Genomic DNA, 464279 nt, shown 5'->3' with positions numbered 1-464279 from the left:
GTACGAGGGACCCCCACTGATCAGCATGTTATCTTGGGACAACCCCTTTAAAGAGGCTCTGTCACCAGATTTTGCAACCCCTATCTCCTTTTGCAGCAGATCGGCGCTGCAATGTAGATACGAGTAACGTTTTTGTTTTTTTAAAAACGAGTATTTTTGGCCAAGTTATGACCATTTTTATATTTATTCAAATGAGGCTGTCTAAAGTACAACTGGGCGTGTTTAAAGTAAAAGTACAACTGGGCGTGTATTGTGTGTGTACATCTGGGCGTTTTTACTTGCAGTGAATAGTTTTCAGATTATATTACTGGCTCGATAATTACATTCATTCCTAGTCTGGTCTGTGCAGTTTCGGTTTACAAATATTACGGATTGGTAGTACAGATCCAACAGACGTGGATAGAAAGAAAGTTCAACATGCGTTACTATACTGACTGTAAAGTGCCGTATGTGTTACTATACTGACTGTAAAGCGCCGCATGTGTTACTATACTGACTGTAAAGTGCCGCATGTGTTACTATACTGACTGTAAAGTGCCGCATGTGTTACTATACTGACTGTAAAGTGCCGCATGTGTTACTATACTGACTGTAAAGTGCCGCATGTGTTACTATACTGACTGTAAAGTGCCGCATGTGTTACTATACTGACTGTAAAGTGCCGCATGTGTTACTATACTGACTGTAAAGTGCCGCGTGTGTTACTATACTGACTGTAAAGTGCCGCATGTGTTACTATACTGACTGTAAAGTGCCGCGTGCGTTACTATACTGACTGTAAAGTGCAGCGTGCGTTACTATACTGACTGTAAAGTGCAGCGTGCGTTACTATACTGACTGTAAAGAGCAGCGTGCGTTACTATACTGACTGTAAAGTGCAGCGTGCGTTACTATACTGACTGTAAAGTGCCGCGTGCGTTACTATACTGACTGTAAAGTGCAGCATGCGTTACTATACTGACTGTAAAGTGCCTCATGCGTTACTATACTGACTGTAAAGTGCAGCGTGCGTTACTATACTGACTGTAAAGTGCAGCGTGCCTTACTATACTGACTGTAAAGTGCAGCGTGCGTTACTATACTGACTGTAAAGTGCCGCATGCGTTACTATACTGACTGTAAAGTGCCGCATGCGTTACTATACTGACTGTAAAGTGCCGCATGCGTTACTATACTGACTGTAAAGTGCCGCATGCGTTACTATACTGACTGTAAAGTGCCGCATGCGTTACTATACTGACTGTAAAGTGCCGCATGCGTTACTATACTGACTGTAAAGTGCCGCATGCGTTACTATACGGACTGTAAAGTGCCGCATGTGTTACTATACTGACTGTAAAGTGCCACATGTGTTACTATACTGACTGTAAAGAGCCATTAAAGGAGCCCTGACACAAGTTTGAACACTGACATTGTTCTTTCATTTTTGTGTTTGAATTTTGGATACACGTTGCCCTGGTCATTTTACTAGTATTTATAGCTGGGGCAATATAGGGATATATACTACACAATTGCCTGTAGCATTATGAGACCTTGCAGTTTATAACAATGATGTTCAATAAGGGCCTGTTCACATCACCGTTCGATTCCGTTCCGTTCCGTAGTCGACTCCGCTATTGATTCCGTCGGAAAACCGGAAACCAGCCGGAATGGTGACGAACGGAAGCCATTAGTGATGTTTCCATCAACATTGAGATCAATGGTGACTGAAACGGAAGCTGTGCTGTCACTTTCACTTTCCGTTGCGGGGTTCACCCGACAGAACCTCGGAACGGAAGCGAACGGTGATGTGAACAGGCCCTAATGTATTTTTTTGTTCACACAGCTTTAACTTTTTGGTTTCGTTTTACAAGTTATTTCTTACTTACAATTTTTTTTTTTTTTGTGTGCCGGGGGGGGGGGGGGGCTGGGCGCCATTTCCATTTTCGCCTCAGGCAGCAGAAAAGCTAGAATCGGCCCTGACTACACACGTAGTGTAATGCATTCCAACTGTCATTGTAACGTGACAGTCACACTGACAGGAAGCCTACGACTCATAGGCTCCTCATAGGCTTCTGTACATGGCAACCCGATTTCACATGGGGGCTGCCGATCGGCGCTAAACACCTTAATTGAGGCGTTCAAATTAAGGGGTTAACTGCCGAAATCAGCGGCGATAGGCCGCTGATCGGCAACGGGGAATGCAGGGCAGACGCCCTGCACAGTTAACCGCCGCTGCGGTGTAGCGCCACGCGGCGGTTAACTGTCAAAGCACAGACGTATCTACATTCTACGCTCCCTGAGGTTATTTTCCAGTTTGTTTACATCGCTATTTTGCTGTGACCGGCCGTTTCCTGTTGTGAATTAAGACCTCTGTGTAACTATGTCTCTGCCTTACACTACAACCTGTCCCTGATTATCTGTCTGCTAAACACGGACGTAAATCAAGCGTTGTACGCCTGGAATTACGGCCGAAAATACTGCTTGAAAGCGTCGGCAAACATCTGCCCATTCATTTGAATGGGTTTTACGATGTACTGTGCAGACGGTCATTTTTTTTACGCGCCATGAATCAAAGCGCCAATATTTCCTCCCCTAGTAGTTTCTCCCCACTGCAGATAATCCCCAAACCCCTCCTTCATCTATCTTTTTCACACCTACTTTCCCTCTAGTCCCTATGTCACTACTCCATGTGTCGGCAACATTTTTTGTATGGTGTGCCGATAAAAACAAAAAACAAAGTTGAAGTACTCAGTATGCTCTCCTAAGGAAGCGCCACTCTGCCCCGTGTCTCTCCGCTCTGCCCTGTGTCTCTCCGCTCTGCCGATGTGTCTCTCCGCTCTGCCACTGTGTCTCTCCGCTCTGCCACTGTGTCTCTCCGCTCTGCCACTGTGTCTCTCCGCTCTGCCATCGTGTCTCCCCGCTCTGCCACTGTGTCTCCCCGCTCTGCCACTGTGTCTCCCCGCTCTGCCACTGTGTCTCCCCGCTCTGCCACTGTCTCCCCGCTCTGCCACTGTGTTTCCCTGCTCTGCCACTGTGTCTCCCCGCTCTGCCACTGTGTCTCCCCGCTCTGCCACTGTGTCTCCCCGCTCTGCCCCTGTGTCTCTCCGCTCTGCCCCTGTGTCTCTCCACTCTGCCCCTGTGTCTCTCCGCTCTGCCACTATGTTTCTCTGCTCTGCCCCTGTGTCTCCCAGCTCTGCCACTGTGTCTCTCCACACTGCCCCTGTCTCTCCGCTCTGCCCCTGTGTCTCTCTGCTCTGCCACTATGTTTCTCTGCTCTGCCCCTGTGTCTCCCCACTCTGCCCCTTTGTCTCCCCGCTCTACCCACTCTGCCCCTGTGTTTTCCTGCTCTGCCCCTCTGTCTCCCCGCTATGGCCCTGTGTCTCTCCGCTCTGCCCCTGTGTCTCTCCGCTCTGCCCCTGTGTCTCTCCGCTCTGCCCCTGTGTCTCTCCGCTCTGCCCCTGTGTCTCTCCGCTCTGCCCCTGTGTCTCTCCGCTCTGCCCCTGTGTCTCTCCGCTCTGCCCCTGTCTCTCCGCTCTGCCCCTGTGTCTCTACGCTCTGCCCCTGTGTCTCTCCGCTCTGCCCCTGTGTCTCTCCGCTCTGCCACTGTCTCCCCGCTCTGCCACTGTGTCTCTCCGCTCTGCCACTGTGTCTCCCCGCTCTGCCACTGTGTCTCCCCGCTCTGCCACAGTGTCTCCCCGCTTTGCCACTGTGTTTCCCCGCTCTGCCACTGTGTTTCCCCGCTCTGCCACTGTGTTTCCCTGCTCTGCCACTGTGTCTCCCCGCTCTGCCACTGTGTCTCCCCGCTCTGCCACTGTGTCTCCCCGCTCTGCCCCTGTGTCTCTCCGCTCTGCCCCTGTGTCTCTCCGCTCTGCCCATGTGTCTCTCCGCTCTGCCACTATGATTCTCTGCTCTGCCCCTGTGTCTCCCAGCTCTGCCACTGTGTCTCTTCACACTGCCCCTGTCTCTCCGCTCTGCCCTTGCGTCTCTCTGCTCTGCCACTATGTTTCTCTGCTCTGCCCCTGTGTCTCCCCACTCTGCCCCTGTGTCTCCCCGCTCTACCCACTCTGCCCCTGTGTTTTCCTGCTCTGCCCCTCTGTCTCCCCGCTATGGCCCTGTGTCTCCCCGCTCTGCCACTGTGTTTCCCCGCTCTGCCCCTGTGTCTCTCCGCTCTGCCCCTGTGTCTCTCCGCTCTGCCCCTGTGTCTCTCCGCTCTGCCCCTGTGTCTCTCCGCTCTGCCCCTGTGTCTCCGCTCTGCCCCTGTGTCTCTCCGCTCTGCCCCTGTGTCTCTCCGCTCTGCCCCTGTGTCTCTCCGCTCTGCCACTGTCTCCCCGCTCTGCCACTGTGTCTCTCCGCTCTGCCACTGTGTCTGCCCGCTCTGCCACTGTGTCTCCCCGCTCTGCCACTGTGTCTCCCCGCTCTGCCACTGTGTCTCCCCGCTCTGCCACTGTGTCTCTCCGCTCTGCCACTGTCTCCCCGCTCTGCCACTGTGTCTCTCTGCTCTGCCACTGTCTCCCCGCTCTGCCACTGTGTCTCCCCGCTCTGCCCCTGTGTCTCCCCGCTCTGCCACTATGTCTCCCCGCTCTGCCACTGTGTCTCCCCGCTCTGCCACTGTGTTTCCCCGCTCTGCCACTGTGTTTCCCCGTTCTGCCACTGTGTTTCTCCGCACTGCCACTGTGTTTCCCCGCTCTGCCACTGTGTTTCCCCCCCTCTGCCACTGTCTCCCCGTTCTGCCACTGTGTCTCCCCGCTCTGCCCCTGTGTCTCTCCGCTCTGCCCCTGTGTCTCTCCGCTCTGCCCCTGTGTCTCTCCGCTCTGCCCCTGTTTTTCTCTGCTCTGCCCCTGTGTCTCCCAGCTCTGCCACTGTGTCTCTCCACTCTACCCCTGTCTCTCCGCTCTGCCCCTGTGTCTCTCTGCTCTGCTACTATGTTTCTCTGCTCTGCCCCTGTGTCTCCCCACTCTGCCCCTGTGTCTCCCCGCTCTACCCACTCTGCCCCTGTGTTTTCCTGCTCTGACCCTCTGTCTCCCCGCTATGGCCCTGTGTCTCCCCGCTCTGCCACTGTGTTTCCCCGCTCTGCCCTGTGTCTCTCCGCTCTGCCCCTGTGTCTCTCCGCTCTGCCCCTGTCTCTCCGCTCTACCCCTGTGTCTCTCCGCTCTGCCCCTGTGTCTCTATGCTCTGCCACTTTGTCTCTCCGCTCTGCCACTGTGTCTCCCCGCTCTGCCACTGTGTCTCTCCGCTCTGCTGCTGTGTCTCCCCGCTCTGCCGCTGTGTCTCCCCGCTCTGCCACTGTGTCTTCCCGCTCTGCCACTGTGTCTCCCTGCTCTGCCACTGTGTCTCCCCGCTCTGCCACTATGTTTCCCCGCTCTGCCACTGTGTTTCCCCGCTCTGCCACTGTGTTTCCCCGCTCTGCCACTGTGTTTCCCCGCTCTGCCACTGTGTTTCCCCGCTCTGCCACTGTGTCTCTCCGCTCTGCCCCTGTGTCTCTCCGCTCTGCCCCTGTGTCTCTCCGCTCTGCCCCTGTGTTTCTCTGCTCTGCCCCTGTGTCTCCCAGCTCTGCCACTGTGTCTCTCCACTCTACCCCGGTCTCTCCTCTCTGCCCCTGTGTCTCTCTACTCTGCTACTATGTTTCTCTGCTCTGCCCCTGTGTCTCCCCACTCTGCCCCTGTGTCTCCCCGCTCTACCCACTCTGCCCCTGTGTTTTCCTGCTCTGACCCCCTGTCTCCCCGCTATGGCCCTGTGTCTCCCCGCTCTGCCACTGTGTTTCCCCGCTCTGCCCTGTGTCTTTCCGCTCTGCCCCTGTGTCTCTCCGCTCTGCCACTGTGTCTCCACGCTCTGCCACTGTGTCTCCCGCTCTGCCCCTGTGTCTCCCAGCTCTGCCACTGTGTCTCTCCACTCTACCCCGGTCTCTCCGCTCTGCCCCTGTGTCTCTCTGCTCTGCTACTATGTTTCTCTGCTCTGCCCCTGTGTCTCCCCACTCTGCCCCTGTGTCTCCCCGCTCTACCCACTCTGCCCCTGTGTTTTCCTGCTCTGACCCTCTGTCTCCCCGCTATGGCCCTGTGTCTCCCCGCTCTGCCACTGTGTTTCCCCGCTCTGCCCTGTGTCTTTCCGCTCTGCCACTGTGTTTCCCCGCTCTGCCACTGTGTTTCCCCGCTCTGCCACTGTGTTTCCCGCTCTGCCACTGTGTCTCCCCGCTCTGCCACTGTGTCGCCCCGCTCTGCCCCTGTGTCTCTCCGCTCTGCCCCTGTGTCTCTCCACTCTGCCCCTGTGTCTCTCCGCTCTGCCCCTGTGTTTCTCTGCTCTGCCCCTGTGTCTCCCAGCTCTGCCACTGTGTCTCTCCACTCTACCCCTGTCTCTCCTCTCTGCCCCTGTGTCTCTCTGCTCTGCTACTATGTTTCTCTGCTCTGCCCCTGTGTCTCCCCACTCTGCCCCTGTGTCTCCCCGCTCTACCCACTCTGCCCCTGTGTTTTCCTGCTCTGACCCCCTGTCTCCCCGCTATGGCCCTGTGTCTCCCCGCTCTGCCACTGTGTTTCCCCGCTCTGCCCTGTGTCTTTCCGCTCTGCCCCTGTGTCTCTCCGCTCTGCCACTGTGTCTCCCCGCTCTGCCACTGTGTCTCCCGCTCTGCCCCTGTGTCTCCCAGCTCTGCCACTGTGTCTCTCCACTCTACCCCGGTCTCTCCGCTCTGCCCCTGTGTCTCTCTGCTCTGCTACCATGTTTCTCTGCTCTGCCCCTGTGTCTCCCCACTCTGCCCCTGTGTCTCCCCGCTCTACCCACTCTGCCCCTGTGTTTTCCTGCTCTGACCCTCTGTCTCCCCGCTCTGCCACTGTGTTTCCCCGCTATGCTCTGTGTCTTTCCGCTCTGCCACTGTGTTTCCCCGCTCTGCCACTGTGTTTCCCCGCTCTGCCACTGTGTTTCCCGCTCTGCCACTGTGTCTCCCCGCTCTGCCCTGTGTCTTTCCGCTCTGCCACTGTGTTTCCCCGCTCTGCCACTGTGTTTCCCCGCTCTGCCACTGTGTTTCCCGCTCTGCCACTGTGTCTCCCCGCTCTGCCACTGTGTCGCCCCGCTCTGCCCCTGTGTCTCTCCGCTCTGCCCCTGTGTCTCTCCACTCTGCCCCTGTGTCTCTCCGCTCTGCCCCTGTGTTTCTCTGCTCTGCCCCTGTGTCTCCCAGCTCTGCCACTGTGTCTCTCCACTCTACCCCTGTCTCTCCGCTCTGCCCCTGTGTCTCTCTGCTCTGCTACTATGTTTCTCTGCTCTGCCCCTGTGTCTCCCCACTCTGCCACTGTGTCTCCCCGCTCTACCCACTCTGCCCCTGTGTTTTCCTGCTCTGCCCCTCTGTCTCCCCGCTATGGCCCTGTGTCTCCCCGCTCTGCCACTGTGTTTCCCCGCTCTGCCACTGTGTTTCCCCGCTCTGCCCTGTGTCTCTCCGCTTTGCCCCTGTATCTCTCCGCTCTGCCCCTGTGTCTCTCCGCTCTGCCCCTGTGTCTCTCCGCTCTGCTCCTGTGTCTTTCCGCTCTACTCCTGTGTCTCTCCGCTCTGCTCCTGTGTCTCTCCGCTCTGCCCCTGTGTCTCTCCGCTCTGCCACTGTGTCTCCCCACTCTGCCCCTGTGTCTTTCCGCTCTACCCACTCTGCCCCTGTGTTTTCCTGCTCTGCCCCTGTGTCTCCCCGCTATGGCCCTGTGTCCCCCCGCTCTGTCACGGTGTCTTTCCGCTCTGCCATGGTGTCTCTCCGCTCTGCCACGATGTCTCTCCGCTTTGCCACGGTGTCTCTCCGCTCTGCCACGGTGTCTCCGCTCTGCCACTGTGTCTCTCCGCTCTGCCCCTGTGTCTCTCCGCTCTGCCCCTGTGTCTCCCCACTCTGCCACTGTGTCTCCCCACTCTCCCCCTGTATCTCCCTACAAAGCCCCTGAGTCTCCCTGCTCTGCTACTGTCTCCCCGCTCTGCTAATGTCTCCCTGCTCTGCCCCAGTGTCTCCCCGCTTTGCCCAAGTCTCCCTGCTCTGCCACTGTGTCTCCCCACTCTCCCCCTGTATCTCCACACTAAGCCCCTGAGTCTCCCTGCTCTGCTACTGTCTCCCCGCTCTGCTAATGTCTCCCCACTCTGCCACTTTGTCTATCCACTCTGCCTCTGTGTCTCTCCCTGTGTTCAGCGCCGCTGAATACAACGGCACTGGAGAGCATGCCAGAGATCAAGGCCCCACGTGCCATCTGTGGCACAGGTACCGGAGGTTGCCGACCCCTGGAATAGAGCATGAGTGTTGAACACTGAGTGTGTATCAACCACGCATGCTCTGAATAGGAGGAGTGAGAGTACATGGTACAATCCCTTATCACAGTGACCGTACACTCAGACAGACGGAAAACGGAAGTTAGAGCTCATGTACAGGGCTGAGGCAGAAGTTAGGATTTCAGGAGGATTTCAGGTTAACAAGGCATCACATGATAGAAGATGAGATACACCGCTAGGGACAACTATTCAAATGCAAGTACATTGCAAAAAGATTTGGTTTGACATATTTACTTTAACAGGATTGGATTAATTGGTTCCTGAAAACCTGTTTAAAGAGAGCAACTCCTGCCAGTGGTCTAGTTCAAGTTAAGTTATCTATCTTCCAAGAAAATAAAGAACGTACGTGACTTTGCTAAAACAAGAAAAATCCATGTACACACGCAATAGTTAAGAATAGTTTTGGATCCTTGAAATGTCCAACAAAATGATAATAGCACGTATATGAAATTTTCAATTTAAAACAAGTTTATGGTACTTCAATAAATATAACTTACAAAGTCAAGTTAATCTCAGGGAAGCAAGTGATCCAATCACAGTGTCAAATCATTGCTCTCTATGCAAAAGGTCTATTTCTCCAATCAACAAAGGTTTATTTAGAAACCTGCTGTGTGAGTGGCTTGTCATCTGTGCCAATTCTGCATGTGAAGAGAGCCAAGCCTGATTGGATGCACGGCTCACAACTAGTGAGGAAGCAGAAATAGAGTTCAGATTTCAATAATGATATAAACAGAAAAGAAGAACGATATCATGTGAGACCAAATACAGCAACAAAACAACCTGAACCCTATAGAGAAATTTTCTGTGAATTGTAAAGAAGCTCTTGAAAAATGCTCACCTGGGCTTACCCTACTGAATAACCGTCTAAATATATACAATTCATCTGCCTGTCACATTATACTGGAGGATGGAACAGAATGTGAGGAAGTTCACAGTTAGAAGGTTTTTCTCTGTATATCTGCACAAGAAACCCAGAACAAAGACTTCCAGCTTTAGCAGATATGAGGTAAGAACACATTGTGAACTGAGATGTGGGTGCTGCAGTGCTAGGAACGAATGGTCGCTTTTTAAACTTGCCTAAGAAGTTGACAATTTTTTCAACTACACTGCCCTGATTATTTGTGATTGAACCTTGCAAATAACTTATAGAATTGTACAGTATAAAAGGATGACTGGTAAAAATCTGGACTTGTGGCTGAAAAAAATGCATTTATTGTGCATTATTGTAACGATCAATTAGCAATTATCATAGACTTATCAATCACGACCTTCTACCGTAGCGCTGTACATTGTTAAACAAGGAATTACAAAGTTAAAAATGAAACATTTATTTGAGCTGATCGCTGAAGATTGTAAATGACGTGTATTTGAAACATATATAATTTAATACTTCATGTGAATACAGTGGCTAGGGGCAGGAAAGACAGCAGGAGATCATTACTGTAAGTAATCATTTATTTACAAGAATGCACTTACAGTCTCAGCTGCAGATGGAGAGTCAAATGTACTTCAACATCTACCTTCCTATCATTTGGCTTTAAAAGGATAGCTCAAAAATAACAAATTATTACGCCTCTTGTGTAAATATGATACAAATTTAACATACATACAAAAATTCACTTGGACAAGAACTACCTAATTTTCTTAAATAAATTGATGCACTTAATTGATATATAGAATTGTTACTACAGTTGAATTTTATATATATGTATGAATATTTTTTTTTACGGTATTTATTTTTGTTTTGATGGATGTTGTAACCAAATACTAAAATATCTCACTAATCTTCTTCGGCTGGTTTTAAATTGCCTCATTTAATGAACAATATTCCCAGCAGAGCTGAGATATTAATATATTCATACCTGTTACAAAACTGTAGCATACCATTAACAATGCTGCATCTTTTTGTTGTTAGTGCAAACTCATTCTAATTTACACTATTTTGCTGTGAACATGATTCTCCACAGGCACAGTGCTACCAAATTTATACTGTGTTAAAAATCTACTAAGCATACTATGCGTCTTACTGTATATTCACTTGAAGTGCTTGTAGATGTTGAGGTCGCTCCTACACCTGCCATCCATTCCCGTCTCTGGCATCTCTATGCTCACTTTCCATGAAATCAAAGCATAATGTGGCTCTGTAGTTTACTATGGAGAAAGTAGAAACAAGGACTCACCCATTAGTTGAATATACCCTACAAGAATTGTCTAAAATTGATTAGCCTCTTTCAAAATCTTCTAGAATGATATCATTATGTAAGATGGATAATTATATTTGTGCAGATGAATCAGTATATACCTGCTACTCCTTGCAAAACAGCATAATACTCACTACATGATCACTCATTAAATTCAATTGAATGCAGTGGTTCCTCAATTTACAATATTAAATTGTTATAGGATGACCATCATAACTGAAAAATATTATAATTTGAGAAACTCTATGAAAAAATGAAAAATTTATTTCGGTTCCAAAGTCTCCAAAATGTCAGTCCGAAATGAAAAAAAATAAAATAAATGAAGATTGAAAAAAATAAGCACACTAGCTTATTCAGGGTCCTGTGTAGTACAGACATTGTACAATAAACATAAAATAGAGCCACACTCACCTGATATCCAAAACAGCAGCTCATCCTGATACAGGTAAAGAGCAGTATAGTACATACAGTACATTTTCTATGGAAAGAGAGCAGCAGGTCCGGCCTTAGGTTGGATGGCACCCTGTGTGGGACTCTCTACTGCTGCCCTCCACAAACCAAAAATTAACCACATATATAGACAGGCACATGCTGGTACAGATATACTGTACATACATACAGGAATATTTAAACATACAGGCAAATATACATACAGGCAAATATACATACACATACATACACATAGGTAAATATATAGACATACAAACACACACACACACACACACACACACACACATACACACACACATACACACACACACACACACACACATACACACACACACACACACACATATACATACATGCTGGAACATATACAAATACATAAAGGCACACATTTAGACACAGGCAAATATATACATACAAACTGGAACATATAAAAATACATAAGTATATATACACACACACACACACACACACACACACACACACAGACACACACACACACACACACACACACACCCATATATACCCACACAGGCACACATATACCCAGTACAGATAATGTAGTAGGTATTACCTGCAGCTCTATGTAACACCAATGATAACACAGGAGTACAGTTAATGTAGTAGATATTACCTGCAGTCCTATGTAACACCACTGGTAACACACAATGATAGCTCTCTAAGTACAGGTAATGTATTAGATATTACCTGCAGACAGATGTAGCACCACAGATAACACACAGTGATAACTCTCCGAGTACAGATAATGTAGTAGGTGTTGCCTGCAGTCCTATATAACACCACAGATGAGACACAGCGATAACTCTCTGAGTACATATAATGTAGTAGATGTTACCTGCAGTCCTATGTAACATTACAGATAACACACAGTGATAACTCACTGAGTACAGAAAACTTATTAGTGTTACCTGCAGTCCTATGTAACACCACAGATAACACACAGTGATAACTCTCTGAGTATGAAAAATGTAGTAGGTGTTGCCTGCAGTCCTATGTAACACCACAGACAACACACTCTGTTAACTATACCCACACAGACACACTCACATACACACAGAGACATATAGTCACACACAGGCACTTACCATCTCTCCTTGCTCACATGCTCACAGGTTTCTTGGAGGAGTGGGCTGTGGGCGAAGCTTCCTTTTCTCTTGCTGCCTCTACTCTTGTTTCCTCTGTGTTTGTAATGAGAAGCAGAGGATATAGAGCTCAAACTTCCTGCCCAGTGGCGTCCCCTACATGCGGGGTGGCTGTTGATCCCTGTGCACACTAACAGGTCGCATACCCCTAAGGCTGGCCCTGGAGAACAGTACAGTACTTTCAGTACAGGTAGAGAGCAAGCTAAGGTAGACAGTAGTACAGTACATGCAATACAGGTAGAGAGAAGTGCAGTACATGTAGTGCAGATTGAGAGAACCGTATAGTACATGTAGTACAAGAAGAGAGCAGTACAGTACATGCAGTACAGGTAGAGAATACAAAAAAAGTACATATGGAACAGGTAGAGAGCAGTACAGTACATGTAGTACAGGTAGAAAGCAGTACAGTACATGTAGTAGAAGTAGATAGCAGTATAGTACATGTAGTAGAAGTAGATAGCAGTATAGTACATGTACTACAGGTAGACAAAAATTCAGTACATTTAGTAAATGTAGAGAGCAGTACAGTACATGTAGTACAGGTAGATAGCAGTAAAGTACATGTAGTACAGGTACAGAGCAGTACAGTACATGTAGTACAGATAGAGGGAAGTACAGTGCATCTAGTATAATGTAAATAGCAGTACAGTGCATTTAGTACATGTAGAGAGCAGTGCAGTACATGCAGTACAGTTAGAGAGCAGTACATTATATGTAGTACAGGTAGAGAGCAGTTCAGTACATGCAGTTAAGGTAGATAGCGTACAGTGCATGTACTACAGGTAGATAGCAGTACTGTACATTTAGTACAGGTAGATAGCAGTATAGTACATGTAGTCCAGGTAGATATCAGTTCAGTACATGTAGTAGAGGTACAGAGCACTACAGTAGATGTAGTACAGGTAGAAAGCAGTACAGTACATTCAGTAGGGGTTGAGAGCAGTACAGTACATGTAGTACAGGTAGAGAGCAGTACAGTACATGTAATAGAGTTAGATAGCAGTACAGTACATGTAGTGCAATGTAGATAGCAGTACAGAACTTGTAATACAGTAAAAAGCTATATAATACATATAGTACAGGTAGATAGACGTACAGTACATGTCGTAAAAATATAGAGCAGTACAGTACATACAGTACAGGAAGATAGCAGTACAGTACATTTAGTATAGGTAGAGAGCAGAACAGTACATGTAGTACAGGTAGAAAGCAGTACAGTACATGTAGTATAATAGATAGCAGTATAGCACATGCAATACAGTAAAGAGCATTACAATACATGTAGTACAGGTAGAGAGCAGTTCAGTATATTTAGTCCAGGTAGAAAGCAGCACAGTACATGTAGTACCGGTAGAGAGCAGTACAGTGCATGTAGTATAGGTTGAAAGCAGTACAGTGCATGTAGTACAGATAGAGAGAAATACAGTGCATGTAGTACAGGTAGAGAGCAGTACAGTACATGCAGTACAGTTAGATAGCAGTGCAGTACATGCAGCAGAGGTAGAGAGCAGTGCAGTACATGCAGTACAGGTAGAGAGCAGTACAGTACATGAAAGGGCAGCCTTAGGATAGATGGTGCCCCGTGCAAAATTATCTTTCGGAACCCCACCCCCATTATAAAAATGCCCCATAAAATAGTATAATGCCCCCGCATAGTATAATGCCCATGCCCCCACACAGTATAATGTCCCTTTAGTGCCCCCACACAGTATTATGCCCCTTTAGTGCCCCCATACCGTATAATGCCCCCATAGCTGCCCCATACAGTATAATAATAATAGTTAATAATATAATAAATTATAACCCCTTCAAGGACACAGTATTTTGTCCTCTAATTGTTTCCACACAGTATTATGACCCCCAAGTGCCACACACAGTATATTGCTCCCTGTAGTGCCCCTACACAGTATAATGTCTGCTTAGTGGCCCCCACACAGTATAATGCCCCCCCTCCCCTGGCTGCCACACACAGCCCCCACCTTGTAGATAGTGCCCCTGGTAGATTGTGCCATACAGCCTCCCTGTAGAAAGTGCCATAATCCCCCCCGCCTCCTCCTTGTAGACAGTGCCATAATCCCCCACCACCTCCTTGTAGACAGTGCCATAATCCCCCACCACCTCCTTGTAGACAGTTCCATAATCTCCCACCTCCCCCTTGTATACAGCACCATTCAGCCCCCACCTCCCCCTTGTAGACAGTGCCATACAGCCCCCAACTCCTCCTTGTGGACAGTGCCATACAGAGCCCACCTCCCCTTTGTACGCAGTGCCATACAACCCCCACCTCCCCCTTTGTAGACAGATCCATACAGCCCCTACCTCCTCCTTGTAGACAGTGCCATACAGCCCCCACCTCCCCCTTGTAGACAGTGCCATACAGCACCCACCTCCCCTTGTAGACAGTGCCATGCAGCCCCCACCTCCCTCTTGTACACAGTGCCATACAGCTCCACCCACCGCCCTCTTGTACACAGTGCCTCCTTTAGTGCCACACACACACACACACACACACACACACACACATACACACACAGTATATTGCCCCCTGTAGTGCCCATACACAGTATAATTTCCACTTAGTGGCCCCCACACAGTATAATGCTCCCTCCCTTGGCTGCCACACACAGCCCCCACATTGTAGATAGTGGCCCCTGTAGAAATTGCCATAATCCCCCACCTCCCCCTTGTAGACAGTGCCATACAGCCTCCCACCTCCCCCTTGTAGATAGTGCCATACAGCCCCCCAACTTCTCCTTGTAGACAGTGCCATACAGCCCCCTCCTTCCCCTAGTAGAGTGTGCCATAATCCCCCACCTCCCCCTTGTAGACAGTGCCATACAGCCTCCCACCTCCCCCTTGTAGATAGTGCCATACAGCCCCCCAACTTCTCCTTGTAGACAGTGCCATACAGCCCCCCACCTCCCCCTAGTAGACAGTGCCATAATCCCCCACCCCCCTTGTAGACAGTGTCATACAGCCCTCACCTCCCCCTTGTAAACAGTGCCATATAGCCCACCACCTTCCCCTTGTAGACAGTGCCATTCAGCCCCCCCACTTCCCCCTTGAAGACAGTGCCATACAACCCCCACCTGCTCTGCTATAGTGTTCAATAGTATCGGCGCCCTAATGACGCTGATACTATTGAATGGGGCGTCGCTACCGCTGTAGTAACTACAGGGTCTGCTAGTGACACCACCGGGCGCAGGGGGCCCATCCCGGCGGGCGACAAGTGCCCCCTCTTGCCCGGTGTCGCCGCTAGCAGCCGCTATGGCTGCTACAGCAGTAGAGACGCCACTGAGAGACGAAGCGCCAGTGCGGAAAGGCGGCTGCAGAGTCGCCGGGCCCGTGCGCATCTTAAAGACAAGTAGGGGAAGGGAGCCCTCTTCCACCTGCTGGAGTGATGCGCCCTGTGCAATGGCACAGGTCACACACCCCTAAGGCCAGCCCTGAGTACATGCAGTACAGGTAGAGAGCAGTACAGTACATGTAATACAGGTAAAGAGCAGTGCAGTACATGTAGTACAGATACATAGCAGTATAATACATCTAGTCCAGGTAGATATCAGTTTAGTACATGTAGTAGAGGTAGAAAGCAGTACAGTAGATGTAGTACAGGTAGAAACTGCACAGCACATGTAGTAGAGATTGAGAGCAGTACAGTACATGTAATAAAGTAAAAAGCAGTACATTACATATAGTATAGGTAGATAGTAGTATTGTACATGTGGTAGAGGTAGAAAGTAGTAAAGTACATGCAGTACAGGTAGAGAGGAGTACAGAACATGTAGTACAGGTAGAGAGCAGTACAGCACATGTAGTTCATGTAGTACAGGTAGTACAGGTAGATAGCAGTATATTAGTACATGTACTACAAGTAGATAGCGGTACAATATATATATAGTACAATGTAGATAGTAGTACAGTACATGTAGTACATGTACATCGTAATACAGTACATGTAGTACAGGTACAGAGCAGTACAGTACATGTAGTACAGATAGGGAGAAATACAGAGCATGTAGAACAGGTAGAGAACAGTACAGTACAGTACTTGCGGTACAGGTAGAGAGCAGCACAGTACATGTAGTACAAGGTGTATATGAGTACAGTACATGAAGTACAGGTAGAGAGCAGTACAGAACATGTAGTACAGGTAGAGAGCAGTACAGTACATGTAGTACAAAGTAGATAGTAGTACAGTACATGTAGTACAGATAGATAATAGTACAGTACATATAGTACAGGTAAAGAGAAGTACAGTACATGTAGTACAAGGTAGATACTAGTACAGAACATGTAGTACAGGTAGAAAGCAGTACAGAACATGTAGTACAGGTAGAGAGCAGTACAGAACATGTAGTACAGGTAGAGAGCAGTACAGAACATGTAGTACAGGTAGAGAGCAGTACAGTACATGTAGTACAGGTAGATAGCAGTATAGTAGTACATGTACTACAAGTAGAGAGCAGTACATTACACATAGAAGAGGTTGGACTGCAGCCTAAAAATCATAAGGGGTAGCCTCCATGACCGTTATAGTAGGGAGGGGGTTAATAATTTGGGTTACGTGAGGGGCAGTGCAGGGGATGGCACGAGGAGCTAGGGGGAGGAGGAGGAGTAGAGTGATGGGTATGCTGTTCTTTTCGCTGTTTTAAGCAGCGGGAAGAGCAACTAGAAAATAACAACTCTTACCTTGTCCTCATGGCGTCCGCTGACAGGCTGCTGGAGCAGCTCCGTGCTGCTGAGCACCATGGCCCGGGGTGGCTAGAAGAGCAGGTGGCTGTTCTGGCCAGGATACCTCCATCTGGCCCCTCTCCCCGCCATGCCCGGCGCTCTGTGACAACTGCCGGGCTGGACATGCTCCCCTCGGCCCCCTCTCCCCTTCCAGTGGCATGGCGGTGGGAGGGGAATTATTTCTTAGTAGTGCTCCTGCACTGAGCGGGGACTTTATTGCATCGTCGGGGGCGGTGGCTGTTCAGGCCTGCTCACCTCGCCGCTCCCGGCGTTCCTGCCCGCTGCCAATGCTTAGCCCGGAGGTCGTCCCGCGGGTCAGGCACCGTAGGGGGAGCCCCTCTAGGGACGCTGCAGGCCAGACATCTGGGATGGATATCCCCACTCAGAGCCTTAGTCCTGGCAGGAATCCTCAGCCGCGGCGGGTCTCGGCGGTTAACAGGGAGTCGCAGCTTGGGCTCCAAGTCACACCCCCTCCTTCTGATGCCATTCCAGGTGTAATGTCAAGGGCCGCCCCGCATGGTGATGTTCCGGCCAGGGGGCTGGCTTCTTCGCGGTCTTCAGGGAAGACTCCTCGATCTTCAGCAGCAGTGAGACGCAATATTTGGTCGGAAGTCTGGGTCCCTTCTGTCGGGCGGCTGGTGGCTGGCCCATCTACCAGCACTCCGGGGTCCTCGTGTCGAAGATGGCTATGTGATTGCCAGACGTCAGCGGTGGATGAGATGGAAGATGGCGAGTTGCAAGAGCCTCAGCGTGGTCAGGACTTTCCGGTTGGCGAAAGCACAGCGCCTGGGCAGCCTGGTGGGTGTATAACACCTTCTTTGCCTTATCCTGCAATTTTTATGTCGGGTGTAGTGGGTGGGGGGGTAAGTGAGCGCGGATGCATCGGGCATCGTTAGTGATGCCGAAGGGGGTGATCGTTTAGCTGATTTAGTGTGTTGTTTGCGCGAGTTAGTCGGGCGCTTGGATAGGGCATCTGCGCCAGCAGTCCCGGCGGCGTCCCCGGTAGTAGTCTGGGAAGGTTCTCGTGACGTTGGGGGGGGGGACACAGTCATGGCCCATTGTCGGGGAGCCATTGGCGGCGTCCAGGGAGGCGGTTGCGGTGTCGGTTCAAACCGAGGGGCCATTAGGGGCTCACCTTAAGCAAGAGGTCCGTGAGCAGATTTGGAAAGATGAATACATACAAATTTTTTCTCGTCTGCTGCTTGCAAAGTTTAATTTGGACAAGAGCAAGCGGGACGAAAGTAAAAAGTTGTTGGCAAAAACTGACATCGAGGCTGCTTTCCGATTGTTGCCAATTCATCCCGAGAGCCAACGGCTGTTGGGATGTTTCTGGAATGGGGGGTTTTATGTCGATCATTGCCTTCCTATGGGGTGCTCTCTTTCTTGCGCATACTTCGAGGCGTTTAGTTGCTTCGTGGAATAGGTAATGAAGGGTGTAGCCGGGGTTGATCCCTTAATTCATTACCTCAACGATTTTTTGTGTGTCGGCCCCAACAGTTCCCCTATTTGCGGTAATTTGTTGTACTCCTTACAAAAAGTCGCGAGGGATTTTGGGATTCCACTAGCGCCAGAAAAAGCAGAGGGCCCAGTCACCACTATCTGTTCTTTAGGAATCTAGATAGATTCGGTTGCGATGGAGTGTAGACTTCCCGAGGATAAATTAAATTTCCTGCGTCAGGAGGTGAGGCGAACTTGTCACTTAAAAAAAATTACCTTGCGCGGTCTTCAGTCCCTGCTTGGGAAGCCAAACTTTGCATGTCGTATTATGCCCATGGAAAGAGTTTTTTGCAGACGTTTGGCAGCAGCGACAGCGGGTGTACGAGAACCGCATCATTTTGTGCGGATAGGGGTAGGACATTGGGCAGACTTAAGGGTATGGGACGATTTCCTCGGTCAATTCAATGGTAGATCTCTCTGGATGTCTCTGTGCAGGATACGTGCAATCCAGACCTTTTTACTAACGCGGCAGGGCCGGCCGGTTTTTAGCGCTTACTGTAGGGGCCAATGGTGTACGGGGAGTTGGCCGTCAAGCTGGGTGGTCAGTGGTCTCACGCGTAACCTGGTCCTGCTCGAGCTGTTCCCCATCGTGGTTGCTATGACCATTTGAGGGAACAGGCTCAGGGATAAAAAGGTTTGCTTCCATTGTGATAATATGGGGGTGGTATTAGCGATTAATAACATCTCGGCATCATCTCCGGCTGTGGTACAGTTGCTGCGTCACCTGGTGCTGGTTTGTTTGTCAATTGTATCGCTGATGCTCTTTCTCGCTCGCAGTGGGATCATTTCCGACAATTGGTGCCAGGAGCGGATCTGCTCGGTTTGGCCTGTCCAGAGCATCTCTGGGACCTGGTTTTGGTGCCGTGGGAAGTTTGATCCGAAGGTCTTTGGCGAGGTCAACGTAGAACGCTTATGCTGCTAGTTGGCGGCAGTGGGAGGAGTTGGTAAGAGGTTTAGGTGACGTCATCTCGGATCAAGACAAGTTGGTGTCCTTGTTGTATTGGTTGGGGGACGCTTATGAGGCGGGTTTTTCCGTAGCTGAGGTTATTAGTTTCATATCTGCTTTGGCTTTTGGTTTTAAGTTGCGGGGTTTACGGGTTGTGACCAAGGATTTTTTGGTGGGGCAAGCTTTGAGAGGTTTGCGGCGCGGCAGGGCGGAATTATATCAGAGGCGGCCTGTGTCATTTACTCTCCACTACTCCTTGGGGACATCTGTTGAGTCAGTCTGCAATTCACCTTTTGAGGTTCAGCTGTTTCGACTAGCTTTTTCTCTCGCGTTTTTTGGAGCACTTAGATTGGGTGAGTTGGTTTCTCCTAGTACATCGCGGACGGGGGACCTGAGGCAGGAGGATGCACATCTGTATGGGCACAGACTGGAATTGTTTTTGTGGTGGTCCAAGACAGACCAATTGGGTCGTGGGAAGCGGATAGTAGTGTTTGCTCTCCCGGGGTCGGCTGTATGTCCTGTTAGTTGCATGCTTGTTTTTAGGCGACAGGTAGGGGGACCTGAATTACCTTTGCTCTGTCATGAAAATGGAATGTTCCTGCCAGGTAGCAATTTTGTGCTGTGTTTAAAAAATGCTTATCTGAGGTCGGAGTCAGTTCCGCCTATTACGCTTCTCATTTGTTTTGCATCAGCGCGGCGTGCGTTGGGGGCTGGATGAGGAGGGTGTGCGTCGCATTGGGCGTTGGGAGTCCAACAGGTTTTGCACTTACGTCCGCCCACAGTTGTTATAAGTACTGTACTGTTTAATTGTTTGTGTTGCTCGGTTTGTATGGCGGTGGGTTGTGTTGTGGTCGTGGTGGATCGGCTTACGTTTGTGCGTGCCTGTTTTTCTTTTCATTTCAGATCGGCGCCTGTGTCTGGTCTAGCTGTTAGGGCACTCATATGTGCATTGGGGCTCCCTGAGAGCAGATGTTCGCCCTGATGGTCGCCAGCTCCGAATTCTGCGACATGACGCGGTCCTGCATTGGCTGGGGTTCAGAGGTACTGTATGTGAAGCCGGGTATTGGCCGAATTCCACACATACTCGCAGCTAGATTGGGTTCCAGAGGTCCTGGTGCTACACGTGGTCGGGAATGATTTGGGTATACGCCCATTTCGTGAGCTGGTACAGGACATTAAGCATGATCGTTTGTGCTTCTGGGCTTCTTACCCGAGCCTGATTGTAGTCTGGCCTGACATAGTCCCTAGGAGGCATTGGCGGTTTGCACGGTCGGTGGATAGGATTGACATGGTCCACATTAAAGTGAACCGAGCTGTGTCATGATTTGTAGTCAGGAATGGTGGCATTTGTGTGCGTCACAGGGATTAGGAGTCAGGGGAAGGTCATTTTTGAAGGAGTGATGGTGTGCATCTTACCAAGGTTGGGATGGATTTGTGGATCCTGGCCCTAGCAGAGGGGATTGAAAGGGCGGTTGTGGTTTGGAGGGACTCACAGGCTTAAGGTAGTCAAGGCCTGTTTTGCTGTGGCGGGGGGGAGTCCTTGAGGTTGGTCAGTATGATCTGGTGGGGGGAGTCGCATTGAGGGAATGCCTCCCCTAGAATGGTATAATATTGGGAAAACTTCATAGGGTGTTATCCCTTTGAAGTGGTCTTCTGGTTGGAGCCATCTGCAGAGGTGATCAGTGCTTCCGAGCTGGTTTACGGCTGGAGGTAAATATGTGGTGGTAGTTGCAGATGGCTAACTCAAGGTAAACTGGAAAAGTAACTTCAAGGTCTTCGTTGTCACGTGTCTTTCTTGAGTTGGGAGGATGGAAAGAAAAATAAAAAGGTTCAATATCACACGACTGTACTTAAGCAGGTCAAGAAGAGGCTGGACTGCGGCTCAAAAATCATAAGGGGAAGCCTCCATGACCGTTATAGTAGGGAGGGGGTTAATACTTTGGGTTACGTGAGGGGCAGTGCAGGGGATGGCAGGAGGAGCTAGGGGGAGGAGGAATAGAGGGATGGGTATGCTGTTCTTCCCGCTGTTTTCGGCATTGAGCCGGAAGCAGCGGGAAGAGCAACTAGAAAGTAGCAGCTCCCACCCTTAATTTTTTTTTTTTATCTATTGGGTCTTTTTTGTTGTGTGTGTATTATTTTGACTTGGCACAGGATTAGCTAGCGCTAGCAAAGGTGTGTATGGTATGAGTGTAATTTGTGTTTCCATTTTAGGGGCGGTCTCGGTGTCATGGCTTCTGGCGGGGGGAGTCCTTGAGGTTGGTCAGTACGAACTGGTGTGGGGGGGGGTCGCATTGGGGGTGTGCGTCCCCCAGAAAGGTATAATATTGGGAAGACTTCATAGGGTGTTATCCCTTTGAAGTGGTCTTCTGGTTGGAGCCATCTGCAGAGGTGATCGGTGCCTAAGAGCTGGTTTACGGCTTGAGGTAAATAGGTGGTGGTAGTTGCAGATAACTAACTCAAGGTAAACTGAAAAAATAACTTCAAGGACTTCCCCTGGTGTACTTTGTGTTATTTTTGTTATTATTATTATTGATGTGGTTTTATTTGAATACTGATCCATGTTGGGTCATGTGAATTATAGAAGGAATTCTTTGGTTGAATTCCTTGTGTTTATCCAAATGTTTCGGATTAAATTGCATTTTCTAAATGTTGTAAATTAAAAAATGGCTGCTGTGGCCATTTCACATCCAACCTCGGTTGTCACGTGTCTTTCTTGAGTTGGGAGGATGGAAAGAAAAATAAGAATTTTCAATATCACACGACTCTACTTAAGCGGGTCAAGTACAATGTAGATAGTTTTACAGTACACGTAGTACAGGTGGATAGTAGTAAAGTACATGTAGTACAGGTAGAGAGTAGTATAGTATAGGTAGTACAGGTAGATAGCAGTATAGTGGTACATGTACTACAAGTAGAGAGCAGTTCAGTACATGTAGTACAATGTAGATAGTAGTACACTACATGAAGTACAGGTAGATAGAAGTACAGTACATGTAGTACAGGAAGAAAGCAGTTCAGTACATGTAGTACAATGCAGGAAAAAACAAAGTATAGGAGCTGCACCGTAGCATGCAGTGAGGGTGCTATCCTCAGGGGAGACTTGACATGAAACCCCAAATACGCACAATCGCAATCCAGAGGAAAAGAGGCAGCACTCCAATATTATAAAGATCCAAAATTTTTATTCCCCCAACATAGAGGCAACGTTTCACCTTCCCATTGAAGGCATTTTCAAGCTGTAGTACAATGCAGATAGTAGTATAGAAGATGTAGTACAGATGGAGAGCAGCACATTACATCTAGTACAGGTAGAGAGCAATACAGTACATGTAGTACAGGTAGATAGCAGTATAGTAGTACATGTACTAGAAATAGGGAGCAGTACAGTACATGTAGTACAATGTACATAGTATTACAATACATGTAGTACAGGTAGATAGTAGTACAGTACATGTAGTACAGGTAGAGAGTAGTATAGTACATGTAGTACAAGTAGAAAGCAGTACAGTACATGAAATACAGGAAGAGAGCAGTACAGTACATGAAATACAGGAAGAGAGCAGTACCGCACATGTAGTACACTTAGAGAGCAGTACAGTACATGTAGCACTCTATTGTACAGTTACTGGACAGCCCATCAGTGCATGCAGTTAAAAAATACAGGGAGCACTGTTTAGATTTATTTGCCCAAAATGTGATATCTGTGATTGGCTGTTCACTGTTCAATCACAGGTATTTTACCAGTAAAATACACATGTTCATTCGCGTGGTCTTCTAGACAATCACATGTACCACAGATTTGCAGTGTCTGTGGCAGTATATGTTGAATGTTGTTTCAAGTTAAAATATTGTAACCTGAGGCCATTGTAACTTGAGGGACCACTGTACTTTTTTTTTTCCATATAGCCCGACTAAATGTATATTGACATTTTGGACACAAAAAAGGGAATTTATTAACCTTCCTATGCCAGTTTTCTGGCATCGAAAATTAGCAAAAAAGGCCCAAAAGTCACAATTTACGGAGCAAATTGCAACTTCTGCCCTTTTTTACACCGCTTTCGCCACTTTTGTGGGATGTGGGCATGGCTTCACAACAGGAGGCTGGCCACTGCGGCCCAACAAATTTATTCTAAATTATGAAAGAAAACTGGCATAAATTATAGTGGAAATCTACACATAGATTTTACTCTGTGGGGGTGTAGCATAGTTGTTACAGAAGAAACAGAGGAAGTAATCCAGCGCTGAGTTCAGTTGTTAGTTAAAAAGGAAGCGTTGTTCCCATCTTTATTGGAGTAATACAATTAAAAATCGTAGGGAGACGCAGTCCCAGAAAAATTGTGAGTAGGCGGTGTGCCCTAGCCTACGCGTTTCGAGCAGCTCCTGTGCTCTTAGTCATGGCAAAGAAGTGTGAGGACAACCGCCGTCTTGTCTGCTTAATAAGCGTAACTAATGAGTACGCAAAAAAAACTGTTTTTTTCGCGTACTCATTAGTTACGCTTATTAAGCAGACAAGACGGCGGTTGTCCTCACACTTCTTTGCCATGACTAAGAGCACAGGAGCTGCTCGAAACGCGTAGGCTAGGGCACACCGCCTACTCACAATTTTTCTGGGACTGCGTCTCCCTACGATTTTTAATTGTATTACTCCAATAAAGATGGGAACAACGCTTCCTTTTTAACTAACAACTGAACTCAGCGCTGGATTACTTCCTCTGTTTCTTCTATTACATACCGCCAGCCGTAGCGGGAATCCGAGCGGAGAGTCAGGAGACGCACCTAACTGGTGAGCTGGAGGTTTCCTCCCTTTACTTTTTCTTCATAGTTGTTACACTTACTTACCTAGTATGGAACCACCTGATGTTCAAGCTGTGTATCAATGTGCACGTCCACGTACTGAGCTGAGGGCGGGTGGTCACGCATGCTCAATCACTCTTCCCACTGCCCGATTCTCATTCCTATTCTTAGCGGAGTGATCCTCTCCCTTCTAGCCTTTGTTTCTACTCCTGTCAGGATACAAACAGTCCAGTGCCACAGCTATATACAGCAAAGCTGAGAAGACTGCTTTTGAGGATTGACTTGTAAGGATGTAATTTAATACAATACATCTGGAAAGTGAAATAAATGTGTCATATCATATGTGTAGGCAGCAGTGGCGGATTAAGTGTACCATGGGCCCTGGGCTGTTGACACAACTTGGGCCCCCTCCTTCCCCCTCACATGCAATTCAACCCCCCCCCCGACCCGCTGACACTGTATCCGTCAGTGCCACTGACCTGACAGATAAAAGTTTTAGCACTAGATACAGCTGCTCTGTATTCAGGATATAAAGCAGCTGTATCTCAAGAAGTAAAAATAATTTTTAATAAAAAGTATTTAGAAAGTTGCACCAAACACACTGTTTTATTAAAGAAAAAAAATAAAGAAAAATAATAATAATAATAATAAAAAAATTATAACACCTCTCGTTAAAGTGTAACTAAACTTTTAACATGTCAAAGTGATATGTCAGAACTTTTAATCGGTGGGGGTTCGAGCACTGAGACCCCCACCGATTGCTAAAGTGAAGCAATAGAAGCGCACGATTGAATGCTGCGCTTCTGATCGGCATTCCTCGGACTGGTGTACGTCCGTACACCGCTTGCTCGGCTTTCCGGGAAAAGCAGATCAGAAGCGAAGCGGCACAGCGGTCACTTGAGCATTTCTGCCACTTTGTTTTAGCGATCCATGGGGGTCTCAGTGTTCGGACCCCGACCGATCAAAACTTCTGACATTTCACTATGACATGTCAGAAGTTTTTTAGAAGTTCAGTTACACTTTAAAGGGGTTTTCCCGTGAGGGAAATTTATGACATATCCTGTGGATCCTGTCAGATAGGTGCTGTTCCCAGAGGTAGGACTCTCATCTATCTCTAAAACCGGGCCCCCTAAACCCTGTTCTACCTCTTTCTGCTATCACTGCCTCTCGGCCACTTCCTGACCATGGACTTTCCGTAACTCAAAGTAGAGAATGGAAGTTATGGAAGCAGCGTAGCATGCGAGCTACATTGTTTCCGTAACTACCATTCAGTTCTATGGGACTTACCGAAACAGTGTACCAAAACCAAGCTCAGCACATAAATACAACACCAGAACCAACCTCAGTACAGAAATACAGCACTAGAAGAAAGCTCACTACATATATACAGTACTAGAACAAAGCTCACTACATATATACAACACCAGAACCAAGCTTAGTACATAAAGACAGTACCAGAACCAAGCTCAGTACATAAATACAGCCCCAGAACCAAGTTCAGTACATAAATACAGCCCCAGAACCAAGCTTAGTACATAAATAGAGCACCAGAACAAAGCTCAGTACATATATACAGCGCCAGCACAAATACAGCTCAATTTAGTGCAACCCCTGCTGTATAGGTTTGTATGGATAAAACTACAGCTCCCAGCATGGCCCGAACAATGGTAAGGATATGCTGGGAGTTGCTGTTTCCCCCCAAAAAAATATCATACCACCCATCATCTCGCTGCAGATCATACAGTGACTATAGTACTGATTAGAGGCAGAATAAACATTTACATTAAGTGACTCACCGGTGACGTCTCAGATTCTAATTCTTCTTTTTCTCTTTTCTTCTCCATCCGGTCCAGACCTCTATGACTTCTCCCGGCCACTACCCATTTCTGCAGTTTTCCGCTCAATTTCTTGGGCTTCTCACTTTTCAAACATTCCTGCATCTATAAACAAGGATAAAGTTAACATGGTGCCCCACAATACGTCCCTATATATAACAGTACCATACACTGCACCTCTAATTATAATGACACCATACACTGTGTCCCTGATTATAATAGCACCATACACTGTGTCCCACACACACACACACACACACACACACACACACACACACACACATAGTGCCCCCTGTGGATAGTGCCCCCTGTATATAGTGCCCACTGTAGATAGTGCCCCCGGTAGATATTGCTCCCATAGATAGTGCCCCATAGAGCCCCCTGTAGGTAGTGCCCCACATATAGCCCCAGTTGATAGCGCTCTACATATAGCCCCCTGAAGATAGCACTCCACAAATAGCTCCCACTGTATATAGTGCCCTACATATAGTCCCCCTGTACATTGTGTCCCACATAAAGCCTCCCCTGTAGATTGTGTCCCACATATAGCCCCCCGTAGATTGCGCTCTACATATAGCGCACCCTGTATATAGTGCCCTACATATAGTCCCCCTGTAGATTGTGCCCCACATATAGCCCCCTTTAGATGGAGCTCTACATATAGCGCCCTACATATAGTCCTACTGTAGATTGTGTCCCACATAAAGCCTCCCCTGTAGATTGTGTCCCACATATAGCCCCCCCTCCTGTAGATAATGCCACACACGATTTTTAGTTGAAAACAACAAAATGTATATACTCACCGTGATTCCGTTCCCACGCTGTCCTGTGTCAATGCAGGGCTGCTCTCTTCTGAGCAGGTCTGCTGGGGCTGAACGACGCCATTGTGCCGTTGAAAGGCGCTGATTGGCAGGGCAGAATGAAATGCTGCGTCAATCAGCACCCTTCAACAATGGAAGCTGTGTGATGACATCATCGCGCCGCTACCATCGTTGATTGGCAGGGCAGAATGAGTTCCTCCACCAATCAGCGCCTTTCAACAAGTTGAAAGGCGCTGATTGGTGGGACAACTCATTCTGCCCTGCTAATCAGCATCATTGTAAGGCGCTGAATGGTTGGGCACAGTACCTGGCCATTCAGCGCTTATGCATGTAATTGTACCTGCGTTCTATAGACGCAGGTACAATTAGTGCAGGAGGGGGTGGCATCGGCTGGTTTCAGTTGCGCCGTCGCCATCTCAGAGAGGCAGCAGGGCGGATGGTGCGGCCCTATTCCCTCTCAGCCCGCCCCTCCTCCCCATTAGTGGCGCTAGCGCGCTGCAATGTGTATTTTTTTAAATTATGTGCGGTTCGGGTGGCCATGGGCCCCCTGGGAGCCGTGGGCCCCGGGCAGGCGCCCGAACCGCCCATATGATAATCCGCCACTGGTAGGCAGGGGGAACTAGCAAGAACTATTTCTCCTTACTGCTCCAGACCACATGTTACAATTATTATCCTACTATATACAAGGAAACTTACTGGGGACTATATGTACAGCTGCTAGAGGGGAAAGGAGACTGACTGGTGGTGATGTGAAGCAGAGGAGAGTGGAAGACATACAGATGTGCCCACCCTTAACTTTTCTTGACTTGAATTAAGTTTTGCAATTTGTCATGATACCATCGAGTAAAAAAAAAAAAACGTATACATTTTTTAACATGGGATTCTGTAGCCATGGCCAACACATGGCACTTAGTACAAAAATTGTATACGTAAATTGTACATGCTTTTTATCATCCGTCAGAGGCATCGGTCGAAGGTATGCATTTATTACACGTCTCGCGACACACGTGTCAGGTTAAAGGCTCTCTTTACATCTGTGTCAGAGGCTTAATTAACAGATTCTCCGTTGTAGATTCAGTAGTTTTTGCCAAACAAAGTAGCGTAGCATGCTGTGACAAAAACCAGACGGAAACGATTAAAGTCAGTCTGGCGGCGTTGGTTTTCATCAATCGATGGATCTGTTGTGTGAAAGTGAGTAAAATGTGTTTAAGTGACTCCATTTTATATGAAGAAGAATCCATTTTATATTTTCTCTCTGTAAGACAAAAACATATGCTGGGATTGTTTGAGAAACTTATATGTTTGACATGGCTATGTTTATCAGTCCATGTTATGAGAATTGGGCCTGATGGCTCATACCATCAGGGAACTCATTTATTCACATTCTTTGTTATGAGATTAGGGCTGGTGACAATGTGGTGAAGTTGCAGTTGTACGTTTGTTAAGAGAATCTTGTGACTTGTGACGTTTCCATAAGAAGCCTTTCTTGCTCGTGATTGGCTCAGCTCGAACAACTCTCCATTCTACGTGATTGGCTGAGCTAGAGCCAAAGTCCACATTTGTAAATGATTGGCTGAGCTCGATACTATTGTAATTAAATTCTATAAAGCAGAGAAGGATTATTTGGTATACAAAGCATTGTCTTTTTGTGTCTTCTCTCAGATATATCGTTATAACTAATGGATTTGGATCTGGGCAAGTGTACTGAAGAGTGCCCGTTGATATACCCACCAAACCCTCAGTCTAATATATTTTGGCCAGGATTGCGTCAACATGGCTGCTCTGGCTTTTTCTTCTCCTATGATGGAGAAGAACAACAGAAAGTCTTGACACAGATGTGATCTGTATTGAGTGCATGCAAAGAGTTTAGGGAGTTGTAGACAGAAAAATGGGTCATGGACACTGTCCAGAAGCCTGTCCACAACAGCACAGATTGGCAGTAGTGAGGCGGACACTGAGAAGGAAAACAATGTGAAAAAGGTAAACTTTTTTGGTGGAAACAGTGCAAAGCAGTTTAGAATAGCGGTTAATTTCCTTTTGGCACTTTCTATATGAATCTAATTTGTGGGATAACCTCGTTAAGTTTAAATTTTGCAAGATTTATGTTGCAAGAAAGTTAGTGAACATTTTAAGTAGATTTATTGCATACCTAACTTTTATGGTGACTTTTCAGCATAAGCAGTCATATGTGTACATGAGGGACAACACTATTTCTGGCCGTTATATGAATTGTATTCTGCATTTTTTTTTAGCTGCTATCATGACTCTATACACAGCACATATAGAAGAGGAGAATCCTGCATTCCTATCTCTATCTATCATAAAGATAGAAGCTTCATCAGCATGGGGGGCATTATACAGCAGTAATGACTAGAGTAGCTGACAATCCAGCACTGCTGTGACATATAATCAGCAGTCTGTGTCTCCTCTCTGCTCCTGCTCCCCACTCCTCTCTCTATAGACATCTATGAGCACCACGTCTGTGTCTGTCTCTCCCTGCTTCCTCCTCCTGCTCCCCCTTGCCCCCTCTGTAGACTTTTATGGGCAGGCTGTGAAGAGACACCCTCTTCCTGTAGTTTGTCTCCTCTGCTCTGTAAATAGAGACGGGTTTTGCTTGACAACAGGGGGTAGACACCAAATTAAATGAAGGGAGACATCTAGTGGCAGTAACTTCACACAGAATTTGCATGGATAAAACAACAAAATGTTAACAGAAAATAAATTACAAAGTTGTTCTATATCAGGTATACAATTAGTTTATGTCACGAAGCGGGTTAGTGGACCCACTAGGCCGTACCGCCGCAGCGGGGAGGCAGCTGGCCAAACAACAGGACACCCCAGAATTACAATATCCCGCACAAGGGTACCTGAATAGTCCAGATGGTGGCCGCAGCTCTGGCACAGATGAGATGGGTGCAGCAGATGGCGCCAAACGTGGCGGATGACACAGGAGCCGCAAGTTGCGCCAGACGTGGCGGATTCCTCCGGACGTGGCAGATAACACAGGACGTGGCGGATTCCTCCGGACGTGGCAGATGACACAGGACGTGGTGGATTCCTCCAGACGTGGCAGATTCCTCCAGACGTGGCAGATGACACAGGACGTGGCGGATTCCTCCAGACGTGGCAGATTCCTCTGGACGTGGCAGATGACACAGGACGTGGCAGATTCCTCTGGAAGTGGCACGACTAGATACTAGGCAAAGCACGGAAACAGGAACGGGAAACAAGGTAAGGGTAACAACAGGAACGGGAAACACTAAGGGACCATTTGCAAGACAGACTGGGAAAACGAACAACGCTCAGGCATCGAACTAGGGGGCTGGACCCCTCTTATAGCCCAGGGTACTCACGGGTCAAAGGTCGTTCAAGATGTCCGGTGCGTGCGCTGCCCCTTTAAGAGCGGGGACGAGCGTGCGCGCGCACCCTGCGGGCTCCGGCGAAGGTGAGTGGATGCAAGCGCTGGCGTCTCTTGAGGAGGAGGCTGGGGCCAGCGCTTGCCGACTCGTGGCTGCGGCTGTCAGCGGGAGGCTGGAACTGACAGCCCGCAGCCACGGACGTTACAGTATCCCCCCTCTTACGCCCCCTCTTCTTGGGACCGGAGCGAGAGAGAAACTTCTTTAGAAGAGTAGGGGCATTGAGGTTCTCCTCTGGCTCCCAGGACCTCTCTTCGGGACCAAACCCCCTCCAATCCACCAAATACAAGGTCTTTCCTCTCACTCTCTTGGTGTCCAAGATCTCCTTTACCTCAAAGATGTCCGAGGAGCCGCTGGGAGCAACCGCAGGGCTGGGAGTCTTGGAATAGCGGTTTAGGATCACAGGCTTCAGGAGGGAGACGTGGCAGGAGTTGTGAATCCTGAGGGTAGGAGGCAGCCGAAGCTTGTAGGCGACAGGGTTGATCTACTGCAGGACCTCGAATGGTCCAAGGAACCTGGGCGTGAACTTGTATGAAGGCACCTTCAAGCGAATGTTCCGAGAGGACAGCCAGACTTTAGTCCCCGGAAGATACTGAGGCGGCTCTTTTCTCTTAATATCTGCCTTTCGCTTCATGCGATCTACTGCCAGCAAAATAGAGGACCGGGTCTGTTGCCAGATTTGCAGGAAGTCCCCATATGCAGAGTCAGCAGCGGGAACCTGAGATGAAGTCGACACAGGGAGAGGAACTCTGGGATGTTGACTGTACACGATGTGAAACGGTGTGGAAGTGGTGGACTCACTTGTGTGGTTGTTGTAAGAAAATTCGGCCCATGGTAGAAGCTGTACCCAGTTATCGTGCTGTGAAGAGATGAAATGGCGGAGATAATTTTCCATGATCTGGTTGATCCTCTCAACTTGCCCATTGGATTGGGGGTGATAGGCAGAGGAAAAGTCCAATCTCACATCCAGGAGTTTACAGAGGGCTCTCCAGAACTTAGAGGTAAACTGAAGCCCCCGGTCGGACACAATGTGAAGAGGCAAGCCATGCAAGCAGAAGATGTGCTGAATGAAAAAAACTTGCCAGACGAGGAGCAGAAGGTAGGCCGGTCAGCAGGATAAAATGAGCCATCTTAGAGAACCGGTCCACCACCACCCAGACAGTGTTACATCCTGCTGAGGGGGGAAGGTCTGTGACGAAGTCCATCGCAATGTGCTGCCAGGGGGCATTGAGTACAGGCAGAGGTTGAAGCAGGCCTGCAGGCTTGGAGTGAGTCACTTTGTTAGAGGCACACACCATGCAAGCAGAGACAAAGTCCAGAACATCCTTAGGTAGCGTGGACCACCAAAAGTGACGAGCAATTAGGTCTCGGGTTTTACGGACACCGGCGTGCCCAGCAAGTTTAGAACTATGTCCCCAGCGGAGAATTCTACTCCTGTCCGCCAACCGAACAAAAGTCCTCCCAGGAGGGATGTCTCTAACCTGCAGAGGATTAGCAGTGACGATGCAGGACGGGTCTATGATGGTCTGGAGGGACTCCACCGTGTCTTCCGTCTCAAACGATCTGGACAGGGCATCGGCCCTCACATTCTTGTCTGCGGGACGGTAGTGGAGCGCAAACAAAAAACGGGTGAAGAACAGCGACCACCTGGCTTGACGAGGATTAAGTCTTTGAGCGGACTGAAGGTAAGTGAGGTTCTTGTGGTCGGTGAAGATCAGGATGGGGTGAGCAGCGCCCTCCAGAAGATGTCTCCACTCCTCCAGAGCTAACTTGATGGCCAGCAGCTCCCGATCTCCAATGGAGTAATTGCGCTCAGCAGAAGAAAACAGTCTAGAGTAGTAGCCACATACTACTGCCTTTCCTTTGGAGCTCCTCTGGAACAGGAGTGCACCTGCACCGACAGAGGAAGCGTCCACTTCCAGTGAGAACTGCCGAGATACGTCAGGATGATGGAGGATCGAGGCTGAAGTGAAGGCACTCTTCAGGCTATTAAATGCAGACTCTGCCTCTGGAGTCCACACTTTGGCGTTCACACCCTTCTTGGTAAGGGTCGAGATGGGAGATGTCAGAGAAGAGAAGTTGGGAATAAACTGCCGGTAGAAATTGGCGAATCCCAGGAACCGCTGTATGGCCCTTAAGCCTTGGGGACGTGGCCACTCCAGGACAGCCTTCACTTTCTCAGGATCCATCTTGAGGCCTTGATCCGAGATGATGTAGCCCAGGAAGGGCAGAGAACTCTTCTCAAAGACGCACTTCTCCAGCTTGGTGTATAAATGATTCTCCCTCAATCGTAGTAGAACCTGACAAACATGCCTCCGATGAGTCGTCTGATCTGGGGAGAAAATTAAAATATCATCGAGATAAACAACAACACAGACATAGAGTTGATCTCGGAAGATGTCGTTAAAGAACTCCTGAAACAATGCGGGAGCGTTACACAGTCCGAAGGGCATCACCAGGTATTCGTAGTGCCCGTCCCGGGTGTTAAATGCCGTCTTCCATTCGTCACCCCGGCGAATCCGGACTAGATTGTAAGCCCCACGCAGGTCTAGCTTATAAAAAATTTTGGCCCCTCGTATGCGATCAAATAGCTCAGAGATGAGTGGCAACGGGTATTTGTTCTTGACTATGATCAGGTTGAGGCCCCTGTAGTCAATGCAGGGACGAAGGGATCCATCCTTCTTTTTAACGAAGAAGAATCCAGCCCCGGCCGGGGAGGAAGATTTTCGTATAAAACCCCTCTCCAGATTCTCCTTTATATAGGCCGACATGGATAGAGACTCAGACAGGGAGAGAGGATATACCCGTCCACGGGGAAGAGAGGCATTAGGAACAAGTTCAATGGGGCAGTCATAGGTGCGATGTGGAGGCAGCGTCTCAGCCTCCTTTTTGCTGAAAACATCTGCATACTGAGCAAAATGGGGAGGCAGTCCAGACAGCGACTGAGGCAGAGAAGGCTTGACAGGATGGATCTGCAGCAGACAACGACCATGGCACTTGGAGCCCCATTGGAGAACCTCTCCAGAATTCCAGTCCAGGACTGGGGCATGTAGTCGAAGCCAAGGCAGGCCCAGCAGAACAGGATTGATGGCTTTGGGCAAAACAAGGAACAAAATAAATTCAGAATGAAGTACTCCAACCTGGAGCTTCAACGGCTTGGTTCTAGAGGTAATGGGATCAGGCAGAGGCAGTCCATTAACTGAGGCAACAGCCAAAGATGTCTCCAGGGGAACTGTGGGCAGCTGAAGATGATCCACAAGCTCTTTCTGGATGAAATTTGCAGCAGAGCCAGAGTCAAGATAGGCAGAGACTTGATGCGTCCTGTCGCCGGATACCAGGGTCACAGGAATAGTCAGTTTGGAAGTGAATCCTCTGTTAGATTCTGTTCCACCTAGTGTTGTCTCTCCAACCAATCCCAGGCAATTGGGTCTCTCCGGCCTCTGGGGGCACAGACGCACAACATGGCCTCCATGGCCGCAATATAAACAAAGTCCAGAAGTGCGTCTGCGTTGTCTCTCTTGGGTAGACAATTTAACATAATTACTCTGCATCGGGTCCTCTGGTGGGACGACTGAGGAGGATTGCGGGACAGCAGAATCTAGCCTGGGAAGTTCTCTTCCCCGGAGAACCTCTTGGGAACGTTCCCGGATCCTCATGTCGACACGGGAGGCGAGTAGGATAAGATCGTCCAGGGTAGATGGCAGATCGCGAGCAGCCAGCTCGTCCTTGATCCCTTAAGACAGTCCCTGCCAGAATGTAGCCACCAAAGCCTCGTTGTTCCAGGTAAATTCAGCAGCCAGGAAACGGAACTGAATGGCATACTCGCCCACGGAGGGGAGGCAGCTGGCCAAACAACAGGACACCCCAGAATTACAATGTCCCGCACAAGGGTACCTGAATAGTCCAGATGGTGGCCGCAGCTCTGGCACAGATGAGATGGGTGCAGCAGATGGCGCCAAACGTGGCGGATGACACAGGAGCCGCAAGTTGCGCCAGACGTGGCGTATTCCTCCGGACGTGGCAGATAACACAGGACGTGGCGGATTCCTCCGGATGTGGCAGATGACACAGGACGTGGCGGATTCCTCCAGACGTGGCAGATGACACAGGATGTGGCGGATTCCTCCAGACGTGGCAGATTTCTCTGCACGTGGCAGATGACATAGGACGTGGCAGATTCCTCTGGACGTGGCACGACTAGATACTAGGCAAAGCACGGAAACAGGAACGGGGAACACGGTACGGGTAACAACAGGAACAGGAAACACTAAGGGACCATTTGCAAGACAGACTGGGAAAACTAACAACGCTCAGGCATCGAACTAGGGGGCTGGACTCCTCTTATAGCCCAGGGTACTCACGGGTCAAAGGTCGTTCAAGATGTCCGGTGCATGCGCTGCCCCTTTAAGAGCGGGGACGAGCGTGCGCGCGCACCCTGCGGGCTCCGGCGAAGGTGAGTGGATGCAAGCGCTGGCGTCTCCTGAGGAGGAGGCTGGGGCCAGCGCTTGCCGACTCGTGGCTGCGGCTGTCAGCGGGAGGCTGAAGCTGACAGCCCGCAGCCACGGACGTTACAGTTTATCATAAGCTGTTTGACAAGTTAGTGTCCAATTAAATGGTTATTATAGTTTTAACAAACTTTGCATAAATCAATAGTATAAGCGAATATAAAAAAGACTAAAATTGCCACTTTCTCCATTTATGAGCCACTTTTTCTCTAATCCCTTATTCTTGCACTAATCATTCACTCTCAATTTACTGCTGATTGGCAGGGCAGAATGACTTGCCCCGTCAATCAGCGCCTTTCAAGTACGGAAGCTGCGTGATGACGTGATCGCGCCGCTAGCATCATTGAAAGGCGCTGATTGGCAGGGCAGAATGACTTGCCCCGTCAATCAGCGCCTTTCAACCGCCCACATCCCCCGAGCACTGCAACCAGCGTGATGACGTGAGATGTCATATGTCAGTGGTCATGGAAACCCTTGATATTAAGCGGCGCCAGGGGATGTGGCGGGACCAGCGGCGCAGAAGAAAGGAGGTGAGAGAAATGGGAGAAATCAGATAGAAAGGACGTAGTACACATGAGTGAGACTGACAACCATCATGGCCTATAGAACGGCATATCAGATGGAAGACACTACAATAACAATGATAATATACCCAGTAAAAATATAACATTATATATAAAAAATAAAATAAAAATTATGACAGTAGCTGAAGCTAAAATCTGCGTAAACATCTCACAAAAAATGGTAATTCCCACTTAGCCACTACATCATAATAGATCTCATATAGTAATCGACCATCTAAATAGTGAATCCAAATATGAGACACAAAAAGGTGCTGAGACCATATCGTTACAACAATATTAAAGCAATATATTAATAGATCTATTTATATCAGTATAAAAGTGAGAAGAAAGGTGAGAAATATTGCCAGATATTTACCATATAAGCAACACTAATGAGTGAATGCACACAGTTCATATGAGTAAAAAAAAAAAAAAAACAATAAAAAGTAATAAATAATAATACAAAGTAACAAGATATAAGATAAAAATACAGAAAATAGACAAAAATAGTAATGAAGCTAAATGTTTAAATCAAAGTGCCTAGTGATCATTGACAGGCCAAATACTGTGGCGGTATGGTATTAAAACAAATCATATGTGATAAAGAATAAGCTAGAGACGCACATGTAAAGTGTAGTAGCTATAGTGCTAAAATATTGTGTATATCAGAACGAACGAATGAGAGGCACTAAATATAGTGCTCCACATGCCTCCGAAATGGTGCAATGATGAGTACACTCTAAAGAGATACTTAAATAAGCACATAGACCCAATAACTGTTAGGATAATAAACACATCTTGAATACAGTCCCAATGCTATAGGTTAAAACTAATATAATAATTCAGCAATGACGATAGTAGTGGGTGTTCTTCCAAGTGTTTCTGATGTATTTTGGCCTCCGTAAATAAATCACAACCAAAGTCTCCCTGAACAAAGACTGCTATACTAAAGAAATATACAAAAGACAAAACAAGAAACAAATACAAAAACCACAAATATACCCTGGAAGAAAATAAAATTTGCGCAAAATGAATCACAATAAGGGCTTAATGCTAAAAGCTTAATTTAAACCAAAAAGGTTAGGTGGTGTTCAGCAGGTCAATCCTAGTTTCTCTTCTCAGCAGAGCCTGTCGAATATTTCCACCTCTCCAACCCAGGTTAACCCTATCAATACCATGCACCCAAAACCCAAGGGATTGCATGAATGGTGATTATGAAAGTGACAAGGAATGGGCTGCAGTTTCTCTAGGTCTCTAACATTAGCTGCTGCTGCAATTCTGCTAACGTGTTCAATGACATGTATTTTAAAGGGCCTAGTGGTCATGCCCATGTATATAAGATCTCAGGGGCACGTAGCAATATAAATTACAGCCTCCATTTTACATGAAGTGTGGTGCACTATGTTGTAGTTTTTATTTCTTGCTGAGTTCCAGAACTCTGAAGTATGTACAATGTATCTACAGGGCGCACAGTTGCCACAATTGTATGAACCATAAGGGGGGCCACGACTACCAAAGGAATGAATTATTTCAATTGTTCGTACATAACGACTAGAAGTCAGAATGTCCCTTAAGTTTCTAGATCTATGCCAGGTGATGGTAGGAGAAGTGGGTAAACATCTAATCAAATCTTTATCAGTAAGCAGAACCGACCAATGTTTCCTCAAAATATCACGTACGTACATACAATTTCGGCTAAACGGGGTGATAAACCGCATTATATCATTAGATATTTCATTCCTCTGTTTGGGTTTACTTACCAATAGCTTGTTGCATGATGAATACTTCGCTCTCCTGTAGCCCTGACTAATGTGTCAGATCGGCAGCCTGTTTTTCAAAGTTAAACTCATTGGAGCAGATCCGCCGCATTCGCAGGAATTGACCCGTTGGAATAGCCTTCTTAACTTGAGGGTAGTGGGAAGAACTGGCATGGAGTAGTAAGTTGGTGGAGGTAGCTTTCCTATAATCAGCAGTGGAACTATAGCCATGAATATCCTTGACAACAAATATGTCCAAAAACTCAACATTTGTAACACTATACTTCCAAGTCAACTTGATGTTAAATTCGTTGCAGTTGAGTGTCTGGAGAAAGGACTCCTGGAGTGACATGGAGCCCTGCAAGATGAATCGGATGTCATCGATATATCTTGACGACTGGAGTACCGCATCATGGCCGGATGTAAGATGGGTCACTTCCCTCTCCCACAGCCCCAGGAACAAGTTGGCATACGACGGTGCACAGGTTGCCCCCATAGCCACGCCCTGGAGCTGTATTCAGACGAACGTGATATACGTCCGTGCAAAGCGCGTGATTTTCACGCGCGTCGCACGGACCTATATTAGTCTATGGGGCCGTGCAGACAGTTGCGTGATTTTTACGCAGCGTGAGTCCGCTGTGTAAAAGTCATGACATGTCCGTTCTTTGTGCGTTTTTCGTGCATCACGCACCCATTGAAGTCAATGGGTGCGTGAAAATCTCGCGCACCACACAGAAGCACTTCCGTGGGACAAGCATGATTTGCGCAACAGCAGTGAAAAGGATGAATGAAAACAGAAAAGCACCACGTGCTTTTCTGTTTACAAACATCCAAACGGAGTGTCATAATGATGGCGGCTGCGCGAAAAGCACGCAGCCACGCATCATACAGGGCTGACACACGGAGCTGTTAAGTGCCTTTTGCGCACGCAAAACGCCGGATTTTTTGCGTGTGCAAAACGCACACGCTCGTGTGAATCCGGCCTCAAGGTGAAAAAATTATGTGTTAATGCAAAATCCAGTAAAGAGAGTATAAATTCTATCAATTCAGAATCAAGACCTGTCATTTCTAAGAAGTACCTAGATGTGCGCATTCTGTGGTCATGACCTATCGAAGTATACAGGGACTTCACGTCACATGTAAGTAGAATCATGTCTTCATCAAGTTGGAGGACGTTCAGACGTATCTTTACCAAAGGATAGCAGTGTTTCCACAAATTTTGGTAAGTAGAAGTCAACACAACGACAAACCTGCTCACATAGACCTCCTATCCCTAAGACTATGGGGCGTCCAGGAGGATGGTTAGTGTTCTTACGGAACTTTAGGGAAAAGATAAAATGTGGGTTTAATAAGATGTTCAACAATTAAACCCTCCGTGCGTTTAGGGCTAATTATAGGTGAGCTAACCACCTCTGAAGAAGGCAGTCTAGTTATTTTTTAAACTGAATCATAGGATCCTTCAAAACTCTCCGATAACAAAGAGACATGTTGAGCTGCCGAAAGGCCTCCTTCTCGTACAACTGTGTCGGCCAGATCAGGACATTTCCCCCTTGTCAGCTAGTTTGATTACCACATCTATGAGATTTTCAGAGAGATAGGAGAGCAGGATAACCCTCTTTTCTCCGTGTGCAGTGTATGGGACACATAGTAGTGGCTATTCTGAGCCAGCTCTTGAGCTGAGCTTAGAGATAGAGACTGCAGAGAGGAAAACTGGGGAAAAATGCCATATACAAGTTAAATAATGGCAAGAAATAGTGTTATTCTTCATGTCCACACATACGATGGCTTATTCGGAAAAGTCACCTGAAAACAACAGATACGTTATAGGGGGGCCTTTTTATTCTACTTTTTTTTTTTTAAACAAAATTTTATTTTATCATAATTACGTCATAAATAAAATTAATATTAAAACATTTATATATATCCCCACTTTCTCTACTCCCATTAAGTACCAGGGCAGAAGTTGTAAAAATAATAATAATAATAATTAAAAAAAAACCTTCAAGATTAATTCTGTGTCCAGTCTTCCCATATTTGATTTTTTTTCAATTAATCTCTTGATTTTGGATCTATATGAGATTTTTTTTCATACTCCAACTCCCTATTATTGCAGTTCCTTACTGAGTGTGTCGTATTTGAGAGTTATATTCGAAGTATTAATAGCTTGGCAAACAACATGTTTTTTATAAGTGAAACATTTGCTTCTCTAGAGCAAACAGTCCCTGAGAAGTTGCTCAATATTCCACATGACATTGTAAATGGGAAGACTATGTTAAGCTTATTTTTAATGATATTATATACTTCCCTCTAAAATGACTGTATTTTTCTGCACTCTCAAAATAAATGCTCCCAGTCGGCATCTAATTGGCATTCAGAATTAGCTCTCAACCCGATTTTATGTAAAAATAATGGCATATAATATAAACAATGAACTATGTTAAATTGGATGATTCTATAATTGGAGCTGGAGGAAATCAAGGGGACATTTTTCGAAATCAAATCCCACGTCTTTAAATGGGTTAACAAGTGTGTTGTTTACATGTTTCTGGTTGTCATAGCAACAGATTGGTGCCCTTCTTCAAAGTGAGTGACTGGATACAAGTCTATTGCTGTAGTGTTCCCCTGGGAAAATGTGGACAGCACAACTCTGTACTGTCCATGTTATGTAGTAACACAGTAAGGCCAGTGGCGTAACTACCGCCGTAGCGGCTGCTACGGGGCCCGTGGCATGAGGGGGCCCGTGTCGCCCGCTGGCCGTGGGCCCCCACCATGGCCGGAGGCTCCGCTAGCAGCCGCTATGGCTGCTACAGCGGGACGCCACTGAACACTACGGCAGAGCAGGGAGGTATCTCCCCGCTCTGCCATAAAACAAAAGACATGTATCCCCTATCCACAGGATAGGGGATACATGTGTGATCGCTGGCATTGATAGGGAGGCACGGGGGACCGAAAGTCCCCCGAAGTTATCCATCACAAAACTCGGACTTCCGGCGTCTGTGCAGCTCCGTAGAAATGAATGGAGCGCCGGTCGTGCTTGTGCGCGTGCGTGACCAGCGCTCCTTTCAGTTTTATTGAGCTGCGCAGACGCCGGAAGTCAGAGGTTTGTCATGGACTTTCGGTCCCCCGTTCTCCTTATCGCTGCCAGTGATCACACAAGTATCCCCTATCCTGTGGATAGGGGATACATGTCTTTTGTAGGACACACTGTAGGTAGCATTTTTTTGGGGGGTTGGGGACGCTGTATGGAGTTCCCTACAGGGGGACTGTATGGCGTTCCCTACAGGGGGGCTGTAAGGCGTTCCCTACAGGGGGCAGCTGTATGGCGTCCCCTACAGAGGGGGGGGGGCTGTATGGCGTTCCCTACATGGGGGGCTGTATGGCGTTCCCTACAGGGGGGGCTGTATGGCGTTCCCTACAGGGGGGGCTGTATGGTGTTCCCTACAGGGGGGCTGTATGCAGTTCCCTACAGGGGGGGCTGTATGGCGTTCCCTACAGGGGGGGCTGTATGGCATTCCCTACAGGGGGGGCTGTATGGCATTCCATGCAGGGGGGCTGTATGGCGTTCCCTAGAGGGGGGGTCTGTATGGCATTCCCTACAGGGGGGGGCTGTAAGGCGTTCCCTACAGGGGGGGCTGTAAGGCGTTCCATACAGAGGGGGCTGTATGGCGTTCCCTACAGGGGGGCTGTATGGCGTTCCCTACTTGGGGGCTGTGTGGCGTTCCCTACATGGGGGCTGTATGGCGTTCCCTACAGACCCCCCCTGTAAGGAACGCCATACAGTCCCCCCTGTAGATAATGTCACAGTCCCCTGTAGATAATGCCATACAGTCCCCCCTGTAGATAACGCCATACAGTCCCCCCTGTAGATAACGCCATACAGTCCCCCCTGTAGCTAACGCCATACAGTCCCCCCTGTAGATAACGCCATACAGTGCCCCCCTGTAGATAGCGCCATACAGCCCCCCTTTAGATAGCGCCATACAGCCCCCCTGTAGATAGTGCCATACAGCCCCCCTGTAGATAGCGCCATACAGCCCCCCTGTAGATAGCGCCATACAGCCCCCCTGTAGATAGCACCATACAGCCCCCTCTGTAGATAGCGCCATACAGCCCCCCCCCTGTAGATAACACCATACAGCCCCTTTGTAGATATCTGCAGAGGGGGCTGTATGGCGTTATCTACAGGGGGGACTGTATGGCGTTATCTACAGGGGGGACGGTATGGCGTTATCTACAGGGGGGGGCTGTAAAAAAGACACTACCTACAAGGGGGGGGGTTGTGTGACACCCAGAGGAGGTGGGGCCCCAGTCAAAAGTTTGCTATGGGGCCCAGTCTTTCCTAGTTACGCCCCTGAGTAAGGCCTAATTGACACGAGCGTGTTCGGTCCGTGATATACGGTCCGTGTGTCGGCAGCATTTCCCAGACCGAACACACTGCAGGGAGCCGGGCTCCTAGCATCATAATTATCTATGACGCTAGGTGTCACTGCCTAGATGCGTGAAAACTGTCCCGTACTGTAATCATGTTTTCAGTATGGGACAGTAGTTCCATGGAGAGGCAGGGACACCTAGCATCATAGATAACTATGATGCTAGGAGCCCGGCTCCCTGAAGTGTGTTAGGTCCGGGAAATGCGACCCACACACACACCGTATATCACGGACCGAACACGCTCGTGTGAATTAGGCCTAAATAGTTCCTAAAGCAGTAGACATTAACCCCTTAAGGACATGGACTAGTTTGCACGTTCAGGACGTAGCCCCATTTTTCAAATCTGACATGTGTCACTTTACGTGGTAATAACTTTGGAATGCTTTTACTTATCCAAGTAATTCTGAGATTATTTTCTCGTGACACATTATACTTTAAGTTAGTGGTAAACTGTTGTCGATACATTCAGTATTTTATTGTGAAAAACACCAAAATGTAGAAAAAATTTGCATTTTTCTAAATTTAAATGTATCTGCTTGTAATACAGATAGTAATACCACACAAAATAAATGCTAATTACCATTTCCCACATGTCTACTTCAGATTGGCATAGTTTTTTGTACATCCTTTAATTTTTCTAGGACGTTACAAGGCTCAGAACTTTAGCAGAAATTTCTCAGATTTTCAAGACAATTTCAAAAGGCTATTTTTACAGGGACGAGTTCAGTTGTGAAGTGCTTTTGAGCGGCCCATACAATGCAAACCCCCATAAATCACCCCATTTTAAAAACGGAACCCCTCAAAGTATTCAAAACAGCATTTAGAAAGTTTATTAACCCTTTAGGCGTTTCACAAGAATTACAGCAACGTAGGGATGAAATTTACAAATTTCATTTCTTTTGCAGAAATTCATATTTAATCCTTTTTTTATCTGTAACACAGAAGATTTTACCATAGAAACACAACTCAATATTTATTGCCATTCTGCAGTTTTTAGAAATATCCTACATGTGGCCCTAGTCTGCTAATTCATTGAAACACAGACCTACAAAGCAAAGGAGCCCCTAGAGGATTTAGGGTCCTTCTTTTTATTCTAACATATTTTAGGCACCATGTCCGGTTTGAAGAGGTCTTGTGATGCCAAAACAATGGAAACACCTCCAAAAAGACACCATTTGGCAAACTACACCCCTCAAGGAATTTATCAAGGGGAATAATGGTCATTTTGACACCACGTTGTTTTTTTTGCTGAATTTAGTGGAATGAAGACGTGAAAATGAAAATCTAAATTTTTTTTCCAATAAAACGTAGAAATTTTACATTTTTACAAGGCATAAAGGAGACAAAGCACCCAAAAATTTGAAAAGCAATTTCTCCCAATTACGGCAATACCCCATATGTGGTGATAAACTTCTGTTTAGACACACGGCAGGGTCAAAAGGGAAGGATCACCATTTGGAGCTCAAGTTAGCTGGAATGGTTTTCGGGTGCCATGTCACATTTGCATGCGGGACCAAAACAATAGGAATCCCCCAAAAGTGACCCCATTTGGGAAACGACACCCCTTAAGGAATCTATCTAGGGGTATAGAAAGCATTTAGACCCCACTGGTCTTTTGCAGATTTTATTGGAATTAGGCCGTAAAAATTAATCTCAACATTCCTTCCACTAAAAAGTTGCATTTTTTCATTTTCACAAGGGATAAAGTAGAAAAAGCACCCCAACATTTGTAAAGCAATTTTTCCAGAGTACAGAAATACCCCACATGTGGTCATAAACTGCTGTTTGGACACACGGCAGGGCTCAGAAAGGCAGGAGCGCTATTTGGCATGCAGATTTTGCTGGTTTGGTTTGTGGGTGCCATGACGCATTTGGTTTGTGGGAAGCCCCGAAGAAGTGACCCCATTTTGGAAACTACATCCCTCAAGGCATTTAAGATTTGCCTGGACATATGACAGAGCTCAGAAGTGAAGAGCAACATATGCATTTGAGGTCCATTTTGGTGATTTGCATAGCATTGGCCCAAAATTGCAGGGCTCTGAGGTCAAATAGTAAAACATACCCCCAAGTAGTGACCCCTATTTTGGAAACTGCACCCCTTAAGGCATTTTAAGGGGTGTAGTGAGCATTTTGACCCCACAGGTGTTTTTCCATTAGTAATTAACCCCTTCCCGACATTTTACGTATGGTTACGTCATAGCTAGGTAGGGGACGTATGGAACTGGCTCACGGAGTGAACTCGCTCCATACGATGTGGGTGTCGGCTGTATGATACAGCCGACACTTCACAGTAACGAGTGCGATCACGCTCGAGGGTGATCCTGCTCATTTAACTCGTCAACAGCGACCACGGCATTTAAATCGTTAGACAGAGGGGGTGACCCCTTCTAGCAGCTCATCGCGCCCCCTGGAATGCAATTGCGGGGTGGCAATGGTTGCTATGGCTGCCTGGGGGCCTAATGAAGGCCCCCAGGTCTGCCATCTTTGTACTCCTATTAAGCCCTGCCTCTGGCAGGGCTTAATAGAAGACTGTCAGAAAGACGATATACTGCAACACATTAGTATTGCAGTATATCGTGCAAGCTGGTTGAAGTCCCCTTGAGTAAAAAAACAACAAATAAATTAAAGGTTAAAAACAAAACCCTTTTCCCATTTCCCCCTAGAGCATAGCAAAAAAATAAATAAACATAATTGGTATCACCGCATACGTAAAAGTCTGAACTATTACAATATATAATTATTTAACCCGCACGGTGTACGTCGTAAAAATTGGAAATGCCAGAATCGCTATTTTTTGGTCAGCTCATCTCACACAAAAAATTGAATAAAAAGTGATCAATACGTCGCATGTACCACAAAATGGTATCATTAAAAACTACAGCTTGTCCTGCCAACAATCAGCCCTCATACCACTTAATTGATGGAACAATAAAAAAGTTATGGCTCTCAGAATTTGGCGACACTAAATAAATTTTATTTTTTACACTTAGTTTTTTACTTGTAAAAGTAGTAAAATATAGGAAAAACTATATATATTTGTTATCGCCGTAATTGTATTTACCCGCAGAATAAAGTTAACATGTTGTTTTAATTGTACAGTGAATTCCTTAAAAACGAAGCGCAAAAAACAATGGAGGAATAACTGTTTTTCCCATTTCCTAGTACATTATTTGGCAAAATAAATGGTGCAACGAAAAACTAAAACTCGTCCCGCAAAAATCAAGCCCTCATAGGACTATATCGACTAAAAAATAAAGAAGTTATGACTTTTGGAAGGTGGGGAGGAAAAAACGAAAATTAAAATCTGAAAGTTGTTTACGACGGGAAGGGGATTGCGCAAACGGAAAATTGCAATTTTCCGCTGATATGCCATTTTAGTGCACAATATGTTGTGCCCAGTTTGTGCCACTGAAGACACACACCTCGTAAACTGCTAAGCTGGTTCCCCCAGGTATGGCGGTGCCATAAATGTGGACGTAAACTGCTGTTTCGGCACGCTGTAGGGTTCCCAACGGAGGCAGGGCCATTTGGCTTTTGGAGCGCAGATTTTGCTTGGCAGTTGTTCTGTTTGGCGTTTTACTGGTATTTCAGTTTATAATGTAGGGGGAATATGTAGGCTGGGCAGAGTACATCAGGGCATAATAAGAGGGTATAATAATGCGGTAAATAAATAATATTTCAGAGATATGTGGCCAGTGTCGCACTGATAAATGGTGCCCGATCTTATCCGCTTTTGGACACTCTGCACATTTTGTATCACTATATTCTGAGAGCCAGAACTTCTTTATTTTTCAGTAAAAAAAGCGGTGTAAGGGCTTGTTTATTGCGGGACGGGTTGTAGTTTTTATTGGTACTATTTTGGGGTACATGCGACTTTATGATCACTTTTTTGTGAGGGGTGGTGATAAACAAATAGTGATTCTGCCATTTTTTTTTATTTTTTTTTTTGCAGTGTTCACCGTGCGGGAAAAACAACATTATAGTTTTATAGTTTGGGTCGTTGCAGATGCAGCGATACCAAATATGTGTACTTTTTTTAACGTTTTAATTTTTTTCCAATAATAAAAGGCTTATTATAGGAAAAAACGCAGTGTTTGTTTTTATAAACTTGAAACTTTTCTTTTTACACTTTTATTCAACTTTTTTTTGTCCCACTTGGGGATTTGAGGTCCTGCACCTCTGATCTTTACTCTAAGGCTGGGTGCACATGACCTATTTTCAGGCGTAAACGAGGCGTTTTATGCCTCGATTTACGCCTGAAAACACGGCTCCAATACGTCGGCAAACATCTGCCCATTGATTTCAATGGGTTTGCTGATGTACTGTGCCGACGACCTGTAATTTTACGCGTCGCTGTCAAAAGACGACGCGTAAAATAACAGCCTCGGCAAAGAAGTGCAGGACACTTCTTTGGACGTAATTGGAGCCGTTTTTCATTGAATCCAGAGCAGACCAGGAGGCCATTATTAGGAATCCGGTTTCCATAGCAACGATCGGCATTGTCACGATAACATCGTGTCAATGTCGATCGCTAAAAACTTCTAAGATGCTGCGATTGCTTTTGATCGTGGCATCTAAGAAGTTAATGGCAGTGATCGGAGCTAGCTCCATTCCCTGCCGTTACAGCACTATGTCATCTATAACATACAGCTGACACCGGCGGCTGATGTTGCAGGCTGAGCTCCTGAGCCTGCTCCTTCTTGTAACTGCGCCGGATGCATTTTAGGCCCCTGCCTCTGGGCGGGACCTAGCAGGTTTCCGTACTTGGCAGACGGGAGGCCATTGTCAGGCTTGTGGTCTGCCGAAGCAGTCATCGGAACCCCACGATTTCATTGCAGGGTTCCGATCTGCTTGTAAACACCATAGATGCAGCACTCGCTTATGAGCGCTGCAACTAAGGGGTTAATCTTGGCCTTGAAGCAGTGATAGCGTTAAGCTATCACAGCTTTAAAACTGTGTCTGCAGACGCGTCTGGCGGCACAGTACCCTGTTAATGCTGTGAAGTAATAGTCCATCAGTTTGCGATAACAGGACAACGCCTGTGACGGACTATTATGTCACATAGCGTTAAGGGGTTAACCCCTTAATGACCGGGCCTGAAAAGGCCCTAATGACCAGCTACATTGTTCAGTTTTTGCCTCTCTGACTTTCATCAGCCAAAACTTTTTTCTTTTTTTCATTGACGTGGCAGTATACACCGTGTTCCAAATTATTATGCACATTGGATTTAAGTGTCATAAACATTTAATTATTAGTTTTTCAATTAAACTCATGGATGGTATTGTGTCTTAGGGCTCTTTGGATCATTGTAATCAATCTCAGACAGCTGTGATAATTAGTTTGCCAGGTGTGCCCAATCAAAGGAAAACTACTTAAGAAGGACGTTCCACATTATTTAGCAGGCCACAGGTTTCAAGCAATATGGGAAAGAAAAAGGATCCCTCTGCAGCCGAAAAGCGCGAAATAGTGCAATACCTTGGACAAGGTATGAAAACATTGGATATTTCAAGAAAACTTAAGCGTGATCATCGTACTGTGAAAAGATTTGTGGCTAATTCAGAGCACAGACGGGTTCGTTCAGATAAAGGCATAATGAGGAAGGTTTCTGCCAGACAAATTAATAGGATTAGGAGAGCAGCTGCTAAAATGCCATTGCAAAGCAGCAAACAGATATTTGAAGCCGCTGGTGCCTCTGGAGTCCCGCAAACCTCAAGGTGTAGGATGCTCCAGAGGTTTGCAAGTGTGCATAAAGCTATTATTCGGCCGCCCCTAAACAATGCTCACAAGCAAAAACGGTTGGAGTGCGCTCAGAAATACATGAAGACTGATGAGTGCCATGCAACCCTGGATTGTCCAGATGGATGGAGTAGTGGATGGTTGGTGAATGGCCACCATGTCCCAACAAGGCTGCGACGTCAGCAAGGAGGTGGCGGAGTCATGTTTTGGGCTGGAATCATGGGGGGAGAGCTGGTAGGCCCATTTAGGGTCCCTGACGGTGTGAAAATGACCTCTGCAAAGTACATAGAGTTTATGACTGACCACTTTATTCCGTGGTACAAAAAGAAGAACCGTGCCTTCCGTAGCAAAATTATCTTCATGCATGACAATGCACCATCTCATGCTGCAAAGAATACCTCTGTGTCATTGGCTGCTATGGGCATAAAAGGAGAGAAACTCATGGTATGGCCCCCATGTTCCTCTGACCTCAACCCTATTGAGAACCTTTGGAGCATCCTCAAGCAAAATATCTAAGAGGGTGGGAGGCAGTTCACATCAAAACTGAAGCTATGGGAGGCTATTCTGACATCCTACAAAGATATTCAGGCAGAAACTGTCCAAATACTCACAAATTCAATGAATGCAAGAATTGTGAAGGTGATATCAAAGAAGGGATCCTATGTTAACATGTAACTTGGCCTGTTAAGTTTTTTTTGATTGAAAGAGCTTTTGATTCCTGTAAATATGACCTCCTGATGCTGCAAATTCAACAAATTACCATTTTAGCTCTCTTTACACCTATAAAATGTTTTGATCTCTGTTGTCCATAATAATTTGAAACAGTGGATTTTGAGTTTTTTACTTCTAAAAAAAACCTGTTATCATTAGGAGATTTGTTCAATAAAATTCACATTCTACTCCAACAGTTGATGGCTTGAGGATTATATTGACTGTCATTTGCATCGACTATTTAGGAAAATCAGCGAAAAATAACATTTGCATTATAATTTGGAACGCGGTGTAGGGCCTTTTATGCAGGAGAAATTGTATTTTGTTTTTGCGCAGTTTGGGGGGTAAGTTATATAATTTATTTTTATGGTGTGATTATAGGAAAAAGCGACTCTTCCCATTGTTTTTTATTTTTAATACTATTCACATTTCACGCTAAATAACCTGTTAAATTAATTCTTCAGGTTATTATGGTCATATAGATACCGAATATATGTAGGTTTTTTGTTTTTAGGTAAGGTAGATTTTTTTTCCCATGAAGGGATAACTTTATTTACAACTTTCTTTTTTAACCCCTTAGCGCACCAGGACGCACTGGTACGTCCTGCATTGAAGTGCTTTAAGGAACCGGGACGTACCGGTGCGTCCTGGCTAAAAACTGTCACCCTGTCAAAGGACAAGGTGACAGAACTGTGCCGTCAACTGTTTATGACAGTTGATCGGCACAGTAAGGGTATGTGCACACACACTAATTACGTCCGGAATTGACGGACGTATTTCGGCCGCAAGTCCCGGACCGAACACAGTGCAAGGAGCCGGGCTCCTAGCATCATACTTATGTACGATGCTAGGAGTCCCTGCCTCTCTGCAGGACAACTGTCCCGTAGTGTAATCATGTTTTCAGTACGAGACAGTTGTCCTGCAGCGAGGCAGGGACTCCTAGCATCTTACATAAGTATGATGCTAGGAGCCCGGCTCCCTGCACTGTGTTCGGTCCGGTACTTGCGGCCGAAATACGTCCGTCAATTACGGACGTAATTAGTGTGTGTGCACATACCCTAAGACGGCAGGGGACCATTCACAGCGGTCTCCTGCCGGCAATCGCTGTGATTGGTCAGTCAAAGCAGACTGACCAATCACAGCTCCATGACGTGTGTATGTGATGGCGCTGGCTCAGAAGCTGAGCCAGCGCTATCACCGCCGGGTATCGGCTGTGCAACACCCCGCTGTAACGGCCAGGACCGAAGCTAGGCTCCGATCCGGCCGATTAACCCCTTCGATGCATCGATCAACGTGATCGATGCATCGAAGTGTCTTGTAGCCTGTCGGCAACCACGATGGTTGCCACGGGCGCTGGTGTCAACTGTTTGTCACAGCTGACATCGTGCACTAACGGCCAGGACCGGAGCAAGGCTCCGATCCAGCCGATTAACGCCTTAGATCGTACCCTATGGTGGCAACCATAGCCTAACAATCGCTTCCTAGTACGGAAGCCTATTAGCCCCCGCCGGGAGGCGAATCCTAATAGGCTTGCTGTCAGTGAATAGCTGACAGCTCTAATACACTGCACTATGTAGGTAGGGCAGTGTATTAGAATAGCGATCAGGGCTTCATGCCTTCAAGTTCCCTAGTGGGACAAAAAAAAAAGTTAAAACAAGTTAATAAAAATGTTGTAAAAAAGTAAAAAAAAATAAGTTTCATGTTAAAAAACACTATAACAGCCTTTTTTCCTATAATAAGTCTTTTATTATAGGAAAAACCCAAAAACATAAAAAAAAAGTACACATATGTGGTATGCCCCTGTCCGTAATGACCCAAACTATAAAAATATCACGCTATTTTACCCGTACGGTGAACACCGTAATTTTTTTTAATAAAAAACGATTCCAGAATCACTGTTTGTTAGTCACTACCCCTCGCAAAACAGAATAAAAAAAGGGATCTAAAAGTTGCATGTACCCCAAAATTATACCATTAAAAAACGCAGCCTGTCCCGCAAAAAACAAGCCCTCCCACAGCTTTTTTGAGGGAAAAAAAAAAAAGTTATGGCTCTCAGAATATGGTGACACCAAAAATAAATTATTTTAAACAAAAGTGATATTATCGTACAGACGCTGCAAAGCATAAGAAAAACTATATACATCTGGTATCGCCGTAATCGTACCGACCCGCATAATAATTTAAAATTATCATTCATAGCGCATGGCGAACGCCGTAAAAAAAAGAAATAATAAAAAACATCAGAATTGCAGGTTTTTGGTCACTTGCTTGCCAAAAAAAGGAAATACAAAGTGATCAAAAATCGCATGTACCCCAAAATGGTACCAATGAAATCTACAGATTGTCCCGCAACAAATAAGCCCTCACGCAGCTCCGGTGGAGAAAAAAGAAAGACGTTTTGGCTCTCAGAATATGGCGATGCAAAATGTGCAAAGTGTCCAAAAGCGGATAAGATTGGGCACCATTTATCAGTGCGACACTGGCCACACATCTGTGGATAATTATTTATTTACCCAATTATTATACCCTCTTATTATACACTGATGTACTCCGCACAGCTTACATGTGCCCCCACATCATAACTGAAATACCAGCAAAACCCCAAACAAAACAACTAGCGAGCAAAATCCACGCTCCAAAAGCCAAATGGCGCGTCCTGCAGCGTGCCCAAGCAGCAGTGTACGTCCACATATGTGGCATCGCCATACCCGGGAGAACCCGCTTAACAGTTTGAGGTATTTGTCTTCAGTGGCACGAACTGGGCAGAAAATATTGTGCACTAAAATGACACATACCTATGGAAATTTGCAATTTTCACTTTGCACCATCCACTGAGCATTCATTTCTAATAGAAAAAAAAAAAACCTGTGTGCTCAAAATGCCTTGAGTGGTGCAGTTTCAAAAATGGGGGTCACTACTTGGGGGTTTGTTTTACTATTTGACCTCAGAGCCCTGCCGTTGTGGGCTAATGCTGCGAAAATCACCAAAATAGGTCTCACATGCGCCTTTCACTCCTAAGCCCTGTCATATGTCCAGGCAAATGATAAATGACTTGAGGGGTGTAGTTTACAAAATGGGGTCAAATTCTCATGGTTTTACACTCTACTCTCGTACCTAAGGGAGCTCTGCAAATGCGACATGGCGCCCATACATCAGTCCAGCAAAATCTGTGCTCTAAAAGCCAAATGACGCTCCTTCCATTTTGAGCTCTGCCATGTGCCCAAACAGCAGTTTAGGGCCACACATGGGATATTGCCATACTCGGGAGAAATTGGGGAACAAATTATGTGTTGTTTTTTCTCCTATTACCCCTTCTGGGAAAAGAAATTGGGCGCAAAACTACATATTTTTGGGAAAAAAAATAATTTTTCATTTTCACTGCCTCATTCTAATACAATCTATGAAATACCTGTGGGATCAAAATGCTCAGTACACCCCTAGATGATTATCCTGAGGGGTAAAGTTTCCAAAATGGAGTCACTTCTCAGGGGTTTCTACTGTACGGGTACCTCAGGGGCTCTGCAAATGCGACATGGCGCCCAAAAAACAATCAACCAAAATCGACATGCCAAGTAGCACTCCTGCCATTCTGAGCCCTGCGGTGTATCCAAGCAGCAGTTTATAACCACATATGGGGTATTGCCGTACTCCGGAGAAATTGTTTTACAATTGTTGGGGTGCTTTTTCTCCTTTATTCCTTGTGAAAATGAAAACAATTCAACATTTTAGTGGAAAGAATGTAGATTTTCATTTTCACCTCATAATCCCAATAATTCAGCAAAAAAACTGTGGGGTCAAAATGCTCACTATACTGCTAGATAAATTCCACGAGGGGTATAGTTTCCCAAATGGGGTCACTTTTGCCAGGTTGACATGGGGCCGCAAACCATTCCAGCAAAACTTGAGCTCCAAAAGTCAAATGGCGCTCCGTCCTTTCTAACTTCCGCCATGTGTCCAAACAGCAGTTTATTACCACATATGGGGTATTGCTGTGCTCAGAAGAGTTTGCTTTACAAATATTGGGGTGTTTTTTTTCCTTTATGTGTTGTAAAAATGAAAAAATCTGAGCTAAAACTACATTTTATTAGATTTTAAATTTCACGTCATAATTCCCATAAATTCAGCAAAAACCGTGTAGGGTCAAAATGCTAACTATACCCCTAGAAAAATTCCTTGAGGGGTGTAGTTTCCAAAATGGGGTCACTTTTGGGGAGTTTCCACTGTTATCGTCCCTCCAGGGCTTTGCAAACACGACCGAAAACCATTCCAGCAAAATCTGCGCTCCAAAATCCAAATGGCTCTCGTTCCCTTCTGAGCGCTGACATGGGTCCAAACAGCAGTTTATTACCACATATTGCCGTAATCGGGAGACATTGCTTTACAAATGTTGGGGTGCTTTTTCTCCTTTATTTCTTGTAAAAACTAAAACATCGTATGTTTTTTCAGAAAAAAAGTAGATTTTCATTTTCACAGACCAGTTCCAATAAATTTAGCAAAAAACCTGTGGGCTAAAAATGCTAACTATACCTCTTGAAAAATTCCTTGAGGGGTGTAGCTTCCAAAATGGGGTCACTTTTGGGGGGTTTCCACTGTTATGGTCCCTCCTGGGCTTTGCAAACACGACATGGCACCGAAAACCATTCCAGCAAAATCTGCGCTCCAAAATCCAAATTGCACTCGTTCCCTTCTGAGTCCTGCCGTGGGTCCAAACAGCAGTTTATTACCACATATGGGGTATTGCCGTAATCGGGAGACATTGCTTTACAAATGTTGGGGTGCTTTTTCCCCTTTATTCCTTGTAAAAACTAAAACATCGTATGTTTTTTCAGAAAAAAAGTAGATTTTCATTTTCACAGACCAGTTCCAATAAATTTAGCAAAAAACCTGTGGGCTAAAAATGATAACTATACCTCTTGAAAAATTCCTTGAGGGGTGTAGTTTCCAAAATGGGGTCACTTTTGGTGGGTTTCCACTGTTTTGGCACCACAAGACCTCTTCAAACCTGACATGGTGCCTAAAATATATTCTAATAAAATAGAGGCCCCAAAATCCACCAGGTGCTCCTATGCTTCTGAGACCGGTATTTCAGTCCATTACCGCAGAATCTGGGCAATAAATATTGAGTTGCATTTCTCTGGTAAAACCTTCTGTGTCAGGCTGGGTTCACACGACCTATTTTCAGACGTAAACGAGGCGTATTATGCCTCGTTTTACGTCTGAAAATAGGGCTACAATACGTCTGCAAACATCTGCCCATTCATTTGAATGGGTTTGCCGACGTACTGTGCAGACGACCTGTAATTTACGCGTCGTCGTTTGACAGCTGTCAAACGACGACGCGTAAAAATACAGCCTCGTCAAAAGAAGTGCAGGACACTTCTTTGGACGTTTTTGGAGACGTTTTCTCATAGACTCCAATGAAAACAGCTCCAAAAACGGACGTAAAAAACGCCACGAAAACGCCGCGAAAAACGTGAGTTGCTCAAAAAACGTCTGAAAATCAGGGGCTGTTTTCCCTTGAAAACAGCTCCGTATTTTCAGACGTTTTTGGTCACTACGTGTGCACACACCCTTACAGAAAAAACTGTATTACAAATGAATTTCGTAAAAAAAAATTGAAATGTTAAATACTTTTGTGTCAAAAAAGACAAAAGTATAATAGGTATGATACCTTTATTGGCTAACCATAAAAGTTCTATATGCAAGCTTTCAGAGCGCAGAGGCTCCTTCTTCAGGCATTTTACAAATGAATGACTTAGAAAAAAGCACAACATTTAGATGTTACACAAAGACAATTAGTACATGAACTGATACATCATTAAGATAAGCCGGGGCAATAAAACTGGGGTTATAGGGGTGATGACTTAGGAGTTAAAGGAACAGTGTCATCACAAATTATTTTTTTATATGTTAAAGATGTTAGTGCTTTATTAAAAACGTTTATATTCATTTGTGTGTTTGTGTTTTACTTTTTCTTATTTTTACACTTTTTCTTCCCTATGGGGGCTGCCATTTTTTGTTCCATTTCTGTGTGTGTCGATTAACGACACATACAGACATGGAATACGGCAGCCACAGTCCCATAGGGACGGCGAACGGCTCCCGTCCCATTGACTGCAGTGTACGGCGTCTGTGTGGGAACTGCGCATGCGCCGCTCCCACACAGTCCTATTCGAAATTGGCGCCGTCCGGCGCCATTTTCCTGTGGACCGGAAGTCGCGGCCGGACAGTAATATTACTACTTCCGGTCGCGGCTTCCGGATTTGTGCACTTGCACCAGCGGCAGCAAACGGAGCGGACGGGCCGGAGGGAGCCGCGGCGGCAGGAGCAGGTAAGAGATTTCAATGTATGTTCGTGTTTGTGTGTGTTTACTACTGTATGTAAACCTACTACACTGTGGGTTAGCTCAAAAAATGGCGACACACAGTGTAGGAGGTTACATCGTTCAAACCCCTCGTTTATCCCGGCACTAGCCAGGATAAAGGAGGGGGGAATGCTGAGAGCTCACTAGAGCGAGGGCTTTTAACCCAATGTTGCAATGCTGCAATTTTGGGAACAGCTCCATCTAGTGACCAAAAATGGGTAGTATTATAAATTAGAAATAATTTATAATATTTCCTGGACTCGTGCAAAAAAATAAAAAAAATTTGAACAATGTTTAATCACCCACACACTAAATGTTTAATTTTTTAAAAAAAAACATGTTTTTCTGGCAACACATTCCCTTTAAGGCATCTGGAGTCAGTCTGATGGGGGACGTGACGTGTGTCTATGTAGTGGCTCATAAATCCTGGTGTTAGATTGAGGCCTTGTGTCAATGACTGGAATTTTATCATCATCTTGAATTCCCAAATTTTTCTTTCTCTGTTGTTTTTAAAATGACCCTTCAGAATGAGTACCTTTAAATCTGCCAAACTATGATCAGGTCCAGAGAAGTGTTTTCCCACGGGTGTATCCACCTCCTGTTTTATTGTATGTCTGTGAAGATTCATCCTGGTTTGTAGTTTTTGTACAGACATACAATAAAACAGGAGGTGGATACACCCGTGGGAAAACACTTCTCTGGACCTGATCATAGTTTGGCAGATTTAAAGGTACTCATTCTGAAGGGTCATTTTAAAAACAACAGAGAAATAAAAATTTGGGAATTCAAGATGATGATAAAATTCCAGTCATTGACACAAGGCCTCAATCTAACACCAGGATTTATGAGCCACTACATAGACACACGTCACGTCCCCCATCAGACTGACTCCAGATGTCTTAACTCCTAAGTCATCACCCCTATAACCCCAGTTTTATTGCCCCGGCTTATCTTAATGATGTATCAGTTCATGTACTAATTGTCTTTGTGTAACATCTAAATGTTGTGCTTTTTTCTAAGTCATTCATTTGTAAAATGCCTGAAGAAGGAGCCTCTGCGCTCTGAAAGCCGCATATAGAACTTTTATGGTTAGCCAATAAAGGTATCATACCTATTATACTTTTGTCTTTTTTGACACAAAAGTATTTAACATTTCATATTGTCTCTGGCTAACACGGTACTACACTACTTTTTACTGTACTTCGTAAAAAAAAATTGAAATTTGTAAATTTCACCTCTACTTTGCTTTATTTCCTGTGAAATGCCTAAAGGGTTAAAATACTTTCTGAATGCTGTTTTGAATACTTTGAGGTGTGCAGTTTTTAAAATGGGGTGTTTTATATGGTGTTTCTAATATATAAGGCCCTCAAAGCCACTTCAGAACTGAACTGGTCCCTGAAAAAATAGCCTTTTGAAATTTTCTTGAAAAAGCGAGAAATTGAAGCTAAAGTTCTAAGCCTTGTAACGTCCTAGAAAAATAAAAGCACGTTCAAAAAATGATGCAAACATAAAGTAGACATATAGGAAATGTTAACTAGTAAATATTTTGTGTGGTATTAAGATCTGTTTTACAAGCAGATACATTACAATTTAGAAAAATGCAGATTTTTGCAAATTTTCTAAAAATTTTGTTTGTTTTTTACAAATAAATATTGAATTTAACGACGAAATATTTTCAGTATCATAAAGTACAACATGTCACGAGAAAACAATATCAGAATCGCTTGGATAGGCAAAAGCATTCTGGAGTTATTACCACATAAAGTGACACATGTCAGATTTGCAAAAATCGGCTGTGTCCACAAGGACAAAATAGGCTGTGTCCTTAAGGGGTTAATTATATTGTATTAGCATACTTCTGTATACTAATACATTACAGTGTGTCACTATGACACAGGCTGCTGTTAGGGCAGCACATATTGTGCCCTAACAGCAGGCAAATTGAACAGACAGCCCTGGGGTTCTTTCTAGGTCCCCAGGGCTGACTGAACAGGGATTGTGTCATCGGGTTTCCAGTGACGCGATCGAAGAGGGGAGTTCCGTTTGATCATGCCGCGATCACTGACGTGGGCGGTCGTTGACGGAACAGGGCATAAATCTTCCCAAAGCACTCTCCATACTCACAATCAACCATAACACACACAATAAGTAGACCTACTCTTGTAGTAGACACATAGACACATAGACTAGATTGCTTGGTGTGCTTGCTCCTCTTAAAGGAGTTTATTATCTTTATGTAAATATAGCATACAAAGAAAACCTGAGTAAACAGGTTTTCAAATCTGATGTGTCACTTTATGTGGTAATAACTTTGGAATGCTTTTATTCTTTCAAGCAATTCTGAGATTGTTTTCCTGTGACACATTGTACTTTGAGTTAGTGGAAAAATTTGGTTGATACATTCAGTGTTCATTTGTAAAAAAAACAAACACCAAAATTGAGAGAAAATGTGCAAAGATTTGCATTTTTATAAATTTAAATGTATCTGCTTGTAAGACAAATATTAATACCACACCAAATAGTTAATAATTAACATTTCCCGTAAGTCTACTTTATGTTGGCATTATTTTTTTAACGTTCTTTTATTTTTCTAGGACGGTACACGGCTTAGAACTTTAGCAGCAATTTCTCACATTTTCAAGAAATTTTCAAAAGCCTTTTTTTTTAGGGACCAGTTCAGTCTTGAAGTGGCTTTTACGGCCCTACATATTAGAAATTCCCTATAAATCACCCCATTTTAAAAAATGCATTTATAAAGTTTCTTAACCTTTTAGGGCAAAGCCACACGTGGTGGAATTGCTCTTGAATTCCGCTGCGGACACTCCACAGCGTTAATCCGCAGCGGAGCCGTTTCTCCATTGACTTCCACTTCTATTTAGTAGGGTTCGTTTAGACGAAGCGGAAAATTCCGCTGCGGAGCATAGGCTGCGGTGAGGAATTTGGTGTCCGCAGCATGCAATGGATGTTGCGGAGTTGTGGCGGACTGGTTGCGGACTCATGGCGGAATTTCTCCATTGACTTCAATGGAGATTCTAATTTCCGCAATGAAGTCCGCAGCTGTCATGCATGTTATGTGTGCTGCGGATGTGTCTTGCTTTTTTGACATGACATTTCTTCATTCTGGCTGGACCTATGTATTTCTAGGTCTACAGCCAGACTGAGGAAGTCAATGGGGCTCCCATAATTACGGGAGCGTTGCTAGGAGACGTCAGTAAATAGTCACTGTCCAGGGTGCTGAAAGAGTTAAGCGATCGGCAGTAACTGTTTCTGCACCCTGGACAGTGACTACCGATCCCAATATACAGCAACCTGTAAAAAAAATAGAAGTTCATACTTACCGAGAACTCCCTGCTTCTGTCTCCAGTCCGGCTTCCCAGGATGACGTTTCAGTCTAAGTGACGGCTGCAGCCAATCACAGGCTGCAGCGGTCACATGCACTGCCGCGTCATCCAGGGAGGTCGGGCTGGATGCCGAAAGAGGGACGCGTCACCAAGACAACGGCCGGTAAGTATGAAATTCTTTTACTTTCACTAGGGAAAGTGCTGTCCCTTCTCTCTATCCTGCACTGATAGAGAGAAGGGAAGCACTTTTACCGAAGTCCGCAGCAGCTAGTCCGCATCAATTTACTGCACATTTTGGGCAGATCCTTCGCAGAATCTGCCACGCAGATTCTGTGCGGCATTGATGCGGACAGTTGCGGAGGAAATCCGCCACATGTGGGCATGCCCTTAGGCGTTTCACAGAAATTAAAGCAAAGTGGAGGTGAAATGTTTTTTTGCAGAAAATCTGTTTTAATCCATTTTTTTTCTGTAACACAGAAGGTTTCACCAGAGAAACGCAGCTCAATATTTATTGCCAAGATTCTGCAGTTTTTAGAAATATAAGACAAGTGGCCCTATTGTGCTAAAGGACTGAAGCACAGACATCAGAAGCAAAAGAGCACCTAGTGGATTTTGGGGCCTCCTTAATAATAGAATATATTTTAGGCACCATGTCAGGTTTGAAGAGGTCTTGTGGTAACAAAACAGTGGAAACACCCCCCAAAAAATACCATTTGGCAAACTACACACCTAAGGAATCTATCAAGGGGTATAGTGAGCTGTAATGGCAGGAAGGAGGTGAAGGGAAAGTGAGCCCTAATCTACCCACCGCCCTGTCCCTGCCTACTTGCAACGACCCGCCCTAGGCGACGAGGTACAACTGGGCGGCGGTCCCTACGCTGGCTAAGTGCACAGGAAGACAAACAGGGAACACGCAAGGGAAGGGGCAGTAGCCACGGAACGCCACGAGGAAACGGGGCGGCGAACGAACAGTCAGGACCAGGACGAAGTGAGTACACCCGAGCGGGCACGGAGACAGAAGCAAGCCAGGGCAAGCAAGCAGGTCAAGCAGAACTGCAGCAAGGCAGAAGCACGGCAGAAGCAGGCTGGAGCAAGCAGCAGTGGGGCCAGGAATCCAAAAGAATTACAAGCACTGAGGGAGAGCACAGGGCAGGTAATAAAGGGCAGGGGGCGGAGCTAACTCCGAGAGACCAGGCCGCGATAGGCTCTCCCACTCCTGAGCCTGCCACCCTGGTTGGTGGGAGATGGTGTCAGTCGAACAGGTCTGGCCTCAGGTGTGGATTGATTAATCCCAGGAGTATAGCTAGATGAAGTACCTGGCAGATCCCTAACAGTACTCCCCCTTTTATGAGGGGCCACCGGACCCTTACTAAGGGGACCCGGTTTAGTGGGGAAGAGGAGGTGGAACCTCCTGATCAATACCCCAGCGTGAACATCACGGGCAGGTACCCAAGTCCTCTCCTCCGGCCCGTATCCTCTCCAATGGACCAGGTACTGGAGGGAGCCCTGGACCATCCTACTGTCCATAATCTTGGCCACCTCGAATTCCACCCCCTCAGGGGTGAGAACGGGAACAGGAGGTATCCTCGAGGGGGACCAGGACGGGGAGCAGCGTTTAAGGAGGGAGGCATGGAAGACGTCATGTATGCGAAAGGATGGGGGGAGCTCCAGACGGAAGGATACAGGGTTGAGGACTTCAATGATCTTATAAGGTCCAATAAATCGGGGAGCAAACTTCCTGGACGGGACCTTAAGGCGCAAGTTCCTGGACGACAACCAGACCAAATCCCCGACGACAAACCGGGGGTTAGCAGAACGTCTACTATCCGCCTGAATCTTTTGTGCGCTCTGGGACGCCTCTAGGTTCTTCTGAACCTGGGCCCAGACAGTGCACAGTTCCCGATGAACCTCCTCTACCTCAGGATTATTGGAACAACCAGGGGAGACGGAGGAGAACCTTGGGTTAAACCCGAAATTACAGAAAAACGGGGAGACCCCTGACGAGTTACTGACCCGGTTATTCAGGGAAAATTCAGCAAGGGGAAGGAATGAGACCCAATCGAATTGACAGTCAGAGATGAAACACCTTAAATATTGTTCCAGGGATTGGTTGGTCCTTTCCGTTTGGCCATTAGTTTCGGGATGGAAGGCGGAGGAGAAGGACAGATCAATCTCCAACTTTTTACAAAAAGCTCTCCAAAATAAGGAAACAAATTGTACCCCTCTGTCAGAAACTATATTGACTGGGGCCCCATGGAGACGCAGGATGTGTTTCACAAACAAAGAAGCTAACGTCTTGGCGTTAGGTAGCTTCTTAAGGGGCACAAAGTGGCACATCTTGCTGAAGCGGTCGACTACCACCCACACCACCGACTTGCCCTGAGATGGAGGCAAATCGGTGATAAAATCCATGGAGATATGGGTCCAAGGTCTCTGGGGAATGGGCAAGGAACGTAGTAGGCCCGCAGGTCGGGACCTAGGGGTTTTGGACCTAGCGCAAACCTCACAAGCGGCGACGTAAGCCCTAACATCTTTAGGCAACCCAGGCCACCAATAGTTTCTGGTAATGAGGTGTTTGGTGCCCAAGATGCCAGGATGACCAGATAGAGCGGAGTCATGGTTTTCCCTGAGTACCCTCAGCCGGTATTGCAGGGGAACAAACAGTTTGTCCCCAGGGACGTTCCCGGGAGCTGCACCCTGATCAGCCGCGATATCAGAAGCTAAATCAGAATCCGTGGCAGAGACGATTATACCAGGGGGTAAAATACAAGCGGGATCCTTCTCGGAAGGAGGATTGGCCATGAAACTACGTGACAGAGCGTCAACCTTAATATTCTTGGACCCAGCCCTATAGGTAACCAAGAAATTAAATCTGGTAAAGAATAGTGCCCACCGAGCTTGTCTAGGATTAAGCCTCCGGGCCGATTCTAGGAAAACCAGATTCTTGTGATCCGTAAGGACCGTTACCTGGTGTCTGGCCCCCTCCAGGAAGTGCCGCCACTCCTCAAAAGCCCATTTAATGGCTAGAAGTTCGCGGTTGCCAATATCATAGTTACTCTCCGTGGGCGAAAACTTCCTAGAGAAGTAAGCACAGGGGCGGAGATGGGTGAGGGAGCTGGTACCCTGGGACAAGACGGCCCCCACTCCCACCTCGGAAGCGTCAACCTCCACAATAAATGGCTCCTCTTGGTTGGGCTGAATCAGCACGGGGGCCGAGATAAAGCACTTCTTGAGAGTCTCAAAGGCCTGGACGGCCTCAGGGGGCCAATGGAGTACATCGGCACCCTTGCGGGTAAGGTCCGTAAGAGGCTTAGCGACGACCGAGAAGTTGGCAATAAATCTCCTGTAATAGTTGGCGAACCCTAAAAAACACTGTAACGCCTTAAGGGAGGCAGGTTGGACCCATTCCGCCACAGCTTGAACCTTGGCAGGGTCCATGCGGAATTCATGAGGAGTGAGGATTTGCCCTAAAAATGGTATCTCCTGTACCCCAAAGACACATTTTTCAGTCTTAGCAAACAGATTATTCTCCCGAAGGACCTGGAGCACCTTCCTGACATGCTCCACGTGGGAGGACCAGTCCTTGGAAAACACCAGTATGTCATCAAGGTACACAACAAGAAAATTACCCAGGTACTCTCTCAGGATTTCATTAATAAAATTCTGGAAGACAGCAGGGGCATTACACAACCCAAAGGGCATGACCAGGTATTCGAAATGACCCTCGGGTGTGTTGAACGCAGTTTTCCACTCATCCCCCTCTTTGATGCGGATAAGGTTATATGCCCCCCGTAGATCGAACTTAGAAAACCATTGGGCTCCCTGAACCTGATTAAAAAGATCCGGAATCAAAGGAAGTGGGTACTGGTTCCTTACGGTGACCTTATTCAGGTTACGATAATCAATGCACGGCCTAAGACCACCATCCTTCTTCCCCACGAAGAAGAAGCCAGCACCTACAGGAGAAGTCGAGGGGCGAATGAAACCCTTGGCCAGGCATTCTTGGATATACACCCTCATCGCTTCACGTTCAGGACATGAAAGATTAAATATCCTACCCTTAGGAAGCTTGGCACCAGGCACCAAATCGATAGCGCAATCGTAATCTCTATGGGGGGGCAACACCTCGGAGGCCTCCTTAGAAAACACATCGGCGAAGTCCTGAACCAACTCAGGAAGCGTGTTTACCTCCTCCCGGGGAGAAATAGAGTTAACAGAAAAACATGACATAAGACATTCATTACCCCATTTGGTGAGATCCCCAGTATTCCAATCAAATGTGGGATTATGCAACTGCAACCAGGGAAGGCCTAAAACCAGATCAGACGATAATCCCTGCATCACCAGTACAGAGCACTGCTCCAAATGCATGGAGCCAACCAGGAGTTCAAAAACAGGAGTATGCTGAGTAAAATAACCATTAGCAAGGGGAGTTGAGTCGATACCTACTACAGGGATAGGATAAGGTAAATCAATACAAGGCATCTTTAGAGACATAGCAAATTCCACAGACATGATATTAGCAGATGAGCCAGAATCCACGAAAGCACTGCCCGTGGCAGACCGGCCAGCAAACGAGACCTGAAAGGGAAGCAAAATTTTATTGCGTTTCACATTAACGGGAAATACCTGTGCGCCCAAGTGACCTCCCCGATGATCACTTAGGCGCGGAAGTTTTCCGGCTTCTTATTCTTGCGCCTGGGACAGGTGTTCAGTAGATGCTTGTCGTCCCCACAGTAGAAGCAGAGACCATTCATTCTGCGAAACTCCCTACGTTGTCGAGGGGACATGGAGGCCCCGAGTTGCATAGGTACCTCCGAGTCCTCCGTGGAGGGGCGAGGAGACGGGACCTCGGGGGGGATCGCAGAAAAGTCAGAGGGGAGCACACTGAAGCGTTCTAGCTGACGTTCCCTGAGACGTCGGTCAAGTCGTACTGCTAGGGCCATAACCTGGTCAAGGGAGTCAGGCGAGGGGTAGCTAACCAGCAGATCCTTCAGGGCGTCAGATAATCCTAACCTAAACTGGCACCTTAGGGCCGGATCGTTCCACTGAGAAGCTACGCACCACTTCCTAAAATCAGAACAGTATTCCTCAACCGGTCTCCTACCCTGACGTAAGGTCACCAGCTGACTCTCGGCTAAAGCAGTCCTGTCAGTCTCGTCGTAAATGAGTCCGAGGGCAGAGAAAAAACGATCAACAGAGGAAAGTTCAGGGGCGTCAGGAGCCAAGGAGAAGGCCCACTCTTGGGGCCCTTCCTGGAGTCGGGATATGATGATACCCACCCGCTGGTTCTCGGAACCTGAGGAGTGGGGCTTTAGGCGGAAATACAGTCTGCAACTCTCCCGGAAGGAGAGAAACGTCTTACGGTCCCCTGAAAACCGGTCAGGTAACTTGAGGTCGGGTTCTAGAGGTGAGGTGAGGGGTACTACTAAAGCAGCGTCACCCTGATTGACCCTTTGGGCCAGGGCCTGGACCTGTAGGGAGAGGCCCTGCATCTGCTGGGTCAGGGTCTCAAGGGGGTCCATGATAGCGTCAGCGTAGGAGAAATGGTAGACTAGGTAAGGGCTTGTAATTATGTAATGGCAGGAAGGAGGTGAAGGGAAAGTGAGCCCTAATCTACCCACCGCCCTGTCCCTGCCTACTTGCAACGACCCGCCCTAGGCGACGAGGTACAACTGGGCGGCGGTCCCTACGCTGGCTAAGTGCACAGGAAGACAAACAGGGAACACGCAAGGGAAGGGGCAGTAGCCACGGAACGCCACGAGGAAACGGGGCGGCGAACGAACAGTCAGGACCAGGACGAAGTGAGTACACCCGAGCGGGCACGGAGACAGAAGCAAGTCAGGGCAAGCAAGCAGGTCAAGCAGAACTGCAGCAAGGCAGAAGCACGGCAGAAGCAGGCTGGAGCAAGCAGCAGTGGGGCCAGGAATCCAAAAGAATTACAAGCACTGAGGGAGAGCACAGGGCAGGTAATAAAGGGCAGGGGGCGGAGCTAACTCCGAGAGACCAGGCCGCTATAGGCTCTCCCACTCCTGAGCCTGCCACCCTGGTTGGTGGGAGATGGTGTCAGTCGAACAGGTCTGGCCTCAGGTGTGGATTGATTAATCCCAGGAGTATAGCTAGATGAAGTACCTGGCAGATCCTTAACAGTGAGCATTTTGACCCCACAGGTATTTTCACTGAATTTAGTGGAATGACGCAGTGAAAATAAAATCAAATTTTTTTCCAATAAAACGTAGAATTTTTTAATTTTTGTGAGACACAAAGGAGAAAAAGCACCCCAACATTTGAAAAGCAATTTCTCCCGAAATAAGTTTTTTTCTAATTAAATGTTGTTTTAGCTCAGATTTTCCCAGTTTCACAATAGATAAAACAAATATAGCACCCCAACGTTTGAAAAGCAAACTATTCTGAGCACGGCAATACCCCATATGTGGCAATAAACTGCTGTTTGGACCCAAGGCAGGTCTTACAAAGGTAGGTGCACCATTAGGCTTTTGGAGCTAACAGTTTGCTGGAATGGTTTGCGGCACCATGTAACATTTGCAAAGCCATTGCAGAACCAAATCAGTGCAAACCCCCCAAAAGTGAAACCATTTGGGAAACTGCAGCACTGAAGAAATATATCTAGGGATATAGTGAGCATTTTGACCCCACAGGTTTTTTTTGCTGAATTTATTGGAATTATGCAGTGAAATTGAAAATTAATTTTTTTCTGATAAAACATGAACATTTTCACATATTACAAGGAAAAAGGAGAAAAAGCACCCAACATTTGAAAAGCAATTTCTCCCGATTACGGCAATACACCATATGTGGTCATGAACTGCTGTTTGGATATACAGCAGGGCTTAGAAGGGAATGAGCACCATTTGTCTTTTGGAGCTCAAATTTAGCTGGAATGGCTTTTGGGTAAAATGTTGCATTTAACCACCAAAAGTGACCCCAATTGGAAAAACTACCCCTTAAGGAATCTATCTAGGGGTATACTAAGCAATTAGACCCCACAGGTCTTTTGCAGAATTTATGGGAATTAGGCTGTGAAAAAGAATATCAAAATTTTTTACAATAAAAAAGGTAATTTTTTTCTTTTCTACAAGGGATAAAGAAGAAAAAGCTGCCCAACATTGTAGAGCAATCTCTCTTGAGTATGGCAATACCTCACATGTAGCCGTAAACTGCTGTTTGGACACACAGCAGGGCTAAGAAAGGCAGGAGCGCTATTTGGCATTTAGAATTTGCTGGTTTTGTTTTTTGTGCGCCATGTCGTATTTGCACAACCCCTGAGGTATCAGAGTAAGTGAAACTCACCAAGAAGTGACCCCATTTTAGAAACGACACCCCTCAAGGCATTTATGATTTGACTGGACATATGACAGGGCTCAGAAGTGCAGGGCAACCTGCGCATTTGAGGCCTGTTTTGATGATTTTCACAGCATTGGCCCACAATTTCAGGGCTCTGAGGTCAAATAGTAAAACAAACCCCCAAGTAGTGACTCCTACTTTGGAAACTGCACCCCTTATGGCCTTTTAAGGGGTGCAGTCAGCATTTTGACCACACAGGTGTTTTTTCATTAGAAATGAATGCGCAGCGGACGGTGCAAAGTGAAAATTTCAATTTTCCACTGATATGCCATTTAAGCGCACAATATGTTGTGTCCAGTTTGTGTCACTGAAGACAAATATCTCATAAAGTGTTAAGCGGGTTCTCCGGGTATGGCGATGCCATATATGTGGACCTAAACTGCTGACTGGACACACAGTAGGGCTCAGAAGGGAGGGAGCGCCATTTGGCTTTTGGAGCGCAGATTTTGCTTGGTAGTAGATCTGTTTGGGGTGTTAGTGTTTTTTTGTAATGTGGGGGCACATGTAAGCTAGGCAGAGTACATCAGGGCATAATAAGAGGGTATAATAATGCAGTAAATAAATAATAATCCACAGATGTGTGGCCAGTGTCGCACTGATAAATGGTGCCCAATCTTATCCGCTTTTGGAATACTCTGCACTTTTTGTGTTGCCATATTCTGAGAGCCAGAACTATTTTATTTTTTCTCCACCGGAGCTGTGTGAGGGCTTATTTGTTGCGGGACAATCTGTAGTTTTCATTGGTTCAATTTTGGGGTACCTGCGACTTTTTGATCACTTTTTATAAAAAATGTTGGCAAGCAAGATGACAAAAAAACAGCAATTCTGACATTGAAAAAAAAACAAAAAACAGTGTTCACCGTTGGCTATAAATTATATTTTTACTTTACTCTGCAGGTTGATATGTATATAGTTTTTTTTTAATGTTTTACAGCGTTTGCTAAATAAAATCACTTTTTTAGAGCCATAACTTTATTTTTCAAAAAAGCTGGGTAAAGGCTTGTTTTTTGTGGGATGGGATATAATTTTTATTGGTACTATTTTGGGGTACATGCAACTTTTTGATCACTTTTTATTCTATGTTTTGGGAGGGGTTGTGACCAAAAAATAATGTTTCTGTAATGACAGGGATAGGGAAACAGACAAGTGAGCCCTAATCTACCCGCCACTCAGTCCCTGCCTACTTGCAACGACCCGCCCTAGGCGACGGGGTACAACTGGGCGACGGTCCCTACACTCAGTAAGTGCACGACAGACAACCAGAAAATGAAACACAGAACAAAGGGAAGCGGGGCAGTTGCCCACGGCAACACCGTGAGCAACAAGAGTAGTAAACGAGCCGAGTCAAACCAGGAGAGTACGAGGTGCCAAACGCAGAGCAGGAGAGTAGTGAACAAGCCAAGTCAAACCAGGAGTGTACGAGGTACCAAACGCAGAGCAGAAGAGTAGTCAGTAAGCCAGGGTCAATACGAAGCAGGGACAAGTAGTTCAAGAAGCTGCAGCAGGGCCAGGAAACCAACAGAGAAGAATCACAAGCAAAGGAGGAACAGGAAAGGCAGGTATAAATAGACAGAGGGTGGGAACTAGCTCCGTCTGGCCAGGCTGTGATAGGCTCTCCCACTCCTAAGCCTGCCATCCTGAATGGTGGAAGATGGAGTCAGTCTCACAGACATAGAAGCAGGTTCAGAATGATTACCTATGGGCGTGGATACAGAAGCTGTGCCTGGCAGATCCTTAACAGTACCCCCCCCCTCTTTTATGAGAGGCCACCGGACCCTTTCTAGATGGACCTGGTTTATTGGGGAAACGAAGGTGGAACCTCCTGACCAATACCCCAGCGTGAACATCCCGGGCGGGTACCCAAGTCCTCTCCTCAGGCCCGTATCCTCTCCAATGGACCAGGTACTGGAGGGAGCCTTGGACCATCTTGCTGTCCACAATCTTGGCTACCTCGAATTCTACCCCCTCAGGGGTGAGAACGGGGACAGGAGGTTTCCTCGAGGGAGCCAAGGACGGGGAGCAGCGTTTAAGGAGGGAGGCATGAAACACGTCGTGAACTCGAAAAGGTGGGGGCAACTCCAGTCGGAAGGAGACAGGATTGAGGACTTCAATGACCTTGTACGGCCCTATAAACCGGGGAGCAAACTTCTTGGACAGGACTTTAAGGCGCAAGTTCTTAGACGATAGCCACACCAGATCCACGACCATAAACAAGGGGTTAGCAGAATGTCTTCTATCTGCCTGAGTTTTTTGTATGCTCTGGGACTCCTCTAGTTTCTTCTGAACCTGGGCCCAAACTGTGCACAGTTCCCGATGAACGACCTCTACCTCGGGATTGTTGGAACTACCAGGTGAAACGGAGGAGAACCGTGAATTAAACCCAAAATTACAGGAAAAAGGGGAGACCCCTGACGAGTTACTGACCCGGTTATTAAGGGAAAATTCGGCGAGGGGAATGAATGAGACCCAATCATATTGACAGTCAGAGATAAAACACCTTAAATATTGTTCTAGAGACTGATTAGTCCTCTCAGTTTGGCCATTAGTTTCAGGATGGAAGGCAGAGGAGAAGGACAGATCAATCTCCAACTTTTTACAGAAGGCTCTCCAAAACAAAGAAACTAATTGTACCCCTCTGTCAGAAACAATATTGACAGGGACCCCATGGAGACGCAGGATGTGTTTGACAAACAAGGTAGCTAACGTCTTAGCATTGGGTAGTTTTTTGAGGGGCACAAAGTGGCACATCTTACTAAAGCGGTCTACTACAACCCACACCACCGACTTGCCTTGAGATGGAGGCAAATCGGTGATAAAATCCATGGAGATATGGGTCCAAGGTCTCTGGGGAATTGGCAAAGAACGTAGTAAACCCGCTGGTCGGGACCTGGGAGTCTTGGACCTAGCACAAACCTCACAAGCGGCGACGTAGGCCTTAACGTCTTTAGGCAACCCAGGCCACCAATAGTTTCTGGCAATGAGGTGCTTGGTACTCAGGATACCTGGATGACCAGATAGTGCGGAGTCATGATTTTCCCTAAGTACCCTTAGCCGGAATTGCAGGGGAACAAACAGCTTGTTCTCAGGAAGGTTCCCGGGGGCTGAACCTTGATCAGCCGTAATTTCGGAGACTAAATCAGAATCAATAGAGGAAATGATTATACCTGGAGGCAAAATACAAGCAGGATCTTCCTCCGAAGGAGGGCTGGCCATGAAGCTACGCGACAGTGCATCAGCCTTAATATTTTTAGACCCAGCCCTATAGGTAACCAAAAAATTGAATCTGGTAAAAAATAATGCCCAACGAGCTTGTCTCGGGTTTAGCCTCCGGGCAGATTCTAGGAAAACCAGATTCTTGTGGTCGGTAAGGACCGTTACCTGGTGCCTAGCCCCCTCCAGGAAGTGGCGCCACTCTTCAAATGCCCATTTAAAGGCTAAGAGTTTGCGGTTGCCAATATCATAGTTACTCTCAGTGGGCGAAAACTTCCTGGAGAAGTAGGAACAGGGACGGAGATGGGTGAGGGACCTGGTACCCTGGGACAAGACAGCCCCCACTCCCACCTCGGACGCGTCAACCTCCACGATAAATGGCTCCATTTGGTTGGGCTGAACCAACACCGGGGCCGAGATAAAGCACTTCTTAAGGACCTCAAAAGCCTGGACAGCCTCAGGAGGCCAGCGGAGGAGATCAGCACCCTTGCGAGTGAGGTCCGTAAGAGGCTTAGCGATGACCGAGAAGTTAGCAATAAATCTCCTGTAATAATTAGCGAACCCCAAGAAGCACTGTAAAGCCTTCAGGGAGGCAGGTTGGACCCATTCCGCCACAGCCTGGACCTTGGCGGGGTCCATGCGGAATTCATGAGGATTGAGGATTTGACCCAAAAATGGTATCTCCTGCACCCCAAACACACATTTTTCCGTCTTCGCAAACAGTTTGTTTTCCCGAAGGACCTGGAGCACCTTCCTGACATGCTCGATGTGGGAGGACCAGTCCTTGGAAAACACAAGTATATCATCAAGGTACACTACAAGAAATACCCCCAGGTAATCTCTTAAAATCTCATTTATGAAATTCTGGAAGACCGCGGGAGCATTACACAACCCAAAGGGCATGACGAGGTATTTGAAATGACCTTCGGGCGTGTTAAACGCAGTCTTCCACTCATCCCCCTCTTTGATGCGGATAAGGTTATACGCCCCCCGTAGATCAAACTTAGAGAACCATTGGGCCCCCTGAACATGATTAAAGAGATCAGGAATCAAAGGAAGGGGATACTGGTTCCTTACAGTGACCTTATTCAAGTTACGGTAGTCAATGCATGGCCTAAGACCACCATCCTTCTTCCCTACGAAGAAGAAGCCAGCACCTACCGGAGAAGTAGAGGGGCGAATGTAACCCTTGGCCAGGCATTCCTGGATATACTCTCTCATGGCTTCACGTTCGGGACAAGAGAGATTAAATATCCTACCCTTAGGGAGCTTAGCTCCAGGTACCAAATCGATAGCGCAATTGTATTCTCTATGAGGAGGTAACACTTCGGAGGCCCCCTTAGAGAAAACATCAGTGAAGTCCTGAACAAACTCAGGTAGTGTGTTCACCTCCTCAGGGGAAGAAATAGAATTAACAGAAAAACATGACGTCAAGCATTCATTACCCCATTTGGTAACCTCCCCTGTATTCCAGTCAAACGTGGGATTATGCAACTGCAACCAGGGAAGGCCTAAAACCAAATCGGACGATAATCCCTGCATCAACAGTACAGAGCACTGCTCCAAATGCATGGAGCCAACAAGGAGTTCAAAAACAGGGGTATGCTGTGTAAAATAACCATTAGCAAGAGGAGTGGAGTCGATACCCACTACCGGGACAGGTTTAGGCAAATCAATCAAAGGCATAGCTAGAGACATAGCAAATTCCATAGACATGATATTAGCAGACGACCCTGAATCCACGAAGGCACTGCCGGTAGCAGACCTACCACCAAAAGAGACCTGAAAGGGAAGCAAGATTTTATTACGTTTCATATTTACGGGAAATACCTGTGCGCCCAAGTGACCTCCCCGATGATCACTTAGGCGCAGAAATTTTCCGGCTGCTTATTCTTACGCCTAGGACAGGTGTTCACTTGATGCTTGTCATCCCCACAATAGAAGCAGAGACCATTCTTCCTGCGGAACTCTCTACGTTGTTGGGGGGACACGGAGGCCCCGAGTTGCATAGGTACCTCCGAGTCTTCCGTGGAAGAACGAAGCAACGGAACCTCGGGAGGCATCATGGGGGAGTCAGAGGAGAAAACACATAAACGTTCACGTTGTCATTCCCTGAGTCGTCGGTCAAGTCGTACCGCTAAAGCCATAACCTGGTCTAGGGAGTCAGAAGAGGGATAGCTAACTAGCAGGTCTTTCAGGGCGTTCAACAGACCCAACCTAAACTGGCACCTTAAGGCAGGGTCATTCCACCGAGAAGCTACGCACCACTTCCTAAAGTCAGAGCAATACTCCTCAACAGGTCTCTTACCCTGACGTAAGGTCACCAGCTAACTCTCGGCAAAGGCAGTCTTGTCAGTCTCGTCATAAATGAGTCCGAGAGCAGAAAAGAAAAGATCAACGGAGGAAAGTTCAGGGGCGTCAGGAGCCAAGAAGAAGGCCCATTCTTGGGGCCCTTCCTGGAGCCGGGACATAATTATACCCACCTGCTGGCTCTCAGAACCTGAGGAGTGGGGCTTTTAACGAAAATAGAGCCTACAACTCTCCCGAAAGGAGAGAAAAGTCTTCCAGTCCCCTGAGAACCGGTCAGGCAACTTGAGGTGGGGTTCAAGAGGGGAGGTGAGGGGCACTACCATGGTAGCATCAGGCTGGTTGACCCTCTGAGCCAGGGCCTGGACCTGTAGGGAGAGACCCTGCATTTGCTGAACCAGGGTCTCAAGGGGGTCCATAGTGGTGTGAGGGACCAGGGTAGAGTAGGTATATGGGCTTGTGATTATGTAATGACACGTATAGGGAAACAGACAAGTGAGCCCTAATCTACCCGCCACTCAGTCCCTGCCTACTTGCAACGACCCGCCCTAGGCGACGGGGTACAACTGGGCGACGGTCCCTACACTCAGTAAGTGCACGACAGACAACCAGACAAGGAAACACAGAACAAAGGGAAGCGGGGCAGTTGCCCACGGAAACACCGTGAGCAACAAGAGTAGTAAACGAGCCGAGTCAAATCAGGAGAGTACGAGGTGCCAAACGCAGAGCAGGAGAGTAGTGAACAAGCCGAGTCAAACCAGGAGTGTACGAGGTACCAAACGCAGAGCAGAAGAGTAGTCAGTAAGCCAGGGTCAATACGAAGCAGGGACAAGTAGTTCAAGAAGCTGCAGCAGGGCCAGGAAACCAACAGAGAAGAATCACAAGCAAAGGAGGAACAGGAAAGGCAGGTATAAATAGACAGAGGGCGGGAGCTAGCTCCGTCTGGCCAGGCTGTGATAGGCTCTCCCACTCCTAAGCCTGCCATCCTGAGTGGTGGAAGATGGAGTCAGTCTCACAGACATAGAAGCAGGTGCAGACTGATTACCTATGGGCGTGGATACAGAAGCTGTGCCTGGCAGATCCTTAACAGATTCTGGCATAGATTTTTTATTTTATTTTTTTCGGTGTTCACCGTGCGGGAAATATAACATTGTAGTTTTATAGTTTGGGTCATTACGGATGTGGTGATACCAAATATGTGTACTTTTTTTAACATTTACATTTTTTTCCTATAATCAGGCTTATAGGAAAAAAGGCAGTGTTAGTTTTTTATTAACTTGAAACTTTTACTGTGGATATAGTATTTTTGGACTTTGCAAATGCATTTGACACTGTCTCTCATAGACGACCTAATGGGTAAATTAAGGACTTTAGGTTTAGAAAATATAGTTTGTAATTGGATTGAAAATTGTCTCAAGTACCATATCCAGAGTGTTGTGGTCAATGATTCCTATTCTGAATGGTGCCTGTTTATAAGTGGTGTACCCCAGGGTTCAGTGCTGGGACCACTATTATTCAACTTTACAAAGCATTAGTGCGACCTCATCTAGAATATGCAGTTCAGTTCAGGGCTCCAGTTCATAGAAAGGATTCCCTGGAGTTGGAAAAAATACAAAGAATAGCAACTAATCTAATACGGGGCATGAAGAATCTAAGTTACGAGGAAAGATTAAAAGAGTTAAACCTATTTAGCCTTGAAAAGAGACGACTAAGAGGGGACATGATTACCTTATATAAATATATTAATGGCCCATTCAAGAAATATAGTGAAAACCTGTTCCATGTAAATCCCAATCATAAGGCCTCATGCACACGACCGTAAAAACTCCCGTTATTACGGGTCGTAATTACGACCCATAATAACGGGCTCATAGACTTCTATTGGCTACGGGTACCTTCCCGTTTTCTTACGGGAAGGTGCCCGTGCCGTTGAAAAAGATAGAACATGTCCTATTTCAGGCCGTAATAACGGCACGGACAGCCCATAGAAGTCTATGGAGGTCCCGTAATGACGGGTGGCTAAATGTGTGCACCCGTCATTACGGCAGCGTTGCTAGGCGACGTCAGTAAATAGTCACTGTCCATGGTGCTGAAAGAGTTAACTGATCGGCAGTAACTCTTTCAGCACCCTGGACAGTGAATTCCGATCAGAATATAGAGCAACCTGTAAAAAAAATAAAAAAAAAGACGTTCATACTTACCGAGAACTTCCTGCTTCCTCCAGTCCGGTCTCCCGGCCGTTCCCTTGGTGACGCGTCCCTCTCGACATCCGGCCCGACATCCCTGGATGACGTTTCAGCCCATGTGACCGCTGCAGCCAATCACAGGTCAATCACAGGCTGCAGCGGTCACATGGACTGCCGCATCATCCAGGGATGTCGGGCTGGATATCAAGAGAGGGACGCGTCACCAAGGCAACGGCCGGGTAAGTATGAATTTATTTTACTTTTACCTCGGAAAGGGCTGCCCCTTCTCTCTATCCTGCACTGATAGAGAGAAAGGCTGCCGATTAGTCCAGTGCAATTTTGCATAGAAAACGTGCCAGTAAATACGGGTGGAATACGGGTGACACCGGAACCATATTTACGGGCATGGGTCCGTAAATACTGGTGCAAAACGGGTCGAATACGTGTGACACCGGACCCGTATTTACGCCAGTATTTACGGGTGGGAAAAAATACGGTCGTGTCCATGGGGCCTAAGACAAGAGGGCACTCTGTCCGTCTGGAGAAAAAAAAGGTTCAATCTGCAGAGGAGACAAGCCTTCTTTACTGTGAGAACTGTGAATCTGTGGAATAACCTACCACAGGAGCTGGTCACAGCAGCTACAGTAGATGGCTTTAAAAAAGGCTTAGATAATTTCCTAGAATTGAAAAATATCAGCTCCTATTTGAATGTGTACAATTTTTGTTTTTATCCCTTCACTTTTTCCCAACCGATGGTTGAACTTGATGGAGATAAGTATTTTTTCAACCAAAGTAACTATGTATGTAAAGGATCTGCCAAGCACAGCTTCGGGGTTAACTCCCATAATTAATCAGTCAGCACCTGAATCTACATCCCTGAGACTGACTCCAGCTTCCACCACTCAGGCTGGCAGGCTTAGGAGTGGGAGAGCCTATCGCAACCTGGCCAGACTCAGCTAGCTCCCGCCCTCGGTCTATTTAAGCCTGCCCTTCCTGTCCCTCGGTGCTTGTGATTCTTTTCGTTTGGTTTCCTGGCCCAGCTACAGCTCCTTCTATTTTGATCCTGCTCCATACAGACCCTGGCTTACTGACTACTCTTCTGCTCTTCGTTTGGTACCTCGCACCCTCCTGGCTTGACTCGGCTCGTTCACCACTCTGGTTGCTCACGGTGTTGCCGTGGGCAACTGCCCCTTTCCCTTGCTTGTATTCCCTTGTATGTTTGTCGTGTTTGTCGTGCACTTACTGAGCGCAGGGACCGCCGCCCAGTTGTACCCCGTCGCCTAGGGCGGGTCGTTGCAAGTAGGCAGGGACAGAGTGGCGGGTAGACTAGGGCTCACTTGTCCATTTCCCTACCCCCCGTCATTACAATGTAACTATATTTACACTTTTGTTCAACTTGTTTTCGCTTTTTTTTGTTTTGTCCCACTAGGGAACTTGAAGGCCTGCACCTCTGACCTTTATTCTAATACATTGTACTACCCACGTAGTGCAATGCATTAGAGCTGTCAGTCATTCACTGACAGCAAGCCTATAAGGCTCTGCCTCCAGGCGGCACCTCATGGGCTTCCATATGTGGCAGTCCAGGAGGCCATTGTTAGGCCTCCGGTTGCCATAGCAACAATGTCACGAAGGGTCTGTGGACCCACTGGGCTGTACCGTCTTGGCGGTAAGGCAGCTGGCCAACAGGGCGCAGGTCAATGTCTATAGTTCGAATAGGTACCTGTGGCAGCTTGGACACCAGGCTCGGCTGAGACTAGGCAGCAGGTAGACGTCAGGCGAGGTGAAGCAGGTCAGACGTGGGATACAGAACGACATGACATTGGCACAGCACAGTGCTCGACCAGGATAGTATGGAATGCAGGGAACAGGAACACACTAGGAGGCCATCACATTGACAAACTTGGGAAAAATCAACAATGCTCAGGCAAAGAAGCAGAGGGCTGGACCCCTCTTATAGTCCAGGGTACTCACGAGTTCATCACAAGTCCTACGGGATCCGGCTGAGGTGAGTGGAAGCGAGCACTGGCATCTCCTGAAAAGGAGGCTGGGGCCAGCGCTTGCCGACTCGTGACTGCGGCTGTCAGGGGGGGATTGGAGCTGACGGCCCGCAACCACGGACATTACAAACAAACGGCATCCGCTCGATCTTATCGCGGTGATGCCAATCGCTACAAACCACTAAGATGCCGTGATTGCTCATGATCACGGCATTTAAGGCGTTTATGGCAGGGATCGGAGCTAGCTCTGTTCCCTGCCGTTACAGCATGGTGTCAGCTGTAACATACAGTTGACACCCGTGGCTGATAACGCAGGCTCAGCTTCTGACCCTGAGCCACCTTCTTTTTGCAGCCGAAAGCCGAACAGGCTTCTGTATTTGGCAGACAGGAGGCCATTGTTAGGCCCCCGGTCTGCCAAAGCAGCCATTGGTAACTCTGCCATCGCATCACCGGGTGCTGATCTGCTAGTAAATCCCATAGATGCAGCACTTGCTTTTTAGCGCTGCATCTAAGGGGTTAATAGACTGGATCACCACATCGTGCAGTTACGTTGAGTTGCGGGAAGTCACTTGCAGAGGCGTACTTGTACGTTGAGCGTCGTTAAGAGGTTAAAATTATAATTTTATTCACAGAAGGAAAAAAGTTCAGATGCCTCAAGGTGTCGCAAGGAGAATCAGTACCTTCCAACAGCTACTTCAAAGGCATCTCATTTAGCCAAAAATAACCCTACTCTGTACTGGTAAGTGTCACGATCTAGGGGTATGTGGACCCATTAGGCCACTCCGCCGTAGCGGAGTGGCAGCTGGCCAAGTCACAGTCTATACAAAGTCTATACAAAGTTCGTAGCACAAGGGTACCAGAGATAGTCCAGACAGTAGCAGAGGCTTTGGCACAGATGAGACTTGACGTGGCAGGTAGCGCCAGACGTGGCGCTGGATACCAGAAGTGGCAGATGACAACAGACGAGGTACTGTATGTGACAGCGGGCGTGGCAGGTGACACCATATGTGGTGTATTACAGCAAGCGTAGTGGATGAAACCATACGTAGCAGATGACACAACGTGACTCCAACACTAGAAAGGCTCAGGAACAAACACAGCACGGGATACAGGTAGCAGGGCACGGGAACACTGGGAGCAGGATACAACTAAGGGACCATTTGCAATACGAACATGGGTAGACAACAACAATACTCAGGCAAGAATGGAGCACTTTTTATAGTCCAGGATGATCAGGGTTAGATTAGGGAACTTTAACATGTGCGTGCGCTGGCCCCTTAAGGGCGGGACCGAGTGCGCGCATGCATCCTAACATCGAGAGCAGGGCCGGATGGCCGCAAGTGCTGACGTCTCTTTGGAGGGAGAAGCTGTCAGGATGCCAACGGTCTGTGCTTGTGGCCGTCGCAAGGTAAGGAGCGGTGGCGGTCCGCGACCACTGCCGTGACAATAAGTAGCAGCAACTCCAGTTTGGCTATTAACCCAAGTCATGTTTCAATGCTTTATAAAGGGTTATATCAGGGTCTCAAATTCTGCCGGGTAAGAGGGACGCACATAGAAAAAAAATGAAGTTGACGGGCCACATTACTTTCAAATTTGATAAAATACAAAATTATTGTTAATCAATTTGTTAATTGAACTACTATAACAATACTACATCACTATAATAATGCTACATTACTATAATAATACTACTACATTGCTATCAGTGGCGTAACTACCGCTATAGCAGCCGTGGTGTATGTGGTGTATTACAGCAAGCGTAGTGGATGAAACCATACGTAGCAGATGACACAACGTGACTCCAACACTAGAAAGGCTCAGGAACAAACACAGCACGGGATACAGGTAGCAGGGCACGGGAACACTGGGAGCAGGATACAACTAAGGGACCATTTGCAATACGAACATGGGTAGACAACAACAATACTCAGGCAAGAATGGAGCACTTTTTATAGTCCAGGATGATCAGGGTTAGATTAGGGAACTTTAACATGTGCGTGCGCTGGCCCCTTAAGGGCGGGACCGAGTGCGCGCATGCATCCTAACATCGAGAGCAGGGCCGGATGGCCGCAAGTGCTGACGTCTCTTTGGAGGGAGAAGCTGTCAGGATGCCAACGGTCTGTGCTTGTGGCCGTCGCAAGGTAAGGAGCGGTGGCGGTCCGCGACCACTGCCGTGACAATAAGTAGCAGCAACTCCAGTTTGGCTATTAACCCAAGTCATGTTTCAATGCTTTATAAAGGGTTATATCAGGGTCTCAAATTCTGCCGGGTAAGAGGGACGCACATAGAAAAAAAATGAAGTTGACGGGCCACATTACTTTCAAATTTGATAAAATACAAAATTATTGTTAATCAATTTGTTAATTGAACTACTATAACAATACTACATCACTATAATAATGCTACATTACTATAATAATACTACTACATTGCTATCAGTGGCGTAACTACCGCTATAGCAGCCGTAGCGGCTGCTGGGGCCAGCAGCATGAGCGGCACGGCCCCCCCCCATGGCCGGAGGCTCCGCTAGCAGCTGCTATGGCTGCTATAGCGTGATGCCACTGAAGGGGTTGTTCCTACAAAACACATGCATTCCCTATCCACAGGATAGGGGATACATGTGTGAACGCTGGGACGCCCAGCGATAAGGAAAATGGGGGACCGAAAGTCCCCTGAAGTTCTCCATGACAAACCTCGGACTTCCGGGGTCTGTCTGCAGCTCCATAGAAATGAATTGTGCACTTGTCGCGCTTGTGCGCATGCGTGACCAGCGAACCTTTCATTTTTATTGAACTGCGCAGACTTTCGGTCCCCCGTTCTCCTTATTGCTGCCAGCGATCACACATGTATCACCTATCCTGTGGATAGGGGATGCATGTCTTTTGTAGGACAAACTATAGGCCGTTTTTTTTGGGGGGGGGGCTATATGGAGTTATCTACAGGGGGGCCTGTATGGCGTTATCTACAGGGGGATCTGTATGGTGTTATCTACATGGGGCTGTATGGCTTTATCTACAGGGGGATTTGGGGCTCTAAGAGGTTATCTACAGGGAGGCTGTATGGCGTTATCTACAGGGGGCTGTATGGCGTTATCTACAGAGGGGCTGTATGGCGTTATCTACAGGGGGATTTGGGGTTGTAAGACGTTATCTACAGGGGGCCGGTAAGGCGTTATCTACATGGGGCTGTGTATGGCGCTATCTACAGGGGGCTGTGTATGGCGCTATCTACAGGGGGCTGTATATCGTGCTATCTATAGGGGGGGGGGTGCTGTGTGGTGGAATCTAAAGGGAGGCACTATCTAGAAGGGGGGGTTGTGTGTTACCCAGCGGAGGGGGGGCCCCAGTCAAAAGTTTGCTATGGGACCCAGTCTTTCCTAGTTACGCCCCTGATTACTATAACAACACTACATTACTATAATAATACTACTTTACTATAATACTACAATACTATAACACTATAATAATACTACATTGCTATAATACTACATTACTATAACAATACTACATTACTATAATAATACTACATTACTATAACAATACTACATGACTATAATAATAATACATTACTATTACAATACTACATTACTATAATAATACTACATTACTAGAACAATACTACATTACTTTAATAATACCGCTAGGTTTAAACTTAACGGAAATTTGTGAGTTTACTCCAAGTACTTATTCTAACAATCCAGTTTTCCAGTTTAAGTGTCGCTAAATGCAGTCTTGTTGCTCAGTTGGCAGCGTTTGGCAGACACAAGAATGTCAAGTTTGGGCAGCCCCTTTTTAGATAGTGTCACAGTGCCCAGTGAAGATAATTTACCAATGCCCTCTGTAGAATATTCCCCAGTGCCCTCTGTAGATAATGAAACAGTGCCCTCTGTAGATAATGCCACACACACACACCTTTGTGAGTAGTGCCACACACACCCCTTTGTAGATAGTGTCACACACCCCTTTGTAGATAGTGCCCCAATGAAGCTATCCATAGAGCGGGGGGTGTAGCACTGTCCACAGGGTGGGGTGTGTGCGGCGCTCCTCCTTCGGCCTGCTCCTGCTCTCCTGCTGTCAGCAGGCCGCAGATGACAGGTTCAGGGGCCACATGCGGGTTATATATTTATTCACCTATAGTTTGCACTATAGAGACAGTTTTCATTCTTGTGGAAGAGAGCAATTTTGCTTACATTTTCCAGGAAGAATTGCTCTTAAAGAAGATGTCCAGGATTAAAAAAAAATGTCCGCTGTATTCCAAAAAACAGCGCCATACCTGTCCACAGGTTGTGTGTGGTATTACAGTTTAACCCCTATTCATTTTAATGAAGCTAAGCTGCAATATCAGGCACAACCTACAGACTAGTATGGTATTGTTTTTGGAAGAAAGCAGCCATATATTATATTTTTGGATAACCCCTTTAAGACTCCCTACAAGCTGGATCTCCACAAGGAAAATCAGTACCTTCCAAGAGTTGCTTCAAAAACATTTCACTCAGACAAACAGAATGTTACTCTGTACCGATGAGGAGCAACAATCCCAAAACAGTGCTGTCTACAAATGGGTGTCCCTGGTTTAGGTATTGACCTTAGTCATGTTTCAAGGTTCTATAAAGGATCAGACATTATCCTACATGGTAGTCACATATAGGTGTCACTAGAGAGAAAATTTTTATTAATTCTAGGGGAGAGCTGTTTTGCGGATTCATGTGGGTGATAAACAAACCCAGACAAACATCTAAGCAACTGTTAGCCTTACTCATTTCAGATAAAGTCTTCGTTCATGATAGCACCATTAGGCTGGATTCATGTTTTGCGCGCGTTGCAGTTCCGTGTATCATCAGTGTTTGCTGCGTGGCTGCGTGATTTGCACACATATGGCATCCTTATGTCAAGCGGTTTTGCTGTTTAGAAAAAGAAATGAAGGAAGTGCTTTTATTTTTTCCTTAATTTCATTATCTACTGTTGCGCGAATCACGCGCAAAACACACGGAAGTGCTTCAGTGTGCCGTGCGCGATTTTCACGCACCCATTGACTTCAATGAGTGCGTGATGCGCAAAAAATGGCCAAGTATAGGACATGTCATGAGTTTTACGCAGCGGACACACGCTACGTGAAAATCACGGACTGTCTGAACGGCCCCATTGACTAACATAGGTCCGTGCGTATCCCGGACGTTAAACACGCTCGTGTAAATAAGGCCTTAGAAAGAGATTGAGCAAAGATGGTATCCATTGGAGATTTTCAAGGTGTAAACCACAGCTGATGAAATTGAACTCACATATAGAAAAAAGCAACTTGATGATACCAAAGGCATTTGGGATAATCTTCAGTGGACAGATGAGTTAAAAGTGGGATTTGAAATGACATTACATCTGGCATAAAGCAAACACAGCAGAACTAAGCTCAGTACATGAATACAGCACCAGAACCAAGCTCAGTACATACATACATCCCCAGAACCAAGCTCAGTACATATATATATAGTACCAGAAGCAATATCATACATATATACAGCACCAGAGCAAAGCTCAGTACTTAACCCCTTCCCGACATCCGCCGTATATATAAAGCGCTGCCGGGAAGGTGTTCCCGCAAAGCGCAGTACAGTTACGTCGCAGTGATGGTGCGGGCTCAGAAGCAGAGCCGGCACCATCACCGCGGGGTGACAGCTGTATTATACAACTGGCACCCTCCTGTAACTGCCAGGACCAGAGCTATTCTCCCATCCGGCTGATAGACCGGCAACCCAGTGACGCAATCGCTGGGTTACTGTGGCAATCGGACGCCAGAAAATGGCGTCCGAGTCTGCCTTGTACGGGAGCCGATGAGGACCCGCCTGCGGCGTGTCCTCTTAGGCTTGCTGTCAGTGAATAACTGACAGCGCTAATACACTGCACTACGTATGTAGAGCAGTGTATTAGAGTAGCGATCGGGGCATCAGGCCCTCAAGTCCCCTAGTGGGACAAGTCAAAAAAGTAAAAAAAGTTAATAAAAATGTGGTAAAATAATAAAAACACACACATTTCAAATAAAAATAAAGCTAAACTGACTTTTTTCCCATAGTAAGTCTTTTATTATGGGAAAAACCGTAAAAAAAAACAAAAAACTATACATAATTGGTATCGCCGCGTCCATATCGACCCAAACGACAAAACTATTATGTCATTTATCCCGCACGATGAACGCCATAAAAAAAAACCATGAAAAACAACACCAGAATCTTTGTTTTTAGGTCACATCTCCTTCCAAAAAATGCTATAAAAAGTGATCAAAAAGTCACATTTACTCCAAAATAGTACTAATAAAAACGGCAATCCGTCCCGCAAAAAATAATCCCTGATACCGCTTTGTGCACGCAAAAATAAAAAAGTTATGGGTCTTAGAATATGGCGACACAGAAAACAAATTATTTTATAAAAAAAGTGATTTTATTGTGCAAAAGCTGCAATACATAAAAAAACTATATAAATTTGGTATCATTGTAATCGTATCGACCCGCAGAATAAAGCTAACATGTAATTTAGGGTGCACTGTGGATGCCGAAAAAAAACCCAATAAAAAACTATTCCAGAATTGCTTGTTTTTGGTAATTTCCTTTACCAAAAAATGAAATAAAAAGTGATCAAAAAGTCGTATGTGTTCTAAAATGGTACCAATAAAATCTACAGCCCGTCTCGCAAAAAACAAGCCCGCACACCGCTCAATCAACTGAAAAATAAAAAAGTTATGGCACTAGTAATGCGGTGATGTAAAAACATCTCAATGCGCAGGCCGGAGGGGAACATTCCTTCAGTTTCAGGGCCCTAGTATTTAGGAACTAGGAAGGGAATGGACATAGCACATCCGCTGGAAGCGAGGGCGCCCGTATTATACCAGCGCAAAACTTTCCCAGTAATATTTCCAAAACTACGAAGGAGAAAAAGTCCCCAAAAGGTGCAGAGTGTTGCAAAAGGGGGATAAGAAAGAAAACCGTTTATCAGTGTGACACCGGCCTGCGCATAACGGATTGCTTCACATCGTAACACACATCTATGAATAATTGTATTATTTACCCAATTATTATACCCTCTTATTATGCCCTGATGTACTCCGCACAGATTACATATACCCCCACATTATAAACTGAAATACCAGCAAAACTCAAACAAAACTACCAAGCAAAATCCATGCTCAAAATGGCGGTCTTTCCCTTCTTAGCCCTACAGTGTGGCCAAACAGCAATTTATGTCCACAAGTAAGGCATTACCATACCCGGGAGAACCCGCTTAACAATTTATGGGGTAAGATTATCTAGGGGCACAAGCTGGGCACAACATATTGTGCGGTGAATGGGCATATCAGTGGAAAAACTCCAATTTTCACTTTGCACCATCCACTGCGTATTCATTTCTGAAAAACACCTGTGTAGTCTAAATTCTCACTACACCCCTTGATAAATGCCTTTAGGGGTGTAGTTTCTAAAACGGAGTCACTTTTGTTTGATACATCAGTGGTTTTGCAAATTCAACATGGCGTCCGCAAACCATTCCAGCAAAATCTACGCTCCAAAAGTTAAATACCGCTCCTTTTATTCTGAATGCTCCCATATATGTAAACAGCCGATTATAACCACATATGGGGTGTTACCGTACTCGGGAGAAATTTCTTTACAAATGTTGGTGTGCTTTTTCTTCTCTATTCCTTGTAAAAATGAAAAATGTTGATCTAAAACTACATCTTGTTGGAAATAAAAAAATATTTTTCATTTTCATGGCTTAATTCTAATTAATTCAGCAAAAAACCTTTGGGATCAAAATTTTCACTATACCCCTAGATGATTCCTCAGGGGGTGCAGTTTCCCAAGCGGAGTCACTTTTGGGGTGTTCCCACTGTACTAGTACTACAGGGGCTCAGCAAATGTGACATGGCGCCCAGAAACCATTCCAAAATCCAAATGGTGCTCCGTCCATTCTGAGCCCTACCGTGTGTCCAAACAGATGTTTGTCACCACATGTGGGGTATTGTTTTACTCGGGAGAAATTGCTTTACAAATATTGTGGCGCTTTTTCTCCTTCAGTCCTTGTGGAAATTTTAAAAAAAATACCTAAACCTACATTTTCTTTGAAAAAATTTAGATTTTCATTTTTACGGCCTACTTCCAATAAGTTCTGTAAAACACCTGTGGGGTCAAACTGCTCACTACACCCCTAGATAATTTCCTCATGGGGTGTAGTTTCCAAAATGGGGTCACTTGTTGGGAGTTTCCACTGTTTTGTCCCCTCAGGGGCTTTGCAAATGCGACATGGCCACCGCAAACCATTCCTGCTAAATTTGAGTTCCAAAAGCCAAATGGCGCTCTTTCCCTTCTCAGCCACTCCGTGTCTCTAAACAGCCGTTTATTACCACATGTGAGGGTACTGTTTTACTCGAGAGAAATTTCTTTTCAAATTTTATGGTGCTTTTTCTCCTTTAGTCCTTGTGGAAATGAAAAAAAAATTAGCTAAACCTACATTTTATTTGAAAAAATGTAGATTTTCATTTTCACAGCCTACTTCTAATAATTTCTGCAAAAAATCTGTGGGGTCAAAATGCTCACTATACCCCTAGATAATTTCCTCAAGGGGTATAGTTTCCAAAATGGGGTCTCTTGTTGGGGGTTTCCACTGTTTTGGACACTCAGGGGCTTTGCAAATGTGACATGGCCTCCGTAAACCATTCCTGTTAAATTTGAGCTCCAAGAGCCAAATAGCGCTCTTTCCCTTCTAAGCCCTGCCGTGTGTCAAAACAACCGTTTATTACCACATGTGGGTTATTGTTTTATTCGGGAAAAATTGCTCTACAAATGTTATGGTGCTTTTTCTACTTTAGTTCTTTTGGAAATGAAAAAAAATTAGCTAAACCTACATTTTATTTGAAAAAATGTAGATTTTCATTTTCATGGCCTAGTTCCAAAAATGTTTGCAAAAAAAACTGGCGGGTCAAAATGCTTGCTACACCCCTAAATAAATTCCTCGAGAGGTGTAGTTTCCAAAATGGGGTCACTTTTGGGGGGTTTCCACTGTTTTAGTTCCACAAGACCTGTTCAAAGCTGACAAGGTGCCTAAAATATATTCTAATAAAAAGGAGGCCCAAAATTCACTAGGTGCTACTTTTGCTTCGGAGGCCGGTGCTTCAGTCCAGTTGCACACTAGAGCCACATGTGGGATATTTCCTAAAACTGCAGAACCTGGGCAATAAATATTGAGTTGCATTTCTCTGGTAAAACCTTCTGTGGTACAAAAAAAAATGGATTCAATATGAATTTCTGGAAAAAAATAATGAACTTTGTAAATTTCACATCTAGTTTGACTTAATTCCTGCGCAATGTCTAAAGGGTTAAGAAACTTTCTAAATGCTGTTTTGAATACTTTGAGGGGTGAAGTTTTTAAAATGGGGTGACTTGTTGGGGGTTTCTAATATCTAAGGACCACAAAGCCACTTCACAACTGAACTGGCCCCTGTAAAAATAGCATTTTGAAATGTACTTGAAAATGTGAGAAATTGCTGCTAAAGTTCTAAGCCTTGTAACCTCCTAGAAAAATAAAATGATGTTAAAAAAACGATGCCAAACTAAAGTAGACATATGGCTGATGTTAATTAGCAACAATTTTGTGTGGTATAACTGCCTGTCTTACAAGCAGATACATTTAAATTGAGAAAAATGCAAATTTTTGCAATTTTTCGCTAAATTTTGGTGTTTTTCACAATTAAATACTGAATGTATTGGGCAAATTTTGCCAGTAACATAAAGTCCAATGTGTCCCGAGAAAACAATCTCAGAATCGCTTGGATAGGTAAAAGAATTCCAGAGTTATTACCACATAAAGTGAAACATGTCAGATTTGAAAAATGAGGCTCTGTCAGGAAGGTCAAAAGTGGCCAAAGAGGGAAGGGAATCAGAACCAAGCTCAGTACATATATACAACACCAGAAATACAGCTCAATTTAGTGCAACCCCTGCTGTATAGGTTTGTACGGCGTAAAACTACAGCTCCCAGCATGGCCCAAACAATGGTAAGGATATGCAGGAACATGCTGTTTCACAAAAAAAAAAAAACACCCATCATCTCGCTGCAGATCATACCGTGACTACAGTATTGATTACAGGCAAAATAATTATTTATATTAAGTGACTCACCGGTGATGTCTCAGATTCTAGTTCTTTTTCTCTTTTCTTCTCCCTCTGGCCCTGACCTCTATGATGGATCTCTCCTGGCCATGACCCATTTCTGCAGTTTTCTGCTCAGATTATCTTCTCACTTTGAAAAATTTCTGCACCTATAAACAAAGTTAAAATTGTCAACCCCTCTAAATATAATAAAGCGCCATACACTGCACCTCTAACTATAATAGCGCCATACACTGTGTCCCTGATTATAATAGTACCATACACTGTGTCCCACACATACACCGTTCCCACTGTAGATAGTGACCCCATAGCCCCCTGTAGATATTGACCCCCATAGAGGCTCTGTAGATAGTGCCCTACATAGAAGCCCCTGTAGATAGTGCCCCACATACAGCGCTCTGTAGATAGTGCCCACATATGGACTCCAGAGCTGCAAGGCAATAGTGCTAATTACTGAGCCACCGTGCTGCCCTACATATAGCTTCCTCTATATATAGTGCTCCACATATAACCCACCTCTCTAGATAATACCTCACATATAGCTTCCCCTGTATATTGTGTCCCACATACAGCCCCTCTGTATCTAGTGCCCACAGGTAACCCACCCCTGTATATAGTGTCCCACATATAGCCCATCCCTATAGATAGTGCCCTACAAATATCTCCCCTATATAGTGCTCTACATGTAGCCCAACCCTGTATATAGTGTCCGACATATAGCTCCCCCTTGTATATAGTGCCCCACATCCCCACATATAGACCCCCCTGTAGATAGTGCCCCCCATCCCCACAAATAGACCCCCCTGTAGATCGTGCCCCACATCCCCACATATAGACCCCCCTGTATATAGTGGCCCACATCCCCACATATAGACCCCCCTATATATAGTGGTCCTCATCCCCACATATAGACCCCCCTGTATATAGTGGCCCTCATCCCCACATATAGACCCCCCTGTATATAGTGTCCCACATCCCCACATATAGACCCCCCTGTATATAGTGTGCCCACATCCCCACATATAGACCCCCCTGTATATAGTGTCCCACATCCCCACATATAGACCCCCCTGTATATAGTGGCCCACATTCCCACATTTAGACCCCCATGTATATAGTGGCCCACATCCCCACATATAGCCCCCCCTGTATATAGACCGGTGGCAATGCAGATCTGCTCTCTTCTGAGCAGGTCTGCTGGAGCTGAACGACGCAAGCGGCGCGTCATTCAAAGGCGCTGATTGGCAGGGCAGAATGACTTGCCCCGTCAATCAGTGCCTTTCAAGCACGGAAGCGGCGCGATGACGTCATCACGCTGCTAGCGACGTTGAAAGGCGCTGATTGGCGGGGCAAGTCATTTTGCCCCACCAATCATCGTCATTGTGAGCGTCATTCTGGTGCTAGCGACATCCCTGGGCATGAGAGGACCTGTGTCGCCCGGCCCATACATGATAGAGGCCACGCAGCGCGGGCCCCGTAGTAGCGTCGCTACCACTGTAGCAGCCATAACGGCTGCTAGCGGCACCACCAGGCATGTGGGGGGGGCGTGTCGGCTGGCAGCATGGGCCCCCTCAAGCCGCAGGACACGTTGCAGCCGCTACGGCTGCTACCGCGGTAGATACTGTTGCAGTATTTGCAGCTTTCAACAGCACTCAGATATTGTGGGAGAATCAAACTGGTTTTTACTTGGAACAAACTGCAACCAACATCAGTAACAATATCAAGATGGAGAATACAAGACATAACATACACATCAATAGAGGAGCTACACATAGATAATAACTAATAGTTAACACAGCGCCATCTATGGTCAGTTCAAGTTAGTTCCTCCAGCATTAAACTGCAGATGTTGTAATATTCCAACCCCCAATCTCAACAGCTAAGTCTTAATCCATAAGTCCCAGCTCCTTCACTAGCCTGGAAAGTCTTTCAGCGTTCAGGGGCTTTGTGAATATATCTGCGATCATGTCTTCAGTTGGGCAGTACTGCAAGTCCAGAAGTCCTTGTTCTTGAACATCCTTCAGAAAATGGAACTTCACATCAATATGCTTGGTTCTGGGATTAACCCTTTCCATCTGTGCAAGTGCAAGGCAACCTTGGTTGTCTTCAAAGACCTTTGTTGGTTCTGACTGTTGTTCATCCCAATCTGCCAACATTTGTCTCAGCCATATAACTTCTTGACTTGCCTGTGCTGCTGCAACATACTCTGCTTCTGTTGATGAAAGTGTTACAGAGAGTTGTTTTCTACTAGTCCAACTGACAGCGCCACCTGAAAGAAAAAACAGATATCCAATGGTGGATTTTCTGTCACAGGGGTCTCCTCCGGCCCAGTCAGCATCCACATATCCAGTCAGGTTACTTTTGTCACTTCCTGGTAACCTTAATTCGAATTCCCTTTAAATAAATGTATGACTCTTTTTACAGCATTCCAGTCCATCTGACTTGGCATTGAGACCTTTCTACATAAGATTCCTACTGCTGCTGCAATGTCAGGCCTTGTAACAGTGGTAACATATAGCAATGTTCCTATTGCTTTCCTGTCCTGACTGTCATTTGGTAGCCAAGTACCTTGGCTGTTCATCTCCTTCAAATATTTGGTTTCCATAGGAGACTCTACTGGTTTTGCATCCTTAAGGCCAACAATTTCGATTATTTCTTGAAACTTGCTCCTTTGGTTCAGAAAAAAAATTCCGTCTCCCTCTCTTTCAATTTGAATACCGAGGTTTATGTTTCCAAGATCTTTGGCCGCAAAATTCTCATTTAGAGTTTGTAGTATTTTTGTTTCATCCCCTTTTTGCTCAAAACAGACTAGAAGATCATCCACATATATGAGCACAAAAATCCATCTGTCTGTCAGTCTCTTTGTGTATAGGCAGGGCTCGGCTTTACTCCTCTGGAAGCCTTCATCTGTCAGCCTCTTTGTGTATAGGCAGGGGTTGGCCTCACTCCTCTGGAAGCCTTCATCTGTAAGCACTTCATTGTGTATAGGCAGGAGTCTGCTTTACTCCCCTAAAAGCCTTCATCTGTAAGCACTTCATTTATTTTCACATTCCATGCTCTTGCAGCCGGCTTTAGACCATATATACTTCTCTGGAGTTTGCACACTAAGTCTGGTCTTTGTTCATCTTTAAATCCTGGTGGTTGTTCCATGTAAATGTTCTGAGTTAGTTCACCATGCAGAAATGCTGTTTTCACATCAAAATGTTTAACCTGCGTTTTTCTTGTAACCGCTACTGCGAGCAAGGATCTGACGGTAGCATGTTTGACTACTGGAGCAAATGTCTCATCATAGTCCTCTCCATATTCTTGTGAATATCCCTTGGCAACGAGTCTTGCTTTGTATCGTTCCACCGTGCCATCTGTATTGTATTTAACTTTAAAAGTTCATTTACAGCCTATGGCTTTTCTACCTAGTGGCAGCTCTGTTAGCGTACATGTTTTTGTGTCAATCATGGATCTAATTTAATCTTCTGCAGCCTTGATCCATTTATTGGCTTCCCCTTCTGGAAGCTGGGATACGTCTTCCCAAGATGTGGGTTCATATACAGTGGAGGTGCTTGTCTTGTATGAGAGACATACAGGTGGTTTACCTTTGTTTTCTCTTGTTGAATGCCTTGGTTCTGTATCTTGGTTTGGTAGCGTCTGTTCATTGGCAGGGCTTGGGCCTGCACTAACTTCAGGATACATACAGGTAGTCTGATCAGTGTCAGTCATCTGTTCTGCTCTTGATTCCAGTGATGTTATCACACCATCTTTCAGATCCTCAGCAAAAGTTACACTGTTGCTGATAGTCACTCTGTCTGTGTTAGGGTTTAGGATTCTGTAACCTTTACAGTAGTCACTGTACTGCTCTGTTTTGGAGTTTGGTGCGTTTTTCTTGTGGAATATACACAAATGTTATACATCCAAAAACTTTTAAATGCTTTACACTTGGCTTCCCGCCATGCCACAGTTCATATGGGGGTTTTCTCCACCGTTTTGGAGAAGAGTCTGTTTTGTAAATAAGCACCTGTCATTGCGGCTTCACATCAATATTTTTCTGGTAATCCAGAATCTGTCAGCATGCATCTGATCATTTCAGTCAGAGTTCTGTTCTTCCTTTCGGCTACCCCATTTTGCTCTGGCGTATATGGAACAGTCTTTTGATGCTCTATCCCATGTTGTTTCAAATAGTCTTCTATTTTGTGTCCTGTGAATTCCCCTCCATTATCACTTCGAAGTAGAAGAGGCTTCCTCTGAAACTTGTTGCTTGTCTTTGTTACATAATCTTGTAATCTATCCAACACGTCATTTTTGCTCTTCATTAGATAAGTGACTGTGTATCTTGACTGGTCATCTATAAAGGTCACTATATACCTGTTGCTGCTTGGTGTAGGCACTTTCATAGGACCACAAACATCACTGTGTATTAGGTCAAGTGGTTGTAGGGCTCTGGTCTTGCTTTCTTTAGGAAGTGTTGCCCTGGTAGCTTTAGATTTAATGCAACATCCACATCTAACAGTGACTGGACAAGTGGACACTGTAAGATCCTTTGTTAGGTTCCGCTTTTGCAGCTCCTGTATGCTTTCTGGATGTCTGTGACCTAAACGTCTATGCCACATGTGAATACAGTCATTGCGTTCATGCGGGCAGAGTCTCACCAGTTCCTTCACAGTGTTGAGATGATATAAATGCTCATCTGCTTTGACACTGACTGTCACCCGCTTTCCGTGCATGATGACACACTTGTCACCTTGGAATTTTACAGTGAGTCCTTTAGCTGTCAAACGTTTCACAGATAACAGTCCTCCTTCTAGACTGGGAACATATAAGACGTCTTTTACTGGTACAGCTAAGTTGTGTCCATTTTTACTGGGGCTCACTAAGATCCCATGCCTGGTCCATTCTGTATTTATTGTGCTTCCATCTGCAAGATAAATTGTTTCCTTGTTATTTACGTCAAGTTCTGTGAATTTTTTTTTTTCACTTGTCATGTAACTTGTTGCTCCGGAGTCAATACACCAGCCACGCAATATCTGCCCATTTGTCAATTTAAAGGTGCCATTTCAATTATCTGCACAAGGATTGTGGTTTTGACCTTTTGCTTAGTCCCTTTTGGAAATTGTTTCTACTGTTCTGCTTTCCATATTGTACAATCTTTCTTTAGATGTCCCTGTTTGTTGCATCTGAAACATGCCCTTGTTTCCTTCTTCTGATATTTTGTCTCTGTAGCTTTAAGACCTATTCCAGTGTCACTTGATGTGGAGTCCTGCATAATTTCATTTCTTCGCTGCTATTCATCTACTAGCCTGGTCTTCACAAATTCTAGTGTCAGATCTGCCTCAGGTCTTGTCTCCAGCGCATTGATCAGTGCACCATATGAGTCAGGGAAACTACAAAGCAGGATGGCTGCAACATGGTTGTCTTTAACAGGTTCCCGACCGCTGGCTGTATATATACGGCCAGCGGTCAGGGTCTCTGAAGTCCGCCGTATAGACTAATTACGACGGCACTTCAGAGACTGTGCACGCGCGATCGCGTGCACACAGCTCTGTACCCTGGCTGTTGCTAACAGCCATGGGCACTGGGCAGAATGTCAGGGGCCAATCTTTTGGCCCCTGAACATGTGATCGCTGTGACAACCAATCACAGCGATCACATGCATTTCTGCGTATAAAACAGTGCACGTGATCGCGTGCACACAGCCCTGTGCCCACGATGTTACCAACAGCTCTGGGCACTGGGCAGAGTATCAGGGACCAATCTGATGGTCCCTGAACATGTGGTCGCTGTGAAAACCTATCACAGCGACCACATTTGTTTTATTTTTACTTTTCTGGCAGTAAATCTCCTGCCTCTTTTCTTCTCCTCAAACATTGTTTCAGTTTGAGGAGAAGAAGAGACTCGAGAGAATTGCTGTCAGAAGAATACAGTGAAAAAAAATACAGTTACACTATAAAACATTCTCTGTATAGATAGATTTCTATCTATCTATACAATCTATCTATCCATCTATCCATCTATCTTTTTTCTATCTACCTTTCTTTCTTTTATTCTATTAGAATAGGCAGGTAGGGAGTATATAATTATATATATATCCACATATATATAATATATATAGCAATAGCGGTTTATTTTTTTGTTAGCGGTAGTGTAGATATATATACCAGTTAGTTTGTGTGTTTTATAAAAAAAAATAAAAAAATGTGTTTAGTTAGTGTTAGTGTTAGTGACGTTATGGCGACGAAGTTGTTTAGCGCCGAGGAGGCATACGCCATGCTGTGGTCTGAGTCGGAGACCGCATCAGAGATGGCGTCAGAGATGGAACCTGTTTTTGGCAGTGACGATGACAGCGTCACTTCAGGTTCATCTTCAGGGGACGTTGTCCCTGATGCAGTTGAAACTGCAGAACATGAAAGCGCAGGGCCAAGTAGCGCTGTAGCACGGGACAGCCTGGTCCCTCCAGTCCAGGCTCTTGTATGGGCACCTGCCCCATCTTTTGGGCCTAGAATCCACGGATTTACTGCCACTCCTGGCATAACCGTGGACAATACAAATTTTGTCCAAATGGATTACTTCCATTTATTTATAACGGACGACATCCTAAATCAGATTGTCCACGAAACAAATTTATATGCCACTCAATATAAAAGGCAGAAACCTTCATCCACACATGCCAGAGATTGGACGCCCACCAATTTGCAGGAATTAAAAAAAAATTTGGGGCTCACCCTAAATATGGGTATTGTCAAAAAGCCCTCCATTAGGTCTTACTGGTCAACAAGACCCGCCCAAGCCACCCCAGTATATTCTGCAGTAATGCCCAGGTCTCGTTATGAGACAATAATGAGGTTCCTCCACTTCAATGACAACTCAAAAAACAAGCCCCCCCCAAGTACCGATGCAAACCGGGATCGGTTGTTCAAAATAAGACCGCTAATAAATTCCCTGAATATTTTATTTCTGCAACTCTACACCCCTGAGCAGAATGTAAGTGTGGACGAATCCCTCCTCAACTTCCATGGCAGACTTAGGTTTCGCCAATATCTACCTTCCAAAAGGGCAAGATATGGCGTTAAGCTTTATAAACTGTGCGAAAGCGGGTCAGGATATACCACCGCCTTCAGGATTTATGAAGGGAGGGACCGCTCAATAAATGTTCCTGGATGCCCCCCTGATCTTTCCACCAGCAGCAAAATTGTGTGGGAGATAATGCAGCCTCTGCTTCACAAGGGGTACCACCTGTACTGCGACAATTTTTATTCCAGTGTTCCCCTGTTTAGGCATTTGCATGCTGCAAGGACCGGGGCATGTGGTACCATGCGCAAAAACCGAATTGGTTTTCCACAGCAATTAGTGGGGAAGCGCATGGTAAAGGGGGACTCCTGTGCTTATGCATCTGAGGAATTGCTGGCGGTCAAGTTCAGGGATCGCAAAGACGTGTATGTGCTAAGCACGATTCATACCGCAGGAACAGTGGCAGTGAGGGAAAGAGGGGCAACATCGGACAAGCACAAACCAGTGAGCGTGTCCGAATATAACAAGTACATGGGGGGGGGTGGATTTAAGAGACCAGGTTTTACAGCCCTATTTAGTAAAGCGAAAAACAAAAACCTGGTACAAAAAAGTGGCCATTTATTTGTTACAGGTGGCCATCCACAACTCATTTGTGCTCTACAAAAAAAACAGAGGCAGAGACACATACCTGGATTTCCAGGAGAAAATTATTGAAGGCCTCATTTTTGATGTTCAGGACACCCGAGAATGCCCCCAGTCTGAGGATGTCACGCGACTGACTGAAAGACACTTCATCAGTCGGATTCCCCCAACACCAACCAGAAGCAACCCCCAGAAAAAGTGCCGCGTCTGCAGAAAAGACGGGCACCGCAAAGATTCCCGATATTTCTGTCCCTCATGTCCCTCGCAACCAGGCCTGTGCATTGAGCCATGTTTTAAAAAATACCACACTGTTCTGCATTATTAGATTTTAGTTAATTTGTTGAAATTATATTTTCCCTACATTACTTTTTTATTTTTCCTCTGATTTTACTCCAAGGGTGAGGGAGGGAATGGGTGGGGGGTGGATGTCATGTTTGCATGTTTTCTAAAGTTCATCTGCTGGATAGCTCCATTTGCATAAACCTGCAATTTCTTATTTTAGAAAACCCCAAAAAATTAATTCCCATTATACCCCTAGATGAATATTTTGGGATTTCTGCTTCAAGAGCAGATATTTTGGAAGTGTTATAGAAACTCTGTTGAGTTTTGTAAAACCAGCTTTGAAAAAAAGCGATTTGTGAAATAAGCTTCTTCCATCGTCTGCCCTCCTACATCTCTATTTGATAATAAGGCCCACATATTTGGTATCCCCATGCACAGGAGAAGTGGCAGAATGTGAAAGTAGATTAATTTTGTCCGTGGTCTATACTGTGTGTGAAAAATGCTGGTATAAACTGACGCATTTGCTAAAAAATTGCTAATTTTATTTTGATCCATCTTATTCAAGAAACTTTCAGAAGAAAACTGGACTGTCTAAAAATATGATAAACCCCTTGAAGGAAACCTGGTGGGGTCTACTTGTGTGAAATAAGTCATTCATGGGGTGTTTCTAATGTTTCAGCAGCATTGGGCCCCCCAGAAAACAGTATGCGGCTATAAAATCAAGTGCAGAATTCCTGGACCGAAAAGGCCAAAAAGCCTCCTTTTATGCCAAGCCCTGGCACATGCCCGTGAATAAAGAACACATATTTGGTATCCCCATGCACAGGAGAAGTGGCAGAATGTGAAATGGGATGAATTTTGTCCGTGGTTCATTCTGTGTGTGAAAAAGCTAGCATAAACTGACGCATTTGTTAAAAAAAAGCTAATTTTATTTTGTTCCATCTTATTCAAGAAACTTTCAGAAGAAAACTGGACTGTCTAAAAATATGATAAACCCCTAGAAGGAAACCTTGTGGGGTCTACTTGTGTGAATGAAGTCATTTATGGGGTGATTCTAATGTTTCAGCAGCATTACGCCCCCCCAGAAAACAGTATGCGGCTAAAAAATCAAATGCAGAATTCCTGGACCAAAAAGCCTCCTTTTATGCCAAGCCCTGGCACATGCCCGCACAGTGAATAAGGCACACATATTTGGTATCCCCATGCACGGGAGAAGTGGAAGAATGTGAAAGGAGATGAATTTTGTCCGTGGTCTATACTGTGTGTGAAAAATGCTATCATAAACTGATGCATTTGCTAAAAAAGCGCTGATTTTATTTTGTTCCATCTTATTCAAGAAACTTTCAGAAGAAAACTGGACTTGCTAAAAATATGATAAACCCCTTGAAGGAAACCTTGTGGGGTCTACTTGTGTGAATGAAGTCATTTATGGGGTGTTTCTAATGTTTCAGCAGCATTGGGCCCCCCAGAAAACAGTATGCGGTTATAAAATCAAATGCAAAATTCCTGGACCGAAAAGGCCAAAAAGCCTCCTTTTATGCCAAGCCCTGGCACATGCCCGCACATATTTGGTATCCCCATGCACGGGAGAAGTGGAAGAATGTGAAAGGAGATTAATTTTGTCCGTGGTCAATTCTGTGTGTGAAAAATGCTAGCATAAACTGACGCAATTGCTAAATTCTTGCATTTTTTTCCAATTTTGCCCACTTTAGAGAAAAAAATAAAAATGATATATACTGACAAATGCCACTAAAACAAGCCCTATCTGTCCTTTAAAAAGAGTGTAAAATTCAAAGATGAACTTTATTCACCTGCAGAGTTATAGTCATCTAAAGAAGTGCATAGCAAAATTGTAAAATTTGTTCTGGTCATTTAGCTGTAAAACAGCCTAGTCCTTAACCGGTTAATGTCCTCACCGACGGACCTGTGTTGTGCAACCACTTCCAGCATTGAATTTATATGCTCCTGCAGATCTTTTCCTATGTTGTGTCTCATTTTATACAGTTTCCTCAGCAGAAATAACTTTCTATTTAAGCTGGATCTCTCATGCAGCCTTTGCTGTGCGTCCCACGTGCCTTTTGCAGCGCTGTCATGTCTGATGTGGATAAGTTGGTCGTCCTCCACTAATAAGCTTATGTGGCCCTTGCCTGTCTGTTTTTCTTGTCCCATTCCTGATAATTGATCTCTGGTCCCTCTGTAGTAATAACCTCCCACAAGTCATCTCTGGATAGTAACATTTCTACTTTATCCCCTTCCCTCTTTAGCCACTTTTGACCTTCCTGACAGAGCCTCATTTTTCAAATCTGACATGTGTCACTTTATGTGGTAATAACTCCGGAATGCTTTCACCTATCCAAGCGATTCTGAAATTGTTTTCTCGTGACACATTGGACTTTATGTTACTGGCAAAATTTGCTCGATATGTTCAGTATTTAATTGTGAAAAACACCAAAAGTTAGCGAAAAATTGCAAAAATTTGCATTTTTCTCAATTTAAATGTATCTGCTTGTAAGACAGGCAGTTATACCACACAAAATTGTTGCTAATTAACATCACCCATATGTCTACTTTAGATTGGCATCGTTTTTTGAACATCCTTTTATTTTTCTATGACCTCACAAGGCTTAGAACTTTAGCAGCAATTTCTCACATTTTCAAGAAAATTTCAAAAGGCTATTTTTACAGGGGCCAGTTCAGTTGTGAAGTGGTTTTGAGGGCCTTATATATTAGAAACCCCCAAAAAGTCACCCCATTTTAAAAACTTCACCCCTCAAAGTATTCAAAACAGCATTTAGAAAATGTCTTAACCCTTTACACAGGAATTAAAGCAAAGTAGAGGTGAAATTTACAAATTTCATATTTTTCTGCAGAAATAAATTTTTAATACAATTTTTTTTATAACACAGAAGGTTTTACCAGAGAAATGCAACTCAATATTTGTTGCCCAGTTTCTGCAGTTTTAGGAAATATCCCACATGTGGCCGTAGCGTGCTACTGGAATGAAGCACCGGCCTCAGAAGCAAAGGAGCACCTAGTGGATTTTGGGGCCTTATTTTTGTTAGAATATATTTTAGGCACCATGTCAGGTTTGAAGGGCTCTTGCAGTGACAAAACAGTAAAAATCCCCCAAAAGTGACCACATGTGGGAAACTAGACACCTCAAGGAAATTATCTAGGGGTGTAGTGAGCATTTTGACCGCACAGGTTTTTTACAGAAATTATTGGAAGTAGGCCGTGAAAATTAAAATCAACATTTCTTCAAAGAAAATGTAGGTTTAGCGATTTTTTTTCTAATTTCCACAAGGACTAAAGGAGAAAAAGCACCGCAAAACTTGTAAAGCAATTTCTCCCGAGTAAAACAATACCCCACATGTGGTAATAAACGGTTGTTTGGAGACACGGCGTGGCTGAGAAGGAAAAGAGCGCTATTTGGCTTTTGGAGTTCACATTTAGCAGGAATGGTTTGCGGAGGCCATGTCACATTTACAAAGCCCCTGAGGGGACAAAACAGTGGAAACCCCCCACAAGTGACCCCATTTTGGAGACTACACCCATTGAGGAAATTATCTAGGGGTATAGTGAGCGATTTGACCCCACAGTTTTTTTGCAGAAATTATTGGAAGTAGGCCCTGAAAATAATAATCTACATTTTTTCAAAACAAATCTAGGTTTAGCTAATTTTTTCTCATTTCCACAAGGACTGAAGGAGAAAAAGCACCACAAAATTTGTAAAGCAATTTATCCCGAGTAAAACAATACCCCACATGTGGTAATAAACGGCTGTTTGGACACACGGCAGGGCTTAGAAGTGAAAGAGCACTATTTGGCTCTTGGAGCTCAAATTTAACAGGAATGGTTTGCGGAGGCCATGTCACATTTGCAAAGCCCCTGAGGGTCCAAAACAGTGGAAACCCCCAACAAGTGACCCCATTTTGGAAACTATACCCCTTGAGGAAATTATCTAGGGGTATAGTGAGCATTTTAACCCCACAGATTTTTTGCAGAAATTATTAGAAGTAGGCTGTGAAAATGAAAATCTACATTTTTTCAAATAAAATGTAGGTTTAGCTAATTTTTTTTTCATTTCCACAAGGACTAAAGGAGAAAAAGCACCATAAAATTTGAAAAGAAATTTAGCAGGAATGATTTGCGGAGGCCAGGTCACATTTGCAAAGCCCCTGAGGGGACAAAACAATGAAAACGCCCAAAAAGGGACTCCATTTAGGAAACTACACCTCTTGAGGAATTAATCTAGGGGTGTAGTGAGCATTTTGACCCCACAGATGTTTCATAGAATTTATTAGAATTAGGCAGTGAAAATAAAAACAGTCCTTTTTCTTCAATAAGACGTAGCTTTAGCGCAAATGTTTTCATTTTCTCAACAAATAAAGGAAAAAAAGAACCCAACATTTGTAAAGCAATTTCTCCCGAGTACGGCAATACCCCATATGTGGTCAAAAACTGCTGTTTGGGCAAACGGCAGGGCTCAGAAGGGAAGGACCGCCATTTGGAGTGCAGATGTTGGTGGATTGGTTTCTGGGCGCCTGTGGGCCCAAAATAGTGGAAACCCCTCAGAAGTGACCCCATTTTGGAAACTACACCCCTCAATGCATTTACCAAGGGGTGTAGTAAGCATTTTAACCCTGCAGGTGTTTTGTAGAAATTAGTGTTCACTCGATGTTGCAGAGTGAAAATGGGATTTTTTTCCATAGATATGCCAATATGTGGTACCCGGCTTGTGCCACCATAACAAGACAGCTCTCTAATTATAATGCAGTGTTTCCTGGTTTTAGAAACACCCTACATGTGGCCCTAATCTTTTGTCTGGACATTTGACAGGGCTCAGAAGTGAAGAGTACCATGCGGAGTGGAGGCCTAATTTGGCGATTTACAAAGTATTGGTTCACAACTGCAGAGGCTCAGATGTGAAATAATAAAAAGAAACGTGACCCCCACTATGGAAACTGCACCCCTCAAGGCATTTATTAAGGGGTGTAGTGAGCATTTTCACCCCACAGGTCTTTTCCATAAATGAATGCGCTGCGGATGGTGCAAATTAAAAATTTATATTTTTCCCTAGATATGCCATTCATTTGCAAATATGTCATGCCCAGCTTATGACGCTGGAGACACACACCCCAAAAATTGTTAAAAGGGTTCTCCCGGGTATGACGATGCCATATATGTTGAAGGAAACTGCTGTTTGGGGACGCTGTAGGGTTCAGAGCCGAGGGAGCACCATTTGGCTTTTGGAGAGCGGATTTTGCTTGGTACTATATTTGTTTGAGTATTGCTGGTGTTTTATAATGTCGGGGTACATGTAAGCGGGGCAGAGTATATAAGGGGCATAGTCAGGTGGTATAAAAAAAATAAAATAATCCATAGATTACGCAGATGTGTGTTACGCTGTGAAGCAATCCTTTCCGCACAGGCCAGTGTCGCACTGATAAATGGTGTCATTTCTTATCCCCCTTTTGGTCCACACTCCGCACCTTTTGTAGTTTGGGGAATTTTGCTGGGAAAGTGTTGTCCTGGTATAATACGGGCACCGTCGCTTCCAGCGGATATGTTTGGGCTCTCCCCTTCCTGGTTCACTAATTTTAGGTCCTTGATAAATCGCCTCTTGAAACAGAAGAAATGTTCCCCTCGGGCACAACTGCATATTTTTTTATTTCTTGACTTATTGGAGCCATAACTAATTTTATTTTTCATAGACGTAGCGGTATGAGGGCTGGTTTGTTGCGGGATGAGCTGTAGTTATTATTGGTACCATTTTGGGGTACATGTGACTTTTTGATCAACTTTTATCCTATTTTTTGGGATGCCAGGTAAACAAAAAAACGCAATTCTGGCACAGCTTTTTTCGTTTTTTTTATACAGCGTTCACCATGCGTTATAAATTACATGTTAACTTTATTCTGTGGGTCAGTGCGATTCCGGTGATACCTATTTTATAGGACTTTTTTATGTTTTACAACTTTTTGCACAATAAAATAACTTTTGTAAAAAGAATGTATTTTTTCTGTCGCCAAGTTGTGAGAACCATAACTTTTTAATTTTTTTGTCAACGGAGGTGTATGCGTACTTGTTTTTTGTGGGACGAGCTATAGTTTTTATAGGTACCATTTTTGGATACGTGCGACTTTTTGATCACTTTTTATTCTAATATTTGTAGGGCAAAGTGACCAAAAAAACAGAAAATCTGGTATAGTTTTTTACGTTTTTTTTTTACGCTGTTCACCGTGTGCAATAAATAATATAATACTTTGATACCTCCGGTCGTTACGGTCGTTGCGATACCAAATACATATGGTTTATTAATATTTTTCAATAATAAAGGACTTGATAAGAGTAAAAGGGGGATTGTGTTTTATTTGATTACTTGAAACTTTTATTGTTTTAAAACTTTTATTTTTTGCACTTTTACAGAGGTGGTGCGGGCGCGCCCTTGGGCTCCACTGCCTTTGGGGCCCAGTCTCTGCGACCCCTATAGCTACCCCACTGCAATGCAAAATGTACAGTGGCCAGATTGACCAGTCCTCCTCCAATTCTGTCATCAGAGTGGCTGGACTGACCACTGACTGGATGCCACCTAGTGGGAAAAGACAAAGCAGCAGATAACAGCAGACAACAGCACATCCTAAAGGAACAGTGCACTATTATACTTCCATACTATTTATAATGCCAAGGAAACTGTTGCATGAGCTAAGGCTTTATGTACATGGTTTTATTATGGCCCATTCCAATCTACAAATTGTACAGAGTCATAATACAGCACACATCGCAGACTATGTGCAGACACAGTACATTGTTTCCTGGAGAAAATATCTCTATAATACAGTGGCGTACACAGCAATCTGGACCCCGTGTGCTGCCATAACGCTCCATGCACATGGCAGTGGCATATGCGGGGATTTATACCCTGTGCTGCCATACATGGTTCTGGGAAGCTGTGTGCAAGAGGTGCAAGCATCAGTTCACCGTCCATTGCATTCCAGCAGGGTTAAGGTGCCCTTAAACATTAGATGAACGTTGGCCGAGCCAAGCGTGCATGTGTATGGTTGGGGGTTGGGAGGAATAGCTGTCAGCTGAACAGTTATCAAAGGCTGAGTCTTATTTACTTTATTGATAGAAATCTTCGATTAGATTTTCTCAAACTATACTGTTTACTTTCATTGAGGATATCATTGATTGTACCCAACAGGATGCTGATATAGATTTATTTTTTTTTGCCAAATTTTGCAAAGGTCACTTCAATGAGCTTAGTCACATTCTGTAGAGCTAACAAATTACCTATTTGTTTTTTAGTTCCAGATTTAATTATTAAGTGTTTATTCTTTTTTTTAAAAAACAAACTTAGGCTTTATTCAGACGAACAGGAAAAACGTCCGCACAACACGCGTGATTTGCACGCGCGTTTCACGGACCTATATTAGTCTATGGGGCCGTGCAGCCATGTCCGTGATTTTTACTCAGCGTGAGTCCGCTGAAAAAAAGTCACGACATGTCCGTTCTTTGGGCGTTTTGCGCGAATCACGCACCCATTGAAGTCAATGGGTGCGTGAAAACCACGCATGTTGCACGGAAGCACTTCCGTGTGAACAGCGTGATTCGCGCAACAGCTGTCAAAAGGATGAATGAAAACAGAAAAGCACCACGTGCTTTTCTGTTTACAAACATCCAAATGGAGTGTCATAATGATGGCGGCTGCGTGAAAAGCACGCAGCCGCGCATCATATGCTGATGCCACACGGAGCTGTTAAGTGGCTTTTGCGCACGCAAAATGCCGCGCTTTTTGCGTGGGCAAAAACGCTGCGCTCGTGTGAATCCAGCCTTAACAATACATATGAGATACTTGCCTTCCCTAGGATCCACATAAATATTTCTTCTCAAACTGGCCCAGCATACACATCTGGTGTGACATATCTCCTAAAGGGAAGAGAGGCTCAGTTCTGATGAAATACAGTTTTAGATTTGGGGAGATTTCCCCTAAACACAATAGGGTGTTGGTAGAACCCAATGAAATCAGAATAATCTGCCAGCATGTACCTTATGTATATAGGCAGTTGAATGAAATTGTTTAAGACAAGTGCCCTCTGGTCAAAAACACAAATTTAATTTTTGCCAGATTATATTTGACTTCTCTCCCTCACAACCTTACTTACCTGGTGTCCTATAATAGGGAAGTGGACTGGTATGCCATTATAGCATGACAAACATAATAACCCACACAGTCACTTGTTCAAAGGAATACTTATTCTGCTGAATCCTATAAATAAGTAGCAGAGGTACCATTATTTATACAGATGGGCAAAAAGGGTCCGCTTGGTGTGTATGCCAGGAAAGCTCCTGGCGCAAAAGTCAAATGTATCCATAGGCCCACAAATGTCCTTTTTACCTCCGTCGGGCTGGTATTTGTCAGCATACCTTTTTTTCAACTGTATGGAATAGTGCAGTGTGCTGCGCTGTTCTATACAGGGATATTCCACAAAAGAAACTTATCTCGCGCAGTTTACTTTTTTAAATTAGAGCCTATGGACGTTGGATGCCACTGTGTGCCTATACAGTGGCATCCGTCGGAGGCATCCATTTGAGGTATTTGCTTTGAAATCCTCCTGAAGTATACCTCCGTTGTACACTGCAAACGCAGTGTGAATAGACCCATGCAGAAAAAGAATCAGACTTGGCCTTGAACGGCCTGATATGGCCGAGGGGCATGTGGGTCCTGACGCTGGCTGACATCAGGAACTGTGTGCAAGGCCCTGAAGACAAGAGAAGCCAGGTGCGGGCAGAGATAAGGAAAGAACTGTTTATTTTAGTCTGATCAGGTGTATGAATTATTTTGGTGTGTGGTCTGGTGTCTGATTAATTTGGGATCTGAATTAAAGGGCTTTTCCAGCCACTAAAAATTGATGGCCTATCCTCAGGATAGGCCATCAATAACTCATGTGTCAGGCTCTGACTCCTGAGACCCCCGCCGATCAGCTGTTTTGAAGGGGCCGCAACTTTCGCAGAAGTTGTGCTTTTTTTACTTCAACTTGGCTGGCAATTATGCCCTCATCCTAACATTTACATGGAGATGGTAAATCCTCAGGGGTGGGAGGGGGGGCAATAACAAGTTTATTAATGGGCCCAACATTCTCTATTTATGCCCCTGGCAGCAAAGGACCCCAGTTATGTAAGGTTATAGAAGAGGATCTACACAAACTTGGTCGAGAAGAAATTATAAAAATGATATAGCATGCAATGCATTCGGAAAGTCTTCAGATCATTTCGCTTTTTATACATTTTGTTATGTTGCGACCTCGTGCTAAAATAAAATAAAAAATTCAAGTTTTTTCCTATCATTCTGCACTCAATACCCCATAATGACAAAATGAAAACAGAATGTTAGAAATCTTTGCTAATTTATTGAAAAGGAGAAACTAAAATATCGAATTGACGTAAGTATTCAGTATATTTACTCAGTACTTAGTTGAAGCACCTGTGGCAATGATAACAGCCTCCAGTCTTCTTGGGTATGGTGTCACAAGGTTTGCACACCTGGATTTGGGGATTTTATGCCATTCTTCTCTGCAAATCCTCTCAAGCTCTGTTAGGTTAGAAGGGGACCAACAGTGGACAGCCATTTTCAGATCTCTCAAGAGATGTTCGATTGGGTTCAAGTCAGGACATTCACAGAGTTGTCCCTAAGCCACGCCGGTGTTGTCTTGACTGTGTGCTTAGGGTCATTGTCTTGTTGGTAGGTAAACCTTCGTCCCAGTCTGAGGTCCAAAGCACTCTGGATCAGGTTTTAATTAGGAATATATCTGTTTTTTGCTTCATTCATCTTTCTTCAACCCTGACCAGTTTCCCTGTCCCAGCCGCTGAAAAACACCCCCACAGCATGATGCTACCACCTTCATGATTCACTGTAGAGATGGTACTGGGCAGGTGATGAGCAGTGCCTGGTTTCCTCTAGACAAGATGCATAGAATTGAGGCCAAAAAGTTCAATCTTGGTTTCATCAGATCACAGAATCTTATTTCTCACAGTTTGAGAGTCCTTAAGGTGAATTTTGGAAAAACTTCGGCAGGCTTTCATGTGTCTTTTACTGAGGAGAGGCTTCTTTCTGACCACTCTGCCATAAAGCCCAGATTGGTGGAGTGCAGTGATGGTTGACCTTCTGTAAGTTTCTAACATCTGCACACTGGATCTTTGGAGCTCAGCCACAGTGTCCATTGGTTTCTTGGTCACCTCACTTACCAAGGCACTTCTCCCCTGATTACTTAGTTTGGTGGGACGACCAGCTCTCCAAAGAATCCTGGTTGTTCTAAACTTCTTCCATTTAAGAATTATGGAGGCCACTGTGCTCTTGGGTACTTTCAGTGCAGCAGAATTTTTTTTTGTACCTTACTTCAGATCTGTGTTTCCACACAATCCTGTAACTAAGCTCTACAGGCAGTTCTTTCCTCCTCATGGCTGTTTTTGCTCTGATATGCATTGTCAGCTGTGAGACCTTATATATACAGGGGCATGTCTTTCCAAATCATGTCAAATCCAATGAAGGTGTAGAAACATTTCAAAGATGATCTAGAGAGTCCCCCAGAGCAAAATTTCAAGTGTCATAGCAAAGGGTCTGAATACTTATGTCCAATGCGAAATTTAAGTTTTTCATTTTTAATAAACTTGCAAAAAATGTATAAAATAATATTTTCACTTTGTCATTATGGGGTATTAAAGGCATGGTGTTGCCCTAAAAACATGTTTTTTTTAAAAAAATTAAACATTTAGTGTGTGGGTGATTAAACATTGTTCAAATTTTTTTTTTTTTTTTTGGCACGAGCCATGTAATATTATAAATTATTTCTAATTTATAATACTACCCATTTTTGGCCACTAGATGGGGCTGTTCCCAAAATTGCAGCATTGCAACATTGGGTTAAAAGCCCTCGCTCTAGTGAGCTCTCAGCATCCCCCCCTCCTTTATCCTGGCTAGTGCCGGGATAAACGAGGGGTTTGAAAGGTTTAACCTGCTACACTGCGTGTCGCCATTTTTTGAGGTAACCCACAGTGTAGTAGGTTTACATATAGTAGTAAACACACACAAACACTAACATACATTGAAATCTCTTACCTGCTCCTGCCGCCGCGGCTCCCTCTGGCCCGTCCGCTCCGTTTGCTGCCGCTGTTCCATGTGCACAAGTCCGGAAGCCGCGACCGGAAGTAGTAATATTACAGTCCGGCCGCGACTTCCGGTCCACAGGAAAATGGCGCCGGACGGCGCCAATTTCGAATAGGACTGTGTGGGAGCGGCGCATGCGCAGTTCCCACACAGACGCCGTACACGGACGTGAATGGGACGGGAGCCGTTCACAGTCCCTATGGGACTGTGGCTGCCGTACTCCATGTCTGTGTGTGTCGTTAATCGACACACACAGAAATGGAACAAAAAATGGCAGCCCCCATAGGGAAGAAAAAGTGTAAAAATAAGAAAAAGTAAAACACAAACACACAAATGAATAAAAACGTTTTTATTAAAGCACTAACATCTTTAACATATAAAAAAAATTATTTGCCATGACACTGTTCCTTTAAGTGCAAAATCAAGGGGGGGGGGCTTGATTTTTATTTTATTAGCACAAGGTCTCAACATAACAAAATGTAAAAAAAGTGAAAGGGTCTGAAGACTTTCCGAATGCACTGTATATTATATAGTAACACAGTAACACTGTTTATCAATTTAAAGACAAAGGTTCATCAAATTCAACCTTTTATCCTAGTGTTAATATAGAGTAAGGCAACTAGAATACATTGCAGAATCAAAGGCTAATCTAAAGCAATCTACTACAAATAACATCTAGACCCATATTAATGTGTTCAATGAATCAACAGAAAGTTCCATATTCACACAGCTCTTACAGAAACAAAAATATATTTCTTTGCTGATGGTGAAACATTTTTTTCATCTAGACACTGTGGATGCCCCCTTGTTTTGGTTACAGGCCAGGCTCTGAAAACATTATTAGACAGATATCTGCATTGAAAATTGATATATAATTATAATAATTATCTTTCTTGGTACTGGTTTTCACATTTTTTTATTGAGTACTTTAATTGTTTGCTGCTGAACCTGCTCCAGTGCAGCTATGCCCTTCTCATACACAGGTGCCCAATTATGTACAAAATATTCCTTATGCAGGCTAAGTAGTGATTTATATAAAAGCAAAAATGTTATTATGTGCATCTAGGTTTCTTTTGATTACTTCCATGATTTTATTCGCCTTAGAAGCAGCTGCCTGGCACTGGTTGCTAAAATTATGTTTACTGTTCAATATCCCTACTCCCTATTCATAAAGTTTTTTTTCTTCTCCCAAGTGCATAATCTTACATACTATTCTCTTCTTTGTTAATTACTTAGAGGAGGCATTGATGGCAAATTACTAGGATCAGTGGAATTCCGATGTTCAAGGTATTGCACAACTGTCCCATTCACATAAATGGGATAGTGGTGCAATACCTTGCACTCCCGCTACAAATGTAACGGCGCATGCAAGTGCGAGCGAGGAGGAGAACCATGTATCCTAAGGATAGACCCTCAATCTTAAAAACCTGCAAAACCCCTTTGATTTGCTCAGAAAAGTGATAGATCATAGAAGCACATGGTCCACTCCATAGTAAGCTTCTGTTGGAATTGATGATCCCTGTTTTTTCTAGACTGATTATTGTAGAAGAACCTCAACCCACCATAAGATCCTCTAGTCTTCTGCTCAGCCATAACCCTACTCGAGGTTTTGGAGATAGTGTTTATTCATATATTACACTCTAGTGGGCTTGACAGAAGGAGGGGGCATCGATGGGTTCCCATGGAAACTGGGTGCCTTACAATGGCCTCCAGGTATGCCATAGGTAGTGGCAGATTGAGTAGACCATAGGTTCTGGGCTGTTCCTCAAACTTGGGCCCCCCTTCTCCACCGCCGCTCCGCCTTGCCGCCTTGCCTTTCTGTACGAGCATTGACATATGGGTGTTATGATTCACCTTGTCAAAGGGCTGGGTCCTTACATACTGATAGTCTCCAACCATCGCTAACAGCATCACACTGTGTAGGGACAAAGCCTTCCTGACAAAGGGAATGGTAACACCTATTATTCTATAAGTCCTGGGTTACTCAAAGACTTTATGTGGAATACAAGGATTTCCTATAGCAGACATGTCAGGAAAAGTTACGGATCCTCTCTAAGTCCAGTGTCTCACAGATTACATCTTCTCTGATGGAAGTTGTTCTCTTTTCATTTCTTCTCCAGCTGACACAGACCATTATGCTGACTTCTCATGATGGCTGCAGAGTTTCCTGATGAGACATCTTTGCCCCTCACTTCTGCAGCCATTTCCAGCCTCTATAGAAACACAAAAATTCAGACACCAAACTCCCTAAATTGTTCCATACCCAGAACAGATCCCTAAGCAAATTCAGACCCCAGGCCCATACATTACAGGGGTTGTCCGGGCATGGATAGGTCACCAGTATGAAAAACCGGTCTGTGCCTGAACAACACTCTTTAACACAGACTAATAGATTTGGACCCAGACCACACCTTAGAATACATACGGACTCCAGACCGCCCTAAACTAATACAGACCCCAGACCCCCTAAATACAGACCCCTAAATATAGAGCCCTAAACTAATACATACCCCAGACCAAACTCCCTAAATACGGACCCCAGACCAGACCCCCTATATACAGACCCCAAACCCCTTAACCCCTTAACGCACCATGACGTAACTGTACGTCAAGGTGAGCAGTAAGTTCGCGCACCTTGACGTACAGTAACGTCAGTGCTTTGACAGTTAACCGCCGCGCGGCGCTACACCGCAGCGGCGGTTAACTGCAGGGTGTCAGCCCTGCTCTCCTTGTTGCCGATCAGCGGCCTGTCGCCGCTGATATCGGCAGTTAACCCCTTAATTGCGGCGCTCGATTTTGAACGCCACAATTAAGGTCTTTAGCGCCGATCGGCAGCCCCCATGTGAAATCACGGGGGCTGGCATTGGTACCCATGGCAACCAGACGCCAGACAATGGCTTCCGGGTTGCCATGTACAGATGCCTATGAGGACCACCCCGAGGGTGGTCGTCGTAGGCTTCCTGTCAGTGTGACTGTCACGTCAGAATGACAGTTGGAATGCATTACACTACGTGTGTAGTGTAATGTATTCCAGCAGCGATCAGAGCTGCAAGTCTAAGTGTCCCCTAGTGGGACAAGTGAAAAAAGTAAAAAAAAGAATAAAAATGTTTTAAAAAAAGTTAAAAATAAAAGTTATAAGTGATATAAACAAGAACTGCTTTTTTTCCTATTATAAGTCTTTTATACCAAAAAATTTAATAAAAAGTGCTCAAAAAGTCTTATGTACCAAAAAATGGTACCAATAAAAACTACAGCTCGTCCCGAAAAAATATGCCCTCACACCACTCTATTGACAGAAAAATAAAAAAGTAGTGGCTCTCGGAAAGCGGGGAGGAAAAACGAAAAAGCAAAACATGAATCAGTTCATAAAGGGTTAATTACTTTCGAATGAAAAAAACATTTATGACCACATGTGGGGTATAGCCGTACTTGGGAGAAATTGGTTTACAAATGTTGGGGTGCATTTTCTCCTTTATCCTTTGTGAAACTGAAAAAAATCAACATTTTAGTGGAAATAAAGTTGATATTAATTTTCACGCCCTAATTCTAATAAATTCTGCAAAAGACGTGTGGGGCCTAAATGCTCACTATACCCCTAGATACCTTAAGTGGTGTAGTTTCCCAAATGGGGTTACTTTTGGGGGGCTTCCACTGTTTCGGTCTCTCAGGGGCTTTGCAAATTCGACATGACACCCAAAAACTATTCCAGCTAAATTTGAGCTCCAAAAGCCAAATAGCGCTCCTTCCCTTCTAAGCCCCGGTGTGGGTCCAAACAGCAGTTTATTACCACATATGGGGTATTTACGTAATCAGGAGAATTTTTTTTACAAATGTTGCGGTGCTTTTTCTCCTTTATTCCTTGTAAAAATTAAAAATGGCTACCTTTTTTCACATAAAAAAGTAGATTTTCATCTTCACATACTAATTCAAATAAACTTAGCAAAAAAACTGTGGGTTCAAAATGCTAACTATACCCATAGATAAATTCCTTGAGGGGTATAGTTTCCAAAATGGGGTCACTTTTGGGGGGTTTCCACTGTTTTCATCCCTCCAGTGCATTGCAAACGCGACACGGCACTGAAAACTATTCCAGCAAAATCAGAAATCCAAAATCCAAATGGTGCTCCTTCTCTTCTGAGGCCTGCTGTGGGTCCAAACAGCAGTTTATTACCACATATGGGGTATTGCTATAATCGTTAGAAATTGCTTTACATATGTTGGGGTGTTTTTTCTACTTTATTCCTTGTAAAAATTTAAAATTTCTATGTTTTTTCACCAAAAAAGTAGATTTTCATCTTCACATACTAATTCAAATAAACTTAGCAAAAAAACTGTGGGTTCAAAATGCTAACTATACCCATAGATAAATTCATTGAGGGGTATAGTTTCCAAAATGGGGTCACTTTTGGGGGTTTCCACTGTTTTGGCAGCACAAGACCTCCTCAAACCTGACATGGTACCTAAAATATATTCTAAAAAAAGGAGGCCCAAAATCCACTAAGTGCTCCTTTGCTTCTGAGACCTGTGTTTCAGTCCATTATCACACTAGGGCCACATGTGGGATATTTCTAAAAACTGCAGAATCTGGGCAATAAATATTGAGTTGCATTTCTTGGGTAAAACCTTCTGTGGTACATAAATTTTTTTATTAGAAATGAATTTTTGAAGAAACAAAATGAAATTTGTAAATTTCACCTCTATTTTGCTTTAATTCCTGTGAAACACCTAAAGGGCTAAAACACTTTGTGAATGCTGTTTTGAATACTTTGATGGGTGCAGTTTTCAAAATGGGGTGACTACTGGGGACTTTCTAATATATAAGGCCCTCAAAGCCATTTCAGAACTGAACTGGTCCCTGAAAAAATAGCCTTTTGAAATTTTCTTAAAAATATGAGAAATTGCTGCTAAAGTTCTAAGCCTTGTAACGTCCTAGAAAAATAAAAAAATGTTCAAAAAACGACGCAAACATAAAGTAGACATATGGGAAATATAAACTAGTAAGTATTTTGTGTGGTATTACTATCTGTTTTACAAGTAAATACATTAAAATTTAGAAAAATGCTAATTTTTGCTAATTTTCTCTAAATCTTGGCGTTTCTTACAAATAAATATTGAATTTAACGACAAAATTTTTTCAGTATCATAAAGTACAACATGTCACGAGAAAACAATCCCAGAATCGCTTGGATAGGTAAAAGCATTCTGGAGTTATTACCACATAAAGTGGCACATGTCAGATTTGCAAAAATGGGGCTGGTCCTGAAGGCCAAAACAGGCTTAGACACTAAGGGGTTTAATTTAATACAGACCCAATACCAGACCCTATAAATACAGACCCCAGATGAGACCCTTTAAATACAGACCCCAGACCCCTTAAACACATCCATCCCCTTTTACTTACATAGCAGCTTACAGTGTTCTCTATGGAGTCTTGCTGCTGTACTAGGACCTGCATACATGGTCATGTGAGCAGCAGTTCTCTTAACAGTAACAATAACTGCAAACATAAGGTCATCTGTCCTTATGTCTGCAGATCCTTTAGCAGGACATACACAATGTAGTTTTGCCACGGTTTTTGCCACGATTTGCGGGGAAAAAAGTGCAGCAAAAATGAAAAGTACTGTGGGCAGCCTAGAGCCCCGGAGGCGACCACTCCGAATGCCCCTATAATGATCTGTCACTGGCCATACGTATAAGCCTATTAAGCCATGCCGGAGGCCTGAACGGCAATCATGCTTTGGAATAATGCTTTGGAAAAAGTATTCCACAGCATTATGTATGTGCTCGAATGATCGCAGCTTCAAGTCCCCTAATAGTAGATAAAAAAAGTATAAGAAAGTTTAGTAAAAAAATAAATAACCAAACCCCTTTTTTCCTAAAAAAAAAATAATATATGTTATTGTTTAAAAACAGTAAACAATAAAAAATACATATAGGGCACCGCCACAACCATAATTTCCCCTAGAATAAAGGTAACTTATTATTTATACAGCAATGCACATGGCATAGCCCCCCTAATTTTTTTTCTAAAAGTCGATTAGAAAAGTTGTTAAAAACACAAAACACATTAATTTATTATTATTAATAATAATAATAATAATAATAAATCCATTCATAGCTGTACATAGCCTTTAACATTAATTTATTAAGTGAACAGATTTTCATGGGCATGTTAATGAGTTTCCTTCTGTCATTTTTGAGTGATAGTTTTATGTGTAACTTTTGACATTTTGTTTGTAATGAAAATAAACACTTTTGGATATGATAGACTTTGGATGATATCATTTTCAACTCAATCTGGCCATGTGTTGTAATTATTCTGACAAATATAATGTGATCTTTTCAGAATGTGTTTAACCAATTAAAGAAATGTGATTGAAGTAAAATTGGTGAAGACCTAATAGAGTTTTTGGAATATATTTAAAATCAACCAAATTACCTTAATGGCTCTAAAATGTAATCTTATCTTCATTTGAATATTATCCCAAAAGCCATTCTAATAAATGAATGCTCATGTCTATGCTTCATATGTTATACACCCATTAAAATAAAATTACACAAAAATACAAGAGAACATAAACACCCTTGCACACTTTATGATTAGTATTTATTAATAAATATCATAAAAGTATGCATCTCAAATATCTCAAATATATACACTAAGAAGTATAATCTAATCAATTAAATAATGTTAAAGTAAACTCATGCCACCCTTATTAAGTGCATCATGTTACATTTGCAGGCCCAGGCCCTAATCGGGCATATGAACAGGGTTGTTAAATTATTATAGAAGTTTGTTTTGTATGTAGGTAGATATACAATCGGGTCGCAAAGTATTTTTCAAAGTTTAGCCTCTGTATACCATGATTATGGATTTAAAACACAGCAATCAAGAAGTGATTGAAATGTAGACTATTGTCTTTTAGAAAACGAAACTTAAAGAAGAATAATTTTCATTGGGGTATCCTTAAAAAAGGCTCTGTCACCAGTTTATAAGTGCCCTATCTCCTACTTAATCTGATAGTTGCTGTAATGTAGATAACAACAGTTTTTTGTTTGTTTTTTTAAACTTTTATTTTTGACGGAGTTATGACTATTTTACGTTTTATGCTAATTTCTTCTATATGCCCAACTGGGCGTTTTTTTTTCAACTTTTGACCAAGTGGGCATTGTAAAGAGAAGTGTATGATGCTGACCAATCAGCGTCATACACTTCTCTTCATTCATGTTCAGCTGTACTCACAGCACAGCATGATCTCGCGAAATCACGCTGTGCTGTCACTTACTCCCACATTAACTTTACTGGAGCTACGGGAGAATGACCAGACATTGCCTCCTGGCTGGCACTCCACACTAAGTGGGAATCGGCTGTATGTTACAGCCGATACTGTCATGTCCCTCGACTTAGGTTTCTATTCACTGTCATGTTATGTTATATGCTCCTATTGCAGTTGCTTTGCTTTATTTAGTTTGTCCCTGCTATCTCCCTGTAGCTAGGCTCTGAGGTAATAGCTCCTCCCTTCTTTCTGTGCCTAGTTGTCTTTCCTCATGGTTCCCATACTGTGTAGTCATCTCCTGCTCAACTCTGGCAAAATATCATCTTTTCACCTGCTGGTTTGTGTACCTTACAAGTATTTCAGCCTGAAAATAAACTTCTCTGGAAACTTCCCACGTGCCTCTTCAGCTGAGTTGACGCTATCTGACAGTGTCTTGGTGTAAGTACCGGTTCAATACAGACATATACAGTGAGATTGTCTCAAGGGCCCTACAACTTACAGCCTGGTCATGGAGTCAGAATAGTGAAAAGATGCTTATATATCTGCCAGATCCAGCTGTATAGTCAGTGTGCAGCTCCTGCAGAGATAGTCACAGACAAGCAACTGCCTGCAGAAGAAATCATCAGTGTGTGTGACCCCACAGCATAGACCCTTCTAGCAAGCTAGCACCCCCACCTCTGTATTATCCACATCCTGTCTGTGAGGTGTCATGTCTGAAGAGAACATTGCACAGTCTTCTCAAGGTGAACAGTACCTACAGTCAGAAGAAAGTATGGATCCTAGTCTGCAGTACAGTGAGAGAGCTAAACGCTCTGCTAAGCCTACATGGAAGGTTACAGAGAATCTAGAAGGTGCAAAACATGAACTTTCTTCTGCTGTCTCAAACTTATGGCAAAGATTGCTGAGTCACATCTCCACCATCTCACAGCCTGCTCACAATGTTTCACCACTAGAGGGAGCTCTAGAACAGCTTTGTACAGCATATGAACATTATTCACTGAAAAGCCAGGAATATGTTGGCATTTTGAAGAAACTTAATACAAAGGATTCTTTAGAAGAATTTGAAAGCTTCCAGAAACTTAATTTGGAACGAGACAGCCTAGTATGCAAAATTAAGTCTAACACAGAGGCAAGAATCGCGCAATTACAGGAAACGTCGTCTCGCATTTCTAAGTCTACCAGTCGTTCAAAACTATCTTCTAAGTCAAGATCTTCAAAATATTCCACGCTCAGCGAACAGCTCATAAGAGCGCGGGCAGAAGCAGAGGCTACTAAAATACAGGCCGTCTTTGCGCAAAAGAAGGCAGATATGGAAGCCGATGCAGCGCGCCAAAAGGCGGAAATAGAAACTTTAAACAAACAATGCGAGCATGCCACAGCTATGGCAAGGTTAAAGGTTTTAGAAGAAGCTGCCAGGGGAAGTGAAAGAGACAGCATCAGTGTATGTGAAGTGGAGGTAGAAGATCCTCTTAAGCGCACAAGAGACTACGTACTAAGCCAAAACAGTGAACCTGTGATCGCTGCTAATGATCCTGACAGCGCAAATATTTCTCCAGAGCAACGGGGCACAGATTCTTCTGCAGCATTCTGCATCCAAGGTCAGTACAATGCATTACCAATTTGTCATCCTTACCTTTCTCCACATACCACATTGCACCAGAACCCTGCACCTCAGCAAGCTCATTACACAGACGCCCAGGTGAAATCCAATATGCTAGCAAGTCACCAGACTCCTGACAACCACATAGTTCCAGTTCCATGTGTAGCTAAACCTATGGACTTTAAACTATCTCCTGGATTGAACGCCCGTGCAGACCCGTATTTCCCTATGTCTCTTAGCCAGAACACCGCAAATAATATGATCAGCACTACTCAGCCAGCAATACTCTGCCCAAAGTCAGAGAGAACTGACATGACAGAGTTTGCAAGATACATGGTTCGCCGCGAACTTACTAAAACCGGCCTCACAAGGTTTGACGACCAGCCTGAGAACTACAGGGGCTGGAAATGTGCCTTCAGAACCGTTATTAGTGACATTGGCATTACTGCTGCTGAAGAACTAGATCTGCTGATCAGGTGGCTCGGTCCACAGTCTACAGAACGTGTCAAGAGATTGAGATCTGTCCACATTGAGAATCCAACTGCAGGCCTCATCGCTGCTTGGGAGAGACTGGAACAAAGCTTTGGCAGTCCTGAAGCCATAGAGAATGCTCTGTTTAAACGGCTGCAAGGTTTTCCAAAAATATCTGGCAAAGACAATGAAAAATTCCAAGAGCTCAGCGACCTACTCTTAGAGCTCCAGCTGGCCAAGGCAGACCCACACCTACCTGGCCTCAGTTACCTAGACACAGCTCGTGGGGTAAACCCAATAGTTTCCAAGCTGCCGTACAATATTCAAGAAAGGTGGACTACACTTGGGTCGAGATACAAAAAAGAAAAGCAAGTCTCCTTTCCTCCATTTTCTTACTTCTGTGAATTTATCAAGAACATTGCAGAATCCAAGAATGACCCAAGCTTTACCTCCAGTGAGTCCAGTGGTCCTGGTTCACCCCATCCTAAGTACGACAGCCCACGTTCTAACTATAGAAACCACAGAGGTCCAGTGTCAGTGAAAAAGACTGATGTCCTTCCCACACCCTCATCAGCTCCAGACAAGTACAACCAAGGTGAAAAGATTGAAAATCCTAATCGCCTATGTCCTATTCATAAGAAGCCACATCCTCTCAAGAAATGCATTGGCTTCAGAAAGAAACCGCTCCAGGAACGCAAAGAGCTTCTAAAGAAATTTAGGGTATGTTACCGATGTTGTGCGTCTACTGAACATTTCGCTAAAGACTGTAAAACTACTATTAAATGCATAGAGTGCGGCTGTGAGGACCATGTGCAAGCGCTCCATCCATCTCAATTCAGTCCTGCTCCACCTGCACATTCCACTCCTGCGATAAATCATGGCGGGGAGAATGCAGAGCAAGCAGCAAATCTTACTACTGTATCTTCTTCATGCACAGAAGTCTGCGGAGACGACCTTTGCGACAAGTCCTGCGCAAAGATATGTCTAGTCAACGTATACCCCAAGGGTCAACCGGAAAGGGCCGTAAAGGTGTATACCATCCTGGACGATCAGAGCAACCGTTCACTCGCAAGATCAGAACTCTTTGACCTGTTCAACTTAAAAGGAGATGCTTACCCTTACACCTTGGGTACTTGTAGTGGCATTACAGAGGTCTCCGGAAGAAGAGCCAGTGGACTTATAGTGGCTTCTCTCAACAATCAGGAGATACCCTTACCCACACTTGTTGAGTGCAACCAGATACCATCCAACAAAGATGAGATTCCTACGTCAGAGGCTGCTCTTCATCACACTCATCTAAGGGCTATAGCGAAAGAAATACCAGCCCTTGACAAGAGTGCAGAGATCCTACTTCTGCTCGGTAGAGACATTCTCAGGGTACATAAGGTACGCCAGCAAATCAACGGACCACATGATGCTCCGTTTGCCCAACGCCTTGATTTAGGTTGGGTTATCATAGGCAACGTCTGTATAGACAAGATGAAGAAGCCTACCAAGATTTCCTCATTTAAGATTTCCTCACATTTTGCCAAATGGTCGCAACACTTATTTTCAGCCATGCCCACACCATTACTGGGTGAAAGAGAAGCTGAGCAACAGTAAGTGGCAGCTTGACCACCAAGATAATATGAACACATTCCTGTCCTGGGATGACAGTCTTGGAGCAACAGTGTTCAATTCTACAAGTGAAGACAATAAGTTGGCACTTGCAAGAGAGGATAAAGAATTTCTCAAGGTTATGGACAAAGAATTTGCTCAGGATGAGTCTAACAGCTGGGTAGCACCTTTGCCTTTCCGTTCCCCAAGACCGAAATTACCAAACAATCTACAGCAAGCAGTTTCGAGATTTTCCTCTTTAAAACGCACCCTAAAGAGGAAACCAGAGATGAAAAAACATTTTGTAGACTTCATGCAAAATATATTTGATAGAGATCATGCAGAACCTGCACCCCCACTAAAGGAAGGAGAAGAATGCTGGTACCTTCCATCCTTTGGCGTGTATCACCCTCGCAAGCCTAATCAAATCAGAGTGGTGTTTGATTCCAGCGCTCAGCATGAAGGCGTTTCTCTAAACAACCTGCTCCTCACTGGGCCTAACCTAAACAACAACCTCATAGGAGTACTCATCCGCTTCAGACAAGAACCTGTTGCAGTAATGGCTGACATCCAGCAAATGTTCCACTGCTTCATTGTCAAGGAAGACAACAGGAACTACCTCAGGTTTCTATGGCACAAAGACAATGATGTCAACAACAAGGTCACAGATTACCGGATGAAGGTACACGTCTTCGGCAACAGCCCCTCTCCTGCTGTAGCAATCTATGGATTGAGAAGGACAGCCCAGGAAGGTGAGAAGGGGTATGGATCTGATGCTCGTCAATTTGTTGAGAAGAACTTCTATGTAGACGATGGACTTAAATCCTTACCCACAAGTGAAGAGGCAATCGATCTCCTCACCAGAACGCAGGCAATGCTGTCTGTAGCAAATCTCAGACTTCACAAGATTATCTCTAACAGCCAGAAGGTAATGAAAGCGTTCCCCTCTGAAGATCATGCAACCAACTTGAAAGACCTCGATCTTGGTTCTGATGTTCCTCCTATACAACGAAGCCTAGGTTTGCTGTGGGACATTAAGCAAGACACATTCACCTTCCAAGTGTCAGCCAGTGACAAACCTTTTACCAAGCGAGGAGTTTTATCTGTTGTGAACAGCATCTATGATCCTCTTGGCTTCATAGCCCCCGTCACCATTCAAGGCAAGAAATTGCTGAGACAGTTTACCACCGAGAACATAGACTGGGATACTTCTCTGCCTATTGAGAAACAACAAAGGTGGAAGATATGGAAGGAGTCTCTGAAAATATTAGAACAACTCCAAGTCTCACGTTGTTACGTTCCCAGCTCTCTTTCAGCTGCCATCAGAAGAGAAATACACATTTTCTCTGATGTGTCTATCGAAGCCATAGCTGCAGTAGCCTATCTGAGAATCCCAGGAACCAACAAGCCTCACTGTGGATTTGTCCTGGGTAAAGCCAAACTAACCCCAAAACCTGCACACTCTGTGCCAAGACTTGAGCTTTGTGCAGCTGTGCTAGCAGTAGAGATTGCTGAAGTTATTAAAAACGAAATGGACATTGCAATTGATTCATTTGCTTTCTACACAGATAGTAAAGTTGTGCTTGGTTATATATACAACCAAACAAAACAATTCTATGTATATGTCAGCAACAGAGTAGAACGCATTAGAAGTTTTTCTACTCCTGGGCAGTGGCAGTACATCTCCACTGACCTTGACCCAGCTGATCGTGGAACAAGACCTGAACCGGCAGCAGGCCTATGTGACATGTGGTTGTCACCTCCAAGATTCTTGTATGAGGATCCCTGTTTAATTCCTACCAACACCACCTATGAGATGGTGGATCCCGAGTCTGACAAGGAAATCAGGCCTACAAATACCACGCTCTTCACTTCTGTAATTCCAAAATTGAAGCTGAAGTCACATCGCTTTGAGCGCTTCTCAAATTGCTCATCTATTGTGCGAGCTGTTGCTCACCTAATTCATATCGCTCACTGCTTTGCTAAGGACACATCAGAGTGTCATGGCTGGCATATCTGTAAAGAACACCCTACTGTCGCAGACATCGAACATGCTGAAGAAGTCATTACCCGTTGTGTGCAACAAGAAGTATACAGTCAGGAGATTGACAATATTACAAAGGGTATCAATCTTTCCAAGAGCAGTGCACTCTTTGAACTGAATCCAGTGCTTGATCATCACAAATTGCTGAGAGTGGGCGGCCGTATAGTGAGATCTGATCTAAGTAGCAAGGAACAAAATCCTGTCATTATACCAGGTCGGCATCATATTGCTACACTATTGGTCCGACACCATCATGAAAGAGTGCAGCACCAAGGCAGACAGTTTACGGAAGGTGACCTTGTTCTTCTAAAGGATAAGGAAGCCCATCGCAATGAATGGCCAATGGGTCTTGTTACCAAGGTTATGCCTAGTGATGATGGAAAGACTCGAAAGGTAGAGGTCAAGGTGACCAAAGGAGGCTCAGTGCGAGTTTTCTTCCGCCCAATCACTGAACTAGTGCTTCTTCTTCCAAAGAAAGAAGGCACATAAAGGACACAGCCCCCAGCTGGCTGCTAGCTGTGTTATATTTGGAACACCTTACCATTTGGAATATACAGTGGGTTGGTGGAAGTATTGGCAAGTTGCGGCTTCCCCGATCCGAAGATGGGTTTCTTACTTGGAACTTGTACAAGCGGATACCTACTGTTGTGGACTATCGGCAACAGACTTGGACTATAACTATTGTTATTGTTTGCATGTTCCTTTTGTCTTTCAGGTTCCAGGATCCACTACTGGACATTATTCAAGGACATTCTTCAAGTTTGATTTTATTGTGAAATCTAAAGATTTCAGACGGGGAGTGTCATGTCCCTCGACTTAGGTTTCTATTCACTGTCATGTTATGTTATATGCTCCTATTGCAGTTGCTTTGCTTTATTTAGTTTGTCCCTGCTATCTCCCTGTAGCTAGGCTCTGAGGTAATAGCTCCTCCCTTCTTTCTGTGCCTAGTTGTCTTTCCTCATGGTTCCCATACTGTGTAGTCATCTCCTGCTCAACTCTGGCAAAATATCATCTTTTCACCTGCTGGTTTGTGTACCTTACAAGTATTTCAGCCTGAAAATAAACTTCTCTGGAAACTTCCCACGTGCCTCTTCAGCTGAGTTGACGCTATCTGACAGTGTCTTGGTGTAAGTACCGGTTCAATACAGACATATACAGTGAGATTGTCTCAAGGGCCCTACAACTTACAGCCTGGTCATGGAGTCAGAATAGATACGTCAAAGCAACCGGCGGAATCAAAGATAACTAGGAGCCCACAAGTTTAACCACTTAGATGATGCAATCAATAGTGACCACGGCTTCTAAGCAGTTAGAAAAAAAAAAGGGCGACGATAGTTGCCACGGCAGCCTGGGGCCATAATGAAAACCCCCAGGTCTGCAATCTTCCTGCTCCTATTAAGCACTAAAAGATAAACATAATTAGTATTGCCGCATCTGTAAAATTTCAAACTATTACAATATATTAATATTTAACCTGCTTGGTAAACGCGGAAAAAAACTAAAAAACTTGCTGTTTTTTGGTCACTTTGTCTCCCACAAAAAAATGGAATAAAAGTGATCAAAAAGTCTTATATACACCAAAATGGTACCAATAAAAGCTTGTCACACAAAAAAAATAAACCCCCACATCGCTCAATTGAAAAAATAAAAAAGTTAAGGCTCTCAGAATATGGTGAATCGCTGTAGTTGTATCAACCCATGGAATAAAGTTAACGTGGTTTTTTTTTACATACAGTAAATGCTGTTGAAACAAAGCCCAAAAAAAACAATGGAGGCATCACAATTTTTTCCCCATTCCATCCCAAAAATATTTTTTTTCCACTTTCCCAATACATTATATGGTACAATAAATGGTGCTGTAAAAAACGACAACTCGTTCCACAAAAAACAAGCCATCATGCGGTTATATGACAGAAAAATAAAAAAGTTATGGCTTTTGGAGGGTGGGGAGGAAAAACAAAATGGCTGCGGCGGCAAGAGGTTAAGAACAATGATGTCAAATGTGTGTTTGTCTCCCACAAACAGGGCTGCACCATCCATGAAGCGAGATGGGCATCTTGCCTTAGGTGGCGGCCTGCTGCCTCTCTGAGGGGGCAGCGGCCCCACTGAAACCATCCACCGCTACTCCCTACTGCACTATAATTGTATCTGCGTCTATAGGACACAGATTCAATTACATGCAAAAGCGCTGCATAAGTGCTGAATGGCAGGACACGTTCCATGCCCTGCTAGTCAGCGCCTTTTAATGACGCAAGTGCTGCGATGACGTGGCGTGATGATGTCATTGTGCCGATTGTATCGTTGAATTGCACAGGGCAAGGTACTCTGCCAATCAGCGCCTTTCCACTACACTAGTGGCGCGATGATGTGATAGCACCGCTTGCGTCATTGAAAGGCGCTTATTGGCAGGGCAGAATGACTTGCCCTGCCACGCAGCACATTTTAACGACGCAATCGGCATTATAACGTCATCTCCCCGCTTGCGTCGTTCAGCCCCAGCAGACCTGCTCAGAAAAGAGCAGGCCTATATTGCAAGAGGATGGAGTGTGAGTGGCATTATCTACAGGGGCGGCTATATGTGGGGAACAATCTACAGGGGGGCTATATGTGGGGCACTATCTACATGGGGGCTATATGTGGGGTACTACCTACAGGGGGCTATATGTGGGGCTTTATCTACAAAGGAGGCTATATGTGGGGCACTATCTACATGAGGGGCTATATGTGGGACTTTATCTACAGGGGGCTATATGTGGGGCGCTAACTACAGGGGAGGCTGTAAATGGGGCACTAACTACAGGGGGGGCTATATGTAGGACACTATCTACAGGGGGCTATATGTAGGCCATTATTTACAGGGGGCTATATGTGGGGCACTATATGCATGGGGGCTATATGTGAGGCACTGTTTACAGGGGGCTGTATGTGAGGCATTAAATACAGGGGCTACTATCTACAGGGAGATCTATGGGGCAACTTTCTACAGCGGGATCTATGTAGGGCACTATATACATGGGGCTCTATGGGGGGCACTATCTACATGGGGCTCTATGGGGGCAGTATCTACAGTAGTTTCTACAGGGGGCACTATATGAGTGGGTCACTCTCTACAGGGGGCTTTATGTGGGGCAGTGTCCACAGTGGGCTTTATGTGGGGCACTGTCTACAGGGGGATCTATGTGGGTCACTGTCTACAGGGGGCTCTATGTGAGGTACTGTCTACAGGGGGCGCTATACGGGGGGCTCTATGAGGGCACTATCTACGGGATGCTCTATGGGGTGCACTACAGGGAACCTTGTGTGTGTGTGTGTGTGTGTGTGTGTAACACCGTGTATGGTGCTATTATAATCAGGGACACAGTGTATGGCGCTATTAGAACCATAGGTGCAGTTTGTGGCACCATGAGAATTTTATCTTCTTTTATAGGTACATCTGAACGACAAACTGCAGAAATGGGCTGTGGCCAGAGAAAAGTCATCATAGAGGTCCGGAGCAGATGGAGAAGAAAAGAGAAAAATAACAACTAGAATCTGAGAAGACGTCACCTGTGAGTCACTTAATGTAAAATGGCCATGCTGGGTGCTGTAGTTTTACGTCATACCTATACGTCAAGGGTTGCACTAAATTGGGCTGTATTTGAGATGTGCTGGTTCTGGTGTTGTATTTATGTACTGAGCTTGATACTGGTGTTAAATTTATGTAATGAGCTTTGTTCTGGAGCTGTATTTATGTACTGAGCTTTAATCTGGTGCTGTAAATATGGACTGAGCTTGGTTCTAGAGCTGTATTTATGCACTGAGATTTGTTCTGGTGCTGTAAATATGTACTAAGATTTGTTCTAGTGCTGTATTTATGTACTGAACTTGGTTCTGGAGCTGTACAAATGTACTGGGCATGGTTCTGGTGTTGTATAGATGTACTGCACTTGGTTCTGGTGTTGTATTTATGAACTGAGCTTTTTTCTGGTGCTGTATATATGTACTGAGCTAGGTTCTGATGCTGCATTTATGTACTGAGCTTTGTTCTGGTGCTGTATATATGTGCTGAGCTTGGTTCTGGTACTGTATATATGTATGAGTTTGGTTCTGGTACTGTATATATGTAGGAGCTTGGTTCTGTTGTTATATTTATGTACTGAGTTTGGTTCTGGAGCTGTATTTATGTACTGAGCTTGGTTCTGGTGTTGTATAGATGTACTGAGTTTGGTTCTAGTGTTGTATTTATGCACTGAGCTTTGTTCTGGTTTTGTATATATGTACTGAGCTCGGTTCTGGTGCTGCATTTATGTACTGAGCTTTGTTTTGGTGCTGTATATATGTGCTGAGCTTAGTTCTGGTACTGTATATATGTATGAGCTTGGTTCTGGAGCTGTAATTCTATATTATATATTTATAATAACAAAATTGCAGGGCAGATGGAATTGTTTTAAATTCATTATATATTTAATGGGAACCTGGCAGGTGGTTTTAATCCCTTGAACCGCCACCGTGCGATAATACATGAGCTGGCAATATTTCCAAACATTCCCTTGTATTTTTTTTTAAGATGCAACAAAATCTATAAAATCAACTTTTAAAACAGCACACACTATATGCTAATTACTCATTAAATCTTCATGAGGCAGTGCCACTATCCTGAAGAGTCCTGTCTCCAAACCCACCTTTGCATGCTTGATTGACATCCCCCGGCTGTTTTACATCACGACAATCCTCTTCCAACTTTCTCAGATGCGCCATTGCTTTGTACTACTTGGGCACACACCGTGCAGCCAGGTGTACCCGCCGGGCTTCATCGCTGCACCGCGCATGTCAGGGGAGTACAAGGCCACGGCGCATTCCGCAAGAGTTGGAGGATGCTTGTAGTGATGTCGAACAGTCAGGGGTTTGTCAATCAAAATCTGGGGGGCACCATTTGAATTTTCGCCTCAGGTAGCACAAAAGTTAGAATCGGCCCTGCCTGCAATTTATCCTGATACATTTTTCTTTTAACAAAAACTCACAAACCCTCATACATTGCATCTAGATTTTTGATGCACATATAGGGTGTGATCCACCAAACAGATTAGATGTGGGAAGGTTGTTTGTCGGAGTAAAAAGTATTTATTGCAAACAAAGGGACAGAAGTACTACTGTTTCTGGGTCCCGAAAGTGTTGGAAAATGTGCCAAATTTTGTTGCAGTTTGGCACAATGTTGACCTTTGCACCTCGGTAAACCTCTATTTAAATGTGTTTCGAAATGTGGCGTGGTTTAAAAGGCGCCAATGTGCACCATAATTATGCCAAAAAAACAACACAAAATTCTGGTGCAAAATAAGCCTAATCAAAAGTGGTATATGGAAGAGAAAAGTGTCTAACAGGTCATGTAAGATGCGCCAAAATTATTATGCAGCATGTACCACTGTGATAAATTTGGCGTATTTTGTGCCTGACTGGCCTAAGTTTATACTGTCTATTAGATAGCTTTAGTAAATGTGGGCCAATGTGTGCAGAGGAAGCATGCAAATGAGAAATAAATGAAAGCATGCATAGATAGGGTATGCAAACCCCAAATAGATTAGTGCATACTATGAAAATGCCCCAAGAGCACAATAAAAACCATGTCTACTACTAATGAAAGGAAAAAATTATGTATACAATGTTACCTGATGCACTCTCTAAAAGGCCTTCTTTCTGTCCTACTAAAACCCTACATAAAACTGAACTCTGTACCAATATAGAGAATTACTGCAGGATATTATGCCCGAGAATATTTTTCTGATACAGAGAAAAAAGATCACAACTGCACACAATGGAGTATGAATTTGGAGGCATGAAAAAATCTGGCCAAACATCTCCAACTAGACATAACTTTTAATGTAAGAAATATATTGGGGTAAATTTACTAATGTGTCCTAGAAAGTATTGAAAAATGTGGCAAAATTTGGTGCATTTTAGCGCAAACTGGTGTTTGCACCTCTCTAGACACTTAAAAAAAAAGTTCAGAAAAAGGTGTGAGCTTATCATACAACATGCACCACTGTAATAAATTTGGTGCATCTTCTGACTGTAAGTTTGCAGTAAAACTTAGTAAATCTGCCCCATTTAGTCCTCTAGACATATTGTAAAATCTACTATCCTGTAAAAATCTAATGTCCAACATTAGAGCCAAGGAAAGAATGACCATACAAAAAGGAAATCACCATCAACCAGCACATAGATGTGCAATATATCAAAGAAGCACATAGACAACTGTCAGACATACGCGAATACAGTATTCTAAATTTGAGTCAGACCCAACACATGTGTACCTCAAGGATCTGAAAAAGATTATTTCCAGTCTGACATGTCTATAAAACCAGATGACATGATAACAGAAAGTTACAAAATATGGACTCTCTACATATTCCCACGATAATGCATTTTTGTTATTAAATTGCTCTTTGTTCAAGTTTTTAAACCAATGTTAAGCACATTCATTTTTGTGATAAGCAGGGTTCTCAGATCATGAAAATAAAACATACAGTTTAAATTAAATAGATGTTATTATAGATCATATGTAGGAATGACTGAGAATGGCCTACGTAAAATGTAACCGGTGGTTAATTGCCACATTGATCTGGTGGTAACACAACCAGCCCATGGGCGTAACTATAGCCGTAGCAGCCATAGCAGCTACTATGGAACCCAGAGGTTTAGGGGGCCGAGTCATGTGCAAGAACATGGTTCTTTTAGTGGGGCAACAACAAATTGGTGTCTCTCTGCTATCAAGCACTACTATGTGAGTTCACTCATTTATGGCACTATTATCCATACATTTAATTATTGCTACTTGTTGTTGTTGTTGTTTCATTTTTCTGTTACTAGGTGGTGGGGGCCCACCCTAATTTGCATGAATTTAATTTATGAGTTTTAGTTACACCCCTGCTCCTGATAATGTATAAATAAATGGACGACTGGGCGTAACTATTCCCATTGTCAATAAGACGTGTCCCTAAGGCTGGGTTCACATGTTGCAGTCCAAAAAGATTTTTTGCTGTGAGCCTCAGCAAAGCGGCTCCATTTTGCCCCAATTTTCACCACAATGTGTGAATCCAGCCTTCATAGTCTGACACTGTTAGCACTAATTGGGCAATTTAAGAGTGTGTAGGGTCATGCCCCATTGGAAAGGGAAGTGTGGTGCTCAGTTATATTCGTAGAGATATATTCCAGTTCCAGAAGGAATAACAGAGGAATGGCAAAACACAGAATTCTAAGAAAAGACACTCCAAATGTGTTATTTTTTAAGGAGTGTCTGTATTTATTACTAAACCACACATGTCGGGAGTGCTGACAGGTCCTCCTTAGCTGGAAGAGTGTATCTAAATGCTAATTTTTCCTTCAAATACATATTTTCTTGCATTATTCTAAATTATACTTTTTTAATGAAAAATCAACTTACATTGATCTACAACCTAACATTGATCCTCTTTTTAGAGCTGTATCCATTATTTCAAAATAGATTTTGGGAGCATTTTTGTTCTCATAAACGTCAAAGAGAAATCTTCGTTGGCTTCTTTAGTACTGCTGTAAGGTGGTGGAGTGTGGGGCAAAATGGTGGAAATACCCTGCAGAGATGTCACGGGGGAAAGATAAAATGAAACAGGAGTTAGAGTGCCAAACTTGCAAACTTTACTCGCACTTTCAATCATATATCATTTCGACTGCGCTGATGGTGCACAGGGCCACAGAAAATATTTGCAGTTCTTCCCATTCTGGGAGATATAACAATAGTTACGATATTTACAATCCTTCTCATTGATGAGAGGCACAGACTTAGTTACTGCTCAGGCTGGCAAGATAGCTGTAAAGGATTTGCCAGACACAGGTTCTGTGTTGACGCCCGTGGGCAATCAGTCTGCACCTGCTCCTATGTCTGTGAGACTGACTCCATCTTCCACCACTCAGGATGGCAGGCTTAGGAGTGGGAGAGCCTATCACAGCCTGGCCAGACGGAGCTAGTTCCCGCCCACTGTCTATTTATACCTGCCTTTCCTGTTCCTCCTTTGCCTGTGATTCTTCTATGCTTGTTTCCTGGCTTGCTGCTGCTGTTTGTACTACTGATCCTCTGCTTGTTATTGACCTTGGCTTTCATGCCTCCCTCCTTAAACGCTGCTCCCCGTCCTTGGCTCCCTGGAGGAAACCTCCGGCCCTGTTTTCACCGCTGAGGGGGTAGAATTCAAGGTGGCCAAGATTGTGGACATCAGGATGGTCCAAGGCTCCCTCCAGTACCTGGTCCATTTGAGAGGATACGGGCCTGAGGAGAGGACTTGGGTACCCGCCCGGGTTGTTCACGCTGGGGTATTGCTCAGGAGGTTCCACCTTCGTTTCCCCAATAAACAAGGTCCACCTAGAAAGTGTCCGGTGGCCCCTCATAAAAGGGGGGTACTGTAAAGGATTTGCCAGACACAGGCTCTGTGTCGACGCCCGTGGGCAATCAGTCTGCACCTGCTCCTAAGTCTGTGAGACTGACTCCATCTTCCACCACTCAGGATGGCAGGCTTAGGAGTGGGAGAGCCTATCACAGCCTGGCCAGACGGCGCTAGTTCCTACCCACTGTCTATTTATACCTGCCTTTCCTGTTCCTCCTTTGCCTGTGATTCTTCTATGCTTGTTTCCTGGCTTGCTGCTGCTGTTTGTACTACTGATCCTCTGCTTGTTATTGACCTTGGCTTTCTGACCACTCTCCTGCTCAGCGTTTTGTACCTCGCTCTCTCCTGGTTTGACTCGGCTCGTTCACTACTCTTGTTGCTCACGGTGTCTCCGTGGGCAGCTGCCTCGTTTCCCGAGCTTCTGTGTACCCCTGTCTGTTTGTCTGTCTTGCACTTACTGAGCGTAGGGACCGTCGCCCAGTTGTACCCCGTCGCTTAGGACGGGTCGTTGCAAGTAGGCAGGGACTGAGTGGCGGGTAGATTAGGGCTCACCTGTCTGTCTCCCTACCCTGTCATTACAATAGCTGGCTTGTTCTGACATGACAAGCGGACACTGGGTCGAGGGCATCCCTTCTTGATACAAGAGCTAACTGCTTGGGAGTAGTAGGCCATAAGATGGTGGCTGCTACAGTGTACTTCGGGCCTACTGCCCTCTGAGTTAGTTGCTGCTGGCTGCTTTGCAATTAGGTATTTATAAGGACCAACTCTCCACTCATTCATCAATGATTTTAGAATAATATAATAAATATATTTCACATTATGTTAGCGTCAAAAATAGAGACATCATTTTATTGAATACTCTTATAAGAATGTATTGAAATATAAAATTGATTGTAATTCAAAAACTTAAATATTGTATAAAAATTGAAGAAAGATGGTGAACCTGAAAATTATTGTGTATAGGAAAAAAGCTGAATAGTGATACTTTTCAATGTTTTGCTAAAAAATATTTACTAACAATATTCAAAGATAAAAAAACAGAACTGTACGGCTATATTTACATCACGTTTTTGATCTATGTTTATCGGATGCGCTGGGAAAAAGCTCCCGACGTAGACTTTAAATGTAGATTTGGACAGATGCCTATCAGTGGTATCTGTCGCCCTAGACTTGAATGATGTCTGTTAAACGGATACGTCATGATATGGGGTCATGAGAGTTCATGATGTATCCATTAAATATCATTAAAGTCGAGAGAGAGAGAGAAATATAGCGATATAGCCACTGTAGTAAGTTAAAGGGGTTATGTGGGGACCGAAAAGTCTTAGCATTGCAGTATGTGAGTACAATAATATACATTCCGATCCCCCGTTGTGCTGATTATGAGATTTATAGCAATGGTACATCGATTACATAGAGTACAGCGGGGCCGGTCACATGATGTAGAGTTGTGTCGTCATGAAGTAAGACTGTGTGTCATGCCCATGGCCGCAGGCCGTCAGGCTCACTCACCTCCTGACGGCCGCAGCCATGGATCTGTGAGCGCTGGACCCATCTTCTCCTCAGGAGACGCCGGCGCTCAGTTCCGCTTCTCTCGGCCGGGTCCCGTAGGGTGCGCGCGCACGTTCGGGCCCGCACTTATAGGACCAGCTCGCGCACCTGAGTTAAAGTACCAAATTAGCCTATGAGCACCATGGACTATAAGAAGGGCTCTGCCCCTTTCTGCATTGCCTGAGCTTTGTTGTCGTTACCCTAGTCTGTCTTTGCAAATGGTCTCCTAATTGTTTTCCAGTTCCCAGTGTTTACTGTTCCTGCTACCTGTAACCTGTACCCCGTGCTATCCTGGTCCAAGTGCCGTATTGAGTTGTAGTCGTGCTGCGCTGAGTACCACGCCTGTCTTGCTACACCACGCCTGGTGCCTGCCTGCTGCCTTGTCCCAGCCGAGCCTGTCTTGCTACTGTCTGAGCTACCACAGGTACACCTATTTGATCTATAGACTGTAACCTGTGTCCTGTTGGCCAGCTGCCATACCGTCAAGGCAGTACAGCCCAGTGGGTCCACGTACCCAACGTGACAGTAGGCTCAGGTCATGGACACCTCTGATCAATCCAAGACCATGATGACGTCACTTGAGATGCGGGCAGATATGCTAGACCTCCGGGCTCGACAGGACCAACTCATCCAGGCATTAAACATTATTGCAGATCGGCTGGATGTGCAAGCTGCCATTCCTCCTACTAGACCTCCTGGCAGTACAGATCCTCCGACTACACCTCCTGGCAGTGCTGATCCCAAATTTTCTTTGCCGCTACCTCACTGCTATGATGGAGACACGAAGACCTGCCATGGATTTTTGAACCAGTGCCAGATCCACTTTAGCCTGTATTCAAGGGCATTTTCGACTGATGGCGCAAGGGTCGCTTTAATTGTCTCTCTCCTCACTGGCAGGGCCCTTGCATGGGCGAAGCCTATCCGGGAAAGACAAGGACCAGAGACCCGTGACTTCCAGAGGTTCCTATGGATATTTCGCACTGTGTTTGAGGAGCCTGGACGAGACTCATCTGCAGCCCCCTCCTTGCAGAAACCTACGCCAGGGAGACACGTCTGTGGGCGAATACGCCATCCACTGCCGCACCCTGGCAGGAGAATTTGTGTGGAACAATGAGGCACTGGTGGCTACATTCTGGCAAGGACTGTTTCCTGAAATTAAGGACAAGCTTGCCACCCGAGATCTGCCGTCTACCCTGGATAACCTCAACCTTCTGGCCGCCCAGATTGATACAAGGATCCGAGAACAGTTCCAAGAGGCTCGCCGGGAGGGAGGACTCCTTAGCCCGGTTCCTACTTTGCAGAAACCCCTGCTGTCCTCATCAGCTGTTGCTCCAATCTGTATTGCAGCCTCGGAGGCCATCTTGTGCACCTGTGCCCCCAAAAGCCCCAGTGCCCCTCGGTTGGTTGCAGAGACAACCCTGGGTGAAGAAGGTCTGTTTTCTAAATTGTCCATTTCGGTGACCATAATGTCCAGCGAAAAAAACGCACCGGGTCGCTGCTTATCTGGATTCCACAGCTAACTTCATTTGGAAAGACCTGGTGGATCTACTCCTGTTGTCCACAACCCCTCTGGAGAGGCCTTTGATGGTTGCATCTGTGAATGGACAACTTTGTTGTAGCTGTGACCAAGCCGCTGACGCTCCAACTGGGAGCCCTCCATTCCGAGCTCCTCTCGTTCGTTGTCCTGGCTAAAGCCACCAAACCTGTGCTGCTCGGCCTGCCCTGGCTCCGACTACATGCCCCAGTCCTGGACTGGAATTCTGGATAGGTTCTCCAGTGGGGTCCCGAGTGTCTCAACTGTTGCCTGGTACAAGTTCATCCAGCTCAGCCTCCTCCGCCTCAGTCCTTGGCAGGATTGCCTGGTCATTATTCTGCATTCTCGGATGTCTTCAGCAAGGAAGAGGCGGAGACGCTGCCCCCAGACTGGGCGTATGACTGTCCTATCGAGCTGATTCCTGGTGCATCACTTCCCCTTGGTAGGGTATATCCTCTCTCCTTGCCAGAGACTCAGTCCATGTCCGCCTATGTTAAGAAGAACTTGGAGAGGTGCTTCGTATGGAAGTCTTTCTCCCCGGCAGCAGCCGGGTTCTGCTTTGTCAAGAAAAAGGATGTTCTCTGCGTCCCTGCATTGACTACTGGGGTCTCAACCAGATCACGGTAAAAAATAGATATCCGTTGCCATTGATTTCTGAACTGTTTTATCGTATACGAGGAGCCAAGATTTTTTCGAAGCTAGACCTGCGTGGGGCTTGCAACCTAATCCGGATTCGCCAGGGTGACGAATGTAAGACGGCATTTAACACCCGTGACAGACACTATGAATATCTAGTAATGCCCTTCGGCCTGTTTAAAGGTCTTCCAAGAGTTCGTTAATGACATCTCCGTGACCTTCTCTATGTTTGTGTTGTGGTCTATCTTGATGACATCTTGATTTTTTCTCCAGATTCAATGACTCATCAGAGACATGTCCGTCAAGTTTTGCTGCAGTTAAGGGAGAATCGCCTGTATGCCAAGTTGGAGAAGTGCGTTTAAGAAAAATGCTCTTCCTTTCGTGGGCTACATCATCTCGCATCAAGGCCTCAAGATGGATCCTGAAAAGTTAAATACCGTCCTGGAATGGCCACGCCCTCAAGGCTTGAGGTCCATACAGCGCTTCCTGGGATTCACTTCATTTCTACAGACAGTTCATTCCAAACTTCTCACTGACATCTCCTATCTCTACCCTCACCAACAATGGCATGAATGCCAAGGTGTGGACTCCTGAGGCGGAATCCACATTTAATAGCCTGAAGAGTGCCTTCACGTCAGCCTCTATCCTCCATCATCCAGATGTATCTCTACAGTTCTCGTTGGAGGTGGACGCCTCCTCTGTCGGTGTTGGTGCACTTTTGTTCCAGAGAGGTTCCAAGGGCAAGACTATGGTATGTAGCTATTACTCTAAACACTTCTCTTCCGCAGAACGCAACTACTCGATTGGGGATCGGGAGTTACTGGCCATCAAATTGGCTCTGGAGGAGTGGAGACATCTACTAGAGGGCGCAGCTCATCCCATCTTGTTATTCATGGACCACAAGAACCTCACCTATCTCCAAATGGCCCAACGACTGAATCCCCATCAGGCCAGGTGGTCGCTGTTCTTTGCCCGGTTCCAGTTTGAGCTCCACTACTGTCCAGCCGACAAGAATGTGTGGGCTGATGCCTTGTCCAGGTCCTTCGAGACAGAGGACACTATGGAGTCCCCACAGAATATCATTGATCCATCCTGCATCATCCCTGTCAACCCTCTGCAAGTTAGAGACATTCTCCCAGGGAGAATTTTGTGCGTCCGGCAGACAGAAGAAGAATCCTCCACTGGGGACTCAGTTCCAAACTGGCAGGTCACGCGTGTGCGCGTAAGACCCGAGACCTGATTGCTCGTCAGTTATGGTGGCCTACCCTGCCAAAATACATTACAGACTTTGTCTCTTCCTGCACAGTGTGCGCAGCAAATAAAGTTGCCCACTCCAAACCGGCTGGCCTGCTCCAGCTGCTGCCTGTGCCCAAATCCCCCTGGCAACATATTGCTATGGACTTTGTCACGAACCTGCCTCCCTCTGCTGGTTGCAGTATGGTCTGGGTGGTGGTGGACCAATTCTCCAAGATGGCTCATTTTGTTCCACTGACTGGCCTACCTTCTGCTTCCCGACTGGCCAATCTCTTCATCCAACACATCTTCCATCTGCATGGCTTGCCTCTGCATATTGTGTCGGATCGGGGGTTCAGTTCACCTCAAAGTTCTGGAGAGCCCACTGCGGACTCCTCGGTGTGAAGTTTGACTTTTCCTCAGCCTACCATCCTCAGTCCAATGGTCAAGTTGAGAGAATGAATCAGATTATGGAGAACTATCTACGACACTTTATCTCAAGGCAGCATGATGACTGGGTGCAGCTGCTTCCTTGGGCTGAGTTCTCCTACAACAACTAGACTATTGAGTCCACCGCCTCCAGCCCATTCTTCAATGTCTACGGCCAACACCCACGAATACCTCTCCCTGTTTCCACTACATCCCAGGTGCCTGCAGCTGACTCTACATTCAGGGACTTTCTACAAATCTGGCAGCAGACTTGATCTTCTATTTGTCTGGAAGTCAACCACATGAAAATAAAGGCAGACACAAAAAGAGGACAGCCTCCCCAGTTTCTTCCAGGCACTAATGCCTGGCTGTCCTCTAAGAATATCCAGCTGAGGGTGCTATCATACAAGTTTGCTCCCAGGTTCCTCTGACCTTTCGAGATTTTGCAACAAATCAACCCTGTCTCCTACAAGCTTTGGCTGCCTCCTACCCTCAAGATCCCCAACTCCTTCCACATCTCCCTTCTGAAACCTGTGGTCCTGAACCGCTACTCCAAGATTACTAGTCCTGCAGTGGCTCCCAGCGGTTCATCAGATACTTTTGAGGTTAAGGAGATCCTGGACACCAAGAGAGTGGGTGGAAGAACCTTTTATTTGGTGGATTGGAGGGGGTTTGTTCCTTAAGAGAAGCCCTGGGAGCCAGAGGAGAACCTCAATGCTCCTACCCTTCTGAAGAAGTTTCTCTCTCGCTCTGGCTCCAAGAGGAGGGGGCGTAGGAGGAGGGATACTGTCATGCCAATGGCTGTGAGCCGTCATGCTCACTCACCTCATCTGCGAGCGCTTGCCCCCATCTCCTCCTCAGTAGACGCCAGCGCTCACTTCTGCTTCTCTTGGCCGGATCCCGTAGGGTGGGTGCACATGCTAGTGCCCGCTCTTAAAGGGCCAGCATGCGCACCTATGTTAAGGTACCAAATTAGCCCATGAGCACCCTGGACTATAAGAAGGGCTCTGCCACTTTCTGCATTGCCTGAGCTTTGTTGTCGTTACCCTAGTCTGTCTTTGCAAATGGTCTCCTAATTGTTTTCCAGTTCCCAAGTGTTTCCCGTTCCTGATACCTGTAACCTGTATCCCGTGCTTTCCTGGTCAAGTGCCGTATTGAGTTGGAGTTGTGCTGTACTCCGTGAGCAACAAGAGTAGTGAGCGAGCCGAGTCAAACCAGGAGTGTACGAGGTACCAAACGCAGAGCAGGAGCGTAGTCAGTAAAGCCAGGGTCAATATGAAGCTGAGGTCAATAGTAATAGCTGGAACAGCAGAGCCAGGAAACAAGAGAGAATCACAGGCAAAGACAAGAAGCAAATGAAGGTATACATAGACTGAGGGCGGGAGCTAGAACCGTCTGGCCAGGCTGTGATAGGTTCTCCCACTCCTCAGCCTACCAGCCTGAGTGGTAGCAGATCGAGTCACTCTATCAGACCTAGGAGCAGATGCAGACTGATTAACCACGGGCGTCAACACAGAAGCTGTGTCTGGCAGATCCTTTACAGTACACTGCTAATAATTTTCGGTCCCCACATAACCCCTTTAAGCTAAACACCTGCAAACATATATATTCGACTAATTATGTGGCAGCAACTTAATGCAAATAAAAGTCTGATTCACTTTGAATATGATTGTTGGTGCCAGACACAATGGCTTAAATATCTGAGACACTGCTGATCTCTTGAGATTTCCATCCACAACTGGCTCTACAATGATTTAACTCCTTCCCGACATCCGCCGCATATGTACAGCCCACGTCAAGTGGGGGAGTATGGAGCGGGCTCACGGGCTGAGCCGGCTTCATAGAACGAGTGTGTCGGCTGTGTGTTACAGCCGACATTTCAGGGTAACGAGCGGGATTCTGATCGAGCGCGTTATACAGTACTGTACAAAAGTTTTAGGCAGTTGTGTAAAAATGCTGCAAGGTAAGAATGTTTTAAAAAAAATAGTTTATAGTCTTTTTTATCAAGCAGCAAAATGCAAAGTGAACAGAAGAGAAATTTAAATCAAATCAATATTTTGTATGACCACCATTTGCCTCCAAAACAGCATACATTTTTCACAGTTTTTGAAGGAACCTCGTATTGAAGTGAAGAAGGCCTACAAATTCAGTACATGCAGCACTAGTGGAGAGGCAGCTGTACAACTATGTAATGGGGCAGGCGTACCCCCTACTGTGTCCTAGGCCCTGTCATCGGCCTGGCTTTGCTGGGTGCTGACACTGGCCTTTTTGTAATTGGAAAGGGAAATATTTTCTTAGGACATATTTGGCTCTTTAATACCAAATGAACATCATTGAAATGCCACAGTCTACCAGCGTATTGTTCCTTTCTGGTATTGAGTACTGTGCATTTCACTGGCTTGCAGAATCACAACATCTCAATCTAGTAGAGTACCTTTGGGATATAGTGGATCAAAATATTTGTAGCATGACTGTGCAACGGACATCTGCAGAAAATCCATAATGCTATCTCTAAGGAATGTTTAGGAAGTTCTTTGAGCACCTTGTAGAATACAGTATATTCTATGAATAATTCTAGTAGTTATTCTTCCTTTTCTTTTTATTCTATCTATATTGAAGTTTTTAAATGTTTCAGTTAATCTGAAGATATACAATTTAAACAGAAAAAAATAAATAAATGGGAACAGTACAGTTGTTCATGGAGAAAAATAAAATCTATACAATAGTATGCAATAAACACTCAATGGGTACAGGCTGAGGCCACATTCACACGGCAGTATTTTGGGCTGTATTTAAAAGTCCAAACAACGAGTGGAACCTACACAGAGAATAAGTATAATGAAAAGCAACATACTGTAGTGCAAAAGTTGATTAGGTGGAGATTTATTAAGACTGGCATTTCATACGCCAGTCTTAGGCCCCATGCACACGAACGTGCTTTTGCGGCCGCAATTCCCCCGTAAATCCATGGGAGTATTGCGGCCCCATTCATTCCTATGGGGCCATACACGCGATCGTGGTTTCCACGGTCCGTGTATGGCCCAGGAGCCTGGACCGCAGAAAGAACAGACATGTCTTATTACGGCCGTGTTCTGCGGTCCAGGCTCATAGAAAATAATGGACACGACCATGTGCACGGCCCGAAAATCACGGCCGTGCACATGGCTACGGTCGTGTGCATGAGGCCTTAAGAAACAGTTTTCTGCCGCATCTTTCGGCTGGCCATGTGCTATAATTGTGGCATAACAATACCGATTGCAACTGCGGCCCTATCACTCCCCCCTTCCAGATCGGTTCCGTATCCTGAGTCTGTTACTTGTTGGTATCTTGTGTCTGTTATCTGTCGGTATTCCGTACCCTCGGGGTGCTTCCATAAATCCGGCACCAGCAGGCTCCCAGTAATCTGGCACCTGCATGTTTCCAGAAATCCGGCACCAGCCTGCTTCCAGCAATCCGGCACCAGTCTGCTTCCAGCAATCCGGCACCAGCCTGCTTCCAGTAATCCGGCACCAGCCTGCTTTCAGTAATCCAGCTCCAGTCTGCTACTACTAAGGTACTATCTGCCTGTCTCTGCTTAGCTTCTGTTTGGCTAGCAGCTACTCCGCCAGGACCACATCAAGAGGTAGCGACCCTGCAGCCTCCCCGCAGCAAATACCAGATCCCCACAGATGGGTTAAAGGGTGGCTGTTTAGACAACGCCCTTAGAGGTGACCCTACACCATTCTGGCGGAGTAGCCCAGTGGGTCCACAAACCTGCTGGTCGTTACAGTCCTGAGGCTGGCCAGCTATGTAAACTCTTAAAATCCTATATAATATCTTAATAAAATCTTAATAAAACATTATTTTATTGTTTAATGAGGAAGGGGGGGGGGGTAGTCTGACTGGGGGAAGTCTGGTACGGGAGCCAGGACAGGCCTCAACCTTGCCACACCCTACAGAGTAAAATCTTCACCAGCTAGAAATTGGCGTAGACTTCTGTTACAATTTACGTAATTTTTCTGCCGTAAATAAGAATAAATCTGTCAGGCTGCGGTGGCCCTCCCTTTTATAAAGCCCTGTCCCTTTTTTCAGAAGTGGCAAGGGTGGCGTTAAATGCCCAGAAAAAAATCAAAATTTTCACTGCAAATTGTGAATTTTGGGCCTTTTGTTACTATTCTCTGCCTGTATATCAAGCTGCAGAAAAATTCAAGGGGGTGTCTAGATTAGAAAATCCATTTTATATACCCTTATAGTGAATTCTGAATTAATAGGGGCGGATTCTCTGTTCAAGATCCCTATATCTTGGCCAGAGTCAGAGTAGTCACAAAGAGTGTCTCTCGTTCTTGAGAACCTGTTGTAACGTCTATGGCCGCGGTCCGTCGTACTAACTTACCCCTCGACGACCGCAGCCATGGACATCCTGCTGCTGTGCTGCATCGTCCCCCTGTGAGGCGCCGGCACTCACTTCCGGGTATCGAGACTGTCTCCCAGAGGGTGCACATGCGCGCTCGTGCCTGCTCTTAAAGAGCCAGCGCAGGCGCATGAAATCATCATCAACTCACATGATTTCCTGGACTGTAAGAAGGCCACCGCCCTTCTGATCCTTGCCTGAGCATTGTTGTTGTTTCCCAAAGTCTGTCTTGCAAATGGTCTACTAAGTGTCGTCCAGCTTCCCAGTGTTCCCCATACCTGTATCCTGTATCCTGTTTCCCCTACTATCCAGTATTATCCTGAACTACTGCCGTGCTGAACTGTTCCCGTGCTGTGCTGCATTTCCCCGCCTGCTCTGCTACTCCACGCCTGACGTCTACCTGCCGCCTGGTTACAGCCGAGCCTGCCTTGCTACTGTCTACATTGCCTCAGGTAACCTTTCTGGACTATTGACTCTGTACCATACCTGTTGGGCCAGCTGCAATGCCATGACCATGGACCCCGCTGGTCAATTTAAGGACATGTTACCCTCCCAAGCCATGCAGGTGGACCTGCAGGACCTCCGAGCAAGACAGGATCAATTTCTTGTGGCAGTGGACTCCATGGCAAAGCAGCTAGTTGCGCTAGCTGCTTCCCTTCCTGCTTCTATGCAAGCTCCTCTGACCGACCCTCCTGCTACACCTCCTGGCGGTTCCGGTTTGGATTCTCGGTTCTCGCTGCCATTACCTTCTCGGTTCCATGGAGACGCAAGTTCATGCAGGGGATTTCTGAACCAATGCTATATCCATTTTTCCCTGCACGCCCCGAGCATTTCCGTTGGACGGAACCAAGATCGCCTTCATCGTGTCTCTACTTGCTGGCAAGGCCATGGCATGGGTGAATACAATCTGGGAACGTCAGGGACCTGAGACTCAAGACTTCCAGGGGTTCGTGCGGTTGTTCCATACTGTTTTTGAGGAGCCAGGACGAGTCTCGTTGGCAGCCACTGCTATCTTCAACCTGCTCCAAGAAGACACCTCCGTGGGCAAATACACCATCCAGTTCGGGACCCTGGCAGGAGAGCTGTCCTGCAAGAATGGCATGGCCTATCGCCCGAGATCAAGGACGAACTTGCTGCCCGAGATCTACCACCTGCCTTAGATGACCTGATTCTGCTGGATACCCGGGTGGATATAAGGCTCAGGGAGACAGCTCATGAGCTTCGACAGGAGAGACGGCTTCCTAGATTGGCGCCCAACTTTCAGAAACCCCTCTTGCCGTCCTCTACTGCCTTGCCCGAGGTTCCGATGCAGGTGGATCGCCTAAAATTGTCTGTACAAGAGAAACAGCGCAGGCGCACCTCTGGACTCTGTCTGTATTGCGGCCTCGCTGGCCATGTCGTGTGTCTGCGTCCACAAAAGCCAAAAAACCTCAACGCCTAGGTTTGGTTGGAGAGACAACCCTGGGCGCCACTGCATTTAATCGTGAACTCTCCTCCAAACTGTTTATTCCCGTGACCATCATTGTTGGCGAGAAACCCCATCTGGCCTCTGCCTACCTGGACTCTGCCTCTGCAGCTAATTTCATCTGTCAAGACCTTGTGGATCTTCTCCAGTTGCCTACTGTCCGTCTGTAAAGGCCGTTGATTGTCGCCTCGGTAGATGGACTGGCATTGTCTGACCCAGTGTTGTCTGTGAACAAGCCATTGAGACTTCAAGTGGGAGCTCTTCACATTGAGCTCATCTCCCTGTTTGTCCTGCCCAAAGCCGTCAACCCTGTGTTGCTGGGTTTGCCTTGGCTCTGTTTGCACGCCCCAGTCCTGGATTGGAACTCTGGAGAGTTTCTCCAGTGGGGTCCCAAGTGTCTCGACCGGTGTCTGGGTCATATCCAGCCACCGCAGCCTCCTCCGTTCCAGTCATTAGCTGGGTTGCCTTCTTGTTTCTCTATGTTCTCTGATGTCTTCAATAAAAGGGAAGCGGAGACCTTGCCGCCACATCGAGCATATGATTGTTCAATCGACTTGGTTCCTGATTCATCTCCTCATCATGGTAGAGTATACCCTCTCTCCCTGCCAGAGACTCAATCTATGTCGACCTACATCAAGGAGAATCTGGAGAGGGGCTTCATTTGTAAGTCTTCATCCCAGGCCAGAGCTGGGTACTTCTTTGTCAAGAAGAAGGATGGATCCCTCTGACCCTGCATCGACTACCGGGGCCTCAATCGGATCACGGTGAAGAACAGGTACCCATTGTTTTTGATTTCGGAACTGTTTGATCGCATATGGGGGGAAATTTTTTTCTAAACTGGACTTGCGGTGGTCCTACAACCTGATTCAGATTCGTCAGGGTGAAGAGTGGAAGACCGCATTTAATACACATGATGGGCACTATGAATACCTAGTTATGCCCTTCGGCCTGTGTAACGCCCCTGCGGTATTTCAAGAATTTGTCAATGACATTTTTCATGAGCTCCTCTATGTCTGTGTTGTGGTGTATCTCGATGACATTTAGATTTTTTCCTCAGATCCGGTAACTCATCAGAGTCATGTCCGCCAGGTGTCGCTTCGTTTAAGGGAGAATCATCTTCATGCCAAGCTGGAGAAGTGCATGTTTGAAAAAAGATCTCTTCCCTTCCTGGGTTATATAATCTCAGAGCAGGGCCTCAAGATGGACCCTGAGAAGGTAAAAGCTGTCCTGGAGTGGCCACGCCCCCAAGGCTTAAGGGCCATACAACGCTTCCTGGGATTCGCCAACTTCTACCGGCTATTCATCCCCAACTTCTCGTCATTGACAGCCCCATCTCTACCCTCACAAAAAGGGTATGAATGCCAAAATGTGGACTCCGGAGGCAGAAGCCGCATTTGAGACCTTAAAAAAAGCCTTTACGTCAGCCTCTATTCTTCACCATCCTGATGTGTCCCTGCAGTATTCTTTAGAGGTGGAGGAAGCCTCTGTTGGTGCACTGTTGTTCCAGAGAAGTTTGAAAGGCAAGACTGTGGTATGTGGCTACTATTCCAAACTGTTTTCTTCTGCAGAGCGCAACTACTCGATTGGGGATCGGGAGTTACGGGCCATCAAGGTGGCCCTGCAGGAGTGGAGACACCTACTGGAGGGTGCAGTCCATCCTATCCTGGTCTTCACGGATCACAAGAATCTGACCTATTTACAGACGGCTCAACAGTTGAACCCTCGTCAAGCCAGGTGGTCGTTGGTTTTTGCTCAGCTCCGGTTCGGACTCCACTACCGACCTGCCCACAAGAATGTGAGGGCCGATGCTTTGTCTAGGTCATTTGAAACAGAGGACACTGAGGAGTCCCCACAGAAAATTATCGACCCTTCCTGCATCTATTCTGTTAACCCTCTGCAGGTTAGTGACATTCCTCCAGGAAGAACTTAAGTACGTCTGGCTTACAGAAGAAGAATCCTTCGCTGGGGTCACAGTTCCAAGCTGGCAGGTCACGCGGGTGCCCGTAAGACCCGAGACCTAATCGCCCGTCAGTTCTGGTGGCCCACGCTGCCTAAAGATGTCATGGACTTTGTCTCCTTCTGTACAGTGTGTGCAGCAAACAAAGTAGCCCACTCCAGACCAGCCGGTCTGCTCCAACCACTGCCTGTGCCCGATGCCCCCTGGTGGCATGTTGCTATGGACTTTGTCACAGATCTGCCTCTCTCTGTGGGATGCAGTGTGATCTGGGTGGTGGTAGATCGATTCTGACTGGTCTGCCTTCTGCTGCTCGACTGGCTGACTTCTTCATACAACACATCTTCCGTCTGCATGGCTTGCCTCTGCATATTGTCTTGGATCTAGGGTTCCAGTTCACCTCGAGGTTTTGGAGAGCTCTCTGCTGCCTCCTCAGTGTAAAGTTGGACTTCTCTTTGGCCTATCATCCCCAGTCCAATGGGCAAGTCGAGAGGATTAACCAGATTATGGAGAACTATCTACGTCACTTTGTTTCCAGGTGACATGATGACTGGGTGCAGCTGCTCATGTGGGCAGAATTCTCCTATAATAACCATACTAGTGAGTCCACCACCTCCAGCCCATTCTTCATAGTCTACGGCCAACATCCTCGAATACCTCTTCCTGTCTCTACTATGTCCCAGGTGCCTGCAGCTGACTCGACCTTCAGGGACTTTCTTCAAATATGGCAACAGACCCGATCTTCTATTCTGCTGGCAGTTGACCGCATGAAGAAAAAAGCAGATACCAAAAGACAGGATCCTCCTCAGTTTCTTCCCGGTACGAAGGTCTGGTTTTCCTCAAAGAATATCCGGCTGAGGGTGCCGCCCTGCAGATTTGCTCCCAGGTTCCTCGGACCCTTCGAGATCCTGCTACAAATTAACCCGGTCTCTAACAAACTGTGGCTGCCTCCTACCCTCAAGATCCCTAACTCATTACATGTCTCCTTGCTGAATACCGTGGTCCTGAACCGCTACTCTTGGACTCCTAGTTCCACAGTGGCTCCAGGTGGCTCGTCAGGGACTTTCGAGCTAAGGGAGATTCTAGCCACCTAGAAGGTGGGAGGAAGGACGTTTTATTTGGTGGATTGGAGGGGATTCGGTCCAGAAGAGAGGTCATGGGAGCCAGAGGAGAACATCGATGCCCCTGTCCTCATGAGGAAGTTTCTCTCCCGCTTTGGCCCCAAGAAGAGGGGGCGTAAGAGGGGGGGATACTGTAACATATATGGCCGCGTTCCTTCGTTCTAACTTACCCCTCGACGACCGCAGCCATGGACATCCTGCTGCTGTGCTGCGCCGTCCCCCTGTGAGGCGCCGGCACTCACTTCCGGGTATCAAGACTGTCTCCCAGAGGGTGCGCCCGCGCTTGTGCCCGCTCTTAAAGGGCCAGTGTGAGCATGAAATCATCATCAACTCACATGATTTCTGGACTATAAGAAGGCCCCCGCCCTTCTGATCCTCACCTGAGCATTGTTGTTGTTTCCCAAAGTCAGTCTTGCAAATGGTGTCCTAAGTGTCTTCCAGCTTCTCAGTGTTCCCCGTACCTGTATCCTGTTTCCTGTGCTATCCAGTACCATCCTGATCTACTGCCGTGCTGAACTGTTGCCGTGCTGTGCTGCATTTCCACGCCTGCTCTGCTACTCCACGCCTGACGTCTACCTGCCGCCTGGTCCCAGCCGAGCCTGCCTTGCTACTGTCTACATTGCCTCAGGTAACCTTTCTGGACTATTGACTCTGTACCATACCTGTTTGGCCAGCTACCATCCCGCTACGCGGTACGGCCCAGTGGGTCCACAGCCCGCACCATAACACCTGTCCTGTCCTTCATTACACGGACAACCCATTGCTATGATTGAACACTGTTTAATGCTGAATTTGTTGTGGTAGCACTGCAGGGAAACTGAACCCTTACTACCATGTTTGCTCACAGATTACAGCTGATTGTTTTGGGTCCCAGCAAGGGGATGCCTTGTGATCAGCATAATGTCAAAGGACCCTTCTAACAACTAGGGATTGTCCAAATTGTACATCCCCTTACAGACAACATGTTGATAAATGTGGTGCACGCTGCTCTGGAGCAGAGACTGGTGGACCACTCATATAGTGCATCAGTATTAATCTTACTCAAGAATCTTCCTGTGTGGGCATGGTGATGACGCAATTGATAAATACCTTGATAAAAAATTTCCTTATGAGCAAACACTTGACTACAATAGAATATTTTTTAGGGTATGTGCTTTTGTGAATTCAATTTTGTGTGTTAACTAGTCCTTTGTATCTAAATACACACGACTGCACAGCTATTGCATATAAGCTATGGATATTGTTTTCTGGTTTAAAAATGTACAATTATTATCTGATAGGATGAAGGAATAGTGAAGGAGATAGACATCAGTCACCATGTAAAAGAAGGATTTGAAAAAGCAGAACCGTCTCAGTTTGAACTTTTAAAAGTTCTTGGACAGGGATCTTATGGCAAGGTAAGCTCTACATCACTACCAATATATGTAAAATACTAAGTATTTTGTTGAATAACTTGTGTCTTAATTTTTATCTTGTTACTTGAGTCAAACACTTTTTTTTTTTAACCTATACATATATTTAGAGATGAGCGAACTTATGAAAATTTCGGTTCGGCAAGTTCGCCGAATTTCATGAAAAAGTTCGATTCTGACCGAACCTGTAATACAAGAAAGCCCCTAAAAATCATGTATAACACTGTTTAAAAGCCCTAGAAGCCCTGTATAACACTCTTAGGTCACCCATGAGTGTATCCAAGTACTTTTGAGCTGTCTTTAAGGCAAAGTTAGTGTCAAAGTTACGCCAACATGTATGGCTATAGGAAAACGGATGGGACACGGTGATAACTAACAGAAACCACTGCACTTGTGCATGTTGTATGCTTAATGCATTGTTAAAAAATGTACAAAAGTTAACCATTTTTGGCGGCAGAGGCCTGCCAGGGTTCATACATATAAGGTGGTAAAAGAAGAAGCAATGGCTTTTGACAAGCCCTCAAAAATGTACCCTTTTTATTGGCAGATGCCTGCCGGGTTTCATCCATACATGGATGTAAAAGCAACAAGCAATGGCTTTTGACAAGCCCTCCAGGCCTGCTTGTAGCAGACGGCAGTGGAGGTGTATTGGTGGTAGTAGAGGTAGCCAACACAGACAGCATGGGTGGTGGTAGTAGTAGTAGCAGCACATAAAGAGACTGGACGACAGTCACAGGACAAAGCCCTGTGGTGGGGCAGGCCTCAGGCCTGCTTGTAGCAGACGGGCGGCAGTGGAGGTGTATTGGTGGTAGTAGAGGTAGCCAACACAGACAGCAAGGGTGGTGGTAGTAGTAGTAGTAGCAGCACATTAAAAAAAGAGACTGGACGACAGTCACAGGACAAAGCCCTGTGATGGGGCAGGCCTCAGGCCTGCTTCTAGCAGACGGCAGTGGAGGTGTATTGGTGGTAGTAGAAGTAGCCAACACAGACAGCAAGGGTGGTGGTAGTAGTAGTAGTAGCAGCACATTAAAAAAAGAGACTGGACGACAGTCACAGGACAAAGCCCTGTGATGGGGCAGGCCTCAGGCCTGCTTGTAGCAGACGGGCGGCAGTGGAGGTATATTGGTGGTAGTAGAGGTAGCCAACACAGACAGCAAGGGTGGTGATAGTAGTAGTAGCAGCACATTAAAAAAAGAGACTGGACGACAGTCACAGGACAAAGCCCTGTGGTGGGTCAGGCCTCAGGCCTGCTTGTAGCAGACGGCAGTGGAGGTGTATTGGTGGTAGTAGAGGTACCCAACACAGACAGCAAGGGTGGTGGTAGTAGTAGCAGCAGCACATTAAAAAAAGAGACTGGACGACAGTCCCAGTACAAAGCCCTGTGGTGGGGCAGGCCTCAGGCCTGCTTGTAGCAGACGGGCGGCAGTAGAGGTGTATTGGTGGTAGTAGAGGTAGCCAACACAGACAGCAAGGGTGGTGGTAGTAGTAGTAGTAGTAGCAGCACATTAAAAAAAGAGACTGGACGACAGTCCCAGGACAAAGCCCTGTGGTGGGGCAGGCCTCAGGCCTGCTTGTAGCAGACGGCAGTGGAGGTGTATTGGTGGTAGTAGAGGTAGCCAACACAGACAGCAAGGGTGGTGGTAGTAGTAGTAGCAGCACATTAAAAAAAGAGACTGGACGACAGTCACAGGACAAAGCCCTGTGGTGAGGCAGGCCTCAGGCCTGCTTGTAGCAGACGGCAGTGGAGGTGTATTGGTGGTAGTAGAGGTAGCCAACACAGACAGCAAGGGTGGTGGTAGTAGTAGTAGCAGCACATTAAAAAAAGAGACTGGACGACAGTCACAGGACAAAGCCCTGTGGTGAGGCAGGCCTCAGGCCTGCTTGTAGCAGACGGCAGTGGAGGTGTATTGGTGGTAGTAGAGGTAGCCAACACAGACAGCAAGGGTGGTGGTAGTAGTAGTAGCAGCACATTAAAAAAAGAGACTGGACGACAGTCACAGGACAAAGCCCTGTGGTGGGGCAGGCCTCAGGCCTGCTTGTAGCAGACGGGCGGCAGTGGAGGTGTATTGGTGGTAGTAGAGGTAGCCAACACAGACAGCAAGGGTGGTGGTAGTAGTAGTAGCAGCACATTAAAAAAAGAGACTGGACGACAGTCACAGGACAAAGCCCTGTGGTGGGGCAGGCCTCAGGCCTGCTTGTAGCAGACGGGCGGCAGTGGAGGTGTATTGGTGGTAGTAGAGGTAGCCAACACAGACAGCAAGGGTGGTAGTAGTAGTAGCCGAACAGATAAATTTGCAATAGCCCTGAAATTATCCCCTGAGGACGCTGCTGAAGCAGTGAAACATGTCGGGGGGGCTAGCACTTTTTTAAAATCATTGCTGGTCTAACAAATGAACTCCACTACTGTGTCATAATAGAGGCTGCCTGAGCAGTCTGCAGCTGCCGCCCAGCCTGACACACTGAGATCTATACACACATTAGATCTCTAACGTTAGACAAAACAGCTCGCAATTTTAATTTAATCAATTATTGTACAACTATTTACCTTATCTGCTGCAACTTGTTTCTAAATTAAATAATAAAAGTTATATTTTAATTAATACAACAATTCTATAGCAGCTGGGAAATTGGGGACTTTTTTGTGCTTTGCACATTTATCTGTTCGTCTATTACAATTATCCCTGCCAGCTGCTAGGGTCTCTATCAATTTTTGTAGTAGTAGTAGCAGCACATTATCGGTGGTAGTAGAGGTAGCCAACACAGACAGCCAGGGGCGTAGCTAAAGGCTCATGGGCCCCGATGCAAAAATTCTTACTGGGCCCCCCCCCGCAAACTTCTCATGGCCGACGGTCCGCAGCTTTCAGTCTCCTAAGTGACCCAACAATGCAGCACTAGCAGCCGGGGGTGTCACTAAGGCTGGGTTCACACACCCTATTTATGGACGTAATTCGGGCGTTTTAGCATTGAATTACGTCCGAAAATGCGGCTCACAAGCATTGGCAAACATCTGCCCATTCATTTGAATGGGTCTTACGATGTTCTGTGCCGCCGGTCATTATTTTTTACGCGCCGCTGTCAAAAGGCGGCGCGTAAAAAAGACGCCCGCGTCAAAGAAGTGCCTGTCATTTCTTCAGACGTAAATGGAGCCGCTTTCCGTGGACTCCATAGAAAAACAGCTCCAATTACGTCTGTAATGGACGCAGCGAAAGACGCCTGCACATGCCATTACGGCTGAAATTACGGTGCCGTTTTCTCCTGAAAACAGCACCGTAATTTCAGCCGTAACGGACGCTGCCGTGTGAACATACCCTCAGGGCTTAAAATGTCAGGGAAATAGCCCCAATACATATGTGTCCGCCCAAAAAAAAGTGTGTATATGAGACAGCATAGCATATCTATAGCACTACGACCCTATAAACTATGGATAGGATTAGATACAGTGGCTCAGCAGACAGTATCACACATGATAGGATTAGATACAGTGGCTCAGAAGGCAGTATCACACATGATAGGATTAGATACAGTGGCTCAGCAGACAGTATCACACATGATAGGATTAGATACAGTGGCTCAGCAGACAGTACCACACATGATAGGATTAGAAACAGTGGCTCAGAAGGCAGTATCACACATGATCGGATTAGATATAGGGCCCAGCAGACAGTATCACACAAGATACGATTAGATACAGGGCCCAGCAGACAGTATCACACATGATTGGATTAGATACACAGCTCAGCAGACAGTATCACACACGATTGGATTAGATACAGGGCCCAGCTCGCTGACATTGCATCTCCAGCGCTGGACCCAGAATAGGTAAGAATAATAATTTTGCTTCTTTAGGGTATGTGCACACACACTAATTACGTCCGTAATTGACGGACGTATTTCGGCCGCAAGTACCGGACCGAACACAGTGCAGGGAGCCGGGCTCCTAGCATCATACTTATGTACGATGCTAGGAGTCCCTGCCTCTCCGTGGAACTACTGTCCCGTACTGAAAACATGATTACAGTACGGGACAGTTGTCCTGCAGCGAGGCAGGGACTCCTAGCATTGTACATAAGTATGATGCTAGGAGCCCAGCTCCCTGCAGTGTGTTCGGTCCGGTACTTGCGGCCGAAATACGTCCGTCAATTACGGACGTAATTAGTGTGTGTGCACATACCCTAATGTGTTACTGATTATTTTTGTGTGTTTGTGTTTTTTTACAGGTTCGGTTGTTGGAGTTCGGATTCGAGGACTTCAATGACGACGTTTTTTTTATTCTCAATAAAATGGTTAATGAGGGTTGTGTTTTTTTATTTCAATAAAATATTTTTCTATGTGCTTGTATCTTTTTAAACTTTATTATCACCGCCTTAGTAATGGCCGCTGGCTGATTGACAACCTCCATTACTAAGGCGGGGCTTAATGTTAGCCGGTGCAGAGGCTACACTAACCCCCATTATTACCCCGGTACCGACCGCCACCAGGGGTACTGGGAAGAGCCGGGTACGAACCAGTACCCGACCATCTGCAGTGACGGTCAGACACGAGGGCGGCCGCAGGCTGGTAGTATTAGGCTGGGGAAGGCCAAAAACTGTGGCCCTTCCCACCCTTGTAATGCTGCCTGCTGCTGTGTTGTATCTGGCTGGTTATGAAAATTGGGGGGGGGCCCCACATCCGATTTTTATTTTTTATTTTTAACGTGGGGTCCCCCCCATTTTTCATAACCAGCCAGATACAATAAAGCAGCAGCAGCCTAGCATCACCAGGGTGGGAAGGGCCACTGTATCTGGCCTTTCCCCTCCTGATAATACTAGCCTGCGGCCACCCCAGTGGCCGACCATCGCTACAGATGGTCAGGTACTGGATGGTACCCGGCTCTTCCCAGCACCCCTGGTGGCGGTGGGTACAGGGGTAATAAAGGGGGTTAGTGTTAGCCTCTGCATCGGCTAACACTAAGCCCCGTCTTAGCAATGGATGCTGTCAATCAGCCAGCGGCCATTACTAAGGCGGTAGTAATATAGTTTAAAAAAAAACACAAAGACATAGAAAAAATATTTTATTGAAATAAAAAAAAAAAACACACAACCCTCATTAAGCATTTTATTGATAATAAAAAAAAAGCCGTCATCGAAGTAGTCCTGGAATCCGACGTAGTCCAACGACCGAACCTGTAAGAAAACACACAAAAAATGATTAGTAACACGTGTGTTAGGCTTGGATACAGGGCCCATGTGTGATACTGTCTGTGGGACCCTGTAGCTAAGCCTACCACAACGTAGGCTTAGATACAGGGTCCAGCAGAGAGTAATCTTATACAGTATAAGATTACTGTGTGCTGGGGCCCTGTATCTAAACCTACAGTGTGGTAGGCTTATATACAGGGCCCATCAGACAGGATCACACATGCGCCATGTATCTAAGCCTACCATGTGATTGGCTTAGATACAGGGCCCAGCAGACAGGATCACGCATGGGCCATGTATCTAAGCCTACCATGTGATTGGCTTAGATACAGGGCCCAGCAGACAGGATCACGCATGGGCCATGTATCTAAGCCTACCATGTGATTGGCTTAGATACAGGGCCCAGCAGACAGGATCACGCATGGGCCATGTATCTAAGCCTACCATGTGATTGGCTTAGATACAGGGCCCAGCAGACAGGATCACACAATCTGTGATCCTGTCTCATGGGCCCCCTAAGCCTGCTACATCGTAGGCTTAGGGGTTGTACAGTCCCTAAACATTGATGGCTTATCCTCAGGATAGGCCATCAATAGCTGATGTGTCGGGTCCGTCTCCCGGGACCCACAAATCAGCTGTTTTGAAGGGGCCGCAGCACTCGTACGAGAGCTGCTTCCCCTTCATTTCACTACTCGCTCACACTGTGAATCGCCGACACGGATTCACAGTGTGACCGGAATGAAGTGACAGGAATGAAGGGGAGCAGCTCTCGTACGAGTGCTGCGGCCCCTTCAAAACAGCTGATTGGCGGGTCCCAGGAGTCGGACCCCGCCAGTCAGGGCTAACCTTACCTTCCTCTTCGGCCGCGGCGGGAGTTCTGTCGTCTCGATGCTGTGCGCGGCGCATAGCGCTGTGACGTCATGCGCTGCGCACAGCGCCTGACGTCAGGACCTCCGCTGCGATCCGGAACCAGGAAGGTAAGTAAAGTATGTTACTATAGTAACAGGGGCCCGCGGCCCGAGTTACTATAGTAACTTTTTATTGATGTGGTGCTGGGGGCCGTGGGCCCCCCTGGCTTCGGGGCCCGGTCGCAATTGCGACCGCTGCGACCCCTATAGCTACGCCAGTGCAGACAGCAATGGTGGTGGTAGTAGTAGTAGTAGCAGCACATTTAAAAAAGAGACTGGACGACAGTCACAGGACAAAGCCCTGTGGTGGGGCAGGCCTGCTTGTAGCAGACGTCACTGGGGGTGGATTGGTGGTAGAAGTAGTGGACAGGACAGAATCCCGTAGTAGCAGGCGGCAGTAGCAGGCGGCAGCGGCAGCAGCAGCAATGTCAGATCTAATCAGTGGCATCAGGCACAGGGGTTTTAAAATCCTCACTGATCCACACTTGATTCATTTTCAGAAACGTGAGATTTTCCAAGCTGTTGGCGGACAATCTTGTTCGCTTAGGAGTGACGAAGCCCCCTGCCGCGCTGAATACCCTCTCTGACGCTACACTGGAGGGTGGACAAGACAGTACACCCATGGCAAACTGGGCCAGTTCTTGCCAATGATCCAATCTGCTGACCCAGAAGTCCATGGGGTCTGGGATCAGCATTTCTGACGGAGAAAGGGCACAGTCCAGGTACGAGTGAACCTGGTTGTTTAGGTGCTGCGCCTGGTGATGGTGAACATCCCTTTGGTGACTACGATGTGTGTCAGGTCGGGGTATTGGATGTAAAAATTTTGTCATCATATTTTCCAAACTGAATTGGCTGCTGCTGCTGCTGCCGCCTATTGCAGAGGTAGCTCTGCCAAAGGCGGTGGAACGATGAGACAGTGGGGAGCGGAGAGTGGCCCCCCCGGTCAGACATGCATGCAGCAGGTGTTTGCCGTTTGAAAGCCGTGACAAGCTGGCTGCATAGCTTCTCTCGATAATAAGCCAATTTTGCCTCCCTCTTGGAAGGCGCAAAAAACTCCCCCATTCTGGCTTTATACCGATGGTCTAAAAGTGTGGCTATCCAGTACTCATCTCTTTGCTTCATGCTAACAATACGACAGTCAGCGCGCAAGTAACAAAGCATACAGCTCGCCATCCTGGCCAGCATTTCAGAGGGCCCGGTTGGTTCCATCTCCGCCCTATACTGCCATGGTTGTCCATCATCAAGGTCGTCGTCAGACTCGTCATCACCACCATCACTGTCATGTTGTGCGGCTGCCTCGTCCCCTATCCCTTCCTGTGATTCCATCTCCAAATCCAGCTCCTCTTCAGGTCCTGTTTCCTCATCCTCCTCCTCCTCCTCCTCCTCAACATCCATAGCCAGATGTGATCCTTCCTCCATCCTTTGCTGAATCATCGCTGTGAGCGTTTGCTCCATAATGAATATCAGCGGCATAACATCGTTCATTCCGCTAGCGTCACGGCTCACAAATCGTGTGGCCTCTTCAAAGGGCCTCAAAACGCGACATGCGTCTCTAACCAGCTGCCAGTGCCTGAGCTCGAAATTACACTGGCTCCAAACGCTGCCCGTCTGCTGCATCAGGAAATCATTCACGGCTTTCCGCTGTTCGTACAGATGGTCCAACATGTGCAGGGTGGAATTCCAGCGTATTGGAACGTCGCAAATCAGGCTGTGTTCTGGGAGATTGTTTTGACGCTGCAAGTCCAGGAGGGCGTGCTTAAATGCATACAAACGTCTAAAGCGAGCCAGCACACCCTTCAAACCAACATATGACTTTAAGAAGCGTGTTATGACCAGATTGATCGCATGTCCAATGCAAGGAGCTTGTGTCAGGTGACCTAGACGCAGTGCAGCCACAACGTTCTTCCCGTTATCAGAGACAACATTGCCCAGTGTGAGTTTCAGAGGAGACAGCCAGCGTGCGATTTCCTCCTTGATGCACAGCAGCAGCGCCTGCCCTGTGTGGCTTTTCTCGCCCAGGCTCAGCAGGTGTAAGACAGCGTTGTGGCGCTTCACCTTGCACCTATGAAAAGAGGAGGGAGGAGGAGTGGAAGATACGCTGTGTCCTGTCGGGGACGGGATTACCTCCAAGGAGGAAGGCAAGAAGGAGGAGGAGGAGGAGGAGGAGTAGGAGGAGGAGAATGGTAGGCGCCTGGTGTCCGGAGTTGAACCAGAAAGATACAAGCGTGGAGGTGGTAATGCCTGGCATTGATGCGGTGGTGCATCGGACTGCAAAATATTGACCCAGTGGGACGTGAAAGACATGTACTGTCCCTGCCCATAGTTGCTGCTCCATGTGTCGACGGTGGCATGTACCCTGCTGCACACGGATAATTGCAAGGACTGGCACACCTTTTCCTCCATGTGCTTGTGCAAGGCAGAGACAGCTGTTTTGGAGAGTAATGTCGGCTAGGTATTCGCCACCTAGGCTGAGCGCATGCCATCAATTGCTTGAAGCCAACGGAGTCGACCAGGTGGTACGTGTCACGAAGCGGGTTAGTGGACCCACTAGGCCGTACCGCCGCAGCGGGGAGGCAGCTGGCCAAACAACAGGACACCCCAGAAATACAATGTCCCGCACAAGGGTACCTGAATAGTCTAGATGGTGGCCGCAGCTCTGGCACAGATGAGATGGGTGCAGCAGATGGCGCCAAACGTGGCGGATGACACAGGAGCCGCAAGTTGCGCCAGACGTGGCGGATTCCTCCGGATGTGGCAGATAACACAGGACGTGGTGGATTCCTCCGGACGTGACAGATGACACAGGACGTGGCGAATTCCTCCAGACGTGGCAGATGACACAGGACGTGGCAGATTCCTCCGGACGTGGCAGATGACACAGAAAGTAGCGGATTCCTCTGGACGTGGCAGATGACACAGGACGTGGCAGATTCCTCTGGACGGGGCAGATGACACTGGACGTGGCACGACTAGATACTAGGGCAAAGCACGGGAAACAGGAATGGGGAACAAGGTACGGGTAACAACAGGAACGGGAAACACTAAGGGACCATTTGCAAGACAGACTGGGAAAACTAACAACGCTCAGGCATCGAACTAGGGGGCTGGACCCCTCTTATAGCCCAGGGTACTCACGGGTCAAAGGTCGTTCAAGATGTCCGGTGCGCGCGCTGCCCCTTTAAGAGCGGGGACGAGCGTGCGCGCGCACCCTGCGGGCTCCGGCGGAGGTGAGTGGATGCAAGCGCTGGCGTCTCCTGAGGAGGAGCCTGGGGCCAGCGCTTGCCGACTCGTGGCTGCGGCTGTCAGCGGGAGGCTGGAGCTGACAGGCCGCAGCCACGGACATTACAGTATCCCCCCTCTTACGCCCCCTCTTCTTGGGACCGGAGCGAGAGAGAAACTTCTTTAGAAAAGTAGGGGCATTGAGGTTCTCCTCTGGCTCCCAGGACCTCTCTTCGGGACCAAACCCCCTCCAATCCACCAAATACAAGGTCTCTCCTCTCACTCTCTTGGTGTCCAAGATTTCTTTTACCTCAAAGATGTCCGAGGAGCCGCTGGGAGCAACCGCAGGGCTGGGAGTCTTGGAATAGCGGTTTAGGATCACAGGCTTCAGGAGGGAGACGTGGAAGGAGTTGGGAATCCTGAGGGTAGGAGGCAGCCGAAGCTTGTAGGCGACAGGGTTGATCTGCTGCAGGACCTCGAATGGTCCAAGGAACCTGGGAGCGAACTTGTATGAGGGCATCTTCAAGCGAATGTTCCGAGAGGACAGCCAGACTTTAGTCCCCGGAAGATACTGAGGCGGCTCTTTTCTCTTAATATCTGCCTTTCGCTTCATGCGATCTACTGCCAGAAAAATAGAGGACCGGGTCTGTTGCCAGATTTGCAGGAAGTCCCCATATGCAGAGTCAGCAGCGGGAACCTGGGATGAAGTCGACACAGGAAGAGGGACTCTGGGATGTTGACTGTAGACGATGTGAAATGGAGAGGAAGTGGTGGACTCACTTGTGTGGTTGTTGTAAGAAAATTCGGCCCATGGTAGAAGCTGTACCCAGTTATCATGCTGTGAAGAGATGAAATGGCGGAGATAATTTTCCATGATCTGGTTGATCCTCTCAACTTGCCCATTGGACTGGGGGTGATAGGCAGAGGAAAAGTCCAATCTCACATCCAGGAGTTTACAGAGGGCTCTCCAGAACGTAGAGGTAAACTGAACCCCCCGGTCGGACACAATGTGAAGAGGCAAGCCATGCAAGCGGAAGATGTACTGGATGAAGAGACTTGCCAGACGAGGAGCAGAAGGTAGGCCGGTCAGCGGGATAAAATGAGCCATCTTAGAGAACCGGTCCACCACCACCCAGACAGTGTTACATCCTGCTGAGGGGGGAAGGTCTGTGACGAAGTCCATCGCAATGTGCTGCCAGGGGGCATTGGGTACAGGCAGAGGTTGAAGCAGGCCGGCAGGCTTGCTGTGAGTCACTTTGTTAGAGGCACACACCGTGCAAGAATTGACAAAGTCCAGAACATCCTTATGTAGCGTGGACCACCAAAAGTAACGAGCGATCAGGTCTCGGGTTTTACGGACACCGGCGTGCCCAGCAAGTTTAGAACTATGTCCCCAGCGGAGAATCCTTCTCCTGTCCGCCAACCAAACAAAAGTCCTCCCAGGAGGGATGTCTCTAACCTGCAGAGGATTAGCAGTGACGATGCAGGACGGGTCTATGATGGTCTGGAGGGACTCCACCGTGTCTTCCGTCTCAAACGATCTGGACAGGGCATCTGCCTCACATTCTTGTCCGCGGGACGGTAGTGGAGCGCAAACAGAAAACGGGTGAAGAACAGCGACCACCTGGCTTGACGAGGATTAAGTCTTTGAGCGGACTGAAGGTAAGTGAGGTTCTTGTGGTCGGTGAAGATCAGGATGGGGTGAGCAGCGCCCTCCAGAAGATGTGGCCACTCCTCCAGGGCCAATGTGATGGCCAGCAGCTCCCGATCTCCAATGGAATAATTGCGCTCAGCAGAAGAAAACAGTCTAGAGTAGTAGCCACGTACTACAGCCTTTCCTTTGGAGCACCTCTGGAACAGAAGTGCACCTGCACAGACAGAGGAAGCGTCCACTTCCAGTGAGAACTGCCGAGATACGTCAGGATGATGGAGGATCGAGGCTGAAGTGAAGGCACTCTTCAGGCTATTAAATGCAGACTCTGCCTCTGGAGTCCACACTTTGGCGTTCACACCCTTCTTGGTAAGGGTCGAGATGGGAGACGTCAGAGAAGAGAAGTTAGGAATAAACTGCCGGTAGAAATTGGCGAATCCCAGGAACCGCTGTATGGCCCTTAAGCCTTGGGGACGTGGCCACTCCAGGACAGCCTTCACTTTCTCAGGATCCATCTTGAGGCCTTGATCCGAGATAATGTAGCCCAGGAAGGGCAGAGAACTCTTCTCAAAGACGCACTTCTCCAGCTTGGCGTATAAATGATTCTCCCTCAATCGTAGTAGAACCTGACGAACATGCCTCCGATGAGTCGTCTGATCTGGGGAGAAAATCAAAATATCATCGAGATAAACAACAACACAGACATAGAGTAGATCTCGGAAGATGTAGTTAACGAACTCCTGAAACACTGCTGGAGCGTTACACAGTCCGAAGGGCATCACCAGGTATTCGTAGTGCCCGTCCCGGGTGTTAAATGCCGTCTTCCATTCGTCACCCCGGCGAATCCGGACTAGATTGTAAGCCCCACGCAGGTCTAGCTTAGAAAATTTTTTGGCCCCTCGTATGCGATCAAATAGCTCAGAGATGAGTGGCAACGGGTATTTGTTCTTGACTGTGATCAGGTTGAGGCCCCTGTAGTCAATGCAGGGACGAAGGGATTCATCCTTCTTTTTAAAGAAGAAGAATCCAGCCCCGGCCGGGGAGGAAGATTTTCGTATAAAACCCCTCTCCAGATTCTCCTTTATATAGGCCGACATGGATAGAGACTCAGGCAAGGAGAGAGGATATACCCGTCCACGGGGATGAGAGGCATTAGGAACCAGTTCAATGGGGCAGTCATAGGTGCGATGTGGAGGCAGCGTCTCAGCCTCCTTTTTGCTGAAAACATCTGCATACTGAGCAAAATGGGGAGGCAGTCCCGACAGCGACTGAGGCAGAGAAGGCTTGACAGGATGGATCTGCAACAGACAATGACCATGGCACTTGGAGCCCCATTGGAGAACCTCTCCAGAATTCCAGTCCAGGACTGGGGCATGAAGTCGAAGCCAAGGCAGGCCCAGCAGAACCGGATTGATGGCCTTGGGCAAAACAAGGAACGAAATAAATTCAGAGTGAAGTACTCTAACCTGGAGCTTCAACGGCTTGGTTTTAGAGATAATGGGATCAGGCAGAGGCAGTCCATTAACTGAGGCCACAGCCAAAGATGTCTCCAGGGGAACTGTGGGCAGCTGAAGATGATCCACAAGGTCTTTCTGGATGAAATTTGCAGCAGAGCCAGAGTCAAGATAGGCAGAGACTTGATGCGTCCTGTACCAGGGTCACAGGAATAGTCAGTTTGGAAGCGAATCCTCTGTTAGATCCTGTTCCACCTAGTGTTGTCTCTCCAACCAATTCTAGGCAATGGGGTCTCTCCGGCCTCTGGGGGCACAGACGCTCAACATGGCCTCCATGGCCGCAATACAAACAAAGTCCAGAAGTGCGTCTGTGTTGTTTCTCCTGGGTAGACAATTTAACATAGTTACTCTGCATCGGGTACTCTGGTGGGACGACTGAGGAGGATTGCGGGACAGCAGAATCCAGCCTAGGAAGTTCTCTCTCCCGGAGAACCTCTTGGGAACGTTCCTGGATCCTCATGTCAACACGGGAGGCGAGTAGGATAAGATCGTCCAGGGTAGATGGCAGATCGCGAGCAGCCAGCTCGTCCTTGATCCCTGAAGACAGTCCCTGCCAGAATGTAGCCACCAAAGCCTCGTTGTTCCAGGTCAATTCAGCAGCCAGGATACGAAACTGAATGGCATACTCGCCCACGGAGAGGTCTCCCTGGTGTAGGGTAAGTAAAGGATGCAGCAGCCGAAGAGACTCTCCCAGGTTCCTCAAAGATCGAGCGGAAGGTCCGTAAGAAGCACTGCAAGTCCTGGGTCTCAGGTCCCTGATGTTCCCACAGAGGATTGGCCCATGCCAGGGCTTTGCCAGTAAGGAGAGAGATGATAAAGGCGATCCGGACGTCATCCGAGCAGAAGGACCTGGCATGTAGTCTGAAATGGATCAGGCACTGATTCAAAAATCCCCTGCAGGACCTCGGATCTCCGTCATAGCGTGGAGGTAGCGGCAAGAAACACAGGGGGTTGGTACAGGTACAGACAGGAGGTGTAGCAGGCGGAACCGCAGGAACGGGTGCGGTGATGACTGTGGACGGAGCAAGCAGCCGATGGGCTATGGCGTTCACCGACAGGAGGAGCTGGTCTTGTCGTGACTGGAGATCCTCCATCTCAGCCAGCATGGCTTGTGTAGTCAACGTCTCAGGTTGACCAGCGGGGTCCATGGCCTGAGTGTACTGTCACGAAGCGGGTTAGTGGACCCACTAGGCCGTACCGCCGCAGCGGGGAGGCAGCTGGCCAAACAACAGGACACCCCAGAAATACAATGTCCCGCACAAGGGTACCTGAATAGTCCAGATGGTGGCCGCAGCTCTGGCACAGATGAGATGGGTGCAGCAGATGGCACCAAACGTGGCGGATGACACAGGAGCCGCAAGTTGCGCCAAACGTGGCGGATTCCTCCGGATGTGGCAGATAACACAGGACGTGGTGGATTCCTCCGGACGTGGTGGATTCCTCCGGACGTCGCAGATGACACAGGACATGGCGGATTCGTCCGGACGTGGCAGATGACACAGGACGTGGCAGATTCGTCCGGCAGTGGCAGATGACACAGAAAGTAGCGGATTCCTCCGGACGTGGCAGATGACACAGGACGTGGCAGATTCCTCTGGACGTGGCAGATGACACAGGACGTGGCACGACTAGATACTAGGGCAAAGCACGGGAAACAGGAACGGGGAACAAGGTACGGGTAACAACAGGAACGGGAAACACTAAGGGACCATTTGCAAGACAGACTGGGAAAACTAACAACGCTCAGGCATCGAACTAGGGGGCTGGACCCCTCTTATAGCCCAGGGTACTCACGGGTCAAAGGTCGTTCAAGATGTCCGGTGCGCGCTCTGCCCCTTTAAGAGCGGGGACGAGCGTGCGCGCGCACCCTGCGGGCTCCGGCGGAGGTGAGTGGATGCAAGCGCTGGCGTCTCCTGAGGAGGAGGCTGGGGCCAGCGCTTGCCGACTCGTGGCTGCGGCTGTCAGCGGGAGGCTGGAGCTGACAGCCCGCAGCCACGGACATTACAGTACGGCAGCGACTGCACCACCAACAACTTAGCCAGGTGTGAATTAAGCCGCACGACAAGTGGATGACTGGGTATATATTGTTGCTTATTGGACAACGATTCCGTAATGGATAAATGACGGGATGTAGGAGGAGCACTAGATGACAGTGATGATGATGATAACAACGACATGGTGGATAAGGCCTGGCTACTACTTAGATGACAGGGACTCGGAGCAGCAGCAGCGGCAGAGGGGTCTTCATTAGATGTACATGATGATGGTGGGGCATGTCGATTGTCCCACATGGCCTTGTGATGCCGCTCCATGTGTTTACGTAGAGCGGTAGTTCCTACATTGCTGCCCTGCCCACGCCTTACTTTCTGCTTGCAGATACGGCACTGTGCCATGTTTTCGTCCTCCGGTAAGGTACAGAAAAATTGACACATGGAAGAGTACCGTAAAGAGGTAGTACCACGTCCACCACCAACACCACCACCACCCGAGCTTGCCCCTTGTCTGGCAGGCTTTTTTCGGGAGCCTACACCAGCATCAGTGTCGCCGTCACCGGCTCCTGAGCTGACCCTACCGCTGCAACGTTTGGCAGATTGACTTCTGCCCCTACCTCGGCTTGGCTGTTTATCACGGCCAGTGCCGCCACTACTACCCTCTGACGCCGTCATCACCTCGTCACCTGGTTCCCACGTCCTGTCTAAAGCAACATCATCATCATAGCCTTCCTCATCATCCCCGCCACTTCTGTCACTGTGTTGTGAATGTGATGTGACATCATGGCGGGCTCAATGCCCCCCCTCATTTCTGCGTCTGCCACCACGGCTACCACCACCAACACCCCCACTACCGCAGCTATGTGTCTCGGACACCGCTTCCACCTCCACCACCGCCTCAACACACTTCGTTGGCTGACTCGCGGAAAGCAAATCATCATCATCACTATGTTGTTCAGTATCTTCCTTCGCACCCGAGGAGATGTCTCTTAGGACTCTCAGGAAAGATGGCTTCCCGCTAGGAAGGGGGAGCGAAGACATAGCTGATGGAATGGAAACGCTAGAAATACCTATATTACTACTGTCACTGTGCCAAGGAACTGTAGAGGATCTGGAATCCAACGAAACCTGGCTTGAAGCCAGATCGTCAGAGTCTTCCTTCTGAGATGACCGCGAGCCAGCCAACCAGTCCACAATGGCCGTATTGTCTAAAGTAACCCGCCCACCAGAGGAGATGGACAAGTCTGGCTTGCTGATACTGCTACTACTACCAGCAGGCACATGGCTGCTGCTACTAGTGGAACTGGGCACATATCTTGTGCCACAAATGCTGGTACTGGGTCTGGCACCAACAGATCCAACATTTGGACTGGAAGAGGAGACGGCATGGGTGTTTTTTCCTCTACCCCGTCCTTTCACAACCTTTTCTTTACCAGACATTTCACTGCTGGAGCGCAGCAAGTTGAATCAAAACCCGGGGGATGAGCCCCTTCTTAATCATTGAAATTTTTATTGAGCTTTTTCAACACATTACATAGGAAAAATACCTCCAAGCTTCAGCACCCAAGGTTCTCAACATGAGAAGTCCTACAAAGGAGTGTACAAAACAACATAACAGAAAATCAACTAAACAGAAAACAAAAGAAATTAAAAAAAGACATTCATATACATACTGTGACTCTGTTCAGACATATTCATGACTTATTTATAATATTTTGAGCTTTTCCATAAATCCCACGCCGCCACCTTAGTATGAGGTGTGTTAAAGTAATAGAGGAAGGACATTTCATGTCTACAATCTATGTTAACTCTTCTAATTACCTCTAATATGGATGGAGGGACGGAAGACTTCCACAATTTAGCTATTGACATTCTTACAGCTATGAGAATATGTTGAAAAATCAGTCGGACTTGGTGAGGTATATCTTCCAACCCCATGTCCAAAACGGCCAATTCTGGGGACCCTGAGATAAGTATACCTGAGATCTCAGAGATCAGTTGAAACATTTCTTTCCATAGAGAGCTAATAGAAGGAAAGGTCAGGTCCTCCCTCAGAAATGTTGCAGGCCATTATTGTTACGCTTCCCAAGCCGGGAAAAACTCCAGATTCCCCAGCCAACTTTCGACCCATATCTTTATTAAACAGCGACATTAAATTATTTTCTAAATTGCTAGCTTCTAGACTAAATGATTGTCTACCTTCATTGATAGCTTTAGATCAAGTTGGGTTCGTTAAGGGAAGACAAGCTAGAGATGGATCTCGTCGGTTTTTAGATTTAATTCAAGTAGCTTCTCAATCTAAGGATGCAACAATTTTTCTTTCCCTGGATGCTGAAAAAGTATTCGATAGGGTACATTGGGGTTTCATGGATGCAGTCCTGGAAAAATTTGGATTTGGATCTTTTATAAAAACAGCAATTCTCTCTTTGTATACCTCCCCTTCAGCAAGGGTTTTGAATTCCGGGTTTATGTCAAGTACATTTCAAATAACTAATGGTACTTGTCAGGGATGTCCATTGTCTCCGTTGATCTTTACTCTTTGCATGAAACCTTTTGCAGAATTGATCCGTACTACTCAGGATGAGCCCCTTCTAAAAGCGTATTCACACTGACCCTGGCTTGGCAAATGGCAATGAATGAGAATTTCTATCAGCCACGCCGCAATGCACTCAGGGAATGCTGGGCATTGTAGTACTACGTCTACTACAAAGGCTGCCTGTATTGCAAGTTGGATTGTTATTTGTTTGTTATGTTAACGGCCGGGGATGAGCCCCTTCTAAAAGCGTATTCACACACTGACACTGGCTTGGCAAATGGCAATGAATGAGAATTTCTATCAGCCACGCCGCAGTGCACTCAGGGAATGCTGGGCGTTGTAGTACTACGTCTACTATAAAGGCTGCCTGTATTGCAAGTTGGATTGTTATTTGTTTGTTATGTTAACGGCCGGGGATGAGCCCCTTCTAAAAGCGTATTCACACACTGACACTGACTTGGCAAATGGCAATGAATGAGAATTTCTATCAGCCACGCCGCGGTGCACTCAGGGAATGCTGGGCGTTGTAGTACTACTACAAAGGCTGCCTGTATTGCAAGTTGGATTGTTATTTCGTTATGTTAACGGCCGGGGATGAGCCCCTACTAAAAGCGTATTCACACTGACACTGGCTTGGCAAATGGCAATGAATGAGAATTTCTATCAGCCACGCCGCGGTGCACTCAGGGAATGCTGGGCGTTGTAGTACTACTACAAAGGCTGCCTGTATTGCAAGTTGGATTGTTATTTCGTTATGTTAACGGCCGGGGATGAGCCCCTTCTAAAAGCGTATTCACACTGACACTGGCTTGGCAAATGGCAATGAATGATAATTTCTATCAGCCACTGTGCACTGACTCTGGGAATGCTGGGCGTTGTAGTACTACAAAGCCTGCCTGTATTGCAAGTTGGATGCAACGGGGATGAGCCCCTTATAAAAGCGTATTCACACACTATCTGAGTAGTGAGTATTGGATGAGCCCCTTCGATTGCTGGATTCCTGCCTTTTAGATTCCTAAAGCTTTCCCTTACTGCACAGAGATGCTATCCCTACAGCTCATGTCTGTAAAATGGCCGCTGAGCTCCGTGCATAGACTTTTATTGCAGGCTTGAGCCCGCCCCTATGCTGCCTCCTGATTGGCTGGGAGAGCCGTTTGCAAGGCATTATGGGGTAGCCTGATGTCAGGTGATCTTGTAAAATCCTCCATTTTAGATGTAACATGTGGCAGGCGCCAAAATGTAGCCGGGTTCGGCCGAACACGGTGAAGTTCGGATTCGCTGCGAACCAAACTTTTCCCGAAGTTCGGACCGAAACCGAGTTTGGTTGTCCCGGTTCGCTCATCTCTACATATATTGTTTCAGATTGCCAGTAGTAGAAATCCTTTAGAATTCCATAAAGCCCTTCCTGGAAAGCAGTTGTGTTTGAGATCACAGGCGTTCTACATGTACAGTATGATGTATCTAATGCTAAAACCACATTTGATGTTTACATTCGGTGGAACCATTTTAAACTGACCCACAGAAGAGGCTGGACGCAGCCCGCAGGGATTAAGGGAAGCCGGCATGACCGTCCTGGTAGGGAAAGGGTTAATTAGGTGAGGGAGAGTTGGAAGGAGCTGGAGGAGGGACGGGGAGGAGTTAAGGGGGACGGGGGGGCCGTTACTGCGCTTCCCGCTGTTTCTCGGCATTGAGCCGGAAGCAGCGGGAGGAGTAACACAAGAACAGTAAGCTCCCCGTTGCCCGTGCTTTTAGGGATGGCAGAAGCCTTAATGTTAGAGCGGCTGCGTGCCGCTGCTGTGCACCACGGTCCCGGATGGCTAGAGGAGACCGTGGCTGCCATAAGGAGGATCCCGGACGCCGTTTCGCCACGTCGGGCACGGCGTTCGGGGTCTGTTGCAAAGGACAGGCTCCCCTCCCCCGGCCCCCTCACGAGCATGGCTATGGCGGCGGGGGGGAGTCGGCAACAACCGCTCCTGCGCTGGGCAGGCTGAGAGCATTGCCAGGGGTGACGGCGACGCAGGCCGGGTCGACCCGTCCCTCTCGGCGGTCCCGACCTCCAGAGCGCCTCAGTCCGGAGGCAGTCCCGCGGACACGGCGTCGCAGAGGGAGCCCGATCCCGGACGCTGCAGGCCAGGCAGCTGGGAGGACCGCCCCTTCTCAGGCCCTGCGTCCTGGCAGGAATCCCAGGCCGCGACGGGGTCCGGCGGTAAGCAGGGAGTCGCAGGCTGGGCTCCCTGTCACCCCTCCCCCATCAGATGGAAGATTTGGAGGACAAGGTACGGCCGCCCCGCATGGTGATGTTCCGGCCAGGGGGCAGGCTTCGTCAGGATCGTCTAGACGGACGCCTAGATCTGCAGCGACGTCGAGGCAACAGGTCCGGTCGGAAGTCTGGGTCCCGGCGGTCGGGCGGCAGGTTGCCGGCCCATCGGTCAGCGCGTCCTCATCCCCGTTCCGAAGATGTCGTTGGGATGGACAGTCGTCGGCGAGAGAAGAACTGGAGGAAGGTGAACTGGACGTGTATCGTCGAGGTCAGGATGGTCCGGCTGACGGGAACACAGCGCCTGTGCAGCCCGGTGAGTGTATAACTCCATCATTGTCTTATCCAGCGATTTTTATGTCGGGTGTCGGCGGGGGGCTGCTAGCATTGCATCGGGGGCCGGTAGTGGCGCGGGCGGACGCGACGGAGCGGGTTTGGCAGACTTAGTGGGTTGCTTACGGGAGCTGGTGGGGTGCTTGGACAGGGCCGCGGCGCCGGTAGTAACGGAAGTGTCCCCTGCGGTAGTTTGGGAAGGCCCCAGGGACGTGGGATCGTTACAGGCGCGTCCGGTGGTGGCGGTTAGAGAGGCGGTCGCGGTGTCGGTACAGACCGAGGCGCAGAAGGACGGCGATCGAGTGCGTATGGATGATCGTGCTCGGGGGGAGGTGTACGTTTGTTTTGAGGGTCCGTTGGGGGCGCATTTAAAGCAGGAGGTGCGTGATCGGATCTGGAAAGACGAATATGTTGAAATTTTTTCTCTCTTGCCGCTGGCTAAATTTAATTTGGATAAGAGCAAGCGGGATGAGAGTAAAAAGGACGAGGAGGAACGGCGGCGGTATAGGCTTATCCCGCAGACGTTCGTTAATTGGTCGCAGGCGTTCGCCATATTGGCTAGTGTGATAGGGGAAAAGGCGCCGGAAAATTGTTCGGCGTTGTTTTGTTATTTTGATGCCATTGGGGAGGCTCATAGGGCGTATGGGGGTCAGGCGTGGCTGCGTTATGATGAGCAATTCCGTCAGCGGAAGGCGGTTCGGCCGGCGATTCGGTGGGACCAGAAGGATATTGCTCTCTGGTTACGGGTTACGGCTCCGGTTAGGCAGTCCTTTCCCGGGAGCGGCGGCCAAGGAGGCCAGTCTAGTCAGATTGGACAAAGCGGCGGGGGAAAGGCGGGGTTTTGCTGGCAATTTAATGAAGGTCAGTGCAAGTTCGGGGCCACGTGCAAGTTCAAGCACGTGTGTTCCGAGTGTAATGGTGCATCACACGGGGCGGCAAAATGTCTGCGAAAAAAGAGGTCAGGGAACCAGCACGGGGCTGGTCATGGGGGTGTCGCCGGTGAAGGTGGAAAGGATGGCCCCTTATCTAAATGAGTATCCGGATAGGGCGGCAGCTAAGTTGCTTTATGAAGGGTTTAGTGTTGGTTTTGTTATTCCTCCGCCTCCTTATGAGGTTCCGGTTACGCGGAGGAATTTAAAATCGGCTTACTTGCATGCGGAAGTCGTGTCGAAAAAGTTGTTAAAAGAAGTTTCGTTGGGTCGCATGTCGGGGCCATTTGTTGATTCGCCGGTAAAAGATTTAGTTGTGTCCCCGTTGGGTATTGTCCCTAAACGCGAGCCCGGAAAGTTTCGTTTGATTCAACATTTATCGTATCCCAAAGGTTCGTCGGTAAATGACGGGATTGATCACGAGTTGTGTTCCGTAGTTTATACCTCATTCGATAAGGCGGTGGGGTTAGTGCGGGCTGCGGGTCCAGGGGCGCTGCTAGCAAAAACCGACATCGAGGCGGCGTTCAGGTTGTTGCCGGTCCATCCAGAAAGCCAACGGCTGTTGGGTTGTTTTTGGAATGGGGCCTTTTACGTGGATCGGTGCCTTCCGATGGGGTGTTCTCTTTCTTGTGCATACTTCGAGGCGTTTAGTAGCTTCGTGGAGTGGGTAACGAGGGGAGTATCCGGGGTCGATTCGTTGATCCATTACTTAGACGATTTTTTGTGCGTTGGCCCGGGGGGTTCGCCGGTTTGCGGTAATTTGCTTCATGCACTACAGAAGGTGGCGAGGGATTTTGGGATTCCTTTGGCGCCGGAAAAAACGGAGGGCCCGGTAGCGACGATTTGTTTCTTGGGAATCGAAATAGACTCGGTGGCTATGGAATGTCGGCTCCCGGCGGATAAGTTGGGTGCTTTGAGGCTGGAAGTTCGACGGGCTTGTAGAATGCAGAAAATGACGCTGAGGGAGCTTCAGTCGCTGCTGGGGAAGTTGAATTTCGCCTGTCGGATTATGCCGATGGGGAGGGTGTCTGGCAGGAGGTTGGCGGCGGCAACGGCGGGAATGCGCGCGCCGCATCATTTTGTGCGGCTCAAGGAGGAGCACCGAGCTGATCTTCAGGTTTGGGATGACTTCTTGGGCCAGTACAATGGTCGCTCGCTATGGATGGCCCCTGCGCAGGATACGAGTGATTTGAATATTTTTACGGATGCGGCTGGGGCGGGTGGTTTTGGAGCTTACGGGGGAGGTCCGTGGTGCGCGGGTCAATTGCCGGCTAGCTGGGTGTCCAGTGGACTCACGCGGAATCTGGCCCTGCTCGAGCTGTTTCCCATCGTGGTGGCGGCTACCATTTGGGGGGACAGGCTCAGGGATAAGAAGGTCCGTTTTTACTGCGACAACATGGGGGTGGTGCTTGCCATTAATAACATCACGGCGTCCTCTCCTCCGGTAGTTCAATTGTTGCGACATTTAGTGTTGGTGTGTTTGTCATTGAACGCGTGGGTGGTGGCGGTGCATGTCCCGGGGGTACGGAATTGTATCGCTGATGCTCTTTCTTGCTCGCAGTGGGACCGGTTTCGGCAATTGGCATCGGGAGCGGAACGTCTCGGTTTGGCTTGTCCGGAGCATCTTTGGGATCTGATATCGGTCCCGTAGAGCAGCTGTTACAAAGGTCTTTGGCGCGCGCGACGTGGAGTGCGTATGCTGCTTGTTGGAGGCAGTGGGAGGAGTGGGTAAGAGAGTTGGGTGACGTCAATACGGATAGAGACAGGTTGGTGGCACTTTTGTACTGGTTAGGGGACGCCTGGGAGGCGGGGTTTTCATTAGCGAAGGTGAACCGGTTCATATCTGCAGTGGCGTTTGGGTTTAAGTTGCGGGGCTTTCGGGATGTATCGAAGGAATTTCTGGTATCGCAGGCTTTGAAGGGGTTGCGCCGAGGTAGGGTGGAGGCGGATAGTAGAAGGCCGGTGTCGTTTGCTTTGCTTAGCTCGTTGGGCGGTTCATTAGCATCGGTATGTCGTTCTTCAGATGAAATGGATTTGTTTCGATTGGCTTTTTCGTTAGCGTTCTTTGGAGCATTTAGAATAGGTGAGTTGGTGTCGCCAAGTACTAAACGGGCAGGGGGGCTGAGATCTGGGGAGTTGAGCCTATTTGCAGATCGGCTAGAGGTATGGTTGCGTCGATCTAAAACTGACCAAGTAGGGAAGGGAAAACTGATAGTTTTGTTCGCTCTCCCGGGGTCGGTCATGTGCCCAGTAGAGTGCATGCGGGGTTTTACGCAAAACAGGGGGTCTCCAGATTTGCCTTTGTTACGTCATGTGGACGGGTCGTTTTTGTCCAGGTTTCAGTTTGGAGCTGTATTTAAAAAATGTTTGACGGCGGTTGGTGTTGCGGCAGGCTCATATTCATCTCATTCCTTCAGGATTGGCGCAGCAACGGAAGCGGGGCGCTGGGGGTTGGATGATGAAGGGGTGAGGCGTATTGGTCGTTGGGAGTCTAAAAGGTTTAAGTCCTATGTCCGCCCCCATATGTTATGATTTTGGTTGTGTACGCTTTACAAATGTTATATTGGTGGTGCCTAATTGTTTTTTCCGTTTCAGATTCGCCTCCGTGTTTGGTGTGGTTGATGGGTCATTCGTACGTGCACTGGGGGGCTTTGAGGGCGGACGTCCGCCCGGATGGTCGCCAGTTGCGCATTCCGCGACAGGATGCGGTTGTGCATTGGCTGGGTTTTAGAGGTATGTCGTGGAGCAGGGTGTTGGCGGAATTCCAGACATATGCGCGGCTTGATAGGGTTCCGGAGGTTTTAGTGTTGCACGTGGGTGGGAATGATTTAGGAGTCCGCCCTTTTCGTGAGTTGGTGCGGGATATCAAACATGATATGTTGTGTTTGTGGGTATCTTATCCCAAGTTGGTGGTAGTGTGGTCGGACATAGTCCCAAGAAAGCATTGGCGGTTAGCTAGATCGGTGGAGAGAGTCAATAAGGCTCGTATAAAAGTTAACCGGGCGGTGTCCCGTTTTGTGGCAAAGAACGGGGGCATTTGCGTGAGGCATAGGGATTTGGAGTCCGGAGTGGGGAATTTTTGGAGAAGTGATGGGGTTCATCTGACCGAGGTTGGTATTGATCTTTGGAGCTTGGCGATAGCAGAAGGCATAGAAAGGGCGGTGGTGGTGTGGAGGAACTCACAGGCTTAAGGTGGTCAAGGCCTGTTTCGCTGTGGCGGGGGGAGTCCTTGAGGCCAGTCAGTACAAAATGGTGGGGGGGTCGCATCGGGGGTATGCGTCCCCCAAAAAAGGTACATGGTTGAAGACTTCATCGGGTGTTATCCCTTTGAAGTGGTCTTCTGGTAGAAGGTATATCACTTGAAGGCTTCATCGGGTGTTATCCCTTTGAAGTGGACTTCTAGTGGTCGGTATATCACTTGAGGGCTTCATCGGGTGTTATCCCCTTGAAGTGGACTTCTAGTGGTTGGAGCCATCTGCAGAGGTGAACGGTGCTTCCGAGCTGGTTTACGGCTGGAGGTAATTGGTGGTTTGCAGATGGCTAATTCGGTGTGTTCTTAAAAAGGAACATCTGAAGGGGCTTCAAGGACTTCCTCTGCTCGGGTTAATGTTAACGTTAAATTGTTATGTACGATTCTGACCCATGTTGGGTCATGTGAATTATTAGGAGGAATTCTCTGGCGGATTCCTAACTAGTTATCCGAATGTTTCGGATTTAAATTGTTTTTATAAAACTGTGAAATTAATAAACGGCTGCTGTGGCCATTTCACATCCAACCTCGGTGTCATGTGTCTTTACTAAAGTGGGGGTGGGGGGATAGGATGGTCTAAGGTTAACGCACGACTCTACCTAGGCAGGTCAAGAAGAGGCTGGACGCAGCCCGCAGGGATTAAGGGAAGCCGGCATGACCGTCCTGGTAGGGAAAGGGTTAATTAGGTGAGGGAGAGTTGGAAGGAGCTGGAGGAGGGACGGGGAGGAGTTAAGGGGGACGGGGGGGCCGTTACTGCGCTTCCCGCTGTTTCTCGGCATTGAGCCGGAAGCAGCGGGAGGAGTAACACAAGAACAGTAAGCTCCCACCCTCCCACCCTTGGTTTTGTTACTCCTTAGGTCTTATGTACGTCCGTCTATGAGCGTTGTGTTTTATTTGTGTGCTTATCTAACATGTTTTTCTTTTTTCCGGAGTAGGTTCTGTTGTCATGGCAGCTGGCGGGGGGAGTCCTTGAGGCCAGTCAGTACAAAATGGTGGGGGGGTCGCATCGGGGGTATGCGTCCCCCAAAAAAGGTACATGGTTGAAGACTTCATCGGGTGTTATCCCTTTGAAGTGGTCTTCTGGTAGAAGGTATATCACTTGAAGGCTTCATCGGGTGTTATCCCTTTGAAGTGGACTTCTAGTGGTCGGTATATCACTTGAGGGCTTCATCGGGTGTTATCCCCTTGAAGTGGACTTCTAGTGGTTGGAGCCATCTGCAGAGGTGAACGGTGCTTCCGAGCTGGTTTACGGCTGGAGGTAATTGGTGGTTTGCAGATGGCTAATTCGGTGTGTTCTTAAAAAGGAACATCTGAAGGGGCTTCAAGGACTTCCTCTGCTCGGGTTAATGTTAACGTTAAATTGTTATGTACGATTCTGACCCATGTTGGGTCATGTGAATTATTAGGAGGAATTCTCTGGCGGATTCCTAACTAGTTATCCGAATGTTTCGGATTTAAATTGTTTTTATAAAACTGTGAAATTAATAAACGGCTGCTGTGGCCATTTCACATCCAACCTCGGTGTCATGTGTCTTTACTAAAGTGGGGGTGGGGGGATAGGATGGTCTAAGGTTAACGCACGACTCTACCTAGGCAGGTCATGAACATATAGACGGACATATACAACTTTATATCTATAGAGTTGTATGTCTGCCATAGAATGTCATTAATAAAAGTTTACTGCACGATATAAGTATTTTTATACAGTTGTACTGAAGTGCAGTCAATACCAAAACTGTACGATTTTGATATACTTTTGCCCATTATAATGTATTCTATGTGAATTTAGCATTAGGCATAGCAAAATAAATTTTTGGCTCCTGTGTTTCTATGAACTCATTCATTATCTGTGGTAATTAGTGTTGGTCAGCAAACATATTTTTATATTTTATTTATTTATTTTGCCATGGAACTCGACCAATAATGAGGCACAGGAATTTTCATGTGAGGCACCAGTGGATATCCTGAGGATGCATACCTCCCAACCGTCCTGGATTCAGCGGGACAGTCCCAGATTCTGGGCAGTGTTCCGCTGTCAAGGGCGGCCGGTGGTATGTCCCGTTGTAAACTGTATCTGCGTCCTCAGGACGCAGATACAGTTAAATCCAATGCTGAATCAAGGAACTGTCATCTCCCTTCTTTAGCATTCACTGTCCACTTGTCGAGGACTCCCCGGGGCACAGAACTATTTTAAATGCTGAGCCCGGGGAAGCCCTTGGCATAACTGTCCATATATGGACAGGGATGTTGGGCTTTCAACTATAGCAATGCAAGCTCCCTGGCCTAGGAGGACTACTGTCTTGGGAAAGCTCTTGACGTCACTGTCCATATATGGGCAGTGATATCAAGGGCTCCTCCTAGAGCGGATTCCCCGACCAGAGCGTGTTCCGAATCTCTGTCTGGAGATTCTGCTCCTGGAGGAGCTTTTGACATCAATGTCAATATATGGATAGTAACATAGGGGCTCCCTCCAGGAGCTGATCTTACGGCCAGTGCTTTGCCATCGCTATGACCGGGAGTTTGCTTGGTCGATGCTCTGGCTGGGGATTCCGCTCCTAGTGGGAGCCCCAATGGCGCTGTCTACAGGGGTATAGTGCTATCTACAGGGGAGATTACACTATCTTCAAGGGGGGTGTGGTACTATCTACTTGGGCACTGTGGCACTATATGGGCACTATCTACAGGTGAGACATTGTGGCGCTATCTACACGGGCACTGTGTGGCACTAACTATGTGGCACTGGAATTATACTGTATGGGTGCAGCTAAGGGGGCATTATGCTGTATGGGGCAGCTATGAATGGTGGCAGATGTGGAGGCATTGTACTGTATGGGAGCAGCTATAGGGCATTATAACCTATGGGGCAGCTATAGGGGATTATACTGTATAGAGGCAAATACGGGGGCATTATACTGTATGGGGGAAACTATGGGGCATTATGCCATATGGGGCAGCTATTGGGGCATTATGCTGTAAGAGGTCATCTGTGTGGGCATTATACTGTATGAAACATCTGAGTTGGCTTTATACTGCGTAAAAGGGGCTGGAGTAATAGCGGGGTTCACCTGCTAGCGTTGCCCACTATTACTTCCTCCTTTATAATCAGGGTCACTAGGGTTATTCCTAGTTCCCCAACCCTTTTCTTATACTAACGTCGATCTAATTGCTTTTGCTACTAATTAAGGAAACAGGATTGTAAGTAAATTAAAGATAATATTTATTACTACAAACCGTAATCAAACTTGGATAAAATACACCAAACACAGTTCACCGTAAATAATCACAGTATAGTGTCTCAATACACATAAATAACTTAATATGTTTTGAATGCACTGAAACTACACGGCACAGTATAAACAAGGTATCACAATCCTAATCTATACCACCACCCACTTACCTAAACATACATATATATATATACACACACGTTGCTTTACAATATATACACGCTCACTATTTCTGTCCAATTCCCTCCGAAATGACTTTACCTGTAGACTAAGGATTAATAAGAGAGGTGGAGGATAAAGGGTTACCAGGGGATAACATGCAGGCAGGTGGGAAAGGGTTAACCAGGGATGTGTAACTAGGGAAATGTGCAGGCAGGTGGGAAAGGGTACTAGGGAACAATGCTCGTTGTATAGGGGAAGGTAAGGGTTAAATCGGGGAAATGCTCGTTACATAGGGGAAGGTAAGGGTTAAATCGGGGAAATGCTTATATAGGGGAAGGTAAGGGTTAAATCAAGAAAATGCTCATTGTATAGGGGAAGGTGATACTTAGCAGGAGAGGTCCGTTGGTGGAGTGGTGAGGAGGAGGAGTGGAGCCAGAGGTCCCCAGGGCAGGGGACAGGAGGCAGGACAGCTGAGCCGGCATTGGTGGAGTGGTGAGGGCAGGTCCCAGCTGCTTCTCGTTGGTTGAGTGGTGAGGGAGGTGGGCTGCTCTCTTTAGCGTATCGACACAGGGCTATTCAAACCCTGTCGGTACGCTCGTAAATGGGGGCGAGTGGTGCTCTCCCCGGCTAACATGGGTCTGCACGGTGATAACACATCACCGGGCAATTCATGAGCGCCTAAGCAAAGTCCCGCGAGGGCCCACGCGCGCAAAGGTCCGCGAGAGCACACTCGCGCGAAGTTGAAAATCCAGACAAGAGGTCAAAGCAGTATCTCCTGTCTCCATCGCTTCCAAACAAAGCAGGACAATAACTAATTGTCCTGCTTTGTTGTGAAGCCGTTGCTCATGACCAGGCCCTGTTGTCGGGACTCGACAATGCAATTTTGGGGAAGTGTTTGTGTGGTTGTATTTACCTCCTCAGCCTCCCTGGTTACTGGTAATGGTCTGAGATGGAAGGAAGTATACTTTTGGACTAAGGTACTCGACATCACTTATCTCCTCAAGGACACCTCAGTCTCAGGAGTCTAGTGTCCAAAGAAACGAAACCTCATAGTCCATAGAATGAAGTTGAAATTAAATCTCCTAGTCCATAGAACGAAGTCTCAAAGTCCAAGGAATGAAGTTGAAATGAAACCTCATAGTCGATAGAAATTCAAAGTCTGTAACAAAACTCAAAGTCCTGGATCTTCTTCTTTGTTGGATCTTGATCTTTCTTGATCTTTCTTTATGGATCTTTTCCTCTTTAGCGGTGTCACCAGGTCTTTCCAGCGACCGATCCAATTTTAGCATGCCGACCCGTGTAAGGCTACTTGTGCCTTGGAATGGCTTAGCCCGCCTTTCAAAAACCTTTGTACGTAATCTGTTATATTTCCAAATCTTTCCACCATCTTGAATGAAGATGAAACATCGAATGGACCATACCAGTTCCAAGGTTGAGGTGGCAAATACCTACAAGGGTGTGTGTGTACCTTACCTATTCCTGTCCCTAAGGGTTCCTACACACTACCCAATCATACAAACAAAGTGTAAAATTACCAAACATACAAAAATATTCCCCCCAAATCATAGGTATATGTACATATAGAGATTCATGCTCAAACAGCATCTTTCACTACTATTCCATAAACATGTGAAAGGTACACATGTAAATGGGGTGGCTACAGGCTGTAAATATATGCCCGCATACACGTACACACCCACTCACTGTGGGACAGGCATGTCCTCACTGAGTATGCCTATGTTGCGGACACATATCTACACCTAGAATGTCTATATGTACACCTTGGAGGTTTTTGTATGACCCATTGATTCAGATTTACACTTTACAAATATATATATATATCTAGATATATATATATATATATATATATATATATATATATACACAGGGTGGGCCATTTATATGGGTACACCTAAATAAAATGGGAATGGTTTGGCAGAAGAAATGCCTCCCGATCTGACCCCCTTAGACTTTTATCTTTGGGGTCATCTGAAGGCAATTGTCTATGCTGTGAAGATACGAGATGTGCAGCAACTGAAACTATGGATACTGGAAGCCTGTGCTAGCATTTCTTCTGCGGTGTTGCTATCAGTGTGTGAAGAGTGGGAGAAGAGGGTTGCATTGACAATCCAACACAATGGGCAGCACTTTGAACACATTTTATAAGTGGTCAGAAACTTGTAAATAACAGATGAAAGAATAACGTAACGTTAAAACCAAGCACACCATTGTTTTTCTTGGGAAATTCTCGATAAGTTTGATGTGTCACATGACCCTCTTCCCATTGAAAAAACTAAAGTTGGATACAAAATGGCCGACTTCAAAATGGCTGCCATGGTCAACACCCAGCTTGAAAATTTCCCCCCCTCCCAGATACTAATTTTCCACAAACAGGAATTTAATATCACCAACCATTCCCATTTTATTCAGGTGTATCCATATAAATGGCCCACCCTGTATATAGATAGATAGATAGATAGATAGATAGATAGATAGATAGATAGATAGATAGATAGATAGATAGATAGATAGATAGATAGATAGATAGATAGATAGATAGATGATAGATAGATAGATAGATAGATAGATAGATAGATAGATAGATAGATAGATAGATAGATATATGCACAATAAACAATTCTGGGTCGCAGGACTGTATCATTATGTCCTTAACCAGTTCAGGACTGGGCTATTTTGAGCCTTCAGGACCAGACACCGTTTAGCCCTTTTTAGCACATGTTAGTTAAATGACTATAACTTTTTCATTTGTTGGGCTAACGACGTGATTTTTGCAATGTTTTTTCCGTAGACAATGCAGGTTTCTTTTTTTTCATTTTTATACACATCCTTTTTGCTATTTTAGAATTTTTATTCATAAAGTTTGAAGATAATAGTAAAAAAATAAGCTGTTTTAAGCTTCAGCTATTTTTTTTGGTAATAACATAGTTTTACCCTAAAATAGACCTCTTATTTGTGATCGTCATTGTCTACCGTAAATTGTAATATATTACATGTCTATATTAGGGTAATTGTGTCAGCGCTAGCGTTACAACAATGATTGGCGGGGGGGGGGGGGAACGTTTTTTTTTTGGCGTGGGTATTTTATGTGTATTTATTATTAATTTTTTTGCACTTTACTTTACTATTTTTTTATTATTATGGTCTGTCCCTCAAAGGTCAAAAAATGACCTTTGGGGAACTTTATATATTTTTTTTCTTTCTTTTACACCATGCTTTTGCACAGCAGCCCCAGTTACATGGGAAATCAGCCCTCTCATTGTGACGATTGTCTAGTTAGACCCAGCAGCAGTCTGTCAGTAACGGCACCGGCGATCATTTGACAAGTCACATGAACAACGGGAGGAATAGAGACAGCGGCGCGGCCGCTGCCTCTATTCATATACACAGCGTTCATTGAGCACTGTGTAAAAGAGATCGAAGAAGACAGAAGCAACGAAAGCTGCTTCCATCCTCTCCTCAGGGTGAGAATCCCGACATTCAGCTGCCCGATCGCTCGGGCAGCAAGTTAAAACCCGAGCCGGAAAAAGTCTATGGCTCGGGTTTTAAGGACGCTGACCGCTGGCCGTAAAAACACAGCCAGCGGTTGGGAAACAGTTAGACCCTGTCTACGAATATATTCATGGCTTTCTGCTTGACCTCGTTGTACTTGGTTGACCAGTCCTTTCATTCATCTGTACACGAAGAACAGTCCAAAGTACATGATTACTATGAGAATGAGAAGGATTATCACCGAGTGGATGAGCAAGTTAAGAAAGGGATTGGCCTTGGGACTATATCCGAACAAGCTCTCCCAGCAAGACACTTCTGAGTTCGTCCAAAGGTTTTCCACAAATCCTGTGATCTTTGTCGTGTCATGTTCCAGCTCAATGGTAGCTCGATATTGGAAATCCTTAAATTTCTCCATGACATCCTCTTCCTCACTGAAGTCTAGCAGGAACTTTCTCAGTTCGATGCCAAACCCCAGAGGAATCGTCTGGAGTCTCACAGGGGTGTCTGGACGCATGTCGAGCCTCTTTTCAGGAGTCACCGAAGTTCTTCCCTTCTGACTCGCCACATCAATGCCTAGCACGGGATTAACGGTATAATATGCTCCTGGGAGGAGTATGCTCTTTCGGTGCAGTTAGTCGCGTGGATGGTATATGAAACATTCTGTACCTGATACCAACACCAATACCCTTGACCAATGTATTTTAAGTTTGAAGAGGGTATTGGGTTGGCCTTAATTTCACAGGACCCCTCGGTATCCCAACACAGGTGTCTAAGCACCCAGTCGTAATTACCTTGACAGAGGATCGCATCCTCCTTCTTTCAACATTCATCTATACAGACAGATATGGATGGCTGTCCTTATAGGTTAGGATATCCGAGGGGAGCTGTGGATGAAGCACTGTTTTGTGGTTCCTTACAATTCTTAGGTTTGTGGAATAATATCCCCGTCTTACCAAACCCATTATCTTAAAATCAAGATATGGGTGTAATGCCAGGGATACCTCCTCCTGTCTAAACTTTCGTAAAGGAATACTCTAGTTAAACACAAAAAGAATCAGCCATACATTTATTGGCTGTGTTTAATTGCACTCGCATCAGGCCTCAGATGAAACTGTTATCTGTTTGAACCTCCCAGGTCTAGGTGCACAGTATAACATAAAACACTACACTGTGAACTTATGTTACCTGCCCGCACCTCTCTACCTGAGTTCACAGTATAATAACAATTTCAACGTTATCCTAATAGAGAGCAACTAAAACATTGGGCGCAAATACACCACTATCCAATGGTTGATTCTCCAGTTGTTTTCCTGGAGTGGCTTTCTAATTATGCATTATAAATACAGGCAACACATATAAATACATATTACTGATAACCAGGGATACACCACAATAGAATCTGTGAAGGAACCACAAAATGAAAACACAAGTGAAAACAAAAGGACAACTGGGGACAAACACAACAGACCATAAACAAACATTACAGACATAACACCTGACTGAACATGCAATTTATGGCCAACTTCCTAAACTTCTCCGCAGTTGTGGTTGGTCATTTAAGCCTTGAGTTCATGGCGGAGCACATAAAGCTGTATGGAGATTCTTATGCAGCCATTTTGTCTAAATCCACCGTTTGTAATGGGGCCATTTTCTATTGCCATTTCGCTAGGCTTTCCATGGTTGCTTATGCCATGGCAGTTCCTAGCAATATGTCCCATCTGATCACATTTAAAACATTTAACAGGACCACATTTCTCAGTACCCAAAGACTCGCAGTACTTCGCAATATGGCCTGGGCCGGCACATGCAAAACATTTAACAGTACATGCTCTGCTGGACTTAGGGCAGTCATCAGTGCATGATCTCTTAAAGTTCTGCATGACTAGGGACGCACTTCTAAATATCATACACTTACATTTGCGTAACTCTTTCATAACAGTGTTACGTTCAGATTTCTGGATGGGCTCACAATTTGGGACATCTGATCCATCACTCTTTCTACTCCCCACTTTATGCCCTGTAGAGGGCAAATTTACAGCGGAATCAGGCCTTGACTATTGTGAAAAAGAAAAGGCCGGTAACATTTTTGAAAAATCCTTTATGATATTTTGCATACTGGTTACCAATTGTGAACTAGCAACAAGCTCATCATTTAACTTGGCAATGATCACATATGTAGATGCCGCCTTATCCTTAAATGCATTGATCACAGTGTAAGACTCAGTCAGCTGTGCATCAATATTATCACCATGATTTCTCAAAACTATCTCCTGCGATTCAAGCATGCAAATTTGCTTATCTTTATCAATTTTACATTGGGCATTCTCTGCCAGTTGTGTCTGCAAATCACAAACCTGCTTCACATTGTTGACGCAACACTGGCAGTGAACGTTTTGGGAATCACTCTTCATTTCTGAGTTTTCAGGCTTCCACATCTCCTCATAAGCACAGATAAGTTTAGCAGGCATGTGGAGCCGTTTAGAGGTTTTATTAAAAACGCTGTTCTTGCTATTGCACATCTTATCATGTGCATAAGCCTCGTCCAGCAGAGTGGACAACAGAATTCCAGCTGACCTATATGTAGTGGGTGTCACTGGATTGAATGAACTGTTCTTAGCAAGTTGTTTGAATGTGGAGAAGTCCATGCTCACTCTATCATAAGTCATCTCAGTCTGCGTTGTCCTCCTTGTCCCTTGCTGCATGAAAAAGGTCCTTTTACTCCGGAACACCTTTCCCCGACCAGCTTCACTTCCCTTGAAGGACCCCGACGTCGATACTTCTGAAACTCTTCTGCATGTGTTGCTCAAATGGCCGACGATTCGTCGCAGTAGAGCAGCCCACCGCAAAGCAAAATAAAATCGTTAATACCTTAGAAAAACAACAATAAATAACTAGGTTCGCTGTTATAAATTCTATCCCGTATCAAGCCTTAAATAAAACTGTGTTACTTGTCCAAACTTCAAGGTCTAGGCGCACAGTATAACAACACTTTACCGTCAACTGTCCACGCCTCTCCGCCTATCTTAGTTCACGTTTTAACACAGTTTTATTGTACAAAACACAGAAATAAAATTGACAACAGTTTGGGCTGGCTCGCCAATGTAAAATGGGATGGAGTAAAAGCGGGGTTCACTTACTCATGTTGCCCACTATTACTACCTCCTTTATATCAAGGTCACTAGGTTTATGCCTAGTTCCCCTACCTTTTTCCTGTATTAACGTCAGTCTATTAGGGGACACTTCCCTTTACATACTGTATGGAAGCATCTGTGGGGCATTATACTGTATTGGGCAGTTATTTGGCATTATACTGTGTGGGAGGCACTATGGGGTGTTATACTGTGTAAGGGGGAAAAATAGGGGCATTATACTGTGTGGGGAGTTCTATGGGGCATTATACTGTGGGGAGGCAATATGGGAGCATTATACTGTGTGTACTGAACCAGGTGTGCATAGGTGGGGGTTGGACAGGGTAAGAGGTGCCGCATTGCGTGCCACATCGGTTGTCCCTCTTTGCGATACTTGAAAGTTGGGAGGTATGAGGATAGGCCATCAATTTTACGTCAATGAAAAACCCCCTTAAGTTTAATAGAATTAATATTAATATTATTATTATTTTTTAACTTTTCTTTTTTTAAATCCAATAGGGGGTTTTTTATTTAGATTTTTTAACTATTATGGCATATACTATAAACTATAATGGCATATACTGGCACACAGATAGAGTATATGTTAATACATTAACCTGTGTACTGAAAGTACACAGGCAGTCGTTAGGGCATACTTATGTATGCCCTAACAGGGAATATAGTCAGAAAGCCCTGGGATTCTTGATCCTTCAAAAGACCCTGGACTGTCAATCTATACAATGTATTGGCCCAGATCGTGTCATAGAAATTCCCTGTGACGTGATTAATGGGAGTCCACGCTCAGTCTCTGACTTTATTTGCTGCGAACAGCATGGATTGCAGCAAATAAAGGGTTAAACTACAGAGATCCGAGGTTTCTCTGCTCTCTGAAGAAATATTGGGAGGAATCCTCCAGCTCACCATTAGTAGATTTCACCCACAGTCTGCGCCAGGATCGCCGCGACGGCAAACGGCAATGAAGCAGGAAAAGGAAGAAAACCAGTGATCCAGCGCGGAGATGTTTAAAATGAAAACTTGTTTCAATTTTATTTCAAAATCTTTAAAAGAAATATATGAATAGCTTCCAGATACAGGGCTATAGACACTGACTGTTGCCTACATGTTTCAGACGTGTACCACGTTCTTCCTCATGGCTTGTTATTAGAGCAGGACTGCGGCTGTGTATTACACTACTTCCAGCCGCTCATGACGAGCATACTTATCTTTAGTTGGCAAGTGGCTAAAGGAGTATTCCCAGAATCGACAATTCTCATCCATACACAGGATAGGTGATGATTGTCTAATCTGGGACCTCCACCGACCACTAGAACAGGGGGCACAAACCACTTATTTCCTCCTCACTGCTCAATCGCAATGAGAAAGACATTGAATGGAGAGGTGTTTGAGCATATGCATTGCAGCTCCATTACAAGCCCATGTAAAAGACAGAAACAGACGTGTACAGCGTTCGGCTGTTTCCGTAAGGCCCTTGGACAGTGAATGGAGCAGCAGACTCCAGTCAAGCTCCTCCTCAATTCGGGGGTGCAGTGAGGGGGATATTGGGGGTTCGGAACCCACGTTCACCAACCCCTTTGAAACAAGAGGCAAGATTGTGGGCACTGAGATCAGTACAAGGTTTCTTTTTTCTAGATCCTAGAGGGGAGGTAAAAGTTTCAAAGAGGCAATTGCATTGTTCAGGTGAAGTAGTTCAGTAAACTTACAGCATCTTTTTAAGTAAAGGGTTTGGATTGTGTACCAAATTTGTCGCCTACAGTGCCTGAGACACTGCAAACCAAAAGGTAAAAATGAATGAAAATGGAAGATAGTGATGGCATTAGGGTTTGTCTACACGTAGCAGAATTGATGCATATTTTAGTCCGGAACTGCGGACGGAAAATATGCAGCAGAATACAGTAGCAGCAAAGTGGGTGAGATTTAAGAAATCTCATCCACACGCTTTGTAAATATTCCGAGTAGAAATTAACCTGCGGTGCGTATTTTTCATACCGCAGCATGTCAATTTCTGCTGTGGAAAGAGGACCTAATGGCTGCGTTTTGTCACCATCACCCAATATTGAGAAAAACACTGCAAAATCTGCACCATTTTCTGCAGTAAAAAATTCAGAAAATGGTGCGCAAATACAATTACATGCATAAGCGCTGAATGGCGGTACACAGAATGTGCCCCGCTATTCAGCGCCTTTCAATTACGTAAACGGCGCCATGTCGTCATCGCACCGTTTGCGTCGTTGATTGACAGGACAAAGCAGCATGCCAATCAGCGCCTTTAAATGGCAGAACGTTGAAAGGCGCTGATTGGCTGGGAAGAATGCTTTTCCCTGCCACTCAGAAGAGAGCAGGCCTGCATTGCAAGAGGACGGCACGGAAACGGGTTTAGGTGAGTAGGTAAAGTTTTTTTTTCTGTTAAAAGTGTGAGGGGATATATGTGGAGCACTACCTATGGGGGGCTGTATGTAGGGGCTATATGTGGAGCATTATCTATAGGGGCTGTTTGTAGGGGCTATATGTGGAGCATTGTCTACAAAGGGGCTGTATGTGGGGCAGTATCTACAGGGGGGCTATACGTGGAGCACTATCTACAGGGGGGCCATATGTGGGGCACAATCTACAGGGGGCCATATGTGGGGCGTTATATACAGGTGCTACTATCTACAGGGGAATCTATTTAGGTCGCTATCTATGGGGGGCACTATCTACAGGGGCTCTATGGGGGGCAGTGTCTACTGGAGGCTCTATAGGGGGCACTATGTATGTGGTCCACTGTCTACAGGGGCTCTATATGGGGCACTGTCTACAGGGGGCTCTTTGTGGGGCACTGTCTACAGGTGGTACTATATACAGGGGGCTCTATGGGGGGCACTATCTACAGGTGGCACTGAGTATGTGTGGGAAAAAGTGCATGGTGCTATTATAATCAGGGACACAGTGCATGGTTCTATTAGAATTAGAGGTGCAGTGTATGGCGCTATTATATTTAGGGGCATTGTGTGTGGCACCATGAGAATTTTATCTTCGTTTATAGGTGCAGAAATGTTTGAAAAGTTGGAAGCTAAAGATATCTGAGCAGAAATCTACAGAAATGGCCCATGGCCGGGAGTAGTCATAGTAGAGGTCTTGACTGGATAGAGACGTCATCTGTGAGTCACTTAATGTAAATGTTTATTCTGCCTTTTAATCAGTACTGTAGTCACTGTATGATCTGTAGCGAGATAATGGGTGGTATGATTTTTTTTATTTTTTTTGTGAAGCTGCTTGTGATGTAGAACAGCCAGGGGGATGTCATTCAAGATCTGGGGGGCACCATTTTAATTTTTGCCTCAGGCAGCAGAAAAGCTAGAATCGGCCCTTCTTCTGTGGAATTGCTGCAGAAATTTTCTGCAGTAATTCCGTTACATGTGGACAAGCCCTTAAGGTGTTTGCAATATTCTATAAATCAATAGCATCAAGTGAGTTGCCATCTTCATGGGTTAGGGAGTAAGAAAGAAAAATTCTAGGAAGAAGGAAAGAGAGTGGAGCTTAGAAGGGTTTAAACCAAAAGAAAATCATTTTGAAATCAGTAAATCAGGGCTTTAAAAAAATTCTAGACCAAGACAAGTACATCCCAACCAGTGTCTTGTGAGCCCCTCGTCTATCACAAGCTCAAACTGTTTACATTTGCCTTTAGGCCATGTTCACAAGTAGCGTAAACCCTTCGGAACTTCTAAACGTTCTAAAATTCTGCTGCGCTTTCGCAACAATACTTGACATGATGCGGAATGAAATTCTGTTTAGAATGTAAATTGCTGACCTTTTTCTGCGGGTTTTATACGCAGCATGTGGATGAAATTTGTTTAATCTTATCCACTTTTCTGCTACTGTAATACACTGCAAAATTTCTACACAGAAAATCTGGTTGGAAATTCTGCAGTAGTCTAAACGTGGTCTTACTAGGACAAATTTTTTGGTAGATTTGGTACATTATCTGAAACTTACATCACACGTGACACCTACTGGATGAATGATCATTTGTAACTACAGAATTAGGCCCCATGTACACCATCGTAGTTTTTATCTGCAATTACGGATCTGTAATTGCAGATAAAATACTGACACATTTATATCTATCGGTCACGGACACCTTCCCCTATATTTACGGGTGTGTGTCCGGGCCGTAGAAATGAGCCGCAAAAATAGGACATGTCCTATTTTCCACATTTACGAATCGTGCTCCTATACATATTACTGTGAGCACGGTCCGCAAATGCGGATGAAACTCTGCGGCCCGTCCGTGCATTATTTACTGACCGTAAATACTGCATGAACGTGTGCATGGGGCCTCAGGGTTTTCTTCAGTGACTTTTCCAGCTGTGTTTGTTTTTTTCTGTTCTATTTTATTACTGTACTTGGATTGTCATGTATTTGGTATACAAATTTATATGTATTTTTCCAACTGTTCTCTTGTGTCTAGTTTAAATTTAGACTTATTCAATCATAGACACAGCATAATGTGAATAAAAATACGCTTTCCACCAGGTTTTTCTTGTTCGGAAAATCAAAGGCTCTGACTCAGGAATGCTTTATGCTATGAAGGTTTTGAAAAAAGCTACTCTCAAAGGTAAATGTAACAATTATGTTCTTCAAATAATCGTTTCAAATTAGATTTTTGAAGGATCAGATATGCTTGACGCATGGGAATTGGGAAACTAAATACCATGAAGAGCTAAAAATGAAAACCTTGTCACTTATCAATGTAGTTCCTTTTTCACATGTCTTCCGAAGTAAAAGATTTCATCCACCCACACATTCTGACTTCTTTTATGCAACCTCATAAAATGTCTTTTCATGGCAAGGTGCAGGCTAAGTATCTCTTACCAAACAAAATATAACACAGAATATAGTGACTGATGGCAAACTGATTCTTGTTAAAATTGTCATTTTAAATATACACTTTGAACAAACTTTCCAGTAATTAATAGTACAAATGAATATACGAAACTTAATTAAGAAAATTGCCTCTTTCTCTACTTATTAGGATCCTCTACTCCACCACCCTCCTAAACTGTTCACACACTCTGAATTTACTGCTTTCCCCAGTCTTGTCTATGGGTACTATTACATAGCCTGACATGAGCCGTGTAAACGAGCACTGATCAACGAGACAGCTCGTTGATTGGCGCTCGTTTGCTCCTATCACACAGAGCAATGACTGCTTAAATATAGGGAAGAGCGCCCGTTACTTCGATCGCTCGTCCCTATACATTTTCATCATGTCAGCAGCACATCTTCCTGACACAGTCAGATGTGCTGCTGACAACTATGATTTTTACTTCTGCATTAAAGAGCTGATCAGCCAATGAACTAGCGTTTGCACGTTCATCGGCTGATCGTTGCCCTTATTACACAGGGCAGTGATCGGGGATCACTCGTTTTCCTTATCATTGGCCCGTGTAATAGCACCTTTAGACTAGACGGACTCTCAGCTCACTTAGGGATCTGGTTACAGCTGTCCGTAGAAGTCTATGGAGAGGGGTGGGGGAAGAGGAGAACAGTAGCAGAGTGAGAGAGGGGAGAAGACAAATGTGCTGCAGCTTCCAGGTCAGTGTTATTTGTCACCCCAGTGCTGGATTCCCAGCTACACTGCTCATTACTGCTGAATAATCTCCTCCATGCAGCTCCAGCTTCTATTTAAGTGATAAATAGAGATAGGAGAGCTGGAGTCTCCTCTACTATGTGTGCAGTGTATAGAAGACATGATAGTCGCTAGGCTCCACTCACTAACTCAGAGAAAACGGAGAATTAGAGATAGAGCCTGCAGAGTACAAGTCTAAAGAATGCAAAGGACAAGTCATATAATGCCCAGAAATAGTGTTATTCCTCATATACACACATTTGAGAGCTTATTCTGAAAGGCCCCCGAAAAGTTAGGTATACTTTAAGAACATACTTGCTACTAGTCTCAGTATAAAAGTCTCTTATTATATGTGTATTATATACATCAAGCCTAGTCATGGGAGACCTTCTTTTGTTTTGTTTTTTAGCCAAAGCAGCTATGTGGGTAGGTAATAGTGACATGCATGATACACTTTATTTCAGATTATTATTAGTTGTTACCTACATCAGAGAGCTGGAATCTTTAAAAAAAAAATAAAATGTCAAAACAATGCTAGTGCCAACATTTAGGCATTCCTCCCAACTGTCAAGTATCGCAAAGATGGACAACCTATGCAGACAACCTAGTGCCATTTTTTTCCTTTTAAGCCATGCCTCTCTAATCCCCGCCCATAAACACCTGATTCAGCCCACACATTATCAGGCTCCCACAGTGCCTCCTCTCAGTATGATGCCCCCATAGAACACTCCACACAGTATAATGCTCCAATACTGCCTCCTGCACAGTATAATGCAAAATAGCTGCCCCATACAGTATAATGCCCCATAGATGCACCCATACATTATAAAGCCAACAAAGGTGACCCCCATACAGTATAATGCACCATAACTGCCCCATACAGCATATTCCCCCATTAGCTGCCCCCATACAGTATAATACACCTATAGCTACCCCCCATACAGTATAATGCCCACTCAGATACCCCATACAGTATAATGCCCACATATATGCCACCATACAGTATAATGCCCCCATAGCTTCCCCCATACAGTATAATGCCCACACAGATGCCCCATACAGTATAATGATGACATAGATGCCCCCATACAGTATAATGCCCCCATAGCTGCCCCATACAGTATACTGCCCCATAGCTGCCCCATACAGCATAATGCCTCCTATTGCTCCCCCATACAGTATAATGCCCCACAGTTTCCCCCATACAGTATAATGCCCCCACAGCTGCACCATACAGTATAATGCCCCCATAGTCATCCTATACAGTAGAATGCCCCGATAGCTGCCCCCATACAGTAAGCCCCCTTAGCTGTCACCATACAGTATAATGTCTCCTTAGCTGCCACCATACAGTATAATGCCAACTTAGCTGCCCACATACAGTGTAGTGCCAGCGCCCACATATAAAGTGCCAGTGCCCATGTAGATAGTGTGATACAAAGTGCCCATGTAGATAGCACCACAATGTCCCCTGAGGATGCAGATACAGATGACACCCGGGACATACCTCCAGCAGGACACTGCCAAGAATCCTGGACTGTCCAGGAAGTTGGGAGCTATGATTTAGGACATGTTCAGACAGGGCGTATTTGCTACGGATTTGTAGTGTGCATTCCACAGTACAAATCCACAAATTGACAATACAATACAAATTGATGGGGTTTTCAAAACCTCATCTACATGTAGCGAAGAAAAAATCTGCACCGGAAACAAAGCATGCTACAGAATTTAAAATCCGTAGCAAGATTTTCTCTTCAGATTTCAAGCTGAAAGCTGCTACAAAATCCGCCTTGTCTGGATGCACCCTCTCATATGCGGCATTTGCAGCAGATTAGTTGCGTAATTGCCATGGAAATTTTCTGATTATAGTACAGCATAATTAATGCCCTATTGGTGTATACAAATAATACAAAAACATAAAAGCCTCTGATCTATAAGTAGATTATGTAGCCTGGCCGTGAAAACTGAATGTTTATTCAGTGACACTGGAAATTTATATGGGACAAAAAGGTGACTTTTAGCTAGCATTCCAATTTATCCCAAGAGGGTATGGATCAGGGCTCAATGCAGACCGGTAAGATTCTTCTATACCAAAATTTTCTGATGTAATCCATTTAATATGGACTGTGCACAGAGGGGCAGTCTTGCTGAAAGAGGGAAAGAGCTTCCCTAATCTATATACATAAAGGTAGAAGCATATAATTCTCTAGTGTCACTGCATGCTGTAGTATCAAGATTTCACATCATAGGAGCTAAGAAGACTAAAGAATGAACAAAGCCTGATAACATTATTCCTATTCTACAAAGCTTTAGGCCCTGTTTACATGGCGTGTATTTGAAATACGCGTGAAAAAATGCTTGATTAAGCCTCCCATTCAAAACAATGGGAAAGCGCCTAGTTAGTTTATACAACACATTTTTTTTCCGCAAGCGTATTTAAAAAACACGATGTGTAAAAAAAATGCGTCAGGTAAATTCTTTGATGCATAAAACGCGCTGAAGACGCGTCAAATGTTCCAATAGGGAGGCCTAATTGCGCGCCAGAAAACGTGCAAAAAGCACAATCAAAACGTGTAAAAAAAACATGTGGAAAATGCAGCAAGAATGCCTGTATTTTTAAAAGCGCTACACGTTGGGGCGCCGTGTGAACATGCCCTTAGAGTTAACATTATATATTCAGGCAGATTGTGCCATGACTAAGGACAGGTGATCTGTCAGAAACGCGTAGGCTTATTGCTAATGCAACCACCGTTACTTCAATTGGATTTTACCATTTGTACTAATAAAGTTGGAACATTGTTTCCTTTTAAATCAACCAGCGCTGGATCAAATTTCTTCTGTTTTGTTTATCCACATTGTGTGCCGCCACATAGGATCCGAGCGCAGTCCATACCTGGACCCACATAACGGTGAGCTGTAGGAGTCCTCCTATTTTTTCCAGATTGCCAGATGGTAAAGGTTGACTTATCAGCAAATTTGTTTTCACTGCCCGAGAGTCGAATGGCTTTAAAATCCTCGAGCCAGGGATTACAATTGTATAGAATGATCTCATATTGCTCAATAATGGAAAGCTAAGGCCTCATGAACACGACCGTGTTCGGTCCGTGATATTCGAATCGCATGTCGGCGGTATTTCCCAGACCGAACACAGTTCAGGGAGCCAGGCTCCTAGCATCATAGTTATGTATGATGCTAGGTGTCCCTGCCTCCCCGCGGGAATACCATACTGTAATCATGTTTTTAATATGGGACAGAAGTCCCGCAGGGAGGCAGTGACTCACAGCATCATACATAACTTTGATGCTAGGAGCCCGGCTCCCTGAACTGTGTTCGGTCCGGGAAATGCGGCCAACTTGCAGCCCGTTTATCACAGATTGAACACGGTCATGTGCATGAGGCTTAATATGTAAAACGCTAGAAAACTAGAAAACCCCTACTTGGGCAGTTGGATACTCAGTAGTGAGTGGTGCAATATTAGGCAGACACTTAGCTTACATGATTCAGCACATGGTGATTCTGTTCTGCAAACTTGCATGGCCTACCAATACAGTGCTGAGCTTCTCTTAAGCTTTATTCACACAATGCAGTTTGGTACAGTGTTTTTGAATCCACAACCAATCTATCTCTGTCTGTCTGTCTGTCTGTCTGTCTGTCTGTCTATCTATCTATCTATTTATCATCTATCTAGATAATAACTTTATTAGTTATTACTAATAGTTATTTGATTAACTAAATATTTCTTTGTTTCTTTCAATACTATAGTTCGTGATCGTGTGAGATCAAAGATGGAAAGGGATATTTTGGCAGAGGTTAACCATCCTTTTATAGTCAAACTTCATTATGGTAAATATGTAAAATTAATACTTTTATATTCATAGGGGGGAATTTATTAAGACCGGTGCTTCAAGTGGCAGTCTTAACTAGTTGCCGACACAGGACGAGAATACTCGTCCTGAGCGGCGGGTACTTCGCGCATTATGACAAGTATTCTCGTCCTGTGCTGAAGCCGTGTCCGCGCGCGATCAGGAGAGGGGCAATGGCTGTAATATACAGCCGCAGCCCCGCTCTAACGGCTGAATGAAAAGAAACCTCCTTTCTCCGATGTTAACCCCTTGAATGCCGCGATCAAAGCTGATCAAAGTAAATAAGAGAAGGGGGACTGCCCTTTGATCGTGCCACAGAAAATCCCTGTGATGCGATCAAAGCCCATAACTTGTATGGCCAGACAGCCCAGGGTCCATTGAAGGACCCCAGGGCTGTCTGGCCATATTTTCTGTTGTTAGGGCATACTTAGGTATGCCCTAACCTCTGCCTGTGTACAATCAGTACACAGGCTAATGTACTGGCATATAGATATACGCCAGTACATTACAGTTAAAAAATCTAAATCAAAATGAAAAATCCTTCTATGGAATTAAAAAAAAAAGTTAAATTAATTTAAAAAAATGTATGTTAAATAAAAAAAAAATAGTAAAATAAATACACAGAAATAAATTTTTTTTTTACAATAAATAAACTTTTTAAAATATAAGTCCCAAAACATGAAATAATATAGACATATTTGGTATCGCCACAACCGTAATAACCTGTACAATAAATGTATAACATTACTTATGATCATCGGTGCATGGTGTAAAGAAAAAAACAAAACAAAATTGCAGCGGAACTGCTTTTTTTTTTGCATCTTCCCCAAAATAAAAATTTCTATAAATTAAACGATAATGTAATTGTACCAAAAAAAGTGTACCTACATAAAATGCAACTCATCCCGCAAAAATAAAGTCTCACACAACTACGTCGTACAAAAAATAAAAAAGTTATGAGCATCGGAATGCAAAGAGGGAAATATAAGCAAATTGTTCTGTACTCAAGGCCAAAATTGTCCGTGTCCTTAAGGCTGGGTTCACACGACCTCTTTTCAGACGTAATGGAGGCGTTTTATGCCTCGAAATACGTCTGAAAAAACGGCTCCAATACGTCGGCAAACATCTGCCAATTACTTTCAATGGGCTTTACGATGTACTGTGCCGACGAGCTGTCATTTTACGTGTCGCTGTCAAAAGACGCCGTGTAAAATTACAGCCTCGTCAAAAGAAGTGCAGGACACTTCTTGGAACGTAATTGGAGAAGTTTTTCATTGACTCCAATGAAGAACGGCTCCAAATTACATCCGTAAAAGACACCCCGAAAAAAGCGAGTACATGCAATTATGTCTGAAATTCAGGAGCTGTTTTCTCCTGAAAACAGCTCCATAATTTCATACGTAATTGCAGTTATCGTGTTCATATACCCTTAGGGTTTAATCTAAAGAGTGTTGAAGTAAGATGCGCCTAACTTATTATTAGAAAGTGCTTGCCTCTCAATAAAGTAGGTGCATCTCCGGTCACCCCGTGCACCAAAAGGACAAATTTACTCCAGCTATGATAGATCCAGCTAAAGTAGATTTACGCTATAATTTACGCCGCTTTCTGGCGTAAATTATAGATATTTTTTTTGGGCTGCAGGAGGCCACGCCCCTTTCAACAAACACCATCCACTTATTAGAATAGTAGGGTGAGTGGCGCACATTCCTCAAAAAAAAAAAAAATTTTTTTAAACCTGGCATAGAAAGAGCAATAAGTTCCCCTCATCGTTTTCTATTAAAGCATATAAAAAGCAGGTTTTACATGGAATGTAGAGAATTGAAGGTGTAATTGTATCCATTACTACAGAGCAAAAATATGCGGTTTTGCTGCAATTGTGGCCCTGTTTTCGAATTGAAACAGTTCCTAATGTATTTAAAACTGTGTCCCCAATGCAGTAAAACCACAACAAATAACACATCTTTTTGTATTGTTGCTGCAAATGTTTCTGCCACACCATAACTCCTGCATCTAAATATACCCTTTAGGCCTTATTCACACGAACGTGTTATACGTCCGTGATACGCGCGTGATTTTCACACGCGTCGCACGGACCTATGTTAGTGAATGGGGCCGTTCAGACTGTCCGTGATTTTCACGCAGCGTATGTGCGCTGTGTAAAACTCACGACATGTCCTATACTTGCCCGTGTTTCGCGCAGCATGCACCCATTGAAGTCAATGGGTGCGTGCAAATCGCGCATGGCACACGGAAGCACTTCCGGGTGACGCGCGTGATGCGCGCTACAGCTGGTAAAGAAGAGAAGGGTAACATAAAATCCCCTCCTTCTTTAATGTGTCGTCACATAAAAAGGGAGTGTCATAAGCAGCGTTTTTTGCGCGCGCAAAACAGACACGTTCGTGTCAATAAGGCCTTAGGTTGTATTCACACAAAGCGCTATTGTGGATTTTTTTTGCCGCAATTACCGCAAAATCAAATCACAAAACTCTATGGTTTTGCAAAATTGTGCCACAGTTTTTGATGCCACAATCTCGCATTAATTGCAGCAAAAAAAAAACCAACACAAAACCACCTTGTGTGAATGCATTCAAAATGGTACATTTAAACACAGGAGTAATGGCAATTACCACACCATGTGCGATATGTCCCTAACTGCAGGATCACACACACATTTTTGACGCGGTTTTTGTGTCAGTTTCTGGCACCGTTTTTTTTAGCCAAACCCAGACGTGGATCCAAAAGGTTAAAAAGAAACTGAGCCAAAAACTCCAACAAAAACTGCATCAAAACTGTGTGAGAAATCCTGGTCTTACTCATGATACAATATTTTTGTGAATATTCAGCATGTGCAAGGTTTTTCTGCACCATTACCAGATCTGATGTTGCAATGATAGGTCCTTCTCAATGAATTAGAATATCATCAAAAGGGCATTCTATTGGATCACAGCCTCCTCAATGTCCGCCCCGTTCATTCTCTGCTTATGCTTCAATGCCGGCAACATTGACTTTGCTTTCATGCTATTCCTAAGGGCTCGTGTGCTGCCCGCCCCGAAAAGTGAAAGCAAAGTAAATAGTTGAACATTGAAACATAAGCAGAGAATGAACCTGGGTACACGTCAGAAGTCCCGGGTTTGAGGCATCCTATTGGTCCACAGCCTCCTCAATACCCACGCTGTTCATTCTTTGCTTATGCTTCAATGACAGACTTGTGTCGATACTCAGTGAGGCATCGACACAGGTCTGTCTGCATAATAACGCTCGTGCACGAGCGTGTGTTGAAGTAAAAAAACACTTGAATGAAAAGCAGAACTTCCGGCCGGCCAGATTTAAGGGGAATAGGAACAAATGTGTTCTGATTTTTTATACAATGCATATTAGGAAGTTTATTTAATTTAGACATAGAGTAGAAGTACAAAAATGTTGTATCCCTGGAAACCCCTTTAATGAAAACCCAAAATTTAGTCTCTCAGAAAATTAGAATACTGGGTAAAAGTTCAAAATTGTAGACTCATGGTGTCGCACTCAAATCAGCTAATCAACACAAAACACCTACAAAGGTTTCTTAAGGCTTTAAATTGTCCAGCAGTCTGGTTCAGTAGTCTACACAATCATGGGGAAGACTGCTGACTTGACAGTTGTCCAGAAAATAGTCATTAACACCCTCCACAAGGAGGGTAAGCCACAAAAGGACATTACTAAAGAAGCTGGCTGTTCACAGAGTGCTGTATCCAAGCATATTAATGGAAAGTTGAGAAGATGGTAAAAATGTGGTAGAAAAACGTAAACAAGCAAAAGGGATAACCGCAGCCTTGAAAGGATTGTCAAGAAAAGGCCATTCAAGAATCTGGGGGAGATTCACAAGGAGTGGACTGTGGCTGGAGTCAGCGCTTCAAGAGCCACCACACACAGATGAATCCAGGACATGGGCTACAACTGTTGCATTTCTTGAGACAATGTCAGAAGCATCTTACCTGGGCTAAGGAGAAAAAGGACTGGTCTGTTGCTCAGTGGTCCTAAGTCCTGTTTTCAGATAAAAGTAAATTTTGCACTTCATTTGGAAATCTAGGTTCCAGAGTCTGGAGGAAGAGTGGAGAGGCATCAATCCAAGTTGCTTGCGGTCCAGTGTGAATTTTCCACATTCAGTGATTGTTTGGGGAGCCATGTCATCTTCTGGTGTTGGTCTGCTGTGTTATATCAAGTCCAGAGTCAACACAGCCGTCTACCACGAAATTTTAGAGCACTTCATGCTTCCCTCTGCTGACAAGCTTTATGGAGATGCAGATTTCATTTTCCAGCAGGACTTGGCACCTGCCCACACTGCCAAAAGTACCAATACCTGCTTTAATAACCACAGTATCACTGGGCTTGACTGGCCAGCAAACTCGCCTGACCTAAACCCCATAAAGAATCTAGGGGGTATTGTCAAGCGGAAGATAAGGCTGGGTTCACACTACCTATTTTCAGGCGTAAACGAGGCGTATTATGCCTCGATTTATGCCTGAAAATAGGGCTACAATACGTCGGCAAACATCTGCCCATTCATTTGAATGGGTTTGCCGACGTATTGTGCAGACAACCTGTAATTTACACGTCGTCGTTTGACAACTGTCAAACGACGACGCGTAAATTGACTGCCTCGGCAAAGAAGAGCAGGGCACTTCTTTGCAACGTAATTTGAGCCGTTCTTCATTGAACTCAATGAAGAGCAGCTCAAGATTTACGAGCGTCACAGACGCCTCGCATAATACGAGGAGGAGGAATTACGGCTGAAACGAGGCAGCTGTTTTCTCCTGAAAACAGTCTGTCATTTCAGCCGTAAAAGCCTCTCACCGTGTGCACATACCCTGAGAGACACCAGACCCAACAATGCAGACGAGCTGAAGGCCAATATCAAAGCAACCTGGACTTCCATAACACCTCAGCAGTGCCACAGGCTGATCGCCTCCATCCATGCCGCATTGATGCAGTAATTCATGCAAAAGGAGCCCCGATCAAGTGTTGAGTGCATATACTGTACATACTTTTCAGTAGGCCAACATTTCGGTATTAAAAATAAAGCATTTTTGAAATTGGGCTTATATAATATTCTAATTTTCTGAGAAACTAAATTTGGGGGTTTTATTAACTGTTGCCCATAATCTTCAACATTAAAAGAAAAAAATGCTGGAAATAGATCACTCTGTGTTTAATGAATCTATGTAAAATGAGTTTCACTTTTTGAATTGAATTACTTAAATAAATTCCCTTTTTGGTGATATTCTAATTCATTGAGAAGGACTAGTATATCTATACGCATGAGCCCTAACATTGTGAGTATGACAGAAAATATTAGGCCCTGTTCATACGTCTTTTTGGGGCTGATATTGACGAGGAGACGCATCGGAATCAGCGCCAAAAAATGGACGAACATTTGATTTCAAAAGGAGACAGAGGTGTTTTTTTTTCCCCCGGGTGGCTTTTAGCCGCTCGCAGGGAAAAAAAAGTGTCATGTCCTTTCATTCCGCGGTTACTGCCTCTGACCTCCCATTGAAATCAATGGGAGGCAGAAAAAACCTGCGTTTTTTGCCCATGGTCCTTGCATTAGCTTCATAGTGCAAAACGCAGCGAAAACCACCACGAAAAGCATGGCAAAAAAAACGCAGGCAGGTCAAAATCTCCCTCAAAATTCCTGAAGAATTTCTGAAGCAGATTTTTTCTGCCTGCAAAAAACTTCATACGTAAGTGTTTTGGAACTGCAATGATAGATACAGTATATATAGTGGTGTTTTATGAAAGAGAGCTATAGTAAGAGATATCTGATCCCTCAGACATGACAAATATTTTTTTATAAATTGAAAATAAAACGCTCCAACAAAATGGCTGTATTTTTATAGTACATCAAAATTATGATAATCTGACATTTTTAGGACCTCTGAGGTGCCGAATTATTGGAAATGACAGACTATTGGACTGACATATAATTTACATACAAACATACATACACAAACAAACACATACCAGCCTAAATGCACAACATCCACACGCCTACACTGTTAATTCGCTCAATCCTGGAAAGAGCCAGTTCACACAGAGTTTTTTGATAAGTTTTTTGATGTGGAAACCGCGTCGGAAAACGTGCCAAAAAAACGGGCGACCATGCCTCCCATTGATTTGGGAGGCAGAGGCGTTTTTTCCCCACGAGCGGAAAAACCGGCTTGCGGGAAAAAGAAGGGACATGCCCTATCTTCGGGTGTTTACGCCTCTGACCTTCCATTGACATCAATGGGAGGCAGAGAAAGCGTATTTCGCAGCGTTTTATGCCCGCGTCGCTCAATGGCCGTGGTCGAAAAACGCTGCGAAAATCAGCGTGCAGGCAGAGGAAAATCGGCCTCAAAATTCTGAACGGAATTTTGAGGCAGATTTTCCTCCTGCAAAAACCTCCGTGTGAACCCAGCCTAAGGCTATGTTCACACGGGGTCTTTTGCCGAGTTTATTGACGCGGAAACCGCGTCGCAAAACTCGGCAGAAACTCCCCGAGAACGCCTCCCATTGATTTCAATGGGAGGCGTCGGCGTCTTTTTCCCGCGAGCAGTAAAACTGCCTCGCGGGAAAAAGAAGCGACATGCCCTATCTTCGGGCGCTTCCGCCTCCGACCTCCCATTGACTTCAATGGGAGGCAGGAGAAAGCATGTTTTCTGCCCGCGGCGCTCAATGGCCGCGGGCGAAAAACGGCGCGATCATTGCTATTCACACGGAGTATTTTGGGGGAGGAATATCTGCCTCAAAATTCCGTTTGGAGCTTTGAGGCAGATATTCCTCCCCCAAAATACTCCGTGTGAACATAGCCTAACACTCGTCATTACTATTTGTCAACATACGACACTGCCGTACGTCACCCACCACCATCACCAGTACTGGACTATAAGGAAATGTTCCCATCTTTCTGGCAAAAGATATTGGGGAAATTTATTAATGGTATTACAACAGTTTTCTGGCATTAAAAGGTCACAAATTATGGGGCCAAATTATAGTACACTGCATCACTTTTATATCACTTTTATATAAAAAAAAATGAGGGTTCTTAGAAGAAAGGGAGTGGGGCCACTCAGGGCCTGACAAATTTACTATAATTTACGCCAGACATTTACAAGACATTTACAGAAGTTTACACCAGCTCATAGCTCGTGGCGCATGGACAGCAAAAGATGCAATACATTTATTAAGAGGCATGCAACTTTTTAATAAATTTGTTACATTTTAGTTCTGCAGATTTCATTCTAAGACTGGCATATGAAATGCCAGTCTTAGGGCACGTTCACACGTGGTGGAATTGCTGTGGAATTCCGCTGCGAACAGTTTGCAGTGGAATTCTCCAGCGGCCGTGTTTTACAGTTGTTTCAATAAATTTTTAGGCAAGTTAGTTCAGACGTTGCGGAAAACTCTGCTGTGGACCATAGGCTGCGGTGCGGAATTTTCCCTCCTCAGCATGCACTGACTGTTGCGGAGAAGCAGAATTTCACTGCGGATTTCAGCCTTTGCAATGCAAAAACTGAAATCTGTGGCAAGTCCGCTGTGTTTTCTGCAACGTCTGAATTACCTGCCAAATATGCAAATGTTGGTGCAGATTCGTTGCGTAAATGACCCAAATCTGCACCAACATTTGCAGCGGAAAAACTCTGCCACGTTTGGCCGTGCTGTTAGTAAATCTGCCCCTATGTTTGTCAGATGCTAGATTAGCACGAGTTCTAAAACCACTAGGTGCCAAATGTTTGGTATTTTACTGTATATTTTACAGTTTTTCTTGTCATTTCTATGTATTATACTTGCTAATGTTAAGCATTTTATTACACTAATTATGTCTTCTGCCCCATACACAGCATTTCAAACTGAAGGAAAATTATATTTAATACTAGATTTCTTACGAGGTGGTGATCTTTTCAGTAGGCTTTCTAAAGAGGTATGTAGAGTTTTTAATCTTTTATAAAATAAAAAAAACTATTTAGTATATTTCATTTTAGACGTTATTTCAGAATTTATTTATACAAATATGATGATTATTTCTCTAAATTCTAAAATGCTGGTTTTATTTTCAGGTGGTATTAGACTTTTGGACCCCGCAGAATACACTACATATAGTGACAAAATAAAACTGAATACATTTGCTATTGGATACACAACCAAAATTGCTCCACTATAATAGATCAATAGTGTTATGCACTGCCCACACCAATAGAACTATAAAATACCTAAATCAGAAGTGGAAAAACAATGCCTACATTGCCATACTGTGCCCCGACCAATAGTCCCGGTAAATAGTGGTAAAAAATAAGGGTTATATAGCAGGGTCATACTCGGGGTCCGGGGAGAGAATTTCAGTAAAAAGATAGTGACTGTCCCATGGAAATTGGGTCAAATATCTGCCATGTAAATATAGGGGAAAAAAATTGTTATTTAACTATCATTGGCAGTATAGTGAATAGCATCAATAATATTTAGTCTTTACATTTTGCCTAACAACTTTCTTAACTTTTATGGCAGAGGGGTACGCTTAATTTTGTTTATATATCCAACAGGTCATGTTTACAGAAGAGGATGTAAAATTCTATCTTGCTGAATTAGCATTGGCTCTGGACCACCTCCACAGTTTTGGAATTATTTATAGAGATCTAAAACCAGAAAAGTAAGGTCCTCGGATGTTTCTAAATATTATCTTTTAAACCAATATGAAAAGATGGACATCAGGGTTCAATTATTCTGCTTCATCTGATCAGTTTATCAGTCATTTTGTTATGCCGCAAATGTTACTGTAACAAGATAATATATGGATAGGAAAATTAACATTTGTTATGTAATAAGCAGGTTATAATGGGCCTCATTTATCAAATCTGTGCAAAACAAAAACTGTTGTCAACAGCCACCAATCAAAGCTTAGCTTTAAAGCAACCTTCCGGTCCCAGGACAGAATTGGGAATGTAATGGGGTGAATGGAGTAATATTATCTGGTGCCTTCCAGTTTTGCCCAATCGCCGTGGATCGGCCATTCTAGGGTACTTTCTCAAAATGGCCACAGCGCTGCTAAGACTCTCCCTCTGTTCACAAATTGGACAGAACTGCTCACGTGAGCAGCTCTGGCCAATCCGAGAACAGTGGCAGTGTCTCAGACTCATAGTCTAAGAAGCGCTGCAGCCATTTTGGTGTCAACTTTATTTTTATTAGACTTTTAAAACTTATACATAAAAAAGATAAGAAGTCAATCAGTACAAATAAGTATGAAAACAATATAGACTTGCAAGTGGCAGGCAGAAAGTACTGATTCCAGCCGCACATAAAAAAAGATAAAAAGGGAGGACGGAAGGAGGGGAAGGGGGGTATTAGGGGGGAATTAGGAATTGACCCCTAGACTCTAGTAACCCAGTCCAAGTCCCATCAAGAGTACTGAGTAATCCAAAATGCATCCCACAGATTTCAAATCAGATTGAAATGGTCTAAGGAATAGTCAATGGAAGTAATTGATTTATTAACTAGGATGAGGAAAATTCGTACAATGGAATTTATGACAAAGTCCGTTGTACTAAATTTCCTCATCCTGCTTAATAAATCAATTCTTGTGGGAAGTAAGGGCTGTTTCGATTCCCATGTGATCAGGGTTTTGGTGGACGTAAGCAGGGGCGTATCTAAAGGCTCATGGGCCCTGATGCAAAGGTTCTTCTTGGGCCCCCCCAAAACTTCTCATGGTCGATGGCCCGCAGCTTTCAGCTGCATCGCTGGGTCTCCTAAGTGACCCAACGATGCAGTACTAGCAGCCAGGGGCGTCACTAAGGTCTTAAAACATCAGGGGCAATAACCCCAATACATGTCCCCCCCAAGAAAATGTGTGTGTGTGTGTGTGTGTGTGTGTGTGTGTGTGTGTGTGTGTGTGTATGTGTGTGTGTATATGTGTGTGTATATATATATGAGACAGCATATCTATAGCACTACAACCCTATAGCTATGGATAGGATTGGATACAGTGGCTCAGCAGGAAGTATCACATATGATGGGCTTAGATATAGGTCCCAGCTCACTGACATCGCGGGTCCAGTGCTGGATCAGGAAAGGTAAGAATAATAATTGTTTTGCTTTTTTATGTGTTACTAACTATATTTTTGTGTTTGTGTTTTTTTACATGTTTGGTTGTTGGACTATTTCGGATTCGAGGACTACTTTGATGACGGCGTTTTTTTAATTTCCAATAAAATGGTTAACGAGGGTTGTGTGGTGGTTTTTATTTCAATAAAATATTTTTTCTATGTCCTTGTATTTTTTCAAACTTTATTACTACCGCCTTAGTAATGGCTGCTGGCTGATTGACAGCATCCATTACTAAGGCAAGGCTTAGTGTTAGCCGATGCAGAGGCTAAAACGAACCCCCATTATTACCCCAGTACCCCTCGCCACCAGGGTTACGGGGAAGAGCCAGATACGCTCCAGTACCCGACCATCTGTAGTGATGGTTGGGTACTGGGGCAGCCACAGGCTGGTATTATTAGGCTGGGAAAGCCCAAAAACAGTGGCTTTTCCTACCCTGGTAAATCTCGGCTGCTGATTCTGTGTTGTATCTGGCTGGTTATGAAAATGGGGAACCTCACATCGTTCTTTCCAATTATTAATTTTTGTTCATGACCAGCCAGATACAACATCACAGCAGGCTAGCATTTTCAGGGTGGGAAGGGTCCACGGTTTCTGCCCTTTCCCAGCTTAATAATACCAGCTTGCGGCCGTCCCAGTTTCCACGACCATCACTACAGATGGTCGGATTCTTAAATGTAACCGGCTCTTCCCGGCACCCCTGGGGGCCGTGAGTACCATGGTAATAATGGGAGTTAGCGTTAGCCCCTGCACTGGCTAACATTAAGCCCCGCCTTAGTAATGGATGCTGTCAATCAACTAGCGGCCATGACTAAGGCGGTAGAAATAAAGTGTAAAAAAATACAAAGACATAGAAAAAATATTTTCTTGAAATAAAAACACCCCACACAATCCTAATTAACCATTTTGTTGATAATAAAAAAAGCTGTCATCAAAGTAGTCCTCGAATCCGAAGTACAAACACAAAAAAAACACATTAGTAACAAATGTGGTAGGCTTAGATACAGGGCCCATGTGCATATGTGATACTGTTTGTTGGACCCTGTATCTAAGCCTAACAAAAAGTTAGGCTTAGATACAGGGTCCAGCAGACAGTAATCTAGTAGAAGATTACTGTCTGCTGGGGCCCTGTATCTAAGCCTACCGTGTGGTAGGCTTAGATACAGGGCTCATCTCACAGGATTACACATGGGCCATGTATTGAAGCCTACCATGTGGTTGGCTTCGATACAGGGCCCAGCAGACAGGATCACACTATGTGTGATCCTGTCTCATGGGCCCTGTATCTAAGCCTACCACATGGTAGGCTTACAGGGGTTGTCCAGTCCCTAAACATTGATGGCCTATCCTTAGGATAGGCCATCAATAGCTGATGGATCGGGGACCAACTACCGGGACCCCCGAAAATCAGCTGTTTTGAATAGGGTGCAGATGTCGTACGAGCCCCTTAATTTCCCTTTCTTGTTCACACTGTGAATCACCAACACGTCCATGTTGACGATTCACAGTCTGAGCAAGTGACCGGAAAGAAGGGGAAGTAGAGCTCGTACGAGTGCTGCGGCACCTTCAAAACAGCTGATTGGCAGGGGTCCCGGGAGTCGGACCACAACCTATCGGCTCTAGCAGACAGTGATGTTAAACTTACCCTGCTCTTCGTCCACAGCGGAGGTCCTGACTCCATCCAGGGTCGGGATGTTGTGCGTGGCGCACAGCGTCGTGACGTCATGCGCTGCGCAAAGCGTTGTGACATCAGGACTTCCGCTGCGCTCTGGAACGAGGAGGGAAAGTACTGTCAGTTACTATAGTAACAGGGGCTCGTGTCGTTTATTACATAGGCCCCATCTACTATAGTAACTTTTTATTGATGTGTTGCGGGGGGCACGGGCCCCCCTTGCTTCAGGGGCCCAGTCACAATTGCGACCGCTGCGACCCCTGTAGTTACACCACTGGACGTAAGGAAATGTTGCAATAGCCTGGCTGAACGTTTTCCTACTAACCTGGCAGGGACATTGAGCGAATAATGCAGGGGGTCCAAGGGAATATCCTGTTGTAATATTGTAGCTACCAAGTCCCTGGCATCAAACTAAAATGGCCTCACCCGGTGGCAATTCGACGAAATATGTACAAGGGTGCCCTCTTATCTCTGTCATCTCTAGCAAGTAGAGGGGATGCTCGGATTAAAACTGTGTAAGAGGGCAGGGGTATGGTACCAAAGCCTAAGGATTTTATATTGGTTTTCTTTATATGTCGTGCAAATGGATGTTTTGGCAGCTTTAGACATATAATCTGCCACAGAGCAGTGGTGGTGGGTCTGCCTAGTATGGTCTCCCATTTGGTTATGTATTTATGTGCAGGTGGGGCAGTGTTATCCGGGGAGATCAGTAAAGTGTAAATAGCAGAAATGAGACCTCTAGTAGATGTGTTGTGATGACAGAGCCTTTCAAAACTTGTGGGTTTAGTGAGCCCAGTAGACCTAAATGCATGCAGCATATAATGCCTAATTTGGAGATAATCAAAAATCACAGAGGATGGTAAGGAATGGTGCTGTTGAAAATAGGAAAATGGGTGCAGATCAAGAGTAAGGGGATTAATCATATCTGCTAGGTAGAAGACACCCGCCATTATTCAATGTCAGACCATATGTGGGGTGGATCCCCCGGGATAGAAGGGGTATACTACATGGAAGTCAAGGACGGCTGCAGCCATTTTGTGACAACACAGAAGGGGCCCTAAAATGGCGGATCCAAAGCAGTGCGGCACAATGGGAAGGCACCAGGTAATATTACTCCATATTCACCTTCATATTCAAAATGTTGTCCCGGGACCAGAGGGACGCTTTAAGTTCTGTAGCTGCACTGGAAAAATTAAATCTGAACTGCGATTGGTTACTATCGGCAACAAGGCCATAGAACAAATTTGGGATGATTTAATTACAATGTACAAATATATGAATAGACAGTACAGAGATCTTTCTAAAGATCTTTTTATACTTAGGCCTGTAGCCGTGACTAGGAGCATCCACTACGCCTAGAGGAATAAGGTTTAACCATCATCATAGACCGGGATTCTTTACAGTAAGAGTAGTGGGACTATGGAAATTTCTGCAACAAGAAATTGTGATGGTTGAATTACTGAACAAGTTCTAGATTGGTTTGAATACCTCTCTTGAGAGATACAATATCACAAGTTAAATATACTACATTTCTGCAGATGGGACATTGATCCAGGGATTTATTCTGATTGGCATAATTGGAGTCCCACATTTTTATTTTTATTATAATGGGGAAATCACCATCAGTCTCAAGGGTTATTACCTTCTTCTGAATCAACACGGTAGGAATATAGGTTGAACTTGAGGGACCTGTGTCTTTTTTCAACCTAATGAACTAATCAACAATAACTATATATGTAACTTTATATTAGTCGATTTTTTTAAATGAGGCCCAATATATTTAAGGAGAATATATCATTTTATATACTATTCTAAGTCTACATAAAGTATTGAGGAGCTTTGTAATTATTTTCTTTACTTAAAGACTTGCAAGCAAGTCGGGTGAGAGACAACAAATCTGACAGTGCGGTGGGGATAAACCACTGTCTGGACAAAACAGCAGAATTTTGAACTAGTATTAATAGCATTTATGTATATGAATGGAGAACACAACATTAAAGGGTAACTAAACTTTCAACAATTTTCCGACATGTCATAGTGACATGTCAGAAGTTTTGATTGGTGGTGGATCCGAGCACTGAGACCCCCACCGATCGCTGAAACGAAGCTACAGAAGCGCTCGGGTGAGCACTGAGCCGCATGGTTTCTGATCTACTTTTTTCCGAAAGCCAATGTAATGGTGTACGGGCCCATAGTGAAGCAGTGAAACTGATTTATTGCAAAGTTACTCAACGTTTTATTGATATTTAAAAAAATAATAATTGAAATAGTAGAATTTTGCTTGAATTTCTATAATGTGTTCCACTTTTTTTTCTCTGCATGTATATATTTTCTACTAGCCATTATATTTGGAGTTATTTTCTTTGCATTAAGTTATGACAATTAGGCTAGATTCACACGAGCGTGTTCGGTCCGTAAAGGACAGAAGGTATTTCGGCCGCAAGTCCCGGACCGAACACACTGCAGGGAGCCGGGCTCCTAGCATCATAGTTATGTACGACGTTAGGAGTCCCTGCCTTTCCGTGGAACTACTGTCCCATACTGAAAACATGATTACACTACGGGACAGTAGTTCTACGGAGAGGCAGGGACTGCTAGCGTCGTACATAACTATGATGCTGGGAGCCCGGCTCCCTGCAGTGTGTTCGGTTCGGGACTTGCGGCCGCAATACGTTCCGTTCTTTACGGACCGAGCATGCTCGTGTGAATCCAGCCTTATGGTACGCTTCAGTGGCTACCGAAATGTGAAATAACCCACACATTGGGAACCATAGATGCATAAATCTCACCATACACTAGAGATTTTGGACAACTAAAAAGGATGATATAGACCATTTTCTGCCAGCTGTCAGTGGCTTTAGGTGACACAAATGAGCGTTATAGACACCAACCGAAGGCGGATATCTGTGAAAAAGTTGATTTGCCATGCCAGATTTTTTTCATTTGTTGTCGGATGCAGTTTAGCTAAGTCACTAACGCCAAAAAAACAGATCAATAGAAGCCCAGTCCAGACCACAGATCAAGGCAGAGATTGATCAGTGATTCATCATTTTAACTTATGGCATTGCCATCCAGAATGACATCCTTCACAGACCAACCATGAATGGCAAGTTGTCCAGGAAACAGCCATATCAAAAATTCCTAATGTTTGGCTAGTTTAATACCTACTCCAACACAGGTGCTATGCATGTGGGTCCCATTAACACCCCTATCTCACAATATGAAGCAGTGTACACCTGTGTCACCTCCCAAGTGATAAAGAGGAACAGCGGCAGACATAGGCAAAAGAGGGCCCATGTGCAGGAACAGTATGCGGGCACCTTGCTTGGGAGACACTTATATCCATTATATATTTGTCTGAATACTGTGGTGTCTATTTATATGTTTGGTTGCTTCTATATTGAAGTTATCTCCCCCGCGTGCTCTACAGTCTTTTTTCTCAGATTTAGCAGTTGATAGATCGTTTCCTTAGCAACTCCACACACTCTTCTTTTGGCTTACATACTGGCCACTAGACCTCATTTTTGGCAGACAATATTATTCCACACGGCACCTCCCGTCCTCCCATAAGCACCCTGTGTCTCTATTCTGATCTATTGTTCTTTTACCTTTTACCCCTTACATCCCACTTGCTGTCTTATTTCCAGAAATTTGAAAAGGCTGCGGGTCTCCCCATCGCCTGGGTGGAGCACATAGTACACAGCTAGGCTACATGAATCAGGGGTTATTTATATTATGCTACCATTCAGGTGCACAATAAAAAAAACAAGGATGCAAATAAAGAAAATATAGTTTTACATTCACAGAAATCACCAGTAAGACAAATCCTGAAATAAGAGCCTTGTTTATAAAAAAAACTTTTAACGGAAAAACTGCTCTTTTTCTCTGAAGCAACCATTTACTATGCAGCTTTCATTTTTTTCATATTCAGTATTTATTGTAGCTTGAACTAAAACACCTTAAAGAGGTATTTTGACCAGAAAAAAATAAAATTCCCACTATGCTATATAAATAAAAGAGCCGTGTTTATCTTGAAGAAAAAAATTACAAATTAAATGACAAGTAATCATATGCCAGTATGACACATCATTGCTGCCGTACGCTAAATTCAGACCGCCAGGGGATCAAGGGACCAATGGTGCTTGAGGGACATGAAACAGGTGACTGTTGGCTTTTTTGTTATATTAGCACATACAGTATGCAGCTTTCCAAAAATATGCTGGATGAAGAAAAAGAAAAAATCTTTTAAATATACTTACAATCTTGGTGTTTCCGCTACTATGGGCAGCTGCTGCAGAAAAGGAAGTTCTGTCCATTGAGCAGTCACAATGCTATGGCAGTCATGAAAACATGAAAAACTCCATTAATCTTTAATTAGAAAAAGCAATTGCACTTTTATGGAATGAAAAATCGATCTACTTTAAAAGTGGATAGTGAGAAATGCCCCTTAAACCCAATAAAATGTACATAATAATGGCTGGATTCACAAAAACATTGGTATCGCAAAAATTTTATGTTCTACTCATCTCTATAAATGACCCTGGAGGTTGACATAACTGGAGATATGATGAAAAGCAATTCAAGTGAGGAACACTACTGTCAGACTTAGAAAAAACGTTTTGAGTGCTGGAATTTGCAAGAACGGGGTCTGTTCTGACAGAACAGCGAAACATTCAGAATAAATTTGGTAAATGTGCTCTGCATAGTAACTGCATTTCTCGTTGGGTGAGCAATTCAAAACCACTGGGTGTTTATGTCATGGGAAAAGTTCGGGCCACCCAAAGACTTCGGTAGAGATAGTGAACAGGATTCAAGCCATGTACGAGAGTAGTCCTAGAAAGTCGACGAGTTGACTAGTATGGAATTACAAGTGCGTATCTTATGAAAACGTCTGCGTTGTAAGCCATACAGATTACATCTTCTTCAGGAGCTGAAACCAGATAGCAAATCGAAACGCCATGACTTTTGCATTGACTTGCAGGGCCGATTGGAAGAGGATGAATTCTCTGACAGGCTGGTGTTTAGCGATGAGGCTACCTTTCACCTCAGTGGGAAGGTCAATCGCCACAACGTTAGAGTTTGGGGCTCAGAAAAATCATGTGTCCTTATTGAGCACATGAGGGACTCGCGCAAAGTAAATGTGTTGTGTAAAATGAGCAGGTGCAAAGTCTGCGGTCCCTTCTTTTTTGACGAGGATATTGTCACTGGCCACTCCTACCTGGACATGTTAAAGGAACAGCTTATGCCACAGATGGAAGAAGAGCTGCCAAATGTAGATGGTGCACCTCCACATTACCATTTGGATGTTCGCCGATACCTGAATGAAACTCTACTGGAACGGATCGGCCGCACCGGAAACAAAGATTCACCAATGTTGCGCTGGCCAACACAATCACTAGATCTAACACTCTGTGACTTCTTTCTGTGGGGCTACATCAAGGACTCAGTGTAACTGCCCCCTAGCCACAGGATCTGAATGACCTGAGACAACTTATCACTGAAACAGTGGAGTCCATATGCGAGGACTTGCTGGCATACGTCTGGACAGAACTGGACTACCGCCTAGACATCTGCCGTGTCAACAATGGAAATGACTTTGAACATTTGTAGTGTATAGACAAAACTTGGATAGATAGTGTGTCTTTTCATGTTACTCAATTTGTGTTATGTTTATTTTTTTTTATTCTAAAGAATTCCTCGTACTGTGCTGTCAATGTGGCTAGTTGAATTGCACGGTACAGGATAATTCCTATGCTACCCTTTACAATACTGATTTTTCTAAAGGCTGAACTACTTTGTGTGCATAGATTTTTCTGGTGCTTCTAGCACGATGTGATACCTAGATATTGTAAAGAAGAATATACTGTATGCTTCATGATAGACCGTAGATAAACAAATCCATTGTATTAATTGTTTTATCACATTATTCAGGGATTTAAAAGGAATATGCATTTCAAACTTTTTTTTTAGATATTTATCTCAGCATGTTGAGAGGTAGCTGACTGTTGTTGGCTGATTATTGCATCGCTTTGACTGCTTTTATTTTCATGACCTGCTTTCTCTGATATGCGTTCTTGTGGAATTGCTGTCATTTTTCAGCCTCACATTCTATGTTACTATGTAAAATACCTATTATGCATCACTCAATGCCTACATGCACTGCCAGGGGTCCATGGATCCTTTGAGTTGCTTGGAACCTGGTTAGGGGTTGTCCAAAAGACAGCAGTTGCAAGAGCTATCACTTTTACAGCAAGAATTGCAGAAAATGTTTGAACATTGCACCTGGACACCATTTTCCCATGTTGAGTCGTACGAGCTGGATGAAATTGATTTTTTATTAACCCTATTGTTCTAGCTGTAGAACCTTTTCGTGAGTATATCCTGTATGAGCAGGCTGAGTTTGTTATCCCTGATGTAGAAGTGACAACTCTTGTAACTGTTGTCTTTTGGGGAACCCCTATCCAAGTTCCAAGCAACTACTTAGCTCCAGGAAACCCTGGTAGTAAATAAATGCAGTAAGTAACATATTATGTGAGGCTGAAAAATGACAGTTAGGCTATGTTCACACAGAGTATTGTGGGGGAGGAATATCTGCCTCAAAATTCAGTTTGGAACTTTGAGGCAGATTTTCCTCTCCCTGCACGCCGATTTTCGCTGCGATTTTCGCGCCGTTTTTCGCCCGCGGCCATTGAGCGCCGCGGGCATAAAACAGCGCGAAATACGCTTTCTCTGCCTCCCATTGAAGTCAATGGGAGGTCAGAGGCGGAAGCGCCCGAAGATAGGACAGGTCGCTTCTTTTTTTAAATCAATGGGAGGCGTTCTCGGGCCATTTTTGCCGAGTTTTGCGACGCGGTTTCCGCGTCAAAAAACTCGGCAAAATACTCAGTGTGAACATCCCCTAAAGCCTATTATCCTTTTATGTTGATCCAGAGGAAGGCAAAAAGCCAATTTTCCTTATCTTAGGAAAAAAATAAATCCTTCTTGACTATAGCAATCAGAATAAATCCCTGGATCAACGACACATCTACAGTAATCTAGTAAACATAACTGTAATATTTTTACACTCAAGAAAGACATCCAGGCCCCTTGTGAACTCTTTCAGTGAATTCACCATAACAACTTCCTCTGGCAGAGAGTTTCATAGTATAACTGCTTTAACAGTAATGAATTTTCTACTATGTTTTTGTAGAAATATTCTTTAACCTAGGTGTAGATGATGCCCCCTTATTATAGTTACTATTCTGGGTATAAATACATCATGAGAGATATATCTATACTGATCTTTGATTCAGTATACTTATGCATAATTATTAGGTCACCAGTCAGCTATCCTTCTTCTAAACTAAATAACACTCATTTTGATCATCTATCTGGGTACTGTAGTCAACCAAATCCATTAATTACTTTGGTTGCCCGCCTTTGAACCCGCTAAAGCTCTACTATGTCTTTCTTGTGCACTGGTGCCTATAAGTTTAAAGGGAATGTGTTGCCAGCAAAACATGTTTTTTTTTTTTTAATTAAACATTTAGTGTGTAGGTGATTAAACATTGTTCAAATTTGTTTTTTTTTTTCACGAGTCAGGAAATATTATAAATTAGATTCTAATTTAGAATATTTCCCATTGCTGGTCACTAGATGGAGCTATTCCCAAAATTGCAGCATTGCATGTGGTAAAGCAACCACATTGCTTTTTGCTGCAAAATTGGGAAAAAAGCACTCGCTCTAGTGAGCTCTGAGAATCCCCCCCTCCTTTATCCTAGCTAGTGCCGGGATAAACGAGGGGTTTGAACGGTCTAACCTCCTACACTGTGTGTCGCCATTTTTTGAGCTAACACACAGTGTAGTAGGTTTACATACAGTAGTAAACACACACAAACACGAACATACATAGAAATCTCTTACCTGCTCCTGCCGCCGCGGCTCCCTCCGGCCCGTCCGCTCCGTCTGCTGCCGCTGGTCCAAGTGCACAAGTCCGGAAGCCGCGACCGGAAGTAGTAATCTTACTGTCCGGCCGCGACTTCCGGTCCACAGGAAAATGGCGCCGGACGGCGCGCATTTCAAATTGGACTGTGTGGGAGCGGCGCATGTGCAGTTCCCACACAGACGGCGTACACAGAAGTGGATGTGACGGGACCCGTTCGCAGTCCCTATGGGACTGTGGCTGCCGTATTCCATGTCTGTATGTGTCGTTAATCGACACATACAGAAATGGAAAAAAAAATGGCAGCCCCCATAGAGAAGAAAAAGTGTAAAAATAAGAAAAAGTAAAACACAAACACACAAATAAATATAAACGTTTTTAATAAAGCACTAACATCTTTAACATATTAAAAAAAAAATTGTGATGACACTGTTCCTTTAAGACTTAGACAGTGTAAACTTAGACCAGGAAGTCAGAATGCACACATCAAATTTAACATAGCGGTGCACGCTGTATGATAAATTTGGCGCTTCTTGCTAGACATGTTAGACACTTTTCTTTTCCTTTTACCATGGCTTGGTTGGCTTTGTTCAAGTTTGGCACAATTTTGGCGCATGTTGGCGCATTTAACGCCAAGCCCCTTTTATGAAACCACTTTTAACCCCTTAATGACCGGGCCTGTGACCAGCTAAATTTTTCTGTTTTTGCCTCTCTGCGTTTCAGCAGCCATAACGTTTTTATTTTTTCATTGACGTGGCTGTATGAGGCCTTGTTTTATGCGAGAGAAATGTTTTTTTTTTTTCCCACAGTTTGGGGGTAAAAAAAAATTTTTTTACGCCGTGAATATAGGAAAAAGCGATTCTCGGAATCGTTTTTTGTGTTTATTTTTTATCCCGTTCACGTTTCACGCTAAATAACCCATTAGATTAATTCTTCAGGTTATTACGGTCGTGTAGATACCTAATATGCATAGGTTTTTTGTTTTTATTTAGTGTAGGGGCAATAAAATGTATTTAATGCAAAATAAAGACTCTTTTTGTGACTTTTTTTATTTATTTATTTGTTTTGTTACTTTTTTTTTTTTTTTTATCCCATCAGGGGATAACTTTATTTTTTACTTGTAATGTATTAGCATACTTCTGTACGCTAATACATTACACTGTGTCACTATGACACAGGCTGCTGATCGGGCAGCACATAGTGTGCCCGAACAGCAGGCACATGGAACAGACAGCCCTGGGGTCCTTTGTAGGTCCCCAGGGCTGACTGCAGAGGGATTCCCCGGTGTTTGATCGCATCACTGGAATCCCGGTGATGCGATCAAAGAGGGGAATTCCCTTTGATCTTGCCGCAGTCACGGACCGCGGTAATCAAAGGGTTAAACAGCTGGGGTCCGAATGTGTGCCGACCCCAGCTGTGTTCAGGAGGCTGCTCTAAGATCAGGAGCTGTTAGTAACAGCTCCTGCTTAGAGGATGAGCGCTCACACGAGCGCTCATCAGCCTAATCTACAGCGACGCCAAAAGACGTCTCTGTAGACTAAGCAACCGCACCGTCTGACATCAAAAGACAGTGGGCGGTCGGGAAGGTGTTAAAAGAGTCTAGTGAGGTGTCAGCATCTCTTGTTGTTTTTTTTTGTTTGTTTTTTTGCAATTCGATTGATAAATAGGTCTAAAACTTGTTGCAATATTATGCGCTGAAAAGGCGGCAAATTTTGGGGCATTTGTAGATAAGGTCTAGACCCAATGACATTAGTAAATCTGCCCCATTATTCCATGTGTGGTCTGACTAGTGATTTATAAAGTGGTAGAACTATGTTCCAGTTATGTGTATCTATGCCACTTTTTATGCACCCTATGTTTTCGTTTGCCTTTGCAGCAGCTGACACTGGTTGCTACAGTTAAGTTTACTGTCAACTAAAATTAAGTCCTCAACTAAGTCATTTTCCATATCAGTTTTACCCAGTCTTTTCCCATTAAGTATGTAATGGTAACATGCATTTTCACTTCTCAAGTGCAAACCCAAAAAATTATCAGTGTTCAATTTAATTTGCCACTTCTCTGACCAAGCCCCCAACTTATCCAGATCCAATTGTAACATAATACTGTCTGCCTTTGTGTTAGTTACTTTACACAGTTTAGTATCAACTTAAAAAATTGACTTTTCACTGTGCAATACCTCTACAAGGTCATTAATAAATATTTTAAAGAGAATAGGGCCCAATACTGACCTTTGTGGTACTCCACTAGTTACATACACACATTTTACCCAGCATTCTTGTTTTATGTACCAAACTTTTATGTGGCACAGTATTAAATGCTTTTTGAAAAATCAAGATATATCACATCCAATACCTCACCTAGGTCTAATCTAGAACTTACCTTCACAAAAAAGCTGATCAGATTAGTTTGACAAGCCTGATCCCCCATAAACCTATGCTTATATGCAGTGGCGTAGCTATAGGGGTCGCAGCGGTCGCAACTGCGACCGGGCCCCATAGCTAGGGGGGCCCGCAGGCCCCCCTCACGACACTAGCGCTGCAATTATTGCTCTACATTGCTGGGTCCCTGCTGTGGTACAAAAGAGACCCAGTAATTGGTGGCAGCTCAGCTGTCAGAGAGTCATTGCGTGGAGGGGTAACAAGAGGGTGGAAAATGAATGATAGATGAATCCACTCATCTTACGAGACCCAGGCCCGCCCACTGTACTGTCCACCCAATCGGCTCACTTCTTTCTGTTTCCCTCTTCCTCGTGACCTGTTCAGAGGGAAAGGAATGGCTACAGCAAGAAGATGGTGTGCGTGTCTGCTGCTCCCCTGCAGTACGAGCTGCTCTCTGACCCCACAGCGCATGTAAGTAGCAACTAGTAATCCAGCTCTTAACCCCTTCACTGTGTGTAAGTATGTCTGTCATGCTGAGCAGTCACACCTCAGGGCTGACAGTTAAGCATAACAGACCTATCTATCTATCTATCTATCTCATATCTATCTATCTCATATCTATCTATCTATCTATCTATCTATCTATCTATCTATCTATCTATCTCATATCTACACTGGCGTAGCTATAGGGGTCGCAATTGCGACCGGGCCCCGAAGCCAGGGGGGCCCACAGCCCCCCGCACCACATCAATAAAAAGTTACTATAGTAACTCGGGCCGCGGGCCCCTGTTACTATAGTAACAGACTGACCTTACCTTCCTGGTTCCGGATCGCAGCGGAGGTCCTGACGTCACAGCGCTATGTACCGCGCACAACATCGAGAGGACAGAACTTCTGCTGCGGCTGAAGAGGAAGGTAAGATTAGTTTCCCTGACTGGCGGGGTCCGACTCCCGGGACCCGCCAATCAGCTGTTTTGAAGGGGCCGCAGCACTCGTACGAGAGCTGCTCCCCTTCATTCCGGTCACACTGTGAATCGGTGTCGGCGATTCACAGTGTGAGCGAGTAGTGAAATGAAGGGGAAGCAGCTCTCGTACGAGTGCTGCGGCCCCTTCAAAACAGCTGATTGGCGGGTCCCGGGAGTCGGACCCCGCCAGTCAGGACAACTAATCTTACCTTCCTCTTCAGCCACGGCAGAAGTTCTGTCCTCTCGATGTTGTGCGCGGCGCATAGCGCTGTGACGTCAGGACCTCCGCTGCGATCCGGAACCAGGAAAGTTCCGGAAGTCGGACCCAGACACATCAGCTATTCATGGCCTATCCTGAGGAAAGGCCATCAATGTTTAGGGACTCGACAACCCCTTTAAGCCTACGATGTAGCAGGCTTAGAGGGCCCATGAGACAGGATCACAGATTGTGTGATCCTGTTTGCTGGGCCCTGTATCTAAGACAATCACATGGTAGGCTTAGATACATGGCCCATGTGTGATCCTGTCTGTGGGACCCTGTATCTAAGCCTACCACACTGTCGGTTTAGACTCAGGGCCCCAGCACACAGTAATCTTATACTGTATAAGATTACTGTCTGCTGGACCCTGCATCTAAGCCTACGTTGTGGTAGGCTTCGATACAGGGTCCCACAGACAGTATCACACATGGGCCCTGTATCTAAGCCTAACACACGTGTTACTAATCATTTTTTGTGTGTTTTCTTACAGGTTCGGTCGTTGGACTACGGCGGTTTCCAGGACTACTTTGATGACAGCTTTTTTTTTTATTATCAATAAAATGGTTAATGAGGGTTCTGTGTTTTTTTTTTATTTCAATAAAATATTTTTTCTATGTCTTTGTGTTTTTTTTTAAACTATATTACTACCACCTTAGTAATGGCCGCCGGCTGATTGACAGCATCCATTGCTAAGGCGGGGCTTAGTGTTAGCCGATGCAGAGGCTACACTAACCCCCTTTATTACCCCGATACCCACCGCCACCAGGGGTGCTGGGAAGAGCCGGGTACGATCCAGTACTTGACCATCTGTAGTGATGGTCGGCCACTGGGGTGGCCGCAGGCTGGTATCATCAGGAGGGGAAAGGCCAAAAACAGTGGCCCTTCCCACCCTGGTGATGCTAGGCTGCTGCTGCTTTATTGTATCTGGCTGGTTATGAAAAATGGGGGGGACCACACGTCATTTAAAAAAAATAAAAATAAAAAAATAATTGGAAAGAACGATGTGGGGTCCCCCCCAATTTTCATAACCAGCCAGATGCAACACAGTAGCAGCAGGCAGCATTACAATGGTGGGAAGGGCCACTGTTTTTGGCCTTTCCCAACCTAATACTACCAGCCTGCGGCCACCCCGTTGCCTGCCCGTCACTACAGATGGTCGGGTACTGGTTCGTACCTGGCTCTTCCCAGTGCTCCTGGTGGCAGTGGGTACCGGGGTAATAATGGGGGTTAGTGTAGCCTCTGCACCGGCTAACATTAAGCCCCGCCTTAGTAATGGAGGTTGTCAATCAGCCAGCGGCCATTACTAATGCGGTGATAATAAAGTTTAAAAAGATACAAGCACATAGAAAAAATATTTCATTGAAATAAAAAAACACAACCCTCATTAACCATTTTATTGAGAATAAAAAAAACGCCGTCATTGAAGTCCTCGAATCCGAAGTCCAACAACCGAACCTGTAAAAAAAACACAAACACACAAAAATAATCTGTAACACATAAAGAAGCAAAATTATTATTCTTACCTATCCTGGGTCCAGCGCTGGAGCCGCAATGTCAGCGAGCTGGGCCCTGTATCTAATCCGATCATGTGTGATACTGTCTGCTGGGCCCTATATCTAATCCAATCATGTGTGATACTGTCTGCTGAGCTGTGTATCTAATCCAATCATGTGTGATACTGTCTGCTGGGCCCTATATCTAATCCGATCATGTGTGATACTGTCTGCTGAGCCACTGTATCTAATCCTATCATGTGTGATACTGCCATCTGAGCCCCTGTATCTAATCCTATCATGTGTGGTACTGTCTGCTGAGCCACTGTATCTAATCCTATCATGTGTGATACTGTCTGCTGGGCCACTGTATCTAATCCTATCATGTGTGATACTGTCTGCTCAGCCACTGTATCTAATCCTATCATGTGTGATACTGTCTGCTCAGCCACTGTATCTAATCCTATCATGTGTGATACTGTCTGCTCAGCCACTGTATCTAATCCTATCATGTGTGATACTGTCTGCTGAGCCACTGTATCTAATCCTATCCATAGTTTATAGGGTCGTAGTGCTATAGATATGCTATGCTGTTTCATATACACACTTTTTTTGGGGCGGACACACATGTATTGGGGCTATTTCCCTGACATTTTAAGCCCTGAGGGTATGTTCACACGGCAGTTTACGGCTGAAATTACGGTGCTGTTTTCAGGAGAAAACAGCACCGTAATTTCAGCCGTAATGGCATGTGCAGGCGTCTTTTGCTGCGTCCATTACGGACGTAATTGGAGCTGTTTTTCTATGGAGTCCATGGAAAACGGCTCCATTTACGTCTGAAGAAGTGACAGGCACTTCTTTGACGCGGGCGTCTTTTTTACGCGCCGCCTTTTGACAGCGGCGCATAAAAAAAAATGACCGTCGGCACAGAACATCGTAAGACCCATTCAAATGAATGGGCAGATGTTTGCCAACGCTTTTGAGCCGCATTTTCGGACGTAATTCAATGCTAAAACGCCCGAATTACGTCCGTAAATAGGGTGTGTGAACCCAGCCATAGTGACGCCCCCGGTTGCTAGTGCTGCATTGTTGGGTCACTTAGGAGACCCAGCGATGCAGCTGAAAGCTGCGGACCGTCGGCCATGAGAAGTTTGCGGGGGGGGGGGGCCCAGTAAGAATTTTTGCATCGGGGCCCATGAGCCTCTAGCTACGCCGCCGCTTATATGTAGGGTCGTACATAGAAATCACAGGGCTCCATAGCAAAAGTCAGATTAAGCGCCCCCATCACTAACATCCATCATCACGCTGTAGACCGTATGGGTGACTATAGCAATGATCAGACGCAGTCAGAGGCAGAATAAATATTTACATTGAGTGACTCACAGGTAACGTCTTCTCTGACTGGTGTCATCCTCTTTCTTCTTCTTTCCATATGGTCTGGAGACTACCTCTCGGCAGAATTTACTGCCCAAATGTCTTCTGCTCCTCACTTTTGCTGCAAATCCTCACACTGTAAACCTGAAAATAATAATGTCACAAATAGTGCCCCTGAATAAAAATATCTCACATTGTGCCCCCTGAAAAAAATATACCCCATACTGCGCCCCTGAATAAAAATAGTCCTCACACTGTGCCCCTGAATACAAATTTGCCCAACTCTGTGTCCCTGAATACAAAATGACCCAAAATATGCCCCCTGAATAAAAAAAATATGCCCTACAATGTTCCCCTGAATAAAAAATATGCCGCACAATATGCCCCTGAATAAAAATTGGCCAACACTTTGCCCCTGAATTAAAAGCTACCCACACTGTGCCCCCTGAATTAAAAGTTCCCTACAATGTGCTCCCTGAATTAAGTGACCTACATTGTGCCCCAGATATAAAAGTGGCCCACACAGTGCCTCTGATTTTAAAGTGCCCTACACTATTCTCTCTGAATTAAAACAGCCCAGTGTTATGGAATTGCTATGTGAGCGATTCTCTAAAAAAGGCTGCAGGGTACTGCCGGGTGTGAGCATGCAAATTAATCTTCAACCTCAAATCCGTCACAACTCTGATCAACAGAGTCTAAGGCTACTCTATGGCTTTCGCCAGAGCCAACTGCAATACAGATATTACAAATCAGTAAACAAGGTGTTATCCAGAGACAAGCCATGGTCAGTTTGCAAGAAGTCCAGAAGTCAGAGGTATAGGGTATTGTCAGAAGCTTGATCAAAACACCTATAGTCAATTAAATCACAAGCAAAGAACAAGTGGAGGAAGCCAAGTATAAATACTCCACCCGTACCTCTAATAGGAAGAAAGACAGAGAAGAGCGATAGGCTCAAAGTAAAACCAGAACCGCCCAGAAGCTAGACCAGTATTCAAGCCGATCTTAAAGGAACACACGTTTCCTAACACCCAACTCTGTAGCCCCTTAATTAAAAATGCCCCACACTGTGCCCCTGAATTAAAAGCCACCCACAGTAAGGAATGGAATACTCACTTGCCAATGATCCAATGAGCCTGTGATTTAAATATTTTAATATTTTTAAGGGAGTTTTGCACTTCCTCCTGGATTAAACTGGTGACATTCAATGGCAAATCTACTTTATCCCTCTGCATTTCACCCGACATTTAATTTTCCTTTGTGAATACTGCAGAGAAATATGTGTTCAATAAGTTCTCTTCCTCCTCTTCCACATTACCTTTTAAACAGCCCACACTTTCATTTTGAACCTTTTTATTATTGATATAGTTTAGGAACATGTTAGGGTTCATTTTGCTCTCTTTTGCAATGAGTTTCTCTGTCTCTAGCGTTGCCGCTTTTATCTGTTTTTTACATCTTTTTTTTTTCCTATAGCTTTGTAGATTTTCTTCACTGCCATCCTGTTTTATTAATTTAAAGGGAGTCTGTCACCAGAATGTCCATATTAAACTAGTTAGTGTAATGTAGAGGAGACTAACCTGTTTTTAACGTTTTATTTCAATTTCTGCTTACTGCTTTCTTTGCAGAGAAATCAGTTTTATAAATTATATGCTAATGAGCATTTAGGTGCAACGAGGGCGTCACCGTTGCTCCTAAATGCTCTTATGTCGCTCCCCAGTTCAACTCCCCTCCCTCCCTCCCTTACATTGATTGACGAGGGTCAGGCAGTGTAATCGGCGCACTCATGCCTGGCCCCATACTGCCTGTAACGCGCACGCATCCGTGCTCTATACATGTGCTGTAGGGCCGATTAGATTGGAGAGCAGAAAGTTTGTACTGCGCATGCGCCGGGTAAAGAGCAGGGCTGCGCGTGCGATACAGATAGTACCGGGCCAGGCATGAACGCATCGATAATGCTGCCTGGCCCCTGTCATTCAATGTAAGAAGGGAGGGAGTGGGGTTGAACTGAGATGCGACGTAAGAGCATTTAGGAGCAACAGTGACGCCCTCGTTGCACCTAAACGCTCATTAGCATTAAGTTAATAAAACGGATTTCTTTACAAAGGAGGCAGTAAGCAGAAATTGAAAATACATTTTAGAAACTGGTTAGTCTCCTCTACAATACCCTGTTACTAGTTTAATACGGACATTCTGTTGACAAACGCACTTTAACCCCTTACCGCACCAGGACGCACCGGTACGTCCTGCATTGAAATGCTTTAAGGCACTGGGACGTACCGGTGCGTCCTGGCTAAAAACTGTCACCCTGTCAAAGGACAAGGTGACAGAACTCTGCCGTCAACTGTTTATGACAGTTGATTGGCACAGTAAGACGGCAGGGGACCATTCACAGCGGTCTCCTGCCGGCGATCGCTTTGATTGGTCAGTCAAAGCAGACTGACCAATCACAGCTCCATGACGTGTGTATGTGATGGCTCAGAAGCTGAGCCAGCGCTATCACCGCCAGTAATCAGCTGTCTGACGCCCCTCTGCATTGGCCAGTACCGGAGCTAGGCTCCGATCCGGCCGATTAACTCCTTCGATGCATCGTTCAACGCGAACGATGCATCGAAGTGTCTTGTAGCCTGTCGGCAACCACTGTTTGTAACAGCTGACATCGTGCCCTAACGGCCAGGACCGGAGCTAGGCTCCGATCCGGCCGATTAACCCCTTAGATGCAGCTATCGCTGCATCTAAGTGATTAGATCGTACCCTATGGTTGCTAATGACAACCATCGGCACCCGCGGGTGTTCCGATGGTTGCTATGGCAAGCATAGCCTAACAATCGCTTTCTAGTACGGAAGCCTAATAGGCTTGCTGTCAGTGAATAGCTGACAGCTCTAATACACTACACTATGTAGGTAGTGCAGTGTATTAGAATAGCGATCAGGGCTTCATGTCTTCAAGTTCCCTAGTGGGACAAAAAAAAAGTTAAAACAAGTTAATAAAAATGTTGTAAAAAAAGTAAAAAAAAATAAGTTTCATGTTAAAAAACACTACAACAGCCTTTTTTCCTATAATAAGTCTTTTACTATAGGAAAAACCCAAAAACATAAAAAAAGTACACATATGTGGTATCTCCGCGTCCGTAACGACCCAAACTATAAAAATATCACGCTATTTTACCCTTACGGTGAACACCGTAAAAAAATTAAATAAAAAACTATTCCAGAATCGCTGTTTGTTAGTCACTACCCCACGCAAAACAGAATAAAAAAAGGGATCATAAAAGTTGCATGTACCCCAAAATTATACCATTAAAAACCGCAGCCCGTCCCGCAAAAAACAAGCCCTCCCACAGCTTTTTTGACGGAAAAATAAAAAAGTTATGGCTCTCAGAATATGGTGACACAAAAAATAAATTATTTGAAACAAAAGTGATTTTATCGTGCAGACGCTGCAAAGCATAAGAAAAACAATATACATATGGTATCGCTGTAATCGTACCGACCCGCATAATAACATAAAATTGTCATTCATAGCGCATGGCGAACGCCGTAAAAAAAAATAATAATAAAAAACATCAGAATTGCAGGTTTTTGGTCACCTTGCTTGCCAAAAAAATGAAATACAAAGTGATCAAAAAATCGCATGTACCCCAAAATGGTACCAATGAAATCTACAGATTGTCCCGCAACAAATAAGCCCTCACCCAGCTCCAGTGGAGAAAAAATAAAGACGTTTTGGCTCTCAGTATATGGCGATGCAAAATGTGCTGTGTCCAAAAGCAGATAAGATCTGGCGCCATTTATCAGTGCGACACCGGCCACACATCTGTGGATAATTATTTATTTACCCAATTATTATACCCTCTTATTATACCCTGATGTACTCCGCACAGCTTACATATGCCCCCACATCATAACTGAAATACCAGCAAAACCCCAAACAAAACAACTAGCGAGCAAAATCAACGCTCCAAAAGCCAAATGGCGCTCCCTCCCTTCTGAGCCCTGCAGCGTGCCCAAGCAGCAGTGTACGTCCTACGTCCACATATATGGCATCGCCATACCCGAGAGAACCCGCTTAACAGTTTGATGTATTTGTCTTCAGTGGCACAAACTAGGCACAAAATATTGTGCACTAAAATGGCACATACCTGTGGAAATTTGCAATTTTCACTTTGCACCATCCACTGAGCATTCATTTCTAATAGAAAAAAAAAACCTGTGTGGTCAAAATGCCTTGAGGGGTGCAGTTTCCAAAATGGGGTCACTACTTGGGGGTTTGTTTTATTATTTGACCCCAGAGCTCTGCCATTGTGGGCTAATGCTGCGAAAATCACCAAAATAGGTCTCACATGCGCCTTTCACTCCTAAGCCCTGTCATATGTCCAGGCAAATGATAAATGCCTTGAGGGGTGTAGTTTACAAAATGGGGTCACTTCTTATGGTTTTACACTCTACTCTGGTACCTAAGGGAGCTCTGCAAATGCGACATGGCGCCCGTACACCAGTCCAGCAAAATCTGTGCTCTAAAAGCCACATGGCACTCCTTCCATTTTGTGCTCTGCCATGTGCCCAAACAGCAGTTTAGGGCCACACATGGGGTATTGCCGTACTCGGGAGAAATTGGGTAACAAATTATGTGTTGTTTTTTCTTCTATTACCCCTTGTGGGAAAAAATTTGGTGCAAAACTACATATTTTTTGGTGAAATTTTTTTTTTCATTTTCACTGCCTCCTTCTAATACAATCTATGAAACACCTGTGATCAAAATGCTCAGTACACCCCTAGATGATTACCCTGAGGGGTAAAGATGGAGTCACTTATCAGGGGTTTCTACTGTACGGGTACCTCAGGGGCTCTGCAAATGCGACATGGCACCCAAGAAACAATCAACCAAAATCTACATGCCAAGTAGCACTCCTGCCATTCTGAGCCCTGCGGTGTATCCAAGCAGCAGTTTATAACCACATATGGTGTATTGCCGTACTCGGGAGAAATTGCTTTACAATTGTTAGGGCGCTTTTTCTCCTTTATTCCTTGTGAAAATAAAAACAATTCAACATTTTAGTGGAAATAATGTAGATTTTCATTTTCACTGCATACTCCCAATAATTCAGCAAAAAAACTGTGGGGTCAAAATTCTCACTATACCGCTAGATAAATTCCACGAGGGGTATAGTTTCCCAAATGGGGTCACTTTTGCCGGGTTTGCACTATTTTGGCCCCTCAGTGGCTTTGCAAATGTGACATGGGGCCGCAAACCATTCCAACAAAACTTGAGCTCCAAAAGTCAAATGGCGCTCCGTCCTTTCTAACTTCCGCCATGTGTCCAAACAGCAGTTTATTGCCACATATGGGGTATTGCTGTGCTCGGAAGAGTTTGCTTTACAAATATTGGGGTGTTTTTTCTCCTTTATCTGTTGTAAAAATGAAAAAATCTGAGTTAAAACTACATCTTATTAGAAAAAATTGAGATTTTCAATTTCACGGCATAATTCCCATAAATTCAGCAAAAACCGTGTTGGGTCAAAATGCTAACTATACCCCTAGAAAATTCCTTGAGAGGTGTAGTTTCCAAAATGGTGTCACTTTTGGGGAGTTTCCACTGTTATGGTCCCTCCAGGGCTTTGCAAACACGACATGGCACCGAAAACCATTCCAGCTAAATCTGCGCTCCAAAATCCAAATGGCCCTCTTTCCCTTCTGAGCCCTGCCGTGGGTCCAAACAGCAGTTTATTACTACATACGGGGTATTTCTGTAATCGGGAGACATTGCTTTACAAATGTTGGGGTGCTTTTTCTCCTTTATTCCTTGTAAAAACTAAAACATCGTATGTTTTTTCAGAAAAAAAGTAGATTTTCATTTTCACAGACCTGTTCCAATAAATTTAGCAAAAAACCTGTGGGCTAAAAATGCTAACTATACCCCTTGAAAAATTCCTTGAGGGGTGTAGTTTCCAAAATGGTGTCACTTTTGGGGGGTTTCCACTGTTTTAAAAATAAACTGAAATCTTTTAGGGTGGAAAAATAAAAATAAAAAACAAAAGTAATGTGGTTGCATAAATATGCACACTTAAACTAATATTTTGTTGAATTACCCTTTGCCTTTATGATAGCATTCAGTCTTTTTTGGTAGAAGTCTATCAGCATGGCACATGTTGACTTGGCACTTGTTGCCCAGTCTGCCTTGCAAAAGCGCTCCAAATCTGTCAGATTACGAGGGCATCTCCTGTGTACAGCCCTCTTCAGGTCACCCCACAGATTTTCAATGGGATTCAGTATTCCAAAACTTTGATCATCTTCTGGTGAAGCCATTCTTTCGTTGATTTGGAGGTATGCTTTGTGTCTTTGTCATGCTGAAACGTGAAATTCCTCTTCATCTTCAGCTTTTTAGCAGAGGCCTGCAGGTCTTGTGCCAATATTGACTGATATTTTGAACTGTTCATAATTCCCTTCACCTTGACTAAAGCCCCAGTTCCAGCTTCAGAAAAACAGCCCCAAAACATAAAGCTGCCTCTAACATGCTTCACTGTGAGTATGGTGTTCTTTTGGTGAGGTGCAGTGTTGGCTTTGTGCCAAACATACCTTTTGGATTTATGGCCAAAAAGTTCAACCTTGGTCTCATCAGACAATTTTCCCACATGCTTTTGGCAGGTCTTTGCAAAACATAGCCGGGCTTGGATGTTTTTCTTTGTTAGAAAAGGCTTCCGGCACCCTACCCCACAGCCCAGACATATGAAGAATACGGAAGATTGTTGTCATATGCACTACACAACCAGTACCTGCCAGAAAGTTCTGCAGCTCCTTTAATGTTGCTGTAGGCCTCTTGTTAGCCTCCCGGACCAATTTTCGTCTTGTCTTTTCATCAAGTTTTGAGGGATGTCCAGTTCTTGGTAATGTCACTGTTGTGCCAATTGTAATCCACTTTTTGATGACCGACTTCACTGTGTTCCATGGTATATCTAATGCCTTGGAAATTCTTTGGTACCCTTATCCTGACTGATTTTGCTCTCACATGCAACAAAGAAAATGTCAGAAAAATCCTAATAGAACAACTGAACTTTACATGGGGTTATTCAGAATCAAATTAAGCAATGGCAGCTGTGTACTGACTACTATTTAACATGAGTTTAAATGTGATTGGCTAATTCTGAACACAACCACATCCCCAATTATAAGAGGGTGTTCACACTTATGCAACCACATTATTTTTTCTCCCCTATAAATTATTTCAGTTTGTTTTTCAATGGAATTGTGCAGATTATTGATCACAATAAAGGTGGAAAAAGTTCTGAAAATATTCATCTTGTACTGATTTTGTAACATTACAAAAACTGGCATTTTAACGGGTGTGTAGACTTTTTATATCCAATGTATATATGCTCCTGTCACTGTACCAGTAAAATTACCTAAAAATTTAAAATGTATTGATCACAACAAATCAAATGATCCTACAGAGCAACATGTGAATGGGGATCTTACCCCTAGACACAATGTGCTAGTGTTCAAGGAACAGACAAAACCCCTACTCCTCGACATGCGTTTCAATGGTACTCTAGGTTCGTCGGGTGACAAAGTGGTGGGACGGCGATAAGAAGTGATGGAAAGGAGATAACAAGTTCTGAGCCCTCCTGTACTTAGATGTTAAAGGGAATGTGTTGCCAGCAAAACATGTATTTTTTGTTTTAGTTAAACATTTAGTGTGTAGGTGATTAAACATTGTTCAAATTTTTTTTATTTTTTTCACGAGTCAGGAAATATTATAAATTAGATTCTAACTTATAATATTTCCCAGTGCTGGTCACTAGATGGAGCTATTCCTAAAATTGCAGCATTGCATGTGGTAAAGCAACCACATTGCTTTTTGCTGCAAAATTGGGAAAAAATCACTCGCTATAGTGAGCTCTGAGAATCCCCCCTCCTTTATCCTGGCTAGTGCCGGGATAAACGAGGGGATTGAACGGTCTAACCTCCTACACTGTGTGTCGCCATTTTTTGAGCTAACACACAGTGTAGTAGGTTTACATACAGTAGTAAACACACACAAACACGAACATACATAGAAATCTCTTACCTGCTCCTGCCGCCGCGGCTCCCTCCGGCCCGTCCGCTCCGTCTGCTGCCGCTGGTCCAAGTGCACAAGTCCGGAAGCCGCGACCGGAAGTAGTAATCTTACTGTCCGGCCGCGACTTCCGGTCCACAGGAAAATGGCGCCGGACGGCGCGCATTTCAAATTGGACTGTGTGGGAGCATGCGCTGTTCCCACACAGACGGCGTACACAGAAGTGGATGGGACGGGCCCCGTTCGCAGTCCCTATGGGACTGTGGCTGCCGTATTCCATGTCTGTATGTGTCGTTAATTGACACATACAGAAATGGAAAAAAAAATGGCAGCCCCCATAGGGAAGAAAAAGTGAAAAAATAAAAAAAGTAACACACAAACACACAAATAAATAAAAACGTTTTAATAAAACACTAACATAAAACTGACATGAAAATAAATTTTTGGGTGACACTGTTCCTTTAAGTTGTGATGGGATGAAGCGTGAACGGCTGAGGGCCTTATTTTGGGCTATGCTATGGAGCCTACCCTGGTATATGTATGCCTCCCTGCTTTACGTATACACACTGAAAAAGAGATCAAAGATTTGTGAATTTAGAGTATAATGCTGAAATTTTGCCGTTTTGTAACAGTTAACGATTTGGACCAGTTAAGTTATGAATTTATTAAACTTGAACTGGGAATATTTTGGGATCCAGCTGTTATCGATCACTTCTAAATTCATAACTTAGATGTGATCAATAACAGGTGGATCCTGTGTCAGAGACATGCAGGACCCGCTGAAACGAAGCCCTCAGTCCTGCTGAGCTGATGGAAAGGGGTTTCAGTGCAAGATACAGCTGCTCTGTATACAGAATACAAATCAGTTGTATCTCAAAAAGTAAAAAAAAAATAATAAAAAAACTATTAAAAACTTGCATCAAACTCCGTGATACATTATTTTATTTAAAAAAAACAAAAACGTTTTCCAAGGTTTACATAGCCTATAAGTAATAATTGTTTATCTGAACCTTTTCTTTTTTTAATTTCAGCATTCTTCTAGATGAAGAAGGTCATATCAAAGTCACAGGTAGGAAGCAACTTGAACAGCGTTATATTTGATGCATGGATCAATACCAAGTCAACAGAAATAATCAAAATATTATTTCATTTCTAAAAAAAAAAAAAGATTTTGGATTGAGCAAAGAAGCTATTGACCATGAAAACAGAGCTTATTCATTTTGTGGAACAATAGAATATATGGCTCCCGAAGTTGTCAATCGGAAAGGACACACACAAAGCGCAGACTGGTGGTCATTTGGCGTTCTCATGGTAAGTGTTTTTTACTTATATGCCTCCCTTGTTTTCCACAAATATATAAATATTACTCAACAAAGTGCTGCAGATAGTTTGTATACACACATTCATTTTTATAGCCAATATGCCAGTATATCTGTATGGATTTGGATGGATGATGCTAATCTGTGAACTGTGGCAGGGGCTTTACTATGACTATAACTGATTTTATACGTTTTGCTTTCTCTTATTGTGAAGTTATGATGTTACTTTACATAGAAGGCCAAGCTATTGAACTTACTATGACAGTCATATAAAGAAAAATCTGTTAAAATACAATAACTGCTTATACTAATGGAGCCTATGAGTAAAATTAGCTTACTTTGAAATGCGTCAAATGTCAGTAAAGAAGAAAGGAAGATTGTTCAGTGAATTGCAGTATTCAGCCGCTAGTCATCACATTGCTAACAAATGATGGTCCCCGCTTTGTTCAGACTTTCTTCAATGCTGCATTTCTTATCCTTCTGATACAGTTCGATACAATGCACGCATGTGATAGGTGACTGCAATGAGTTCATTTTCTTTATCTAAGTTCTGTCAGAACTTTCTAAAATGAAAGAGAAGACAAATTCAGGAAAAGAGTCTGTGTTGCTCATTAAATATTTTGTGAAAAATCTATACAATATATCATGATGCATTGCATGTAAAAACAACAACGTGCGATTTGAAATAAAGCCAGTCGTAAAGGGATTGACTCATGAAAACAACCCCTGTCCATATGCCTTATTGTCGCTGGACCCCGTCCTATGCTCTGTTAGGGCATATCAATGTCATAGAGGTGGTCCCCCTGGGTAAGAACAGAGTGGTGCTTTTACAGAGTGTCTCCTGCTCTGGCACTCAATGCGTCCATGCATTACATGGACAGCATACAATGCTACATTATGCTGCAGGGGAAAGGTATAGCAAAGCGCAGCTTCCCCTGGCAAAAACAGCTGATTGTTGGGGGTTAGGGGAGCTGCTACAATGAGGCTTCTGCTCTAAAAGGAATTTTCTCACGAAGACGAAGACATTATTTTTTATTAGCAAAAATAAATGATGTTAAGATACGTTTTATTTTAAAAGAGAAAGTTAAAAACCTAAAGGGGTTCTACAACTTTCTAAAATATTCTTATTAATTCCTCCCCATTTTCAAAATCATTGCTTGTAGTCTTTGAATGTAAACCTTCATTCTTTACTTCCAGATGCTAAAAAAAAAAATCCGTCCTACTCCTCTCGAAGGCTAAATTCACACTACCCCCACCACAATTGCCTTATGCAACAATATACCCCTAGATGTCACAGCCCCAACTGTGATTAAAAGACTGCGCTTTCTAAAATAAAACTTTTTTTTTTAATGGCAGTCAATGGCAGGCACATGCAACTGTATAAGCATACATTTGCAAACATCTGGCCATGTATTCAGTGCGATGGTTTAAAATGTAAACCCTAAATGCAGTGTGAATTAATCCGTACTGACACAGGTGCAAACTGTTTTTCAATGGATCAGATCTGTCGTGTACTTTAAAGAGCTGCAGTATTCAGTAAAGGAATCTTTCTGTGTGACTTACACTCCTCAAAATTGAAATTGCAACACCAAGTAGGGCAAGCTGTAAGGTTATGCAAATCGAGGAAGTAGTGGGCTTCACTAAGATTTGCAAGTTATCACATTTTCAAGCACCTAGCCCCAATCTGCGGCACGTGGGAAGGGCATAAAAACCTGATTGAAAGCAAAGTTTTTTAGCCACGAGGCCATAAAAATCGGATCAAGTGGTGTGGGATGATGTGTGTGCGATGCCTCCTGTTTGTCGATGTGCCAGTTATCGCCACTTGTTGCAAACTGAGGGGGACAGAATATTTGAAATGAGAGACCTTGGTTTATCACTCCGGCAGATCGCTATGCGCCTAGGTCAAGATGTCAGAACTGTTCAACGTGGCATGTCCTGGTGGTTGGGAGAGCAACAATGAACGGGAATGACCGCAAGTGGTGCGCGGAGGCGAAACTCTGCACGGACGGATCGTCTGATAGGAAAAATGGCAAGTAGTGATCCATTCTTTACTGCAAGTGAAATTGGAGGTCACATTCCAAGCCTAGGGCGAGAATCAGTGTCAACACAATCAGAAGGCGTTAAAACGACATTGGGCTATGAGACAGACGTCCAGCTACAGGTGTTCCATTGACCACACAACACCAAAGGCTATCATAGTGCACAGAAAGACGGAAATGGAGGCTGGAATGGAGGTCTATCCTCTTCAGCGATGAGTCACGCTTTTGTCTCAGATGCAATGATGGCCAAGATTGGTCTAGAGACCACATGGGCAACGCCATGAGGAGGCCTTCACAAGGGAAAGTCACACCAGTCCTACTTTGGGATTATGGTGTGGGGTGGCATAATGTATGGTAGCCGGATCCATCTAGTCTTCATTTCAGGTACACTAACAGCTCGGCGTTACATTGATTGGGTAGCAGTACTGCCGTTTCTCCAGAATGTCCCAAAAGCCGTTTTTCAACAGGACAACGTCAGGCCGCATGTTGCTTGTGCTACTTTGAGCAGTCTGCGTAGGCCACCATGGCCTGCAGCGTTTCTGGACTTGTCTCCCATTAAACACATCTGGGACATCATTGGTCAGCAATTGCAAAGGGAGCTGCCAGCAGTTAATCTTGATGATTTGCGTGCCCAAGTACATTCAGCGTGGCATAACATTCCTCAGACAACCATTAATAACCCCATTGATAGCATGCCAAGACGTGTAAGTGTGTGTATTTCTGCGCGTGAAACGCATACCCGATACTGAATAAATTAAGATGTTCGGAATATTTGGTTTTCGTTTTTTTATAGTTTACATATCATTAACAAGTCTATCGATCCTGTGATTTTCACAATTCCAAAACTTTTCCATCTTGGTGTTGCAATTTCAATATTGAGTGTTTATTGAATCTAATAGAAGCTTTCAGGCAAGTAATTGTTATAGTTTTATTCTTTTACTATATTGATGTCTCTGTAATGTGTTTTTATTCCAGTTTGAAATGCTAACTGGAACCTTACCATTTCAAGGAAAAGATAGAAAGGAGACCATGGCACTAATTTTAAAGTAAGCAGTCGAGTTAAGAAAAATGTTGCTCTCATAGAAATATTGGTTCAACCTATTGAAGTATTCAACTTAGGGATTGTATTCATTGGCAGTTAAGTTATATGAATCATCATTGTTTAATCTGTAGAAGTCTTAGGGCATGCCCACACGTGGCGGATTTCCTCCGCAACTGTCCGCATCAATGCCGCACAGAATCTGCGTTGCAGATTCTGCGGCGGATCTGCCCAAAATGTGCAGTAAATTGATGCGGACTAGCTGCTGCGGACTGTGGTAAAAGTGCTTCCCTTCTCTCTATCAGTGCAGGATAGAGAGAAGGGACAGCACTTTCCCTAGTGAAAGTAAACGAATTTCATACTTACCGGCCATTGTCTTGGTGACGCGTCCCTCTTTCGGCATCCAGCCCGACCTCCCTGGATGACGCGGCAGTCCATGTGACCGCTGCAGCCTGTGATTGGCTGCAGCCGTCACTTAGACTGAAACGTCATCCTGGGAAGCCGGACTGGAGACAGAAGCAGGGAGTTCTCGGTAAGTATGAACTTCTATTTTTTTTTACAGGTTGCTGTATATTGGGATCGGTAGTCACTGTCCAGGGTGCAGAAACAGTTACTGCCGATCGCTTAACTCTTTCAGCACCCTGGACAGTGACTATTTACTGACGTCGCCTAGCAACGCTCCCGTAATTACGGGAGCCCCATTGACTTCCTCAGTCTGGCTGTAGACCTAGAAATACATAGGTCCAGCCAGACTGAAGAAATGTCATGTCAAAAAAGCAAGACGCATCCGCAGCACACAAAACATGTGCATGACAGCTGCGGACTTCATTGCGGAATTTAGAATCTCCATTGAAGTCAATGGAGAAATTCCGCCATGAGTCCGCAACCAGTCCGCCACAACTCCGCAACAGCCATTGCATGCTGCGGACACCAAATTCCGCTCCGCAGCCTATGCTAAATAGAAGTGGAAGTCAATGGAGAAATGGCTCCGCTGCGGATTAACGCTGTGGAGTGTCCGCAGCGGAATTCAAGAGCAATTCCGCCACGTGTGGCTTTGCCCTTAAAGGGATATTAAACTTGTTATATATATCACATTTATAATGACATATTTATAGAATATGTAAAAACATGTATGATTCCACCAATCATACATACATCATACAGAGGTCCAACCTCTGGGACTGATGACGATATGGAGAACTTAAGGATTGAGGTCCTTTTGGATGTCTCCCTACACAATGAATACTATGGTAGAACGCACCTATAATTTCTTACCAGTTGTCTTTTTTTTAAATTGGAATTTAATCATTAGTGGTGATTAACAAACTAATCAGGTCATTGCGTTAAAGCCCTTTTTTTTTTTTGCATAAATCAATAGTACGTGTAAATATATAAACATTTGTAATATATTTTATTAGGGGAAGTAACATTTTCCTCATCTTCAGACAGCCTCTAATTCTTCTTTCCTTGTCTGCAGATTTTTTAGAATTATCCTCAGTCACCCAAAAATACATCCAGTGTAAAATATTAAATAGAAGACAGGGAGGAGGGGTAAGGGGCATGTGGCTGCAGTTTCTCACAGTTGTTTTTTTTGTGAAATGGCATGAGGAGGAGACAGGGATGAGTAATAGGATGAGATTTCTAATTGGCCCAGAGCACAGAGTTCAGCTGTTAAATTAGGCCTGGAATAATCAACCCACAAAGTATAGAGAGAGAGAAAATGGACATTTAGAGAAACCAGCAGGGGGGAGTGAAAAGACACAAAGTTTTCAGGTAAAAAGAGTGCATTTCTGGCTGCACTACATCTACAACTGCCTAAAAAGTTTTTGTGATTTTTTTTTTTTAAGAATTTACAAATGTAACTTAGAAAAGTTGTATCTGTAAGGCCACATGCACACGACCGTAATATTCATCCGTAATTACGGATCGTAATTACAGACCTATTCATTTCTATTGCCCACGTACACCTTCCCATATATTTACGGGAAGGTGTCCGTGCCGTAGAAAGGCTCCGCAAAAGATAGGACATCTCCTATTTTTTGCTTTTTACGGACCGTGCTCCCATACTTTATATGGGAGCAAGGCCCGCAAATGCGGGTGGCTGTCAGCGGCCGGCCGTGCCCTTAATCACGGAGCATGATTACGGGCACGGCTGTGTGCAGGGGGCCTAATACGGTGACTTTTATTTACAGTAGTAGTTCTATTGACTGTTTTTATAAAACTTTCTATTGTGTTCCTAAAACTTGTTTAAACTCTACAACATTCCACTTTACTTAGTCTGCAAGTCATATCTTATTCTCCACTCTTTGGAGAGACAGTAGGTGTTTTCACAGTCAGCAACACGCTTGCTGTTAATTCATTTTCACAAGTGGAAACTGTGACGGCTGTGATCAACTACATAAACTTTTATTTTTTTTGACCTTTCACAAATCGTTTCTTGATGATAAACTGATGTAAAAACAGACAGAAATCACAGACAAAATAAAAACTGCCTTTTTGTCTGTTTTTTTCTATAAGTGACACAGCACTGTACTGTGCTTTCCCTTTCTTATTTTCTTACTTTAAAAAAGCATAATAATAAAATTATTTGTTTTGTTTTATTTTAACTTTAAAGGGGTTTTCCAGCCAATTAAAATTGATGGCCTATCCTCAGGATAGGCCATCAATAGCTTTTAGCCGCATTTAGCAGTGATACACAGGTATTTCAGCCTTCTCCCATTGAAGTGAATGAGAGAAAAAGCTGTAATACTGTGAATCGCCGCTACATGTGTGTCAAAGATTCACAGTAAACAAGTAGAAATGAAGGGGAAGCAGAGCTCGTACGAGCGCAGCGGCCCTTTCAAAACAGCTGAATGTTAGGGATCCCGAGAGTCGGACCCTGACCGAACCATTAGCTATTGATGTACTATCATGAGTATAGGCCATTCATTTTTATTGGCTGGAAAACCCCTTTACTATTATTACGTTAATTTAGTATTATGTCAATTTTGTATGGGATTTGATATTTTAAACTTTTAAAATATATGTTTTCAGAGCCAAACTTGGAATGCCTCAGTTTTTAAGTTGTGATGCCCAATGCCTACTTCGTGCTCTTTTTAAAAGAAATCCGATTAACAGGTTGGGTATGTATATAAATATATATAAACAAGCACACAAACAAACAAACAAACAAACAAACAATTAATAAATTTTATAATGTTTTTGTTAAGGATCTGCCAGGCACAACTTCTGTGTGTACGCCCATAGGTAATCAGTCTGCACCTGCTTCTATGTCTGTGAGACTGACTCCATCTTCCACCACTCAGGATGGCAGGCTTAGGAGTGGGAGAGCCTATCACAGCCTGGCCAGACGGAGCTAGCTTCCGCCCTCTGTCTATTTATACCTGCCTTTCCTGTTCCTCCTTGCTTGTGATTCTTCTCTGTTAGTTTCCTGGCCCTGCTGCAGCTCCTTGAACTACTTGTCCCTGCTTCGTATTTACCCTGGCTTACTGACTACTCTTCTGCTCTGCGTTTGGTACCTTGTATACTCCTGGTTTTACTCGGCTTGCTCACTACTCTCCTGCTCTACATTTGGCACCTCGTACTCTCCTGGTTTGACTCGGCTCGTTTACTACTCTTGTTGCTCATGGTGTTGCCGTGGGCAACTGCCCCGTTTCCCTTTGTTCTGTGTTTCCTTGTCTGTTGTCTGTCGTGCACTTATTGAGTGTAGGGACCGTCGCCCAGTTGTACCTCGTTGCCTAGGGCGGGTCGTTGCAAGTAGGCAGGGACTGAGTGGCGGGTAGATTAGGGCTCACTTGTCTGTTTCCCTATCCCTGTCATTACAGTTTTAATCAACAGTTCATGTGTGTTTTTCTAGCTGGTTGAAAGTCTAACACGATGTACTGTAGACAGATAATTTCTTGGAACAAAAAAAATATCAACTTCTATGTCAACGTATAGAATTCTTGTTTGAACACTTGGTATTAGGAGGGAACGTTTCCTTTTTAGGGAAGATTGGTTATTGCCTTATCGGCAATATTTATATTTATTACCTTTTTTTTTTTTAAACCCTTTCTCTGGATCAATAGGGTTGAAACAAAGTTCTATATGTAGCTTCTCTCTCCTATTCCTTGGTTGAAATTGATGGACATATGTCTTTTTTCAACCATATATACTATGTAACTATTTAGACACTGGGTACTACATGTTTTTTCGCCATACACCGGGAGGTAAGAATAGCCTTTTCTTCCTATTTACAGTGCCTGTCCTCTCATCCTAAAGAGGACCTGTCAGAGTTCTCCTAACAAGTCTGTTTTAGTAATTATTTTCATTCCCCATAAAATATCAATTCTAGAACACCTTTCATTAGAGCTCTGCACTGGTCCTCTTTTATTCCTCCGGGACATGTATGCATAAATAGATAACTCAGAGGCGTAGCTAGGTTCTCCTGCACACGGGGCAAAGATTCCGATTGGCGCCCCCCCCCCAACTTATTTCCCGACATCTCCTTCCCTTTCGCCATGTTTTCTTTCCCTACCAATCGATGAGATGTAATTTTTTTGTTCACAATTTTTTTAATGTAACTCGAGTATAAAAGCATTTCTACATTTTACAAGCGATATAGTTCTATAATGTAATTAACATAAAAATAAATTAAAAGAAAATATATTAAAGAGGCCACACACAGCCCCCTGTAGATAATGTCACACACAGCTGCCTGTAGATAGTGGCACACAGCTCCTCTCTTGTAGATAGTGCCACACACAGCCCCCTGTAGATAGTGCCACACACAGCCCCCAGTAGATAGTGCCACACACAGCCCCCAGTAGATAGTGCCACACACAGCCCCCCTTGTAAATAGTGCCACACAGCCCCCCTTGTAAATAGTGCCACACAGCCCCCCTTGTAAATAGTGCCACACAGCCCTCCTTGCAAATAGTGCCACACAGACCCCCTTGCAAATAGTGCCACACAGCCCCCCTTGCAAATAGTGCCACACAGCCCCCCTTGCAGATAGTGCCACACAGCCCCCCTTGTAGATAGTGCCACACACAGCCCGCTTCCCCCCCTTGTAAATAGTGCCACATTCCCCCCCTTGTACTTAGCGCCACGCTGTAAACAGAGCGGTGAGCGGTAGCCTACCGCTACCACTCTCCGCTCTGCCTGGTGTGACTTACCGGAGGAGCCGAGGAGGTCATTCGGCGCAGGCAGCAGCGGAGTTTCTTCTGACGAGGGTTGGTGACAGCCAGGGCCGGCCTTAGGTTGGATGGCGCCCTGCGCAGGACTCTCTATTGCCGCCCCCTACACAAACCAAAAATGAACCACATATATGGACACGTTGGAACATATATACTGTTCATACATAAAGACAGATATTTAGACATACAGGCAAATATCCATACACACATTGTGGAATATATACATACAGGTAAATATATAGACGTACAAACACACACACACACACACACACACACACACACACACACACACACACACACACACACCGGCAGATAAATACACAGACAGGGACATATACAAGTACATAAAAGGCACAAATATAGAAGCACAAAGACACATTCACAAACAGACCCATATATATGCACACAGGCACATATGTACACAGCACAGATAATGTAGATGTTACCTGCAGTCCTATGTAACACCACAGATAACACAGTGATAACTCTCTGAGTACAGATAATGTAGCAGCTGTTGCCTGCAGTCCTATGTAACACCACAGATAACACATTGTAGCAGAGCTGAGATTGTAATTTAGCACAATGTGTTATCTGTGGTGTTACATAGGACTGCAGGCAACAGCTACTACATTATCTGTAATCAGAGTTATCACTGTGCCATCTGTGGTGTTACATAGGACTGCAGGTAACACTACTATCTGTATTTAGAGAGTTATCACTGTGTTATCTGTGGTGTTACATAGGACTGCAGGTAACACTACTACATTATCTGTACTCAGAGAGATATCACTGTGTTATCTGTGGTGTTACATAGGACTGCAGGTAACATCTGCTACATTATCTGTACTGTGTAGCAGAGCTGAGATTGTAATTTAGCACACAGTACAGATAATGTAGTAGATGTTCCCTGCAGTTCTATGTAACACCACAGATAACACAGTGATAACTCTCTGTGTACAGATAATGTAGTAGATGTAAGAGACAAACACATGCAGAGACACAGACAGACAGAGAGACATACACACATACACATACACACACACACACACTGTAACATATACACATACAAACACAGAGACACACATTACACACTACACACACACTGTAACATATACACATACACACACACATATATACACACACACATACATACACACACACACACACACATACGCACACAATATTATATATATATACACACACAGACACTCACCATGTCTCCTTGCTGACAGGTCAGGACGGGCTGTGGGCGGAGCTTCCTCTCTGCTTCTCGGCAGAGCACAGAGCACAGAGTAGACTCTGCGGCATGCGGCCCCTGGGGCTGTCATCTGCGGCCCGCGGGACACAGAGCCGCTAGTATCGGCTCTGCTCCTAAACTCTGGAATTCCCTGACATCGCTGTCCACATATGAACAGCGATGTCTGGGGCTTCCCCAGAGCCGGAGTCCCGAGCAGAGCGCTGGTGTCGGCTCTGCTCCGGGACTCTGTGGAATTCCCTGACATCGCTGCCCATATATGGACAGTGTGTCAGGGTCTTGCCCAGAGCGGAGCAGAGCGCTGGTGTCGGCTCTGCTCCTGGACTCTGTGGAATTCCCTGACATCGCTGTCCACATATGAACAGCGATGTCTGGGGCTTCCCCAGAGCCGGAGTCCCGAGCAGAGCGCTGGTGTCGGCTCTGCTCCGGGACTCTGTGGAATTCCCTGACATCGCTGCCCATATATGGACAGTGTGTCAGGGTCTTGCCCAGAGCGGAGCAGAGCGCTGGTGTCGGCTCTGCTCCTGGACTCTGTGGAATTCCCTGACATCGCTGTCCACATATGAACAGCGATGTCTGGGGCTTCCCCAGAGCTGGAGTCCCGGGCAGAGCGCTAGTACAGGCTCTGCTTCGGGACTCTTTGGAATTTCCCTGACATCGCTGCCCATATATGGACAGTGTGTCAGGGTCTTCCCCAGAGCGGAGTCCCGGGCAGAGCGCTATTATCGGCTCTGCTCCGGGACTCTGGGGAGCCTCTGACATCGCTGTCCATACATCGACAATGATATCAGGGACTTCCCCAGAGCAGGAGTCCCAGTGATGTCAGGAGCACAGCTGGAGTCCCAGGAAGAGCCTACTAGCTGCTCTGCCTGGGACTCCAGCTCTGGGGTTGCCTCTGACATCTCTGTCCATATATGGACAGTGATGACAGGAGCAGAGCTGGAAACCCAGGCAGAGTGCCAGAAGCGGCTCTGCTCCGGGACTCCAGCTCTGGGCAAGCCCCTGACATCACTGTGGCAGCATCTGCAGAGGGCACTGTGGGAGAATGTACAGAGGGCACTGTGGGAGAATGTACAGAGGGCACTGTGGGAGAATGTACAGAGGGCACTGTGGGAGAATGTACAGAGGGCACTGTGGCAGCCTCTACAGAGGGCACTGTGGCAGCCTCTACAGAGGGCACTGTGGCAGCCTCTACAGAGGGCACTGTGGCAGCCTCTACAGAGGGCACTGTGGCATTATCTACAAGTGGGTGTGTGGCAGTATCTAGGGGTGTGTTGCATTATCTACAGAGGGCACTGTGGCCTTATCTACAGAGGGCACTGTGGCCTTATCTACAGAGGGCACTGTGGCCTTATCTACAGAGGGCACTGTGGCCTTATCTACAGAGGGCACTGTGGCCTTATCTACAGAGGGCACTGTGGCCTTATCTACAGAGGGCACTGTGGCCTTATCTAGGGGTGTGTTGCATTATCTACATAGGGCACTGTGGCCCAGGGCCGCCATTTCAGGTCCCCCTACAGCTAAATTTTCTGGGCCCCCCTACCGTGGCACCGCCTGTTAACGGTACTCCGTCCAGCACTATATCATGGTACCCAGGGCCGCCATCAGGTGGGGTATTAGGGGTACTGATGTGAGAGGCCCGGCCAAACCTAATTGAAAGGGGGGCCCGGCAACTGCCGCGACTTGCCTTTGGTAGAAAAAAAACAGGCCCCTGCAATGGGGCCCGTTTTTTTCACCAAAAGAATGTCATGAGCTGTGGGCCCCCCTTTCAATTAGGTTTGGCCGGGCCTCTCACATCAGTACCCCTAATACCCCCCTGATAGCGGCCCTGGGTAGCATGGGGGCCGTCAAACACCGCCGCCCGTGCGACCGATCGCGCGCACCCGCCTGGAACCGCGCACCGAATTTTGAGGCAGATTTTGACCTGCCCACACTATCTTGCCGCGTTTTTTGCCCGCGGCGATTGAGGACAGCAGACAGAAAAGGCAGCGAAAAATGCATTTTCTGCCTCCCATTGATTTCGATGGGAGTTCAGAGGCAGAACCGCGGCAAGAAAGGACGTGCTGCTTTTTCTTTTTTCCGCGACTGGCTCCCATTGATTTCAGATTAAATCAATGGGAGGCGGTTTTGGAAGTTGTTTGGTGCTGATTCTGACGCAGTGTCCGAGTCAATATCAAGGCCCAAAAACTCTGTGAACTGGGCCTTATTGTTAGGGCTTATTCAGACGAACGTGTAATACGTCCGTGCAAAGTGACAGCACAGCTTCCGTTTCCGTCACCATTAGCGCAGTCGACTGCGCTATTGATTCCGTCCGAAAACCAGCCGGAATGGTGACGAACGGAAACCATTAGCGATATTTCCGTAACCATTGAGATCAATGGTGATTGAAACGGAAGCTGTGCTGTCACTTTCACTTTCCGTTGCGGGGTTCACCCGACAGAAACCTCAGACGGAACCCCGGAACGGAAGCGAACGGTGATGTGAACAGGCCCTAACACAAAAGTTTTGTATTTTTTTTAAGCTGGTTCACAAAAAAAAATAATTCCAAATTCTACTGGACCAACTGCCTATTTAGAGACCGGTCATACCGACCCTGACAGTAGGGAAAGATTACAGATTACACAGGGCAAGATTGGAGCCATGAATAATAATTAACTAATCCTGCCGAATTCAAGTCCGCTCCAGACAGCTGGAGGGAACGGACGTAGTGGCGACACTTGAGACCAGTGTGTTGCTGAGTGCCCATGACGCTGCGGCAGTCACAGCCAATACTCTGAAACAGACAGCAATCCTTACAACTGCACGAACCAGTAGTTTTCACTGCTAACAGGCAGGCTGTCTGTTTGCCTAAACACAGCGTAAGCTGCTGTCTCTGTATTGCCGCCGAATTGTGTATCGCAGCGGCAACGCTGAGAACACTAAATAAAACACAACAGGCAGTTTGTCTCTCTGCATTGCCGCATAATTAAGAACCGCAGCGGCAACGCTGAGAACACAAAACGCACTCGGTGACCAGCTAGCTGCTCACTGAGATAGATTGCTTTCTGTCCGCGTTGCTGGCCGAGCTGCTGCTTGAGCCAGGAATGGAACAGCAACGCTGGTAACAGAACAAATACAACACAATCTGAAGACTAATTAACTGTTCTTTGACACAAAAATTGTAATCCTTTTGCGCTGCTACTCACCAAAAGTTTGGAGCGGCAACGCTTAAAAGGTAGTCAATGATCAGGCAGTTGCTCATAGAGTTTGAACACAACCTCCTGTAGTGTGCATATGCAAGGTATCTTACAGATACAAAAATAACCCTTGCAGCACCACCTCGTTTATTTCCACCTGAGTAGTAGGGCCAACAAGCTCCCTACCCAGTGGAATTTGTTTAAAGCTGTAATCACACTGTGCAATAATTTAATCAAAATACCACACAATGTGGCTATAAAGGGGACATTGCACAGTACAATCCTTCTCCTACTACACTAGTCGGTATCAATAAAAAATTGAAGGCGACATTGTCCACCATGCTCTACCTTTCCTCCTCTCTCCCTATACCTACATTTTTCACTATTTAGAGACCGGCAGCAGCTCCAGGAGCGACATCATAAGGGACACACTAGGCGGATATGCTGAGTAAAACTACACAGCTTATCCGCCCCGGTAGCCGCAGGGAATTTTGCCAGCAAAACCGCACCAAATAGTGGCGCAGGTTTCGTGAGGCATGTCTGCTGCGGGAATCCTGCAGGGAAAAAAACGTTTAGACTTGCCCCGGCCGTAGTTTAGGTGACGCATCTCTCTCTTCTGAACGTAGCCCCGCCTCCTGGGATGACACTGTAGATCATGTGACCGCTGCAGCAGTCACATGGGATGAAACGTCATGACAGGAGGCGGGGCTGCACTAAGAATAGAGGATCGCGTCACCTAAACTACGGCCGGGGTAAGTCTAAACGTTATCAATTTAAAAAAGTACCTTTTTTTTTTCTCATTTGTGATTTTTGCGGCAGAACCGCAGCATTTCCGCAACAGAGGAGCAGCGATTCCACAGAATAAATTGACATGCTGTGGCTTAAAAAGCCAAAAGCCACACTGCAGATCCATTATTTTTGCAGCGTGTGGATGAGATTTGTTAAAATCTCATCCACTCTGCTGCGACTGTAATACGCCTCCGATTTTCCACAATAAAATGTGTTGCATAAAATCCGCAATGTTCATGCCTAGTGTGTTCCTACCCTAAGGCCGGATTTACACAAGCGTGTGCTTTTTGCACGCGCAAAAAACGTGGCATTTTGCGCATGCAAAAGGTCCATAACAGCTCCGTGTGTCAGCAGCGTATGATGCGTGGCTGCGTGATTTTCACGCAGCCGCCATCATTATGACACTCTGTTTGTATGTTTGTAGCACTTGGTGCTTTTCTGTTTTCATTCATAGTTTATACTGCTGCGGAAGTGCTGGGCGTGATTTTCACGCACCCATTGACTTCAATGGGTGCGTGATGCGCGAACAATGCACAAATATAGGACATGCCGTGAGTTTTACGCACACGGACACACGCTGCGTGAAAATCACTGACAGTCTGCACGGCCCCATAGACTAACATAGGTCCGTGCGAGGCGCGTAAAAATCACGCGCGTTGCTCGGACGTATTACACGTTCGTCTGAATAAGCCCTAACAATAAGGCCCAGTTCACAGAGTTTTTGGGCCTTGATATTGACTCGGACACTGCGTCAGAATCAGCACCAAAAAACTTCCAAAACCGCCTCCCATTGATTTAATCTGAAATCAATGGGAGCCAGTCGCGGAAAAAAGAAAAAGCAGCACGTCCTTTCTTGCCGCGGTTCCACCTCTGACCTCCCATCGAAATCAATGGGAGGCAGAAAATGCATTTTTCGCTGAGTTTTTTGTCTGCTGTCCTCAATCGCCGCGGGCAGAAAACGCAGCAAAAAAACGCGGCAAGATAGTGTGGGCAGGTCAAAATCTGCCTCAAAATTCTTTAAGGAATTTTGAGTCAGATTTTTTTTTTGCCTGCAAAATACTGTGTGAACAGGGCCATACATAATCAGCACTTTGAGATAATTTACTCACTGTCAGAAGAGCTGCTCCCACTCCAGTCCTCTTCCGGCGATGTCTTCCAGGCGAGGTCTTCGGTCCAGACGTCCAGTCCTTCACCTCCAGCCAGGCTCCAGGTAAGTTTTGTCCATGTGTGTCCGCGGCTGCGCGCGCTTCGTTCGCGGGTGCGCGCTTCGTTCACGGGCGCGCGCTTCGTTCGCGGGCGCGCGCTTCGTTCGCGGGTGCGCGCACGGGCGGTCTCGAGTGCGGGCTTTCGTGAGTGCGCGCTCGCGAGTTCGCACGCGCGGGAGTTTCCTTCTGCGCGCGATCGGGTGCGCGCGCGGACGGTTTGACGGCTCCCCATGACGAGGGGAGGGGGCCCGACCCGCAGCAGCAGCTCACGACATTCTGTTGGTGAAAAAAACGAGCCCCATTGCAGGGGCCCGTTTTTTCCTACCAAAAGAATGTCGCGACAGTTGCCGGGCCCCCCTTTCAATTAGGTTTGGCCGGGCCCCTCACACCAGTACCCCTAATACCCCCCTGATGGCGGCCCTGCTGTGGCCTTATCTACAGAGGGCAATGTGGCCTTATCTAGGGGTGTGTTGCATTATCTACAGAGGGCACTGCGGCAGCATCCACAGAGGGCACTGCGGCAGCATCCACAGAGGGCACTGCGGCAGCATCCACAGAGGGCACTGCGGCAGCATCCACAGAGGGCACTGCGGCACTATCTAAAAAGGGGCTGCCCAATCTTGACATGTGTGCTAACTGAGCCGCCGGACTGCATTTAGCGACACTTAAACTGGAAAGCTGGATTGTTTAAATAAGCACGTGGAGAAATATCTCAAATTTTAAACCTAGCACTATTATTATAGTAATGTAGTATTATTATTCTAGTAATATAGTGTTATAGTAGTTCAAATAACTAATTGATTAACAATAATTTTGTATTGTATCAAATTTGAAAGTAATGCGGCCCGTCAACTTCCCATTTTTTCTATATGCGGCCCACCTACCCAGCCGAGTTTGAGACCCCTGGAGTAGAGGCAGATGCTGGAAGGCTGCAGCACGGGAGTGGACCTGTCCCCTGACCTGAGTCATCTGACTTCATGTCACTGACGTGAGGTCAGGTGACTGGACTGGTCCACTCCCTGGCCGTCACAGACCCCAGTCAGAACGCCGTAATGTCCCGGCTCTTCCTAAGCTGCTGCAGGTGTCCCACATACGGTGCGCCTGTCAGCAGCGATCAGCTGCTCTTCGGCGCCCCCCTTCCCTATCCTCCGGGTTGCGCCCGGGGCACATGCCCCGCCTGCCCCCCCTAGCTACGCCCCTGGTATAGGAACCAGAACTGATCCTACAGTGTCGGCTCCCGTACTGCAGATGGGAGATTAGGAAATAAAGCAGGACGCTCAGTCTCTTACTGCTTATATCTGAACAGCCCTGCACTGATGTGCCAAGTACAGCAGAATAGGATTGCTTTAGGCAGGGGCGTAGCTAGGGGGGGGGGCAGGTGGGGCATGTGCCCCGGGCGCATCTAGTTGGTAGGGAAGGGGGGGTGCCGAAGAGCAGCTGATCACTGCTGACAGGAGCCCCGTATGTCGGACACCTGCAGCAGCTTTAGGAAGAGCCAGGAAATTACCCAGCGGCGTTCTGACTGGGGTCTGTGACGGCCAGGGAGTGGACCAGTCCGGTCACTTTACCTGTCACCTGACCTCAGTCAGTGACATGAGGTCAGATGACTCAGGTCAGGGGACAGGTCCACTCACGTGCTGCTCCCTTCCAGCTCTGCCTCTACTCTGTGCTCTGCTGTTACACACAGCCGACAAGCAGAAGAGGAAGCTCCGCCCACAGTCCGTCCTTACCTGTCAGCAAGGAGACATGGTGAGTGTCTGTGAGTATATGTGTGTGTAGTGTGTATACAGTGTGTTTCTCTGTCTTAGTATGTGTATATGTTACAGTGTGTGTGTGTGTCGGTGTGTGTCGGTGTGTGTGTGTGTGTGTGTGTCTGTGTCTCTGCATGTGTTTGTCTCTTACATCTACTACATTAACTGTACTCAGAGAGTTATCACTGTGTGTTACCTGTGGTGTTACATAGGACTGCAGGTAACACTACCATCTGTATTTAGAGAGTTATCACTGTGTTATCTGTGGTGTTACATAGGACTGCAGGTAACACTACCATCTGTATTTAGAGAGTTATCACTGTGTTATCTGTGGTCTTACATAGGACTGCAGGCAACATATACCACATTATCTGTAATCAGAGAGCTGTCACTGTGTTATCTGTGGTGTTACATAGGACTGCAGGTAACATCTACTACATTATCTGTGCTGTGTACATATGTGCCTGTGTGCGTATATATGGATCTTTTTGTGAATGTGTCTTTGTGCTTGTATATTTGTGCCTTTTATGTATTTGTATATGTTCCGGTCTGTGTATTTATCTGCTGGTGTGTGTGTGTGTGTGTGTGTGTGTGTGTATATATGTGCCTGTACGTTTTTATATTTACCTGTATGTATATATTCCAGAATGTGTGTATGTATATTTGCCTGTATGTCTAAATATCTGTCTTTATGTATGTACAGTATATATGTTCCAGCGTGTCCATATATGTGGTTAATTTTTGGTTTGTGTAGGGGGCGGCAATAGAGAGTCCCGCACAGGGCGCCATCCAAGCTAAGGCCGGACCTGGCTGTCACCAACCCTAGTCAGTAGGAACTCCGCCGCTGCTTGCGCCGCATGACCTCCTCGGCTCCTCCGGTAAGTCACACCAGGCAGAGCGGAGAGTGGTAGCGGTAGGCTACCGCTCACCGCTCTGTTCACAGTGTGGCGCTAAGTATAAGGGGGGGGGGGGAGTGTGGCGCTATTTAAAAGGTGGGGAATGTGGAGCTTTTTAAAAGAGGGGGGGAAATGTGGCACTATTTACAAAGGGGCAGCAGGCTGTGTGAGGCACTATTTACAAGGGGGGCTGTATGGCACTATTTACAAGGGGGGCTGTGTGGCACTATTTACAAGGGGGCTGTGTGGTGCTATTTACAAGGGGGCTGTGTGGCACTATTTACAAGAGGGGCTGTGGCACTATTTACAAGGGGGGCTGTGTGTGCGCTATCTACAAGGGGGTATGTGTGTGGCACTATCTACAAGAGAGGGGCTGTGTGTGGCGCTATCTACAAGGGGGATGTGTGTGCCACAATCTACAGGGGGCTGTGTGTGGCCTCTTTAATTTATTTTATTTAAATTTAGTTTTATGTTAATTACATTATAGAACTATATCGCTTGTAAAATGTAGAAATGCTTTTATACTCGAGTTACATTAAAAAAAATTGTGAAAACCAATTACACCTCGTTGATTCGTAGAGAAAGCAAACATGGCGAGGGAGAAGGAGATGTTGGGAAATAAGTTGGGGAGGGCGCCAATCTGAATCTTTGCCCCGGGTGCAGGAGAACCTAGCTACGCCTCTGCCTATACTGCAGACAGGAGCCAACAAAACAGAAGCAGGACACTCTTGTCTCATACTGCTGATTTCAGAAGTGAATGGGACTGAGCTGCAGTACCAGGCACAGCCACACCCATATGTGCCTGGAGGAGACGGAGTGCAGCGCCTTTATTCTCCTGATCCGTAGGGGTCCTAAGGATAGACCATCAATTTTTAAAGGGGTAGTCCTAACTCATACATTTATGGCATATCCACATGGAATGCCATAAATGTCTGATAGATGTGGGTCCTAGCTCTGGGACCTGCACCTATTTTCTCTTCACCAGACCCCGGCTAGAATTGCGGCCAGCAACCGCCCCATCTGGTGAAATGGGTATCGAGTGCATCTATCAGACATTTATGGCATATCATAAAACATTTAAAGATAGACACTGAAAATATTCAAAAGAGCCGTGTAAGGAGACAACATAAACAACATTATGTCGTTTTTCACAGGTGCAGGACTCGATGGAGTTGAAGAAATAAAGCGTCATTCGTTTTTTCTGACAATAGACTGGAATGTAAGTACATTTGTGTTTTACAGCCAACAGAGAATGACAACTACACTGTAGCAAATTGATTTATATGCCTCTTCCTTTTTATTGTATCTCTTCAATAATTAAAGCGTAACTCCAGGGAAAATGAAATCTTGCCTGTGCTTATACATCCTTGTGGGCAGTCAGTTGGTGTATACTTTTCATTATGGCATACAGCTTCTTACGTTGGACTAAACATTACGTGTACATCAGTGGATTCTTCTGGTGTATACCCTGAACGTGTACCACAAATGTGATGTGAACAGAGCCTAAAACTGTAAAATAGAATAGAGAACAAAATTGTAAATACTTGATAAGTTTATTTTACATTCAGTGTCCAGGGGCAGACATATAGCCTGTGCAGACTATTCAGGGGTTTTTAAACAAGTATCCTTACTCTCTCGCCCCCTCTCCTGCTTATACTCTCCATGGGTCTCTCGTAGATGACACAGACACTGCATCATCCCAGTTAGTCAATCACAGGGACTCTATGTAAAGAAAAAGAGGACCTCACTGTTATGAAAAACAGAATGGTTGTGCGGTATGCCATAAGGCCTTCACTGTCCTAGACCACCAGGGATGTTAGTATTAACACCTTCACTGTCCTAGACTACCAGGGATGCAACCATAAACCCATTTAATGCCCTAGATCACATGCGATGTTAGTATTAACCCCTGAAAGGGAATCTGTCACGTTAAAAATGCAGTTAAATCTGCGAGCAGCATGTCATAGAGCAGGAGTATGTGAAAAGGTTATTGTATATTTTAGTATGAATAGATTCAGTATAACTTGTAATTTACTCATTTAAACCTTTGCTCATTCTGCGCTTAGGAGTCTAGTGGACGGCCCAAATCAATGATTGACAGCTTTCCCTGTATGAATGTGAATACAGGTAGCTGTCTGTCAGTGACTTACCGATACATGTTTAATTGTAATGGTCTGTCAAGTTCCCATTCGGTTTCAGTTTTCGTTTTTTACGTGTAAGACTTTTTTTTTTATATTTAGCCATTTTTGTTGTTGTTGTTGTTGTTGTTGTCACAAACGTAATATAGAAAAATAAATTAAATACGTGTTAAATACTTTTGAGATTTATTTATAAATGAGATTTATAAATACAAGCTTGATACTGTATGACCTGAAAGATGAAATTGGATTGTCTGATGTATTCCTTACTAAATATATAATATAAATGTATATCTTTAATTTTTATCTTATGGTCACTCCTGATGTAACACATACACATAAACCAGAACAAAATGCATGTGACTATGAAAGAGAACATTGACCTGATTCCTCTCTATGAATTACTGTATTTATCTTGAAACATTTCTCCAAGATGTGGTTCGCCCATGCCAGGGCTCTGCCAGAGAAGAGAGAAATAATAAAAGCGACCTTGGCCTCATCAGAGGGGAAGAGATGAGCACGTAACTTGAATTGGTTCAAACATTGGTTAATGAAACCTCTACAGGTCTTAGAATCCCTGTCATAGCAAGGAGGTAGGGGCAAGAAAATTGCAGACCCAGGGCAGGCAGGAAGGATAGCAGGTGGTGGAGCAGCGGTAGCAGCCAGAGAAAAGATAGATGGACAATCCAAACGGGCGATTACGGATTTTACAAACTGTAGGAGCTGATACTGGCTTGCCCGGAGATCACGCATATCTCCTTGCATCAGCTGGATCGCCTCTGGATCGGTCTTGGATTGACCAGTGGGATCCATGGCCTGAGCATACCGTAACGATTGTAGACCCACTGGGCCGCTCCGCCATAGTGGAGTAGCAGCTGGCCAAACAAGAGTCAATGATAGTCTATAGAACAAGAGTACCTGTATAGAAGATTTGACAAACACTTGGCATAGCCACACTTGGCATAGCAGGCACTTGGCATAGCAGAGACTTGGCGTAGCAGACATGAGGCATAGCAGACACGTGGCGTAGCATATGCTTGGCACAAATAATGCTTGGCACAGATGAGATTTGGCACAGATGAGACTTGGCACACATGACACTTGACTCCAACACTAGACTTCGCACAGGAACGAACACAATTACTGGGAACGGGATACAAGATACGGGATACGGGAACACAGGATACAGGATACAACTAAAGGACCTTTTGCAATAAGGAACATGGGCAGACACAACAATGCTCAGGCAAGGAGGAAGAGGACATAGTTCTTTATATAGTCCAGGGTGCAAAGCGATTGGTTAGGGAACATTTACACTGGTGCGCGCGCTGGCCCTTTAAGGCTGGGACGAGCACGCGCACCCTACAGGCAGCAGTTTCAACTGCAGACATTTGTGCTGGCGTCTCCGGGGAGGGAGATGCCAGCAAGAAGACAGCGATCTGCGGTAGCGGCTGCCCGAGGTAAGTAGGACATGCCGGCGGTCAGTGACCGCGGGCGCTACACACTCCACCTCAGTGAATCTGTTATACACAGACAGTTTAGACCGTATGCATATGAAACTACCAAATTTTAAAAATAAAACACCTGAAGCAGGATAAACTTTTAAAGTGGGTTGACTCAGGGGTTTGCCACAGCTATGTTTTGTAAAATTAATTTTAATAAAGTAAAATTGTATTGAAAAAATAACATCAATAAAACCATTTAAATTAACCACAGATTAAGGGCTCATGCACACGACTGTAGCCATGCGCACGGCCGTGATTTTTGGGTCGGCCGGCTGCGGACTGTCAGCCGCGAGCCGCCCGCAAATTGCGGGACATGCACATGGCCATTATTTTCAATAAGCCCGGACCGCAGAAGACGGCCGTAATAAGACAGGTCCGTTCTTTCTGCGGTGCGGGCTCCCGGGCCGTGCCATAAAAACTACGGTCGTGTGCATGGCCCCATAGAAATGAATGGGGCCGCAATTCTCCCGTGGATTTTTGGGGGAATTGCAGCCGTAAAAGCACGTTCGTGTGCATAGGGCCTAATAGAACTCGAATGTCGACCTATAACTAAGGGCATGTAGAAAAGACATGACATCAGCCAGCTGTGATCATCTAAACATCAGCCAGCTGTGACATAAACCCTACCTATTTATTTAAAAATTCCCCCATACCAATACACCGTCTTCCAAATTATTATGCACATTGGATTTAAGTGTCATAAACATTTAATTATTAGTTTTTCAATTAAACTCATGAATGGTATTGTGTCTTAGGGCTCTTTGGATCATTGTAATCAATCTCAGACACCTGTGATAATTAGTTTCCCAGGTGTGCCCAATCAAAGGAAAACTACTTAAGAAGGACGTTCCACATTATTAAGCAAGCCACAGGTTTCAAGCAATATGGGAAAGAAAAAGGATCTCTCTGCTGCCGAAAAGCGTGAAATAGTGCAATATCATGGACAAGGTATGAAAACATTGGATATTTCAAGAAAACTTAGGCGTGATCATCGTACTGTGAAAAGATTTGTGGCTGATTCAGAGCACAGACGGGTTCGTTCAGATAAAGGCATAATGAGGAAGGTTTCTGCCAGACAAAGTAATAGGATTAGGAGAGCAGCTGCTAAAATGCCATTGCATAGCAGCAAACAGGTATTTGAAGCCGCTGGTGCCTCTGGAGTCCTGCGAACCTCAAGTAGGATCCTCCAGAGGTTTTCAAGTGTGCATAAAGCTATTATTCGGCCACCCCTAAACAATGCTCACAAGCAGAAACGGCTGCAGTGGGCTCAGAAATACATGAAGACTAATTTTAAAACCGTGTTGTTTACTGATGAGTGCCATGCAACCCTGGATGGTCCAGATGGATGGAGTAGTGGATGGTTGGTGAATGGCCACCATGTCCCAGTAAGGCTGCGACATCAGCAAGGAGGTGGCGGAGTCATGTTTTGGGCTGGAATCAGGGGGAGAGAGCTTGTAGGCCCCGTTAGGGTCCCTGACGGTGTGAAAATGACCTCTGAAAAGTACGTAGAGGTTAAGACTGACCACTTTCTTCCGTGGTACAAAAAGAAGAACCGTACCTTCCGTAGCAAAATTATCTTCATGCATGACAATGCACCATCTCATGCTGCAAACAATACCTCTGTGTCATTGGCTGCTATGGCCATAAAAGGAGAGAAACTCATGGTGTGGCCCCCATGTTCCCCTGACCTCAACCCTATTGAGAACCTTTGGAGCATCCTCAAGCAAAATATCTATGAGGGTGGTAGGCAGTTCACATCAAAACAGAAGCTCTGGGAGGCTATTCTGACATCTTGCAAAGATATTCAAGCAGAAACTGTCCAAATACTCACAAATTCAATGGATGCAAGAATTGTGAAGGTGATATCAAAGAAGGGGTCCCATTACGTTTTTTTTGATTGAAAGAGCTTTTGATTTCTGTAAATATGACCTCCTGATCTTGCAAATTCAACAAATTACCATTTTAGTTCTCTTTACAACCTTTAAAATGTCTTGATCTCTGTTGTGCATAATAATTTGAAACAGTGCATTTGGAGTTTTTTACTTCTAAAAAAAAATCTGTTATCATTAGGAGATTTATTCAATAAAATTCGCATTATACTCCAACGGTTGATTGCTTGAAGATTATACTGACTGTCATTTGCATCGACTATTTAGGAAAATCAGCGAAAAATAACATTTGCATAATAATTTGGAACGCGGTGTAGAAATCCAGGACTATAAACAAACCCTACCTCTAGCTTACTAGAAAATACAACTTAAAGGGGTTTTCCACTACTGGACAACTGATGACCTATGCACCGGATAGGTCATCAGTACATGATCTGTAGGCGTCCAACACGCGGACCCCGCACTGTTAAGCCACTCTGGCTGCCATCGAGCACCGAACATAAATGCCGGCAGCAGTTGGCTCCGCCCACTGAATAGCGACCGAGCCGCTGTCCGGCAGCACGGTCTCTATGCTATGTACGGAGCCAATAGTTTTTGGCTTCATACTGCGCATAATGGGCCATGACATCCGGTGCCTGGAGGCAGCCGGAGCGGCTTAGCGGTGCGGAGTATGGGTGTCGGACCCGCACCGATGAAATACTGATGACCTATTGGGTGGATAGGTCATCAATTGTCCATAAATGGACAACCCCTTTAACCCTTACAACAACAGTCCCTGTCCCAGCGGCTATACGTCTGAGGGCCTACTTGACTAACATGCCAAGTGGCATAAATGGGCAGCATAATAATATAGACAAATCAGGGATTGCTGGGCAGGCTTAGTAAATAGATATGGTGCAGTTGCCACTTAAGGAGTGGGACATTTGCCTGAAATAGTAAGGTAAAGGAGTGGGTTATATGGACTAAATATTGCAGTGTTTTCTCCCTCCAGGTGTTACAGAAAGATAGTTTCAAATTGGAAAACAAAGGAGAGTGTAAAGGATCTGCCAGTCACAGCTTCTGTGTCGACGCCCGTGGTTAATTAGTCTGCATCTTTCCCTAGGTCTGATAGAGTGACTCGATCTGCTACCACTCAGGCTGGTAGGCTGAGGAGTGGGAGAACCTATCACAGCCTCGCCAGACGGTTCTAGCTCCCGCCCTTGGTCTATTTATACCTTCATTTGCTGCCTGTCCTTTGCCTGTGATTCTTGTGTTTCCTGGCTCTGCTGTTTCTGCTATTACCATTGACCTCTGCTTCATATTGACCCTGCTTGACTGACTATTCTCCTGTTCTGCTTTTGTTACCACGTACTCTCCTGGTTTGACTCGGCTCGTTCACTACTCTGTTGCTCACGGTGTTTCCATGGGCAACTGCCCCTCTTCCCTTGCTTCTGTGTTCCCTTGTCTGTTTTGTTTGTCGTTCACATAGTGAGCGTAGGGACCGTCGCTCAGTTGTACGCCGTCGCCTAGGACGGACTGTGCAAGTAGGCAGGGACTGAGTGGTGGGTAGATTAGGGCTCAACTGTCCGTCTCCCTTCCCCGACATTACAGAGAGGGAATATTAATGGGGAAGGCTTCCATTTTAGTGGATTTTATTTTACATCCTGGCAGCTGGCTGTACTGAGTAATATTAAGGTGGAGATTAGGAAGGGAAATTATCCGCTTGAAATTCAGGCCTATTTTTGTTTTTCGTCTTCATTTTCATGATTACTGATGCAGCTAAGAAAGAGTAGAGACCACTGTGGGCCTGGGGAAAAGGACACCTAAAACCATAATGTTATAAGGCGCTAAACATAAATTGCCAGCCAAGGCAGTCAAAGGCCTATTCGGCATCAAGACTAAGCAGAACAGCCTCCAAGCCTCCCTTATTAGCTGCATTAATGAGATAAAACACTTTTCTGAGGTTGTCATCAGCCTGTCAGAAGCATACGACACCCACTTGATCAGAGGCGTAGCTAGGGGTTTAGCACAGGGGGGTCAAAACATATCTGAATGGGCTCCAACCCAGTGGGCCCCCCCCTAATTCATGTTTACAATTTAAGAGGTGTATTCTAATTATATACCAGCCAGCATCCCTGTATATAACCTCTATCATCCCTGTATATAGCCCCATCATCCCTGAATATACCAGCCATCATCCCTGACTATACCAGCCATCATCCCTGTATATAACCCCCATCATCCCTGTATATACACCAGCCATCATCCCTGTATATACCCCCTTTCATCTTTGTATATACCAGCCTGGCTAGTATATACAGGTAAGATGGGGTTATAAACAGGGATGATAGCTGGTATATACAGGGATGATGTGGGTTATATGCATGGATGATGGTGGTTATATAAAGCGATGATGGCTGGTATAGAGAGGGATGATGGGGGTTAATGCAGGGATGATGGCTGGACTACCCATCATCTCTGTATATAACAACCATAATCCCTATATATACATGAACCATCATTCCTGTATATAACCCCCATCATCCCTGAATATACCAGCCATCATTCCTGTATATAACCCCCATCATCCCTATAAATACTAGCCTGGCTGGTATATACAGGGATGATGGGGTTTATATACAGGAATGATGGCTGGTATATACAGGGTTGATGGTGGTTATATACAGGGATGATGGGGATTATATGCAGGGATGATGGGTAGTCCAGCCATCATCCCTGCATTAACCTCCATCATCCCTATATATCAGCCATTATCCCTGTATCCATTCATTATTGAGGCGGGGTCTTGGATTTCTATTGGTATGGGGACTTCTTCTGCTCCTCTCTGGCGGGCAGGGTTTGAGGTCTGATCTGCTCACGTCTGCTAGATTGAAGAGTATTGTTGTGTCAGGGCCGATTGGAGCTTTTCTGCTGCCTGTGGCGAAAATTGAAATGGTGCCCCCCAGATTTTTATTGACATCCTCCTGGCATGCCCAGGGTGCGTGCCCAAGTAGTACAAGGCAATGGCGCATCCGAGAAAGTTGGAGGAGACTGGTAGTGATGTATAACAGCCAGGGGGATGTCGACCAAGCATGGAATGGTGGGTTTAGATGCAGGACTATGTGACTCTTCAGGATAGCGGCAACACCCAATGACCCTTTAATCAGTAATTAGCATATAGCGTGCGCCGTTTTAAAAGTTGATTTTATAGATTTTACTGCATCTGAAAAAAACATACAGTGGAATGTTTGGAAATATTGTCAGGTCATGTATTACTGCATGGTGGCGGTTCAAGGGGTTAAAACTACCTGACAGGTTCACATTAAATATACAATGAATTGAAAACAATTCCATCTGCTCTGCAATTTTATTACTATAAATATATCCTATATAATTACAGCTCCAGAACCAAGCTCTAACATATACGGCTCCAGAACCAAGCTCATACATACGTACAGCACCATAACCAATCTCAGTACATAAATACAGCACAAGACCCAAGCTCAGCACATAAATACAGCTCCAGAACCAAGCTCAGTACATATATACAGCACCAGAACCAAGCTCAGTACATATATACAGCACCAGAACAAAGCTCAGTACATATATACAGCACCAAAACATAGCTCAGTCCATAAATACATCACCAGAACCAAGCGCAGTATATAAATACAGCACCAGAACAAAGCTCATATATATATATATATATATATATATATATATATATCCAAAACCAGAATATATACAGCCCCAGAACCAAGCTCAGTACATTTGTACAGCCCCAGCACAAACACAGTTTAATTTAGTGCAACCCCTGCCGTATAGGTTTGTATGGCGTAAAACTACGGCTCCCAGCATGACCCGAACAATGGTAAGGATATGCTAGGAGTTGCTGTATCCCCAAAAAAAAATCATACCACCCATCATCTCGCTGCAGATCATACAGTGACTACAGTAATGATTAGAGGCAGAATAAACATTTACATTAAGTGACTCACCAGTGACGATCCCAGATTCTAGTTGTTCTTTTTCTCTTTTCTTCTCAAGCCGGTCCAGACCTCTATGATGACTTCTCCTGGCCACAGCCCATTTCTGCAGTTTGCGACGCATATGTCTTCAGCTTCTCACTTTTCAAAAATTTCTGCACCTATAAACGAAGATAAAATTCTTATGGTGCCACACACAATGTCCCTAAATATAATAGTGCCATACACTGCACTTCTGATAATAATAGCACCATACACTGTGTCCCTGATTATAATAGAACCATACACTGTGCCCTGATTATAATAGAACCATACACTTTGTCCCACACACACATAGTGCTCCCTGTAGGTAGTGCCTCCATAGAGCCCACTGTATATAGTGCCCCCCGTAGATAATGCCCCTATAGAGCCCTTGAAAGGCGCTGATTTGCGAGGCAAGTCATTCTGCCCTGCCAATCAGGGTCATTGTTAGGTGCTGAATGGTCGGACACGGAGCCTATGAATGCAATTGGATCTGCGTCCTATAGACGCAGGTACAATTAGTGCAGGAGGGGGAGGCGGCGGCTGGTTTCAGTTGCGCCGCCACACCCTTAGAGAGGCAGCAGGCTGCCCTGTGTGGTGTGGCCGCGGCAGTCATGACGGGAGCTAAGGTCATGGCAGTGGCGGTCGCGGTGTGCCCCACCATCTCAGTGGGCCTGGCTTTACCGCCCCCCTGCCCCGCGCTAGCTACGCTACTGCACTTGATCTTTGTAGACCACTCGAGGATGCCAACAGCTAAACAATTAGCAAGAATTTTGGTGAAAATCTTCAGATCAGCATTTAATAAAGCTAGAGCACTCCAGGAGGATCCTTCCAAGGCTTGGGGATAGCCGTAAGAGGAGAGAATACTATCTAGAATGGCATCTCCAGCCATAAAAGCATAAAAAAATGTAGTCATATGTGGATAAAATAAGGGTCCTTTTACACCGACCAATTTTGGCCATAAAAATGCATGCCGATCAACGAAATAGCTCATTGATCAGCGCTAATTTTTACAAGAAGCTATGATCAGTAATGTATGGGGACAATCGATCGTTACTACGATCGCTCGTCCCCATGCATTTCCATCATCTCGGCAGCATATGTCCCTGTTTACAAAGGGAGATGTGCTGCCGACAATGATAATGTTTTGTGCTGCATAAATGATACGAGGAAGCTAGACTTGTTCTGGCGATACGCGTGGGGCTGGTCTTTGGTTTTAGTGTGTGCCCCCCTGCTGGGCTTAGACCCATTGTCTGATTCTTGTCATGTTTAGGTATGTGCTTTATTGCATTGTATGTCACATTTCTCATGGTCCTATTTTATCTTTAGGAATTGTTTTATGTATTGAAGAGGGATCCTTATTGGGGCTTCTCATGTTGCCAGGCAGGGTTTATTCAGCTTCGGGTTCATACACACTTCACAGAGTATCTTACTGTGTATCACTGTTGGTACTTTTGTATACAACGCTTTTAACTTGTCTGTTTGTTTTTGGTGTCAATACAAATTTTCATGGGGTGGGTATTTTATGTGTATTTATTATTAATTTTTTTTTGCACTTGACTTTACTATTTTTTTATTACTATGGTCTGTCCCGCAAAGGTCAAAAAAGACCTTTGGGGAACTTTATATATTTTTTTTCTTTCTTTTACACCATGTCTTTCCACTGTAACTGGGGCTGCACAGCAGCCCCAGTTACAGGGGAAATCAGCCCTCTCATAGTGACGATTGTCACTAATAGGGCTGTGCTGGGTCTAGTAAGACCCAACAGCAGTCTGACAGTAACGGCACCCGGCGATCATGTGACCAGTCACATGATCACCGGGAGGAATAGAGACAGCGCCGCTACTGCTGTCTCTATTCCTATACACAGCGTTCATTGAGCGCTGTGTACAAGTCATCAGAGAAGACAGAAGCAGCGAAAGCTGCTTCTATCCTCTCATTAGGGTCCCCTGCAGTCACTGACAGCCGGAGACCCGACATTCAGCTGCCCGATCAAGCAAGTTAAAACCCGAGCCGTAAAAAGTCTATGGCTCAGGTTTTAAGGACCCTGACTGCTGGCCGTAAAAACACAGCTAGCGGTCAGGATCCAGTTAAAGCAAGGTGGAGGTGAAATTTACAAATGTCATTATCTTTGCAGAAAATCAGTTTTAAACCAATTATTTTTCTGTAACACAGAAGGTTTTACCAGAGAAACACAACTCAATATTTATTGCCCATATTCTGCAGTTTTTAGAACTATCCCACATGTGGCCCTAGTGTGCTACTGGACTGAAGCACAGACCTCAGAAGCAAAGAAACACCAAGTGGATTTTGGGGCCTCCTTTTTATCAGAATATATTTTAGGCACCATGTCTGGTTTAAAGCAGTCTTGTGGTGTCAAAACAGTGGAATCACTCCCAAAAAGACACAATTTGGCAAACTACACCCTCAAGGCCTTTATCAAGGGGCATAGTGGGCATTTTGACCTCACAGGTTTATTACTGAATTTAGTGGAATTATGCCATGAAAATTAAAATCTCAATTTTTTCCAATAAAACATAGACATTTTCAATTCTTACAAGGCATAAAGGAGAAAAAAGCACCCCAACATTTGAAAATAAATTTCTCCCGATTACGGCAATATCCCACATGTGGTCATAAACTGCTGTTTGGAAACACGGCAGGGCTCAGAAGGGAAGGAGCACCATTTGGCTTTTAGAGCTCAAATTTAGTTGGAATGGTTTTTCGGGTGTCATGTCGCATTTGCAAAGCTCCTAAGGGACCCAAACAATGGAAACTCATCAAAAGTGACCGATTTGGAAACTACAGCCCTCAAGGAATTTATCGATTGGTATAGTGAGCATTTGCACCCCACCCGTTTTCTGCTGAATTTAGTGGAATTAGGCAGTGGAAATAAAAATCAACGTTTTTTTTCAAATAAAATGTAGTTTTAGCTCAGAGTTTTCCATTTTCTCAATAGATAAAGGAAAAAAAAACACCCCAAAATCTGTGAAGCAAACTCTTCTGAGCACGGCAATACTCCATGTGTGGTAATAAACTGTTGTTTTGTATACACGGCAGGGTTCAGAAGGGAAGGAGTGCTATTTGGCTTTTGGAGCTCCAATTTAGATGGAATGGTTTTGCGGAGGCCATGATGCATTTTTTCAAAGCCCCTGAGTAGCCAAAACAGAAGAAACCCAACGCAAGTGACCCCATTTGGGAAACTACACCCCTCAAGGAATCTATCTAGGGCTAAAGTGATCATTTTGACCCCACTGTTTTTTTGCTGAATTTTGTGTTATTAGGCCGTGAAAATTAAAATCTAATTTTTTTCCTCTAAGTTGTCAATTTTTTTCATTTTCACAAGGGATAAAGGAGAAAAAGTAGCCCAACATTTGTAAATCAATGTCTCCCGAGTTCGGCAATACTCAATATGTTGTCATAAACTTCTCAGCAGGACACATAATAGGGCTCAGAAAGACAGGAGCGTTATTTGGCATGCAGATTTTTCTGGATTGGTTTTTGGGCACCATGTTGCATTTGAAAAACCTCATAGGTACTAGAGTACAGTGGAAGCCCCCAAAAAAGTGACCCCATTTTGAAAACTACACCCCTCAAAGCATTTATCATTTGCCTCGACATATTACAGGGCTCAAAAGTGAAGTGCACCATGCACATTTGAGGCCTGTTTTGGTGATTTTTGCAACATTGGCCCACAATTGCAGAGGCTGTGAGGTCAAATAGTAAAACAAACTCCCAAGTAGTGACCCCCTATTTTGGAAACTACACCCCTTAGTGCATTTTAAGTGGTGTAGTAAGCATTTTGACCCCATGGATGGTGCAAAGTGAAAATTGACATTTTCCGCTGATATTCCAATTTAGTGCACAATATGTTGTGTCCAGTTTGTGCCACAGAAGATAAATACCTCATAAACTGTTAAGCGGGTTCTCCCGGGTATGGGAATGCCATATATGTGGATGTAAACTGTTGTTTATGCACGCTGTAGGGGTCTGAAGGGAGAGAGCGCCATTTGGATCTGGGAGAACAGATTTTGCTTGGTAGTAGTTCTATTTGGGGTTTTACTGGTATTTCAGTTTATGATGTGGGGGCATATGTAAGCTATGCGGAGTACATCATGGTACATCAGGATATAATAAGAGGGTCAACAAAAAAGGGGAAAAGGGGGATAGGAGGAATCCTCCAGCTCACCAACTCAGAGTCTTCAATCCAGACTGCGCTCGGATCCTCGTGACGGCACACGGCAACAATAGCAAAAGGATAGAGGAAAACTGTGATTCAGCGCTAGATGATTTTTAAAAGGAAACCATGTTCCAACTTTATTTTTGAACAATATAAAATTCCAGGTACAGGGATGGTTAGCAGATAATGGTAATGCCTACGCGTTTCGGACAATGCTTGTGTCCTTATTCATGGCTTGTTATGAACAAAAGAATGGCATTCCGAAGTTTATATCCGGTCGGTAAGATGGAACGCAGTGCAGCATAATAATGATGCAATGGAACGCAACTTAATTATAGGATACTCCTATCATTCCGGGAGTTCCGAAGGACATATGTAACACTATTAAGTTGGTAAAAAAAAAAATCTATATAATACTGAAACTTGGAAATAGTTACATTGCTAAGTTATATATTGGTATTATAGATTGATAGGTATTACCCTCATACAATTTTATATATAATATGTTGGAGCAATGAGATTCACACTAGGTGTACACCACCGATTTATGATATATGTATAGTAACAGGAAAGGGAAAGAGGAAAGTAGTGTGATCAAATAATATTGAAAATAATAAATTCTTTATTAATAAATAGTTAAAATAACAATGTTAGCTGAAAATTTGTAGTGCCAATGACCCCTCACTTGACACTATAGACAAATAAATGTCTTAATTATTCTTACTCCGTTGGGGAAATATGAGAGTAATGGGACAAGTAGCCTAAATCTTAGATGTATATTGATATATTGATTAGCCCACAGTTGTATATGCTAAAGCAAAGTGTTGTGGAAATTACACAGCTAGAGCATTAACTTGAGTTGGTTGTAGTGGTACACAATTCTCTATAATGCTGTGCTGAAGGTTCCTTCATCGGGCTGTAATGTTAGCCCAGCGATGGAGGAACCTAGTAAAGTGACAGTCACTGCGTGTCTGTCAAGTTGCACATAGACCATATCAGCATACAATGTACAATGCTGAGCACGGTCAAATGAGAGAGAGTACACGGCAAAAGCCGGGATAAGCTGTCTGGGTGCTTGTTAGCACGTCCAGTGCAGCTAAACACGGTCCCTATTTGTGGGCTATTGCAGCTCACTGAGCACAGAATGTGTGTGCAGCCTAGATGGAGAGACTGCTAAATCAACAGTCTCTACGTAGCGGCTCAATGGTCACACGGCTCAAAATCAAAAGTGCCGTTTGTGAATAATGAACCAGTGTAATCTACAGAGCAGAGCCGAGATCAGCTGTCTGGGTGCTGTCAGCACGTCCAGTACAGCGTAGTACGGACTCTCACTGCAGGCTGCTACGGCTCACTGGGCACACACTGTGTGCTGCATCGAGGAGAGACTTTCAGGATGACAGTCTCTGCATTCCTGTGGAGCTTCTAGTTGATCACTACGGCATACAGGGAGTAGTGCCGTTCGTGATCAGAAAGGGAGTTTACAGTGTTGAGCCCGGATCAGCTGTCTGGGTGCTAACAGCACATCCAGTACAGCTCAGCACGGTCCCCCACTGCAGGCTGCTGCGGTTCCCTAGGCACACACTGTGTGTACAGTGTCAACAAGAGACTGTTGAAATGACAGTCTCTGCGGTCTTTGAAGCTGCTCGTTGATCATTACGGCACACAATAGACAGTGCCGTTCGTGACCAACGACCAGGGAGTTGAAGCCTGTGTGCCGGGATCAGCTGTCTGGGTGCTACTCAGCACGTCCAGAGCAGCCCGGTCCCTTCGTTTGAGCTGCTATAATTGACTGAGCGCACGTACTATGTGCAGCTTCAGTGATAGAGGCATAGAGGAGTCCCTGTCTCTTAGCAGATATTCTGCCACAGTTGTTAGTTGGAGACTAGTGTCTCAAAAAACGGAGTTAGTGTTAGAGCATGAAACATTGTTGATAGTGAAACACCCGACGCGCGTTTCGCCGGAACTTCCGGCTTCTTCCAGGGGTGAAGAAGCCGGAAGTTCCGGCGAAACGCGCGTCGGGTGTTTCACTATCAACAATGTTTCATGCTCTAACACTAACTCCGTTTTTTGAGACACTAGTCTCCAACTAACAACTGTGGCAGAATATCTGCTAAGAGACAGGGACTCCTCTATGCCTCTATCACTGAAGCTGCACATAGTACGTGCGCTCAGTCAATTATAGCAGCTCAAACGAAGGGACCGGGCTGCTCTGGACGTGCTGAGTAGCACCCAGACAGCTGATCCCGGCACACAGGCTTCAACTCCCTGGTCGTTGGTCACGAACGGCACTGTCTATTGTGTGCCGTAATGATCAACGAGCAGCTTCAAAGACCGCAGAGACTGTCATTTCAACAGTCTCTTGTTGACACTGTACACACAGTGTGTGCCTAGGGAACCGCAGCAGCCTGCAGTGGGGGACCGTGCTGAGCTGTACTGGATGTGCTGTTAGCACCCAGACAGCTGATCCGGGCTCAACACTGTAAACTCCCTTTCTGATCACGAACGGCACTACTCCCTGTATGCCGTAGTGATCAACTAGAAGCTCCACAGGAATGCAGAGACTGTCATCCTGAAAGTCTCTCCTCGATGCAGCACACAGTGTGTGCCCAGTGAGCCGTAGCAGCCTGCAGTGAGAGTCCGTACTACGCTGTACTGGACGTGCTGACAGCACCCAGACAGCTGATCTCGGCTCTGCTCTGTAGATTACACTGGTTCATTATTCACAAATGGCACTTTTGATTTTGAGCCGTGTGACCATTGAGCCGCTACGTAGAGACTGTTGATTTAGCAGTCTCTCCATCTAGGCTGCACACACATTCTGTGCTCAGTGAGCTGCAATAGCCCACAAATAGGGACCGTGTTTAGCTGCATTGGACGTGCTAACAAGCACCCAGACAGCTTATCCCGGCTTTTGCCGTGTACTCTCTCTCATTTGACCGTGCTCAGCATTGTACATTGTATGCTGATATGGTCTATGTGCAACTTGACAGACACGCAGTGACTGTCACTTTACTAGGTTCCTCCATCGCTGGGCTAACATTACAGCCCGATGAAGGAACCTTCAGCACAGCATTATAGAGAATTGTGTACCACTACAACCAACTCAAGTTAATGCTCTAGCTGTGTAATTTCCACAACACTTTGCTTTAGCATATACAACTGTGGGCTAATCAATATATCAATATACATCTAAGATTTAGGCTACTTGTCCCATTACTCTCATATTTCCCCAACGGAGTAAGAATAATTAAGACATTTATTTGTCTATAGTGTCAAGTGAGGGGTCATTGGCACTACAAATTTTCAGCTAACATTGTTATTTTAACTATTTATTAATAAAGAATTTATTATTTTCAATATTATTTGATCACACTACTTTCCTCTTTCCCTTTCCTGTTACTATACATATAAGTTATATATTGTAAGCAGCAACTCATATTAAAGACATAGTGTTGCTCTAACTATATTTGTAATTAATAGTTACGACCGGATATAGACATAACGGTAATTGTAGTTACAGTGTAAGAGAAAGAAACAATATAAGCTATGACATTAAAATCAAGATTAAAAACATTAAACATATATTGGTCGGAACAAATAACTAAATGTGATGGCGTGGTTAATGGAAAAATTACATTACTTTGTTTTTATTATTGTTTTTTAGTAAGTGCATTATTTTGCCTTTATTTAAACAACAAGGTATAATCAATATTTAATCTGAAACTATAGTAAATAATAGAAACTGTCTGGTTACCTATATTTGACACATCTCGGTGCTCCTCTACATCCTCGATTAGGTTCAATAATGGAACATAAATTCTTTCCTGAGATTGAGACCTAATGGATGCCTGGTTTTGAGACCAAAAATCCAGAAAGTCTCCCTATCTAATTACATATGTCTCAGATTACCTCCTCAAACTGGATTATTGACCCTCTTTATGGCATAGGTTCTCAGTGTTTTAACCGACCTATTGTGATGAATAATAAAGTGTCTGGCTGCATTAGAGAAATTGTTAATCGTAGGATTTCTTACATAACCGAGGTGTTCAAGAATCCTTGTCTTGAATTTTCTAATTGTACAGCCAACATACATCAAACCGCAATTAGTGCATTTGATGATGTATATCATGGATTCACTGTTGCAGTTGATGTATGTTTTTATAGGAAAATTCCTACAACCCTCCGAATTGTGAAAATTTTGAGTGGGCTTGGCGAATTGACATATCTTGCAGGGGTTTGAACCACATCTATAGAAGCCTCTATGGTGTAGCCAGGTGGTTTTTGTTTCACACGATGTGAACAAAGAAGGAGAAAGTGAATTGCCTAAGGTTAGGGCTCTACGTGATACTATGTGACAACCATATTTGAGAATAGTTTCCAATTTGTAATCCTCCATTAAAATAGGGACATATTTTGATATAGTTACATAGTTACATAGTTAGTACGGCTGAAAAAAGACACATGTTCATCAAGTTCAACCAAGGGACGGGAAAAGGGAAGGGAAAAATTTCTAAACATAGGAGCTAATACTTTTTTGTTCTAGGAAATTATCTAACCCTTTTTTAAAGCCATCTACTGTCCCTGCTGTGACCAGCTCCTGTGGTAGGCTATTCCATAGATTCACAGTTCTTACAGTAAAGAAGGCTTGTCGCCTCTGCAGGTTGAACCTTTTTTTCTCCAGACGGAGGGAGTGCCCCCTTGTTTTTTGAGGGGGTTTTACATCGAACAGGGTTTCACCATATTTTTGTATGTGCCATAAATATATTTATATAAATTAATCATGTCCCCCCTTAGTCGTCTTTTTTCAAGGCTAAATAGGTTTAATTCTTTTAATCTTTCCTCATAACTTAGATTCTCCATGCCCCTAATTAGCTTCGTTGCTCTTCTTTGTATTTTTTCCAACTCCAGGGCATCCTTTCTATGAACTGGAGCCCAGAACTGAACTGCATATTCTAGATGAGGCCTCACTAATGCTTTGTAAAGTGGCAATATTACATCCCTGTCCCGCGAGTCCATGCCTCTTTTAATACACGACAATATCCTGCTGGCCTTTGAAGCAGCTGATTGACATTGCATGCTGTTATTTAGTTTATGATTTACAAGTACACCCAGATCCTTCTCAACAAGTGACTCCCCCAGTGTAGCTCCCCCTAGGACATATGATGCATGCAGGTTGTTGGTACCCAGATGCATAACTTTACATTTATCTACATTAAACTTCATTTGCCAACTAATATTCTTTATCTGAGTAAACTGATTGATATTTTGTAAAACTACTGTAGCTTTATCTGGATCAGAAACATTGGATGGCTATTTATCAAACAATATTTGATTACAAGATTTTGATGATACTATGGACTTAGCTCTATTAAGGGTCCAATTGGCATAACACCTGTAACGAAATCTACAACAGATTTGTTGTTCTATTTGATAGTAATCATCATTGCTGCAATTTCTTTTTGCTCTAAACATATCGCCTATTGGAATAGAGGAAAATATCTGTTTGGGATGGTTACTTTTAGCGTGAAGAATGGTATTGCCAGAAATGGGCTTACAAAATGTTTTAGAGCAAACCATCTTACTCTCCAAACCAGTGAGTTCCAAATCCAGAAAACAAATACTGACTTTGTTAAAGATATATGTGAATATTAAATTGCATTTATTGATATTGAGATAATTAGCAAACAGTGGTATGGCAGACACATCACCCTCCCAAATAAATAAGAGGTCATCGATGTATCTGCCATACCAGTGAATGTTATCATTGAAAGGATTATTCAGTGAAAAAAATAATATTTTCTTCCCACCATGTCATAACGAGGTTTGCCAAAGAGGGCAAAAATTTCGCCCCCATTGACACCCCCCTAAGCTGTAGGAAATATTGTCCATCAAATTGGAAATAGTGGTGCGTCAAGAGAAATGCAAGTACCTCCAAAATGTATAATTGTAACTCCTGGCTGGAAATGCTAAATTTAGATAAGTGGTGTTTTAGGGCTTTGAGGGCCACTTCATGTGGTATACTGGTGCATACTTAAAGGGTTATTCCCAACTTCATAAATGTAGCTAGGAAGCTCACTCATGTAAAGTTAAGAATTTTTATAATTACCTTTCTGTAGCGCAGCGATGTCGTTTTCTAGCGATTGTTGATTGAAGTCCACATCAGTCCTTCTTTGTTTCTTGTTCGTTGTCTAGGTTCCCGGCCACCGCTATTTACCTTTAGCGGTGGCCGCGCATGCGTAATGACATCCTCTCCGTCCTGAGCAGAGGATGTCATTTATCTCGTGAACGCGCATCTCGGCGCATATCGGCACATGCGCAGTAGATGCAGGGCGAGACACCATTCACGAGGAGAAGTCTGCGCTCCGCTAAAGTTATCTATATATATATATATATATGTGTGTGTGTGTATTTGTGTATGTGTGTTTATATGTGTGTTTGGGTATGTGTCTTTGTGTGTTTTTATATGTGTGTTTGTGTATATGTGTGTGTGTGTATATGTGTGTGTCTGTGTATATATGGGTGTGTTTGTGTATGTGTATATGTGTTTGTGTATATGTTTGTGTGTATATGTTGGTGTGTGTGTGTGTGTGTGTGTGTGTGTATATGTGTGTATATTTGTGTGTGTTTATGTGTGTGTGTTTGTGTATATATGGGTGTGTTTGTGTATATGTGTTTGTGTATATGTGTGTGTGTGTTTGTTTGTGTATATGTGTGTATATGTTTATGTGTGTGTGTTTGTGTATATATGGGTGTATTTGTGTGTATGTGTATATGTTTGCGTGTATATTTTAGTGTGTGTGTTTGTGTATATGTGTGTGTGTGTGTGTGTTTATGTGTGTGTGTTTGTATATATATGGGTGTGTTTGTGCATAAGTTTGTGTGTATAAGTTTGTGTGTGTGTGTGTGTTTTTGTATATGTGTGTGTGTGTTTATGTGTGTGTGTTTGTGTATGTGTGTGTTTGTGTATATATGTGTGTTTGGGTATGTGTCGTTGTGTGTTTTTGTTTTTATATGTGTGTTTGTATATATGTGTATATATGTGTGTGTGTCTGTGTATATATGGGTGCGTTTGTGTTTGTGTATATGTTTGTGTATATATGTTGGTGTGTGTGTGTGTGTGTGTGTGTTTGTGTATATGTGTGTATATTTGCGTGTTTATGTGTGTGTTTGTGTATATATGGGTGTGTTTGTGTATATGTGTTTGTGTATATGTTTGTGTGTGTGTGTGTGTGTGTTTGTGTATATGTGTGTGTGTGTATTTTTGTATATGTATGTGGTTGTGTATATGTTTGTGTGTGTGTGTGTATTTTTGTATATGCGTGTGTTTGTGTATATGTGTGTGTGTTTATGTGTGTGTGTTTGTGTATATATGGGTGTGTGTTTGTGTATATGTGTGTGTTTGTGTATATATGTATGTGTGTTTGTGTATATGTGTGTTTTTGTGTATATGTGTGTGTTTGTGTAGATGTGTATGTTTGTGCAGATGTGTGTGTTTGTGTAGATGTGTGCGTTTGGGTATATGTGTGTGTTTGGGTATGTGTGTTTTTGTTTGTATATGTGTGTTTGTGTATATGTGTGAGTTTGTGTATATGTGTGTGTTTGTCTGTTTATGTGTGTGTGTGTTTATGTATATATGTGTGTGTGTGTGTGTTTGTGTGTGTGTTTGTGTATATGTGTGCGTGTTTGTGTATGGTTGTTTGTTTGTGTGTGCGTGTATATATGTGTGTATTGCATGCATAAGTATTGGTATTGTTCACATTGATAACTTTTTTTGATGTTGTTGCAGATTTTGATGTACCGATTGGTCTACATCTTCGATTCTTTGGACTACTGCGTAGATCTAAGTTTTTTAAAATTTTAATAAAATGGTTAACGAGGGTTTTGTTTGGGATTTCTTATTTCAATAAAAAAAATTGTATTTATGTTTTTTTTTACTTTATTAGTGCCTAGATAATGGCAGTTGGCTGATTGACAGCGTCCATTATTAAGGCGGTACTTAGTGTTAGCCGGTGCAGAGGCTAGCACTAACCACCCACTATTACCCCGGTATCCAACCACCACCAGGGGTGCCGGGAAGAGCTTGGTACGATCCAGTACCCGACCAACTGTTGTGATGGTCAGGCACCGGGGCGGCCGCAGGCTGGTATTATGAGTCTGGGAACTGCCAAAAACAGTGGACCTTGCCACCCTTGTAATGCTAGGCTGCTGCTGTGTTGTATCGGGCTGGTAATAAAAATGGGGGGGACCCCTACGTTGTGTTTTTTTTTTTAATTTAACAAATTTAACAATAGACGTTGGGTCCCCCACATTTTTAATAACCAGCCATATACAAGGCCGCAGCAGCCTGGCATTACAAGGGTGGGAAGGTCCACTGTTTTTGGCCCTTCCCAGCCTCATGATACCAGCCTGCGGCCGCCCCAGTGCCCGACCATCACAACAGATGGTCGGGTACTGGATCATACCTGGCTCTTCCCGGCACCCCTGGTGGTGGTGGGTACCGGGGTAATAATGGTGGTTAGTGTTAGCCTCTGCACCAGCTAACACTAAGCCTCGCCTTAGTAATGGATGTTGTCACTCAGACAGCGGCCATTACTAAAGTGGTAGTAATAAAAGTTGAAAAGAAAAGACAAAGATATAGATAAAATATTTTATTGAAATAAAGCACCCCCAACACAACCCTCATTAACCATTTTATTGTTGAAAAAAAAGCCGGTATCAAAGTAGTCCTCGAAACTGACGTAGTGCAACGACCAAACCTGTAAAAAAAACACTATAAAAAAGTGAATAAAACATGTTGTAGGCTTCGTTTCAGTTTCATGTGTGATACTGACTGTTATATCATGTATAGAAGCCAGCCGTAAAGTTAGCTTAGATACAGGGCGCCAGCAGACAGTATCATACATGGCCATACAGACATATATACAAACAAACATACATACATGCAAACATACATATATACAAACATACATACATACATGCATGAACATATATACATGCAAACATACATACATGCATACATACATACATATATACATGCCAACATACATACATGCAAACATACATACAAACAAACATGCAAACATACATACATATATACAAGCATGCACATATATACATGCAAACATACATACATGCAAACATACATGCACATATATACATACATACATACATACATTCATGCAAACATACATACATGCCAACATACATACATGCAAACATACATACATGCAAACATACATACGTACATACATACATGCACATACATACATGCAAACAAACATACATACATACATACATACATGCAAACATACATACATACATACATACATACAAACATGCACACATATATACATACATATATACATACATGCAAACATACATATATAGATGCAAACATACATACATACATACATACAAACATACACACATATATACATACATATATACATACATGCAAACATACATATATAGATGCAAACATACATACATACATGCATGCATACATACATGCTTACATGCAAACATACATACAAACAAACATGCAAACTTACATACAAACAAACATGCAAACATACATACATACAAGCATGCACATATATACATGCAAACATACATACATGCAAACATACTTACATACATGCACATATATACATACATGCATACATGCATACATACATGCATACATACATACATACATACATGCATACATACATGAAAACATACATACATACATACTTACTTACTTACTTACAAACATACACACATATATACACACACACACCTATGCACACACACACACACACACACACACACACACACACACACACACACATATACATACATGCATGCAAACATACATACATGCAAACATACACACATATATACATGCATACGCATACATACATACATACAAACAAACATACATACATACAAACATTCATACATACATGAAAACATACATACATGCACATAGATACATACAAACATAAATAAACTCACCTAAGACGTTCCCACGAAGATCTGAACGGTCCCATCACTATTCTTCTTACTGCTCCCATTCACAATTACAAAGCGGTGGGCGCAGATGAAGTAGTCACGTGAGAGTGATAAGATTACGTCATCTGCGCCACACCGCATTGTTACTATGAATGCGAGCGGCGCCAAGTAGCAGTAATATGGCAAGTGACGGAACCAGTCAGAACTCCGTCTTAGGTGAGTTTATTTTTTATATATATTTTATGTTGTTCGCCTGGTGCAGCGGCTAGAGAAATTACATGTAGTGAGAGGGTGGGGGGGGGGGAGAAGTGGCTTTCCGAAACGGGGGGAATATAGTGTAGCGTTGTTGACATTTACGCTGTGTTCGTCTCAACCAGGCTTACCTTGTCTGGTTGAGACGAACATTCTCCCGATGTTGCTAGAACTACAGTATCTATCAACGTCGGGATCGCACACACTGCAGAGCGGCTTGATTGACATCGAGCCGCTCACGCCCCTTTTTACAAAAGATAACCAGCACTAGCTGAGTTATCAAGTGTAAAAAAATGTAGTTACGGAATGAATTTTTACAAATTTTTTAACAGCAAATGTTTTAATATTACATTCCAGCTTAGAATGTAAAAAAATAAAAATTTGACTCAACTTGGGAATAACCCTTTAACCAGATTTGATCAGAAAATAGACGTACGACATCACGTAAGTCTCATAGATGAACCGGAGCTCTAAGTACCAAGGGCTGTAAAAGAGAATCTAACCACTCAGATAATTTCTCAGTAAGGGACCCTATGCCGGACACCATGGGATGCATCGGAGGGGGGTTGGTACCTTTATGTGTTTTGGGCAGAGTATGCATAATTGGAATAACAGGAAATTCCACTAAAATATAATCTAACTTCTTTTTAGTCAAAGCACCCCCTGTAAGACCCTCATTTAAAAGATTCCTGAGGCTAGACTGGAAGATTTTGGTCGGATTGCAATCCAGGCGTCTGTAAGTATCAGTATCTGACAACAATTCCAAAACATGTGTTCTATACATATCCCTATCCATTACCGTAATGCTCCCTCCTTTATCTGACTTTTTGATTATAATCTTTCTATTCTATCGTAAAGATTTTAATGCAGCATAATGTTGAATGGATATATTTGACTTAATCTTATCGTGTTTAATAGTAACAGATCATTTTTGTAAATCTCTTTCAATGGCAGATTGAAACCTGTCCATCGATTTTAGAGGATAACAACTGGGGTTAGTGGTGGTAAAGCAAGTGGCTGTGTTTGCAGTTTGATTCACTTCTTCTGCAGCTAGGTTTTCCAGACATAATAGAGTTCGATGTTCCTGGAATGTGAGGGATCGATGAGCATTAATGGACTCTTTAAGTTCTTCTTGATTCGTTTCCACTTGATCCGCAGTTACATTTTGCAGAATCAAAAAATGCTTTTTAACTGTAAGGTTGCGAATAAACTTGTTAATGTCCAACAGTGTGCCAAACGTGCAAAATTCATTCCCAGAGACAATACTTCAACTTAGGGTGGTGTGAGGCAGAAGGAGGAAAGGTTGATTACATTGATTTTGTTTACTTCCTGCGGTTCCGTAAGCGACGTGCTTGTTCTGGATCCGTTTGTTTTATGCTTCCTGCCTCCTCTCCTTCCCGTTTTTTGGCACATTGCGAGTATAATCTGATCTGTGACCTCGAGACTGTCTTATCCTTATGTTGTCACTGTCTGACCCGTCGTTGACTCCATCAATTGAGTCAGATTCAGTGGAGCTGAAACTGACTGTTCAGTCTAGTATCTTGTTTGCTAGACTTTCTCCGGCTTTTAAGAATCGGTTCTGTTTGGGGTTTTACTAGTATTTCGGTTTATGATGTGGGGGCATATGTAAGCTGTGCGGAGTACATCATTGTACATCAGGGTAAAATAAGAGGGTCTAATAATGGTGTAAATAAATAATATTTCACACTTTGGGGTACATGCAAATTTTTGATCACTTATTGGCAAGCAAGGTGACCAAAAACCAGCAATTCTGCCAATGTTTTTTATTCTTTTTTTTTTTTTACAGTTTTCACCGTGGGCTATAAATGACATTTTACTTTATTCTGCGGGTCGGTACGATTACAGCAATAGCATATGTATATAGTTTTTTCATGTTTTGCAGCGTCGCACAATAAAATTACTTTTTTTTTCAATAAATTATTTTTTGTGTCACCATATTCTGAGAGTCATAACTTTTTTTTATTTTTGCATCGACATGGCTGTGTAAGGCCTTGTTTTTTTGCGGGACAGGTTGTAGTTTTTATTGGTACTATTTTGGGGTACATCTGACTTTTTGATCACTTTTTAGTTTATGTTTTGGGAGGTGTGGTGACCAAAAAATAGCGATTCTGGAATTGTTTTTTTATTTTTGCGGTGTTCACCGTGTGGGAAAAATAACATTATAGTTTTATAGTTTGGGTTGTTACTGACGCGGTGATACCAAATATGTGTACTTTTTTAACGGTTTAATTTTTTTTCTATAATAAAAGACGTCAGTGATCGGAGGAAAGATAGAACATGTCCTATCTTTCCTCAGATCGGAGACTCGGATCATTTTTCACGGACCCGATTCACCCGCTAAAGTGAATGGGTCCATTAAGACTATCGGGTGCCACTCGGATGCCATCAAAAATGGCCCGAGTGGCACAACGGTCGTGTGTATGATGCGAAATACATTGCACTACCCATGTAGTGCAATGTATTAAAGCTGTCAGTTATTTTCTGACAGGAAGGCTATTAGGCTCTGCCTAATGGGCTTCCCTACGTGGCAGATCAGGAGGCCACTTTTGTCCTCCGGTTGCCATGGCAATGATCGGCATCCCTGCGATCACATCACAGCGATACCGGTCATCTAGAAACCACTAAGATGCCGCGATTGCTAGTTCCATTCCCTGCCATTACAGCAGGGTGTCAGCTGTAATATAAATAGGGAGTGCCATTGTTCTATTCTTTTATTCCAGTTCTCTATGCATTCTACCATTATAATACAATTTCTAAAAATTAATCAATACATTTTATAACTTAATGGCCTCATAGAACTATGTAGACCTAAAATTAAAATGTTAAGTCACATAGAATGCAGGGAGGCAAAAATGTCCTTAACCCCTTCCCCCTGCATGCATTCTGGGCTTCAATGACCAAAGCAATTTGTTTTTAGTTTTTCCATCGCTACATTCAAAGTGCTATAACTTTTTTATTTTCCCGTCGACATGGCTGATATGGACTTGCTTTTTATGAGATGAGTTGTATTTTGCAATGGCACCATTTTGGGGTATATAGAATTTTTTGATTAACTTTTATTAACTTTTTTTGTGGCGGGAATATAAAAAAACATAAGTTTAGCCATTATTATAATATCATGCTACCTTTATTCTATGAGTTGGTATGATTACGACAATACCAAATATGTATAGTTTTTTATGTTTTACTTCTTTTGCAGAATAAAACACCTTTGAACTAAAATTATTTTATTATTCGCCGCTTTCCAAGAGCCATAACTTTTCTATTTTTCCGTCAATGTCGCCATATGTTGGCTTGTTTTCTTGCGGAACTACCATTTTGGGGTACATGGGACTTATTGATTAACCTTTATTATTATCTTTTAGGGGGAATGGAAAAAGAGAAAAATTTTAATGTTGTTTTTTGCGTGTTTTTTTCTTTCAGCATTCACCTGCGGTTTAAATAATATGCTAACTTTATTATTTCGGTCATTACGATTCCGGCGATACCATATATGTGTAGTTTTTAATTATTTTTTTTACACTTTTACTAAATAAACCCAATTTTTATGAAAAAAAAATGTTTTTATTTTTTTTCTGTGTACCTTTATGAATATTTTTTATTTCACGTTAATAATTTTTTCAGTCCCATTAGGGACTTCACTGTGCGATATTTTGATCGCTTATATAATTCTTTGGTATACTTAGTATACCAAAGCATTATTGCCTGTCAGTATAAAACTGACAAGCAATCTTTTAGGCCATCCCTCTAGCACGGCAAAATAGGCATATAGCCAGGGCAAACCTGGGGGCATTTGTTAGGCCCCCGGCTGCCTTGGCAATACATCGGCGGCATTTGCGGGCCACCGATGAGTTACAGAGGGAGCTCACTCCCTCTGTAAACTACTCAGATGCAGCGGTCGCTAATTACCGCGGCATCTGAGGGTTTAAATGTCGCAATCTAAATAAACTTTGATCGCTACCATTGGAGCAGGAGCCCGACTGTCATCAGATGGCCAACCACCTGCTCAGCCTGCATGGGACACCCGTGCAGGACATTGATAAGGCCGCCGTGAAAAGGCGACGGCCTAGAATAAGGCCCCTTACTGACTGCTGTGAAAAGGTGTATCGGCAGTCATTAAAGGGTCAAAGCTGACCTCATTTTTCAGGTAATTTTTCAGAATAAGCTGTCAACATGTGTAAATGAGGAATAACACCATTTCTGGCCATTATATGGCTTGTGTTCTGCATTTGTCCCCAGTTTTCTTCTGTAGGCTCTATCTCTAATTCGCAGTTTTCTCTGAGATAGTAGATGGAGTCTCATGGGTTTTATTTATATTACACACTGCACACACAGGGAAGAGAACATCCTGCTCTCCTAACTCTATCTATCATATATATGTATATATATATATATATATATATATATATATATATATATATATATATATATACACTACTGTTAAAAAGTTTGGGGTCACCCAGACAATTTTGTGTTTTCCATGAAAACTCACACTTATATTTATCAAATGAGTTGCAAAATGACTAGAAAATATAATCAAGACATTGGCCAAGTTAGAAATAATGATTTTTATTTGAAATAATAATTTTCTCCTTCAAACTTTGCTTTCGTCAAAGAATGCTCCATTTGCAGCAATTACAGCATTGCAGACCGTTGGTATTCTAGCTGTTAATTTGCTGAGGTAATCGGGAGAAATTTTACCCCATGCTTCCAGAAGCCCCTCCCACAAGTTGGATTTGCTTGATGGGCACTTCTTGCGTACCATACAGTCAAGCTGCTCCCACAACAGCTCTATGGGGTTGAGATCTGGTGACTGCGCTGGCCACTTCATTACAGATAGAATACCAGCTGCCTCTTCTTCCCTAAATAGTTCTTGCATAATTTGGATGTGTGCTTTGGGTCATTGTCCTATTGTATGATGAAATTGGCTCCAATCAAGCGCAGTCCACAGGGTATGGCATGGCGTTGCAAAATGGAGTGATAGCCTTCCTTATTCAAAATCCCTTTTACCTTGTACAAATCTCCGACTTTACCAGCACCAAAGCAACCCCAGACCATCACATTACCTCCGCCATGCTTGACAGATGGTGTCAGGCACTCTTCCAGCATCTTTTCAGTTGTTCTGCGTCTCACAAATGTTTTTCTGTGTGATCCAAACACCTCAAACTTCGATTCGTCTGTCCATAACACTTTTTTCCAATCCTCCCCTGTCCAATGTCTGTGTGCTTTTGCCCATATTAATCTTTTCCTTTTATTAGCCAGTCTCAGATATGGCTTTTTCTTTGCCACTCTGCCCTGAAGGCCAGCATCCCGGAGTCGCCTCTTCACTGTAGTCGTTGACACTGGCGTTTTGCGGGTACTATTTAAAGAGGCTCTGTCACCAGATTTTGCAACCCCTATCTGCTATTGCAGCAGATAGGCGCTGCAATGTAGATTACAGTAACGTTTTTATTTTTAAAAAACGAGCATTTTTGGCCAAGTTATGACCATTTTCGTATTTATGCAAATGAGGCTTGCAAAAGTACAACTGGGCGTGTTGAAAAGTAAAAGTACAACTGGGCGTGTATTATGTGCGTACATCGGGGCGTGTTTACTACTTTTACTAGCTGGGCTTTCTGATGAGAAGTATCATCCACTTCTCTTCAGAACGCCCAGCTTCTGGCAGTGCAGATCTGTGACGTCACTCACAGGTCCTGCATCGTGTCGGCACCAGAGGCTACAGTTGATTCTGCAGCAGCATCAGCATTTGCAGGTAAGTAGCTACATCGACTTACCTGCAAACGCTGATGCTGCTGCAGAATCATCTGTAGCCTCTGGTGCCGATGTGTCCTCGCTCGTCTGACACGATGCAGGACCTGTGAGTGACGACACAGCGTGATCTCTGGAGAACACGCTGTGTCTGCACTGCCAGAAGCTGGGCGTTCTGAAGAGAAGTGGATGATACTTCTATACACAACGCCCAGCTAGTAAAAGTAGTAAACACGCCCCGATGTACGCACATAATACACGCCCAGTTGTACTTTTACTTTTCAACACGCCCAGTTGTACTTTTTCAAGCCTCATTTGCATAAATACGAAAATGGTCATAACTTGGCCAAAAATGCTCGTTTTTTAAAAATAAAAACGTTACTGTAATCTACATTGCAGCGCCTATCTGCTGCAATAGCAGATAGGGGCTGCAAAATCTGGTGACAGAGCCTCTTTAATGAAGCTGCCAGTTGAGGACCTGTTAGGAGTCTATTTCTCAAACTAGAGACTCTAATGTACTTGTCTTGTTGCTCAGTTGTGCAGCGGGGCCTCCCACTTCTCTTTCTACTCTGGTTAGAGCCTGTTTGTGCTGTCCTCTGAAGGGAGTAGTACACACCGATGTAGGAAATCTTCAGTTTCTTGGCAATTTCTCGCATGGAATAGCCTTCATTTCTAAGAACAAGAGTAGACTGTCGAGTTTCACATGAAAGCTCTCTTTTTCTAGCCATTTGGAAAGTTTAATCAAACCCACAAATGTAATGCTCCAGATTCTCAACTAGCTCAAAGGAAGGTCAGTTTTATAGCTCCTCTAAACAGCAAAACTGTTTACAGCGGTGCTAACATAATTGCACAAGGGTTTTCAAGTGTTTTCTAATCATCCATTATCCTTCTAACACAGTTAGCAAACACAATGTACCATTAGAACACTGGAGTGATGGTTGCTGGAAATGAACCCCTATACACCTATGTAGGTATTGCATTAAAAACCAGACGTTTGCAGCTAGAATAGTCATTAACAATGTATAGAGTGTATTTCTGATTAATTTAATGTTATCTTCATTGAAAAAAACTGTGCATTTCTTTCAAAAATAAGGAAATTTCTATGTGGCCCTAAACTTTTGAACGGTAGTATATATATATATATATATATATATATATATATATATATATATATATATAACACATTTTCTTGTGTAGTGTGTATATATATATATATGTATGTATCAGTATTGTGAGAAACTAGACATCCACAATATATACGTTGATCTGAGCCGCTAGGCGTAATTTATAAACATGAACATGAGGTTCTTTGTTAACATTATGATCAAACTGTGTAAGCCCACTTCTCACTTCAAGGAGACCTCTTTCAAAGTGAGTCCCTACTCTATCGATTGAAGTAAATTATGCCTAGCGACTCAGATCAACGTATATATTGTGGATGTGCGGTCCATGTCTAGTTTCTCACAATACTGATATTATATAGTCTATGCTCCTCAATTTTTTGTTTTACTTGGCACCAGCACTTCACACATTTGACCCAGCTGATTTTAATTTAGGAATGACCTCATAAGTGTTTGTGCTCTTGCTTGTGCTCGCAGTTGGCCACTGGGAGCGCATGTTAAGGTGAGCTTATTCCATCGGTTAATATGTTGTGGTACTATGTGGTGGTATCTGTTGCTGTAGTGCAGCACTTGTGGGGAGACGTGACCCAGAGACAAGGAGGCTTGGCACAGCCTGATAGCATGGGTGCTTTTAGGCTGTGTTCACATGGAGTTTTTTGCAGGAGGAAAATTCCTCCTGGAAAAACTGCTCCAGATGTTTTTTGCACAGTGGTGTTATGGCAGGAAGGAGGGGAAGGGAACAAGTGAGCCCTAATCTACCCACCGCCCTGTCCCTGCCTACTTGCAACGACCCGCCCTAGGCGACGGGGTACAACTTGGCGGCGGTCCCTACGCTGACTAAGTGCAAGGGAATACAAACAGGGAACAAGCAAGGGAAGGGGCAGTAGCCCACGGAACACCGTGAGGAAACCAGAGTGGTGAACGAGCCAGTCAGGATCAGGATGTCACGAAGTATACGAACGCCGAGCAAGGAGCAGGAAGCTAGCCGGGGGCAGAGCGAAGCAGGATAAGAGGAAGCTGAAGCAAGGCTGAAGCAAGGCAGAAGCAGGCTGGAGCAAGGCTGTAGCAAGGCCAGGAAACCAGGAAGAATCACAAGCAATGAGGAAGAGAAAATGGCAGGTATAAATGGACAGGGGGCGGAGCTAACTCCGACTGACCAGGCCGCGATAGGCTCTCCCACTCCTGAGCCTGCCACCCTGATTGGTGGGAGCCGGAGTCAGTCTAAGAGGTCCGGCCTCAGGTGTCGATTGATTAATCCTGGGAATATCCACAGACGTAGTGCCTGGCAGATCCTTTACAAGTGGTTTGACAAAAACTCGTCAAAACACTCGTCAGGTGTTTTTTTACCTTTTCTGACTGATTGAAATGGGGTTTTGGAGGCGGAAACCGCCTCAAGATGGGTCATGTCGCTTCTTTTTACCGCGACACTTTTTTTTTTCTCACGGTAAAAAAACTCATCCAACTCCCATTGAAATCAATGGGAGGTATTTTCGGGCAGTTTTTGACGAGTTTTGCGGAGCGGTTTCTGCACCAAAAACCTCGTAAAAAAACTCTGTGTGAACAGGGCCTTACAATGAATTAAAAACAATTCCATCTGCCCTGCAATTTTGTTATTATAAATATATCCTATATAATTACAGTACCAGAACAGAGCTCATACATATATACAGCACCAGAATAAAGCTCAGTACATATATACAGATCCAGAACCAAGCTCAGTTCATAAATACAGCACTAGAGCCAAGCTCAGTACATATATTCAACACCAGAACCAAGCCCAGTACATAAATACAGCACCAGAACAAAGCTAAGTACATATATACAACACCAGAACCAAGCTCAGTACATATATACAACACCAGAACCAAACTCAGTACATATATACAGCACCAGAACAAAGCTCAGTACATAAATACAACACCAGAACCAAACCCAGTACATATATAAAATACCAGAACCAAACTTAATACATAAATACAACACGAGAACCAAGCTCTCTACATAAGTATAGCACCAGAACCACATTCAGTACATATAAACAGTACTAGAACCAATCTCTCTATATAAATACAACACCAGAACCAAGCTCAGTACATAAATACAGCACCAGCACAAATACAGCTCAATTTAGTGCAACCCCTGCCATATAGGTTTGTACGGTGTAAAACTACAGCTCCCAGGATGACCCATACAATGGTAAGTATATGCTGGGAGTTACTGTTTCACAAAAAAAATCATACCACCCATCATCTCAATGCAGATCATACAGTGACTACAGTACTGATTAGAGGCAGAATAAACATTTACATTAAGTGACCAACAGGTGACGTCTTCTTAGATTCTGGTTGTTCTTTTTCTCTTTTCTTCTCCATATGGTCCAGACTTCTATGATGACTTCTTCCGGTCACAGCCATTTTTGCAGTTTGATGCTTAGATGTCTTCAGCTTCTCACTTTTCAAACACTTCTGCACCTATTAATCATGATAAAATTCTCATGGTGCTACACACTATGCCCATTAATATAATAGCGCCATACACTGCACCTCTAATTATAATAGTGCCATATACTGTGTCCCTGAATATAATAGCACCATACACTGTATCCCCCCCCCCCCCACACACACACACACACACACACACACACACACACAATGTCCCCTGTAAATAGGGCCCCACCATAGATACCCCTGTAGATAGTGCCCCCATAGAAAGTGCCCTCCATAGAGCCCCCTGTAGATATTGCCCCCCATAGAGCACCCTGTAGATAGTGCCCACATAGAACCCCATGTAGACAGTGCCCCCATAGAGCCCCTTGTAGATAGTGCCATACATAGATCCCCCTGTAGGAAGTGGCCCCCATAGATCCCCTTGTAGATAATAACCCCTGTAGATGGTACCCCACATACAGCCCCTGTAGATAGTGTCCCACATATAGCCCTCTGTAGATAGTGCCCCACATATAGCCTCCCTGTAGATAGGGCCCCACATATAGCACCTCCTGTAGATAGTGCCCCAAATATAGCCCACCTCTGTAGATAGTGCCCCCTGTAGATAGAGCCCACCCTGTAGATAATGCCACTCACAATTTTAAGAGAAAAAAAACCTTGACATACTTACCTGATCCCGTTCCTGTGCTGTACTCTTGCAATGCAGGCCTGCTCCCTTCATTAAAAGGCGCTCAATGGCAGGGCAAGTCAGTCTGCCCTGCCAATCAGCGCCTTTTAATGATGCATTGATCCGCTTGTGTCATTGAAAGGCGCTGAATGACAGGGCACGGAACGTGTCTTGCCATTTAGCGCTTATGGATGTAATTGTATCTGCACCCTATAGATGCAGGTACAATTATACTGCAGGAGGGGGTGGCGGCAGCTGGTTTCAGTGGCGCCTCCGCACCCTCAGAGAGGCAGCATGCCGTCACCCGATGCGAGAACCTCATGGACGGTGTGGCCCTGAATAGAGGACTGGGTCAGATAATTTACAAAACAGCGGGTCTTGCTGTGGGGTGTTCCCGGTATGCAGTGGTTAGTACCTACCAAAAGTGATCCAAGGAACGGCAATCAATGAAGCAGCGCATGTTTCATGGACGTCCAAGGCTCATTGTTAAACATGGGGAGAAAAAGATAGCCAGTTCGTACAAATCCCACAGTGAAAAAGTTAATGGAATCAGAACAAACAGTGCATCGCAGCATGCTGTGTTTTGGGCTGCTGACCTAATCTGATGAATCACATTTTCTTTTACATCATTTGGACGGCTGGGTGTGTCACTTACCTGGTGAATAGAGGGCATCAGAATGAACTATGGGAAGAAAGCAAGCCGACAGAGATAGGGAAAACTTAGGACATTCATGTGGATGTTACTTTGACACATAGTACCTTCCTAAGCATTTTTGAAGGCCAACTACAGGCCCTTATGGCAACGGTATTCCCTAACGCAGCAGGCTCTTTTAGCAGGATATTGTGCCCTGTCACACTGCAAAACTTCTTACGGAATGGTTTAAGAAAGATGCCAAAGAGTTTTAGGTGTTGATTTGGCTTTCCCACAACTTATAGAATTTAAAAGATCTGTTGCTAACATCTAGGTGCCAGGTACCACAAGACAACTTCAGAAGTCTTGAGGTGTCCATGCCCCGACAGGTCAGAGCTCTTTTGGAAAAGGGGGAACTACACCATTTTAGGCAGGTGGAACAACTATGTGAGCTGTATATGGCAGTTTTATTTAGGAATTTTAAAGCATTATTATTTTGGCACTGAATAGTGGTATTAGGTGGGTAACATACTGTATGTGGGCACTATATGGTAACCTTATATTGGCAATTTATGGAGGTATTATTTCTATAATGAATAGTGGTATTATTTGTGCAGTACATTGTGTTTTCTCTATTTAAAATGAACATTTAATTAATTTTTTTATTTATTGATATCTTTATAGAAACTGTACAGAAAAGAAATCAAACCACCTTTTAAACCAGCAGTGGGACGACCAGATGATACATTCCATTTTGATCCAGAGTTCACTTCTAAGACACCAACAGGTTAGTAATTATTGATTTGTATACATTGGCCAGGGCTACATCTAGACTTATCTTAGTGCTACGGAATGATTTAAACTCTTGAGTGACACGTGCAGTCCACAAGATTACATGCAATTCAATGTATGCATTTGGACTGCAAGCTGTCACTCGAGAGTTTAAAATAAATCAGTAGCTCGACAAAAAGTCTAGGTGTAGCCCTGGCATTTCAGAGTATTTAGTTTTTTCTATTCAGAAAGGAATCCTGCTCCTGCTCAATACTAAAATATATGTAAATTAACACATAGCTTTTGGATCTTTTAAAATGCAGAAGATTTTTTTCCCTTACGTCCTGCAGCAGCACAATAATGGGGTATCTCTGCCCCTGTGAACTAGTAGAACAGATGGAATTTTTTATTTAATAAAATTAATCAACTAGTCTCCTCCCTACAAAAAGACGTCCAGCCCCTCCTACCATGTGTTCTTTTCTGTCCTTTGGACTTGGACAAGATGGGTTTGCACTGCCTGTTTGCATTGTGTTAGGCCCCATGCACACGACCGTGCCCGCAATCACGGCCCGCGATTGCGGGCACGGCCGGCCGCTGACTGACAGACGCATTTTCGGGCCGTGCTCCCATACAAAGTATGGGAGCACGGCCCGCAAAATGCGAAAGAACGGACATGTTCCATAATTCCCGGAACATTTCCACGGCACTGACACCCTTCCGTAGTGCTACGGAAAGGTGTCCGTGTTCAATGAAAGTGAATGGCTCCGTTTTTGCGGACCGCAATTGCGGTTCGCAAAAACGGAGGTTTTTTGCTGTCGTGTGCATGGGGCCTTACTGTTTTCATGTTGTTCTGCTGAACTTCTGACATTTCTGGGAGATGTACTAAGAGTGTTTTAACCCTATTCAGTCTGGAGACTGCTGCTGCAGCCTGCTATTAGGGTTTAGCTGTTGTTACAAAAAATGCACCTTAAACTTTTTCCTCCCTCTAGAAAGCTGAGGGCGGAAGTGCTTGGAGAGTTCAGCGTTTCTCAGATAACAGTCTTTGAGAAAGTTTAGTATGAGGAGCAATCCTCTTCCGTTTGTTCATGTATGCGTTTAGTCTGAACACATTGCTGCACTGCTTCATTGAGCGCAGTTATTGCTTGGTATGAAGTGCCAAGACTATACAAAGTCCAAGCACAAGGGTACCTGCCATAGTCCAGACAGTAGCAGCAACTTAAGCACAGATGGTACTTTCACGACATGTGGTGCAAAACGTGGCAGGAGGTACCAGGCGTTGCAGATTACACCAGACGTGGTGTAAGACAGCAGGCGTAGCAGATGGCACAACACGACTCCAACACTAGAGAGGGCACAGGAACAAATACAGCATGGGATACAGGTATTAGGGCACGGGAACACTGAGAACAGTATACGACTAAGGGACCATTTGCAAGACTAACATAGAAATACAAATAACGCTCAGGCAAGGAGTGAAAGGGCAGGGCCCTACTTATAGTCCAGGGTGAACTAGGGATAATTACTTAATTCTTTACATGTGCGCGCTGGCCCTTTAATGCCGTGAACGAGCTTGCGCACGCACCCTAGTGGTCACTGCAGGGCAAGACGGCCGCATGTGCTAGCATCTCCGGGGAGGGAGACAGGGGCAGGATGAGAGGAGTCTGTGGTCCGCGGCCGTTACACGCAATCCGGTCAGGTAGTTCAACGTGTAACCCCCTCTGACATCACAGAAGTCAATACCGAGGCAGACCAAGGTTCCCTAGAAGGGAATTAAGAGGCTCCATAGCCCTCAACAAAGTCAATCAGGATGACTGAGTAGTCTAGGGCTCTGCGTTAAGTCGCATTTCCCCCTGAAGGCAGTGATTCTGATTCCACTTCTGATGCCAGAAGGACTAAACTCTGACACCAGATCCCTTCCTGTAGGGGGCGCCCCCAACTCTCTTCTGAAGCTGGCAAGGTATAACCCTTCCTACGGTTGAAGATCAGGCAGTCCGGCTATTCAATACAATTCCTCTGGAAGCATTTCCCGTACTGCTCCTTTACATCAGGTCATCCTGGATATCTCCTTTCTAAAATTCCTATAAGGAAAGGTATCAACCTCCTATTCTGCAGAAAGAAGAAAAGTCAAATAGGAGACAATTATATCCATGGATTTGAGATGTCATGGCCTCCCTAGCCTTGAAGGATGCATACCTTCATATAGAGATTTTCTGAGAGGAAGAAAAAATGGCAAAGTACAGCTGTGTAGATATGAGGCAGTGTTTTCACAGCTGTTTTCTTCAGGAGCTCTTCAGTTCCTCACACCTTTTCTAAGTTGGTGACCGCAATAGTTGCCTGTAGGAACACAGGGGATACCTGTGGTTCCATACCTGCACGATTAATTTGATGTGCCACCTTCAAACTACTGTCCAGTAATTCCAATGCTATTGGTTAAAGGGGTTGTCCCAAGTTGACTCAAATTTTTTTTTTTAAACATTCTAAGCAGGAAATGAATTTTAAAACATTTGCTGTTAAAAAAATTTAAAAATTCATTTCCTAAGTGCCTTTTTTTTACACTTGATAACTCAGCAAGTGCTGGTTATCTTTTCTAAAAAGGGGCGTGAGCGGCTCGATGTCAATCAAGCCGCTCTGCTCTGCAGTGTGCGCGCTCCCGATGTTGCTAGATACTGTAGTTCTAGCAACATCGGGAGAATGTTCGTCTCAAGCGGGCATGGTAAGCCCGATTGAGACGAACTTACCGTGAATGTCATCAACCCTACAATACACTACACTACACTACATTCACCCCGTTTCGGCAAACAACTTCTCTCTCCCCCCGTCACTACATGTAATTTGTGTACCCGCCGCATCGGTGCTGCATCAGCACCCGGCGAACAACTAAAAATATATAAAAAAAATAAACTCACCTAAGACGTTCTAACGGCGCTCTGAACGGCACCGTCACTTGCCATCTTCCTCCTTCTTGGCGCCGCTCGCATTCATAGTAACAATGCGTTGTGGCGCTGATGACGTAATCATATCAGGCACAAGTGATTACGTCATCTGCGCCCACCGCTATGTTATTGTGAATGGGAGCAGTAAGAAGAAAAGTGACGGGACCTTTCAGCTCTTCGTGGGAACGTCTTAGGTGAGTTTATTTTTGTATGTATGTTGTCATGTATGTGTATATTTGCATGTATGTATGTATGTTTGTATGTATGTATGTATGTATATGTATGTTTTCTTGTATGTATGTTGTCATGTTTGTATGTGTATGTATGTTTGCTTGTATGTATGTTTGCTTGTATGTATGTATGTTTGCTTGTATGTATGTTGTCATGTTTGTATGTGTATATGTGCATGTATGTTTGCATGTATGTATGTTTGTATGTATGTATGTTTGCATGTATGTATGTTTGCATGTATGTTTGTATGTATGTTTTCATGTATGTATGTTGTCATGTTTGTATGTGTATATGTGCATGTATGTTTGCATGTATTTATGTTTTCATGTATGTATGTTTTCATGTATGTATGTTTGCTTGCATGTATGTTTGTTTTCTTGTATGTATGTTGTCATGTTTGTATGTGTATATGTGCATGTATGTGTATATGTGCATGTATGTTTGCATGTATGTTTGCATGTATGTTTGCATGTATGTATGTATGTATGTATGTATGTTTGCTTGTATGTATGTTTGCTTGTATGTATGTTTGCTTGCTTGTATGTATGTATGTTTGCTTGTATGTATGTATGTTTTCTTGTATGTATGTATGTTTGCTTGTATGTATGTTTGTTTTCTTGTATGTATGTATGTTTTCTTGTATGTATGTATGTATGTATGTATGTATGTATGTTTGCTTGTATGTATGTATGTTTGCTTGTATGTATGTATGTTTGCTTGTATGTATGTATGTATGTTTGCTTGTATGTATATATGTATGTTTGCTTGTATGTATGTTGTCATGTTTGTATGTGTATATGTGCATGTATGTGTATATGTGCATGTATGTTTGCATGCATGTATGTTTGCATGTATGTATGTTTTCATGTATGTATGTATGTATGTTTGCATGTATGTATGCATGTATGTTTGCATTTATGTATGTTTGCATGTATGTATGTATGTTTGCTTGTATGTATGTTTTCTTGTATGTATGTTGTCATGTTTGTATGTGTATATGTGCATGTATGTATGTTTGCATGTATGTATGTTTGCATGTGTGTATGTTTGCATGTATGTATGTTTGCATGTATGTATGTTTGCATGTATGTATGTTTGCACGTATGTATGTTTGCTTGCATGTATGTATGTTTGCTTGCATGTATGTATGTTTGCTTGCATGTATGTATGTTTGTTTGCATGTATGTATGTTTGCTTGCATGTATGTTTGCTTGCATGTATGTTTGCTTGTATGTATGTTTGCTTGTATGTATGTCTATGTGCATGTATGTTTGCATGTATGTTTGCATGTATGTATGTATGTTTGTTTGTATAAATGTCTGTATGGCCATGTATGATACTGTCTGCTGGCGCCCTGTATCTAAGCCAACTTTGCGTCAGGCTTCTATACATGGTATAACAGTCAGTATCACACATGAAAGTGAAACTAAGCCTACGACATGTTTTATTTCATTTTTTTTTTTAATATTTTTGATGTTTTACAGGTTTGGTGTTTGGACTACGTCGGTTTCGAGGACTACTTAGATGACGCTTTTTTTTTCATCAATAAAATGGTTAATGAGGGTTGTGTTGAGGGTGCTTTATTTCAATAAAATATTTTATCTATATCTTTGTGTTTTATTTTCAAGTTTTATTACTATCACTTTAGTAATGGCCGCTGTCTGAGTGACAAGGTCCATTACTAAGGGGAGGCTTAGTGTTAGCCGGTGCAGAGGCTAACACTAACCACCATTATTACCCCGGTACCCACCACCACCAGTGGTGCCGGGAGGAGCTTGGTACGATCCAGTACCCGACCATCTGTTGTGATGGTCGGGCCCTGGGGCGGCCGCAGGCTGGTATTATGAGGCTGGGAAGGGCCAAAAACAGTGGACCTTCCCACCCTTGTAATGCTAGGCTGCTGCTGCTGTGTTGTATCTGGCTGGTTCTAAAAATGGGGGGGACCCCACGTCATTTTTTTTTTTTATTTATTTATTATTTTTATTAAAAAGACATGGGGTTCCACCCAATTTATCAGAACCAGCCACAAACACAGTGTTATTAGCCTGGGAATGGACTAAACCAGTGGCCCCTCCCACCCGTGTAATGCCATGCTGCTGCGGCCTTGTATATGGCTGGTTATTAAAAATGTGGGTGATCCAACGTCTATTGTTAAATTAAAAAAAAAAAAACGACGTGGGGGTCCCCCACATTTTTATAACCAGCCCGATACAACACAGCAGCAGCAGCCTAGCATTACAAGGGTGGGAAGGTCCACTGTTTTTGGCCCTTCCCAGCCTCATAATACCAGCCTACGGCCGCCCCAGTACCCGACCATCACAACAGATGGTCGGGTACTGGATCGTACCAAGCTCTTCCCGGCACCCCTGGTGGTGGTGGGTACCGGGGTAATAATGGGTGGTTAGTGCTAGCCTCTGCACCGGCTAACACTAAGTACCGCCTTTATAATGGACGCTGTCAATCAGCCAACTACCATTATCTAGGCACTAATAAAGTTTGAAAAAAAAAACACAAAGACAATTTTTTTTTATTGAAATAAGAAATCCCCAACAAAACCCTCGTTAACCATTTTATTAAAATTTTCAAAAAACGTCGATCTACGCAGTAGTCCAACGAATCGAAGACGTAGTCCAATTGGTACATCAAAATCTGCAACAACATAAAAAAAAGTTATCAATGTGAACAATACCGATACTTATACTCACCTACACACACACAAACAACCACACACAAACATATACACAAACACATATAAACACACACCCATATATTACATAAACACATACACACAAACATATACACAAACACACACATATACACACAAACACATGTACACAAACACCCATATATACACAAACACACAAACATATACACACAAATATATACACAAACACACACATATACACAAACACACACACATATACACAAACACATATACACAAACACACACATATACACAAACACCCATATATACACAAACACACACATATACACAAACACACATATACAAAAACACACAAACATATACACATGCACAAACACACCCATATATACACAAACACACACACATAAACTCCAAAAAACACACATATACACACAAACCTATACACAAACACATGTACACAAACACACAAATATACATATACAAAAATACACAAACATATACACACAAACATATACACATATGCACAAACACACCCATATATACACACACATACACACACACACATATACACACACACACATATACACACAAACATACGTACACAAACACAACCAAATATACACAAACACACATACACAAACACACACACACACAAACATATACACAAACACACCCATATATACACAAACACGCCCATATATACACAAACACGCCCATATATACACAAACACACACATATATACACAAACACACACATATACACAAACACACACGTATACAAAAACACACACAAACATACACACAAACCTATAAACATATGCACAAACACACCCATATATACACAAACACACACATATACACACAAACATATACACACAAACATATGTACACAAACACACCCATATATACACAAACCCACCCATACAAAAACACACACACACACACACAAACATATACACACAAACATATACACACAAACATATACACAAACACACACAAACACACACACATATACACAAAAATATACGCAAACATATACACATACACACAAATACACCCATATATACACTCACACATAAACACACACACACACACACACACATATACACAAACACATATACACAAACACACCCATATATACACAGACACACAGACAGACACACACACACAAACATATACACACTTACCTTTAGCGGAGCGCAGACTTCTCCTTGCGACGGGTGCCTTCCACTGCATCTTCTGCGCATGCGCCGAGAAGCGCCGAGATGCGCGTTCACGAGCAAATGACATCCTCTGCTCAGGGCGCAGAGGATGTCATTACGCATGCGCGGCCAACGCTAAAGGTAAATAGCGGTGGCCGGGAACCTAGGCAACGAGCATGATACAAAGAGGGACCGACCGCAACTTCAATCAACGATATCAAGAAAACGACATCGCTGGACGACGGACAGGTAATTAGAATTCTTCTTATTTTTACATGGGGGAGCTAACTAGCTACATTTATCAACTTGGGACAACCCCTTTAATAAATTGGGAAAGTCAGACATTGGTCCAGCAAGAATAAGGATGATCTTTGGCTTTGTCATAAATTCCAAGGAGATATTCTCCATTCCGCCTGCTTGGCAGGAAAGAATATTGGCAGCAGAGGGGCTTATGTTCTTGTCAGCAGCTGTAGAGGTAGTTTTTTGGGCCGTAAGACACTGGCGACCCCTCCAGAAAGAGATCCAGAACCAAAAGGTAATACAACCCGGAGTAATTGAACAATTGGTGCACCCTTTCATTCTAAACTCATAAACCCATCAGATGTGGAAACATGTTGTTGATTACAGATGCATTTCAACTAGGTTGGGAATACTCCTAGAGTGGTAGACAGACTGGGCCTCAAAAAGTCCCACCTAGAGCTTTATGTCCTTGATCCTAAAGGAACTCAAAGAGGCAGGGTGGTACCCGATCAGAACCCCTTCTCAGGAAGGTGGGAAAGATCCTGATATGGACTAGGCTAAGGGTAAGTTCACACACAGTGACCAAAAACGTCTGAAAATACGGAGTGAAAACAGCTCCTGATTTTCAGACGTTTTTGTAGCAACTCGCGTATTTGGCGGCGTATTTTACGGACATTATTGGAGCTGTTTTTCAATGGAGTCAATGAAAAACGGCTCCAAAAACGTCCCAAGAAGTGACTTGCATTTCTTTTTCGCGGGCGTCTTTTTACGCGCCGTATTTTGACAGTTGAAAAAGATTTATTGCCTGCCGGCAAAAGAAGCCCTGTTTTCCAACTAGCAATTGAAAATAATAAAGTATTTATTACATTTTTGCAATAGAGACAGACTACATATAGTTAAAATCAAGGTCCATTGCTGACTGCAATCAGCTTAGTGCAGAGTACAAGAGCCTGAAGCTACGGCTGCAGCACGTAGCACCAGGTCTAACGTTAAATTCTAGTAGTCAGCAGGACACGTGTTAAAATTCAAGGTGGAAGGCCCCCCCCCCCCGACATGTTTTGCTACGATGTAGCGTCTTCAGGGGTATCAGGGCTGTATTTTGACAGTGGCGCGTAAAATTACACCACGTGAGAACAGAACACCGTAAAACCCATTGAAAGCAATGGGCAGATGTTTGTAGGCGTAATGGAGCCATTTTTTCAGGCATAATTTGAGGCGCAACACGCCCAAATTACGTCTGAAAACACTGCGTGTGAACATACCCTAACCGTCCGGGAGCAATGTCTGTGTATCTAAAGATCTTCAAGCAGATCACCAGGATGTGGGAAGTGCCAGAGATCGTTCTTATGACCAATAGGTTCAGCGCCAAAGTGGAAACATTCTCTCCCATTGTCAGGGTGACAATCCCTTGGAAGTGGATGCCCTGTCCATCCCTAGGAGGATCAGGCTGGCCTACGTTTTCCCTCCATTTTCCCTACATTTCCTTGATACCAGGGTATTGATGAAAATCAGGAAAGACCAGGCCACAGTAAAAGCCATCATACCGTTCTGGCCACAGTGGTCATGGTATTCCCACCTCATTCAGATGAGTCGAGGGTGTTACTGGACACTTCCCCCTGAGCAGAACTTGGTGTCTCAGGGCACTCAACTCTGCCAGGACCTGAAGACATTCAACCTGACATCCTGAAGGTTGAGCATCCCCTTTAGAAGCTAAAGGGCTCTCCAATCAATTCATGAAGACCTGCCCACAGTCCAGGTCTGGAACTACCAAGAAGACTTACACAAGGGGCGAATTGATTGTTTCAGCTTTATATTCCATTTAAAGAGTGGTTAGTTGCAACCCGCAGCTTAACAACATCCTATACTTCCAGCAGGAAGGATTCGGGAAAGGACTGAGTCTATCGAACTGGAAGGTCCAAAATTTAGTCCAGGCCCCAACTTGGGTAAGATCCTTGTCACAAGAGCCCTTAGTGAAAAGGTTCCCAAAACGGTCTGCTAAATCGGACCTGTTATCCTCAGACCTATTACAAAAGGAGACTTTTCCCTGAGTCCTAAGAAGTTTATGATCATCTACCTCTGAACCTCGGGAAGAGGTCCCACATAATTACCTATTCTAAGAGGTTTTTTCCTTGTGGTCATAATCAAGGGTGGACAAAGGGGGTGGAAAGCCCCGTGTAGGGGGTGGGGTGTGTGGGACCCCATACTATCCAATGGTCTACCATGACACACTAGGTTGTGTCATTCCAATGGTGTACCAGTAACTGTGAGCACGGTTTCGGTCCCTCAATTATATTATATTGGGCTCCTGTGCATCAGCACGGTTTGCACATGAGGGGTGTTCGCCCCTAACCATAACATCTGTCAGAACAGGGGAACTTCAAATCTTGGAATCAGTGGATCCATACATCAGATACTTCCAGGACAGGGTCTTGCTGAAGCTACTACCAAACTTCACTCCAAAGTTCCTCATTTGTAACCTGATATCAGGTTAACTCCCTTCCAGTGTTCTGGCACCTGTCCTCCTCTCATGAGGAACATAATCTCTGTTCCTAGATTTCTGCTGTTGTATTGAGATCTAGTTAGCTTGGAGTAAGATATTAGGACGGTCTAGAATTTATTGTTTCCGTAAAGAAACAAAGACTTCAAATCCACTAAACCTACCCATTGTAGATGAAGTGTAGAGGCCAGTAGTCTGGCTTACAGTATTAGATCTCCGATTCACCTCATTGAGTCTAAAACCACTCTACTAGAGCAGTGGACACCTCTTGGGCTGAATAAAGTCTGATCCCGCTGGTTCAAATTTACTGTGCAGCTTGGAGCTCGCACTTAATATTTATTAACCATTATGGGCTGAATTTTGGTTTTCTGAAAAGACAGCTCTTGAGCGGTCAATCTTGGATTCCACCAGTCAAGAGGGTGAATCCCTATGGGGAATCTCTATGGGGTTTCTCCTTGCTATTTCCCCATTATTGTGCAGCTGCAGGATGTAAGCGAAGAGTAGATTTCTAATGTTAATCTGTTTTCCCTTAGTCCTAACAGCAGCACAAGCTTCCCGCCTAATTAAGCCTACTACTTTATAATAAACACATGATAGGAGGGGCTGGACTCCTTATGTAGGGAGGAGGCTCTAGTTAATTTGTTTGATTAAATTAAAAATTCCATCTGTCCTAATAGTTCACAGGGGACTAAGGGAAAACAGATTAACGTTAGAAATCTACTCTTCTTTTTTTTTTTCTAAAAATTTAAATTACAGTACACTTCATAGCATGCTTTTTTATATAGAATGCAACAACAATTATTGTTTATGGCTAGTAATTTACCCTATGTACCATATTCAGAACCTGAACAGCAAATGTGAAATTCCCGGTGCACAGACTACCTGACACAGGTCTCATTAATCACTGCCAGAGACACAGATGCAGACCTAAAATAAATATTACAGCATGGTTGGTAAAATAGCCTATACATGTATGTGCGGGGTGCTGTCACTGCCGTCGTCACGGCATCAGGATGAGAGTAGTCCCAGGCAGAGTGCTAGCAGCTCTGCTCCGGGACTCCATTTCTGGGGAAGCCCCAGACATCACTATCCATATATGGACAGTGATGTCAGGAGGAGGGAAGGAGTCCCAGGCAGAGCGCTACAAGCAGCTTTGCTCCGTGATTCTGTCTCCGGGGAAGCCCCTGACATCAGTATCCATATATGGACAGTGATGTTAGGAGGAGAGAAGGAGTCTCAGGCAGAGCGCTAGCGACTCTGCTCCGGGACTCCGTCTCTGTGGAAGCCCCTGACATTACTGTCCATATATGAACAGTGATGTCAGGGGGGGGGAAGGAGTCACAGTCAGAGAGCTACAAGTGGCCCTGCTCCAGGACTCCATCTCTGGGGAAGCCCCTGACATCACTGTCCATATATGGACAGTGTTATCGAGAGCAGAGCAGTGTCCCAGGCAGAGTGCTAGTAGCGCTCTGCCCGGGACTTTGGCTCTGGGGTTGCCCCTGACATCACTAGCTGAATATGGACAGTGATGTCAGGGGCTTTCCCAGAGCCGGAGATCCGGAGCACAGCCTTTACTAGCTCTCTGCCCAGGACTTCAGCTTTGCTCCGGACATCACTATCCATATATGATAATCCCGCGGATTATCCCCTTAAAAGCCGTGTTCAATAGCGATCACAGCTTTTTAGGGATTAAGCTACAATCGCCAGCCTGCTACACGATAGCGGCTGGCGATGGTGGCTATGGCAACCGGACACCAAACAATGGCGTCCAGCTATGCCATCGACGGAAGCCTAGTGGGTCCTGACGAAGTCAGTGAGTAGCTGTCAGTGAGTGCTGTCAGTGAGTAGCTGACAGTTCAAATACACTGCACTACGCATGTAGTGCAGTGTATTAGAATAGCGTATGGTATCGCCGTAATCGTATCGCCCCGCAGAATAAAGTGAATATGTCATTTATAGCGCACGGTGAACGCTGTAAAAAAAATAGAATAAAAAATCAATAGTAGAATTGCTGTTTTTTAGTCACCACGCCACTTAAAAATAGAATAAAAACTGATCAAAACATTGCATGCACCCCAAGAAAACTGCAATGAATTCCTCAAGGGGTCTAGTTTCCAAAATTGGGTCACTTTTGGGGGTTTTCCACTGTTTTGGCACCACAAGACCTCTTCAAACCGGACATGGTGCCTAATAAAAAGGAGGCCTCATAATCCTCTAGGTGCTCCTTTGCTTTGGAGGCCGGTGCTTCAGTCCATTACCGCACTAGGGCCACATGTGGAATATTTCTCAAAACGACAGAATCTGGGCAATAAGTATTGAGTTGCATTTCTCTGATAAAACCTTTTGTGTTATAAAAAAAATGGTATAAAGAGGATTTTCTGACAAAAAAAAATGTCAATTTCACCTCTACTTTGCTCTAAATTCCCGTGAAACACCTAAAAGGTTCATAAACTTTCTAAATGCTGTTGTGAATACTTTGAGGTGTCTAGTTTCTAAAATGGGGTGTTTCATAGGGGTTTCTAATATATGGGTCCCTCAAAGCAACTTCAGAACTGAACTGGAACCTAAAAAAATAAATAAAATTAGGCAATAATTTAGTCACCACGCCACTTAAAAATAGAATAAAAACTGATCAAAACATTGCATGCACCCCAAGAAAACTGCAATGAATTCCTCAAGGGGTCTAGTTTCCAAAATTGGGTCACTTTTGGGGGTTTTCCACTGTTTTGGCACCACAAGACCTCTTCAAACCGGACATGGTGCCTAATAAAAAGGAGGCCTCATAATCCTCTAGGTGCTCCTTTGCTTTGGAGGCCGGTGCTTCAGTCCATTACCGCACTAGGGCCACATGTGGAATATTTCTCAAAACGACAGAATCTGGGCAATAAGTATTGAGTTGCATTTCTCTGATAAAACCTTTTGTGTTATAAAAAAAATGGTATAAAGAGGATTTTCTGACAAAAAAAAATGTCAATTTCACCTCTACTTTGCTCTAAATTCCCGTGAAACACCTAAAAGGTTCATAAACTTTCTAAATGCTGTTGTGAATACTTTGAGGTGTCTAGTTTCTAAAATGGGGTGTTTCATAGGGGTTTCTAATATATGGGTCCCTCAAAGCAACTTCAGAACTGAACTGGAACCTAAAAAAATAAATAAAATTAGGCAATAATTTAGTCACCACGCCACTTAAAAATAGAATAAAAACTGATCAAAACATTGCATGCACCCCAAGAAAACTGCAATGAATTCCTCAAGGGGTCTAGTTTCCAAAATTGGGTCACTTTTGGGGGTTTTCCACTGTTTTGGCACCACAAGACCTCTTCAAACCGGACATGGTGCCTAATAAAAAGGAGGCCTCATAATCCTCTAGGTGCTCCTTTGCTTTGGAGGCCGGTGCTTCAGTCCATTACCGCACTAGGGCCACATGTGGAATATTTCTCAAAACGACAGAATCTGGGCAATAAGTATTGAGTTGCATTTCTCTGATAAAACCTTTTGTGTTATAAAAAAAATGGTATAAAGAGGATTTTCTGACAAAAAAAAAATGTAAATTTCACCTCTACTTTGCTCTAAATTCCCGTGAAACACCTAAAAGGTTCATAAACTTTCTAAATGCTGTTGTGAATACTTTGAGGTGTCTAGTTTCTAAAATGGGGTGTTTCATAGGGGTTTCTAATATATGGGTCCCTCAAAGCAACTTCAGAACTGAACTGGAACCTAAAAAAATAAATAAAATTAGGCAATACTTCGCTTCTTACATTATACTAATAATGAGCAGCGCCCACACCGAGGTGACCCCAGTTTTGACCGTTTGTATAAACGGAGACCCCTATTAGACCGTTTCAGTGCCCGGTTTTCCCAAGCATACACCCCCGAGAAGTGTATTTCTATTGATGAGTCCTTGGTAGATTTTAAAGGGAGGGTTCAATTCCGCGGGTACCTGCCGAGTAAGAAAGGAAGGTATGGCGTGAAGCTGTATAAGTTGTGCGAGAGTGCATCAGGGTACACTACCGTTCAAAAGTTTGGGGTCACCCAGACAATTTTGTGTTTTCCATGAAAACTCACACTTATATTTATCAAATGAGTTGCAAAATGACTAGAAAATATAGTCAAGACATTGACAAGGTTAGAAATAATGATTTTTATTTGAAATAATAATTTTCACCTTCAAACTTTGCTTACGTCAAAGAATGCTCCATTTGCAGCAATTACAGCATTGCAGACCTTTGGCATTCTAGCTGTTAATTTGCTGAGGTAATCGGGAGAAATTTCACCCCATGCTTCCAGAAGCCCCTCCCACAAGTTGGATTGGCTTGAAGGGCACTTCTTGCGTACCATACGGTCAAGCTGCTGCCACAACAGCTCTATGGGGTTGAGATCTGGTGACTGCGCTGGCCACTCCATTACAGATAGAATACCAGCTGCCTGCTTCTTCCCTAAATAGTTCTTGCATAATTTGGAGGTGTGCTTTGGGTCATTGTCCTGTTTGTAGGATGAAATTGGCTCCAATCAAGCACTGTCCACAGGGTATGGCATGGCATTGCAAAATGGAGTGATAGCCTTCCTTATTCAAAATCCCTTTTACCTTGTACAAATCTCCCACTTTACCAGCACCAAAGCAACCCCAGACCATCACATTACCTCCACCATGCTTGACAGATGGCGTCAGGCACTCTTCCAGCATCTTTTCAGTTGTTCTGCATCTCACAAATGTTCTTCTGTGTGACCCAAACAGCTCAAACTTCGATTCGTCTGTCCATAACACTTTTTTCCAATATTCCTCTGTCCAATGTCTGTGTGCTTTGGCCCGTATTAATCTTTTCCTTTTATCAGTCAGTCTCAGATATGGCTTTTTCTTTGCCACTCTGCCCTGAAGGCCAGCATCCCGGAGTCGCATCTTCACTGTAGCCGTTGACACTGGCGTTTTGCGGGTACTATTTAATGAAGCTGCCAGTTGAGGACCTGTGAGGCGTCTATTTCTCAAACTAGAGACTCTAATGTACTTGTCTTGTTGCTCAGTTGTGCAGCGGGGCCTCCCACTTCTCTTTCTACTCTGGTTAGAGCCTGTGTGTGCTGTCCTCTGAAGGGAGTAGTACACACCGTTGTAGGAAATCTTCAGTTTCTTGGCAATTTCTCGCATGGAATAGCCTTCATTTCTAGGAACAAGAATAGACTGTTGAGTTTCACATGAAAGCTCTCTTTTTCTAGCTATTATGAGAGTTTAATCGGACCCACAAATGTAATGCTCCAGATTCTCAACTAGCTCAAAGGAAGGTCAGTTTTATAGCTCCTCTAAACAGCAAAACTGTTTACAGCGGTGCAAACATAATTGCACAAGGGTTTTCAAGTGTTTTCTAATCATCCATTAGCCTTCTAACACAGTTAGCAAACACAATGTACCATTAGAACACTGGAGTGATGGTTGCTGGAAATGGGCCTCTATACACCTATGTAGATATTGCATTAAAAAACAGATGTTTGCAGCTAGAATAGTCATTTAGCACATTAACAATGTATAGAGTGTATTTTTGATTAATTTAATGTTATCTTCATTGAAAAAAACTGTGCTTTTCTTGCAAAAATAAGGAAATTTCAAAGTGACCCTAAACTTTTGAACGGTAGTGTATACCTACAGATTTAGGATATATAAAGGGAAGGAAACCAGTAGTCAACTCCCATAATGCCGCCCCCCCTTTACTGGGAGTTAATGCAAAAATGGTGTGGGATTTGGTGCACCCACTGCTGGACCAGGGTCACCACCTCTACCTGGATAATTTTTATACCAGCGTCCCACTCTTCAACTGCCTCGCTTCCAGTCCTGTGGCATGCGGCACTGCTAGAAGAAATCTGAGAGGCCTCCCTAAGACTCTGCTTGGGCAAACAAGAAGGGGTGAGAGCAGGGCACAATCTAGCAGCAACATATTGTGTGTCAAGTACAAGACAAGAGAGATGCCACACCAGTACCCATGTACCTGTACGAGGTACCAGTACAGAGACCCCCAAACCAGACTGCATCCTGGACTACAATAGGTACATGGGAGGGGTGGACTTGTCAGATCAAGTCCTGAAGCCCTACAGTGCCATGCGGTGTGGTATAAGAAGCTGGCCGTGCACATCATCATCATACAGATGGCATTGTACAATGTGTACGTGCTATGTCGATGTACAGGCCAGAGGGGAACTTTCCTGGAATTTCAAGAGGGGGTTATCCAGGAAGGGGGGGGGGGCACCCAGTACTTCTGGAAGCCAGGCCACACGCATCGTACCAGAGCAACACTTTCCAGGAGAAGTTCCCCAAACTGACAAGAAGGGAAAAAGTCAAAAGAGGTGCAAAGTCTGCTATAAGAGGGGGATAAGGGAGGACACAATATATCAATGTGACGCGTGTCCCAAAAAACCAGAGCTCTGTATGAAAGAGTGTTTTAAAATTTATCATACATTCCTTGGTTTATAATTTACCCCAGTTTTAATTACCCTGATGCACTCCGCACAGCTTATCCCCCCTCGTCTTTCCACTCTGGGCCCTGCTGTGTGCCCAGGCAGCTGATAACAGCCACATTGAGGGTATTGCCGTACCCGTGAGAACCCACATTACAGTTTATGGGGTGTATGACTCCGGTCAAAATGCTCACTACACCTCTAGATGAATGCCTTAAGGGGTGTAGTTTTTAAAACGGGGTCACTTCTTGCGGGTTTCAACTGTACTGGTACCTCAGGGGCTTCTGCATACATGACTTCACACCAGAAAATCCCCAGTAGGCCAAATGGTGGTCCTTTCGTTCTGAACCCTCCCGTGGGCCCAAACGGCAGTTTATCACCACAAATGGGGCATTGCTGCACTCTGGACAAATTGCGCAACAGAGTGGGGTATTTTATTTCTTGTGAAAATAAGACATTTTCAGCCAAAACTACATATTATTGGAAAAAATTAATTTTGTTTTAATTCCCAGCCCAATTTAAATAAGTTCTGTGAAAAAACTATGGGGTCAAAATGGTCACAACACCCATAAATGAATTCCTTGAGGGATCTAGTATCCAAAATAGGGTCATTTCTGGTGGGTTTCCATTGCTTTGATACCTCTGGGGCTCTGCAAATGCGACATGGCACCCGAAAACCAATCCAGCAAAATCTGGACTCCAACAAACACATGGCGCTCTTTTCCTTTTGAGCCCTCCCATGGGCCCAAATGGCAGTTTATCACCACAGATGGGGTATTGCTGCACTCAGGACAAATTGGGCAACAAAATGGGGTATTTTGTTCCCTGAGAAAATAAGAAATTTTGATCACAAATGAATTTTTTTTTTTATTTCACAGCCCAATTCAAATAGGTGCTGTGAAAAAACTGTGCGGTCAAAATGGTAACAACAACCATAAATGAATTCCTTGAGGGGTGCAGTTTCCAAAATGGGGTCACTATTGGGGGATTCCTACTGTTTTGGCACCTCAACACCTCTTCAAACCTGGCATGCTGCCTAAAATATATTCTAATAAAAAAGAGGCCTCAAAATACACTAGGTCCTTCTTTGCTTCTGGGGCTTGTGTTTTAGTCCACGAGCGCAGTAGAGCCACATGTGGGACATTTCTAAAAACTGCAGAATCTGGACAATACATATTTAGTAGTGTTTCTCTGGTAAAACCTTCTGTGTTACAGAAAAAAATGTAACAAAATTTAAATTCTGCAAGAAAAATGAAATTTGCAAATTTCACCTCCACTTTGCTTTAATTCCTGTGAAATGCCTGAAGGGTTAAAAAAAACTTTCTAATTGCTGTTTTGAATACTTTGAGGGGTCTAGTTTTTAAAATGGGGTGTTTTATCAGGGTTTCTAATACATAGGCCCCTCAAAACCACTTCAGAACTGAAGAGGTACCTTAAAAAAAAGGCTTTTGAAATGTTCTTAAAAATATGAGAAATTGCTGTTTATGTTCTAAGCCTTGTAGCGTCCAAGAAAAATAAAAGAATGTTCAAAAAACGATGCCAATCTAAAGTAGACATATGGGAAATGTGAACTAGTGACTATTGTGGGTGGTATAACCGTCTGTTTTACAAGCAGATGCATTTAAATTCTGAAAAATGCTGTTTTTTCAAAATTTTCTCAAAATTTTGCAATTTTTCACCAATAAACACTGAACATATCAACCAAATTTTACCACGAACATGAAGCCCAATATGTCACGAGAAAACAATCTCATAATCGCTTGGATAGGTTTAAGCATTCCGACGTTATTACCACATAAAGTGAAATATGTCAGATTTGAAAAATGGGCTCTGAGCCTTAAAGAGGCTCTGTCACCAGATTTTCAAACCCCTATCTCGTATTGCAGCAGATCGGCGCTGCAATGTAGATAACAGTAACGTTTTTGTTTTTGTTCAAAAACGAGCATTTTTGGCCAAGTTATGACCATTTTTATATTTATGCAAATGAGCCTTTCTTAAGTACAACTGGGCGTGTTTAAAGTTATGTCCAACTGGGCGTGTATTGTGTGTGTACATCTGGGCGTTTTTACTTGTTTTACTAGCTGGGCGTTGTGAATAGAAGTGTATGATGCTGACGAATCAGCATCATCCACTTCTCTTCGTTACCACCCAGCTTCTGGCAGTGCACAGACACACAGCGTGTCCTCGCGAGATCACGCTGTGACGTCACTCACTTCCTCCCACAGGAACTTCATCGCGTCGGATGAGCGAGGACACGCTGTGTGTCTGTGAACTGCCAGAAGCTGGGTGGTATTGAAGAGAAGTGGATGATGCTGATTCGTCAGCATCATACACTTCTATTCACAACGCCCAGCTAGTAAAACAAGTAAAAACGCCCAGATGTACACACACAATACACGCCCAGTTGGACATAACTTTAAACACGCCCAGTTGTACTTAAGAAAGGCTCATTTGCATAAATATAAAAATGGTCATAACTTGGCCAAAAATGCTCGTTTTTGAAAAAAAAACAACGTTACTGTTATCTACATTGAAGCGCCAATCTGCTGCAATAGGAGATAGGGGTTTGAAAAGCTGGTGACAGAGCCTCTTTAAGGCCAAAACAAGCCTGCATCCTTAAGGGGTTAATAATGGCATTCACAATACTATCATATTACTACCTTTGATTGTTCATATGATTTTTTTTTAACCCCTTCCCGCTGTGGCCACTTTTGACCTCCTTGACAGAGCCTAATTTTTCAAATCTGACACGTGTCACTTTATTTGGTAATAACTTTGGAATGCTTTTACCTAACCAAGCGATTCTGAGATAGTTTTCTCGTGACATATTGGACTTTATGTGTGTGAAAATATGTAGTTGATAAATTCAATATTTATTTGTGAGAAACACCAATACTTAGAGAAAATTTGTAAAAATTAGCATTTTTATTAATTTAAATGTATCTACTTGAAAGACCGATAGTAATACCACACAAAATAGTTACTAATTAACATTTCCCATATGACTACTTTATGTTGGCATTGGCTTTGGCTACATGTTACAAGGCTTAGAACTTTAGCAGCAATTTCTCACATTTTCAAGAAAATTTCAAAAGGCTATTTTTTTCATCTACCAGTTCAGTTGTGAAGTGGTTTTGAGGGCCCTATATATTAGACATCCCCCATAAATCACCCCTTTTTAAAAACTGCACCCCTTAAAGTATTCAAAACAGCATTTAGAAAGTTTCTTAACCCGTTAGTCGTTTCACAAGAGTTAAAGCAAAATAGAGGTGATATTTACAAATTAAATGTTTTTTTGCAGAAATTCATTTTTAATTAATTTTTTTTCTGTAACACAGAAGGATTTACAAGAGATACAGAACTCAATTGCCCAGATTCTGCAGTTTTTAGAAATATCCCACATATGGCCCTAGTCTGCTAATAGACTGAAACACAGGCCTCAGAAGCAAAGGTGCACCTAGTGGATTTTGGGGCCTTCTTTTTATTAGATTATATTTTAGGCACCATGTCAGGTTTGAATAAGTCTTGTGATGCCAAAACAAAGGAAACACCCCAAAAAAGGCCCCATTTTGGAAACTACACCAAACAAGGAATTCATCTAGGGGTGTAGTGAGCATTTTGAATCCACTTGTGTTTCATAGATTTTATTATGAAATGTTAAATACTTTTGTGTCAAAAAAGACAAAAGTATAATAGGTATGATACCTTTATAGGCTAACCATAAAAGTTCTATATGCAAGCTTTCAGAGCACAGAGGCCCCTTCTTCAGGCAGTTTACAAATGAATGACTTAGAAAAAAGCACAACATTTAGATGTTACACAAAGACAATTAGTACATGAGGTGATACATCATTAAGATAAGCCGGGGCAATAAAACTGAGGTTATAGGGGTGATGACTTAGGAGTTAAGGCATCTGGAGTCAGTCTGATGGGGGACGTGACGTGTGTCCATGTAGTGGCTCATAAATCCTGGTGTTAGATTGAGGCCTTGTGTCAATGACTGGAATTTTATCATCATCTTGAATTCCCAAATTTTTCTTTCTCTGTTGTTTTTAAAATGACCCTTCAGAATGAGTACCTTTAAATCTGCCAAACTGTGGTCTGGTCCAGAGAAGTGTTTTCCCACGGGTGTATCCACCTCCTGTTTTATTGTATGTCTGTGAAGATTCATCCTGGTTTGTAGTTTTTGTATTGTTTCTCCAATGTAGATTCCTTTATTGATGCACCTTGTACACAGGAATCTACATTGGAGAAACAATACAAAAACTACAAACCAGGATGAATCTTCACAGACATACAATAAAACAGGAGGTGGATACACCCGTGGGAAAACACTTCTCTGGACCAGACCACAGTTTGGCAGATTTAAAGGTACTCATTCTGAAGGGTCATTTTAAAAACAACAGAGAAAGAAAAATTTGGGAATTCAAGATGATGATAAAATTCCAGTCATTGACACAAGGCCTCAATCTAACACCAGGATTTATGAGCCACTACATGGACACACGTCACGTCCCCCATCAGACTGACTCCAGATGCCTTAACTCCTAAGTCATCACCCCTATAACCTCAGTTTTATTGCCCCGGCTTATCTTAATGATGTATCACCTCATGTACTAATTGTCTTTGTGTAACATCTAAATGTTGTGCTTTTTTCTAAGTCATTCATTTGTAAACTGCCTGAAGAAGGGGCCTCTGTGCTCTGAAAGCTTGCATATAGAACTTTTATGGTTAGCCTATAAAGGTATCATACCTATTATACTTTTGTCTTTTTTGACACAAAAGTATTTAACATTTCATATTGTCTCTGGCTAACACGGTACTACACTATTTTTTACAATAGATTTTATTAGAATTTGGCCGTGAAAATACAAATTTTTACATTTTTCCAATAAGATGTCGTTTTATATTTCCACAAGGAATAAAGATGAAAAAGCCCACCAACATTTTTAAAGCAACTTCTCCAGAGTATGGAAATACCTCATATAGTGTCATAGACTGCGGTTTGGGCACACGGCAGAGATTAGAAGGGAAGGCGCGCTATTTGGTTTTGGAGTGCAGATTTTGCTGGATTGGTTTCTTGGCACCATGTCACAATTTCAAAGCCCCTGTGGGATCAAGGCAGTGGAAACTCCAAAACTAACTCCATTTAGGAAACTACACCCCTTGAGGAATTTATCCAGGGGTGTAGTGAGCATTTTGACCCCACAGGTGTTTCACATATTTTATTAGAGTTGGGCAGTGAAATTAAAAATATATATTTTTCCAATATGACTAGATTTAGCTAAAAAAATTTCATTTTCTCAACAAATAAAAGGGGAAAATGAACCCCAACATTTGTAAAGTATTTTCTCCTGAATAGGGCAATACCCCATATGTGGTCATAAACTGCTGTTTGAGCACACAGTAGGGCTCAGAAGGGAAGGAGCGCCATTTAGCTTTTGGAGTGCAGATTTAGCTGTATTGGTTTCTGGGCGCCATGTCGCATTTGCAAAGCCCCTGTGGGAACAAAACAGAGGAAACCCCCAGAAGTGACCCCATTTTGAAAACTACACCTCTCAAGGTATTACCCTCGGGTTGTAGCGAGAATGTAAACCTTGCAGGTGTTTTCCAGAAATTAGTGTGCACTCGATGTTTGAGAGTGAAAATGGGAATTTTTCATAGATATGCCAATATGTAGTGCCCAGCTTGTGCCACCATAACAGACACCTCTCCAATTATTATGTTGTGTTTCCCAGTTTTAGAAACACGCTACATGGGGCCCTAATATTTTGTTTGGACGATCGACAGGGCTCAGGAGTGAAAGAGTGCCATGCGAAATTGAGGCCTAATTTTGCGACTTACAATGTATCGGTTCACAATTGCAGAGGCTCTAATGTGAAATAATAAAAGAAACCCCTGAGAAGTGACCCCATTTTGGAAACTACACCCCTCAAGGCATTTATTAAGGGGTGAAGTGAGCATTTTCACCCCACAGGTATTTTCCATAAATGAATGTGCTGCGGATGGTGCAAAGTAAAAATAGCAATATTTCCCTAGAAATGCCATTTCAGTGGCAAATATATTGTGCCAAGCTTGTGCCACTGGAAGACAAAGTGACCAAAAAACAGCAATTCTGGCATTGTTCTTTAGTTTTTTTTTACAGCCTTCACTGTGCGAGATAAATAACATGATATTATTATAGTTCACGTCGTTACGGACTGGGTGATACCAAATATGTATGGTTTATTTATTTTTTTCAATAACAAATGACTTGATAAGCGAAAAAGGGTGATTGTGTTTTATTTTATTACTTGAAACTTTTATATTTTACAACTTTTATTTTAACTTTTTTTCCACTTTTTTTTTCTCCACTTTTTTTTAGTCCCACTAGGGGACTTGAAGGTCCAACTGTTTGATTGCTGTTCTAATACATTGCACTACCTATGTAGTGCAATGTTTTAGAACTGTCAGTTCACTGACAGCAAGCCAATCAAGCTCCGACTCTGGGCGGGGCCTAATCAGCTTTTGTAATGGCAGAGCAGGAGGCCATTGTTAGGCCTCCTGTTGCCATAGTAGCAGTTGGCAGCCCTGCCATCGCATGGCAGGGCTGCCGATTTGCTACAAACCACTAAGATGCAGCGATCACTTTCGATCGCTGCGTCTAAGGGGTTAATGGCAGGGTTTGGAGCTAGCTCCGGTTCCTGCCGTTACAGCAGGTTGTCCGCTATAACATGCAATGGACACCCACTGCTGATGACGCCGGCTCAGTTTAAGAGCCGGAAGCTGAGCCGGCGGTACCGGAAGCCTTTCAGGCCCCGAATCCGAGCGGGGCATAGGAGGCTTCCGTTGCTGCCAGACCGAGAGGCCAGTATTAGGCCTCTGGTTGCCATTGTAGCCACCGGCAACCCAGCGATCACGTTGCTGGGATGCCAGTAGCTATAAACCCCTCAGATGCTGCAATCTCTATTGAACACAGCATCCGAGGGGTTAATCGGCCAGATCAGAGGTAATCATCAGGGTGCCAGCTGTAACATACAGCTGTCATCCGGCGGTGATGGTGCGGGCTCAGCTCCTGAGCCCGCTCTATCACCGCGACGTAATGGTTCTGTGCTTTGCGGGAACCCCTGCCCGACAGGGGTTCTTTGCCTTATTAGACAATTATGGGATCTATATTACATTTACTGTACAATATACAACACAAAATTTGCCAACATTAACTAGTGCTCTTTTAAGTGGCAGAGGGGTTTGTAGCCCCCACAGGCACATTGCCTTGATGAGACAACTATTGCTCCCCCTATTATTATGTGCCTGACTTTACATACCCTTCTAATGTTATTTTTACAGATTCTCCTGGAATCCCTCCAAGTGCAAACACACATACTCTTTTTAGGGGATTCAGCTATGTAGCTCCTAGCTTGGAATATACTCAACATGATATTCACAATACTTCAGACAATCCAATTGTGCAGGTAAAGTGTGTACTTATTTTATGGGGGACTGATGATAAGACTATTATGAGGGTACTGTCACTGCTATGAGGGTTCTGTTGCTGTTACAGTTAGGCTGGGTTCACACGACCTATTTTCAGACGTAAACTAGGCATTTTATGCCTCGATTTATGTCTGAAAATACGCCTCCAATACGTCGGCAAACATCTGCCCATTCATTTGAATGGGTTTGCCCACATAATGTGCCGATGACCTGTCATTTTATACATCGCTGTCAAAAGACGACGCGTAAAATGACTGCCTCGTCAAAGAAGTGCAGGACACTTCTTGGGACGTAATTTGAGCCGTTTTTCATTGAATTCAATGAAGAACAGCTCAAAATTACGCCCGTAGTTGACACCTCGCAAAACGCGAGTACGAGCAATTACGTCTGAAATGCAGGAGCTGTTTTCTCCTGAAAACAGCTCCGTAATTTCAGACGTAATGGTCGTTATCGTGTGCACATACCCTTATGGGAGAACAGTGACTGTGTCATTTGGTATGGGGCATTGTGTCTTTCAATGTTATGGCATGATAAATCCAGAAAATCCTACAAATGGAGTAAGAAATTATTGTTGGTTAAATGAAGATCAGTAATTTGTAGTTTTTTTTAGCATTGGTAGCCTGATAATTATCCTGATAAGAATACCATATATTTGTATTCCAAGTTCCACAAATGTCGAATGTGGGTTTATGGCAAATAATTTTGGAATGCCACTATATTCACACATTCTGGTCTAATGTAGCTGGGTTTCTTGCCCCCTGAGGTGTGCCTGTTGCTGCAGGAAGAGTGTCAATAAACGACATCACATCATTCAAAAATGGTGCCAAATGATGGCGACATCTCACGTAGGGCCGCCACGAAGTCTTGGTGCCTGGGCGCAGTTTGTGGCAGAATTTTGATCACTGGGGGTCTGAGCACTGAGACCCCCATCGATCGCTAAAACAAAGTGGCAGAAGAGCTCGGGTGAGCACTTTTCCACTTTATTTCTGATCGTCTTTCCTCGGAGCGGTGTACAAACTCATAGGCTTTCTATTGAGCCCGTACACTGCTTGCTCGGCTATCAGAGTAAAGACAATCAGAAACACAGGGGCACAGCACTCACCTGAGTGCTTCTGCCACTTTGTTTTAGCAATCAGTGGGGATCTCAGTGCTCCGACCCCCACCAATGAGAACTTTTGACATGTCACTATGACATGTCAATTTTTTTTAAAGTTTAGTTACCCTTTAAGCAGTCAGGCACCCCTCTACTTGTAGTAAAATAACTCCTGAAGGCTATATGGTACATCCAGTAGTTGGCGCTCCATTTGGCACCAACTACAGCGGTCAGCCGCCATTCTAAATTAAGCGCCATCTACTGGATGTACCAGCAACCAGAACGGCACAGTGCCTGATGAAGGTAATGTAATGACTGAAATGTCGCATTAAGCCTCTGGCATCTGCAACCACTTAAAATAAAATCAAAATTTCTTCTTAAAACTTCAACTTTGTGTGCCGAATACTTATTTTTACTACGATTGGGTTGGGACCCTATTCGCGCACCTACATCGCCTAGTGCGTTCTGAACCACTTCTTAACTATATAGACTTACATTATACACGCACTATATACTGTTCACACTAACACCACATACTATATATCCAAACCACACACTATATACATACACACTATACATTATGTACACTATACATATGCATACTATATGTATTATACACTTACACTATATACACTATATAGACTTACAGTATACACACTATAAACACTATATACTGTACATACTACACACTTACATTAAACACACACTATATACACACACTATACATTATGCACACTATGCACACATAATATATGCATTATACACACACACACTTACACTATATACACTATATAGACTTACATTATACACACTATAAACTCTGTACACAGCACACACTATATAGACTTACATTATACATTCTATAAACTCTATTCACACAGCACACACTACATAGACTTACACTATATACACTATACACCAGGGGCATAGCTAAAGGCTCATGGGCCCCGATGTAAAGATTCTTCTTGGCCCCCCAAACTTCTCATGGCCGATGGCCCAGAGGTTTCAGCTGCTTCGCTGGGTCTCCTAAGTGACCCATCGATGCAGCACTAGCAGCCAGGGGCGTCAGTAAGATCTTAAAACATCAGGGGAAATAGCCCCAATACATATACCCACCAAAAAAATGTGTGTGCGTTTATGTTTATGTGTATATAGGAGACAGCATATCTATAGCACTATGACCCTATAGCTATGGATAGGATTAGATACAGTGGCTCAGCAGACAGTATCACATATGATAGGATTAGATATAAGGCCGATCTCGCTGACATTGCAGCTCCAGCGCTGGACCCAGGAGAGGTAAGTATGAGGGCTGATTCAGACGAAGTGGCGTTTTTGCACACGGAAAACACGCTGCATTTTGCCTGCGCAAAAGCCACTTGACAGCTCCGTGTGGCAGTATCATATGATGCGCGACTGCGTGGTTTTCGCGCAGCCGCCATCATTATGACACGCCATTTGGATGTTTGTAAACATTAAAGCATGTGGTGCTTTTCTGTTTACATTCATCCTTTTGACAGCTGTTGCGCGAAACAGCCAGTTCGCACGGAAGTGCTTCCGTGCGACCTGTGTGGTTTTCACGCACCCATTGACTTCAATGGGTGCGTGATGCGCGAAAAACACAGAAATATTGAACATGGCGTGCTTTTTACGCAGCGGACAAACGCTGCGCAAAAAGCACGGACTGTCTGTACTGCCCCATATACTTCTATTGGTCCATGCGAGCCGCGTGAAAACCGCAATTCACGTTCGTCTGAATCAGCCCTAAGAATTATTTTGCCTTTTTATGTGTTTATGTGTTTTTTTACAAGTTCGGTTGTTGGACTACGTCGGATTCGAGGACTACTTTGATAACAGCGTTTTTTAAATCCCAATAAAATGGATAACGATTGTTGTGTGGGCTTTTTAGTTCAACAAAATATTTTTTCTATGTCTTTGTATTTGTTTACATTTTATTACTACCACCTTAGTAATGGCCGCTGGCTGATTGACAACGTCCATTACTAAGGAGGGGCATAATGTTAGACATGCAGAGGCTAACACTAACCCCCATTATTACCCAGTACACATTATTACCTCGGTACCCACTGCCACCAGGGGTACCGGGTAGAGCCGGGTACGATCCAGTACCCGACCATCTGTAGTGATGGAGGGTCATTGGCTCGGCCGCAGGTTGGCATTATTAGGCTGGGAAAGCCCAAAAACAGTGGCCCTTCCCACCCTGGTAATGCTAGGCTGCTGCTCCTGTGTTGTATCTGTGTGGTTATAAAAATGGGGGAGCCCCACATCGTTCTTTCCCATAATTTAAAAAAAATAAAATAAATGACGTAGGGCCCCCCCCCCCATTTTTCATAACCAGCCAGATAGAACATAGCAGCAGCAGCCTAGCATTACCAGGTTAGGAAGGGCCACTGTTTTTGGGCTTTGCCAGCCTAATAACACCAGCTTGCAGCTGCCCCAGTGCCCGGCCATCACTACAAATGATCTGGTACTGGATCATACCCAGCTCTTTCCGGTACCCTGGTGGCATTGGGTACCGGGGTAATAATGGGGGTTAGTGTTAGCCCTTTCACCAGCTAACAGTAAGCCCTGTCTTAGTAATGGACGCTGTCAATCAGTCAGCGGCCATTACTAAGGCGGTAGTAATAAAGTTTAAAAAAAATACAAAGACATAGAAAAAATAGGTTTATTGAAATAAAAAAAACACACAAACCTCGTTAACCATTTTATTGATAATGAAATGCAATGTTAAATACTTTTATGTCAAAAAAGACAAAAGTATAGTAGGTATGAAACCTATATTGTCTAACCATAAAAGTTCAATATGCAAGCTTTCTGAGCACACATGCTCCTTCTTCAGGCGGTTTACAAAAACGATGAAAAAAAATCCATCATCGAAGTAGTCCTTGAGTCCTACATAGTCCAATGACCGAACCTGTAAAAAACACAAACACAAAAAAAAACATTAGTAAGGGCCTGTTAGCATCACCGCTGCCCTTCTGTTGAGGGGTTCCATCGGAGGTTTCCGTCGGGTAACCCCTCAATGGAAAGGCTGATTTATTGGTGAGGGAAATGGAAGTTGAAGTTTCAGTTTGCCTTTCCGTTGAGGGGTTTCCCGACGGAAACCTGACGGAACCCCTCAACGGAAGGGCAACAGTGATTTGAACACAGCCTAACACATATGGTAGGCTCAGATACAGGGCCCATGTGCATGTGTGATACTGTTTGTTGGACCCTGTATCTAAGCCTACCACAAGGTAGGCTTAGATACAGGGTCCAGCAGACAGTAATCTTATACAGTATAAAATTACTGTCTGCTGGGGCCCTGTATCTAAGCCTACCACATGGTAGGCTTAAAGGGGTTGTCCAGTTCCAAAAAATTGATGGCCTATCCTCAGGATAGGCCATCAATAGCTGATGGGTCGGGGTCTGACTCCCGGGACCTCCCCTTCATTTCCCTTACTTGCTTACACTGTGAATCGCTGACATGTCCGTGTCGGCGAGTTACAGTGTGAGAAAATGACCGGAATGAAGCGCTGCACCCCCTTCAAAACAGCTGATTGACGGGGGTCCCGGGAGTTGGACCCCGACGTATCAGCTCCAGCAGACATTAATATTAAACGTACTCTCCTCTTTGGCCGCAGCGGAGGTCCTGACTCCATCCAGGGTCGGGATGTAGTGCGCAGTGCACAGCGTCGTGACGACATGCGTTGCACACAGTGATGTGATGTCAGGAAATCTGCTGCGCTCCGGAACGAGAAGGGTAAGTACTGTGAGTTACTATAGTAACAGGTACCCATGTAGTCAGTGCAGGATCATCATTAGGGCGGTTCGGTAGGCCCGAACCGCACATGACCGCACGGCCCCGGTGCTAGCGGCAGCCACATTCATTTGTATCGGAGCCTAAAAGCCGCTGGGAAGACTCCCTGCGCAGGCCAGCGTGATGAGGTACTGCATCACGCCGGACTGCGCATGCATCTAGTCCGGAGGATTCACATGCATCAGGCTGGAGCGGCCGCCACGGGGCAAGGTAAGTAAAATACATATATTTTTTTTAGGTGGGGTAGCGCTGTGTATATATTCAAGGAGGTGATGAGTGCACCGTTACACTATCTACAAGGGGGAGCGCTGTGTGGGCCTTTGTACAAGGGGGAGGGGAGAGCTGTGTGACACTATATACAAAGGGGGGAGTGCTCTGTGACACTGTATACAAGGGGAGGGTGGAGCGCTATGTGGCCCTATATACAAAGAGGGGAGTGCTGTGTGCACTATATACAAAGAGGGGAGTGCTGTGTGCACTATATACAAAGGGGAGCGCTGTGTGCACTATATACAAGGGGGGGCTCTATGTGGCCCTATATACAAGGGGGAAGCGCTGTGTAGCCCTATATACAAGGGGGAAGTGATGTGTGACCCTATATACAAGAGGGAGGGGAGCGCTGTGTGGCAATATATACAAAGGGGGGAAGGCTGTGTGCACTATATAAAAGGGAAGAGCGCTATGTGGCCCTATATACAAGGGGGAGCGCTAAGTGGCCTTATATGCAAGGGGGAGCGCTGTGTGACACTATGTACAAAGAGTGAGGACTGTGTAGCACTATATACAAGGCGGGGAGGGCTGTGTGGCGCTATCCACAGCGGTATGTGTGTGGCGCTCTTTACAGGGGGGGCTCTGTGGTGCTATTTACAAGAGGGGGAGGGCTGTGTGGCGCTCTCTACAGGGGGGCTGTATGGTGATATCTATATGGGACTGTGTGTAACGCTCTGTAAGTGGGGGATGTGTGTGGTGCTAGCTATAGGGGGATGTGTGATATATACAGGGGGCTGTGTGTGGCACTATGTACAGGGGGCTGTGTGTATGTGGTGTTTTAGTGTATGGTATTATTATATTCAGGCACGCAGTATTTGGTGCTATTATATTTAGGGGCATAGTATGTGGGACCATGATAATTTTATTTTCGTTTATAGGTGTGGAAATGTTGGAAAAGTGAGTAGCCGAAGACATCTGAGTGCCAAATTCTGCAGAAATGGGTCATGGCCGGGAGAAGTTGTCATGAGTTCTGGACTAGATGGAGAAGAAAAGAGGAAAAAAACTACTAGAATCTGAGACGTCGTCACCTGTGAGTCACTAGATTTATAGAGAATCTGTCACCTCTCCTGACATGTTTATTATAGGAAATCCTTGTATTTCACAAAAAGTCTTTCTGCAGTCCCGGACTGATAGACAATTCCCCTTGTCAAGAGGATGTGTCCCTGGACAGTGTGATACTGTCAGTATGTAGGGACACAGCCCTGTGACAAGGGGAATCGTAACACCCATTTGTTAATTCTTGCCCAAAAACGTAGTGTTAACAATAGTTACGGCGCGGCAGGGCGGTGCGGAAGGGGGGCACAAGTTTGGGTAAAAGCCCATGGCCTATGGTCTACTTAATCTGCCACTGCATGTAGTTTGTTACATAAGCCCCAGTTACTATAGTAACTTTTCATTGATGTGGTGCGGGGTTCGCAATTGCGACTTCTGCAACCCCTGTAGTTATGCCACTGCTATACACACACTATATAGAATTACACTATGTTCACTATATACACACTTACCAGAGCCTCTTCCTCTGCGGTGCTTGTGCTTGGGTACAGCCTCCAGGACCTTGATAATGTGACTGTGATGTCACTACGGGTCCTTCACCTCCTAGTTGCAGTCTTGTCATTATCAAGCAACTGCTGGAGGTGTAGACAGACGGGACAGTGCACAGCAGCATAGAGGAGCAGACATTCAGGGAGAGTGACTCCAGCACCTGCCCATCACTATGCCTGACAGTCTGTTCTCTACAGCTGATGTGCAGCCCCTTACACAGTGGGAGAGTGATGCGTCCTCTGTTCCCTGGCCCGGCACACAGCCCGGCCCCATCTCTTCATCATAAGGTGGAAGATTTTGAGTTTTAAGAAGTGGTCTAGGGACAATGATTTAGTCCTAAATGTAAAAAAATTAGTCGATTATTAATTTAAGGAAACCGGTAAGAGAACATCTGATCTAGTGGAATTTATTTAAGAATGAAAACTCTTAAGAATGACCATTAAAATTTTTTTTTAAGAGTTCTGAAAAGGTATATTGGCTTAGTGTATGGGATTATGGTATATTTTTGGTCGGCGGCTGTCATTGAAAAAACATTGTTTGGCTACTGGATCCAGTCTAGGCTGTAATGTTAGCACAGATATATTTGCAGGGTTGCTAGTTTTTTGAAGGATAGTTGCCACCCACGTCACGCATTATTATTACCATCAGGTAGGAGGTATCACGTGACTTAGGGATAGTTTATATCCTACTGCTGTGTGGATCTTAAATATGAATATGTGATCTACTGGTGTATTGTTTTGAATGGTTTGGGGAAAACTTACATTTTCTACGCCAGTTTTCTGGCAAAGAAAAGTCACAAATGATACAATAGGTACAATTTGAGGAGTAAATTATGATGCAAATCTACTGTAGCTCATAGCTGACGTAGATTTGATAACCTTGCTAATCGGTGGGTGTACGACAGCTGGGACCCCCCACCGTTTATGAGAATGGGGATCCTGTATCACCCGTTTGAACGGAGCAGCTGGTCACTCATTCACACTGCCGCTCCATTCATTCTCTATGGCAGTGCCGGAAATAGCTGTACTTGGCAATCTCTGGCGCTCCCATAGAGAATGAATGGAGCGGCGGTGCGCATGAGCTACCTGCCGCACCGTACAAACGGGGGGGGGGGGGGGGGGGTGGTACGGGACCCTTGTTCTCAGGATCGGTGAGGGTGCCAGCTGTCAGACACCCACCGATCAGCAAGTTACCCTCTATCCGTAGGATAGGGGCTAACTTGTTGTAACCGGAATACCCCTTTAATGAATGCCGCAAAAAGGCATAGTGGCAGTCATTAACCCGTTCCTGTCCCATGATGTACATTTATGCCATGAGAACAATGTAGTTCCTGCAAAATCACATTAATGTACATCAGAGTGATAGCACAAGCACAGAAGCCTGGGCCATTACTTGCCGGTGCCAGCTGTACTATACAGCTGTCATCCACTCTAAAGGCTAAGAATGGAGATAACGCAGATCCCAGCTATTTAAATTCTGAGATGCCGCAGTCAATGCTGACCGCGGCATCTAAGTAGTTAGACAAAGAGAGAGGGGGATTCGCTCTCTCACCACATCAACCACCCCTCCAATTGCAGATTGCTGATTGGCTGCCATGGCTGCTATGGCCTTGCAATCATCCCCATGTGAGATTAAGTGATCGCATAGTTTGTTTGAAGCACTAAAAAAGCACTAAAAAAATTCCCCACATCTGTAAGGCCAAAATAGGTTGCGTCCTTAAAGAGGCTCTGTCACCACATTATAAGTGCCGTATCTCCTACATAAGATAAGTGCTATAATGTAGGTGACAGTAATGTTTTTTATTTAATAAAACTATCTGTTTTCACCACTTTATTAGCGATTTTAGATTTATGCTAATGAGTTACTGAATGCCCAAGTGGGCGTATTTTTACTTTAGACCAAGTGGGCGTTGTACAGAGGAGTGTATGACACTGACCAATCAGCGTCATGCACTCCTCTCCATTCATTTAGGCAGCGCATAGGGATCCTTTTAGATCGCTATGTGCTGTCTTACACTAAGGGTATGTTCACACGGCCTATTTACGGACGTAATTCGGGCGTTTTTGCCCCGAATTACGTCTGAAAATAGCGCCTCAATAGCGCTGACAAACATCTGCCCATTGAAAGCAATGGGCAGACGTTTGTCTGTTCACACGAGGCGTATATTTACGCGCCGCTGTCAAATGATGGCGCGTAAATAGACGCCCGCGTCAAAGAAGTGACCTGTCACTTCTTTGGCCGTAATTGGAGCCGCTATTCATTGACTCCAATGAATAGCAGCGCTAATTACGGCCGTAATTGACGCGGCGTTCAAGCGCCTGCACATGCCGGTACGGCTGAAATTACGGGGATGTTTTCAGGCTGAAACATCCCCGTAATTTCAGCCGTTACGGACCCCCGCCGTGTGAACATACCCTAACACATTAACGATACTGAAGTGTTTAGACAGTGAATAGAGATTCCATGGGATCTCTATTCACAATCTCTGCACTTCGTTACTGTTTTTGTGGTAGTTACAGCAGAGCAAAGCGTAATCCCGTGACAGCAAGAATTGTGCTGTAAACTGAACTATCCTTGCTATCAAATATGATGAAGCTGCTGATGGACGCTCCAAACAGAACCTGTGAGCGCAATGTGAAGTTACTATTTTGATTAACTTAAGTTCATTCTTCTGTTATAGCAATTACATGGTAACAATATTCAGATTACTAATGGCTACGTGATCAAAGAAAACATCGGCCTAGGCACCTATTCAATATGTAAACGATGTGTGCATAAATCCACTAATATGGAGTTTGCAGTCAAGGTATGTGTTTTAAATAATTAAGATTTATTGTTCTGTTTTATCAAAGATCCATAAAATATATGTTTACCCTATCTGCCACAAATAAGGCTATTTTGTATTTACAAAGCATACATATGGTTTTGTTGTCTTTTTCATATATCAGTAGTGTATGCAAAAATAATATATAGTAATATATCTTGTTGAAGAAAAATGCCTCTCCACTTATCAGGTGCCACTTTCCTAACTTCTTGTCTATTACACTGCCTGTAAGTGTTCAGAAACTCTGCACTCACTGAAAAACAATGTACATTATCATATTACAGAGAGTTGAGAGGCAGAGAGTATTCTGTCCTCATACACGTTAGCACGGTGTGTAATCTGACATGTAGCTAAACCCCCTGTCTTCTTAAGAAAAAGGCTGTGAAACTGTAATCTTTCTCTTTATTGCTGGTAGACAGGAAAGGGTGAAACTATAGGATGAAATAACAGTAGTATTCAGAATATATCAACTGTACAGTGCATAGGATACAAATAATCTGCTATACATACACAATATAACATGAGGTAATACTGCAAGCTGACAATGTGATATCTGATACAGCAAAACATACAGTGAACCACAGGATTATAACATATAGATATTGATCTTACCGACTATGCTTAGAACAGGCTGTTGGCACTGAACTTGAGGTAGAATTGGCATGATGAGGAAAATGGCTGCTACTCATACACAAACAGGAACAGGAAATAACCCACAATGCCTCAGGAGCTTTCCCATAATACATAGAGAACTACAATCTAGGAATACACAAAACCTCCAGTAGATGGTGCTATAACCATACAATACAATATAGTTGGGGTACAAGAATAGGCAATTGCAATATCTGTACTGGTAATCATACACAAAAAGGAGGTATTATTACGTAAATAACTGGACTAGCTGGCGAGGACAGAACACTCCCCGCTTGACGTCAGCCGACGTCACTATTGGGTTCGTTGGATGAAAACAGTAGAACGAGTTTCCCTACTGGTCTGAGGAACAATTTGGTCTCACTCTGCTTCCGTACTTTTACTTCGACCTTACGTATATTTCCGTCTTTACTCGGGAATGTCTTGGTAATAAGACCTAACGGCCACTCATTTCTTCGTGACTGGCAATCTTTCATTAGCACCACACCGCCAGGCTGGAGGTTAGGCTTGCTGATTTTCCACTTTCTCCTTGGTTGCAGAGTGGGAATGTATTGCTTTTTCCACTTGTCCCAGAAAGTATTGGAGAGACTCTGTACTTGCCTCCATCGACTTCTGTAGAGGTCTTTAGCATTAAATTCTCCAGGTGGCGTGCAAATAGTGTCAGTCTTCTGAGTAAGCAGCGTGGCAGGGGTGAGAACAGTTGGGTCATCAGGATCACTGGAAATCGGAATCAACGGTCTGGCATTTATGATGGCCGATACTTCCGCCATAAAGGTGGTCAAGCTTTCGTGAGTCAGCTTTGTAGATCCTACTTGTAAGAAGATTGAGTCGAGGATTCTACGTGCAATGCCTATCATTCTCTCCCAAGCACCTCCCATGTGTGAAGAGTGTGGCGGTTGAAGGTCCAAGTACATCCCTGTCCACTAAGGTAACTTTCTATGTTTTTAGCGTCCAAGTTAGAAGAGAGTTGTAGTTCCCTTGCTGCCCCAACAAAGTTTGTGCCTCTGTCAGAACGAATATGTTTGACAGGTACTCTGATGGCAATGAAACGCCGGAGAGCATTTATGAAGCATGAAGTATCCATAGATTCGATCACTTCTATGTGGACAGCTCTGATGGACATACAAGTGAACATAACCGCCCAACGTTTCCCGTTCGCACGGCTTCCTCTGGTTTGCCGGACAACCACAGACCAAGGACCGAACACATCTAGGCCGACATTGGAGAAGGGTGGATCTGTGCTAAGTCGATCATATGGGAGATTCGCCATCTTTGGAGTCTGTGACATACCACGAAGTTTCCGACAAGTAACACATTTAAAGATGAATCTGCACACACATCTCTTTGCTCCAACTATCCACAGTCCGGCTGATCGTAAGGCTCCTTCTGTGAACAGACGACCCTGGTGCCTTGTTTGCTCATGGTGATGTTGCACCAGCAGAGTAGCTATATGATGCTGTCCTGGAACTATCAAGGGATGTTTCTCTGCAAAATCTACCTTGGCTTCCTTAAGGCGTCCTCCTATTCTTAAGAGCCCATTTTCATCGATGACTGGGTCAAGTTTCCTCAGAACACTGTCTTTGGGTACGGGTCTCTGACCGATTACACAGTCGATTTCCTTGGCATAGATATCGTGCTGTACAGCTCGGATGATTACATTTTTTGCCTGTTCCAGATCGAGAGCCGTGTAAACATGTTTACAACGATGCCAGCCTTTACAGTCCCTTTTATCTGCTGACGAGGTTGTCTTGTACGACCGAGCCATGTGAGTCAAGCAGGTGATTGCACGGACAAGTGATCTCCAAGTAGAGAATCTACTGAATCGATGAGATTTCAGGTGGCTGTCCAAAGTCTCCGTGTGCAACGCAGATACCAGAGGGCGTATCTCCACATCTGCATGTGGGTCCACTAGTTCAAACATGGCGGTTTCTACTGTGCTGGGCATCGGTCTATACAAGAACGTAGGGCCTGTAAACCAGATTGTGTCTTTCAGACGGTTAGCGGCAACGGATCTGGTTGCTTGGTCTGCAGGATTGAGATGCGTAGGTACGTAATGCCATTGTTCGGGAGAGGTAGATCTTCTAATCCTTAGCACTCTGTTGCTTACGTAGACATAGAAGCGTCTAGTTAAGTTACAGATGTATCCTAGTACTATCTTGCTGTCAGTGTAAAACTCAGCGTCTTTAATCTCCATGTTCAATTCCGTAGTGATGAGTTCGGCTAACTCCACTGCTAACACCGCGGCGCAAAGTTCCAGGCGTGGTATTGTGTGTTCAAGAAGTGGCGCTAGTTTTGCTCTGCTCATGACGAACCCTACGTGGCATTGTCCGCTGGTATCTATCGTCTTTAAGTAAGCTACAGCAGCAATCGCTTTGACTGAAGCGTCGCAGAAAACACAAAGTCTTTGTGTCTCAACCTTGGTAGTTGGTACAGAAGCATACGGGCGTGGTATGTGAAGACCAGATAAGGCTGTGAGGGAATTTCTCCAAGCCGTCCACGTGGCTCTTTCCTTCATGGGAAGAGGAGCGTCCCAGTTCGACACTTCCCTGGTGTAGTCTCTCAACATAGCTTTACATTCGATGGTTACAGGAGCTGCAAATCCCAGTGGGTCGTATAAACTGCTTATGGCCGACAGTACTCCTCTGCGAGTGAAGGGTTTTTCGTCTCTGCTGGTCTGGAAGGTGAAGGTATCAGCTTTTAGGTCCCAGAGTAGGCCAAGGCTCCGATGCATGGGAGGGGAGTCGATGCCTAGATCTAAATCCTTTAAGTCACTTGAGTGGTCATGAGTAGGAAAGGCTTCCATCACTTTCTGGCTGTTAGAAGCGATCTTGTGTAACCTCAGGTTAGATAGAGCGAGCATTTCCTGGGCTCTCTTCAGAAGACAAATTGCGGTTTCATTTGTGGGCATTGATTTCAAACAGTCGTCCACATAGAAATCCTTTTCTACGAAGCGTCTGACATCCGTTCCGTACTTCGTTTCGACCTCTTGAGCCGCACGCCTCAGCCCATAGATGGCGACTGCAGGGGAAGGACTATTACCGAAGATGTGTACCTTCATTCGATACTCTGTAACATCTTTAGAGGGATCGTTATCCTTGTACCAAAGGAATCTCAAGAAATTTCTGTGTTCTTTTTTGACGAGGAAGCAATGGAACATCTGTTGGATATCAGCCGTGAATGCAACAGAGTCTTTGCGAAAGCGTAGAAGTACTCCCAAGAGCTTGTTGTTTAGATCCGGGCCTGACATCAGGACGTCATTCAACGAGACACCTTCATACTTGGCACTTGAGTCAAATACTACTCTGATCTGACCTGGTTTCTTCTGGTGATACACTCCAAACAGGGGCAGGTACCAGCGCTCTTCAGAGTCTGGAAGTATAGGTGCTAACTCCGCATGGCCGTTCTGGAATATCTTTTCCATGAAGGTAAAGAAGTGGTCTCTCATCTCTGGTTTTCTTTGCAGGCTGTGTCTGAGAGAGACGAAACGTTTGTAAACCTGTTCTCTGTTGTTAGGTAAGCGTGGTCTTTGAGGCCTAAATGGTAGAGGTGCAAACCAGCTCTTCATTTCGTTCTGCACCATTCCCTGCTCCATTATGTCTAGGAACAGTCTATCTTCGAATGACATCGCCATATGATTGTCCTCCTTTGTCTGGCGGAAGACTGTGCACCCTAGGTGATCTTGGTTGCCATCCCAGATGTAGTCATCGTAGGCAGAGCCTACAAGGATACTTGATGATGAACTGCTGTGTGGCAGTTCCTTTATGAAGAAATGATTTTCACATGGTCGGAGGAGAGATGGGCGTCCATTCTCCAGTGTACTGGTAAGCATGCTGTTGACAGTTGTCGGTTTGTGTACACCTCCCAAACAGACCTCTCCTACGACGACCCATCCTAGGTCGAGTCTCTGTGCATATGGAGCGTTGTGAGGGCCATTGATCTGTTGCCTAACCTTGTGGACTCTAAGAATATCTCTCCCGAGGAGCAAGACTATCTGAGCCTCTGGATCAAGTTTCGGGATCAAGTGTTCTATACGCTTCAGGTGAGGTTGGTGCGCTGCTACTTCCGGCGTAGGTATCTCAGACCTGTTATCAGGAATTTGGTTACACTCCAGTATGGTTGGTAAGGGCAGACACACTTGGCCATTTATAGACTCGACTACATAGCCGCTTGCCCTCCTTCCGGCTGTCTCTACAGTACCGGCACAAGTTTTTAGAGAGTAGGGGGCGCCAGGGCCTCTGACATTAAAACTATCAAAGAAGGCAGACTTGGCTAACAACTTGTTGCTTTGATCGTCTAGAATAGCATATACTTTGATGGCTTTGTCCCGCTCGTCTGCTGGGTAAATCCTCACTAGGGAGATTTTTGAGCAGGACCTTACTCCTATGAGGCCTCTACAAACCTCTGTGCATTTAGAAGTAACCGCTGGAGTGTCAGTACTTGTGTCCTTCAGCTCCCCGCTATGCTCTTGGTCTTGGGGCGAAGTCCACGATGGTGCTCCAGGGTGTAGAGCTGTGTTATGTTCTGTACTACCACATTCGATACACTTTGCACGAACCTCACAATCTCTGGCGAAGTGTGATGTTGAAGAACAGCATTTGAAGCAGATGTTGTTTTCCTTAAGGAAGGCCTTGCGGTCCTCTAATGACTTTTCCCTGAAGGCTCTGCACCTAAGTAGGGAATGTGGCTTCCTGTGTAAGGGACACTGTCTGCTCGGGTCTTTGGGTTTGTCTCCTTGACGGGAGCTGAACTCTTTATGGACTGAACCTGTGGAGGAAACGTTAATTTTGTGGACCTCCACCATTGCTCTACAAGGTTTACTAACAGGGGTGGCGGCACATGACAGCGTGAAATCAAAGCTAGGATCATTTCTAATTTTAGCTTGTTCAGAGACAAAATCTACAAACACATTAAATGGAGGAAATAGTACATTGTAAGTCTGTTTATATCTAGAACCATGCATAACCCATTTCTCTTGGAGGTTGTATGGGAGCTTCTGAACTATGGGGTTCACACCTCTTGCAGTGTCAAGGAATGTCAATCCTACCAGATCCCCTTCTGCCTTTGCGACACACAACTCCATTAACAGATCACTTAACTCCCTAAGCTTTGTATAGCCTTTGTTTGCTATTTTAGGAAAGTCCTCAATTCTCTTGAATAAGGCACTTTCTATGACTTCGGCCGAGCCATAGCACTCTTCAAGTCTGTCCCAGACCCTTTTAAGACCAACATCTGGATAATTTACATTGATGTCTCTGATTCTTTTAGCGTGTTCGGCGGACTCACTTCCTAGCCACTTTACCAGGAGATCCAGTTCCTCGCTACATGATAGATCTAAATCTCTGGTGGCATTTTGGAAGGAAGCTCGCCAAGCTCTGTAGTTTTCAGCGCGATCGCTGAACTTTACAAGTCCCTTGGTGACCAGCTCACGTCGAACTAGGAATCTGGCAAAGTCCATGGGGCCTTATTAACGTTAGATCTGACTACAGGTGTGTTGTCAGAGTGCATGTGTGGTGTGCGACCATACCTGTTGGGAGTCTCTGGTTTATTACAATCTGCGTAGTACCGTTCTGAAACTGATAGTCAACTTTCTGGCGGTCTGAATAATCAGGGTGGCTTGGCTTGTTAATAAAACCCTTTGTGTTGAGTTGGAAGTCGGTATCGTATTCTGACTTAGAATGTTGATAGACGTATTGTAAGGTACGCTGTTCTGGATCTTGGTGTTCAAGTTCCGGCTGGAGAACGCCGCGACGATTGTCGATTTCTGGAAGTTCTACCGCTTCTAGAAATTCTGCTTCTGCTATGGCAGCCGCTGTCTCTTTCTCAACAGTGAGTTTCTCTAGAGTTGCTTCAAGGCGCGCTTTCTCTAGCTTTATCTGTATTTCCTGTTCTGTGAAGCTGGCTTTCGCTTTTGCCGCTTCAGCTTTTGCGCGGGCAATGGCGGCAGCTTCTCTGATCGATGTCCTGTTAGAGCCACTTGTCAGGGACCTTGTCTTGACCGAAGATGCTCGACTTTGAGACATGATGCGACCGTTAGGAGGTTGCTGCGATATCCGTATGCAGGCTCTGCGTGGATAATGGCGGGCACCCTATGGTATGATCTTCTGAGCTTGTTCTCAGTAGTCGTTTCACTATTCTGTCCTCATACACGTTAGCACGGTGTGTAATCTGACATGTAGCTAAACCCCCTGTCTTCTTAAGAAAAAGGCTGTGAAACTGTAATCTTTCTCTTTATTGCTGGTAGACAGGAAAGGGTGAAACTATAGGATGAAATAACAGTAGTATTCAGAATATATCAACTGTACAGTGCATAGGATACAAATAATCTGCTATACATACACAATATAACATGAGGTAATACTGCAAGCTGACAATGTGATATCTGATACAGCAAAACATACAGTGAACCACAGGATTATAACATATAGATATTGATCTTACCGACTATGCTTAGAACAGGCTGTTGGCACTGAACTTGAGGTAGAATTGGCATGATGAGGAAAATGGCTGCTACTCATACACAAACAGGAACAGGAAATAACCCACAATGCCTCAGGAGCTTTCCCATAATACATAGAGAACTACAATCTAGGGATACACAAAACCTCCAGTAGATGGTGCTATAACCATACAATACAATATAGGTGGGGTACAAGAATAGGCAATTGCAATATCTGTACTGGTAATCATACACAAAAAAGAGGTATTATTACGTAAATAACTGGACTAGCTGGCGAGGACAGAACAGAGAGCCTGTGTAATAGGGGGTGTGGATCCTGCCTGCACATATACATAAATACATAGAGACTACGTTTTAAACTGCAAATGTGAAATGAGTAACACCGTGAAAAAACAAGTATTAAACATGAAAAATAAATGTACCCTCAAACTATATAAATTTCCTGAAAACAGACTACCTATGGAATTACCTCATAAACACCTTCATTAACATATCCCCAAACTCTATATTTTTGCTAAAAGCAGAAAAACCAATGAATGCAATAGTCTTACCCATTCTTTTAAGGCCATGACCACCTTTATTCAATTTAGCATCATAAAGAGTCTTTTTGCAAAAATTGCACATAAGTTCAATGTTTGTACTATACGCTTTTTTGTGTTTGTAATATTATTAGCGTCATGTGTAAAAGACTAAAACTCTTCTGTAAGATAAGAACATATCTGAAATTATATTTCTGCAAATTAGTGAAATTAAATCTGGCAGCACATTTTGTACATGAAAAAGAGCCAGAAAACTAGAGAATGTAATTGATTCATCTTGAGCTATTTTTATCTATAGGGGAAAGATCTAAAATACGGCAAAAAGTCCATACACCCTAGTAAGTGCACATTAATGGTTACATATAAAAATAAAAAGTAACAGTTCTGTTATCAATGACAAACTTATTTTCTACAATGACCCTTAGATTTATTGGTTTCCATGGGCAACACAACTGGTTTTCTTACTACTCTATTAACATAAAATGTTGGCATTTACAACACTTAAAAGAATTATACATACTCAGGTAGCATAAGTACTGTTCAATGGTGGGAAACGTTGTTCTTTGTATTGAACCCCTCACAGCTGAAGTCTAATGTTAAAAAAGATACATTTAAAAAAAAAACAATAAAAGTGTAAATCTGAGAGGTCAACTTAAGCTTTTGAAAATAATAAAAATAAAAACCTTATTAAATCTGTTAAAAGAATTACAACATTGACTAAAACACAAAATAGTAGATTGCCAAAGACAGCAAAACCAAAAAATCTTAACAAGTAAATGAGAAAAACCGAGGTCAGAGCATGTAGGACACCTAAAACATTGGAAAGAAGAGTTGGTGATCGGGAATAAAGAGAAGCCAGAGTAAATAAATGGATTCTTTAGCTCTGTGTATAGGAAAGAAGAAAGAGGGACTGATGAAAGTATGCCCGTCATGAGCGGCAGGATGTTGCACAGTAGATGTGCCCATGCGATCTGGGGGGAAACCGCTGAAATATACAGCCTTGCTCTCACAGCGGATATCATAGAACCTCTGATCCCTATTGTTAATCCTTTAAATGCCGCGATCAAAGCTGATTGCAGCATTCAAAGAGAAAGAGTGAAGTTGGAAACCCCTTTGATCGAGAGACAAACCTTATATGGGCAGACAGCCCAGGGTCCATTGAAGGACCTCAGGGCTGTGTGACCATATTTTCTATTGTTAGGGCATACTTAGGTATGCCATAACAACTGCATGTGTACTATGTAATGTACTACAGTCTATGGAAAATGTTTATAAATTTCAAGCTGACCGAGACACAACTCAGTTGTGTATGGGTATTAATTTTGCAAATGAGAATAAATGTCAGTAAAAGTAAAGTTATACATCAAGGTACTCATAATCTGCATGGACCATATGTACTAGTGGCAGTAAAACTGGCAGAATCTGTGAAAAGGGATCTTAATCAGTTGCTTCTAAAGCCAACAGGATACTGTACTCATGAGGCAGGGACATAATTAAGGACAAGGCATTAGTGCGGCCTCATCTAGGATATGTAGGATATGCAGTTCAGTTCTGGGCTCCAGTTCATAAAAAAAAGATGCCCTAGAGTTGGAAAGAGTTAAAAAAAAAAAAAAAAGAAGAAGAGCAACAAAACTGATAAGGAGCATCGAGAATCTCCGTTGTAAGGAAAGATTAACATAATATATTTAGAGGGCATAATCAACTTATACAAATATATAAATGGCCCATACGAAAAATATGTTAAATAGCTCTTCACTGTAAGGTTGCCTCAAAAGGTTCAATTTCTTTTAGCAAAAAGGGCTGCCTTACAAAGAGCTGTGGAACAGTCTACCTTCGAAAATGACTTCAAGAGGGGACAGATTCACTCATGCCTTATCTGTTTGCTTAGCCTAAGTAAAGTAAACTAACTGGGTAAACTAAGATTTAAGATTTTTCCCCCCTCTCCTTAAATGTCACTTAACCCTCCTCTGTTTGAACTTGATGATAGTGTCTATTTTTCATCATACTAAGGGGGGATTCACACGAACGTGTATTGGGTCCGTGCGGGCCGCGTGGTTTTCACGCGCCACGCACAGACCAATACAAGTCTATGGGGCAGTACAGACAGTCCGTGCGTTTTGCGCAGCGTTTGTCAGCTGCGCAAAAAGCGCAACATGCTCAATATCTCCGCGTATTTCGCGCATCACGCACCCATTGAAGTCAATGGGTGCGTGAAAACCACGCAGGTCGCACGGAAGCACTTCCGTGCGAACCGACTGAAACAGCGCACCAGCTGTCAAAAGGATGAATGTAAACAGAAAAGCACCACGTGCTTTTCTGTTTCCAAACATCCAAACAGAGTGTCTTTGAGATGAGCGAACCCGGACAACCGAACCGAACTTCACCGGGTTCGGCCGAACTCGTTTTGGCCGAACCCGGCAAAAAAATTTCCGGTACGCGACGTCAGGAGATAGTCACTGTCCAGGGTGCTGAAAGAGTTAAACTGTTTCAGCACCCTGGACAGTGACTTCCGATCACAATATACATGAACGTGTAAAAAAAAAAAGAAGTTCTGACTTACCGATAACTCCCGGCTTCTTCCTCCAGTCTGACCTCCCGGGATGACAATTCAGTCCAAGTGACAGCTCCAGCCAATCACAGGCCAAGCATAGGCTGCAGCGGTCACATGGACTGCCGCATCATCCAGGGAGGTGGGGCCCGATGTCAAGAGAGGCGCGTCACCAAGGACGCGTCACTAAGGCAACGGCCGGGAGGGAAGTTCTCGGTAAGTACGAACTTTTTCTTTTTTTTTAACAGGTTTCTCGATATTGTGATCGGCATTCACTGTCGAGCGTGCTGAAAGACTTACTGCCGATCAGTTAACTCTTTCAGCACCCTGGACAGTGACTGATGTCGACTAGACTCATCTCTATGATGGCGGCTGCGCGAAAATCACGCAGCCGCGCATCATACACGGATGACACACGCAGCTGAATCCGCAACGTTCGTCTGAATCCACCCTAACTATGTGTGACCAGATATATCATTTAGATCTTCCTGCAGCAAAACACTAAATTGGGGTCATTGATCCTCACTAAAGAAGGGCTCATAGGAGAATCTATCAAGATTATTGTGCATATATATATATATATATATATATATATATATACATATACAGTATATATATATATATATATATATATATATATATATATATATATATATATATATACACAGTGTATATATATACACCGCGTTCCAAATTATTATGCAAATGTTATTTTTCGCTGATTTTCCTAAATAGTCGATGCAAATGACAGTCAGTATAATCTTCAAGCCATCAACCGTTGGAGTATAATGCTAATTTTATTGAACAAATCTCCTAATGAAAACAGATTTTTTTTAGAAGTAAAAAACTCAAAATGCACTGTTTCAAATTATTATGCACAACAGAGATCAAAACATTTTAAAGGTTTTAAAGAGAACTAAAACGGTAATTTGTTGAATTTGCAGAATCAGGAGGTCATATTTACAGAAATCAAAAGCTTTCAATAAAAAAAAACTTAACAGGCCAAGTTACATGTTAACGTAGGACCCCTTCTTTGATATCACCTTCACAATTCATGCATCCATTGAATTTGTGAGTATTTGGACAGTTTTTGCTTGAATATCTTTGCAGGATGTCAGAATAGCCTCCCAGAGCTTCTGTTTTGATGTGAACTGCCTCCCACCCTCATAGATATTTTGTTTGAGGATGTTCCAAAGGTTCTCAATAGGGTTGAGGTCAGGGGAACATGGGGGCCACACCATGAGTTTCTCTCCTTTTATGCCCATAGCAGCCAATGGCACAGATGTATTCTTTGCAGCATGAGATGGTGCATGAAGATAATTTTGTTACGGAAGGCACGGTTCTTCTTTTTGTACCACAGAAGAAAGTGGTCAGTCATAAACTCCTCGTACTTTGCAGAGGTCATTTTCACATCTAAAGGGGCCTACCAGCTCTCTCCCCATGATTCCAGCACAAAACATGACTCCGCCACCTCCTTGCTGACGTTGCAGCCTTGTTGGGACATGGTGGCCATTCACCAACCATCCACTACTCCATCCATTTGGACCATCCAGGGTTGCACGGCACTCATCAGTAAACAACACGGTTTGAAAATTAGTCTTCATATATTTCTGAGCCCACTGCAACCGTTTCTGCTTGTGAGCATTGATTAGGGCTGGCCGAATAATAGCTTTATGCACACTTTCAAACCTCTGGAGGATCCTAAACCTTGAGGTTCGCGGGACTCCAGAGGCACCAGCGGCTTCAAATACCTGTTTGCTGCTTTGCGATGGCATTTTAGCAGCTGCTCTCCTAATCCTATTAATTTGTCTGGCAGAAACCTTCCTCATTATGCCTTTATCTGAACGAACCAGTCTGTGCTCTGAATCAGCCACAAATCTTTTCACAGTACGATGATCACGCTTAAGTTTTCTTGAAATATCCAATGTGTTTATACCTTGTCCAAGGTATTGCACTATTTCACGCTTTTCGGCAGCAGAGAGATCCTTTTTCTTTCCCATATTGCTTGAAACCTTTGGCTTGCTTAATAATATGGAATGTCCTTCTTAAGTAGTTTTCCTTTGATTGGGCACACCTGGCAAACTAATTATCACAGGTGTCTGAGATTGATTACAATGATCCAAAGAGCCCTAAGGCACAATACCATCCATGAGTTTCATTGAAAAACTAATAATTAAATGTTTATGACACTTAAATCCAATGTGCATAATAATTTGGAACACGGTATATATATATATATATATATATATATATATATATATATAAACCGCCCAAAAGTATCTGGTATCTGGATCTGAAGAAATAGTACCTCTGATTTCCACATTTTTTTCTGCTGGGGTGGGGGTGTTTGAGGGAGCTACATAGATATAAAGAAGAGTACAAGTGATATTGTAAGTCATGCAGTAGGGGCATTTAATGTCCTTCTGGATCAGTCACGTTCTTAAAGTTGTTATCACACAATAAATATAGTTGTTATATCACTGGGGCCTGTCACTGCTGCTCCTTTCAAACTTTTTGAAATTTGCAGAAACTGCCAAGCGCTCCCACTCAGCTGCTTCCATAACTTCCATAGAGTTTCCATAGAGCTCTCTATACAACTCTTCCTCTCTGAAGTTGTGGAGGAAAGGGGGACTTGGGACACCTGTACTAATCATTGTGGGGGTCCCAACTATGAGGCCCACAGTAAGCTTTTATTTGCCACCATGCATAGGTGATAAATGTTTATTGTGGTAAAACCCCTTTAGGACATGAAAAAAGATCTGAAACAAGTACCTTCTGTTGGCAGGGTATCTTTAGATATATGTGTCTCCTGGACACAGCTTCATCTGCTCCAGCACTGTGCTTCTGCTCCTGGCAGCCACCGTTCTGAATCCAGCCAAGTGCCACATTGCATCTCCATGGCAACTAGCCCGCGCTAATGTTTTCATGGAGTAGAATCATTTAAAAAGGATGTTCTCCCTGCTGGACTTTGCCTGAGTATTAGGGTCCTCTTACACGGCAGGTCATGGGACATGTAAACAAGCGCCGATCAATGAGACAGGAGCAATGGGGACGAGCGCTCGTTACTACGATCGCTCGTCCTCATATATTTCTATCATGTCTGCAGCACGTTTCCCTGTTTACACAGGGGCATGTGTTGCCGACAATGATAATATATCTTGCAGAATAAACGATACAATCAGCCAATGAAGGAGCGTTTGCTCGTTCATCGGCTGATTGTTGCCCTGTTTACATAGGACAATGAACGGGAACGAGAACTCTGCAAATGCTTGTTTGCCCAATAATTGGCCTGTGTAAAAGGGCCCTTAGGTACTCTCCTTCCGAGCTGCTGGCTTGCGTTTTGACGCTGACTTTGACCCTAATCTTGACCCTTGTTTTGTTATTGGATTCTTCTCTTGTCTCGCTTCCTCATATTAGTTGCCTGGTACTTCTTGTTCGACCTCCTGGTTTTGAGCCCTTGTCCGTCTTCTGATTAAGTCTCATCTCGTCCTTTGGCTTGTTGAATCCTGACAGCTCTTCTGGTGAGAACCAATGGCTCCGTTCCTGACTTTGCACCTGCCTTCACTCTAGCCGTTCCGAGCACGGTTGACAGCAGCAAATCGGTGACTACTCTGAAGACCTCAACCTGAAAATCCGACCGGGATAGTCCACAACTCCTTGCAGGGGTTAAGTGTAAAGAACAGGGAGATTTCTTAGACTCCGCACCTCAGTTTAGTCAGCACCAAACTGCAGCTAAAGCATCCACTTTCCGGTCAGAACCATAACTATATACTCAGGCCATGAATTCCAAAGGCGTGTGATATACACCCCCTATCTGTGGACGTTTATGAACTTGCCATACAGGTGTCCCAACAAAGTTCCCATCAGCAAGAAACTATACAGGTGCTTCAGCTAACTACCAGTCATATTGACTCTCTGCAATGGGCCTGCTCCTGTGGTCCAACAAGCTGTCACTGTAACCGAACCTCAGTTATCTTCTGCACCTGTTACTTCACTGCATCTTCCAGCTCCACCTTGGCTTGAAGGGAACGCTAAAGCCTGTCATGGGTTCATTAACCATGATACACTTTGAACAAAGAGGCATTTCTTTACTCTCTGGTTTGGGCATTACCTCTATGAAAACACAATGCTATAGTGGTGGTGTCCTTCCCGTCCACCTACCTTGCTACCCTTGGAAGGGTTTTTGGAGAACCAATATGTACCTCCTCAGCTGTTTCGGCACTTCTACCCCTGAGACAGGCTGCTTTTACTGTCAGACAATACACCATTGTTTGGCACCCTGGCATCTGAACTCACATGGAACGATAAAGCTCTAGTGGCTGCCTTTTATGAGGGATATTAAGAACCTGTCGTCTGACTCAAGGGTTGGGTTTCTATTGTGGACAAAGGGGAAAATTTTGTATCAAGTGTCTGGCTTGTCCTCTGAGGCAAAACAAAAACCCTGCAAGGCCTAGGTGAGAGTGGGTAGATTACTTTGGGCCTGACATTTATTTTCCCTGATGACAAGATTCTGGTACGGGTCCCCATGAGTAATGAATCTCATTGCAAGTCCTGTCTAGGTGATGCAGAAAAAAAATTCCATGGCTTAAAGCTTTGTGTTCCCCTTATGACCCTCCAAGGTCCTTGTGTCTTTCCTGGGTCAATGGCTTGCTCATTCACCAGGGTAACGTCTGTTTCTGGACACCTACTATATGGCTTCAAGAAGGAGTTCTTCACACTGATGCAATTTCTCTCCTGGTACTTCACTGCTCCAGCAGTTTGGTACTTCTTGGATTGCGCTGGCTAAAAAGACACTCTTTGTTCATTCACTGGTCCTTTAGTCAAATCTCTTGCTGGGAGAAATATTGCTTCCAGTGCTATCTCCAAAAAGTGAGACGTTCTTGTGTGCCCCCTGTCATATTACTCTCTTCGTTCTCCAGTATTACATTTTGCTACTCTGTTTCCAAAACTTCCAAAGTAGTAAATGGAAGTTCCATAGAGTAGCTTGCTGTGCTAAGAACCTGTTCACATCTGCGTTGGAGGCTCTGTTAGGGGCCTCCGCCGCAGATCCTGCAGAGATTACCGTAAACAATAGCGTAACATGCTGCGCTATTTTTATCAGTAAAACCACAGACCCCCGACGGAAAGCCGACAGAACCCATTACAGTCAATGGTTTCCGTCAGCTCCCGGAGGTGTCCATAGTGAAACAGAACTGTTGCTTCCGGTATTCCCTTGTTCTGCTCCTCTGATGGAACGGAAAAACTAAATAGCCCGACGCAGATGTAAACAGGGCCTCAGCTGTTTCCGTAATTCCTATTCACTTCTATGGGAGTTCCGTAAACATCGTAGCAAAACAAGCTCTGCTGTTTCTGGTAAAACCAGGACCTCGTAAGTCAGTGGCCACAGCCCAGATACAGTGGCAGAAGGTGGGACGGAGATCAGGGGGCCCATTCCAGAGATAGCTGTGGGACCCACATCTATTAGACATTTATGGCAGGATCCAGTGTCGATCTGTCTCCGTTACACAACCACACTCTACTACTGCAGCAAAGTAGTGTTTAACACTTTCTGGTTCTGTGACATAATTTATGTTAACTTGTAGTGTAAATTAAAGTAAATCTGTTTGTGCACTGGAGGCTACTACCCCTACTGCTAAGTGCCAAACAGAAAAAGGTCACTAATTAAATGTACAAACATGGCATGCATCACAAATTGCGACTTTTCAACGCCACAAAAGTAGCATAAAGCCAATTATAAATTCCCCTTTTATCTCTGATCTGGGCGTATAATTCATCTCAAAGTTCTAGAGAGCCTTTTACAGAGCAATAAAGATCTCCTTAGATTTCTCCTCTGGTTACCATCCTCAAAGTACTGGACACACTGAACATGTTAATCAGGTTTTTAGACAATTTCTCCGCACCTATGCCAATGACCACCAGGATAATTGGCTAGACCGTAGGCCCATAAAAATCATGTCTACAGGTCTGCCCGCAAATCACCCTTTGAGATAGTCTTCGGGTTGAGGTCCCATCATTCCACTACCTCTCTCTTTACAGCCTCCAGTCCCTGCAATCGCTGACATCTGTAAAGACCTTAAGGACATCTGGTCAGAGGTTCATAGAACTTTGCAGAGCTCTGCTGCTAAAGCAAAAAAGCCTGCTGACAGAAATCGGTGTCCAGATCCAGAGATACAATCTGGAGATGAAATTTGGTTGTCCACAAAAAAACATCTGAGTCAAAGATAATTTCCTATAAACTTCCTCCATGGTTCATCTGAACATTTTGGGTACTAAAGCAGATTAATCAGCTCACTTATCATCTCAAGATGTTTTCTTCCCTCTGGATTCCAAGTTGCTTTCACATTTATCTTATTTGACTTTTAGTCATTAATATGTTTTCCACTAAACGCAATACTTGACCTGCCATTGCTCTTAAATCTTTCTCTGAGTATGAGGACAAGCAAGTGCTGGATTGTAAAGAGAACACAGGGATTTATGGAGAGGATATGGTCCTGAAAAGAGAACCTGGATTCTGAAAGAGGAAGTTGATGATCCCTCTCTATCTTGGTGATGGCCTGTAGCTCTGTTCCTGACTTCGCACCTGCCTTCACATAAGGTGTTCCTAGCAGCATGCCTGCTGCCAATCGGTAACTATTCTAAGAACTGCGACCCGGGAAACTGACCAGGTCGCAGTTCATACCTTCTTGTGGGGATAATGGGTGAAGAGTAGGGAGCTTAATTAGACTCTGCACCTCAGTTAGCGCCAAACCGAATATAGCTCAATGATCCACTCTGGCGATAACCACAGCACAAACATCCTATGTTGCTTATTACTGTCGCCTATCCCACAAGCCTATACCACAAGATCTCTCAGGTAGAGCTTAGACAGAATACATTTTTTCTCTTGTCTCAAAGTCATGCAGAATAAGGATTACACGACAACCTGAGATATGATTATACCCCACTTCACAGTTGGTGTTTCTAGTGAACCCGGTTATAAGGACACCAATGAGTCAAATGTTGTTAGCTGTTTACTAGATAATAATAAAAATAATAATCTTTATTTATATAGCGCCAACATATTACGCAGCACTTTACAATTTAGAAGGAACATGAAACAAACTATGTCAGACATTACATAGTGACAAAGCTAATTTACAATTCTAACAGAGGAGTGACGACCCTGCTCGCAAGAGCTTACAATCTATGAGGAAATAAGGGAGACACAAAGTGTAACAGTCTTTATTCTGTACAATGGTCAAGACATTTTTTTATTTTTATTTATTTATTTATTTTTTTTATTTATCATTAGCTTGAGCCATCAAAAATGCTAAATCCTGAAAATGTTTAATATACTCACTGCATCACTGGTTTCCAGAGGTGTGGTTAGGTTTTTTTCCTCACCTGGAGCAAAGACTCAATGCACAGTCCACCCTTTCGCTCTGTTTGGCACCAAGCACCTGGGGCACATGTACTTCCAGCCCACCATAGTTGTCTCCCAGTCAATAATGCTGTCTCCCAGTCAATAATGCTGTCTCCCACAGCAGCAGTATGCTCTGTCACCTACTGTAGACCATGTATGATAAGGGTAATAACTACTTTAATGCCCCCAACCTGAAGATGCAGCATGAATAATAAAGACTGTGACTGCTGACAAGACAATGTCTTAAGGTGTGTTCATTGTTCCTGGAAGGAGTTTGTGCCGAGGCTTAGATAACTACTGCTGTTTGTCTGCTGCATGGCATGGTTGTCAGACCCAACAGCTCCTCCTCCAATATGTCGGAGTTATTTTGTGCAGCTTTCTTTATAATAACCTTTCACAGGTGTCTGCATGCTTCTCCTTAGGGGTAGCATGTGCACATTTTTCCAAGCATGTTGCTACTTCCCCTTGCTTCTCAATTTGCTTGCACTCCCACAACAAGGCACCTTTTTGGCTCCTTTACCATGGTCAATCTTCAGATTTTTTTCTTGCATTCTGCCTCCTGTGAATTCAGAAATTCAGAGAATGTATTTCTGTATTGTACCAGATTCAAATGTGTAACGAAAGGACTTGCAGGACATGCAGATCTAGGCATCTTCATCCACCAATTACATCAATCCATCCATTCTATAAGAGCTCTAGAATAACATACAATCGGAGAAAAATACTGGAAATATATGATTTACCCAAGACTTACAGACATTGAAATCAAATCTTCATCAGTTGTAGCACTTTTTGATTAATGTTACTATTTATGATATATTGTTTTATAAATTTATAAATGTTTTTTTAAAAGGTTATAGTTAAAATCTCATGGCCTCTCAATTTTTTATCCTCTATAGATAATTGATAAAAGCAAGAGGGATCCATCAGAGGAAATAGAGATTCTTCTGAGATATGGACAACATCCAAATATCATTACTTTAAAGGATGTGAGTGGGTTTTATATATTTTTTTTCTTTTTACTTCGTCTGTTCATACTGGAACACATTTTCTTATTTAACTATATAATTAGATCCTAAATGTGAAAATTATAATTTAAACTTAAAAAGAATAATAATTATAATTATAGGCCATTTTAGATGATTTATTCCTAATATTTCTTGTATTCTGAAATTTCTTTTCTGTTTTAAATAATGTTTGTTATGAAAAATGCACAGATTTAAAACACTGAGATGAAGAAACTGGTTCTAAAATAAGAAAGACATAAGGATGAATGTACATTAGTGTTAGTTCTAATTATCTGCAGTTTTATTATATTTAGAACAAGAGATAGGCCAATTCAGAATATAAGGTAAACCCAAAAAAATCTTGCAATTAGCGAGTTCTAATATTTATAAGTAATTATAGTTAAAGAAAACCTGTCACCGTTAATTTTGTGTCTTAGTCAATTACTTACAGCGGCCTAGTATTCATTTTTTACCCCTATTCTTTAAATACTAAGCAGAGCAGTATTCTCAGTGAATTTCATCAATTTTAAATACAAAGTTGTTTTTAAGTTAAATTCTTCCTGCAAGCAAAAAAAAAAAGGTGACAGATCCATATTCAGTTTTGTATTGTCTTGAATTCATTTGCATACTGAAATAAGAAGATAATGATTGAACACACAGGTCTATGATGATGGAAAGTACGTCTATTTGGTGATGGAATTAATGAGGGGAGGTGAACTTCTGGACAAAATTCTTCGTGAGAAATATTTTTCAGAGCGAGAGGCTAGCGATGTGCTTTGTGTTATAACTAAGACTATGGATTACCTCCACACACAAAGAGTATGTATTCATTTACTTTATCAACACATTCTATACCCTGTAGAAAATCGAGTTATTAATTATGTTTTTTTGCACATTCCTCTAAAATGTATCAAGAACAATAATATAAAAAAATAACTGAGAATAAAAAGAGAGAAAGAATGGAAATTGTTTTATATAGATATGTTATTATTAAATTAAAATATGCATTGAGATAGCTAGTGGTATTTCCACAGAAAATGTGTCAGGTGAAACTGAATTTCCCCTATTGAGTCCATTTAAGGCATATGAGATCCAGGAATAGACCATTGTCCTTTGAGTCTCACTGAAATACAAGGTGTCATCCCACAAAATAACGTCTTGCTATTAAATATAGCTTGCAGTTGAAGTTGTTGATGTGTTGGAAGCAGGAAAAATGGGCAAGCGTAAGGATCTGAGCTACTTTGCCAAGGACCAAATTGTGAAGGATAGACAACTGGATCAGAGCATCTCCAAAAGGGCAGGTCTTGTGGGGTGTTCCTGGTATGCAGTAGTTAGTATCTACGTGGTCCAAGGAAGGACAACCTGTGAACCAGCAAAAGTGTAATGAGTCCCAAGGATCATTGATGCGTGTGGGGAGCAAAGGCTTGCCTGTCTTCGCCTCTATAGCACAAATTGCTGAAAAAGCTAGTGGCTATGATAGAAGGGTGTCAAAACACACAGTGCATCACAGCTTGCTGAGTAGCCTCAGACCGGTCATAGGGCCCATGCTGACCCCTGTCCACTGCCAAAAGCGCCTACACTGGGCACACGAGCATCAGAACTGGACCGTGAAGCAAATAGTAGAAGGTGGCCCAGTCTGATAAATCACAATTTTTTTTTTACATCTTTTAGACGACTAAATGCGTGTATATTGCTTACCTGGGGGGAAGACATTACACTAGGATGCATTATGAGAAGTAAGCAAGCCGGCAGAGGCTGTATTATGCTCTGGGCAATGTTCTGCTGGGAAGCCTTTGTACTGGCATTCATGTGGATGAAACTTTGACACGTGTCACCTACCTAAACATTGTTGGAGACTAAGTACATCCCCGTCATGGCAACGGTATTCCCTAATGGCAGTGGCCTGACAGGATAGTGAAGAATTGTTCAGGAATGGTTTGAGGAATATGACAAACAGTTCAAGATGTTTACTTGGCTTACAGGACTTAGAGCGGTATTCCCAAGATCTCATTGATGGCTCAATGTGTCCTATGTCAAACATATATGTCGAATCAATAATCTTTGCAAATATAATACATTGTCAATACTGTAGTGTTTCTTAGTACTCACTGACCTAAATAACCCATGCAAAGTCAGTGTTATCACCTCGTTGCTACTGGACACATCCTCCAGTAATTCTTTACTTGGCCGGTCTGTCTTTTATGGCATCGATTCTCACTAGATTTCCTTGTGCAGCGATTCTGTGCATGCGTAATTTTGTTGTCCTCACTGCACAGTTCAAGCATGCGCAGTGAAGACCACTGTGTCTCTGTATTTTGCCTGCGTCCCCTGCATTCACTCTGCGACATGGTCTAGACAACAGTTTGCTCTGTGAAGAAATCTGTGTGAACTGGAGAAAAGGGACCTAAATATATAGAAGTGAAGCATCTAGTTTGTTTATTTGGGAATGCGTTAGTCTATTTTCAGAAGTTTTGGCGTCACGAGGGGGACCTACACAAAATTAGGTGGGAGATAGATAGATAGATAGATATAATCCAGCAGCAAAGGCTTAAATGAAAGGGGGTGCAAGCCTTAGGGAACTAACCACTGTCCCTCTAGACAAAAAGCAGTAATTAAGCAGCACTCACAAAGGCTTATAGTGAAAAAAGAGGGTGTTTTATTGACCCCAAAAGTGACAGTGAATAGACATACACTCCTCTGTACAATGCCCACTTGGTCTAAAGTAAAAACACGCCCAGTTGGGCATTAAGAAACTAATTAGCATAAAGCTAAAATCGCTCCTAACGTGGTAAAAATAGATAGTTTTTCAAAATAAAAAGCACTGCTGTCATCTACATAGGGCACTTATAATGTGGTGACAGTGCTTCTTTAAGGAGCCAGAGTGCACACAGGTGTGAGGTTGCGCTGATTGCTCCCAGAGCACCCTGGAATATAAGAAGGGTTCTGCCCCTTCCTGTATTGCCTGAGCTTTGTTGTCGTTACCCTAGTCTGTCTTTGCAAATGGTCTCCTAAGTGTTTTCCAGTTCCCAGTGTTTCCCGTTCTTGCTACCTGTAACCTGTATCCCGTGCTATCCTGGTCAAGTGCCATATTAAGTTGGAGTTGTGCTGCGCTAAGTACCACACCAGTCCTGCTACACCACGACTGGTGCCTGCCTGCTGCCTAGTCTCACCCGAGCCTTTCTTGCTACTGTCTGAGCTACGACAGGTACACCTATATGAACTATGGACTCTGAACTGTGTCCTGTTGGCCAGCTGCCATACCGTTAAGGCGGTATGGCCCAGTGGGTCCACGTACCCAATGTGACTGATATATAGATAAATATATATATATATAGTCCACTTCTACTAAATGTCCTTTACTTCCATAAAGAGATGGTACTTCACAGCCACTGTGCATTTCTGGCAAGACAAACAGTTGTAATTTATTTATTTTTTTGCAAAAATGACGGTCACCTCCTATTGTTATCTGCAGGATGAATTTGACATATAGATAGATGACACATTAAGCAAATGTTCACATGCCATGGAGTAAGTGCATATTTTTGGTGCAGATTCTTTGGTAAAATAGGTGAAATCTGCTGGATAATCCACATGTAAATTCTCAAAGTAATGCATGAGAATTTTGTGGGGTTTCACTAAAGAGAAAATTGGCAGAGTGTGAACCTGGCCAAAGCCATTTTTCCATCAGGTTCTTAAATTGTTTGGTTTTGAGTACCCACTTTTAAAGAGGACCTGTCACCTCTCCTGATATTTCTATTTTAGTAATTACTTGTTACAGGGCCGGCTCCAGGTTTATGTGGGGCCTTGAGCGGCACAAACTTAGTAGGCCCCTTGCGGAGGAACTCACGGCAGCAGTAAAATCGCAGAAAACTTCACTTTGTGTCCCCATATAGACGTTAGGCCCTGTTTATGCCCCCATATAGAAGTTAGGCCCCCAGTTTGTACCCCCATAAATTTAGTGCCCTCCCAGGTAGTGCCACACAGCCCCCCTCACAGGTAGTGCCACACAGCCCCAAACCTCCTGGGTAGTGTCACACAGCCCCCACCTCTCAGGTAGTGCCACAAAGCCCCCGCCTCCCAGGTAGTGCCTCACAGCCCCCACCTCCCAGGTAGTGCCACACAGCCCCCTCCTCCCAGGTAGTGCCACACAGCCCCCTCCTCCCAGGTAGTGCCACACAGCCCCCTCCTCCCAGGTAGTGCTACACAGCCCCCTCCACCCAGGTAGTGCCACACAGCCCCCCACCCTGCTAGTGCCACATGGCCCCCTCCCTGCTAGTGCCACACAGCCTTCCCCTTTGTAGGTAGCAATTTGGGGTTCCCTCTAGGAGTGGAATCCCCAGCTAAAGCATTGCCGATGCTCTGGCTCGGGATTCCGCTTCAGGAGCAACCCATGATGTCACTGTCCATATATGGACAGTGATGTCAGAGGTAGAGAAGGAGTCCCAGGCAGAGCACTAGCGGCTCTGCTCCGGGACTCCGTCAATGGGGAAGCCATTTATGGACAGTGATGCCAGGGGCTTCTCCGGAGACGGAGTCCCGGAGCAGAGCCGCTAGCACTCTGCCTTGGACTCCTTCTCTCCTCCTGACTCCGTCAATGGGGAAGCCATTTATGGACAGTGATGCCAGGGGCTTCCCGAGACAGCGTCCTGGAGCAGAGCCGCTTGTGTCCATATATGTAAGTGGCTTCCGCAGAGACGGAGTCCCGGAGCAGAGCCAATAGCACTCTGCCTGGGACTCTGTCTCTCCTCCTGACATCACCGTGACAACGTCAGCGACAGCACCCAGCGGCCGAGTGGGCCCTCCCAAGGGTAGTGGGCCCCAGCACTTGCCCGGGTTCACCAGGTGCTGATGCTGGCCCTGCTTGTGTTCCCCATAAAATATTTTCATAACACTGTGTTGTGCCGTTCCTCCGTTATTCCTCGTAAAAAAAATGGCAATAAATTGACAATTAAGTGTTACCATTCCCTTTGTCACTGGGGTGTGGTTCTACGCAGTCTCACTCTGTCAGCAGTGAATGTACATTGTCCGTTTGTGTAGGGACAAACCCAACTAGTAACACCTAGTTGTCAATTTATTCATACATTTCTAGGAGAAATAACAGGAATGGCACAACACAGAGTTCTAAGAAAAGATGTTCCAGAATCGTTATTTTATGTGGAATACAAGCATTTACTAAAACAGACATGTCAGGAGAGGTGACAGGTAAAGATGAGTATATTTCCTCGAAATTCAGTCTGTCTGGCCCTCTGATGTCTTCTAAGACTGAATTCAAGTTTGATACAGTCCTAGAAGACATCAGAAAGTCAAACAGGGCAGTCAGGGCACTTGCGATTCCACCACTAAATTAAAAACAAAAACCATGCTCCCCTGGTCTCCCATATGAAAGTGTTTCTTCCAGCCTCGATATCATCTCAGGAGTCCGGCAGGGATATGTCGATATTTAAGGCCAGATGAGTATGATATATATATTTTTTTATGTCCTCCTCTCTTCCTTTTCCTAATCTGCAAATGGGAGCTGGCGGCTGCCATTTTGCAGATTCGTGCACCGCTAACCTCAAAAGTTTATTGAATCTGAAACTTTTGGGAAATTCAGACCAAATTCAATAAATTTACAATCGATTCGCGTATTAGGGAATTCTGAGTTAATAAACGGAAGTCCTTTGTTCAGGATCCTCATCTCTTGGCCAGAGAGGAGAGCGGTTACAAAGAGTGTCTTTCACTCTGGAGGACCTGTCCTGTCCTGTATTACAAAGACAACACATTGATTTGATTAGGCACTGTGTAGGCCCACCTCAATGAGGTCCATATGATATAAAAGTGCTTATGGACAGTGGACAACCCCTTTTAGCATAACACATTTCTGTTTCATGTTACAACTAACAAAGATGTCACGTAATTTGGTGAAGATCATAATATTAATTTTCATGCAAATATTTTGAACACTATATAGTATAGTAAATTATAAATGTGTACTTTGCAAGAGTTGAGAAAGTGATTAATTTTTAAATATATGAAATAAGGCAAATCATGAATATATCATTAGTTGTACACATTAAGATCAATATTTCTCCACTATACAGAACGTAAATCCCAAAGCTGCATCAAAGTCTTTCTTTCCCAATATTTTTCCCAAGCCTCCCTTGTAAATCCAGTTGTTTGGCACATTTCTCCCATTGTCTCTTTAAGTTACTACCCTGCTCCAATCCTATTTCTGACTTTATCTTATGTTTGGCCCTACTGGTCCTCTTCAGAGCGGCAAATAGTAAATCTGCATGTCATTCTGTTGTCCCTTTAACAACAGACACAATCAGTAAAAAAATAAAAACAGAACGCAATAAAATAAACAGATAAGTTAATGTTTCCAGGATGTTTTATTTCATTTTAGGTTGTCCATCGAGATTTAAAGCCCAGTAATATTCTTTACATGGATGAATCTGGGGACCCAGAATCTATCCGTATTTGTGATTTTGGCTTTGCAAAACAGCTAAGAGCAGAAAATGGATTGCTTATGACGCCTTGTTATACTGCCAACTTTGTGGCACCTGAGGTTAGTGTGTCTATATTTCTTTATGGTAAATATGATTAATCTTCACTAAATATCTTCACATGGCTTTACTTTAAAAAAAAAAAAAAAAAAAGATAAGGAGTTCAAAGGTGTACATAGCCTTTAATGGAATAACCCATTTAATGTCAAGCAGTCTACAGCTTCGCATGGTTTGTCACCCAGCTTTCCAAGAATCCTGAAAAGCAACTCTGGCTAGCTACAGTATGCAGGATTTATCACTGCATAAATATGCAGATGTGTTCATTGCAGCTTTGCATGGATTCCAACCCACATTTTCTAGGCTACTGAATAGCAAATCTGACTAGTCATGCTACAATCTGAGAGTTGGGGATTTATCAATGTAATACTAGGCAGATCTAGTGTATTGCAGGCTGGCAAAGCTGACTGTTACTGGTTATGGAAAATACACCCAATGTTGCTCTGATACAATGTGTGTATATTTCATAAAGTATCATTATTGCAGCTCCACAGATTTGCCACTCAGAGTCCTGGGAAAACGGAGTGACTAGTTGTTCTATCTATATGGGGGGATTTATCCCTACTAAGGCTTCATTCACATTTGCATTGGGGCTCTGTTCATGGGTTCCATCAGACCTTTCCATCATGAACCCATGAACGGAATCCAAACTCAAACAAACGGAAACTATAGGTTTCCGTTTGCATCACCATAGATTTCAATGGTGACGGATCCGGTACAAATGGTTTCAGTTTGTCACCGTTGTGTAAGGGTGCCGTCGTTTTGACGGAATTAATAGTCGACTGCGCTATTGATTCCGTCAAAACAATGGAACACTTAAACAACGATGACAAATGGAAACCATCTGGATCCATTACCACTATGGTTTCTGTTTGTTTCAGTTTGGATTCCGTTCATAGGTTCCCCTGACGGAAAAGTCCGAACCCATGAATGGAGTCGCAATGCACATGTGAACGAAGCTTCTAGGCAAATATGGAATTCAGCAGTTTGGGTAAGCTGGGTAACAACTTCTGCAAAGATGTAATAGAGGCAAACTTGGAACATACATTCTGTACATATTATATATACAGTACTCCCCTGATATATTTAGTACATATACATACATATAGTATCAGGACAACTGGATATTACATATCCAATTTGGTGTCCAGCATATCTCCACATTAATTGTTACCCAGCTTTCCAAAGCTCCTGAAAGGCAGACCTGCCTAATTATGCAGCGATATAGGGAAGTTAGAATTATCACAACATCATCAGGCAAAGTTTCAGGAACTTTGGAACGCTGGGTGGTTCCCTTTGTAGAACTATGAGGCTGGGTTCCCACGTAGCGTAAATGCTGCAGAATTTCCATAATGTAATTCTGTGTGGAAAATCCACAACATTTACAGCAGTAGCAAAGTGGACGAAAGTTGGACAAATCTCATGCACACGCTGCGGAAAAATTCAGCTGAAAAAACTTTCATAAATTGACCTGCGGTGTGTTTTTTAATCCACAACCTGTCAATTTATGCTGTGGAATAGTTTCATTTTTGTATCAGTTATTATTGAGGTAAAACCAGATATAGCAAATGTTAAATTGTTTGAGGCGCAAAATCTGGGATTTCACAACAATAAACGCAAGTCTATACTTACCCCTTGCTTTGTCAAAGTGACGGCTCATTTTCTTCCTGTCTGTTCTCTGTGCAGCTTGACCTCCTTGGATAACGTTTCATCTGTTGTGACTGCTGCAGTCAATCACATGAGCTGCAGCCAGGGGCGTAGCTAAAGGCTCATGGGCCCCAGTGCAAAAGTTCTTCTTGGGCCCCCCATCCCAACTACTTCTCATGGCCGATGGCCCGCAGCTTTAAGCTGCATTGCTGGGTCTCCTAAGTGATCCAACGATGCAGCAATAGCAGCCAGGGGCATCACTAAGGTCTTAAAACGTCAGGGGCAATAGCCCTAATATATATGTACCCCCCCCCCCCAAAAAAAAATGTGTGTGCGTGCATGTATATGTGTATTTAGGAGACAGCAAATCTATATCACTACAACCCTATAGCTATGGATAGGATTAGATACATTGGCACAGTAGACAGTATCACACATGATAGGATTAGATATAGGGCCCAGCTCGCTGACATTGTGGCTCCAGCGCTGGGCCCAGGAAAAGTAACAATAATAATTGTTTTATTTTTTATGTTACAAAAAAAAATTTTGTGATTGTGTTTTTTTACGGGTTCGGTTGTTGAACTTCTTCGATGACGGCTTTTTTTATTCTCAATAAAATGGTTAATGAGGTTTGTGTCTTTTTTTTTTTTTAATTTCAATAAAATATTTTTTCTATTTCCTTGTATTTTTTTAAACTTTATTACTACTGCTTTAGTAATGGCCGCTGGCTGATTGACAGCGTCCATTACTAAGGCGGGGCTTAATGTTAGCCAGTGAAAAGGTTAACACTAACCCCCATTATTACCACGGTATCCACCGCCACCAGGGGTAACGAAGAGCCAGGTGTGATCCAGTACCCGACCATCTGTAGCGGAGGACGGGCATTGGGGCGGCCGCAGACTGGTATTATTAGGCTAGGAAAGGCCAGAAACAGTGGCACTTCCCACCCTTGTAATGCTAGGCTGATGCTGCTATGTCGATTCTGGCTGGTTATGAAAAATGGGGGAACCCACATAGTTTTTTCCCAATTATTATTATTATTTTTTTAAATTACATGGGGTCCCCCCCCCCCATTTTTCATAACCAGCCAGATACAATATAGCAGCAGCAGGCTAGCACTATCCTAACCTAATAATACCAGCCTGCAGTCGCCCCAGTATTTGACCATCACTACAGATGGTCAGGTACTGGATTGTACCTGACTCTTCCCTACACCCCAGGTGCTGGTGGGTACCAGGGTAATAATGGGGGTTGGAGTTAGTCACTGCACCTGCTAACACGAAGCCCTGCCTTAGTAATGGACGCTGTCAATCAGCCAGGAACCATTTCTAAAGCGGTAGCAATACAGTTTAAAAAAAATACAAATACATAGAAAAAGTATTTTATTGAAATAACCCACCCCCACACACACACGCACACAGAGCCCTCGTTAACCATTTTATTGAAATATTGAAATAAAAAAAGCTGTAATCGAAGTAGTCCTCGAATCCGACATAGTCCAACGACCAAACCTGTATAAAAAACACAAACACAAAAAAAACACATTAGTAACACATGTGGTAGGCTTAGATACAGGGCCCATGTGTGATACTGTCTGTTGGGCTATGTATCTAAGCCTACCACAAGGTTGGCTTAGATACAGGGTCCAGCAGACAGTAATATTATGCAGTATAAGATTACAGTCTGCTGGGGCCCTGTATCTAAGTCTACCATGTGGTAGGCTTAGAAACGGCTCATCAGATAGACTCATACGTGGGCCATGTATCTAAACTTACCATGTGGTTGGCTTAGATACAGGGCCAAGCAGACAGAATCACGCCGTCTAAGCCTACCACATGGTAGGCTTAAAGGGGTTGTCCAGTCCCTAAAAATTAATGGCCTATTCTCAGGATAGGCCAAAATAGCTGTAGGGTCGGGTCCCGCTGCCGGGGCCCCCCACCAATCAGCTGTTTTGAAGGAGGTGCAGCGCTCGTGCGAGCGCTTCTTCCCCTGCATTCCGGTCACTTGCTCACACTGTGAATCGTGGCGTGTCAATTTTTAGGGACTGAAGCAACCTAAAAAGCGCAAAAGCGCAGGGGACATGACATCCCAATAGAGTATAAAGATAACTACCATATATTGTAAAAAATATACATCTTTATTGATACATAACAATACATGGTATCACAATAATAAATATAATAAGAATAAGACGGATCATATATCAAGAGAAGTAGCGATCGGGTATAGATGACAACATACCATAAGGAAAACAAGAGACAACCAATCTCAAAAACGTCCCAGTACTAGCATACCATGAATACAAATGTAGCAAGCTGCCAATAAGGCAAAAAATACAAAAAGTGACTATATCTGTAAAAAAGCTGCCTGATGCAAAATATGCATAGCAGACACCCACTGAAAATAAGCAGCGCATATACAAACAAACATTAGTACATGCCCCATGAAATATATAAAAGGGACAACATACCTGTGGACATAGTAGAAGCAAGGGACATGAAGAGATGGCACAAAGATGCCTCGACGCGCGTTTCGCCTGCGACCGGCTTCGTCCTTTGCTTCTACCATGTCCACAGGTATGTTGTCCCTTTTATATATTTCATGGGGCATGTACTAATGTTTGTTTGTATATGCGCTGCTTATATGGTAGTTATCTTTATACTCTATTGGGATGTCATGTCCCCTGCGCTTTTGCGCTTTTTAGGTTGCTTCTGAGGCTATAGGGGACTTCCCTTTTGCTCTACCTTCCAGCCACAGTGGAAGTCCTGACTTCATCCTTCATCCAACGTCGGGTGATGTCATGACGCAAAGAGACGTCAGGACCTCCGCTGCGCTCTGGCATGAGGAGGGTAAGTATACTCAGTTACTATAGTAACAGGGACCAGTGTAGTTTATTACATAGGCTCCAGTTGCTAAAGTAACTTTTTAGAAATGTGGTGTGGGGGCCGCGGGCCCCCCTGTCTTAGGGGCCCGGTCACAATTGCGACCGGTGTGACCCCTATAGCTATGCCACTGGCTGCAGCGTCATCCCAGGAGTTTTTGGTGCGTTTTTTTCAGGCCAGAATTCTCTGCGGGTTCTAGGTCAGATGTGGGAAAATACCCTAATGAAGGCCACAATCATCTGTAAACACTGCCACATCGATGATACATGTGTTTGTATATGTCAGGGTCGGACTGGGACTTAAAATTAGCCCTGGCATTTTTAAGCACACAGGTCCACTGCAGGCCATACGCAGCGGCCAGTGTAGGGCTGGAGTACATGGGACCATCTTTCAGCTATACAAGACATGGGGAGATTAATTAAACCTGGTGTAAATGAGAAGAGGAATAGTTCCTGATAGCGCCAACTCCAACGAATCAACGGCTTTTCCACGAGAATAATGAACATGCTCATTATTCTAGAGGATTTATTTTTTTGCAGAGCGGAAAAAAATTCAAGCAGACTTATTTTCGCAGCATGTGATTGGGGTATAAAATAGCCCATTCACTTGTAATGGATGCAGAATGTTAGTGGATTTGAAAGGGATTTAGGTGTGGAATCAGGAACTTAGTCCCAGGGCCGATTCTAGTTTTTCTGCTGCCTGAGGAAAAAATTGAAATGGCGCCCCCCAGATTTTGATTGACATCCCCCTGGCTGTTCTACATCCCTAGCAGTCTCCTCCAACTCTTGTAGATGCACCGTTGCCTTGTACTGGCATGCACGGTGCAGCCGGACAAAGTACACCTCACTGCACGGTGTGTGCCCAAGTAGTACAAGACAACTTGTGATGTATAACAGCTAGAGGGATATCAATCAAACATGGAAAGGTGGGTTTGGAGGCAGGACTATTTTACTCTCAAGGATACTCTTTTCCTTTCCTTTCCCATTCTTTGGTTGAACTTGATGGACATGTGTCTTTTTTCAACCGTACTAACTATGTAACTATATAGTGGAAATATTGTCAGGTCATGTAATACTGCATGGTGGCGGTTCACGGGTTTAAAACTATCTGACAGGTTCCCATTAAATATACAATGAATTGAAAACAATTCCATATGCCCTGCAATTTTGTTATTGTAAATATATTCTATATAATTACAGCTCCAGAACCAAGCTCTGACATATATACGGCTCCAGAACCAAGCTCAATACATATATACAGCACCAGAACAAGCTCAGTACATATATACAGCACCAGAACAAAGCTCAGTACATATATACAGCACCAGAACAAAGCTCAGTAAATATATACAGCACCAGAACCAAGCTCAGTACTTAAAAATACAGCACCATAACCAAACTCAATACATATATACAGTACTAGAACCAAGCTGTTAAGGATCTGCCAGGCACAGCTTCTGTGTCTACGCCCATAGGTAATCAGTCTGCACCTGCTTCTATGTCTGTGAGACTGACTCCATCTTCCACCACTCAGGATGGCAGGCTTAGGAGTGGGAGAGCCTATCACAGCCTGGCCAGACGGAGCTAGCTCCCGCCCTCTGTCTATTTATACCTGCCTTTCCTGTTCCTCCTTGCTTGTGATTCTTCTTGTTTGGTTTCCTGGCCTTGCTGCAGCTTCTTGAACTATTTGACCCTGCTTCATATTGACCCTGGCTTACTGACTACTCTTCTGTTCTGCGTTTGGTACCTCGTACACTCCTTGTTTGACTCTGCTTGTTCACTACTCTCCTGCTCTGCATTTGGTACCTCGTAAACTCCTGGTTTGACTCGGCTCGTCCACCACTCTTGTTGCTCACGGTGTTGCCGTGGGCAACTGCCCCTTTTCCCTTGCTTCTGTGTACCCTTGTCTGTTTGTCTGTCGTACACTTATTGAGCGTAGGGACCGTCGCCCAGTTATAACCCCTCGCCTAGGGCGGGTCGTTGCAAGTAGGCAGGGACTGAGTGGCGGGTAGATTAGGGCTCACTTGTCTGTTTCCCTACCCCAATTATTACACAAGCTCAGTACATATATACAGCACCAGAACAAATCTCAGTACATAAATACAACACAAGCACAAATACAGCTCAATTTAGTGCAACCCCTGTTGTATAGGTTTGAATGGCGTAAAACTACAGCTCCCAGCATGGCCACCCATCATCTCGCTGCAGATCATACAGTGACTACAGTACTGATTCGAGGCAGAATAAACATTTATATTAAGTGATTCACCGGTGACTATCTCAGATTCTAGTTATTTTTCTCTTTTCTTCTCCATCCGGTCCAGACCTCTATGATGACTTCTCCCGGCCACAGGCAATTTATGCAGTTTGCCGCTCAGATGTCTTCAGCTACTCACTATTCAAACATTTCTGCACCTGTAACCGAAGACAAAATTCTGATGGTGCCACACACTATGCCCCTAATTATAATAGCACCATACACTGTACCTCTAATTATAATAGTTCCACCGTTATACACTATACAGTGTATAATGATATTATAATCAGTGACACAGTGTATGGTACTATTATAATCAGGGACACATACACCGTGTCCCTGATTATAATATCATTATACACTGTGTCCCTGATTATAATAGAATCATACACTGTGTCCCTGATTATAATAGAACCATACACTGTGTCCCTAATTATAATAGCACCATATACTATGTCCCTAATTATATCATTATACAATGTGTCCCTGATTTTAATAGCACCATACACTGTGTCTCTGATTATAATAGCACTATACACTGTGTCCCTGATTATAATATCACCATACACTGTGTCCCTGATTATAATAGCACCATATACTGTGTCCCACACACACACACCTACAGTGCTCCCCATTGATAGTGCCCCACATATATCCCCCCTGTAGATAGCTCCCCATATATGGCGCCCCCTGCATATAGTGCCCACATATAGCCTCCCCTGTAGATAGTGACCCACATATAGTCTCCCCTGTAGATTGTGCCCCACATATAGCACCCCCCTGTAGATAATGCCACTCATACTTTAAACAACAACTTTACATACTCACTTTGATCCCGTTCCCACGGTGTTCAGTGTCAACGCAGGCCTGCTCTCTTCTGATTGAAGCGGCGCGATGATGTAATCGCGCTGTTAGCATCGTTGAAAGGCGCTGATTGGCGGGCCAAAGTCATTCTGCCCCGCCAATCAGCGTCATTGTAAGGCGCTGAATGGACGGGCATGGAATTTGCCTGGCCATATAGACGCAAGTACAATTAGTTCAGGAGGGGATGGTTTCAGTGGCCCCTCAGAAAGGCAGCGTCCGACACTGGTTATCTGTCCGACACTGATTGTTTGGGCGGCCAGCAGAAGGTCGACTGCTCACAGGCCCATCTGGCATTTGCTAGAACTGCCATATGGCCAGTCTGGTCCTGATTGGGACAACGGTGTATTGTATGAGCAATCAGTATGAATGCCTCTCCACAAAAATGCCTTCTACTATGCTACTGAATGTCAGTGAGGTGGGGCCGACAGCCACTATGTGTGTACTACTGCTGGTACTGTTACTACTACTGGTAACTAGGAGATTCCTACCAACAAAATGTCTGCGCGCCCTGTGTAGACAAAAAGTATGCAGCCAAACCTCAGCTCCCCTTCCTCCTAAACTTCCCTCCATCCTGGTGCCTCTCTCCTTTTGCCTGTGATGAGAGATCACTCATATCCTACATATTCTTATATAGTACTCAACAGAATTGTATTTGGTATTGTTAACCTTGAGCTTTATTCACTATGATTTTCTTTAAATGTATATACTTTGCTCTTAAACTGATTCTATTGTGAAATTTAAACAAAAGAGGCATTACGAAACAGAAGTAGTGTTCAGTAATGCAATAATGAAGTACTATATGTTTCTTAGTAAAATATATGCTTTGACAATGAAAGTGTAGTTCAAGATCCAGACAAACATAAAACTTCTAATGAACAGAAAACCTTTAATTTTTGCTTCTTTGACAGGTTCTGAAACTGCAAGGCTATGATGCAGCTTGTGACATCTGGAGCTTAGGCATCCTACTTTATACCATGATAGCAGGGTAAGTTTAATAGTACTTCTCTAAATTACAAAAACATAAAAATAGGTTGTTAGAGATAGTATTAGGTTATGTTCATACGCTTAACAAAAAACGGCTGTAAAATACGGAGCTGTTTTCAAGGGAAAACAGCCTCTGATTTTCAGCCGTTTTTTATGCATCAGGTGTTTTCTGATGAGTTTTTTACGGCCGTTTTTGGAGCTGTTTTTCTATTCAGACAATAAAAAACGGCTCCAAAAATGGCTCAAGAAGAGACATGCACTTCTTTTTTACGGGGCGTTTTTTTACTCGCTATTTTTAAAAACTACCACGTAAAAAACGCCCCGTGGGAACGGAATGAAGTTTTTTGGGTAGATGTTTGGAGGCGTTCAGCCCCCATATTTTCATCTGTTTTTTTGGGGTGATTACGGCCAGAAAAACGGCTGAAAATAGGCCGTGTGAACATACCCTCAAATTGATGGCCTATCCTCAGGATAGGCCATCAATATCTGATCGGTGGGGGTCTGACTCGGCACTTCCGCCGATTAGCTTTTTTATGGGGTCGCGGCACTCTGGCAAGCACTGCTTTCTCTTTATTGTTTACACAGCTCCATACTGTCAAAAGCTGTCACACTCGTAGCGCTGGTCCACAGTATTACAGCCTTCTCATTCATAGGACAATTATTTTAAGTAAATTACCACTATGAATGTCCATATTAATTCTGTCCCAATCTCTGCTATAGAATACCGGCGACATATGTCAGCAATACAGCTGCGGGTAATGTTCATTAATATGACGTCACATCCAGTGGCCACATGATATAATCATGTAATTGCCTTGCCCAAGGCCTTTGGGCACGTTCAGACATAGCGAAAATTTTCTACTGCGAGTTTTGATGCAAATTTGTGGCAAATATGCAACAAATTTGCATATTTGCGGGTTCGTCCAGACAAGACAGATTTTATAGCGGATGTGCTGTAGATTCCAGCTATTGCATTGCAAAGGCTGAAATCCGCAGTGAAAATCTGATGCTTCTCCGCAACATACTGTGCATACTGCAGCTTGTAAATTCCGCAATGCAAGGTATTTTCCGCAAAGTTGTTTTCCATGTCTGCATTTTCTTAACTATAAGGCTATAGAAACCAAATGAAAAAATGTCTGCTGCGGATTTCCACTGCGGCCTGTCCACAGTGGAATTATGCAGAAAATCCGCCATGTCTGAGCATGCCCTTTTGCTCCGTAAGTTCACAAAATACACAAATTGTTTTACAAAAGCTAAGACAGAGTAGGGTTCACATTCATAACTCCGCAGTGTTTGGAAGAATTTGAAGATTACTAAAAACTGCCACTGGAAGGGATAAAAATTTACCTGTAGAATACAGATATTGTATTATGTTTTTGTTAAAAATTCAATACTTTGTCCTCTGCAGTTTCACTCCATTTGCAAATGGACCAGAAGACTCACCGGAAGAAATATTAGCAAGAATAGGCAGTGGGAAATATGTTCTCTCAGGAGGAAACTGGGACTCTGTATCTGATGCAGCAAAGGTAATTAGGTCAATTAACACGTTAAGGGTGTATTCATACGGTTCAGTTTTTACCGCGTGGCTGAAAACCGCAATGCGAAATGCATGCATTTTTACGCGATTTGAAAAATCACTGTAAATCACAGTAAAATAACATGTATTTATCTATCCAGTTTTCGGCCGCGCAGCAAAAAAGGTGTCAAAGCCGCACCGTGTGAAATCAAAACATAATGGGAATGAATGAACATTGAACATTATTTTTTCCTAAGAGAGGATTTAGTAGCAGTTGGGTATTTTTTGCAATACCTAACTGTACATTGCAAAAACTGCAATGTACCTCGAGTTGCTGGAACTGTTGCTGCTGCTGCGGTTGTTGCTGTTGCTGATATTTGCTGAACGATGACAGAGGAATTTTCACTGTCGTCACCACCATCACTGCTTTTGCTGCTTGATGTTGAATCATCAGTTTTTGATGTAGGAAGTTGATGAGCAGCAAAATGTTGTTCCATTTTCTTATAAGTCCTTTTTTTCCTGCCAATTTCCATTGCAGTGCGCTTCAGTGCTCTTTCTTCCTTGTGTTTTAGTTTTTGATCTACACCAACCATGGAGCCCGGGCGTCCTTTTTGGTGCTGAAGCATTAAGAAATTCTTATCCTCTTCATTTTTCATCTGTCCCAAAGCATCTGAATGAGCTATGTCAAAGAGATCGTCCATTATTTCCGCAAAAATATCTTTTTTTTTTTTTCCTTGCCTGCAGTTCTAGTCAAATTTTTCTGTAAACCTTTCCATTCATCATAGAGTTATCAACACAGTGGTCAGTTCTTCTAGTAGGAACTCGTGCTATTTACCAAAAAATGGAAACTTCTTGAATCTTGAAATGACTTTCCGGCCGAAAATTTCAAAACTTCATGGTCGATGAGAGTCTTATCGCAGTTGTCCGATTGAGCTAAAATTTTTCACAGATCGTTTTTTTGTTGATTGGAACAAGTTAGGGGGTTGGGAGCTAAACTTTTAGAAAGTTGAAAAATAAGGGCCATCCTAGTGTGAATACACCCTAAAGTGGTTTGCTGTTTGCAGGTCCACTGAATTAAGGCTTAGGCTGGGTTCACACACCCTATTTACGGACGTAATTCGGGCATTTTAGCCCCGAATTACGTCCGAAAATACGGCTCCAAATCGTCGGCAGACATCTACCCATTCATTTGAATGGGTTTTACGATGTACTGTGCCGACGGTCTTTTTTTTTACGTGCCGCTGTCAAAAGACGGCACGTAAAAAAGACACCTGCATCAAAGAAGTACCTGTCACTTCTTGAGACGTAATTGGAGCCGTTTTCCCTTGACTTCATGGAAAAACAGCTCAAATTACGTCCGTAATGGACGCAGCGAAAAGCGCCTGAACTTGCCATTACGTCTGAAATTTCAGAAGAAAACAGCTCCGTAATTTCAGCCGTATCGGAGGCTGCCGTGTGAACATACCCTTACGGTATGTGCACACATAGTGTTTTCAGGCGTATTTCGGGGCGTCTGAAAAAACGAAAACAAAAAGCCTACAAACATCTGCCCATTGATTTCAATGGGAAATACGGAGTTCTGTTACGACATGGCGTTTTTTTAAGCCTCACTTTCGAGAAACAGCTTTAAAAAGACACCGGCGAAAAAGAAGCGCATGACAGCTCCGTATTTTCAGACGTTTTTGAGTTTGCGTGTGCACATACCCATAGGGTATGTGTACACACAAAATGAAAAACGTCTGAAAATACAGAGCTGTTTTCAAGGGAAAAAAGTTCCAGATTTTCAGAAGTTTTTAATCAAAGTCTAATTTTTTGCGGCGTTTAAGGCCATTTTTGGAGCTGTTTTTCTATAGAGTCAATGAAAAACGTCTGGAAAAACGTCCAAAGAAGTGACATGCACTTCTTTTTTACGAAGATCTTTTTACGTGCCATTTTTGAAAAATGTGGCGTAAAAAAACGCCCCGTCGGAACAGAATGCTGTATTTCCCATTGAAATCAATGGGCAGATATTTGGAGGTGTTCTGCTTCCATTTTTTTAGCCATTTTTTGAGGCGTAAACGCCCCAAAATACGCCTGAAAAAACTCCGTGTGAACATACCCTTATGCAGACAACCTAGAATTCATTAGGAATTTGTAAGAACAAAAATTGCCAGGTTCCGTCTCTTGCCCTATTAGGCAAGACTTTATGCGTGCCGTTTTTGCCCAAAAAAATACATCTAAAAAATGTACGATTTTTTGTAAAATGGTGCATGCATTTTTTTATGTCATTTTTGGTGGAATTTTTGCTAATAGTGTGTTTGACTACCTGCATTTTGTAGGTGGCATTTTTCACATAGCAATTTATGTGATTCATAGATTATGCGATGCAAAGATTGCACTTTACAACACAACAAAAAATATAAAAGGCCACCACTATAATTAAACACAACACACATTGACATTTGTTTGTTTTTTTTAAAGAGGAAAAAAAAAACATGGAGTTCTATGGGACAAAAACCCCAGTAAATGATGCTATAAATGCGAAAACCATGCTTGCTGCAATTTGGAAAGACGCCACTGACCCAAAAAAAATGCAAGTTAAAATATAAGAAAGCCACCTAAAAAAGACCATGTTTGTAGGGTGTTTTATATTTTCCTATTGACTTCAAGGTAACATCTAGCCGCAGCATTTTTTGCCACTAAAAATGTGGCAAAAAAAACCACCAGGAAAAATGCTACCTTATTTTGGTAAAAAACTATTTGTGTGATTCCACCCTTATAGAGGTATGCTCCCCTAGAAGCATTGGTTCTAGGGGGAAATATGGTGCACACATTGGGAATACTGGGCAGCACACGGAGTGCCTTCAGCTCCATAATACAGAACCGTAGGTTTTTCATTTGGCGTCATGCAGTGACTGTGCGCACAGCTTTGTTATATGTATGTAGCCTAAAGCTGATTGCAGTAGTGGGAACCTACAATCATTTGCTGTCACCAGGTAAACCACTTTGTCAGTGCTTATTTTCCTCGTAGTGCCACTGCAGGAAATATTAAACATTGTAGGGTACGGATTGAAATCAATGGGCATCTCTTGTTTTAACGCAGGCTTGTATTTTTCCAGAGCAGAGAGGTGTGTGGACAGAAAAAACTAAAATAAAGAAAATAAAAAAGGGAGTGCCGCTGAAGAAAACCGTATACCACCTGTGTAGCTTACAGTTAGGACATGTTTACATGGCGCTCTAAAAAAACCGACTGGTAAACTGGTGAAGCGCTTTTTAGAATACAGGCGTTTATTATGTGTTTTCCACCTGTTTTTTGATGCGTTTTGTGCACACTTTTTGTGCGTTTTTTGGTGCCCAGTCAGGACTCCCAGTGACTATGAGATGAACTAATTTTTTTTAAATACGCTTGTATAAAAAAAACGTGTTGTATGTAATAACTGTGTTCTTTCCTATTGATTTGAATGGGGAACCTAATGAAGCATTTTTTAAAGCGCCAAAATAGACATCAAATACACGCTTTGTGAACAGGGCCTCAGTATAGCATTGCATTACTTAAAAAAAAAAAATCTGATGTAGAGCACAAAACATGGTGTGAACATAACTTAAAAGGATATTCCAGCGAGAAACATTTATGGCATATATCTGATCAGTGGAATTGTATGAGAAATCGTCTGTTTCCATCTGCCTCCGTAAACTTCTATGGAGACTGCTGTGCGTGTGGGGGGCTCAACCCCTACTTTTTCTGTGCTTCTGAGCAGCAACAGGGGATACGTAACCTACATTCTATACCATACATGTTTGTTGCTGAAAAACTCCTTCAATGCCACTTTGTTGTGTCACTTTGTGTATGTCATTGCGTGTGGAGAACTAAAAAATGCAGCACAGGATTGTTTGCATACTGGAGAAAGCACCTTGATCAAATTGATAAACAAGCTCACCATCAAAAAAAAATGTTTCTCTTTTACCACCCTCCACAACTCAATGAAAGGGTATATTCCCTTACATTCTGCAGAAGCACAATAATGGGTTATCTCTGCCCCATTACACTGCTTGTTTGCATTGTGTAAGGGTATGTTCACACGCTTAGCAAAAAACATCTGAAAATACTGAGCTGTTTTCAAGGGAAAACAGCTCCTGATTTTCAGCCATTTTTTTTGCAACTCGCGTTTTTCAAGGCCATATTTAGAGCTGTTTTTCAATAGTCAATGAAAAAAGGCTCCAAAAACGGCTCAAGAAGTGACATGCACTTCTTTTTCGTGGCCATTTTTATACATGGGCGTTTTTCAAAATGGCCATCCTTCCTTCTCCTGGACGTACTATTAGGTCATGGTAACTGTATCGTTCGCACTCCATGACCTAATAGTACATCACTGGAGGAATGGCCATTTCGGCCATCTTCGCGACACATACAGGAGCTGTGACAGCTGCTGTCTCGTACAGCAGTTGCCACAGCCCCTATAGCAGGGACTGATCTCTGTGTCCCCGCTGATTAACCCCATAAAAGCCGCGTTCAATAGAGATCGCGGCTTTTTAGTGGTTAAACCACCATCGACGGCCTGCTACATGATAGCGGGTAGCGATGGTTGCTATGACAACCGGAAGTATAATAATGGTGTCCGGCTATGCCATCTACGGAAGTCTAGTGGGTCCCGACAAAGTCAGGACCCACTATGCTTGCTCTCAGTGAGCAGATGAAAGCTCTAATACACTGCACTACGCATGTAGTGCAGTGTATTAGAATTGCGATCAGGGCCTCCTGCCCACAAGTCCCCTGGTAGGACAAAGTAATAAAGTAAAGTTAAAAAAAGTTGTGTAAAAAGAAGAAAGTAAAAGTAACAATTCCCCTTTTTCCCTTATCAGTCCTTTATTATTAATAAAAATAAATAAATAAACAAATAAACTATACATAATTGGTATCGCCAGATCCGGAACGGCCTGAACAACAGATTCACAATTGTTTGGTCACTTCACCTCCCAAAAAATGGAATAAAAAGAGATCAAAAAGTTGCATTTACCTTACAATCGTACTGATGGAAACTACAGTTCGTTACGCAAAAAACAAGTCCTCGCACGGCTTTATTGATGGAAAAATAAAAAAGTTCTGGCTCTTAGAATAAGGCAAAACAAAAAGTAAATGTTTTTTTACAAAAAGTATTTTATTGTGCAAACGCCATAAGACATAAAAAAAACTATAAACATATGGTATCGCCATAATCGTATCGCCCCGCAGAATAAAGTGAATGTGTCATTTATAGCGTACAGTGAACGCTGTTTAAAAAAATAGAATAAAAAAACAATAGTAGAATTGCTGCTTTTTTGTCACCACGCTCCTTAAAACTAGAATAAAAACTGATCAAAAAGCCGCATGCACCCCATGAAAATTACAGTGAATTCCTCAAGGAGTCTAGTTTCCAAAATAGGGTCACTTTTGGGGGGTTTCCACTGTTTTGGCACCACAAGACCTCTTCATACCGGACATGGTGCCTAATAAAAAGGAGGCCTCAAAATCCTCTAGGTGGTTCTTTGCTTCGGAGGCCGGTGCTTCAGTCCATTACCACACTAGAGCCACATGTGGGATATTTCTCAAAACTTCAGAATCTGGGCAATAAGTATTGAGTTGCGTTTCTCTGGTAAAACCTTCTGTTTTACAGGAAAAAAAATGGAATAAAAAGGATATTCTGACAAAAAAAAAATGTAAATTTTACCTCTACTTTGCTATAAATTCCAGTGAAACACCTAAAGGGTTAATAAACTTTCTAAATGCTGTTGTGAATACTTTGAGGGGTCTAGTTTCTAAAATGGGGTGTTTGATAGGGGTTTCTAATAGATAGGCCCCTCAAAGCAACTTCAGAACTGAACTGGAACCTATAAAAAAAACAAGAGGCAATCCTTTGCTTCTTACATTATACTGATAATGAGCAGTGCCCACCCCGAGATGACCCCAGTTTTGACCGTTTGTATAAACTGAGACCCCTATTAGACCATTTCAGTGCCGGTTTTCCCAAGCATACACCCCCCGAGAAGTGAATTTCTATTGATGAGTCCTTGGTACATTTTAAAGGGAGGCTTCAATTCCGCCAGTACCTGCCTTGTAAGAGGGCAAGGTATGGCGTGAAGATGTATAAGCTGTGTGAAAGTGCATCAGGGTATACCTACAAATTTAGGATATATGAAGGGAAGGACACCAGTATTCAGCCCCCAGAATGCCCACCCTTACTGGGAGTTAATGAAAAAATTGTGTGGGATTTTCGTGCACCCACTGCTGGACCAGGGTTACCACCTCTACCTGGATAATTTTTATACCAGCGTCCCACTCTTCAAGTGCCTCTCTTCCAGAAGTACTGCGGCATGCGGCACTGCTAGAAGAAATCTGAGGGGCCTCCCTAAGACTCTGCTTGGGCAAACACTCAGAAGGGGTGAGAGCAGGGCACATTCTAGCTTCAACATATTGTGTGTCAAGTACAAGGACAAGAGAGATGTCCTTGTATTGACAAAAATACATGGCCACACCAGTATTCATGTACCTGTACGAGGTACCAGTACAGAGACCCCCAAACCAGACTGCATCCTGGACAACAAAAGGTACATGGCAGGGGTGGACTTGTCAGATCAAGTCCTGAAGCCCTATAGCCCTATGCGGTGTGGTATAAGAAGCTGGACGTGCACATCATACAGATGGCATTGTACAATGTGTACGTGCTACATCGATGTGTAGGCCAGACGGGGACTTTCCTGGAATTTCAAGAGGTGGTTATCACGAACCTAATCTTTAGGGATCGGGAAGGGGGGCTCCCAGTACTTCTGGAAGCGAGGCCACACGCATCGTACCAGGGCAATACTTTCCAGGAGAAGTTCCCCAAACGGGCAAGAAGGGAAAAAGTCAAAAGAGGTGCAAAGTCTGCTCAAAGAGGGGGATAAGGAAGGACACAATATATCAATGTGACATGTGTCCCGAAAAACCTGGGCTCTGTATGAAAGTGTTTAAAATGTATCATACATTCGTTGATTTTTAATCTACCCCAGTTTTAGTTACCCTGATGCACTCCGCACAGCTTAATCCCCTCATTTTTCCCTTCTGAGCGCTGCTGTGTGCACAGTCAGCTATTAAAAGCCACATGTCGGGTATTGCTATACCCGGGAGAACCCACATTACAGTTCTGGGGTGTATGTCTCTGGTCAAAATGCTCACTACACCTCTAGATGAATGCCTTAAGAGGTGTAGCTTTTAAAATGGGGTCACTTCTCGGGGGTTTCAACTGTACTGGTAGCTCAGGGGCTTCTGCATTCACGACTTAGTACCAGAAAAGCTCCAGTAGGCCAAATGGTGGTCCTTCCCTTCTAAGCCCTGCCGTGTGCCCAGGCAGCAGATAACAGCCACATGTAGGGTATTACCGTACCCAGGAGAACCCACATTACAATTTATAGGGTGTATATCTCCGGTGGCGCATGCTGGGCACAATATATTGGACACTGAAATGGCATACATATATAGAAAATTGCTAATCTCACACTGCACCATCTGCTGCGTATGACCTTTTAGACAATATCTGTGGGGTCAAAATGTAGTGTAGATTTTAAAATGGGGTCGCTTCTTGGGGGGTTTCCATTGCTTTGAAACCTCTGGGGCTGCGCAAATGCAACATAGCACCCGAAAACCAATCCAGCAAAAACTGGACTCCAAAGAACAAATAGCGCTCCTTTCCTTCTGAGCCCTCTCATGGGCACAAATGGCAGCTTATCACCACAAAATGGGTATTTCTGTACTCAGGACAAAATGGGCAACAAAGTGGGATATTTTATTTCCTCTGAAAATAAGAAATTTTGAGTCAAAACTACATATTACTGGAAAAAATTAAATTTTTTTAAATTCACAGCCCAATTCAAATAATTTCTGTGAAAAAAATGTGGGTTTCTAAATGGTCACAACACCCATAAATTAATTTCTTGAGGGGTGTAGTTTCTAAAATGGGGTCACTTCTGGTGGGTTTCCATTACTTTGATACCTCTGGGGCTCTGCAAATGCGACATGACACCTGAAAACCAATCCAGCAAAATCTGCACTCCAAATAACACAAAGCGCTCCTTCCCTTCAGAGGCCTCCCATGGGCCCAAACGGCAGTTTATCACCACAAATGGGGTATTGCCGCACTCCGGAGAAATTGGGCAATAAAATTGGGTATTTTGTTCCCTGTGAAAATAAGAAATTTAGATAAAAAATGACATCTTATTGGAAAAAATTAAATTTTTTTCATTTCACAGCCCAATTCAAATAGGTACTGTGAAAAAACTGTGAGTCAAAATGGTAACAACAACCATAAATTAATTCCTTGAGGGGTGTAGTTTCCAAAATGGGGTCACTTTTGGGGGATTCCTACTGTTTTGGCACCTCAACACCTCTCCAAACCTGGCATGCTGCCTAAAATATATTCTAATAAAAAAAGAGGCCTCAAAATGCACTAGGTTCTTCTTTGCTTCTGAGGCCAGTGTTTTAGTCCACAAGCAAACTAGAGCCACATGTGGGACATTTCTAAAAAACTGCAGAAACTGGACAATACATATTTAGTAGTGTTTCTCTGGTAAAACCTTCTGTGTTACAGAAAAAAAATAATAAAATTGAAATTCAGCAAGAAAAATGAAATTTGCAAATTTCACCTCCACTTTGCTTTAGTTCCTGTGAAATGCCTAAAGGGTTAAAAAAAACTTTCTAAATGCTGTTTTTAATACTTTTTGAGGGGTCTAGTTTTTAAATGCTTTATGGGGGTTTCTAATAAATAGGCCCCTCAAAGCCACTTCAGAACTAAAAATAAGGCTTTTGACATTTTCTTAAAAATATGAGAAATTACTGTTTATGTTCTAAGCCTTGTAACGTCCAAGAAAAATAAAAGAATGTTCAAAAAATGCTGCCAATCTAAAGTAGACATATGGGAAATGTGAACTAGTAACTATTTTCGGTTGTATAACCATCTGCTTTACAAGCAGATGCATTTAAATTCAGAAAAATTATATTTTTTCTACATTTTGCAATTTTTCACAAATATACACTGAATATATTGACCAAATTTTACTACCTAACATAAAGCCCAATGTGTCATGAGAAAACAATCTCAAAATCGCTTGGATAGGTTTAAGCATTCCCAAGTTATTACCACATAAAGTGAAGTATGTCAGATTTGAAAAATGGGCTCTGAGCCTTAGGCCCCATGCACACGAATGTGCTTTTGCTGCCGCAATTCCCCCGAAAATCCACGGAAGAATTGCGGCCCCATTCATTTCTATGGGGCCATGCACACGACCGTAGTTTTTACGGTCCGTGCACGGCCCGGGAGCCCGCACCGCAGAATGAACGGACCTGTCTTATTACGGCCGTCTTCTGCGGTACGGGCTCATTGAAAATTATGGCCGTGGCCATGTGCATGTCCCACGATTTGCAGACGGCTCGCGGCTGACAGTCGGCAGCCGGCCGACCCGAAAATCACATGGCTACGGTCGTGTGCATGAGCCCTTAAGGTCCAAACTAGGCGCGAAAAACGCAGTTGCTAAAAAAACTTATGAAGAGGGGGCGTGGCCAGCTGCTGATGTGAGAGGACGTGTGTGGCGATAGCTCCGGGCCAGCATCCTGTCTAACATCCTCCTGACGGTGCTGTAATCCTTGAAATCAGCCAAAATTCCTTACCTGCTGCGTCGGAAGGGAAGGACATCTTCCAGGAAAAAGATGAGGAAAGCGATGGACGCGGCGGAAAAGCTTAAATCATATGCCCGCGTGGTGATCCAAGATGGCGCTGGTGGGAGTTCTGCTGCGCAGGCCGCGGCTGTGGCTGGGACATCAACCCCTGCTCCCTCGGAACAGGATGCAGGTATCACGCTGCAGGAGGCATCGGATAAGCTGCTGACAGCCATCCTCGAGACACGTATGACACTAACGGCTAAGATCGATGAGGTGAGAGTGGATGTGGGCCTATTGAGGCAGGATCTGCAAAATGTGCGGGAGAGAGTCACGGAGACGGAGGGCAGGATTTCAACCATGGAAGACCTTACTGCTAACATGCCGGCGGCTATTCAAGATCTGCACCGTAAAGTTGATTTGTGGCGCCAAAAAGCCGACGATTTAGAAAACAGATCGCGTCGCATTAATCTCCGCATTGTGGGATTGCCGGAGAGGGCAGAGGGGCAGAGGCCTGGAGAATTAGTGGAAAAATGGGTGAGGGAGATCTTTCCAGCTGCCTCCTTCTCGTTGGCGTATGCGGTGGAAAGGGCGCACAGGGTTCCAGCACGGTTACCAGTTCCGGGTGCTCCCCCAAGACCACTGCTTGCTCGGATGTTGAATTGCAAAGATCGGGACACGGTTCTGTTGGAAGCTCGGAAGGCAGGCGGGATTCATTTTGAAAATGCCTCTGTGTCCATATATCCGGACTTTTCTCCTGATTTGCAGTGACAGAGGGCGTCATATGTCCCTATCAAGCGCCGACTCCGGGACCTGCAGATTCCATATTCGATGGCCTATCCGGCTAGATTGCGGGTTGTGGATGGAGATCGAGCCATATTTTTTACAGATCCAACTGAGGCGGAAGAATGGCTTACGAGAAAGCACAGGCGATCTCCTCGACGCTGATCGCTGTAGCTGTGCAGGCTGGGAGGTTTTTGCCGACATATGGAACTCATGGATACCCCATATTGCTTGTATTACAGAAGTTCCAGTTGAAAGTATCCTTATATGATAATGATGTGATGTTGTAACATGTTATCTACAAGCTGCTATGTGGGGCATGAGGTCCGTGTTATAAGCTGGGCAGTTTAGTCCTCATAATCTCTTCCTTATGTGTTCTGAATAAGAGAGATGGGGGACCTTTAACACGAGTCAGGTTTTTAAAAATGTTTTATAATATCTGGTGGATGGGATGCTGGTCGGGAGAAACGCTATACCTATACAGATAGTGTATTTGTGGCAGAAATACGCTAGCCGTAGAAACTACCCCCTAGAGTATTGGCTACAAAGGTTTGCTCCTGTTGAGCGATGTCTGTTCTTGATTTTGTTATGAAGGAAACTGAGTCAACTCACATTATCACAGAAATTAGCATAAATATTGTACACCTACGAGACATGGCGGGAACTGCAGACGGGTTCGGGACGATTGTCACTCAGTGGCTTGTGGGTAGGATCCTGGGCTACGGCGATCCAATATGTGTTAACAGTACGAAATGGCAGGATTACGGATAATGTCCTGGAATGTCCGAGAATGGGGTCTCCTGAAAAGAGGCATATGATATTCGCTGCTGTGCGGAGACAGCGTCCACATTTAACGTGTCTACAGGAAACACACATGACACCTGATACTGTGAGGAGTTTGAGTAAGCCCTGGGTGCAGTGGGTGGGACATGCCTCACACACCTCGTACTCTAGAGGGGTGGCCATCCTAGTGCATGTTGAGCTCCGTTGGAAACTGCTACAATCCAACATGGATCCTGAGGGGCGGTACATTTTTCTACATGTGGTTCTTGATGAATGTCCATATGTGATCCTGGGGTGTATAATCCTCCACCAGCCTCACTGGCAATAATCCAGGAAGCCGTCCGATTTGTGTCAGCATACCCGGGGGCCCGGGTGATTATGATGGGGGATCTCAACTTGGCTATGGACCCTGGTATAGATAGATTTCAGGGGAATGGGAGTAGAGGTCCTGGAAGCCCCTCTCAGTTAAGTCTCCTTGTAAAAGAAATGGGATGGATTGACCTGTGGAGAGCGACACACAGAGGGATTAGAGAGTACACATGCCACACCCCACAATACAATGCGCTGTCCAGAATTGATTATATCTTTGGTTCGCCTGCGATTTTCCAGGAGGTAGACTCTGTGGATCACCTAACGAGGGGGATCTCGGATCACAGCCCAATCTTGCTAACATTGAAAAGGCCACAGGCAGGCAGAAGGGGTATGGGTAAAATACACCCGTTTTGGCTTCAGCTTATTCAGCAAAATGATCGTATACCGGATCAGCTATCAATCTTTATAGAAGCGCATGCTCAGATGGGAAATCGGTCGCTGGTGTGGGATACCCTCAAGGCCTATTTGAGGGGATGTCTCCGATCCTCCATTTCCTATGTAAAACGAGCTTCCGCCCTTCAGGAAGAGGACTTAGCATATCAATGTTCACAGGCGGAAGGGGCATTTGTTCAGGATCCCACACCGGCTAACCGGAATGCCTGGCTGGATTTGGGTAGACAGTATCTACAGGTCTTGAGGGATAAGGCTTCGCGTAGTCTATTCTTTAGCAAACAATCTAATTTTGAATTGGGAAATCAATCGGGTAAAATTCTGGCTCATATGGTTCGGAACAGTTCTAGATCCCCCCCGGTGATGGGTATAGTGGGGCCAGGCGATAGAACCTACACATCCTCGAGGGAGGTTCTTGAGCAATTCACACAGTTTTATGATCAGCTGTATGCTTCAAAAGCTGATTATGGAATGGATGAGATGGAGAAGTATTTGGATGGAATATCGTTTCCTACATTGACAGCCGAGCGGGTGGCAATGCTTGATGCTCCATTTACGGTGGACGAGATTTTGGAGGGGATGGCGTCTATGGCTAAGGGGAAAGCCTCAGGGCCGGATGGTATCCCCCTTGAGGTATATCTACAGTATGGGGAGCTGCTGGGCCCCCAATTGCTGGCCCTGTTTGAACATAGCTATCGGAGCTCTGCTCTTCAGGAAACCATGTGTGACGCCACCATAATTGTATTGCTGAAACCAGGCAAAAATCCAGATGAATGTGGTTCATATAGACCGATCTCATTGCTGACAGTGGATTACAAAATCTTGACTAAGATGCTAGCTAATAGGCTATATAACGTGATAAAGGAGATCATCCATTCAGACCAGTGTGGCTTTATACCCGGCAAGTCCACCTCAGGGAATATTAGACGGGTACAGGTGGTGACGCAGATTGGATGGGAGGAGCAGCAGGACTGGGCTGTGGCATCTCTGGATGCGGCAAAGTCATTTGACTCCGTAGAATGGCCTTATTTGCTGCCAGTGCTGCGAAGATTTGGGTTTGGGGATGGATTCATTAAATGGGTCTCCTTGTTGTATAAATCCCCACGAGCGCAGGTGTTGGTGAATGGGGCCCTGTCCCCTTCCTTTGGCCTCCATAGGGGCACGAGGCAGGGGTGTCCACTCTCGCCACTTCTCTTCGCATTGGCCATTGAACCATTGGCTCTTAACATCAGGAGGGACCCCGCATATATGGGAATTAGAATAGGGGACAGAGAGGACCGGATAGGGTTGTATGCGGATGACATGGCGTTGTTTATGGCGAACCCCAACGCCACACTTCCTAGGGCCATATCCCTCATTAACGTTTTTGGAAGGTACTCCAGGTTACTAATTAATTGGTCCAAATCGGATCTGATGCCTTTGAGGCAGGATGACTGTGGATGGGGCACCCAGTTCTGCGGACTGCCAGTAAGACCAGAGTTCAAATACTTGGGGATCAATATTGCTAGGGACAGCTCTAGATCATACGGGTTAAATGTAGCGCCCTTGGTCACATACCTAAGGGATAAAATACAGGTGTGGAAAGGTCTGCCTTTGTCTGTGGCAGGACACATTAACCTGTTAAAAATGATAGTATTGCCGAAGTTTTTGTATGTGTTGGAGCACATGGATGTGTTGGTGCCTAAAAGCTTCTTTAAAATAATAAACTCGCTGTTCGCGCCGTTTGTATGGGGGGGGGGGGGATCTAAACTCAAGCTTTTGATTCTACAAAGACCTAAAGATGAGGCCGGGGCTGCGTTACCGGATGTTTTTTTATATTACTTGGCGGGTCAGCTCAGGTACTTGACTTCTTGGGTCTCCCCCCCCTCCCTAACGACGAATGCTGAGTGTCATTTGGCCCGGGAGTTGGGCCTGAAAACCCTGTGGCCGATATTGGAACCGCATGATTTTAGACACCGCTCCCTGTTACCCTTGCATAAGTTAGCCAGACGAGTCTGGCAACAGGCTAAAGATCTACTGGGGTTTGTGGGGGTGGTGGCAGAGAGTCCGTTGTGGGATAATCCGAGTTTTTCCCATCTGCATGGGATGGTGGGGAAACAGTACTGGTCCTCTAGAGAGGTAGCTGCTCTATCACAACTGCTAACGGAGGAAGGGTCGGTCATGACGGTGAGTGAGATTCGGGCAGCTTTCAATATATCACCGGGGGATGAATTATATTGCATACAGCTCCATCATGCTCTATTAGCACAATTCCCACTGAACTCAGCGACGTACTCTAGCTGTGACTTGGTGGTGAGGTTGAACACGCCGTTTACACGTGGAGTCGTTTCTCAAATTTATTCTTTTCTACTGGAGGCTAAAATGCGAATGGAGCCCCTTGTGGCTGAGGATAGGTGGCGAGCACTAATTCCACAACTCACAGCAGAGGAATGGAGGGAGGCCCAGGGTTCCCACTTGCTGGTTTCACCAGCTGCAAACAACAAACTAGTGCAACTGTTCATCATCCACCAATGTTATTTGACGCCCGTAAGGTTACATCGTATGGGAAGGATGGCATCCTCAAAAATGTCATAGGTGTGGAGAGATGCGGGCCGATTTTATTCACCTAATGTGGGGTTGTCGCTGGATTCTTAGATTTTGGGAGGAGGTGGTTGCATTATTGACGGCGGTGCTGGGGAGGACGATACCTTGCAGGCCAGAGGTGTGTTTGCTGGGACTGCTCTCGGAGGAGCAATGGTCAATATATGAGAGGACTTTCCTCAGAGAAACACTATTTATGGCAAGGAAGGCGGTGGCCATGAGATGGATGGCGGATAGGGCACCGACAGTAGCGCAATGGCGTAAATTGGTCAATGACATACTTCCATTTGAGAAAATAGTGTATAAACACCGGGGGAAACCGGCTAAATTCGATTTGATCTGGAGTGGTTGGTGCTCATCGAATCTCACTCACTGTACAGTCCAAGGGCTATCAGCTGCTCTGATTAAAGCTGGGGGTGGGAGCGGGTAAAGGGTTCGGGTGGAGGACACATCCAGGTGCTCTTTTTTATGCCGTGCGAGATGGTGGGTGCGGTATTGCAGAATATCGAAATGGGGGCACATTCCTACTTTCATGATGTACTGGATTAAAAGTTTTGTTAGAATGATTTGATCAACATGTATTATGTATATGTGGTCTGCGAACCACGGCCTAACATCATGGGTACCTGCGAGTATTCCCTTTGTATGTATTGATTCTTCTGACATATGTACTATTGATTGTATAATGTTATCCTGATGTATGTGATGGTTTGACTCTGACAGTTACTTTCAATAAAACGAGTTTAAAAAAAAAAAAACTTCTGAAAATCAGGAGCTGTTTTCCCTTGAAAACAACTCTGTATTTTCAGACGTTTTTTTAATAATCGTGTGCACATACCCTCAGGGTATGTTCACATGGAGTGTTTTCAGTCGTTTTTCAGACACTTTTTTTTTTTCAGCAACAGAAAAAATGCCATTGGAGGGGCATTTTTTGACACTGATTCAGATGTGGAAAAAATAACCTTAAAGGGGTTGTCCACTACCGGAGAACTGATGACCTAAGCACCGGATAGGCCATCAGTATATCTTCGGTGGGGGTCCGGTGCAGGGTGTCGATCAGCTGTTGCGGTGGCCTGCAGGCACCGGATGTTGTTGCCCATTATGCAATGTACGGAGCCAGAAGCAGTTGGCTCCATACTCAGCATAGCGGCCGTCTTGCCGAACTGCAGCTCTGCTCCTATTCACTTGAATAGGGTTCATACTTAACCACTCCGGTAAATATGGAAAAAAATTTTTTACCCAAGCATCGCATTAAACAGCGGAAATTCCATTAGAAAAACCGCACAACAATGTGGTGCAGTTTTTTGGACGGAAGGTGCTGCGGGTTGCAAGTTGGATACGCTACTTTCCCACAAGCTTAATACAGGTGTTTTTTGTTTTTTTTTGCGCTCCTATTACGGATGCAACAACCGGACTTCCCACATTTCATCAGAACCGTAGTTAGAGCACCATAAGCTTTTATAGTTCGCTTATATACTGTATATTCTTGTGAACAACGTAAAAAGCACCAGTATTGCGCTCGGGTTGAAGCGGCTTTAGGATGAGACACCTTTAGTTAATTCCACGTCTTACTGCTGTTTAATAAAGGGTGTTTGATATAATGCTGCCATCTATTGGTCTATCGATGAACTAGCTGACTGCTTTTTGACATGCCATGAATAACACAGCACATATTACTGCATAAAAGATTTGTGTGGGAAGTTTTGGAGCAACATGAATTTGGTTACGCTATAAGGCCTCATGCACACGACCGTAATTTTACCCCATAATTACGAAATCCGTAGTTACGGGTGAAATTACGGACCCATTCATTTCTTTTGGCCACCTTCACCTTTCCGTTTATTTATAGATGTACATCCGGGCCATAGAAATGATCCGCAATTGCAGACGGCTACATATGTGTATATCTGTAGCCATTGGATCCGTATTTGCGGATAGTAAAACGCTTACAGCCGTGTGCATGAGGCCTTAGGCATACCTCCCAACTTTCAAGAATCACAAAGAAGAATAAGCAATGCGGCGCGCGTAGCGCAATAATTTTTTTTCTGTTAAACCTCGCCTCTAATCCAACCCAATCCCCACCCATGCACACCTTATTCAGCCCACACAGTATCATGCTCCCATTGTGCTTCCCACACAGTATAATACCAAATAGCTGCCCCCTATACAGTATAATGCCCCCATAGCTGCCACCATACAGTATAGTGCCCCCATTGCTGCCACCATACAGTATAAAGCCAACACAAATGCCCTCATACAGTATAATGCCCACACATATTATCCTATGCAGCATAATGCCCATACAGATGCCCCCAAGCATTATAATGCCAAAATTCCCCCATACAGCATAATGCCCCCCTAGCTGCCCAATACATTATAATGCCCCCTTAGCTGCCCCTAGTACCAGTGCCCTTGCAGATAGCGACACAGTGCCCATGTACCTAGTGCCGCAGTGTCCCCTGTAGATAGTGCCCCTATATAGTGCCACAATGTCCATGTAGATAATGCCACACCCCCATGAAGATAGCGCCAGCCCCCCCTGTAGATAGCGCCATTGGGACTCCATCCAGGAGCGGAATCCCCAGCCAGAGCATAGGCCTGGGATTCCGCTACTAGAGGGAAGCCCTGATCTCACTGTCCAGGGTTCCGTTGTTCTTGACACAACCAATAGCACAGTCGACTGCGCTATTGATTCCGTCAAAACAACGGAACCCTGTCACAACAGTGACAAACGAAAACCTTTACCATGGAGATCAATGGTGAGGGAAACGGAAGCTGAGGTTTCAGTTTGCCTTTCCGTTGAGGGGTTACCCGACGGAAACCTCAGACGGAAGTTTTTTTTTGTGTTTGTATTTTTTTAAAGATTCAGTCGTTGGACTATGTCGGATTCGATGACTACTTCCATGATGGCTTTTTTTATTATCAATAAAATGGTTAATGAGTGTTGTATGGGGTTTTTTTTTATTTCAATAAACCAGTTTTTTTCTATGTCTTTATATTTATTTTAAACTTTATTACTACTGCCTTATTAATAGCTGCTGGCTGAGTGACACCGTCCATTACTAAGGCGGGGCTTAGTGTTAGCCAGTGCAGAGGCTTACACTAACCCCCGTTATTACCCCGGTACCCACCGCCACCAGGCGTGCCAGGAAGAGCCGGGTATGATCCAGTACCCGACCATCTGTAGTGATGGCCGGGCACTGGGGCAGCCGCAGGCTGGTAGTATTAGGCTGGGAAAGGCCAAACACAGTGGCCCTTCCCACCCTGGTAATACTAGGCTGCTGCTGCTGTGTTGTATTTGGCTGGTTATGAACAATGGGGGAGACCCCACGTAATTTAAAATAAATAAATAAATAATAATTGGAAAGATGTGGGGTTCCCCCATTTTTATAACCAGCCAGATACAACACAGCAGCAGCCTAGCATTACTATGGTGGGAAGGGCCACAGTGTTTGGGATTTCCCAGCCTAATATTACCAGCCTGCAGCCGCGCTAGTGCCCAACCATCACTACAGATAGTGTTAGCCTCTTCATGTCTAACATTAAGCCTCGCCTTAGTAATGGACGTTATCAATCAGCCAGCGGCCATTACTAAGGTGGTAGTAATAAAGTTTAGAAAAATACGAAAGACATAGGAAGAATATTTTATGGAAATAAAAATCCCACACAACCCTTGTTAACCATTTTATTGAGACTAAAAAAAACGCTGTCATCGAAGTAGTCCAACAACCGAACTTGTAAAAAAACACAAATACACAAAAATAATTAGTAACACAATTATTATTCTTACCTTTCCTGGGTCCAATGTCAGCGAGCTGGGCCCTATATCTAATCCTATTATGTGTGATACTGTCTGCTGAGTCAGTGTATCTAATCCTTTCATGTGTGACACTCTTCTGCTGAGCCACTGTATCTAATCCTATAATGTGTGATACTGTCTGCTGAGATACTGAATCCAATCCCATCATGTGTGATACTGTCTGCTGAGCCACTGTATCTAATCCTATCCATAGCTATAGGGTCGTAGTGCTATAGATATGCTGTCTCCTATATACACAAATACATACACGTACACAATTTTTTTGGGGGGTATATGTATTGGGGCTATTTCCCCTGACATTTCAAGACCTTAGTGACGCCCCTGGCTGCTAGTGCTGCGTCAATGGGTCACTTAGGAGACCTAGCAATGCAGCTGAAAGTTGCGGGCCGTCGGCCATGAGAAGCTTGGGGGGGCCCAAGAAGAATCTTTACATCGGGGCCAATGAGCCTTTAGCTACGCCCCTGTATAAGACCCTGATGCTGCTCGGTGTCAGGACCTTGTATGAGCCCCAGCATGATGAGGGAGCCTGAGGGTACCCGAGGGGAAGAAGTGAAGAGGAGCGGTGATTGGAGTATATATTTTTTTATTTTATGTCTGATGATAGATGGATTGTGCACGGCCAGTGGAAAGATGCAACAAATTTATTAAGAGGGGACGACCTTTTAGACAGTAACTGCACTTTCATCAAACTTTTGATTTATCATAAAGACATATCAAAAGTTCGTATCGCTGGGGTCCGGGTGTTGAAACCCCCACCAATCCCCAAGTATCTAGGAAATGGTCATATTACAAACGAGTGCATGATGCAAGCCACAGAGCAGCAAATGGCGTGTCTGCATTTAAAGGAGATCGTATGGATCCTGTCTGAGTAAATTCTATTAAGGAGGTAATAGACATAAATAAATGGTACTGTATAATGTAGCATCACCCAAACTTAGACAGGAAGGGCCAGTACGACTGGTATATGTAAAGCTGGTGCCAAGAGGAAACATCGCTGGAAATAATGACAATGATCTAGAGATAGTTTTTGGAGCATGCAAAAATGCCATGTGAAGCCAGGACCGAGATAGGTAATGGAATACATAAGGAGTTTACATAATATTGCAAAGATAATAAGGAGTTTCTTACCTCAGCCGTTCTGGGGACTGTTTGGGAAATTGTACTGGCGCTGGTTGCATAATAGCGGCTTGCCTCTGGAAAATAGGCGTTAGTTGTCCCTGTTTGCATGCTGCCATTAAAGAGGCTCTGTCACCAGATTTTGCAACCCCTATCTGCTATTGCAGCAGATAGGCGCTGCAATGTAGATTACAGTAACGTTTTTATTTTTAAAAAACGAGAATTTTTGGCCAAGTTATGGCCATTTTTGTATTTATGCAAATGAGGCTTGCAAAAGTACAACTGGGCGTGTTGAAAAGTAAAAGTACAAGTGGGCGTGTATTATGTGCGTACATCGGGGCGTGTTTACTTCTTTTACTAGCTGGGCGTTCTGATGAGAAGTATCATCCACTTCTCTTCAGAACGCCCAGCTAGTAAAAGATGTAAAAACGCCCCGATGTACGCACATAATACACGCCCAGTTGTACTTTTACTTTTCAACACGCCCAGTTGTACTTTTGCAAGCCTCATTTGCATAAATACAAAAATGGTCATAACTTGGCCAAAAATGCTCGTTTTTAAAAAATAAAAACGTTACTGTAATCTACATTGCAGCGCCGATCTGCTGCAATAGCAGATAGGGGTTGCAAAATCTGGTGACAGAGCCTTTTTAAATAGGGGAAGCAGCTGTGTCTTACATCCGGTGCACGCCTTTGTGGCGTCACCAATGACATCGGCACGTGCGCCGTGGAGAGGACGGCGGAACTGGCGTGTGTTCCACTGTAGCTGGGGAGGTAGAGGCGTGGACCGCATCACGGCAAATTGACGTCGGCAGAACGTTGTGTGAAGCAACGTTGCCATGGAGACATAGGTATGTAGCACTTACGATCTGTGAATGGGGATTCACAGGAAACGTACTGCAGTAGTCGATCAACTCAGGATCGTGGAAATCTGAAAGGGGAGGTGGTGGGCATGAATGAAGGAATTAAAATGAAAAAATGAGGCTGGAGTAACTCAGAAAATACATATAACCTGCACTGAAAGGATAATAGATAAAATGTAGTTTTGTCAAATTAAATTAAACGAGTAACAATAAAAAAAGGGGGTGAAATTAGTCTGGTGGTGGCCAAAAGGCTCTGAAAGGATACGGTGGTTTAATCTAGGTCAGTCAATCAAGAAAGTAGTCCACGTTGTGACATAGTGAGGCTCAGCGAGTCTGAATGAGAAAGAGAATAGATCTTAATACATTAATGAGGGTAAAAATAACATCAATATATAGCATTATTATCTAGCTATTGTTTTTTACAGAAAACTGCTTATCTCATATTCCTTATTCAGACCTTTTGGTTCTAGAGTCTGTAGTTTATGAATCCAGAAGACCTCTCTGTGTTTTAAGTTTCGGATTCTGTCGCCTCCTTTTCTAGGGGCTGGAACATGCTCAATTACTTGGAACTTTAATTGTGAAATGTTGTGTTGATATTTGAAAAAATGTGCCGGGATCGTTCCCACAACGTATGTTAGATTCATGCTGGCGAATTCTGTCCTTAATGCACTGTGTCGTTTCACCTATGTATGCTAGGCCACATGGCATTTAATCATGTAGATTACAAAATTGGTGTTCCAAGTGAAGTACTCCCTAACAGGAATACCCTGTCCTGAATGAAGGTGATAGATTTTATCCCCCCCCCCCCAATGATGTGTGAACATTGTAGGCATGATCCACAAGGGTAGGTGCCCATCTTTGGAATGTTGGAGAAGGCTTGCCTTGGTTGCCTTATTGATGAGCCGACGTCGGCTCTAACCAGTTTATCCCTAAGGTTTTTAGGTTTTTTTTTGAGCATGGTAAAAAAAAAAGATTTAAACTCCTCAATTTGAGAGTAGGCTTCACTAAGTAGGGGCCAATGCTTCCTAATGATGTGATGAATTTTGTATGTGCATGGATGATATACATGTATAAATGGGATGCGTTTATGATTCTCCCTGGGGTGACGTGTGGTAGGTTCTTGTGCTGTAGTAATGTTCTCTCAGGATAGCCCCTTTTAAGGAATTTATTAGTCATATTTAGCATTCTGTGATTTCTTAGATCAGGGTAATCTATTATCCGTAACACCCGGTTGTATTGGGATCTAGGTAGTGAGTTTTTGGTAGCCAGGGGGTGGCAACTATAGTAGAGGAGTAGGCCATTTTTATCAGTCTCTTTAGTATAAAGATCTGTGCTAAGTCTACCATATTCTTCTTTCTCCAACAGTGTGTCTAGGAAACTTATCTCCATTATACTATGGTTGAGGGTGAATTGTAGCTCGGGCTATATGTTGTTGAGGTGTATCGTAAAATCCTGGAGGCTATCTAAGGGGCCATGCCATAGACAGACAGGCCCTTCTCTCCCTCATGAGCGACAAAGATTTAATCAGTAAGCCTGCAGACAATGGGGGAGCCATAGTAGTTATGGACAGGATTACTTACATGGAGGAAGTCCATAGACAACTGCGAGACCGAGTGGTCTATAAACCTATTAACCATGATCCCACTAGTCAAAATACAAATAAGATTCAAAATATTTTGAAGAAACACATGGCCAATGATACAATAGACCAGGAGACTGTCACATTTCTAACAAACAGACACCCGGTAATACCGGTTTTCTACATCTTACCAAAAATTCATAAAAGATTAGACAAACCTCCAGGCCGACCAATAGTAGCATCTACCGACTCAATTTTTTCACCTTTATCAATGTTCATGAAAAAATTACTCACACCCTGTGTTAAAAATACTAGGTCTTTCCTACTTGACACTGCATCTTTCCTATAATCCATTCGAACAAGTGATCAATTACCACCTGACACCATACCGGTGACCTTTGACATTTGTAGCCTCTATACGTCTATCCAACACAACAAAAGATTGAAGGAAGTGCAGGAAATATTGCGTAATGCAGGCAAACATACTGAGATCATGGATCTAAGTGGAGACCGACTTCACATTATACTGACTGAGAATTATTTTCTCTTTGAGGACACATATTACATACAACTGCAAGGGACAGCAATGGGGTCCAATATGGCCCCTCCCTATGCTAATTGCTTTATGGCATAGTATGAGGAACATTTTATTTATCCGAACACTCTACTCAAAATGCATGTACCCATGTGGAAGAGGTACATTGACAATGTTTTTTGCTTATGGTATGGCCCCTTAGATAGCCTTGAGGATTTTACGATACACCTCAACAACATATGGCCCGAGCTTCAATTCACCCTCAACTATAGTATAATGGTGATAAGTTTCCTAGACACACTGGTGTAGAAAGATGAATATGGTCGACTTAGTTCAGATCTATATAGTAAAGAGACTGATAAAAATGGCCTACTCCTCTACTCTAATTACCATCCCCTGGCTACCAAAGACTCACTACCTAGATCCAAATACAACCAGGTGTTACGGATAATAGATGACCATGACCTAAGAAATCACAAGAATGCAAAATATGAATAATAAATTCCTTAAAAATGCTATATATTTCATGATGTTATTTTTACCCATATTACTGTATTAACATCTATTCTCTTTTTCATTCAGATTCGCTGAGCCTCACTATGTCGCAACGGGGACTGCTTTCTTGATTGACTGACCTAGATTAGATAAACTAGAATATCCTTTTTTTATTGTTACTCGTTTAACTTAAAGAGGCTCTGTCACCAGATTTTTCAACCCCTATCTGCTATTGCAGCAGATCGGCGCTGCAATGTAGATTACAGTAAAGTTTTTATTTTTAAAAAACGAGCATTTTTGGCCAAGTTATGACCATTTTTGTATTTATGCAAATGAGGCTTGCAAAAGTACAACTGGGCGTGTTTACAGTAAAAGTACAACTGGCCGTGTATTATGTGTGTACATCGGGGCGTTTTTACTTCTTTAACTAGCTGGGCATTAGGAATGGGAGTGTATGATGCTGACGAATCAGCATCATCCACTTCTGTTCGTTAACACCCAGCTTCTGGCAGTGCAGACACACAGCGTGTTCTCGAGAGATCACGCTGTGACGTCACTCACTTCCTGCCCCAGGTCCTGCATCGTGTCGGCCACATCGGCACCAGAGGCTACAGTTGATTCTGCAGCAGCATCAGAGTTTGCAGGTAAGTAGCTACATCGACTTACCTGCAAACGCCGATGCTGCTGCAGAATCAACTGTAGCCTCTGGTGCCGATGTGTCCTCGCTCGTCCGACACGATGCAGGACCTGGGGCAGGAAGTGAGTGACGACACAGCGTGATCTCTCGAGAACACGCTGTGTCTGCACTGCCAGAAGCTGGGCGTTCTGAAGAGAAGTGGATGATACTTCTCGTCAGAACGCCCACCTAGTAAAAGAAGTAAAAACGCCCCGATGTAACGAACACAATACACGCCCAGTTGGACTTTTACTTTAAACACGCCCAGTTGGACTTTAGCAAGCCTCATTTGCATAAATACAAAAATGGTGATAACTTGGCCAAAAATGCTAGTTTTTTAAAAATAAAAACTTTACTCTTATCTACATTGCAGCGCCGATCTGCTGCAAAAGCAAATAGGGGTTGCAAAATCTGGTGACAGAGCCTCTAATTTTACAAACTACCTTTTATCTATTATCCTTTCAGTGCAGGTCCTAAGTATTTTCTGAGTTACTCTATCCTAATTTTTTAATTTTAATTCCTTCATTCATGCCCACGACCTCCCCTCTCAGATTTCCACTATGCTGAGTTGATCAACTACTGCAGTACGTTTCCTGTGAATCCCCATTCACAGATCGTAAGTGCTACATACCTACATCTCCATGGCAACGTTGCTTCACACAAAGTTCTGCCGACATCATTTCGCCGCAATGCGGTCCACACCTCTACATCCCCAGCTACAGTGGAACGCACAGCAGTTCTGCCATCCTCGCCACTGCGCACTCGCCGATGTCATCGGTGAGGTCACAAGGCGCGCAACTGACGTAAGACAGCTGCTTCCCCTATTTAATGGCAGCATGCCAACAGGGTCAACTAGCGCCTTTTTTCCAGCAGCAAGCCGCTATTATGCAACCAGTGCCAGTACAATTTTCGAAATAGTCCCCAGAACGGCTGAGGTAAGAAACTCTTTATTATTTTTATGATATTATGTAAACTCCTTATGTACTCCATTACCTATCTAGGTGCTGGCTTCACATGGCATTTTTTCATGATCCAAAACAATCTCTAGATCATTGTCATTATTTCCGGCGATGTTTCCTCTTGGCACCTGCTTTACATATACCAGTCGTACTGGCCCTTCTTGTCTAAGTTTGTATGATCCTACGTTATACAGTACAATTTATTTATGTCTATTACCTCCTTAATATAATTTACTCAGACAGGATCCATACGATCTCCTTTAAAGCCAGAAACACCACTTGCTGCTCCGTGGCTTGTATCATGCACTAGTTTGTAATATGACAATTTCCTGGATACTTGGTGCTCCGTACTGTTCTTGTTTTAATTTTTTGCATGCATTTCTATCTTTTTTTAGATAGTGTCTGTATATACACCGTGTTCCAAATTATTATGCACATTGGATTTAAGTGTCATAAATATTTAATTATTAGTTTTTCAATTAAACTCATGGATGCTATTGAGTCTTAGGGCTCTTTGGATCATTGTAATCAATCTCAGACGCCTGTGATAATTAGTTTTCCAGGTGTGACCAATCAAAGGAAAACTAATTAAGAAGGATGTTCCACATTATTAAGCAGGCCACAGGTTTCAAGCAATATGGGAAAGGAAAATGATCTCTCTGCTGCCGAAAAGCGTGAAATAGTGCAATACCTTGGACAAGGTATGAAAACATTGGATATTTCAAGGAAACTTAGGCGTGATCATCGTACTGTGAAAAGATTTGTGTCTGATTTAGAGCACAGACGGGTTCGTTCAGATAAAGGTATAATGAGGAAGGTTTCTGCCAGACAAATTAATAGGATTAGGAACAGCTGCTAAAATGCCATTACAAAGCAGCAAACAGTTATTTGAAGCCAGTGGTGCCTCTGGAGTCCCACGAACCTCAAGGTGTAGGATCCTCCAGAGGTTTGCATGTGTGCATAAAGCTATTATTCGGCCACCCCTAAACAATGCTCACAAGCAGAAACGGTTGCAGTGGGCTCAGAAATACATGAAGACTAATTTTCAAACCGTGTTGTTTACTGATGAGTGCTGTGCAAACCTGGATGGTCCAGATGGATGGAGTAGTGGATGGTTGGTGAATGGCCACCATGTCCCAACAAGGCTGCGACGTCAGCAAGGAGGTGGCGGAGTCATGTTTTGGACTGGAATCATGGCGAGAGAGCTGGTAGGTCCCTTTAGGGTCCCTGACGGTGTGAAAATGACCTCTGCAAAGTACGTAGAGTTTATGACTGACCACTTTCTTCCGTGGTAAAAAAGAAGAACCGTGCCTTCCGTAGAATAATTATCTTTATGCATGACAATGCACCATCTCATGCTGCAAAGAATACCTCTGTGTCATTGGCTGCTATGGGCATAAAAGGAGAGAAACTCATGGTGTGGCCCCCATGTTCCCCTGACCTCAAACCTATTGAGAACCTTTGGAGCATCCTCAAGCAAAATATCTATGAGGGTGGGAGGCAGTTCACATCAAAACAGAAGCTCTGGGAGGCTATTCTGACATCCTGCAAAGATATTCAAGCAGAAACTGTCCAAATACTCACAAATTCAATGGATGCAAGAATTGTGAAGGTGATATCAAAGAAGGGGTCCTATGTTAACATGTAACTTGGCCTGTTAAGTTTTTTTTTATTGAAAGAGCTTTTGATTTCTGTAAATATGACCTCCTGATGCTGCAAATTCAACAAATTACCATTTTAGTTCTCTTTACAACCTTTAAAATGTTTTGATCTCTGTTGTGCATAATAATTTGAAACAGTGCATTTTGAGTTTTTTTTCTTCTAAACAAAAATCTGTTATCATTAGGAGATTTGTTCAATAAAATTTGCATTATCCAACGGTTGATGGCTTGAAGATTATACTGACTGTCATTTGCATAGAATATTTAGGAAAATCAGCGAAAAATAACATTTGCATAATAATTTAGAACACGGTGTATATATATAATTGGAAAATATGAATGTACTATATCCTAATTATGTATATGGGATTTGCCTATATATGTCTATACCACCTGTATATATCTCCTTAGTGCCTGATGAAGGTCGCACGACCGAAACATTGCTCTTTAGCCACTGGCATCACAGAGAAAATAAAAATAAAAAAATATTTCACTTTTAAAAGAGTGTGCCAAATACTGCTTTCACATAACCCATTCCAGGATATTTATCCATCTCCTGATCATAGATTATATCGATATACATATGTAGGAAAGGAGTAAGACACGCAGACGCTACTTGTATGCTCAAAATACTCCTCTGAGGTTTATTGCCAAAATCAATTACAATAATATCATTCATAAGGGGTGTGTAGGCTTGAGGTAACCAATCATTTACAATATGATAACTCTGATTCAGCCAATAGAATACAATAAGAATATTTCATATTGAGCTAATCACAGACATACAATACATTTCAAATGTAATATTATAATTATCCATTTTATGCTTACGTCACTTAACACCTAGTCTATTTCTCTGGCAATAGCCTTTTAATTCTGAATACCGGAGAAGGTATGCAGGAATTTGGGAGTTTTATTCATATTGATATGTGAATACTGGGATAAAGATAAATAATTCCAAATGTGATAACTTTATGTCTTGGCGTTTAGCCAGACTACTAATTGTTAGTTTTGTCAACGTTATGCAAAGAACATTCTAAGATGACATATTTTTTAAATAGAAGGGGGGAGAAGATCATGCAGGTGGTATAGAGTCCAGCATCCTGCTTGATAATTCACAATGTAATTTAATACAGAGAATATAAGCAAATTGACCATCCATTACAAACCCCCTTTTTCTCATATTAAATTACATATATTATATTATGATTATAAACCTTTAAACCATATAAACAATAGTGCCACAACTTAGTAATATAATGCTATCACCAATCTTATGCATTTCCCCTCAGGTTTGGGTTTTCATGTCCCATCAGTGCATTGACAAATCCTGCACATCTTCATCCTCTTCTGTCCTCTGCTCTTCACTGACTGTCACACTTAGGGTAACCCACACAATTGTGGAGTCAGACTGTACGGTGGTGTCCAGTAGGGGATTTATTATTACCCACCTCCTGGTCAATTACTCATCTTCCGCAGTGAACACTTGGATGCTGCTGTCTGGTTCACTCAAGTCTATGGCCTTTGCTTTACTTTGACATTTGCTGATGTCAGCAGGACTTGGTTTGGTCCTTCTCATTTGTGAGTCAATGTCTCTTGTTACTATATGTCACCGGACTGTACGCAGCACCTTATACTGTGAGCCTGGGGTTAGTTCCCTCGTAGGCGGATTAGTGGAGTTTTATTATGACTGCCACAAACACTCCGCATCAAAATCCTCATCCTCCGGCAAGTTGCTTGTCTGCATGGCTGCTTAGAATTGTGACACTGCCTTCAGTTCACGACAAGCATGTTGTATTGGCTCAGGCTGTGTTTGTTGGCACTTGCTGGGGACCCAACCTATATCAATTGTTAAAATAAATGCTTATCTGGGGATAACAACATCTGCATACTCTATAAAAGTTGTTCTAAGTACATGTAATAACAATGACAGGCCCTTAAACTAAATCAAACAAACACCTTTATATAAGAAAAACGTCTTTGTCCTGCTGGACTGGGCACCTAGAAAATGTGTAGCTACAGGGTACTGTCACGAAGGGTGTGTGGACCCACTAGGCCATACAACATTAACGGTATGGCAGCTGGCCAACAGGACACAGGTCAAAGTCTATAGTTTGTATAGGTGTACCTGTGGTAGCTTCAGACATTAGCAAGACAGGTTCGGATGGGACTAGGCAGCAGGCAGGCACCAGGCATGGTGAAGCAGGACAGGCAAGGTACTCAGCACAGCACGATTCCAACTGAATACGGCACTTGGACAAGGATAACATGGGATACAGGTTACAGGTAGCAGGAACAGGGAACACTGGTAACTGGCGACACTTAGGGGACCATTTGCAGAGACAAACTTAGGTAACGACATCAACGCTCAGGCAATGCAGGGAGGGGCAGAGCCATTCTTAGAGTCCAGGGTGATCTGGGAGCATTCAGCTCAATCTCACATATGTGTGCGCTCTGGCTCCTTAAGGCTCGACTGAGTTCGCAAGCACTCCCTAGTGGTCACTGCGGAACAGAATGGCCGCATGTGCAGACATCTCTGGAGAGAAGGGCGTGGACAGGATGGGAGGAGTTTGTGGTCAGAGACCTCGGACCACGAACTCCTCCCATCCCGTCGACGCCCTTCTCTCCAGAGATGTCTGCACATGCCAATGTGATACCAATTAGATCTTAACAAACTAATCCTTGCAGTCTTGGAGTCACATGTGAGGCCACACACCATCAATGCAAATGCCATCAAGCGTGCCTTGGGTGCTGCAGGTTTACCTTCCTTATCTGTCCACATTCCATTAGAATCTGGTTTTCACGCCTTCCGCTCCCAGTTGGACACTGTGGAGAACAATCTTTTTCATTGCATAATCATTAATTGATCTTAATCAGGTAGTTCAATTGAAGGAAAACATTAAAAATTACACACATTGGGCAGTATACTAAAAGTGATACATACAAACTGATTTTTCTTCTTTTTATATATACTGCACAGAATTGTCTTACCAATCAGCTGGTTCAATCCTCAGCAAAACAAAATAATCCAGAGGTATAGTTCCTGATCAGAATTTTTTTGTTTTAACATTTTCCTTTTCACCACAAAAAAAATGTTTTCAAATGGGAATCTACTTCCACTGAGAAGTTATCATTTACAAATTATAACACTGACACATGCCAGAACTTTAAATAAAACGTAACCTCCCACAACACTTCTTGAATACCGTTATCAAACAAACTAACTTTTGCATAGCATGTAGGGAGCTGCTGATTTCTTAAACATTGTACAAATACCAGTTTAATACTTAACCCCTTAAGGACGCAGCCACTTTTGGACCAAATGACACAGCCTGATTTTTTAAATCTGACATGTGTCACTTTATGTGGTAATAACTCCGGAATGCTTTTACCTATCCAAGCAATTCTGAGAGTGTTTTCTCGTGACATATTGTACTTTATGTTCGTGCAAAAATTTGGTCGATAAATTCAATATTTTTCGTGTAAAACACCAAAATTTAGAGAAAATTTGCAAAAATTAGAACTTTTTTTAATTCAAATGTATCTGCTTGTAAGACGGATAGTTATACCACACAAAATAGTGACTAGTTAACATTTCCCATACGTCTACTTTATGTTTGCATGATTTTTTGAACTTCCTTTTATTTTTCTAGGACTTTACAAGGCTTATAAGTTTAGCAGCAATTTCTCACATTTTCAAGAAAATGTCAAAAGCCTATTTTGTTTAGGGAACAGTTCAGATCTGAAGTAGCTTTGAGGGCCTTATATATTAGGAACTCCCACAAATCACCCCATTTTAAAAACTGCACCCTTTAAAGTATTCAAAACAGCATTTAGAAAGTTTCTTAACCCTTTATGCGTTTTACAGGAATTAAAGCAAAGTGGAAGGGAAATTTGCAAATTTCATTTTTTTTTGCAGAAATTACATTTTAATCCATTTTACCTGTAATACTGAAGAATTTTTTTTTACCAGAGAAACACAACTCAATATTTATTGCCCTGGTTCTTCAGTTTTTAGAAATATCCCACATGTGGCCCTAGTATGCTACGGGCCTGAAACAAAGGCCCCAGAAGCAAAAGAGCACCTGCTGGATTTTTCGGCCTTCCTTTTCTCAAATTATATTTCAGGCACCATGTCAGGTTAGAAGAGGTCTTGTGGTGCAAAAACAAAGGAAACCCCCCAAAAGTGGCTCCATTTGGGAAACTACAACCCTAGAGGAATTCATCTAGGGGTGTAGTGAGCATTTTGACCACACAGGTATTTCATAGATTTCATTAGAATTGGGCAGTGAAAATGAAAAATTACATTATTTTCCAATAAGCTGTAGCTTTACCTCAGAATTTTTATTTTTTTCAACAAATCAATGAGGAAAAGCACCCCAACATTTGTAAAGCATCTTCTCCAGAGTACGGAAATACCCAACATGTGGTCATAAACTGCTGTTTGGGCAAGCGGCAGGACTCAAAAGGGAAGGAGCGCCATTTAGCTTTTGGAGTACAGATTTTGCTGGATTGATTTCTCTGCACCATGTCGCATTTGTAAAGCTCCTAAGGTACCAGTACAGTGGAAACCCCCAAAAAGTGACTCCATTTGGGAAACTACACCCCTAGAGGAACTCAACTAGGGGTGTAGTGAGCATTTTGAACCCCAGGTGTTTCATAGATTTCATTAGAATTGTGCAGTAAAAATGAAAAAAGTAATTTTTTTCCACTAAGACGTAGCTTTAGGTCAAAATGTTTCATTTTCTCATCAAATAAAGGAGAAAAATCACCATAGCATTTGTAAAGCTAATTCTCCGGAGTATGGAAATACCCCATATGTGGTAATAAACTACTGTATGAATACACATCAGGGCTCAGAAGGGAAGGAGCACCATTTGGTTTTTGGAGAGCAGATTTTGCTGGATTGGTTTTTCTGCACCATGTCGCTTTTGCAAAGCCCCTTAGGTACCAGTACAGTGGAAACTCCCCAAAAGTGACTCCATTTGGCAAACTACACCCATTGAGGAATTCATCTAGGGGTGTAGTGAAGATTTTAACCTCACAGGTGTCTCATAGATTTCATTAGAAATGGGCAGTGAAAACGAAAAATTACATTACTTTCCAATAAGACGTAGCATTAGTTCAAAATTGTTAATTTTCTCAACAAATAAAGGAGAAAAAGCACCGTAACATCTGTAAAGCAACTTCTTCAGACTAGGGGAATACCCCACACGTGGTCATAAACTGCTATTTGGACACACAGCAAGGCTCTAAAGGGAAGGAGTGCCATTTAGTATTTGGAGTGGAAATTTTACTAAATTCGTTTTTTGACACAATGTTGCATTGTGCTATAGTACCAGTACAGTTGTACCCCCGAAAAATTACCCCATTTTGGAAACTAGATCCCTCAAAGAATTTATCTAGGGGTGTAGTGAGCATTTTGACCCCACAAGTGTTTTGCAAAAATTAGTACACAATAGATGTTGCAGATTGAAAATTGCAGTTTTCCACAGATATGCCATTTCAGTGCCCAATGTGTTGTGCCCAGCTTGTATCACTGTAGACACACATCCCATAAATTGTTAAGCGGGTTCTCCAGAATAAAGTAATACCCCATATGTGGTCATAAATTGCCGTTTGGGCACACTGCCAGGCTCAGTTGGACCACCATTTGGCTTTTGAAGCGCAGATTTTGCTTGGTGTTTTACTGGTATTTCAGCTTATAATGTGGGCAGTGGCGTAACTACCGCCATAGCAGCAGTAGTGGCTGCTACGGGGCCCGCAGCATGAGGGGGCCCGTGTCGCCCGCCAGCACGGGCCCCCACCATGGCCGGAGGCTCCGCTAGCAGCCGCTATGGCTGCTACAGCGGGACGCCACTGAACACTAAGGCAGAGCAGGGAGGTATCTCCCCGCTCTGCCATTAACTGGTTCCCGACCGCTGGCTGTATTTTTACGGCCAAAGGTCAGGGTCCTTAAAACCCGAGCCATAGACTTTCTACGGCTCGGGTTTTAACTTGCTGCCCGCGCGATCGGGCAGCTGAATGTCGGGTCTCCGGCTGTCAGTGACTGCCGGGGACCCTGAGGAGAGGATAGAAGCAGCTTTCGCTGCTTCTTTCTTCTCTGATCACTTGTACACAGCGCTGAATGCACGCTGTGTACAGGAATAGAGACAGCAGCAGCGGCGCTATCTCTATTCCTCCCGGTGATCATGTGACTGGTCACATGATCGCAGGGTGCCGTTAGTGGCAGGCTGCTGCTGGGTCTTACTAGACCCAGCACAGCCCTATTAATGACAATCGTCACTATGAAAGGGCTGATTTCCCCTGTAACTGGGGCTGCTGTGCAGCTCCAGTTACAGTGGAAAAATATGGTGTAAAAGAAAGAAAAAATATATATAAAGTTCCCCAAAGGTCTTCTTTGACCTTTGGGGGACAGACCATAGTAATAAAAAAAGAATAAAGTAAAGTGCAAAAAATTTTTTAATAATAAATACACATAAAATACCCATCCCAAAAAAAAACGTTCCCCCCCGCCAATCATTGTTGTAACACTAGCACTGACCTAATTACCCTAATATAGACATGTAATATATAAAAATTTACGGTAGACAATGACGATCACAAATAAAAGGTCTATTTTAGGGTAAAACTATGTTATTACCAAAAAATAAAATAGCTGAAATGTAAAAAAGCTTATTTTTTTACTATTATTTTCAAACTTTATGAATAAAAATTCGAAAATAGCAAAAAAGATGGGTATAAAAATGATAAAAAATGAAACCTGCATTGTCTACGGAAAAAATGTCGCAAAAATCACGTCGTTAGCCCAACAAATAAAAAAGTTATAGCCATTTAACTAACACGTGCTAAAAATGGCTAAACGGTGTCTGGTCCTGAAGGCGCAAAATAGAGCAAAATACATGTATCCCCTATCCACAGGACATCCACAGGATAGGGGATACATATGTGATCACTGGCATTGATAGCGAGAACAGGGGACTGAAAGTCCCCTGAAGTTGTCCATCACAAACCTCGGACTTCCGGGGTCTGTGTCGGCAGCTCCGTAGAAATGAATGGAGCACCGGTCGCGCTTGTGCGCATGCGTGACCAGCGCTCCTTTCATTTTTTGAGCTGCGCAGACCCCGGAAGTCAGAGGTTTGTCATGGAGAAGTTCAGGGGACTTTCAGTCCCCCGTTCTCCCTATCGCTGCCAGCGATCACTCATGTATCCCCTATCCTGTTGAGATCCTGTGGAGAGGGGATACATGTATTTTGTAGGGCACACTGTAGGTCACATTTTTATGGGAGGGGGGACGCTGTATGGCGTTCCCTACAGTGGGGGGTGGCTGTATGGCGTTCCCTACAGGGGGGAGCTGTATGGCGTTCCCTACAGGGGGGGGGCTGTATGGCGTTCTCTACAGGGGGGGCTGTATGGCGTTCTCTACAGGGGGGGCTGTATGGCGTTCTTTGCAGGGGGGCTGTATGGCGTTATCTACAGGGGGATGTATGGCGCTCTCTACAGGGGGATGTATGGCGCTATCTACAGAGGGGGGGGGGCTGTATGGCGTTATATACAGGGGGGGCTGTAAAAAGGCACTATCTACAAGGGGGGGTTGTGTGACACCCAGGGGAGGGGGGCCCCAGTCAAAAGTTTGCTATGGGGCCCAGTCTTTCCTAGTTACGCCCCTGAATGTGGGGGCATATGTAAGCTGGGCGGAGTACATCAGGGTATATGTAAGCTTGGCGGAGTACATCAGGGTATATGTAAGCTGGGCAGAGTACATCAGGGCATAATAGGATGATGTAATAATGGGGTGAATGAATAATCCATGGATTGGTGTGGTACGCTTTGAACCAGTCCTTTATGCTCAGTCAGGGTTGATTGGGTATTATACAAAATATCTGCGCTCCGGTATTGCCTAATCTTTGACTTCTTCACTAGCCCTATAAGCAGCACAAGGCCCTAAAGTGTTCTCCGCTGCATCTACAGGGTCCACCTGTGGGGTCCAGCAAATGATGATGTGGGGTATTTTGTGAAATTCTACTGGACCTAAAAAATTAGTCTGGGTCATCATTTAGCATCATTTTGCATCATTGCGTTTTGAGAGTCATAACGTGTTATTTTTCCGTTGATGGAGCTGTGTGAGGGCTTGTTTTTTTTGGAAGGAGCTGTAATTTTTATTGGTTCCATGGGGTACATGCGATTTTTTATTTTTTTTTATCACTATCTATTCAATTTTTTGGGAGATGAGGAAACCAAAAAACAGCAATGCTAGCACGGTTTTTATTTTTATTTGTTAGTGTTCACCGCGCAGTATAAACAACATGTTAACTTTATTCTGCGGGTCGATACGATTACAGCGACATCAAATTTATATTGTTTTTTTACGTTTCACTACGTTCCCACAATAAAAATACTCTTTCCTAAAAAAATCATGTTTTAGTGTCGCCATTTTCTGACAGCCATAACTTTTTTATTTTTTAGTCACTGCCGGAGGGCTTGTTTTATGCGTGACGAACTGTAGTTTCCATTGGTACAATTTTGCGTTACTTGCAACTTTTTGGTCACTTTTTATTACATTTTTTTTGAGACAAGATGACCAAAAAATAAAATGCTGTCATGGTTTTTTATTATTTTTTTAACGGTGTTCACCGTGAGGTAAAAATAATGTGATATTTTTATAGATCAGGCCGTTCCGAACGCGACGATACCTATTATGTATAGTTTTTTTTCATGTTTTCATTTTTTTTCTAATTATAAAGGAGTTGATCAGGGAAACAGGGCGATTGTTGTTTTTATTAATTAAAACTTTTATTTATTTATTTTTCTTTCACATTTTTTTTTATCTTTTTTCACTTTTTTTATTACACTGACCTGGGGACTTGAATATCTGGTCTTCTGATCCCCGGTACAATACACTGCACTACTTATGTAGTGCAGTGTATTGTAACTGTCATTCTTCATCAGACAGTTAGCCTATTACGTCATGCCTCGGGCGGGACCTAATAGGCTTCCATAACGGGGCAACCAGGAAGCCTAGCAATGGCTATCGTGGGGAGGGCCGGGGGTACAGAGGGAGCCCCCTTCCTCTGTCAACCACTTCAATGCGGCGGACGCCATTGACAGCCGCATTGAAGAGGTTAAACAGCGGTGATCGGCGGTAACTGCTATCACCACCGTTGCAGCGGGATGTCAGCTGTGTATTACAGCTGACAGCCGCTGAAGATGAAGCGTGCATAGCTCCTGTGCTGGCTTTATCTATAGGGCGTGTCTGTACGCCCTTGTGCGGGAACGCAGTTTGAATCTGGATGTACAGTCACGCCCAAAAGCGGGAAGGGGTTAAGGTAAAACTATTCCCCTGTCACTACACACAACTTCTGCAATGGGGAAGATACTGACCAGGCTTCAGGCCACTCTGAGAACAGGTCCACACATATGAGCACATTTTTATACACACCTACCTTGGGTAGTTGTATGTTCTGCAGTCACTGGAATGGGTAATATGGCCGGGTGCACTTTTTATAGGTATTTTTGCTGTTTTACCTATGTCATGCCGTGTACATATCATGCAGTCTACTACAAACCTAGTGGTGGCATTATTGAATCCAGGGACAAGCAAATTTGATGATACCTGCCTGCACATACTCTCCTTGCCAGGTCTGTCATCTCTTGCGCTCCCAATAGGCTTACCCGATGATCCAACAAAAGTTCCCACTACCAATGGACCATAATCGTGGGCGATGCCAAAAGTGTACCCAGAGTCATTGTAAATGTTGGCCGTCTTACCTTTTCCCAGGTTACAAGCCTCAGCAAGCACCTCCAGCTCCGCTCCTTGAGATGAAAAAGAATGTGGGAGTGGTTTCTGGATGATTTATCTTGTGTATTGTGACTACCGTGAATCCTGTCTTGTACATACTGTATATGATGAAGTATCTCTACATTACAAATTTACAATGGAAACCCATGTTGCATATAGATAGACTATTTCAAAAGGGTGGTCTTATTTTTCCACACTTATCTGATAATTCAGAACACTTGTAAATCCTACCCCATCAGGTCCTATAGATGTCTGATTAATACCACAAACAAACAAAAATTATTTTACTAAAATCTGGCATAAGACTTTCAATGGTCAGGCAATTTTCACCTCTTTTCTATCTATATCTGTAAAGACTCATCTGTGAGTGACGTTACCTCAGCCTCCTGTGAAGATTTGCTGGAGGGGAGTGGTCTCTTACACAATACCTCATATTGGGTGACTACAGCATAGCATACCCAGTGCCAGGATCTGGAACCATCTACACAGAAAAACTCATAGTTTCGGACTAGGCTATCTTACCAATACAATATCAAAGTCGTTCCTCCAGAGTCCAGACATTCTAGCAGTGGGGTAAATTTTAAGGAGCTCACTGTTTTGAACATCAAGAACAGACAAAATGCTGCCAATCAACAAATTGCAAGAGCAAATTCTTCAACACAATCGACATTCGTAAACCTCCATTGACTCAAGCAGGAGTTGGTCACATTAATTTCAAACGTCTACATCTTTTTCAGTTATGCAAAACAGTTGATACCGGGGTATAGCTTCTGGTTCATACAGCCTGTGATGTATTTTGGTGTTGATTTCTTTAGGGGCCTTGGGAGCGAGCCAATACCAATTCTGCTTTCACTGTAATTTGTGTAGGTAGTTATACTACTACGACACATGTGGCACCTGGGGGTATGTGTCAGGGTCGTTCATTGAACACAGTTTGTTATTTTACAACGGTATTCAATCCAGACAGTCTGATGTTATATTATTACAGACTTACTTGGTTGTTATGCTACAACAAAGTCCGTATGCCGAATTATCAAATGCTTGCTAAAAATCAGTCTGTACTGGTTATGTCCCGGACTCCCGGTATCAACTGTATCTGCGTCCTCAGGACGCAGATACAGTTGAACCCAATGCTGATGCAGGGTACCTGCGTCAGCATTAGTACAGAGTACTCCCCGGGCACAGCTCTACTTTAAGCGCTGAGCCCAGGGAAGCCCTTGACGTCAGTGTCCACATAAGGGGGATGTATGGTACTGTATATAATGGGGAGGGGGCACTATCTACAGGGAGGAAGGGTGGCACTACCTACAAGGAGGGTGTGCGGCCATTATCTACAGGGATGGCTGCATGGCACTATCTACAAGGGGGGGGTTGGGTTCACTATCTACAGGTGGGCTGTATGGCACTATCTACAAGGAGGAGGTGGGGAAACTATCTACATGGGGGCACTATCTAGAGGGGGCTGTATAGCACTATCTACAAAGGGCAACTGTATAGCACTGTCTACAGGGGGTTGTATGGCAGAATCTACAGGGGGGCAGTATGACAGAATCTACTAGTCTTTTCTAGTTACGCCCCTGCACACACGCTTCTATAGAGTACACTCCAGGCACATATATAGGGGTGTGCTTTGGGTGGAACTTTTCACCTCAATAGGTTGCTCTCGCAGTTTATCGTTTGCTGCCTCTACTACAGTCTCATGCGTGTGGTCAGGAGCAGAGCATAGAATGGTGGTACCATGGTACATCTGCGTTGGAGGAGCCATGAGGGGCCTCCGTCACAGATCCGGGCCAAAATTATGGAGAAAATAGTGCAGTATACTCCGCTATATTTTCCAGTTAAACCAAGGACACTTGGTGGCAACCCAACCTATTTAAGTCCATTTATAATCGGGCGCAGTTGGTATCCACCATACGAGGTATCCTTTATTGCTGCTATTTTCGTCTCTCTGCTCCTATGATGGAGCAGAACAGTGGAACTAGCAACGCAGATGTGAACAAAGCCTTATTTGAATACATTGCAAGGGTTGAGATAGCTTTGTCCACATCTGTATTATTTTACATATAGTCATATTACACGATCAAACATCCATGCCAGAGGCTTCCACATATGTTAGTTACCAGAGATCTTCACCATATTCACTACTTCACTAACATCTACTTTCTTGTCCTACAATTAGCCCTCATTCACAATTCCGTTGCCCGTCGTACGACCGCGAATGACGGATCCGTGAAACAGCAACCACATACGGATGGGTTCCGTGAGCAGTCTGGTGTTTCAATGGACCAAATTAATGGAATGGTCAAGACTGTTCCATCAAAAATGTACAGGAGTAGGACCTGTCCTATTTTTGTCGGAACGGCCACTCAGTTCGGTTAAAAAAACGGAAGTGTGCATGACCCTATAGAAATTAATGTGTCAGTGTGCTATCCATTAAAACACCGGATAGCACACTGAAGAAAATAACTGAAGTGGGCATGAGGCCTTAAAGGGACACTTGCATCCCCCCAACAAAATTCAGTTTTGAACAATCTATATGTGAAAAATATGTCTTTTTCGGGCACCCGTCAGGCTATCTAGGAAGGTGACGGCTCATACAAAGGTACTGATGACGGGCAGCATAAAAACCTTATTTTAAAAAATAAAACAGATGTTCTTTGATTATGTTATTGCAATGCGGTAAAAATACCCCTTTCTGATGAAAGTGTTCTTTTAACTAATTATTCATCCCTTTCTCATAACTGTCACATCTTTCTAAAAAAAAATATATATATGAATATACAACTGTCTTTTCCCTTTACTGTAGGATCTAGTTTCTAAAATGCTTTACTTAGACCCTCATCAACGCTTAACAGCAAGTCAGGTCTTACAACATCCATGGATTGTGAACAGAGACTATTTGTCACAAGATCAACTAAGCCGACATGATTTCCATGCAGCGAAGGTTTGTTTTTTTTCTTTTATATATCCAAATATTTAGAGTTTTCATACAGCACCAATTTTATTTTACTTCTGAAAGGTCTGTGAACAATTTTTTTATTTGCACTGCATTTGCTAAAACCATAAGGGTACGATGCAGTCAAACTGCGGTTTATTACCATATTTACCGCAAAATCATTATAAAATGTACCTGTAATTGTGGTAAGTAACTGTGATTTGACTGCATCATCTGAATATACCTTAATACACAACATATTATTTTTACAGAATGCGAAGTAATCATTTATAACATGTATTGCATTGTGACAATCACAAATAAAACTGTGCTGATCTCAAATGAAAATATTTTAACATCTGAGACTTATTTCAACTATATTTGTAGCGATAAGCTTTTATTGCAATGTGGTGGTCATTTTTCTAGCTAAGGAACATACTCTGATGTAGGCACAGATAGTACTGAGTCTCTGTCTCTAACTGTGTAGTGGGCCACACTGTAGTCTCTCTCATTCATTCATTTATTCATTCATTCATTCACTCACTACTACACAATTCCAAGTATAATAATTCCTTTTCTGTATTTTCAGGCTGCAATGGAAGCTACATATTACGCATTAAACCACAGACCTCGGGCACCCAAACTGGAACCAGTGAATTCTTCCAGTCTTGCTAAGAGAAGAGGATTGAGTAGAGTTACTTCTACAAGACTATAATGATATCATAGATTACAAATGTTACTTCCCGACCTAAGAAAATATAAGCAAACATTATTACCTATACCTAACTAGGCCCAAACCTTATAACCGTCTGAACATACCAATGCATAAATATTGTACCTACCAACTTATGTATAGACACGTGCGTGTAATAAACAAAACCTAAAGCACACCATGTGTATCATACAAAAATTCAATTTTATTGAGAATTATAAAAATCAATTGCCCATCAAGACCTAAAAATAGGACGTACACAGTTTAAAACCATATAATGGTAGTCAGGGAACCATAATATGCACAACAGTAATACAATGTCACAAATGTGTATAACAATCACAAGTAATGACTAGGGTTACAAGAGGTATACACTCAGTAGGTAAATGCATTAAAGTGCCATCCTGTGTAACCTACATAATGAGTACGGCAAACAACAGACAGGTACAAATCATATTGTTGCATATTGTGCCCCGCATACACACAAGACCACCACCACAGAACCCTGACGCACGTTTCGCCCTCAGCTTTTTCAAGGGGTATATGATATAAGCAATATAAGCAAACACCGGCTGACTCCATGTGTCAGGATATTTTATATATATATCTAACATTCCTTCATGCAAATGTATTTCTATTAACTCATTTATGTATTAAAGTCATTAGGGGACATCATACCTGTCTTTATTAAATTTTTTGCTTTTGAGTGTTTGAAAGTCATTGTGATAGCCATTTCTAATCATGAATACACTTTTTCGGAATTTGAGTAACGATTGATCTCAGGGGTTCCCTCAGATGAAACTTGGTAATGGCAGAAGTAGGTTGTGTGTGGTGAAGATGTTTGCTGGTTCATACTTTGTGCCAAGCAGAAAGATCCACCATTGTAGCCAACTCATTTCCCACAGCTTTACTAACTCATCGGTCTATGGTGTAGGTGAGACATGCATTATACAGATAGCACTGTTAGGTGCCAACTGTGCCCCTGCCGATCATGTTATTAGATATGTTGGGCACCTGTACAGGTGTATTATAATGTTCTACAAAAAAAACACTTTTCTGCTATAATACTGGATACCACCTTATAACAACATAAGACATTGGTCAGAGACTGAATAGCTATCACAATGCTGCCTATTAGGGTATAACACGGTATAGTTAGCGTTTCTTGGTAAGTGATGGCTTTAGGATTTAATTTAATCTATAGAATATTGCCCTAAATGTACATTCTTACATGTCTTCTTAAAGAGGATGAAAACTAATCCAAAATATGTAAAAATCGCAACTCAGAAAAAAAAGCTTAACCCTTTCACGCCGCAGCCCTTTTTCAGATTTTCATTTTCGTTTTTCCCTCCCCACCTTCCAAAGGCCATAACGCCTTTATTTTTCCGTCTATATAGTACTATGAGGGCTTGATTTTTGCGGGACAAGTTGTAGTTTTTCGTAGCACCATTTATTTTGCCATATAATGTACTAGGAAACGGGGAAAAAATTATTTGTGAGGTAGAAAATGAAAAAAACAGCGATTCCGCCATGGTTTTTTGCGCGCCATTTTTACGGAATTCACTGTACAATTAAAACACATATTCATTTTATTCTATGGGTCAATACGATTACGCTGATACCAAATATGTGTAGGTTTTTCTATATTTTAATACTTTTACAAGTAAAAACCTAAGTGTAAAAAATAAAATTTATTTTGTTTCGCCAAATTCCGAGAACCATAACGTCTTTATTTTTCCGTCGATTAAGTGGTATAAGGGCTTATTTTTTGCGGGATAAGCTGTAGTTTTTAATAATACCATTTTGGTGTAAATGTGACGGTTTGATCACTTTTTATTTCATTTTTTGTGGGAGATGAGGTGACAAAAAATAGAGATTCTGGCGTTTACTATTTTTTTTTTTTACAGCGTTCACTGTGCGGGTTAAATAATGATATATTGTGATAGTTCACACTTTTACGGACGCGGCGATACCAATTATGTTTATTTATTTTATTTTTTACTATGCTCTAGGGGGAAAATGGGAAAAGGGGGGTTTTTTGAACTTTTAATTGTAATTTTTTTTTTACACAAAAAAACAAACTTTATTTAACTCATTTTTACATTTTTTATTAGTCCCCCCCAGGGGACTTCAACCAGCGATCGTTAGATCGCTTGCACGATATACTGCAATACTAATGTATTGCAGTATATCGTGATTCTGACAGTCTCCTATGAAGCCCTGCCGGAGGCAGAGCTTCATAGGAGTACCAAGATGGCGGACCTGGGGGACTTCGTCAGACCCCCAGGCAGCCGTGTGAACCAACGGCTCCCCCCGATATCGCCGCGGTGGGGCCGTTGAGACGTTACAGGGGGTCGCCCCCCTGTTTTTAGTAATTTAAATGCCGCAATCTCTATTGAACGTGGCATTTAACGGGTTAAACAAGCGGGATCGCGCTGTAACACACAGCCGACACACTCGCTCTATGGAGCGGACTCAGCCCGTGAACCCGCTCCATATTCCCCCACCCAGCGTGCGCCGTATATATACGGCGGATGTCGGGAAGGGGTTAAACTTACAACACGGGTGTTGTCATAACGACGCTTTCTTCTGTTCTTCTTCCAGGCCGGCCTCCTGGGATGACGTTTCATCCCATGTGACTGCTGCAGCCAATCACAGGCTTTCTATTTTTAGACAACCCCTTTATCTTTAGTTGTTACTTATGTTTCTATTTACAATCTAAAATTGTGTTTACATGTTCCTCCATTAACCCCTTCCCCCTGCTTGCATTCTGCGCCCTAATGACCAAGTCATTTTCTAAATTTTTCCATTGTCACATTCGAAGAGCTATAACTTTTTTATTTTTGCGTCTACATAGCTGTTTAAGGTCTTGTTTTTTGCGACACGTCTTGTAATTTTTATTGGTACCATTTTGGAGAAGATGCGACTTTTTGATCACTTTTTATCACATTTTTTTAAAGTCAGGATTAACAGAAAACAGCAATTCTTCCATAGTTTTCTATTTTATTTTTTACGGCGTTCACAGTGCGGGTTAAATAATGTAATCGATTTATAGTCTGGGTCGTTACGGACGTGGCGATACCAAATATATGTAACTTTTTTGCTTTATTGTGTTTTTTTTTAATAGTAAAGCAGTTTGTAAGGGGAAAAAGTGGGTTTTTCATTTTTATTTTTCTCAAAAATTTTTTAATTAACTTTATTCAACTTTTTTTTACTTTTATACTAGTCCCACTAGGGGACTTCACTATGCGATCCTCATTATAATACACTGCAATACTTTTGTATTGCAGTGTATTATTGGCTGTCCGTTTAAAACGGCATGACCTAGCAGGCATTCATTACAGGCCTTTATTAGGCCCCCGGCTGCCATCGGAGACACAGACACTCGGAGCTCCCTCCCTCTCTCCAAAGCCACTCAGATGCGGTGCTCGCTATTGAGCACCGCATCTGAGGGGTTAAACGGGTGAGATCGATACTAATATCGATCTCACACGGCAGAGCAGGGACGCCCCCAGCCCTCAGCTGCCTCTGGCAGCTGAGAGCAGGGAGATTTGACGGCTCCCTGCTCTGTTTACTTTATTCTAATGCAGCGCCGTGGAATAGCGGCGCTGTAGAATAAAGCCCATTAATGACCGCCGTGAAGAGGCTTATTGGCGGTCATTAAGGGGTTAACCCCTTTCCTTCGCAGACATTTTTCGGTTTACATTTTAGTTTTTTCCTCCTCGTTTTTTTTGTTTTGCTACTTTTACATGGAAAAAAACAAACTGTTAAAAATAAAATCCATAACTTTTTATTTTTCCGTCGATTAACAGGTGTGAGGGCGTATTTTTTGTGGGGCGAGCTGTAGTTTTTATTGGTAGCATTTTAAGGGACATACGACTTTTTGATCACTTTTTTTTTTCTATTCTTTGTAAGAGATGAGGTAAGAGATGAGGTAACCAAAAAATGATGCTTCTTGCGGTTTAATTATTTTTTTAAATGTGAGTTAAATAATGTTATATAGTAATAGTTCTGACTTTTACGAATGTGGCAATACTAGTTATGTTAATGTTTTCTTTTTTACATTGCTTTTGGGAGAAAATGGGAAAAGGTTTTTTTTTATGTTTAAATATTTTTTTTATATATATTAAATAAAAACATTAACTGTATTTTACTATTTTATAAGTCCCCCTAGGAGAATAGAACCAGCGATTGTTGGATCACTTGCACCAAATACTGCAATACTAATGTATTGCAGAATATCATGATTTTGATGGCTTCTGGCAAGGCTTAATAGTAGAACTAAAATTAAAGACCTGGGAGCCTTCATTCGACCCCCAGGCTGCCATGACAACCAACGGTACCCACCGATTGCATCGTGCGGGGGCCAATGGGACGTCAGAAGGGGGTCGCCCCCCTCAGTTTAACGGCTTAGATGCTGTTATCACTATTGACCGTGTCACCTAAAGGGTTAAACAAGTGAGATGTCGCTTGTTACAGTGAAGTGTCGGTTGTAACATATAGTCGACATGTTCGTCTTATATTAGGTTGGTAGGTCAAAGGTTGTATGGGAAGGGGTTAGAAAAAATGTATGTATTAGGTTCTGTACACATTGGTTTCCTGGCTTCCGTTTATAATGGAAACCCAGAAGCTGTGATGGATCCATTGTACAACAAATACCATGGCCACGTGTCCGAAAACTCACACAAAAAAAAACATTTGTTTTTACCGTAATTTGCAAAGCCGTGGCAAATTGTGGTAAAAAGGCATTCACCATACCAGTAGCAGCTAAATAAGCAAGAATGAGAATCTCCCTGACCCAAATATCCATGAGTAAAGTAGGTGAACAATTGATAAGCTGCTTTGTGTAGAGAACTGTACGCAATCACACTAATAAAAAAAAAAAAAAAAACCCTTAAAGCGATACTGATGTTTTAGGTGAATGACTGTGCATAACTAATAACACTATTTCTGACCATCATATGACTTCTATTAAGAAGTTTTCCTCTCTGCAGGCTCCAACTCTAAGGGCAAGGTTACACAGCTTATTTTCAAGCGTATTTTGGAACGTAAAATTCTTGTATTATGCTCCAAAATGCACTTAACCCCTTCAGGACCAAGCTCATTTTGGCCTTCAGGACCAGACCCATTTTTTCGAATCTGATGTGTCAATTTATGTGGTAATAACTCTAGAATGCTTTAACCTATCCAAGCGATTCTGAGATTATTTTCTCGTGACATATTGGACTATGTTAGTGAAAAAATTTGGTCGATAAATTCAATATTTATTTGTGAAAAACACCAAAATTTCGAGAAAATTTCCAAAAATTAGCATTTTTTGAAATTTAAATGTATCTGCTTGTAAAACAGATAGTAATACCACACAAAATAGTTACTATTTAAGATATCCCATATGTCTACTTTATGTTTGCATCATTTTTTTTAGAACTTTCACAGCAATTTCTCACATTTTCAAGAAAATTTCAAAAGGCTACTTTTTCAGGGACCAGTTCAGTTCTGAAGTGGCTTTGAGGGCCTTACATATTAGGAAGTCCGCATAAATCAACCCATTTTGAAAACTTCACCACTCAAAATATTAAAAACAGCATTTAGAAAGTGTTTTAACCCTTTAGGGGTTTCTCAGGAATTAAGGCAAAGTAGAGGTGAAATTCACAAATTACATTTTTTTTGCCAAAATTCATTTGTAATGCATTTTTTTCTGTAACACAAAAGGATTCACCCAAGAAATTCAACACAATATATATTTCCCAGATTCTTCCGTTTTTAAAAATATCCCACATGTGGTCCTAGTGTGCTAATGGACTCAAGCACAGACCTCAGAAGAAAAGGAGCACCTAGAGGATTTTGGGGCCTCCGTTTTTTAGAATATATTTTAGGCACTATGTCAGGTTTGAAGAGCTCTTGTGGTTCAGAAATACCCGCACTTAGACCAGAATCTGCTGCATTCCCACACAGTGTGGCCACAAAGCGAAGGAGCAGCCTTTGGCTTTTCAGAACATAATTTTAGTTTGAATGACTTGATAGGCCCCACTCCATGCCTGTAAAGGAATTGAGCTGGCAGAACGATGTGACACCCCTAGAAGTGACCCCATTTTGAAAACTGCACCCCTAAGTTATTCATCTAGTGGTTTAATGAGTGTTTGTACCACTATGTTTTCATAGCCGGAATCATGGGATTTAGGTGGTAATTTTTTGTTACCAAATCTATTTTGGGGCATGGTTGCCTTCCACAGCATTTTAACCCGTAGAAGTGCATTTGCCAGTGTATGTAAATATGTCGTGCCAACAAAGCAGATGACCAACAAATGTGTCAGTCCACAGCTGTTAAGAACAGTTAAAGCAGGGAGAATTAAAATTAGAACTGTATTGGACTGAAGGGCAATATATTTGAGAACTGGAGGATTGGAGAACTTCAGCATGTTCACAGGATGAAAGAACAGGGCTTTATAATGTCACTTCTTTTTTTTCAAAGGGACTGGTCATACAACATCTCTTTAGACCCATCAGTCTCTATATTAGAGACGAACGTGCCAACATTGGCACATCATTACAGGTCCCTGCCCGGCAAAGTAGGAACGGTAATGTGCGCAAAACAACCAATCACCTACAGAACATATAAAAGGGCAGTGTCCAACACCATCTTTATGGACAGTAAAGAATCACTAACCCCCTAAGATATTGTCAGTTTTCCTGGAAGTATTTTCGGGTCTAACAGGTTGTGCAAAAACCTGAACAAAACAACAAAAAAGCCAATAATGTATTTATCAGGAACAGCTCATAAATTGAGTAACCTCCAAACATAAAGAACTATGCCCATATCACCAAACAGTTTAAAATAATTAATTTAACAGCTTTATATGGCAGGACATAGTTATAAAAATAGGCAAACTCAGTAAAATTATTTTAAAAAAAATGTATTGAAGGAATATTACATTTATATGAAATGATGCAGTCAAATAAAAAATGTAATTTTTATCTCAAGTATGCTATTTCAGTGATTCCAACTGACCTTATTTTGAAAACTCTACCCTTCAAGGTATTCATCTAGGGATATGGTGCGAATTTATTTTACGGGCTTTTCAAACATATTTTAATTTGGTGTGACTAATTATAACGTGAAACCACGTACGTATTCATCTAGGGGTGTAGTAAGAATTTTTAGTTTTGTTTGGGCTTATTTCAAATTTTAGTAAGTGGGCAAAAATATATGAAAATAAAATTACTCAGCTTCAAAAATCAATGGCCAATTTGTAAAATGAATGGGTGTATAAATAAAATAATCTAAAACTTTGTGGAGGTATGGTCAATTTTAAATCAGTCATTGATGAATACGCCTGGCTTTGTAGTGCATGTCTTTGATTGGATGAATAGTGTCTTTTCTGATGCCTTTTTTGGAACACACCTGACATCTTTTCTGAGGTCTTGTTTTCTTCTCTGTGGGGGGGTTTTACTGAGGGAAAGTGCTGGCCTGGGATTATATGGCAACTGTAATCTCCCAAAGAAGTGCCCTCCCCTTCTGGGTTGTCAAATAAAAGGTCCTTGATAATTGTCTCCTTAAATTGGAGAAACGTATTTCTATTGCCTGCGTATCTGGACACCACAAATGCCAGCTTCTTGTACCAGGTCTTACTTTACTTACTTTTTTACTTACCACGGCACTATATGGCTTTATGACCTGATCAGAAAGATCCACACCACCAATAAAGCAGTTATAACCCAGTACGCAGGCAGGCTTGGCAGTTGTGCTACCGGAGTCACGAACTGGAACGTGGATGCTTTACTTTTTCGTTTTTGCAATGTCTGGCCCAGCAGAGTTTTGGGGAGGCCCTTTGAATATTTTTTTATCGTGCCACAGGCCACTGTCGCTCTTGCCAAAAGGCACTTTTGACAGGGATGCTGTCTATATAGACATTATACCCCTGGCCAAGTAGCGGGTGTATAAGATCCCACACAATTTTTACGCTGACGTTAAGGGAAGGGGGGCACTCTGGGGGATCAATTTTGGAATCCCTTCCCTCATAAATCCTGTACCCGGTGGAACTTTCACACACCTTATATAGCTTTATTCCATACCGTGCCCTTTCATTTGGGAGGTTTTAATGTTTTAATGGAAGTGGAGCCTTCCTTTAAAAGGGGGCATTATATAGGACATCAGATGATCAGTAGTCCTTAATGCTGGGTTTCTTTATGAGGCCCATATTCAGTAACAGGCCCCAAAATTTGCAAAGCTCCTCTGAGTTTGTGGGGGTCCAAATGTGACCTTTGGAATAGTAGTACTTGGGATTGTGGGTGAGAAATTGTTCCACATATAAATTTGTCTGTTCAACCATTAAATTTATATATTCAGCGGAGAAAAATTAATTTTGAAAAAGTAAAACTCTCCGAACCCCGTGGTCTCCTTTTGGATTCTCGAGGATGCGTTGAAGTCGGCAACCTGGGCGTCATAATTTGTAGCAGGCATCCATATCGCCTTACTATTGGGGTGCAGGTCAGAACCAGCAACTCTTCTGCGCTTCTGGGGGGGGCTCATGAGACTCGCTAGACAAGGATGATGTCAGCATGAACTGCATTTCATCCACGCTAGCAGAGTCTGTATCCGAGCACAGCATAGCGTATGCCTCCTCTGGGCTATAACATTTCTGCACCATATTGCAGTAGTGTACACTACAATGTAACACATAATTTTATTGTAACCCCAAAACGGAATATTTTTTATGAACTAGAAAAAAAACTGTCGCTCTCAAAAATGTAGGAGCGGGATGGAACTGACTGGATCACTGCGTAAAACTGTCACTGTATGTGTCACGGCAACAGTGAAGGGTGGCGATCTGGGTGGATCGTACTGGACTCTGACTCGGCTCAATGTTCTCTCACTGGGCAGTGAGGGTTGCTATCTGGTGCTATTTAGCGTATCACCTAAAGTAATATGGTGCAGTAATTTCACTGGGGTAATGGGTGGGTGTTTTGGCGATTATTTTATAATTACTGGGGCAGGAGAGATCTTGGGGGATCTGGGGAGATCTAGAAGAGATCTGTTTTTTTACTTTTACTTTCTGACAGGGCTTCACACACTGACTCTCAGAAGCTCTCTGACAGAAATGAGCTTGTCCGAGCCAGTGATGAGAAGAATCCTGCATCTTTTGTTTACCTATGCTGTGATTGGTCATTCAGTTTTAAATGCCCAATCACAGCGATCAACATCACAGGACTGCTCTCATTGGTCAGGTGCTGGTGAGTGGTAAGTAACTGTTGTGACTCGCCGCCACGATCTGCCCATTGTCACCATGTCATTTGACATGGTGACAGTTTATTGTCGTTACGTAACTGTACGTGAGATGGCGGCAAAGCACCACCGATTGTCAAGTACAGTTACGTGATTGGGTGGGAAGGGGTTAAAATTCGCCTTTAAACAGTTTCCCATTGATTTCAATATGAAATACACTCTGTAGTTCATATGAGGTGTATTTTTACGCTGCTTAATTTTTAAAAAATGCCTTTTTGGAGCTGATTTTCCATTGACAATACAAAAAACGCTTTGAAAAATACGCTTTATAATACACTTTTCTCTTGAAATCAGCTTTGTATATTTCTCCCTCAAACATATACCGTGTGAACATAGCCTAAGTTCACACAAGGCAGATTTCCTGCAGAAATTTCTGACCGTCCCATTCATCTTAATGGGCTTTGCAGACGTCCCTGCACATGCTGCAGAAACAACCCTATTTATGAAACAGATTTTCAGATGAAAAAAAAAATCTGCTGCATGTTGGGGCCTAAGAAAACATCTTGGTGCCTAACAAGAGTTATGATTTTGTCACGGGTACGTAGATGGGCTGATAGAGCGAGCCCCCTCCCTCTGTCAAACCCCTTACTTCTGCCTATAAGAGGTTAAATGGTTATGATCGCAGCAGGAAGGGGGTTAAAAAAAAAAATTCTCAAAGGTGTTCTAAGGCCCCATGCACACAACCGTAGATTTCGTCCGTAATTACGGTGAGTAATTACGAACCCATTCATTTCTATGGCCCGCTGGACACCTTCCTGTAAAAAGAACCCTGCATTGTCTACGGAAAAAACATTGCAAAAATCACGTCGTTAGCCCAAAAAATAAAAAAGTTATAGTCATTTAACTAACACGTGCTAAAAATGGCTAAATAGTGTCTGGTCCTGAAGGCTCAAAATAGCCCGGTCCTAAACTGGTTAACTGGTTCCCGACCACTGGCTGTGTTTTTACGGCCAGCGGTCAGGGTCATTAAAACCTGCGCCATAGACTTTTTACGGCTTGGGTTTTAACTTGCTGCCCGAGCGATCGGGCAGCTGAATGTCGGGTCTCCGGCTGTCAGTGATTACCGGGGACCCTGAGGAGAGGATAGAAGCATCTTTTGCTGGTTCTGTCTTCTCTGATCACTATTACACAGCGCTCAATGAACGCTGTGTATAGGAATAGAGGCAGCGGCCGCACCGCTGTCTCTATTGCTCCCGGTGTTCATGTGACTGGTCACATGATAGCCGGGTGCCGTTAGTGATAGAATTCTGCTGTTGGGTCTTAATAGACCCAGCACAGCCCTATTAGTGACAATCGTCACTATGAGAGGGCTGATTTCCCCTGTAACTGTGGATGCTGTGCAGGTACAGTTAGATTGGAAAAGCATGGTGTAAAAGAAAGAAAAAAAAAATTAAGTTCCACAAAGGTCTTTTTTGACCTTTGAGGGACAGACCATAGTAATAAAAATATAAAAGTAAAGTAAAGTGCAAAAAAAATGAATAATAAATACACATAAAATACCCACCCCAAAAAAAAACGTTCCCCCCCCCAATCATTGTTGTAACGCTAGCGCTGACCCAATTACCCTAATATAGACATGTAATATATTAAAATTTACGGTAGACAATGACGATCACAAATAAAAGGTCTATTTTAGGGTAAAACTATGTTATTACCCAAAAAAATAGCTGAAATGTAAAAAAGCTTATTTTTTTACTATTATTTTCAAACTTTAGGCCTAAAAATTCTAAAATAGCAAAAAGGATGTGTATAAAATGATAAAAAAAGAAACCTGCATTGTCTATGGAAAAAACATCGCAAAAATCACATCGTTAGCCCAAAAAAAAAAAAAGTTATAGCCATTTAACTAACACGTGCTAAAAATGTCAAAACGGTATCTGGTCCTGAAGGCTCAAAATAGCCCGGTCCTGAACTGGTTAAGATTGGCCAAGAAAGGGGTATTTTTTCCATATGTACTAGTAGTTTTAAGGAAATAAATCCCATGTGCCCTGAGTAAAACCTCTTGGAGCTTCAGAGAGGAGGTTGTGGAGAAAACAATGTAGCTGATCAGCCAATATCCTAGTCAAGAATCTATAGTCATGGTTGAGTAGCGAGATTGGACTAAAACTGGTTCCTGACCGCTGGCTTTGTTTTTACGGCCAGCGGTCAGGGCCTTAAAACTCGCGCCATAGACTTTTTACGGCTCGGGTTTTAACTTGCTGCCCGAGCGATCGGACAGCTGAATGTCGGGTCTCCGGCTGTCAGTGACTACTGGGGACCCTGAGGAGAGGATAGAAGAATCTTTCGCTGGTTCTGTCTTCTCTGATCACTTGTACACAGTGCTCAATGAACGCTGTGTATAGGAATAGAAGCAGCGGCCGCGCCGCTGTCTCTATTGCTCCCGGTGTTCATGTGACTGGTCAAATGATCGCCGGGTGCCGTTAGTGACAAACTGCTGCTGGGTCTTATTAGATCCAGCACAGCCCTATTGGTGACAATCGTCACTATGAGAGGGCTGATTTCCCCTGGAACTGGGACTGCTGTTCAGCTCCAGTTACAGTGGAAAGGCATGGTGTAAAAGAAAGAAAAAATATATATAAAGTTCCCCAAAGGTCTTTTTTGACCTTTGAGGGACAGACCATAGTAATAAAAAAATAAAAGTAAAGAAAAGTGCAAAAAAAAAAATTCATCATAAATACACATAAAATACCCACCCCAAAAAAAAACGTTCCCCCCTCACCAATCATTGTTGTAACGCTAGCGCTGACCCAAATACCCTAATATAGACATGTAATATATTAACATTTACGGTAGACAATGACGATCACAAATAAAAGGTCTATTTTAGGGTAAAACTATGTTATTACCCAAAAAAATAGCTGAAATGTAAAAAAGCTTATTTTTTTACTATTATTTTCAAACTTTAGGCCTAAAAATTCTAAAATAGCAAAAAGGATGTGTATAAAATGATAAAAAAAGAAACCTGCATTGTCTATGGAAAAAACATCGCAAAAATCACATCGTTAGCCCAAAAAAAAAAAAAGTTATAGCCATTTAACTAACACGTGCTAAAAATGTCAAAATGGTATCTGGTCCTGAAGGCTCAAAATAGCCCGGTCCTGAACTGGTTAAGATTGGCCAAGAAAGGGGTATTTTTTCCATATGTACTAGTAGTTTTAAGGAAATAAATCCCATGTGCCCTGAGTAAAACCTCTTGGAGCTTCAGAGAGGAGGTTGTGGAGAAAACAATGTAGCTGATCAGCCAATATCCTAGTCAAGAATCTATAGTCATGGTTGAGTAGCGAGATTGGACTAAAACTGGTTCCTGACCGCTGGCTTTGTTTTTACGGCCAGCGGTCAGGGCCTTAAAACTCGCGCCATAGACTTTTTACGGCTCGGGTTTTAACTTGCTGCCCGAGCGATCGGACAGCTGAATGTCGGGTCTCCGGCTGTCAGTGACTACTGGGGACCCTGAGGAGAGGATAGAAGAATCTTTCGCTGGTTCTGTCTTCTCTGATCACTTGTACACAGTGCTCAATGAACGCTGTGTATAGGAATAGAAGCAGCGGCCGCGCCGCTGTCTCTATTGCTCCCGGTGTTCATGTGACTGGTCAAATGATCGCCGGGTGCCGTTAGTGACAAACTGCTGCTGGGTCTTATTAGATCCAGCACAGCCCTATTGGTGACAATCGTCACTATGAGAGGGCTGATTTCCCCTGGAACTGGGACTGGTGTTCAGCTCCAGTTACAGTGGAAAGGCATGGTGTAAAAGAAAGAAAAAATATATATAAAGTTCCCCAAAGGTCTTTTTTGACCTTTGAGGGACAGACCATAGTAATAAAAAAATAAAAGTAAAGAAAAGTGCAAAAAAAAAAATTCATCATAAATACACATAAAATACCCACCCCAAAAAAAAACGTTCCCCCCTCACCAATCATTGTTGTAACGCTAGCGCTGACCCAAATACCCTAATATAGACATGTAATATATTAACATTTACGGTAGACAATGACGATCACAAATAAAAGGTCTATTTTAGGGTAAAACTATGTTATTACCCAAAAAAATAGCTGAAATGTAAAAAAGCTTATTTTTTTACTATTATTTTCAAACTTTAGGCCTAAAAATTCTAAAATAGCAAAAAGGATGTGTATAAAATGATAAAAAAAGAAACCTGCATTGTCTATGGAAAAAACATCGCAAAAATCACATCGTTAGCCCAAAAAAAAAAAAAGTTATAGCCATTTAACTAACACGTGCTAAAAATGTCAAAACGGTATCTGGTCCTGAAGGCTCAAAATAGCCCGGTCCTGAACTGGTTAAGATTGGCCAAGAAAGGGGTATTTTTTCCATATGTACTAGTAGTTTTAAGGAAATAAATCCCATGTGCCCTGAGTAAAACCTCTTGGAGCTTCAGAGAGGAGGTTGTGGAGAAAACAATGTAGCTGATCAGCCAATATCCTAGTCAAGAATCTATAGTCATGGTTGAGTAGCGAGATTGGACTAAAACTGGTTCCTGACCGCTGGCTTTGTTTTTACGGCCAGCGGTCAGGGCCTTAAAACTCGCGCCATAGACTTTTTACGGCTCGGGTTTTAACTTGCTGCCCGAGCGATCGGACAGCTGAATGTCGGGTCTCCGGCTGTCTGTGACTACTGGGGACCCTGAGGAGAGGATAGAAGAATCTTTCGCTGGTTCTGTCTTCTCTGATCACTTGTACACAGTGCTCAATGAACGCTGTGTATAGGAATAGAAGCAGCGGCCGCGCCGCTGTCTCTATTGCTCCCGGTGTTCATGTGACTGGTCAAATGATCGCCGGGTGCCGTTAGTGACAAACTGCTGCTGGGTCTTATTAGATCCAGCACAGCCCTATTGGTGACAATCGTCACTATGAGAGGGCTGATTTCCCCTGGAACTGGGACTGCTGTTCAGCTCCAGTTACAGTGGAAAGGCATGGTGTAAAAGAAAGAAAAAATATATATAAAGTTCCCCAAAGGTCTTTTTTGACCTTTGAGGGACAGACCATAGTAATAAAAAAATAAAAGTAAAGAAAAGTGCAAAAAAAAAAATTCATCATAAATACACATAAAATACCCACCCCAAAAAAAAACGTTCCCCCCTCACCAATCATTGTTGTAACGCTAGCGCTGACCCAAATACCCTAATATAGACATGTAATATATTAACATTTACGGTAGACAATGACGATCACAAATAAAAGGTCTATTTTAGGGTATAACTATGTTATTACCAAAAAAAAATTGCTGAAAAGTAAAAAAGCTTATTTTTTTACTATTATGTTCAAACTTTAGGCCTAAAAATTCTAAAATAGCAAAAATCACGTAGTCAGCCCAAAAAATAAAAAAGTTATAGCCATTTAAGTAACACGTCCTAAAAAGGGCTAAACGGTGTCTGGTCCTGAAGGCTCAAAATAGCCAGGTCCTGAACTGGTTAAGATTGGCCAAGAAAGGGGTATTTTTTTGGGTCCGGTATGAGCACCGTGCTAGTCTCCGTGAAACAGTCAATAGGCACAGCACGTAGGAAGGCAGTATTATATAAGTTTGTCAATATGGGAATGACTTGGAGAGCTAAAATTTTGCAATGCTCCTGTAATGATGGGGGTAGGGAAACAGACAAGTGAGCCGTAATCTAACCGCCACTCAGTCCCTGCCTACTTGCAACGACCCGCCCTAGGCGACGGGGTACAACTGGGCGACGGTCCCTACGCTCAATAAGTGCACGACAGACAAACAGACAAGGGTACACAGAAGTAAGGGAAAAGGGGCAGTTGCCCACGGCAACACCGTGAGCAACAAGAGTGGTGAACGAGCCGAGTCAAACCAGGAGTGTACGAGGTACCAAAAACAGAGCAGAAGAGTAGTCAGTAAGCCAGGGTCAATATGAAGCAGGGTCAAATAGTTCAAGAAGCTGCAGCAGGGCCAGGAAACCAAACGAGAAGAATCACAAGCAAGGAGGAACAGGAAAGGCAGGTATAAATAGACAGAGGGCGGGAGCTAGCTCCGTCTGGCCAGGCTGTGATAGGCTCTCCCACTCCTAAGCCTGCCATCCTGAGTGGTGGAAGATGGAGTCAGTCTCACAGACATAGAAGCAGGTGCAGACTGATTACCTATGGGCGTAGACACAGAAGCTGAGCCTGGCAGATCCTTAACAGTACCCCCCCCTTTTATGAGGGGCCACCGGACCCTTTCTAGATGGACCTGGTTTATTGGGGAAACGAAGGTGGAACCTCCTGACCAATACCCCAGCGTGAACATCCCGGGCGGGTACCCAAGTCCTCTCCTCAGGCCCATATCCTCTCCAATGGACCAGGTTCTAGAGGGAGCCTTGGACCATCTTGCTGTCCACAATCTTGGCCACCTCGAATTCTACCCCCTCAGGGTTGAGAACTGGGACAGGTTGTTTCCTCGAGGGAGCCAAGGACGGGGAGCAGCGTTTAAGGAGGGAGGCATGAAACACGTCGTGTACTCGAAAAGATGGGGGCAACTCCAGTCGGAAGGAGACAGGATTGAGGACTTCAATGACCATGTACGGCCCTATAAACCAGGGAGTAAACTTCTTGGACGGGACTTTAAGGCGCAAGTTCTTAGACGATAGCCACACCAGATCCCCGACCATAAACAAGGGGTTAGCAGAACGTCTTCTATCTGCCTGAGTTTTTGTATGCTCTGGGACGCCTCTAGGTTCTTCTGAACCTGGGCCCAGACTGTTCACAGTTCCCGATGAACGACCTCTACCTCGGGATTGTTGGAACTACCAGGTGAAAGGGAGGAGAACCGTGGATTAAACCCAAAATTACAGAAAAAGGGGGAGACCCCTGACGAGTTACTGACCCGGTTATTAAGGGAAAATTCGGCTAGGGGAATGAATGAGACCCAATCATATTGACAGTCAGACATAAAACACCTTAAATATTGTTCTAGAGACTGATTAGTCCTCTCAGTTTGGCCATTAGTTTCAGGATGGAAGGCAGAGGAGAAGGACAGATCAATCTCCAACTTTTTATAGAAGGCTCTCCAAAACAAAGAAACAAATTGTACCCCTCTGTCAGAAACAATATTGACAGAGACCCCATGGAGACGCAGGATGTGTTTGACAAACAAGGTAGCTAACGTCTTAGCATTGGGTAGTTTCTTGAGGGGCACAAAGTGGCACATCTTACTGAAGCGGTCTACTACAACCCACACCACCGACTTGCCTTGAGATGGAGGCAAATCGGTGATAAAATCCATGGAGATATGGGTCCAAGGTCTCTGGGGAATGGCCAAAGAATGTAGTAAGCCCGCTGGTCGGGACCTGGGAGTCTTGGACCTAGCACAAACCTCAGAAGCGGCGACGTAGGCCTTAACGTCTTTAGGCAACCCAGGCTACCAATAGTTTCTGGCAATGAGGTGCTTGGTATCCAGGATGCCTGGATGACCAGATAATGCGGAGTCATGATTTTCCCTAAGTACCCTTAGCCGGAATTGCAGGGGAACAAACAGCTTGTTCTCAGGAAGGTTCCCGGGAGCTGAACCTTAATCAGCAGCAATTTCAGAGACTAAATCAGAATCAATAGAGGAAATGATTATACCTGGAGGCAAAATACAAGCAGGATCTTCCTCCGAAGGAGGGCTGGCCATGAAGCTACGCGACAGTGCATCAGCCTTAATATTTTTAAACCCAGCCCAATAGGTAACCAAAAACTTGAATCTGGTAAAAAATAACGCCCATCGTGTAAAGCTTCGGAGTTAACTCCCATAGATAATCAGTCTGCACCTGAATCTACGTCTCTGATACTGACTCCATCTTCCACCACTCTGGATGGCAGGCTTAGTAGTGGGAGAGCCTATCGCAGCCTGGCCAGACGGAGCTAGTTCCGCCCTCTGTCTATTTATACCTGCCTTTCCTGTTCCTCCTTTGCTTGTGATTCTTTTCGTGTGGTTTCCTGGCCCAGCTACAGCTCCTTACTATTTGATTCTGCTCCATACTGACCCTGGCTTACTGACTACTCCCCTGCTCTGCGTTTGGTACCTCGTGCTCTCCTGGTTTGACTTGGCTCGTTCACCACTCTGGTTGCTCACGGTGTTTCCGTGGGCAACTGCCCCTTTCCCTTTGCTTTGTATTCCCTTGTATGTTTGTCTCGTGCACTTACTGAGCGTAGGGACCGCCGCCCAGTTGTACTAGGGCGGGTCGTTGCAAGTAGGCAGGGACAGAGTGGCGGGTAGTTTAGTGCTCACTTGTTCGTTTCCCTACCCCCGTCGTTACACATTGAGCTTGTCTCGGGTTTAGCCTCTGGGCAGATTCTAGGAAAACCAGATTCTTGTGGTCGGTAAGGACCGTTACCTGGTGCCTAGCCCCCTCCAGGAAGTGGCGCCACTCATCAAATGGCCAATTAATGGCTAAGAGTTCGCGGTTGCCAATATCATAGTAAATCTTAGTGGGCGAAAACTTCCTGGAGAAGTAGGCACAGGGACGGAGATGGGTGAGGGACCTGGTACCCTGGGACAAGACAGCCCCCACCCCCACCTCGGACGCGTCAACCTCCACGATAAATGGCTCCATTTGGTTGGGCTGAACCAACACCGGGGCCGAGATAAAGCACTTCTTAAGGACCTCAAAAGCCTGGACAGCCTCAGGAGGCCAGCGGAGGAGATCAGCACCCTTGCGAGTGAGATCTGTAAGAGGCTTAGCGATGACCGAGAAGTTAGCAATAAATCTCCTGTAATAATTAGCGAACCCCAAGAAGCACTGTAACGAATTCAGGGAGGCAGGTTGGACCCATTCCGCCACAGCATGGACCTTGGCGGGGTCCATGCGGAATTCATGAGGAGTGAGGATTTGACCCAAAAATGGTATCTCCTGCACCCCAAACACACATTTTTCGGTCTTTGCAAACAGTTTGTTTTCCCGAAGGACCTGGAGCACCTTCCTGACATGCTCAATGTGGGAGGACCAGTCCTTGGAAAACACTAGGATGTCATCAAGGTACACTACAAGAATTACCCCCAGGTAATCTCTTAAAATCTAATTTATGAAATTCTGGAAGACCGCGGGAGGATTACACAACCCAAAGGGCATGACGAGGTATTCGAAATGACCTTCGGGCGTGTTAAATGCAGTCTTCCACTCATCCCCCTCTTTGATGCGGATAAGGTTATACGCCCCCCGTAGATCAAACTTAGAGAACCATTGGGCCCCCTGAACCTGATTAAAGAGATCAGGAATCAAAGGAAGGGGATACTGGTTCCTTACAGTGACCTTATTCAAGTTACTGTAGTCAATGCATGGCCTAAGACCACCATCCTTCTTCCCTACGAAGAAGAAGCCAGCACCTACCGGAGAAGTAGAGGGGCGAATGTAACCCTTGGCCAGGCATTCCTGGATATACTCTCTCATGGCTTCACGTTCGGGACAAGAAAGATTAAATATCTTACCCTTAGGGAACTTAGCTCCTGGTACCAAATCGATAGCGCAATCGTATTCTCTATGAGATGGTAACACTTCGGAGGCCTCCTTAGAGAAAACATCAGCGAAGTCCTGAACAAACTCAGGTAGCGTGTTCACCTCCACAGGGGGAGAAATAGAATTAACAGAAAAACATGACGTCAAGCATTCATTTGGTAAGATCCCCAGTATTCCAGTCAAACGTGGGATTATGCAACTGCAACCAGGGAAGGCCTAAAACCAAATCGGACGATAATCCCTGCATCAACAGTACAGAGCACTGCTCCAAATGCATGGAGCCAACAAGGAGTTCAAAAACAGGGGTATGCTGTGTAAAATAACCATTAGCAAGAGGAGTGGAGTCGATACCCACTACCGGGACAGGTTTAGGCAAATCAATCAAAGGCATAGCTAGAGACATAGCAAATTCCACAGACATGATATTAGCAGAAGACCCTGAATCCACGAAGGCACTGCCGGTAGCAGACCTACCACCAAAAGAGACCTGAAAGGGAAGCAAGATTTTATTACGTTTCATATTTACGGGAAATACCTGTGCGCACAAGTGACCTCCCCGATGATCACTTAGGCGCGGAAGTTTTCCGGCTGCTTATTCTTACGCCTAGGACAGGTGTTCACTTGATGCTTGTCATCCCCACAATAGAAGCAGAGACCATTCTTCCTGCGGAACTCTCTACGTTGTTGGGGGGACACGGAGGCCCTGAGTTGCATAGGTACCTCCGAGTCTTCCGTGGAAGAACGAAGCAACGGAACCTCGGGAGGCATTATGGGGGAGTCAGAGGAGAAAACACAAAAACTTTCAAGTTGTCGTTCCCTGAGACGTCGGTCAAGTCGTACCGCTAAAGCCATTACCTGGTCTAGGGAGTCAGAAGAGGGATAGCTAACTAGCAGGTCTTTCAGGGCGTTCGACAGACCCAACCTAAACTGGCACCTTAAGGCAGGGTCATTCCACCGAGAAGCTACGCACCACTTCCTAAAGTCAGAGCAATACTCCTCAACAAGTCTCTTACCCTGACGTAAGGTCACCAGCTGACTCTCGGCAAAGGCAGTGCTGTCAGTCTCGTCATAAATGAGTCCGAGAGCAGAAAAGAAAAGATCAACGGAGGAAAGTTCAGGGGCGTGAGGAGCCAAGGAGAAGGCCCATTCTTGGGGCCCTTCCTGGAGCCGGGACATAATTATACCCACCCGCTGGCTCTCAGAACCTGAGGAGTGGGGCTTTAAGCGAAAATAGAGCCTACAACTCTCCCGAAAGGAGAGAAAAGTCTTCCGGTCCCCTGAGAACTGGTCAGGCAACTTGAGGTGGGGTTTAAGAGGTGAGGTGAGGGGTACTACCATGGTAGCATCAGGCTGGTTGACCCTCTGAGCCAGGGCCTGGACCTGTAGGGAGAGACCCTGCATTTTCTGAGCCAGGGTCTCAAGGGGGTCCATAGTAGTGTGAGGGACCAGGGTAGACTAGGTATATGGGCTTGTGATTATGTAATGATGGGGGTAGGGAAACAGACAAGTGAGCCCTAATCTACCCGCCACTCAGTCCCTGCCTACTTGCAACGACTCGCCCTAGGCGACGGGGTACAACTGGGCGACGGTCCCTACGCTCAATAAGTACACGACAGACAAACAGACAAGGGTACACAGAAGTAAGGGAAAAGGGGCAGTTGCCCACGGCAACACCGTGAGCAACAAGAGTGGTGAACGAGCCGAGTCAAACCAGGAGTGTACGAGGTACCAAAAACAGAGCAGAAGAGTAGTCAGTAAGCCAGGGTCAATATGAAGCAGGGTCAAATAGTTCAGAAGCTGCAGCAGGGCCAGGAAACCAAACGAGAAGAATCACAAGCAAGGAGGAACAGGAAAGGCAGGTATAAATAGACAGAGGCTGTGATAGGCTCTCCCACTCCTAAGCCTGCCATCCTGAGTGGTGGAAGATGGAGTCAGTCTCAGAGACATAGAAGCAGGTGCAGACTGATTACCTATGGGCGTAGACACAGAAGCTGAGTCTGGCAGATCCTTAACAGCTCCGCAGAGAATCCGCCTGGACCTGGGGTTTTTCCATTAGAGGCCGAAGAGATCACTCGTCTCATCTCCTCCTCCTGTGTCACAGTTTGTTGGTATGTGGACCCACTAGGACGCACCGCCGTAGCGGAGAGGTAGCTGGCCAAACAACAGAGCACCCCAGTAATACAAAGTCCCGCACTAGGGTACCTGGGTAGTCCAGACAGTGGCCGCAGCTCTGACATGGATGGAGGTGGGTGCAGCAGGTAACGCCAGACGTGGCGAATCACACCTGGCGTGGAAGATGATACTGGACGTGGCAGATGACACAGGATGTGGCAAACGACAGCAGGTGCAGTAGACACGACTCCAATACTAGTAGGCACAGGAACAAGAACACAGCACGGGATACAGGAACAGGTAACAGGGTACGGGTAACAACTGGAACGGGAAACACTAAGGGACTATTTGCAAGACAGACTTGGGAGACACTAACAACGCTCAGGCAAGGATCAGAAGTGGCAGGGGCCTTCTTATAGCACAGGAAATCATGTGCGTTGATGATGATAATTGTTTTCATGTGCGCGCGCTGGCCCTTTAAGAGCGGGCACGAGCCTGCGTGCGCACCCTACGGGACACAGCGGACCAGAGCGGAAGTGAGCGCTGGCATCTCCTAGGAAGGAGATGGGGAACAGTGCTCATAGATCCATGGCTGCAGGCGTCGGGAGGTGAGTAAACCCAATGGCCCGCGGCCATGGACGGTACATCCTTTATACTGGAGTTCAACAGTTTGTTGCTCTGCAGAGAGAGAGGGATTAACTAACAGTCAATAGAAAGGAGTTAATGTCAGGGAGAGATGTTTGGGTGGCCCTACAAATGTCCTCATAGTAGTCAGTGAAAATTTGTGCTATCTAAGAGGGGTTTGTGAAAATAGTCCCAGTAAGGGGGGTTGCGTAAGGACAAAATTGGTTTAAAAGGGTGTTGCTGTTTAGTAAGTCTTGTTACCCCATCTATAAAATGTATTATCCGTGCTCTTCATCTGCCAATGAGATTCAGTGGGGATAAAGGCATCTAACAGAAGTCTAGATATCTGGTAAGTATGTTTATTACCCGATGTGGGATCATTAGCATAAGTTCGTAGGGCTGGCAGTGTTGATTTGTGTAAAGAGTCAAAACTTTCTTTACGCATTTTCTGTTTACGAGACAGATAGCCGATGATCTGGCCTCTCATTACAGCCTTAGATGCTGTCCACAACAGAACAGTGTCTTCAGCATGAGCTATATTATCATCCAGATACTTACCCTAATGTATTTGGAGATATTGTTTACAATTTTCAGTGTCTGCTAAGTATGCAGGAAATCTCCAAACCCTAGACTTCTGCGTAGTATGAGGAAAAGACAGTTTCAGGGTGATTTGGGCGTGATCTGAGATGGCAGTTGGGTGTATCCGAGAAGTACGGTGTCAAATAGGGGAGGTAGATATCAAAAAGTAGTTTTGGGAGAAAGATTTATAGGCAACCGAGTGACAAGTATACGCTCGTGCCCGAGCACCTAACACCTTTCATGGGTCACATAGATTGCGGGAGTCAATAAAAATAGTGAGGGAAGATGCGGCGGTTTGGGTTGGAGGAATTGGTCGAGATTTGTCTAATGAGGTATATTGTACAAGGTTGAAGTCACCTCCTACAATTAAGTAGAATTGAGGGAGACCCAGAACCATTTGGAGGACATCTGAGTAGAATAACGGTTGGTCCTGGTTAGGGGCATAAACATTAACAAGTAAGAAAGGAATTCCAACAATTATAACCTGTTTTAGGAATCTGCCCTGAGGATCAGTAATTGAATTCTCTACTGTGCAGTGTAGGCCTCTTTAAATGAGAATCACCACCTCTCGTGAGGAGGAGGAATGTGAGGCAGAGTAACAATTGCCCAACCAAGAAGACATCAATTTTCCCTGTGTGCCTAATCTCCAATCAGTCTCCTGCAGAAAGACGATATCAGGAGAGTCATTTGAGATGATTGAGCACTTTTTTTCTTTTTAGAGGTGTGTTTAAGCCTGCCATGTTCCATGAGAGGAATCGTAGGTAGGATGGTGTGTTAGAGGTGTCAGGGTGTTGTGCATTAAATGTACTCATCCCGTGTCTAAGAGATATGTCCGGATCAAATGATGTGGAAACCAAGTACAGCTTAATTGTAGTGGTGTCTCTAAAAGAGGGAATCATGCACCCAAGCATCTGAAAAAGGAGAAAATACAGAATAAGCAAGACAAACATATGATGAACATGTTAACAGGAGTGCCAGCAATCCCATCCAGAATTACTGCCAGCAAAATAGTAGAAGTATAACGTGTAGCAATCCGAATCTATGGGCGAAGTGAACACATGTCCATAAGGAAATGGGTGAACTTCCTATCACAAAAGATGCATGTTACTCTGCATCATTGTCTTCCAGATGAAGTCGCTGTCTAGCTCAAGCAGGGTCTTCAAAAATGAGCATGTGTTCGCTATCTTGTACTTTCAGCTTTGCTGGAAAAAGAAGTTGGAACCGAGTGTTCCCATTATGGAGCAAGTAGCAGATAGGTGAAAAGGCTTTGCGTTATTGTGCAGCAGCAGCTGAGTATTCCTGGAAGATTAGGATTTTAAGGTCTTTAATCAGTAATTCCCTCTGATGTCTGTAAACTCTCAAAACTTTTTCTTTTATTGCCCAGTGAAGCTATTTGGAGATGACAGGACGGGGTCTGGCATCTCCTGCACCCCTGTTGGACCTAGGGGGCCCAGTCTGTGTGCTCTATCAATCATGAGGGGGTAACCCCCAAGATCAATATTAAGGGCATGAGAGAGATCCTTGCAAAGGTAGTCCACCAAATGATCATCTATCACTGCCTCTGGGAGGCCCACAAAACGTAATTGCTGCATATGTCCCTGTTCTCCAGGTCCTCCAGCTTGTCTATTAAGGCCTGAGTCGTGGTCTGATTCTGACGCAAGGTGTCCTCCATTGTGGAGATAGAATGTTCTGAAGATATGAACCTTTTTTCCAGATCAGCAATTTTTGGGGGATTTGAGGTGATTTGTGCCAGAGCTGAGTTTATGGATGTATGTAAAATATCCAATCAGTGGCAATAATATTTCAGAAACTTCCTGTGGCGCCACTAGCGTAGCTTAGATGGAGTCCATTTCGGAGCTGTGCTGCGGACTATTTTGCGGCGAGAATCTAGGTGGAGTAACAATCTCAAGTTTGCAATTCCGGGGATAATTGTATTTGTGGAGGGAGAGCCAAGGTAGAAGAGGGTCTAGGCACCAATTTTGTAGTCCCTTTATTTTTGTGCATAGTGGGATGACGGGGGACTTCGGCTGATAAGATGTTTTGAGAGCGAGTAGATCTCCCCTTTTGTAAGTTATTTGTCCGTGACACAATCCCCAATTTCAGAGGCGAAGGAGAGGCGTCAGGAGCACACAGTGGGCTATAATGGGGAGGCAACGCAAAAAGCTTTGCATGGTCATGAAAGCATTATGATCAGAGTATTCCAGAACAAAACATGAGATATCCTAGTAGATGCAAAATTAAATACAGTCCTGGTAGTAAATTTTATACAAGAGGACGTATATGTCCTGTATGAGGAGGTGCAGGCTGGCCCAGGCCCCAGGTATCTGTTAGTTCTCGCAGTGGGGAACCCCCAAGCTATATTATTTCAGTGGGGTAGTTCCAAAGTAGTATCTGAGGCCAAAATTTATGAAACTCCCCGAAGGAGGCCCCCAGCCGCTGATTTGGCGGTTGCAAAAGTACACCAATGCACTAGGCTGGGTGGGGCCCACGGGCACGCCGTCTGAGTACTGTAGGGCGGGAGGAAGGGGGCTCACAGATAGGCCTAAGGCAAATGTGCCATCTTGGGAGTATGATAGCCCAAAGCCTCTATATTTGAGTCCTGTGCAGGCCAGGGAGGCAGGGTAAGATCCCCTGCTCACTTGGAGTCGGCTGCGTTATCCACCGGTCACTCCCCCCAGTCCAATCCATTCTGCCCTTAAGGCAAAGTTAGGGCTGCGATCCTCAGGCCTCTGATGCACGGGTGGATAGATGGGGTATCTATGGCATATCAGCCTCGATGGCTTCCAAGGTGCAGATATCCGATGCTGTGCAGCCTCCTAAGATACCGGCGAGGACTTTTTCAGGGCTTGTGTCGGCGTTTCATGGCCTGTGACTCCGGAGAGTAAGAAATAGGGAGCCCCTCAAACGCAGCCCACTACCACAGAACCCAGGGAAATCGCCCAATAGGTGAGATGACAAAGATTTGCAGGCGGCTAAGGAGCTATCGGTAAAAGTCGCCATCCACAATGCCCTGCCCCAGGAAGTCCTAGGTGACCTTTTTATTTCTACATCCAAATTTAGACACAATCATATAATAGTGATATATGAGTCTTCCTGGAGGTCACAGTAAATCAGTGAGAATCTGGTCTCAAACCAATACAGTTTGTCTTTTTATAAAAGAAGATTCAGCGAGACTGTAGAAGGGAGAGAATCTCACAACTCTGATTTGAGAAAACATACAGATAATCTCAGGTTTAAGGCCCCATGCACACGACATTATTTTCATATATCCCGAAATACCGTCAGTAAATACAGATCAGTAGGCATCTGAATGTCATCCGTATATACGGAAGGGTGTCTGTATTGCATCTGTATTCCATCCGTATATACGGATCCTTACAAAAAGAGGGAGGTTGCAAATTATGTCATCAACATGTTGCCTAGCTATGCTTCCGTAAATACGGACGGTTTACGGATGCACATCAGTAGCCGTCCGAATTTACGGAAGCTCCCATAGACTTCTATGGGAGAGTCCTTGCCGTAATTACGGACAAGAATAGGACAGGTTCTATAATTTTTCAGCATGGAAACCCATCAGTAAAAATACTGAAAAGTGTCCGTGGCCAAAAGCAATGAATGGGTCCGTAATTAGTCAGTATTTACTGTCCGTAATTACTGATGAAAAATACTGTCGTGTGCATGAAGCTTTACACAGTGCCCATGCTCTGCTGTGTGAAAGGTGCCTATAGAACAGGTTTGTGAGGTTTCCTTCCACATAAGGTTACCATATGTTTCATAACCATACATCAGCCTTTTGCCCTTCACCACAAAGAAGAATAAAATGACTCCAGGAACATCTCCAAATAAACATTTTTGAATTGACTTGGCCTCCTGAAAATCAAACTCTGACACTTGCACCAGCGATCATACAAACATACTATAAATGAAGAATGAGAAAGCAGCGTCTTACATTAACAGGATAGGTGGGACAAAGTCTATATCACTTTGCATGGAGGCATCAGACCTAGGCTATGTTCACGCAGGGCAGATACGCTGCGTAAAAGCACACAGTATATCCGCCCTGGGCGTCACAGGGAATACCGGCCGAAAAACCACACCAAGTTGTGGTGCAGTTTTTTGGCCGGAATATTCGCTGCAGGAAGTGGGGCATAAAAAAAAATAAAAAAAAATTAATACTTACTGGTGACGTATTCCTCTGCCTTCCTGCTGGCCGGCTCCCTGGGATGACTTTTCATCCCATGGGAGCGCTGCAGCCTGTGATTGGATGCAGAGGTCACATGGGATGAAAAGTCATCCCAGGAGGTCAGCCTAGATGAAGAATAACAGAATTCTGGGTAAGTATAAGATTTTCATTCGCTGATTTTCCGCTGCAAAAAATGCAACAACTGCTATTTTTTGCGGGTTTTACCTCCCCATTGAATTCAATAGGGGAAAAGCCACAACAAATAAGCAGCGATCAGGCAAATACAATTGACATCTCTCCATAGGTCAATGAGCGTTTTTTCCGATCAGCATTTACGCAGCTTGTGGATGAGATTTGTTCAAATCTCATCCACTGTGATGCTACTGTATTATGCTGCAGATTTTCTGCAACTAAATCCGTTGTGGAAAATCCGCAGTGTTTACGCTACATGTGAACTTACCCTTACAGTGCTTGGCACTAGCCTGGGATCTTTTTCTGGTTATCTTAAAGGTAGACCTTTTTGCCTCAAAGGCTTTACTCTAAGTACCATTTTATAGCCAGTAGTGTCCAAGACCGTATGGAAGCCAAATGCCTACTTCATAAATGGTAAGATCACATGCAGCAGATTTGTTGCGGAAATTTCTGCTACTTAAAATCAGTTCCATTTATCTGAATAGGGCTTGCAGAAGTTTATGCACCTGCAGCAGAAACAACCCAATTTACATGTATGGAATGGATCTTCAGTTGCAGAAATTTCTGCAACAAACCTGCTGCACGTGAACATACCCTTAGGCCTCAATCACACAGTCGTATTTCTAGTCAGGCTGCTGTCCGTTTTAACAACGGTCAGTACACTGACCCATGCAATTCAATAGGGCTATTCACACATTCGTTTTTTTTTTCATGGAACATGTGTCCGTTTTCAACGGCCCGGGGACCTGTTGTTATTTAATTTGTGATTTACAAGTACACCCAGATCCTTCTCAACAAGTGACTCCCCCAGGGTAGCTCCCCCTAGGACATATGATGCATGCAGGTTTTTGGTACCCAAATGCATAACTTTAGATTTATCTACATTAAACCTCATTTGCCAAGTGGACGCCCAAACACTTAGTTTGTTTAAATCCGCTTGCAATTCACGAACATCTTCCATAGACTGAACATACTACTAGATCGGTGTCATCTGCGAAAATAGAAATAGTACTATTAATCCCATCCTCTATATCATTAATAAATAAGTTGAATAATAGTGGTCCCAGCACGGAACCCTGGGGTACACCACTTATAACCGGGGACCATTCAGAGTAGGAATCATCGACCACAACTCTCCGGATACGGTCCTTGAGCCAATTCTCAATCCAATTACAAACTATACTTTCTAAAACTATAGTCCTTAATTTACCCATTAGACGTCTATGAGGGACAGTGTCAAATGCCTTTGCAAAATCCAAAAACACTATAGCCACAGCCATGGCCGCCATCAGGGCAGTACTGGCGGCACTGCCGTCAGGGGCCCGGTCATAAATTTGAAACAACGGGGGCCCGTGCTCTACCGCTGTAATTCATTTGCTCACGGGCCCTTATGATTTTACTTTGGTGAAAGGAATAGGTCCCATCATGGAGCCGAGCCTGTTCTTTGCATCAAAGTAAAATAATAAGGGCCTGCTATTCACAAAGTGCCCGCCCCTCCTCCTCCACAGCAGCGGCGTGACAGCATGTGTGGAGGAGACAAGGAGGGGAGATGTCATGAAGGCAGCAGGAGGTTTGAATGCAGTGGAGGCGACAAGCAGCAGCAGCAGCAGAAGACCTCTGACACAGTGAGTACAGTATGCGATGTCTGTGTCACTATGTCATGTCTGTGTCAGTATGTAATGTCTGTCAGGCTGCTGCTGCTGCCCGGAGCCTCCTCACATCACATCCCCCCAATAAAAAGCAATGTTACCCATGTCGGTACTATACCCTCTCAACTCTGCTTCATACACTTTTATCACTAGCAGCACCTCTTACCTCTTAAGTCCTGCGCTGTGTAGCAGAGGGAGAAGACAGGTTTATTGTCCCATATGCAGCACAGGAGATAAGAGCCCTCGTGGAGCTGCTAGTGATACAATGCAGTGCTTCAGTGTCCAGAGGATCACGCAGTCCTGGGTAAGACACTTGCTTTCTATGGGGGGGGGGGGGGGTGGGAGGGGTTGGTTAGATGACAATGGGGACAGGAAGATGATGGTGTAGTGGGTAGGAGATAATAATGGAGGGTGGATGACACTGAAGGAGACATTATGCTAGGGGGATGATAGCTGGGGGAAAATAGGATATCTGAAGGGAGGGGTAGAGGAAGGAGAGAGGCTACCTGGGGAGAGATCTTAAAGGCTATGTACACCTCTTTTTATATATAAAAAAAAGTGTATTAGTGTGTTTTATGAAACCTTGTAAATACTTTTTATTAAAAATAATTTTTACTTTTTGAGATACAGATGCTTAGTATCCTGCATACAGAGCAGCTGTATCGTGCGCTGAGACCTGAATCCATCAGGTCCGGGGGACTGAGGGGTTCAGTGTCGGCGGGTCAGGTTCCACCTGTTATCGATCAAATCTAAATTATGAATAGGGACACGCAGGACCCGCTGACACTGAACCTGTCAGTCCCGCTGACCTGACAGATAAAGATTTCAGTGCATGATACAGCTGCTCTGTATATAGGATACAAAGAAGTTGTATCTCATAAAGTAAAAATTGTTTTACATAAAAAGTATTTACAAAGTAGCACCAAACAGACTGGTAAACTGGTAAAACCACATTCAAAGGTTTACATAGCCTTCAAACCTGTGGTGGGTAGTGACAGGGCCAGCCTTAGGATAGATGGCGCCCCCTGCGAAATGATCTTTCGGCGCCCCACCCCGATCATAAAAAAAACAAACCCCATAAAAAAAAGTATAATGCCCCCACAGTATAATGCCCTTTATAGTGCCCCCACACAGTATAATGCCCCTTTTGTTCCCCCGTACAGTATAATAATAATATATTATAACCCCTTCAAGGACACAGTATTTTGTCCTCTAATTGTGCCCACACAGTATTATGCCCCCTAAGTGTCACACACGGTATATTGCCCCCTGTAGTGCCCCTGCACAGTATAATGTCTGCTTAGTGGCCCCCACACAGTATAATGCCCCCCTCCCCCGGCTATCACACACAGCCCCCCCTGTAGATAGTGCCCCCTGTAGATTGTGCCATACAGCCTTACTTTAGACTGTGCCATATCCCCCACCTCCCCATTGTACCTCCCCCTTGTAGATCGTGCCATACAGCCCTCCCCATCTCCCTCATGTAGACAGTGCCATACAGCCCCCACCTCCTCCTTGTAGATAGTGCCATACAGCCCCCACCTCCCTCATGCAGACAGTGCCATACAGTCCCCCACCTTCCTCATGTAGACAGCGCCATACAGCCCCCCACCTCCCTCATATAGACAGTGACATACAGCCTCCCACCTCCCTCATGTAGACAGTGCCATACAGGCCCCCACCTCCCTCATGTAAACAGTGCCATACAGCCCCCCACCTCCCCCATGTAGATAGTGCTATACAGCCCCCCACCTCCCCTTGTAGCTCGTGCCATACAGCCCCCCACTTCCCCCTTGTAGACAGTGCCCCCAAACAAACAAAAAAAGTTGTACTCACCTAGGCCCGTTTCCACAATGAACGGAGCTGCTCCACGGCGGGATCCTGTAGCCTAGTACAGAGTTTCCCAACATTTTCGGACTCGAGGCAGCACTGGAAAAATAACATTTCCTCAGGGCACCCCTACCAAAAATTGTTTCGAGAAAGTCAGAAAACGGCTAAAAACAAGCACTACACCCTTAGGGTACTGTATGTTCACACAGCGTTTTTTGTAAGGCAGAAAAAATCTGACTCAAAATTCCTTCAGGAACTGACAGCATTGATTGACCTTTTTGTTTTGCATTTTAGTTGAAGCAAAAGCAAAAGACGCAGGCAAAAAAGCACCAAACGAGCGACGCAGAAATTTTCTGCCTTCTATTCATTTCAATTGGAGGTCAGAGGTGGAAACCACTTGAAGACCATCAGCCCCCCACTCACAGTAAAATAACCATCAGCCCCACCACGCACAGTAAAATAATCAGCCCCCCACTCACCGTAAAATGACCATCAGCCCCGTCACTCACAGTAAAATGACAATCAGCCCCCCACTCATAGTAAAATAATCATCAGCTCCCCAACTCACAGTAAAATGACCATCAGCCCCCCTATAGTAAAATGACCATCAGCCCGTCACTCACAGATTCCCCTTGTTGGTAGTGCCACACAGGCCCCTTGTAGGTAGTGCCACACAGCCCCTTTGTAGGTTGTGCCACACAGCCCCCTGGTAGGTAGTGCCACACAACCCCCTGGTAGGTAGTGCCACACAGCTCACAGCCCCCTTGTAGATAGCACCACCCTTCATGTAGATAGCGACACTGTAGCTCCCTGAAGGAGCGGAATCCCCCTCTGGCCGGGGATTCCGCTGCTGGAGCACTCCGCTTGATGTCTCTGTCCATATATGGACAGTGACATGAGGGGCAACTCCTGAAGCAGAATCCCCGTCCACATCGTTGCGGACGCTGTGACCGGGGATTCCACTCCAGCAGAAGCCCCTGTTGTCTGTGTCCATATATGGACAGACATGAAGCGGAGCGCTCCAGGAGCGGAATCCTTGGCCACAGGGGGATTCCGCTCCTTCAGGGAGCTACAGTGGCGCTAATAGATTACAGAGCAGAGAGATACCTCCCTGCTCTGCTAAAGTGCGCCGCAGGCCAAGGGGGGGCCCGTTCTGATGGGCGTCAGAGGCGCCCTCTTGCCTGGTGTCGCCACCCATGCCACTTTCTATTCTCCAAGAAATCCCCTCCTCCTTCCCCACCGAGCCCTGGCACTTAGTCTCTCCACCTTACCCCCTGATACCCACCGGTTGTCTCTGCCCTGCCCCTCCAAAGAGACCCTACTAGTTTGCTTTTCACCGCTGCCCTACCTCCCACCCCTTTACTTTGTGCCTGCCCCATTAGTGAGGGGGGCCCTAGACTCCTTGGCTGTATGGGGCCCAGAAATTTCTGATGGCGGACCTGTCCACAGCGGCCCCTCTGTCTAGGCTTCTGCTCACCTCTTCATAAAAACAAATCAGGTTAGTTTGACAACTTCTGTCCTTCGTAAAAAAAAACTTACTGGCTGTCACTTATAATACTATTTTTTGTCACATAATCCTGTATATAGTCCCTCAATAGCCCCTCAAACATTTTACCCATAATGGATGTTAAGCTTACTGGTCTATAATTACCCGGGGAAGACCTAGAGCCCTTTTTGAAAATAGGCACCACATTTGCCCTGCGCCAGTCCCTTGGCACTGTACCAGTCACTAGAGAATCTATAAATATTATGAAGAGGGGGACAGAAAAAACGGAACTAAGCTCTTTAAGAACTCTAGGGTGTAACCCATATGGTCCCGGGGCCTTGTGTACATTTATTTTATTTAATTTAGTATATCAACTGATCTATTAACAGCACTGGCACTGGCTACATCAGCTGCTCGTTCTTCTGTTGTATATACAGAGCTAAAGAACCCTGTAATGGGAGACGGACAGGTGAGCCCTAATCTACCCGCCACTCAGTCCCTGCCTACTAGCACGGCCCGTCCTAGGCGACGGCGTACAACTGGGCGACGGTCCCGACGCTCAATATGTGCACGACAGACAAAAAAAGAGAAGGGTACACAGAAGCAAAGGGAAGTGGGGCAGTAGCCCACGGCAACACCGTGAGCAACAAGAGTAGTGGACGAGCCGAGTCAAACCAGGAGAGTACATGGTAGCATAAGCAGAACAGGAGAATAGTCAGTCAAGCCAGGGTCAATATGAAGCAGAGGTCAATGGTAATAGCAGGAACAGGAGAGCCAGGAAACAAGAGAATCACAAGCAAAGGACAAGCAGCAAATGAAGGTATAAATAGACCAAGGGTGGGAGCTAGAACCGTCTGGCCAGGCTGTGATAGGTTCTCCCACTCCTCAGCCTACCAGCCTGAGTGGTAGTAGATCGAGTCACTCTAGCAGACCTAGGAACAGATGCAGGCTGATTAACCACGGGCGTCGACACAGAAGCTGTGTCAGGTAAATCCTTTACAGTACCCCCCTTTTATGAGGGGCCACTGGATCCTTCCTAGGTGGACCTGGCTTGTTGGGAAACCGAAGATGGAACTTCCTGAGCAATACCCCAGCGTGAACATCCCGGGCGGGTACCCAAGTTCTCTCCTCAGGCCCGTATCCTCTCCAATGGACCAGGTACTGGAGGGAGCCTTGGACCATACTGCTGTCCACAATCTTGGCCACCTCGAATTATACCCCTTCAGGGGTGAGAACAGGGACCGGAGGTTTCCTTGAGGTAGCCAAGGACGGGGAGCAGCGTTTCAGGAGGGAGGCATGGAACACGTTGTGTATTTGAAAAGACGGGGGTAACTCCAGCCGGAAGGACACAGGGTTAAGGACCTCAATAACCTTGTACGGCCCTATATACCGGGGAGCACATTTTTTGGACGGAACTTTAAGGCGCAAATTTTTTGAAGACAGCCACACCAGATCCTCGACCACAAACAAGGGGTTAGCAGAACGTCTTTTATCTGCCTGAGTGTTTTGTATGCTCTGGGACGCCTCAAGGTTCTTCTGTGCACAGTTCCCAATGAACGACATCTACCTCGGGATTGTTGTAACCACCAGGTGAAACGGAGGAGAACCGTGGATTAAACCCAAAATTACAGAAAAAGGGGGAGACTCCTGACGAGTTACTGACCCGGTTATTAAGGGAAAATTCGGCGAGGGGAATGAAGGAGGCCCAATCATCTTGACAGTCAGAGATAAAACTCCTTAAATATTGTTCTAGAGACTGATTAGTCCTCTCCATTTGGCCATTAGTTTCAGGATGGAAGGCCGAGGAGAAGGACAGATCAATCTCCAACTTCTTACAGAAAGCTCTCCAAAACAATGAAACAAATTGTACCCCTCTGTCAGAAACAATATTGACAGGAACCCCATGGAGATGCAGGATGTGTTTGACAAACAAGGTAGCTAACGTCTTGGCATTGGGTAGTTTCTTGAGGGGCACAAAGTGGCACATCTTACTGAAGCGGTCTACTACAACCAACACCACCGACTTGCCTTGGGATGGAGGCAGATGGGTGATGAAATCCATGGAGATATGGGTCCAAGGTCTCTGGGGAATTGGCAAAGAACATAGTAAGCCCGCTGGTCGGGACCTGGGAGACTTGGACCTAGCACAAATTTCACAAGCGGCGACGTAGGCCTTAACGTCTTTAAGCAACCCAGGCCACCAATAGGTTCTGGAAATTAGGTGCTTGGTACCCAGGATGTCTGGATGGCCAGATAGTGCGGAGTCAGGATTCTCCCTGAGTACCCTTAGCCGGAATTGCAGGGGAACAAACAGCTTGTTCTCAGGAAGGTTCTCGGGAGCTGAACCTGGATCAGCCGCAATTTCGGAATCCAAGTCAGAATCAACAAAGGATATGATTATACATGGGGGCAAAACTCAAGCAGGATCCTCCTCCGGAGGAGGGCTGGCCATGAAGCTATGCGACAGTGCATCAGCTTTAATATTTTTAGACCCAGCCCTATAGGTGACCACAAAGTTGAATCTAGTAAAAAACAACGCCCATCGAGCTTGTCTCGGGTTTAGCCTTCGGGCAGACTCTAGGAAAACCAGATTCTTGTGGTCGGTAAGGACCGTTACCTGGTGCCTAGCCCCCTCCAGGAAGTGGCGCCACTCTTCAATTGCCCATTTAATGCTAAGAGTTCGCGGTTGCCAACGTCATAGTTACTCTCAGTGGGGGAGAACTTCATGGAAAACTAGGCACAGGAACGGAGATGGGTGAGAGACCTAGTACCCTGGGACAAGACAGCACCCACTCCCACCTCGGAGGCGTCAACCTCCACGATGAATGGCTCCATTTGGTTAGGCTGAATCAGCTGGGGCAGAGATAAAGCACCTCTTAAGGATCTCAAAAGCCTAGACCGCCTCCGGAGGCCAGTGCAGGAGATCAGCACCTTTGCGAGTAAGGTCCATAAGAGGCTTAGCGATGACCGAGAAGTTAGCAATAAATCTCCTGTAATAATTAGCAAACCCCAGGAAGAACTGTAAACCCTTCAGGGAGGCAGGTTGGACCCATTCAGCCACAGCCTGAACCTTGGCAGTGTCCATGCAGAATTTGTTAGGAGTGACGATTTGACCCAAAAATGGTATCTCCTGCACCCCAAACACACATTTTTCGGATTTAGAAAAGAGTTTGTTTTCCCGTAGGGCCTGGAGCACCTTCCTGACATGCTCAATGTGGGAGGACTAGTCCTTGGAAAACACAAGTATATCATCAAGGTACACTACAAGAAATACCCCCAGGTAGTCTCTTAAAATCTCATTTATGAAATTCTGGAAGACCGCGGGAGCATTACACAACCCAAAGGGCATGACGAGGTATTCAAAATGACCTTCGGGCGTGTTAAACGCAGTCTTCCACTCATCCCATTCTCTGATTCGGATAAGATTATAATCCCCCCGAAGAGCAAACTTAGAGAACCATTGGGCCCCCTGAACCTGATTGAAGAGATCAGGAATCAAAGGAAGGGGATATTGGTTCCTTACAGTGACCTTATTCAAGTTTCAGTAATCGATGCACGGCCTAAGACCACCATCCTTCTTCCCTACGAAGAAGAAGCCAGCACCTACCGGAGAATTAGAGGGGCGAATGTAACCCTTGGCCAGGCTTTCCTGGATATATTCTCTCATGGCTTCATGTTCGGGACAAGAGAGATTAAATATCCTACCTTTAGGGAGCTTAGCTCCTGGTACCTAATCGATTGCGCAATCGTACTCTCTATGAGGAGGTAACTCTTCGGAGGCTTTTTTAGAAAAAACATCAGCGAAGTCCTGAATAAAGTCAGGTAGAGTGTTCACCTCCTCAGCGAGAGAAATCAAATTAATAGAAAAACAGGACGTCATGCATTCATTACCCCATTTAGTAAGATCCCCAGTATTCCATTTAAACGTCGGATTATGCCGATGCAACCAGGGAAGGCCTAAAACCAAATCGGACGATAATCCCTGCATCACCAACACAGAACACTGCTCCAAATGGAGCCAACAATGAGTTCAAAAACAGGGGTATGCTGCGTAAAATAACCATTAGCAAGTGGAGTGGAGTCGATACCCACTACCGGTACAGGTTTGGGCAAAACAATCAATAGCATAGCTAGAGACATAGCAAATTCCACAGACATAATATTAGCAGAAGAATCCACGAAGGCACTGCCGGTGGCAGACCTACCATCAAAAGAGACCTGAAAGAGAAGCAAGATCTTATTAGGCTTCATAATTACAGGAAATACCTGTGCGCCCAAGCGACCTCCCCGATGGTCACTTAGGCGCGGACGTTTTCCGGCTGCTTATTCTTACATCTAGGACAGTCGTTTACTTGATGCTTGTCATCCCCACAGTAGAAGCAGAGACCATTCTTCCTGCGGAACGCTCTATGTTGTTGGGGAGACACGGAGGCCCCGAGTTGCATTGGTTCATCCGAGTTTTCCGTGGAAGAATGAAGCAACGGAACCTCGGGAGCCATCATAGGGGAACCAGAGGAGAGGGCACAAAAACGTTCAAGTCGTTGTTCCCTGAGACGTTGGTCAAGACGTACCGCTAAAGCCATAACCTGATCTAGAGAGTCAGAAGAGGGATAGCTAACTAACAGGTCTTTTAGGGTGTTCAACAGACCCAATCTAAACTGGCACCTCAAGGCAGGGTCATTCCACCGAGAAGCTACACACCACTTCCTAAAGTCTGAACAGTACTCCTCAACGGGTCTCTTACCCTGACATAAGTTCACCAGCTGACTCTCGGCAAAGGCAGTCTTGTCAGTCTCGTCATAGATGAGCCATTGAGCAGAAAAAAAAAAGGTCAACAGAAGAAAGTTCAGGGGCGTCAGGAGCCAAGGAGAAGGCCCATTCCTGGGGGCCGACCTGGAGCCGGGACATAATTATACCCACTCGCTGGCTCTCAGAACCTGAGGAGTGGGGCCTTAAACGGAAATAGAGCCTACAACTCTCAAAAAAAGTCTTCCGGTCCCCTGAGAACCGGTCAGGCAACTTGAGCTGGGGTTCAAGAGGTAAGGTGGAGGGCACTACCTGGGTCGCATCACGCTGGTTGTACCTCTGACCAGGTCTTACCTGTAGGGAAAGACCCTGCATTTGCTGAGCCAGGGCCTCAAGGGGGTGCATAGTTGTGTCAGGGACCAGGGTAGAAAAGGTATATGGGCCTGTGATTATGTAATGTCGGGGTAGCGAGACGGACAGGTGAGCCCTAATCTACCCGCCACTCAGTCCCTGCCTACTTGCACGGCCCGTCCTAGGCGACGGCGTACAACTGGGCGACGGTCCCTACGTTTAATATGTGCACGACAGACAAAACAAGACAAGGGTACACAGAAGCAAAGGGAAGTGGGGCCATTGCCCACGGCAACACCGTGAGCAACAAGAGTAGTGGACGAGCCGAGTCAAACCAGGAGAGTACGTGGTAGCAAAAGCAGAGCAGGAGAATAGTCAGTCAAGCCAGGGTCAATATGAAGGAGAGGTCAATGGTAATAGCAGGAACAGCAGAGCCAGGAAACAAGAGAATCACAGGCAAAGGACAAGCAGCAAATAAAGGTATAAATAGACAAAGGGCGGGAGCTAGAACCGTCTGACCAGGCTGTGATAGGTTCTCCCACTCCTCAGCCTACCAGCATGAGTGGTAGCAGATCGAGTCACTCTAGCAGACCAAGGAACAGATGCAGGCTGATTAACCACGGGCGTCAACACAGAAGCTGTGTCAGGCAAATCCTTTACAAACCCATTTAGTAATTCTGCCTTCTCTTGATCCCCTGTTACCAAGTCCCCATTACCACTATCTAGGGGTCCTACATGTTCAGGCCTTGGCGTTTTTTTCATTTATATACTTGAAGAATTTTTTGGAATTATTGTTACTATCCTTGGTCACCTGCTTTTCATTTAGTATTTTTGCTAATTTTATTAACTTTTTACAGATTTTATTAAGCACTTTAAAATTTCAAAAGGCAACAGCTGTACCCTTAGATTAGTATTTTTCAAATGCCCTTTTTTTTTATCACGTATTGCCCTTTTTACAGAAGGTGTAAGCCATGTGAGATTTCATTTTAGTCGTTTATACTTGTTACCTATAGGAATCAATTTTGTAAATTTGAAGTAGATTTGAAAATCTCCCATTTATCATTTGTCCCATTATTTGACATTAGTTCTTCCCAGTCTATATCCTTAATTGCAGCCCTTATCCTGGGGAAATTGGCCTTCTTAAAATTAAGTGTTTTTGCCCTCCCAGCCTGTGTTTGTTTTTTACAGTATAGGTAAAATGTAACTATATTGTGATCTCTGTTACCGAGGTTTTCACGAACATTGACGTTCCCAACAAGCTGTGCATTATTAGAAATGACCAGATACAACAAGCTTCACCTCTAGTCGGGACTTCCACAAACTAGCCCGTAAAATTTTCCTGCAACAGGTTGAGGAAATTTCTCCCCTTTGCAGTTGAAGCCGAACCATGACACCAATTAATATCCCGGTAATTAAAATCTCCCATTATCACTACAGCACCCTCCTCTGCAGCCTGCTCAATTTGTTGATATATTTGACCTTCTATCTCTTCAGTTATATTGGGGGGTCTATAGATTACACCAATAGTAATTTTTTCAGTGTTTACCTCCCTTTGTAATTCCACCCACAAGGTTTCAACCTTCTCACAGTCTTCACCCTCTGTCTCTTTCACACTCACCTTCATATCACTTCTCACATACAGACATACACCACTGCCTTTCCTGTTTGTCCTGTCTTTCTGAAACAGTGTAAAACCCTGTAGATTTCAGCCCAGTCATGAGAAGAGTTCAGCCATGTTTCAGCAACACCAACTATATCTATATTTTCTTCTAGTATCAAGGCCTCCAGCTCCCTCATTTTGCTTGCTAGACTTCTGGCATTTGTGAACATACACTTTAACTTGCCTTTAATTTTTTCACTTTCAGTTCAGAAATGTTATTATTTGACATTATTTGGGCATTTTTATTTTCATTGCTGTTTTGTAACAAAAGGATCTCCCTATCCTGTTGTCTAGTCCTATCCCCACAGTCTATTTCTCCCCCCACCAATATAGTCTGACCCCTCTCTAACCTGACTACCCCTTTATTTTCTACATTGAACGCCCTCCTCAGCCGTAGTTTAAATACTCCGCCACCCCAGCTAGAATTCTCTCCCCCAACAAAGCGGACCCCCTTCCATTTAGATGCAAATCATCTGCAGAATACAGTTTGTACCCCAATGAAAAGTCAGCCCAGTGCTCTAGGAACCCAAAGCCTTCTCCTCTACACCAAGACTTAAGCCATGCATTTAACTCCCTGAGCTCCCGCTGTCTTTCCTGTGATGTGCATGGCACAGGTAGTGTTCCTGAGAATACTACTTTGGAGGTCCCTCCCTTCAGCTTGTAGCCTAGTTATTTTTAAGGCTCCTCCACCTACCATTTATTCTGTTGTTGGTACCTACATGGACCACGACAGCTGTATCATCACCAGCCCCTCCCAGTAATTTATCCACTCCTTCCACCACATGCCGAACCCTGGCACCAGGGAGACAGCAAACCATTCGGTTGAGGTGGTCTTAGCTACAAACTATTCTATCCGTCTTCCTGATGATAGAATCCCATACAACTATCAATTGTCTTGCCTTACCTGCATTATCATCCTGTCGACTACTAGCTGGGCTGTTCTCCCGACTGTTAGGGAGATCAGTATCCACTAGGGCTGCCATTTCTGAGACCGACACCCCCGCATCATCACCCAACTTGGCAATTTTGCTTGGAATATCAGAAACAGGATTAGCCTTCCTTTTCTTGGACCCTTTTCTACTGCCCCTAACTACATTAACCCAGCTACTTCCCTGGTGCTGATGGCCCATGTCTTCACTCTCCAGTTCTACCCCACTAACTGCTTGCTTAGTGAGCAGCATGCTCCGCTCAAGATTGTCTATCGTCTGCAGTGTTGCATTTTGCTCCTCCAGATCTCTAATGCGAGCTCCCAGGTGAGCAAAATGCTCACATCTGCCACAGAGGTATTCACCCTGGAACTCCTGCTCCAGTCGTGCATACATATGGCAAACTGTGCACTGAAGAAAACCTCCAATCTAGCTATCCATTATCCAAATTACAAAAAAACAGTGAACAATTGTTAAAGTAAAAGAAAAGACGAGTACTCACAGGGGCTTTAACTCCTCTTTGTAACTCCAGTTTAGTAACTACACTTGATATACAAACCACTTGATTTAGCAAGCACAAAAACAGAGCAAAAGCAAGCAGTTTGGATTCCGTTCATGCGTTCCCGGCGATAAGCTCAGAGGGAACCCATGAACGGAGTCTCGATGTAGAAGTGAACGAAGCCTTACACAGCTCTGTACACAGAAATATAAAAAAGTTATGGGGGTCACAATATGGCGCTGCAAGCAATTTTTTGTTTCTTTCAAACTTTTACTTTTTTTTAAAGGTTTACGTTTCCCATTTACATCAATGGGAAAGCAAGCCGTTAGTACATACAACGCCATTTCCTAAAATCTTGCAAAAAGCGCACGCAAAACACACAAAAAAACCCTGCAAAAAATGTGTCAAAATCCCTGTATTTTAAAAACCGCTTCACAAGAAACGCTAGTGTATTTGACACATTCACAAGTCATTTTTTTCTTAGCGCTGTATGAACATGCCCTAAGGGAATTATTTTTCATCAGCCCCTATTTTACATTGCGTCGCAGGAAAAAGACAGAAGTCTGATGTAGGTGAGTATGAGGGTATGTTCACACGGTTAAAGAGGCTCTGTCACCACATTATATGTGCACTATCTCCTACATAAGGAGATGGGCGCTATAATGTAGGTGACATGAATGCTTTTTATTTAGAAAAACAATCTATTTTTACCATGTTTTATAAACGGCCGCGTAAAAAAGCCCTATGGTAACGGAACGCCGTTTCTCCCATTGAAATCAATGGGCAGATGTTTGTAGGCGTTCAGCCCCCGCATTTTTAACCGTTTTTTGGGGGCGTTTACGGACCAAAAAACGGCTGAAAATAGCCCATGTGAACATACCTTAAGTATTTTTATTTTTCATATTATTAAGGCCTCATGCACATATTCGTTGCTTGTCATATGGCTGCAAATAACGGATCCGTGAAACACGGACCGCACATGGATGGCTTCCATGTGCAGTCCGTTGTTTCAACGGACCAAATAAATGGAATGGCCGAGACTGGACTGGTTCTATTTTCTCCGGAACGGCCACATTTTTCCATGCATGGCCCAATAGAAATGAATGGGTCAGTGTGCTATCCTTTAACCCCTTAACGCTCAGTGACGTACTATTCCGTCATGGAAACCGCCCCGTTCGCGCTCCATGACCGAATAGTACGTCACGGGAATAACGGCCGTTTCGGCCGTCCTCCCGACACATACAGGAGTTGTGACAGCTGCTGTCTCGTACAGCAGCTGCCGCAGCTCCTACGGCGGGGACCGATCGCTGTGTCCCCACTGATTAACCCCTGAAAAGCCGTGTTTAATAGCGATCACGGCTTTTTAGGGGTTAAGCTACAATCGCCGGCCTGCTACGCGATAGCGGCCGCGATTGTAACTATGGCAACCGGACACCAAACAATGGCGTCCAGCTCTGCCATCGACGGAAGCCTAGTGGGTCCTGACGAAGTCAGGACCCACTATGCTTGCTGTCAGTGAGTAGCTGACAGCTCTAATGCACTGCATTACGCATGTAGTGCAGTGTATTAGAATAGCGATCAGGGCCTCCTGCCCTCAAGTCCCCCAATGGGACAAAGTAATAAAGTTAAAAAAAAGTTAAAAAAAGATGTGTAAAAATAAGAAAATAAAAGTTTTAAAAGTGATCAAAGTAAAAATCCCCCTTTTTCCCTTATCAGTCCTTTATTATTAATAAAAATATATAAACACACAAATAAACTATACATAATTAGTATCGCCACGTCCGTAACAGCCTGAACTACAAAACTATTTCGTTATTTATCCCGCACGGTGAACGCCGTATAAGAAAATAATAATAAACCATACCAGAATCACAATTGTTTGGTCACTTCACCTCCCAAAAAATTTAATAAAAAGAGATCAAAAAGTCGCATGTACTTAAAAATGGTACTGATCGAAACTAAAGTTCGTTACGCAAAAAATAAGTCCTCGCACGGCTTTATTGATAGAAAAATAAAAAAGTTATGGCACTTAGAATAAGGTAACACAAAAAGTAGATGATTTTTTACAAAATGTATTTTATTGTGCAAACGCCATAAGACATAAAAAAAACTATAAACATCCGGTATCGGCGTAATCGTATCGCCCCGCAGAATAAAGTGAATGTGTCATTTATAGCGCACGGTGAACGTTGTAAAAAAAATAGAATAAAAAACAATAGTAGAATTGCTGTTTTTTAGTCACCGCGCCACTTAAAAATAGAGTAAAAACGGATCAAAAAGCTGCATCCACCCCAAGAAAACTACAATGAATTCCTCAAGGGGTCTAGTTTCCAAAATGGGGTCACTGTTGGTCCATTACCGCACTAGGGCCACATGTGGGATATTTCTCAAAACTGCAGAATCTGGGCAATAAGTATTGAGTTGCGTTTCTCTGATAAAACCTTTTGTGTTATAGAAAAAAATGGTATAAAAAGGATTTTCTGACCAAAAAAAAAATGTTACATTTCACCTCTACTTTGCTCTAAATTCCTGTGAAACACCTAAAGGGTTCATAAACTTTCTAAATGCTGTTGTGAATACTTTGAGGGGTCTAGTTTCTAAAATGGGCTGTTTCATAGGTGTGTCTAATATATAGGTCCCTCAAAGCAACTTCAGAACTGAACTGGAACCTAAAAAATAAATAAATGGGCCAATACTTCACTTCTTACATTATACTGATAATGAGCCGTGCCCACCCCGAGATGAACCCAGTTGTGACCGTTTGTATAAACGGAGACCCCTATCAGACCGTTTCAGTGCCCGGTTTTCCCAAGCATACACCCCCGAGACGTGTATTTCTATTGATGAGTCCATGGTAGATTTTAAAGGGAGGCTTCAATTCCGCCAGTACCTGCCGAGTAAGAGGGCAAGTTTGGTGTGAAGTTGTATAAGCTGTGCGAGAGTGCATCAGGGTATACCTACAAATTTAGGATATATGAAGGGAAGGACACCAGTATTCAGCCCCCAGAATACTCCCCCCCCTCTTACTGGGAGTTAATGCAAAAATTGTGTGGGATTTGGTGCACCCACTGCTGGACCAGAGTTACCACCTCTACCTGGATCATTTTTATACCAACGTCCCACTCTTCAACTGCCTCACTTCCAGTCCTGCGGCATGCGGCACTGCTAGAAGAAATCTGAGAGGCCTCCCTAAGACTCTGCTTGGGCAAACAAGAAGGGGTGAGAGCAGGGCACATTCTAGCAGCAACATATTGTGTGCCACGTACAAGGACAAGAGAAATGTTCTTGTATTGACAACAATACACGGCCACACCAGTACCCATGAACCAGTACAGAGACCCTGAAACCAGACTGCATCCAATAGGTACATGGGAGGGGTGGACTTGTCAGATCAAGTCCTGAAGCCCTACAGCGCCATGCGGTGTGGTATAAGAAGCTGGCCGTGCACATTATTATCAAGATCCTAATCTTTAGGGACCAAGATGGGGGCACCCAGTACTTCTGGAAGCGGGGCCACAGGCATCGCACCAGGGCAACACTTTCCAGAAGAATTTCCCCAAACTGGCAAGAAGGGAAAAAGTCAAAATAGGTACAAAGTCTGCTATAAGAGGGGGATAAGGGAGGACACAATATATCAATGTGACTCGTATCCTGAAAAACCAGGGCTCTGTATGAAAGTGTTTTAAAATTTATCATAGATCCCTTATATTTTTCATCTACCCTGATGCACTCCGCACAGCTTATCCCCCTCATCTTTCCCTTCTGAGCCCTGCTGTGTGCCCAGGCAGCTGATAACACCCACTTGTAGGGTATTGCCATACCTGGGAGAACCCACATTACAGTTTATGGGGTGTATATCTCCGGTGGCACATGCTGGGCACACTATATAGGACACTGAAATGGCATAGATATATAGAAAATTGCAAATCTCACACTGCACCATCTGCTGCACATTATCTTTTACACAATACCTGTGGGGTCAAAATGCCCACTACACCTCTAGATGAATGTCTTAAAGGGTGTAGTTTTTAAAATGGGGTCACTTCTTGGGGGTTTCAACTGTACTGGTACCTCAGGGGCTTCTGCCTACATGACATAGCACCAGAAAAGCTCCAGTAAGCCAAATGGTGGTGTTTTCCTTCTGAGCCCTCCCATGGGCCCAAACTGCAGTTTATCACTACAAATGGGGCATTGCTGCACTCAGGAGAAATTGGGCAATAAAATGGGGTATTTTGTTCCCTGTGAAAATAAGAAATTTTGATCAAAAATGACATTTTACTTGAAAAAATTTTTTTTTTTTAATTTCACAGCCCAATTCAAATACGTGCTGTGAAAAAACTGTACGGTCAAAATGGTCACAGCAACCATAAATCAATTCCTTGAGGGGTGTAGTTTCCAAAATGGGGTCACTTCTGGTGGGTTTCCATTGCTTTGATACCTCTGGGACTCTGCAAATGTGACATGGCACCCGAAAACCAATCCAGCAAAATCTGGACTCCAGCAAACACATAGCGCTCCTTTCCTTCTGAGCCCTCCCATGGGCCCAAACGGCCGTTTATCACCACAAATGGGGTATTGCCGCACTCAGGACAAATTGGGCAACAAAATGGGGTATTTTGTTCCCTGTGAAAGTAAGAAATTTTGATCAAAAATGACATCTTATTGGAAAAAATTAACATTTTTTTAATTTCACAGCCCAATCCAAATACGTGCAGTGAAAAAACTGTGTGGTCAAAATGGTAACAACAACCATACATGAATTCCTTGAGGGGTGTAGTTTCCAAAATGGGGTCACTTCTGGTGGGTTTCCATTGCTTTGATACCTCTGGGGGTCTGCAAATGCGACATGGCACTCGAAAACCAATCCAGCAAAATCTGGACTCCAACAAACACATAGCGCTAATTTGCCGTTTGGGCCCATGGGAGGGCTCAGAAGGAGTTTTTTCACCACAAATGGGGTATTGCCGCACTCAGGACAAATTGGGGAACAAAATTGGGTATTTTATTTCTTGTGAAAATAAGACATTTTATCAAAAATGACATCTTATTGGAAAAGATTTCATTTTTTAAATTTCACAGCCCAATTCAAATACGTGCTGTGAAAGAACTGTGTGGTCAAAATGGTAACAACAACCATAAATGAATTCCTTGAGGGGTGTAGTTTCCAAAATGGGGTCACTTTTGAGGGATTCCTACTGTTTTGGCACCTCAACACCTCTTCAAACCTGGCATGCTGCCTAAAATATATTCTAATAAAAAAGAGGCCTCAAAATGCACTAGGTGCTTCTTTGCTTCTAGGGCTTGTGTTTTAGTCCACGAGCGCAGTAGAGCCACATGTGGGACATTTCTAAAAACTGCAGAATCTGGACAATACATATTTAGTAGTGTTTCTCTGGTAAAACCTTCTGTGTTACAGAAAAAAAAAAATGGAATAAAATTTAAATTCAGCAAGAAAAATGAAATTTGCAAATTTCACCTCCACTTTGCTTTAATTACTGTGAAATTCCTAAAGTGTTAAAAAACTTTCTAAATGCTGTTTTGAATACTTTGAGGGGTCTAGTTTTTAAAATGGGGTGTTTTATCAGGGTTTCTAATACATAGGCCCCTCAAAGCCACTTCGGAACTGAACAGGTACCTTAAAAAAAAAGGCTTTTGACATTTTCTTAAAAATATGAGAAATTGCTGTTTATGTTCTAAGCCTTGTAACGTCCAAGAAAAATACAAAAATGTTCAAAAAAATGATGCCAATCTAAAGTAGACATATGGGAAATGTGAACTAGTAACTATTTTGGGCGGTATAACCGTCTGTTTTACAAGCAGATGCATTTAAATTCAGAAAAATGCTATTGTTTCAAAACTTTCTCTAAATTTTGCAATTTTTCACAAATATACACTGAATATATCGACCAAATTTTACCACTAACATGAAGCCCAATGTCTCACGAGAAAACAGTCTCAGAATCGCTTGGATAGGTTTAAGCATTCCAACGTTATTACCACATAAAGTGAAATATGTCAGATTTGAAAAATGGGCTCTGAGCCTTAAGGCCAAAACAAGGCTGCGTTAAAATCAGATAGCACACTGAAGCATTTCACTGAAGTGTGCTCGAAAGCCTAACTTTATTTTTTTTGTTTTGCAGGTTCCGCTGGGACCTATTGGACTACGTCGTATATTCGGTGGACGACTGCGATGATCTACGTATTTTTTTTTTTAAATAAAATGGTTAGCAAGGATTGCGTGGGGGAGCTTTTATTTCAATAAAAATATTTTATGTCTCTGTTTTTTAAATACTTTATTAGCGCCTTGCTAAAGGCAGTTGTCTGTTTGACGACGTCCATTACTAAGACGGGGCTTGGTGTTAGAAAGTAAAAAGGCTAGCACTAACCCCCAATAATTACCTCAGTACCCACCGTCACCAGGGGTGCTGGGAAGAGCCGGGTACAATCCAGCACACGACCATCTGTAGGGATGGACTGGTACTGGGCGGCCACAGGCTGGTGTCATGAGGCTGGGAATGGCCAAAAAAAAGATAGCCATCTTGCAGCTAAGATTAAAAAGGGGTTGATCGGGCATAGACTGGTTTTTCATACTGATCAGTATATGATCGGTGGGGGTTCCACAACCGGACCCCACGCTGATCAGCTGCTCCGGCTGCCTCCGGGCACTGGATGTCCGTGCCGGAAGCAGATGGCTCCAGTCACAGTATAGCAGCTGTACTGCAGCGAGTGAATATTCAAGTGAATAGTAGCAGAGTTGCAGTTCTGCAGCACAGCCGCTATACAGTGTACGGAGCCATCGGACTCAGACACCAGCCACTGCATAATATCCGATGCCCGGAGGCAGCCAAAACAGCTAATTAGTGCGGGGTCCGGACCCTCACCGATCATATATTGATGATCTATCCTGTGGATAGGTCATCAGTATAAAAAACCTGTCTGTTCCCGGACAACCCCTTTAATATGATAATATGGCTTTAATACGATACCAAGGTCTAGCCTTTTGCCCTTATATTCTAGTCACAATATATTACACGTAATTGCCAGTTAAAGAGTAACGCCTTATTCAGACGAACGTGTATTACGTCCCTGCTACGCGCGTGGAAATCACGCGCGTCGCACGGACTTATGTAAGTCAATGGGGCCGTTCTGACAGGTCGTGATTTTCACGCAGCGTATGTCCGCTGTGTAAAACTCACGACATGTCCGATACTGGCCCGTGTTTCGCGCAGCACGCACCCATTGAAGTCAATGGGCGCGTGCAAATCGCACACAGCACACGGAAGCACTTCCAGGTGACGTGCGTGATTCGCGCTACACCTGTTTTATAGAAGTGAAGGGAAACATAAAAGTCCCTTCTTCATTACTGTGTCGTCACATAAAAACAGAGTGTCATAATGATGCGGGCTGCGGGAAATCACACAGCCACTCACAATATACAGATGCCCCACTGAACTTTTGCGCGTGCAAAATGGCGCGTTTTTTGCGCGCGCAAAACGCACACGCTCGTGTGAATCCGGCCTAAGGGTATGTTCACACGCAGTGTTTTCAGATGTAATTCAGGCGTTTTACGCCTCGAATTACTCCTGAAAAAACAGCTTCATTACGCCTACAAACATCTGCCCATTGCTTTCAATGGGTTTTACAGTGTTCTGTTCCCACGAGGTGTAATTTTACGCGTCGCTGTCAAAGGCGCCCGCAAAAAAGAAGTGCATGTCACTTCTTGAGCCATTTTTGGTGCCTTTTTTCATTGACTCCATTGAAAAACAGCTCCAATAACGGCGGTAAAATACGCTGCAAAAAACACGAGTTGCTACAAAAACTTCTGAAAATCAGGAGCTGTTTTCGCCTGAAAACAGCTCCGTATTTTCAGACGTCTTTGGTCACTGCGTGTGAACATACCCTGTCGTTTCATAAAACTTTTGACGTCATAGTGACATGTCAGAAGTTTTGCATTGGTGGGGGTTCGGTGCGGAGATCCCCACTGTTCGCTTAACCAGTTCAGGACCGGGCTATTTTGCGCCTTCAGGACCAGACACCGTTTAGCCATTTTTAACACGTGTTAGTTAAATGGCTATAACTTTTTTATTTGTTGGGCTAACGACGTGATTTTTGCGATGTTTTTTCCGTAGACTATGCAGGTTTCTTTTTTTATCGTTTTTATACACATCCTTTTTGCTATTTTAGAATTTATATTCTTAAAGTTTGAAAATAATAGTAAAAAAATAAGTTTTTAGGTTTCTGCTATTTTTTTGGGTAATAACATAGTTTTACCCTAAAATATACCTTTTATTTGTGATCGTCAATGTCTACCGTAAATGTTAATATATTACATGTCTATATTAGGGTAATTGGGTCCGGGCTTGCATTATAACAATGATTGGCGGGGGGGGGGGAAACGTTTTTTTTGGGGTGGGTATTTTATGTGTATTTATTATTAATTTTGTTTGCACTTTACTTTTATTTTTTTATTACTATGGTCTGTCCCTCAAAGGTCAAAAAAGACCTCCAGGGTACTTTATATATATTTTTCCTTTCTTTTACACCATGTTTTTCCACTGTAACTGGGGCAGCCCCAGTTACAGGGGAAATCAGCCCTCTCATAGTGACGATTGTCACTAATAGGGCTGTGCTGGGTCTAGTTAGACCCAGCAGCAGTCTGTCAGTAACGGCACCCGGCGATCATGTGACCAGTCACAAGAACACCGGGAGCAATAGAGACAGTGCCGCTGCTGCTGTCTCTATTCCTATACACAGCGTTCATTGAGCGCTGTGTAAAAGAGATCAGAGAAGACAGAAGAAACTAAGGCTGCTTCTATCCTCTCCTCAGGGTCCCCGGCAGTCACTGACAGCCGGAGACCCGACATTCAGCTGCCCGATCGCGCGGGCAGCAAGTTAAAACTCGAGCCGTAAAAAGTCTTTTGCTCGGGTTTTAAGGCCTTGACCGCTGCCCGTAAAAACACAGCCAGCGGTCAGGAACCAGTTAAATGAGGGGGCAGAAGCGCTCATCCGAGCGCCATGCCGCTTCGGCTGCGATGGAATCCCTTTGGCTCACCTCGGAGAGACCGGGTTAGCTGAAGACGGGCTTATAGACTTCTCACAATTAGGCCTGATTTACACGGGTGTGTGCGTTTTGCGCACGCAAAAAACGCTGCGTTTTTGCGTGCGCAAAATGCACTTACAAGCTGCGTGTGTCATCAGCGTATGATGCGCGGCTGCGTGATTTTCGCGCAGCCACCATCATTATCCCCTTCTCGACATTTGCCGTACATGTACGTCATGGAAAGCATTGACTTCCCGCATCTTGCCGTACATGTACGCCGAATGTTTGGGACCGGCTCAGAAGCTGAGCCGGTGCCATCATCACCGGATCTCAGCTGTATCTTACAGCTGACATCCGGCTGTAACGGCGGGGACCGAAATTAGCTTCGATCCCCGCCATTAACCCCTTAAGTGCAGCGCTCAAACGCGATCGCTGCACTTAAGGTGTTTACAGCTCATCGGAACCCCAGTAATGGAATTGCCGGGGTTCCGGTGGCTGCAATGGCAACCGGAGGCCTAATACTGGCCTCCCGGTCTGCCTAGCACCGAAGCCGGTCAAGATCCGCCCGGCGGCGGAGCCTGATCGGCTTCCGTAGCTGCCGGCAAGATGGCGCCGGGTCAGGAGCTGATCCGGCGTCATCAGCAGTGGAAGTCAGCTGTACTGTACAGCTGACATCTACCTGTAACGGCAGGAACCGGAGCTAGCTCCGATCCCTGCCATTAACCCCTTCGATGCAGCAATCGAAAGCGATTGCTGCATCGTAGCGGTTACTAGCAGATCGCCAGCCCTGACAGGCAATCAGGACTGGCGACTGCTGTTATGGCAACAGGAGACACAATGGTCTCCTGCTCTGCCATTACGGAAGCTGATTTAGGCCCCGCCGGGAGGCGAAGCCTAATCGGCTCGCTGTCAGTGTATGACTGACAGATCTAATACATTGCACTACATAGGTAGTGCAATGTATTAGAAAAAAAAATCTGACCGTTGGACCTTCAAGTCCCCTAGTGGGACTTGAGAAAAAGTGTAAAAAAAGTATAAAAAAGTGTAAAAAAAAGTGCAAATAATAAAAGTTTGAAAACAATAAAAGTTTCAAGTAATCAAATAAAACACAATCCCCCTTTTACTCTTATCAAGTCCTTTATTATTGAAAAATAATAATAAACCATATGTATTTGGTATCGCCGCGACCGTAACGACCTGAGGTATCAAAATATTATATTATTTATTGCACGCGGTGAACAGCGTAAAAAAAACGTAAAAAACGTTACCAGAGTTTCTGTTTTTTAGTCACTTTGCCCTACAAATGTTAGAATAAAAAGTGATCAAAAAGTCGCACGTATCCAAAAATGGTACCTATAAAAACTATAGCTCGTCCCGCAAAAAACAAGCCCTCATACACCTCCGTCGACAAAAAAATTAAAAAGTTATGGTTCTCACAACTTGGCGACAGAAAAAATACATTCTTTTTACAAAAGTAATTTTATTGTGCAAAAAGTTGTAAAACATAAAAAAGTGCTATAAATTAGGTATCGCCAGAATCGTACTGACCCGCAGAATAAAGTTAACATGTAGTTTATAATGCGTGGTGAACGCTGTATAAAAAAAAAACGAAAAAAGCTGTGCCAGAATTGCGTCTTTTTGTTTACCTGGCATCCCAAAAAATAGGATAAAAGGTGATCAAAAAGTCGCATGTACCCCAAAATGGTACCAATAATAACTACAGCTCGTCCCGCAACAAACCAGTCCTCATACCGCTACGTCTATGAAAAATAAAATTAGTTATGGCTCCAATAAGTCAGGAAATAAAAAAATATGCAGTTGTGCCCGAGGGGAACATTTCTTCTGTTTGAAGAGGCGATTTATCAAGGACCTAAAATTAGGGAACCAGGAAAGGGAGGGCCCAAACATATCCGCTGGAAGCGACGGTGCCCGTATTATACCAGGACAACACTTCCTAGCAAAATTCCCCAAACTACAAAGGCGCAGAGTGTGGATCAAAAGGGGGATAATAAAGGACGCCATATATCAGTGCGACACCGGCCTGTGCAGAAAGGATTGCTTCACAGCGTAACACACATCTATAGATTATTTTATTGTTTTTTTTTACCCCATTATTATACCACCTGACTATGCCCCTTATATACTCCGCCCGGCTTACATATGCCCTACATTATAAACGGAAACACCAGTAAGACTCCAAACAAAACTACTACCAAGCAAAATCCACGCTCCAAAAGCCAAATGGCATTTCCTCCCATCTGAACCCTACAGCGTGCCCAAACAGCAGTTTCCTTCCACATATATGGCACCGACATACCCGGGAGAACCCTTTTAGCAATTTTTGGGGTGTGTGTCTCCAGTGGCATAAGCTGGGCACGACATATTTGCCACTGAATGGCATATCTAGGGAAAAATATAAATTTTTAATTTGCACCATTCACAGCGCATTCATTTATGGAAAAGACCTGCGGGGTGAAAATGCTCACTACACCCTTGAGGGGTGCAGTTTCCATAATGGGGTCACTTCCCAGGGGTTTATTTTTATTATTTCACATCTGAGCCTCTGCAGTTGTGAACCAATACTTTGTAAATCGCCAAATTAGGCCTCAATTTTACATGGTACGCTTTCACTCCTGAGCCTGGTCGACTGTCCAGGCAAGAGATTAGGGCCACATGTAGGGTGTTTCTAAAACCAGGAAACCCAGCATAATAATTAGAGAGCTGTCTTGTTATGTTGGCACAAGCCGGGCACCACATATTGTCCACATATCTGTGGAAAAAATCCCATTTTCACTCTGCAACATCGAGTTCACACTAATTTCTACAAAACACCTGCAGGGTTAACATGCTCACTACACCCCTAGGTAAATGCATTGAGGGGTGTAGTTTCCAAAATTGGGTCACTTCTGGGGGGTTTCCACTGTTTTGGGCCCACAGGCGCCCAGAAACCAATCCAGCAACATCTGCACTCCAAATGGCAGTCCTTCCCTTCTGAGCCCTGCCGTGTGCCCAAACAGTAGTTTATGACCACATATGGGGTATTGCCGTACTCGGTAGAAATTGCTTTACAAATGTTGGGTTCTTTTTTTTCCTTTATTTGTTGCGAAAATGAAAAAATTTGCGCTAAAGCTACGTCTTATTGAAGAAAAAGGATTGTTTTTATTTTCACTGCCCAATTCTAATAAATTCTATGAAATATCTGTGGGGTCAAAATGCTCACTACGCCCCTAGATGAATTCCTCAAGAGGTGTAGTTTCCTAAATGGTGTCACTTTTTGGGCGTTTTCATTGTTTTTTCCCCTCAGGGGCTTTGCAAATGTGACATGGCTGCCGCAAACCATTCCTGCTCAATGTGATCTCCAAGAGCCAAATAGCGCTCTTTCCCCTCTAAGTCAAGCCGTGTCTCCAAACAGCCGTTTATTACCACATGTGGGGCATTGTTTTACTCGGGAGAAATTGCTTTACAAATTTTGTGGTGCTTTTTCTCCTTCAGTCCTTGTGAAAATGAGTAAAAATAAGCTAAACCTACATTTTCTTTGAAAAAATGTTGATTTTTATTTTCAGGGCCTACTTCCAATAATTTCTGCAAAAAACCTGTGGGGTCAAATCGCTCACTATACCCCTAGATAATTTCCTCAATGGGTGTTGTCTCCAAAATGGGGTCACTTGTGGGGGGTTTACACTGTTTTGTCTCCTCAGAGACTTCGTAAATGTGACATGGCCTCCGCAAACCATTCCTGCTAAACTTGAGCTCCAAAAGCCAAATAGCGATCTTTCCCTTCTCAGCCCTGCCGTGTCTCCAAACAACCGTTTATTACCACATGTGGGGTATTGTTTTACTCGGGAGAAATTGCTTTACAAATTTGATGGTGCTTTTTCTCCTTTAGTCCTTGTGGAAATGAGAAAAAAAATCGCTAAACCTACATTTTCTTTGAAGAAATGTTGATTTTAATTTTCACGGCCTACTTCCAATAATTTCTGTAAAAAACCTGTGCGGTCAAAATGCTCACTGTACCCCTAGATAATTTCCTTGAGGTGTCTAGTTTCCCAGATGGGGTCACTTTTGGGGGATTTTCACTGTTTTGGCACCGCAAGAGCCCTTCAAACCGGACATCGTGCCTAAAATATATTCTAACAAAAATAAGGCCCCAAAATCCACTAGGTGCTCCTTTGCTTCTGAGGCCGGTGCTTCAGTCCAGTAGCACGCTACGGCCACATGTGGGATATTTCCTAAAACTGCAGAAACTGGGCAACAAATATTGAGTTGCATTTCTCTGGTAAAACCTTCTGTGTTATAAAAAAAATTGTACTAAATATTTATTTCTGCAAAAAAATATGAAATTTGTAAATTTCACCTCTACTTTGCTTTAATTCCTGTGAAATGTGTAAAGGGTTAAGACATTTTCTAAATGCTGTTTTGAATACTTTGAGGGGTGAAGTTTTTAAAATGGGGTGACTTTTTGGGTGTTTCTAATATATAAGGCCCTCAAAGCCACTTCACAACTGAACTGGCCCCTGTAAAAATGGCCTTTTGAAATTTTCTTGAAAATGTGAGAAATTGCTGCTAAAGTTCTAAGCCTTGTGAGGTCATAGAAAAATAAAAGGATGTTCAAAAAACGATGCCAATCTAAAGTAGACATATGGGGATGTTAATTAGCAAGAATTTTGTGTGGTATAACTGCCTGTCTTACAAGCAGATACATTTAAATTGAGAAAAATGCTAATTTTTGCAATTTTTCGCTAAATTTTGGTGTTTTTCACAATTAAATACTGAACATATGGAGCAAATTTTGCCAGTAACTTAAAGCCCAATGTGTCACGAGAAAACAATCTCAGAATCGCTTGGATAGGTGAAAGCATTCCGGAGTTATTACCACATAAAGTGACACATGTCAGATTTGAAAAATGAGGCTCGGTCAGGAAGGTCAAAAGTTGCCAAAGAGGGAAGGGGTTATGACACTCCGTTTGGATGTTTGTAAACAGAAAAGCACGTGGTGCTTTTCTGTTTACATTCATAGTTTGACAGCTGTTGCGCGAATCACGCAGTTCGCACGGAAGTGCTTCCGTGCGACCTGCGTGGTTTTCACGCACCCATTGACTTCAATGGGTGCGTGATGCGCGAAAAAAGCTGAAATATAGAACATGTCGTGAGTTTTACGCAGCGCACTCACGCTGAGCAAAACCCACGGACTGTCTGCACTGCCCCATAGAGTAATATAGGTGCGTACGACACGCGTGAAAAGCACGCTCGTCGAACGCGCGTATATTACACTCGTGTAAATGATGCCTTAGGGTATGTTCACACGGGCTATTATCAGCCGTTTTTTGGCCAGTAAATGGCAGAAAAATCGGAAGCAGAACGCCTCCAAACATCTGCCTATTGATTGCAATGGTAAAAATGGCGTTCTGTTCCGATGGGCCGTTTTTTTACGCGGCCATTTTGAAAAACGGACGCGAAAAAGAAGTGCCTGTCACTTCTAGGGACGTTTTTGGAGCCGTTTTTCATAGACTCTATAGAAAACAGTTCCAAAAACGGCCGTAAAAAAGCAGTGAAAAATGCCACAAAAATCGCGAGTGGCATAAAAAACGTCTGAAAATCAGGAGGTGTTTTCACTTGAAAACAGCTCCATATTTTGAGACGTTTTTGAGTTTGTGTGTGAACATACTCTTAGGGTATGTTCACACGGGCTATTTTCAGCCTTATTAAAAATCGGAAGTAGAACGCCTACAAACATCTGCCCATTGATTTCAATGGGAAAACTGGCGTTCCGTTCCCACGGGGCGTTGTTTTTGCTGTCGTTTCTACGCCATAAAAAAAGCCTCATAAAAAGAAGTGCACATCACTTCTTGAGCCGTTTTTGATTGACTTAATAGAAAAGCAGCTAAAAAAACGGCTGAAATTCAGAGGCTGTTTTCCCTTGAAAACAGCTCTGTATTTTACAGCCGTTTTTAGTCTAGCGTGTGAACATAGCCTAAGGGTATGTTCACACGGCTTATTTTCTGCCGTTTTTCGGGCCAGAAAAGGCCGAAAAATCGGAAGCAGAACGCCTACATACATCTGCCCATTGATTTCAATCGGAAATACGGCGTTCTGTTCCGACGGAGCGTATTTTTAAAAACGGCCGCGTAAAAAAACGCCCACAAAAAAGAAGTGCATGTCACTTCTTGAGCCGTTTTTGATTGACTCTATAGAAAAACAGCTCCAAAAAAACGCAGTGGAATACGCGAGTGGCTTAAAAAACGTCTGAAAATCAGCTGTTTTCCCTTGAAAACAGCTTCATATTTTCAGACTTTTTTTGCGAAGCGTGTGAACATAGCCTGAGGGCTGATTCAGACGAACGTGGCGTTTTTGCGCACGCAAAACACGCGGCGTTTTGCATGCGCAAAAGCCACTTACCTGCTCTGTGAGGCAGCATCATATGATGCGCGGGTGCGTGCGTTTCGCGCAGCCGCCATCATTATGACACGCCATTTGGATGTTTGTAAACAGAAAAGCACGTGGTGCTTTTCTGTTTACATTCATCCTTTTGACAGCTGTTGCGCGAAACAGGCAGTTCGCACGGAAGTGCTTCCGTGCGACCTGCGTGGTTTTCACGCACCCATTGACTTCAATGGGTGCGTGATGCGCGAAATACGCCGAGATATTGAACATGACGCGCTTTTCACGCAGCGGACAAACGCTGCGCAAAAAGCACGGACTGTCTGTACTTCCCCATAGACTTCTATTGGTCCTTGCGAGCCGCGTGAAAACCACGCGGCCTGCACGGACGCAATTCACGTTCGTGTGAATCCGCCCTAACAGCTATGAATGTTTATAGGATTATAAAATAACAACACAGCGAGGGCTACAAGACAAGCTATGGCGGCTAAATTGTATGTCACGGGGAAAACTCATTTGGCAGAAAGTCTACCAAAAGTAAGACCTTGAGGAGCTCTGAAATTTCACACAGAACACGAGCACCTATATCAGGCGTCGAGAAGACAAGGTGACACGACCTGGGAACGTCAACTAATGACGAGACGCATCATCCAATCCCAGATGGTCATTCAGGTCGCGCGCTCCAGAAAGGGGCGGAGCCTTTGTGAAAGGAATAAATCTGCCTAGGCAACCAATTAGAAAAACGAATGAAGTCAAGCCCCAAACCGACTGTCCTCTAGAGAGCGTGTGCACGTTTAAGGACGCCGGTGCGGTCACCTTGCCGTCATGTTTCCAGAGCCAGGCTGCAGCGACGTATATTTCATAAATTGTGGCACCACAAGTTCCGTGCATTACGTTTACGCATGTTCACAAATACTTTCAAAATAAAACTAAAAAATTACGCCACTCAATCCCCGAGAATGTTGGTGTAATGTTTATATTGCCAGAATCCAACATGGCCGCGACGAGCGTAGTACTAGCGCTGCGTTCTATTAAAAGCTCTTGGTTCCTAGTTGACGTCAAATCACGTGGGCTTAACGCGCGCTCCCGAGTGACTATTCAGTTTGTTGTCAGGGCGGGAGTGCGCGCAGCTGTGTTACTGATTCAGTCAGTGCGAACGGTCATCATGGCAGGAGTAGTGGCCCGCAAAGCAGTGGACTATGTCAAGAGCAAAGAGTTCCGTGAATACCTCATGAGGTGAATCTTCGGGAGGGATTGTGCTGGGAGATAGCCCTGCCTGGTGGGGGATGGCAATAGTCGCTCTCCACGGGTTGGGTAATGTGCCGGGGATATTGTACACTGTAATAATTGAGGTAATGCGTTGCTACACTTCGAGGTCACATTCTCCAGGTAGGTAATCCATGCTGATCCGTAGTAGAGGGACCACTAGAAGTCCTGGAGATGGGACTTCTATGTTGGGGTCGGAATGAAGGAGCATCTGGCCGCTGAGTTACATTGTTTATTATATATTCTTTAATGTTGTACATTAGTGCTTTACAATGAGGGTGCACACGCTTTACCAAAGCAAAGTTGTCCTAGATAAGTACCATGTTTGTGTGGACTGTCAGGACTGGTTTACAGACTGCACCATTCACAGCCAATAACTACATAGTCCCAGTAAAGTTGTTAGCGGAAAGATCTTCAGAAATGTGAGAACTTGAGCTTCAAGGTGTACAGCGCCAGTGTCCTTCGTTCTAGGGTCCTAGCGCATGGACTTCCACTAACAAGTTATGATGTGAGGTTTAAAAAATGGATTTTCCGCCCTCAATGTTATTTAAAGGGTCAATATCCTTTCACTTTGTTTTTTCTAAATTTGAGATTGCTGTTGCCTGATCTATTATTATGTAATCTCTCAACCAATTTTTGCATTGGAAACCGTAAATTCCTCTCCCTATACTTCGTTGGTAAGCAGTATACCACTAATAAACAAATCGCCTGATGACTGTTCTGTGAAAATCGTATAATGTTCTCTTTCTGTGTATACGGAATTCTTCCGCTCGTCTGCTGCGCGCGCGCGCTCCCATAGTCCAGCCAAAATATTCTCACTGCTCGTCTCGCGTGTGACGTCTTGTTTTGAGCCATTGGGTTTAAGGCCCCAATCATATGACTATGAAACATCTCTATTTGCGGACCATAATACGGTCCACAATTATGGACATGTTTGGTTCTTTTGGGTGTGGACACCTTTCCGTATCGCTACGGATAGGTGTTCGTGCCGTAGAACCGTGCCGGGAATTATGGAGCGTCTCCTACTGGTCGTATTTTACGGGACGTGCTCCCATACTTTGTATGGGAGAATGGCCCGAAAATGCGGCCCGTGGCTGGCCGTGCCCGCATTAGCAGGCCGTGATTATGGGCATGGCTATGTCCATGAGGCCTAAAGCGGTTCAGGATCTGTAGGTTACAGCTGCTGCTTAGAGGATGAGCGCTCATCAGCCTCGTCTACAGCGACGCCAAAAGAGGTCGCTGTAGACGAAGGACCTGCAGCGCCTGCCGTCAAAAGATGGTGGGAGGTCATTAGGGATTTAATAATTGTATTTAATTAATTTTGAACAGACGCCATGTACTACCACATTTAGGCTAGAGCCATACAGCGTTTTTAGCCGCGACAAGGATCGCTGTGTCGCGCTGGCCGCATCGAAGTAATAAAAGTAAATTTGGCAGTGTTGTGACCCACAGGTCACGGCAACATGTGGGGCTCAACGTGGCCACATTTGCTTGCATTAGAGTGATGCAGCCAGCACGACACTACAAAGCAGGCAGCACAGCGATTTCTGGCCGTGCGATCTGTGTTGTGGTCAAAGTCGCCTTTTAAACAAAGTACAACTTCGTAAACAATTTTTTTTAATTAAATGAAAGTATTTTGAGTTTTTAAGCCACTTTAAAAATCTCTTATTTTTTTACCTTTTAAGATACAACTTCTATGTATTCTGTATACATAGAAGTTGTATCTTTATAACTATTTGGAACCACCTAATATCGATCCCATCTATGTTATGAGCTTAGATGTGATCGTTATTAACCGGATCCTTTGTCAGGGACACACAGGACCCGTTCTTGGCCGAGCCGTCAATTAGAGTTAGAACGATACAGCTGCTATGTGTAACAAAAGGGATTTTGAAAGCTGCTTAAAAACACTAAATACATTAATTTAATACAAGAAAAACAAAAGCATTATAAAAAGAGTGTACGTAGCCAGGGGTTTTCCCATCAAAGACATTTGACATATTCACAGGACATGTCAGATAGATGCGGGTCCCACCTATCTCTAGAACGGGGTCACCTAATCCCTGTTCTACTGCTCTGTATTCTGGCTGAAGCGTGTGATTTCCGACCATGAATTACAGAACCAGCGTATCTCTCTGAGCTACGCTGTTTTCCCGTAAGTCCCATAGAACTGAAAGGTAGTTACAGAAACGGCGTAGCTCGCTGCTTCCGTAACTGCCATTCACTACTATGGGACTTACAGGAAAACAGCGTAGCTCAGAGAGCTACGCTGGTTCTGTAATTCATGGTCGGAAATCACACGCTTCAGCCAGAATACAGAGCAGTAGAACAGGGATTAGGTGACCCCGTTCTAGAGATAGGTGGGACCCGCATCTATCTGACATATCCTGTGAATATGTCAAATGTCTGATGGGAAAACCCCTTTAAGGCCCATTTACATGGGCCAATAATGGTGAATATGTGTTTGGCCGATTATCAGCCGTGTAAACAGGCTAGAGATCAGACGACAAACGAGCTTTCGTCAGCTTATCACATCATTTACGCAGGCTATAAAATCATCATCGTTGTCGGCGGCACATTTCCCCATGTACACAGGAGATGTGCTGCTCATGATGATGCAAAGTGATGGGAACCGAACATATGAACGATAGTTCGTTGCCATACAAAAAGCAATGGCCCATTTAAAGGGGCTGGTTAAAGAGCGCCAACTGACTTGTTATATCCAATCCCTTAAGGCCCTTTTACACGGGCCAATGATCGGGCAGACCGGTGTTTATATGAAACAGGTAAACCGGGCAGCGATCAGATGAACGAGCAAACGCTCATTCATCAGCTGATCAAATAGTTTATGCAGCAAGAAACATTACCGTTGTCCGCAGCACATCTCCCGTTGTAAAAAAATTATTGCAGTATCAAACTATTCATGTCGGACAGTATGACTTTTTTTTTTTTAGACCTGTTAGACCTCATACACACGTGTGTAGATTTTTTTTTTCCCACACCAAGGTGTGCATAGTGGAACCATAATGAAGGCCTCTTTGTTCTGAATGAGGTTTTGTTTCACAGACCGACTATTCCTCTAGAAGCACGGACATTAATACTTCTAGGGCATTACACTGTCCGATACGCATGCATTCACCACGCATTCTGATGCCATTTTATGCATGGCATCATACAAATGCACTTACGTTGTATTCAGAATCTGTGCGATACGAATCACTAAGAAGCTTGTGCACATGAAGCCCAATGTAAACAAGATGGCGTCAACCAGGGCCCACGTAGGGTTAATGTGTCAGAAACATACGCTGACCCTGCAGTGCCATAGGTTTCTGCGTACAAACAAAAAGTAATAACGGTAAACACCTCTGACTCCATGTTGTAGGAAGGTAAAAGGAAAACTAGGGACGATCTCCAGTGTGAAGATACCATAGGTCTCAGATCACCTATAACTATCTGAAGTTAAAGGTTTCTTCCAGTCTTAGGAAATGTATGGCCTATCCTCAGGGTAGGCGATCAATATCTGATCGGTCGGGTAAGACTCCCATAACCCCCGATCCACTGTTTTGAAAGGGCCACGGTGCTTGTGCTGCTCTTGTTCATTTCAACCTGCTCGAACTGTGAATCGCCGACACACTTGTAGCTTACTTTACAGCAGTCTTTAATAAACGCCATTAATGACCTCTCTTTCTAGACCCTTTTTAAAACTGTTGAAAAAGGTTCAGAAAGAGTCAGTTTTGTGTCGGGTGTGATTTTAAATAAGAATCTTGGCACATTTGCTATTAAAACTCCCGCAGTGTGTTAATTTTCCAGCAGTGTAAGCTATTTTACCAATTTCTTATACAGAGGGTAAGGGTTGGCACCCTGCTGCCGCTTCTGTAGGCCAGGAAGGGGTTCTGGTGGGCCGTATATAGCCAGCTTTACCCAAGGTTGTGAGGAAATAAAAAGGTATACACCGTTTGGACTTGAACTACCCTTGTTAGTCATTTTCTGACCATTTTAGTTCTCCTTGTTCCCCTTATGCCAGTTGCGCAAGATCGATGTGCCACTCGGGCCATTTTTAACGACATCCGAGTGGCACCCGATAGTTTTCACAGACCTGTACTTTAGCGGATGAAACAGGTTCATGCGAACTGACCCGATTCTTTGATCCGTGGATAGATGGGACATGTCCTATCTTTCCATGGATCCGTGTCGTGTGCATGAGGCATTAGGGCTTCATTATAGTGTTACGTTTCTTGAGCTGCCAATATTAATTGTTTTGAACAAGGATGACTTATTCTCTTGCCTTGTTCTCTTGCCTATGGATACTCTTGATTCTTTTGGAAACTTTAGTTGCACATTGGGTAAGGCCATCAAATATTGCATGGACATTAACAAGCATGTGAAATACTTGGAGCCATACTACATCTTTATGAATGCAGTTTTTGTTGCTCTACTGTATACGACAAATAGACAACCAGGCTGCATCATCGGTCATTCATGAAAATGTATATTTATGTTTCTATGTTCAAATATCCAACTATAGAGCCTGTAGAATACGGTGTAAAAAAAAAAAGCCCCAAGTTCGTGTGCACTTCGCTGTGACCATGCTGGAATGTGTCACATGCCCTGACTACAGAAACTATTATTGCAATGATAACATTATAAAACGTCAGTTGTTCAAGGATATCGGGGTTACACACTGGTGGAAACAAATTCTACATTGTAACGGAATTGTTATGTTCTGGTGACCTTGTATATTAAAAAAAATATATATATATTTTTTTTTTACCCGCCACTTAATGGTAAAGAAATTTGTGTACGTCCTGAACGATTCTAACATTTATAGCTTTAAAAGCCTTGCAGATTTTTTTTTTTTTTGTAACTTTATTTGTTTTAGGCTCTGTTTACACCACGTTTTTAGTATGTTCTCCATACACGTTGGAATTATAAAAGTATCTATTACTCAGACACTCTCATTGTATACATTCGGCCTGTTCTAGGCCACTGACATAGTCCTCAGTAGAATTTCCTGGCATATATGTACACTACAAACACTGAACAAATCCCTTAGGCTCGTTCACATCTGCGCTAGGGTTGCATTCCGACGTTCTGTCCGAGCTTTTCGTCAGAACAGGACCCTGACTGACCCAAACGGAAACCAAAGGTTACCATTACCATTGATTTCAAAGGTGAAAGATCCGGTGCCAATGGCTTCAGTTTGTCTCAGTTGTACAGGTGTTCTGTCGTTTTGATGGAATCAATAGCGTAGTCGACTACACTACTGATTCCGTCAAAACGATGGAACTCCTGCACAACTGAGACAAAACGGAACGTCGCAACAGGACCCTAGCGCAGATGTGAACGAAGTCTTATATTGTTGTCTGCTGGATTTGTTGAATGAAGATATGACCGGACACTTCTTTCCTTCCTCCATTTTCTTTGAATGGCTCGAAGCGTGAAGCGATATCTTCTAGATTGAGAGTGATAGTATTCCGTTTCCAGCAAGAGTTCATGAAAAGATCACGGGCTGGACTGAAGGTCCTCTTATGCGGCCCGTCGATCAATGAGAGAGTTCGTTGATCGGCGCTTGTTTGCTCCTTTCACAAGGAACTATTATGGGGATGAGCGCTCGTTACTCCGATCACTCGTCCCCATACAGTTCTATCATGTCGGCAGCACGTCTCCCTGTTTACACAGGGAAATGTGCTGCCGACAACGATAATATTTAAAGGGGTTTTCCCACCATGGACATTTATGACATATCCACAGGATATGTCAGATAGATGTGGGTCCCACCTATCTCTACAATGGGGCCCCCTAAACCCGGTTCTGCCGCTCTGTGTTGCAGGTGAATTCCGACCATAATGAAGGAAACCACGTAGCTCGCTGAGCTACGCTGTTTACGGAAGTCGCATAGAACGGAGTAGTAGTTAGGGAAACGGCATAGCTCGCATGCTACGCTGCTTCCGTAACTGCCATTCACAACTATGGGACTTACGGAAACAGCGTAGCTCAGTGAGCTACGCTATTTTCGTAACTCCCGACCATAAAGTCAGGAAGTGGCCAGAGGCAGCGAGAGCAGAAGAAGCTCGAACTGGGATTAGGGGGCTCCGTTCTAGAGTTGGTGGGACTCGCATCTATCTGACATTTATGACAAATCCTATGGATATGTCATAAATTTCCCTTGCGGGAATACTCATTTAACTTTTTTTTTTTTAAGTTAGCTCGTTCATCTGATTGCTGCCCGGTTTGCACAGGGCAATTATCGTCAAACGTTCTGTGAACGATCGTTTGCCCGATAATTGACCCATGTAAAAGGAGCTTAAGTAGATAACCTTATCATTGACTTTATTTATTATTCCAATGCCTTCGTGTTTAGGTATTCATTAGAAGTCAAAGGCCTTTACTCCGCTTTAATCTGCGTATAAGCAAAAAAATAGCCTTACTAGTACGACTTTGTCAACAAATTGTAATTGTTATATTCTGTTGACCATAGATTACTTGCTAATTTACTGTTTTATTTTTTGTGTTTTTCATTTCTTGTACTCGCTGTCATGTTTTATGGATTTCTGGAACAATGACTACTAAATCCACAGTACGGTAAGTAAATGACTGCTTTTATTTCTCTTCAGAAATGTAGATATTTTAAATCTTCGTTGTTAAAAGATCCAGCTCTGATAACTGCACTGTAACAAACATTGCACCTGTGTGTCCATCATATGACCAGGACAAAACTGTATACACGAACTAAAAAAATGAAGGTTCCCATTGAATGACAACAATCCAACATTTTTTAAATAATGAGCTATTAATTCAGAAAGTATATTGGAGTATTGTATTACTGTTCATTATATAAAGAATAAGCTTGATTTACTGAAACCATAGTACCATAGTCATTGAGCCCAAAAATGCATTTTCACGGCAGTCACGAAGGGTCCTTATTTCGATGCATACACCTTTTCACGGTGATGACAGCCAGGCTCCTGCTCTAACGACTGGGATCACAATTATCTCTGATCCCGGCCATTTACCCCCTAAGATGCCATGGTCAATAGTGACCGCGGCATCTAAGTAGTTATCAACAGTAGTATTTGGCCAGGGAATAAAATACCACCACTTTGTACGTGCCTTTTTAGCGAGCCTCTCCACAATCACTTTTTCCTATAGGTAAACAAAACATATCTGGACACGAAAACAATACATTTTTCTTTGCCAAATTTTTCAAAGCACACAAACTGTAATTGTACATATCAAACGGTGTGTGTGGTCGGAGTGGCTATCAAGATTCATAGCATAAGTCCTTAGTCCATACGGAGACGTTGCAGGAAATGAGCACATGTGCATGCTGATGTGACGTTTTCGAGGGACCTTCCCCCTTCTCATTTATGGGCACTACTCGTAAAAACACATCTTAAAAAGGCAAATCCTCATTAGATATGTCATGTGACAATTCAGAAGACATTAACCCTTCAGTAAATTTAATGCATAAATAGTGAAATATTAATGAATAAATTCTTAACGTACCTAATGATGAGTTGCCTATTTAAGGTTTTGTGAGTAGTGCACATGCCTGTGCGCATTTCTTTCCTGCATTGTATCCATATGAACTAAGGACTTATGCTATGAATAATGTAAACCACTATGACCATATACTGTTTGATATGTGCGATTAGTCTGTTCTTTGAATTATTTGCATACATAATCCACTAAGAAAAATGAATTGTTGCCATCTAAGTGGTTTACAGAGGGAGGGGGCTACCTCTTTCACGAATCGGTGGGCAGCCGATGGGTTGCCATGGAGTTAGGGTCCTAGCAAAGAAACTGAGGTCTGCCATGTCTACATGTCCGAGGCATTGCCTAACAGACTGTTAGTTTTAGGGTATGTGCACACACACTAATTACGTCCGTAATTTACGGACGTATTTCGGCCGCAAGTACCGGACCGAACACACTGCAGGGAGCCGGGCTCCTAGCATCATACTTATGTATGATGCTAGGAGTCCCTGCCTCACTGTGGAACTGCTGTCCCGTACTGAAAACATGATTACAGTACGGGACAGTTGTCCGGCAGCGAGGCAGGGATTCCTAGCATCGTACATAACTATGATGCTAGGAGCCCGGCTCCCTGCACTGTGTTCGGTCCGGAACTTGCGGCCGAAATACGTCCGTAAATTACGGACGTAATTAGTGTGTGTGCACATACCCTTAGGGTATGTTGACACGACAGCGTCCGTAACGGCTGAAATTACGGGGATGTTTTCAGGAGGAAACATCCCCGTAATTTCAGCCGTAACGGCATGTGCAGGCGCTTGAACGCCACGTCAGTTACGGGCGTAATTGGCGCTGCTATTCATTGGAGTCAATGAATAACGGCTCCAATTACGCCCCAAGAAGTGACAGGTCACTTCTTTGACGCGGGCGTCTATTTACGCGCCGTCATTTGACAGCGGCCCGTAATTATACGCCTCGTGTGAACAGACAAACGTCAGCCCATTGCTTTCAATGGGCAGATGTTTGTCAACGCTATCGAGGCAAAAACGCACTAATTACGTCTGTAATTAGTGCGTGTGAACATACCCTTACACTGACAGCATATCAAAGAATTACTTCCTAAGTATACCAAACCATAATGAAAGCGATCTGTAAATCGCATAGTAAACTCCCAACGTGGGACTAAAAAAATGTTTATATAAAAAAAAAAGGATCCACAATATAAAAAAAATATCCTTGTTAATCATTGGGCGACACAGCACGATGGGTATATGCTTCCACCACTGGGAGGCGACACTAGATAGGAAAGATTCTTCGTTCCGGCCAGGCAGGCTGTACCTTTCCCACCACTGACACTGGCTAAGGGTATCTAAGGGTTGTCACAATACCAGAATTTGGACTTCGATAACAATACTTTGCCAACAAAAAAAAAACCTCAACCAAAATAAAAAGTTCTTACATTTTCTGATGTGATACATATGGTGGTATCAATTTTGAACCTCCATGTGCCTCACATTGATAGTAATTAACCCCATCATGTACCTGTCATAATGGGCAATATTGAGTTATAGTGTGAGGTACATAATGGGGTTAATTACTATTAATGTGAGGCACATGGAGGTTCAAAATCTATAACACCATGTGCCTCACATTAATAAGTGACCCCCCCCATAATTTCCCCTCACATGGCAATCATGGGGGGGGTCCCCCAACTCCTTTTCCATTTTGAATATCACCGTCCTCTCCCACTCCTGACTGGTAGATGTCTTTTGTCAAACCGTAAGGAACGTTTCCAGGCTTAACCGAGCTATGGCTCACTTTTTGGAGCGTTTGCCCTCCCAGCTTGTGGCTGAACTCATGGGCCCTTCTACTTCTCCTTTACTGGGTCTTCTTCTCGCAGTAGATCCCATAAGAGGCGTTGCGTTGCCTTGGACAGTTCCCTTTCCGCGTCAAGGTCTTTCCAGGGGGTGCCATTGGAGTTTTCAATGGTAATGTTGCCTTTTAATGTGGATCAGTCTCTTTCCTCCGGTGTCTTCTGACACAGGAATCGGTTGTAAACTGCCATGCAGGCGTTAATACGTGCTGTAAGGGACCCCATTCATGTAATGGATGACCCCCATCTCCCTTTCTCAGGAAGAGGCACCATTACGGTGCCATAGGCTATGATTTCCAAACCATAGTGAATTTGAGAAATGATTAACCAAGGAGTGGAAATCTCCTGGCAGACGTCTTGTTGTTTTTAAACTCACAAATACGGTTTCCTTTTTATGAAGACTTGGTCTCAATGTGGTCTGTTTTTTCTTCTGTGTATCCGTCTATCTCTAGGCCAAGGTTGCCAACTTCCACTTCAGTAATTTCTAGACTGAGATAAAAATCACTGAGAGACCAACATTTTATACGGACATATTACAAAATCAATCTAGTGGTCTCCACCCTGCCGCAAGTCCGCACCGCCGGGTCCAGGACCGGTCCCCCACCGCTAAGACTGCGCTCTCCCTCTTTTCTAGTGTAGTGGCGTCACGTGCAACATCACTGACGTGAGTGGTTTCCATGACCCCGCCCCCTGTGACGTCCCTCGTCATGGTCACTCAGAGTCCTCACTCGGGACTCCGTGACTCAGTGCCACTGTGTACCGCGGCAGCTGCTTCTTTATTGTTTACAATGTGCATATCAATTTGGCGCATGTGCAGTGCAAGCTTTCGAGTGAAAAATAATTCACGGAGAATGTTTATTTTTTTTCTACTGAACACTACGGACGGAACAAAAAATAACTGCTGGTTTGTGCGGACGGTTCATAAATTTACGGGTGGTTGGCAACTGATCTAGGCTATGAAGGACCACTACTATTTCTCTATTTGATGCAGCTTCACACCCTCTGGGCAAGAAGTTGTATTCTTAAGCTATTTATGTGGCTGCAGGTTCTGTTCTGCGCCCGGCTTTTGCATCCACTTGGGTGAGTAAGGCCGTCTCGGTGTAGGGGAAGCTGCTGCACAGCAGCATTCTGTCAGAATGGTCGCAGCCGGATTTAGCCAAACGCGCCTCTCAGGTATACCACACTTCAAAGTTTTTGGTTTAATGGCTCCCAGGTCAGCCTGCTTCAATGCCAGGCCATCAGTTAATTATATTGCCCTCTGGCGCTCTTTTTAGCTGAAATCTTGGGCAGCGGATCAAGCTTCCAATAAAGCCCTGATTGGCCTTTGCTTTTGTTGGCTGCAGGCTTTTGGGTAAATGTCTGGATGAGATTATTTCTGAGGCTACAAGTGTCTCCTGCATCAGAACTTCCTCCTCCGTACCCAGCCTTTTCCATGCCTGAGAGTAGCTGTCATCTTCAGTCTCCACATCACTCAGGACACTATTAGAAGATTAGGTTGGATCATCGGCAAGGAAAAATCCTCATTGAACCAAACTCAGAGCATGGGGTATTTGGGATTGATACTCAAACCAGGACTTCAAGAGTCCTTCTCCTGTTGGTGCTTCTTCACTAGGACACTATTTTGAAGGAGTAGTTTTTAGATAATTTTGCATTAGAGTACAAAAGTAAATCTGCCTAAAAAAGAACGCTTAAAAGAAAATTGTAATATTAAGTCATTAAAATGGGCTAGAATAGCCCAAAATTCCTGAACATACCAGGCTAACAGATAGGTAAAGACTAGATAAGGGTATCCATAATGAGTAATATTAAGAATACATCTATTAAACAGCTCACCCTAATATCTAGCTAAACTAATAACATCCGTCCCTACCAGGACTAAATAGCAAAGTGTGCGTTCACTCTAAAGATCTGATAACTGACCGTGTGCATTCACACTCCAATAGTATGTAATCACACTTGTAAGATTGTATGTCCAGAGCAAGAGTGCATTCACACTGCATGATTTTGAAAATCTAAGTGTGCATTCACACTCGATGGCGATAGAGCAGCACCCAAAACAGTGTGCATTTACACTGAAATGAGCACCAGCCCATCAAGATCATGTGCATTCACACTCACATAGCACAGCGCGGCACCTATACTGATAGTGTGCATTCACCCTTGACAGAGAATATATACCTAGAGACTAAAGTGTGCATTCACACAAACTTAAACACCTAACGCGTTTCTGCGTGCTTTAGTTGTATAGGACGTTTCTTCAGAGGTGTATAGCGAAACAGGGCAGATTAGCACATCAATTTCCTGTGCAATATACACAAGCTGCCCTGTGTCTGATAGAACTTTACTCTAGCAGCACGATTCTGGTATCTGACTGCAGCGCATGCGACAAAACGCTGGCTATTTAAGCCTTTAGCCCTGCCCATTCAGGGGCTGGACGATTGTATCAATCCTCCAATCAGAGGGTGCTGTGTCATCAAACACTCCGCCCCCTCAGGCCATCCAGTTCCATCTCCCCTGAGCATATTAAACGACGCCTAGCGTCACGTTACCATGGGAACCTCCAAGCAGCTACAATTCCAAATAGATGCACTCTATATACAAGGGAAACACTGTAAACTGAAATGGGTGAGGTCATATAAGACTAAAAGCTGAAACATGGACCATCACACAGAACCAGCCAAATGGCAAGAGTCATCAGCTAACATATTTAGATTATCAATACACAGCCATATGACAAAATATGGAAGACGGAACAAAACTGCTCCCAGCCTAATGTCAAACCAACCTCGTAAAAAACATGTATAAGAAATGTTTTCATTCAAGCCCCCAGGTTTAACAGCCCGTAGTAGAAATATGGGGGTAAGCTGTTTTGATAGATGTGCCTTAATATTACTCATTATTGATACCCTTATCTAGTCTTTACCTGCCTGGTATATTCAGGAATTTTTGGCTATTCTAGCCCATTTTAATGACTTAATGTTAAAATTGTCTTTTAAGCGTTGGCTTTCAGGCGGAATTATTCGCTAGGACACTCCTTCAGCTATCTGGTTTGCATGCTAGTGTTAGGAAAGATGGTGTAGACCAAGGGTCTCAAACACGTGCCCCTGAGGCTGTCCTCTGCAGCCCACGGGGCACTGTAGCTCCCTCGGGAGAGGAGAGAGCAGGCAGAAGGAGTACGCCGGCGAATGACTAAGCCCCTGACTTCACTGCCCATATATGGACCGTGATATCAGGAGCAGAGATGGAGTCCCCGACAGAGCGCTAGTAGCGTCCTGCTCGGGACTCCTCCTCTAGGGTTGCCCCTGATATCACTGTCCTTATATGGACAGTGATGTCAGGGGCTTCCCCAGAGTTCTGGAGCAGAGCCTATACTAGTGCTCTGCGACTCTCTCTGGGGTTGCCCCTGACCTCACATTCCGGTCCAGGAGGATCCCCTGCTGTCACTGTCTATGGACAGTGATGTCAGGGGCTCCTCCAGCAGAGGAATCCCCGGCATAAGCGTTGGCAACGCTCTTGTTTGGGATTACACTCCTAGAGGGAGCCCCAATAGAGCTATCTACAGGGGGGGGGGTGGTTGGCACTATCTATAGGGGGGGGGGCATTATCTCCAGAAGACACTGGCATTATCTAAAAAGGGGCTGCCCAATCTTAATATTCTTGGCTGCTGAACTGAGCAGCCAGACTCCATTAATCGACCCTTAAACTTGAGAACAATATTGTTAAAATAAGCACGTTGAGTAAACTCGCAAGTTTCTTGTAAGTTTAAATCTAGTGCTATTATAGTAATGTAGTATTATGTTAGTAATGTGGGTTTGTTGTAGTATTTCAAATAAGTAATTGATTAACAATAATTTTGTATTGTATCACGTTTGAAAGTAATGCGGCCCGTCAACTTCAAATTTTCTCTGTGCTGCACATTTACCCGACAGAGTTTAAGACCCCTGGTGTAGACTGAGGCAGTTCCATATGCACAATTGCACTCCAGGTCCCTTCAGAAGGCAAGCCTCAGGACTCACTGTTGAAGTTGATTCTCCTGCCCTCTTTGGTACATCAGTTGTGATGGTGGAAGACATCACCGTGCATTGCAATGGGTAATTTTTATTTTTTTTTTAAGTTTAGGATCAGCCAGTCAGAATCCAGACTGACAACTTCACGGTGGTTGCTTTTCTGAATCATCAGGATGGCACCAGGAGTTGGGCGACACTGTTGTAATCCTCTCGGATCCTACTCTGGGTGAGGCAACCTATTTCAGTGCTCTCAGCGGTTCAGGACTAGGCAATTGGGTTGTAGATTTTCTCAGCCGGGATCATAGCCAGGGCATGGGGTCCCAAGGCCATGCAGTTGATGCCTAGATCACTCCATGGGGGGGGGGGGGGGGGTGTGTTCTTTCCTGTATCTCTTCTATCCACTTCCACTCTTGCTCAGAGTACTCAAGAAGGAAGGTGTTACCACAATTGTGGTGGCTTTGGACTGGCCCCGCCAGGCTTGGCCATGCAGAACTTCTCTACTCTAAAACGGACGCATCTAATGCTGCTTCCCGATCATCTTTCCCAAGGTCTGCTATTCCAACTCACTTTATTTCAGTTTGGTTTAAAGGCATGGCTATTGAAGCAGAGATTCTGACCGCCTGGGGTCTCTGTGAGCCAGTGATCCAGACAATGTTGAAGGCCAGAAAACCTCAGTCAGCCAAGATGTACCATCGTATGTGGAAGGCTTATTTCTGCTGATATGAACGCAATTTATATCCTATGAAATGTTACACACCTTGGGTTCTGTTCTTCCTTTAATCAGGCCTTGAGCAGGCTCTTTACTTAACTTTTCTAAATTGGTCAGGTCTTTTTGCAGGAAGTGACTCATGCGGTACTCCCTTTCAGACATCCTATTGAGCCTTGGGATCTTAATTTCGTCCTTTTGAGAGGCATTTTGCTCTGTCTCCTTTTATGGAAGGTAGCATTTCTGATGTCTCACCTCCATCAGGTGGCGTTCGGAGTTTGCTGCTTTGTTCGGCAAGTCACCATTTTTGGTCATCCACTAGGATAAAGTGGTGTTAGGACCTGTTTTCATTCCTACTGAAGGTAGTCTCTGCCTTCCATAATAATGAAGAGATTGTTTTCCTTTTCTGTCCCACCTCATCTGAGGAAGTGGGCTTTTACACTGTCTTGATAAGGTAAGAGCAGCCCAAATCTATCTGGCTGCGACTAAGCCGTTTGGTAACTTTTAGTTATGTTTACTCCTGGCACTGTGAACGTGTTTGTGTTCCCCTACTGCTTTTGCACAAAAAAAAAATAATTAGCCAGTGTCTGTAGGAAAGGTATAGCCTACCTGGGCAGAGCGAAGACTTTCCTACCTAGTGTGCCTCCTACTGGCAGGAGCATATACCCTTCCATGTTCACATCTCTTGGTTAAACTTGATGGACATGTCCCTTTTTTTTTTTTTTTTTTTTTTAAACCGTTTGAACTATGTAACTGTGTGTACCCCAATGAATTCAATGAGAAATAGATTTTACGCTAAGTACAGAAATCCTTGTTTTTTCAATGTGTTAAAAAAAAAGTGATTTTATTTTGTAGAAGTGTAAAAAAAAGAAATAAATCCACCAAAGAGTGAGTTAACATGTTTTTAAAGTACACTGTAAATGGCATAAAAAAAGAAACGCAAGAAAAAAATGCAATTGCTTTTGTTTCTAATTACCCCAAAAAATAAATTAACCTTTTCACGACGAAGGGTCATTTGTACCCCTGTGTCCAGGTCAAATTTTCCATTTCTGATATGCACGTCTTTAACCCCTTCCCGCTCCTGGACGTACTATTAGGTCATGGTAGCTATATGTTCGCTCTCCATGACCTAATAGTACGTCACGGGAGTAATGGCCATTTCGACCGTCTTCCTGACACATGCAGGAGTTGTGACAGCTGCTGCCTCGTACAGCAGTTGCCGCAGCTCCTACAGCGGGGACCGATCGCTGTGTCCCCGCTGATTTAACTTCTTTAAAACCCGCGTTCAATAGCGATCGCAGCTTTTTAGGGGTTGAGCTACCATCGTTGGCCTGCTACACGATGGCGACCGGCGATGTTGACTATGGCAACCGGACACCAAACAATAGCAAGCTATGCCATCGACTGAAGCCTAGTGGGTCCTGACAAAGTAAAGACCCACTATGCTTGCTGTCAGTGAGTAGCTGACAGCTCTAATACACTGCACTACGCATGTAGTGCAGTGTATTAGAATAGCGATTAGAGCCTCCTGCCCTCAAGTTCCCTAGTGGGACAAAGTAAAAAAAAGAAATTCTAAAGGTTTTAAAAGTAAAAATCCCCCTTTTTTCCCTAATTTGGTCCTTTATTATTAATACAAATAGATAAATAAACAAACTTTACATAGTTGGTATCGCCACGTCCGTAACGGCCTGAACTACAAAATTATTTTATTTATCCCGCGCGGTGAACATCATAAAAGAAAATAACAATAAACCATACCAGAATCACAATTTTTTGGGCACTTCACAACCCAAAAAATGGAATAAAAAGAGATCAAAAAGTCGCATGTACCTAAAAATGGTCCTGATCAAAGCTACAGTTCGTTACGCAAAAAATAAGTCCTCGCACGACTTTCTTGATGGAAAAATAAAAAAGTTCTGGCTCTTGGAATAAGGTAACACAAAAAGTGAATGATTTTTTACAAAACGCCATAAGACCTAAAAAAAAATATAAACATCTGGTATCACCGTAATCGTATCGCCCCGCAGAATAAAGTGAATGTAATTTATAGCGCACGGTGAACGCTGTAAAGAGAAAAAAAGGAATAAAATACAATCGTAGAATGGCTGTTTTTTTAGTCACCACGCCAGTTAAAAATAGAATAAAAACTGATCTAAAAGTCGCATGCACCTCATGAAAACTACAATGAATTCCTCAAGGGGTCTAGTTTCCAAAATAGGGTCACTTTTGGGGGGTTTCCACTGTTTTGGCACCACAAGACCTCTTCAAACCGGACATGCTGCCTAATAAAAAGGAGGCATCAAAATCCTCTAGGTGCACCTTTTGCTTCTGAGGCCGGTGCTTCAGTCCATTACCGCACTAGGGCCACATGTGGGATATTTCTCAAAACTGCAGAATCTGGGCAATAAGTAATGGGTTGCATTGCTCTGGTAAAACCTTCTGTTTTACAGAAAAAAATGGAATAAAAAGAATTTTCTTTGAGGGGTCTAGTTTCTAAAATGGGGTGTTTGGGGGTGTCTGATATATATAGGCCCCTCAAAGCAACTTCAGAACTGGTATCTATAAAAAATAAATTAGGCAATACTATACTGATAATGAGCCGTGCACACCCCGAGATGACCCCAGTTTTGACCGTTTATATAAACTGAGACCCCCTATTAGACCATTTCAGTGCCCGGTTTGCCCAAGCATACACCCCCGAGAAGTGTATTTCTATTGAGGAGTCCTTGGTACATTTTAAAGGGCGGCTTCAATTCCTCCAGTACCTGCCAAGTAAGAGGGCAAGGTATGGCGTGAAGATGTATAACCTGTGCGAGCGTGCATCAGGGTATACTTACAAATTTAGGATGTATGAAGGGAAGGACACCAGTCTTCAACCCCCAGAATGCCCCCCCTTACAGGGAGTTAATGCAAAAATTGTGTGGGATTTGGTGCACCCACTGCTGGACCAGGGTTACCACCTCTACCTGGATCATTTTTATACCAACATCCCACTTCAAGGGCCTCGCTTCCACGCTGCATGCGGCACTGCTAGAAGAAATCTGAGAGGCCTCCCTTAGACTCTGCTTGGGCAAAGAAGGGGTGAGAGCAGGGCACAATCTAGCAGCAACATATTGTGTGTCAAGGACAAGAGAGATGTCACACCAGTACCCATGTACCAGTACAGAGACCCCCAAACCAGACTGCATCCTGGACTACAATAGGTACATGGGAGGGGTGGACTTGTCAGATCAAGTTCTGAAGCCCTACAGCGCCATGCGGTGTGGTATAAGAAGCTCATACAGATGGCATTGTACAATCTATGTGCTGCATCGATGTGCAGGCCAGACGGGAACTTGCCTGGAATTTCAAGAGGTGGTTATCAAGAACCTAATCTTTAGGGACCAAGAAGGGGGGCTCCCAGTACTTCTGGAAGCAAGGCCACACGCATAGTACCAGGGCAACACTTTCCAGGAGAAGTTCCCCAAACTGGCAAGAAGGGGAAAAAGTCAAAAGAGGTGCAAAGTCTGCTCAAAGTGGGGGATAAGGAAGGACACAATATATCAATGTGACACGTGTCCTGAAAAACCAGGGCTCTGTATAATAGTGTTTTAAAATTTATCATAGATCCCTTCGATTTTTAATCTACCCTGACACCCTCCGCACAGCTTATGCCCTTCATCTTTCCCTTCTGAGCCCTGCTGTGTGCCCAGGCAGCAGATAACCGCTACATGTAGGGTATTGCCATAACCAGGAGAACCCACATTACAATTTATAGAGTGTATCTCCGGTGGCGCATGCTGGGCACAATATATTGGACACTGAAATGGTGTGTGTGTGTGTGTGTATGTATGTATGTGTGTATATATATATATATATATATATATATATATATATATATTTGCAAATCTCACATTGCACCATCTACTGCGCATTACCTTTTACACAATACTTGATGCTCAAAATGCTCACTACACCTCTAGATGAATGCCTTAAGGGGTGTAGTTTCCAAAATGGGGTCACTTCTGGTGGGTTTCCATTGCTTTGATACCTCTAGGGATCTGCAAATGCGACATGGCACCCGAAAACCAATCCAGCAAAATCTGGACTCCAAAGAACACATAGCGCTCTTTTCCTTCTGAGCCCTCCCATGGGCCCAAACGGCAGTTTCACCAGAAACGTATTGCCGCACTCAGGACAAATTGGGCAACAAAATAGGGTGTTTTATTTCTTGTGAAAATAAGAAATTTTGATCAAAAATTACATCTTATTGGAAAAAATGTCATTTTTTTTTTTTACATTTCACAGCCCAATTCAAATACGTGCTGTGAAGAAACTGTGCGGTCAAAATGGTAACAACCATACGTGAATTCCTTGAGGGGTGTAGTTTCCAAAATGGGGTAACTTTTGGGGTATTTCTACTGTTTTGGCACCTCAACACCTTCAAACCTGGCATGCTGCCTAAAATATATTCTAATAAAAAAGAGGCCTCAAAATGCACTAGGTGCTTCTTTGCTTCTGGAGCTTGTGTTTTAGTCCACGAGCACAATAGAGCCACATGTGGGACATTTCTAAAAACTGCAGAATCTGGACAATACATATTTAGTAGTGTTTCTCTGCTAAAATTGAATAAAATAGAAATTCAGCAAGAAAAATTAAAATTGAAAATTTCACCTCCACTTTGCTTTAATTACTGTGAAATGCCTAAAGGGTTAAAACAAACTTTCTAAATGCTGTTTTGAATACTTTGAACTATTTACAGTGGGAATGGAGAGACGTCAGGTCTCCCTCTAGGAGGTGTCCGGGGATTTCGCTCCTAGATGGCGCTTAGGTAGCGCTGTTTGCAGGGGGTTGTGTGTGGCGCTATCTACGGTGGGGGGGTGATGTCCGGGACTCTTAAAGCCCCGGCAGACAGAGTGCTGCGCTGCTCACGCTGAAGCAGCACTGCGCTCATTAAACTTCGTCCAAGTCTATGGCAGTCGTGAAGGGGTTAATAAACGGATTTCAAGAAGTCAATGTACCTAAAAATAGAAGCAAAAAAAACCTACATTTCAACCAACAAATAACAAGCTCTCTTAAATTGTGTACCCCAAAATGGTGCTATTGCAAAATACAACTCACCCCGCAACAAAAATAACACTCATATAGTTGTGTTGCTATGGCTTTTTTAATGTGACGATGAAAAAGCTGAAAAAATTACTTTGCCATTGAAAGCCAGTATAGGCTGTTCATTAAAGGGTTAAAACAATTGTTTGCTCTTTGACATTTTATTTAAGAATGTGTTTAACATTTACGATCTATAATAATTGTTCACATATGTACTTGGTGTGTGTTTGGAATGTTAAGTTATTGATGTCAATCCATATAGCACTTCTGGGGACCGATCGCTAACTGGGGACTTCCAATTGCTGCTATTAATGACATGAAGAAATCGCCAGAGATCATTAGTGGCCGTATGACATTTGGTATGTACATAATTTTTTTTTGTTATAACAATAGTAGGATGAAGTTTTGCAGACACCAGTTCTGGGAACACTCCTAGGGCTGCATCTGTAGAAAACTAATGCTGTACCGGATGTAAAAACACGTTTTTGCATGCAGTGTTTTTCCACATTAAGGCTGTGTTCACACAGTTTTTTGGAGGAGGAAAATTCCTCCTGCAAAAACTGCTCCAGAGGTTTTTTGGCCAGTGGTTTGACAAAAACTCGTCAAAACACTTGTCGAGGCGTTTTTTTTCCAGTTTCTGACTGATTGAAATGGGGTTTTGGAGGCTTCTTTTTACCGCGGCACAGGTTTTCCGCTCGCGGTAAAAAAAACTCGTCCGCCTCCCATTGAAATCAATGGGAGGCATTTTTGGGCGTCTTTTGACGAGTTTTGCAGAGCGGTTTCCGCGTCAAAAAAACTGTGTGAACAGGGCCTAAAGTAAATGGAAGAAGTCTACTGCAAATCTGCAACAAAAACTCTATCAATAACACATTTTGCAGTTGTTTAAAAAAAAAAATATATATATATATGTTTTAAAAAAATTAAATTCTGGCTAAAAATGTATAGTGAGAACAGAGTTTTGTGAAATTAACATGTGAAGCTTTTTTCCACTAAGCACGTAGAAAGCGGTTTAGTGTGTGCTTGCGATATACATGTCTGGAAAATCATACGGCATGTTTAGTGACTTCCGGTTTTATGCCATTCCTAGCTTTCTGCTCCATTGGAGTAAGATGTGACAGATTTATTAAGAAACACGCACCACCTAATAAATCCGTTGCATCTTTCCGCTGGTCGTGCACCACAATCGTAACCGTGGTGGCCATTCTACTCTCCCCCCCCCCCCCCCCCCATTGGACATAAAAAAAAAAGAATATAGAAAATATACTCCTCCTTCATTTCTCCCCACTGGTCCTCTTAGCATGCCGCGACTCATACCTTGCCTCGATGCCAGGCATTGTTAGGTCTTTATATTCTATGTGATGCAGCACTCAAGGTCCTGAGGGCTGCGTCACATACAATGTCCTCAAGGCCAAAATTGGACCAGTCTTTTAAGGGGTTAAAGCTAACCTCCTTTCAATACATTAACTCCCTCTAAAAAGCCAATTACCATGAGTAGTATGTAGTGTTTAAAAAAAAAAATATTTACTTATATGCCATCTCTTTGTAATTGGTGGGGTCCGACTGCTGGGATGCCCACGATCCTTGTGCTTGTCTCGAATTATGCGTGGTTTCTGAAATATGATCTATAATTTGGTAAGAAAATGGCCCATATTTACTAAGCTTGGCATATTTTATGCCAGTCAAATTGGAGATAGTAGTTGTGGAGATCTGTGCCAAATTTCTTAAAGGTGTACACCTCTAAATATATTTGGTGCATTTTGACGTGACCGGCCAATAATCTTTGAAAGCCTGCTATTAGCAGTGGTAGTATTTGGCCAATTTTTTTTGCCATTTTTTCCTTCAGTTAATAGACTTGGTCTAAACTGTCTCTTGGGAGACCACATCCACTTTTCTCGTTCATTTTCAAATTTGAGTAAGACAAAAAGCTGAAAGTATGCCTTATATACCTTGATGAATATGGAATTTGGAAATCTGTTTTTGGTTCTATTATCCTTGCTACTCGTTTATATATTCCTTTTTTTTTTTTTTCCTTCCAGCCCTCACTTGCTATTCATTGCTGTTCATGCGGTTTGCTTACAAAGTGCAGCCTAGAAACTGGCTATTGTTTGCATGTCATTTTACTAATGAAGGTGCACAACTCATTCAAGGCTCTCGGCTGATTAAGTACAAGTAAGTTCAGTTTTCAACAGAGAAGTTATTTGTTCACTGTGCACTTTAGCGCAGTTGGCACTGTACATTATGTGTTTGGTTTTTTTTCCCCTATTTAGACCCTAAAAATGTATTTTATACATCCAAAAATGTTTTTAACATGAAACCTGTTTTATTTAGCTGTGTAGCCTTAATTATGGTATTTTGTTAAACCAAATGTTGAGTAACTTTTGAAATACTTCACATTATTCACATCCCACATTATAATCTAGAGCTGCATTCACGGCTCTGCAGCTTTCAGAGCTGAAATCTACCAGTATTCCTTGGGGACCAATGTCTTCCCGTAAGGCAAAATCAGCTCAAGTTCTGTAAAGTGTCCACTTTACCCCAGATAATACAGTAATCTGTTGAAGGGCAAGCTTACTTTAATGCATTATAGCTTGTCAACTATTTTCAATAAGAGCCAACTGTAGTTGCATCTCTGGACTAAAACTCTGATTATAATAAACCAAATAGATTTGAAATACTCAAATTCTTATGCAGATTATATTAACTAGAAAATGGTATTCAAAGATGAACATATGCTTTTAAATAAGGCAAATATAATAAAATATTAAATTACTTTTTTTTTTTTTTTTCTCTTTTTGATCTGCTAAACTGTTTAGTGGAAAATGCGCCATGGGATTAAATGTATTGTATTTTATTTTTTTTGCGCAGTTTACCGGGTTTGTCCCACAGTTACATATTAATTTTTCTCTGTTAGATCATGCAAAACATAATTTTTCAATTGGGATAATTTATAAAAAAATAAAAATAAAATCCTAGATATTGCTGTTAAATATTTAAGATGCCCCCTGCTATTCTTTTAAAGGGGTTTTCCACGTTCTGACAACTGATGACCTACCCACCGTATAAGTCATCAGTACATGATCTGTGGGGGTTCGGCACCCGGACCCCGCACCGATCAGCTGGTCCGGTACCTCTGTGTACCGAACGTACATGCTGGAAGCAGTTGGCTCTGGCCATGGAATTGCGGCCAAGCTGCAGTACTGCTCCTATTCAAGTGAATAGGAGCAGACCTGCAGTTCTGCAGCCGCTATGCTATGCATGGAGCCAACTGCTTCTGGGCTCCATACATAGCATTATGTGCTATAACATCCAGTGCCCGCAGGCCACTGGAGCGGCTGATCGGTGCGGTGTCTGACACGCACCGATCATACACTGGTGACCAATCTGTGGATAGGTAATCATTTGTCAGAACGTGGAAAACCCCTTTTCATTTCCTTCTCCTTCGTCCACATAATGTGTTTAATTTTGATTAGAAAAAAACACTTCTAGTGTGCCAATTATTGACTGTCCTTGAAACATGCATAAAATGTCAAAAGTGAGTAGAGAGAAGTAATTTTTTCTGAAAGTAGACACTACAGACTGTAGAAGTGGCGATCCGTTCCTGGTTGGTAAACATTGAAGAATGACCAGGTCACTTTTTTCCCCTTCCATATGGATACAAATGTATACTTGGCACACTCCTAAAAGAATGTTCGCTTTAATATATATATATCTATCCATCTCAATGAATTAGAATATCCTCAAAAAGTTAGTTTATTTCAGTAATTCAATTCAAAAAGTGAAACTCGTATATTCTATAAATTCATTACACACAGAGTGATCTATTTCCAGCATGTTTTTCTTAATGTTGTTGTTTATGGTAACTGTTAATGACAACCCAAAATTTAGTGTCTCAGAAAATTAGAATATTATATAAGCCCAACTTCAAAAATGATGTTTAATACTGAAATGTTGGCCGACTGAAAAGTACGTACAGTATATGCACTCAATACTTGGCCGGGGCTCCTTTTGCATGAATTTCTGCATCAATGCGGCGTGGCATGGAGGCGATCAGCCTGTGGCACTGCTGAGGTGTTATGGAAGCCCAGGTTGCTTTGATAGTGGCCTTCAGCTCGTCTGCATTGTTGGGTCTGGTGTCTCATCTTCCTCTTGACAGCACCCTACAGATTCTCTATGGGGTTTAGGTCAGGTGAGTTTTCTGGCCAATCGAGCACAGTGATACTGTGGTTGTGAAACCAGGTATTGGTACTTTTGGCAGTGTGGGCAGGTGCCATGTCCTGCTGGAAAATGAAATCCGCATCACCATAAATCTTGTCAGCTGAGTGAGGCATGAAGTGCTCTAAAATTTCCTGGTAGACTGCTTCATGGACTCTGGGCTTGAAAGGCTCCATTGGACTGAGCTGAAACGTTGCACGGGCAATAAAGTACCCATTTTTTTTTCACCTGACTCTTTGGAGTTGCTGCTCATTTTTTCAAATTTTTTTTTTTTATATTATATAGTGTGTGTGTACATACATACATACATACATACATACATACATACATACATACATACATACATACAATACACACATCACTCAAAGTGAACTTGTGGTTTGCAGCGAGCTCCATTCTTTTATTTATATTTTTCTGGCCTAGTTTTTGTAAATTTTAGGCCTGTTGAGGAAATTGACAGTGATGTAGAATTTGGGGTGCAGAGACATCTTTTTTTGTGTTACTAGTTTGAGGGAATAGTTTAACAGGACAAATAATTCCTTGAGAGGTGCAGTAACACATTTTACTTTACATGTTGCTGATATTCTTTGTACATATTTAATGTGGAATATAATACAGAGGGTAGTGTCAACTATTAATTCACTGTCTGTTGCTGTAAAAACGCGTGTGCTCTTGTATTACCCATAGAACTATTTTAACAACCTCCTTGAAATCTTATTATTTTGAAGTCTAACACGTTCACGTATTTATTTTCTTCTAGAATGACACAAAAAAGTGAACAATAATGAACAGCCTGTCTCCATCATTGAATACCTGCCTCCAACCGAACCATAGGATCTTGCCAACAGTTTATTTGCACTGTGCATTATTTTTTGTTTTTTTAAATACAGAACTCCACATCTACCACTATATCTTTAACATAATAGGTTCTATTTATACTAATATTTGGTTTTAGGTATCATGTTTTAGATTACTGGTTGTCCTCAGATGACTCTATTGAACAAGATCGGGGTTATGTTCGCCACCAATCTGGTTTCTCCAAAGTTTTAATTCATAGAACGTAAAGTAGAAGTGATGTTACAAATGAAGTTGAAGCCTTTCTAAATAGTTCAGGGTATTCATAGATCTTATTAATTATAAGGAAACCTTAATAAAGATTACTTTCTATGAGTGCTTTATGTGTCTTTATTATGCCTTTACAAATTCCTACCGTTAAAATATATTCACAGAATGCAGAAATATTGTGCTGGATTTTCCATTGCGACACTATAGCAGAGCAATATTCGAGAATTATGTAACTGTCCTTTTGCTCACTTCATTTGTCATATGTGCCATTTTGAGCCAATTTTTATGCAGCTTTTTTTCCCCACAGTATGATCTAGCAATAGAAAAAAAAAATGAATGTTGAGGCAGGGGTGGGGATCCTTTTTTCTGCCAAGGGCCATTTGGATATTTATATCATCATTCGCGGGCCATATAAAATTATCCACTTAATAATGCCCCCATAGCGGCCCCACAATATAATGCCCCTATAGCTGCCCCCACAGTATATTGCCACTCATAGCTGTCCCATACAGTATAATGCACCACGCAGTATAATGTCCCCATAGCTGTCGCACGCAGAATGATGTCCCCATAGCTGTTGCACGCAGAGTAATGTCCCCATATACCAGCTGCCATATGAGCCCCACATCCCCCCCCCCCCCCCCCATACCCAGTATAATTCCCCATAGGTATGTACCTAATAGAAAAACATAACTAACCTATCCCCGTTCCTACAACAGGTGGAGGATCCTTCTCCTCTGTGCTGTGAGTGACTCGGCGCAGACAGATGTGATGTCACCAACGCGCCTGCCTGCGCCGAGCCGTTTGCGGCGCAGTGAATGCTGGAGCGAGGCATCAGCATTGAACTCTATTCAGTTGGAAGCGAGACCAGCGCGGTGTGGCAACGGGACCCCCCAGGCTTAGGGGCCTGGTCGCAATTGTGACCCCCTATAGCTAACGCCACTGCCAGCCCGGGAGTGGACCAGTCCGGTCACCTGACCTCACGTCAATCGGGTCAGGTGATCAGACTGGTCCACACTTGGGCTGGCACGCACGACCTCACTCAGACCGCCACCATACTTGACTCAAATGTGAGAGTAAGATGGAATCACCGCGGCAGCAGCGGTCAGTGAGGTCGGCTGGACCAAATGATCCTGCGGGCTGGACCAAATGATCCTGCGGGCTGGACCAAATGATCCTGCGGGCTGGACCAAATGATCCTGCGGGCTGGACCAAATGATCCTGCGGGCTGGACCAAATGATCCTGCGGGCTGGACCAAATGATCCTGCGGGCTGGACCAAATGATCCTGCGGGCTGGACCAAATGATCCTGCGGGCTGGACGTTCCCCCACCCCTGTGTTAAGGCCTTGTGTTAAATGCCAAAAAATACATGTTTTTCCCCATCATTCTGCACTCCATACCCCATAATCACAAAGAGAAAACAGAATTTTAGAAATCTTTCTAATTTATTGAAAAGGAAAAATGAAAATATTGCGTTGACATAAGTATTCAGACCCTTTACCCTGTATTTAGTTGAAGCACCTGTGGCAGTGACAACAGCCTCCCGTATTCTTGGCCATGATGCCACAAAGTTGCACACCTGGATTTGGGGATTACACACCCCACACACACCCACTCACTCACTCTTCATCTCTTACCAAGGCCCTTTTCCCCCAATTACTTAGTTTGGTGGGGTGGCCAGCTCTAGGAAGAGTCCTGTTTTTTTCTAACTAACATTTAAGAATTATGGATTCCACTGTGCTCTTAAACTTTGAGTGCAGCAGAGATTTTTTTTTTTTTTTTTTTTGCACCCTTCCCCAGATCTGTGTCTCCACACAATCCTGTCTCTGAGCTCGACAGGTAGGTCCTTCCTTGTCATGGCTTGGTTTTTGCGCTGATCTGCATTCTCAGCTGTGAGACCTTCTATAGATAGGGAGGGGGGGGGGGGGGTGTTTCCAAAGCATGTCCAATCAAATGAATTTACCACAGGTGGACTTCAATCAATGTGTAGGAATATTTCAAAGATTATCTAGAGAAATAGGAGGCCCCCTGGGCTACATTACAAGTGTTAAAGCAAAGGGTCTGAATACTTAGGTCCATGTGAAATTTGAGGTTTTTAATTTTTAATAAATTTGCAAAAATGGAGTGCAGAATGATGGGGGAAAACGTGTTTTGTTTTGTTTGTTTTTTAAATTAGCACAAGGCCTCAACATAACAAAATGTGAAAAAGTGATTGGGTCTGAAGACTTTTGGAATGCACTGTAGCTGCCATGTTTTCTAGACCAAAGCTAAAACAAATAGGTTAATTACATCTGTGACCCTGTTCACATCACGTTTGTTGTTAGGAGAGCTCCTAATTTACACGCTTAACATGTCCATAGGTCTCCATTAGACTGATGGAGGCTGAAAGTGTCCTTTTGACTTCTGTCGACCTGGTATACCTCACTTTAAACTTATTATTTTTTTAAGGATGGAATAGCGTAGTAGACGGCTCCATGTAATCCCGCAAAAATGTATACCAACCATTCTCCATGACCACACACAGGAGGTTGACTTCATGTCTAATTAGAGACTGGGAACCGAGTTAAAAAGGGCACTGGGGCAGTGTACCAGTATATTACTGTATCTTTGTCAGGAATACAGAGAGGCTAGACCTGTACTGTGAAGGTTTAGCTGTAGATTTGTTAGTTTTTTACTGGGCAGATAGTCTTCAGAAATGCAAAACAAATGGCTATGTAGGCAAAAAGACACGTTGAAATAACTCTGTATGCCATTAGAATATATTTTATTTTAAGTAACTGCACCACATGGACACTTAAAATAGCAAAAACATGCTAGACAATCTCTTGGAGGATGCTACCCTGATAAGCAGCTGAAAATGCCCCCACAAGACCACTTAAAACCCCCTCCGTTTACGTAGTTAAAGAGGCTCTGTCACCACATTATAAGTGCCCTATCTCTTACTTAATGAGATTGGCACTAATGTAGGTAACAGCAGT

General features: G+C 44.2%; 2 protein-coding genes across 4 annotated transcripts; both read left to right on the top strand.

Moving 5' to 3' along the window:
* The first annotated feature begins 8918 nt into the window (after window positions 1-8918).
* LOC142761124 (ribosomal protein S6 kinase alpha-2) lies at window positions 8919-381311 on the top strand. Of its 3 annotated transcripts, XM_075864314.1 has the most exons (22): window positions 8919-9265; window positions 140786-140902; window positions 179243-179324; window positions 183212-183247; window positions 184101-184181; window positions 192058-192137; window positions 192754-192860; window positions 219450-219487; window positions 219587-219729; window positions 222752-222822; window positions 225849-225937; window positions 238219-238283; window positions 272330-272432; window positions 295949-296073; window positions 305501-305626; window positions 324141-324230; window positions 324909-325067; window positions 330634-330795; window positions 339348-339424; window positions 340832-340949; window positions 379796-379933; window positions 380514-381311. In XM_075864314.1, exons 1-22 carry the CDS (start codon window positions 9167-9169, stop codon window positions 380637-380639), a joined length of 2232 nt encoding a protein of 743 aa, XP_075720429.1. In that variant the 5' UTR covers window positions 8919-9166; the 3' UTR covers window positions 380640-381311. The 3 variants fall into 3 exon arrangements, with proteins under 3 accessions (XP_075720429.1, XP_075720431.1, XP_075720430.1); XM_075864316.1 differs by lacking the exon at window positions 140786-140902; XM_075864315.1 differs by lacking the exon at window positions 183212-183247.
* Window positions 381312-436687: 55376 nt separating this feature from the next.
* Window positions 436688-458196, top strand: MPC1 (mitochondrial pyruvate carrier 1). The gene is made up of 4 exons (XM_075864312.1): window positions 436688-436849; window positions 443458-443461; window positions 456286-456382; window positions 458060-458196. Exons 1-4 carry the CDS (start codon window positions 436779-436781, stop codon window positions 458194-458196), a joined length of 309 nt encoding a protein of 102 aa, XP_075720427.1. The 5' UTR covers window positions 436688-436778.
* Window positions 458197-464279: the final 6083 nt, after the last annotated feature.

Source organism: Rhinoderma darwinii, chromosome 4 (genome assembly GCF_050947455.1).
Source record: "Rhinoderma darwinii isolate aRhiDar2 chromosome 4, aRhiDar2.hap1, whole genome shotgun sequence".
NCBI classification, from domain to species: domain Eukaryota; kingdom Metazoa; phylum Chordata; class Amphibia; order Anura; family Rhinodermatidae; genus Rhinoderma; species Rhinoderma darwinii.
Note: the sequence above shows the minus strand (reverse complement) of the source record. Positions and strands in the feature narration are given on the sequence as shown.

Bases quoted from the DNA above. Each gene is read 5' to 3' on its own strand.
- LOC142761124 (XM_075864314.1), top strand. From the start codon at position 9,167: ATGGAACAGAATGTGAGGAAGTTCACAGTTAGAAGGTTTTTCTCTGTA. The intron at 219,730-222,751 runs GTAAGTGTTTTT...TTTTTATTCCAG, and splicing joins GGTCATTTGGCGTTCTCATG to TTTGAAATGCTAACTGGAAC. The intron at 339,425-340,831 runs GTAAGTTTAATA...TGTCCTCTGCAG, and splicing joins CTTTATACCATGATAGCAGG to TTTCACTCCATTTGCAAATG.
- MPC1 (XM_075864312.1), top strand. From the start codon at position 436,779: ATGGCAGGAGTAGTGGCCCGCAAAGCAGTGGACTATGTCAAGAGCAAA. The intron at 456,383-458,059 runs GTATGTACATAA...TTTTCCTTCCAG, and splicing joins TAGTGGCCGTATGACATTTG to CCCTCACTTGCTATTCATTG.